This window comes from Cimex lectularius, unplaced genomic scaffold, assembly GCF_000648675.2.
Source record: "Cimex lectularius strain Harlan isolate CLEC.00 unplaced genomic scaffold, Clec_2.1 scaffold13, whole genome shotgun sequence".
Taxonomy (NCBI): Eukaryota; Metazoa; Arthropoda; class Insecta; order Hemiptera; family Cimicidae; genus Cimex; species Cimex lectularius.
The window spans coordinates 992,348-1,559,356 of record NW_019392649.1 but is presented as its reverse complement, the minus strand read 5'-3'; the positions used below and the strand labels follow the sequence as shown (position 1 = coordinate 1,559,356).

The following is a 567,009-nucleotide window of genomic DNA, read 5'->3' as shown; positions in this document are numbered from 1 at the left end:
GAGTCAAGAGTTTGTTTGAGGTCTTCTGACGCCCGAGAGAGGGTTTGGAAAACAGGAGAACGATGTATCGCCGCAAAATTTTCAGTCTGGAGAATCTATGGACTACTTGGTGTTATAGTTTGGGAAGGTCGCCTAACTTGATCTTAATCGAGAGCTCCCTAACAGCTGCGCGATACAGTAAAGTTTATCTGAAAAAGTTGTTCCTTATACGCCTCTAATTGGCGACGGTTTCTTTTTGATTTTTTGGTTTTTATGCATAGCAATGCAAGGCCCCAGTTAGGATCGTTCGTATCGAGCTTCAATGCAATGTTTGGAGTGGCCAGCATGCAACCCGACATTAAACCATATCGAATATCTTTGGGACGAGTTGTCCAAGGGGGTAAAAAGTCGCTCAGTGATGAGAGAGAATTTTCAGGAATTAAGAATGGCACTGTTGGAAGAGGATGAAAATATTCTACAGCACCACATTCAAAATCGATGCCACGTGAATTCAAGCGATGTTCAACGCTGTTCAAGGGAATACTCCGACTGAATTGAATGTTTACTTCATTGTTACCTTAGCAACATTTTTGGTCAAATTGTTTTAGTCAGTTTAATTTTTTTTTAGCTATATGTTATATTTTTCTTTAAAAATATCAAGAAAACAACAACAAAAAATTATAACGATTGTAAGTATTTACTAACAAACGAGGGCGGCCAGATTTTTTTGCCTCTCAGTGAAAGTTAAATGGGTGCTCTTTTGAAAATTTTGCGAATGCTTGATACATCCTCACTCTCTGCGACTCCCTGAAGCATAATGTGCTTCAATCGCATAGCATGTCGTACAATTTGCGGTTGGTCTAAGCTTTATTTTGTGAAGATAGGCCTCACCTATGCCGTATCGATTCCTAAGCCGCATTATAAGCTTCTGCTTTTATTTTTGAGGGCAAGGAGTAGTATGCACCTAGTTCCAACGTCATATAGGCTAATTACCATTTGCTAATGTTGTGGTTTTAGAAATAATTTTTATAATCCCGTTCGTGAAGTTGGAGATCTAACAGTGTTAGTGTTGCCTGGCCTAGACGTAATTCAATCGTCCAAGGTGGAAATCCATCGGAATCGGGTAGGCAAGATGGCCGCGCCCGGGGAGGTGGAACAAAGAAAACGACCGATAACACGCTGCTGCAGCATAAAAAAAGAAGGGAGGAACGAAAAAAGGGGTGCTCCCTCCTATTATATGGAGTGGATCCGACATCAAAGACCCCGCTCCATTTTCGTCCACAAACCGACATTCTTTAGCCGGGTCTTTCCTGAACGTTTGGGTTAAGAACTATTCATGTTAATGTGAAACGTCCGCGGATGAGTTACACGGGGTTTCAGTGATGCAGTGCCTGCCACCTTTTTTAAATAAAAGAAGCTCCTAAAACCTAGAAGTTCAAGGAAAGTTAAAGTGGAAAAATAGTTTTAAAAAATATTCCAATATAAAATCTTTCAATATGATTACTTATTCCACTGTTCGTACAGTCGTAATGTAGAAAGAATGAGTGATAGATGTCAATTCTTCAAAACTAAATTCATAAATTTATTATGGTCGAAGCCATTACTTTCAGAATGTAGTCTTGATGAAGAATATATTCCTCGAAAGCTTGACAGAGGAATTAAGTGATATCAACCACATCGAATAATTTATACAGTACAAGTAAAAAGCAAATATCAATCAACCGGAGAATGGTATATAATTTTGATATAATTTAATGAATTGTGTATAAGTATAGAAGAAAAGTTATCAAAAAATATATACAATCATGTTTGAATCTTATGCATGTACAGTGGTTATAGTTATATATAATGAACTTTTCAAATGTCACTTTCCCTGTCACCTGTCGACGACCACATGTGTCCGACAGTCGACACCCCATTGAAGTGTGACATTGTCATAATAGGAAATGAATACCGATTAATAAAAATAGCCACAGCCTTTACGAGAAAACATGTTTCACAGTGGACAGTTCAATGTGATAAGAGTATTGGGATGGTTTGAGTTAACATGTTCGTTATGATGTTTAACGTTATGTTTAAAATGATAGTTCCCACTCGCAGTAAGTTGTTTTGCAACGATCCGGATTTCGAGCTCTTTAGCTCATCGTCAGGTTGAAGGATTTCTACAACCACGTCTCTCGACATGAATTGCAAAAGTATTTATGCAAGTATTTAAAAGTATGCATGAATTGCACTGATGATGAGCTAAAGAGCTTGAAATCCGGATGGTACAAAACAACTTACTGGGAGTAAGAACTATCTTTTTAAAAAGGATTGAACACCACACTCACTCCATCATTCATCATTTCTGTTCGTTATGATTTCAATTTATCATATGGCCGCTTTTTGGTGTTATGTATATATGTGTCTATTAATTATTTCAAATTGTACCAATGGTTAAAGTTAAGAAGGTCTTGGATCTGCTTACGGCAGGCTTTGGTTTACTTCTCACGTTTTTAAATAGGTAAAAATGAAGGGATTCAAATTATTTAAAAATGAAAAAAAGAAGAAACGATTATTCGGAGATCGTGAGATGAGGTCTGGTGTGACGTACGTTTTAGAAAAACCTTTTCTTTCTCTGCCAACGTTTCGATCTTTATTTAGATCATCTTCAGGGCCTGGGATTTATAAACATTGTTTGAATTTTACAAGTACATGTAGGATGTGGAAAAAATTATGAATTTATACAATGCTAGAAAATTTTAGATTAAAAAAACGAATTTATACAATGCTACTAAATTTTAGATTATTTTTTTAGATTTTAGATTTTTAGATAAAAATTTATCTAGCATTGTATATATTTATTTTTTTAATCTAAAATTCTCTAGCATTGTATCACTTCACTTTTTTCCCTTCCTATATGTATTTGTAAAATTTAAACAATGATTATAAATCCCAGGCCTGAAGGTGATCTCAATAAAGTTCGAAACGTTGGCACCATAAAATGTTTTTCTAAAACCTACGTCACACCAGATCGCATCTCACGATGTACGCATAATCATTGACTAACGGTCATTAAACACCACACAAAAGATGAAATGTTAGATTTTAAAAGAAAGATTCAAAAAGGTTGGTCATAACAAGATACAATTTAATTTCTTCAAACGATATTTTCGACTTTTGCCTTTTCACTTTTTTTGGCAGTAAAACGTTAATTAATGAGAAGTACACTGACAAAACTTATTTGAAAAGCCATTACCAACCTTCATGAAACACCTGTTTGCCTTTTGAAAAAAAAAAAAAAAAAAAGTCGCGCTTATACTCCTTAATAGAACCATAACAGATTTAACATGATATGGTATGAATATTTTAAATAATGTCTTTAGTATAAACTGTTAAATATAGTAATATCTTTAAATAATTAAAGAAACGAAGCGTTTTCTCATTTCCACGAGCAAATAAAGTTGATTTTTTTAATTCAAATAAATTACAGATAAGAGAAAGTACAAAATAAGCAAGCTTCTTGTTGAAAAAAATCGAGATTTATTTATTAACTTACATTATGATCAATTATGGTCGAAATGGCTATTATTAAAGTATCTATTGATCTTTATAGTATTAAAGTATCTACAACCACTGGATTTATTGATTTTTACCCTTGTTAGACAAAAAAATCTGATTTTCGCACTATCGTCTCTTACAATTCATTCAAATCCTCATGGATTCGACCACACTTCGCTTTCAGTATTGAGTCGTCAGATTTTCGGTTTGCGTTACAAAAACTGACTTTTATATCTTCCAGGGCTCTTTTGTTTGGGGGAAAAGGCTTTTGTCGGATTCCAACCCCCTCGCACCGGGGCGCCGACCGCAGAAGTGGTCTTGGGAATTAATCTGTTAACACCCGGAACGAGAGCTCAATGGAAATATTTTGAAAGCGTCGTTCCTCCTCGTATAAATAATGGGCCGGAGTCCATTTATGGTGACACGGGTCCGCTCAGGTCAGATGGCAATTGTCGGAGAGACGGCCACCTGCCCGGCATGGGTTGCGCAAAAACAACCCTCGCCCCCCTTTCCCGGTTCGATCCGATCACGACCATTTCCCGGGATAATGCGGATCGCGGAATTATCCCAAATTGCGGATACGGCTATTGTCGCGACACAAAGGAAATTCCGCTGATATACATGTAATTTCTGTCATCAAGAAAATCAACGATGAGAGACAGCTTTGTTATGCACGCACGATATATAAATCACTGTATCCTGTATATAATTTCGTTCCGTTTGTATTCTCGAAACAAGCATTTTCCCATTTCCACGAGCAAATAAAGTTGATTTTTTAATTCAAATAAATTACAGATAAGCGACAGTACAAAATAAGCAACCTTCTTGTTGAAAAAAATTAGAGATTTATTTATTAACGTACATTATGATCAATTATGGTCGAAATGGCTTTAAAATCATAACATCTCATCCGGCAATCCTCGATGTTAGGTAATGAAACGATTATTTAGAAAATAAAATAAGCAACTTATTAAATCAAGTACCGTTTGAATCGTAAACATGTTTACACGGATATCATAATGAAGATTTCGATCGTATATATTGGATCGAAAAAACATTATATTTAGTTATTTTTACTACGTTTGTCACAATTGTAAGCAAGAAAGATCTAACGAGCATTGGCAGTGGATTGGCGAATTGAGGTTGTGTTCATTGAAATCGCCAGGTAATATTTGATCTATGATTGAAAGAAAAACTAATGTCGAAATTCATTAAAAAATTCTGTTGTCTGATTAAATCTTGGAATAGATAAATCGTTACATAATAAACAATATTTCTGAAGGGGGGAAATTTGGTTTTGATAACTTAGACTACTATTCTCCATTTTCTATTTTTTCCAGCAAATAGACGGACTAAAATGACCAGAACCGTTTCCGAATCCCACTCTGTGTGTGTGTGTGTGTGTGTGTGTGTGAGAGAGAGAGAGAGAGAGAGAGAGAGAGAGAGAGAGAGAGGGAGAGAGACAGACAGACAGAAAGACAGGAACAGAAGAGAAAGAGAGTGAAAAGAGTGGAAGGGAAAGAAAGAGGAGAGTGCGAGAAAGAGAGACAGTCAGAAAGATAGAAAGAGAGACGGAGAAAGAGAAAGAAAGAGAAAAGAGTGAAAGAGAAAGAAAGAAGAGAGAGCGAAAAAGGGAGAAAAAGGAGAGAGAGAGTTAATGAAAGATAAACAAAGAGAAGAATGCGTAAATATTGTTTTATTTTAAAAAAATTTCAAAAGAGTTAAAGATAGAGATATATAGATAGATAGGGAAAGGGAGAGGAGAGAGAGAGAGAGAGAGAGAGAGAGAGAGAGAGAGAGAGAGAATGAAAGAAATGAGTGAGAAATAGAGAAAAAGAAAGAAAATAGAGAATGAAAAATGATGAGAGTGAAGGAAACAGAGGGAAAGAAAGAAGCAAAAGAGAGAGAGGGAGAAAAAAAGAGAGAGAAATGTCCCTTTTGAAACAGTTATTTATTATTTATTAAACTGGTCAGATAATCATTCATCTATGATCGGAAATAAAATCTTAACCATAAATTATGCCTTGTGTTCGATTAGTTATATAAAATCCGGTTAACATAAACACTATTTTAGAATAAAGAACTTTTGATTTGATAACTGTCTGATACAAATCAAATCTAAAAATTTCACAGGGAAGAGAAAAGTCAGAGAGAGCAACAGATAGATTGCATTATTTAGACGGCATTATTTTAGACAAGTGAATATTAAAGTTGAAAATTGTCTTTATTAATTATAAGAAACGAGTTTGGGCGTCGTTGGCCGCATCGATTTAGGTGTTGACACGGCGCTCATCACGGTAAGGCAAAGGTCCAGGGTTCGAATCCAGAGGCCATGCCTGCATTCGAATCCGACATACGTGCGATTTTTTTTTTTTTCAAAAACACCAACATTCATATAACTTCGTAGTTGAAATACCCTCGTAAAAAAATAATAAAAAAAGAAACAAATTAAATACATAAATTTTACAAATTCGAGAAGGGAAGACTCAATGAGAGAAAAAGATACATAGTAAAATCGCCCGAAAACGAATCGCTTGTTTCAAAAAATATTTATATTACTATTCAATTATTATAAAAAAATGTTGAAATAAATATTCTCTTCCATTAAATAGATAAAATCGCGTTAATTAAACAAAGATTATTTTTGAAAGGAGAAAGTCGTGTTTTATAACAGTTTCATTTATTGTAACAATCAAGTCAAATCTCAAGCATTCATTAAAAAAGTCGAAGAGACAAGAGTGATGAGAAGAGATAAATCTATTACTATGCATTTATCGATTATTTGAATAAACATTCAGAGAGACTAGTTTGCGTTCCCGGATCCTCAAAGCCAGGTTCGTAATCAAATAATGCTATAAATTATTCAGGCTATCTCGAAATGGTGCGAACCACTTAGCGGCTTGTATTTATTAAAAGAGAGCCATAATAAAAAGAATTAGAAAAGATTTGAATAAATTAATAAACTTTATTTGTTTACAAAAATAACAAACGTCATTTATCGAAGCACAACTTTATTGGGAAAGGGACTCATATAACATACTACACCTTAATTTCTACAATAATTATCTAATGTACAGACATTGTTATTACTTCTGTGATAAGAATATATACAATTAAAAAATCACATGTTAAAGAATATAATTATAAGTTATAAAGGTCTAGGTATTAGATATGTATAGAGTTTATAGAGGTTTTATTCGTTGAGAGAAGTAATGATGTAAATAATTTTCAGGTTCTTGTTTTATATAGTTCTGGTAATTTCCCTTATCTGCCAAAGCCTGTAGTCAGGTGTAAAACTCTATTTTGTATGATTATTCAGAAATCGTGATATGCGGTCTGGTGTGATGTAGGTTTCAGAAAAACATTTTCTTTATCGTGCCAACGTTTCAATCTTTATTGATATCATCTTCAGGGCTCAAAGTGTTTGTTTTCTGTGTGATTGTGCCATTCTTGGGGGGGGGGCTCTCTCAACACGACAAGCAAGAATGGCACAATTACACAGAAAACAAACACTTTGAGCCCTGAAGATGATCTCAATAAAGATCGAAACGTTGGCAAGATAAAGAAAATGTTTTTCTGAAACTTACATCACACCAGACTGCATCTCACGATTTCTGAATAATCATTGACTAACGGTCACTAATCACGACACATTTCTATTTTGTATTATTTGGAGTTGAGTGGCACATGTGACTCTATGAATGGCAGACATGCAGTAACTAAGCTACAAATGAGCACATGTGTACCAAATTAATTTATAAACAATTGGACGCAAATTGCAGATTTACCCGAAAAAGCTGATTAGATTATTAAAACTCAGTTTTGAGTACAATTTTGTTCCTAGGTATGTTACCATCTCTCGGACCCTTGCCAGATATTTTGTATTATCGTGAGCCAGCGTTTATTAAAGAGAATGCAGGTACTTTAGGTAAAGTATGTAGATAAATGGCCAACAGTGTGGGACCCAGAAACTGAGCCTTGTGAAACACCATTGCAGTCTGTTGTCTGGAACATTCCATGGCAATGTTGGAACTGAGTAGGTCTTCGAAGATACCATTTATTAAAACCTTAAGTGTGTCAGTTTGTAGACATATTTAACAATGTTTTGCCTTAAAACCTTAAAATAAGACGATAACTTGGAAGTAACAGTAAAAAAAGTTTATATATTTTTTAAATATTTTTTTAAATCCAAACTTCTAGGTTATTTGTGAATAAAAATTAGTCGATACAACTAACACTTTAAATCACGTTATGCCACGTAACATCCAAAGCCTTTTCTATATACGCACGATAAAAAAAAGGTTTTTTTAGGTTAAAACCTTCAATGAGGTTATCTACTTCTAGAGTCAGGGTACCAAATTGTTCTTTTATAAACGATATTATAAAGGGATTCGATTTTCGAGCAGTATAGGGTATTGTATATCACTAGTTTTGGTTGAGATTAGACTGATGGAGAAGAATATGAACCCAGTACGGAGCCCTGTGGAACACCTGCAATGTAGTGTTCAATATCCAGGAAGAGCTGTGATTTTCTTAAGGTCAAAATCTTCAACGAGGTTATGTACTACACGAGTAAATTGGGTGTGCTGACCCAATTGTTCTTCCTTTATATTAATTAGCTATTGGGGACTTTATTCATTTTAGTTTTTTCTTTTCGAATATTAAACTCAAAGGGCAGCGTCAACTAATTTGCACATAACTTGAAGGGATTTCAAAGAGCTTACTTTGTTTGGTTGGATATCTTCTATCTATGCTTGAATGTCACCGATGACCTGGTCTGTCATTTTTCGCTTTTTATAGTCTGTCGGACTTTTTTTGGCAGTCCGCATTTACCCTCAATAGGGACTGACATAAATATTGTTATATCAAATTTAAACAATGGACAACAGGTGGGCCCCAGTATTGAGCCCTGCGGAACACCTATGCATTATTAAAGTGGGATATAACCGAATTGCGGACAATCCCGTTGTGCCATGTAATGTCCAAGCCCAAGGACTTTTCTTCAGCCAGGAGGCCAACAAGGCCTTTGTATTTTTTAAGGTTAAAACCTGAAGGTTTCACTCAGGTTGAAGAATTGAGGTTATCTGCAACACGAGTCATTTGGGTGTGCTGACCAAATTGACCTTTCTTTATCATATTTTGCGTCAGAGATGAGTCAACTAATTGGTTTATAACTTGACAGGATTTCATTGAGCTTACAGGTTTTTATTCAAAGTAAATAAATTTTGGAATTTTCAAGCATCCAGGGAACCTGGGAAAGACATATTAATAGTTCCATAACTGATCATCACCGACAATCCGTTTCAGTGATAGGTTCTTCGGCAGTACGCCTATTACCTTAAATTGAGATCGACTTAAAATATGATATCAAGTTTTCAAACTTTTTTAGTAATCAGATATCTCAGACAATTTACAGTCATAAATTTGGACTTAATTTTGATACCGGTGTACTTAACATTCGGACAATGAAAAAATAAATTTAACTTATTGATATTGAATATACATAATCGGCCTATGAAATTGTTAACGTTTTAAGGAAAGTTGTTCATAAGTTTTTAAAATTGCCTTAATGGAAAGTATTTGATGAAATTGAGTTTTTTTCATTTTTTCATCCTTTCTCATTCTATTGCAAAAACATGCAACTTAAAAACGTGGTATGTACACCAAAGCCTGTGGTTAGCAAGATTTATTATCTAATACAAACCTTTCTATCCCTCTTCATATTGTCATTCATTTTTTTATTTATTGTTAACTTCAATATTGAATTGTGTCGTTGAGAGTCGATTTGAAACCTACACCGTCCATTTGATTCATTGTATATAATGAATTCAAAACAACCCTTCCACTCGTTTTAATATTTGGTTACATGATGAAATATCTCCAATGATTCATGTGCTGTTGACTTTAATGAAAGGTTATGCAGACGTGAAGCATAATAAACAATTTAAAGTTCAGAAATTGTTAGTCAATGTTTTGAGAACGTAACATAGGCAAAAGCAGTAAAGTGTATGATCTACGATTGTGTTAGTAATTTTAGTAAGAAAATTATATCATTGAATTCCGTGACAGGTATCAGGATTGTAACTTAAATTTTAACCACTATGCAACTGATTGAAACTATAAATCAAAAGCTTGCCATGTGCGTTCAAGGATTGGGTCAAATCAAAGGCAATTTTATAAAACCATTAGTTTTCAAGTTTGGTTACTAGGAGTCGGCTCGTTTAAAACCTTGCTAATTGCGACCAACATAGCTCTAACATAGAATCTTCAACATTGACTTGAGCACTTCTTTGAGTTGAAGCGTTTTACAGAGCCCAAAACTTTCAGGCAATTTCTACTTGTTTTTCCTGTAGTCTAGTCGATAGTTCTAGTTCTAACACGTCCTAATTGTTTTGCTGTCAGTTTCTGCGATGGACTTTAGGTGAACGTTTTCTCAGGCCTCTGCTCTGGAATACAATCCCAGCCGACTACCTGATGGATCTTCGTTTTTGGTGTTTGGTATGCTGCAAAAGGGTCCAGGTGCGGTGGGTAAAAAATCCAAAACATAACCTAGCCTAAAAAACACTGATGGGATTTTTTGAAATCCTATTATAAACCAAGTTACATAGGGAAAAAAAGGGAGTTAGTTCTGTTGGTTACAGTCATTTTGGTCTGCTTATCATCGTTGTTATATCTGCCAGTTGTGGGTTTTAGTTTATCGCCATTATTAATGGTAGTCAGGTATATAAACCTCACCTGGTTTATGCCCAGAGTAACACCACATTTGGAAAACTATCCAAGCCGGTCTGATAGATCAAATTAGCGAAGATAATCCGACCAAAATGATAGGAAACCACCAACCTAAAGGTTCATCAAGTTGTAAACTTTCAAATCTAACAAAAGTAATCTATTATTACTTTGCGGTTGGTACCCCGACTGGAATTATCGTGTCCAATTTATCGGCCTCCCAGTTGTCCTAAAAACCCACAAATTAGACTATAGAACGTTACTCCCATTGGGTTTTGTACTTTTGCACGCGAACGTTTTTCCATCTTCAGTAGTTGTCAGGGTTTTAAGCAGGATGACACAATCTTTTACAAAAAGCGGCTGAAAACTGAAATCATGACAGACCAATACAGCGAGAACAGTCAGACCAAAAGATCTGGAACGAACAAGATACAGGCTGTGCCTTTTTTTGATTTTAAAGTTGATGTCGATTGATAGTTGCAAGTGAACAAATATTGAATTAAAATGGGTCGTTTATTTCGTTTGTTTCGAGTTGTGGATGTCTGTTTTATGGGAAATGAACTGCATATTATATTTCTTGTTGATGTCATAGCAGTGCTTAGTATTACCTGTTGTTTTCAGTAAAATCCTGAGTTTGTGTCACCCTGTTTATTCCTTGAAAACTACTAAAAATGAAAAACAGACAAAAACAGCGATCAAAATGGATGATCGGCAACAACCAAACTACATATTTCATAATTGTTAATAGTCATTAATAGCCAGTGTTACCATACCCAAAATCCAAAACATAACCTAGTGTAAAATTCACTGATGGAATTTTTTGAAATCCTATTATAAACCAAGTTATTATAAGCACAAGTAGTTCTGTGGCTTACAGTCATTTTGGTTTGCTTATTGGTTGTTATATCTGCCAGTTGTGGGTTTCAGTTTTTCGCCATTATTAATGGTTGTCAGGTACATAAACGACGCTCTCCTGGTTTATGCCCAGACTAACACCATATTTGGAAAACTATCCAAACCAGTCTGACAGATCAAAATAGGGAGGATAATCCGACCAAAATGATCTGAAACGACCAACCTAAAGGTTCACCACGTTGTAAACTTTCAAATCAAAAAAAGTAATCAATTATTACTTTGCTTTTCAGTAGTGGTTAAAGGGAGGATAGGATATAGAGGATAGGTAGGTAGGTATACCTGATAGGATGGTCGGAAACGACCAAACTGCTTATTTTATCAATGAATTGCTAGTATTACCCTGGGTCTGTCTACACTTGCGATTTTCGATTTTACTCAAATGTCTCTACTTTGCGCCGAACAGTTTTGAACTGTTCATCACTGAAGATGGCGCAAAGACGAAACGTCTTTAAGTGCCATCTGAACACGCGTGTGACAAAAGTGATAATTGAACATATTTGAATTTTATTGTAAAACATTAGGTAGCACTAGGCACTCTGAGAATATTAAGAAGAAAGCACGGTATCCAGTATGGTTCACATAAATCAGAATTCTTGCTCACGGTTTTGCTTTTACGTTTGGCCAGAGATCGATCAAATAAAAAAAAAATTTTCACCAACAGCAGATAGTCACTATCAACACTGAAACTTGTCAATATTCTTAACCGAGTGTTTTCCAGTGATCCACAAGTAGGGTCGAACCACCCCTAATCCCGTCGGGACAATAAACAGTTTATCGCCATGATTGAATCAGGCGAAACATATTGCCGTCGGTTGTAAGGGGTGAATACGAAACAGCTCTTGGTTTATTAATACGCCCCTGGAGTGTATCTTGCGGTTGATGGCCGGGGATGTTGGCTCACTTCATCCTAATCCTATAATTAATTCCGTTCGTCCCCTTCACGCAAACACACTTGTGTGCCGGGGGTGTATAGTGGGGTCTGTCAACCCTTCAAGCCGCTCTCTAAATCTCCGCCACTTTAACGATCCCTCAACACCGCATCCTGAGACCGCAGGAAAGGTAGGCCAATCCCTTTCTCATGAATGGTGCAAAGATGAACGTTTATTTGGCTTGATATAATAACAAATAAATAGGAAAAGGTCTATTCAAAAGTAATAATCATCATAATGACAAAAAACCTTTTTTATCAGAAATTTTCGCTTTGGATCTGCAAGGCGATGAATTAGTAATTTTTTTCGTTTCCGATCTTTTAGTTTGGCTTTTTCTATCGGCGCTGACAGTTTTCCACCTTCGGTGGTATAAGCCGACTGAGGCTGACGGGTTTTTCGCATTTCCAGCATAGACCCAAAAAATGAAGAAATGTGGAAGGGGCCTAAAAACGAAGTTAGGCAGAGCAAAATAACCGACGACAAAACTATACGTAACACGTTTAGCATAGTTTCCTGTATGCTTTAACATTTATGGTATAACCTTCTTATTTCATCTGTATCCTTCACATATAAGGTATAGGTCACTATCTAATTTCAAGCTTTTTATTAGCCTTGTTGTTTATTGGATTGAGCTTTTTTTGGTTATACTTATATATTATATACTGCTCATTTTTCTTATTTTCGTGACTTCATAGAAGAATGGATAAATCTATGTGTGGCTTCTCCCTGGATGGTGAGGTATGAAGGTGATATGTATGAATCTCCTGTTGCAATTTATTTATCAATCCTTGCTCAAGGCTGACCTTTTTTTCTTAAGAAAACAAGAAAACGGTCTGAATAGTGTGGTCCGTTTGATCAATCTAGTGTCGATTATTTATTAAGTCTTTGCATACTGTACAACACTCTGAATAATTTCATTTGTAAATTCCCTTCCATACAACATAACAAAATACCTAACCAACATACTCAACATCATAGATAACACATACAACGTAAAAGATTCATTTCATTAACAAAATGAATAATTTTCACATCCACTCACACTACTTTCTCATATCCCTAGATGTTTCATCATTGTTCACCAACATTCCAAAAGACACAACACTGGACATTATTCAAGAAAAATGGCCCAACATAACACCACACACGAGTCTATAAAACATAACAATGGTTCGACAATGCTGTATTAACGGATATTTTACATATAACAATCAATTTTAGGGTAGCGACCTACGACCGATACTTGCAGACATATGACACATTTATTAAACACAGTTATCTTTCACATTACCCTTCCTCACTAAACGCGTAGACTAATGACAGCAGTTACCACAGATCAAATTCAAACTACATTAGATAGACTAGATTAGATTAATTTTCAACCTCGCTTACAAATTACACATAAAATCGAAAACAACAAAACAATACCATTTTTAGATACATTCGTAATAAAACGACCAGATGGCGCATTAATGCATTAATCACAGATTGGTATTAAAAACCAAAAACACAGATCGCTACCTCGCTACATCGCAACTTTACATCACACCATCCTCTTCATACAATAATAAACACGGCCGAAGGGCTACTCCACATAATTATTACCCTAAGCCATGAATCATTTCGCCACAAGAACATAAAGGTATACAAACATATCACTCCATAACAATCACTACCCTGAACACATAATCAACAGAATAATCAACAACTACAACTCAACACTAACACCATCCACTAGTATTAATAATGTGTGGTGATTAATGACCGTTAATCGATAATTATTCAGAAATCGTGAGATGCGGTCTGGTGTGATGTAGGTTTTAGAAAAACATTTTCTTTATCGTGCCAACGTTTCGATCTTTATTGAGATCATCTTCAGGGCCTGGGATTTATATTCATCGGTTAAATTTAACAAATACATGTAGGATGTGGAAAAGTGAGTTTATACAATGCAAAATATATATTTTTTTTATATATTCAATCAAAGTTTTTCTACTCACTCAAAGTGTTTGTCTTCTGTGTAATTGTGCCATTCTTGCGTGTCGTGTTGAGAGTGCCAGTGAGATTTTGCTGTTTTATTTTGCTGTTGGATTTTCAAGGGGTGGGGAAGGAAGTCGGTATAGAAAAGACATTTTTGTATAAGGCGTCGGCTTCTTTGAGGTGAAAAGAGCCGACGAAGGGAAACATGTGTTGGTAATTTCGGTCAGATTATCCTTTCAGGATTATATAGAAAGGGATAAATAGGAAAAGGAAAGCTAAATTGTTGGACAATTAGACTAATAAGTGAAAAATATTTGATGTGTGGAATGTAATGTAATGATATATATATGTTATCTATATTGAATTTGATTAATGATATTGGCGTAGCTGCGACTGAGTTTACATGTATCAGCATGTAATTGATGCTGTGTTTATCTCTGTTGATATAAAACATTTCTAAGAAATTACATTTATGTTTGTTTTGTTCTGTATGAAATATTTTTGGATTTTTGATGTCGAAATTGTGTTGGTGTTTAAAATGGTGGGTAGCGAGTGCTGTAGGATTTTGCTTGGGTTTTTTGCAATCATAGATATGTTGCTTTACTCTCTTGTCCAGATATTGGGATGTAAGACAGTTTAAACAGTTGATTTTATAGATTACGTCAGATTTATATGTTATTGGTGTGGGATCTTTAATTTAGGAAAAAAGTGTTTGGATTGTTTTATAATTTTTGAAAGCTATTTTGAAGTTATAGGACGAGAGAAATGTGTTTAATTTATGTGATAGGCCTTGAATAAATGGCATGGAAATGTATGCTGGTTTATTTGTATTTGATAGACTTAATGTAGTTTTATTAGTAATAGTGGATGGTGTTAGTGTTGAGTTGTAGTTGTTGATTGATTTGATCCTAAATGTATTTGTTAAATGTAAACAATGTTTGTAAATCCCAGGCCCTGAAGATGATCTCAATAAAGATCGAAACGTTGGCACGACAAAGAAAATGTTTTTCTGAACGATTTCTGAATAATTACTAATAATACTACATAAAATCTAAAACACAGACAAACCAACATACATTTCCATGCCATTCATTCAGGGCCTATCACATAAATTAATCACATTTCTCTCTTCCGATAACTTTAAAATAGCTTTCAAAAGCTATAAAACAATTCACACACTTTTTTCCAAAATTAAAGATCCCACACCAGTAACAAATAAATCTCACATAATTTACAAAATCAATTGATTAAATTGTCCGGCAACTTTCATCGGTATTACATCCCAATATTTGGATAAGAAAGTAAAGCAACATATCTACGATTGCAAACAAACCCAAGCCAAATCCTACAAAACTAGCTACCCACCATTTTGAACTCCAAGACAATTTCGACTTCAACAATCCAAAAATATTACACACAGAACAAAACAAACATAAACGTAACTTTTTATAAATGGTTTGCATCAACAGAGATAAACACAGCATCAATTACAGAACAGATACAAGTAAACTCAGTCGCAGCAACGCTAATGTAATTAACCAACTTCAATACCAATAGCATACACATATCACACAAAACTTATAATGTAACATATAAAACAATCATCACATTCCACTCATCAAACATTTCTACAGTCTAATTCTTCAACAATTTGGCTTTCCTTTCCCTAATTATTCCCGTCTATGTAATCCTGAAAGGATAATCAGGCCCATTACCCACGTTTTTTCCCATTGTCGGCTCGTTTCACCTCAAAGAAGCCGACTCCTCATATAAAAATGTCTTTCTATCCCGACTTCCTTCTCCACCACTTCAAAACCAAAGTCTTATGTGACCGACAGAAATTTTTTTGTCAGCTACAAAGGAGCGAACTCGGTAGTACACAGCATCTCAGCGGGTGTTCCTCAAGGAAGTGTTCTGAGACCTCTCCTTTACATTCTGTACGAGCATGACTTCCCAGCAGATAGCAACATCGAAATAGCCCAATTTGCCGATGACAAAGCTGTGCTGTCCCAAAGTATGTCAGTGATGCAGAATTACTGCCAAAAAAATTGATGATTGGGCATCCAAGTGGAAAATTAAGCTAAATGCAACTCTGGCCCTCATACATAGTACTCGGTGGAACTAATGTACCTCAAGCGCACTCATATTAATACTTCACTTGGACTCGCATCTCACCTGGAATAACCAAATATCCTCATGTATTACGAGTATCATCCGTATTCGCAGTATCAAGCCAATCCTCTCTAGCAATTCTCTCCAAATTCCACTTAAGCGACTCCTTTATCTAGCCTAATAAAACCATCTGGTGTTCTGCATCGGCCTCGCAAATAAAAAGGGGAAAAAAAGAGAGAGAATGTGATACGTAATCTGTAAATTTATTTATTAATTCTCAAATTATTGATCGACGGCAGGATTCACCCTCAAATGCCATGTTAATCACATGTATTGAGTGTGCTGTATATCAGTATGTAGCAAAACATAAAGTGTATGTACACAAGATGTAAATAAAATAATTTTTAAAAAAATTTAAAAATTCAACGTATATTGACATAAAACATCAATATCTCACTGGCACTCTCAACACGACACACAACAATGACAAATCTACACAGAAAACAAACACTTTGAGTGAGTACAAATACTTTCATTGAATCTAAAATTTCTAGCATTTCTAAAATTTCTATAAATTCATTTTTTCCCCACATCCTACATGTATTTGCAAAATTTAAACAATGTTTATAAATCCCAGGGCCTGAAGATGATCTCAATAAAGGTCGAACGTTGGCACGATAAAGAAAATGTTTTTCTAAAATCTACGTCACACCAGACCGCTCTCACGATCTCCAAATAATCACTCTCAATATCATGACATCCAATGTTTCCGATTATAGTACAGAGCATTGTATGTGGAACCGTTATGCCGTTCAAGTACGAATGTCGCGAAAATGCGGTTTACGCCTCGGTGACAATACAGTAGAAACTCGGTCGAGGAGGCGTAAATCGTCGAAGATGGAAAACGACCTTACACTTATTGTATTGCGCGTTATAGCATGAGCCGATTTAAAGACATTGGACACGATGCTCGCAAGCTTTTGGCAGTATTACACCTTCTATGCGTAAAGAAAGTAGATTCAATAAGAATTATATATGGTCATTATTCCCGAGAGTGTGGAGAGCCAGTACGACCTAATTTTCTTTGAAATACAATAGTAACAATTTGTTTATCATAGAAAAACCCATGTCATTGATTTGATCTGTTTTTCAACTGATTCAACAACAGAAATTCCTTCGTATTCCTCTTATTTCTTGTATGTATTACTACAATGTCAAAAAAACTTCGGAATACTACCGCTGTTCGCCAGCAGCCAAATACAAAATGGCGTCGACGAACACCAGCGAAAACAGGAGATATAATTAATAAGAAGATTGCTTCGGAACCAACGGGAATGGAAGAGTCCCGATTGATTAGGAGATGGTTTTAGGAAGAATTAAATGAAGGAATAAATAATGAACGAAAGGAGTAATTGAAGACTCACTGTTTAATGAAATTTCTATGGCTCACAAGATGGACGATGATCGTATTGCGATGATTGCCTGTGAAGGAGATGAAGGCCGGAAAGCGGTGAATGTCTCTGAATGCGATATCGCGCGTTGTGTGGCGATAACCAGGCCAGTGCACCGGCCTGGTTCCAGCAGCGTCGATGATGATGGTGATGGATGATGAATCCAAGTGGCGATGGTAATGAGATGATGCAATCCAGGCGGCGATGCTAGTGAGATGATGGAGTCTTCCGGGGATAATGATTGATGATTCGTTCGTGGGATTATGATGATGGTAGATGGATAAAGGGAGATGAGATATTAAGGGAAAATGGCGATGATAGATTTGGGACCATGCGGTCAGGAGATGGGATGCACGTGGAGTTAAGAATGGGGAGATTCTCTTGTCAATACGCGGACATTTGCGTGGCGATAAATGTCGCAAAGCAATAGCCGGGCGATCTTACACGGTGGTTAATTACTATTGTGCAACACTTAGGTGAGATGACAGGGCGATAGATGTGCACGCTCCGAGAGCTGGCAAAGAAGAGGGCCAAAAAGGCTGGAAGGGTTTTTGAGGTAAAAGGAGGAAAGTGCGTCGTTACGATTGGTAGATTTTGAGAAGATAGGGATTGGTTGTTTACAATCATTTTGACCTACCCATACTAGTTATTTATGACCGTCAGACTGGTTAAGGTTCTCGAAATTTTCAGTAGATGGACAAAACTGGTCGGTGCCTCACCTCCTTAAACCCAGAGCACACCACTGTACATGTAAAATTGTCCAAATTGTCTGACAGGTCGAAATAGTGTAGGTAGGCAGACTGAACTGATCAGAAACGGACTAACTACTGGTTCATCATCCCGTAAACCTCAAAATAATTGTTCCCTTCAAGATTTTGTACTAATCAATATAATGGACGAGTCATTACCTAGATCAGCGAAATTGCAAAAACATGGTTTGCCATTTTCTGATGCCAGGAGTATAATCAGGGTCATTTACCGACACAAACCAATCACAAAATAATTATGACAAAATCCACCGGGTACAGAAAATAATATATAAAGTAATATATTCTCTTTTTATTTCTGAGTTATTATCAATAGTAAAGGATTTAGAATAAAAGGTATTTGTCAATGTGTGGTGATTAGTGACCGTTAATCGATAATTATTCAGAAATCGTGAGATGCGGTCTGGTGTGATGTAGGTTTCAGAAAAACATTTTCTTTATCGTGCCACCGTTTCGATCTTTATTGAGACCATCTTCAGTGCTCAAAGTGTTTGTCTTCTGTGGAATTGTGCTATTGTTGCGTGTCGTGTTGAGAGTGCCAGTTGAGTGTGAGTATTTGTCAATGCCTCGCCCTGCCTATATCCCTGATTGCCAATGAAAATCGCATAATCCAAAATCCGTCGTAAAAACAGAAAATAATTATGACATTATACTCCGGCTCTTGTCTGTTGGTTTTTCTTATTTGTACATTCTTTCTCAATTAAGTAATCCAATTTTTTTCGTATATTTTTATTGAATAAGATGGTACACTGTGGCAGTTCTCTGAACAGGAGGGAAGATGCCACGAACTGCATAACACAAACAAAAAAAAGTTATATTACTTTTTTAAAAACCAAAAATCAACCAATGTAAACAAAATTGTTTTAATTATAGTAAAATTATGCAGGACTGCGAATTTGAATTATTAAAAATTCTTAACTTGTATTCTCGTCTTTTTTCTTTATTGCTCTTATAAATAGTTCGGGATTTGCAATGGTTTGTGTTGGTGCCTCGCCCTGCCTATAACCCTGATAGACAATGCAAATGACGGAATTCAGAAACGCGTCTGACAGACCAAAAAACAGTAAATATAAGCCTAAATGGAAACCACCAGTTTTCACAGTACAAACACATTTCTCAGTACCAAAAATTGATAATTTGATTGTATTACATTACAGTAATAATATCGTGACTTTTCTATGTTTACGAGCATTTTTTGTTTTATATTTATTTTTCTGTTTTGTTTGATACTTTCTATTTATCTATATAAATAAGATATTGAGAGATAAGATAATTGTCTACGCACCCGGGTTTGGTCTTTCAGATGCTTTTCTTCATTTCGTCAGTTGTTAGTTTGCGTCGGTGCCTCACCCTGCTTATAACCCTAATTGCCAATGAAGACGGCGGAATGCAGTTATGCACGAAAAACAGAGAATAAACATAGACCGAAAATGATTGGTAACGAACAAATTACAATGATGGACTGGTCCATTCAGTCATACGTCCAAACCAGCATAATTTTCTTCGCCATGTCCCCGCAGTTTTAGCCTTTCTGGTGCGTTTTAATTTCTCGCCATTCTCTTTGCTGGAAATAGCGGTACCCACCTTTGCCTCGCACTACTTATAACCCCGCGCACTATTACAAGTGGACAACTGGACAACAGCACAATGGCCAGATCAAAATGATCGAAAACGACACAATTACCTATTCTTCACTCATGTTGTTCTTTGACGAAACTCGGCTGATATTCAAAAATAGCTATGATAGTCGTACCAAATCGATCCGGTTTAGGTTCACCATGCGGTACACCCAAGAAAAGATTTCACGATTATTTTCAACACCAAATAGGTAATATCATTATTAAATTGTAGAGTTATTTCTTAAATTAAAAATATGCAGTACATGATTGAATTTACATATATTACGCTTTAACCCTTTGAGATGTCCAAGGTCCATTAATGGGTTGTAATTGCATTGATTGCAAATACCTTGGCAGAATATGGTGAAAGTAGGTCAATTTTGAGGATTAACATTAGAATCTTTCATCTTGCTAGATGTGTACAAAGACCTTTTGACAGCTGCTAAGCGGTTTTTCATAGCCGCGGCCATCAACGACACAAATCGGTTCATCATTCCGCCTCAGAACATCGACAATGCCCACAATCAACCCTAAACCGTTACAGTCAATTGAAAACGAATGTTAAATCCTTGTTAGGAAAATGTGAATTTTATCTCTTCACTAATTAACAATGCTTTGAAATATTTGGAACAAGACTTGAACTTATTTTTTATAAAGGCGCGATGGATTTTGCGACAGTCCTTTATTAAATATACAAAGAAAACATACTCCCATCGTTTTTATATATATGCAAAACTTTTTGACACAGTTTGCCATAATGGTATTGTCAGCCGGATGATGTAATATCACTTGATGATGATAAAAATAGTTCACGCCTATCTCTTATTCAGACAAATCCGAGTCTCCTTTCTATTGTATCCCCCTTTTCCCAACATTGTTGCTGGTGTTTTTCTTGCTCTGTTCTTCAACCCATTCTGTTCCTGTAGTTTTCAGCAGATGTAGACCTTGTCTTAGAACATCTAGATGAAAGGTGTAACTATGTGGTCTGAGTCGTTTAAATAGCTATGTGTGATAATAGACCCTATGGATGTGTCCAGGACTAATGGTAGCCAGGGTGCACGTTGTGCCGAACAAGTTTTATCTTAGGCATGTCGGAACTTAACAATGGGCAAATGTGTACATGGTGTTGGAAAACATCAGAGATGATATCATTAATTTTTTTAAACAATGTCAGAGTAGTCAATAGTAATCTGTTGCCCAATGAGTAACTATAGTTTGTACGATGGTACATGCAAGGGAGCCCTCTTATAATTTGACAAAGATAAATTTTTGGTCTAATATTTTCCCCAAAGAGCCAAGTAATGAGAAGTAATAACATTTTTATAGTGACCGAACCAGCTGGAGGTCTCGCTATACAGAAACTCCACTATATTACTTGATCCCAGAAACAAGCTTCACAACTTCATATAAAGTCTCAATGGACGATAATGGAGAGGAAGAATACAGGAAAGCATCAGGTACAATGATATGGTACACAGATTGCTCCAAAACAAACGAAGGAACCGGATCAGGCGTTTACTGTACAAGCCCAAAACATGAGCAATCAAACTCATTGGGGAAATACACTTCGGTCTTTCAAGCGGAAATACATGCCATCAATGCTTGTGCCCTGGAAAATCTTAAAAGAGGTTACAATGACAAAAAAATCCTCATAAGATCAGATAGCCAAGCAGCTATTAAAGCATTAGCATATAAAAGAATCACATCAAAATTAGTCAGTGAATGCATCCAAAAATCTGGGGGAACACAACAACCTGATGATACCTTGAGTGTCAGGGCACATGGGAATTTTGGGTAACAAGAAAGCAGACAGACTGGCCAGAGAAGAATCTGCAAGACCATACATAGGCCCCGAACCTATTCTTGGGATAGCAAGACCTACTATAGAATCCTCCATCGCAGAATGGATCCAAGCAAAACAAAAGGAGAAGTGGATAAACTCTAGCGGTGCTAGACATAGTAAACTTATGATGAAACAACCCTCACCGATACTGGCAAAAACACTGCTGCAATTGGAGAGGGCCAAACTCAGAGGAGTGGTAGGACTACTAACCGGTCACTGGCATCTGAGAAAACATCTACACAACATGGGCATATAAAGCGATGATCCCATTTGCAGATTATGTGATGAGGAGGAGGAAACAGCCTCATATCATCTTCGAATGCGAAGCAACAGCTCAATGGAGGTTTAACCTAACGTACGGAAAAAACTTAGGGAATTAAATTGCAGCAGCAACTGTCAATGACCTGATACTTCTAAGAAGAAGGATTGAGTCTATTGACTGAACTAAGGAACTAGGAAGGTACAATAAGCCAGAAGGCGGCAATGCCTGGGGAATACAAACTCCGCTTCATAGTATCCTTTTCTACCATACCATACCACTAAACTACTTTATTTAATAAATGTGTGTTTAAATAAAAAATACAAATTAGATAAATTCTGGTTTGTTCAGTTCTGATATATGTCCTGCAGTGCTTCAGATCAGTACTGCATTCAAGGGAAAAAGATATGGCGTTTTAGAGCTATGTCACTAGTATATGGTGGAATGGCAGCTTTGAAATCCAGTGTTATTATTCTTGGAATCAAGTATAAATATGATATTAGATTTGCAATAGACTAATGGGTCTACATGTAGGAAGTTGGCCCACCTAAAATTGTTAATTGGACGAATATATGAAAAGGAGAATATCCAGTTTGGTAATAAAATATGGAATACAGATGAATAATAATGAATTGTTATTTTAGACCATCAAGCGATACAATCGGTGGGATTGACGATTCTAATGTGTTGAAATTCTCACAGGTTTCAGATAAAAATGGTGCAACATACAGCACATGGACGGATTGGGCATTGGTCGAGTTTTACGACAGTCCTATGTAATTGATCGTCGTGACTCTACGCGGTCATCGTTTCCCTTTCCGCCTCTCACCGGTGTGGCCGTCCAAATTAGAGTCGATCCGGAGATAAATCTGTTATTTTTATTCATTAACCCCCATTTTAGGAAAGTTTTCCAATTACTCGGCGAGAGGGCCTTGGGGGTTTAATTAAGCTGGAATTTTAAATACGTGGCCGGTTTAAGTTGGTGGAATCCGAGTGTGGGGGTGGGAGGCCAATTAGGAGGGAATCTCTTCTGATCCGGAGGATATTGATTCCCGTGATTCCTGGTGCCGAAGGGGGGAAGAGAAGGAAAGTACTTCCTATTCCAGAGCAGACCCTACTCGGATTCAGTCAATACCTCACCTCCTCTTTCCAATTCACTTCAAGAGGACCTCCTTAATATCTACACAAAGATCTTCTTTTGCCATATGTGCAGTACAAACATAAAGTAAAATAGACGGTATTTCGACTATTAAAATATTAAACTATCAAAGTATTTTAGTTCATACAGTACAAACAATCACAGAAATATTTCTCATTAATAGAAATTTTATTGTATTATAGTAACATGTTACATGTACAACGAGAGTTCAGCTACTCATCATTACAATTTATAAGCATAATTAAAATGCAAGAATTTCTCATCATTTTAAAAACAAAATCAAATAAATAAGTTTTGCCACTGCAAATAAACAAAAGAAACTGGAAATGAATTTACCAATAAAGTGATCATATTTTAATTATACGTATTTATTACTTTTAATACTATTAACAACTAAGCATATCTCTATTCAGTCGTTTTATTATTATTATATTACGAGTAAAATCGTTTATTTTAGACGACATGCTCCCCTGACGGACAGTGTTTCGTCTAAATTCGGCTTTATGATATTAAATAGTTCCTTTTACTGGGTGTCTACTGGCCAATTTTATAATTATGGAAAGAAAAAACAATAAATAATGAAATAACTAACATATGTACAATTTTTTTCTAAATTGGCAGTCTTCAATGATTTTTAAAAAATGAATAAAAGTATTATGTAGACACCGGCTTTTGGAGGAAACCCTGAACAGGATGTGTGTTTTTAGAGTGTTCTTTTTATCTAAGGTTTTTGGGTGTGATGACAATTAGTGTCACGAGCGGGATACGAACTCACGACCTTTGGCTCAATACGCCGCTGCTATAACCTACTTAAGCTATTGTGACTTGAAGTCTTGGAATAATTAAAATTATGACCACTAGGTAAATAGGGGCTGCTCAGTGTGTTTCACTTGGTGGAAGTGCAGCGCTTGGCCTCTTATAGGGAGCGAGTAGGCATGGCGCCCGACATAAAGACTTTCCTTGGGCACGACAGTACTTTGTTGGGTCCCGTGTTCCGATTTTTAAGGGAAACGGCGGTGTTTCCCCATCTGTAAATATTGTAAATATCCTGCATAAATGTGTAGCTCTACAGTGTGTATGTACATGTTTCTTTGTTTTGGTATATAGCCGTGTGTTTATGTGAATGATTAAGTGCGAGGGCCGATGGCGGAATATCGAGGATCCCATTGGCCCCAGAGTGCGTTGTTGGTTGATATGGTTCCATTTCGATAGCCTTCAGATAAATAAATAATAAATAAAAGTAGGTATTGAAAAATAATTCAATTTGTAATAACAATAGATAATATTACGGCGCCCCCCAAAAATAAGAGGGGTTGGAAAAAGGGGAGGCCAAGGAAAATAGTTGTAGAAAATCTTAAGTAGTCAGTTTAGCTGACTCGTGTTAGGTAAAGGTTGAAATTTTAGATTAATATGGAATCAATCATCCAATGGAATGTGAGAGGACTGAGAAATAATTATTGGTTTTTGAAGAGGATCATGGTGGACCATACTCCTTTTATCATTGCTCTTCAGGAGACTCACCTTAAGAAAATGGAATCCTTTACGTTGAGAGGTTACAACGTTTTTTCTAAAGAAGCTGAAGTTTCTGAAGGAGGTAGAGTTCATGGGGGCGTGGCACTCTATATTCGAAATAATATCCCTCCTAGGAAAATTGACTTAGGTACCAATCTCCAGGCAGTAGCCGTTGAAGTATTTGCTCCGTTAAAATATTCTGTATGTTCAGTATATTTTCCTAATAATTTTTTTTCAGAAGAAGAAGTAAGTAATTTATTTTCGCAACTTCCGTCCCCTGCAATGATTATGGGTGATTTTAATGCTCATTCCTTTACCTGGGGTTGTTCATCAAATAATCGAGGAGGGATGGCTTTGGAAAATATTATTAATAAGGGAAACTGGATAATACTGAATGATGAAACATATACTCATCTGAATGTTTATACCGGGTCAGTTAGTGCAATAGATCTGACAATTGTTTCTCCTTCCCTAGTGACCAATTTTGAATGGAACGTCCTAGAAACGGATGTCCAAAGTGATCACCTCCCCATTAAAATAGAATCTCATATTCGTAAAATTGATTTTGAATTTTGTCCTAAATGGAATACCCGCATGGCAGATTGGAATAAGTATGCTCAACTTGCCCACCTTCCTAACCCATGTAACAACGTCGACATAGACGTTGCCACGTTTACGGAAAAAATTAAAGCTGCTGTTATTACGATTGACCAATTTATGGTGGTCCCTAAACCAAAACACCAACACATTGCTTCTAATAAGCCAGTAAGTCTACTACCATTTTGTAATTTTTTTCAGAAAAGCTCCTATTAAAAATAAATCTTCCAGTTCTAAGTTTTCAAAATACGATTTGGTTTTCGTAACTGCCATTCAACTACCCAACAGCGCCAACGCCATTCTAGGGCCTTTCTTGACGTAAACCAAGCTTTTGATCGACTTCCCTCGACTGCACAATTATGACCGGGTTTCCATGTAATTGGGGGGCAATTTCCTTTCAGGATATTTCCTATTCATGCTGAGGCCCAGGGTAGCGACCTGGCCCAGCAGTATACCAAATTTATACAGTTGACATTCCATCACATTCTCATTTCACCCTACTCACATTTCAGAACGATACAGCTATCACTCTATCTATCTACCTTTCTCTCTCTCTCTCTCTCTCTCTCTCTCTCTCTCTCTCTCTCTCACACACTCTCTCTCTCGACTCCAATCCAGTCATTTCCACTCTAAACCTTGAACATCACCTAGCGTTAATAGAATCTTGGTGTGAAAAAAAATTTAATACAGACAAATCCACCCACATTACCTCCACTGTCCGTAAAAGGAGTAAGTAAATAACAACTGCGGACAAGCGGTGATACCTCGGACTTGACATAGACAAAACACTTGATGAGGAATTCTCACACACTGAAATGTCGAGAAGTTAAGACACGATACAGGGACTTCGTGACAAATGTCCTGATTTCCGTATCAAACATAAAAGGATGCTTTACAACACCGTACTTAAGCCGACTAAGAAACTGGAACATCTGCTTCATCCAAACTGACTAATTCTTAATTTTACGAAAAATCCTTGACATTTTATCAAACAAAACTAAACTACGGACTTAAATATTCTATTAGACCAAGATGAAATCCACTCCCTTTATCAAAAATTTCCCAAAACCGACCCAACCACCGTAAATCAGCACAATCCCACTCGCATCACGACAAATTCCCTCGAATACTCCTCAGCGAGTGAAGGGACCGTGGCCACAAAATCGACTACGAAGTGATAATGACACAAGCATTAATTAAACAGACAGGAATGTACCATCATTGGAATCGGCTGCAGATGGTGATCGAAAAACCTTCTCTGCAATGCAACCAACATGGTGGTTCTCATGGGATTGAGGTCTGGAGTCAATGGGGGAAGGTGTAGATGTGAAATTCCCAGGTTTTTTAAATATTGATGACAACTGCCTCTAGGAGGTCTGGTGTTGTCATCCAGAAATCGAAAATCCTTGCCAATGAAGATCCCTGGTTTGAGGGATGCATTCCTCGATAATTTCTTGGACATAATGTACTACGATGAGGTTGCCTTCAAAATATGGAGTCAACTTCGTCCTCCAGTGTTAAGCACAGCCCAGACATTACACCGCCTGGGGTATTGTTCGCATCCCCTGTTCTCTGTAAACTCTTCGGCGCCATCTATCACTATACAAACAGAAACTCGACTCATCAGTAACTATAACAGCATTCCAATTGGTGTTCTCTTCTAGGCGCTCGCTGCACCATATTCTCTTGACTTGCTAGTGGCGGGCTGATGCTGCGTTTGTGTTCATAAAGGCCTTGCCAAAACGTCTTGTACTTCATTTAGGATCTGACGGGCACTATGGAAAGGATTCCGTCTTGCAGCAATGACAACATTTCTGTCCTCTCTTAGCGTCGTAATGCGATGAGATCCACTACCAGGCCTCCTATTGGCACAAGTAGTAGTTAAGTTAACACTAGCGATTTTGTTGTTTCTTAAAAGAAAATCTGAATTTGCAAGATTGGTCAAAAATCATGCTTGTTAAACCTGGTTTTAACCGACTTCTGAAAAAGCTCAGCTTCGGGAATCACTAACGACTATTTCTGTGCTTAAAAGACGTAGACGGCAGATAAAACAAATGTCCCTAATTAGGCGAACAGTTTAGCTTGTATACAAAGCTTATTGTCGTCGGCTTTTTAATCACGGAGCACAATGGGGTGCCGGAGGCGGTTATTGAGCGCTGTTAAGGCCTCAGTGGTAAGGAAATAAGCACGATTTGTCGTGATCCCGTTGGTTTATTCTCTCGTGAACAAGTGTTATCATATCAGCTATGATAAGGGCCACTGCTCCCGCCTCCTCCCGGCTCCTTTTCTGCCCCTTGTCTGTGATTTACGAGAGCCATACCGTATCTCTGGCTTGCACGAACCACCCACGGGGCTCCCCCGGCAACGTTCACGCCCTGGCTCTTCTCGTTCGGTGAAATTCAATTGATACTTCACACGAACTAGTAAGATTCACTAAGCTGCTACTTTCACATCCTTGAATTATTACATTTTTATAACTTGCGTCTAAATAACTTTTGGTCTACCTAGTAGTGCTCTATAGTGAGCAGCTGTTAGAGAGGAGGAATCTTTCAGAATTTAATTGTTTTATAGAAAGAACAATAATGGGAATCGTGGTGGCTGTCTCGTATGAGCCACCCTAGCGAATTTGGGCCGAATTCCGGCAGAGCACGTGGAATTTCAATTGATAAATACATGTAAAAGGTTTTTTCTTCTTCAATATTTCATTAAAATCTTCAAATTGCTCATTAAATTATGTACTTTTAGGATATATAGACATTAGAAATACAAGTATTTTAAGGAAATGAGGTCCTCAGAAAGAGATTGCTAACCCATTTTCGCGTTAGAATCCTTACGGAATTGTAGGTGACCATCCTAAGTCATAAGATTATTTTGCTGATGGAAAAATTTATTTAGGATTTTTGGATAAATTGGATTTTAAGGTCGTTATGGAGTTTAGTATTTGTTAAGGCGCATTTTTTCTTTTATATTTTATCGTAAATCACGAAGTCTCCTTCCCCCTTTTTTCTCTCTCTTAATTATATATTTTAATGTTTGATTTATGTTTGCATTATTGTTTATTACTATTTTACACATGCATCGGGGATAAATCTTTAATTTTGTTCAAATAATTGTTGATTACGCGATCCATAACGGATTAAGCGGACAAAACAAGAAAGGATTAGCCGTTATCGCGGACCCTTGATCCAGAATGAGACGTCGAGAAGCAGTCTTTGCGCAACTTTGAAATACAGAACATCTATTTCCCGTACATCGGCCTAGCGATTGCAATATCGATTTCGTCGATCGTTCCCATCGTCGATCCCTATACCATCAGGGGTATCTACGGTTTATACCGTGACTTCACCTGGCTGTATTTTCTTTTGATCTTCTTCATCTCATATTTATTTTTTTTTCTTCGTCGTCGTTTTGTCTGGTTTTCTTCATCATCTGTGGCTTCTTCATCATTTGCGACATCACATCTTCAATTTTCATGCCTGCTTCTCCATTTCACTTCATCCTTAAGTTTACTTTATTTTTTATTATTATTTTATTGCATGCAAGTTTATTCGTTAAGTTAATTGAATTCATAGTTAACGTGCACGTCTTTACACGAGTAATGTTATTAAAGTCAATTTTCATTAATTTCTTTTCATTAAAATTTATAATTTTCATTTTGTTTCAATCTGGTCAATCGAATACCATGATCTGGTCAAATGATCGTAATTCAAGAAGTTGTTTAATTTTAATTTATATATAGATCAATAGAAAATTCAATTCAAATCAGTAGAAAAGGGTTTATTTTAATTTTATCTGGTCTTGTTTTATGCTTTTAAATCAAGTAAGAATACATTTATTTTTATATTTTATTATAACAACATATTCTTTATATATGTATAAAAACATATTATTTATAGTTTTATCCGTATACATGTGTGCATGCCATATATTCAAATTTTAGGTATTTTCATTTTATTCAAAAGATAAAAGGGGAAAGTGAAAAGGGGAGTGTTAAATATTCTGGATAACTATCTACTCAATTTAATAATGTATATATTATTTAATTTATTATTATTTAACATATATTATTAATATACAATATATATTAATTTATTAATCTTCTCTGAAATAAATTGAGATCTGGAAAATTAATCCCCACACGGAACCAGTGGGATATTGGGTAAGGAAATCGGTATTTCAAATTAACGAAAGCCCTTCCCCCCAACATAATTTTGGTCCTCCGGGCCGGATCTCAATTAATTTCCTATTAATTATATCTCCCATCATTATTGTTTGTTTTTTTCGTTTTATTATATTTGTGTAAACCCACCTAAAATTTATGGCTCCTAAGGTTCAAACTATGGAAAAAATGGATCAAAACCTAGATAATCTGAAAGATGAGATGCGGGATTTAGCCGACGAAATTCTGGATACCAATCGCTTGGGCTTGGAGGCTCGAGGTGATCCCACAAAAACACCCTTATTTATTGCCAGGTTGTCTCGATTGTATGCTACCCATGACAAATTTATATCGGTTTTCAATGAAATTCGTCGTTATTCAAAAACTTTGAATATTCACTTTTTGGATTATGAACAGCTTAAAACGGAAGTTAAATTGGCATTCTATGTGGCATTGTCCCTGGGAGATCCTTCTCGTTCTTCTCCCTCTACGACGAGAGGATCTACGAGATCGATGTAAGAAGTGTTAGCGATACGTTCAAATTTTGAAGTAGCTTTTTGGAGATAAGTAAGTTTGTTTCTCGTCGATAGCTTGAACTGCCGTCCCATAAGTTTTTCGACTATAGGTCTTGCCTTTACAGACTCATTAAGCGTGAGTCTAGGTAACAAACGCTTTCGGAATTTGAGGATCGGAATACTGTTGTAGAATAATTTGAACTGATTCGGAGTGTAGAAGTGACACTTGCCTTCATCTTTCTTCATTTTCCATTCTCTTCACAAATTTGCTATACATGTGATACGGTATTGTATGTATTGATCTTCCGAAGTAATCGTAAGGTAGTACAGCTGTGTCATTGGATAAAAATGCTAGGAGACAAGTAGGTACTGTTGAGTCATCTGCGGTATAAGAAATGTAGAGGATTGGTCCGAGCACACTGCCCTGCGGTACTCTCCACTCAGTGCAGTAGTCGGATTAATCTAATTCTTGTAGAACCCGAAATGCTTTGGTAAATATGAACGGAGGATTAAGTAGAGGGTGTTAAACTTGTGCCAAATCTATAAAGGTTCCAATTCAGTATTCTTTTTGCTCTAGGGAAGAGGATATATGGTCTATAAGGCATCTCGTCAAAACCGAAACCGAACAGAAACCGAAGTCTGCCCTTCCTTGGTAAAATCGGAAGTTTCTGTCCCAATTTTCCTTTGTATAAGGTGGTAATTAAATGAAAAATGGACAGTATTATTTTCCTTTATACAAGACAAACTTAAAAAGTCTTGCAATTAGATAATACGACAAAGCTTAAACTGGTCCTATTGCCACTTTTTGCCATTTTCCAGGATTATCAATATTTCATTCATTTTTCACCTCCTATTACCTTGGACTATGCCGAAAAACCATTTTTTAACAAATGGAAGGATTGATAAATGTAAAAAGTCCTGAAATTATATAATGCGAAAAATCGAAAACTGGTTCTTTTGCCTATTTTGCTATGTTCCAGGGTTATCGATATTTCATTCATTTTTCACCTCCTATTACCTTGGACTACGTCGAAAAACCATTTTATAACAAATGGAACGATTGATAAATGTAAAAAGTCCTGAAATTAGATAATGCGAAAAATCGAAAACTGGTCCTTTTGCCTCTTTTTGCCATTTTCCAGGGTTATCGATATTTCATTCATTTTCCACCTCCTATTAACTTGGACTAGGCTGAAGAAAACAGTTTATAACAAATGGAACGGTTGAGAAATGTAAAAAATCCTGAACTTAGAAAATTCGAAAAAGCCAAAACTGTTCCTATTGCGACTATTTGCCATTTTCCAGGATTATCAATATTTCATTCATTTTTCACCTCATATTGCCTTGGACTAAGCGGAAAAACCATTTTATAATAAATGGAACGATTGAAAAATGTAAAAAGTCCTGAAATTAGATAATGCGAAAAATCGGAAACTGGTTCTTTTGCCTATTTTGCCATTTTCCAGGATTATCAATATTTCGTTCATTTTTCACCTCCTATTACCTTGGACTAGGCCGAAAAACCATTTTGTAACAAATGGAACGGTTGAGATATGTAAAAATTCCTGAACTTAGATAATACAAAAAAACCCAAAACTGGTCCTTTTGCCACTTTTTGCCATTTTCCAGGATTATTAATATTTCATTCATTTTTCACTTCCTATTACCTTGGACTAAGCCGAGAAACCATTTTGTAACAAATGGAACAATTGATAAATGTAAAAAGTCCTGAAATTAGATAATGCGAAAAATCAAGAACTGGTCCTTTTGCCTCTTTTTGCCATTTTCCAGGTTAACGATATTTCATTAATTTTCCACCTCTTTTTAACTTGGAATAGGATGAACAAACAGTTTATAACAAATGGAACGGTTGACAAATGTAAAAATTCCTGCACTTGGAATATTCTCTTAGAAAAAACATACCTCATCAGAAAGAAAAGTTCATCTTTGTTTGCATAATTGAGATGTGGTTGTTGACATTTTATCAAGTGTATTTCTTTCTGAATCCATTTGTTACGTTCCGCTTTTAGAATTTTTTGGACCTTGCCCATTTGCGGTTCTGATCCAAAGCGTTGGCTGCTTCTGATTTTTATAGTTTGTCAGCCTGTTCTTTTAACGGTACTCAATCAAAGTTGCCTGATTGCGTATTCCCAGATGTTAGGCCTTCGCCAGCTTTGAGTTGAAGGTGTAGAAGTACAAAGCCTTCAGTGCTTCTTTGATGTCTGGCATGTATATCTGTGGCAGCAATGTGTACAAGAAGAAATCTCTCATTAAAGTTAGGATGTTAAACTTACGTTCCGTCATGGCGTACTTTCACAAAAACTTTTAAATTAATGAAGTCAAAGGAGGAACGTTTATTTCCCTTTACAGTTAATACCGATTTGAAATGAGAACAGAAGAAAATTGACACGTCCTCCAGTCAGTGATGTCATTTCGTAAGGAATGCGAAAAATGCCGAGGGGTCCCTTGTGTAAGTGTAAACCCGTGACCGATTCTCCCCTTTTAATCTAAATATTAGACTTTAGAGAAAGCTTCGGGGTCCGGAGCGAATCCGTTTAAATTAAAAAGAAGAAAAAAAAGGATCCGACGGGGTGTCGGACGTGTAAGGGGTTGTAAATGCAGGAGGGCGTGCGACACTTCTTATCTGAGCCACCCTATAATATGACTCCGCAATTGATCCATTATCGGATAATGATTCTGTTATCGCCCTCGCCAAACAACTATTTTGCAACCCATTCGGCCTATTATCACTGAGTTTAATATTTTCCTATTGTACCCTCCATTTGCCCTTTTCTCCCTCGGGGGAAATGTAAAGCTCACTTTCATCCCATTGAGCCGTAAAATTGCTTATTAAAGTCGAGAACTATTACTGACTTGAGTCATTCATTTTCTCTCTCCTAAGATAAATCTAAACAATTTACACAACATGATCAGGAAATTTAATACTTGTACGAACAGGATTTTTTTAAAGACTTGGGGACAAGTTTGGGGACATTTTTTCATGATGATAACCCTGTTGCTATAACTGTTTTATGACTTCTCACATTTTCAATTTAGTTTTACAGCTGGTAATGGTTCTCTTTGTATCTCTTACCATTCCTTAAACCCTCTTGAAAACCGCTTTTCAAGTTTAGAATTACAAAAGCCAGCTAGACCGCACATCTAAATGGTAAGTACTTTTCTCGTTGTTTCTCCTTTAACCATTTCTGAATCCAGACTTTTACACTCCAAAAAAGATTAAAGTTTTCCAAAGTTTTTATTGGAAAGAACATAAATGACAAAAAGTTATTTTCAATTAGATAAAGACGATGAACTCTCCCAGCTCTTTGAATTTTAATCAGTCACTTTGTGTACTTTAATATCACTTTCGTGTCTTCAACGGACGGTAAAAAAAGTAGATATTTATTATTTTTTATTTTATGAATCTTATTCACAATCAATAAGTTTAATTTATAGTTTGTTCGTTTCCAATCGTGATAGTCTGCCTATCCTAGTTGGTTATGTCTGAAATATGAGTTTCGGAATCATTAAAGGTTGGGTATACGATTTTCTGTTTTTATTGTTGTGTCACAAAAATCAATTGATGATGGTAAAAGTGGTGAAACCACCAGGACCAAGGCGGACCACAAAGATCGGAAGGGACCAAACTAGGTTCTCCACCCCGCAGTCGTCAAGAGAACATCTCACAATTTTATTTGTTAGAAAGAGTCAGAAAGATGCCCAATGTAAAAATAAAATTATATTTTATTTAATATTTAATTATTTATTACAGGTTCATCAACCCCTGTACTCAAATGATATCCCGCAATAACAGAGGATAAGCAGGGTGAATCTCAAAATTAAAATAAAATGTTTATCCACATTCGGTAATATAGGTTTTTACTGGAAACAATATTAGAAACCAACCACTGTTGCTTGACCTTAGAAGGTGTAGCACAAACCCATCACTGATGATGCGTTAATCAGCTAGCCCAAAAAAACGAAAACTGAATATATCGAGGGGGTCGCCGAAACGAGTCTGCCAAACCTGCAGCGAGAGTAGGCGGATGATTGTAAACAAATTTCAGGTTGCTTACTTAGAACCAGCAAGAAATCACACAATAACAGCGGTATAAACCAGTATAAAATATTATCCACATTCTGGGACAACAGTTGTTTACTGAAAACTCTATTGGGAAATAATGAGTTATTGCTTCACCCTACTTAAAGCCTTGGCCGATAAAACCGAACAAGGAAAATGGCGAAAATCCTATTTTACTGGAAACTACAGGCACGTTTCGGCTTCTGGTCATATGTTGTACCTCATCCTACATTCTTACTTACAACCCTGACCAAAACAGCGACCAATGAAGATGAAAAGAAATTGAGAGGCGTCTGACAGATTAACTCAGCGAGGATAAACAAACCGGGATGATCAGAAACTAATTATATATCCTTAGCCACAAGTCAGAGTCAACAAAAATCTAGCATTCAGTCCTTCCAATCGAAAGCCGTTAGACAAATTGTCGAAGCACTAACCTCACTATCCACAAAGACATCAGCATTCCTTTTGTCAACGAACTGATCCGATCCAGATGCCAAACCTTCAACACCAACCTTTCGAACCATCCTAACCATTGCTCGAGCTCTCTCCCCTCATTCCCATTTGGACAATCCGCCACGTTGCTTCAACCTCCTCCAAACCTAATCGTACACATTGAGCAATAGCTGGCTCCTCAAAGCATGTGTTCTTCAGGTGCAGTGCTGGCATTAGTGCTAGTGTTGTGTTATGTAATACATTAACATGTACACGTTTGGATCGTATACGATTATGGATAGGTAACAAATAAATCTAAAAGTTCTTCATTATATCATACAAAACGTAATTATTTTTCAGCTTAGTCAGGGAAGATAGGAGGACTTGGATGATCGGAAACAATTTACTAGTTACTCAACCCCAGACACAAAAAATTCACAATAACAGATGGATATGAAAAGGGCGAGGTGCAAACCCACCACTGAAGATGGCTTTAATCAGAGGACAGAGGCCCTTCACCGTGCTTAACCCTGACCGAGAACCGAGCACTGAAGATGGCGAGAAGCCGAAACGGGTCTGCCAGAACTAACCAGCGCGGTTTAGCAGACCAACACCACATGTACATCAATCGGAGACCCCCACAAGGAAAGTTCATATTAAAAAACTTATAACACTATTTTTTTTTCTTTAATAATTAATTAAGGTTTTTAGTTGAGATGAAAAAAAGTTAATGGCACGAGCGGGATTCGAACCCACGATCTTCGGCTAGATACGCCGCTGCTCTACCACTTGAGCTATCGTGACCTCGATCCACTCGGACATCAACTTCCTATCTCAACCCCACCTTATGAGTTTTCCCTCCTTTTTGCCATTTTGCCAAGTGGTAGAGCAGCGGCGTATCTAGCCAAAGATCGTGTGTTCGAATCCCGCTCGTGCCATTAACTTTTCTTCATCTCAACTAAAAGCCTTAATTAATTGTAATTTACTAATTGGTCAAGCGGACCACGAAATTAGTGAAATTATAACAATATGTTGACATATAAAATGACACATACAAACATAAAAACCTAAAATATTCAAGATATAATAACTAAGAACAAAATAAAATAGTCTATTATCTTGTATCACTATATGAAATATGCATGTGTGAAAAAAACTCTCATCTTAATAAATTTTACATTCACATGCCTACATCATTTTTATACACTTGATAGGTCATTATGCAGAGTCATTTACTGCTAGCTAACCAACTGTATTAATCCTTAGTTATTAAGAGAACCGTGGATTTTATATCTGCTTGTCCCTCTTAATCCCTTCCTCTACTCAATCAATTGAAGTAACATATCAAGCAGACTTAAACCAATAAAAATCATAAAATGTGCCAAATTACTCAACTTGTAGTATTGAATTGTAGCGATAGCTTTAAATTGATCATAAATTTTTAAATAAAAACGTATTAACTTTGAACGCAGTTTCTTCGCGTAAGAAATAGATATTAAAATAAATCATAGATGATTTATCACGTATTTCCTCGTTAATCAGGATGATCCTTGTGAAAATATGGGTTTAACAGAGGAAATCCTTTAAGGAAGCTGTGGCCCAGCCATGTTTTGTCCCCCTATCGATTCTAGCCCCACCCTCAATCTTGGAATCTATACCCGAGGTGGAGAAAGGTACTCATTTTGATGCCACCCTGGGGCATGCGTCATCCCCGAGCTTTCACCGAAAAGAAAATCACTTTGAGACTTCCCCAAAAAATATTTCTTCTTTATATTTCATTCACGGTATAAATAGTCAATATTATTAAGAAAAATCTATTTTCAGTTAGAAAATATATTATAGAAGTACGGTCACTTTCATTATTCAAAAAAAAAATTGTGAGCAATCTTTATCCAATTATTTGGATTCTTCTGGTCTGTCTGTCTGAGTACCCTTGAAAGGAAATCTACTCATTCTTGCAAGATTTTTTTTTGGAGGTGACGATCTTTCTTACTTCCTCTGCGATTTAAAAGATGTACTGAGGAATTACCACTTGTGTACATCCAGGAGCCAGAAAGTGCACTGCATCCTGCTGTTTCATGGCATTGTCCCATTTCTGTTTCAGTTTTTCACATTTTTGTAAGGCGGTAATTAACTGAGCTATGGCCGGTAAAAAGCCCTATTATTTTCCTTAATCCCTGCCTGCTGAGAGAGATTCATAGAACTTCTTGGTTGAGATGTTAAGAAATTTCTTTGTTTGCTTTCTTATCTGGTGAATTTATCCAGTCTAGTCATTTCTTTCTCCATCCACTTGTTCAGACCCGCGTTTAGAATGCGTGCCAACGATTAAATTAACTATGCCGGATTTCAAAGAAAAATTTGAATCTTTCAAATTTCATGTATTGTCAAAAACCTTCCTCCAATAAAATTGTCCAAGGAACCATAAACTGTAAGAAACGGAGATTGAGCTAGGATTTCGTGCAAATATAAAATCAGGCTTTTGCAACCTTTTAAAGCTTTATCTACTCACGAATACTGTTTTTTGCTCTAATCAAATCACAATTGATCAATTTTTGACTCTTTGATAGATCTCCCCAACAAGTGACCCCAAATATTTCGGATTAAAGTTTTTGAATTGGACAGACTAGACATTCAACAGGATAAATTTTTCGTCGTTGTATTATTATATAATATATTATGCGCTCAAGAAATAGATAAATTTTTAAAATGTGATTTCAAAAGAAGAAATTTCTTCAGGTTTTATCAGTTGACGTTCATCTCATGCAAGAACAACGTAACGAGCTTTTTAACTTTTCCAATTTTTTTTAAATTTCCTGCACTATCGTACTTATATATTTATATATACTTATTTAGAGGCTCAGGTTTTCTAGCTTTTCGATGGTAATTTTATCCGGGAGTTTCCATGAGAGTAGTATCTCATTCAGAAAATTTTCAATCATAGATTTGTCTTTTATTTTCAGCTATCGGACAAAACTTGAAAAAAAAAATTATATTAGAACAGCGTCATGGCACAGTTTAAACGGAATCCCGTGTTTTACTTTTTAAAACGAATCTATACAAATGTCTGGAAAAATAATTCAGCGCTGTGTTTATGCCCCACCGTATTTACATACCTGACCAAAATCCAAAACGCGGCTAGCATTTCAAAACAGCGAGGATAGACGGAAACAAATGGCAGGTTTTTCACCCCAACGTCAACAAGAAATCTCACTATAACAGAGGAAATTATTCAGAAATCGTGCGATATGGTCTGGTGTGATGAAGGTTTCAGAAAAACATTTTCTTTATCGTGCCAATGTTTCGATCTTTATTGAGATCATCTTCAGTGTTTCAGCTCAAAGTGTTTGTTTTCTATATAATTTTGCCATTCTTGCGTGTCGTGTGCACAATTACACAGAAGACAAACACTTTGAGCCCTGAAGAGGATCTAAATAAAAATCGAAAAGCTGGCACGATAAAGAAAATGTTTTGCTAAAACCTACGTCACACCAGACCGCATCTAATAATCGTTTTTATTTTTTTCATTTTCAAATAATTTGAATCCCTTCATTATTACCAACTTAAAAACGTGAGAAGTAAACAAATGCCTGCCGTAAGCAGATCCGAGACCGTGGTAGTTGTGTTATGAAATAACAAACTTGCGACTCAAAACTTCTTAACTTTAACCATTGGTACAGTTTGAAATAATTAAAAGACACATATGCACATAACACCAAAAAGCGGCCATATGATAAATTGAAATCATAACGTACAGAAATGATGAATGATGGAGTGAGTATGGTGTTCAATCCTGTTTAAAAAGATAGTTTCCACTCGCAGTAAGTTGTTTTGCAACGATCCGGATTTCAAGCTCTTCAGCTCATCAAGAGCTGAGATGTTAAAGTACATAACCACTGTACATGCATAAGATTCAAACATGATTGTATATATTTTTTGATAACTTTTCTTCTATACTTATACACAATTCATTAAATTATATCAAAATTATATACCATTCTCCGGTTGATTGATATTTGCTTTTTACTTGTACTGTATAAATTATTCGATGTGATTGATATCACTTCCTCTGTCAAGGTTTCGAGGAATATATTCTTCATCAAGACTACATTCTGAAAGTAATGGCTTCGACCATAATAAATTTATTTAGTTTTGAAGAATTGACATCTATCACCCATTCTTTCTACATTACGACTAAAGAAAACGTTTTTCTGAAACCTACATCACACCAGAACGCATCTCACGATTTCTGAATAATTATCGATTAATGGTCACTAATCACCACACATAACAGAGGGATATAAACACTGTAAGGTATAAACCAAAAGAAAATGTATTGAACTATAGGTGTTTACAGAAACTATATTGGTAGCTTTTTCCTACTTATCTTCCTTTTTCAGCTCTAATGGATACAATTCATAGAACAAATCTTAGATCATCTTGGTTTTTTTTTTTTTTTTTTTTTTTTGCGTTATGAACTATTGCATATTAGCCATGTGACAATTCGTATATGTGTGTTCAAATTGGGGGGGGGGGGTTATTGTGAAAAAAGGGCCAGGGGCAACGGTGGGAATCGAACCCACGACCGCGGCGGAGAGTCTCTCGGCTACCGCGGTCCCCCAATTTTATATATTTGTTTTTTGTTTTTTAAGAGAAATATATAGTACTTATTTCAATATATACCAGAAAATGCCATGACGAACTTCACACAGTTTTGATTGTGTCCATAATTCTTAATTAATCAAGACATCCAATACTGAGAGATCGTTTTAACTAACGTCAGAAGTTGATCAAGTGTCAGGATTGCCAAATGTAACACATATCGCCTTTAAAAATTAATTAGTTGTTAAAGTATTTTTGCTTCTATTGGATACGCGTTATCGGATAAGTAAAAGGAAAGGAAGATCCAACACAAATAACCCGTCAGTTCCGTTGTCATTCAAACTGACGTCAATTGGAAAGCGTAGCTCCTATTTATAAGGCCACTTACTCTTAAAATCCAAACGACGTTAAGTGTTTAAGTGAGCACAGTTTCTGTATACAGAAGCCGACAGAAGGGAATCTTACGCTTCCTGTGGGACTGTAAACACTTCCTATTTGTTCTATATGTCAGTTTTCCTTCCCAGGCGTTTCAGTTGTTCTTACTTAAAAACACCCAAAAGAAACAAAAAATCGTTAGATAATCTAATATTCGAATAATAAAGGATAAATGATTAAAGGAGCGACGAAGGGACGTGAGAGTAAACAGTTCGCCCCTCTTGTGGACCGTTTCGTCTCGCTCTTTTTTTTCTTCTAATTCTTCATCGTCAGCTTCACTCGATGATTACGTTGTATGATATGAGTGTTGATGTCACGCTGCTCCTTCAGATGGCGCGATCTTTTACTTTCTTTCAGAACCAACTTATCCCACCATCACCAAACCTGAATTTAGTTCCGACCAGGGATTCGTGATTATAAATTTGGACGAGAAACAAGAATTTTTAGAATGTTATTTGGTATGTAATCCGTAATAATGTGAGAAAGATCCGATGTTTTATCTTTAAATCTTATATCTTTGAAACTACAGATAATTGCATTTTGGGTCACTTAATAAAAATAAGCTGCCTATTTTTTTTCCATTAACATAAATTTTTTTGCCATTTTGATATAAAAAATAATAAAAATTTAATTAACGAAAGTAACCGAAATAAATTCATGAATAATGCAATTAAAGAGTTGGAAGGAATGCTTAGGCCTAATAATAATTAACTGGATAATACTGAATGATGGAACATACACTCATCTGAATACTTATACCGCGTCAGTTAGTGCAATAGATCTGACGATTGTTTCTCCGTCCCTAGCGACCAATTTTGGATGGAATGTCCTAGAAACGGATGTCCAAAGTGATCACCTCCCCATTAAAATACAGTCCCATATTCGTAAAATGGATTTTGAATTTTGCCCTAAATGGAATACCCGCATGGCAAATTGGAATAAGTATGCACAAATTGCCCAACTTCCTAATCTATGTAACAACGTCAATAGACGTTGCCACGTTTACGGAAAAAATTAAAGCTGCCGCCTCTGAAGCGATTCCAAAAACAGGGAACAGGAAAGTTCATAACTGGGTTCCGTGGTGGAATAGGGAATGCGAACTTGTCTGTAGGGCAAGAAAAAAGACCCTAAGACGGCTGCGGAGGTTTCCGACTGATGAAAATTTGTCATACTTTCGAAAATCCAGAGCCAAAGAAAGAAGAGTAATAAAGGAAGCCAAACAAAACTCGCTAAAATATTTATTTTCCAATTTAACACCACGTATGGAATCCTCGGATATGTGGAGGAAGATCAGGGCAATTTCGGGCAAAAGAAAACCCCCAATTATGCCAATACTTCGTGCTGTCTTCTGCATAACAGAACCGTTTCAAATTGCTGAGCGTATAGCTTGTCATTTTGAATCTGTTTCTAATTCCAGCTGGTATTCGGAGCGTTTCAGGTAGATAAAGGAGGAGGAAGAAAGAAACGATTTAAATTTTGCAACTGATGAAGAAGAAGTTTGGAACACTCCCCTCACTCTGGCTGAACTGGATCTTGTTTTGAATTCGGTGAAAGAATCTTCTCCGGGAAGTGATGAAATCACGTACTCCATGATTAAAAATTTATCTCCAGAAGGAAAAGTAAAGCTTTTGGAGTTATTTAACGAAATATGGGGTGCGGGATATTATCCTGAAAACTGGTGGGAGTCGTTCGTGATACCCATTGCTAACCCGGGTAAAGATCCTAGCCTCCCAGAAAATTACAGACCTATTTCTCTAACATCATGTCACAGCAAGACATCGGAAGCCATAATTAACAAAAGGTTAAATTGGTTTATTGAAAAAAAAGGTCTGTACAGTCAATACCAGGCTAAATGAAATATATTAATAATAAAAATTCATCTTGAAAATTTAATAAATTATTAATTATCATGTTTTCTTTCTTTTGTGACTCTAGAGTAGCTTTTCCATCTAGGCCTTTTTTCATTAAGGAACTTTCACTGAACTGGAAATAATTGTAAATATGAAGAACTCAACCTGGGGGAACCGATTCGTGAGGAACTGGATGTCATAGATTCCATGAGTAACTGTCACTGATTAGGAACCTTCACTGAGCGGGGCATTACTTAATTCTCGGGCACGGTTACGTTACTGTTTGTAGCTGAATCCGCGAAGGACTGTCGTTGAACGGGATGTTACTGAATCTGCAAGGAACTTTCACGGAACTGCTTGTACTGGTTCCGTGAGGAGCTGTCACTAATCTGGAAGTCGCAAATTCCGTAAGAACTTGTTACTGAACTGGATGTTACCGATTCCATGAGCAACTGTCACTGATTCCGTTAGGAACGTTCACTGAGCGGGGCATTACTTAATTCTCTGCCATGGTTACGGAACTGTTTGTAGCTGAATCCGCGAAGGACTATCACTCAACGGGATGTTACTGAATCTGCGAGGAACTGTCATGGAACTGCTTGTAACTGATTCCGTGAGGAGCTGTCCTAACCTGGATAACCCACATTCCATAAGGACCTGTCACTGAATTAGATGTCACCAGTTCCATGAGTAACTGCCACTGAACGGGATGTTACTGAATCTGCGAGGAACTGTCATGGAACTGCTTGTAACTGATTCCGTGAGGAGCTGTCCTAACCTGGATAACACACATTCCATAAGGACCTGTCACTGAATTAGATGCCACCAGTTCCATGAGTAACTGCCACTGAACGGGATGTTACTGAATCTGCAAGGAACTGTTCCTTGTACCTCATTTCCTAAGGATCTTCCTGAACTGAATGCTACCGATTCCATGAGGGTGTTGAGAATTATGTCAATACTCCAATAACAGCGTCACCACCATAGATTTTCCTTGACAGCACATTGCAGTATCGATTAGATTGTTATTTGTTAGTATCGAGAATTGGAGTTGGCGGTGAAGCGGCACGAGTTAAGAAGAGTCTTGTTTTTGCGATTGAGTTGTAACTGTGTACCGTAATCTTGTGTGAATAAAATAATTCAAACTAATTTGTGTTGTTTCCCAAAGTTACCAAAACCTCCACAAGGGACTGTGACTAATTTCAAACGGAACTGACACCTATTCGGAAATTGTCATACAACTGATTCTTGAGGAACTATCACTGAATTTGTTTCACAGTAACTAAAAAAGAACCGTCCTTGATTCAGAGAATAACTATCACTCAACTTACGCCAATGATTTCGTTAGAATCGTTTAAATTCGTTATGCGTAGGAGTCCAATTCCAGCGAGACTAGATATACGCAGTCAGTGATCAGTGGGGATCAGTTTAATATTTGTTCATCCACTCGCAGACTAACGAAACACCATTTCCCTTTCAGTTATACAACGTAGAATATAAGAAACATTTCAATGAATTGAAAATTTTAGAATAAATTTTTGTTAAAGTTGCTTTTGAGCGTTTTGTACTTTCTTTCATACGGTTTGATGTTAATCAAGACCCGGGACAAGAGTGTCCTTATCTTTTTTCTAGTGCGTTTAGTGATTTTGTAGTACTTCTCAGATGAGGGAAGACACCGAAACGTTGACAGCTAAACGACTTTTTCCCCTCGGTAGCAAGGAGCAGCAGAGGAAAAACCGTCTCAGCGTCCTTGTAAAAAAAGATTCCCGGCATTTAATGTAGCGTCCTCCTCCGGGGGTTGTCAGGGGGAAAGGGCGAGGGCGGATTTGATTAAACATACCCTTCGTCGTAGGAATCAAGTTAATCAAGTAGACTGCTGATATTTTTCAACGCCCCGTCTCCAGCAACCTGCTCCCCCAAGATAGCCCCCGACACGATTTTTCACGGGTAATTTCACGGAGTTTCTTTCTCTTCTTTCGCCCAGATGAAGCTCTGCCCCTGAAAGAATTTCTATTTCATTTACATATAAAGGCTGATAGAATTTATAGAGTGGCCGTTTCGCCGGAGTCTAACTGGTAGTCTCGTTGTATACAAAAGTGAATTCGGTTGATTTAACATAGGAAAATAACATGAACATTAATATTAAAGACTTAGGATAGCAAATTGATCATTTATTATTTGTTATATTACGAAAAGGTTTCTAGGGCTAAGCTGGGTTTGAACAGAATCTGATCAATGTTTTTCTCACAAAACGAAGTCCTTTTGCAATCGAATCAGGTTGGCAGTAGTGTGTTGTAATCCAAATTTGTTATGCAACTCAAATTTGAGGCTATAATCGTTATATCTTGGAGGTTTTAAAAGTATTATATTAAAAAAACTTATTTTCTCAACCTACAACCACCCCTACTTATATGGTTAATATTGAATCCTCTGTTGAACCAATTTTCGTGTATACATTACGCCTGCATTTTAAATGTTGTTTGAGGGTGTTGTCACTTCATCATTGATCATCGATTAGTAAATGCCATAGCCTGCGGGGTAAGGCGTGAGGCACTCTGGTTTGATTCCTGGAGTAACTTGGTTCGCAATTACTCTTGTGAATGAGCCTTCCATGGACAATATGTCCTAGTGGATGACTCAGCTTTCCTTGCTTTAGAACTTACAGAAATTAGGAATACTTCATCGGGAAGAGTCTGCGAGGATGTCTCTGCAGTCTGAGCACTTTCTTCTATATATGGGTATAGAACCCTATTGGAGTCCGATATGGAATTTAGTGTTTGTGTACGCAGTGACTCAGGATGGAATCTCGGTCAATTGAGGTGGTTGTTCAAGAAGAGAGGTGAATTACTATTTCTCAATTATTTGCCCTGGAAAGAAGGATCCTCTCAGGGAAATATATGCAATTAGAATCCCAGGGAGGATCTTCATAATTTCCTTTGTGAATGTAGCCGAATTTCGCCAGCTCTATAAGAGAAGCAGCTATCTCGCTGGACCAGCAATTGTCCGAATTTGACAAGCCCTCGGCCTTTAATTACTTTTGCGAGAAAGGCCTGAAGAATACAGGAACAACTTAATAGGGAGTTTAATTATTAATTTTGTTGCCCGTTGTTAAATTAGTATATTAGTTTTTGTTTTAAACATTATTTCCTATTCTAAGATTAACTTGGCATTACTGGGAAAAATAAGATTTTTTTTTTGACAGGGGCATCCGACAGCTTGGTCATTTCGGCCTCGAAGCACTAGCAAAATACCGCTACACACTCGATACACAATCACACCAATACTTACAGTACTACAATACTATGGTATACAGTACACATCAATACCATTGATGCACTCATAGTGTTTGGTAGATGGAGTACTCTATATTCCTCCATCTACCTGTTCACTACAATAAACTACTCTAATTTGGGATCGATGGGGTACATTAAAAGTTTTCCGCCGTAGACGCAAGTCATGCACGCAACATGAGGGGCGATGGAGGTGCTACATCACCATCAGCCCCTCCGCATTCACGCCAATAAATACATTCACACCAACATACATTGATTACCCTCATTCTGTTTGGTAGATGGAGTACTCTACATACATCCATCTACCTGTTCATTACAATAAACTACTCTAATTTGGAGTCGATGGGGTACTTTAAAAGTTTCCCGCCGTAGACCCAAGTCATGCACGCAACATGAGGGGCGATGGAGGTGCTACGTCACCATCAGCCCCTCTCCATTCACGCCAATAAATACATTTTCACCAACATACATTGATTACCCTCATTCTGTTTGGTAGATGGAGTACTCGATATTCCTCCATCTACCTGTTTCCTATAATAAACTAATCTAAATTGGCGTCGATGGGGTATTTTCATAAAATTTCCGCCATCGGCCCAAGTTATACACACAACCTGAGAGGCGATGGAGAAGCTACTTAGCCCCATTCACACCAATAAATACATTCACTCATACAAGACACAGAAACACAAAACACATATTTTCAAGGCTATATACAATAAAAAATTCCCAACTCCGCTAAAAAGCGGAACAGGGGACCCTGAAACTCGCTACCGTGTTCGTGAACTCTTCTTAAATCAAATTAAAGGCTTTTTGCTTTCTTAAAATTTATTGTAAATATATTTTAAACGGTTACTTATGTTTAATAACAATTATATTCGTCTTTTCTTCTTATTTGTTGTGTTACTACAACGTTGCCTCCTTTGAAAAATCACGGTTTCTCGTAAACAGTTTGATTTTGAATGTTCCGTTCAAACATTAATATTTAAAGATATCAAGCATAAATGATAACTCGGGAGTAGGGTAAGTACAGAGCTTTATTAATCTCTGAAAAACTGAAGTGTGCGGTCAAGGTTATAAGCAGGGCGAGACACACAAACCCCACCAATAAATAAGGCTAATTGCTAAACCGTGGCTCGTAGGTAGTTACGACAATACTTGTATCGAATGACAATATTCGATACCAAAAATACTCGGTATCGAAAGGAAATACTCGATACTTTACTCAAAAACGCTTGGTATCGCACGTCACTACTGATAGGTCCAAAATAGCGAGTTATAAGCATGCTAATATGCTCAAAGCCGAACGGTTTATTTACTGTTTAAATAAAGCAAAAATCATTTAACGTGGAGAAATAACGTTTCTTTTTAATGGCGGTATAGTAATAAAAGAAAAAGCCTCGTGTAATTGTTAAAATTCGACATGGCTAAGATAAGTTCAATTTCTTAAGCCGGTAAACACTCTCGAAGAGCAAACTGTTCAGTCCGGCCTGAGTTAATGACTGTATATTTGCAGAGAGCCGATTCGCTTCACGCCGCATTATCTATGTATTTATAGGGGTCTATTAATGCGAGCCTCGGCTCTCTCTCCCCTGACCTGTAACTGTAAACGATATGTGAGTTAAAGCCATTAGCCGGCATGAATTATACATGACTATTACTCGGAGGTGTCTCAACTCTTAAATTTGTTTCGAGGGAATAAGCTCGTTAAGAGGATCGGCGCCCTGGGCAGGCTTCACAACGCCCTCGCAACCCTCTCTCGTTAATTCACAAACGATCATGAGTCTTACGAAATACGACCAATACGAATTGAAGTACGATTTCGAGGTTTTAAGATCTGAGTTTGAAACCCGACGTGCCCTCCTGGTAGTCCTTTTGATATATTTTCCCTAAAATGTATTCTTCCTGTAATATACATGTAATTTATTATTATCCCTTAGAATTAGAAAGCCAAATCGCAAGGCAAAGGAGTAATTACAGAGTAACTAGTTGTTTAATGGGAGGTAAGGACATTCCATCCATGTAGGGTGTAGAAATGACATCGCTTCTCCTGGTTCTTAGCGTTAAAGTCACCACCATGTAATAAAACGGGGTCAAAGTGATTAGAGTAAGGATGGTAATTTGTGTTATGGAACTGGCACTGACTCACTTTCCCCTTTGCGCCATCTTCAGTGAGGAACTCCTATGCTGGGTTTGTGCAGATAAGTGTCCAATCTAACTTAATCCCTGATCAACTACTAAAGATAGCGAGGAACGAAAATTCATTTAAGCATATCAAAACAAGAATAATCTAGTTCTCGATATGGTCTGAATGAAAAACAAATTCAATAGTTATCTGCCAATCTTTCGACCTATTTTAAAGTCATCATCAGGGCAAAACAATTTTTTTTTTTTGGCCTTATGATCTATGCATATTAACCATAGTGACGAATTCTTGTATGTATGTTCATATTTGGGGGGGGTTAATCGTGAAAAAAGGGCCAGAGGCGATGGTGGGAATCGAACCCACAACCGCGGCGTCTATGAGCCGAGAGTCTCTCACACGCTAACCACTCGGCTACTACGGTCCCCCAGGGAAAACAATATTAAAATGTTAAATGGACATAATTAAATTAATTAGAAAGTTAATTTGTCAATTTGTAGACATCTTTAATATTGTTTTGCACTGATGATGACCTAAAATAGTTCGAAAACTTAATAGATAAAAATTGAATTTTTTAATTTTATTATCGAGACCGTACCGAGATTCAGTTTATTCGTGAGTAAAAAATATTCGGACATCGACAACCTACTTAAACAATTTATAACACCGTAATACAAGAAGTATAGGCGGAGTCGAAACCGTAATCGAAAATTAACTCCTTCTGAGTTCCTCACTGAAGATGGTGCAGAGGCGAAACGGTTTGAGTGACATCGAAACACGCGAGTATAGACGGACCCAGTAATTGAAGCAGAACCAGTTCAAGATGTTTTTACCGACTCGCAAACCAACAATCCATCATCAATTTAGTTTGTATGTCAAATGTATCCATATATCATGCAGTAGTCAAGTTTACCAGTATTAGTACCTTTAGTGTCCATTAAACTCCTCCTCCCACCTTCATCTAAAACCTCGCTTCTTTCCAGCTTCCATAGCTATTCAAAATAGCCCATAAAAATGCTTTTAACATCATTCACGATTTTGATGGCTTGGGAGCCGAGTGATCATAAACGTAATCGGATATCTCAGCAAATTTCGTCGCAGCTTGATGCCTTGATAAAAATGAAGCACTATAGAATACTGCAATATGAAGTGAGTCAAGATTTTTGCCATGTTAGTTCTTCTTACAAGGAATGCATCTGAAGAAAAGGACGTACATTACTGGCAGAATCAATTCATCCGCCTATGCTGAAGGGACTAATCAGACGTTAAACCCTCATCCTGCCGCCTTCACCTAACGATTTAACCGCTTTCCAGCTTCCATAGCTATTTAAAATAGTTAATAAAAATGCTTTAAACATTTTTCACCATTTTATTGATGATTTGAGAGTCGAGCTATCACGAATACTAACGGATATTCGAGCAACTTGATGCTTAGATTCACAAAAATGGAGTTATATAGGTTAAGTTTGCTATCCGTAATGTTTTCTCCTATTCAGTCTGCAATTTACAATTAACAGACCTGTAATAATCCTAGGTTTTTTTACGACTTTGAGAGTAGATCTCCTCAATATAAAATGTGTCGCGATTAAAGCCACATCAAACTTTTCCAATGAGGTACGTTGGCAACAGTAAGAGAAAACATCAAATAAATGTTTTACAAATAGAATTTAAGTCATTTTTTAATAAGGAATGTATACCTGTGGAAAATGATTCAACAATCCAAATTTTTGGAATTATTTTAATTTTGTTTGTTTTGGACTGTTAACCTAGTGAGAAGATGAATTATTCCCGCTACCGGCTCTGGAAAGAACGGAATTCAATGATGATGACTCACACGTCTTGAAGGTTTAGCATAGCCCAATCGTGCCTTGGTGAAATGTAATTTCTAAGTCACCGTCAAATTATTTAAAAAAAATAAATTTTTGAAACAAACAATAATATATGCCGATGCCACCGATAAACTCATTACCATAATCATCATAGACCACAGAAAAGGCCTGAGAGTAACAAATCAAAATATATCTTGAGCAGACAGATTTTCCAGCCTGATTCCCATCTTTCTTTTCAAAGTTCTAGAAAATGAGATCTGAAGTGATGAACCTGTTTTCCTAGTTTCGGCTTTTCACCACCTCACTCTGCTTAACATCCCCAACCTTCTTTCCTCAGCTTACTTCAGTAACTACGGAGCATTTACGACCGGACGCAAAAAGCTATCCAAGGATAGAACTAGGAAGATTTTCACATTGATTGAGCTGTTGCAGTGCCAGGCCGGTTCAGCTCCTTCGACCTCCATATAAGTGTGTTAAAAAATACTAAATTTTTATTGAAATTTATTTAGAAATCGTGAGTTGCGGTCTGGTGTGATGTAGGTTTCAGAAAAACATTTTCTTTATCGTGCCAACGTTTCGATCTTTATTGAGATCATCTTCAGGGCTGGGATTTACAAACATTGTTTACATATTCAATTACATTTTGGATGTGGAAAAGTGAATTTATACAATGCAAAATATATCTTGTATATTCATCAAAGTATTTCTCAATAAAGATCGAAACGTTGGCACGATAAAGAAAATGTTTTCTGAAACCTACATCATACCAGACGGCATCTCACGATTTCTAAATAAATATCGTTTAACGGTCACTAATCACCACACATTTTTATTGAAAGTTCGCACGTTTTACATTTTTATAATGTTTTTGGCCGATCTACAGGGCAGGCAGGATTTCAATCCAGTTCTTACTCAACGGGCCCTAAAAACCATCGAAAAGTCATTTTTCTGTGTAAAATTTTTGAAAATAAAATCTGGAGGGTGATGAACCTGTATTTTTGTCGTTTCCATTGTGGTCTCCTTTTTCTTGCGATGTTTTTCTTCCACTTATTACAGCTTCTCCTTTCATTTCTTAAATTTGACGATCAGTAAAATAAAGGCCAATATGGACGGAAAAGACCAAACTACAGTAACCTTTCGGTATCATTTTTCACCAAATTGTACATAAAGTCAATCAAACAATGAACATTTTAATTCAAACACGTGTTGATTTTATGTATACAGGACATGTGTTATGCTGAGTATTCCAAAGAGTAAAGGCTCTAAAAGGTAAAAAAGGTTAAAAACCAGAACGACGTTTTAATGAAGAGGCAAGCATAAATGCCAAACGATGCACAATGAGTCACGCAGAGCTCCAGTTACGCCGTTTGAAAAAAACCGACAGCTCCTCTTTCCTCGGGTGGCGAAGAAGTCAACAATAAAATTCCGAACTTAGTCTAATTGGGAATGCGGATGAAGGAGGCCGAATAAGAAGAGGGAAAACACTTCTGCGCGATCTCTCCTCCTCTCTCGTTTTCTATCTCTTTTAGAAGGCGTCGTGTGTGGTCTGCCCCCTCCGTACCCAGGACAAATATGCAGTCTTTTTATTCTCATTCCGTTGCCGACGTTGCGCCCGCGGATTCCGACTAGCGCGGGAAAGGACGAGGGGACGTAAGAAGCCCAGGGAGGGAGGACAATCAAACAGAATTTACGAAAAGCAGACACGACCCTCGGTGTGAATTTGGAACAGTAATGATTCTCCTAATAAGGTCAAATCCTATATCTGATTAGAAAAGGTTGTGGAAGCCTTTTTGTCTAAAACTGAAGTATTTTTATAATGGATAAAAAACGAAACTACACAGCAAATTAGTTTGACAATAACAGGGTTAATCATAGGGTCTCTCTTTATCTATCTACTATCTATCTATTTATCTTTTTCTATCTCTCTTGCACTCTCTCACCACCTATCTATCTTTTGTCTATATTTATATTTACGTATCTACTTATTCATCTGTCTAACCATCAATCTATCTATCTCTCACTTTCTCTCTCACTCACTCTCTCTTTTTCTTTCTTTCTTTTTTCTTTCTTTCTCTTACCACCTATCTATATATTTATTTGCCAATATTTATATTTACTTATCTACTTATTCGACTGTCTAACCGTCTATCTATCTCATTCTCTTTCTTTTCGTTTTTACATTCTTTCTCTCACCACCTATCTATCTTTTGTCTATATTTATATTTACTTATGTACTTACTCATCAATCTAACCATCAATCTATCCATCTATCTATCTTTCACTTTCTCTCTCACTCACTCTCTCTTTTTCTTTCTTTCTTTCTCTTACCACCTATCTATATATTTATTTGCTAATAGTTATATTTACTTAACTACTTATTCGACTGTCTATTCGTCTATCTATCTCACTCTATCTCATTCTCTTTCTTTTCGTTTTTACTTTCTTTCTCTCACCACCTATCTATATATTTATTTGCCAATATTTATATTTACTTATCTACTTATTCAACTGTCTAACCTTCTATCTATCCCTCTCTCTCTCTCTCTCTCTCTTATTCTTCCATCTAACCATCTATCCATTCTCTTTCTCTCATCTCATCTACCTATTTGTCTCTATTTATATTTACATATTCAATTTTCTAACCATTACTCTCTCACCTTCACCCTCTCTCTCTCACACACATGCACAAGCACGCGCGCCTCCAAAATTCTTGGCTATTGAAAACACAACAAGTATGTCAACATTGTTCTTATATGTAATGTATAAATATATATTTTTTGAATACTTTTGTTTGTTTCATTGAAAAGTGTAAGAAATATCAGTAAGAAATTGTCTTCACAAAATTCATACAATACCATCTACCCTAAAATTCAATTAGAAACAGTGTTAAATGAAAAATTATTTTAAAAAACCGTCCAGACTAGCAGTGAAAGATTACCTTTAAAACCGCATAATACTTGTACAGATTAACCTAAAAAACAATATGACAATATTTTAAAATCGAAACAATTCACACTGGTAACAAATTAAACCGAGAACCACAATCTACAAAACAAAGTAGTGTGATTTTGCGGAATCATTCTGGAATGATATAGGCCAATGCCTGTGATTATGGTCCGCCTATTCTCGCGGTTTGCCCGCGGTTAGACGCGTGGATAAGCACGGTCATTTTGTTGATAATGGTACCTCGATCGAACTTGACAATGCGCAACATCTCTATCGAATGTATTTTTTTTTTCTATTTTTGATCGGGGATAAATCCAATTTGAAAGATAATATGGTTCATTCAATGCCTTCGTTGAGCTAACGATGAATATATACTCTTCAACAGAAATTTAGACTATCATTAAAAATTTTCAAGGTTAACAAATATGTTCGATTATATATAATCTATTCAAAATATTGATATTTATGGTACAATGAATAACGAAATTATTCGAGATTAAAGTCCTTGTACGTGTCCGGAATACAGAGAAAGATTGCTCAATGTGTCCTGCTTAATTGAAGGGTGTCCTTGGCTCCATATGGGGAGCGAGTAGGAATACCACCCGATGTGAGATTGTTCTCGAATACGGCAGCGAATATTTGCATCCCCTACTCCGATGTTAGAGGAAAAAATGGTATTTCTGTGTCGATAGATCTTTTATTTCAGTTAATTTTATTATCGTTTACAAGCTGGACAGACGCATGGTATGACCTTGTTGTCGATAATCCCTGGAGATAACTTCGATGAGACAAGTTGTGACTCCGGGCCGTCAAAATATCGCGGAGGGTGATGGATCGTGATATAGAGTCCTAAGTTATATTCTACATACATATGTGGGTATGCATGTACATGATGTATCTGCAGAATGAGCTTATATAAAATGAGTCAATCAATCAAAACAATGAAATTTCGAATTGAGTTTTCTGTAAACGAGATTCAGCCGTTCAATCTATATCAGAAATTTAAGCAGTAGTTTGGTTTTTTGAAAAAATATTGGATAATGAGGACGGGATTCATTGATTGATTTATAAAAGCTCAACTATGCGTATGTATGTGCATATGAACAGTATTGAGGTTATGGATTTATCATCCAATATTGTTCTGGCAGAGCGGGATCAGACATCGGTCTAACTGACCAGCCCACAAGTGACTCGCTGTCGTGCTGAAGCATAATTCTCATTTCGGGTTGGATTCCTACACGCTCTCTATATGGAGCCAAGGGATGGCACTTTTCAATTAAATGGGACACATTGAGCAACTTTTCTCTATATTCCGTGTAGCAAATGTCCAGTGTCAACCTTGGATGTCTATCCTTAATCGGGTGAGTCATCTTGTACGGTTCAGATACTTCAAGGGCCACCGATCAACCTTGCTCTCAGTACGTAAGGGCTGCTCCGATCCGACCAGGGACGCTGCAGTTTCCTTTTAATCATATATTCTATTGGATTTTTTGTCTAAGGTCCCGATCCCGGTCAGATCCGGAAGTTAGGACGTCCCAATCTTAGCCAAATCGCCCGCTTTTGTCCTTGATAAACAGAGGATGTTTAGACGAAGGAACATAGAATCAAACAAGAAGCTCAGGAAATATTGGTCTAAGTGGGTGATATATCAGGGATATAAACAAGGCGAGGCACTGACTACAACCCATCTATAAAGATAATAAAAAGCCGAAACCTGTGAAGGTAGATCAAAATGACAGGAAAACTACAGATTCATCAAATCCAGACCCCGAAGGGAAAACCTTTCAGTTTGAAGCCTGTCAAAAAAAGACATGTACATATGTACATATAATTATGTTTTAATACGTTTTAGCACCTTTATTATTTGTTTAAAAAACACAAACTTACACATGTAAATGATAAAAAACAGGAAATACTTTGATTGAATATATAAAAAATATATTTTGCATTGTATAAATTCACTTTTCCACATCCAAAATGTAATTGTTATATGTAAACAATGTTTATAAATCCCAGGCCCTGAAGATGATCTCAATAAAGATCGAAACGTTGGCACGATAAAGAAAATGTTTTTCTGAAACCTACATCACACCAGACCGCATCTCACGATTTCTAAATAAATAAAAAACAGGGTTGTACCAATTAGGTTTTTTAAATTAACAGATTGTCCTAAGTCTTCAGTATTCTGCGAGAACTTTCGTACTTCATCCTTGGAAGAAAGTATTCACATGTTCATGCTTTCGGTGATTAAAATTAAAAACCAATTAATAACAATTCTATTCCTCCATCTATTTACTTAATGGACCCATTTAGAATTCATCTTTGCTCATCGTCCAGATATCAACGATGACCTTATTGTTTATGATTATTTGGAGATCGTGAGATGCGGTCTGAAAAGCATTTCCTTTATCGTTCCAACGTCTCAATCTTTAAATTCACTAATTTCGTGGTCCGCTTGACCAATTAATATATTATAAATTAAGGTTTTTAGTTGAGATAAAAAAATCAATGGCACGAGCGGGATTCGAACCCACGATCTTCGGCTAGATACGCCGCTGCTCTACCACTTGAGCTATCATGACCTCGATCCACTCGGACACCTAACTTCCCATCTCAACCCCACCTTTTGATTTTTCCCTCCTTTTTGCCATTTTTCAAATGTCTTTAATCGGATTGGATTCTCGACGACATATGAAATGGCCAAGGAGAGCTTTAGTGAAATATACTTCATTTTAAATCATTAAATTCACTAATTTCGTGGTCCGCTCGACGAATTAATATATTACATTAATTAAGGTTTTTAGTTGAGATAAAAAAATCCATGAAAAATGGCAAAAAGGAGGGAAAAATCAAAAGGTGGGGTTGAAATGGGAAGTTAGTGTCCGAGTGGATCGAAATCACGATAGCTCAAGTGGTAGAGCAGCGGCGTATCTAGCCGAAGATCGTGGGATCGAATCCCGCTCGTGCCATTGATTTTTTTATCTCAACTAAGAATCTTAATTGTTTCAATCTTTATTGAAATCATCTTCAGGGCTCAAAGTGTTCGTTTTCCGTGTAGATGTGTCATTCTTGTGTGTCGTGTTGAAAGTGCCTTATTATTTATGTAATTTAATGCTCGAAGGAGTACCCAATTACCACCCATAGCGTATTCACTCCCCAAACAATCTATCAAGTACTATGTTCAATAAAACGGCCCTGTTCCTTCAAAAATCGGAACAGGGACCAAAATAACGCTCTACAGGGTTCATATCAGGTTGCATTCTTATGCGCTCTCTGTAGGGAACCAAAGAATTCTAAGTTTATTTAATAGCGACACTCCAGCAACCTTTCTGTGCATGCCGGACACATTCATGGTTTTGGCCTTAAAGTAAGTAACCGTGTGTCAACCTCGCAGGGCCTATTCTTAATCGGGTGAGGATGACCCTTCGTCTGATCCTCCGAGGACCACCCATCGACAGTGCTCTTGATACGTGAGGACTATATGTTTAATAAATACAATACGCTGATAACAAAGAAATTTTTTTTTTGTATATTGCTGCAAGATCACCAAGGCGATACATTTCCCGGTTAGAGCCGTCATATTAGAAATGAAAGCTATAAAAATATTGTGGAGCAATTTTATTCGCTTGGACTATTTGAAATGGAAGTATACGTGTATAATAAAATTCAGTTCTTCCAAGGAATAAACGGACGAGGCATTGAGCCTCCGATGTCACGTACGTGTTCCGGCTTAGATATTGCCTGTTTTCCCAGGCTCAAAGAAAGAAGAACAAAATCATCGACTGTTTTAAATACACATGTTCCTTGTCCGTAACTCGTGTTTTATTGTCAATACCCTTTTCGTCGTAATGCCTTTTTTACGCCGGCTTTCACCCAGGGCTGCCTGGAAAGAAGTTTACACGTTGTAAATATATAAGAAAAAAGTTCTTTTCATCGACGAATAGGCAGAAAATTTAATTTTGGGGCAAGAAACTCAACAAAAATCTGATTCTGGGTGGAGATTTTTCGATTAAGACGATGTGTATTGTTTTATTTGTTTCCACCAATTCCGTTGGCTTACACATCAGTTTATCATACAACCTGCCAATAAAAATTTAGTGTGTAAAGATGTATTTTGTAAGAGACAGAATTGAACACAAGAATTACAGCCGCTCCAACTAAGCAAAATCCACATAAAAAATATATTTCTAACTTGTCCGATGAACGTCTACCAAAATAGGAATACATAAGAAATAAGAAAATAGAGTAGTTTAAGTTTGAAACTGTTGGGATCCGGGTCGTCACAAACATACTATGGTTGTTCAACGTGCTTATAGAGAAAATATCAAAAAAGATTCTCTCTCTCTTTACCTACATCATAAAAGCGGGACTTGATGCTTTATTCCGCCTTTTAACCTAGGAGAACTTATACATGGCACTAGTCCAAGAAAAGTAGGTAAGGAACGGATTAGCAATAGGTTACAACCAGGCAGAGGTAAAATGACTTACTGCTAAGAACATGATTGACCTAGGGCAATCTACCAAATTCCAGTAGTTTAAAAACTCCTCAGCATATCAACCAGGAAAGCAAAAATCTACCTCTCTTTCAATAGACAATAAGTGAGGATGATAGTATGCCTTTCTACTGGCCTTTGCTGGTTTAACTACCACGTCAAAAAATGAAAAAACTAAGACAGGAACTGCAGATTTTGTATTGAAGAAACAGAGACATCGCATGGCCTTTGTGACTACGAAACTATGGACGGTAGCAGTTCATCTTCGGAAAGGCGATATTAACCCCTAAAGAAATAGCGAAGAGGAATACCTGAAATTGCTAAACTAAAAAGTAATGAGCATTGCAAGACTTGGAAGAAAGATCAATTCTACAATAGATCTTTCAAATTTTAATGAAAGAAAAGGAGTCTTTGGTCACCAGTGACATCATAAAACAAAGATTAGTAAAAATTCGTAGATTAAACGGGATAGCCCATAATGGACAATAAACGTGGTCGTTCAGTCATTTATAATTTTTTTTTTTTTTTTTGGGGGGGGGGATGCCCCTGACATACCAAAACAACGGCGAATCACATACCATACGCCCATAGTACACGTTAATCACTCCGCAGACTTCAACAAAAATCTCAAAAACACTCGTTTATCAAAACATTAGACAAAGATTGCTGCCCGCTAATTTTATTTAAAAAAATATCAAAAATCAGATCGTATGAAACACAAAATGAAAATGATGAAACAGCAAGGTTAATAGCACGACTTTGGTGACAGCTCCTTTTTTTGCCATTTCAGCTTCTATTTGCGCGTTATTTTAACAATAGCAACAACCTGCTTATAACCCTGATCTACCCTAAACTATCCAGCGAGGATAATTAGATAAAGATTGGCGATTATTTATAATCTAGTGTTTATTTAAACCAAGCTATATCCTCTAAGTGTAAGCAGAAGAACAGTTTACAAGGTTTGCCAGTTTTTCTTCTAATCTTTCAGCATATTTATCAATTCTTCTTCATTAAGAGCCTTTTTTTAATTCACTTCTAAAAATTCCAAGAAACAAACAAATAGATATAACAGGAAAACTTTTGCTCTCGATATTTTCGAATGTCGTGCCAATAATTTAAGTGTGTATTGCATAAAGTAACCGATGCCTTGGACAATAAATGTTTTGCGTCGGCTTAGGGACAATTTTCGTCACGCTTTCTTTCTCAATGTTATTGTTACTTTGGAATAATAAGGCAAGTATAATATACCGATTTGGTATACAAGAATGTAAAGAATTAACTAGCGTGCGCTCCGGAAGTACGAAGAATTAGAAAGTTATTGCTGGAGCTCGTGTCGGACATTAGCTACTCCATTTATTTCATGTTGTAGGCCAACTCGCATTGAATTCCATGTCTGGATCTTATCCGAAAAGAAAAAAAAACAAAAAATCAGACGCTCTTAGTTTTCGAAAGTGTTCACCGTCCGTCGAACCCGGTCCGGGACTTCGCGCCGGTGGGACTTTGGGATATTAGCTGGAACGGGTGTCAAGAGATCGCGCCACTTTTAATTCCGCCTGCGCCAGACAAACTGGCCCCTGGAGAACACTGTTGTCCCATTGGTTCACAAAGTCGTTTAACAATTTAATAATATATCAAGCAATTATTGAAGTTTGTGCACGGGTTTTGAGAACTCGTAAATAAAAAAATCACTACCAAATTTTTTGTCATGCTATTCGTCACGTATTTTTGAAAGATACACGCCAACAAAATTATAGGACACTTGATTATAATTTATTTACCCAAAACTAATAAATACTTTGTAAACAAAAAGACAATTCAAATTTTTTATTAGGTTTTGGATATTAATGCTTTAAAGATGGAGGTAAAATGTCAATATTCACACGCGACAAAATTATACGACACGTTCAACCTGCGTTTTATCTTTGCTTATTTTAAGGCATTCCAACTAATTTAATTACCAATTATTTACTTTAATTACTAATATTTTTTGTTTTTATATAGTTAATTAAACAATGCCAAGAGGCAAAGTTTTCTAGAAAAGTCCACGGCAAAAACTTTCCGAAATTTACGGCAACCCAACACCTCTAAGAGAAATTTGTGAAAAAGGCATAGCTGGCAAGCTAAAACATTGACAGTATAAAATACATGATTAATTTAAGTGAGAAGTAGGGTACTTAAAACTTATCCATATCCCTTAAATCCAAAATTTTCAATGCAAACCCCCTCACTCAAAATCCACAAAGCATTCTAGATCAAAACATTATGACAACATCCATTATGGAAAATTTTTGGATTGCCGAGGAGCAATATTATCATGCATTGGACACAACAAAGATGAAATTCAAAATTTTCAATGCAAGCCCCTCATTCAAAATTCACAAAGCATTCTAGACCAAAATATTTTGACAAGATCCATTATGGAAAATTTTTGGATTGCTCGAGAAGGAATATTATCATGCATTGGACACAACAAAGATGAAATTCAAAATTTTCAATGCAAGCCCCTCATTCAAAATTCACAAAGCATTCTAGACCAAAATATTTTGATAAGATCGATTATGAACAATTTTTTGAATGCTTTTTCGAACAGCCATGGGAAAAGAAAAGCAGTACTACTACATAAGGTATTCATAGAAATTACTAATTACTGATTTATGCTAGCTCAAATTAGCACATCCGTGTACAGACTTAAGCCTATCACTTCTCGCAGTCCACCGGCAATTCCAGCCAATGTATGTATGACTTATCGGCAGGCCTCGAGAATCACCAACCCCGGGTGTTGGCAGTCCGGGTTGACCCTTCGGTCTTATCCGTCCAGAGGGTACCAATAGCAAATTCACTCTCTCACTCTTAAATACATTCTTTCTTATTTTTATACCATTCAGTAGGGTTGTTGAGTATTTGATATTCCTCCATCACCTTTTACATCTATTTAACTAACCTAATTGAGGGTCGATGGGTATAATATTCCGCTATCTACCTTCTCACACTATACACTCAGTACATGCCAAGGACAGAAAATCCCCGGTATTGTATACAGTAAAAAAACTATTTTATACAAAATTCTGAACAAGGGGAGCCATATATTCACTTTTCGATTGTCTCCAAATAAAATTAGCCGATTATGTCTGAATATGGATTTCTTAGGGTATCAAGATATACAAGTCGTTTGATTTCCGTGAAGGCGTCATGGAATTAAAATCCGATAAGGATAGAAGGCGAAACGGATGGGCTAAAGGGGTAATGAGTGATATTCATTCCATGGTGCGTTAATTATTTACCTTTTAGGAAAAAACGTCCTAGGCAGGTTGTGGCGACGTCAAAGAGGCCTTATTTGGTCCCGATATCTTGAAGTGATAAAACCTAGTGGTTATTAGGGGGAAGATTTACCGCCGGTAACACCTAATTGACAAGTATTATTTAATTGGGAGTGGGCAGCTGCGAGGATGAAAGGGCGCCGCTCGGCGACAGGGATCAAATTGAAAAATTCATGATTAAAAAGAAAATTAACAAATCACCCCATCTCGGGAAAACGAGATTCAAGGCTTCCAATCTAATCCGTTTTAAAAATACCATCTTGCCCAAGACAAAATTACGGCATTTTTGCTACTGTGTAATTCAAAAGCTGGAATAACAGAAGAATTTATTTATAAAAATTTTATATTCGATTTATCAAGAGTGTATGAACAATTAATACACTTTGAAACATCTGTGACTGAACAAGAGCAGGCGGTACCAAATATGGACTTAACGCTAACCAAGAAATATTTGATAATAATAATCGGTTGATATTCCCTTATAAGATTTGTATAATTCACGATAAATAATCCAACCCGTCGATTTATACGTAATCTGTTTATTTGAAAATTATCCAAGCCGGTTCTGAGACATGTTCATGTATCATAAATAGACCGTCAAGGCAGTAGTGTAGGACTTATTTATTAATGCCTACTAGAAAAGAACACAATAGAATAAATGTTTATTAAATAATGAAATCGTATGGAACAAAAGTTTAAAAAAATCATTAACGTTCATGCCAACCGTCGTCTGCCAAGAAATTACCATAAACATAAACAGAAACCTTTCTTGACTAAAACGTATACTAATAGTTTACTCACACAGAAATAACTAAACATTAAATAAGCCTCTAGTAGCTGAGAGCTTCCTTAAGATAACAGACAAAAAAAATTATCTTCTATAAGCAAATTAAGCCTTTTCCAGTCAAATTCCCCATTTTTCAAAAAATAATTCTAACTTCTTTTTAATGCAGGAATTAGTTTAAAATTTGAAAAACTTAAAGTTAAAAATGATTAATATTATACAAGATTAACAGGAAATTAAAACGGGGCTAATGTTAAGGTAAAATGGTTAATTTGAAATCGACGGAAAATCATTCGGACAGTTTTTCTGGGAATGTTAAGCCCTCTGGTCATATACTCTTGACTTCTTCCATTTTCCAACAATGCTGGCACTCTAGCCGAATCTGTATCGCTTAAAACTATCACTCAAACAAATTTGAAACTTAAAAATGGCACAACTTCAAAAGTCCAAATCACAGGAACGTTAGAAAGAGGCTTTACAGAAAAGCCAACAAAGAAGTGATCGGCTTTTTGAAGCTTCATTTACAAAATCCAATTTTAAACACGATTGGGAGAATTTTTTTGTGTTTCGTTAACTTCTAATCCTTCAAAACGGAACAAATATAGTTGTATGATGGTCAAAGGAAAATTGTCTGAGAGTTAATTAAAAATATTAAAAGTGGTCTCTTTTTTGGTGGTCAGCGATGTATAGACCGACCTGAATGAACATAAACGACCAAACTAGAAATAAAATATTTCCAACACTAATTGGGATATATATGTATAAATGAAATGAGCCAAGCGGATACAATAATTTTTACAAGATGTAATTAATTGCCGAGTTCGATTTGCAGTTTAATGAAAATAGGGGTATTCACGATCTTTGTGTTAACTCTGTTAGGTCGTGTTAGATCGAGAAAAATGATGACGTAGACTTGTAAGAATCGGCTAGTTAACATTGCTCGATCTAACAGGCCAGAGCCAATATCAGATGTTAGGTCACAAATGTAGTCACGTTGCTATCCGTTAGGGCGTAGGTAACCAACATGGCAGCCAATGAATTTAACAGCTGTTCTTTTGTTTATACGTATTTTTATTCTTAAATACGCATTAATTAAATCAGACAAATACATTTCTTTTGTTAATTTCTGACCTGTCCTTATCTTCTCATTAATAAAAGATACACGGCGTAACCTATAAAGTTGTAGGCTGTTAGAGGTTAGGATAGTTAGGCATACCTGCCGCATACGGATTAAAGTGTGTCATTTGTTAGTACTTGATGAGTGCATAGATAACATTTTGAACGAAAGGGTTAATTAATTTTTCGTTTTTATTAACTTCTGGCATCTTACAATTTAACACAAAACCAAAACAAACAACAACTGGCCTTCAAGGACTGTTATAGCATTTTTTGTTGTACCAATCGCCACGCGCAGCATTGCGGAAAAATTAACATTTAACGTGCTAAGAAAAGAAGGAGGGTTCACGATCTTACTGGACATTTCTCTATTCGAGTTAACACGAGTTAACATCTTACAAACATCGTGAATACCCCTAATGTACTATCACAACGATTTCCGTTCTGTGATGGCCTATTCTCAGGCATGTCATCAGTCATAAACCAACGTAACATGGATTACGTTTATATATTTTAACTCGTCCATTTTTATTTGTACACAATCATTGTGGTTTTAATATGTATATCAATTCGCGTTTAACACAAATGTATGTCAACGGAAATTACATTTGTGGAGGTTTCTGAATCCGTTTATCAACGCTGGAGCATTTAGCATATCTCAATTTTCTCGCATGACAGCTGTCTTGCCTTATTGGACAAAGCCCAGCAGATGGTGAAATTTTCAGCGAAAAACATTTCGCTCGCACCTGTTCCCCATTTTTAACCATCCGCGTGAAGGATTTATTTTTAAAGCATGCCATTTTAGGCTTAGGTATTATCCGAGACTTTGACTTGACACGGCATAGATTCTAAGAATTTTTCTCTAATAAGAAAATATTTCCAAATCCTGAATTGGTTGTCATAAAAAACAAGAAAAATCACCGCATGTAAGACAGTCGAATCAGGTTAAGTTAAACCGCGCTCCGGGTCGACTAAACACGTCTTATTTAAAACGACCGTTTGTCAATCCAATATTTTTTCAAAAGCGGCACCAAATATATAAAAATAGCGCAGTTCATTCAAGGTTCAATCAAATAAGAACACCCTGCCAGAAAGGGTGCGCTTTAATGTCGGCTTGTTAGCCAGCTTCTCCATGTCGACATGCCGTTAAAGGACATTTCTACCCTTAATTGGTCCGGTCTCAGCAGAAACAGTTCTGTCTTTCTGCTGCAATTGTGAATACGACCATGTTTTTCCTGTGGATATCATGCTTTTTTTTCTTTAAAAAGTTCGAAATTGTTCCTCCATAGCACAAAGATAAATAGTTATAATTTTTATCGAAATAGAACGAGTTATATTAAAATTCAACGCTTGTTTAATATTGCATAATATTTAATTATGAGAAATTTATAATTTTATGATTCTTGTTTAAGGCAGGAGAAAATTTCCGACGTGCCTACCGAGATTTTACAGTTATAGATATAAAAAGTATATACATACATAACCTGCGGCTTAAAGATCAAAAGATAATTTTATGCATGAATTTACAGGAATTTAAAAAAGTCTAATTTTATTCGACCCCCAACTCCCTAGTTTAGTAGTTATGTCAATATATGTCGTACATATTCTTCGAATGCCAAAGATTTATGGAGGTACACGAGTAAAAGTTCTTTCTTTTGAAACTAGGTTTTCCGTAATTCTAACATAAACTAAACCTAACCACCAAAAATCCGCCAATTTAACAAAGAATATATAAAATTTTCTGATAATCAAAATATATTTATTATAAAAAGTGGAAAGTTCTTTATAATTTTTTTTTTAATTAAAAAAATTTAAAAGTTACAGAAACTACAGGTTCATCATCCTGAGACCACAAAATATTTTCAAATTACACGTCACGTAGACATTCCTAATCATGCAAACTGTGCGAATAGGTTTAGTTTTAGTTAGCGACGAAAAATCCACCCATCCGAACAAGCCACATATACAGCGGAAATGAACGGAATGACAACACGACTGTTTGGATATGCAGTTGATAACGTGACTCAGTTGATCATGTACGGTACAATAAAACAACTTTTAATTTTGTGCTTTTACAAGGCAATGGAGAAGCAGAAGAGAAAGAGAGAACATTGGACATCCATTGAATATGAAAAAGGGTAGGACTTGGTCAGTTACACTGTCTGTTTGGGTAGCTTGGCGCTATCCTGTAAAGTTTTTCCAATACTATGGGATGGCTATAGAACTTCCACCATAAATTGGTCCAAGTCCATCGTAGATCAGCTTCGCTCGCTTGAGTTTGCGTGTCCTACTGTCTACCTCTTCCGTTCTAAGCTTGTCCGTCGTCAGTGTGGCGTACCCATCTACTTGGCACTGTAGATCTGTTTAGACGGAACCCAGCGGAACATTCCACCGACGGACGCTGGTGCACCAACGGAGCTCGGCGGAGGCATTCCGACAGAAATTTCCGTTACGGAATGTCCCTTTATTCTGTCGCTGGCTGTGTGTTTTGAAAGTACGCTTGTGCAGCGGAAATTTTTGTCGCAAAAACTTCCATCGCATTCCGTCAAGTATGGTGTCGGCCTAATAATTGTCCCGAGAAATATCGACTACTCTGGGGTAGGGTGAATGCTAACCAGACTATCAAGTCGTCAATCTTGATGCTAGCCCTGAGTGGCAAGGAAGAGATCGAAGAAAAGAGAGAGTTGGTTACCATTGTACCATAAAATATCGAAACTCATCTGGAGAAACCGAAAAAGATAGTAGTGATAATACGCGAAAAAGAAAAGAAATATACTTCTAAAGAAGAGGGGGCTGTGATGACCAATGTCGTTTGCCCGGCCCTAAAACTTAAAAAAAAATATTTAAAAAAGATTTTTTACTGTGTATTAATCAGTTTTGTTAATTATCCCATAAATTTATATTTTCACTTTGTAACCCATTATGGAGAAAAAGGGTCGTTGGTAGGTTCCTTTCAGAAAATACAGATCTAGTGCTCATGCGATGAATGTGGTAGAAAAGCAATGAAAGTCAAAAAAGCGTATCTCCGGGAAACTCATTCATCACTTCATCCTAGGCGACTTCATCAATCGAGTTTGTGTGCAATAGTACGTCTCTTTTGGGTGGTTAATGTAGTCTTTTATCTTTGTCTATGATGCAAATTGCAAAAACTAATTGTATTTTTTTGATAAGTGGTTCTACTTTTGTCTGCTTTTGTTATAAGTGGTTGCACTTTCGTACGTTTTTAGTTTTTTGTCGTTGTTTGTACTATTAGTGTGTAAGTTTGTGTGTGTTTCTTTTGTTTAATTTGTTCATCATGCCCCACTACATTAAGTATTACATGAATTAAACATAATAACGATAACATAATTAAAAATTACAAAGCATATTTACAATTATCGGTCTCCAAAAAGTATGATTTTGTTGGGGGCGCTTACGTAAGCCCCGGGTCATGTGTTGCAACAACGAAAACCTGGCAGCAGCCACTCTATCGCACGCCAGAAGAAGGTGATCCATAGTCTGAGAAGGCGCCCGACTGCAATATCAAGCTGGGTCGGGGATAATATTAAAGCGAAAGAGATACTCCGCCAATTTTCCAAGTCCTGTCAGGATTTTAGTAAGCCTATAGTCCATTCGCAGGTGGCTCTTCTGTAAGCGGCATGAGACCGATGGAAATAATTCCCTGGTCAGTCGTCCACGGATAGAGTTACACCAAATTTCTTCCCATCTAGCCAAGCTGCGTTGATTCTGAAATCTCTTAACTGCACATAGAGGGACCTTTGAATATGCAAATGGCAAGATTTCGTTTTGGGAAGCAGCCTTAACATTTGGTCAGCGATCTCATTTCCCGCTGTGCCCACGTGCGCCCTGACCCATGAGAATGAGACTGTTCGACTCTTCTGAAACCGTTTTAGGTTACTTCTTATGTCTTCTATTATGGGCAGATGTAGCAATTTTGTACATTTTAGGCTAACTACCACTCTAGTGCTTCCACTATAACCAGTTGCTCAGCCTGGTTATTTGACCACTCAACCGGAATACCTGCTCAAAAATCTGCACGTTCCCGCTGAATACAACAAATACGCAGCCTACACGTTCGCCATCTTTGCTGCCGTCAGTATAAACGTCCAGGTTGATTGATGGTTAACTGGCCAGGTGTATCCACGATTTGAAGCTTTTAGGCTTGTCCAATACACAATCTTCTAATTCCTCAAGAGTTTCCCCACTCTGTGCTTTGTACATTAGAACCAGATCCTGAGCGTGAAGAAAATAGGTTTCACTCCTGCAATCACACATGCTGCGTTGTATGAGATCGTCCGGTACCCTTTAATAACCCTCAGTAGAAACAACCTTTAAACCCGCTTTATTGTCTTTCTGTTTTTGTTAATTTTGCCAAACCGGCACTGCATATTGCAGCATTGGTAAAAAAGCGCCCTTATCGCGCGAGCGAGCCATTTATGACTTAATTCATTTCTCGACTTTTTAGCATTGATATCCAGCAAACAATCGAAAGGGCAATAAGAAAGCCTTTTTTTCTTGTGCATCAATGGAATCATGTGAAAAAAACCTTTATGTTCCTGGAGCAGTATAGTGTTTCCTGTAAGTTTTTTCAATATATAGGTGTATCCTTGTTTTTGTGTCTTCGTGGGTCTTATATATATATATATATAAATACATAAATTTTAATAAATATGTACAATAAGAATTCTGTCACTTATTTTGGATTAGTTGCTTCCAATGGCTTCTCCACTCTGTTTTCTTTCGTTCTCTCTTGTGCAATTGCTCGTTACCAAAATTGTAGTAGTTGTAATATTCAATAAAAAATTTAAGTATGTGTCGTATTATTTATTTTGTCTTTTTTAATGTAGAGTAACTTACTCGTTTAAAAATTTTACTAAGTTGGTATGTTGTTTGTAGATACCTTATTAATAATGTAGTAGCCTGGATATGTTAAAACTGATTATATTCTACGTGTGGTCTGCGAGGCGACTATTATATAAAAACATTTCCATAAGAAAAACTAGATTTATTAACATGTAAAACATAATTTAAAAAACGTTGCACTTTCATAATATTAACATTAATATATTTAAAACATTCTTTTGTTAGATGGTTATCAGATATTAGGTTGTTAAATTTAGTTTATGTTGAGCTAATTTTTTATGTAAAATCTAATTTAAAAGGCGTTGTAGTCGAAATTATCACACTTTTTTATACGCGTAAATTCATGAGTATCTTTTGATCTTTAAGCGCAGTACATTCAGATTCAGAGTTTATAGCCTATGCACATTTTATATTTATAAATGTAAAATCTTGGCTGGAAATTTATTCCTGTCTTAAACGAGTTTTCATAATATTAATAAATTTATCGTAAAGTAGAGTAAAAAAAATTATATGAAGTTTAATGGTATTCCTGTCGAAACAATATGTTACATGAAATAAGATGTAAGGGATCAAACCACTTTATAATACTTTCTCCATATTATTCACATTTAAAGACACACGGGATTCGAACCCAGGATCGCTAGCATAGCAAATACGAGTCGGAAATAAGCGTAAGTTCATAAACAAATGTAACATATTTTACATTTATAAAATGTATATATTTTTCCCTTATAAAATTTGTATAATAATGATGAATAATCTGACCCGTCGATTTATACGTAATCTGTTTATTTGAAAATTATCCAACCCGGATCTGAGACATGTTCATAAATCATAAACCGACCGTCAAGCCAATAGTGTAGGATTTAGTTTTTAATGCTTAATAGAAAAAATCAGAATAAAATAAATGTTTAATCAATAATAAAATCATATGGAACAAAAGTTTAAAAAAATAATTAACTTTTATGTCAACCGTCATTTGCCAAGAGTTTACCATAAGGATAAACAAAAAACTTTCTTGATTAAAACGTAAATAGTAAAAAATAATCTAATAGTTTCCTTCCATATAAACAACTAAACCTTAAATAAACCTCTGCTGCTAAGAGTTTCCTTAGGATACCAGACAAAAAAATTATCTACTATAAGAAATCAAATTTACCCTTTTCCAATCAAATTCGATCTTTTTTCAAATGCAGGAGTTGTACTTAACGTGCTTACATTTCATACTACCTCGTAGGTTTTTTGTTTTATATAGAGGGTTAATTTAAAATTTGAAAAACTTAAAGTTAAAAACGATTATTATTATATAGGGTTAATAGGAAATTAAAAGGGGATTTTTTTAAGATGAAAAGGTTTATTTGAAATTGATAAGGATTAAGTTGAAACTACAGTATCTTGATAGCGATGGAAAACCATTCGAACAGAACAACTTCAATAAACCAAACCACCGGAACGTTAGAAAGAAGTTTTACAGAAAAACCAACAAAGAAGGGATTGACTGATTTATTTACACAATCCAGTTGTAAACAGGAGTGGGAGATTTTATCTGAATTTTATTTACTTCTGATCCTTTAAAACGGACCCAATTTCGTTGTAGATGATCAATGGAAGATTGTTTAAGAGATAATTTTATTAAAAATTTTAAAGGTGGCCACTTTTCTGATGGTCAGCGACGTATAGACGGACGTGTATGCTTGCAAACGTCCTAACTACAAATAAAATATTTACTACACTAATTGGGATATATATATAAATGACAAGAGCCTAGAGGATGTAATAATTTTTACAAGATGTAATTAATACAGCCGAGATCTATTTATAGTTTACTGAAAATATTCCGCAATCACAACGGTTTCCGTTCTGTGATGACCTATTCTCAGAAAATTCATCAGTCATAAATAAACGTAACGTAGTTTGTGTTTATATATTTTAACTTGATTTATTGTACCGTTTTGTTTGTACACAATCATTGTGGGTTGTGATATTCACGCTCCAAAAACAAAAATGAAACCACCAAAAATTAGAAAGAAGTTTTGCACAAAAAAATTAATAATAATAATTTAAAAAATTAATTAAAATGTGTGGTGTTTAGTGACCGTTAGCCAATGATTATTTGGAGATCGTGAGATGTGACGTAGGTTTTAGAAAAACATTTTCTTTATCGTGCCGACGTTTCGATCTTTGTTGAGATCATCTTCAAGGCTCAAAGTGTTAGTTTTCTGTGTAATTGTGTCATTCTTGTGTGTCGTGTTGAGAGTGCCCGTGGGAGAGAGTGAAACCGAAGATGATCTCAACAAAGATCGAAATGTCGGCACGATAAAGAAAATGTTTTTCTAAAACCTACGTCACACCAGACCGCATCTCACGATCTCCAAATAATAAATAAAAATGAAGACGAGATTGACTATTCAAAGATTTATTTAAAAAATTGAATTTTAAAAGCAATTGGGAGATTTTATCTGTGTTTTATAAGATAAAATCAATGTGCGTATTGCAAGATAATCATTGGATGATTATCTAAGAGATAATAAAAAATATTAAGGGTGGTCACGTTTTTGCTTCTCAGTGTAATGCGATGAAATTTCTATGCTAAGAAAAAAAATATACAAAAAATCGAATGTAATGTAAAGTAAACAACAAAACTTAGAGAACATTTTACCGTCAAAGGCAATTTTTATATCTTTTTATACAACTAAATGACTTTGAAAAAATGCAAAAATTTAGATGTTTAAAAAGAAAATACTTCCTGAAAACGGTACGCATACAAATTTTAATCTTTCAAGCAGAATTGGAGTTAAATAAATAAATAAGAAAAAACGTCCGAAAAAGGGTTGCCACCCCCTTAGCCAATTCATTCAGATTTATTAAAAACCTTGCAAAAATTTTTGAAATAGCATAATGGCAGAAAATTTAGCAGAGCAATGGCATTAGCCCTAAAAATCCTGGACTTTTAACACCCTCGACAAGATTCCGGAAAATTTATAATACAATATTGTAAAATATGAAGATTCGCACCCCGCCGACGAGTGTTAATTCGATTGGCAGCCGGTCGCCCATTAGCGGACGTGTGGTTAGGTGGTTAATATTTAAAAGTTATTACAGTCGGTAACCATTTAACCATGTCGGTTGGCGTGTGTCGTACAAGTGGGTGGGCCGGTTATGTTTTCAGGACGGACTTTAACCCAATACGGTAGAACACTGGGACTTAGTCAATTGATTAATTGTACTGTAAATACAGGGACCACCTGGATAGCAGTCGGCGCTACTAGCTGGACGGAAAACATGACCGACCCACTCGCGGCCTGTTATCTTTTTAACAAAAACCAGTTATTAAATTTCCGCCAATTGGCTTTAAACGTCCTCAGAAACCCATATTTAATTACAAGTTCCCTGATATTAAAACAACTGGAAAACCTTTATGGCCAAGTGCCCGATCTGTTCATCGCTTTTGAACATCCAAATTAAATCATTCACAAAGAATTTAAATTTCGCGGAATTATTAATTTGTTTACAAAAATATGACTGGTTTTACCACGGCTTGAAATTATTCTTCATATTTACAGTAGAATTTAATTTATATCAGTATTTTAAAAAATGACTAACTAGAGTAATAACAAAAATTGATTGTTTACCAACTGGCATATTAAAAATTTTTTCATTGTACAAATAATTGATCTTCGGTAAATAATTAGAATAGAATTGAAAAGTAATTTATTTTCGTATTATACACTGACAGGCAACAAATTCCATCCACTTGTAATATAACTTGCTTTGTATAAATTTTTACATATTAATCAAAGTTTCACTTTTTTAACGTTTAATAAATGAGTTTTTGTCTAAAAAAAAATTTAAAAAAATGTAAATTGCTAAGGAAAATGAAAAATAATAAAAAAAAGACGGACAGTTAAAATTTGTTTTAGAATTTTAATTGACATTTCAATATCGCGTATTTCCTTATCTTACCTTACTTATATCTCGAAGACGCCTCGGCATACGTTCTACCAGTCTGGAAATGTCTCTTTGCTGGAGGTTAGCCCATTCTTCAGCAAAGAGTCATTTCAAGATTTGGAGTGTATCAGGAAGTGATGGACGTGGATTCGTCTTTTGAGGTTATCCCATAAATGTACGATGAGGTTCAAGTCTGTAGAAGCTGGCCAGGCTAAGACCATGATGTTATGCTGTTGAAGGTACGTGTATTATGCGAGCGACATGTGGACGGGCATTATAGTGTATTATATAGGATTGATTTAATCGAGGGTAGGCATGATGTTCCAAAATTTCATCCACATAGCGAGTGGTCGTCGAAGATCCTTCACGAACAACAACCAACTCTGTGCGACTCTCCGTCGAAATTCCCGCCCACACCATCCAGTGAGCTAAGTTGGAAAGGTTGGCTCTGGGAAAAATTACAAGCTTCGTCCGTTTCATTTCGCCTTCTCCACACTCTTTCATCGTAGAGTGAATCTACACTCATCTGTAAAAAGTACAGCAGACCAATAGTCTAAAACACCAATGGCCGTGTTCTCGAGCAAATGGGAGCAGTGCAACTCTGTGTGTTCTGGTCAATTCTGGTCCTCTTACGAGGCGAAAAGACATCCGTCCAAACAGATTTAATCTTCTTCGATTAGTTCGTTCAGAAATCTGGACACTTCCAACTTCCTGGAGCTGATGAATCGATTAGTAAGGTGCCAGTTTCGCAAAATTATCAAAGTCAAAAAACGGTCATCCTGTGGTTCTGTAACACTAGAGCTTCCAAAACCGAGCCTACGGTAGGACCCAGTTTCTCGAAAACGTCTAACGGCGTCTCGCAGTGTTTCGTAGAGAACTCTGATGGCAATAGCCGCATACCTGATGGAGCGTCCATCATCAATAAGTGCCACTCCACGCGCAACATCCTCAGCCCTAAGTGGCATTTTTAAGTTTAAAAATTGAAATTAAGAAAACAAAGATGAAAACTAAACATTTATTGCTTCATAATTCAAATGAAACTGAATAAACATTTTAACTTCCGAAAAAAGTAAACATTGAAAACTCCTTTATCCTTGTTTTGGATTAAGGATTAAGTGTGTTTATGTCTAATTGATATTGTGTATATTTGATCTAATTGATTTAAAAAATAACATAAACAAATATTTAATGATAAAAACGATTAGAGAAATTAAGGGCAGAATTTTCTTTTATAGAGAAAATGAAAAAAAATTGGGTGGAATCTTTTGCCTGCCAGTGTATTTATGTAGACAACAGAGTTACAAAAAAAATAATACAATTAGGCTTTTAAAAAAATAATTACAAAATTTTCACATTTTCATGGCCATGAAGAACTAAAAAATCCATTTAGATCATAAAACGATTTTCCCTGTAAATGTATCGTCAAAGCTCTTTTAAAACTGAAAAAAACCACTGATCGTTTTGCTACTAGCAGGTAGACCATTGAAAATGTAAGTTCCCGTTAGTTCCCACATCACAATTATTAAACCATCTATTATTATTATTATTATTAATGGTAATAGGAATTTAATAATAATAGTAATTTTTACTTTAAAATACATAACCCACATTTTGAACTTCTCTCACGCTTCATCCTTTTTTTTCTTCATCCTGGAAGGAAGCCCAAGTTACCCAAGAAACCTAAACCCACCCTTCCTAGTTACTATCGCCCTATGATTATTTTTCTATCATTATCCAAAGCATTTGAGAAGATGTTATTTAAACAAACATCCTTATTTATTGACTCCTATGCCTTTATCCCCTTTTCAATCTGGCTTCTGAAAATTTCATAGTTGCGAGACAGGCCTTCTCAAAATCTCAGTTGATACTCGCTTAGGCATTGATGATGATATATCATCATGTTGATAATAATGAATGATGTGATAAGTATGAGTGTAATTTTATGGTTCTACTTGATTTTTCCAATATTTGGTTCCGTAAATCATAATTTGCTTATTTGGAAATTGGCGAATCTTTTTGGTTTTTCTTCTACTGCTACTAATTATATTTCCTCCTGTCTGACTGACAGAACTCAGAGAGTTAAACCTTCAAATTTTGTCTGCTCCGTCTCTCGATTTTAGCTGGTGTACCCAAGGCTCTAATTTTGGACCTTTTCTCTTTTCCATGTTTCTAGATCTTCTATTAGTTCTTAATTTCTCCTAATTTCATCTTTATGCTGATGGCATTCAGCTGTGCATTCAATGTCCTACAAGCAACATCTCTAAAGCTGTCTCTCTGCTCAACCGTGATCTTCATCCTCTCAACCAATAGTCAAGTAATAACAGCATTCTTTTAATTTTAGTTATATAAATTTATAGCAGTTAGTGTCATAATTTACAAAAAGCTGGCGACTCCTTATTCCTACACCGCTCATAATGCAAACAATTTTTGGGGGGTTCTAAAGACCTTAACAGCGGCAGTACTATTTCCCAAAAAAAAACAGACCGAGGAGAGCAGTGATTGAAAACTACTTGCGTACACAGGTTTATCAATGTTTCGGCTCGTAGAATTCACCAATATTAGCATTGAAAAAAAAAACTGTTTAATTTTGCTATGAGTTTATTTATTTGAGCTTCCCATGTCAAAGAGGGAAGAATATTCAACCCCAAAATTCTTACTTCACTTACATAATTAAAATCATATGCTATGATGTACTACACCTTTTAAGAATTAATGTTCGATACAAACGGTTCACTAAACCAGAACGGATATCAGAAGAATCATCCTCACCAAATTAAGAATAGGCCATTCGAGGTTACTTCTGAGCTACAAGCGGCGAATAAAGTTGACTTACCACACTAATATACAGTGAATACTGTCAATTTTATAGAATTTACTTTACCTAGCACATTTTTATTATAAATTGCGTTAAAATGTATTAGAAAATTATTATGTTTTTTTACTCAAAGAAAATTTAATTAAGGGATTTTGAAAAATAACAAAATAAAAGGTTTTATTTCCATAATTTTGTTTATGGGACAGATTAATTTTTTTTAATTAATACCGCGTATACTCTGTTAGCTAAAACCTCTGTTAGACACAGGGTGAATAAGGTTGTCACTAACTGTATAAGGAATTTCACTCCATAGTTGTTGCAATGCTGCACTCAGTTGTTGCAGGTCAACTAGCTGCGGATGAACCTTCTCTGCAACGCATCCCACATGATGTGCTCAATAGGAATGAGGTCTAGAGTCAATGGAGGAAGGGGCAAATGGGAAATTCCAAGATTTTAGTAACATTGATGAACAATTCTGCCTTTATGAGGTCTGGCATTGTCATCCAGAAATCGTAAATCCCTGTCCATGAGATGAGGTTTGAGGGATGTATTCCTCGATTATTTTGTTAGGCATAACGGAACGCGTCTTCAGCAGTATGGAGAACTGGTGAAAACTACACTGAAGGGAGCCGAACTGGGTTATTGTATCAACCCCTGCTCTCCACAGACACTTCGGCGCCTGCTATCACTAAACAGACAGAAACGCGACTCATAAGTAAACATAACAGCATTCCAATTGGTGTTCTATCTAGGCGCTCGCTACACCACATTCTCCTGAGTTGCAGGTGGCGGGCTGTTGCTGCGTTTGTGTTGATAAAGGCCTTGCCAAACCGTCTTGTACTTCATTTAGGATCTGACGGGCACTATGGAAAGGATTCCGTCTTGCAGAAATGACAATATTTCTTCCTCCCTTAGCGTCGTAATGCGATGAGATCCACTACCAGGCCTCCTATTGGCACAAGTAGTAGTTAAGTTACCACTGGCGATTTTGTTGTTTCTTAAAAGAGACAACGTCCCACAAACGATTAAGAATCGATTATGTTGATAAAGGACTTCATTTAGTATTCTGGCGGGCACTATGGAAAAGATTCCTTCTTGCATATTTCTGTTCTCCCTTAGCGTCGTAATGCGCTGAAATCCACTACCAAGCCTCCTATTGGCACTCAAAGTCTCTCGGAATCGGGTTCAAGCCCGGGAGACCACGTTCTGACAAACGCAAGAGCCAGAAAACTGAAAAACTGCCTTTGTTTTTGGTTGTATTTTCTATTTTGTTTTATCCAACTAACAAGAATATATCGGTTAATTTAATTAAATTTAATAGTAGAAGAATAAATTACAAATATCCCTATTCATTTTTGAGCAGTTTACCTAATGCCACGGAACACCTTCCAGCTGAAGGTACAAACTATAACGAGCAGTCGATTGTCAACACTGGTACAGTCAACAAAGAACAGTTGTATCATTAGTAGGACCATCTTCACCCGATTAAGAATAGGTCAGGCGAGGTTCACCCACGAGCCAAAGCAAGTGTATCTATCCAGCAAGTAAAATAAGGTTGCTCGATATATCCCACTTAACTGAACCATGTCATTCCTTGGTTCCAAGCGATTAGAGATTTGCCGTCCGATTTGAAAATTGTACTCGAGCACAGCAGAGAATATTTGCATCCCCCATTCTTAGAGTAAAAAAGGATATTTCTGTGTGCATAGATTTTTTTTTAATTTTAAATTATATGTATATATAATTGAATAGATGTATGAAATGACCTTGTTGCCGATAGTCCCTAAAAAAATTAATTTTGATAAGACCAAGGTCTGACCCCGGACCACCAAAAACTCATAGTGGTGCGTGAATCGTGACCTCGAGGTTCGGTTTTACACATATATCTGCATGTGCAGAATTGAGCTTGAATAAACCAATAACTCAATCAAATTAATTTAGGGTTGAATTTACGGTGAACGAAGTCAAACATTCTATACTAGAAATGAAGTACCTGGTACTTGTTGGTACTTTGGTTTATAGAAAGAATATTGGCTGAGGAAGCGCAAATAGAAGATTTTTTTAACAGAAAATGAAATTCCAAAGACAAATAAATTTATTACATTATCAGCATAATTGTTATTGTAATTTGAAATGAGGATGTATTTCCTAATTCAAATACTGAAATAAACTTTCCTAAGACTTTCAATCAACCACTTTCTGAGATGTCATCTCCAGCAGTACAGAAATGGGTGATTCGTTAATATGAGCAGTAGTTTCCAGTGGGGATCGCATCGCCTAAATGATGATGAGGTTCTTTTCGTCCGCACCTGGCGCGTGGCTTTATGATACGTTTGTTTTTAACAAGGTGGGGACGACGCAATCTGCTTACGAGAAAATGGTGCTCATCTCTTAAGTTCACAAGTAGAAAAACGTCTCAATCCTTAAGGAGCACGACGAGTTTCTTCAGCACTTGCACCTTCCGACGGACGGATCAGCGCCGCGAAACTAAAAGGACAGACATGATTTCCGTCTGACTTTCCCGGCAAAGTACCGAAGATGGAATTGGAAGTCCCCAACTGGAGGGGCTTTTCCAGCTAAGAGCTTCCGAACAACCGGCCGTCACTGGCTTTTATTTTAAATGGAATGATCCACTCTTAGGGAGCCCATTTGTTCGGTTTCTGATAACAGCACCACATGACGGGCAGCTATCCTCATTGATTTTTGCCAGCCATAAAAAAAATTAAAAGCCTCTTTAAAAAAAAAATATGTTAAATTGAGCTACAAATTTTGGTTGTTGCCAAAAATTAAAGATTCACATGTTTAAAAACCCTGTACTATATCAAAGAAAATAAAACAAGACTTCACATTCACGCCATCTTTATTAACGAAATTGAGGAATACGGTTGAGAACCAGTAAGAATAAACGGATTAAAGAGATCAAACAATGGATTAATTTGTCCGTGGATTCAACGTCGAATTCTGTTTGCATATTTGACACTTGTCTCAATCAATCTGCTATTTATTGACTGCTAAATCCTAAATTTCTGTAATTATAGTAATCATCCATGCTAAGTATCTTGATAACTAAATAACCATCCTGCTGTGATTTAATATCGTTTTAATCAGCTTGTTTCTTATAATGACCAAAATTATTGAAATTTAGGTCGTATCCTCTATAACCGTAATATATCATCATCAATTTGGTTTCCGACCGTCAGTCCCACTAGACAACTTATTTCTTGACATTGCTTAAGTATCTGTTCGGGTGCTAATTGCCTGACATCCCTGAAACTCTTACACCATACTTGCTGGAATTTCTCAAGACTCCAAGAAGGATAGCAACAATTTATCGATATACAATACATACCGACATATTTCTACATACATCGAGTATAACTACTAGAAATATAAATGAAATATTCGTTGAAATGTATCGATATATTCGTTTTTTATTTACGAAAAAAATTAATTTACGAAAATTTTTCTGTTTTATTATTAGATAAATGATTTTAAAAAATATCCCTGTCAGTGCGTCAAATTGGTTTAGAGACTGCCGTATAGTATGAGACGTCGATGTATGTATATAATTTTAATTGTGTATAAACCGTGGTTCGTGGGTAAACCTAACTTATCATCCTGCCTTCTTCGTTTTTATCAACGTTTCTGCGTACAATTTTCAACAAACGTTTTTATGATCATACCTTCCCCGGGAAAAAATCAAAAAAGTGATGTTTGGAGATATTTTAACCCATCAGAAAAAGGAAAACAAGTGGCAACTTGTAAAACATGCTCGAAAAGCATAAAAAGCTTAATTTTTATAACTTTAATCTATTTATTTCAATTAATTATTTTTTTATCCATGGTTTTTGGTTGAGATGAAAAATTAGTGTCACGAGGGGGATTGGAACCCACGACCTTCGGCTCAATACACCGCTGCTCTAACCACTTGAGCTGAGGTGACTTCGATCCCCTCGGACACCAACTTCTCTTCCTACACCGCTACAACCGTTCGAATTTTCCCTCTTTTTGCCATATTTTCATATCCGTAGGTTGTGGGTTCGAATCCCGCTCTACTACTTTTTCATCTCAACCAAAAACCTCAGATAAAAAGAACAATTAATTGGAATAATTAATATGGTCAATTATGACCACTAAACAAATATGAATTAACTTAATCTAGTTTATTTTATATATTTTTATTGCTAATTAATAAGAATTATATAATTATTCACAACCATGAATATATTTTTTCTGACTAACATAGCGTTCTTTTCTTCCGGTTGGGCTAGCTCATATGGATATTAGGGGTATTCACGATCTTTGTGTTACCCTGTTAACTCTGTTAGGTCGTGTTAGAGCGAGAAAAATGTTGACGTAGACTTCTAAGAATCGGCTAGTTGACATTGCTCGATCTAACAGGTCAGAGCCAATGTTAGGTGTTAGGTCGAAAATGCAGTCACATTACTATCCGTTAGGGCGTAGGTAACCAACATGGCAGCCAATGAATTTAACAGCTGTTTTTTGTTTACACGTATTTTTATTCTTTAATACGCATTAATTAAATCAGACCAATACATTTCTTTTGTTAATTTCTGACCTGCCGTTATACTCTCATTCATAAAAGATACATGCCCTAACCTATGAAGTTGTAGGCAGTTGGACGTTATGATACAAGTTATGTATGTCGGCATGAATTGAAGGTCATTGGTTAGTACTTTTCGTACATAGAAAGAGCATTTTGATTGAAAGAGTTGATTAATTTTCTTTTTTTACTAACTTCTGGCATCTTACAATTTAACACAAAACAAAACCTTAACAAAGCCTGTCATAGCTTTATTTTTGGTTCTGCCAGTCGCCACGCGCAGCATTGCTGAAAAATTAACGTTTAACATGCTAAGAAAAGAAGGAGGCGTTCACAATCTTACTGGACATTTCACTATTCGAGTTAACATCTTACAAACATCGTGAATACCCCTAATATTCTTCTTGTCTTCCATTTGGGCTAGCTCATATGGAGTCGTAATGTACCTAAAATTAAATATATCGATATATTTTTCACGATAAATCGGTGAAGCCGATATGCACCTTTCGATATATAGATTGAAGAGTGTCATCCCTAACTCCCATGCTCTTTAAGTCAGATCATCCGATGTGTCACGGGACCTTAGTGTTCATTACAAACATCATTTGACGTCGAGTGCCTATCCCGTTTGTCCTGAAGGTTGACCCTTGTTGAAAAAGCATGCAAGTTCATTACCTCGCGTAATCTTGAATTCACACATTTTTCAAGGTTTATATTTTGTCAAATTAAATTACGAAATTATAAATACGGTTGTAAAATAAATGTCAAAAATTTTATCCAGGTCAATTCTGAAAAATAGGGGGGAAATGGATAAAAGCCCATTTATCCTGAACCTGTGCGGAATAACATTTTCTGATTGGTCTGTAGGGGAAAGGACCACACAAGTCGAGTCCGTGTACACAATTAAGCAATGACCCCTTAGCTGGTGTTAAACCGCCATGTTTTCACATCCGCTAGTAGGGTGATTGATATCTTAGCCCGATCCTTCCCAACCACCGCGGTGACACATGTTTACCCAACTCTCCGATATAATCATCCCTGATGATCCTTGTTTTCGCTTGTTAGACTCGGCCGTGCTCGGGGGAGGCGGAGATATGCGTAAAGAGCCGGGGGAAACAAAAGGCGTTTCATACGAGTCTGGTAATAAATTTATGTTTAGACTTGTATACATTAACAATTTAGAGTAGTGCGCTTTTGAATTTTCTAGCTAGGCGTACTTAAATTCATCTTTGTTACGCGTTATTTTCAGCGAGTATAAGTCATTTTTTAAAGATTTGTGTCGACAGATTCTGTGAATAAATGAGTACATCATTGATTACAATACTGTCTACTGGTGGTGATGGTCGGGGGATGGTAATCAGGATAACAGGATGCGGGGTTTGTGCTCCCCAGGCACTGCTACCTTCCGGCTTATTGTACCTTCCTAGTTTCCTAGTTCAGTGTAACAGGCTCAATCCTTCTTTTTAAAAGTATCAGGTCATTGACTTTCGCTGTTACAATTTCATTCCCTAGATATTTTTCGTATGTTAGGTTAAATCTCCATTGAGCTGTTGCTTCGCATTCGAAGATGATATGAGTGGCTCTTTCCTCCTCCTCATTACATAATCTGCAAATAGGATCATTGCTGTATATACCCATGTTGGGTAGATATTTTCTCAGATGCCAGTGACCGGTTAGTAGTCCTACGACTCCTCTGAGTTTGGCCCTGTCCAATTGCAGCAGTGTTTTTGCCAGTATTGGTGAGGGTTGTTTCATCATAAGTTTACTATGTCTAGCCCCGCTAGAGTTTACCCACTTCTGCTTTTGTTTTGCTTGGATCCATTCTGTGATGGAGGATTCCATATTTGTTTTTGTTGTCCCAAGAATAGGTTCGGGGCCTATGTATGGTCTTGCAGATCCTCCTCTGTCCAGTCTGTCTGCTTTCTCTTTACCCAAAATTCCCCTGTTCCCTGACATGACACCCAAGGTCTCATCAGGTTGTTGTGTTTCCCCAGGTTTTGAAGATTTTGGATTCATTCACTGACTAATTTTGATATGATTCTTTTACATGCTAATGCTTTAATTGCTGTTTGGCTATCTGATCTTATGAGGATTTTTTGTCAGTGTAACCTCTTTTAAGATTTTCCAGGGCACAAGCATTGATTGCATGTATATCCGCTTGAAAGACCGAAGTGTATTTCCCCAATGAGTTTGATTGCTCATGTTTTGGGCTTGTACAGAAAACGCCTGATCCGGTTCCTTCGTTTGTTTTGGAGCCATCTGTGTACCATATCATTGTATATGGCCATGTTGTGTAGATGTTTTTTCAGACCAGTTAGTAGTCCTACCACTCCTCTGAGTCTAGCACTCTCCAATTTCAGCAGTGAGTTTGTCAGCCTTGGTGAGGGTTGCTTCATCATAAGTGTGCTGTGTCTAGCGCCGCTAGAGTTTATCCACTTCTCTTTTTGTTTTATCGGATCCATTCTGCCATGGAGGATTCTAAATTTGTTTAGAATTTGTTTGTTGTTATCCCAAGTAGAGGTTCAGGGCTTATTTATGGTCTTGCAGATCCTCTTTTGGCGTGTCTGCTTTTTCGTTAACCAAATTCCTCTGTGCCCTGGCACCCAAGATATCATCAGGTCGTTGTGTTTCCCCAGGTTTTGGAGAATTTGGATGCATTCTCTGACCAATTTCGATGTGATTGTTTTACATGCTAATGCTTTAATAGCTGCTTGGCTATCTGATCGTATGAAGATTTTTTTCCAGTATAACCTCTTTTAAGATTTTCTAGGACACAAGCATGTATTTCTGCTTGGAAAACCGAAGTATAACTAACCTAATGAGTTTGATTGCTCATTTCTTGGGTTTGCACAAAAAATACCCGATCCGGTTCCTTCGTTTGTTTTGCAGCCATATAGCACATCATTGTATCTTATGCTCTGCCTGGTTCTTCCTCTCTTTATAGTCCGTTGAGACTTTACAGGTTGTTGTAAAGAATGTTTCCGGGATGGTCGGGGAAAAAATCACTTAAACAGTACATAAACTGCTCTAAGAACTATTTATGTGATTCTAGAGCACTCTTAGCAAAATCCAACCAAGTCTAAACAATTAGGGGTAAAAGAGAAACGAATCTACGAAAGAATTTTCCAAAGAGGACTTGTTAACAAGTCGTGCTCAATCATATCACATCAGACTTGTTAATGTGGAATTTTAACGAGTAGAGCAAATGGGTGCGAAAATCAGGAGCTGACAAAATTTTAACTAATTTGATACAAATACCAGAACCCCTTGGGAAGCGTAGAGCACCATCGAGTGACACACCATCTTATAATTTTTAAACATGGTTGAATGGAACAGTTTAGGAGAAGGTTGGACCAGATCGAAATTGCGAAGTAAAGTACAAACGATTATTCGGAGATCGTGAGATGCGGTCTAGTATGACCTAGGTTTTAGAAAAATATTTTCTTTATCGTGCCAACGTTTCGATCTTTATTGAGATCATCTTCAGGGCTCAAAGTGTTTGTTTTCCGTGTAGACGTGTCATTCTTGTCTGTCGTGTTGCTCTCACGATCTCTGAATAATAATTAACTATCGGTCACTAAAACCACACACGTAAAGTACAAATGTTTTTTAGAAATGATGATGATGCAGGATCCTAACTAGGAAGCGGGATTTGAGATCCCCATGCATTATTGTACCTTCCTAGTTCCGTAGTTAAGTGCAATCGACTGAATTATTCTTCCCAGATGTATAAGTGTCCTGTTTTTTCATTTCTCTCTCTCTCTCTCTCTCTCTCTCTCTCGCTCTCTCTCATATATTAGGCAGGTAGTTTGTCCACTACAGAAAGCTGTACTATAAGTGTTTTTGTCATTCTCAGAGAGTTATTCTTTCACTCCTGCTGCAAAATGTTTGTTCCTTCGCAACACAAAAGCAGGGACAGATTGGCCACATCCAGTCGGAATGCTGCGGACTGTTCACTCTGTGGAGCCAGTCATTACTTAGTTGATGCAGACATCTGGTTGAAACGTCGATGCATGATCCTCAATACTGGAGAGAAACTGTCGATTATCTTATTCTTGATACTTATGCCTCGTCTTTCCTGCCTCAAGCAGGTCCAATATGTAAGCAAATACCGGAGTGTGTTAGAAAGAGTGTATATCGAATATACCTAGATTTACCATCTATCCTGTGCTTCATTCCATGCTGAAGCTGGATTGAGGAACAACGTTGGTATGAGGTGTGCTAATCAATCTGTGGGACAAAGTAGGGGCAGTACTATATGCTTTTTTCGTTCTCAGGTGAACTTGGTTTTGCAGAGGTACTTCTGCGTATATAAACGTAAATATATTCATAATTATCATGTAAACTCGTATTGTCCATTTAAACTCAAGTCCAGTGTCTTATAGGCTTTCGGTAATAAAATAATTTAATAAAAAGCTAAGCCATAGGAAGCCAGTGCGGGGCGGATGGACGATGGGTCGACCCTTAAAAAAATTTAACGAGCTCCTTTTGGACCGGTTAATTAGTCGGAGTGGTAATGAAGACTCACAGTACTCCAAGGACCGATTCTTCAGAGTATTCCCGGAATGTCTCACTTCTCTCTTTCTCTCTCCATCTCATTCTCTCTTTCTCTTCGTTATTGAAGGAGACCCTTTTAGGATTATCGGTGGTGTTTCGGAGAGAAGCGTTATGAGAGATTAACCACCAGGAAATACCTCAGTTCACCTTTTAAGGCCAAACCGACAAGGAGCTTTTTCTTTTTTCCCCGACTGATATAAAAGTTAACCGCTTTTTGATTGGCCGCCGTCTGATGAATTTTGATGTTGTAATTGACGTCGGTGTACCCCTGGCCCAAATACTTCTAAATATCGTTTTGACAAAAGTTAAGCAAAAAAAGTGTGACATATGACATTAATCATTTACAGGACTGTATTAGAAATAAGTGCTATTAATTTTCCTTGGTTTCTGCCTTTAAGTGTCTTATGAATTTAAATTTTATTTTTCTGCAATCATTTGCGTCTTATCGATTCGTCTTTTCAAATTAGTAAATTGAACTAATTCTTAAATTATTATGTATAAATATTAATTATTTTGCTATTATATTTTTAATTACTTAATTAATTATACATATTTTTTTCTTAATGAAAAATTTGTGTCACAGGCGGGAATCGAACCCGCGACTTTCGGCTAAATACGCCGTTCTCTACCACTTGAGCTACCGTGATTTCGATCGCCCATGCCACAAACTTCCCATTTCGATTCCCCGTTTTATTCCAATTGTAACTAGAAGTGTATGTGTTATGTAATTGGTGACAGAATTACTATTGGAATAAAACGGGGCGTCGAAATGGGAAGTTTGGTAGCTCAAGGGGTAGAGCAGCGGCGTATTGAGCCGAAAGACGTGCGTTCGAATCCGGCCTGTGACACTAATTTTTCATATCGAAAAAATTTGTATAATTATTCGAGTAATTAAAAAATAATAGCAAAATAATTAATATTTATACATAATAATTTAAGAATTAGTTTAATTTACAAATTTGAAAAAATGAATCAGTAAGTCGCAAATGATTGGATCGAAGAAAAAATAACATTTAAATTCCTAAGACACTTAAAGGTAGAACCCAAGGAAAATTCATAGAGCAGCGGCGTGTTTAGCCGAAAGTCGTGGGTTCGAATCCCGCCTGTGACACAAATTTTTCATTTCGAAAAAAAATGTGAATAATTAATTGAGTAATTATAAAATTAAGAATAAAGCTGATAAAAATAATTAAACAATTATTTTTTTAATTTACACTGATTTTACAATCATCCAAAAGGCCGCAAAGTTTTCGCAAGTCATCTTGCCCAAAATTTTCGAACGAAATGAAATCATCAGCTTGAAGTAACCTCATCCGAAGTAGACTATCAAAAAAAACCCGCACCAAACCCTTCCTCGTAAATCAAATATAGCGATTGTAAATTTAAAAAAATTGAAGTTGCATAATGCTTTTTGGGTAAATTAGGGTGAAATTCCACGTTGGACATCCGTCATCCGATATTAATTGAGCAGTCCGATAACGCCATTGAAACGGCTGGGTCGAGAGTCATTATAGTGATAATCTTCAAATCTTTATTTCCTCCATGTTTTCTTGGTGGTTGCGTGCTTTGACGAATTAGCTTGAAATCCCCCCCTTTGACTTATTTATACGGATAATTAAATAAAACGTTTTTGACGTCAACTAGTTTTATTTATCAAGAATTTGATATTTTAAAAAATTAAAATTTCAGGCTTAAGTAACTTCATGTATTTTTCACGTGCCTTGATATATTTCTATGATTGAATAAAACTGTTTACAAATTTAAAAAATAAGAAGAATTGGATTAGTTATTTTTAGAGAACATCTGGGGGCGTCGGTGGCCGCAAGGTTTAGTCTTTGACACGGCGCTCATCACTGTAATGTAAAGGTCCCGGGTTCGAATCCAGCGGCCCTGCATTCGAACCCGACATACTTACAAATGGGCTTTTTTTTCAAAAACACCGGCATCCTGAGAGTTTATATGACCTCTCCTGTTGCGAACCCTCGTAAAAAAAATATAAATAAATAAAAAATAAATATACAACATTTGTAAAAACCGAATGACCAACTGTTTGTCGAAGGCTATCATACAAATTAAACTATCAATAGTTCAAATGCACCAAAAAAATGAAGAGGATGTCTCCGGATGCTTGATATAGGAACGATGTTTTTTTTTTTTTTTTTTCAAATCATTCTTTTATATTTTTAAGCGTTTTAGTCTGGCTATCTTTGCTTTTTGGGTCTGTCTGATGCACGTCGATATTTCGCCTTAACTAGACTTATCTCCGTATCTCACCTGTTTATATGGATAGAAAAATGCTAAAAGTACGTACGTTTTTACTTAGTAAACTGAGAATTGTACTATGAAATCAGTGGTTGATTTGTGTTCCTCATCCCGATTATAATCTTACTTCGCCATACATCAACCCTTTCCACCTTTCGCGGCACTAGGTCACTTACTGGGTCCGTCTACACTCGCAAATTTCCCTGAATGGTGTTAATACATGCATGCGTGCCTCACCACCCTTATAGGCCTGACAATCACTGAACGTATATATAATTTCCAATTTTTTGTTTTTATTATGTTATATTAGCTGTTTAGGACGTTAAGACATAGGTTTCTGTTCTTCACCCTGTTTATAACCTAGACAATCATTGCAGATGGAAAAAATGTTTATATTGTTTGATAATACAGTGACAATATACAGTGACAAAACATTCACATCAGTAAACAATTTTCTATTATCTCTAGTTTGCAAATCCCGTATTTTTTAATCCAGACAACAGCAATAGGATTGAGTTCGTTGAACTGTTGGTAAACAAACATTCACCCTAATAATCTTTATTTATGTTTATACCTTTGAATTGAGCCAGTTTATTATGAGTCTTCAGGTGAACAGTTTTGTGACTCGGGTTACTTCATTGCAAATTTCGCAAAAACCATTCAATAATTCGTCTCAAATTTGTTATCAGGTATCACCAATTTAGTTATTTTTCTTACATATTGAAAATATTTCCTTTCCTTAATGTTTATGATTATTCCGTTTAATTACTATTTGAACCCATTTTCAACATTTTTGAAAGATCAAATAATAAAATCTCTACAAGAAAGACTTCTTTATCGAGAGATTTCAAAAAAATATAAATTGTTATTATTGGGGTAATAACAAAACCTGAAAGATCTTCCGGAATTTACGACAGTTGTTTTAAAAAGAAGAGGAGTGGTTTTAAAAACAAAATTTTCCGAGGCCAAAAGGCGTTGTATCTACGCGCTCAGTTCGATCAGGACAGGTTGACAATGCTGTCCAAACCCAGCGTAGGCCGCGTGATAATGATAATATGGATGTCAGTGCTGAAACAAACGGAGATGTTTGATGAGGCCGGATTAAGAGCGACGGGAAGTGAAGAAACCATTGCCGACCAAAAATTGGCTTGATGATCGTGGTTTTAATGCCGTGGAATGGCCCCCACAGTCACCTAACCTTAATCCAATTGAGCACTTGTGGAGAAAACTAACAAATGTTTAGCCGATGCAGCAGGAGTCGCTTCAAACTTCGATCAACTTGGGGAAAAATCTCAAGTTGAATGGGACCTAATTGATCCAGAACAGTACAGAAATATCGTAAGAAGTATGTCCAGAAGGACTGATGCAGTTTTGAAAGCCAAAGGAGGACAAACAAAATATTAAAGGACTTTCTATGACACAATCATATTATAGTTCGCACACGGTAATTTCTTTTCTATTACTTTAATAATCATTATAAAGGAACAATTTAATTTTTTGGGTGTTTTTTGTGTTAAGATAAATAAAATTATTAAAAAAACTACGGTTATTTGATGTCCTACAATTGTTTTGAAAAGTAAATAATGATATAACCCAATTTGCATTCAGCTGTGAACGAATCTGTGGGTCACTGTATTAAGAATTTTGAAGCTATATTAGTATTTATAATAATATTAAGAAATGTGGTTGGTTTGAGTTCCTCACTCTGGTTATAACCTTATTTCGCCATGCATCAACCCTTTCCGCCTTTCGCGGCACTAGGTCACTTTCTGGGTCCGTCTACACTCGCGAATTTCCCTCAATGACAATAATGGCATTAATACATGCATCCGTGTCTCACCATCCTTATAGGCCTGACAATCACTGAACATTACAATTGCCACAAAAACAATTTTATTATTGTATATTAGCTATTTAGGAAGTTGAGCAATAGGTTCCTCACAACAATCATTGCAGATGGAAAAAATGTTTATATTTTTTGATAATGTTAAGAATTTATAAGCTATATTAGTATTTAATAATTATATTAAGAAATGAGTAGTCGTTTTGTGCGTTATGTATTACTTTTTGGATTGTCAAGCGCTTGTCAGGTTTTCACAACTTTATCTGCTTTCGGTGCCTCACCCTTCTTATAACCCTGACAACCACTGTAGATGGAAAACTGAAAAAAATCATCTGCTATATGAATTCAATGATTTTTATTTTGATCTGATGCATTTTGTTTTATATTTTATTAAATTGATTTCGTGGACCGATTGAACAAATACATTATTTTCAATTAATTAATCTTTAAATATGGTATTGGTTGAGATAAAAAGGAAAAATAGCAAAAAGAAGGGAAAATTAAAAAGGTGATGATGAGATGGGGAGTTGGTGTCCGAGTGGATCGAATTCATGATAGCTCAAGTGGTAGAGCAGCGGCATATTTAGCCGAAGGTAGTGGGTTCGAATCCCGCTCCTGACACTGACTTTTTTTATCTCAACCAATACCTTAAATAAAGATTACTTAATTGAAAGAAGTTATTTGGTCAATCGGACCACGAAATCTAATGGATTTAATAAATAAAATAATGTATATCTTCACTAAAGGAGCGGCGTATACAGGGTGAGTCATTTTTTGACGCACCATTGGAACATCAACGCGGGTGCGTTTAAATCTGACTCGAGGCTTATTTCCTTTGATTAATACGTTAATAAAAGAAAGTGAGTCAATTTTCGGTGCACCATTGGAAAATCAAGGTTGGCGCGTCTAATTATGACTCGGCACATTTTATTTTGTTAGTCTCGTACCAAAAAATAGGCGAGTCACTTTTCGACGCACCATTCGTTACAAATTAGTTTTAGTAGGTTGGAAGGAAAATAAACAAAACCAACATTATTATAACATTATGCAAACACAATGTAAAAATTTAAAAAAAATCTTCACAAATTAATCTGATTAAGGTTTTAGAGTATTTTTTTCGTCCGATCATCGTTTTACGATAGACTAGGCTACTGTGTTGCAGCAAATGGAGGTCTGTTGGAACAATTAGTATAACGATTTTGAACATTTTTGATTTGCTAACAAAGGAGATTGTTACATTTATTTATTTATTTTTTTACTTTACCAGAAAAAATGAAGAATTTTTTTAAATTTTTACATACTGTTTGAATAATGTTTTAATAATATTGGTTTTGTTTATTTTCCTTCCAACCTACTAAAATTAATTTGTGACGAATGGTGCGTCGAAAAGTGGCTCGCCTATTTTTTGGTACGAGGCTAACAAAATAAAATGTGCCGAGTCATAATTAGACGCACCAACGTTGATTTTTCTATGGTGCACCGAAAATTGACTCACTTCCTTTTTTTAATGTGTAAAAATCAAAAGAAATTGGCCTTGAGTCTGATTTAAACGCACCCACGTTGATTTTCCAATGGTGCACTGAAAATTGACTCACTTTCTTTTATTCACGTATTAATCAAAGGAATAAGCCTCGAGTCAGATTTAAACGCACCCGCTTTGATTTTCCAATGGTGCGTCAAAAAATGACTCGCCCTGTATACCCGAAGGTCGTGGGTTCGAATCCCGCTCGTGACACTGACTTTTTTAATCTCAACCAATAACTTACTTAAGGATTTATATTTTATGTAGATCGGTCATTTCTGGTCATTTTGGTTTATGTACTCGCTGTTTTTGGATGTGAGACGGCTTTTCGATCAACTTCAGTCGTTTGTGCAGGTGACTCGTCGTGCTTAAATCCAGCCAGTGAAGATTGCTAACTGCCAAACTATCGGGTTGTCCGGAAAATAATGCAGGATTTTAAGTTTTCATTAAAAAAAATCTATATAAAATATTCTGTTTACGTTTACAGGATTACTCATTTGTATGATTGTCANATGGGAAATTATTTTGATTAAAGAACATTGCTTTAAAGTAACTAGTTTCTTTTTTTTTGTTTAATACCAAAATCCTGCATTATTTTCCGGACAACCCAATACGAGGATAAGCTTAAGTACTTTAAGCAGTAAGTAAGTTTTTCATCCCAAAAAGTACATATAAACTTGTTCAGTCTTAATACAATTAAATTAAAATTAAATATTTCTGATTTTTATTTGCGTTATCTGCGTTACCATCACATCTAATTAATTAAACAAACAGAACTGCAACATTTTATCAATGGTTTTCCCTGCCTTCTTGGGTGATTTCAATCTATCCCAATGCCTTTTTTATTTCCTTGCTAAAAGGAAGAGCGATTGAAACTTCCATCCTGTAATGAATCTGAGGAATGTCACCGCTTATTTTTTTATTTGACAAGGAATGCATGACGCTCTTAAAGTTTCATCTAATAAGGAGATGTGACTTAAAAGAGTTGTCTTTCAGAATCTTTTAATGTGACTTCGTGATCCTTTACTGTGTATCATTTATTCGCACTTATGGAATCCTATTTTTTTTTTAAATTAATGTCTAAGATGTTCTTATGGGAGGTATTTTCCCCCTAAATATAATACGTTGTTAAATATGTTTCATCAATTTTTAAGGTATGATTTATTTGTTATACAGATTGCAGGAGTAAAAGAACGTTTAAAGGGATTGGTAGGAAAAAGTATAACACATGAAGTTTAAATACAAGTTTATTTACAATATTTCATTTGTACCAATATACAAACTTGTTGCTTTAAATTGTCTTTCCAGAAATAATCGTATACTACATTACACGCGAAGTAGATAGTTGTACAGATGGTGGAGAGAGAATGAAAAACGCTTAACAATTTAAGCAGCTCTTTTTAACTTCAAAGAATGACAATATTGCACTCTAAACAATTTACAATACAAACAACTATGTACAATGGAAAAAAATATAATTATTAAAATTATAATAGGAATATTGAGAGAACAACGGGCCACTCGGGGGAATGCGTTAGTGTGAAATAGTTTAATTTTGGTCCGTCAAAATAAATTTTAAAATTTCGATCAAAAGCAAAGAATTCAAATTTCAATTAATTCGGACAAAATAAATTTTTTCACCTTAAAAAGTATTGCTTTCAAAATAAGGCACCGACGAAATTTTAGTTTTTTAATGACTGTCTTTTTTTTAACTGGCAATTCAATTTTAATACAATATTACAAATTGGAATGTTATTATTTTATTGTAATGTGAGTAAATAATAATAATAATCTGTTAATACAGAAAATTTGGACGTATCAATTTTTGAATAATCTGAGGTAATTTTTAAGTTAAAAAAAATGTTTTTGAGCTTTTCTATATCCAATTAATCATCAAGTTTAGGAGGAATAAATTATAAATAATAATTTGCACTGGCCACCAGTACATTTTTCTTGTTCATCTACACAACTTAAAACAATTTGCCGATTTGGTTGTACAGACTAACTTAAAAGAAAAGGTATGGACTTGTCAAGCTTGTAAGTTTCACACAATTGTCCAATCGTCGGTGTCATCGTGTGGAACTCGGTAGCCCGTTTTGTCTGTTGTTTCTTTTTCTTCTTTTTCAGTCGTCCTTGACGGGAACTGTCGAGTGGTTGTAGAGACCTTGCGCCATGAGCTGAAGAGCCAAAGGATTTCTAGATCCGGACGCTTTCTTGATCTTGGCCCTTTTGTTCTGGAACCAAATTTTGATCTGGGCTTCGTTCAGCCCGAGCTCCGCAGCAAGGGCCTGCCGTCTTCTCTCCGTCAGGTACCTGATTGAAAAACATTATTTAGTTATTTAACAAATCCTGATATACAAAAATGGACAAATAATTCAAGCATGAATCAATTCAAAATCAATCAAACAATATTCAAGATGACACCGACAAAACTATCATATCGTGGTTCTTCACTAATTATTCTTTTTTCATGAAAGATTTTACTTTTATAATTACAATCTGATTTTAATCTTAATCTGACAAATCCTTCTTTTGCCTGATGTCTTATGTAGTTGGGCCGTATTCGTCGATTGGAGGTAGCCAGACCAACGTGATCGGAAACGACAAAAATACAGTTCAAAATTTGTATTTACTTTATAAAAAGTTTAAAAGAAAAAATATGTATCTATACAAGGTGAAGAGAAGAAATCAAATTAAAAAAATAATTGTGGGATTTATTCGGTCTGTCAGGCATGTTTGACTTTAAAACAGCTTCAGTCAGTCTATGCTCCGCCCTGCTTATAACCCAAACCGCTGAAAATAGCGAACTGCCTAAACGTATACGACAAGCAAAAATAGCAGGGTAGCCAAAACAACATGTTCAGAAGCGACAAAATTACAGAATATTCTCCGACGCAAAAAAAATCAAAATCTATGTTCTTTAAAAAAATATTTATGCAAATAAATAAAAATAAATAAATTGTGAAATTTATTCGTGAGGCTTGCTGGGCCATGAACTACTTGTAATTTGATCGTTTCGGATCATCCCTGTTTAGGTCTGTCTGACATATGTCGGCATTTCATAATTTTCTGTTGATCTATGCCTTACCCTGCTTATATCCCTGACAACCACTAAAGATGGCTATCAGCGAAACGTGTCTGTGAGAACAGAAACAATAGGGTAGGTACACCGAATGATCGGAAGCGACAAAATTACAGAATCATCAACTGGCCAAATGAAAGAAGAAATTTAAAAATGCCTGTTTAGTATGTTAATGTCAAGAAATTTTCGGAACACGGTCTGGGGTTTATAAAGAAAAAATTATCCTAACCAAAAACATAAACGATCTTCTGCAGTAATTAACTTGTAACTTGGTCTTACATAACATGTGGGTCTGTCTATCCTTATTGTTTTGGTACGAGTGTTACGGTTTCTAGCCATCTTCAGTAGTGGATTTTTGGTCTATAGATAAAACCAGTAGATGGAAAAAATGGCGAAAGTAGACGGACCAGTACTATCGGAAACGTTTAAATCACAGGTTTCTCGCCTTCTTCAATCGGTCTGTGCCTGCTTATTACCCTGTCAACATTTGAAGAAGGCTAACCGCCAAAACGCATCTGACAGACCAAAACAGCAGGGTAGTCAGACAAACGACAAAATGACAGATTCATCACCCCACAGGCCCAAAAAAGATGTTTAAACTTGTATTAAGTTTGTTAAGGATTTTAAGAAAAAATATGTTAAAAAAATAACTTGTGAAATCTATTCTCAAGATCTGCTGGATGATGAACATGTAGCTTGGATGTTCCCGATCCTCGCATTTTTTGTATTATATTCGCCATCTGAAGTTCTGTAGTCAGCGGTATATCAGGCCAAAACCGAGCAGATCAGCAAACAATAAAATTACAGCATCAAGTCGAAAATTATTCGAAACAATGGCTCATTCAAGAAAAAGCAAAATGTAATAAAATTTATAGCTTTTCCTTGCTGAAAAGGTTTTTTACTGTAAAATCATTGATACTTGATAACAAGTGCCATTAAAGTATAGTACTTTTTGTTATAGAACCGATAGGAACAATATATCCAGATGTATTGTGAGATTTCATATTGGGGTCTGCTGGTTGATGAACTGTCAACAATGAAAGAACAACGTCCCACGATTAAGGTGAAATGAGATCCAACTTTTCGCCATCTTCCGTCAGTCTGTGCTCCTCCCTGCGTATTACCCTGACAATTAATGATGATAATGATATAGCGAAACGCTTCTGACAGGCTTCAAACCAGGCTAGACGAACATGACATGACAACTGGATCTCACTTGTGGTCATTGTAGCTTGGTTGTTTCTGACCATTTTGGTCGACCGATCCTTGCTATATTGTTCGGTCATAGTTAGAGTGGAATTTTTTGTTTAGATAGATAAGTAGATAAAATCCGTAGATGGCGAAAATAGGTGGACCAGGACGATCAAAAACGACCAATCCGCATTGCTGAAGAAAAATTCAACAATCATTACTTCTCAAATTAATGATTTCAAGTTCAAGCCGAGTAAATAAATTAAGTCCTTAAAGTTCTGGGTCGACTAAAAGAAAAGTGATTATTTGGAGATCGTGAGATGCGGTTTGGTGTGACGTAGGTTTAGAAAAACATTTTCTTTATCGTGCCAACGTTTCGATTTTTATTGAGATCATCTTCAGGGCTCAAAGTGTTTGTTTTCTGTGTAAAAGTGTCATTATTGTATGTAGTGTTGAGAGTGCCCCTCGGTGAGAGTGAAACTGAAGATGATCTCAATAAAGATCGAAACGTTGGCACGATAAAGAAAATGTTTTTCTAAACCTACGTCCCACCAGACGGCATCTCACGATCTCAAAATAATCATTAATTAACGGTCACTAAACACCATACATCTGAAATTAACCTTGACCTCTTACTTGCGAGGAGTTTTTTTCTTTTTTTTTCTTTATAGGGCAAAACAATTTTTAATTGACCGATTCATGGGCATAAACTGCTTCCAAGTCTGAAGCACGAAAAATACTGCTTGTGTGTGTGTGTGTGTGTGTGTGTATGGTAGTTAACCTGGCTCTTTTTAATCATCCGTGATTTCTCTTTTTAACATTACATACTAAGATATTTATGTATACTATGAACATATATTTTTAAATAAAATTTGCATCGATGCTTACCTATTGACGTTAAATTCAGTCTTCAGTCTGGCTAATTGTTCTCCACTGAAGGCTGTACGCGGCCTTTTGTCATCCGCATTTTTCTCCTTCCTTTTTATCCTTTTCGTCCTGGGACCTGGAAAAAGTGCAAAAGCTCTGTTTTAACTGTTTAACAAACTATTAAACTCCTGCTGAACAGGCATTGGGTCACTAATTGGGTCCGTCTTCACACGTATGTTCGTTTGTTGAGTGAACACGGCCGAATAAATGACCCATTGACGGTTCAGCACGAGTTCACCGATTCACAGATCAACACCCAGCATCAAACTATTAAACGTTTATAAGCCGAGAAAACCTGTTCTGTTCTAGTAAACAATTGCACTAATTTGCGTTTAGCAGGGTGGGTGTAGCATTTAGCATCCCCCGTTTAAACGTCGTGTATAAATCAACCGGTGAAAGGCCCTGATAGGGTGAGATTTATACGTTCGACAAAGTTAGAGGCCGAGTGAATTTTGAATGCAGATCTGAGCCGAAAGAGGCTATTCGTCACATTTCACTTGAACCATTAGCCCGACTCTATCTACGGTCAGAAGTATGTTCGCACCGCCTCGTCACACTTGTTCTGTCATCATGATTAGTAGCTTAGCTTTCCCTCACAAAATAACAAGACGCACTCATACTGAATACGAAAATATTTTATTATTCCAAGTTGACGTATCATGGCCGAAGTTAAAATTCATAGCCGATGTAATTGTATTAATAGGTTAAGTTGATAGATTGACAGCCTAAACCTCAAACGATTTATATTGCAATTTAAAGCTACAGTTGTTCAATAATCTAGTAGTTATATAAATTTGAAAGATTAAACTTTGTTAAATTCGAAGCTATGAAGCGTTGAATTGTATAGATGACCTATGGAAGAAGTCGAGGTTGTGGCGCGTTTGACAGTTTGAAATCTGAGTCACGAAGCTAAGATGATAAAAATTGCAGGATTATCTCCTCGAAACCCAAGCAAAAACGCAACCGCGATTTCCCTGACAGCCACTGGTACTACTGAAATGGAGACGTCTTTGACAGGTCAACCCGCCGGGTAGCTAGACCCTGATGATCGGAAACGATAAAATTACAGGATTATCACCTCGCAAAAACCAAAACCAAATAATTCAAAATGTTTGTTACACTTGTTAAAGTTTATAAATATATTTATGCAAACAAAAAAGGTAAATTGTGACATTTATTCTTGAATTCTGCTGGGTGATAAACTTACATTTTAATTGTTTCTGGTGTGTTTCGCGATTTCGCCATCCATACTTTTCCCTAAGAATCACTGTAGAAGGCAAACTGACGAAGTGCATCTGACCACCTTAGTTCTCTAAATTTAGGTCTCTCTCTAAATTTAGGTATACCTATTCTTAAACTACCCTTAGTAAAGTGTTTGAGACTGTGACTCGACCTGCTTATTTCCCTGACAACCACTGATAATACAGAAATGGAGACACGCTTTGACAGGTCAAAACCGCAGGGTAGCCAGACCCTGATAATCGGAAACGAGAAAATTACAGGATTATCACCTCGAAAACCAAAACCAAATAATTCAAAATGTGTGTTACGTTCGTTAAAGTTTAAATAACATATTTATGCAAACAAAAAAGGTAAATTGTGACATTTATTCTTGAATTCTGCTGGTTGATAAACTTAGAGCTTAGTTGTTTCTGGTGTGTTTCGCGATTTCACCATCCGTACCTTGCCCTAAGGATCACTGTAGAAGGCAAAATGACGAAATGAATCTGACCACCTTAGTTCTCTAAATTTAGATCTCTATCTAAATATAGGTATACTAATTCTTAAACTACCCTTAGTGAAGTGTTTGAGACTGCGACTCGACCTGCTTATTTCCCTGACAACCACTGATAATACTGAAATGAAGACTGGCCTTTGACAGGTCAAAACCGCACGGTAGCTAGAACCTGACGATCGGAAACGATAAAATGACAAATTAATCATCTCCCAGAACCAAATAAGAAATTTCAAAATTTGTGACCAATGTATTAAAGTAGAGAATTTTTGCGATCATTTTCGTCTGCTTATCCTCGCTGTTTTTGTCCCACGAACTTAACGGATCTCACAACCTCGAGTTGTAAATTTTTAGGCCAGGGCGAGTAAAAACCCACAACTGTATTTTAAAAAATTGCAGATGGCAAAAAGCCGTAAACCGACCAATACAGTGAGGATAGGAAGACAGAAAATTTTTTTCAGGCACAATTTTTTTACAGATCCTGGCTTTATTACTTCGCTTTTAAATTTATAGCTATATAATACGAAATTAATAAAATTTAGGCAACGAATAATCGATAGATACAAGAGATTTGTCACAATTAAAGGTTTTGAACAGCTCTATTTATTTGTTTGATCTATCAAAAGATAAAAGTATATTTCAATAAAATTGTTCATGCCTTTTTTCACACATATTTGTTATATATTTTTTTATATATATAAAAGAATATATTATGCTTATGCCAAATATAGAAAATCCCCAAGAGTAAGTTGGTTGGAGGTTTTAGACCATTTGCAGGACTCTTTAAACTATAAAGTAAGGTTGAAAAATGACTTATTATCATAATTGAAAATAAATTTTCGACTTTTTTCTAAAAAGGGATCGCGCATTTGCATACATAAAATAAATTATAGAAACGAGTCTTTTTTTGTCCGTGTTCACAATTCAGAAGAATTAATTTTTCAAGTTTTCAAGACAGCTGTGTCCAAAGATAGTTTCGCTCGAATCTGAAACCTAAGCTTCACAGGCGTGCGTCAGAAATTGTCTTAACGTCCCCCCGACTATATAACCGCAATAAAATTCGATCCGGGCAGAGATAGAAAGGCCGAAATACAACCCGCCTGGAACGATATATTTCCAAAAAGATTTACTGTCAAACGAGCAGGGTCCGAATTGTCATTAGAGCTCTAGTGGGCGCAATCAACCCTGATAGATGAATAAAAAATTCCCCCCGGTGATTTGATTGAAAAGGATAAGGCGTATCGTGTTGAGATGTTTGTAATTTGGAGTTGGACCACCAGAGAAGAAGTGGCAAGTGTCCCACTAATAGGCCACAAGATATCTATCTGTGAAGCTTCCCGTTCCCTTTTCATTATTCGCTTCACCAGCCATCCGACTTTTTTTCACCGTCTTTATACAGACGCCTTTACGCTTCCGGCTCACCGTTTTCACTTATCCGATCCTTATCGCCCCTTTTACTCGACTTCTCGCGACACCCACACCCGAAGAGTCTTTGAAAGAAACAATACAGTCAAATTTAATTTTCTTACATTAACCGTGAATTCGGCGTTTGTTTAAAATTCTTTCCGATTTACAGTATCACGTTTTTTCTATTTCATGTTTCAGGAAATAACACGGGAAAGATAAAAATGGCTATAGACGAGTTTTAGCATTTACTTCACGGCCATATTGCTCAAACCCGCAAAATTCTTTTATAATAAAATTTTGGCATTATTCACCACGACTTAGCAACTGATGATGTATGAGCTCTCCACACTGAACTGCAAAATTTTTGAAAGAATGTAGGCCACATTGACATGTCACAGAATTTCGTTAACGGAAGAATTCTGTTCCAGAAAGATAACACTCATCCACTTTCTTACGAACCAAAAAAAGGTTAGAGTATGGGATAGACCTACCGCTTCACCCGCCATATGGTCCAGACGTATGTCAACATTCCGTTAATTGCGGGAAGGTGAAAAGGGCGAGACTGATCTTTTATGAACTTACGACCTAGCAATGATCTGATATTGTAGAAATTTGCAAAATCAAAGAAAAAAAAAACAATGTACTATACGATTTTAAAAAATGATGTCAAGGCTAGATCGTGGTCAAATGGCTTTTCAAAATTCAATTGTGAAAAAGAAACCACGCTGTGCTTTTTTTGGAATTATTCATCACGAGTTTTCTCATGTTGTTCTATGAACTCTGCACTCTGAACTGCGAAAACTTAGAAAGGCGAAAACAGGACTTAGTTAACAGCAGAGTCCTGTTCCAGAAAAATTTCGCTGGTCGACGGACGACCTGTGGACTAAGGAAAGGTATTGATGAGAGAAGATAGAAGAGTATTTTCATGGGATCGAGTTACCGCTACACCCGCCATATATCCCAGACGCAGTCTCGCCGTATCAAAATACCGTTAATTGCGGTGTTCAAGGCATGGGAAGATGAAAAAGATCTTTAAAATGATCCTGTATGAACCTCAATCTAATATAAGATTTTAACAGAAAATGACACTTTTTAATGAAAAGTGCGCTTGCTGTCGTCATCCAGACGACCGTGAGCAAAGGCTAGGTCGGAACTCGTACTACATTCCCGGTAAAGTCCAAACTTTGCTCCGTCAAAAGACCCCGCCATGAGAAGGAAAAAGTGCCTTTTGGCAGGTCCTGCATGAACTTATGTTCCAGCAACCCACTAAGAAATTAGACCCTCAATGTCCCCAAATCTTCATACCAGAGGACAACTAGACCGCAGACCAGTTGCAACAATAGAACAATATGGAAAAATCTATAATCTATGCTTTTGTTCTTTTTTTTAATACATGTTCATCACGGGTCGCTGATGGATGTTATTTGACCTCTTGAACTTGAATTGTCAGTGTGATACTCAGGTTTAACTAACGGTCTGACCTCGATCCTTCAGCTTACGACGCGTTCCGATGGCCCTCTTTGTCCTGGAGAAAAAGCTAGGAAAATGCTGTATCTGATTCTACTCCAAACCGCAAGTAATAGTGCCAGCGTGAGATAGAGCAACTGGCTGGAATATGGTTAATAAACCCAGCAACCCTTCTGTTCTACCACGGAATTAGGTCAAACACCTGCAACTTCGCCAAAAAAATCTTGACTAAACTTACCCTTCCGCAGCAATAGGGACAGAACATAGGGCGACTACAGGTTAGTCTTAGCATTACTGACTCAATAAGTATTTGACAGAACCCAGCAGAAGATAGTTTGTATATGTTCTACGAACAAAAACAGAAAATAGCAGCACATATATGATGTGAAGCTGTGAAGGCCTAGTAAATAAAAGTTTTATATTCACAGGACGAAGAAAACTAAATAAAAAAACCGTCTTCTGAGCAGGTTCCAGCTGATTAAACCTGTGAGGATAGACTGCGCACTATGATAATGATAGACAAATCACAGACCCCATAGAGAAATCTAACGAAAGGTTTGAAGCAAAACAGTGAGTTATAAGCAATAAGAGGAAAAGCTCAATATTACTATTCGATGGACGTAGTGCCTAAGACCCTTTATTTACTCCAATAAATCTAATCTAATATTTTAGATCTTTATATTTTGTAATAAATGAAAAACCAAAAAGCTGCATTTATAGATGTCTGGAATGTCCACTCACGAACTGCACTAATGAAAAAAATATTTAAAAGAATAGAAAAACTCTCAACTATTCTATTCAAATGCAACTGCTACAACATTGCTAATTTAAACTACAATCTAAAAAGCATCACCTTATTAGCCTAAGTGAAATAAATCATTCCCGAATAGCATTTCTTACCGTAAGCCGAGAAAATTACACGGTAGCCGAGCACAAAGAGCGTACAAGACGGATGGGGAAATAACGAGAAGAAGGGTTTCAGAAACGGTCAATGCTACTTCAATGAGAAGATATAATAAGGCTCTAATGAAGAATAGCTTATGATTTATAGGAGAGTACACAGCCCCTGTTGCTCAGCTCGTTCCAACCCTCGACCGGGCGTTATTGTGAGGGCCCTTTGCCAACTCCCCTGAGCTCCATTAGTCCCAGGGTGTTAGCCTTCATTAAGGTCCTTTTAGATCTGCAAATCTTTTATCCGATATACCAGTCGTCGGCTATTAAAAATAATTGATGTTTGTGCTGGAACGTGGACTAAAAAAGGTTTAATTTTATTTGTGCAGAGGGGAGGTTGCATCTGTTTCGTCTGTTCGTGCGTACAGTTAATACATGATTACAGTTCATTCAATATTAAACACGAACTGTATTGAGTTTTGTACTGTTTAATTGGTTTCTGTCTTTCAGAGAGAAGAGAGAGTGAGAGAGAGAGGGAGAGAGAAAGAAAGAGAGAGAGAGAGAGAGGCATATATATATATATATATATANTCTCTCTCTCTCTCTCTCTCTCTCTCTATCTATCTATCTATCTATCTATCTATCTATCTATCTATCTATCTATCTATCTATCTATCTAGCCATCTAACCTACCTACCTATTTATCTTCCTATCTATCTATCTGTCTCTATCTATCCATCTATCTCTTCTTTCAGTCTATCTACCTATTTAGTCCAATTTAAACACTCTTATATCCAACGACTTTTTACAATAATCATTACAAAATGATATATATTGTTGGTTGCCTACATCATATATTTATAAGTGTAGATAAAACACACACAGAGAGAGAGAGAGAGAGAAACAATAAGAAAGAGATAGAGAGATAAATAGATAATTTTAATCTAGAGTTCTAGCAGTGAAAGTTCGGATTTCTGGAAGACAGCCGGTTGTACAAAGCGTCCATGCATTTTCCCAGTTACAAACACATGATCGATGTGTGGTATTTAATGTGAAATGTTGCCGCTACGCGATCATATTCGATATATTATACATGTGAGAAAGCTCTGGATATAATGTATGGTGTTTAGTGACCGTGAATTAATGATTATTCGGAGATCGTGAGATGCGGTCTGGTGTGACGTTTGTTTTAGAAAAACATTTTCTTTATCGTGCCAACGTTTCGATCTTTATTGAGAACATCTTCAGGACTCAAAGTGTTTATTTTCCGTGTAGATGTGTCATTCTTGTGGGACGTGTAATTCTTGTGTCATAATTACCATAATCATCGTAAATTGTTAAAACAGAATCTTACAGTTTGGTTAAATGGTGCAAGTCCCCCATAAGTTAGGAATGGTAAGACAGTGTGTGTGTGAGAGAGAGAGAGAGAGAGAGAGAGAGAGAGTGAGAGAGAGAGAGAGAGCAAGAGAGCGTGAGAGAAAGAGATAGATAAATAAATAGATAGATGGATAGATAGCGAGAGAGTTAGAGATAGATAAATCGATTAGATAGATAATAGAGAGAGTGAGACAGAGAAACAGATAAATAAATAGATAGATAGAGAAAGTGAGCGAGAGAAATAGAGATAGACAGAAAAATAGATAGATAGACAGATAGATAGATAGGTAGATAAATACATAGATAGATGGATATAGAGAGAGAGTGAGAGAGAAATACAGATAGATAGATAAATAGATAGACAGACAGAAAGAAGAGATAGATAGAGTGAAAGAGAGATAGATAGATGTAGATAGATAGATAGGGAAATAGATGTAGATGGATAAATAGATAGACAGATAAATAGGTAGATAAATAGATAGATAGATGGATAGATAGAGACAAAGTGAGAGAAAAATAGAGATAGATAGATAAATAGATAGATAGATAAATGAATAGATAGATAGAGAGAGAGTGAGAGAGAAATAGAAAATCTTAAATCACATTTTAAAAAAATATTAATCAATTAATGTTCCTCCCACTCTCTCTCACACACTATTACTCTTTCTCTCTCTCTCTCTCTCTCTCTCTCTCTCTCTCTTTCACACAATCTAATATTATCCCTTATTCGATGGATAATGTGAGACTTTCAATATGCACAAATCTTTTCAGCTACGTTCTCCACACTATTATTATGTTAGACACGCAACCTTTGCTTATAAATCTGTATCTTTCAACACTACAATATTTGATATTCTTTGTTATTATTTTGTACTACTAACTATCAATTTAACATGTACGGAAACACATTCAGTCTCACGTGCACGTTTTGTAAGATAGGTTGTAAAACCCCGCTGATCAATAATTAAATCAACTTCTTCCTTTTTTTTTCTAAACGCGTGATTTCTGCTTTCGGCCAATAAAAGTAAAAAGAGGAAAGGTTTCTGGATAAAACGCCCCAACAGGCTCTAATAGTAATCTCTCCAATTATTTATGTTAGCGAAAGGTGTTTAACCTGTCACGTAGCATTGAATTAATTCGTTCACGCCAGTCCATATGATATCACGTATAAACGAGTGGATTTGGGGCGAAAGGTACTCGGGTGCGTACCAAGAGACGTGATGATACCATTTATGGTTAGAAGATAAATTATTCCCATCGTGTCTTTTCTCTACGGCTAAGGCTAAGAAAGAGAGACCGGGTCTTATACAAGGATACAGTGTTGGTATAAAAAATCGTATTTTTCTAAATCAGTACAATAATGTTTACTGTAAAAATAATAAAATATGCAAGAGGGACTGTCTAAAAGTGCACATACAACGATTTGATCATAAATATATTACAATTAATTATAAACATAAACTTATTACAATTAATTAAGGTTTTTTTAGTTGAGATAAAATAATTGGTCAAACGGACCACGAAATTAGTGAATTTAATGATTTAAAATGAAGTATACTTCACTAAAGCTTTCCGTGGTCATTTCATTTGTCGTCGAGAATCAATCCGATTACACGACATTTGAAAAATGGCAAAAAGGAGGGAAAATTCAAAAGGTGGGGTTGAGATAAGAAGTTGGTGTCCGAGTGGATCGAGGTCACGATAGCTCAAGTGGTCGAGCAGCGGCGTATCTAGCCGAAGATCGTGGGTTCGAATCCCGCTCGTGCCATTGACTTTTTATCTCAACTAAAAAAACCTTAATTAATTGTAATATATTAATTGGTCAAGCGGACCACGAAATTAGTGAATTAGAATTAACGATCAAGCAAAAAGTTCATCATCCAGCAGAATTCTAGAAATATCTATCAATATATCATTTTACTAACCAAAATGGGTGTGGCAATTTTATAGTCTGTATTGTAGTTTCATACAGAAGAACCCAAACCGTATTATGTAAAAAAATTCTCTACTTTCACACATTTACCTATATATCAAGGCGAAAACAAATGCAATTTGGTATTTTTGAGAATTCAACTTAGTCAAATTTTATCATTTTAAGTAGTCAGTGAGGCTTATAAGCAGGGACAGAACTGAATGTTACAAACAGACAAAACGCGACCGATAGAATTCACTATGGTAAGCTTGAAAATGAGGGAGAGATGCAGCCCCCGAAGATGCAGCAGTAGACAGGGAACTGCAAGAGGTCTTCACAAGTCCACTGAGAAGATATGTTAAATATTATCAAGCACATCATGGGGAACAGAAATGGAAGTAATCTCTAATGTTTCTCAATCAAAAACGTTTTACCCTACATTCCCATCCAGGATAATCTATGAAATGAAACACGTACTCAGTGCTGGGAATATTTCAGGTATGGTAATCTCCTACGCCTGTACATGTGAAGGAAGACTCCTGCAAATCTGGGGGGTCTCTCACTGCCAAAAATCTCGAGAGACAAACAGGCAAACTAATGCGGACAGTTTTAGAACTAGGAGACAACTTCAAATATTACAAAGAATTGAACAAATTTATTAACAAAATAGAACTATCAATTAAATGATTTATATTTTATTCTACTTTTCAATCAATGTATTAGTCAGTGATTTTAAAAATTCTTTCTTTAAAAAATCTTTTTGTGTGCCTAATTCCTTGTTACACATATTGCTACCTATAATATGCTATGTAAAAGCAATACTTTGTAATCAATGATGGAGAAGGTAGAAATGAATTACCCAGATATAGAGGTAATGCAGTTGGGAAAAAAAGATCAAAAGAACGAAGAAAACAGTCCAAGATGTTCGGAATCGGCACTACTTTATGTCCGAGCATTTTGTTAGAAACATAAAATCCACTTCACTTCATATGTACTTTGGGTTAGATAGTTAGATTTTATTCGATGATTACAAATTTGGTCGATTTTTCCTACAACTTCCTTTCAAAAATCTCAGCCAGATATGGTAAATGTTAGGTTAAAATCAATGCATAGTTTAGTAGTTGCCAACTTAAGTGATAGGATTATGTCAGTACCTCCTCCAGCTCATTACCCTGATTGCCACGAAAAATGGCTGACAAAATGTGTCTAACAGACAGATCAAAACAGTGTGGGCGATCAGGATCGTCAGTAATGACTAAGCCAGAAGTGCACCCACCAGACTTCAAGAAAATAAATCTATTAATATATCATTTTACTAGCCTGACTTTCTTCAAATATTTCCGGACTTTAAACACAAATTTTGATTTTTCTTCGAGATGGTGATGAATATGTAATTTTGTTGTTTCTGATCATATTGGTCGGCTACCCTGCTGTTTGGGGAGTTATTCATCTTCAGTAGTGTTCAGGGAAATAAGTGGGGTGAGATATCGGCACAAACCGAATATTTAAGATGTCGAGAAGCTGAAAATCTGGTGTCCCAAACATACCTCGAGAAAAAATTTTACCAACACATCGCTTTACTAGCAGCTACCAAGTTTGTGACAATTTTATACTAGCGTTTTCAAATAAATTTTGTCCAGGATTGAATGGTTTTTAGTGACCGTTAGCCAATGATTATTTAGAGATCGTGAGGTGCAGTCTGGTGTGACGAAGGTTTTAGAAAAAACATTTTCTTTATGATGCCAACGTTTCGATCTTTATTGAGCCCTGAAGATGATCTCAATAAAGACCGAAACGTTGGCATCATAAAGAAAATGTTTTTCTAAAACCTACGTCACACCAGACCTCAACTCACGATCTCAAAATAATCTTTGTCCAGGATTTTTAATAATAATTTTTTAGCTTATCATTTATTTTGGTCACAATTTGAAAACCCACTGTGGACTCTGGAGGTCCAGCGAGCGCCAATTGTTAATCGGTGGCCTATAGTTGTATAAATCTTGTGATAGATCTGTTTTCCTATTAAAATATATAATAATTAAATAATAAAAAGTTCTAAAACATGTGTAGTTTAACTTTAAATCACGATAGGCCATAGGAAAATTGGGAACCATTGAAAACATCTATCAATTTTTGATATTTTAATAAATTTACAAGATCTTTGTCATGAGTATGAATTTGTTTGTTAATCACGGTGATTTCGGCCCCCTCGTCTCTCATCGAGACCAATAACTGTCCCCTTGTAATCCTAGTAGGTAATTAGTCACGGCCCGCGTCCCTCCACCCCGGCATCCTGATGACAATGACGAGCCTTCATCACTAATGAAACGTTTGTACACCCTTCTCCTCTTTCAAATCTACTCGATCCCCGTTGCCACCTAGAAATGCTACCAATCGTATCGATCTAACATTCACATGAAATTTTCCTCGTGGAGGCGAGCCCGGGTAAAGCAGGCCGGTAAAAACTCTAAGGGGGAGGCTGTTGCTCGGCGCTGGCAGACGGTTTTAACAGTTAAATCCGTGAGGTCGAGGGTTGGTTCGCCAGGACTGCTTTTAGCTCGTTAAGGACCCCAACGTCTTATAAGACATATTGGACACGTTGATGAATGCCTCCTTAGTCTTGAGCCGCCAATATGCTAATCCCGTGGGGCCCCAAGACGGATGGAAACGGTAGCAGACTATTAACATTCCGCTAACTCACGGGAATTAGTAGAAATTAAAATGGCACCTTGGTCTTCGACCCCTCCGTTAGCTCAAACAATTACTCAGCCAAAGCACAAGTATGCTAATGGGGATGGGGATAGTTGCTTTTTTTATTGCAATTCAAAACGTCCACAATCGTTCGCCCCATACCAACATCAATTTAACACATTTTAATTAACGAGATCAATTTATTTTAGTTGGATCTTATCGATTAAAACGTAATGGGCTGTACTGTAGGTTAACCAATAATACACAGATTGCCATAAGTCGACATTAAGTTGATTGTGGGACAATACTTGATCAGTCGAAACTGGAATTTCATAAGATATTCAAAAGAGACTATGTTAAACGATGTAATTCGGTCGTTTCCGATAATCTTATGTAGTAGATCAGGGGTATCAACAGGGTGACCAGGTTCATCAAAGAGCAGACCTAGGTAAGAAATCTAAGAATATATCATTTTACCAACCATTTGAAAAATCCCTAAACCATCAGTTTCTTAATATCATAATTTTTACTAGGCTTATTACAAACGTTCTATAGGTTTTGGTCGATGTTACTAACATCCTACAAATAATGATGTATCACCTATTTAACTTAATAATGTAATAATGTATAGATTAGTAGTCAACATTCAGGGGTGGTTTGTATTCATTTCTCACCCTACTTATACCCAGACAATCAGTGAAAATTGTTGACCATTTAACGACGGCAAAAAATTTTTAATAACAACTGGTCGGGGTGGCCGCAACGGTTTAGGCGCTCATCACTGTAAGACAAAGGTACCGGGTTCGAATCCAGCGGCCCTGCAACCCCCTGATCCCTTATCTCGTTTTATATATCTGTCAGACCTTTGGCAGCCTTTTCTGGTGGTTATCAGTGAAATAAGCTGGGCGAGGCATTATCGTAAAGTAGCCACGATACTTGTGTTAACTCTGTTGACAAGTGCTAAATTACTGATTCCAACTCGACCAAAACCTGTAGCCATAGAATAAAGTCCAACTTCCTAATCTAAAATTACATGTGAAGAGAAGTGGAATTCCTTTTACTAACAAAATAATTAGAAAAAGAAAGTTGTATCGGGTCCGAACATCTGGGACGGTTATCCACATTGGTTTAGTCTGTCGATCACGATGGTGAAATTTGACCATGACGATCAAAATTGACCAAACTACAAAATTGTATTTCTTTATGCCCCATTGTGTCCTTGTTTCATAGGTGACGAACCTGTTCATCTGATTATCTGTCATCCTGGTGAACTGATCATCCTGAAAGCCCATGCTCGCTGTTTTGTTCAGACGCGTTTTGGCACTAAACTAATTATTAAAATAATTTTACGTCGTTTTATATTGATTTTTCGTGAGAAAAAATCCGACCCACTACCGAAGTTGGATAAATACATTTTCAACAGAAAAAAAAAAAAAGTTCTAGGGCCAAAAAAAGTAGCTTTCATAAGTAGTTAAAGTAATTCAATTCACTAGTTTCGTGGTCCGCTTGACCAATTAATATCATACAATTAATTAAGGTTTTTAGTTGAGATAAAAAAGTCAATGGCACGAGCGGGATTCGAACCCACGATCTTCGGCTTGATACGCCGCTGTTCTACCACTTGAGCTATCGTGACCTCGATCCACTCGGACACCAACTTAAAAAAAACCAACTTGAAAAATGGCAAAAAGGAGGGAAAATTCAAAAGGTGCGGTTGAGTTGGGAAGTGGGAGAGCAGCGGCGTATCAAGGCGAAGATCGTGGGTTCGAATCCCGCTCGTGCCATTGACTTTTTATCTCAACTAAAAACCTTAATTAATTGTAAGTTAAAGTAATGTTTATTCCTTCGAAAAAATCTAATTAAAAGTATAAGTTTTATATGATCCAATTGCTTAAGTGACATGCCATTATAAACATTAAAAAAATTAAACAAGACCTTTAATTTATGTAGGGTTTAATCTTTAAGTCTCCCCTAGGTGCCAACGATAAATGAACACTTCTTAATCTTCGTGGGATAATGAGCTTATCAACTTTACGCTACAGTAAAATACTGAAAATGATGAAATTTGACAAGGATAATCGGAAATGGCAAAAGTTCATAAATTGTATGTTTATTGACCTTAAAATGTGATTTTATTAAAATTAATTTGACTTAAGAAGGGTCACCCACAACATATGGAGGCTGGAGTTTGGGCGCTTTTGCCATAATCATTGCAATTTTTATTTATCTCTATGCCTGAAAAGATTGCTTTATTACACCTACAAGGTGGATAATTAATGAAAAGTTTAAGTGTAATATATTACATAAATATTGTAATGATTATGAAAAAAGGGTACTTGTCCACGGTATTTTTCTAAAGTAGTAACAGCAATGTTTATTCCTTCGCAAAAATCCGATTAAAATAAAAAATAAAATAATAAAACTATCCAACAATTGAAACTAAAAAGGAAAATAGAATGATCAAAATTTAGAGTAAAAATGGATGTTTGCTTGTCAAAATGAAATGATTTTTTTTGTGGGTTTATGATATTATATTACCCATATATATATATATATATTTTTTTTTTTTTTAACATGATACCACCACTTAGCGAGACAGGTGAGAAGAGACCCGAGCCGAAGCACGCGCCCCATGTTACATGTCTACCTTTGAATTACACCTCAATGCAACTTTCCCTTATGAAACAATAAATTAGATGGTATATGTCTCTTCTCCCAGTTGTAATTAAAGTTTGCAATGAAAAAGGTCTGGCCACTCCAACCAAGGATTCGATGCCACTAATGAGATTCTCATATCCTCGTATTCTGGGCATTTCATAATTATATGGTTCATGTCCTCTGTACAATCGCAGGAAGCACAATTGGCAGATTGTCTCAGGCCAATCTTATATTTATGAGCACCCCATAAGCCATGGTTGCTTCTGATCCGTGTGAGTACTGTTTGGAAGTCGCGAGTTGCCCTGCATCCTTGAAACCACGGAGCCTTGGGTACCACGGGGAACCTGGACCGATACAGTGATCCGCCTGCGGAGCCACTATGAAATTCCTGCCACTCAGATAGCCAACTCGCATTGAGTAAACGTCTACAATCGCTTTTTGTATATTTATATTCGCAGAATTCCCCTGTATCGATAGCCTGTTTCGCCTTCACATCTACCAGCTCATTCTCGCGTATTCCTGAATGCCCTCTAATCCAGCATACAGTTATATTTTTTCCGCTGTTGACCAGTTCCCTATACACTAGCAAAATATTTACTGTTACATGGTCCGAATTGGTATTTATTTTCTCTATGTGGGAGACAATACTTTTTGAATCAGTCACGATAGCAATTTTCTTAACATCTATTTTCTTTACATACTCTAATGCCTTTAGAATAGCCATGGATTCGGCAGAGAAGTTGGAGCTATTTGCAGGGAGAGAAAATGTTTTATTCTTCCTCCGTACTGAGTCGTAAAGAGCAAACCCAGCCTTACCTTCCACCACAGAACCATCCGTGAAAATCATATAATTGCCAGCAAGGTGTTCCCTAGTGAAATGATCTAGCTGAGATTCATCATACCCATCCTCGTTTCCACCAGACAAATGTAGTAAATTCTGAAGAATTCTTTGTTCTATATTAAAATTGTCAATTAAACCGTATGTTGACATTATTACAAAAACCAGACCGTAGAAAAATACCTGACCGTGTAGAGTTCGAAAGGGAAAAACCGCCCATGGGGTGAAAACAAAGTTGACAAGTGTGCAGAATTTGATTAGTAAGTGTCCGGTCTCCAGGTAAGCGCTAGGTTTTGTTTATAAACAAAGCCCGCCCACAATTGTCCGATGGACAAAAGGTCAGAAAGCCATTTATGCTCCGGGACGAGTCTATTTCCTCAGGCACTATGCAGGGACGTTTGTTGTTCAAATAATGCCTGGTAAAAATCCCGTCTCGACTTTGAAAAGGAGGAAAGTGAAACAAATTCAAATTTCCGCCTCTTGGCCTCCGATTAATACAAGGTTGTCAAAACTTTACAAATCTTGTGGACACATAAATATTTTTCAATGGTTACACCGTGATAAATCTGGGGAAACATACACTAATGGAATGGTCTGAGGTCTCGGAGGAAAACTATCTTCAACTGAAAAATTGCAGCCAGGTGGCAACACAAAAGATTTATAGGCAAAACATAAAGCAAAATAAATGAAAATGTGAAAAATAAACAAAAGTCATTTTTTTTTAAATTGAAATATGCTGGGTGATGAACTTGGTGTTTGCTCATCCTCCCTATTCTCGCTGTTTTTGTCTAACTCATTTCTTATATTCTAACACCAATCTACTTTTCTTGCTTTGTATGCAAGTCCCAAAAGTCAGCGGACTTGATACATCTAAAAGTGTTTCACAGAAAAAATTATATAAGCAGTCAAAAGATTCGCTACATGTTGAAATATTCTGCCCCCTTCATTGGATAGAAGTTGGACCTCATTAAGGTACTGATAGATAATAAATAAAAACTTTTCTCACTTATATTCAGCTTCTGTTAAAGATGGGTAGTACTCACTTCTTCCTATGGGCAAAGAGAAATATTATTAGTTTCATACAAGCATCCACTTTATCAGTTTCAATACCTTAACTTAAAAATTACTTCAATAATACTTTCCAAATGTGCATAAAGAAAATACTGCATTATACAATTCTACCTGGATTAAACTAATATTAACATTATTCAATCGTGGGTACTCTGGCTAATATTTGAATTCATAAAGCCATTAAAAAAATTATAATAAACACTATTATACTAAATGTAAAAGTAAAACCAAGATTTTATTGTCAAAAAAATATTGTCAGGTACCCAGCCGGAATGGAAGGTGGAAAAAAGTCGTGTGACAATGACAATCGGGAAAACCGTGACAAACATGATGTACTAAAGTGCTTTTGCTTTTTAAGAAAATCGAAATAATAGGATAAACGTCCAATTTTCGGTGTTCCTCGTGAATCCTTAAGTTTCATTTCCTGCTGGTTGGGCAGCTTTAAATTTCAAAAGGAAAAACTTCCATCAAGTGGCATTCTCGTAAGATGTGATAATCATGCCAAATGTGTTAAAAAAATTTAAACAAATATATTTCCTGTGTAGAGTTTGGTGATCGTTAGATATTGGTTTACTTAAAACGTTTTGGTTACAGTGGATGCGTCCAAAAAAAGAATCAGGAAAGAAGATTCGATAGAGTTTTGTTTTGCCAATCTAACTTGTTTATTTTTCCCTGATTCTTTTTTTGAACCGTTTCATTGTACGGTTTCATCAAAACGCGATTTCATCAAGGCACTTTTTAGACATAACACTAAACAACGGTTGCGTGTGATCTAATAAAAAAGGCCTTTCAAATGAATTGAGAAATGACTTAAAATTTAATTCTGCTTCAGCCTGGTTTAGTACAGATTGAAAGACTAATTCGAGGGGTTAGAAACAAAGCATCACAATCTGACAGAAAATATGTTCAAGGTTTGTCTGTTTGTTTTAGTAATGTACAGTGTTCATTGACACCTGGAATATCCATTAAATCGGCAGTGCCAGTCACTTCTGAGGCTTTTTTATGTATACTGTAATTTATATCCTTTCAAATATCTCAGGGAGATACTTGAATACAGTAAAGTGAATTCCATTGTTTCTTGCATTTTATGTTCTTTCTTAAGATCCTAATAGAATGCCTTCTAGCAAAAGGGTTTGGGCCTCTCATCGTGCAGTTTTATTGAAGGACATCGTCTTCTTTATTTATTTCTTCACCTACTTATCCTGGACTCTTTCTGGTAGGGGATCGATTTAGCCTAAGGTTTCGGACTTGCAATATTCAAAATTGTCTTCGTCCTTATTATTTTCGGATTCCGTTCTCTGATAATTACTTAACTATATGGCGTGCACTTTTTTCCTTGGTTTTAGGTTCATAAGTATAAAAACCTTCCTTGGCCAAAGGTGTTTTTTCACCATTACTGGTTTACTGCCAAGATTGGTATGGATGTCTAAATTTAAATTCTCATTTCTTTTGTAGAATCATCCACATCACCATAATCAAGTTCAGTGTTATGTTGGTTGCATGGCTATGCCTTTGGTTTTTATATTTTCTGTTTAAATTGAATTTAGTACATCTCACAATTGCGTAGCTTTTAGCTTGACAGATTTTTATATCCTTAGAATTATAGGACTTAATTTACCTATAGCCAAACTACCCTGCCACCTTACATTCTTGCGTCCTGATGATCTCTTTGGTGACAGAGCACTGAGGAATTCTGCTTATCCAAAAGGCATCTAGAGAATGATTTGCAAGACCATACATAGGCCCTGAACCAATACTTGGGATATCAAAAACAAAAATAGAATCCTCATCGCAGAATGGATCCAAATAAAACAACTGGCAAACTCATTTCAGCAATTGGAGAGGGCTAGACTCAGAGGAGTGATAGGACTATTAACCAGTCATCGGCATATGAGAAAACATCTACCCAACATGGGCATCCATAACGATGACCCCATCTGCAGAACAATCAGGAGGAGGTAACAGCCACCCATCTTGAATGTGAAGCAACGGCTCAATGGATATTTAACCTAACTTACAGACAAAATCTAGGGAATGAAATTGTAGCAACGACAGACAATGACCTGATACTTCTAAGAAGAAGGATTGAGTCTGTTGCACTGAACTAGGGAACTAGGAAGATACAATAAGCCAGAAAGCTGCAGTGTCTGGGGAGCACAAACCCCGCTTGCTAATATCATGACCATTACCATCTCGTGACGGCCAAGAAAATGAAGATGGTCGAGTTCAGTGCCGTGCTGACTGCTGGTTGCCTGGCATAGTCATAGGATTGGTTTTTCTCTGTTCAAATTGACACATCTCTCAATTGCATGAATTTCAGTTCAAAAACTATTTGAGGTTTGGATTTTTCCCCTTGGTATCTTTCGATGCTGACGTTGGTCTGCTTTGTTCTGATATATTTATGCTAAATAAAACAAAAATCGAATGGCTCTTTTGTATTCAATTTTATACAAATAAAAGTTCGCATCAAACTAAACAATAAGTATTGGGGCCCCACAGCCGTATTTATAGAGGAAAGCTGTTGTTGAAAAATTGATAAAACCTATTGTGGGTGTGCCGTTGGAAGTGATAAGAAGTATGCTGGATATCTGGGGGCGGCACGGCTAATAAAACGGGGTTCCGCCCCCAGACATAAATCCCCCAGGCGTTATCAGCTCGAATGTAATGGATGTCAATTTATTTCCTGCGCCTCCGCCGTGTATCCGGCCTTAACGCTTTTCCCATCGATTGCCCACCGTGTTTGGACTCGAGGAGTGAGCTATTTCACCGTAGCAAATTGAATTTGATGGAAAATAACGATAATTTAAGCTTTACGAAAGCGGAAAATAGAATAGAACCCTGGAGGTTTACAATGGCATTTTTTTTAAATTGTCACATATGAGTAAGAAAATAGGTTCTTTTATTCGATGTGTAAAATATCTGTTGAATTTTTCTCGTTGAGTGTCGTTTCGTAATATCATGGGAATATTTCTATGTCAGGAATTAAGCTATCAGTGATATTCTTTAGAAGTTTAGATTTTTTAGTGCAATCCGACCTTTGGTAATTCAGGAAGCCCCTAAGGCTAATAAAAAATATATATGCAGTAGCTTTAAATTAATTAAGGCTTTTAGTTGAGATAAAAAAAGTCAATGACACGAGCGGGATTCGCGCAAGTTAGTGTCCGAGTGAATCAAACTCACGATAGCTCAGGTGGTAGAGCAGCGGCGTATTCGAGGGTTCGAATCCCGCTCGTGACATTGACTTTTTTATTTCAACTAAAAACCTTAATTAATTGAAAGATATTAATTGGTCAAGCGGACCACGAAAACTAGTGAATTGTAAATGTAGTAGGTTTTTCATCAAGAAGAAAATCCTATTTTTTTAAATGTTTTTATTTTTATGAAATCAATTTCAAAATAAAGAGTTTTATTTTGGCCTGACATCATCAACCTCCTAAACAAGTATTAAACCTGATGCGCACAACATCGGTTTATATGTAATTTATTATTAATCAATGTATTTTTCCGAACGTCTATCTTGGTTAATTTGCTGACACACATAAACCTGGTACGTTCTGTTGTAGGTTTTATTTATTATTACTAATTCCAATTAATTTTCTTTTTATGTAAGGTTTTTAGTTGAGATGAAAAATTAGTGTCACGAGGGGGATTCGAACCCATGACCTTCGGCATTACGCCGCTGCTCTAACCACTCGAGCTATGATTTTGAATTCAAGAGTGGGTTGGAATCCCTCTCGTGACACTAATTTTTTAAAAACCTTAAATAAAAAGAATGATTAATTGGAATAATTAATATGGTCAATTATGACCACTAAACAAATATGGATTATTACTAATTACAATTTTGCTGAACAAACTCAAACAAAATAAGAATAAAATTTGTCAACAGTACAAAAACATGTTAACAATGTACAAAAATAATTTTAAGAACACAAATATTAATGTAAATAAAACAAAACTGTAATTAATAAGAAGTAAAGGGGGCGTCGGTGGCCGCAACGGTTTAGGCGTTGACACGGCGCTCATCACTGTAAGGTAAAGGTCCTGGGTTCGAATCCCCCTCGTGACATTAATTTTTCATTCTAACCCGATATACTTACTTACAAAATAATATAAAATATTTAAAAAAGACAGAATTTTGAATTTTGAATGTAATTATCCAGCCCGTTAAAAGAAAAAAACGTAAGAGATATAGAGTAATAAAACATATATTTTTAAAAAAGTTTGTTCTATAAATTTGGCATGTTTTATGTAAAGCGAAGAGTCCAATCTTTTATGCACCTACCGGTCAACCCTTGTCTGTAAGAAACGCCCGCCGAGATATTGAATACCGATCCTAATCAACTTATCCATCTTCTTGGACGTAACCACCTAGGAGTCCATAATAATCGTGACAGGTCGATATACAAGTGTTGCATCAGATATTCAGATCCATCAACGCTTCTGGGCCGTCACATTTTAGAGACCTCTACCCCACATCGATCATCGGCGTCACTAGATAAAAATGTTCTTTGTTGTTTGAGTGTAAGGGGGGTTAGAGAAGAAAATAATGGTAACATTTGGCACTTTGCTATAAGCAGTTACCCTTCCAACTATGAGACTGCTTGTTATGTGTGGGATTTCGCCAACTTCAAGGGTATCGGTCGAGGGTCATGAGGTACATTCGGTTTTCACGGTTTTATCAAAAATTTTTGATTCTGTGAATCATTTTTTGTTTGATTCACAAATTGCGTATGGCTGGTTTTGGTAAGCCGATTTTAAATAGGTTTCTTTCTTTTCTCGTTTGAAGAACCTTTCGTGACAGCTTTGGATCTGGTGTTCCTCAGGGCTGTTCAATAGCTTCTTCCGCTTTGTTATCAAATCTATTAAATTGTATGGGTTTTCTTTGTTCGCTGATGGTCTTCACATTTTGCCGGATGTTTCGACGTCTAACAATATTATAGTGTTGCAGAATCTCTGCTTTTTTCGACAAGTACACTCATAATAGGCTCAAGATTAACATTGAGAAATATCATTACAGTTTCTCGTCTAGGAAAGTTCCTTTTTCGATTAGGTATCCTTTATCTTAAACCGGTCGTGGCACTCTTCTTATAGTGGTTGTTGGGATTCTCGATCTGGGAGTCGTTTTTAACAACAGTTGCATTTTTTGAGGACACTGTTATCAATTGAGCGTAATCTTGGATTTGATTTTACAAATATATTTTCAATTAAAACTCTGGACCAGTTTTTGGTTAGGAGTGATCTTAAGTATGTTATTTTGGTGTGGTTCCCTTTTTATAACACTGCTGACTTTGAATACAAGTTAGGGCTTTCTTTATAAATCTTTACAAAGCTTTCCATTGTACATAATTAGGACTAATTAATTATACATTATACATAGAGCAGCGGCGTATTTAGCCAAAGGTCGTGGGTTCGAATCCCGCTCGTGGCACTAACTTTTTCATTTCAACCAAAACCTTGCATAAAAAGATTAATTAATTGAAAGAAGTAAGTTGGTCAATAGACCACTAAATATAAAGGATTTAATAAGTAAAACGAAGTATAACTTCACGGCTCCCCGTGGCGACTCCAAGTCGCCGCGAATCGAATCCTGATTACACGACATTTGAAAAATGACAGAAAGGAGGAAAACTCGAAAAGATGGTAGGTTGAGATGGGGAAATGGTATCCGATTACACATAAAGTTTTGAATTTGGAAATTCACGCAGTAATACTGCTTTTAGAATTTTTGTATTAAAACTTTTTAAAGGATATTTAGATGAGTGGGTTTTGGTCAGGTGAACTCATGCTGAACCGGAAGGGGTTCCTTTTTGGATCCGTCTTCGCTCGCGGATTCCTGACTGAAGAAGGGGTAATGCCGAACAAAGGCGCAAGTGAAGACGGACCCAATAAGTGATCGTACTCTGGTTTGATATTTAGATGCCCCTGACGTTCTATACCAGCTGTGTTTTATGTTCTTAAAACCGTGATTAACGATTCTATGATGTATGTTTTAACTAGAAGGACAAATTTGTCGTCAGTTAAGAATTGAAGGAACTGCCTCTAGCTGAATCTACACCCTGTATAAATAGTCTGAGGGGGGGGGGTCTTCAAATTTATAAAAGTTTGAAAACCAAGCGTAAATGTTTTTTTTATTTTAAATTTTAAAATTTGTTTTGTACTTTTATGTTACTTATTTTGTATATTATGGTCTTCTACATATGCTCTTAGCTTTGTTACGTTTATAATTGTCATTTATATTATCATAAATTTAGTTATTTTTTGCCTGTTGTGTCTTTTATTTAATTGTAATATTAAATATTAATTCACCAATCTTTATGTAGGTTCTGGTTGAGACAAAAAAGCCAGTGCCACGAGCGGGACTCGAACCCACGACCCTCGGTTCCACCACCCGAGCCATCGTGACCTCGATCCACTCGGACTCCAACCCCCACCACGACCCCACCTTTCTAATTTTCCCTCCTTTTCGACATTTTTCAAAAAATTCGAAAGGTTTTTTTGAGCGGTTTAATGAGCGGCGTATTTGACCAGGGTCGTGGGATCGAGTCCCGTTCGTGACACTGGCTTTTTTGTCTCAACTAGTACCTTACATAAAGTTTGGTTAATTGAAGGAACTTGTTTGGTCAATCGGACCACGAAATCTAATGTAATTAAATATTAATTTTGTAAGTGACTGTCCAGTTTTGGGGTCTTGGCCCTGTTTGGACTAATGTGATAAATAAATAAATATAAGGCACTGCCACAAACGTACCACTGAAAACAGCGAAATACCGGGTCATTATTATTTATTTTTTTATTTTATTACATATATATTCCAGGTCGGTGCATATGTTTTCCAAAATATTTTATGTTTATCTGCGAGTGATTTATTCTCCTGGAGGACATGGCTAAATGATTTTTTACTTTCATACTTTTCTTTCGTACTACTTTTCCTTCCTGTTCAAAATTAGCGTGATGATCGTTGACGATCATTTATCTTATAAATTTCAACACTAATTTTTGTTTTAAAAAATCTAAATTTTCGTTCGAATTGTGTCTGCGATTTTTATTGAGTTGAAAAAAAATATAAATGGCCCTCCAGCCGCGAATGTGTACAACTTGTTCCTAAATCACGCGATCACGAATTTGCCAGGCACGCTTTGATCAACTTTTGGACGGCACGGGGAAAGAAACTTTTTTTTTTGCTCAATTTCAAAACTTTCTCGAAGCATCCCGTCCGTTCAGGTGGAGAGTCGGTTTTGTGAATTAGACGCATCTGATGGAAAATTCCACATTTCGAACTCTAATCACAATAATTATTCAATCAAAGAAACTCTGGACTAGCTGACCTATAAAATTACAGTCTTCGTGATTTATCTATAGGTTTTAGACATAAAATAGAGATGAACAGAAAAATGAAGAGTAAAAATAGGAACAATAAGTGAAACTTAATACATAAATTCAGCAGACATAGGCTCTTTAAATGACACTAATAATATGTATGTATTCCCTATCGTAAGTATGGACAAATAATTATTCGAAGATTGTGAGATGCGGTCTGGTGTAACGTAGGTTTTTAGGAAAACATTTTCTTTATCGCCAACGTTTCGATCTTTATTGAGATCATCTTCAGGGCCTGGGATTTATCAACATTACTTGAATTTTACAATACAAGTAGGATGAGGAAAAAATATCTACATATTTCTTTTACATGTATTTGTAAAATTCAAACAATGTTTTTAAATCCCAAGCTCTGAAGATGATCTCAATGAAGATCGAAACGTTGGCACGATAAAGAAAATGTTTATAAATCCCAGGCTTTGAAGATGATCTCAATGATAATCGAAACGTTGGCACGATAAAGAAAATATTTATAAACCCCAGGCCCTGAAGATGATTTCAATGATGATCGAAACGTTTGCACGATAAAGAAAATGTTTTTCTAAAACCTACGTCACATGCAATCATTGTCTAACGGTCACTAAACACCACACACGTACTGACAAATACTGATACACACCATATTCCCAACTCAAAGAAGAATTAAGTATATTTTCGTCGAGAAAGCTCACGTAAAATCACCCTTCACATTTGCCGGTTTTAGCCGTTCGGGAAGAAAGTCAATTTTTCATTCCGGTTTCTCGAAATAGGGGTTTGATTATTTTATAAGTGAGACTGGTCAGATTCGGTTTGATTTCACTCCGTCCTACTTTCGAGAACGGCGTCGGAATCGTTTTATCGTTTATTACCCGGCTCACGTCGTGAGGGACGGGAGAACAGGTTGTTCGCATATACTTTATGAACGGACGCATGTAGGCATCATCACCGCTGGCTACCAGCCGCTGATTGTGATCTCATGCTACTACATGTGTCCGCCACTGTAAATACTTGACGCTTTTCTATGCGGTAGGCCGTATGGGATTAAAATAGAAATACTGTACTTCGGCAAATCCATTTTTATATGGAGTGGAAGTAGATATAATTACATTTTTGTAGGCTAGTTGTGCTTGTTCGGGTTTTCCATTAATATGTGGGGTTTTATTTCACTGATCTGTCTTATTTTCCTCCATTCGTTTTATTGCATATGAATTTCGACCCATGCTGCAACTCCTCATCGGTACATTTTAATTCAGGGATATAAACAGACCGAGCCACCTACACAAAACTACGAAATAGAGAAATACCTTTTTTTGGAATAATTTTGTTTGTTTTACTATCTGTTTTAGTATGTTACTAAGGAGTATCATTCGCGTTTGATCATTTCTTGAACCTTAGTTGAAGTAAGGGAATAAGCAGGGAGCGGCACGGACACAAACTACAAGTTAGGTTAGATAAAATAAAGGTAAACGATGGGCAACTGCGCTGGGTCAAATGGGTTTCGTCATTTTGCCAGCTTTAATGGTACTTCTGTCAAGCAGGGCGAGGCATCATTACAAACTACCGAAAAACTACAAATATTTATCTCAAATGTTTCCTCTCAAAAATCTATTCATTGGACATTTAAGAATATTTTTGGAATTAATATTTCAGCTTCGAAAAATTTGCATATGGAACAATTTTCTTAAATGTTGAATGCATATTATAATTTACATAATATGTTCAAGAGTATAAAAATACTCTTATAGTTTGGCCGTTTTCGAACATTCTGCTTTCATGCAAATATATTCAAGAGAATACATGCATATATCTATTTTTAATACACCAATTTTGTCGCTTGGTTGTTTTCAATCATTCTTGTCTACCAAACTTCACTTTGATGAGCGTTTCGTAATTTCTCCATATTCAGTGGTTGTCAGGGAAATAAGCAGGGAGAGGCACGACAAAAACCCACTATATAGAGGTAAAAGAGGTACAGTTAAATTTAATTGATATGGAACGACGGTGTGTCAGACGGGTTTCGTCATTACGCCACCTTCAGCGGTTCTTAGGGAATTAAGGAGGGCGAGGCACCAGCACAAAATAACAAAAATCTAGCAAATTATTATTTAAAATTTCAGAAAACAATAAATTTGGCATTTTAGGAATACATGTGTTCAGCTTTTAACAACATGAATATCGAGCTATTTTCTCCAATATTGACTACTTATTTGTGTCCATAAATAAAGAGCTTTTATTTAAAATACATCAAGAATAAACGAATAAATTTATTTTAATATAATAATTATGCAGTTTGGTCATTTCAGAACGTCCTGCTTTACCATATTCTGTCGCGTTTCGTCATTTAGTCTTCTTCAGTGGTTATATGGGAGATAAGCAGGGAGAGGCTAGGATTCATACCCACTGCCTAGGATAGTTTTGTAGTTTTGTAGTTTTTAAAGTTTTAAGATCTACGATGAATGAGACGCGTTTTAACATTTGGCCATCTCTGTTTGTAATTTGGGTTATAAGCAGGGAGAGGCCCCACCGTTAAAATACCGAAAAGCAGCTGACCAAGACTATTCACTCCATTGATTACACACTCTTGGCCATTAAATTAGGAATTTTATTTTGGGTTTATTCCAACTAGTGATCTTTTTCACCTTAGGTTATAATTAATTTCAGTTAGTTTCACATTGACTGAGTGAATTAATATTTCGAGAAAAAAATTCCGGATACTAACAATATTGGTGTTAAATTTCCATTTTTAATGATATTTTCTTTAATTCTGTTTACCTACAAAATTATATTTCCATTTTTTAATGATATTTTCTTTAATTCTGTTTACCTACAAAATTATATTTCCATTTTTTAATATTTTCTTTAATTCTGTTTACCTACAAAATTATATTTCCATTTTTTAATGATATTTTCTTTAATTCTGTTTACCTACAAAATTATATTTCTATTTTTTAATATTTTCATTAATTATGTTTGCCTACAAAATTATATTTCCATTTTTTAATAATATTTTCTTTAATTCTGTTTACCTAAAAAATTATATTTCCATTTTTTAATAATATTTTCTTTAATTCTGTTTACCTACAAAATTATAGTCAAGCTCATCCTATTACAGGTTAATCTCATCAGCTTAATGTGCAGTTTTTATCTTTGTATTTTATTATTTATATTTTACCTAATTATACGTTTAATCTAAGGTCTTGGTTGGGATGAAAAAGACCTTAGATTAAAAGTATAATTAATTAAAATTATTAATTCGTTCAATTATGTCCACTAAATGCTATTATTTGTATTGTTTATTACCCTCAAAATTATATTTATGAAAAACCTTCAACTCCAGAGAAAAGGTTTCCATTTTATTTTATTTTTGATTTTTTTATGTGGCATTTGCTGAATTCTTCAGAATTACTGAAACCCAAGTGTACAGCTGCTTCTTGCGATCTCCAGTGATTGTCAGGGAAATAAGTAGGGAGAGGCCCGCACACTGACTCACTACTCGAGATAAGTAAAGTACGGGTAAATAAAATTGATGGAAACGAACAAGCTGTTCAACATTTTATACTATTATAATTATAAGTTTAATGTATTATATTTATTACTATAGGTTAATCAATATCATTCTATTAAATATACAGTATGTGAGTATGATTTCCCGGTGAAAAGAGACAGATGTGTCATAGTATTTGTCATTAATGCAGGGTTAAATTATTTTTTGACAGCTCAATATCGAAAAAGATATCTCGTTGGAGGGCGAGGAGCGAGTCGGCCGGCTTGGTTTAATAAGCCGTCACTAATTCAAGCATTGTCGGGGTCTTACAATAGAAACAACAACAATGCTCCTCTTATGGCTTGGACAAATCGACACTTCCACTGGGTGGGCCGAACGAGAAAACACCTTTTGTCCCCTCCGCCTTTTCAGATACATTTTGTCAACTCCCTTGTCGAATTGGGAGATTTAATTTTTGTCGGAGGATTTGTACATTTACGAAGGATGGACGTTGAACGACACGAACGCGGATTGGGAACAATGGAGTTAACACAGTACCTATTTTCCTAGACTGTTTTTGATTTTTAAATTTTATTCAATTCTGATTAATTATTTTAATAATATTATTAAAAAAATTAAATATACTACATTTCTGAAATTTATTCTTGAGTTATGTGCAGATTAACCTGTAGCAGTTTTTGCCTCATTTTCGTCTGACAGACGCTTTTCAGTTTTTCCCCGTCAGTAATTGTTGTAAGTTCGCGTTTTTCAACAATTTAGAACTTTGAGAATTATGTTGATGAAGAAGAAATCGACCACGACGATTAATGTGTTTTGGATCTGGTTTCTGGCCAGGTAGAGAAAGAAGTAGACTCTGTGATCACTTGCCAAGCTTTCGACCTTTTTTTAAGACCATCATCAGAGCAGCATCCTATTTATCATATTAAAATTACAGAATGACATCGACTACGAGGTCTCGAAGTACACGAGGTTAGTTAACTTGAAATTAAGACAAGTTTTTTCAGTTTTTCAAAGATAGTGGTCTCCCAAAAATTCGGACTATTGCCAGTGAACATATTGTGTAGGATAGTTTTGTAGTTTTTAAAGTTTTAAGTTAGTTAAACTTTATTGAAAGTGATCTACAATGAATGAGACATTTGGCCATCTCTGTTGGTTCTTTGGGTTATAAGCAGGGAGAGGCCCCACATAAAATACCGAAAAGCAGCTCACCGAGCAACTATTCACTCTATTTTCTAACTATTAACATATTCATTGGTGAGAGTAGAATTACCTCCTATGCATTACGTTTTCTTTATCGACTGGACCAGCATTTTGGGGAAACCACTACCCTTGAAAAAACTTGTCTTAATTTCAACTTAACCAACCTCATGTTCAAGACCTCGTGGTCAATGTTGTCTGGTTTTTTACTCATTCTGTAATGTTAATATGAGAAATAGAATGCTGATCTGATGATGGTCTTATAAAGGCCGAAAGCTTGCCAAGTAATTGCAGAGTCTACTTCTTTCTCTACCTGACCAGAAACCAGATCCCAAACATATTTGATAATAATGTAATCAGCAAATTCACTATTTTTCGTGGTCCGCTTGACCAATTAATATCATTCAATTAATTAAGGTTTTTAGTTGCGATAAAAAAGTCAGTGTCACGAGCGGGATTCGAACAACGACCTTCGGGTTGATACGCCACTACTCTACCACTCGAGCTATCGTGACTTCCGCACTATAGTGAAGTCACGAGAGCTCAAGTGGTAGAGTAGCGGTGTATCAAGCCGAAGTTCGTGGGTTCGAATCCCGCTCGTGACACTGACTTTTTTATCTCAACTAACAACCTTAATTAATTGAATGTAATCAGTCTTACTTTGCAATTCTTGTTCGTAGAAACTGAAGAGACCATTATAAGATCAAGTGATCCACACAAGGAGTTATACCAAATATATCATTAAGGATAGGTTAATATGACAGTGTCGTAAGTGTTATGAAAATCGGATAGAACAAACTGCAACAGACCGGATATTGTTAGCGCCTGAAAGACAAAAGCAACGGGTATAGACAGACCAAAATGTTCGAAAAAGAACTTACTACAAGTTCATAACCCCGCAGACTCCAAGAAGCAATTTCAAGTATTCAACTTGCATAACTCTGGACAATGTTAACCATGATTACCATTTTAACATATTCTTGCTTTAAAACCTTTTGTTTGTGAGATTTTCTCCTTTTATAGTTTCTCTAGTTTTATTACCTCTTCTCTTTTTGATTCTATCAGACGCGTTTGGCATCTCTTCACCTTGTGACCTTATAATATTACCCAATGTTTATACCCATGAAATAGATAAATATATCAAATAATATTGGGTTATTCTTGCTAGTTTGATTACCGTTTAATGTAAAAGAATCCACAGCTGTTTTAACTGCCTTCTCTTCACAAATATACGGATGAAAGCCGACCATCTGGGAGGTCAGAGTGTAAAGAGAATAATGTAATTAATAAGTGGTAGACCACACGCGTCGCACGGGAATACATTATACTAATGTATCCACGGCGTGGCTGCCTCTCCTTTTATCTTCTTCCCCAATTATTACAACCACAAATACCCCGGGGTCGGGAATTCGACGGCATAAATCCGCCGTCTAGTTTTAAAGGGCGACATCCCCAGTCAACCGGCCTTTTCCAGTTTTAAAAATGTTATGACGTGTCCTATTCTTAGACTTCCGGAGAGGTTAAGGAGCCAGTGGCAATTAACCGGGGCTGACCCGATTTGTCTTCCTGTCCGCTGTCATCCCTCAAGATACGATAAGAGGATCTTGTTTTGGAAGTGACATGTAATCGTCCGTCATGTAATTGTCATCACAATCATTGGCACGAAGGAAACGACAATAGTCAAGGAGATATTTCTTTTTAATTTCGATTCGCACTAAATATGTTTCGTTGTAGTTTGCAAGCCGTCAAAAGCCAGGACAATGAAAGCTTGCATGGGTCGTCCAGGTCTGTTGGCTAATTGGCTATACCAGGGGTGAGCAAGTATGAGGACAATTAGAACCGCATTCTTGTCTTCAATATAGGGTGAGACATTTTTTAACGCAACCTAATGAAAATGCCTACTTTTCATTCAAAATTGTATCAACTGTGCTTCTCTTTTGTAAAAAAAAGGTAAATCTGTTTTAGACGCACCCAATTTGTCTTCAGCCTGAAAATTTGAGTGACCTTTCTCAAGCCATAAATTTGAACAATTTTGAAAGGCATGAATAAGGAAGGTAAGGAGAACCATTGACCTAACTCATAAGATAAATATGTTAAACTGACACCTGAACATTCTATTGAGCCTTCTTTCGCAGGTTTAGTTCAAATACGTTTCGGTTTCAGACCATCTTCAGTGAAGAACTATACCTGATCAGCATGACGCTTTGCAAGCCTACATCGGTGCCTTACCCGTCTCATATACCCTGACCTACATACTGCGGATGGATTAGTCCATCCAAGCCACATGTTTCTTTAAACTAATTTAAAAAAGTAAGACCATGGCTTATTATGCTGTTTCAAAGAGTTAAATATCTCTATTTTGATCGTTTCCGATCATTTTAGTCTTGCTATCTTTGCTTTTTTGTTTTACACCGTCAGCATTGCTTGGATTATGCTCCGCCCTACTTATAACCCTGACCGAAACACCTCGCACTGAACAGGGCGAAACGAAAAACGTCTCCCTGACCAAAACAGCATTTTATAGACGGAAAAAATTAGAGGAAACAACTAAAATGGAATAGTTTTAGATGTGCGACGCTGTAAGCCTTGTCGAACGGTGGTAGGCAAATCAGTATGATCAAAGCAAGATAAGTCTGTGCCATGGCCTGTTTACATTCCTGGCAACCAGTGAAGATGGCAAAATAGTAAAACATTTTAGTTTATAAATAGAAAGTTAATATTAAGAAATTAAATATGGATATGAAAACTAGCTAAAAATGCGAAAATACCACAACAGTCGAAGCAACAAACAAAAACATCGACAGGCCAACACTGCCAAAGGCAGACCAAAATGATCAAACGACCAAATGCTATAATCCTGCCTGACGGTACAAAAATTTTCTGTGTTTAAAAAATGTTTACAATAACCTTATAAACAAATTTTCTTTACTATATAGAAATTTCGGAGGTGTTTGAACCCTGCCGATCCACGCTGTTTTGGTCTGTCAAACATACAGCTTTTTACCATCTTAAGTGGTCGGTGAACCAACCACTGAGGGTTAACTGCCCAAGAAAACTACAAGGATGAATCCCGAAGGTAGAAAACTACACATTCATCACTTCAAACAGCCCGAAATGAAATCTCACAAATACTTTTTTTAAGACTCCCAATCCTTGTTTAATGTATTACAGACCTAGCTGTTTTGCTTTTTTGTGGTACTTTCAACATACTCAGTGGTCAGTTTGTTTCTGTGCCTCACCCTGCTTAACACCTTGTCCTATCTGTGAATAGTGTTAGTGTTTTAATCTAGCAACTAGCTATTTTGGCAAAATGGATAATGTGATGATGAAAGGAGACTAGGAAATGGGAGGTTTATGTTCCCCAAGCACTGCAGCCTTCTGGCTTATGGTACCTTCCTAGTTCCTTGGTGATCCTCCTTTTAAGGTGCACTAGATCATTCACTTTTTTGCTACAATTCCTTTCCCTCAGTTTTCTTTTGTCCTAGGTTATGAATCCATTGAGCAGTTCATTCATATTCGATGTTGATATGAGAGGCTGTTTCTTCCTCCTCTCAGCATAATCTACAAATGGGAATACAAAGCCCAGGTTGTGTATATGTTTGCTCAGATACCAGTGACCGGTAAATAGTCCTATGACTCCTCTGAGTTTAACCATTCTAACTGAAGCAGTGAGTTTGCTGGTAAGATTATTTCGACCATATTTATTTGGAGTGCTTTGACTGTTTAAAACTTACTTTTGATTCTCGGTTAAGAGTTCAGGAAGACTAAACAGTCTAAAAAATCATAGCGTTTTTTCACAATATCAAAAATTATTTTTTGACATATGTTTATGTTGATATTTCTCAACATCTTTGAGAACAAATCGATACGGAATTCAACGTTGATACGGTTGGAAAAAAAAGTGTGTGAGCGGTGGCTCCTCGATGGCTGAAAAGAGATTAGTACATGTCCGACACGGAATGGACGAATCTTGTACCCACTTTCTATTTCCGTGAGGAATTCTATATTTATAAAAATGTTAAATGAGATGTTCTTAGTGCAGTGGCCCGAATGTCACTCGGGTTGAAAATAAATCGGATTCGTTGGTCATTAAAAAAAGACACTTGATAAAATTATAGACCCAGATTATAACCGTATCCTTCATCTAAATTCATAGAGTATTATATATAAAGCTGTAAGAGTCAAATTAGCCGACATGTTGAAGAAAAACTGCTACAGGGGAAACAATACATTAAACTAGCACGAGAAGGAGGGCGAGGAAGAACAAGACATCATACAAGAGATTAAAAAAGTTGGGAAGGAATAAGTATGAGTCTAAGAAAACAATGCATAATACAATCTATATAATCTATATTAGCTTATGTCAAACTATTAATATAAATAAAAACAGACATATAATTACATAAACAATTAGCGCATTTTCCTCATACATGATTGATAATTTTAGGTAAAAAATGTAATCGAGTTTTTTAGTTTGTAGGCTAAAATTCTAAAATAGCATTATCAGACATTTTCAAACCAAGCGTGTAATGAGTTAATAAACGGTTAAGGAATGCTGTTCCTGCGTTGTGAGATGGGGAGGCAATAAAATCTTGAGCATGTTACTTGCAATACGAATTCCTCACATTTATAGCCCACGCGAGCAGACCATTGCTAATTTGACTTATTGCCGAAACCCGGAAATCAGCATTTCTCGGAGGCTCGTAAAATTGACGTGGGGTTCGAGATGTATGTTTAAAATATCAAATGATCTCAGTCAGAAGTCGGATTATTGCTATCAAGCAATATTTCTGGCATATTTTTATTATTAAGATGATTGTGATAAATACGAATCAATTTTTCATTAGGTCAATTTTTTTTTCTCACTGTGAGATTTTGTCTTGGGGTTTGAAGGGTGATGAAACTTGGTTTGGTTTTTTGATCATTTCGATATCTTTATCTCACCCTGCTTATACCCCTTGTCGCGACGATGTTCTGCCCTGTTCGGAAATGACTTTTCCGATTATCTTTATTGAGGGCTACTAGGTCCCGAACCGAGAGTAATAAGGGCTGTTTTTTAAACATCCAAGTGTATTTGCTGTATATATGACCTATACTGCTGCGAACCCTCGTAAAAAAAATATATTTACATGTATAATTATATTATCGTTGTTTTGGCCTGTCAGACGCTTTTTTTGTCTTTTGCCATCTTCAGTGTTGGATTTGTCTCTGCGGTTCGCTCTGTTTGTACCCCTAATAGTAGTACTTTACTGAAAGTACTGCCACAGCACATCTGTCAAACGTAGTACAGCAAGGAAAGAAATATCAGGACACCAGAAACGACTAAATTGAAACTTCAAAGAAAGACAATTTAGGAAAGAGGCCAGTAAGAAACTTTCCGGTAATTCATCATTTTCAACGGAGGGTTAGTGCCGGTGCCTCGACCTGTTTATAACCCTGACAACCTCTGAAGATCGCAAACTGCCATAATACGTCTGTCGAAAACAGCAAGATTGGAAAAAATCTAAACTACATTTTCAAAGAAAGACAAGTCCGTGCATCAACCTGTTTATAACCTGACAATTACTGAAGATGGCAAACTTTTAAGCGTCGTCATTTAGACAAAAACAGCGAGGATAGACAGAACAGCATGATCAAAATGAGTATAAATTACAGAGAATAAATTACATCTTCAAGGAAAGACAGTGTAAGAAAAAGGTCGACTAGACAGAAATTTTCCGGTATTAAATCATCTTCAGGGGTGAGTTAGTGCCTCGACCTGTTTATAACCCTGACAACCACTGAAGATGGCAAACTGCTATAATATGTCTGCCGTACGATACTGCAGGCATTGGCAGACCAGCATGATCAGAAAAGACTAAACTACATTTTCAAAGAAAGACAAGTCCGTGCATCAACCTGTTTATAACCTGACAATTACTGAATATGGCAAACTTTTAAGCGTCGTCATTTAGACAAAAACAGCGAGGATAGACAGAATAAAATGATCAAAATGAGTAAATTACATCTTCAAAGAAAGACAGTGTAAGAAAAAGGTCGGCTAGACAGAAATTTTCCGGTATCAAATCATCTTCAGAGGTGAGTTAGTGCCTCGACCTGTTTATAACCCTGACAACCACTGAAGATGGCAATCTGCTATAATACGTCTGCCGTACGATACTGCAAGCATTGGCAGACTAGCATGATCAGAAAAGACTAAACTACATTTTCAAAAAGAGAAGTTTGTGCCTCGACCAGTTTATAACCCCGACAATCACTGAAGTTAGTAATCAACTGCAATTCCTCTCTCCAAAGAAACCAACACGATACAGGATAAGAAACGAAGATATTGAAACTACCAAACTACAAATTACAAAACTATTTGTTGTTCATCTCCGTCCCGATCTACATGTCATAAGCGGCCTTTTTACCGGCTTTCCTGCTTGACAACTCTCAATCCTTTAATTAATTCTCTAATTAGGGGCGGCCACGATTCACGGCAGATATGACGAGTCACGACATTCGTCCATTACCAACCTGTCTCCTCCCCAATGGTAATCTGTTATCCACGCATGTTTTATTTTTGAGATGCTAATGACATACCCGCCCATTTCTTAAAATGAAGCCCATCGCAGGTCTGCAATTATTGATTCATGCCATGAATATTTCTTATTTGATTGTCTCATTGAGAACTGTGATGGTGCTTCAATCTCACCTGGGGGCATTTTGATTAATACCGTCTCTTTTATGACAAAATGCACATCAAATTTTGATTTATTATCGAAATTGAATCGTATTTTTACTCTTCTCCTAAATGTCATTGCTTTGGTATTGCAGGAAAAAAGCCCATATTAGTCACATATTTACAAATCGTTTCGTTGTTGCCAGCTCCAGTTGTTTATCGTGTTGTGTTGTTTGGTAACATTGGTAACACTAATAATACACCCAATTGTTTACTTTCTTCCGTTTTGATCCTCCTCTAACAGATATGGCCCAGACCTTCGTTGGGTAAACAACGAATTTTGATGCGCCATTATTGTTTTATGGTTTAACACATTTTTTTTAAACAAATTTAAGTTTAAATCAGCCCGAATAGGGTTTATTATGCCGTTTAAAAGAGTTGATTTCCTTAGTTTGGTGATTTCCGTTCAATTTGATATGGCAATTTTGGTTTTCTGTCTCATCCTATTTACACCCTGAACAAAAAACCGGATACTGAAGAGTAATAGGAAAGGCAGATAAAAACAATCCACCAAAATAAAAGTTCAAAATATATTAATTTTTAATATAATTATTTTTTGTTTTTATTAATATTATTTACTCGATATAATTATGAATTAATTGTTAATAGATTAGTACGCTGTCTTCAGGGTCAGGGATGTAAGAAGTGTGAGGCAGTACAAATAGTTATGCTGAAAATTCTAAACGCGTCTGACAGGGCAAAATTACGAGGATAGGCTAAGCAACAAGATCGAAAACGACCTAATTCCATTTTCAAAGCAAGACAGATCGGTGCCTCTACCTGTTTATCTCCCAACCAGCCACTGAAGATGGCAACCTGTTAGTCGAAAACATTGATGATAGGCGGAGCAGGATCGGAAACTCTAAAACTAGAGAAGACGGGTATGCGCCTCGACCTGTTTATATCCATGAAAACCAATGAAGATGATAAACTATCGAAATATTATTGGAAACGGCAAATCGTTCTTCTCCTCGCTACCTCAAGAATAAACCTCACAGAATTTAATTTCCTATATAATAAAATAAAACAATCTAGGTTACAAATAAAAAGTTAATCATTTAAAAAATTAAGCATTGAAACAAGAAGAAGGTTTAGTTTGGAATCTGACAACGATTAGCCTCTTCTGCGATATAAGCAGGCTGAGGCATATAAATCAATTATTTATTTTGTTATTCTCAAGATCGTAAATCAGTAAAAATTAAAACATTACTACAAACATCAAGCAAAAAACTCTGATAGACCAATGAGCGAGGAATTGGCAGACCAATACGATCGAAAACAAACAACCCATTAGTACAAATTTATTTCATTATTATGATTTTATTGTTAATTCCCTTGAGAATGGAAATAGTGTTCACGCTGTATATACAGATTTATCTAAGGCCTTCGATAGAGTTGACATTGATATTCTTCTGTTTAAGTTGAAAATCCTTGGAGTTGGTGATCCTTTGTTATCCTTCATCGAATCATTTCTATCTGGTCGCTCTTTTTCTGTTCTCATTAATAACTCTGTATCGGATAGGATTTCTATATTTTCTGGCGTATCTCAGGGTTCTCACTCCGGACCCGTATTATTTCTTGTTTACTTCAATGATGTCTGTAGTATATTCAAGTATTGTAAGTTTTCTTTATTGGCGGATGATTTAAAAAAATTTAATTCGGTGTCTTCTACTCACGACTTTGTTGGTTTACAGAGGGAACTGGACTGCTTCAATAATTGGTGTGAGCAGAATCGTCTTAATTAAATTTTCTAAAAATATCCGACCTTTGATTGTTTTGACTATTTCGTTGATGGGCAGAGATTGGAAGAGGTTGACACCATCTCCGACCTTGGTGTCGTTTTCAGCAGAAAGGGTGATTTCAGCGACCATATCAAACAGATTCGAGGTAAGGCTCTACGCAATCTTGGCTTTATTACTAGGTTTTCTAGAGATTTTAAAAACATTTTGGCAGTTAAAATATTATATCAATCCCTCGTTCGTAGCCATCCGGAATATGCAAGTGTCGTGTGGTCCCCTTACTACGTTGGTGAGATTAGCGAAAGCAACCAGGATACTGGCCTTCAGATTTGGTCTTGCACACCTGAATTACTCGGAAAGACTGAACTGGCTTGGTCTCGAGTCGCTTAACTCCCGCCGTATTTTTGCCGATTTCATTTGCGGTTGGAAATTGTGGAATGGGGCCATTGATATCCTGAACTTACATTTATCGCTTTGTGTGCCTCAGCGACCACTTAAGAACCATAATTTGTTCTTTGTTCCACANTAATTTTTATACAGTTATTTTGGTTTCTATGATGAATGATATAAAATGACGTGTTTTCTCGTTTAAATACTACATTGATTACAGTTTAGTATGCTATGTTCAGAACGTAGGATATAAGTGGGGTGATTCGAGAACAAAATGCGAAATTAAAACAATCAATGGCGAAAAGCTTCTGGCAGTGTAAACTAGCGTGGATGGGCGGACCGAGATGATCAGAAACAAATTACAGGTACATCACCCTGATCAGATTGCAAAAGAAAATCTCATACTTTCAATCGCTTTTATAAGTAAACTGATAGAAATATTTTGTTGGTTTTTAAAGTTGAACGTTCGCTTATTTTCATGATATTTGTATATTATAATTTATTTTATTAAAATCGTATTATAGACTATATCCGTATAAATTTGATTGTTAATAACCCGTTAACTGTCATTAAAATCTCACTGAACTAATTTCTGACGGAAGACAAAAAACAAAAAACCCCGAAGATTTCCGACGGCACGTTTTTATGAATGAATCTCCGAAGATCGTGTGTGGGGATTTAGGGACGTGAAGAGCCCATTCATGGGCGGCTGTGTGAAAGGGGCTATAATGAGCGGCTGTTGGAACTATCTATCAAGCAGGCCTTTCGGCTAACTCGGACAAATTACATCTCTTAAGTAATACCAGTGCAACTACCATTGTATTAATAACAAAGCTCCTAAGTGCGCCAATCGGATTCAATCAAGTCCAAGGAGAAGGAAGGACTGATTGTTTTATCTTAACAATCGCCTGTAGTTAATTTTAATAATTCCAAGCCGGAATAATGTATTGTTCTACAAGATACACCCGCATATACTATATACCAAAGGAGTATAGATTTATAAAATTCAAATAGAAAAGGATTTTGTTTTTTAAATGGACTTGTCCAATTCGATGAATTTGGTCGTTTCTGATGATTTTAATATGTTTATATCTCGCTATGTTAAACTATCAAACGTTTTTGCTAGTCGCTTTGATATTTCAATTTTTTATCTGCTTAACCTGTTACCTTGGGAATTGTGAAAACAGGGATTAGTATGTAATGATGCCTTGCCCTGCTTATATCCCAGCCTTAGAGATGGCGTAAGTGCCAAACACTAAACGTTCTTCTGGATTCTAAACATTCCTTAAACGGAGAAAAGGTTTGGACTGTTCAGACTCTTTTGCTTAAATAAGAGATTTGTTTATGATGCTATCTCTCCCTGCTTATATCCCAGACTTTTAAGTTTTGCAAAAATCTTAAAGACTAAGCGTTACAACCATACAATCCAGACATTATTTAAACATTATATTTAGTGGTCTATTGACCAAATTACTTCTTTCAATTAATTAATATTTTTATGTAAGATTTTGGTTGAATTGAAAAAGCTAGTGCCACGAGCGGGATTCGAACCTACGACATGCGGATAAATACGCCACTGCTCTACCACTTGAGCAATTGGTCACGATTCGAAAAGGTGGTCGAAAAGGAAAAAAAGGTCGTGAGTTCGAATCCCGCTCGTGGCACTAGCTTTGTCAATTAAACCAAACACTTACATAAAAAGATTAATTATTTAAACATAGAAGAGTTTTGGATTCTATAGCTCTTTGGCGAAAAATCAGAGAGGTTTGTATCGGTGCCTCACCTTGCTCATATCCCGGGCCCTGAAAATGGCAAAAATCCCAAACACTAAACACACTATTTTTTGTTGTTTGCGATCATTTCTTTCTGCCTCTTTGCTGTTCTGTCAGAATTATAAAATCAGAGGTCGGTCTGTATTGGTGCCTCACCATACTATTCCAGTCAAAAGTTTGCAGCCCTAAATTCTAAAACTTCGTTAAACAGAGAAGAGTTTTATGTCGGACGGATTTTGGTTTTTGGATATCGGTTGTTTTGGTAATGTTGCTTTTATTAGCTATTTAGAAACTTCAGAATTATGAACCAAGTGAATAGTATGTATTGGTGCCTCACCTTGCTTATACTTCAGACCTTGAAAATTACAACCCTGGATTCTAAACATTCTTTAATTTTTAGAAAATTTTTGAACTCTCAGACGCTTTTTGAATTCAAAGATTGGTTGGTTCCGCTGTTTCACCCTACTTATAAAAGTTGGGAAAATCTCAAACAGTAAATGTTACAACTCAGGATTCTAAACCGTCTTTCTCGTCAGTTTTCAATTTTTGATATTTTTATGTTGGTAGATTTTTTAATTATGTGCTAAAAATGTTTTATTTTTATTATAAAAGAAATTAAATTATGAGCGATTTATTCTTTAAATCTGCGAGGTTATGAACTTGCAGCTTGGTTGTTTCTGATCATTTTGTGCTGCCTCTTTGCTGTTTTGGTTAGAATTGTGAAATCAAATGTTAGTCTAGTGTCTGAACCTGATTATATCCAGACCAATGGCCAAAAACCGAAACGTTAAAGCTACAAAGCTTTCTTTCACGATATTCAACTAAAGACGTACTTCAAATAGCTTAGAAATTTAAAACTATTTGTTTTGTTTTTTCATTTAGATTATCCTATTTTCTTTTTCATCCCAACAAAAATTCAACAATTATAATTAAATCGTCATAACCAGATGTTTAATAATTAGATTTTCTGAGTTTTGATATTTTAATTTTGTATGTTTCCGACAGAGGTTCCACAAAATACCTTTCATTGTTTTGTTAACAGATTCCCACAGTTGTCTGGTTCACATTCCCAGAAGTCTCCATTAAACGTCATAATAATCGAACTTAAATTATAAACTTTTAATTACACTACATGTCAATGTTGAGAGAGCTGTTTTGTATGGAATATGAAGAGTATTCACCTTTCTAAATAGGTTCCCTAGAATATGCGGGCTTGTAAATAACTTTTGATTTTGTAACAGGCTTTTCCCAGCTGTTGGCATTTAAGTTAAATAAATGACAAGTTAATTTTCAATCTTAGACTTAACTCGAAACCCGATATGACTTTTACGCTCGAGGCTATTAGCATAGTTGCATCCCGGTTTGACCGCAAAGCCTTGTAACATGTGCACATACCGTAACAAAATAATTCAATAGAGCACAATTTACGAGGAGTAGCCATTTGGGCTCTACTTCGATTGACTTTTTGAAATTAAAAAGTTGAAAAGCACAGTGTTCAAAACACTCTGAAATCTGATAGTAATTTATTTGTTGTCTGTTATCCAAAATCCTCTTTATTGGCAGCCATGGCAGTTATTGACAAATTGGCAGCCCTGTTAGACCTAATACAAGGATAGATCACAAACGAACTGAAAATACAACGACCCCAACATTATACATTTTTTCCATTAATTAATCTTTTTACGTAAGGTTTTGGTTGAGATAAAAAAGTTAGTGTACACACACTGTACAAGCGGGATTCGAACCCACGACCTTCCGCTCAATACGCCGCTGCTCTAACCATCTAATCGTCACGATAGCTCAAGTGGGGGTGCCTCACCCTGTTTATAACCCAAAAACCATAAATGAATATCGCGAATGGCCGAAACGCGTCTAATAGACTAAGATGATCGGTAAGACCAAATTTCATAAACATTGTTCTTATTAATTTAAACCACCGGTACTTTTGAAAATTACTTATTACAATCTTTATACGTTCAATAAAATGATTTTTTGGTTTTTGCTAAAAAAATTTATAAAAAACAAATTAGTCTTAAAAATCTCAATGTTAAAAAATAAATAAAATTATTATGAAATGATTAATGTGGGTATATAAGATTATATGTACAATCGAGGAAAGCATAGAAATTGTGTAATGGACTAGAATTGCTCCTGTCGTCCCCTTTGGTAAACAATTTTAAAATTAAGCTTTCCTATATACTAAATATTATTTTCTTAAACTAAAAGAGTTCCCAGAAGAACCAAAAAGGAAGAAACGAGTTAGATTTAGAAAGGATGGGTCAAAAAGGTAGTCGAAAAGGGAACCACAGGCAATGTGTCTTTTTTTTAAATATAATTCATAGAACTTGAAAATGTTTTAAGGGATAATTTTTTGATCAATGTAATTTGATAATCATGGTGGAGGGTAGTAATCCAAAAATAATATGAGGCAGTTATTGATCTTAATTTTGGAGGATTGGATACGCTGGATATTGTAAGGTAAGTATAACATCTTGCCACAGTTCTATACCTTATGTCAAAATCCATAGCAAAATTTAGGGTTTTTTATACTGTAGGTACACTGAATTTTCGCTATTTATCACTGTGCTATTGAGTTTAAAATTCTGTAAATTGTCAAATAAAGAATAGCCATGTATTCGGGCAGCCAAGTTGCCCTCATACTATTACAGTATAACCTCATCCTAGTATAGTATAGCCAAGGAAAAAAATCATCAAAAGTCCATCGCAGAAACTAACGGCTGAACCTGGGGCGTATTAGGACTAGAGCGATATTGAGAATGCTGACTAGACACTGCAGACTCCAGAGGCATATGAAAAAACGGGTGTGATGCTGAGAGACAGACTTTTCCTACTCAGGAAATAGGAAAATTCAAGGTCCCACGGGTGCTTTTAAAAAGGTTTTGGGACTGTTAAAAAGCCTTAAGCTTAACGAACTCTGATTATGATGGAGATTGCACAGTAATCAATGTTTGTCGCCGTGAGTGCTGATTTATGGACTGCCGATTCTGGTAGATAGTACTGGCGAATCATTTGTAGAAGTGTAGTCAGGACAAATGTGGGTGATCGGTCCATGTAATCTGACTTTGTTGGATTCGAAAGAATCGCTTTGATTGGTACAGAAGAACCGTAGTAATTGCTGAGGAGACCAAGAAAAATGAGTGAAAAGAAGATTGCACTCAAGGATGGAAGATAGCCCTAAACACCTGCAGGATTGTGAAATAATCGAAACCGTTGTTAAAATCTAGATTACCCTTTTTAAGAAGAATGCTTTCAAAGGTTTTTGGCGTAATTTAGAATAAGCTAATTGGCCGGTAGGAATTCGAAACTTAACGTCCAATCGAATGACCCAACGTTTTACGACCCACCTCTTGAAGCAAACAGAATACATTTAATACAGTCAAATATACAGGAATCGCGTGTTGAGTCTATTATCATCTGTGATTCGAGTTATGTGGGATATGTAGATCTCTCCTGTAGATCCTTGAAAATAAAACTCTTAGTTCTCTACCGAGGCGGTCCCGCTTTTGAAATCCGAGATATCAGCGGAGGCCGTGTAAATTGTCATAACAATTAGAGCACGTGTTTATTTTAACCTTTGTTGAGACAGGTCTTTGGTCGTGGTCCAAGTGCTCCGCGACTTGGGAGGCGTTCAGAAGATAGAATTCCTAGGCGAATAGTTCACTCGGATCCGACAGGTCCGGATTTGTACGCTGTTACAATTATTCCTGCGTGCTTCCTCGGTCGGCGGGGCCTAAATTGGATGCTTTATTGGCTCGTCTTTTGGACGAAATGCTAATGATAGAAAAGGCTTTTTCCCACTTTAACGCTTTGCTACACGAGACTGTTTTTTTGGTGTATTTTTTTTTCTTGGCCATCCCTCTGATAAAAGATCGCCTCACAATGAGGTTGAGGTGTATCTGCACGGCAAGAGAGGAAGTCGGTTAAATTAAGTATCATTATAAAACACTTTTCTACACATTTGCTTAATGAGTGGCCCGGCCGGCACACGCCCCAAGTTTCCGATACATTAAAATTATCCTTTCCGCTTTGCCGAAGATTTTAATTTCATCACGCACAGCTCTTCTCCGACATTTTATATAAGAACTCATAATATTAATTTAAATGTAATTATTTTTCATCATATTGTACGTGTAAACGACTAAAAATCGAAGACGTCAAATGACTACAATTATTTATTATTACAATTTATTTCAAAAAGCTGATTTTTTCAAAATTTCCTGATGAATAATAAAAGAACTCTTAACTGAACAAGAAAAGCAATTTTCGATTTTCTTTCATTTCAATTTTCCTTAACAAGTCTATCTCATATAAACAATATTCGATTCCATCTTGCAAAAATCCGGGCTTGCTTAAAACACCTTGATTTTTTCTTGTAATGCCCTTGTAATTTTGTCGTTTCTGATAAATATGGTCTGCCTATCCTCGCTGTTTTGGTGACTTATCACCATTGATTGTCGTAATTTCCCTTATATTGGGCGATTTAGGACTTTCAAAATTATGAAATCCATGGGGTTTGAATTGTTTACGCAAAGTCCTTATTCACATTCCTGACTCTTAATATTGCTTCCTAAACAATAAATAATCTATTTATAATTTTATATCAAAAACCACGATCAAGGATAATCTGAAAGGAAAGGAACTCATTTTCTCCTAGAAGCTTTTCATGAATCACCTTCACCACCCTTCCATAATATAACAGAATGTCACATTATGAAAGTACTCCTATGTACCAAAGAACGAACATGATGGATTTTCATCACACTGCCCACTTGCAGAAATTGGATAAGCCGTGTTTAATCGAGATCTAACCATAGGTCTCCATATCAGGATTACGCCACTAAACCCGCTTTTCATGATATGTGACAACTCTTTGGTAAAATCTTACACCACGCGGATTTCTCTTATGTTCAAGCAAACCTATTTTTCTCACACTTCGTTTAAATAGCGAATAAGAGTGCCTTTTGACACTCTGGCAAGTATGTTAGTATGTCCACTTTCAGTGTGGCAATCTTTGATAAAAACCTTACACAACGCAGATGGTTTGAAAGTTCACGCAGATCTTTGTTTCACACATGTCGTTAAAATAATGATTAAGAATGTCCCCTAACAGCCAACACTACCTGGTAGTAAGAAACCTAACAGAACTATTCAATTCACATTGACGGTCGCCTTGAGTCCATCTTATTTTCCGTTGTCATTACACATGACAATCCTATGGTAAAGTTTTATACAACGGGGATTGCGCGCAAGTTCATGCAGGCCTTTTTTAACCCATGTCATTGTGATTGTTATCACCTCCATAATCCTAGTACGTAGTGGCTGTTAGAATTAAATCTACGGCTTTAATCAGAACCACTGTCCATCGACGGTAGCCCTGAGTCCATCAAATCTACAGATTCTTGTAGGCTATCTTAATATCCATCGATAGTCGCTCTGAGTCCGTCTTACTTTCTTACTTTCTAATGGCTGTTATACTTTGCAAAGGGTAGCTTGTGGTAAAAAGTAAAAGCAGTCGTTAATATTACCAAAAAAATGAACAGGATGGAATGTATTCACACTGAATCCTCGGAGCAACTGGAAAACCCGTGTCCACGGATATCAGGATTAAGGTAGTACACCAACTTTTCTGGATAATCTTTCTTAAAAAATCGTCTAAAGTCTTAGCAAGTAAAGAGTACACGTTGCTGGTAGAATAAACTCTACAGATTCTTGTAGACCCTCTTAATATCCATCGATGTCACTCTGAGTCCATCTTACTTTCTAAGGGCAGTTATACTTTGCAAAGGGCAGCTTGTGATAAACAATAAAAGCAGTCTTTAAACCAAGTAAATGAACAGGATGGATTGTGTTCACATTGAACCCTCGCAGCAACTGAAAAAACCGTGTTTAATCGGGATCTAACCATAGTCCACGGATATCAGGATGAAGGCGGTAAACCCAATTTTCTGGATAGTCTTTATGTAAAAACACTGAACCCTCGCAGCAACTGGAAAAACCCTAAAGACCCACAATCCTTGGAAAGTAGCGAGACTCGTTGCTGGTAGAATAAAATCTACAGATTCTTGTAGAACCTCTTAATAACCATCGTTGGTCGCCCTAAGTCATTATTCCTTTCCCAGGTGATACTGTTAATTTTTTTTCAAACTGATGCCGTTTATTGTACTTTTCAAAGACCCATTCTTCATCCGAATTAATAATTTTGACATTGCATGAAATAGTATTACACAATGGCATCGCCGAATATGTACCGATATTTTGTACTAGGTGCATATGTATCGTAGGTTATCTCTATAAAGCAAAGTAGAGCGAATTCGGCATTCAATAGTAAACACATTGCTTTTTATGGTTTAGACGCTTAGGCAAAAACGGGATTAGAGTTTGAATTTTTTTTAAACTTAAATCAACGCGATTTGACAGGCGAAGAGCGACTGAACCGCTGAAAATGGTTAGCCGGAAGTCGCCCCGGTCGCGAGTCGATCTTCAACCCCAGATCTTATTTCGCCGGAAGAAAAAAAGAAACATCTGTAAAAAATCTCGCTATCCGCGCGAGTCCCTGTTGTGGATATTAGCGGTGTAATGTAAATAGGAGCGTGTGTGCGTGGCTAAGTGTGTGGTCCCCCGAGGAAGGAGTGGCTCCCAGTAATATAGACATCAACTCCGGACCACACACCGCTCCCCCCACTCACTATTTACATTTAGGACTCAGAGCCACAGCCTTTATTTCACATTTGTCAAACTTTTTTTTCTCTATCTCTCTTTCTCTAACTCTTTCCATTCGATATCAATCGCCTTGCGCGTGTTTTTAATCAATTTCACTCTTTTCCACCACGTGTATTGTAGTTTTTTTTGTCTCCTTTTATCACTTCCTGGCTCGTGGTTTTGTGTTTCAGAACCGATCTACGAGGCTAGATAGGAATCTAGGGGCCGATTTACGGCTTGTAACGTCTCGGAATATAGACCATAAGTATTCTTAAAGAGATTAACGCTTTTGAATTTAGAAAAAGAATGGAAAATTAACCGACGATAGTTCTTACATAAACGTCAGTACAATGTCTTCCCATCATCCAACAATAGATTTGATAAAATTCAGGTGTTATTTAACCAAAAAAAAATTATTTATGAAGTTTTTTGTCATACGCTAACATCCCCGTGCCGCTAGGTTTTTCACAAGCTCTACAAATATATAGTGATTATTTTTTTAATAGCAGGGTTCGCAAAATAAATTCCTCCTGCGTAAAAAATTATTACAGTGACAAACGCTGAAGATGGCGAGAAGGCGAAACGAGTCTGACAGACCAAATAGCGGGGCTGACAAAGACCTTAAAATGAATCTCATACTTATTACAGTAACCTTGCTAAAGGAATAGTCATAGAGTCCATTTGAGGGAAGAAACCTCAAAAGAGAACCTGTCATCAGATAACATATAGTAGTCCGTATATGTCTCTATGTACACATTCTACTTATGAGGTGTAAATTTTCAGTTACTACCGTTTTTTCCCGACCTAGGGTTTTTTAAGCATTAAATTATCAGCTAAGGTTGGTCTAGTGAAACGGGTGGATGTTTATGCTTAGAAAAAATAAAAAAATAATCAGGTGTCCGCTACTGAGAGGCTTATTTTACTATTACAGACTGTAGAACGATTAACTGTATGAAAACACAGTCCTTGTCCTTTATTTATGTGTCCTTTAAGTAGAAGTATTACATAGAAAATGTATTTTCCATGCTAGTGCATCTATAAATTTCAGTAAACAGAAGCGTTCCCTAAAAAGAGGCTAAGGCCTTTATCTGAGGCTACACTGTATTATTATAATTATTACATTAACAATATTATTTGGAGATAGTGAGATGCGGTCTGGTGTGACGTTGGTTTAGAAAAACAAAGTCTTTATCGTGCCAACGTTTCGATCTTTATTGAAATCATCTTCAGGGGCTGGAATTTATAAACATTGTTTAAATTATACAAATACATGTGGATGTGAAAGAAATGAATTTATACAATGCTACATTCATACAGTCAACAATGACACATCTACACAGAAAACAAACTGTTTGAGTGAGTATAAATATTTTGAGTCTATAATTTCTAGCATAGTATAAATTCATTTTTTTCACATCCTACATGTATTTGTATAATTTAAACAATGTTTATAAATCCCAGGCCCTGAAGATGTTCTCAATAAAGATCGAAACGTTGGAACGATAAAGAACATGTTTTTCTAAACCTACGTCAAACCAGACCGCATTTAACGATCTCCAAATAATCATTTACTAACGGCCACTATAAAACCACACAATAATATTTTTTCACGCACGGGCAAATTTTTGTATGCTAAATATTTTTAGAAAACAATTGGTTTTGTCCGTTGTGCAGAAAAAAGAAGCAAGATCTTTTAAAAGAAGCAACCTTTTTAATTTAAAAAAATTAAAAACAAAGCTAATTTAATAAAATTGAACACCTTTTCAATTTTAAATAATGGCAATGATAATAAAAAATTGTGTGATAAGAGTCTAGTGATGATCAAAATATTAAAACGTTTTTCGGAGCTGAAGGACTTAAAAATGTATCACATTGGCTTCATTTAAAATAATCTATTACAAAATTTTAATCACTAACGACCACTGTAAGTAGTAAAATGATAAAAATGTTTGTCCAAAAATGTATGAAATCTTTGTACTGGGTATAGGCGATAACTCACCTGAGGAAGGATTAAAATAAATCCGAAACGTTGTGGATTGAAAAAACCTGGTTGTTGTTTTTTCGAGATGACCTATTATCCCACTTCGAGATGGAAAAATCAGAAGTTAAATTGTTAAGGTCGAAATAAAAAATATAGATAAAAAATAGCCCGTTATTTAAATTATTACAATACCTCAAATAAGCCATACGAGACCATGGGCACTTAGGTCCGGGGTTCATGCCTAGGAAAGTCAGCTTGTTGAATTTCACATAAAAATTTTAATCAAATTTTATCTTTCAACTATAGGTTCAAGTAGGTTGAAGTATTTGGCAAGTAGGTTTTATTGACATTTTTATCCTCATCAAAACTAAATTGGCAGATGTTTATTTAAAAAAAACCAACGTTATCAAATTTAGCAGATTGTTAAACAATCGTTTATTATTTTTATTTTTTTGTATTACGCTTTGAGGACGGGACGAACGCCACATTGTGCTTTATTGTTCTTAGATACTCCCACGGATATAGAGATGAGAACTGCTGGCCGTTTACCTGGCCCTAGACTCCCATTCCTGACGTGACAGTCATTGTTTATTTAGGAGATTGCGCCTTAATAGAATTGTTAATGTCTCGACCGTCGACAGAACCTCGGAGGTCGGAGTGAAAAGAGATTCAACGAACTTTACCGCGTGTTTTACAGCTTCGACTCAATAAGCATAACTCAATCACGGGGTGATTGTGTCTTCGAACGGACAGACAGACAACGACGCTATGCTCGAATGGGATGAAACGAAAGAAATTGATTTTCCGACGAAGGTAGACGTTGAAAAAGGACGTTTAAACGGATTTATGCAATGACTAGCAAATTTGCACCGAGGTAAAATCACATTTTTACCCTGCAACTGCGGTTATTCCTTTAATCCGTATTTGGCAAAGGTTGTTGGATGAGCAAGACACTCAACTTTAAGTTAAAGTACGATTGCCATTAAAATTTTAAATTTCATCATATTTAATCCATTAAGCCTATCATAACATTTAGTAAAAAAGAAAACAATGAAAAACATGACATAGATAGAAATATTAATCTTGTCTTTCTTGTTTATCGATGCTTATAGAAAAGGTATATAGCATGTGACAAAGTTTGTCCTAAAAAAGTGTTTAAAAAAAGTATGGATTTGTTATAGAATATATTAATTTTTGAAAAAAATCTTTGCCCGTTTTGTGTACAATCTTATGATCAAAATAATCTTCGCCAGTAAAAAGCAAACATTTTCCAAAAGTATAATGTTATAAAAAGTGTTGGAATCGATTCAACACCATTATTTGGTTAACTTTTATCCATAAACTAGAATATTTTTTAATATGATCAAGGAAATTTAATTTTTTGATTTTTATTCTTGAAGTCTGATGAAGAACGATGAAGAACCTGCTGTTTCAGATCAGTTTGGTTCAAACGTTGTTCCTGTTTTCTCTTTATTTGCTCAAGTCGTTTTGCTATTAACTATTCAGAACCTTGAGAATTATAAAATCAGTTGTGGGTTTGTATTTGTGCCTCACCTGACTTATACCCCTGACCTTGAAGATTGGCGGAAATCCAAAAGTCTAAACGTTAAAAAATCAGGAAAAATTCTTTCTGGGGTGTTTTTTAGATTTGATTTGTGTTAAAATTTTGATTAATTTTTTCAGTCATAAACTGTAATTATTTTAAAGATGTTGTAAACGAAATTGAACTTGTTGCTCAAATCGACGTTGAAAACATCTAAGCCTGGCTCGTTTTTAGAGTTTAAGTATAATTTTTCACTGAAGTTGGGTAGATTTATCAAAAAAGCTAGATAATAGACGACGTCACAAATTATGGATTTTCTATACATCCCCCGTATCCATGCTACAACTGGCTGCTAAATAAAATTCTGACATAGGGACCTAGAGACCTTAAGAGACCAAACCCGGTTAAAATATTTCCTTAGCAAAAAAATAAAGTTGGTATTCGTTTTTTGCACACTTCAAAACCCTTTAATTCGAACAATTTTTTTAATCGAAATAATGGCTCTCCAAAATGCTATGATTTTTTCGAAAATCGCAAAAATTGCAACAATTTTGAAACTATTCCACCGATCCACTGAAAGCATTACAGATTTAGAAACAACTTAATGGCATAAACGTTGTATTTGTAAATAAATTAGAACTTCATAAATGAAATAAAACTTATACAAAATTTTGAGGAGTTATTATTATTTTCACCTGATAAAATTTCGAGTGGAAAGTTTTCTCAGTATCAAAATGTCACAACTAACAGAAATATGCTTGTCATCTAGTTCAATATTTTGTACAACGTCTCTCTATGAAACATCGTTCTTCACAAAGAAGTTTTTTTTCTTCTTTTTTAACGAAGATTTGCAACAGCAGAGGTCATCAACCCTCAGGTTGCCGGTGTTTTTGAAAAAAAACCCATTTGTAAGTATGTCGGGTTCGAATGCACGGCCGCTGGATTCCAACCCGGGACCTTTACCTTGCAGTGATGAGCGCCGTGTCAACGCCTAAACCGTTGCGGCACCGACGCCCCAAAGAAGTTCGTGAAGTCGAAATATAGTCCAGATTGACCAATTTAACTGGCAGAAAAATCATACGACAAATTCCAATGATACTTTTCATTACTATTTCATACTTTTTATTAGTATTATTTTAATTATATTTTATTTTTGTATTTAAAACTGCGAAGATTATTTTCCCATACGTTATACTTTACATGTTACTTAAGAATTGTGTATACGTTTCAATTATGGATCTGTATCAATTTAATTTAATTTGAAGTTGTATATTTTATTCATTCTACTTTGTAATGTTCTCTTAATGTTTTGTAATATGGAAAAACCGGAATGCGGCTTTCATTGACCTCGTGCATGCCCACCCTTGGTATGCGTTATAAATTTTGCTGTGTTCTACATTCTCACTTTCTACCTACATAGTCCAATTTTAGAATATATTTTAAAAGCGATGTTAAAAACGAATATTGATAAATAATAATAACTATTAAAAATAAAAAAATTATAGCCACGGAAGAAACTTAGTGGCCGAGTCTCCATTGCGTCCGATCGTATTTGCCAAGGTTCTGGGTTCAAATCCATCGCTCTTGTAATTGTGGCGCGTATATCCTAACTATTTAAGCCTGTCATAGGCGTTTCGAATTTTTACCTTCTTACTAGGGATAAATCCGGCGAGACCAGGCGGTCCAAGGGTTGCAAACGACATCATCATTTCAGACTTCAATAAGAAATTTACCAAGAAATTTTATAAATACAAATAAATTCACTATACATCCAAATATGAGCATTTGCGGAAAAAGTCTCAAATAATGTAAAGAAAAATTGTAAGGTAATAATTTTATAAATAATGGACACTTTTTGTGACCGTTGTGATGTTCATTTTCGATTCGGAATGAGATATCCCGAAAACGATAGCCCACGACAAACAAAAAATAGTTATAAAACGCGCCAATGGAAACAACCGGAATGCCGTTTCGTGATGGTCGAAACGAACAATCGGTTATGAAGTTGTAAAAACTATATCAGATAGGCCGAGGCATGAACTTGTAATTATGACACGCCCGGTTCTACATAATGTATGCGTGTTATGGATAATGAGAACGGTAATTAATCTGTACTCGTTGGGTGAGAATTTGCAAGTCTGATCTAGGTAGAATAATATTTTCATTAGTGGTGGTCCTTGGCCGCGCTGTACTTTTTTTAAGCTTCCGCTTCCACGAGCTTGCCGATGGCTCGGTAAAAATTCCCTTTATTTGAATTAGTCTTTTTATTCGGTCCTTATTAAATAAATGATCAAGCTAAAAATAAAATAGCAATAAGGGCTTGCCACTGTCAATATTATATTAGATCTGAAATTGGCCGGAAGTCAATATGATTAATGACTATAGAGAGAACAACATCAATGTAGTTTAAACTTTTTCCATTGGAAAATATTGTTATAGGAGTGAAATTTGGAAGAGCATTGGCTGTCTATATGGCCTTAATTTAACAAGTATGGCAGCAAGGTATATTTCTTTTTGCAACATGAAAAACAGATATGTTAAATGTGAAAACAAATTATTATTTTCAGATCGTTAGGTGCGATCTGGTGTGACGTAGGTTTTACAAAAACATTTTCTTTATCATGCCAACGTTTCGACCTTTATTGAGATCATCTTCAGGGCTCAAAGTGTTTGTTTTCCGTATAGATGTGTCATTCTTGTCTGTTGTGTTGAGAGTGATAAAACAAATAATTTCTGAATGTACATCTATCCAGTATACTAAAACTATAATAAATGGAACTCGCATTTCAACAAACTGTTTAATTTAGTATCATGAATTAAACATTGTTATGATTGGGAATTTTAATGCTAGAATCGGTACCTGACAGCAAATCCCGGAAAAAACTTTACTAGTAATGATAAATTGATCGACTCGAGCAGAAACTCCAAAGATGTAAATGTAAATAGAAAAAAGATATCGGAAATACTTGATAATTTTGGTTATGTAATATTAAATGACAGAACAGATGGCGGTATTGATGGTGAATTTACTTATCTAGTTGGCACAGGGAGCTCGGTGATAGATTTAGCTTGTATTAATTTATATTTACTACCCCAAGTGAGTGACTTCAAAATAGATATTCAAATTCGTTCTGATCATAGGCCAATCATCGCTTCTTTTAAATTGCTGGATATGCCACCCCTGACAAGTTTGTGATTCCCCATCTCCCAAGAATGAATTGACATAAAGAAAATGTTTACCCTCATATACACAAATTACAAAAAATTGTAAACTGTACTTGTTATAATACTGATGATGTAAATAGTCAGGTCAATTTTATAATAAAAACGGTCATTAGTGCATCAAATCATTACAAGAATTGTATGACTACTTATCATAAAAAAGACAGTGGTTTGATAAAGAATGTAGTATAGCCAGAGAAAAATTTAAGTTTATGCACTAGACTCCCTCAGACGGTTGTAAACAATGAGGAACGTCTTTTTTGTTTTCCAATATACATTGCCGAATTGTAAACTTTCTATATGCATATATTACAAAATAAAGACACATAGTAGTAGTAGTAGAACCAAACATATAACAAACAAACAAGTTCTGGAAATCTGTGGGGTGCCAGTGGTTTAACCTGTTTATATTACAGACTCTTGAATTGTAGAAAAGACAAAACGAGTAACGCACATAACCTAGAAGCCAAGGGAGGTTAGGCAAGCTACAAGAATGGCTAAAATATAAACTTTTAAAATTTCCTCAATTGTCTACCAGGAAAACGAAAATGGGAAAAGGGTAGTGAGTTAGGTAAATAATTACTCATAGACAAAGAAAGAGTAACTCAAAATAATAATATTATTGTAGGTTATTTTTTCTTAATTTCTTAAATGGTCGGTTTGTTTTGGTGCCTCAGCCTGCTTATAACTCTTGACCGAACATTTTCGACGACTACAGAAAAAACAGCAAGGAATGGGTAGACCAAAATATTCGGTAACTAAGAAGCTACAAAAAACATCTAATAATTATTAGTTTAATATATTGGTGGAGGTTTTTGCCGGTTTTACGTAGGTCTTAGTGACTTTTCCAAGATTGATAATCTGTCTACTCTGAAAATCGCAAAAGCTTAATGGAGACTAAATCATAATTGACAAAGAAGTGAAAGAAAAAGTAACTAAAACTAGTAGTTATTGATATAAGTTATTTTTTTCTTTGTTTGATTGTTGAGTAATATGTTTATTTTGGTGGCTCGCCCTGCTTATATCCTGACCGGACTCGATGTCTACGGAAATAACAGGCAGACTAAAATGTTCGGAAACGACCAAGATGCAAAGACAATTTTTTAGAATTGACATAGTTTATCGCAGAAAAGTTGCATAGTCATAGACAGATCGTAATGACTTTTAAAAGCTTACTACTTTATCTACCCTGGAAAATTAAAAATGCAGTATAATGAAAACAGAGTAATTTTTTTCGCCATCTTTAGTAATAGGTTTGTTTGCATGCCTCACCCTGCTTATAACCCTGACCTAGGCGACTAAGGCTAAAACAGCGATAAAATGCAGAAAAACTGTAACACTAAATAATTTATCGTAGATAAAGAAAGATAAAATTACCACATTTTTTTTTTAATTTCTTGGTATGTTTATTCCGTTGCCTAACGTTGTTTATAAGCAGAACAGCCAATGAAGATGAAGACAAATTGAAACACAACGGATAGACCCACACAACGAGGAAAGGCAGTCCAACGATAAATGCTCGGCCCGTAGATTAGTCTGATCATCCTAGTTCGTATATCGTCGAGTTAGGGTTATAAGCAGGGTGAGGCTAAGACATAAACCTCACCACTGGTTAGTGGTGTTTGTTGAGTCTAAATTCGAGAAAAAAAGAACATTTATTTAAAATTGGAACGCAAGAATGTCATATTCGAAATTCTTGCAACTTTTAGGGTTTGTAATACAAGGTCGATTCCTGTAGTTTTTAGAACAATTTAATGTTGTTTTGTATAAGAGTAAAAAGCAGGTATTGTAAAAGATCATTGCCTGATTGAGTTCAGCTTTCAATGTTTCCGATTGTGGTATTAAAGTCGGCTCCTAAATCCTACCATTTGAAGCTCACAGATCGACTACCGGAATCGCCGATAGGACTTTGGCTCTGTCGTTCAGCCGGAATTTTTTTCTTTTTTTTTTATTAATCGCCTTTCCACTGGGTTTTTAATGAGCTTAGCCCATTCGTTCATAGAAGACCGATAGGGATCGAGAGCGAGAGCCGGAGACCCACAGCAGGGAATTTTTTTACGGCTCGACGAACATTAGGGCTAGTTAATGAAGACGTTAGCAGACGGGCGAGGCACGTCACATTCTGACTCACCAGACTCGGGGGCGTCAAGGGAACACACATGGAGAATGAAGAAGAATGAAGATCCCCTTGGTTCAAACAGGACCGTTCATTTTATAATTAACCGACTATTGGAACCGGCTCAGAAGGTTGATTTCAATTCTCGTTTTTAACCTTACACGATTTTTTTAAACATTACGAAATGAACTTGTCAGATTATTTTTGTAGCAATATGTCGAGCAATATATTATCGGAGATTCGGGCGCCTAAATGCACACGAAATTGGAAGGTAGGGCTGTTGAAATTTTTTAAACAAATTTTACATCTGCCAACAAATACTCCCGACCGATGTCAGGTTAGAATATGAAATGGTCTATTCAAAGTTAAAGTGTTTAAAAAAATGGTTGGTGGCTGAAAATGTTAAGAATGCCAGAACTTCACGTGACTAAGAAATGTTATCTAAATTTGTTTGGGTTAATCGATAATAATAAAATCTCTTTCAACGGGTGAGATCACTCAAAACTGATCCCTTGCTTAATGGGCATTAATATGTATTTCGGGCCCAAGAATCTAAACTAGTCGAGAAAAACTATGAAAATTCGATTGAACATTTAAAAATAATCTTATCAGTCAAGAGTCCAGAACAGTAGGTACAATACCTATTATCGTTCTTCATGTAACTTAATTTGAATGAGCTACATTTCAATACTAATATTAACGAAGCCGAAGGTCGTGGGTTCGAATCCCGCTCGTGAGGCTAATTTTTTCATCTCAATCAAAAACCTTAGATGAAAAGAATAATGAATTGGAATAATTATTATGATCGATTATGAACACTAAACAAATATGTATTAAATTAATATTAACCTTAAAAATAAAGACTCATTGTTCAGCTTTGTTTAGCTAACAAAATAATTTGTAGTATTTATGTTAACAGACAGAAATTTTACTTTTATTTGGATAAAATGTGTTCTTTATGTACATTCACAGGTTCCTATAAAATTTTTAATACATTATTATTACATTTTTAATTAATTCCCTATCTTGGCTTCTTTTAGATTAAAATATTTCTTACATTCAGACATAGAAAATATATTATTACTAGACTTAAATTCTGATGACAAAAAAAATAAATAACATTTTTGTGTTCTGTATAGTAAGTTTAATTAACTTCCCTGTCTTGGCTTCTTTTAGATTGAAATATTTCTTGCCTTCAGACAAGAAAATGTATTATACTAAATTTAAATTCTGCTAACTTGCAAAAACAAAACAAAATAAATAACATTTTTGTGTTCTGTATAGTAAGTTTCAGATTAAAAAGTCCCCTCACAAGTTAAATGTTATTTGTTTCCTTTTTTTCTTTTGCTACTTGCTACATTTAATCTAATTTCAATGAAACGTTTCTCTTATTTGTAGGTCTTATTTTATGTTGGCTTTATGTTGTATGAATCAATTTTTGTAGAAAATAAATAGAAGTTGTACTAGCAGTCAACCAATATAAATTAATAAAAATTGTCAACGATAATTTTGGGTCTATTTAGATTATCAAGCTCCAAGGGTACCAGGTCACGTATTGGGTCCGTATTCACTCGCGGGTTTGTTGAGCTACAACAACGCGTTTCGGCATTGAGCATTCTTCAGTGAGGAACTATTTTTGTATTTTATTCTTGTTATGAGATCTGTAGGTCTATCAAAATCTGTTAAGATTTTGTTCAGCATCGTTCAGCACAATTTTATTGGCAGGAAAATTGATAAAGCATAAAAGTTTTGAGCAAATACGGATAAACCTAAGAATAATTGCTGGCTTTTAAGTTCAATTCTAAGTCCGATTATTCAAGAAAAAAACTGTCGTTAAATGAATATCAAGAAAGATTTAAGTGTTTCTGTCCCATGAACAAATCCATCTTGTTTTTCCGAGGGAAACCTTGTACTCAGTTTCCTGAAACATTTGTCAAAAAATGTACGCCTTTCTTGGCGGAAGGCGATTCGAATCAGCCATGTTTTACTTTAAAAAACGGCCGTAAACAGAAAGGTTTATAGCACCGGCGGAACGCGAAGGCTGGACGAATATGGGCCAAAAGTCGGCCGATTAAAATTTGCCTCGTCGTCTAATCCCGGTTATTTCCTGTATTCCGTTGCACTCAGGGTTATTTTTTCAAACATGAACTAATTAAAACTAAGATTTATTTTTTAATGTTAGAGCGGCCTTTGTTATGATTGAAAAGTTAAGTGGAATTTCAAAGAACGGGTCAGAAGGGAAAGTGGACACATGTCCAAAAACCTATTATAAATTTCAAAACACATGCATTTTTTTATAATAAAAATGAGATTTAATATTACATTATCTGTTGTGCGAAAACAATGTAGTTATTCTAAATATACTCTGACAATTTCAATGAACAATGTAGTCCAATATATGTAGTATTTAGTGACCTTTAATTAATGATTATTCTTCAGGCAAATAATGCTGCCCTGATTATCAACGTTAAATTTTATATATATTGGACATAATATATTTAAATGGATTATTTTTTTTTAAAGGATCATGATAAAAGTCTAAATTGGGTTGTAACGTATGACATATGGAAGCTGAAGTCGTTTTTATTACATACAATAAATTTACACCAAAGTGGCTGGACATCCAGATGTGCTTCTGCGACAAATTCTACACCATTGCGATTCCTAAGAATAGGGCATCTATTGAAAGACAAAAACTCTTCAATAAATCAACTAATCTATGGTTATGTAATATCTAAATGCCTTACAACTTATATTCCCCACTTATAAAACTTGACTTATCTATTTTTTTTTCCTCAGAAGCCTCAGAATAAAGTGAAATTCACCAAAAGGAAAGTACTCAAGTTTTCAGGAAATTTTTTTTATAAGCTTAGTTATAAGGGATATGTATTGATGTATTCAACCACTGTCTGAATATCACAGGTTACGAAAGATGCAAGAAAGTCTCTTCGTTTAACAAGAAACCAAAAAACAAAGAAACATCAACTTAACTAGGCCTCGGACAATTTATGCTGTAACAATGTTTACACCCATTAAAGTCACTAGTTTTCGTGGTCCGCTTGACCAATTAAATGTTTACACCTATTAAATATTAATCCATTTGTTTTTTTAGTTTAATTGACCAAATTACTTATTTCAATTAATTATACTTTTTATGTAAGGTCTCGGTTGAGATGAAAAAGCTAGTGCGGTTAGAGCAGCGGCGTGGCGCGAGCTTTTTCATCTCAACCACGACCTTACATAAAAAGTATAATTAATTGAAATAAGTAATTTGGTCAATCAGACCACTAAACATAAATGGATTAATATTTAATAAGTAAAAGAAGTATCACTTCACTAACAGCCCCGTGGCTACTTTGTAAGTCGCTGAGAATGCAATCCTGATTACACGAAATTTGAAAATGTGGCAAGAGGGAAAATTCGAAAGGTTGTAGGTTGAGATGGGGAGTTGGTTTCCGAGTTGGATCGAAGTGACGATAGCTCAAGTGGTAGAGCAGCGGCGTATTGAGCCGAAGGTCATGGGTTCGAATCCTTTTCATCTCAACCAAGATCTTAGACAAAAAGAATAATTAGTTTACACCTATATTGATTTTCCAAATTCCCTAAAATGTCATGGCACCAAACATGTCTTTTGTTCCTAAATCTTTGGTTGATAAGAAAAAGCAAAGTAAACATTGTCCAACTTCTTCGGCCTGCCACGTTTGTTACTGCTAAAGTCACCCTCACCTAAATTTTTAAAATCAGTACACGTTTATGCTTTTCCAAGGGAAGTTACATAGAATGTGTCACACATGCACTTCAAGCAGTGGTCTAATTTCCTGGCTAGGAACTGCGAGACTTAACCAAATCCATTAAATTTTTGCTGGCCAACTTCTTGTTTGGTTTCTACATTCGTGGTTACGAAAGTTGAAACGTCCGGACCAAAATCTTTGAAGCCAACTCCAGTTTTTGCTTTTCCAAGCAACTTAAGACACTTGTAAACTGCTACTGCGTGCGTAGCAAGCAGTTTCCCAATTCTTGAGTAGAATATAAAAGACATAACCAAATCCACTAAATGTTTATTGCCCAACTTCTTCTGGCCTCCAATTTCGTTGTTACTAACGACGAAACACTCAGATCAAAATATTTTAAACTAACTATTGTTTTCTTCATTTCCAAGTACCTTAAGATGCCTGGAAATAGTTATGATGCCCATAATTCGTAAATTGTTCAGGGGCAATAATTAACGAAATCTTCTAACTATGCGTTGTTAAATTTCTTCCTCGTTCTACCAAGATTTTGTTCTTTTGTTCTAAGCCAGTGCTCACACCAATCAGGACATATGCTCCAAGGTGTGTTCTAATTCCTATGTATATTACGAAGGGCAAGTCAACCAAATCCTCTAACTTTCCGCAGTCCAGCTTCTACTTCTTATTCAGTTATTTGTTACTAAAGCTAATAAAATCATTAAACCAAACGATTCTATTAAGTTTTGCTTTGACAAGCTCGTTGATTCGCCTGGAAACAGTCACAGCTCATACTTGCAGCTGCATTTCTACGACTTGAGTAGAATAGAAATGGCAACACCAAACCAAATCCAAATTAATTGTATTGTGCAACATATTCTTTGGGTCTCCACTTTTGTTGTTCCTAAAGTCTAAACCCTGATATCAGGATTTTTTAAATCAACTCTAGTTTATTGCTCCTTAAGCTGTCTGAAAACAGTCCCAGTAGGTGCTTCATTATGTGTTCCTGGTTTGCTAAGTAGATTAGGAAAAGGCAAGAATTTACCAAATCCACTAAATTTTGGTTGTAAAACTTATTTTTTGGACCTCCACGTTTGTTGTTGCTAAGATCATACACAGAGAGAAATTTTTCAAATCAACTCTAGTTTTTTACTCCTTAAGCTGTCTGGCAACAGTCCCAGCAGGTGCTTCAAACTGTGTTCTTGTTTGTGGAGTAGATTAAGAAAAGGAAAGACTTTACCAAATCCACTAAATTTTGGTTGTAAAACTTATTTTTTGGACCTCCACGTTTGTTGTTGCTAAGGTCATACACAGAGAGAAATTTTTTAAATCAACTATAGCTTTTTGCTTTTCTAATCTGTTTAACCCTGGAAATAGACACAACACGTGTTTGAAGCTAAATTATGCTTCCTCAATAGATCAAGAAAGGCAAACCCGAGCAAATCTTCTAACTTTTACTAAGAACAAAAATGTTTCTAGTTTTATGATCTATGGCAGTCGTGACATTTGATTTTCAAAAATAAACAAAACGATATACATCATATTGATGTTCGTAAGTTAAATAGCCGTTAATCAGTTAAAAAATGTAAACAAGAAAAATGACATGTATTCCTTTACAACCTAATAGATTTTAATTAAACATCCTTTAGTTGGAAGGCTTTAAGGCAATAATCGTTTTTTTAGCATTCGCTCGTCATAATAGTGAAAAACGTTTTAACAATTTTGCTTTTAGAGCATCCAGTAATGAGAGTTACTAACAGCCTCCTGTCGAGTTATTAAGCACCGGGGACCACACACCGTCCCGGGCGGTCCGTCTTCTCTCACGGTAGGGCACACGTACAAATTCGACTCCTTCTGAAATAATTACGAATCCGTTTCACTCCGTTTCCTAAAGGCAAACAGCCGGATTTTCGAGCTGGACGCCCACGTAATTGCCACTCGGAAAAATTACGACAAATCCGGCCTGGACGTTTTTTTTTTTTCAACGGGTGAGGTCCTCCTTTCCCACACGCTGAATAAACGATCCCGAATGATAATGGTCGGGTGTAATAAAATTAAAGGTATGTGAGAACTCGAATACCTCCTATTAAATCTATTAAATGCTTCTTTAAATATGATTAAATATGAAATCATCGTTTTACCTTTTTTGGTTTCCCTATCGCCTACATGGTAACCCCCAGCGCGCTAGTAACTGAGGAAATTAATTATTCGGCTGCAATTTATTACAGTCAAACTTTAGTTAAATTGTTTATTTAATTTTTAATGGAGTAAACCTAACAAAAAAATAGAAGATAATGTAATCAATCTAATGTATTCAAATTGTAAGTGAAAATGTTGTAATTCATTTTGATACATTTTTATTATCAATGTAATAAAAATTTCCTTATTTACTTCTTAACATTTTCCTTATTTACTTTCTTAATTTATATGAAGATTGTTCTCTTATAGTTTTCGTATTTTTTATCATTTGGTTTTGTATTTGTAAATTTATAGGTATGTCACCAAACCCAGACTTTATTGGAGAAAAGTATACATATGTAAACATGTAAAAGAAGTAAATATGTAACGGGAATAAGATTATTGTAGGAATACTAATGACTATATACTGTAGTTACAGATAGATAAATATATAACTAGATATAATAGGACGTAAACAGATAGATAGGTTAATTTACAGAAGGAAAAAGAGATAGAAAAATAAAAACATAGAAAGATACATATGCAGATAGATAAGTAGGTAGGTACGTATGTATCACGTAGTACGTATTACGTAGGTAAGTACATATGTAGGTAAGATTGATTGATAGATAAAAGTGTACAAATAAAACGATTGGCAGATAGGTATATAGGTAGGTATATAGATAGATATACGTAAATAGAATGATAGGCAAATAGATAGGTATATAGGCAAGTAGGTAGGTTGGTTGTATTCATGCTGCAAGATCATTCCAGACATTAAAAATTAAAAATTCACAATACATCGAAAATCGTACAACATGTTTTATTTTTGCCTTAAAATGGTATTTATCGCACGACAGATGTAATAAATTTATATATTTTAAACGCGTGAACTTCTAAGCATTTGTAGGTATGAATCGACGTTAGCATAGGCAGATATGTAGATAGGTAGGATAGGTAGATAAGCAGATAAATAGTATAGGTAGAAAAATAGGTAGATAGTAGAGGTAGTTAGATAAGTAAACAAATATATAGATAGGTACGTAAATAGATAAATAGTTAGGTAAATATGTAGGTAAGAATGATAGGTAGATAAAAATGTATATAGATAAAATGATAGGCAGGTAGTAGAAGGTATTAGGTAAGTAGGTTGGTTGGTTGGTAGGTAAAAAGATAGAATGATAGATTTTAAATATATATAAGATGGAGTTATAGGGAGATCAAGCAACAAGATCATTCCAGAAAAAAGAAAACACTTTCACAATACATAAAAACCGTAGAACTTGTCTTATTTTTGCCTTAAAATGGTATTTATCGCACAACAGATGTAATAAATTTATATATTTTAAATGCGTGAACTTCTAAGCATTTGTAGGTATGAATCAACAATAGCACAGGCAGATATGTAGATTGGTTGGTAGGTAGATAGGTAGATAAGCAGATAAATAATATAGGTAGAAAAATAGTTAAATAGTATAGGTAGATAGATAAGTAAACAAATATATAGATAGGTACGTAAATAGACAGATAGTTAGGTACATCTGTAGGTAAGAATGATAGGTAAATAAAAAAGTATATAGATAAAATGATAGGCAGGTAGGTAGAAGGTATTAGGTAAGTAGGTTGGTTGGTTGGTAAGTAAAAAGATAGAATGATAGATTTTAAATATATAGATAGATACATATATATAGATAGAGTTATAGGGAGATCAAGCTACAATATCATTCCAGATATAAAAAAAACATTTTCACAATACATAAAAAACCGTAGAACTTCGATCTTATTTTTGCCTTAAAATGGAATTTATCGCACGACAGATGTAATAAATGTATATATGTAAAACGTGTAAACCTCTAAGTATGAATCGACGTTGACATAGGCAGATAGATATGTAGATAGTTAAGTAGATAGATAATGTAAGTTGAATGATGCATCTATCGACAAGTTCTAGGTATGAAGAATAAATACGTTTAAAATAATTCTAAAATATCATTGATTAAACAAATAATCGATGGAAACAAATATTTTTAATTCATTTCCACTTTCGACCTTATTAACATTCGATTTGTACAGTAAGAGGTCATATGAAAATTATTCATCCTCAAGTATTTAACGAAAGACTTTTACGGATATAGACGGAAGTTATTATCCTGCCCACTGCATTACCTGGAACAAAACAAAAATAATTTAATTAAATAACAGCGAAGAACAAATATGTAATTTAGAGATAAATAATAGTTGGAAGGGTTCAGCAAAGGATACTGCTAAAAAGTCTAATTTCTCTTCTTTCCAATTAGAAATAAATACCGGCCGGCAATTAAGAAATTCCTATCTTTTGTTTCACCGACTGGAATGTTTTATACATGAAAGCAGGGGAGTCGGGTACGACTCCCTTAAGTTAACGACGTACATTTCAACTTCTCTTTTTTTGCGGGAAGGTCTTTAACACCCCTTGCCTTTTTAAACGTTGCTCAAGAAGCGCCGTTACACCCGGAGATTTTCACCCCGTTCGTTTTTATCGGTCGGAATTGCTTCTAACGCTTCAAACATGGGGAAAGTGTTGAGATAAAAAGTTTAGAAGGAATTATAACAAAACACTAAGATTAAGACTTGGCCTTTACCAACGTTTTCTCTTGTAGTATATCAAAGGAGTCTTCAGCAAGTTAAAAAATTTGTAACCGTAAATGAAATGCATATCAGCAAGATGTGCATTAGGAAACTAGGGCATAATTTAAATCGCCAATCTGAGGAAGTTGTCAACTGATAACAAAAAACAAACTGATTGAATTGAACATTAAAGAACTGACACGAAACTCAAGAGCCAGTCGGATGTCCTTTGAACGTGCCGCCTTAATTGATCCAAACAAAATGCAAAATTTTTGGGCCTTCCAGAAGCGCAATCCAAAAAGGTGGGTATACCACTGGAAGCTAATTAAATGGAGAACTTTTGACGGAATTTGCTAAGCTCCAGGAGATTTTAGTTATTAACAGTTAACAATCCATCCAACATTGTAAAAAAATTCCAAATTACAACGTTTTTGTTTTTTCTAAATTTTTCGTGCAGAATTGTTCATCAATTTTGCAATATAAATAGGTTTCCTTATAGCAAATTTAACGTTCTTTCAGGTGGAATAAACCAAATTTTTCTACTTTCAGTAAATCTAAAGTTGATAAGCAATTTAGTAGACAAAAGTCGAAAAATTAAAAACCATCCAAAACCTGAAATTACTTCTTTACCGTTGAAGGGGGTTTATAGGAAGTTTTTGTTGCGTATGGTGAGTAGAAACACCTCCTGAAATTTTTGACACTTATCGCCAGACACCCTAAGTACATCGGTAGATAGATGTATTTGCAGATAAGTTGGTAATAGAAAGATAGAAGGTTGGTAGATAGTGACGTTGATAGATGGATAGATATATAGTTCAATACAAGGATACATACATAGATATGTAGGTAGATATGTAGATAGAACGGTACATATGCACAGAAAGATAGGTAGCTGGATATGTAGATAGTAAGATATATACAGTGTCCTTTTTAGATGGCTGGTTGAATTTCCCTTGAACCAATGTCGCTATCAAAGAAAAACCTGTTAATTATTTTTCAATCTAGTTTCAAATTTTTACGTTTTTGTATATCAATTATACAGGTTACCTCAGGCCAAGTCCAACTTCAAAATTTCAAATACTACCCTATGCATCCCGACACATTATTTTAAAGGATTTTTTACGCATCGGATTGGTAAACATGATTGGTCAAACGAAAAATTTATGACAAAAAGAAACCGGCAGCGTAATTTCGACGAGGATCTGAATATTCGAAAGCGAAACGTGATTAATAAATAGCAAACCAATTGTTTTTTGTTTGTTTTTTCAAACTTTTTGTCATAAAATTCACTAATTTCGTGGTCCGCTTGACCAATTAATATATTACAATTAATTAAGGTTTTTAGTTGAGATAAAAAAGTCAATTGCACGAGCGGGATTCGAACCCACGATCTTCGGCTAGATACGCCGAAAATTCAAAAGGTGGGGTTGAGATGGGAAGTTAGTGACCGAATGGATCGAGGTCACGATAGCTCAAGTGGTAGAGCAGCGGCGTATCTAGCCGAAGATCGTTGGTTCGAATCCCGCTCGTGCCATTGACTTTTTTATCTCAACTAAAAACCTTATTTTTTTGTCATAGCTTTATAATTTTTTGACCAATTTAAAATTACATTGCGCCATTATTTTCAGCGTAAAATAATCCTTTAAAATGATGTGTCACGATGAATAGGGTCGCATTTGAAATTATGAAGTTGAACTAGGTCTTAGGTAGCCTGTATAATTTTTCTACAACAAAAAGGTAAAAATATTAAACAGGTTTTTTTATAGTGTCATTGTTACAAGAGAAATTCAACCGGGCCATCTAAAAATCCATGTATATAGAATATATATAGATATAGATACAATTCGGCAGATAGATAGATATACAGATTTAGAAAGATATAATGGAATAATATCTTATCACCAAGCAGAAGCTAGTCGGGTCGTTTTCATTCTTTAGGGGATTGTGTCGAAGCCTCACCCTGCTTATAATCCTGATATAACGGCAGGTATAGAAGTCCAGGATGATAGAAATAGACCAAAGTACAGATTCAAGATCTTTTCTTTTGGCAAAGTCGATTTTTAGCTTTATTCCGTTATCTCGTGTTGTGATGTTTTATCTGTTTTATAAAACCATCCTCTGTGCTATATTAATTTGGCAGTAGTTCTTTTGATACAAGATGTGGAATTACGCAGATTTTCAGGCACAAATCCATTTTTTACTATTTCTTTTATGCAACGATCGTTTGTTACGGTTTGGTTTGCCAGGCACGTACCGGCTCATCACCAATCTTTAGTGGTGGATTTCACACCCCGCTTATATCCCGGTCAACTCCTGAATATGGAAACCTGAAAAAATATGCCAAAACTGTTGGCTATGCGGATCAAGAATAACGGAAACGACTAAACTTCGCAACTAAAATCCTGCAGAAACAACAGGTCATATTAGGTCATAGGTAGGTAAAAAGATTGATAGATAGATTGATAGGTAGATCAAGTAACAAGATCATTCCAGACATTAAAAAAAAAAACATTTTCACAATATATCAAAAACCGTACAACTTCTGTTTTATTTTGCCTTAAAATGGAATTTATCTCACGACAGATGTAATAAATTTATCAAGAATATGGAAAACTGAAAAAATATGCCAAAACGGTTATGATAGGAGGGTCAAGAAGAACGGAAACGACCAAACTTCACATTTATAACCCCGCAGAAACAACATATTAGGTCATGGGTTATAAAATATTAAACATTTCTTGTGGTACGGAAGGTTTTCAAAGCAATGATAAATATTTGGAAATAGTAAAACCATTGACACAAACGTGTTTTCTTAATCAATCTGGTCAGCTTATCGTCGCTGTGTCATTCTGGCAAACTTTCTGCATTTCGGCAATATCGTATTTTTCTGTATATTCAATACTCTAAATACATTCAGATTAGAACCTCACTTGTGAAAGTGTGTCGACAAACCTTTAAACACGAATAAGTTCTAGGAGAATTGATTAAGATGATTCTTGTTCTTATAGGTTTTGCCGCTTGTGGGAGGAGGGGAAATGGTTGTAAAAAAGGCGAAGTACAAGGATCCCACACACGGCGAACATCGTTTAAGGGAATTAAACTGGACTTGTAAATGCGGAAAATCGCAGACTGGTTTCTTTTACCCGGGCCGTAATGTCCCTTGAGGGACTTCATTAAATTCTATTAGGGGGCTAGCTAATCACCTAGGGATTTATAATTAGGCCGTCATGGGCATCTTCCAATTAAAGGCTTAATAATAAAATAAAAAATGATTGTTTAATGATAGTTGAGGACGGGTGTTAACGCGTCCTAACTTGAGACCACACAGGGAGACCCGCCTGTCAACTCACGAGTTATAAGCCAACGAGATATGTCCCCCCACAGACAAATTGTCTGCCCACCATTTCAATAATACGGCTTTTAAACCTGTTCATAAAAAAGTTCCTTTTTACCTTTCCTTGCCCCGCGCTGTGACGCTTTTTCTTAATCTCACACAGTTTCCGACGAATGTGGGGACAATTTTGAAAATGGTCCAGTATTTCCGTGCGGGGCGTACTTGGGGGGTCCGCGCGGTTCCGGCCTTTCCGTTTGAATAGAAATGGTGGAATTAAACCTGTCGAAACACGAGGAAAATGAGATCTAGTCGGACGATAAATTCTAATTAACGGAAATTAATATTCTATGTATTAGGAGACAGTCGCGTCGCCACTAGTCACCCGGACTAACAACGTACATACGGTGTAATTACCATACCCATAAGCGGTCCGCCTATCCTCGTTGGTTCAGTCTTTCAGGCTCACAATTATGAAAAATATCTGAATGTTTATTATTGTAAAATAATTTCAATTCTTGTCCAAATGTACATTATTCTAAATGGAGAGGATGAGGTTCAGATATCTTCCAAGAAGGAAGAAGTTGTTATTTATTATTCACGGTTCATTAAACGCCCGGAAAAGTGGCGGTTCAATTACATTGGATGTAGGCAGATCGTGATCCAGCTCCTACACCCACAACTTGTCACATTCCACTTTCCGCTCCGTGACTACTAAATGCAACCCGATGCGGAAAGCTCCTCCTCGTATATTCCTATTTCATAGCCGGCGGCTTCTTACGCGAAGTTTCATTACAAAACGCCTATACAATATGCAATTATCTCCGGTAGTTTTAATACTCGATTACTAAGCGTCTGATTTAAACATGAAATAATGAATGGAAGCCGGAGGTTGTTTCTTCTCGCATAAAAACATGAGAAGCCACAGTCAATGAAAATAACCAATAACGTTGATAAATTATTCCATTCCTAGCCCTCCCAAGTTTTTAATCGTTTCTCCACATGGGCTGATTCTGTTCGCCTCCGCCTTTGAGAAAAGACGGTCGTTAATCTCAATTATGGGCTGTGATCAGTAATGTGAAAAGATCTTTTATTTCCATGGGCCCCTTGAGACCACGTGCCTGGCGTGGGTGGGCTGAAGAGCCCTCGTAGAGGAAGAGAAACGGAGGAACGTTAACTTTAATGCTTCTTGACAGATGGATGACGGAAACGATGTTCGTTCTGAGGTGTGCGGGGTGATGAACCCTTGTAAAGCTTGGTCGTTTCCGGCTTCTCGCCATCTTCACTACTTTGAACAGTAAGGATAGGCGAATATATATGGCTGTTTTTTTGTTCTTTTAAATAACTGTTACAACAAACCTAATATAAAGATTTTTTTAAGCATGAAAAATTGTGTTTTAATTATTTTTTATGTAAGGTATTGGTTGAGAAAAAAAATACAGCGTCACGAGTGGGATTCGAACCCACTACCTTCGGTAAATACGCCGCTCCTCTACCACTTGAGCTATCGTGACTTCGATCCACTCGGACACTAACTTCCCATCTCAACTTCACCTTTTGAATTTTCCCTCTTTTTTGCCATTTTTCAAATGTGTAATCAGGATTCGATTCTTGGCGAAAAATGAAATGGCCACGGAGAACTTTAGTGAAAATATACTTCGTTTTACTTATTAAATCCATTATATTTCTGGTCCGATTGACCAAATAACTTCTTTCAATTATTTAATTTTTATCTCAACCAATACCTTACATAAAAATTAATTAATTAAAAGAAGTTATTTGATCAATCGGACCGCGAAATATAATGGATTTTATTTTAAGTTTAAAGTTTATTTTTAAACAAGTCATAGATTGATTAATTCCATATCTAAAGTAAGTCATCCAAGAGGGCTTAACCTCGAAGTATCTTTGGTGGTCATGGACGTGCATCAAGCCGCTTTGTAATACCTTTTACGTATAATTACTAATTTCCATGTGCTGTGGCCGGTATTCGAACCTAGATCCGCTAGCATAGCAAATACGAGTTGGACGCCCTAACCATCGGGATTCCCTTTTAAAAAATTTAATTTTTTATATAAATATTTTTTTTCTTTTTATTGATTTAAATTGTTTGATATGTTTTCTGTTTTAAAAACAAATTTTTCTATAGTTTAGTACGCTATCTTCTAGGTCTAGGATATAAGCAGGGTGAAGCGGGGGTATACGAGCCCAGCACTGATTTCAGAGTTCTCAAAGTCCTACATCGCTAATGAATGGAAAATTGCTGCAAACATCGATGGGAAAAGCGTCAAACGGACCAAAATAGCGAGGGATTGGCAGAGAAAATGATGGAAACAACAAAAATATAACTAACAGACTTATTAAAATAATTCCTCTCATACAAGAGGGCTTTAACATCCAACTAGCTGTTGGGTTTCGCTGATGGAGGAGCAAACCATTATACAATACTTTTTTTTCATACTATTCACAATTAAAAATTTTCATGGGATGCGCCGAGATTCGAACCCAGAACCGCGAGCAAATACGAGTCGGACGCCCTAGTTTGGTACATTTTCTCTTTTAAAGGCTACTGTTTAGTACGCTATCTTACGAGTTAAGGGTATAAGCAGGGTGAGGCGCTGATGCAAACCACTGATTAAAATAATATATTGCAGAATTACATATCCATAAAAGACGACAATGGTTAAATAAAAGTGATTTTTATATGTAAACATATCTACGCGAGATAATAAAACATAGCTTTCTATAAAAATAAAGAAAAAAATTATTAAATCTCTTATTTTTACTGTTGAGTTCTGAGAGGTTATGAACAACATGTTTGGTCTTTTCCTATCAATATGGTATTGAATGAGTAAAATACACAGACCCACCCCTGAAGATTACGAAACGCGTCTGAAAAACCTAAACGCGAGGTTGGCGGGCAAGGATTCTTTTTTTAAAAACACATAAATCATGATTAAAAGTTAATAATTTTTAAAGTGTTGTCCATTAAATATCGACTTTTAGCAAGTAAATTGTCGCAACGCCCACAAAAAAGTGACTTATTGGCTGCTAACTTCAAAAACGCCCATTGAAAAATCATGTGTCAGCCCAGCTCTATCAAATACATCTCGGGACGAGAAACATCGCCATTCCTGTTTCGCCCACGATGCGGTTTCTCGAATTTACACGATCCTTTACAGCCGCCGAAAACGTTTTCACCCACATGGGCCTTTTGTCGACTTGATGAAATTGCCTGCGTGATACAATCGAATGTCCGATTTAGTTATAACTTTCAATCGTCTGTTATCCTTTTAAGAACGATTTTGCGACACGACTAAACCTAGATTTCAGGGTTGTCATGTTTTATGTAATGGTAAAGTACTTCCTGTCATTCTCAAGACCAAAGAGCTAGGACATGCAGGCCAAGAAAATCTGTAATGACCAACCTTCACCAGGCCTTCAGACCTCAAGAAATCTAACATCCAACCCGGTTAAAAAGCACAAAACAACAATCCAAGGCTTCATAGACAATAAGTATAATTATGAAGTTAGGACCGACCCTTGACAGTTGCTAACCAAACACAGCCTACTGATCAATATTTCTCTCTTTCAGCTTTACATGATAAGACCCCTTGAAATGACTTGAAAATAAAAACTTCGCCTAGTTAAGTTAATAATTTATAATCTATGTTTAATAAAAAAGGTAAATTGATATAAAAAATACCTATTTTTTAGTTTTAAAAAAGTATCAACGTTTTGGGATTTTTTTCTATTTGTTTGCCTTTAACATTTAAGTAGATTAAATTAAGACCTTGTGCATACAAAATTATAAATTTTACGTATCTATTAAAGACCTTTAGAGTAATAATGGTAATAATATAATAACTTGTTTTATTTCCATAAACTTACGATTAATTAAACCCAAAAAGGACAGGATTGAAAAATCCTATTTGTTCATTCTCCAGGAAGTCGAGATGGTCTCCCTGATAAAAAAAAATATATTAGCCGCTACAATATGTATTTGCTTATTTCCTTACGCCAATAAAGCCTTTATCGTTTAATAAGTCTTTTGTTCCTATTTTCTAAGATCTATGAACGGCTACTGATGATATACATTAGTTCTTTTAATCCGAAATACATGCAATTCAGAAGTGTATTCAGTTCAACTTAAACAGACGGTATAAAAGCAAATACATAGTTCGAGAATGGTTCTGAATCGCAAATCCAAACTAAAACGGTTAAGTGCCTTAAATAAAATCACTCTTTACTGAGGACGCCCAGGGAAGAAAGAAAAAGAGCTGCTATACCGCTGATATATCCTGTACATTTTTGTGGGTATAGTGATCCATCTTCCATTACGAGCGTCTTAGGAAAGAAAACTTGGTAGCAATAGTAATAGTAAGCAATGGAAATTACTGGACAAATACAATTCAAAAACCTCCTAGCGAGATTTAGAAAGGAAGAAACTAAGGAATGCACCCAAAGAAGCACGAAGAGACTCGGCATCCTAAAAGGACTGAATGGGCACTAAGAAAGATTCTGCGGCAAGTGTAATGTCTACGAAGCAGAAGAGACCCCAACACCTGTTTTACAGACTTATGCTCAGGAAAAAACGTGGCATAAGTACAGAAGAGGAAATACAAGAGCTCTGAAATGGCGCAGTACGCAAAATTCCCCTGAATTTACATCTACATATACTAATTCCTTATTTTCATTCGCCCCTAGCCATTTTACTACCTGAAACACAATTTGAATTCAGAAACAATCAGCAAGCTGCAGCGCCATACAATAGCAGCATAATACTATGCTGAACACATTAAAAAAAAAGTCAGCGTGCTTGACAGCGATTTTAGTCGTAGAGAACGCTTCCGATAAGATGTGGGGCATATTTTAAACAGAAGTTTTCCCAACAAAGTAAAGCACTGTCAATCTTGTATTACCTATAATAAATCCGGTGTTTTCCAAGGATGTGTCCCTGGTCCTCTTTTCTGTCTAGTTTCAGACTTCTCAAAATCACAAATCAATCCTAGGGGACTTTGCAAAAACTAACCTGCAACTCACCCTCAACCTTAAACAAATAGAAAATTGGTACACTTACTGGAAAATTAGTCAACCCATTAAAGTCAAAAAATGAAAAGTTCACCCCTAAAAAATGTGGATCCAGTCAAATTGTCACGTTTTTGTACCATTCAAAAGATTTGTACGCATTCCTACAACTTAAACCTCTAATGCGCATAAACGCAGGCATCCCAAAATCAGAAACCGACTCCTTAACCGTTCTTGGGAGAAAGAGGACAATTTAGGATATCAGTACGCTACCTAGAAATTTGATTTGTTTTTGATCTAGAGAGTACCAGCAACTGAAACCTCTTCTGAAAAGGGTCAACACCAACGTCCGAATCTTCCAAATGTTGCTAATGCCAATTTGGTCATACAGACGTACAGCTTCCATTCACAAAGCCAGTAATATAATCATGGTCCAGAGCAGATCTTCTTTGCACGATAACTTGCCCTACCAAAACTGATCAACCATAACCACACTAACAGCAAAATGGACCCCTAAATTTTTTAAGGAAAGATACCTTGGGATGCCATATCCGGTCGTCTTTTGGGGAGAATAGATGATGTTGGAGGCTGTATACGTACCTCTAACAAGTTGTTATACGATATCTTTAAAAATATATATATATAAATGTGTGGTGGTTAGTGACAGTTAATCGATAATTATTCAGAAATCGTGATATGCGGTCTGGTGTGATGTAGGTTTCAGAAAAATATTTTCTTTATCGTGCCAACGTTTCGATCTTTATTGAGATCATCTTCAGGGCTGTCCACTGGCACTCTCATCACGACATGCAAGAATGGCGCAATTACACAGAAGACAAACACTTCGAGCCCTCAATTTTCAAAAAATCGTATCTCCGGTTCTATTGGACCGATTATAATAACAGTGATCATTTTTCTCGCCGAAAAATCTAGTTTGAAAGAAAAATGTGAAAAATGGGTGTTCTCATTTAAAAATAAGAATCGAGGTCGAAAAAATTAATCGAACTTACATGAACAAACTACATCAAAAATGAAGGGGAGTCTCAATTCATACTTTTTTCCTTATCTTGGACACCCTGTGCATGTATGTATGTGTACATATATATATATTTAAAAATAGACATCTAATGTAGATTCGTATTTCTAGGTATATAGCGAGTAATTAGACAGCGAGTCGATGAACAATTGTTGAACTGAATACTTTACTGGGTCCGCCTATTCTTGCTGGTTGAGTGCAACGTACGTAAAACTTTGTCAATCAATTAAATAAGCATTTTCTTAAGTTTCTCTAGCCGTAATTAACGATAAGTAATATCCATGCTTTGTTTTTGAAACGCTTTCAGTTTTCATCTTTTACCACGTGGGAAAATGATTGTTTCCCAAAAACAGGACTCCTAGCGCATAAAGAAAAATGCCCATTAGGTCCTGGCCCTGAGGTCCAATTAAGTCGCCGGCTTTGGACAGAAACCGGTGGGAAAAAAGTACGCGTATGTAAATCCGTTCTGTCAGGGCGCGTCGGCTGGCGAGGAGGAGCCGAGATTAGCTACTAATGAACGAGGGCTACTGGTCTTTGCTGTCCCACTCCCACTTTACACATTCTACATAATATAACACCCTCGTTAAAAAAGTCCTGCCCAATAAAGTACTATCAATTGCTTCATTAAGTCCGGAATCGGGTTAATAAATACGGCCTGGGAAAGGAAAGCGTTGTTTTTTCTTGTTTTTTTCTCTCTCTCTCCTTTTCTATGAAGAATTTATTGTATTGAGGCTTCTGAATAAAATATTAAATTTTACGATAACACCAACTCGTTCCCATCAGAAAGATAAAATCTTCTGGCCTTGGAAAAATTTAAATAAACATTAACAAACGTCGGGAATGTGAATAAACGTTGAATATATAAACGATTTGACTCTCGTGAAAGAAGACATTGTACGCACAGATTAGTTTTGAAAAGTTTATTGAATCTATTAACATTTTTATTAATTTTAATTTATTATAGTGTAATATACTACTTGAAGCTCTCTACAAAGTATGTAAGAATTTAAGAGATGAATTTGTCTTTGCCAATGTTCAAGAGTTTTAAATTTGACGACTTGTAGTCAATAAAAATAATAAAAGATAATAAATTCAAATAAAATTTACAAGTGCCTTCGCTATTACAGAAAAATTTTAAACAGAAAATTTATAATTGGAAATTTTCTTGATTAGGCAAGTATGTAGAAAAGGAAACTCAAACAATTTAAAATACGTATGTTTTCGACTTCAAAGCTTTGTTGATTTATCTTTTTTTCTAGCTTTTTTACATTTTTATTTTTGGTTTTTGTACTTCATGTTTGTCTATAAAAAGGGATCAGCGTCGTTATAAGTCAAATTCCGCCTATTATCTACCGCATTAGAATTTTTTAACCACCTTAGAATGTCGTATGTAACAAAATCTTTGAAACCCTAGTCCATTTCAAAAACCAAATGTGAAGTGATATATTTTACTTTTTTACTCGTGTATAATCTGGATTTCGGTATGGTCTAGATAAAAAAATTTCAATTGTTACCTATCAAGCCTTCGATTTATTTTGAGGTCATAATGAGGTCAGAACAATCTTACATATGTCTACAAATTGACTCAATTAAGCTACATTTTATTATTATCAAGTGTAGTGATTAGTAAGCGTTAATCGATAATTATTCAGAAATCGTGAGATGCGGTCTGGTGTGATATAAGTTTCAGAAAAACATTTTCTTGATCGTGCCAACGTTTCGAACTTTATTGAGATCCTCTTCAGAGCCTGGGATTTACAAACATTGTTTAAATTCAACAAATACATGTAGAATGTGAAACAAGTGAATTTATACAATGCAAAAAATATTTTTTTTAATATTCAATCAATAATTTAAAAAATGTTTGTCAATCTCAGGCCCTGAAGATGATCTCAATAAAGTTCGAAACGTTGACACGATAAAGAAAATGTTTTTATGGAACCTACATCGCACCAGACCGCATCTCACGATTTCTGAATAATTATCGATTAACGGTCACTAATAACCACACTTAATAATAATAAAATGTAGCTTAATTATGTCAATTTGTAGACATATGTAAGATTGTTCTGACCTCATTATGACTTCAAAATAAATCGAAGGGTTGATAGGTAACAATTGAATTTTTTTTATCTAGACTATACCGAAATCCAGGTTTCAGAAAAACATTTTCTTTATCGTGCCAACGTTTCGATCTTTATTGAGATCATCTTCAGGGCTCCAAGTGTTTGTCTTATGTGTAATTGTGCCATTCTTGCGTGTCGTGTTGAGAGTGCCCAACGTTGGCACGATAAAGAAAATGTTTTTCTGAAACCTACATCACACCAGACCGCATCTCACGATTTCTGAATAATTATCGACTAACGGTCAATAATCACCACAGTGTTTATATACTTAAAAACCCAGCATTGCAGAACTTTGAGGACAAGCAGACAAAAATTTTCGGAAAAGTCTAAACTACGAAAATTAAAATATGTGCTTTATTGTAAATGTAATCCATGCCTTTTATAAATAAACCATTATATGGCAATGACAATAAGATAATTCAAGTTTTACTACATTGTGTTATAATCGTTCAACTTGTTACCGCATCTCACGATTTCTGAATAATTATTATTGACATTCATCAATAGTGTTACTGGCAATGATGGAACGAGTCTATCTTAAAAGAAATTTGAAACTATGTAATACAAACCTATGTCAATTGTAATCATTGTTAAGACTGTTTTGCCCTATTGAAGACCACTAGTCGACAGCTTTGCGAACAACGAATTTGTTTTTTCATTCTGACCATACCGATATACAGATTAATCGTGAATGAAACCCAATTTACCAGCAAGAATTGCTCAAACCCAACAATGCCAAGACAATAGACGTTACATTGTAATAATTTTAATATTGAAAAAACAGAAGCTATTGTCGTACTTTCTGCTAGTCATTCGCGGGTTTTTTCACCGCATTGAAAGCCCGCTTTTGCCTAAGTAATGCTTGAACAAAGAGACTTTTCAAATTTGGTAGGATCGGGGATGTGGTGCAATGAATGTTCTGGTGTTGAAACTATGCCAAGCTTTCGGTGGTTTTTTTTGCACCTTCCTCAGAGCTCTACAACGTATGTATAAACATATTATCTTTTATAGTTGCTCATCTATGAAAGTGAAAATCCACAATCAACTCATTTTTACAACTTATAGATTCTCAGTCAGTATTTAAAATTGATTTCTTTTATCAGCATGTATAAACCTTTCTTTCTCTCTTTTTATCATATCCTACTTTTTATACTAAATAAAATGTTTTTCTAATTAAATCCATCTTTAAAAAACATTGTATTTATTAAAAAAATAAGAAATGATAAAAAGAGAGAAAAAAGGTTTATACGTGTTGATAAAACAAAACAATTTTAAATATTGACTGAGAATCTGTAAGTTGTATATATGAGTTGATTTTCACTTATATAAATGAGTTATTATAAAATATTATACAGGGTGCCCCAGTTCCTTCTGACGAAACTCAGGGAATCGATTCTACTCTTCGTTTGGAGCAAAAAATGCTCAGGAGAAAATTTTCGAAAAGTTCTCTATTTTCAAGATATTCGTCAATTTAGGTTTTTTCAACTTTTCACTACCTTACCACATAAAAACGATTACAACTTCCAAAATGTCGAGACTACAACAAATCTAATTACACCATTTGAAAGAACGCTAAATTTGCTGTAAGATATTTCTATTTGCAATAATCTGAATGATATAAAATGTAAGCCAATATCAGTTGTCAAACCTAAATTGTCAAATATCTTTAAAATTACAATTAATTAAGGTTTTTAGTTGAGATGAAAAAAAGTCAATGGTTCGAGCGGGATTCGAACCCACGATCTTCGGCTAGATACGCCGCTGCTCTACCACTTGAGCTATCGTGACCTCGATCCACTCGGACCCCACCTTTTGAATTTTCCCTCCTTTTTGCCATTTTTCAAATGTCGTGTAATCGGATTGGATTCTTTACGACAAATGAAATGGCCACGGAGAGCTTTAGTGAAGTGTACTTCATTTTAATCATTAAATTCACTGATTTCGTGGTCCGCTTGACCAATTAAGGTTTTTAATTAATTGTAATGTATTAATTGTTAAGCGGACCACGAAATTAGTGAATCTTCAAAATAGAGAACTTTCCGAAAATTTTCTCCTGAGCATTTTTTGCTCCAAATGAAGAGTAGAATCGATTCCATGAGTTTCATCAGAAGGAACTGGGACACCCTGTATGTTTCTATATCCATTGTAGAGCTGTTATGAAGGTGAAAAAAACACCGAAAGTTTGGCGTAGTTTCAACCCAAAAACTTTCATTGGACCACATCCCCGAAACTATCAAATATACTGTTGAATAACAGCTGGTCGATCACCTATACATATATCAAAGAGACTTTTAACACAAAAAATTAGGTTAATCTTTAAATAAACGTATTGTATGTTTTTACAACTTTCCCTAAATAAATTATAAGGCTGGTTGGTTGGTTACACGCTTCTACGCTTTACTACTTAAATAAAAGACCTATTTTTATTTACAAATTTTTGTTTTGCAAGACAAACAAACATCACTACTCCAACTGTTTTAAAGTTTTTTCTAATCTATCGATCCTTCTTTAGCGGTACGCCCGGGTATGTAAGCAAACAAGAGAACCTAGAGATTAAAAATAAGCTATGTTATTTCGTTGCCTTTTCCGGTCGCTTTTTAAGTCCAACAGACTGGTTTTGGCACCTCGTCGTGTTCAGTGAATCTGGCACTGATAGACCGACCTGGGCTAATAAATATAAAAATTCATAATAAATATTTAGCTTAGTTGTTTACTGTCATTTTGGTTTCTGTACCTTACTTATATTCAGTGGTGGATTTTGTCTATGCCTCACCCTACTTATGACCCTTACAACCAATGAAGATGGCGAAAGGCCTAAAGAAAAAATTATATCTGAAAATCGATAGTTCCTATTCAATTTAAGTCCGATCCCAATTAATTTCAGTGCTGAGCTGCTTGAATAATATTTATTATATTTTTGAACGCTAAAAAGTGATCGAATTGCCGTAAGTTCCGATTTTCTGCTTTGTAAGCATTAATGCGAGCATTCTCACCCAAGAAGGAATAAAGTTTGTATTCCTTGAGTGCCTTTATATACTGCCAACGCAATTAATTAGCAGATATAGCTGTTGAAGAGGCTGCAGTCTATACTAAAAAGGTTTGAACATATTTAGACATATTTGGTTGATGATGATGATTAGGAGGAGGAAGAGTCTAAGAAGCTGGGTTTTGGTATTTCATAATTTTGGCTTGTACTTTTCTTAGTTTCTTAGTTTACTTCAACTGACTATATGCTTCTTTTAAGAAGTAGTAGATCATGGACTATCATTGCTAACTTCTTTTTTCCCGGGTCTTCTCGGCAGCTTACCTCTCCATTGAACTTTGCATTAGAAGATGGGAAGCCGTTTCTTCCTCTTAATTGCACAAAATTATAAACGGGGTCTTCATTGAAAGTAAGTGGTGCAAGTGTTTTCTTAGATATCAGTGACCAGTATAATAGTCCTATCACTCTTTTGATTCGTAACCTGTCTAGCAGTTTTTTTTTTAACAAAAGTGCTATTCGACCATGGCCACCTCGTCGGTCGTCGTCCATTTTTCGTTTTGTTTGAGTCTATATGTGATCTTGTTATGCTAATTGTAAGTAAAGGACTAATTGCTCTTGTAGATCCCTCTCTCGCCAGTTTGTTCATTGACCGAAATTCCTGATGTCCTGGCACAATATATTGTTTTCCCTGGGTTATGGATGCATTCACCAAATAATTTGGATATGACCTTGTTATGTGCAATGCATTTACAGACTTTTGACTACTTGCCTTACGAAGATTTCTTTTGTCAGTTTAACCTCTTTTAAGATTTTCTGTGACAGAACATTGAAAGCTTGAAAGACCAAGGTGTGCTTTCATAAGTTTCATATTTTGGGTTTACGCAGAATAAACATGAACCGGTTTCTTCACTAGTTTTAGAGTCTTCTGTATACCATATAATTGTATTAAAATTTCTCCTGATTTGGTCATCGTGTTCGTAGTTTTTAGGATCAGAATATGGTCAGTTCAAATTTCCAGGAATGAGTCTGATTTTATTTTTTATGGTTGTATATTTGTTTATGGAGTCATTATGAGCTTTTCGTAGCTTCTCCTTGTTTCTAATAGAGGTAGGTTTAATAGTGTATTTATATTAAGGCTTTGTGAGGAAGTGGCTAACGTGAAAACAAGACTAGGGTTTTGGAACGGATGAAATCTGAAGAAAAGTAAAGATGAAGTTGTTTTAACCATCAATATTGGCACGTAAAACCGGCATGATATTCTTTGGGATCGTCCCAACAGAAAAACAAATAACCTTAAAATTTTTCAGTATGTGTATTTGGGCAGTTTTGACCCTTCTCTCCCCTTAAAAAAAATGATAAATAAAAATATGCGTATCAATGTTGCGGAAAAATATTGGTTATCAAAGGCAAAATAACATGGATCGACAGACATATATAGTTATATACTTATCCAATTTATTTAAGCCCTTAATTTTCGGGATTCCAGACATTATCCAGAGATGATAATTTACACCTGACTGATAATTTATACAAATCGTTCCCCACATTGAATTATAATGAATTAATTAAATTAAGGGTGGTATTTTTCTTCCAGTTCGTCGGAGCGTTTTCGCTTTGAAAAGTGAGCTGCCGATTCGGATGAGGAAGTGGCCTCGTTTCGGACGTTTAATATAATATTATATCTTCCACCGTCTCCGAATGGGTTCCAACTGCGACGGTAAAAATTCGCTTAATTATTCACAAGTTGTTAAAAAGTTTTGTTTTTTTTCAAATTGGAACATATATTTCTTGAAAAATTAATATACACTAGGAACAGGACGGACGACGTTTAAACTTAATATGCATGAAAAGCCTTCAATTCTAAAATTTCAGGTATGGCATCTAACACGATAATTTTTCGTTTTACTTTTTTAACTGTTTACCCTTGCTCTTGCACTAATTACTTGATTTTCTGTCAAAGAAATTACACCAAATCAATTTGTGTAAACCGATTTTGCATCTTAGAATCACATAAAATCATTTCTTCTCATTCTACGACCCAGCAAGATTTCAGAGATGTTGATACGATACTTGAGACAAAAGGCATTGCTTTGATGCGTTCCTGGATATGGACCAGGCTGTTGATATGAGCTGAACTATGAACTTAAGAAGCATCTTCTATAAAGTTAAACGATTCCTACCCACTTCCAGGAATCCTATTTAACTTAACGCTGCTTCAAAGTGAAGTGCGGTCACTCAGATATCAACCATAAGCCGGCGTCCTGCAAGGGAACTTTCTTGGTCCCATCCTGTCTACCGTTTAGATATACTGCTGACTAAACAACGCAACATCATCATTGCCGCCTAGGCGGACGATATAACAATTTTGTCTTCTAACCCGAATCCTGTCAACATAATCTCCAACATCCAAGAATATATTGAGTTTATCAAAGACTAGTGGGAAAAGTTAAAGACATGATTGAATTAGGAAAAGCATCCTTGTGCTCTTCTGTACATCAATAGCAAGGAGCTATCGACTAAAAGTAGACAGTAGGAAAGTATACTGACCTGTTGCTTATGAGGCATCAGCTTAAGAGAGGACTTGGACTACTACGAAGACGTTGGACCTTCAGTGGCTGGGTATTTTAGTGGGACTTTCTCAGGGCCACTGTTTAGAAGAGCTGTTGGTTGGAGTCAGATGGCTGGTGTAGAGCAGTTGTTGTAACGGATGTTGTAAGCGAAGGGCCTCGTGCAGCTGGCAACTACGTCGGCTGTTGAGAGTGCGATGAACGCGCAGGATGAAGGCTGATGGAAGTACCCTTGCTGCTGTAGCCTGTGTTTTCCGCTTGCTCCATTCTCGATTGGTGAAAGCTCGTCAACGAATCTGTTCTAAGCTTGTTGAGCCCCCGGGCAAATGCTGCAAGCTCATTGGCTTCTGCATGGAACGCAGTCACCACAGACCGAATTCTGCTTAAACAAACCTAACTCTGCAGAAGACATTTTTGCTACCTCTTTGGACATTCGAAGTGAAACGGTAGGTTTCCACCAAACTATCCAATTTTAGCTCATACAATCCTTCCAATCAAAAGTCCTGAGACAAATTGTCAAATTTCTTTACTACCTCACTACTAACATTACTATCCACAATGATCTCAATATTTGTCAACTGACTTGTCCAATCCTACTTGCAAATTTACCACACTAAGCTTTCTACCCATACTAAACCCTTCTGCTCGATCCTTCCCAGCCTGATCCTTCGGTAGCCTCGCGAATTGCTCATCCCTAAATCCATTATATTGAATGTCATCTTTGCCTGTTTTTTTTTTGTTTTTTTTTTCAAAGGTTCTCAGGGTGAAGTGCTGGGCATAGTATCACTGCAGTGACTAGGAAAAAATCTACGATATATGGTAATTTTTATTAATGCCTATTAAGGTAATATATTAAGAATAGGGCCAAATTAATTGCTATTATACGAATAGTCGTAACCCCAAAAATATTCTCAGAAAATTTGGAATAAAAATTTAGTAATAGGTAAAATATATAGTTGAATTGAAAACGGGACATCTCTATTTGTAAGTGATTTGTTAACCTTTCTGAAATCATTAAACAACAACCATGTAACCCTCTTTGATTATAATAGAAAATTATCAGAAGTACAAGACTGGTGAATCAATTCGATCAATAATTCCAACAATTCCTGCTTAATTATGGATTTTTAATTAAGAATAACTGTTGTCGTGTAAGGTTCAGTAAGACGGACCACTAACTAGCAATTAGGGTCTACTTCTGTTAATTGCAGTTTATTGTTTTTTTTCTCTCTCTCTTCTTCTAATCACTCCTTTTGCTGTTTACAATATTCATCAATTCGCTGACGGAGGGTGCCGGTCGATGTCGATAAATGGTTAATCAAACGGTTTCTTTGGAAAATTGGCCGTTAGTGAAAAATAACTCAAACAGAATAATTATTGAAATATTTTTTGTGTCAAAGCACAGGTCGTTTATTTTAACTGTAGCTTTTTGTCATACAACTTCATAGATGATTTTCGGATTTTTCGCGTCAAGGATTCATAGTGTCGACAAAAAAAAAATCTTTTAAAAAGTATAAAATTTCAGGATTTATTTCCGTCGAGGAATAAAAAGTAAAAGGGAAGAAAATTCCTCGCCGTAAGACATCGACTTCGAGGACGAATCGGCTAATAAATCTATCAGTGCCGGTACGCCGAGTATTAAATTGTCGTGGGAGTGATAAATAAAAAGTGATGGCCCGGTGGTGCTTGTTAGTCTGGATGAAGACATCATTTGGACCACACAAGATGTGGGCCAAGGAACCTAGTTTCATTAACTTCACGACTCCCGACCCGTCTTCTGTCTCCTCCGATGAGCCATAGCGGATTTATCCGTTCCAAGCCTAAAATTACCGAATCCTCGTGACGTAGTTTACACCGAGGTGAAGATGACGCCATTTACTTTCGACAATAAGGCGATTAAGCGTGAGAAATTTACCATCAAAGATTAAATATTTTTTGAAAGCTTCAGTACACACCTGCTTACTAGGGACTGACAGTATAACCCGACTTCTGCTTAAAAATTTGTCAAAAAAGCTTGTTTCCAACTAACTCAAATCTAAAGCGTAATGAATTAAGAAATGGAAACACGCGGCAAACGTCGTGATTAAAACAAATTATTATCCTTATTACTCCAAGAACCTTTTACCCTTATTGAAAAGGGGCTAAGTCCACTAGGAAAGCATCAAGGTAGTATTTAGATTACTTTCGTTACATTTGTTACTTCACATCGGGGTGTGCAGTGAAGACCCTGTTGTTTGATCGTTTCGGATCTTTTTGGTACGTCTATGCAGAGTTTTTTTGTCTGCAGAGTCATTTTTGTTTATCATCATCTTCAGTGGTGTGTACTGCAAGGATAAGCAGTTATAGTGAAGGGGAATTCGACACTTAACTTAATTTTTTTGTCAGACAACTGATCATCTTACAATACGAGTCCATGTATATAGACGTATATATATATATATNTATATATATATATCCCAAAAACCCATCAGTGTCCATTTGTGTTAAAAATTATTAATCCTAAACTATACCTAAATACAGCTATTCATCTAAAACTATAGGGTCTTGCAAGGTATGATTAATCTGGTATTTTTACATTTCTTTTTGAGGTTATGTTGTGATGAACCTGTAATTTCCTGTCGTTTCCGATCGTCCTTACAATCCTAGTTCTTTTCGTTTGGAAATTCTTTTCGCCATTGTCAACGCTAAGTTTCGGCAGTCCGTGGTTATCGGGGTTATAAGTAGGGCGAGGCACCGACACAACTCAACGCTCAAGATGTGGAAAAACCGAAACCCAACTTCACTATTCACTCCTTATATCGCATATCTCGAGATGAAATCGCGCAATTTTATTTAAGCTACCAAATTTGTCTCATCGTGAAATCAAGAGCATGTTAAGTCCACTAGCCTCGAGGTAGCATCTAGACTTAATTTGTAACCCTTATTGGGGTCTAATACGCCGTTGAATCTGCAGTTTGGTCGTTTCCGATCGTTTGGTCTGTCAGAGCCCTTTTTACTTCTCATCTTCTTCAGTGATACGTACCGCCAGATAGTTATCCTGGGGATCCAACATTACCTATTTTATCTGTCAGACATTCCACCATATCCCGATTCGTACATACAGACGTCATATCTCGAAAATTTAGAAGCATTTAGGAGTTTATTTAAGATTTGGTGTGAAGTACCTAAAAATCCGTCAGTGATACTTTTGCGTTAAAAATTATCAGGTGTGAACTCTACGTCTATACAGTTAGATGAGTCTGCATACTGACCTCGCCAGATGCTACAACGTTATATGGCCATTCAAGAACCATCGATGAATTTTTAGGAAACGCTTCCTCACTCAATTTTGAGACTGAAGGGCTACTTCATCCAGTAGTAGTTTGTCCCAGATGGCAGTATGAATGCCCACTTTGTATTTAGCCAGTAGAATCCAAATAAACCGAATACAGGTGCAGATTTATACGGATGCACGTATCATACAACATAAAACGCCGACCTCACTCCAGCCAAAGACTCAAATTAAAAAAGACTATCGGGTACACTTGTATAAACCATGTTTTATAAAAAATTATGTTTCATGTTTTTACAATAATTAAAAATACCCACGTTAGAAGTTACTGTAATTACAGTTAAACCCGGAAGGGCTGGTCGAAAACCTTCTTACACCTGCCACTGCTTAATGATACCATGGTTTAATTAATAATTTATATATTGGAAACAAAGAATGTAATAAAATGCTGAATTTTTTAAACATAAAAAAATCATGATTTTTATGTCTGAAGAGAGTACTGAGTAATCCGATAAAAGAGGAGTAGCTAAATGTAAGACAGTTGGACGTGCGAATGTAGTGGTACGTTTTGTTGATTTTTTTTTTTTTTTGTACAATTTTGATATGGAAGATATTTTAAAAAAGCCTAAATACATTTTTTATTTAATAGATTAACTGCACTACCCCCAGTCTTAGGATTTGATAAAGAAAGCCTTTATTCAATTTTCATCTGGCCTATTACCTGTGGAGGACACCAAATTAAAATCGAACCCTTTTTTCTCGGTTAGTAGGTATGAATTGTCGGAATTTTAATGGGCATTCACTGGACCAAAAGAGTCTCAACCAAGTAGCTAAGTGTTAATGAGGGCTTTAATTGTGCCGACCCGAGTCGAACAAAGGCACCAGAGCGACAAAAAATCACGCGGAGCCCCGGGCGTGCTCCCCGCGGGGAAAATTACGGATAATGGCATTCCCGGCTCCGTAACACGTTTTCATCAGTGGGGACAAAAGATGAGACAAAAAGAAAAGCCGAGAGAAAAGGACTTCCCTTGTTAGAGACGTTTGGTTAGCATATCATGCGGCGAACCGAGAATTCGAACCAAGACTAATAACAGATTCCGTAGAACCGTTGAAGATAATGAGAGGTATCTACGTTATAATGATGGATGAGTTTTAAACCTGGACGTAAGACGCGGATTATTGAATTTAACTGGCCTTCAATATCATGTTATTTGAGACTATTAGACCTGCCCTAAATTTCACTTTCACAACCACGCCCCTCTCTTCGAGTATAAAACGCTGAATTTATGGCCATATACGCATTTAAATGCCTTTTTAAAAATTATGAAAACAAATATTTGTTATTAGTGTAAGCATATTACGTCGACTACAACATAAGTTGCATGTGTGAGTTTCAATATCTAACAAAATACTATTGCTTTTCTGAACAACCAACAAACTTTATTAACAAACAACAAAAAACAAACACAAACAAACTTTTATTAACTTATTTAACTATCGTATATTACCTTATAAACCCTCAAAAAAATAGATTTTACTCATTATTTATTATAATTTAACATTCATTTGAAGATCAGAAGAAGGAGTCACGATAGCTCAAGTGGTGGAGCAACGGTGTATTTAGCCGAAGGTCGTGGGTTCGAATCCCGCTCGTGACACTGACTTTTTTATCTCAACCAAAACATTACATAGAAAGAATAATTAATTGAAAGAAGTGACTTGGTCAATTGACCACTAAAACATAAAATTCATTTGAAGCTTGAAAGTTTAAACATAGATTACAATGAATTAAGGTTTTTAGTTGAGATAAAAAAGTCAATGGCACGAGCGGGATTCGAACCCACGATCTTCGGCTAGATACCCCGCTTCTTTACCACTTGAACTATCGTGACCTCGATCCACTCGGACACTAACCTCCCATCTCCACCCCACCTTTTGAATTTTCCCCTCCTTTTTGCCATTTTTCTTTTATCTCAACTAAAAACCTTATTTAATTGTAATATATTAATTGTTCAAGCGGACCACGAAATTAGTGAATTTAAACATAGATTTTATTAGGTTTCGTGGTCCGCTTGACCAAATAAATTATTTTCAATTAATTGAGCTTTTGGTTGAGATAAAAAATTCAGCGTCACATGCCGGATGGCTTGAAAAATGACAAAAAAAGGAGAGAAAATTCGAAAGGTAGGTTGAAATGGGAAGTTGGTGTCCGAGTTCAGGTGGTAGAGCAGCGGCATATTTAGCCGAAGGTCGCGTGTTCGAATCCCGCTTGTGACAATGAATTTTTTATCTCAACCAAAACCTTAATTAATTTAAACAGAAGCTGATAACAGACCGTGTCTCCTGAAGATTAATTCTTTCGCCAATTTACTACAAATTTTATTTAAATGTGTAGCTTGGTTCATTCCGGTCATTTTGATCTGTCTTTAAATATCCATCTTGCAAAAATAAATTATTCAATCCGGTATTGCGAAATAACTTTTGCGCTATGGGGTGATGAACCTGTAATCTGGTCGTATTCGATCCTCCTGATTCACCAATCCTGTCAAACGTTTTTCGCCATCGTCAATATTAAGTTTGAGCAGACTGGTTCTCGGTGTATAATTAGAGCGAATCACGGACACAAACTCAACACTCAAGATGAGAAGCCACAACACCACCATATCTCGAAATGAACTCTCAAACTTGTAAAGGGCGAACATGTTAAGCATACTAGTACTAGACGCTACCTTTGGTGCTTCATGGTAGCGTCTGGGCTTAATTGCTTGACTTTAAATTGGGGTTCTACGTACGACGAGCCTGTATTTTGGTCGTTTCTGATCATTTTGGTCTGTTTAGCATGGATTCTTTGGTCTTTCCCATACCTTTTTGCTTCACGTCATCTTCCGTCATATGTACTGCGAAGGGCACCTATAGTGAGTAGGAATCTGAACCTTGTTTAATATATATGCTACATGTCTCAACATCTCCTAACACTTGTCTATGTATGCAGAGGTAAGAACCCTCCAAAAATCCATCAGTGACACTTTACGCTTAAGCCTTAACTATATACTAGCAAGGTCTAGCAAAACAATTACTAAATGTGTACTTTGGATATTTATTTGTAAGTCATAGGGGTGATGTACCTATATATTCCTGTCGTTTACGATCATCCTAATCCTCCATTCCTCGCAATTTTCGTTTGTCATGGCTTATCGTCATCGTCGATGCCGTTTTGGCTATTAGTGGTTATGTGGATATTGGTTGAGGTTCAGACACAAACCCAACACTCAATAAGATAAGAAGGAAGAATAAGGAAGAAACCGAAACGAACACCCACATTTCACCACCATATCTCGACATGAAATCCTTCAAATTTATTTAATCACTCGAAATTCCACCAGTCCAATAGCAGCGGCATTCTCACAGTTCGATGCAGAAATAAAGAAATATTTTAAATAGCTAAATTGTAACTCTCAAGGCCTGAAATTCCACTCAGACTTATTTAGCAAAAAAAAAGATCCAGAAGAAACTCAGCCAAAAAGCTAAGAAATATCTCAGACCGTTTTCTTAAAATTCATTTCGCAGGTGACCGCACTTTTTATTCATAAATTAGATTATTTTAATGTTTGGACCAGGAAAAATGAAGAGCAGTATCGAGTACCGAAATAAAAATAAAAATTCAAGAGCCTCTATAATGCGTTAATAATTCATTTTAAATATTCACTAAACTTATACCAAAAATAATATCAATTGAAAAAAATTAAAAATTTCCAAATAAAACTTTCTAGTCAATTTTAACCCGGTCAATCCCATATGACACACTTCCTTCTGCAAATCCCACTTGTGTCATTGATTTAGGAAAGATCCATGCGTGTAGATTAGGCTTAACGGTTTTTCTCACACCTGTTTTTTAAAATTCACTGTCATATTAAGTTTCACGGGGACAAATAAGCCCGATAACGAAAGGTCAGACGATAATGGGAAAGCGTGATGAAACAACGTTTAAAATGGCAAGGCCCTATTGGAACTGCATCCTGTGAAATATTACTCCTTGGAAAAAGAGAAAATCTTCATTTTACCTTTGAAAAGGTGAAAACGGGAATTATCCATTGTATAAAAGATTCTTTTCAAGGACCTGTTTTCACTCAGACAAGCACAAATGCAATAAAGTTTTCATGTAAGGGGCTTTTTATTACACAAAGGTAAATTACTGCGATGTAGGAAAGATAAGTCAGCTTTGGTATGTTTTCTTGAATTGTTTTTCTTCGATAAACACATTATATATTTACCCACCAAGCCTCTTAGAGTAATTTATTAGCCATTTAGAATCTTGAGAGTTATGAAATAAGTGATCGGCTTTTGTAGATGCCTCTCCCTGCTTATAACCCCGACAAACAGTAAATTTAGCACACTTCAAATAACACCAGACAGAAATGTTCTAAAACAACCGAAACACTGGACCATCAATTTACAAAGCGCAAGAGAAAATCTGATAAAAAAATTAATAGCTGATATAGTTTGGTCGTCGGCATCTTCTCCGTTGGTTTGTGTCGGCGCCTCTCCCAGCTTATAACCCCGAAAAACCGTAAAAGATGGTAAACTACAAAAATCCAGGTTCGTCGCCCAGCAGACCTCAAGCGTACATATCAAAATCAACAAATTTTTGTAAAGTTAGAATTTTGGAAACAGTGGCGGGTTTGTATTAAAGCATCTCCGTGCTTATCAACCTGACACCAGTAAAAATGAGAAACCGGGAGTAACGTGCCTGTCAAGCCAAAAAAGGGAGGAGAGGCCACTGGCCTTAAGAAGAAATTTCTCAATTGCTGGTGTCGATTTATTGTTGCCCTTAGCCGTTGGGTTTGTGCCCGTGCCTCGCCCAGCTTATAACCCTGACAATCAATAAAGAAGGCGAACATCATAACGCGTTTGTCAAGACAAAATAGAGAAGGTCGGAAATAAATTACAGGTTATACCCCCGCAGGCATTAAGAGAAAATCTCACGATTGAATATCGTTTGGACACACACCTAAAACAGAGAAGATAACCAAATAATGCAAAACTATAGAAATATTGGTTTATTACTTTTCCAACCAAAGAACAAATCTGATGGAGACTGAATTGCTGATCTAATTTGGTCATCACCATCTTTGGGTTTGTCTCACCCTGCTATGTTCTCATGATAATTCTTGTTTAGTCTGTGGGTGATGAAATTTGAAATGTGTTTTTCATCCTCCTTATACGCCTATCCTGGCTGTGTTGGACTGTCGCTTTGGCAGTTTGCCATCATCATCGATTATCGGGTTTATAAACTGGGTGAGGCATCGATACAAACCCACCACTGAAGAAGGCGAAAAATGGAAATACGTTTGTCAAAACAAAGCAGTCAGGATATGCAATCAAAATTATCCATAACGACCTAACTTTAAGTCTGGTTTACAAAAACGGTACCTCACGGGCCTCGGATTAGTTTTGTGATGATTTTCATCTGATTTCATCGCTGTTTTGGTGGTTTTCTGTATCTTTCAAGCCCATATTAGTCATCAACTCACAAACCTCAAGAATAAATAGGAGAACTGAGACCTGAACTCTTTTTTTATTATACTATTAACCGACTCGGCAATAATCTCTCCCATCTTATGTCCTTGACAGCCAGTAAAGAGCACCGTACTGCCGTTACGCGTCTGTTAAGCCAAAACAGAGAGGCAGAATAGAAATGGTTGAAAACGGCGGAAATCCTGGTTCATCGCCCCGCAGACATCAAGGGGAATCTCTTAATTGCTTTGTAGTTTGGCCGTCGCCATCTTTGCCAATTGATTACACCCCGATACCTACTAAAAATAGCAAACTGCCAAAATCAGCATGGACTGGAAAACAGGATGAAAGGAAACGATAAATTTTCACCTTCACGACCTTTGTGGCGGAAAAAAGCTCATAAGGTTGACATTTATATTATCACATTCACTAATTTCGTGGTCCGCTTGACTAATTAATATATTACAATTAATTAAGGTCTGTAGTTGAGATAAAAAAAGTCAATGGCACGAGCGGGGTTCGAACCCACGATCTTCGGCTAGATATGCCGCTGCTCTACCACTTGAGCTATCGTGACCTCGATCCACTCGGACCCCACCTTTTGTTTTCCCTCCTTTATGCCATTTTTCAAATGTCGTGTAATCGGATTGGATTCTCGACGACAAATGAAATGGCCACGGAGACCTTTAGTGAACTATACTTCATTTTCAATCATTAATTTCACTAATTTCGTGGTCCGCTTGACCAATTAATATATTACAATTAATTAAGGTTTTTAGTTGAGATAAAAAAGTCAATGGCACGAGCGGGATTCGAACCAACGATCTTCGGCTAGATACGCCGCTGTTCTACCACTTGAGCTATCGTGACCTCGATCCACTCGGACACCAACTTCCTATCTCAACCCCACCTTTTGAGTTTTCCCTCCTTTTTGCCATTTTTCCATGGCCATCCTGCTCGTGCCATTGACTTTTTTATCTCAACTAAAAACCTTAATTAATTGTAATTGATATTATCATTTATTAGCGTGAATTGAGAGTCGTAACCGCAAGTTCCCCGAAGGACATCGAGTACTCTGGAGTAGTGTGAAAGACCAGACTTTGTTTTTTAATATGTCTCTGTATTTCTGTGTTTTTGTGCTTGTTAATTGTGTCCTTTTATCCGCGATTGACGAGAATAAAGAAAAGAGAGAGTTACTTACCGTTATATCATAAAATATCAAAACTTAGCTGGAGAAACAGTAAAAGAAATTACTATGTTTAAAACACGATAAAGAAAAGAAAAGAAATGTTAACCTAAGAAAGACAAGGCTGGCGATACCAGCGTAGTTTGCCGGCCCTAAAAGTAGAAAAAAATAATATAAAACTTCCAATTTTGAAAAGTATGTGTGTATGATGAAATTGCCTTACAGGAGTAAAAAGCAACAACTCTGCATCGGAGGCTTAAATCAATCTTTTCTTCTACATTCCAACTCTCGGCTAATCTCCGTTAAAGACGGTCTCAGATTTCCATTCCGGAGAGATGCCAATCGAACGCTTTTACTCGTCACTGAACAAACACAAAACCCACCCTGGTCCTCGGCTCGCCTCTGTAAACACAGAGGGCCACCTCACTCAGACATAAGATATTATGTTTACAAAACCCATTCGTTTCGTAGTCTTGAGACCACCTGAGCTGGTCGCCCAAAGAAAATCCCTCAGAGTAAACGGTTGAAACAGCATTAAGCTAAGAATCCAAAAATAATTCTTCTTGCCTGGTTTTTCGGTGAAGCGCTGACTTTCATGAAGACACGAGAACGTTCTAATATTTAAATCATTAAATTAAAATTTAACATAAAAAAACTGGAAAGGAATGATTGTACATCGTACCAGTGAGGACGTCCTGAAGATTAAAGGTTAAAATTTGGTAATCTTGATACAAAATTCGAGAAGAAAAAAAGTTATTTTTATAATTAAAATGATGATATTTTTAGCATTTCAAAATTATTATTTTTAATTAGCATTCTCGACAAAAAAAAAAAATAAAGCCGATGTTCAAGGTTGTTGCCTATCCTCCTTTCGACTTTTTATCACCTATAGTGTTGTCTGGGTTATAAGCAGGGAGAGGCACACTATTTATTTTACAGTACGACAGAAAATGATAATTAATTTTTGAAACAATTCACCACTAAATCTAGGCGACAAATTTTAACTTATTTCTGGTATTGTAGGTGTTTACCGGAAACCGATCAAGATTTGTTGACATAGGACAGTACACGTTCTAATGTAATAATGATTGTCCAGATGTATGTTCTTTCCCAAACCATAAACAACAGAGCTTCAAAAACCAACAACAAGTGGGCACTCTCAACACGACACACAAGAATGACACATCTACACGGAAAACCAGCACTTTGAGCTCTGAAGATGATCTCAATAAAGATCGAAATGTTGGCACGATAAAGAAAATATTTTTCTAAAACCTACGTCACACCAGACCGCACCTCATGATCTCCAAATAATCTTTGTATTTAATAGTTAATGAAGTAAATAATAATTATTCTAGGAGAATGTTGGTGTTATCCCTGACAGAAGGCGTGTACTTTACACAAATGTCCTTTATTTTCACATAACGTAAAATGAACCTGGTGAAAAGATAAACCACATATCGTGAGCTCCGTCCAGACCGCCAGAACCCCGAAATTAACCTAATTGCAAATTGTTTCGACAGACGCCGATTTTTTGACCGGGTTCTGTTAATTTAGAGCCGTTAAAAATGGCACCTTCCGAGTTACGGGCTCGTTTATTAAAGCCGAGGCGCCGTTTTAATGTCTGTCCTTCGAAAATTGTGATGAGCTCGGAGCTGGCCAATGGAATTGGAAAAGACCAGCTGAAGAAACCGTACTCCTGAGGATTTTGTCGCTCAGGACCTTCGAGAATAAATACAAAATGAAAGTGGAAATGCAACACTGAAAGTTTGAAACGTCCAGTTCGCAGTCTTCTTCCGGATGAGTATGAATGATCAGATTTTCACCTTCTCCCCTGTCAAAATCGCCTTTCAATCCTTTTAAGAATGTTTCTCTTTTCGGTAGTTAAGAGCCTCGTTAAGTTTCCTTTTCTGTAAACCCTGCAGCGTAACTAATGCCCTCATTAAGAATTCATGGTAATGAGACTTGAGCCAAACCACTTCATATAATGCGAATCTACAGGACCGTACAATTAGAATCGGTTGAACCTCTTTATAGTAAGTCCGACGGGCTTTTTTCAAATTTTGTTTTTATACGGGCTCTAAGAATCCGTACCGAATTTATAGTTTTGTCCATTTGAATTCAACGTTGAGTGTCGGTCACTGGATAGCCGTAATAGGCAGAATATCCTAATTTTTAAAATTTGACAACTAATGGTTAAGAATCCAAGTACAAAGTAATTTCCAGACCTATATCTATATTTAATTAGTTATTTCCAAATTTTATAATTAAATCTGAATTTTTTTGTAATGTAGCAACACTTTGTGATTCCCAGATATGTAGGGCACTAATGAACTTTAGTCATTGTTTGTAGTTCCATTATATTTAGTGGTCTATTGACCAAATTACTTCCTTCAATTAATTAATCTTTTTATGTAAGGTTTTGGTTGAAACGAAAAAGCTAGTGTCACGAGCGGGATTCGAACCCACGACCTTCGATGACGTGACTTCGATCCACTCGGAAACTAACTTCCCATCAACCCCACCTTTTTGAATTTTCCAATTCATTTGTCGCCGAGAATCAAATAGATTACACATTTGAAAAATGGCGAAAAGGAGGGAAAATTCAAAACGGTGGGGTTGATGGGAAGTTAGTTTCCGAGTGGATCGAAGTCACGATGGCTCAAGTGGTAGAGTAGCGGCCTATATAGCCGAAGGTCGTGGGTTCGAATTCCGCTCGTGACATTGATTTTTTTATCTCAACTAAAAACCTTAATTAATTGAAATTAATTAATGCAATTTTTTTAGTGTTTGCGCCAAATTAAATGGAATTCCTTTGTTTTCCCCATGTCGGACCTTACTGTTTTAACAATATTTCTTAGATTCTTCAAGGAGAGCGGTTTAAGTAGAACGTTATCATCTGGTAAAAATAGTAACTTGTGTCGGAATGCGGTCTCTGTTGGAACATAGGACTACAGCAGTTTTTTGATAAATGCAGTAAACATCGGCAACATGGTTTTAGGCATTTTAACTGTAACTTTGAACTGCACCTGCATAAGAAAGAACCAAGATTTCTCCCCGATGCAGCAGAACTGAACAAACCATTGTTTTGAGCAATACACTTTTAACGTCCCATTTTTAAAATTAATAGACGGGGTACGAGTCTACCCAGGCATTTAACCCCTCGAGTCTTGGTCACCCACCCTTGATATTAATAAAAACAAGTAAATTTGAGTCTCTTTTTTCTGAATTTTCTAAAGGATGAAAAAGGGACTTCCAAGTAAATAAAAATGTTTGAAATTTTCAGGGGTTGTAACGCAGAGGTCTTTTTGGCGTAACTAATCCCGAATTATGAAATGGTACTATGATTGTTTTTCTACATTTAAAGTAGACAATCACAGTATTTTTGCAGTTAATCCAGTTTGCCTGGACATCCTTCCATGAAATACAGTTATGGCTGCATCGCCCGCCAAATTATTGAAGAATTGGCCTTTATGAACCTTTATTAAATATAAAATTATAGAAAATTATAGGTGTTTTAGGAGAAATGATTTTCTGAGATTGATTGAAAAATGCACATCCTAAAGTCCTGAAGACCTCTTAGCCAAGAATTCAATGTTGAATTGTTGATTGCCTAAGAATTCCGTGATTTTTTCCTCAAATCATTATGAAAAAAGCTTCAAAATCGTTGGCATCCTAGTAAAATGTATAAAACACATTCTAAATTTCCATTCTGCTCCGTCTTATCTTTTTCTTTCTTCGCTCTATTTGAAAAGCACAAGGTTTTACAATTGAACTGTTTTTAAAGTATGAGCGCGCAAAAACAGGAAGATCTAGGTAGGAATACTTTCACAAAAAGTGAAAAAAATTATAAATATCAGTACTGGATAAAACTTATTTTCGGTGGTTTTCTTGTTAGAAGGAAAACATGCGTGTAGTATTTCATGTCCAGGCAGAGAACACCGCAAATATGCAAAATTAGACGTCGAATAGTATAATTTTTTTTTAATATTCATTCTACCTACCAATAAAAACAGTTATTAACGCAGACCCTGTGTTTATACAATTACATGAAGCAAACATAAGTTATTAGCGTTATGAATATTTAATTAGAGCCGGTGTTTACCCACTTAAAAGCAGAGTGCCCGACTTTTGGAAACAGCCGTTTGCAGTCTTATGATATTTATTACTTGTACAGCCCACCTGGTATTACTAATTCGCTATGGAATTGGTATATTACAATCTCACAATATCATCTCGATTGTCACCGGCCTTTCGTGACGCATTTGAATAACGGAGCCGATAAAATTAATTTTTTAGTTTGTTTACACAATAGAATATTTTCGTCGTGCTGGTAGAATTTTGTGATTTTTCTTATGTTTAAATACTTGTGTTGTAATGCTTCGCATCATGATCGAACATTGTAGTTTGTCATTTCAAATAATTTAGGTCTGTCTTTGTGCTATCTTTAGTGCTGGGTCTATGACAGAGCCTCTCTCAGTTTATAACCCTGATAACCTTGAAGGCTATAAAAAAAAGCCAAAAACCAGAGAGGATAGGCAGATAGAAAAAATCTCATCGACGCCATCTTCGCAGTTGGGTAGGTGTCGTTGCCTCTCCCTGCTTATAACCCTGACAAGCAGTACAGGTGGCAAACTGACAAATCGTGTCTACTATACAATAACAATAAGAGTGATCGAAAACGATCAAAATATTGGTTCATCAACCGGTAGATCCCAAGCGGAAACCTCATAATTACGGATGTCTGATCGTCGCTATCTTCGCAGTTGGGTTTGTATCTGGGCCTCTCCTTGCTTATAACCCTGACAATTAGTACAGCCGGCAAACTGACAAAACGCGTTTTCTAGACCAAAACAGAGAAAATAGGCAATAGAAATTGTTGAAAACGTTCAAAATACTGGTTCATCAACCGGTCAACATCAACCGAGTTGAAATCTCACAATTACTAATTTAATTTGGTAGTCCCCATCTTCTAAGTTTGGCATGTGTCTGTGCCTCACCACCACTTCCTAGTCCCTTTTCATCATCATCATCATTATCCCACCCTCCTTGTATCCCTCTAATAACAGAGGATTTATTTTTGAACCTGGGTGGGGTGAAGAACTTGTAATTTGTTTCCGATCATTCTATCCACCTATCCAAGCTTTGTTGATTTGCAAGACATGTTTTAGGCAGTTTATTATCTTCACTTGTTGTCAGAGTTATAAACAGGGTGAGGCACAGACCCACCACTGAAAATGACGATAAATGGAAATAAGTCTGACAAACGAAACCAGCGAGGAATCATCGGAATGATCTATAATGACCAAGCTACAAGTCAGGTCGTGTGTTAACAAACACAGTATCGAAACAGATCCTTCGGATTAGTTTTATGAAGGACCAAGCAATAAATTCCAATTTAAAAAAAATTAAAAATTTTAATGGTTCGGTCGAAACTGTTTCAGAGATGTAGCGAAACAAACATTGCTGCTGATCAGTCTTTTCCTGCCATTCTAGTATGCCTACAACTCTGTTATGGCTTGTCAGATGCAGTTTCTCACCTTGAAACCCACTGAAAATAATACAATTTCGAAAATAGCCAAGTAGGCAGACTAGAAAGGTCGGAAACGAACAATTTCAGCTATTCCGCAATGACTCTAATACAGTTCCAAAGCTAGCTAGAAAAACAAGATGAACTCTTGGTAAACTATGTACCTAAGCCATAGTTAAACACCATAGACAAAAGTTCGATCAAAAAAATTAAGACTCTCAACGGCATCATATGCCTTCTGTAAATAAAATACCACTTTTTCAAGACGAACCATTTATTTACAAACACATTTTGGGTTTAGCCACTCTGTATAAATAACTTCCAGGTTTGTTCAATGTTGCCAATGTTTTCTGTTTAAAATGGTAGGAACATAGCTCATTTTGAGAGATTGCCTGTTGAGGTCTGCGGTTTTATGACTATGTTCACAATCTTTGGTTAGAGAAATTGTTTATTGCCTGGACTATTATTAACAATCCAATCCTTTGACTTGAACCGTTGAACCGTTGTATTTCGTCAACATGAAATATATAATATACACAACTTTTTTATTTTTAAGTTAGTCATAGGCTTTTGGTAAATATAAAACAGAAAGATCAATTAGGTTTAATTCTGAGGTCTCAGCAGCTGTTCTTTTCTTGAAATGGCATTTTGGCATTGTAAAATCTAGTTACCATCTTCACATTGTACTATATAACTTTTTTTTAATAGACAGAGATGTATAAAATGCTGTAAATTATGCCTTTGGTATTCAAGATAAACACTTGCATAACTCGATATCACGAACTGTTAATAAACAAAACCACGGTGGACCTTGGTGGAAAGTCGCCTCGTAACCAAAGAAACGATAAATCAGAATCGAGCGATCCTTGGAGGGAGATTGGCCCATTCACCTGATTCTATGAGCCTCTGCAGACCACCCACGGAGTCCCAGCTATTGATGGCCCATCGCCACACCGTCATTATTGCCTATCTTTCCCGTTGCCCGCTATAAAAGTACAAAATGTTCACCAAAAAAATGCCTACTGGACTTCGTCTATTTTATTGCCTCTTCTTTGTCGAAGGACGAAAAAGTCAATTAGGGACATCGATCCCATTAGTTTGAACGGGATGAAAGCATCTAATGTTTTTCAAACCATCGGTCGGCTGGACATAATAATCGCAAAAATGATTGGATTAAACAACAAACTATTGCCCTTAAAAATAATTACTAAACGTAAAAGTTTATTGTCTATAATAACAATGCGGTTTAAATATTACAATGCTATAATTTTATGATGCCCTAATACTAGTGAGATTATTATTTAGTGTTATATATATAAGCCCAATACCTCACCGTCCTCCGTCGCAGTCAGCCTCCAGGATCTGTCAACAGCTAGGTCATTGAAGCCCCCAACACTCACCCTTAAATACTTTATTTCCTATTTACACAACATTCAATCAAGTTTAATGGTGGACTACTAAACAAAGGACCTCTCACGCTAATAAATACATTTACTCTCAATATAGGTCTATAAATGATAAAATACCATGTTGCTTCAAAAAATTGGAACAGAGTACCCAAATACTCGCTGCTGTTCTCAAGGACGATTCTCATTGAATGGCATCCTACACGCCCTCTGTATGGAGCCACGGAATGACACCCTTCAATTAAGAGGGACAAGTTGATTTCTTTGATAGCCTGACTACTCTTCGTTCCAGAGGTAAGAGTCCGTGTGTATCGCCTGACCTATTCTTATCGGGTGAGGATGACCTCTTCTACAATTCAGATCCTCCTAGGGCCATCAATGGCCTACTAAAGCAATTTATTGGTTGAGAATAAGATATTTCTCAAAGAGAGGTCAACGAATTACAAAAGAATCGATTCTAAACGATCCTAAACCAAGCCTATATACTCTATGGAATAGATGAAATTTTGCCAATTAAAACCGAGAGTAACTTAAAGACTGGACAAGAGGGTATACATGGTTTATGTACAATGTACCCAATGTTGTACAACAACTCCACTTTGAAATGGTAATTGGGACGTTTCAGATCATTCTGGCCTGCCGTTCCTCAAGGTCTTGATTCACCGATCTCATTGGGTGTCAAGGATATAAGTAGGGTGAGGCAGAGACACAAACCCACGACTGATCATGGTCCATCGACGCGAAAATGAACCTCTTGATTATTTCACCCTCTTAGATTATATGAAAAATATACTTTAAAAAATTCTTACAATAAAATATATTATATCAAGCAAAATATAGAAATCATATCATTTTAGCTTGTATTGTATTTAACGGAAGAAATTTTTCGTTTTTGTCTTTTTAAGCCAGAAGTTATTTCTGTTTTAATCTGGCTTTCATTTATGAGAAAAAGAAGACAATATCGGACCATCCATCATCCCATTAGCTAAGACTTGTGTGGTTGGATAAACACAATGATTATGATCGAATCTGTTAAAATTGGCATTTGGGCAAATGGAGAAGGGAATTTCTCGATCTCCCTTTCGATCAAACCGTCCTCAAACCTGTTCCCAGGCTCATTCACATTCAAATGTCTTATTTACTTTAGCGACTTTTAAGTATGAATTTTTCTGGGCAAACGAAAATATGTAGTCTGCCAAGGTCAGAAATGTAACGGTTTTAATAGCTTAATATAAAGGACAATTTTGTTAAAAGGGGTAAGCATTTCGTATATTTTCTAGGATTTAGTTGAGCAAAACAGGTTTAGGTCAGTTTTATCACATAACTCATCATAAATCATAGAGATCAAAATCAATAATCAAACGATATCGTTAAAATTTCTAATACAACATAACTACAAATGAAAATTCTATTTCCATTTTATGGGCTAGATCGAGATATTATTTTTTTTATCGTATTTCGGCCCAGTTCCCCCTCTAATCTTTGTAAATGACACAATCCACCGGACCTTAAGGTCGAACAGTGATTGCATCAAAGGTAATTTATGACACTGGCCGTTTTTACTGCGGGTCATGAAAATTTATTTGAAAGCTCTATAGCCGGGAAATTAAAACTTTAACAATGATTTATATCAATGTAGACCCGCCTATTCCGAACAGAGGAAGACGTTACGAAACTGCCTGGAAAACGCGTCAGCCTGAGTGAATGATAATATTTTACAAATAACAATTTAACAATAAACCTGTCTCCTTACAAACTCTGTATTTTGCAAGCGAAACTCCGCGAACCCAACACAATTTTATCACATCAGCTGATAACCTACATAATTCGACTTTACTGTTAGACAGTATTTTTTTATGCAATCGTATCTAGTTAGAACTAGTCAGAATTACATCACAGCGATCAAGGCTAATCATCCAATCAATAAATCAATTAAAAGGCAATTATAGTTGATAAATCTCTAAAACAACCTTTCATCACTGAAATGATTTAGTTCTTAATAAAGCTTTTAAAAAAATCCTCGAATTTAGAAAAATGAGTTAATTTTCAGATCTAATACCCTAAACTATTCAAATAAACGAAATTATCAAAAGCCTTTTATTTTTACAAAATGTGATTTCAAAATACAGGCTTAATTTTAAATTGTACCATTTAGTAAACGGACTAATATCAACATTTGAATTTGCAAATCTGCTAGGATTTTTTAATCCGTGAAGTTATTAAGCTTGGCTATCCAACACGTCAAACAAAAACTAAAAATTCTAAGTTCATACAACTATTCCTAATGGAATGAATTAAATACGAGTAATTTTCAAATTTGGAAAGTCAAAGGTAAAGTGTACCCGAAATCTCAACTTTGCTCCTTGTTTCTCTCGAAAATAACAGAGATGTTATATTACAAAATGATTGTAGTTTTCCCCTTTCTGAACAGATTCTCGTCTGCCAATTTTTGTTGTTTTGGTAGGCATGTTTCATCATTTTGCTAAATTCAGCGCCTCGCCCTACTTATAACCCTGACATCCCGAAGACTTCAAGAAATCACCTTTTAGAATAGTTGTAGTTTGACCGTCTTCGATAATTTTCATCAGTCAATCCTAGCTGTTTTGGTCTTTCAGGCATGTTTCAGCATTTTCCCTAATTTCAGTGCCTCACCCAGCTTAAATCCTTGACAATCCGCAGATCTCAAGAAACCATGTTTTAAACGTATCTTTAGTTTAACATTTCCGCTAACTCTCATCTCACAATCCTAGCTGTTTTAGTCAGTGACATATGTTTCGGCATTCCGCCATCACCAGTTTCTCACTCTGCGCCCTGTCAACCTGAAGATCTCAAAAAACAATCACATAAAAATAGCAGTTGTTTAACCGTTTTCAATCATTTTTATCTGCCAATCCTCGCTGGTCTTTCAGAGATGTTTCGGAATTCCACAATCTTCAGTGTCTCAGCCAACTAAAATCCCTGATAATTAAACCACAGATCTCAAAAAACAATCTCAAAAGCATATCAGGAATTTAACCATTTCCGATCATTATCATCTGCTAAACCAAAGCTCATTTCCTCAACCTGCTTATTATAACCCAGACTATGAAAGTAAAGATCTCAAAAAAAAAAACAATCTCACAAAATGTTGCTGAAAATTAGCTGTTTCCAACCTTTCTCGCCTGCCAGCCCTATCTTGTTTAAATATACCAGACATGTTTCGGCATTGCAAACTTCAGTGCCCCACTCTGCTTATAAGCCAATCAATCAGCAGACCTCAAGAAACAATCTCACGAAAATAACTGTAGTTTAGCTTTTCATATTATTCTCGTCTGTCAATCGTAGCTAGTTTGGTGTCAGAGACGTTTCGGCCTGGTGAGCTTGTCCGTGTTTCACCCTGCTTATATCCCTGATACCACTGAAGATTGAATAAATCCACAAACCCAATCTGATAAAACCAAACAACTAGGATAAGCACATTTATCTTTTTCTTTCTTTCCTAGATTTCTTTGGGTGTTAAACTAAAGTGACTGGCAGCCCAAGATTCCTGCAATAGATTCATTCGACTTGTCATCACTTGAACAAACAAGTTATTCCTAAGGAATTTTCAATATTGTTGAGAAACATTTCTTACAGTCTGGATTACGATTTAGGAGTGTGAATATTTCAACGATGATTTAAACAAATTGCGATGTGAAAACGGTAAGATTTTTTTTAAACGTGCTCCCCTTTTTTCCGGGAGAAATTAGCGGATGACTTTTCCCATTACATGGTGTACAAAAGATGATAAACGCCGGGGAGATGGAAGGGGACAAAAGGAGTGAATAGTGTGTACATTGTCAACGGGGGAACAATGAGCTATTTAGCCCCTCCCAGACCTCAGGATTGTTCCTCCTATTTAATAGATGTTTGGTGAACAATAAACGGCTGAGAGTGGGCCGGCGAGAAGTTTCGACAAGTTATCGAAAACATCATCTAAAGGCCGTAATTAAACCGTGTTTACCAGCGCCCGACGTGTAAAAGCTTCCCACATGCCGCACGTGTCTTGCGGTTGCTGAAACGGACCGACAATTGATTGATAATTCTGGTGCAAGAATCCCTTTTGCCTTTCCCACGGATAAGAAGTTCCAGAGATATTTCTTAATCAATAAACGGGATCTATTGAGCCACCTCACGTCAAACATGACCGGCGCCAAAATCATTACCAGCTACCATGCATTTTAAGGATACTATAGCTACAAATCCTCAAGAAATTGCTGATAATTTTGCCTCTTACTTTGGTGCGGTTTATACCTGAAAATCATTAAACTACTCTCAAATAAACAAAGTTGAAATATTAAAATCTAAACAAGTAACAATTCAAAAGTCCCAGATGGTGTTCTCAAAATACTATTAAAAGAATGTAGATTTGTCCTTGTGAAACCCCGGTCATTGTTATTCAATTCGTCTCTATACTTGGTTTCATTTCCTACTGAGTGGAAAATTAGTCATATTATGGCAATAATTAAGAATCCGTTACATTTAGTGGTCTATTGACCAAATTACTTCTTTCAGTTACTTGATCTTTTTATGTAAGTTCACTAATTTCGTGGTCCGCTTGACCAATTATATATTACAATTAATTAAGGTTTTTAGTTGAGATAAAAATCTAAAGATCTAGCCGAAGATCGTGGGTTCGAATCCCGCTCGTGCCATTGACTTTTTTATCTCAACTAAAAACCTTAATTAATTTTTATGTAAGGTTTTGGTTGAAATGAAAAAGCTAGTGTCACGAGCGGGATTCGAACCCACGACCTTCGGCTCAATACGGCTCTAACATCTTGAGCTAATCTCAATCTAACCTTTAGAATTTTCCCTCATTTTTCCATTTTTCAAATGTCGGGAAATCTGTTTGTCGTCGAGAATCAAATAGATTACACGACATTTGAAAAATGGCAAAAATGAGGGAAAATACAAAAGGTGAGATTGAGATGGGAGATTGGTTTTCGAGCTGGTCGAGGTCACGATAGCTCAAGTGGTAGAGCAGCGGCGTATTTAGCGGAAGGTCGTGGGTTCGAATCCCGCTCGTGACACTGACTTTTTTATCTCAACCAAAATCTTAATTAATTGAAAATAAAATATAGTAAACTATCGGAACGATCTCTGTAAAATAAAATATAAAAAATTCCAGAAAACTACAATAATAGTGCGATATTAGCGTGGGAGTTTTCTACTTAAGGTCTGCGGGGTGATAATCGTGTAACTTGGTAGTTTCAAATTATTCTGGCAAATACTCCCCAGCTCAACCTACAACCTTTCAAATTTCCCTCCTTCTTGCCATTTTTCAAATGTGTAATCAGGATTTGATTCTCGGCAGGTTCGAATCCCGTTCGTGACACTTTTTCATTTCAACCAAAACCTTGCATAAAAAGATCACGTAATTAAAATAATTAAGAATCTATTAGGTTTCGAGGTCCGATTGACCAACTAAATTCTTTTCAATTAATTAATCTTTAATTAAGCTTTTGGTTGAGATAAAAAGTCAGTGTCACGAGCGGGATTCGAACCCACGACCTTCGGCTAAATACGCCACTTCTCTACCTCTTGAGCTATCGTGACTTCGATCCACTCGGACACTAACTTCCCATCTCAACCCAATGATTAAGAATGTTGATCGATCTGGAATTCAAAATTATCGATCTGTAAGTATGATTTCTATAATACCTAACTATTTGAACAATTATGTATAAATGACCCCACTATTAATCAATTTAATAGATGAAAACCAGCATGAATTTATGAAATGTAAACCTTTAAAAAAATCTATTAACTTTTCAACAGCGAGATGTCAGGTCAATGTCATTTATACTGACTTCAATAAGGCATTTGATAAGGCAAATCATGACCTTCTTTGTCAGCTTGAAGCAACTGGGATTCATGGAAGCCTCTTAAAATGGCTAAAAAATTACTAATAAATATTCAAATGGAGACAGTGGTCAATGTAAAATCTGTGCCCATAATTAATGTTACAGTGTCCACCAAGGAGGCCGTATATCACCAATATTGTTTAATATTGTTATTGTTTAGAGAAGGATCGACCTTGTGTAGATTTGTATGTGTGATGATCAGGTTAGGTCATAGAAATACTGAAACTCCAACTTCATGCCAAACTTTCGTTTAATTTGTAAACATCTTCAGCGCCTAATACGAAAAAAGCATACACTGACAGACAAAAAATTCGACCCAATTGTAATATAACTTCATTTGTATATATTTTTATATATTCAAAGCGTTTGTTAACGTTCAATAATTGATTCTTTGTCTAAAAAAACTTTTCTTACTTTTTTCTTCACCTTTTCAAATATGAAATGACTAGTCTAGTTTCATATAATATCACAGACAGTAGAAATAAAAATACAATTAAAAACAACAATGACCAGAGTGCGGTTTTAATTTTTAAAAGTCATATATTATCATCATTTAAAATCCCACTCTATATTGGACTTAACTAGTCTAGTCATTTTATCGTTGAAAAGGTGAAGAAAAAAGTGAGCCAAAAAATTTTCAGTGTTAGCATGAAAATAAAACAATTCAAGCTTATTTACTTCTGATTAAAAATCACTAAGTATAAAAATGTGTGTCAAATTGGCCAAAATTAAAAATGTATAATATATCCTTTTATAGAGCCCTGAAGAAGGAACAATAAAGTTCCGAAAGCTAGGCGAAAATTTAAAATTAAAAATATTTTATTTGACCATATCCCTGATAACCAAGTAAACATTATAGGAAATTAAATTCTTAAATAAATATAAAATCTGATACCGAACTAAAAGTTTTAAATAATATTAACAATTTTTGAACAAATTTTGACTCATCTCTTAATACACGAATCGAAACTACTGTAAATATAAGTTTACTAGTTTTCGTGGTCCGCTTGACCAATTAATATCTTTCAATTAATTCAGGTTTTTAGCTGAGATAAAAAAGTCAGTGTCACGAGCGGGATTCGAACTCACGACCTTCGGCTAAATACGCCGCTACTCTACCACTTGAGCTATCGTGACTTCGATCCACTCGGACACCAACTTCCTATCTCAACCTCAATTTTGAATTTTCCCTCCTTTTTGCAATTTTTCAAATGTCGTGTAATCTATTTGATTCTCGGCGACAAATAGGTAAATATAATGTATAATAATGTAAATATAAGTATAAAACTACTTGGTTTTATGTTATATTTATTTTTATGAAAATGTAAAAATGTTAACTGTTTAAAAATATTCTATTTTACATAGATCTAGGAATTCAACTCAGTTATGTGGTAACCATGTTATCAAAACTATATTCACAGAATTCAGAATTAAATTGACACAGATTTCTTAAATATGGTGCCTATAAACTAGGTCAAAAAATCTACCTAGTTTCTTATGATCATATTAGAGCTGTTATGAACAATAGTACATTAAATGAGCGGAAGGTTGCAGTGTTCTTGTACAATTATGACGTAATTTGTTTTGCTGTCCTGAATTACTAGCAAGGGTCTCGTTTAATATACCTATAGGAGAACAAGATTTACCAAACTTTTCTGTTTTATTTAATTTTAAAACGAATTATTTGATTATCGCCCGGCTAACCAGAATATGCCCTAGATCTAATGATATTGACCTCGACTTCCTTTGCACATATTTAAACATATTCAAATGGTTGTAAAAATATATGTATATGTATATTACTGGCTATCTGCAGTTAAATAAATAAAATCCGACAATATGTCTTTCCAGACTTTTCCAGGTTTTACAAAACCGGTTTCAGAGAATGAGAGCATGGTACATAAGGAATTCAAGACCGATACTTCCGGAAGTAGCTGAAGCACTTCACAATAATCAACGTCTGCATTCCATGATGGCCAGGTCCTTCAGCACCCCGACTGACTTCCTTTGAAAGATTACTTACATTCTTTAACTTTTTAACTGTCCCATTAGGTGTTATGTATTAACATTGTCAATGTTTAATGTTATTTCTCTGTCGAATAAAAAGAAAAAAAAACTGACTGTATGTCTCCGGACCTGCAATACTATGAGGTTTGGATAACTATGTTCACCTTCCAATCCTACATTTACTATAATTCACTAATTTCGTGATCCGCTTGACCAATTAATATATTACAATTAATTAAGGTTTTTAGTTGAGATAAAAAAAGTCAATGGCACGAGCGGGATTCGAACCCACGTTCTTCGGCTAGATACGCCGCTGCTCTACCACTTGAGCTATCGTGACCTCGATCCACTCATCTCAACTAAAAACCTTAATTAATTGTAATATATTAATTGGTCAAGCGGACCACGAAATTAGTGAATTTAATGAATTAAACTGAAGTATACTTCACTAAAGCTCTCCGTGGCCATTTCATTTGTCGCCGAGAATCCAATCCGATTATACATTTGAAAAATGGCAAAAAGGAGGGAAAATTCAAAAGGTGGGGTTGAGATGGGAAGTTGGTGTCCGAGTGGATCGAGGTCACGATAGCTCAAGTGGTAGAGCAACGGCGTATCTAGCCGAAGGTCGTGGGTTCGAATCCCGCTCGTGCCATTGACTTTTTTATCTCAACTAAAAAACTTAATTAATTGTAATTTACTAAAATTGTAATTTATGAATATTGATATTATAAAGTTATAAAAAAAAATAAATTAGAGGAGGAGAACAAAAGATGAAAAGATATAAACGATAAATAAAACGCTAAATCTTTACTTTAAATAATAAAGAATGGCTTTTACATGTAGAATGTAATACGATCAAACGGGAAAACAATTACACTTTAAAACAAAATAAGCCACTATGTTTTATTTATCCAAACTACCTTCTTGTAAAAGTTGTGGTAAGTTGTGGTTTTATGATTTGACCAATTTCCTGGAATCAAAGCTAAAGAAACTGTTCCCAATCAGTTTCATGGTGCTGCAGCAAATGAGGGGCGGATGGCGATTATGAGCATGAACGTGGAGTCGAAAGCAGTTGGTTTGGAATGAAATGGGGTGAGCCAACTATGCCGGGTGTTGCTTCAAAAGCCGGAAATTGTACCGGCATTAAATTGAAAACGAGCAAATTTCCGAGTTAACGAAGTTATATGTTTTGTTATCCCATAACTAGGTAAGGAGGCAAATAAAGTTTTCATAGCGACTTTAGAATTGTGGATGTAATTTAATAGAAGAAAAGAATAACCTACCACAAATTATATGCGGCAAACATTACAGATAACTCATCATGACGCTTTTCATTGAAAAATATTATAAAAATTTATCAAATATTACTAAAAATACGTACATTATATAATATATAAAATTTTCAATAAAATTACTAGCAATATCTTCGGAAATACAAGGATTGTACGATAAATATACTTCAATTTGCTTTAACTAGGTCACAACTTTTAAACTGGCTGTTTTCGATCACTTTTGCCTGGTGTCATCTCTGTTTTGATCAGACTTCAGTAGAACGAAAGCGTGAACTAAAATCTCTTCTACCTCTATCCTCTCCAAAATCATTCATACCCAATGAAGTATCCCATGTGATAGCATCTACCTCTAAACTACTCCCTCTAGGTCCTGAATCCTACTGTGACCTAGCATCTTGCCAAAAAAGGAGGAAAATAAAATGGATCCTTAATTAGACCAACACCTGGCGGAACAATATCACAGGTATGAGGCACGCGAAGAGATTCATAGAAGGCCATCTGCAAAACTTACAAAAGAATTACTGGATTGCAACCGAACCATCGAACCAGGATTCTGGTTGAATTCCTGACAGGCCACCTTAAAAGGCACATGCACCGGATGGGGTACAGACAGAAAAACATTGTGCAGATACTGCAAGGAAGAGGAGGATACCGCAGAACGCATTTTAGTGTGAAGGTCTATTTAGGTGCAGGTTCTTGCAACGAGGACAGAAAAAATCACAAGAAAGATCCTACACTAAGGTGCCGCTGGCAAGGCTATGGTGGTTGATTAACAACCTGATGCTGTCTAGTGAGTTATAGAAAACAGTGGAGCAAAATAGATCTATTCAGGTCGAGGCACATGCACCGGATAGGGGTACAGACAGAAAAAACATTGTGCAGATACTGCCAGGAAGAGGAGGATACCGCAGAATGCATTTTAGTGTGCAGGTTTATTTAGGTGCAGGTTCTAGCAACTAGGAGAGAACAAATTACAAGCAAGATCCTACACTAAGGGCCGCTAGCAAGGTTTAGAGGTTGATTAACAACTTGAAAACAGTGTGGTATAGAAAACAGGGGAGCACAATAGATCTACTCAGGTCGAGGTGCAGAAGGCTTTGTGCTTAGTCCCTATCCCTAAAGAAAATTTCTAACCCAATCACTGAAAACATCCTTTGACACCTACCAAAAAAGGTAATTCTTCTCTTCCTTAGAGGTAAACCTTCCATCATTCTTCGGTAGAATTAGACGAATCCAAAAAAAACTCAACTGCTTAGGCACATTTTACATGCCCTTATGGTTACCCCTTACCAATTTGAATACAGACGTAATCATTCCAGTAACAGTGCCATCGCGTTGTAAACATCATCACTGCAGCTTGAAAGAAGTGCTGCTCCGGTGTATTCCTAGATGTGAAGCCTTCGATCGCGTAGGCACTCGTGGCTGCTCTGGAAGAGAGATGCCTTTTGTCTATTACCTGATCATAAAATCCCAATTAACCGACAAATACTAGCACGATATGAGTGGCAGGGGTACCCCAAAGACGTATCTTAGAGTCTACAATAGTATCCCTCTTCACCAAATACTACGCTACCTTGGACTATAAAATGACAAACGAAAAGCCTTCGATCTGGTATGGCATTAGAACTGCTCTGGAAGCTTAAGAGATGCCTGTTACCTACTGCCTGATCCTTATATCCTACTTAACCTACATATACTATCAAGACATAAGTGGCTATCGCACAGATGCGGAACCCCAAGGATGTTTCTTAGGACCCAATATACACCGCAGACACTGTCTTTCATTTTTAACTTTCCTTACCACTATGCGTATTATGCCGCCATTCTTTATACTCAGAAAGATTCCGTCGTATCGACCAGAAACCTGCAAACTCATGTCTCTTCCCTTGAACAGTGGTTTACTGCTTTGTCACTCTCAGCCTATGAAAGATAGCCATTGCTCACATCAAGTTCGTTTTTATTTCCTAAGAGCTCGTGTAGACCTCGAACGCACCAACCACGTCATTCCCAATAATATTTATGCCACCTTTTACTCATTATACTTTTTAAATAATATTTTAGCTATAATATAATTAAAGAATTAGGAATATTACTAGGTATTTCTATTCTTTAAAGATTGCAATTTTATCTGATTTGAAACGTATTACTGCCAAATACGATTTAATATTTGACTCGAGTTGATTTTTTTCTATCTCTCTTTTAATCTAATTTAATATTTAATCAACTTAAGACATTTAAGTCCTTAAAGTTCTGTGCCAGTCTTCTATAATTAAGTGTGAAAATCTAATATTTCATCTTCTCGTCGTCTTCATTTGCCTATTCTGGCGATTTGCCACCTTCAGCCGGTTCAACAGAATATGCTGACAAGATTTGCCCAAATTACCAAAAACCCAAATAGAACGAAATCATTCCATAGTTCTGATAGAAATTTGTCAACCATTGTCGGCATATATTAATATTGGTCAACAAGCCTATTCTCGCTTTTACCCCTTGATCCGGCACTAGGCCAAATTATAGTTTTTATATTTTTGGCAATGAATAAATGGGCAAAATCCTATTGACATCTGTCCAATGAGAAATGGTTAAATTACTTTTAATGATTAAGCTTTTTAATAAATAAATTACTTAGAAATTATTATAAATGATTACTTAGAAACCGACATAAGTTCTATTTTGCGTAATTTTAAAGATAATTTGGTCGATGCCGATTGTATTGGTCTGCTTATCCTTTCAAGATTGGTCGGTCAGACGCATTTCAGTATTCCGTCATCTTCAGTGGGTCCATTATGATATAGGCTAATCTAGGCTAATAATATAAACTATTCAACGTAATAAGTCGCTTGGTAGTTTCTTATCATGTTGGTTTTCATGAACTTCACTTATCTTCAGTGGTGTGTTTGTCTGTGCCAAGCTCCGCATATGCCGCTGAAGATGGCGATATGCCGAAACGCATCTGACAGACCTACTTGGATAGGCAGACAAAATGACAGGTTCGCCATCCCACAGACCACACGAAAACAATTCACAATTGTACCGAGAGTGCATTACTTGTTTCTAAGCTAAAAATTTAACCGGTTGTTTTTGCTGGAGAAAAGAGAACAGGGGCAATGTCTAAACGTGTATTTAAAAATTTCCTTCAACTGCACCATCAGCCTGTTTGCCTTGCCGATTGCACCTGTTATAAAGGTTGCAAATAACCTATCGCAGAGTACTACAAGAAAACATATTATTTATGTTTAAACCATATTAAAATTCTGAAAGAAAAAAATTATTTCCAGATAAATAATTTCATGATTTGAAAGTTTATACTTCGGATAACAGACATTGAAAAGTTTTTGTAGGTCAAAGACATGCCTCAAATTGGGCCAAGTCGCCCCAAATATTTCCGAATATTACTAGTCAAATTTATTTTTTTCATTCTCTCCCCCCTGAAAATGACACGGTCCGGATGAAATACCTTGAGAAAAGACATGATGAAAAAAGTTGCACAGCCCCTTTTCACTGTCTTTATTTAATTACAGCCTCTATCGAAAAGCCAGTTAAAGATGCAAAGGGGATTTTTTTAAAGTAATTTCATTCCTTCGGGCCAGAAATACAATGTTTCCGACGCGAGTTAAAATGATAGAGGTGAATAATTAATGCTCGTTAAAATACACCGTGTGCCGTGTCAATTTGCCCATTAATTTCCCGCTAATAATGTCGTCGAATTGCTTTTTCCACTTTACCAAAGTTTATGGGATAGAGCCTATTAGGATAGAGACTATTTATTTTTTGCGCTACGAATTAAGTAAAAATATTCACAGTTGTTTTTTCCCGAGTTCGTGCTGTTCGGCGGCTTGCCTGGAATAATTTCCCCTGAGCCTATGGCGAATTAATAAATGCCGCGAGGTTATAAATATATCAAATATATAATTATAACGGTAAAAGGTACTACGACTTGGCTCGATATGGCAAAAGCAATCAGTTTACAAATTTGACGCATTTTCTCTTACCTTTCTTCAGTTCCGTCTGATTCGGTTTGTGAAAGAGAATGTTCACAAGCGTGGAAATGCCATTTAAAATAATTATATGTGAAGTTTTATATATTCAACATTTCAACCATTGTTGTGTTTTATTGACGGAAATTTGACTATATTTCTACTAGATTAATTATTGTTATATTGTCCTAACGAGGTCAGAGAAAGATGTACGTATGTTTTCAATCATTTTGGTCGGCCTATTCTCGCTATTTTAGCCTTTCAAAAGCGTATCGGCTTTTCGCTATAAATCCAGACGATAATTTCAGATAAATTCGCATACATTACTTATTTAGGACGGCCAGAAGTATGAAATCAGAGATGATTTAGTGTCGATGCCTCTCCCTGCTTAATTCTCTGGCACTTTCAGGATTTGAAAAACGAATCCTTAGATACAATATCAACATGCATTCGTAAACAATAATACATAACTACCTAACTATTCCTTTCATAAAAGAAGTTGCAAAATCCAGCTATTTTTTTAACTTTTTATTACTAGAATAAAAGAAAATTAAATTATGTTTGAATTAGTTCTTCGATTTGTCGATGAATTTGGTCCGCCTATCCTCGCTGCTTTAGCCTGTCAGAAGCGTTTCGACTTTTCGCCATCAATTGTTGTGTTATATTTGCATTCATTAAATATTTAGGAACTTAACTTAGAAATTATGAAACCAGAGATGATTTCATATCGTTGCCTCTCCCTGCTTATAACCCTGTTAACGAAAACTGCGAAAATCCGAATCGCTAAAATGTGGTCAGGATTTGAAGATTTCTTCCATTTGCGCTGAATCCAGATACGATAATCACGAATCCTTAGATACATTATTAAATCCCCGTTCTTTAGTTTCCACCGCATCCTTAACTTCCTAAATGCTTTCTAAAAAAGAAGTTTCTAGATCCAGCTTTTTTTTTTTTTTTTATTCTTAAACCAGAATTGTTTTAATAACAACGTTATAAAAGAAATTAAATCTTGTGCGGTGATGGACTATAGTAAGGTCGTTTCCGATAATTTGGTCAGGCTATCTTCGCTGTTTTCGTCTGACAGGCGCGTTTTGTCTATTTGCCGTCAATTATTATAATAAATTCGTTTTTATTAACAACTTAGAGCCAGGAGAAATATGGAATCTGTGGTAATTTAGTATCGATACCTCACCCTGCTTATATCCCTAGCTCTGAAGATGGCAAAAATCTTAATCGCTAAACGTTCAAGTAATCGAAAATATCATTATCGCCAAATTTTGAATTTTTAACTTTCTTCATACTTAAAACTCCCCCTAAAGAACAAAATCCCATATACAACTCGATAATTAAACCGATAAGGACATACAACATAAAACTATGCGGTTATACCCTCCAATCTCGCAGAATCTAGAGCTTACAATCACGAATCCTTTTATACATAGTCAACCATCGATAACAACCTAAATGATCCCTTAATAAAAAAAAACTTGCAAGATCAAACTACAAAATATTATAAAGAAAAATGAATTTTATGAAATGTTACTGTAAAGTTTTCTCCTCAAAAACAACCCAATACTGCGAAAATAGATGATATCTTGGGCCTTAGTTTGGTCGTTTAAGATCATCTAAGTCTCAATCATCCTACAAGTCCAGAAATAATTAAAAACACAATATCTAAAAATAGTGTCCTCGGATCAGACATGTGAACTAATAAGCTGGAATATATACAACTCAGTGATTTTAAGGCTTGTTGCGAAACGAAAATTGCTATAGTTTAGTCTGCCTACTATCGGCATTTCGCCATCTTCGATCGTGGGTAAGGCGAGTGTAGGCGGACCAGGATGATCGGAAACGATCAAATAACAAAAAGCCCGATGCAAACTAAGCTTAAGACTCTTTAGCCAACATAAAAACAAATCTACGATCTAGATCAGTACATTTATTTTTCAATTTAGTAATTATAAGAAACTGCGAGATAATGAACTCGTAGTTTTGCCGTTTCCGATCAATTTGGGCCGCCTATCACCGCGTTTTGTCCTGTCGGACGTGTTTCTGCTTTACGACGTCGTTAGTACCAGTGCCTCGTCCTGCTTATACCCTGACAACCACTGAACAAATCGAAATTTCAACAGATCTGAATGATCAGAAACGATTAATCTACAAAATAAATAGATTAAGAGCCTTCGATTTATACTTAATCGATTATACATAGTCAAGGTTAAAGGCTTACTTCAATATGCATTTTTCTCATTTGACCGTAATTCGACTTATACAGTGAAGTTTTGTACATTCTTTCTATTCAAATTTCCTTTCGCTAAAGATTTTTCCTTGCAAATCCCAAATCCTATTATTTTAAAGAGAGTCCTAAATAAATATTTGACCATTTACTATTTTTTCGTGTGTCCGTGATATTAGTTAGTTGTGCATTTATTTAATTGCTTATTCCATCAAGTTATTTAGTTGGTTATTTATTTAATCGTACCACTGTTGCCTAAGGCAAGCAAAACAAATGACCTAAAACTACTTACTTTTTGTAAATGATGGTTCTACTCACAGATCCGAATTTCGAGCATTATGCACTCATCATCAGTGCTACAAACGCGTCTCTCGACATGAATTGTACGCTTAGTTAAAGGACATTTAGTTTTATGCCGAGTAAGTCCGGCATTTAGAGAAAGGTTGCCCAATGTGTCCTACTTATTGAAGTCATTTCTTGGCTCAAAATGCCACCCGACACGATAATTGTACTCTTGCTTGTATTATCTGTATGCTTTTGTTGGTTGTATTGTGTGTATAAAAAGTTTGGTGATGGATTTGATCTGTAGCTGTTTCATGGGAATGTATTTATAAGCGTGAATGTGTGTAGTACAAGAGTACTTAAATAAATCAAAATAGCTGTTATTAACTAAATACAATTTCAATTTCTCTTGCGTAAAAACTATATTAAGTTTTTTTAACTAAAAACTTATAGAAATTTCAATATTTAATTTCCGTTTAATTTTAAGCTAAAATCATATCGAAGAGAAATCATCCTGGTGTCGTTTGTTCTTTATTTATTAAAATCTAATGGGCAAACCTACGATCATTTTATATGTATTTGTATTTTATTATGTATTGAATTTTTTTCTAGTTCATATTAATTCCATGCTGAACCGGCATTCGGTCGCTTATTGAGTCTCCCTTCACTCACGGGTTTGTTGGACTACTCAAACTAGTTGCGCCATCTTCACTGATCAGGGTTATAAGCAGGGTGAGACACGGACACAAATACACCATTGAATTCATATTGGCTATATAAAACATAGCCGAAACGCTTTTGATAATTTCAACAAACCCGCGAGTGAAGACGGACCCGATAAATGACTGAGTGCCGTTTCAGCATGAAATTAATCCGACCGAGTTTCCAACACCCAGCATAAATTTGCTTAATAACTATAAATAAATTAAGAATCTTATTTACGTCCTACGTCGTGTTACGGCCGTAAACAAAAATAAAACCGGTCAAAATTTTCCTTGCTATCGGATGTTTTCAATTTTATTCGCTCAGCTCTCAAACATCAGATAATTTAGCCATTAGGGTTCAATTTTGAATAAATAATTTTAGCCTAAACTTTTATCTATTCGATTTCATAATAAATTAAATTTTACAATAATATTTTAGAACCAGTAAAGGCGCCCGTACGGGAAAACGGTCAAACATTAAAAATAATCTATGTATTTAGTAATCATAATTGAATTGTATTAATTATGATAATTAATTATAGTTTTCATCTCAATCGAGACCTTAGATTTAAAAAATAATTAATTAAAATTAGAAATAATGTTTGTTTTGTTTTATCTTCTGCTGTTATTTATACTGTTTATTAAATTTTCTATTTTCTAAGCCCGGTTGTTGTTATGGATCGTTTTAGGTCTCATTTAATAAATAATTAAAAATTTTAAATATTATTTGTGTCCCGCCTATCTGATTTTTTTTTTTACTTTTATATATCAAATTTCATAAAAATTTAAATTTGAAAACAACGACTATGATCTCGGATACCATTGTCGGTAAACGGTCAAACAATAAAAAAAGATACAATGTTATTTATTATGTTTATGTCTTGTTCATTTACTGCCGGTAGTTGATAAAAATATTTTTTTTATATTTTAAATGAGTTTACTTTAGGAATAAGTCATCTCAATACAAAAAAAAATTGAAAATCATTCAATTTAAAAAATGTATTTTTCAACAAAATGTATTTGTAAGTCCAAATTAACAGGGCACAAAGTGGTAGAATTCAAATTATTAAGAAATTGGATGCCATATAAAAATAAAAATTGTAAAAAGATCAATTATATTTTTTATTGAAAAATTAAACAAAATTAATTTCATTGCTTACGTTCTCGGATTCATTTTCGGTCTTTAACACAAACAAAAATTTTTGTCTATAATTTTTTAAGCAGGTAACTCGAGGAATACGATATCTTAATAATTACCGTCTTATTACTCATACCTGAGTATAAAATCAAATTTAAAAAAGATATATTACCCAATAAAATATATATTATGAATAATAAAATTATTTTTTTATGTTTTAACTTGTTCCCTTATGACGCTTTTAATGCTTCGGCACATTGTTGAAAAATTTAATTTTAATTTAATTAAGTATGTAAAAGTGAAAACTAGAGAGACTTCCATTTATTCAAAATTTTGGAAAATTGACTAGATTTTTGATCATATTCACGTGATGATTCGTTATATTTGGCTTAGACGATTTTTTTTTCTTTTTTAAGGGTTACTTCTGGAATGGGACAACTCTATAAAATAAAATGTTTAGCTGTTTTATACTATAAGAAAGCTATATAATATTTTTTAAATTAAAAATAAGGTTTATGTTTATGGTTTTAAATGGTTGTAAATAAAAGTTGTCAAAATTTTACGATCATCGCGTTAATTGAAATTAAAAAGTGTTTTTTTCACAGGTTTTGGTTGGAAAGTAGTTTATATGAATTTAGAGGGTTTACCTGAGCTTGGTCGATCCGAGTAGCGGGTGCAGTAGACCCAGGCCGGCCAGACGGTTTCTTCGTTCTTCTCCCTCACGACGGGGGTTGATTTTGTCCCGAATTCGGGCCGGAGAATGTTTTCGATGCTGAATTTGAGTGCTCTTTCCGATGAAGGGGGTGAGGGGGTGACCCTGGTCCCTTCTTGACCTTCGCCCGACATCTCGACCATCCTCAGGGGCGTTCAAAAAGTGTGCCTCGCCGTTTCAATGCATCCCCTTTTCGACGTCGGCCCCAGTTCACTTTCAACCCTTCACTCGGAGCCGCCGCCCCTCTCCTCGCCCTCGCGGAAAAGTAAAGGGGGGAAAAGGGGGAAAAAACAACCCGGGGAGCAAACACGGAATTTATCAATAATGGGCGGAGCTAAACGGGCCGATGCACGTATGTGCGTTTGGTCTAGAGGCGCGGGACCGAATGGTTTCAAAACGGGTGGTCTCGACTCTGGGAGGAGCCAGCCCGGGTGGGGGCTTCGAAGAGCGAATAGACTGGAAACAGGGGCGGTTCCGTGACACCGGTTTTCCACTGGAGGGGCACCCGGTGCTGGAATCCGGGGGTAAAACAAACACCGACTCCAGCTTATCAAATGAAAACATCCTGTCGTCGAAGGGGGAAAAACGCCTCGTTAAAATTCCGTGGCCAGAATCCCGGGATGAGGGGTGCAGGATTGATCAACGCCTGGAAACAATTACCCTCAGGACCCATGTTAAATGAACCTATAGCTATAATGCCATTCCTCTTCTTGTCTACCTCGGAAGAAGTCCTTTTAATTAGCTTCTCAACATTGAAACAATCATCCTTCACCTCAATCCGACTGCGCCAATGCGCACTTACAAACTGTTAATACCATTACTCGTCAGATGATCCAAATTTCCACTTAATTACAAATGATATCACCATATGTCGGGAGAAGAACTTCGTATTGCTAATTGTTTGCTTAACAAATTTATTGTGTAAGGATTATTGTATTAACTGTATTGAACCATTAGAATGAGGATTTCTAATGACCGAAGTAACACATTTCATGTCTTCCTTGGACGCTCGATAATCCCCTCCAAGGTAATGCAATATAGTGAAGCCAGAGGGTAGTAGCTGCCATGGGGAAGACGCCCCACGTAGTGCCCTCTGGAGTGGTTTTGACAAAGAGCCGGTCCTACAAAAAGAGTAGTCACGAGTCAGTGGTTGGCAATTAAAAAGATTGGTTAATTGGTTGCGAAGATGACTGGGCTAGGACCTTCGTTAGATTTTTATGGAATGCGTGTTCTTTAGAGGTGGAGTGTCTGACTTCGGCTTCGATACATCCTTTGTGGTTTATAGTTAATAAACGTTGTTATGAAATGTTAACACTTGTATTACTTTATTATCGCTACAATAACGGATTCAGAAGAAAAGCCAATCCTGACAAATTATCAACTCTCTTATCTCTATTTCTCTGATATGGGCAGTATGGACGTGGCGGAAAGGTGGTCAACCTTTCCTCTAAATCTATGTCGTCAGAATTGGGATTGGATTTACCATATTTTCTCTAAATCTACTTACTAATCGGTGCGACAGTCCTTAGAGCAGGACCTGGACCTCCTCCTTTCACCCGTCCACCATAGATCCTCCTTCACATCGTACAAGCACCTAAGCCGAGGGCGTCCTCGTATTCTTGAGCCGCCTGGCTTCCAATAGAGGAGTTTCCTTGGAAGCCTATGTTGAGGCATCCTCTCCACGTGACCCTACCATCTTAATCTTCCCTTCTTCATCTGGGCAACTATATCTGGCTTACCAAATAATTGCTTTAATTCGTCGTTCTGTCGTTCCGAATATTTTTCTTAGCACTTTTCTTTCCCATGCCCCAAGAATCTTTCTTACATAATCATATTCAGCACCCATATTTCGCTAGCGTACATAACTATTGGCCTTAAATCGCTTTGTAAGCAATAATTTTAGCGTTGCGTGATAGGTGCTTGAACCACAGAGCCTTTTGTACAGCAAACAGGCGTCTATTTCCTGCCGCAATCCTTGCCTTTATTTCTGCCGACATCATATTCTTTGTTCCTAAGTACCCTAAATATGTAAAATTATTGACTACTGAGAAACTATGGTTTCCAAATTGAACTGGTTCTTCTCCACATCTACGGGTTTTTGAGGTGCTCATATACTTAATTTTGCCCTCGTTAATTTCCAGACCGCGCTTCTTGCAGTTCCTGATGTGCTCCTCCCAGTGCCGACTTTGTTCTTGCTAGATTCTCTAAATCTACGACGAAAATCTACACAACTATTTACACACCATAGTTCTCAAACTATGTGGACTTAACTCTGGGGATAAACCAAGCATTTCAACTCTCAACGCATCCAAATATTCCAATCAAAAGTCCTAAGAAGAATAGTTAACCTCCTCATTATCTATCAAATCTCAACCTACACCGAGACCTTTAATATTCCTTTAGTCGGGGTATTATACTGCGCCCTTTAAGAGCTGTTGCATCCTTCGTTCTGAGATTACAACACACGATGTTGTAATATGTCCTAATTCATCAAGGTACTTGATTAGTAGGCCCGGTTTTGGTTGGAACTCTTCTACAGTTGCATCGAACGTCCCGAAACACTTCCTCCTGCGGCAAAGTGTAGCACCACAGTTTGTTCTTAGGTGTATTGGTGTCTCCTCTGTTTCTCTGTAGAATATACACATACCAGTTGGATTATGCCAATCTTCTTCAGATGTCCATTTAGTTTGCAGTGTACATCTATATCTAATATTCCCAAAGTTCCAAAAATTCTCCATTCATTATAGTAGCAGGTGTTACACAGGGGTCAATACTGGGTCCGACTCTGTTTTCTATTTTTATAAACGCTTTGCCGAAAACCAAATTCTGTCAACTAACGGTATATGCCGATGACATTGCACTCTACTGCTCCCCTTGGGGAGTCAGTGCGATAGTGAACAAATTATATAAGGAACTTGCGAATAAAGCTCTTCTGTTTTCGATGGAATAAGTTGAATAAAGAGTACAGTAGTTACGCTGGGTAAAAGAAATTTGAACCAAGCCTTGTTCGGATTAACCGAATAACTGCAATAATAATAGAAAAACAGGTTTAGTTTATTAAGGAAATAAACCTAGACACATCCTTTCAGGTAATAAACACACGTATACATTGAAAGAAGAGCTGGAAGTTAGGAAAAAGTTTGCAAAGGTAGCTTCTGGTCATTTTAGTCTGTTTATACTGTTTTGAGTTGCCAGGTGCATTCCGGCTCCACGCCGTCTTCAGTTTTTAATAATGATTTGGGTTAAAATCTACCACTTGATGGCGAAAAGCCGAATTGCATCTGACCGGCCGAACTACATGTTCATCACCTCGCAGAACTCAAAAGGAAATTCTACATTTTTAAGGTAAAAAAGTTCTTCTCGGTCGACCAAAACGTGTTCGGTTCAGTCAGACTACCTTTTTTATATAGAGCCAAGCAAAATAATTTAACCCTTTAATTAACCAGGAACACATCGAAAATAAAGGCCAATTTTTGTCAGAACCGTGATGCTACGTTTACACACATTTGTTCAATGATGAGTGAGCCAACTATGGAAAAAATTATCAAGTAAGCTAACACCAGGCATACTAGCATCACAAACCACATAACTACCTAAACCTAGACGGCTCAAAACACAATAGATCCAGATTCCTTAGGTAATAAAATTCACTAATTAATAGTTAATGACCATAGACAATTATTTATCTTGACTAATTAATTATTTTTATTTTCTTAAATTCTTCCCGTGGTGGACGAAAACCAGTGATTCAAGACTGACCCAGTAGGTAAAGTGATCAAGTGTCGATCATTTCAACGTAAGTTCACCGACTCATTGACTAACAAATTTAACACCGGAGTTGGTGATTATGAAGAATAATTAGTAGTAGTTAAGCTCCAGACTTAGTATCTTAATCGTCAAGCACACTAGTTCCCAAGTTCCATGGCAAGTAATAAACGACCCCATCCTGACCACTCGAACATCCTAGATTATAAAAAATATTTTAAAAACGGAAGAGATTTTCATCGGAAGGGACAGAAAAATGAATAGAATTCTACTTGGATTTTTTTAAGAATTAAATAGTGCTTGTGAATCTATCCCAAAGAGACATCATACGTCATTCTGAAGGTCTGAAAGCAGCCACGGTGGTCTTAAGCGAGCGCGAAGTCTTTCCTAAACTCTAAAAAGGATCCCATTCAAACTACGATTTTTGAAAGAAAACAATTAGCTTAGATTTTTTGTAGCTTTCTAAATCGGAAAACTCACAGAAAACTGTTTTATAACAGACAACATCGGCGAGGATAAGCAGACCAAGATAATAAGTATCTGTGTCGATGAGTTTGTAAAGCTTTGGATGAATTAGAGGGTGTAGAGCTTCCAAGAATAGTCGCTATTAACTTGAACAAATATATTATCGACTACCAACTGACAACTTCTAAAGTCTCAAGCCACTTGCTCCCAGGTGCTTGACGTGATGTAGTGCTTCATGATGTCAATTGTGGTTCTTCATCAACCTTGGTTTCTATCAGCGGAGCTGGACCATTACGTGAATTTTGAGGATGTTGGACGGCTAATACATAAATAGGTTTAAGCCTATCTGGTTATTATTCTTCCACTCTGAAGAATTAAATATGTCTTTCCAGGATACGAAACAGTCCTCTTGCCATTGCTTTATGGATGAAAGGCTACAGTATGGGTGAGTTTAGTCTCACAAAGTTTAGTCAGTAGAGATGAACTAAGCCTAAGATGTAGCTAGTTCATTTCCAGTCATTCTAGTCCAATCCTTGCTGTTTTTGATCTTCAGTGGTGGGTCTGTCCTTTTTCTGAAGATTTTAAACTACTCAGTAATTTTAAGGTCGAAATGTACGTTGTTCCAAGACCAGTGATATCAAGTAAGATAGAAGTTTGTCAACTTCAGTAGTTAACAGGACTACAGTAAGGATGATATAGAATAAGTAGGGTGAGGCACCAACACAAACCAAGCGCTTACAATGGAGAAAGGCTGAAACACCTCTAACAGATCAAAATGATCACATCAATCATCCATCACCTCGCATACCTCAAGAAAAAATTTCACAATTATTTATTTTGTTACAAGAGCAAAATAGATATTTAAAAAAATATCAGTTAAATTTTAATCTATTACTAAATTTTATTTCAAACCATCACAAGCAACTATTTTTTATTAAAACTCATGAATTTCTTGTCTCGTTTAATTTGGTTTACATTAAAATAATTATTTTGTAGTTAATATAACAATAAAAATACATTAGTTTGAAATAACACAATAGGCCCAGTGTCCGTTTTTTGTCTGGTATAACAGAATTTTATGAGACAAATGAATTATAAAGATCTAAATCAAGAGTCCAGACTGAAAGTTGTTGTTTTATGCTTGATTCTGTCTTATATTCATTCTTTTTATTAACAAGTTACAAATTGAGCACTTATCTCTAGAATAAAAGAAAAAAGATTATTTTCATGAGTATGCTCTTTGTTGTCAAAATGAATCATCTTTAATTATCACAAACCTCTATGCTTTGGTATATTTTGTGCGAAAGAGAAAAATTGATATTGGAATATCTATCCACAATTAATTTCCTTTAGGGAACCATGGTAGCTGAGTGGTTCGTGCGTTAAACTCTTGGCATATAGACCCCACAATTTTGGTTCAATTCCAATCAGACACCCCTAGAATTTTCTTTCTAACTCCCCTTCTGCCTTATAAATCAATCAGCACAAGTACCATTCTCTGACTAATATGAAAAACATAAGGCCAAAATAAAAAAATTTAGGAGGGTATTTTAACTACAATGTCTATTTGTACATTGGATTCAAATGCAGGGCCACTGAATTCGAACCTGAGGCCTTTACCGAACAACGATGGTGCCGTGTCAACGCCTAAACCGTGGTAGCCAAATGGTTAGCGTATTAACTCTCGGCTCACAGACCGTCATAAACTCACTCAGGGCTTCATATATTTACAAAATAGGTTCACAGGAAATAAATTGAAGAAAACTGTTAATCAATGTCTATTGACATTTATTTGTTTAAAAATCCCAATTTTTATGTAAAAAAAAGAAAATCAACTATTTGTACAACAGTGATGCTCCTCTTGAAGCACATATATCATTAAACATGTAATTTACAGTTTATTATTCCAAACCTCTTAGGAAATTGACAGAAACAGTTTTCAGAAAGTCAAAAGGTATTTGAAGTCAAAAGATTGATGGGAAATGAAATTTCGTGTCATACAAGAATCAGTCTTATAACCGTCCTTTTTCTACAGAGAGGAAATACTATAAACTGGAAAATTATATTACTAAGCAATCAAAATTATCAAATAAAAACTGGAAGTTTGCGTAAGTACTTTAGCACAAATGATAAAGAAATATACATTACACATTTAAAATTAATTTAAAATATTGGGCTACAATGTGGTTTGACAACAAAAACCTTTCACAAATTCATGTGCAACAGGTTGATAATAAGGTAAATCTATGTATGTAGTCGCAAAGTCGTTGAAGTAAACTGTACATCATTTTTATATGCAATCTTAACCTAATTCACAGAGAAAAATTTGATTCGTTAAGTTAAAAAAATTAAATGATAAATATGCCAATTACTATATTCTGCATAAGACATAAAAAGACATGTTGCCACATAAAAAAAGGAAAAAAAATTATAGTTCTGATATCCCTAATGCTACCTTCAATTTCATCATACACCAGTACTTTTTTTAAATAATATAATCACCACGTAAATTAAAATAGAATTCAACAACAAGATAAATTATAAACATTTCAACATTAATATTGGAAGAAGTAACAAAATAAATTTCATTTCAAGTTTCACACGAAAAACAGGAAAAGGGTAATAAGAGCATTTTGAATAAATCAAAAGCTCGTTTCTTTTTCTTTTTATTATTATTATTTTCTTTAATCGTAATAATTAAATTATCTGGAATTCAAATTTCTATGTACACTCACCACACTTCTTGTTTTATTGTTTGTTTCTTTTGTAAATTTTATTTTAAATGTATTGTCCGTATGCAGGGGCGAATCAGTTAAAACACTGAAACGTTCACAGCAAGAGCTAAACGTAGTAACGCAGCCTAAAACTCCAAAGCATGTCGTACACTTCCCATTCATGTATCTAATCCAAGGTCCCGCTTGTTAGTAAAATTTCTTGGCAGATGCTTCTTTGCTATCCCTGTAAAACAAAAATATATAATTAAATATTACCTTTTTTTAATTGTGGATACCAGAGGGAGGGGTTCCTCTGTGCACTGCAGCTTTACAGCTTACTGTACTCCTCCATGGTTCAATTTTTGGGGGAGCTCTCAATAAGTGTGTAAATTGAGCCACAGGGGTGCAAGGGTTGACAAGGGTCAACTTTCATTACCGCCAACGCACCTTATGCATCAGAGGAATGCCAGAAGCGATGGTGGGAATCGAAACTACGATTGCGCGATCAAACTAGGCGAGAGTCATGCCTTAACAACTCGGCAACTATGATCCTCCAACATTTTTACATGTTAATGGCATGATTAATTTAATTAAGTGAATTTTCATAACAGATTTTTTTGTATGACACAATTTTTGAAGTTTACGGGGGCCAACCAATTCTGGCATTTTTTTTTTTTTTTAAATTTTTTACTGAACTAAAAATTTTCTGAATCATTTGGTATAAAGGATTTACTATAAATGTGATAAAAGTTTAAAAAAAAAAAAAAAAAGAAGAAGGTTTTAATTAAAGTAGATATTTCCTGCTTGGTGGAAAAAATTTATAATTTTGAGCAGCTAGAGCTGAAAATAAAAATTTAATTTGAAAATTTTGATCAAATTTTTATTTTTATTAAACAGGATTTTTCCCGCGTCACTTGGAGTAAAAGATCTGTAATTTTGAGCAGTTGCACTAAAAATATTTATTTATTTTTTAATTAACTAAGGTTTTAAGTTGAGATAAAAAAGTCAGTGTCCGAGGGGGATTCGAACCCATGACCTTTGGCTTGATACGCCGCAACTCTACCACTTGAGAGTTCTTCTCTACCACTCCGAATCCCGCTCGTGACACTGAATTTTTTATCTCAACTTAAAACCTTAATTAATTGAATGTTATTAATTGGTCAAACGGACCACGAAAAATAGTAAATTCAGATATCAATTAACCGTCACTAATCTCTACACAAAAATAGTAAATTTAATTTATTTTTTATTTTAATTTTGATCAATTTTTTTATATCATACTACATTTTCCCTGCATTATTTGGTGAAATATTTGTAATCAAAAGCAGTTGAAGTGAAAAATATTATTTATTTGTTTATTTGAAAGTTTTGAGTAATTTTTTTATTAAACTAGATTTTTCCTGCATCATTTTGTGTAAAAGATTTGTAATTTTGAGCATTTGTGCTAAAAATAAAAAATATTTCTTTCATTGTTTTTATTTATTTTATTATATATATATATTTTTTTTAATTTTGGCCTTTTTTCATATTAAACTAGAATTTTTCTGCATTGTTTGTTGTACAAGATTTGTAATTAAAGCAGTTAAAGTGCTAAAAATAAAAAATATTTTTTTATTTGAAAATCTGACCAATTTTTTTAAATTATTTATTTTATTTTTATTTTTTTACTATGATTTTTTTAATTAAAATAGATTTGTCCTACATCGTTTGGTGTAAAAAAAATTGTAATTTTAAGCAGTTGATGTGCTCCAAATATAATCTTTCAAAAAATTAATTTGAAATTTTGGCCTTTTTTAATATTATTCATTGGATGCATCCTGCATCGTTTGGTGTTAAAGATTTGTAATTTTGAGCAGTTGAAGTGAGATAAAAATAAAAATATAATTTTCTTTTTTTTAATATAAAATTTGTTACCTTTTTTATAATAACTAGATTTTTCCTGCGTCGTTTGGTGTAAAAATTGCAATCCTGAGCACTTGAAATGCTCAAAAAGAATATATACACAATTTTACTGACAATTTTAATTTTTGGTTAAATATTTTTTATTAAATTAGATTTTTTTGAGTATCTTTAGAGTAAATGATTTTCAACTTTGAGAAACGGAAGTGCTCAATTTAGTGTAACGTCCGTTGCTCAAAATTGCAAATCCTCTTTACCAAACGATGCACAAAAAATTTAATTTAAAAAGATTTTGAAAAATATGACTCGTTTTTTTGTTAAACTAGATTTTTCCTTTATCATTTGATGTAAAAGATTTGTAAATTAAGTAAAAAATTTTTGAAAAGTCCCAAAAATTTTTTTTTATTAAACTAGATTTTAAGTATGAATGAGAATCAAAATTTGCAATTTTGAGCAATGAAGTGGTCGATTTAAAAATTAAAAGGTTAGACGGATAAGAATGGAGTATACAAATCGATAAATCTCAACATAATGAGAACAGTCCCACTTGACAGGTATGTCTTAACATCGGCTTACTGTGTGGCTTAAACGATATGTCACAAAAAGCACACTCAAAAAGTCAAAAATCAAACATTTCCTTTAAAAATTCCTTCTTCTCGGCTTCTGTGCAATTTTTTACCCCACATATGCCATATGATTTTAAATGCAAGAAGAAATAAGACAAGAAAGATTAATTTACCTGTACATGAAGTAGACAAAGAAGATAACTAAATGAACACCGAACGCCAAAAGTAATAAAAGAGGGGTGACGCAGGTCGGGCAGGAGGACTGCATGTGCGGTGGTCCTGAGATGAGCCTCTGGGCGACACCTTCAACATCCCTCTTCAAGCCCTGCACCGTGTCTTTAACTTCATTGAAAGTGTTAATCGTGTCATAGCCTGTCACTTGGGCCGTAGGAGCCCTCTCTTGCTTCTCAAGGATCCTGTTCATTGTTTGACTCATCTCTTGGACAAAACTCCTACAACAAGAAACGTTATAAACTCTAGTTAACACCGTTTGTTATGTAATATTTAATACCTTAAATCATGAGCAGCTTTTATCATCGTATTCTGGTTCGTTAGAACAGCATCAACTTCATGTCGTCTTATTGTGTCTACCATCATCGGCTGGCCTGCTTGTGGAGGCACACCTTTAACGAAAATTCCATGTTAAAAAGACAATTGACTTAAAATTTGAATTTTGTAATCACCTTGTTGAATCTGCTGATGGACACCTCCTTGATGCAAGGCCCCAAGCAAGCCTAAAGCTCGCTCCTGCCTTCCTACAACCTCATCTAATTTTTGACTCAATGTCCTGACCTATAAACATTACATATTTATTAAGGATTATATCAGAATAAATAAATAAATTATTAATTTAAAAAGATGTAAAAAGTATTACTTGGTCTAGTATTTGACTCTGTCCGTCAAATATTTGTCGAAGCTCTCTTTGAGAATCACTTTCAAACCAATCTTCAAATTCACCTTCTGTGTCTTTAACTTGGGCTCCAGGGTGTTCTTTTTTATACCTTAAATAATAATAATGTTATAATTTTATAATGAAAAAGTGTGCAAAATCTGCTTACTCCTCCTTTTGGTGTTCAAGTTTCCGTTGGTACTCGGCGTACTCCTGGGTCAATTTGTTCTCCTCCTCGGGGGATACCTTGGAGGCTACCGGTACCTGAGGCATTTGGCCTGGCGGGTACAGACTTGTGGTGAGAAAGTGTAAAACGTCATGGTCATCAGCCAATCCACCCGTGGCGGCCGAAACGCCGAAATACCCAGTCTTGGGAAGGACGAGGTTTTCAGCTCTCAGACAAATGTCGTAGTCATCATTATTTGACATTCCATTATGGAAAAGCACCTGGGAGTTTATTTTTAAAATTGGTTAATATTTGAATATTGATTAAGCATTTTGCATAAAATTTCTACAGCATGGGTGTCCTGTGAACAGACATCAATCCACCATGAGATCAACCCACATGTCAAATTGGACTGAAAAGTCTTCATTGTCCAAAGTCTGAATCTCGATTGTTTCAGACATTTCACTTTTCAGGTTACTTCAATCTTTCTCAACTTCACTTAAGCTCCTGAAGTATCTGTTCACAGGACACCCTTTATGCTTAATTCAAGGTACATTACTTTTAATGGATACTTCAAATTAAATTAATTTGTTATTCATATAGTTGTCAATTACCGTTAGGGTGTTCTTATAATACTCGATCCTGGCTTTAGTTGGATAAGGTTTGTTTCTAAAATCCTTCACACAACCTGACAACATCTGGTTAACTCCGTCACTGGAATTATGAAACAAACACATTTGTGTATTTTCAACCTAAGAATTATTTTTAAAAATTCTGACTGAATAAACATACTTGCTATGGTCGAACTCCTTCGTTCCGTCGTTGACCATGGCCATGATGTAAGGGTTGTTGTGTTTATTATCATTGTCAAAAGAGTCAAAGAAAACACCTAGACCGACCCATTTGTCCGAGCTTCCGAAGACGTTGCCGTCATATGAGCCTTTACTGTCCACGTACCAGAAAGCCTGTGATAATGTAGAGAACATAAGCGTGTAAATTTTAGTTGTAAGTTTAATCGCTGAAATTATAAGTAATTGTGTATTTTGTAAAAAGGAACAATATAAATAAATTTTAGGACTTACGAGACCATCAGCACCAAGTCTTCCTCTTCCGGCGACTCTAAAAACAATTTCAACTTCCCACCAATCAAACGTGGTCTTCGATTTACTCCAAATTGCACCTGTTGAACAAAACAAAACAAAAAATTATCAAAAAATGGGTTTATCTTAATGTTTTTAATTTTACAGGGTTTATCTATTTTTACTTGTTTATATTTCACTCATATGCATCTTAGCATTAACACCATCATCAGTGAAGAGCTTAATTTGTGGGAATGACCACATTGCTTGTTGTGTAACTTTAAAAAAAGCCAGTTATAAAAAGGCTTTAAAATTTGTTCTGACAACTGACAGCAGAAGATCAAAGAAGTAGAAACATCAAAGGAATAAATCACATATCACCCTTTTATTTGCACAGTAGACAGCTTCAAGTGAAATTAATGTCTAAATTCACTAATTTCATAGTCCGCTTGGCCAATTAATATATTATAATTAATTAAGGTTTTTAGTTGAGATAAAAAAGTCAATGCAACGAGCGGGATTCGAACCCACGATCTTCGGCTAGATACGCCGCCGCTGCTCTACCACTTGAGCTATCATGACCTCGATCCCCTCGGACACTAACTTCCCATCTCAACCCCACCTTTTGAATTTTCCTTCCTTTTTGCCATTTTTCAGAACGTGGATTCAAATACCTCTCGTGCCATTGACTTTTTTATCTCAACTAAAAACCTTAATTAATTGTAATATATTAATTGGTCAAGCGGACTACGAAATTAGTGAATTTAATGATTTAAAATGAAGCATACTTCACTAAAGCTCTCCATGGCCATTTCATTTGTTGTCGAGAATCCAATCCGATTACACGACATTTGAAAAATGGCAAAAAGGAGGGAAAATTCAAAAGGTGGGGTTGAGATAAGAAGTTGGTGTCCGAGTGGATCGAGGTCACGATAGCTCAAGTGGGAGAGCAGCGGCGTATCAAGCCGAAGATCATGGGTTCGAATCCCGCTCGTGCCATTGACTTTTTTATCTCAACTAAAACCTTAATTAATTTTAATGTCTAAATTTATTGACAAAAAATCTGGAGTGCCTCGAGGTTCTCATTTAGGCCCTTTGTTATTTCTGATATTTATTAATGATGTTACTGAATTTCTCCCTCAGAATATAAACTTCTTGTTCTTTGCTTGACGATGTCAAGCTAAACTATTTAATTAATAATAATAATGACACAAAAAATACTTCAATCAGCTTTTTCTAATTTTATTGATTGGTGCCAAAAAAATTGGACTGAAACTTTGTTTCATAAATGTTTTGCGATGTTTTAATAAAAAGTTAATTTATCCTATTTTGGTAACAAATAGCAACTACAACCGCGTTTAAAGATCTTGGATTAGGACTTGTACCTAAAATACAGTTGGTTTATAATTCTTGACAGATTGTACTTCTTGATGTAAAGATTTGGCAGCAAACTCCACAAAATAATTCATTAAGTTTAAGGAATAAATAAATCTATTTCCTCGAGTAGAGCAATTTATTCGGTTTGAATACATGGAAAATAGATACATCAAAACAACGAACTATTGGAAGTGTAAACACAATTTTGCAAATATTATCCTGACAGCATGGCAGCACCTCCACCAACATACCTCAATTTCATAAAAGATTGAATATCGTATTAAATTATATATTTTTTTAAGTTAAGGAATAAATAAATCCCCATTTCCTCATATAGAGTGTCTTTGGGGTTTGGATAATGGGAAATAGATGTGTCCTAACGGCATACTATTGGAGATTTAATTTATGTTTCAAAAACCTTTCACTAGTAGAAAGTAATCATATTTTTAGTCATATTCAGGTGGTCAGTCAACTCAATTTTGCAAATAAAATTCTGGTGGTTGCACTTTTTTGGTATACAGCAGGTAGCACATCCACCAACATAATTCAATTTCATAAATTATTGAATAATATTAAATTCAATTTTTAAAAAAGTTATTTTTTAATTTGACTTATTAATTTTATTATTTTTTACTTTTATTAACTTTTGACTTGGTTGGTTAAAGAATAAATAAATCCCTATTTCCTCATATAGAGTGTCTTTGGGGTTTGGATAATGGGAACTAGATGTGTCCGAATGGTGTATTATTGGAGCCAGTTTATGTTGGAAAAACCTTTCACCAGTAGAAAGTAATCAAAATTTTTCGATCAGTTTCTGCAGACCAATATTTTACTGGTCAGTAAACTTAATTTTGCAAATATGATTTTGGTGGAAGTAGAAGTTCACTTCATATGGGTCAAAGCACACGATATAAATAAATACAACAAGGAAGTAGACCTATTGGCAAAAGATGCTGCAAAAAATGGGAGCCCATTTAAATTGATAACAACATGCGATATCAAAGCACATATCAATAAAATGGCCAAACAGAATTGGCAAAAATCTAAACGAATTGAAGGGAAATACTATGCAAGAATCCAACCCGCCATGGTTCCACAGACTTACTAGACCAAGGAACTTTTTCACTACCATTATCAGACAGACTTAACCACAACCAACTTCCACACCATCTAGCAAAAATATCCCTCATAGAAAACACAAATTGCGACTGTGACGGAGAAACATATGCCGACCCGGAACATGTCATATTAACATGCCCCAGCAGAAACAAAGGTAGAGAGGAATTATATGAGAACTTAAGAAGCACGGAGCAGCATCCCCAACAAATATAGCAACTATAATGAGCGACACTAAAAATATTCCAGTATTTGACTGTTTAATGACCTTTATAAAAAAGAATGACATCAAAATATAAAAGGTGAAGAAGGTGAAAGAAACATAGTAAATTCTATAGACCGCGGCGACACCGAAGGAAAACGCATGGCCGATGCATTGAGGCAAAGCCAAGAGGAAAAAAAAGCATGACAGCACATCCACCAACATGACTCAATTTCATAAATGATTGACTTTAGTATTAAATTCTTTCTTTCTTTTTTATTAGCTATACTTTGATTTTTGAGTTATTAACTTTATTACTTTTTATTTTTATTAACTTCTGACTTGGTTAAGGAATAAATAAAATAAACTTCCTCATATAGAGTAAAATTTGGGTTTGAATACCTAGGAAATAAATGTATCCAAACAGTGTATTATTGGGGCCAGTTTATATTGGAAAAACCTTTCACCAGTAGAAACTAATAATAATTTTTCGGTCAGTTTCTGGAGATCAATGTTTTAATGGTCAGTAAACTTAATTTTGGAAATATGATCTGGTGGTTACACTTTTGATGAAACAGCATGGCAGCAGGTCCACCAACATAAGTACATATTCATAAAGTAATGAATGTAGTCTTAAAAAGAATTTTATATTTAATTTACCTATTTAGGTTACTAAAGTGTTGCTTAAGACATGCATTTCACTAGAATAGAAAAACAAATGGATTAACATACCCTTCTGACTTTTGAGAGAAGGTGCGACTCTGACATTATCCGAGCTTGCGATGGCATCTGGAAAAGAGGACGTATTTATTACAATGAAAAACCATGAAAACAGATTAAAAGTCCCGACTTACTTCCTCCGTACTCCCAGAACGGGACGGAACCGTCCCTTTGGGCCAGGTAAGGCGGTTTGAACGAATACTTGTACTCGAACTTTCGATGCGGCATCGTCGCGTTGTTCGAGCAGACGACGGAAATTAGGAACGCGAGGATCCATTTCGGCCTGAGTTCCATCTCTGACGAGCTGGTGAAAAACAAAAGCTTTCCCCTTCCGGACGATCCAACAGGCCTCCGACCGTCAAAACTACATAAGAAAGAACGCGACGTACGACAGTCGACGTGGAACTCACAACTCAACAGTGCCGAGCGACCACAGGGCCAGCGATCGGGATAACATGAAACCACTCCGTGCCACGGTCAACCACTTGTCGACAGCTACCGGGTACAATCGATCGTTAAAACCTGCTAAAAAAAACCAAATACCTATAAAATTTACAAAAACCAACTAGTCATTTTATAAAAAGCCCCGGTTTTGATTTAAACCTAAGGTAATCCGGAAGAAACGATTCGAATATTATAAAATAAAAACTTTAACAAATTGGTCGATACGTATTGAAAGGATCGATTGTCAGACGAATCGAGGAAAGGCGCGTTTGACGGAGGTTGCCACGCGCCAGGTAAGAGGCGAAGTGTCAAAAGCTCGTGAAAGTGAGAAAAAAACCAAGATTTTACCATGGAAGAGTCCAAGGCTGGCGATTTGTTCGCAGAAGGCGTCGTCAAACACTACGAGCCGGAGTTGAAAAAAGTCGAAAAGCAGTTGAACGAATTGACGTAAGCCCGTTTCTTAAAACATAAAAATACAAAACTTCATTTTGTTCTTAAATATTCCTAGACTTCATTTAGTCTAATCAACTCTGTTTAATCAATTGACATTTCAGTTTTAAAACACGATGAACAGCCATGAAGATATTGTCGTAGCTGTCAGTGTAAAAAAAAGTCCCATTTTCTTTTAAAGACCACGTGTTCTCCTTTCTCCTCCAACTCCAAAACAATTTTTTTTATTATAATTCTGAATTAAAACCTTAATTCTCGTCACTCAATTGAGTATAGACTGTATGTTATGTATGAATTTGAAAAGTGCCAACTTCTCTGACTGTGAAACCTCTGCCGTTCAAATTTCTTTAGCTGTTGGGCTTTCTTATCTAAGAGATGGTACAATTGAGATAGTTTGATTATTAGACAAAAACTAAAAGGCATCAGTAAGGTGACCTCTCCCACCGACCATGAGACACCTCTACTTTACTAGAAATTGATTATTGCCATTTATGTACAGATCCCTTTTCAAGTCAATGGATGAAAACCATTTACAAGAATTTAAATTCACTAATTTCGTGGTCCGCTTGACCACTTAAATCATTACAATTAATTAAGGATTTTAGTTGAGATGAAAAAAAGTCAATGGCACGAGCGGGATTCGAACCCACGAGCTTCAGCGAGAATACATTATGAGAATAATGTACCTAATTTTTGTTGTCAACTAATAAATGTTTTTATTAAAAATATGACATGTGAGATGTTCTTGTATTACTGCTCTCCTTATGTAAAAGAAAGCAAATTTGTTAATATCCCCGAAAATTTTGATGGAAAAGTCATTGCATAAGCCAGAATTGAGTAATAACAATAAAACACAGGTTTTGCTATTTGTTATACATTGAGCAGCTACATTATATTTCAAAGTGTGAATTTTTCAACAAAAATGTAGTTAATTTAAAAGGAAACTTAATGTAGATTATGAAATAAAGGTCAGATCTGTATTTCAGTGGTGCTAAAGTTGAGAAATTATGATTTCATGTTTAAAAAAATCTGATTTTTAGACAAAAATCACAAAAATGTTAATACCCAGGAAAGAGTCAAGACAAAAATCTTGTTCTGGTGGTACTGAACTACATTTTGTTTAGTGAATTCACCATTGCAATATTGACATTTAACCCTGTTTAATCACAACATTAATGCATAAATTAATCAATTTAATTGCTATTCCCTGCGCTATCAATTTATATTTTATAGCAGTTTTTGAATTACTGTTCTTAAATGTCATGATGAGAGAATTTCAAGCGTGGTTAATTGATTGATTACATAACCAGCTTAAAAGTGAAATTTTGCAATGGTGTTTGTCCCATTTTTTTGGTAATGTCATAATTTGTAAATAGAAGAGTCAGCATTATTATCTGATTTTGAATTTGTGTAAAATCGGTTTATCATAAATATTTCCTTTCAATTTTAAAAGAAATAAGATGAGCTTCAAGTTATTGTTTGGCTTCAGTTTAAATGTTGACTTTTAAAAGTTTCAATGCAAATTGTAATTGAATTTCTCCTTCTTATGTATATTATATCATATTTGTTGTCGGGTGATTAATGATCATGGTCTGCCCATCCTCACTGTCTGTCTGCAGAAATCTGTTTTGACAAAAACCTCACCTCCAGCAGCTCTGAATTTGAACCCAGTGATGAATCACCATGGTCTTAACTGTTGGTATAAGCAAGATGATTGATAAAATCCAGATTGTAACATTAGAATATTAGATTTGAAAATCTTTATAAGAACATAGATTCAAAATATAATTACCGTTTTAAGTGTTTAAAATTGCTTTGGTGATGTTCCAAATTGCCTAGGTGCCAATGAATTATCTGGATCTCACAAGGAGACGACAAGGTTGGTGGGACACAGATTTTTACCAAATACTTTTTTTTTTGTCATTTTAAACTCCAAAATATCAGACATATATACGCCACTTCTTGTGAATAGGCCCTGATTTTAACAAACAATTTTTGAAAGTTGAAATTTTCTGTTTTTTAATATTTTTATTTTGCCTTTCTACTTGCACAAATCAACTATGTCAATATATCATTTTACAGCATATTTTTTTATGTAGATTGTAATAAAAATACAATAAAAGCTATCAAAATTTATCAATAACCAAAAAATCTCTAAAAACCAAATATTTTTCAAGCAATCTAGGTCATAATTTTTCTTTCTGTGAATCCTTTATGCTATATTATTTAAACATCTCTAGAGACCTGTAAATATAAATTTTAGTGTGAATTTATATTTATCTATTTTGGGACCTTAAATTTTTCTGATTTTTGAGTAGTCATTATCAGAATATCTGATTGAAATAGCTATAATTCAAAACCTCCTAAAAGGATTTTAACGTCAAACAGACAATTTGAAAGAAGAGGAACATAACTTTTTAATAACATATGTCTATAAACCACTTAAGTTTATAAAATATTTCTATAAGAAAATACTCAAAATAGCAAAATTATTTGTCAGGAATTAACCTTTTTTTTTTTTTTTTTTTTTTAATTAAATACTTGATATTAATGTTTGATATAATAATAAAATACACTTAACAATTTCTTTAAAACAAATTATCAAACATGAAAAAAAATGTTAGGGCTTACACTAGTAATGACAATCATGCTCTGATTATCGAAATTATCAGTCAAAAAATTAATTTACACCAATTTCTATGAAAGTCGGTGTCTAAAGGTTTTATTATGCTTGAATCGCAAATCTCAAAATGAGGTCAAGTTGTGTAAGCCTACTTTGCTTGCACAATGTTTGTTAAAATATGCACACAAAAATCAGCATTTTGTTTATTTATCTTTTTAAATCATACCAAATTAGAATATCCTGTGTCGTAAAATATTTTTGATTTTACGTTAACCAACAAAGAAATGAATACACCAAAAATAATATGTTTTTAGTCACTAAATAAAAATTATGCTCATTCATTGCGACTAAAAGATAAGATTTTCAAAAAAGCTCATTTATCCAATTAAGTCAATTTATTAAGGAATTTGTTAAGTCTATTTGTAATGAATACATTGTTATTGGAACAGTGGTGTCTTTGTTGACAAATGAGAATAATTAAATAATCCCACTTTTCCACACTAAAGGTATTAACACGAAATGTTTTATTAGTTTAACACAAAAAAAAAATAAAATAAAATATGGCCATTTTAGTTGACAAATATTTTTATTTATTTATTTATTTTTAAATTTGTTATGGATAAACTTTGCTATTACTAAATTTTTATTGCAATGTACAAAAAAAAAATGTAAAATAGTAAAATACATAGTTGATTTTAGGAAGTAGAAAGGCAAAATAAAATCAACAAAATAGAAAATTTCCACTTTAAACATTAAACTAGGGCTTATTCACAAGAAGCGGCATAAATCCAAATCCTTCACCCACCAACCTGGTCATCCCCTTGTCAATATGATCTATGTGGGGAAAAAAATTAAGTTGTAACTGCCAAGCCAACTTATAGGTCTTCATCAAGACAAAACTATCTGAACTATGTCTATAAATTTGAATAACTTGTCTTTTTATTCTCCTTTTTTTTCATTTTGTGAATCAACTTAGGTTTTTAATTTGATCATTACCAATCATTTTGGTCTTCCTATTCTTGTTATGTTGGTCTGTTAGAGACTGCATAGACAGTAACCACACAGAACTAACACTGAAGATAGCGAACTGCCAAAACACATCTGATAAACCAACATAGCAAGGATAGGCAGACCAGGATCAGTAATGACCAAATTTCATCATCCTGCAGACAACTGAAGAAATATCACGATTTATGGTTTTCATTGAATGGATTAATGTTTTTAGTTTTCGTAGGGCTGAATAGTGGGACAATAATTATGAAGTGGAAAAAAATTAAAGGTAGTTAAGCTCTTAGGTGTACTAGCACTCAAAATTTATGCATTGTTCCTGGTATTTTGGGTAATGTTTGCCTTATAATATTGTAAAAAAGAATTTGTTTTGACTGTATTTGTAATTTGGATATTACTGATTATTTTGGTTCATAAGAAGTGTTTTGAACAAAACAGCGAGGGTAGACAGACCTGGTTGATCAAAAATTCCCAACTAGTGAATCCTCAAGGAGAAAACTGAATTTTAAAAAAAATTATACTAATGGAAAAAATATTTTTCAGCTCTAAACAAAGTTCATTACTTAAGGAATTGCAAAAAGAAAATGTCAAATTTTCTTCTATCGATATCACTGAACTCACATCATTGGTAGGAACTATTGAATTATTTACTTTGTTCTAAAATATTTTAAAAATTAATTTTTTTTTACCATTTTCAGTATCAAATGATGAAAGAGTATCATTGTAGGCTTATAGCGATGAAGAAGGATATTTTGGCTGCTGCTGAAAGATCAGAAAAGCTGAAGGTAAATATTTTTTAATGACTATGTCAAACTATCAAATGTGAAAATCGGTACCTTTTAGGCAAGTAAAAAAAAAACCTTTTAGCACTTTTTAATCCTTTTTAAGATAATAATAGATTTGAGTTATTAGGTTTACCAAAAAATTATTTGCTCAGTATATTTAGTAGTTTGTAACCACTCATGCACTTACAGCCTTAATGTTAACCACGATTTCACTTTTGTACAGGTGGCGCAATAGCTCATTGTGGCTAAAATGCAGTCTGAATAATGTTGTAAAGAACTTCCTGGGTTGATTAATTTTTTGATAACAGGGCACTTTATGTTAGTTGCATATTGGCTTAACCGCCACAACTCAGCCCCCCCCCCCTAATGCTAAAAATGCAATAAAAACACAATTAAAAGAAAATGGCAGTGTCAGTGGGTCGATCTTGTGTATCAAAAGCACTGTTGATGGGTGATTCTCAGAGGGCCTTATTCGGAGAAGAAGGGTCAACCTCACCCAATTAAGAATAGGATTTGAGCTTATATAAATCAGTTATCAGTGACTAATGTATATGGTATATTTGAATATTTGTATTGCATTTAAATCCAGGCTCTATTCATGTCCAATGCGAGCAAAAAATACCATGCTGATAAAATGAGATTTTCACATTTAATAGTTTGGATATGGTAGCAATGATTTATATTAATTAATAAAACTTAGAGCTTAAAAAAAAATATCTTTTTTTTAGAATCGAGCGATGAAACTTAAAGAATACAAACAAAACATCGCACTAGAAAATGCACATTATAGAGAAGCTCAAATGAAGAGGGAGCAGGACCTGATTGGAAAACCAGGCCAACCATTATGACAAACATGTCTAAATATAATTTTTTTTATACAAATCATATTAATTGTTTTGTAAATATTTGAATATTCCATTTTGTAAATTCACAATTTGATTGTATTTTCAATACTGTTAGCTTAAACCCAGATCTAGTAACATTTTTTCCAATTAACAGATGAACATTTTATATTTTTCAACATCGCTACTTGAAACTGTTTTGGGTATGACTAACAAAGCTTTTGCGAAGTCCTTGAGCCTCACACTCCGGATAGATACCTAAATTTAGAAAGTTATGAATGAATAACTTTATTTTCAAAATTAGAACCCTGTATAATACCTTGTCTGGTGGTATGCTTGAAAGAGGCCCTTTGAGACATCCGAGCGTTTCAGAAGTGCAAGGAAGCCATTTTGAATCTTTAAAAACCGAAATGTTAAATTTAAAAAAAAAAGTTTGAACGTTATGTTACCTTTAGATAAAATCCAAAAGTGGCTTTTGTCCAATTCACTTATTGGCTCCTGAATTGCATATCCGACGACGTTAGTCAGATCCGATCCCGAGTAGCCCTCCGTTCTGTCTACAATCGTCTTCCAGTCTTCTGGGCTCATGTTAATACTGACTCCTTTGCTTTTGGCTTTGAGTAACAAAAGGCGAGATTCCCTGAAAGTCAATTTTTTTTTAAATGTTTTTCGACTTTTTATTAGAGGGTTACCTGTCAGGCAGTGGTACATGTATCCTTCCCTGGAAACGCCTCAGAAAAGCCACATCTATGTCCCAGGGACAGTTGGTCGCGCAAAGGACAATACAATTGGATTTCGGATTATTCAAGTTACTGTCCAACTCTATGAGTAGCTGGTTTTTTAACCTATAATTTTGCTTATATAACTTACGATTTTCTTTTTTTTTTATTTGTACCTTCTACTGTGGTCTGCTTCTCGGTCATCACGTCTTCTGCATATGCTGTCAATTTCATCTATGAAAACTATACATTTCTGGTTTGATGTTTTAGTATAATCAAACAGTTCTTTAATCATCCTATAAATAAACCAAATTGTATGTAAAATGTCAAACATATATTATAAAACAATAAACTGTTATAGTTTGTATAAGTTTAAATTGTTAAGTTTATGTTAACTATGTTTTGTATTCAAATAAATATATAAAAACTGGATAAGGTGAATCATATATAACTTTCCTAAGCCCATTTTTTTTAAATTATTATTTTATTGATTTTCTTTTACTTACTTTTCTGATTCTCCTACCCAAGAAGATAGCAAGTCAGCGCTAGAAATACAGTATAAAGACACCTTTGCCTCTTCGGCTATTGCTGATGCGATTTTTGATTTGCCATTTCCCGGTGGGCCGTATAAAAGTATATGGCATGACGGTTTTCTTCCTCCTGGTACACAAAATCCTGTAGTATTTTTCACTACAATTTTAAAAATTGGATTTTTTACCAGTGAAAAGAGAAGGAAACTGAAGAGGCAGTATAATGGACTTTCTAAGTTCCGACTTAACATTTTCAAGGCCTATTACGTCCGTCAACCCATGTCCGTATGTTGGTCGCAGAGTCGCTTGGATAGCTTCTCTTCTTTTCAATGTATCTTTCCTCGTTGAATCTTAATATAGTATTTTTTTTTGTTTTATTTTATTATAGAAGGTTAAAAAAAAACTTTACCAGGATATTTAGACTGTCCAGTTTTACAAGTGTCTGGTAGTTGGGCTAGGTTTGTATCGTACATTTTCTGGCACATTAGTGTCGTATGGCATGAGATTGTACCTAATATAGGCTAAAAGAGAAGACATTTTTATGAACAAATAAAATTTATATTTTTCCAAATGTTATTACAACGACAAATTAATACTGATTAATACCTGTAGTTGCTGGTCTGTTTCAATTGTCATTAGCGACCCAATACGTGAAATACAATCTTGATATTTTTGTACGATCTCAGCCATAGTACCATTACTCGAGACAGATAATAAAGCCTCAAATCTGAAAGGAAAAATTATCCCCCTGAAGAAAAACTGAACCAATTAAAAATATTAAAACCTAATTAATAATTATTTGAATTCACTAATTCCGTGGTCTGCTTGACCAATTAATACATTACAATTAATTAAGGTTTTTAGTTGAGATGAAACAAAGTTAATGGCACGAGCGGGATACGAACCCACGATCTTCGGCGAGATACACCGCTGCTCTACCACTTGAGCTATCGTGACCTCGATCCACTCGGACATCAACTTCCTATCTCAACCCTCATAACTCATAAGGTGGGGTTGACATAGGAAGTTGATGTCCGAGTGGATCGAGGTCACGATAGCTCAAGTGGTAGAGCAGCAGCGTATCTAGCCGAAGATCGTGGGTTCGTATCCCGCTCGTGCCATTAACTTTTTTTCATCTCAACTAAAAACCTTAATTAATTGTAATTATTTGAATATTTTTTGCACAAAATATTGCTTTTTATAGTTTTGGCATGTGCTTTAGCAACTCACAGCAGTAAACTGTTGTAGCTGAAAAAAAGCTCAATCAATTATCTCAAAACTCAGCAATCAGTCATTTGATGATTATGAAAAAGTCCCCCCCCCCTATGGCCAAGGTATATATTGTATATAATAAAAAATGGTTATTGGTAATAAAATATATAAAAATTTACAAAAACCTATATTTGATCACTTTTTCTTGGGATTTAGTTTGTCTGGGAACACAGACAACATAAGTCTGAAGGGTAGCGAAAAGGCAGATGCTAAGACCTAACCAATCCCTACCTCCAGATTTAACCACTGCAATCCGTCCCACCTTAAAAATAAATTTTAAAAAACAATGAAAAGGAAGTAATATCAGTGGGCCAGATAAGCATAAAAGCTCTCACTTATCAAGAGCGCTGTGAATAGGTGGTCCTCGGAGCTTCTGATTTGTAGAAGGGTCATCCTCACCTGATTAAGGCTAGGTCATGCGAGATTGACAGATGGACACTTTTGGGCCAAAGCCCACATACTTGTCCTGCATGTAGAGAAAGGTTACTCAATGAAGGGCATAGCAATACCTTGGCTCTATATAGAGAACATGTAGGAATGCCATCTGATATGAGAATTTTGTTTAAACACAGCAGCGAGTATCTGAGTTGTCGGTTCCAATTCTTGAACGAAACAGTTGTTTTATTGTATGTAGTGCTGATAGTTTTGTCTCCCTAGCATATGTTGAGAGTGAATGTATTTATTGGCATGAATGTTAAGTGTGAAAGAGGCAATGGTGGAATATTTAATACCCATTGACCCTCAATTAGGTTAGTTACATAATAGGTGTAAAGGGTGATGGAGGAACCAGTTTGCATTTATATGCATATCTATTACTTAATTTGAGTTTGGGTATTTTGTAGTTTTTATGTAGTTTAAATTCGTGTTGAACTGATAGACACTGGCAACTTTGTCAAAATTCTTCGTGGAGTCTGCACAGTGGTGAACCTGTAGTTTGGTCATGTTTATGCCTCACCCTACTTATATTTCTCACAACCATTGTAGCAAATGCTATTCCTCCACAAAATTAATGGTCAATATGAAAACAATCAACATTAATTATTTGGAGATCGTGAGGTCACAACACCACACAAATCAACATTAAAATTGAATTATTGACACTTTTTGGAATCAGACAGTGATGATAGGCAGATGAACTAAAATTACAAAATCAGTGACAAAATCCTGAAGAAGAAAATTGCTGAATTGCTGAACCTTACCTACCTAATTTTTAATAACTATATTTATTAATGTTGATGGTGGGTGTTGGTCTGCACACAGGTCAGTGAACACATTTCATACCGGCACTGTGTCCCTTAGGCAGTCCCTCACTGAAGATGGAAAGGCAAAACGTGTTCGAGTAATATCAAAAATCTGTGATTGTACACAGCCCTAATCAGTGAACCAGTGTTATCAAAATGTATTTTTTAATATTAAATTGTAAAATTTGATAAATTTCGAACTCATGAGCAATTTAATCATCAGCGCTACAAGAATCAACCTACAACAAGCTTTCATTGAATACAAAATTTAAATGCTTCGATGCATCTGACAAATGACAAAATAGCATGAATATGCATTGGCAGCGAACTTGCCAAATGACAAAGAAGTGTAGGTCGAATATGGTACTCACTCTCCCACAGCCTCTGTAAAAGTACAGTAAGTACAATTAGCTATTAGCAATAATTATGTATGAAAGAATATCACCTTCATATTTTGCCAAAATCTGACCCGGTTCCATGGTTGTACTGTCAAATTTGGACGAACTTTAACTACGAAAGTCTATGAACACAAAAAATCAATGAAAGTAATAAACTAATAAGCAGCAAATAATGAAGTTAAGAAGAAAAGTTGAGAAAATAATGACCTTTCACTTAAGTAAGATGTTATGACGGGTTTTTTGTTTATTTACAAACTCGTTTATATAGGATTTTCTTTTGTAAAACTAGAATGTATTATTTTTAACGATAGTAGGCTAAACAAGATAATTAAATACACGGATTTCTGTAATCCTTAATCATACCGTTAATTCTCGGTGTACTAAAACGTGGTTAAACGATAAAACCTAAAACTTTATTTTCAAATAAAATATATAAGCATATAATGCAATGAATTCTTTTAGGTTATTATTACAATTAATGGTTTTTAAACCATTTTAAAGATTAAATTAACTTCGATTTTAAAGTTTTTCCATTACAGATCCATACTGCCCACATTACTACTATTAGTAAATGTTCTTTTTTTTATTGTATAGGGAAATTAATTTTAATTGTATCACAATCTGCTAAATTGTGGGGAAAAATTTCGCTAATTATTTGTCAGCTGTTTTCTTACGTTATATTGTAGCAATTTGTTTTCAAGTTTTTTGAGCTTTTCGCCGGCTAGTCAAGTCCCTGTTCTAACACAATTATTGATTTATTTTATCTATTTATTTTTTGAGGTCTACGGGGATGAAAACTTGTATTTGGGTAGTTTCCGATAATTTTCGCTCTACCTTGCTTTTTTCGATTATTTATCTGTAGAAGAGCAGAAGAAACAATACGATGCTAAAGAGTAGTCCATTTTGTGTTCCTAAGTTATAAAACAGGGTGTTCGGCTACTCGTGTTACAAACTTTGCCAGTATATTCTACATTCAAAATGGAACCAAAATGTCCTAATTAACTATGGCCTGAATCCCAACAGTTTCGGAGTTATTTCACTTTTTCTGATTTTTTAAGATTTCACGACCCTGCTTCAAATAAACAATAATAACTCCAAAACTAAAAGGTTTTGGACAAATCCGTTGAAACCATTGAAAAGTACGTTAAATTTCCAATAAGTTGTGATCATTTATAAAGTTTTAAACGTTAGTGAAATAAGCGTTTTAGTAGAGAGAACTTTGAAAACTCTTCTTTTTTTCAATATTGAAAAACTTACTAATGTGATTCTAAACTACTATTTTCAAGCCTAGAGACCAGCAAATTTCAGAAAACGTACTCTACGTAGTACGTACGTATTTAATAGCCTTTTTAGTGGTGCTATTGCTTTTTTAATTACTTTTCAGTAAACACTTGCAATATTTCGGTTTCGAACCCAAATTTTAAAAAAAGTTTAATAATTTCATTGAAAATTTCTTTACGTATTTCTATTTTATTTTTCCACCTTACCAATCCTTCAACCCTTTTTCAACTTCAACGTTTTTCATCAATTTCTTCCTGTTTGAAAAAAGTAATTAAAAAAGCAATTGCACCACCAAAAAGGATATTAAATAGAGTATTCCAGGAAATGGAGAAAAGTTTTGGATTATTAAACTTTTTTTAATTTGGGTTCGAAACCGAAATAATGCAAGCGTTTACTGAAAAGTAATTAAAAAATAATTTAAAAAAGCAATTGCACCACTAAAAAGGCGATTAAATGAAGTACGTTTTCTGAAATTTGCTGGTCTCTAGATTTGAAAATACTAGTTTAGAATCACATTAGTAAGTTTTTCAATATTGAAAAAAAAAATAGTTTTCAAAGTTCTCTCTACTAAAACGCTTATTTCACTAACGTTTAAAACTTTATAAATGATCACAACTTATTGGAAATTTAACGTACTTTTCAATGGTTTCAACGGATTTGTCCAAAACCTTTTAGTTTTGAAGTTATTGTTTATTTGAAGCAAGGTCGTGAAATCTTAAAAAATCAGAAAAAGTGAAATAACTCCGAAGCTGTTGGGATTCTGGCCATAGTTAATTAGGACATTTTGGTTCCATTTTGAATGTAGAATCTACTGGCAAAGTTTGTAACACGAGTAGCCGAACATCCTGTATATAACTTAGGAACACAAATGGCATTGTTCTACTCTTTGGCATCGTATATTATCCTGCTCTTCTACAGACAAATAATTATAAATGTATGTAAGTAGTAAATAGTAATAATAAATATTACATTAAATTTTAATTTAATCAAAAACCACCATCGAAAAGCTGAGCACACGAGAAAACCCCCAGATCAACAAACAACATCGACAAATACTCAACACACCCGCGAAAAATACAAAAACGAGGGATACAAAGGCCTAAACAAGTATGTAAACGATGATGGAATAAAAGAGAAACGCGCTTGGCCAAGAACAAACATCAAAAAAGGACAAAAGAGTACTGATCGTCGTCCGAATTAATTACAGCAAAAAGGCTATAAATAAGCATTAAATAACTGTAATCAATAATAATTTTTCAATTAATTGCATTTAATAACAACCATAGCTATAATCAAAAACTAAATGAAAAAGCTACGAACTGGCCAGCAATCACACTGTAAGCTTTATCTTCTTTATTCAGATATCGTGAGATGCGATCTGGTGTGATGTAGGTTTCAGAAAAACATTTTCTTTATCGTACCAACGTTTCGATCTTTATTGAGATCATCTTCAGGGCCTGGGATTTACAAACATTGTTTAAAATTAACAAATACATGTAGGATGTGGAAAAAAGTGAATTTATACAATGCAAAAAAATATATTTTTTATATTCAGTCAAAGTATGTCTACACTTTTCTTTCACTACTACATCACACCAGACCGCATCTCACGATATCTGAATAATTATCAACTAACGGTCACTAATCACCACACATTTATCTTCTTTTTTCTAAAATTGTAGAGATGCTATTACTTCTTAAATTAATTAAATCAATTAGTAGTTCCTTCCAGACACTCAATGTGTAGTCAGAAGTTCACTAAGTACTGCTAAGTGAAGCCCCTTTAAATGACACCCGCTAAATTCATTCCCTAACTACACTTTGGTCTTTTCCGATTATTTCTGTCTGACTAAACACGTCGTTTTGGTTACTTCTTTCACGTTATCTCATAAGAAGTTATGGGGCCACATATTTGCCAGGGTATAAGGAGGATGAGGCATTGATACAAACCTACCGCTGAAGGTAAAAAGAGTGTAAAAATCGGAAAAGATTAGCCCTCAAATAATTGTTTTGACTGGAAAAATCGTATATATCAAATATTGCTAGAAAAATATATTAATGTTTTATCCTTGAAACTTAATAATTTTGCATATTATACCAACAAGTATTAAATCTTTCGTGTTCCAACTTGTTCTGAATGTCTTATTGTAGTGAAACACTAATTTAACGGTTTCTTTTAAACTAAACTAAGAGATCTAAATGGAATATAAAACAAAGAAAGAAAAATTTAGAGCTTTTCTATGGTATGAAGATGTCTCAAAGAAGGGAAAAGGTACGGGAATAGGCATAAAGGGAATTAAGCATCACATCGCACTCGGTTTCACCATCTAAGAAGGCGAATTGCCAGCAATAGAAACATGTGCGCATAAAATTAATTATCAGACAGCCATGCAGCCCTCCAAGCACAAGAGTTCAACTCAAAACTAGTGTGGAACTGCTTAAATAAAATCAGAGTTCTAGAAATATTCGACGCTAATTTACCTCCACGAAACCTGTCACTAAAATCCATAGTTTTCTGGACCACAATAATACAACGCCATCCTAAGAATCACTCACTTTCCTCTCTTATGGACATATTAATTATTCTCATTCCTAAGGGAAACAGACCACCCGACCACATATCCTTTTCCAGACCCATCAGCTTTCTTCCTTCAATGTTAAAAATTCTTGAAAGACTCATTTTAAAACGCTAATCTTAGATACTCACCAATACGGTTTCCGTCCTCATCATTCCATGATCCTACAAGGTTTCAGAGATGTCGACACTACCTCCTGGGTGATAGTGATCCGGTGTGTATGTGATAAGTTCTAATATAATACTTCCACAGAATTAACAAAATTCGGGCACCAAATTACGCATATGACAACAGCGCGGCTCAAGATATCAAGCGCATATTGTATGACTGTCCTCTGCTTGAGATATGTAGAATCGTTAGAATCATGAAATTCTACGCACCAGAAAACAGTGACCACTTCAAGAAAGCGAGTTAGAAGATATTGTGGCCTGTAAAGTGTTCCTGTAAAGTGAAGCTTCCTTTACATGATTTATTAAATTTAGCCAATGGTTCCGTTTATAAGATTAATCACGACTACATCCGGCAGGTGTTCAGAACTAAAAACTTTTTCCTGGTGCTCTTTAATATTGGACAACGACCCCAAAAGTGGAATATATCCTCACTTTCTTTCCTATTACATAAGGAGTAGAGATGTAAGGTTTATAATTAAGATTTAAAAATTCTCCTCTAGTTTTAATTATTACACCCAAAACATCAGTATTCACACCCAAATTCATATAGTCCACATCCAGTCTTAGTCGCCTATATACGTGATGATACTGGCCTTTCTTCTATGTTCCTTTTGATAAAAATTTATCATTTTATCCTTAAGACGAAATCCATGTGTAACTTTTTGCCCCATTCCTCTACAGAACCTAAAACTGTGCGATCGCCTACCTTCCTCATCCAACAATTCCACTCCTGGAACATTTTCTTCCTAATTACTTCAGAGGCGACCAAATTGGGCAAACTGGACAACTGAAGTTTTAGGACCCTTAATACATATCTAAAATATAAGAAGAAAGTAAAAACATAAATCTTGTAAATCGGGGTGTTACTGGAAAGCTTAAACAACTTTTTAAAATACGCTCTCTGGACTCTTTCACAGGAGGTCCGAGCGTTCAAACGTACCAACGCCCTTCAGCCAAACAAAATCTTTTAAAATAGTGAATGGATAGTCTAAAAATTTAAAAAATAAAAAACTATAACTCATTAGATGTCTTATTTCAACGATTCGTAAGAAATGAAAAATCTAAAATTGTATTTGTATTGTACAAGAAAACGGCGGAATAAAATAAAAAAATAAATAATAAAAAAACTTTTCCCTATGCTCTTTTTCCGTGATGGCCCCTCTACGTTGCCTGCGAACCACCTCCCACCGACGACCACCCTCGCATGCTGCAGTCGCGACCCAGTCTCCAACCCAAAAGCTTCGAGATGCCATTTGACTTTATCTACTTGATGTTTGTCGCTGCGGGAGCATGTCGGATTTTGACAATTGCTGTCGAGACAAGTACGTTGCAATTAAAATCTATTTACTTTGTAACTTTCCTATACTTTCATGTGATATAAGAATATCCACGTATATTCTATATTTTTTTCCCCAATCGCTTTCCGTCTGTTTATGCTCGGAGAGTGAGCTCTCCGGTTTTAAAAAATATATAAAGAACTGTTTTACTTCTAGATGATTGGTTTGACGAAATGAATTCGGATTTGAGCTACTTGAACCGAATCGCGTCCAACATCACCTGGAGGGGTCTTTTGGGCCTGGAAACCGACGGAGTGATTAGTGCTGAAGAGGTGCGTACGAGGTGGAGGAATGCGAAATGCGAAGAAGTCGCCCAGCTGAACAATCTGAGCCGGACACAATCCAGGATGGCCTACCTACTCTGCCGAGGGCCCAAATATACTGTACACCAGTCCAAGTAAGACGTTCCTTGTCTAAATTGTACAAGCTTTTACTCGTTATTAAATTATTTGGGACCGCATTTGCTCGCAGTTTGGTTAAGAATACCAAGGTATATGGCAATGTCTTAAGAGCTTGGTTGATTCATACATATACCACAAATGTTTGGTTATTGCTTGAAGCTTTAATCAAAACGCAAAATTTTGAGAGTACCTACTGAGGCCTGCAGAGTGATGAATTTGTAGTTTGGTCAGTTTTGGTCTGTGTCGTCAGTGTTGAGTATAGAACAAGGGAATGCTGACCAGGATGATCGGAGACGATCAAAGTTTCATCACCCCGCAGACCTCGACAAGAAATCTTATAATTAATAAAATTGTTTAAACAAAAGGAGCTTGACTCTCTCGCTCTCTCTCTCTCTATATATATATATATATATTATGCAGGGTGGGCGACCAAGACCCGAGGGGTTAAATGCCTGGGTAGACTCGTACCCCATCCCTAAAAGGTCCGGGACTTGGTCGGCTCACGTATCCTCCATAAACCTCTTGGACTTGTTCACAAACCCCAAGATTTTGGACCATTTTATCTCGGGGAGTGATTTGGTGATGTCCTCTCCTTCAAAGATTTCATATCTAGACCTAGCATAGCATACCTATCACATTCCGCGAGGTAGTGCTTTGCCGTTTCTTCTTTTATTTCGCAGAAGCGGCAAAAGGGATCTGGTAGGATACCCATTACGAAGAGGTGTCTTCTCAGTGGGCAGTGGCCCGTCAGAATACCTATCAGCCTCCTAATTCCCTTCCTTGAGATAGAGAATAGCCACTTCGATTCAGCTGGTTTGATCGCCTTAACAAACTCTTTCGATTGCCTGTGTCCGGGGGAAGGAGCTTGACTAAGTAAAATAACATACATCATTGAAGTTGGTGAAATCAACCAACTATCAAAACACATCTGTTAGGCCAAAACAGTGAGTAAGGACAGATTAGGGTGATCGTAAACGACTAAACTTTAAGTTCAATACTTCATAGATCTCGTTAAGAAACCTCATAATTTAGTCTAACAAATTGGACTGGACTAGATTGTAGATTTGTTCTTAAAGCGGCTAAAGAATTAACTCTGCATTTATCAGGTAGGACTATTGTTCTATTTCATATATGGGTGAGTGTGATAGCACTCGGGGAGCAAGAGCGCGATATCACACTCACCGTCCTGAAAGGGTTAAAGTGGCAGCACAATCTTAAGCTCTGCGTCTATCACGTAGGGCTATTGCTTTCCTTCACGAAAAGACAATAGTTCATTATCTGAATATGTATATCTTTTGGTTTTTTGGCTGTTTCCGACCATCCTGGTCCGCCTACCCTCGCTGTACCCATGATTGAAGATGTCGAAATACCGAAATGCATTTAACAAGCCTCTTAGCGAACTCAGGTCTCCTGGGTGATCGGAAACAACCAAACCTGAACACCTAGCAAACCTCGACAAGAAGCCATTTGATTAGGTTTGAAAATATGTACTGACTAGATTTTTGATTTGTTCTTAAGGTGGCTAAAGATTCGTAAGCTCTCGTCTATTGGTAGAGCTCCAACCTACGTAGGCTGTAGGCCACTATCTAGCATCAGAATTTTTGGTGTTTGACCGTTTTCGTCCACTCTGGTACGCCAACCCTTGCTGTACCCACGATTGAAGTAGCGAAATACCGAATCGCATTTAACAAGCCACTTAGCGAACCCCGTCACCTGGGTGATCGGAAACAACCAAACTTGAACACCTAGCAGACCTCGAGAAGAAGCCTCATGAGTAGGTTTGAAAATATGTACTGACGAGATTTTTGACTTGTTCTTATGGTGGCTACAGATTCGTAAGCTCTGCGTATATTGGTAGAGCTCCATACATACAGTAGGCATTAGCCCACTATCTTGCATCAGACTTTTTAGCGTTTGACCGTTTTCGTTCACTCTGGTACGCCAACCTTTGCTGTACCCACGATTGAAGTGGCGAAATGCCGAAACCGTGTGACAGTGCAAAACAGTGATGGTATGCAAACTAAACTACAGCAATTTTTGGTTTGCAACAACAAACAACAGCTCTTAAGATGTATATTCTAGCTTGCTCGTTCTCAAGAGCAGCTGAGGGCACTGTTTACGAATAGTGTTCGTAAGAACGTCCAGAAGTGTACCAGGATGATCGGAAACGACCATACTACGAGTTCATCATTTTTATCTCACATATCTTTGCAGGATTGAGCTTTTTTGACCTTCGTAGTTGCATTTATTTTATATATCCTTTTCTTCCTCTTTTTGGTAGAACTAAATACTAAAACTAATCTGGTCCGTCTATCCTCGCTGTACCCACGATAGAAGATGGTAAAATGCCGAAACAGGGCTGGCAGTTTAAAAAAGCGAAGATTTAAGCCAGAATAATCAGTAACAATCTAACTACATCAATTCTGTTTCAGTTCAGTTGAAACTGTTCCGAAACAAGCCATTATAATAACATATAATAATAATATAAATTATAATAAATATGAATTGTCCTGCCCTTGAAAGAGAAAAATACTCAGAGAAAAGAAAAACGACTCACCAGTTAGCCTGAATGCTAATTCTAAGATAATTTGTAGTTTAAAAAATGATAAATCCACAAATCATGGTATAATTTTTCAAGTTTAAGAAATAATAATTATATTAGTTAGAAAAACTGAAGGAAAACAAGTTCATTATTTTTCGCCATGAGATTGAAACGAGTCACTCCCCGGTAAGAGACTATAAAACGTTTCATTTCCATTTTAATTGTCATCTTTCTCCTCTTAAAAATCCAGTTGAAAGATTAAAGCATCTCTCAGTGTCAAAAATTGTTGTAGAAATTATTTTTTTAGTGTGAAAAAGTCTAAGAAAGTAAAGAAACTATCAAAATTGGATCTCTCTAAATCCATAAAGCATAAAAGAAGATGATCGCAGATATCGGATTTTAATCCAGGATTAGCTGATATACTACAATGGATTAAGGCGAGTATAAATAATCGGCATTGTCCAGACTGTTTGCTTTAACTCCCTGGACCTCAATCCCGAACGAGTGAATACCCATAAAGGGAATCAACCCTCTTTTCACAAATAAAGTATAAATACAGCCTTGCTTTACTTTAATTTTTATTATCAGATGACCTGATAAAATTAGAGAATCGAAATCCTTTAGAAGCGTAAATAATTTGTTTTTATTTAAACGAAAAACAAGGCATATAGATAATTTTGAGATTGTTTTTTGAAGTCTATCGGTTGATGAGAATGTGTTTAGTTCGTTTCCGATCATTCTTTCTAAGCTCACTGTTTCAGTCTGTCATGCCCGTTTTGACAGTTTTGCCGTCTTCGGTGGTTATCAGGGATATAAGCAGGGCGAGAAACCCACCACTAAATATGCCGAAATGCCGCTCTTCTCTGAAATAGTTCCGACCGAGCTATTAACCAAATTGAGAGAGATATTGCGCAACTTTGGAAACATACACGATTTCTTGGTTGTTCGCAAAACTAACCGGAGGGCCTCGATTCGGTTTTGAGTTTGTAAAAACGCCCAGAATTGTAGTTTCTTCACTGGTTTGGCCTGTTGGTTGCATTTTGGTAGTTACTGTTTTATTGGCTGTCATTGTCATAAGTGTGATGAAGCACCGAATCAAACCTACAGGGCATAGCAGAGGTAGACCGAAATGATCAAGAAGCAAACTCAAATTTGGGAAAATCGTTCATAAATAATGTTTACAGTCTGAGATTTAGGTGCGACCGGTAGCTCGTTTGTTTTTACAGGCTCTTACTTAACCACTTGGATGGTCTCAGCAACATCTACAGGGATTCGAGAATTTGTCGTAATCGAGACCTTTGCTACGCGATCGAGCCCGACTTGGACGTGATGATGAGAGAGAGCCGTGACCCGGCTGAACTACTCTGGGCCTGGACCGCCTGGAGGGCCGCCGTTGGTCCGCCGAGCCTCCAGATCTACCCGACCCTCATACACATTCAAAACCAAGCGGCGCAGAACAATGGTGAGTTACCTCCAGTTGTTTTATCACAATGTATTATAAACTTAAGAGATCTTTTAGTTTATAGGGTAGATTCATTTTAGAGAAGAGCGAGAAATATGGACGTAAGAATGGGTTTGAATAGAGACTAGGACATTAGGAGTAAAGGGAACTTAGCGCAACTGTGCATGCTGGTTTGATATGTTAGACGCTTTCATCATTTCATCATCTCAAATGCTGGGTCTGGATGATAGGCAGGGCACGGCTGAAGATGATAATAACTAAAACACGTTTAACATGCAAAAATATCAAGAATAGGCAGACCAAATTTGGAACCGACCAACCAAGTTCATCACCTCATCCCTTGACATAAATCTCATAATTAATGAATGTGTTTGAAAAAATAGACTGGTCTAGATTTTGATTGTAGATTTGTTGTCGAGGTGGCTAAACATTCTTAAGCTCTACATCCTCAGTCTACTGCTCCTCCATAGATGGGATGTAGTTCATCGGTATACCTATCCTCTCTGTACCTAAGATTGAAGAAAGCGAAATGTCTAAACATATCTGACTGATTAAAACTGCAAAGAAATACAGGCCAGAATGATTAGAAACTACTTAACTACAGGAATTAGTTTGATGAATACTTTCTTCTTCGAAAGTTATTAAAAACAATAGTAGCCTGATATACCAGATCCGAGTTAAAACGGCATCTGCAAGAGCTCTGGTCCCATATCATAACCGGGCTTTTTCATTCTCTGTTGACGTAGGTTTTGTAATGAAAGTAACATACCAATATAAACTTTTTGCATCAGCAGATAAACACTAAAAAAGTCCTAATCTGAAGCCTCGCATTACATGTTTGCCAAAGTAAAATGATGGACTTAAGGACTAATTTAACATAGCGAATTAATCAAGCAACATGTTATGTTTAATTTTTCCAATAATGTAGTTCATGCATCGAAACGATTATGGTAGTAGTTTGAGATGCGAAGGTGGTATGCAATTGCTGATTGTAGCGGGACAAACCTTAAGAATCCCTGTATGCAGGCTATATAAGGTTCATGTTCTACTAAATCAACTCGAATAAATTTTCCGAAGTTCGGCTGACAAGACAGGCTTTCTGGTAATCGATGTATTTTATTTAAAAAATAATAATAATATGCACTTAAACGCGTTTCCGAATTCGGAAATAACCGAATATTAAATAAAAATCTCCGAAAGCATTAGCATATGAATGTATAAAAGCCATTCTGGTACAATTCAGGCACTCGAAGTCTTCTGAATGAGTCACAATGGCTCATTTGAATTTGGATCCCGCCTCCAGCCTCTACTCTATTCTATTCAAGTATAAAATGGTAGGTAGATTCTAATACTGTTCGTGTTAAAATGACTGTATCGTTGTTGTCACCAAGATCGGCACAAATAAACCGTCAATATGTTTGACAAATCTCACCACTCATTGATTTTTCTAGTGTATATGCGGTATACATCTCATTTACCGGATTTGAATTCAAAAGGAACCGAAGTTGTGACCCTGGAGTAATTACATATATTTATGAATTTTCTGAACACATTTTGCTCTTTCTGCATGTATTCAGTCATGACTCATGGGTCTTTATCTAGTACTGTTGGTACCAACCGATATCGGGCCACTGTACCTCGCAGCACTTAATGGTTTATTTTTTTGTGCATCCAAGGTTTGGTGTGAACTAGGAACTATACTAGTTTATACCAATGTAATAACTTTTATTTATTCCTTGTCTATAACTCAACTGGTCAGTTTTATCATGTCGCTTGTATCGAGTCATGTTCGAAATAAATGCAATGACAATTTTCCCAAAGATTTGGTCATTTTGCAATCTCAATGCTTTTAAACGATCCTTAAAGCTTAAAGATTTTACCTATCATCATCACCCAGTAGAGGTACAACGTGTGACTATTTTTATTAGTCTTCCCTGATTCTTACAGCCCGTTCCAGCATCTAATCTTAAGAATTCCTCTCTCGTCTTGGGCAACTCCGGCATTATCTTTACCGAATCAACAAGTAGAAGAAATTGTTCTTGCTACTGAAATATTGTATTGCACTAACGATGATTACTCGGCACTTGAGGAAGGTGCTAACCTTGACAGCCCACCATTTAAATACAATAAACAGTCAAGTAAAGTCCTGCATGGGCTCTGGTTGGCAGAAGGTTGGAGGAAACATGATGTAGGAATGAAGTGCTGTGAACTTCAAATTGCCGTACGCTGATAATCTTTCTGATAGTCGAGGTTGAAGTCGCTGTGTGGTTGGCTATTGCATAGGAACCCGCGATCAGTCTTAATATACTCTTCTGGAGGATCTGGACTGTTTCATCTGTGAGTATGAAACTGAAGACCATAAATGGCAACCTTAGACAGGCCTGAGGTAGACATTTAGTACCAAGGGTAATGGCTTGATGGTGAATAATTGCTTCAAGCTTTTTATCCTGCGCCTTCATGCTAGGTTTGATATGTGCTCCCTCCAAGTCATTCTTTTATCCAACTTGATGCCCATATACTTGCTCCATGTCCTCAGATTGATGATTTCATTTCATCATTTTGTAGAGTTAATGGAGAAAGCCTTATATTTTTCCTACGACAACTGTTGGTGGGTTTATGTGCAAACAAATGCATTGATTGTGTTTAATGGTTAAAAGGTGTCGACCCATCAAGAGCTACGCACAACGACCAGGGGTCGATTTCTTCTTCAACATATTATCCTCACTAAGCTAGAGGCTTTTTACCAGATTCCAAAGTATTCTTGATAATTCCTGTATGCATCCTTCAGGCCCGGACTTTTCCTATCTCAGGAATAGGAATCTGGGCCTAGCCTCCACACCGAACATGTTTCTCTGTCTCTTCTTCTTCCTTGCAATACCTGCACAGGCTTGTTTCTACTGCTCGTAGATGTGCCCTGGAGTCTGCAGTCTTCAGTAAGCAGTCCAATTATTATTCTAGTCCTAGCATGTTCTAGATTTAGAACTTCGGCTCTTAGTTTCGGCGGTGGGCCTTTGATAAACCACTTCAAATGCCTCTGTCCTGGAATATTACGACATACTGGAATATTACCATTGAACCGAGAACTTATTACCTAGCAGAGGACCTTATTTAATATTAGTCTGTTCAAGGAAATTAGTTTTTAGCTTCTAACATCTAGTTTCCTGCTTCTGCCTTTAATACTAACCGCTTTACATCGCCCATCGTTTTTCCTACAATATCCAATTACCCGAGAGAGCTCGTGCTGGACAGATTTATAACAAATGCTTCTCCCAAAATGGTTCTTTTATTTTCTAATTGGCTAAATTATCGAAGCCACGGATGCCTGCCTTGACAAGAGGATTTAGAGGGTATCTGTGTTCGCACATATTGTCACTGTCATACGTTGCTTTAAATAAGTTATATGTATAATAAATAAGTTATACGTATCTACTAGGGAAGGTCTCTCGAAAAGAACGTTGGACAGGATCCTATAGTCAGGACTCATAAATACATTGGTAATCATCAGTTCAGCCGATCTTTCTTATGAATTGGGCATTTAATATTTATTGGGTAACCATTCTTTTTACCAAATCAGGGAGATAGAGTATTACAATTAATTTTCAATGTATCACTGTGCATTTTTAGGGTACAATGATATCGGAGAATGCTGGAGAGAAGAACTCGAGACGCCGAATTTGGAAGAAGTGGTCGAAAGGCTTTACCAAGAGGTGGCTCCGTTTCACAAATTGCTGCATGGATTCGTTCGCCACAGGCTGATACAGTTTTATGGCCAGACCAACGTCCCGGCCGAGGAACCTATTCCGGCTCACCTCCTCGGTAAGAGACATCGCGAGAATTCTCACCCGCTTCTTTTCTCCGAGTGGATCGATTTACTCTTAAGAAAGAAATGGCAATTAACCGGAAACACCTTTAGCTTGGCAATAAAACAACAATCATCGTAAATCCACTCCACCCCGAGGGAAGATTAGGCTTAATGAAAATAAAACTCCCAATTTGGATCGGACGGAGGATTCCCTTTTATTTAATTTGCCTTCTGCTCAATTCAATTTCTCCGGCCAAGCTTACTTTCAGAACAATCCTCGCAATTCATTTGGTAACAATTTGATACTGTTAAATTAAGCCGATTTATTTTCATTTCTTAGCCACTAGACGTCAGTCCTGTTTGATTGTTTTGAATCGGCTTAATAAAAAAGAATTACAGTCATTTTTAAAAAGGTGGAACAAGATTGTGTGAAATGAACCTTATGCAAATCATTTCCCAAAAGAAATCCTTTTTTGCTCATTTGTTTAATATGTCTCTTGGCTTTTTGGTAATGAATAATTTTCAGTTGTCATGGTGCATACTCTCGTATGTGGTGTAGTTAGTTCTAGTCCATATTCCTCCGTCCATATTCCATCATCCTCACGTCGTCTTCCACTTTTCTAACGGTTCAGCTTCAACATGTTCTTCGGTAGCATCCTGCCGCCGCTGCGTTTGTTCTTTGATGATGACCGTATGACATTAACCGCGCCAAAGGTTCGGTCCTCCAATTTTCGTGCTTGTTTAATTTTTTGAGGACGTTTCTTTCCCAAACCTTCAGTATGATTTCACTTTCCTTGGTCATCATCCATAATTCACTCCGTGCATCACAACAGGTGTTCTTTTCTGCCGCACGAGACTATGTTTGAAGCTTAAGCATCTGATTTGAGATAAAAAGCTATCTACCCGCTCGTATTCTACCCTTGGTCTAGGCGTTTATGTCCTTTTTTATTTCACCAGAGATACTAAATACTGAAAGCTTTCTGCATGATAATTGAGAGCTATTTTAAGTATTTAAGAGTTATTGTATCCGATGTTCTGTACTTTTTGTACGCAGTCCTAAGTCACTAAAGGAATTTCATTGATTGGCCCAGTTGAAATGATACAATTTTATATGTGTACGTTTACACTATATTCTGATAGTAGGAGTGTTGAAGATCGTGTTGGTTGATACAAATTTTGATTTACTAAATCCCAGCCAATTTCAATCACTGGAGTCCTTGACATCATCGTATATTTCTTATATTCATTTGTCACCAAAGCCCCTTGGTTGTCACTGATGCGACAAGCACTTCTACATCTACAAAAGGATGGATGCATGCTGGCCACATCGTCTGCGAACTCATTAGGTCAGTCTATTGTAATATTTCCTGCGTGGTTAATTCGATTTGCTCTTATCACTTTTTCGACGTTCGAGGATTAAAAGATCTTAGAGGAATTGGGTCTTCTTGGCCTGTCAAGTAAACTTATTTATTTGATAGGGTTCAACCAACTTTTACCTGGGACTTTGATTCCATTTTATCTAATCCCACTAACTTCAGTGAAGCTCGCCCGAATATACCTGATATCGCTAGACACCTTTTCCCTATCAACCGTTACATCTGCTTGAAATTTATAAACAATAATTATTTGGAGATCGTGAGACCAGACCGCATCTCACGATCTCCAAATAATCATTGTTTATAAATTTCATTAATTAACGGTCACTAAACACCACATATTTCTGTAAGCAATATATCCAGACACTGTCTTATAGAGGACTCGTGTATCAGGCAATATGTGGGCCCAAAGCTGGGAGAGTCTGATGGACATCTTGTTGCCGGCCTGGACCTTCGACATGGACGAAAAACTTCGAGAGACAGTCCGTAAGCCTGAGGACATGCTCAAGAGGTCAGAAGAGTTTTACGAATCCATAGGTCTCCCACCGATGACGGCCAAGTTCTGGAAATACTCGCAGATCAGCCCCCAGACATCCAACGAGTCGTCCTGCCATGGAACTGCTGCTGACCTCTTCGACGAAAACGACTACCGGTAATTGGGCATTTAATTTAAGCTGAGTATTATAGTTGAAATACGTTAAATGCACCGTTAAGTCCGTAACCATCATAGCCAGACAATCAGTAGACAACTTCATCCCCATTTCCCGTACAAAATAATTTTTAACGATGAACTAGATTTATCGACCTGCTGGATACAAGAAGTCTTTTCAGAGGATCTTCCGAAGAGGTTACCTACCTACACGAAAAAATAATTTTTAATTTATATAGGCACTAACCGTAGAAACACTGTAATAGTACAGTGTCCTACATGGACTGTGCCATTAATGTTCGAAAATTGTTTCCTCCATATAGCTACATAATCAGAAATTCTGACAACCACGGAATGAATGCAACTCAATTTTCTTTCTATCACCCACAAAAAGCAGGTCGATACATTACAGTAGTAAAACCTAATGTAAAGTTCCCAACGTTTAGGGATGGTTAGGGACCCCAAAGCGATAATCCGCGCACTATTGAAGTGAACAGATTACCACCTGGGGAGTGGAGAAGTAGGACTTCTCCCAACTTAGGTCTTACGCCAGTTGATCCACTTGGGACTGTTTCTTCATAGAGATGACGAGATTCTACGTAGCATTTTTCCTATTTTTTCTGCAGAAAAGTCTTAATTTTTTGTTAGCTATAGTCGTCACCTTAGTATTCATTTCGGTTATTTAATTTGAAAGAAAAATTAAAAAATCTTTTCCTGACAGTTGAAATATTCGAGAAATAGACAAGAAAAATCCAACAATTGATTGTGATTGTGCTATTCAGTACTAGATAGCGGTACTAGAGATAATCTGTAGGTACATCATGAAAATGTACCCTATATTATCTGACTTATTACTTTTTGTGATTTTTAAGCTTTATTTGTACACATGTACAGTACTGATATGTAAAAGTTACAGATTAACTCATTATTAGACAAGATAATGACAAGTAAGGAGTGAAAGCACCCACCGGTCAGCTCCACATGAAGAAGTAATTTTTATCACTTCTGGGTTGAGACCTATATTTGCAGCATAAGTTCTTTTCATTTGGCTGTATCAGAATTTTTAGAGGGTGTCTGCCAGTCTTCTGTAATGGGTCAGGATAAGGTGCTTTAGATTTTCTGTAGATATCTGTAATAACTGAGGTCACTTAGGGTTGCCCAGATCTCTGTGGATTGTCTTTACTCTTATCATAATAAGGAGCACTGGTTATAAGCCTTAAAATGAGGTTTTGAGTGGTTTGAAATATTTCAATTTTTGACTGAGTGGCTGAGGGCCATGTTGCATAACCGGGGGTCAAATTGGTCAGAGATTTGTTTCTCTTTTTTAAACATAGGAGTGACATACATTCTCTGATGAACTTTAGTAAAGGAGTTTTTTATGTGATCATCTCACAAAACCTGTTACTGTATCTGTTAAGAAACTAATTTTTTCTCTTGATGATGAAGACATCATGATGGATTTATGTCTGACTACATAACACGTAATGGACCTTCAATTTTTGGTATTAGTTCATTTTTTTAAATAAATTATTGAAGTGCTATGTGAATTATTCGGCTCATTTATTCAATGGAATAGTAGAGCCAAACAAAATTAACTTTTTTATCATTAATTTTTTATTCTTCTGATAAATTATTGATAAAATAACATAAAAATATGGGTTAAAATATTAATCATTCTAAATTTATAAAGGGGTTTGAAAATGGTCTCTACCCAAATTTTAGTACCCTAAAATCTTGTGATTTTGTTATTTCCAATCATTTCATCTTCACCATTTTGGTCTGTAAGACAGGTAGTTTAACAGCAATAATAGGTCATCCAAAATGATTAGAAATGACCAAGGTACAATCTATACATGAAATCTATCATAATTGACGATTGAGTTCTTTATATTGGATATCACACCTACATTCTACGCATCATAAACTTCTTTTTATATACCATTTAATGAATAATATTGATACAGCTTGAATAACGAGCAAGAAGCCTTGATTTTGAGCAGAAGTAAAAAAAGCGATTTGCCTGATATGTTTGATATTTATGTATTTTATACTCTTCAATCACACTGATCCATCCTATTCTCGCTGTGCCAATGATGGATAATGGCAAAAGGCCAAAATATGCCTACATAACAAGAAAGCGAAGATAGGTAGACCAAAATGTTTGGAAACAACAGGTTCATGAAAAGAGAAAATTTATACGATTTTGATTTTTTTACAATGCCTTAGGATGCTTCTATGTGCACAGATAAGATGGGAAGACTTTTATGTTGTACATCATGAAATGGGTCATATTGAGTATTTCATGTCGTACAAAGATCTCCCCACTATATTCAGGGTAAGTTATTATTAATTGCAAAAAAAAGAAATTTTTTTTTAAATAAATCGTAATATTAATTTGTTTTAATTATAAGGATGGAGCAAATTCAGCTATGCAAGAGGCAATAGGTGACACAGTAATGCTTGCTGTCGAATCACCTACAAACTTAGTCCGCATGGGAATTATTCCAAATTTAACTGAAGGTAAAATTTTTTTGCCTTGGTGAAATCGTCTACTATCATCAATCAACTTTATTTTAGAAATCAAACTTTCACTAATGCTTAAGCAAGCACTGAAGAACATCCCTAAGATAGCGTTTGGTCTCGTGGTTGACAAGTGGAGGTGGAATGTCATGATGAACAAGATCCCGTCTCACAAATACAATCAGATGTGGTGGCACTACCGCTGGCAATATGAAGGAATTCAGGCACCGATCCCGAGGGGCAAATACAATTTTGATCCGGCTGCTAAGTACCACATTGCCGACAACACTCCTTTCATAAGGTAAAAGATTCACAACAAATTTTAAATCTTTTTAAAAAGACAGTTCCAACTCATAGTAAATTGTTTTCAACGATCTGGATTTCAAGCTTACAGCTCATCATCAGGTTGAAGTAGACGGTGGGTTGACTTTTACAATTCATGTCGAGAGATGTGGTTGTAGAACTCCTTCAACCTGATGATGAGCTATAAGCTTGAAATCCGTATCATTGAAAACAACTTACTATGAGTAGGAGCTGTCTTTTTAAAAAGATTGAACAACACACTCATTTCTAGAAATTTTAAAATCTTTCATGACTTCTTAAATTTCAATATGTAAAATTTGAAGGTCTGTGGGTGAGAAACTTGCGCCTATCTCGCTGCTTTGATCTGTTAGACACATTTTGACATTTTTCTATCTTCAGTGGTGAGTTTTTGTCTGTGGTCATCCTGCTTATTCACCCTTTAATTGAAAGCACTATCGTCACCAATAATCGCAAAGATAAGCTGACCAAGATGATTGGAAAATGAAACTTGTTTTTTGAACAATTGAAAGTTTACTAAAGGCTATTTCCGTCCTTGGTCAAAGTTTATAGTCAGTGGTGGGTACAGTGAAGATAGGTAAACCAGGATGATCAATAATGACCAGACTACAATTGTTATCTGTTAAAAACAAGATTCGTCTAAATGAAGTAACACACAAGCCTACCACCAAACAGTCGCTAATTAGATCAGAATGATTTTTAATAACCAAACCACATATTATCTCATTATTAATTACTGATATTTCTTTTTGAACAACCCGTTAAACTAGTGACTCAACTAAGTAAAATGTCTACCTATGAAGAATAACTATTGGAAACAACCAATTACTTTTTATCACTAGTGCTTTTAGTCAATCATAAAACTTTATCAGTAATTATCGTCTATTTATTGATTTTAAATCATTATTTACTAGAAATTCAACAAAAACCTTATTGTTTTATAATAAATGCTCTTACCTTTTGTTTGAGCAAGTTGCTTTTACAGCAGAGGGATTTACTGGTTATTCTAACCCGATCAGTCAAGGTTAAGGGTTAAACATAACTAATTATTTTATGTATTAACAATCTACATTTTGGTGATGAGATATTTGTTTTTTTAACTTAAGTGATCAGAATAAATAGACTACTGAATGTCCTCTATTTTTTCAATATTATATATTTTAAAAAATTGACCTCGTAGATTGTTAAAAATAATTTAAAAAGTCAGTCTCCTCACATAACATGTTAGGTGAAATCATTATTTCTGCAAATTCAGGAATACATTTAAACAGATGATGAATCATTTAAACTATCAATTGACTGAAGAAGATTTATGATAATGGTAAGTTTATGAAAACTTACTTTAAATTTACTTTATATTTATTTAAACTGTCAAATAAGGTCAATAAATTTTTGACTATTGCTTTTTTTCGAACTACTCTGCCATAAAGAAATAATTTAAATGTCATATGTTTCAGATATTTCCTTAGTGAATTTCTTCAGTTCCAGATATTTGATGTTTTGTGCGAAGGTCAGAACCGCCGTCTATACCTGTGTGACATATACGGCAATAAACAAGCTGGAAAAAAACTAAGGTAGATGGCTGGCATGTTGATAAACACGAGAAACTGATCGATACTGGTCACCTACTGGGCGTTTGTAAAAATGAGAATATACCCAGTGAAGTGATCACTTTCGATCAGTTCAACATTTATAGACAATATAAAAAAATAAAAAAAATACTGGATATGAGATATTTTGTAAGATCTGTTCATGATGGAAAAGAGGTCAAAATGAAAACCATAGAGGAAAAAAATTCATAAAAAGATTTATTTTCAGTTGTCGTTACATTGTATGCACATTTTTTTTACAGTTTAAACACAAACGTCAATTCTCTTTCCTGTGAAAGTTTGAAAATATTATTGTACAAAAATATTAAATTATTCAACAAAAAAATTTACCAATAAGCGGTAAGATTCAACTTTATAATACACTTTGCAGGTACGATATGTGAGCAAAAATAATTATACTTACATCTATAATTAAAGTTTTAAAAAAAAACCTAAATATAAGTTTCAGCAACTTGTCAACAGCCTGAAAAGTTATATGTTGAACGCAAATAATAAAGAAAAATTCTATAAATGAAAAAACTGTACAATATAAACATGCAAAAACTCTACAAAATTTTACATATTCAGTCAAGATAAACTTCCAAATAAGTTCTTTTTTTACAGGAAATTAATGGGACAAGGATCAAAACAACCCTGGGACGTAACATTCGAGGATTTTTCTAAAGGAAAGTTCAAGACCTACTCAGCTGCACCTCTTCTTGACTATTTCGACCCTTTGATCAAGTGGCTGCAAAAAGAAGTCATGAAGCATAAAATTCCTTTAGGCTGGTGAATGTGAAAAACACTTTCCTGATCCTAGCTAAATTAAATGCATTACATATCTGCAGCATTTGTTTTTCTGTTCATTTACATCACTTGCATGTTGTTAATGAGTTTAGTTTTTAGCTGGGATTGAATGTTTTATTTGTTTGTTAAATCAGGAAAATGTTTTGTTTTCAATAAAGACATAAATTAATTTTCGTCTTCTTCTTTTCCAAGTCCTTCATTCGTAAATAGGTCAAACTCTTTTCTACTGAATAGTGCATTTTTAACATCATTTTCTATTATTTCTTTAGGGGCTCTGAAAAAAAAAAAAAAAAAAAATCAGTAAATAAACAGTGAATTACAATAAACACCTACTCGTTGTTGTGTCTTATCATGCCAGCAGCATATGATCTCCTGATCAGATCCTCAGCGATGGAATTGAAAGCTGACACTAGGACAGCAAGTGCTGCTGGATAAGCGACGCCTTCCGTTATCAACTCCTCTTTTGAAACACTCTTCGAGACATAGTGCGTGCAAGAGCCTGCGATAAATTCTCCGAGGCCTTTCAAATTATTGTCAAGTGGCAGGTGAATTATATTTTCATTATCAGACAAATTTTTGGTATGTTCTACAATTACGATGTGCGATAAATACAAGTTACGAGTTATGTCGGGAAATTTCATTTACCAACCTCTTGAGATAGGATTATCATTAATTATGTCGATATTTTCACATTTGTCGAATGTAGATATGTCAGTCTTCCCTTTCAAGATTGGAGGAGGCGAAAAATTCAAACTTATTGGCTCTTGAACAGCCGTAGTCTCATCTGCTAAATTTACGATGTATTAGTAAATTTAAAAGCTCCTAATCAAGTGCTAAGCATAATTAAATATATCATTGGGCGAAGGCATCCTATTCGTATTTGACCACACAGTCCTGGGTTCAAATCCTGGCAGGCCTCAGAGCCTATGACTTTTTAATTGTTAAATATTTTCTCAATTTGCATAATGATTCTAATTAAATATGTATTTAAAGCTTTGAAAGAACTGCAATAATACAATACGATAATATTGAAACAAAATATTAATTAATGACATGCCTTCACTAATAACATAAACTTGGGTTGTACATGTAAAAGAAAAGAAGGTAAGATACATATTGATACATTCAGTAAAAAAATGAAAGGTCTCTGAACCTACCAATTTTCCCAAAAATATGAGCTACAAATTGCCTATCATATGTCATAGGAACATTATTTTCATAAATTCTATTACTTGTACTGTAGGTTGTTGAAAAATATACTATGACATAAAATTTTTTAATTAACCTTTTCGACATCATGAAATGAGTTCTCTTCAGTTACATTGTATATCCCATAAAAATCTTTGTTTAGATTGTTTTGTAGTATTAAAATATATTATATCAGTAAAATTTACTGTACGTGCCAGTGGCTATCCCAACAATTTTATTCATTTATCTCTCTTAAGGTATCAATCTTACTAACTTTTTCTAACCAGTTTAAACTGCTCATTTTTTTCTTTTAAAAAACATTTCACATTATAAAATTTATATCTGCGGGGCGTCGGTAGCCACAAGGGGCATTGACAAAAAAAATAAATAAATAAAAAATAATTTAAAAAAAAAAAAAAAACACTGGCACCTCGAGTAGTTGAAACTTGCAGCTGAAATACCCTTGTTAAGAAAATGAAATAAATAAATAAAAAATTATTACTATACCATATTTGTTACTATTTATGTCTTGTGAAAGACCTGGTCAATATTATTCTTTTTTAATTCTATTATGATGTTGTTATAACCTATTTTTTAACAATTGAACTGTTTTTCCAACATATGTCTTTTTACAGTTACAAATGAGCAAATATGCAACATTAGAATTACACATTTTATCTTTAATTTTACATAAAGGTGGTAGGCATTTCCATTTTTTATTTTTCATACACTGATATATCATTAAATTATTATCTATTGCTTTTCATCTTGTAAAGGATTTAATATTTTTTCTGTTACACCTTGTACATAAATCATAACAGCATATTTTTGTGTTCATAATTTTTCTTTAAGTTACTATATTAATTTAAGTTTTGTTTTGCAATTATTATTTTTTGTAGTCTTTTGGGATAATTATTTGCCGTAAAGGTTTTTATTAGATTGTTTATATTATCATCATGAAATCTAGCATTACTAATTTTTACAATTTTGTTTAAGAAACTATATAGTTCATTGATTTTTTTTTTATTGAATGTGGTGAATAAAAAATTGATATTCTATTATTGTATTCGGTTTTTATACTAATCTAACATTGTTTAAATTGTACAAATACATTTAGGTAAAAAATGAATTTATACAATGCTAGAAATTTTAGTTTTAATAATAAATAAACAATTTATACAATGCTAAAAAAACTTTTAGATTAAAAAAATGAATTTATACGATGCTAGAAAATTTTAGATTAAAAAAAATGAATTTATACAATGCTAAAAAAATTTAGATTAAAAAAATAAATTTATACGATGCTAGAAAATTCATTTTTTAGCATTATATAAATTCTTTTTTTTTTATCTAAATTTTTTTAGCATTGTATAAATTCATTTTTTTTAATCTAAAATTTTCTAGCATTGTATAAATTCATTTTTTTAATCTAAAATTCTAGCATTGTATAAATTCATTTTTTTACCTAAAATTTCTAGCATCGTATAAATTCATTTTTTAATCTAAAATTTCTAGCATTGTATAAAATCATTTTTTTACCTAAAATTTCTAGCATAGTATAAATTCATTTTTAATCTAAAATTTCTAGCATTGTATAAAATCATTTTTTTACCTAAAATTTCTAGCATTGTATAAATTCATTTTTTTACCTAAAATTTCTACCATTGTATAAATTCATTTTTTTTTATCTAAAATTTGCTAGCATTGTATAAATTCATTTTTTTTATCTAAAATTTGCTAGCATTGTATAAATTCTTTTTTTTAATCTAAAATTTGCTAGCATTGTTTAAATCCATTTTTTTACCTAAAATTTCTAGCATTGTATAAATTCATTTGTTTACCTAAAATTTCTAGCATTGTATAAATTCATTTTTTCACATCCTATATGTATTTGCAAAATTTAAACAATGTTTACAAATCCCAGGCCCTGAAGATGATCTCAATAAAGATCGAAACGTTGGCACGATAAAGAAAACGTTTTTAAAAACCTAGTCACACCAGACCGCACCTCATGATCTCCAAATAATCATTGACTAACAGTCATTAAACACCACACACTATTATCTAGCCTAATTGAATTAGATAAATCAGTCATACAAATAAATTCATTAATGTATTGTTAATTAATTCATAATAATAAAAATTGAAGCTAATACTGGTGATAAACATCCACCTATTGGAAGTCCTAATGTTTGTTTGTATATTTAACAAATACAAAATATAAATTTTCTGCGCATAATTTTAAGATTTCTAGAAATTTTTCTTTATTTATATTAGTGTTTTCTTTCATTATATCCCATTTTTTCATAATCATATTTATCATTTCTGTTATAGGTATTGATGAAAAGCATCAAACAAGATAATTTAAAAATTGACAATAGATCCATTCCTATCTGATGTTTCCTGTGCTCTAAGCTTTCCTCATTCAAGAAAATGGCTATATCTCCAGAGGCTTCTGGGAGACTCCATACACTCCCATTTTAGAATGGTTTAGGCAGGAGAAGGATGTTGCAATCTGGTTGATTGAAAATACATTCTCTGATGCACAATCAGACAGAGGAGAAATGTTTTTCTTATCAGGGGTTTGAGGTGATGAGGATGCTAAAGAACATACATGCTAAAGCTGAAGCATACTTAGAGATACCCCCAAAAGAGAATAATCTATATATCGATATGAATATCATTCCCATTTTTCATACATGAAAGAATTTTTAAATTAATATTTATTTATTTTTAATAGGAGCTTCAACTAGCAGAATTATAAGATAGGCAAGTGCTAGTAAACTTGAAACAAACATGCAATGCAAAGGAACCAAAACCTACCAGAACTCACATCCTTTGGGGTGAATCCCATCAATCTGCACCAGTCCAAGACCTGGACTGTCGACCAAGGCTGACAACTTGGACAAGCCTTTTTGAGCAATCTAGAAATGATTTTCGCTCTCATCCACTGAGTAAAAAAAAAAGAAAATAAATAGAAATTAGCCTGTTTGACTATTTTAAAACCAAATTCTCCTGTTATGGATTAATAATTAAATGGTCATTTTATATAATGGAAAATTGAAAATAAATAAATAAAAACTGACTCCTATCCAAGAGATTTTCATTAAAAACACTTACTTCTGCTGCACGCTGTTTCCCTAAAGGCCAACTCAAGAAAGCTGCTCTGCTTGGAGCGCAATAAGGATGGACAGTCCTAAAACCCTCTTTGGCCGCTCTCGCATCGAACAATGGGTATTTCTTTACCAGCCAATTAATGGAAAATTCTATATTTTCAGACAATTGTGGTGGCACATCACTAGAATGAAACGGCCATTTTAAAATTCACATAACGAACAAGTATGAATTTAGTGTTAGAAGTTTAAAACACAAAATATTGGTTTAACCTTCGAGCGGTCGTGCTGGTTTTTTTTTTTTAAACAACCCTCACCAAAACTGGCTGATGCACGTCTACAGTTAGAGAGGGCTAAACTCAGAGGAATGAGAGAAAAAATTACTGGTCACTGGCATTGAGAAAGTATCTACATAAAATGGGCACATTGAATAATGATCCCATTTGTAGGTTATGCAATGTGGATGAAGAAGCAGCTTTCATCATACATCTTCGTATTCAAAGCAACCGCTCAACACCCTGGGATACAAAGAAAACACAGGTAATGGAATTGTAGCGATGACAGTAGCTAGTACTTCTGCGAATCAGACTACAATAGAAGAGCAAACTCCATTCAGACTCATAAATGTGATGTGGATAATACCATGTGGGGTTCCAGCAGAACCTTAACTACGTTTTTGTGAAAATATTTTATATCAACTTTGAAAATACACACTGAATTCATTTTCATAATGTAATAAATTTTATATAGTCTACAGATATATGTCTGGGAGCCTCATCAAAATAGAAGCAATTTTTGTGAGGTTTATACAAATAATAAAATAATAAAATAAATGGGGTCTTTTTTGGCCCATAACCATCATGTGGTATTTGGAGGGTTAAGAGAAGGATCGAGTCAATTGCACTGAACTAAGAAACTAGGAACACTTGGGAACATAAAAACCCACACTTCCTTTCTCTAAAACCAACATCATCACCACCTGCCAAATACAGTACCAAGATCTTTGCATTAATAAATTCAAAGACCTTCTACACATAGAATACGTAAATATAGATAGTTATTCATCCTTCTAATGGTCCATATCATGGTTCAAATTTACCTCTTGAGTTCTAATCTATACAGAACAACGCTTGGTGACTGATTGAAAATTACAACTAGAACCCAAGTACAGATAATTGGTATACAACCCAAAAAATAGTGTCTTTAATATTTTTTAGATAATATTTTTAAGTATAGTTTATTGTAGAATTAATAGTAAGTTTTCCTAATTTTGTGAAATTATTGCTGGTTTTTGATGTTGCTCAAATGAGTTTTGGCACTGCACCATCTTCATAGAGGAAAGAAAAAGAAAATTTTCCTCACTGGAAATGATGCAATGCCGAACAACAAAGTTCAACAACAACAAAAAACTTGCAAGCACAGGTGAACTCAGTAGGTAACCGAGTGCCGGTTCAAAATGTGTTCACTGACTCGCAGACCAACACCCAACTTCAACCATCCTATTAGTTTGATTAAAAGAAAATGATTGTCTAGCTATCCGTATGGACTGGACAGAAGGGAAATTATAAAACACTGAAATGGACTTCGGTCTAAAGTTCGAAAAAATAATGCAAGATGGTCAAAATGCATGAGAAGCTGGCAATGATCTTAGTAAAAAAATAAAACAAAACTAAACCTTCAGAAATATAAATAATGCAAAGAAAATTTTAAAAATGGGCTTTATATTCCGTACGACCACTTGTGTTTTAATGGGAGGAACAACTGCTCGAAGGTTAACAGAAGGATAGCACAACCACAGTTTGCTGGAAAAGGTTATTTTTGCACATTATGTTAGTGTAAATAGTAATTTGCTGAAATAATTAGTTAACAATAATAAAAAGGCATAACTTTGCTTATACGCTCAAAGACAAAAACCAAAAACTTGTATTTATTTGTTTATTTTCAATAATAACTAGGTGTAAAGATTAATAGTTGACTTAAAACGTAAACCAATATTAATAATTTGATGTTTACCTTTATGGTGTTACTAATCTTTTTATATTCTTTAGATTAAAAATAAAGAAAATCAGTTCAATTTTATCCTTTCCAGAGCCAACTTGTAGAGTGAGTTTATTGGTTTTTTAAATTGTTTTTATTGATGAAACAAAAAATTTGAGTTTTAAAAAAAATTTCTTAAAAGTAGTTTTTAAGTCAAGAAGATCTCGCCCGAGCAGTTGCTTTGGCCAACAGACAAAGAATCCATTACATAGCCAATTCCTGGGTGTGTCACTCTATCGTCCATGGCCCAAGTCCTGGGTGTGCCAACCACGATGGTCTACACCGGTTTAGGGCTACCGAAAGTCTCGATCGAAGATAGGGTCAGCTGCGATGTATGAAGGCTAGAGACAATTGTATTATTGCTCTAAGCGCACTAAGAAACCATCATTTAACTGTTTCCATAGTCAATTGAAATGGACTGTAATGTAAGGGTCTAAATCAGTTATCACGAGGCTTCGCGAGAATAGTCCCACATCAGGTTACTACTGCAGAGGTACCAAGAAGAAAGGTGACTATTCGCAAATCTTGCATAGAGAATGTATATTTGACTATACTAAGAAAAATTGAGAAAGTTCGTTTGGAAGCTGTGGTCCCATTTATTGGGGACAACTTCATGCTAATGCTAGACCGCATTAACCGCTCGACTTGTCACCTATTACTTGGAGGATGTAAGGGTTAGCACAATAAATTGGCCAGCACATTCTCCTGACATGAATCCCATAGAACACTTATGGGATATGATAAAGAGATAGGTTAGACAGCGCTCCTCGACTCCAAACCATTCTTGTTGAAGAATGGGATTCTGTTTCACAAGAAAAATCCGATCACTATTTACTTCATGCTTAATAATATTACAGCCCTCTGTGGGACCAGAGGAGGTAATACAGATAAAGAGCAAAATTAGATAATAAATCGTTAGTTAAATTTTTATCTGTCACTCAATGATTTTCCCATTAAAGTGAATTTTCTTTCAAACCGTTACACTTAAATAACTTATTAAAACTCATGAATTTTGATCTCGTATAATTTAGTTTACATTAAAATAAGTACTATACAATAATAATATATATAGTTTCAAATAAACAATACTAGTATCCGGTTTTTTGTCTTTGAGCATTTAAGCACTAAATTAATTTTCAAAGCTAAAATTTTTTGTCAGTTTTTATGAATAAAAAATAATATGATAAAATTAAAAATTCATGCTAATATTTTTTAAGTTTTTACTTCTGGAAAATGTGCATGAATGGACTGAAATTTATAAAAGCCTACCACCTTAATTCTAAACCACATAAATTTAGAATTAACCACCCTTTTAATAATGTAACAAATTAAAAAAGATAAAATATTTAATAATTCAACAATTTTGTAGTTGACCAAACCAAAGTTAGTTTGAGTTTATACATATTTTCTTTTCTAAACAAGACAAACGATACAAATCGTGACACAGTGATGTAAAAAAGATATTTATATACTTTAAACACTTACCTGCAGTTAGTTTTGTCGTCTAAAACAGGACTATTTTGTGTTTTCTCAACTTTTTTAAGAAGGCTCACTCCTGGTAATACTTTCCGCTGGACAACTAGTGTTTGCTTTTCGCCTAAAGTATTTGTTGTTACAAGGATTGGCTTTGACTGGTGCACCTTTGCTGCTTTTTTATTGGCCTGATTAATGTTTGCTGTTTGGTGAACATTGGATTTAGGATTTGCCGAGCTTTTTAATCCGTTGCCCTTGGGTAGTTTTAACACGGTCTCCGGGTCTAGGATGAATTTGAATAAAGGGGCGCCATTGCCCGATTTAGAAGAGGTCGAATCAAAAAACAACACTTGTTGTTTTATGCCTTCCTTGTCTGAAGAGCTCGTGCTTGAATTAGGTCGAATTATTTTAATCGGACTCCTCTTCAGATTTGGTATTATTTTTAGAGTTTTGCAGTTAGGTTTGGCGGTATAGTTCGGACTGATGATCTTTATCGGAGAACTAGTGCTAACCTTTGGACTTGATGGGTTTAACTGAACTTTTGACCAGTTCTCTACAAATTGTTGAGGCTTCACTAAACTAATTTTTATCGGTTTGAAACAGTTTGATGATACAGTAGATAGTTTTTTTTCAACATTTGTTTCTACCAGTTTTACAGGAGAGACAGTACTATTTACACTATTATCACAGTTGTTTTCATCAATTGTTTCCTCTTTTATATCTAAAATTTCATCATCGTATATGATTTCTTCTACAACTTCACCTGGTTCGCTATAAATAATTTCTTCTTTGATTTTAGTGTCTGATTCTATGACCTTCTGGGTGAAATTGTCTGAATAGGGAACATCTTCTGATTCTATGATGACTTCTTGTGATATTGCCTGATTGAAATCTTCTGGAAAATCAACCACCTCGGGCAGCAATTCTTTTTTAGAAGGTTCTGACTGATTTTCGTTTACAGTAGCCACTTCCCCATTCTGATGTACGCCGTTTTCAGAAGTTTCTATGCATGTCCAAGGTGGTTCATGTACGATTTCTGGAAATTGTTCAGTTTTGATCTCTTCCGTGGCAATCATATCAGGATATGGGCTAAGCGGTTTTATATCGATGTCTTCAATTGGAACGTCGTCACACTCAGTCTTAATATCGATGTCGTCTATAAATGAGTTCTTCGGAACTTCCTCGGGCCCTCCGAAAATTTCAGAAAGAATATCTGTTGAAATGTCATTCGTAAAAGGAAGTGCGCTGACACTTGGAGTTATAGGACTGTTCACATCTTTCAAAGGGGAATTTGTGCTTTTAGTCGAAAGATCAGTTTTTGTATGTACCCAAGTATCAACAATTGTCTCGCCACCTGAAAAAATGCACCACTTTAAAAATACTTCTATTTCAAAGAGTTTGTTTATGTTAACAAATTTGTATGATTCATGTTTAAAGCTACTCAAAATTCTTTTGTAATAATATGTAAATACCAAAGGTATCTAATCCACTATGAGACCTATCCAGCTTGATGTGATGAACAACGTCCAACGATTTGTCCAACTCATTTGCAAAATAAAGTCGAACCCTCAACGGGAATTCTCCCCAGCCTCTTCTGGTCAGTTTGAAAGGTGGGTTGCTTAAACAGACAAAATCTTCAATTTATCCCTCGCATAACAACTTGTGATATTAAATAAATCAAACCGACATACTCTATTCTGATGACATCATTAGGTTTGTAACTCGGATGCAAGAAGAACACTACACTGGAAAAAACGCTTCCGATCTCGACATTGTCTCCATTTTCTTTTTTGCATTTCATGTACACTGTCCATTTGTGTGTTATTTCAGAGTCTTCTTGATCGAGAATCCATTTTGAAATGTTGCCAATAAGTAGTCTATAAGAAAATTACAAATTTCAGACACAAGTTTAAAAAAAATGTTTACAAAAATCTCAACTATACCTGTATTTTTCCTTCCTTTCATTTCCTCTCGGTTCAAACAACTGGATAATGTCTTTTTCTTCATAATTCGGTGGGATGTATCTCGGCTGCTTCTGGTTTGTAGTGGCCGAGTCATCATCTGCCTCTTTCTTTGTCACTAGCTCATTTGTGTTCTCAGTGGCCACTTCTAGAGGATTATCATCGTCACTGGGAATCTCCGTCTTAATCGGAAGGTGCTTTCCTCGAAAAGTGTCCTTCACCGCAGGGTGCGGAGGAGGCTGCAAAACACCCTAGGCGCAGAAATTGTATAAGCATATCATTTTTTTGTATATATTAAGAATGTTACAATAGGTCACAGCAAATATAATAATCGACTTAATATAATAATAAAATAATAATGAAGCGTATTACACATTATACAAGTGATAACCCATTAGATATTTATATGGAGGCTGGAACAGAAACCTCTTTAGGGAACATGGAATTTTCCTTGAATAATAAGACTGAAAATCTGTTCGACTAATAGATTTAAAAAAATTTTTGAAACTCAAGGGACCACAAAAATAATTTGAATTATCAAAATGTTCAAATTATCAAGAGGAAAGAAAAAAAATTTTAAGAGTTGATAAGCATTTGTACAAGTTATTACGCAAATTGTACATATATCAAACATAGTAAAAATAATGAAAAAGTGGAATTAGATCAACTTAAAATTGAACATTGTTATGCATTATTTAAAAAAATCATGAAATGGTTTTTGTTTTAACCGGCCTGGCATCCTTTGTTTAAATGATTTTCCAAAGTGACTAGTGCTGAGAACACACTGACAAAACACTGACTGTCGAACATAACAAACTAGAGCAAATGCGAAGAAATTTTAGACTGTAAGTTAGTAAACAATACATGGAAATTTAGAGAAGAATATTGTTATAAAGAAAAAGTGGAAATTTTAAATATAGGAAGTAGTTCCATTTTGATTAATTGCATGTTTTTTCTCCCCCTGCTACGAAAAATATTTCATCTTATTTTATATATTACCAACTCCATGGTTCCTATTTTCTCTATTGATAGGTTGAAAAAATCCAAGATCTCCGTGGTTGAAAACATTTATTCAATTTAGTAAATTACATGGACTTTCGGGCTCATGGCCCATCATCAGCAACTAAACATAGAGGAATCTCATGGTATAATTCTCTTAGTAATTTCCAATTTTTTAAATAAAAATGTCCAGGTATAAATACTTTTATTTAAAATATTGGAAATTACTGATCAGTGGGCCTTCAGATTGAGAATTATACCATGAGATTTCTCTATGTTTAGTTGCTGATGATGGGCCAGGAGCCCGAACGTCCATGTAATTTACTAAATTGAATAAATGTTTTCAACCACGGAGATCTTGGAATTTTTCAACCTATAAATAAGAGTAAATATTTTGTATTATTATTGTGTATCAAAATGCAATTTTTTCCATTTACTGCAGTGATCTGCTAAGGAGTTCATATCATCAAGAAATTCAAATTAACAAGTGTATCAGGATTTGATAAGATCTATGTAAAATGGGATATGGAAGTTGTAGATCATTTGATATCCTAGACTTATTGACTCTCAAGAAGAGCCGAGTAATTAAAATGATGAAGCTTAGTCATTGGAAATGACCAAACTTCAAGTTTATCACCTCTCAAACTTCAAGAGAGATAAAAAAAACTAATAAAATTGTCATTGACCAGAATAAAACTCATTTAACTTACTAACTTCACTAATACAAACCCACCCGCAATGATGGTAAAAAGTCCAAATCTGATCTGACAAGTCAAACCATTAATGATATGCAGATTTTTTTTTTTTAATGGCTTTACGTACTATACATATTAGCCAATCCCAGACAATATGTTATGCTTATTCGTTTTGGGGGGAAGGTTATCGTGAAAAAAGGGCAAGAGGCGACGGCGGGAATTGAACCCACGTCCGTGGGGTCTACTAGCCGAGAGTCTTTCACGCTAACCACTTGGCTATCGCAGCCCCCTAATATATGCAGATTAAAAAATTGGAAATGACAAAGATACATGTTTATCAACCCACAAACCTAAAGAATGTAAAGTTTGCTAAATAAAATTGTTATTATGATCAAAATCTTTTAACTGAGACCAAAGTCTATTATTATATTAAGATAATTTTACTTGAGGTCAGCACAGTGATAAACCAGTAGCTTTGTCATTGCTTATCATCTTCCTGGTCAGCCTATCATCATTGGTTTGGTCAGTAAGACATATTTTTGACAGCTAACCATCTTCAATAATAAGTCAGAGTATATGCAGGGTGAGCACTACACAAACCCACCACTAATGATAGTCAAAAGGTCAAAAATGGATTTGACAAACAAAAGCTGTAATGTTAGGCGGATTAATATAATGGAAAATGACCAAGCTACATGTTTATTACTCCACATACTCATGAAGAAATTTAACAGTTTCTAAATTGAACTGTATTAATTACCAAAATCATTTAATTAATACTAAAATCGATACACTAAGATGACTACTTGAGTCTGCAGGGTGATGAAAATATAAGCTGTTTTTGATTTTTCTTGCCAGCTTGTTGTAACTGTTGTCAGTCATATGAAGTTTTAGGGTCAGTCAAGCAGGATGAGGATAAACCCAACTAATAATCTCTCCACTTCTGGCCTGTCTATGCCCGCTGGTTTGGTCAGCAACCATGTTCAGCATACCATCTTCAATGGTCGGTCAGGGTTATAAGCAGGTTGAGCACTTATACAAAACAAAGGCCAAAACAGATCTGGCAGACAAGCAGTATGATAAGCAGATTTAAACAGCTGGAAATGACCAAGCTACATGTTTATTACCTCTCAGACCTCAATTTAGAAAGCGTTGCTAAATTAAACTTGTCTTAATGATCAAAACTTTTAATTATGACAAAAACTTGACCCAACAAGATTACTACTTGAAGGCTGTAGGGTGATGAGCCTGTAGCTTGGTTGTTTCCGATATTTCTGGCTACGTATGCTTCCAGTTTTGGTATGTTGGGCACACTTACTGGTTGGTAAGGGTTATAAGCCATGAGAGAACCAACACAAGCCAACCACTATTGATAACAAAAAGCCAAAAGAGGTCTGATAGATCAAAATTGTTGGAAACTACTACATTTTTATCCTCACACGGGGCTCAAGAAAATCAGTTTAACATGTGGGCCTGTCTGGCATGTATCAACCTTATGCAGAATTGACTTAATATTATAAAATAACAACAGCCAAGTCAAAAGACTGACAACGCCAGAAAAGACAACTGCAGTCAATGGTGTAAACTGTTGTAATTTGTTTTTCTTTTTCTTAAACAGGAGGTGGCTTTAGGTGCATTTGATGAGAAAACGTTCGCATATCGTAGTTCCTACTAATCCATATATGTTTAGCGGTCACAATTGACTAATTAATTATTCTTTTTATCTAAGGTCTTGGTTGAGATAAAAAATTAGTGTCAATATGTCACTGCTTTAACTATTTGAGCTATTGTAACTTCAATCCACTAGGACACAAACTCCTCATCTCAACCTACAACCTTTCGAATTTTTTCCGAAGCCGAAGATTGTGGGTTTCAATCTCACTTGTGACACTAACTTTTTCATCTCAACTAAGACCTTAGATAAAAACAATAATTAATATAGTCAATTGTGACCGCTAAACGTATATAAATTAATATAATAATGAAATAAGTAACCACTTCACTTACAGCTCAATAAATGGGAAAAAGAGGGAAAATTCAGAAGGTTGTAGATTGAGATGAGGAGTTGGTGTCCAACAGGACTGAAGTCTTGATAGCTCAAGTGGTTCGAGCAGTGGTGTATTGAGCCGAAGGTCATGGGTTCGAATCCCCCCGTCACACTAACTTTTTCATCAAGACATTAGATAAAAAAAAATAATTAATTGAAATAACTAGTTCCTACTGCTCACTAGTTGGTGATTTAAGCTCAGAAAAAAGTTTTTGTACACAAGCAGACTGGAATGTACAAAATTTAATTCAAATCTGCTCACAAAAGACCGTTCTATTTACCTTATACGACTGGCTGTAAAATTCTGTGACAACAGCCTGTCTGATTTTCTCTATGGCTTTTCTAGTTTCGAAGATCCTGTCTTCGATGCGTTCCAAGTCGAGATTCCTGATGTCTATCTCGTTCTGTATCTCCGTTTTGAGGACGTTGCACAGCCTGTTGTTCCTTTGAGGCGGGTCACGACCGCGGTGGTCCGTCTTGGCTCGCTTTGCGTTGTCGCCGTGGTCCGTCTGTGAATCTGCACGCTTAGTGTTCTGTGACATCTTGCAAAACTGCAAACACCATATCACACACCGGCCCGGCTATCTCGGCTCTACGATTGTCTGATCTGAGTCCCCAACTTTATGAAATAAAACCAGTAGAAGCTTGTTTTCATTTTAACAGAGGTGAACCTGACGAAAGGCATGTTTTATTTGAATAAATCACGACTCGGAGGCGGACTGCGACGGGAAACAGAGATGACAGCACATTTCTAAATTCGCCCGGGTCTCGATCGCCCTCTGACCGATAAAATAATATATTATTTCGACGAATAAAAGATAAATCGTCGTCAAATCCGTTAATAATAATAATTACGATCCTGGATTCTCAAGAACGGCCCTTAGGTTCCGATGAACTCATACGGAAACCGCAAAAAGGTTACAAACTACCCTTGGACACAGGATAGCGGCTGACGCAGCCAAGAGGAGCTTAATCGACAAAATTTCCGAACATGGAAAAATCTTTATTCTAAATACTATACATTAACAACTTCTCTAATGCTTACTGAAGATATTGAACTTGGATGACAGACTAGAATACAAAAATGCAAAAATTACAGCCCAATATTGTATTTTTTTTTTTTTTTTTTTGGCCCCTCAAGATACCAGGAAGGCCATCTCTGCAAGACACGCCCAAAAGAACAAAATAGTATCCCGGTTCATTACCGAATTCAGCAACCTCGAGAAAAAACTTCTTCACATTGTACCTATATATTCGTTAAATTTACATACTTCCTATGTCTGCAGGGTCCTAAACCTTCCTTACCACCGCCTTCCCAGGAATACTGCGCTGGAAATCATAAGGTACAAAATGTCATGGTTTTCTTCACTTTGGCTCAACCATTTCAGCTCAATGACAATTTTTTCCCTGGACAATTATAAAGAGTGGCCACTTTCACGCTCAAAATTGATCAACACTATCCATCAATCAACCTTTGTTGAATATAGCGGAAAGTCCTAAAATTCCATCCATTCCGCTACTCGCTGGTTTTTCAAAGTTAGGTGCGAGTTACTTTATCTTAATTATAATCCCACAAGATCCAACAGTTCCGACAAGTGCTCTTTCTGCAACAGGTGCAGCAAGAAGATTGTTTTTACTTTTTAGCCGAATGCCCAGTTTTGGCTTGCCATATAGGTTTACCCACTTTGAGAAGAGAGCACCTAATCTCTTTATTAAATTACTCCGAGTGCTTAAATTTAGTACAGTTTGCGATGGAAGTCTGGAACTACTGGAAAGAGCTAGTTTTTTATTTCAATCATTAAATGTTTATATATAGAAGAGACACCCTAGTAATTTATGTATGCACAAGTGTATGAAAATATATATAGTTATGTTATCTTATTTTACTTATACATGTGTAGTATTCAGTGACGCTTAATTAATGATTATTTGGAGATCGTGAGATGTATCCTTGTGGGATGTAGGTTTAGAAAAACATTTTCTTTATTTTGCCAACGTTTCGATCTTTATTTAGATCATCTTCAGGGCCTGGGATTTACAAACATTGTTTGAATTATACAGAGAGATGTAAGATGTGAAAATGAATTATACAATGATGGTCGCAATATAGAAATTAGGTTTATTTAAAGTATTTGTACTCATTCAAAGCGTGTTTTCTGTGCAGATGTATCGTGTTGCGAGTGTTAGTAAGATATAAATGTTTTTTGTGTGTATGTTTGATTTTGGAGGAGTGGGGAAGGAAGAAAGGATAGAAATTCATTTTTCTATGAGGAGTGTTATCTTTTCAGGATTATAATAGACGGGGTTTTTGGGGAAAGGAAGGATAAAATTATAAAAATTCCAATAAATAATTTAACGATAAAGCCCGAACGACAAACCATAAAATTTGTCCCCGGGCCCGCGCCGCGTGGCGTCCGACAGTCGGCCGACTTGCGGTGACAGTGACGGATCCGTACCGAGTTGAACAAAACACTCGAGGAAGATGTTAATTGGCGAAGAAATCATCGCAGAAGGAGAACACCCCCTCCTTGGTTCACGACGCATGAAAAAAAAGATATGTTGAAGAGAAATTTTACTCGCTTCTTCTACATCTAAAGTGCGATGAAACGAAGTGTTATAATAAAATTATAATTTATTTTAAATATAAAATTGTAGTAAGATAAAAAAGTACACTAGAGAATGGATTGCTCTCCGTGTGAAGGAAGACAGACGGCCGTAACGCGGTGCGGTCATGACAGCACAGAAGATCGCATCTCACTGTATCCAAATAATCTTTACTTACATAGTTTTTCTCTTTTGTTTATTCCTTGAGAAAAAATTTTTAGTCCTGTTTTGTTTGTTTATTAAAAATGTATAGTCCGGCTGCGGCAGACGGTTGATAACCATTGCCGTTATGTGCTTTTTAGCTATGTGCAATTTTTTTTTCTCTCTTGTTTATCAAATAAAGTATTTTTTTCATTCATTCATTTTTTAATTCCTATATATTCGTGTTTTTTTTGTTTTGTTTTTTTAATTTCAATATCAGTCTTGGGAGGTGCACATTTTGTCTTAATGGACTGACCGTCAGAACCATTGTTTATATTTTTTGATTTGTCCCGTTCCCATGTCAACAGTAGTTCTAATAGGTTTCGTCTTGTTTTGGAGTGAATCGTCGTTGGTGCAGTTTCCCCGCTTCCATTCCGACCGCCGTCGTGCGTCCGCTTCCAACCGAAACGCAAGACGTCAAATGCTTCCGAGACGACGTGAAGGGGCAAAACCGGAACGGGATCTTCCGTCGTCGGTGGCCTCCGTTCGGTAGAGGAGGCGCGTAGACGGCCCACTCCTCGCCTCCTTGTAACGCGCTAGCCACCTCCGGCTCCGTCAGACGGCGATTCTTCAAATTTGACATCCAGACGAAATGGATTTCAGGGTCTTCGTATACGGCACCCTGAAGACTGGAGAGCCGAACCACCACTGGCTCACAAACGCGGAAAACGGCCTGTCGCGATTCCTTGAGAAAGGACGGACGAAAAAGAAGTACCCGCTCGTCATAGGCACCATGTACAACATACCCTTCTTGCTGGACACACCGGGCGTCGGTCACGTGAGTTTAAAAAAAAGAAGAGACATTTTTCCACCTTTCTACTACCATTCCCAGTACCATTTTCTTTGCCAACACTTCCAACTCGAGGAAGACCTCGAATTAGAAATTTAAAAAAAAATTAACTGGAAACTGCCTTAAGAACAAAAAAGTCTTTCAGCAATCCCACCTTTTGCACAAAAAGTTTAACGAAAAATTGTCTCCATAAAACAAAAACTTTTATCAATTTTGGAGATTAAATCGTTTTTTTTTTTTTTTTACTGTGATAAATTAAATCTGTAGAAATTAACAAAATGAAGGGAATTTTAGTTTATTGTTGTAAACATGAATGGAGGGAGATGACAATTGTAGTAAAAACACTTGTAGCAGTAGCAATACACAGTTAAAGAGACCTACAGCATTTTTTTAACTTTCTTGATCCAAGAACATCGCAGATTTGTTAATTTTACAAATACAGTAAAGATCAAAAGTTGTTGAACCATCATGAATGCTACACAGTTCTGTGTCCTGAGTGTAGTAAAGTTTGCTGTTATCGTTCTTCAGCTATTGGACACCCTGACTGAAATGAGTGGTAGGTTTGTGTGTGCCACACCCTACTTATAACCCTGACAACCACGAGACCTTTTTTTTTTTTTCCAAGGTGAGAAAATTGGTGTGTTGTGGATTCAGTTCCATATATTTTGTTAGTATTCCTTTGCTGAAGATGCAGAACCTTATATTTTTATGATATTGCTCGCCAAAATAGAAACACCGGGCAGTGATGTAAAAATTCATACAAAATCTTTTGGGGTGCACATAAACATTTATCGCTGCAGCGTGGTCAGGTTTGTTCTAATCATCTTTTGGTCGTTGGATAGTCAGACCAAAATAGTCGAGAATGTAGAAAAACACAAATGTAACTTGGAGAATAAAAAGATGAAAATATTAATCAGAAATGACAAATCTACACAAATCTATTATTTATCAGAAGGATCTCATTAGATTATCCAATTTTTTCAGTGGTGGGTTTCTATCGGTGCCTCACTCTGCTTTTATCCCTGAGTTTTTTCTTTATTTTTTCCCAGGTAAGAAAATTGTTGTAGAGTTGATACAATTTGGCACAGTTCTGTATTTTATTATTTCCATTGAAAATCGCAACTGTAGTATTGTTGGGCAAAATAGAAACACTGGGTTTATGTTGTAAAATTCATATAAAATCTTTCAGGGTATGCATAAACTGAACATTTTTGGTCTTCAGGATTGACTGGTTTGCTCTAATTGTCCTTTAGTCTTTGGATAACTGACCAAAATGTTAGATGTCAAAATTTAGAGATTGTAGAAAATATTAATTTAGGATTTTTCTATAGTCTTTGGTGATGATATAACCAATGAAAGATTAAAATTAAACTTTTTTTGTTTTTTAATCTCAACCATCCTCTTATCTCCTTTTATGTAATATCATTCAGTTAAAAATATAAATATAAATTGTTTGTATGACAAGTTTATTAAAATGGAAAAAATATTATATACAAGTCGAAGAAAACATATTTAACTGGCACTTGGTCTGTCTACACTAGCAAGTTGTAGATGTATGATGTAATATTCAGTGTGTGCAATATCTTTGCCCCTTGAGAACTATTGTTTCTGCTGTTCTGTACTGATAGCACAATGGTGAGTTCTAGTTGATCAAGAAATTTAATTAGTAGGACTAGTTTCTTCTACAGTTACATGGTACAACCCAAATATTTCCTCCTGAGGGGAAATGTAGCGCCGCAGTTTGTGTCTCCTGTGCTTTAGCATAATCTGCACATGCCATGTTGGATCATACCAATCTTCTTTTAAATGCCCATTTAGTCTGCTGTGTCCTGTTAGGATTCAAAGTTTTTCCCTCCTTCCTTGATGCATTCTGTTGATTCTTTACTTCCAAAATTTCTCAAGGGTTCTTGTAGTTTCATGTCCAATGAGTAAATTTTGCTGTTTACTCTATTTCATTTTGTCCTTTTGGGTAAGGTCTCAGTGATAGTGTGAGGTTGCAGCATCATGATGACCTATCAGCATTATAGCAGTTCCCTTCCTTGCAAGGTTGCCTGCTCTCTCTCGTTTCCCTCTCTTGTACATACTGGTATGGTATGGTAGAAAAGAATACTAGGAAGCGGAGTATGCACTCCCCAGGCACTGCAGCCTTCTGGCTTATTGTACCTTCCTAGTTCCTTAGTTCAGTCAGTAGACTCAATCCTTCTTCTTAGAAGTATCAGGTCATTGACTGTCGCTGCTGCAATTTAATTCCCTAAGTTTTTTCCATACGTTAGGTTAAACCTCCATTGAGCTGTTGCTTCGCATTCGAGGATGATATGAGTGGCTGTTTCCTCCTCCTCATTACATAATCTGCAAATGGGATCATCGCTGTATATACCCATGTTGTGTAGATGTTTTCTCAGATGCCAGTGACTGGTTAATAGTCCTACCACTCCTCTGAGTTTGGCTCCTTGTATATACTGGGAGCAGATAGTAACTTTATTTTGCATACCTTATTTGTTTGTTTAGTTTTGCAAATTAGCACTATCTTTGAGGTAATTATGTTTGAGCTTTGTACTTTGATGACTGGCTATCTAATATGATAGTTATGTTCTTGATTTTTTACCCATTGTTCAAGTTGAACTGAGTACAACTCTCAATCACACGGACTTCAGCCTAAAGATATTTTCTCATTGGTTCTGAGTATTTTGTTCCATGAATGAACTCTCTTGCCTCCGTACCTTCTTGCGTTCTAGATCCATCTCAACAGAGAGGTCTTTCCTTCCTTCCCATTCCTTTTTGGTACTTAGATACATATGTTGGAAATTTTGTTTGAATTCAAACATCTTGTTCATGTCTATCATTAGCATGTTTTGATGTTACTCAAACACATTTGTTTTATGGATTGTGTGAGCAGCTGTTCTATACTGAAGATGGCACAAAGTTTAAATGTGTTTGAGTAAGATCAAAACCGTGATTTTAGACAGACTGAACCCAGTGCTGGTTCGAAAGGTATTTTTTACTTGTGCAATCATTAGGTAGTAAACTTGTAGTAGATAAACTTGCTACCTTTCTATTATCAAATTTTAAATTAATCTTGACAACCATTGCTATGTATATTTTACATTTGTATATGTACTATTTCAGCACGTCGAGGGGGAAATATACGAAGTGGACAAGAAAATGCTCTTGACCCTCGACATTTTGGAGGATCATCCCAATTTCTACAAAAGGAGGAAGGAGCCGGTTATGCTGTTGGAGAGGGAGGAACTCTGCTGGACTTATTTCCTTCATAAGTTCAGACCGGAGATGCTGAAAAAAGAGATGCTCGTATCGTACAATTCAAGGGGAACGCATAATTTGCCCTATATAGAAAGGTATAAGAGGGATCCAAATTTAAACTACAAATCGCAGGTTTGGTAATTATCATTTACCAATTTGACTCGAATATGAGAAAATTCAATTCTATCCCTTTTGTAAATATTGAAAGTGTTTTTGCATATATGTTTTGTGAAATAGATTTTTTTTTTATTCCAGCACCAATGAAGCGAGGACATTAGAGGATCTTTGATGCAGATTTATATATTCACTAGTGTAACCTATTTTTAACATCCAATATAATTGCCATTCCATCAGCTGAAATTGTCAGGAGATAAATGAATAAAACAATATTTTTTTGTTCTACATATCTAATTTATTCCTACATTTTTAAAAAATGCCCTTAAATTATAAAATAGTGATATTTTTGAATTGTAAACATTATATAATAATAGAACAATGTTATAATTTACAATTAGTATGGCACGTATTTGCCCCTCAAAATTCATAAACGAATATATTTTGAATGTTGCCTTATATAATTTTGAGTCGGCAGCATATTTTAACGGAGATTAATCATAATTAAGTAATATTCTTATTGGCAGTGATCTTTTAAATTCTAAAACCTTATCATTTAACTTGTTTTCAAATATTTGATTGGCAAGTGAAAATAAAAATAAATACAGCTTATATTTTCCAGCTTTCCTTTCAAAACGAAAGTCATCAGCCAACGTGAACATTACTTATATTCTAAAAGTTACAGCGCTATTCAGAAAAATGCAAAAACTACCGTCTGATTGCAAAAAATACTTTCATCTAAATATATTTCTAAGGTAATGTATAAATAAGAACAGGAAATCACATTGGTCAACCATTTCATCAATGATCAAATAACATACAAAATAATGTCAATCTTTCAGTTTAAACTTATTTTATATTTATAAAACATTGCCAAAGACAAACAGGGAAAATACACAAAATTGAATACATATTGCTTATTCAATTCATTAAATAATCACTAGGAAAGAGTGATTTTTTTTTTAAATTTTTTAATGATGTCCTTGTGTAATGATGTTTTAAAAATCGAAAATCTGAATCATTTTTATACATTCATTGTTATTGAAAAATCATCTTTTTGTTTTGTTTTTCTGTAATGTGAAAAGACACAGTCTCAACAATAACAACGTAAATACCAAATTCAAAAGTTCGAATGAAGTGAAAAGCAGTGAAAAATTAATATTCGTATACGAAAAGCTTCGTTTTTAAAAAACGTAATTGCAATAATTTTATTTTTTAAATTTTTAAACGTAATAAAATATTTCTAATAAAATAACATTCTTTTCATAACAAAATTTAAATTTTTTTTATCAATTGAAACCATTGATGGAAGAAGGTATACGCATTTTTGATCAAAATTTTTGATTTATCAAAATAGCACATTTTTTAATATTAACTCAGGAACAATGATTGAGTTTAGTTAAAATTGATGGAATGGAAGTAATTAGGAAATAAATTTAAAAAAAAAAGTATGTCTAAAATTATAAAAGTTCCAAACCAATATGCAAAAATTCTTCTGAAATTTATTGCACTTTCTTCCGCCAATGGTTTTAAATTACAGTACTATAGAAAAATAACTTTTTAAATTTTTGGTTTATGTTACGGAGTTTGCAACAGCAGAGTTCTTGTCAACCCCTGGAATTCCAGTGTCAAAGAAAGCCAATTTGCAAGTACATTGGGTTCGAATAGATGTACGAAATTTTTTAGTATTTGAAGAAAAACAGAATGCCGTAGCTGACTGTTATCGGTACTTGCAACATATTTACAGCAGCGTATTCAAGTTATTGTTTGCTTGATACTGGGGATGGAGGTATCTATTCTCTACAGAAAAGATAAAAAAAGAGAACACAGCCGGAATAATCAAAATTATATTTTCCATAATCCCGATGATCTGCTCCTGCGCCTTATCCAAGAGTAGATTAAGGAAATTGAGATGGGACATACTAAGCCTTGGGCAAGATTTAACAACAACCCACTACTGTATGATAGCTACTAAGGGATATCCAGAGATTCGAGTCGATCATGGGGCTCGCTTAGAGGGCATCAGGTGGGTCCCAAACAAGAAAAAATAACTTGAAAACTGAAACATGCCACAGATTTGGGGATTAACGGTAAATTGAAACTAATTTTAAAAAATGGTTTCAAGGAGGGACAAACAATGTGAAATACTTTAATGTACACTTTTTTAAATTCCTTTACAGGAAATGCTTTGTTTTTAATTTAAAAAGAAATACATTCGTTTTTTTAAACTAAAATCAATACCAGATTTGGTCTCCTAAAAATTAATATCACAACATAATTTATATAGAAAAAAAAGAATTCCGTGTTCAAGAGATTGTGAAAGAAGTAAACATGTCACACTGCAACAATAACAAAAAAAAAAAAAAAAAAAAAATCTGATGTCAACAGTTCTAATTTTTAACCGAAAATATTTTACAAGCAGTTCAAAAGGAAACTCCTTGACGGATGTAATTATTATTTATACTTTCACATGATAACACACACAAATTTTAAAGCTCGACAATATGTCAGAATCTCGAGACGAAACAATAATTTAAAACGGACAATACAAATATAATTTTTCAGTTTAACTTTTTTTTCTGACTGGTTACAAACAAATGTGGATGAAAACCTTTCACACCACAAATTCCTTGTTTAAAAATAATTAACATTATTTTTGAAAAGCTCCAAATTAAATGACTTAGATTGGAGATAGAGTTAGGCAAATTGTCAGTACTATAAATCAACATTAGCACCATACTTCCTGTTCCTAGCTGCATTGAGTACGAATTAATAGATTCTAGGGCTGTACAATACTTTTGTTTTTTTAAATTATAATGGACGAAATTAAAGGAACAGTCCTTACTCGTGCTTATCTCTGAGCAGGAAAAACTATTGAAAGTGACGTTAGGAAAAACGTTGCAAAACTTTCTTAATCATAACAAAGGCGTAAGTATCCTTAATTCTCACAGAGGGAAGCTAGGATTTAGAAATATGCGATCCCCTTGAGGTAGAAAATATGAGGTCTTATGATGCCTTAGGTGCATCCTTGTTTTCACAGAATCGGAATTATATTCAATTTTCTTTTTTCATCTTGTGTAGGCTTTTCGAGCACAGCCCTAGGGAAACGCAAACATTAGGAACTATGACATTACTGGTGACAGTGTTCATCAAACATAGTACGAAATGGTGTGCAACAGAAGTTACTCCATTACCTGGAATGAGAAGACTTTTCTTAGTAAACAAAAAAGCTAAAATTATGTCACTGCAGAGGGGAGATGTTTTTATTACTTTTAAAAATTATTGAAAAGCTTTCTATGACTTGCAATCTCATCAATAACAATCAAATTTGTAAATATAATTTATCTAAGCTTAAAAGTTTTATTTACAACCGTCAATTTTTTACAAGAATACTACTTGGTCAAATATGAAATATTTTCTCTTTTCTATGTTCATTTAAAACAATTAAGAATCATATTTTTATGTAGCTTACTTATTAAGACATTGAGCTGCATGGTAGCCTTGGGGAACCCATTTGTGTTAAAACTCTGTCCAACCACTGAAGGGGTCCGTTTAGGTGTAATTCGATCCAACAAGGTGTAGACGTGACAGTTTGCCTCCTATAAAACGTAAAAAAAAAATAATAATAAAAAAATATGAAGACGAGTAATAGATTAAAAATGAAACAAATATGAGACCTGTATTCCGCCCCCCAGCCTTTGACAAAAGACATTCTTATAGTACACATACGAGTCAGTTGGTAAACGGCCTCAAAACCCTGGCCTACAGATTGAGAAAGGAGTGCTGCAAATTCCTGGTTGTTGAAAATTTTCAAGTTGCAACCTTGAAAAATTACAGGTTAGTTTCATTTAAGTATAATACATATTTATATAATAATAATATAATATGGTAAATTTTAAAAAGCGTGTGACCACAATGAAGTTCAAGTGGCTGCTTAGACAGCAAATGTTAAGTACCTAAGACAAGAATAACCATACTCATGAGGAGGTAAAGGTAAATTTTGGATTGTATGGGAATTGTAATCCTCTGTATTGTGACATCGTCAAAAGCTTGGTGAACCCATAAAATTTACTTCATCAGAGACCTTTTTTAGTTAACTCAAAAAATTCTAATTTTTATGATTAGACTGTCTTCTTTTTTTAGAGAAGTTTGGATAAAACTATGCAGATAATATATCTTCAAATCCTCTGTGTTTAAAAGATCCTCGTTGTGGCTAAATTTGTAATACTAAACTTTTTTTTCACTCTAATCCCAGAAGTGTAGCGGATAATATTTTCTCAAAAGTGTTCATTACAGGCAAGTTTCTCTGTAGCTTTATTGCTTCTGATAATCCTGGTATACCTACCCTCGCTGTTTTGTCGGTCAGACATGCTGTCATGGGTTCGGTGGGAACCAACCCAAGTTATGGGTGACGTTAGCTCGGTGGAGAAGTTCATAGGGATGTATTAATAAATAACGGGATCTACACTATTTTTCCCAGGGAATAGTGAACGTATGGATAGCCAGTCTGGTTGGTAATAACAAAATAAGGCTTGAATAAAAATTCGAAAGGCAAAATAAAATAAACAGAAACTTGTATCACTAAAAACAAAAAAATCAATACTCGTTCTCAACTTGGCCTATTGGCCAGCTCACAATAAAAAATAAAAAAAATGATACATATATCTTGCTAAAATAAACAAAACTTCACTTATAAAAAGAACAAAAGAGTTAAACTTATAAAAAGACTTAGCAAAATATTAAAATGTTTGTTTGAAGTCTGAAAGACTTAAATATGTACCACACTGGCTCTTTTTTAAAATAAACTGTTACAAAATATTAATGACTGACAACCACTGTTTTAACCACTGTGTTAACTCACCTGAAGAAGGATTAAAATAAATCCGAAACGTGAATTTTTTTTCTTTTTTTGAGGTGGCCTATTATCCCACCTTCGAGAAGGAAAAATAAGTTATAAAAAGAACTAATAAAATTTTGGCCTTATTTTCATCGTCATACTCAACCCTCTCTCTGGTTTACTTTGGTTTTCTAGATCTTCCTTGAGGACCTCTGGAGTCCCACGCCCCAATGAAAAACTGTACAGAAAACAATACTTTTTATCTCACAAGCCCGCGTCATCTCTGGGTCTGTCCTTGCCGGCCAGCCCCTCTTCCTTGATCGCCCCAGCATCCTTTCCTACACCTCTTTTAATGCCCGGGCATTTTCTAACTTCCACCATTGTTGGATTTATTATGGTGGGCTCCTCCATTTCCAGTAGCCCCTGTTTACTCCCACCATGAAAAAAAATCTTTTTCTTGTCTCATTGTCTTGTTACAATGCTTTTGGCAGCTTTTTATCTTTAGGAGCATAGGAATAGTAGACCCCACTATAAAGCCAAGCACTGAAGAATGGCGAAAACCCAAAACATGTCTGACAAATCTGATCAAAAATGAACAGAAACAACCAACTAAAAAATATATATTTTTTAATATTGATTTTTTTTTTGTGTGATTATCCAGTGAAATTGTTACTTGCTCAAGGATATGCACAGCTGGGCACCAGTTCCTCCCTAACAACCAGGAGACTGGACAACTTGAGTAGCATTTCACAGTCATGGCTAGAGTAGTCCACATTGCTAAATTGCTTGCGGTTTGATTAGAAATGAGTAGGGCCTTGTCGAATCTTCAGACCTTTTATAAGAATTTAGTGAAATTTTTGACTTAGTGTATTGACTCCTATTGTGTAACTGCTAAATTCTATGTCATGTTCTTTAAAAAATAAACCATATTCATTTATTTATTTAATATGCACAAAGAAATACCAGGTGGGATCTTGCAAACCGTAGCTGGATGCCAACCGTACCTCTGGTTGCAATTTGGGCTTTGGACGAAGATTGCAGAGTCCGACAGACATTCGGCAAAAACTTCGCCACCTGAAATAAAATAAATTTAAGTTTGAACATGAAGCAAAACAATTTTTATTAAGAGACTTACCGATATAATACAAACGGACCCCCTTTCCTATGTGTCTTCTAATTTGTTCGACTACGCTGTTTCTATTGACATTAGACAACAGACCGAGGCAGAACCTCTCCGAGTTACTCGGATCTAGACAACATTTGAGAAGTATTTATCAAGAGGGGTGAGTCTTGTCAATTGTTAAAGTAAATAAAATTTACCAGTAAAGCCGTCAACTGAGATTGAAGGTTGGGAGGCATGAAAAGTCTCACCGACTCTTGTATTTAATTCATAATAGCTGATAGAACACCAAAACAATGGTTCGCAGTACATAACTGGCTGCGTGTCTATCGCTGGAGTTGGACTCAAGCCTAGTGTAAAAAAAATATTGTAAAAAGCACAATAACAGTGAAGACTTAAGTGATTTACTTGTGCTATCATTCTGATCCATGTTATCCGCATCTTCAGAGATATATCCAGAGGTTTCGGCTGGGCCTGGGCCCGCCTGCCCCTCGACTACTGCCCCCTCCACCCTTCCGACTACTACACCAACGCCTGTAAAAAAAGCATTTAAGTAGTGGACTTAAATGTTTTTAAAACTACTCGTGTACTAACTCGGATGCTCAATCTTCGTATAGTGGTAAGGGTTGACGCAGACTTCGTCTCTTTTGTGACCAAATCCGTACGTGCAGGATTCAATCGGAGCGATTTCGTGGTGTGAGTGTAAGTTCGGCCACCTCCACAGTCTACAGTAAATTACATGGGGAAGACCTTTTCTCTGTGAAACCACAGCACCTCTAAATTGGCGCAAATATTGTTAAAACAAAAACAAAACAAAACAAAAAAACTTTAAACCAAATGGATAAAAATAGTTTTCAATATATGTACCTGAAATTTGATTTGTCCTGTTTCTCCGGGCGTAAACTGAAATATGGGAATACACAATAAATTTAATTGATTGTAAATTATATCCAGTAAGACAATCATCACAACAGGGGTATTTTTTACTGTATATCAGAATCCTGTTGGTGGCCATCATGTAAATACACTCAGGCATCAAGAAAAAAGAAAAGAAAAAAAACGGACACTCGTATATTGTTGTTTATTTAAATTTATATATATTTTTATTGTTCATTAATTACAAAATACTTATTTTAATGAAAACCAAATTAAACAAAATCGGGAATTCATGAATTTTAATAAAAATTATTTAATTATGATGATCATTTAGTGATAAATTAAAATTTACGCACAAATTTATAACTTAGTTTTGCTCTTAATAATGCATAGTACCTTCTCTGGCCTCGAGGAGGGTCGTAAGTCTCCTAGACATCAAGTAAATAAGGGAATGGATTTTGTATTTTGAAACAGAATCCCATTTTTCAACAAGAGTGGTTCAAAGTTGCTCAATGTTTGATGGAGGTGGTGAATAATGCCTGTCTCCATCATGTCACATAAGTGTTCTATCAGGAATGTGTGGGCCAATTTATTCCCTACTCCTCCAAGTAATGGGTGACAACTCGAGCTAGATGCGGTTGAGCATTATCATGCATTAACACAAAGTTGTCCCAATGATTGGAGCAAATAGGACCACAGCTTCCAGGAGAACTTCCTAAATGTACCTTAATACATTCAAAGATTCATTATATATTATAATCAGTTAAGTATGGGCATGGACATGGATTTCACCCAATACTAAAATTATCTTTGAAAAGACTGAAACTTGAACTGAAAACTGACTTTGAAAAGATTCACACATGGCACATGAGCAAAACACATTATCCACATCTTCATACATGGTTCTGGTCATCTGATTGCCACAAACCAAACTGGTATTTAAGAAGAAAAATAACTTTATTCTGGGACTGGTGTCCCCTAAGAATAATTTACATGAAATAAATAAAGGAAGTTCCTTCTATGAAGTTAAAAGTAAAAAAAAAATGTAGAAATCTTGGCACAATGTAACCAGTAAGGCAGGCCAGAAGAGAAAATTACGAGAATATAAACCAAAAATAACAAATGTTAACGTGAGGTCTCTGCTTGGAGGGAGAGGAGGTGATTATAAGGTGGGATTTAAAGGAGGAAAATGAGGCAACGTGACGAATAGAAAGGGGAAGGGAGTTCCAGAGTTTAGGGGCTCGGATCAGAAAGGATCTTTCGAAGGTATGGGTTCTATGTTGCGGAAGCATAAGGTCAATTGAGGATGAGCGGGTCTTACGAGTAAGATGTGAAGAGTTGAATTGGAGGGATTGGATGATGTAAAGAGGACGACGAGTGTGGAAGGACTGGAAAAGAAAGTAACCTAGGAAATACTGTGCACGGAAGGATGGGAATAGCCAGGAAAGTTGGGAATACAACCCCGACACCCGGGATCCCCGTGGGGTGCCATACACAAATCTTACGCAACAATTCATAATACGCTTCAATCGCGCGTTCTCCCCCTCCAAGAGACCACTGTATGCCAAACAGCTGTAATCGAAGAAGGGAAAGGGAAGATACAAGGAGTTTGCGGGTGGAGAAAAGTAAGAGAAGCCAGGACCGACGAAACAGACTGAGGGAGGCAATGGAATGGCGGGAAATTTGGAAAATGTGAGAATGCCAGGAAAGGTTTTGGTCAAAGACTACTCTTAGAGCAGAAGGGGATGGGATGGTTATTTAGCATGAGAGGTGGGATGCTGGGGAGGGAATCGAGGAGCTGCCTGGACCCGATAATTATGGCAGAGGATTTGGACGGGATTGAGGACTAGGGAATTTTTATGGGCCCATTCGTTGATGGAGTTTAGGTCTTTTTGGATCTTGAGAATGGCTGAATGAAGATCGGAAGAGTGGAAGGATATGTATATTTGGGAGTCATCAGAGAGGGCCTTTCGTCTCGTGAAAAGAATATATTTCCTCAACAAGAGGGGTTCGAAGCTGTTCAAAGTTCACTGGAGGCGGGGAACGATGTCGAACCCTTTCTTTATCATGCCCCATAAGTGTTCTATGGGATTTATGTCAGGAGAATTTGCTGGCCAATTCATTGTGGTAATCCCTACATCTTCCAAGTAATGGGACAACTCGAGCTACATGCAGACGAGCATTATCATGATGTTGTCCCCAATAAATGGAGCGAATTGGACCACAGCTTCCAGAAGAACTTCCTAAATGTACCTTAATACAATCAAAAATCTATTCTATATGATAATCAGTTAGGTATGGGCATGGATGATAACCCTTGCCCATAACATAACTGACTGTCTTTGAAAATGCTTGTCTCATGCATGGTTCATGAAACAAAGTGTTCTCAACATCTTCTCCACACAGGTCTCCGGTCATTTGATTGCCACAAACCAAACTGGCACTTATGTGTGAAGAGAACAGTCAACAAAGAGAGATTGTTCAAGTGTCTAAGTGAGATGCTGATTTGTGAATAGTCGCCTTTCTACTCGATGCTTAGAGAACCTGAAGTGCGATGTCTATAAAGTAGGTTATTCTCATGAAGCCTTCTGATGATTGTTTTAGACTGCAGACCGTTTTGAATTGACTACATATCAATCTGTTAAATTACAATAACATAGTGCGGTAAGAGCAATAAAACGATTGTCTCTAGCTGTTGTATATTGCGGTCGACTACAACCTTTTCTTCAATTCTTCCAATTGACCCTAAACTGCAGTAGACCATTGTGGATAGTAGAGCACGGCACACCCAGGCTATTTAACAGACGCTACGTCTGTCATTAGGCTAAGCATCTATCCGGCGAAATCTTAACTTAAAACCATGCTTTTAAGAAAAAAATTATTAATTTTTTACTCAAATTTGTTTCTCCAAAGAAAACAATTTAAAAAAACATTTAACTCACAAGACAAGATTGCTCTGGAAAAGACGAATTTGAACTGATTTTCTTTATTTTAATTATAAAGTGTAAAAGGGTTAGTAACACTGTATAAAGGTAAACAACAAGTGTCGTGTTTACGTTTTAAGACAACTATTAATGTTTATACTTAGTTATTATGGAGAAAAACAAATAAATAAGTGTCCGTTTTTTTAAAGTGTATTTTGGTAAAAGGATGTTTTTAATTATTTCTTAGTGAAATAAATAAGTTTTATTGTGCAATTATACACTGGTTCTGGTCTTCAAACGTTGCACCCATCATAAACAATAATATAATTATCGGTGTGAAATTAAAATCGACAGATAGAGGATAAAAAAAAATCCGATGGTGTGCATTCGATTGATTCCCAAATTATATTATATAAAAATTAAGAATTATTTTTTTTAATTATTACAAAAGAGTTGGAACTGTAGGATGGGAAGTCTTAGACAGGCAGAAAGTGATAGAGAAAAAGACTAAAAGCATAAGGCAAAATTGAATATAAAACAAGAAGATAAACAATATCAACGGAGCTTATAATTATAAAAAAAAAAAAAAAAAAACAGGACAAGGGAATAAATAAGAAAGGTGATGAATTTCCTCACGTAAAATAAGATAACCTAAAAATAAAATAGTAAAACCAGTGGAAATGGAAGTTATATTTATAGATAAAACTCGGAACAGGGACGGGAACTGGGAAGAAATGAATTTCTGATAAAAACTAGTAGAAAATAGAAGAAAACTTGTGTTCATGGGAAGGAATTGAATATTGGGCGAGGGCATGGACATGAACTGTGGTCGAGATCTGGCTCACCTCGGTATAATAATGCACTTAGTGGCCGGATCTTGTGTCGTGATGGCCTTTTCCAACTCTTCGAGACCGTTTGACTTTTTCAGCTTCTTCACAAGGCTTTTGACGGCCTTTTCACTCCACTTATCTTCGCATTGGCTTTTTTTCCAACCGAGGAGACGTTTGACTATAGGCGGCGTAAAAGGTAGCATAGACGACATTATACGTTTACTTATCTACATTTAGATTTAAATGTAGATTTACCTGAGGCGGGGAACGCGCGGGGGGAGGCTAGTTGGAAATGAGGGAAAACGAATCGGGGGGAAATAACAAGGGAAAAAACAGCATCGAACAGAGAAAGAAGAGAGTTTGTTTCGTTATGTTATATGTTGGACCGTCTGAGTCGGTGGTGACTGGAGGTGGATGAGTCGGAGTGGGATGACCTTCGGTCGTCGTCGGCTCCGCTCGGTCTCCCCTTGTCGCCCGCGAAGACGTTCAAAAATCGAATGAAATCACAACCGTCATGTTCGGGCTGAGGACAAACGATCAAGACAATTTCTGAAGAACTTCTAAATCGGTAAATACCCTTAATGTTTTTAATTATATCTTACACAATCTTACATTCGTTATCTTACAATATTTTATCCGTTTTAAAGAATTAGATGTGTATAATTTAAATTCTCACATCACCCATATCAAAAATACATTCTATGAGGAACTTCACCTGATTAACCAGTGAATTCACTGACTCGAAAACCCTCAAAATTCTTTACTCTTCCTTTTTTAGATCTCATCTTCATTATTCCTGTGTTATCTGGTCCCCTCATTACGATTAAAAAAATCCAACAATGTTCAGAATAAATTTCTAAAATATGTAGCTTACAAACTTACAATTCCCCGGGCTGCATGGCTTTTCAGAATTTATCTTGACCTCATCTTCCTTTATGAACTTATGAATAGTCAGATCGAGTCTCCTTATTTACTTTCCAAATTTAATGTTCCCAGCTCTCATCCCGAAAGCATAAAATATTCTTCATTTCCGCCCATAAAACTAATTATATAAAAGAAAGTCCCATCAACAGCTAATGCTTATCCACACCTCTCATACCAAGAAAATATTAGTATTTTTAAAAAATCTATGCTAACTGCATATATTTGCAGTTACGTTGTATTTAATAATTCCTACTTCCAATTATTTGTTATTGTATTGTAATTCTAATTCAGTTGGTTCTTTAATTAACTATTTATGTTTTGTAATGACTCTCTGTATTAGCTCTCCTAAGTATATTTGCAACTATTGTATAATTTTATTAATAGGCTTTGCCTGTAAAATAAATAAACATACATAACATAACCTAGTTGTCTTTACAATTGGATTTTGTAAGTAAATCATTGAATAGTCCACCTCTTCTTTGTTTGTTTTTCTGTAAAGCTTCTTTCTAAAGTTCTGGTGGTTTGATTTTTTGAAGTTGTACCATTTTAAAGTTTCAAATTTGTTTGAGTAACAGTTTTAAGGGATACGGATTCGGCTAGAATTGTTGGAAGATGTAGATGTAATTTTCAGGGTATAGTATACTGCACCCTTTAAGAGCTATTAAATCAAAATAAATAGAGTGCTGTATAAGCACATGTGGGATTTGTACAACCACCCAGTTCGTGCGGAAACAGCGAATATTCGCCAAGTGCCTTGTGAGTTTTCCAATCATGATGGACAACAGTGAAACTTGCTGCAGCTGCAGTTACAAACTCAGTTACAAATCTGTAAAGAGTACTGTTGCCCATCTTACTTTCGATCTGTTTTCAATATCAAAAATTTTGTTCTGATTTGTGTGATTCAGAAAAGAAGCATTACAAATTATTGGTTCAGCTTGGTACAAATCTAGGAATTCCATGACAGGTTGGGCCAATCCATTCATAACCAACAGAATCAACGCTAGGTTGTTCATTAATACATATATACTAGTTAGGAATCATTTATTCAAAAAATAATTAGTCAATTGATGATTACGGTTGATATATGTACAGTACAGTTCTTGAATATGTGGATGCTTTGAGTACAGTTACTATTTTGTGCACTTTGAAGTGGACAAGAAAGCTGACAATTAGCTAGACTAGTATTAATAACTGACCTAGCACATAATAAAGCCCTGAGTTAAGCATAGTAAACGCTGAAAGCTTGGCAGTAGTGCAATAATTGTCGTTCTTGGATCACATCCCTGATCCCAAAACATCAATAGCTTTCTGACAAATTTTGACGTTATGCTGTTTAGCTTTTGACTTAATTACACTTACGAAGCCACATTTGCCAATGCACAATTTAGCATGGAAAAGAAAACAATATACATTTCAAACTTTCATATTTTCTGTATGTTTTTTATGTTAATTTCGTTGAAACTCAAAAACGAAGACAAATACCTCAAAATAAATCAGAAAAATTGTAAGCATATTACAATTAATTAAGGTTTTTAGTTGAGATAGAAAAGTCAATGGCACAAGCGGGATTCGAACCCACGATCTTCGGCTAGATACGCCGCTGCTCTACCACTTGAGCTATCGTGACTTCGATCCACTCAGACACCAACCCCATCTCAACCCCACCTTTTGAATTTTCCCTCCTTTTTGCCATTTTTTATCTCAACTAAAAACCTTAATTAATTGTAATATATTAATTGGTCAAGCGGACCACAAAATTAGTGAATGTAAGCATATTTTGGACATGCAGTGTGATAGGGGAGGGTAGTCCCTGGTATAATATGAAAAAACCTGGTGAGTACTCAATTGTGTGAATGTGTATAATTTGTATGAACAGTTCTGTGTATATAACATGTATAATACTGATCAGTTATGATAATACTACATCAGTTAGGTTAGTTATTATATATGGGTGTAAAGGGTGATGGAGGAATATTGAGTCCTCCACTACCCAAAGGAAAATTGACTTCTCCACTACCCTAACTAAATGAATGGTATATAAATAAGAAATAATGTATTTAACAGTAAGTGAGAGAGTGAATGTTAGCTAGCTGTTGGTGCCCTTGGAATCCAAATCGATGATCCAAGAAGCTACTGTATGCTAGAGTTAAATTTTATAAGTGTTATGCTGTGCGAACTAATTTAAAAAAAATGAAATCCCATTAATTTCAATATTAAATTCAAATGATTATTTGGAGATTGTGAGATGCAGTTTCGTATGACGTAGGTTTTAGAAAACATTTTCTTTATTGTGCCAACGTTTCGATCTTTATTGAGATCCGTCTTCAGGGCCTGAAGAATAAAGATCAAAATATTGGCAAAGAAAATTTTTTCTAAAACCTACGTCACACCAGACGCATCTCACTATCTCCAAATACTCATTAACTAACGGTTACTAAACACCATACATTAAATTCAAATTTAAGTTAACTACATAGAAAACTTCATGGAGTTAGAAGTTGACTAGAGTTGGTGTTAAGGCTGATCATTGAGGTGTTCTAATTCTATCTGCTGGGCGTAGAATACTGGATAGTTTGATAAGGAAGGCATCATAGCTTGCCTTTAAAAAGTCAAATGCAAATTGAGATGCTTTCAAGATCCAATATGGTACAATTATATGCTGTTATAAATATAAATGAAGTATGCTATTTTTCACCTATAATAGAATTACACAGGGCAATAAATTGTATAGGCGAAGTACAAATTTACTGTGAACATAATTTAATACAAAAACATTCACTATAAATTTTCTCTACACACTAAAATTTAAGCTTTACGACAGCACTACATTATTGACATTTTGAAACAATCACATACATTCCTAGAGAAATTTGGAACAAATTATCAATAAAAAAAAGAAAAAAAAAGTTAACAATGTTTAATGGGAAAAAAATAAATCTTCAATGACTGGAGTGATCACTCCACCGAGACAGCAGTCCACCTTCGTCCTTGTACAATCATCATTTCCTGAAACAAAATTGGGTGACTAGGCATAACTCGGCTTTCGATTGAGGCTTTAGAATCTTGACGCTTTTGTTGCGAGCATCTGCATGACGCTGAACGTGGAAAGTGTGATCCCACAAATCGCCATGAGGAGGGCAGACTTGCCCACTATTTTTTCACCTTCCTGTTTGGCCACCCTGCTCTGTGAAGGAAAAAGAATAGAAAAAGCATTATTTTTCAGTCAAAACCATGCTTTGTAAATAAAAATATTATTTAATTTTAAAAACATTACAAGCATTTGTAAACAGTAAAAAATCAAATTAAAAATAACTCATTGAATGTGAAAGTGTAATTTTTAAAGAGATAACAACTTGAGATATAATTATACATGTACAGTACATATTTTTTCCATTATTTTCATTGCCAACCTCATTAAAACTAAGTTTATACATTTTATTTTAACATATTGCTGATTAAAAACAAATTTATTCAGAATTATAACACAAAAACTGTTAAAATTTTATCCTTTTTCTTTCCTGTTTCTAAATTGAGTTGTTTATTCTCAAAAGCTTGTTCAAGATAACACATTAAAGATAAGATGTCTGAACAGAATGATAATCTTGATGTAAAAATATATTCAAAAATAAACAACCAGACACTTGCATTTTTAATCATTTAGTGATAGATTAAAATTTAAGTAACAATTACATTACCTAGTTTTGCTCTTAATAACATGCCCCCTACTACGGTAGAGGGTCTTAAGTCTCCTAGGCCTCGAGTAAATAAACAGTTGGAGTTTGTCTTGTGTAATAGAATCCAATTTTTCAACAAGAGTGGTTTGAAGCTGTTCAATGCATATCAGGAGAAGGTGCTGGCCAATTCATTGTGGTAATCCCTACATAATGGGCGTCAGTTCGATACCATGCCATAACTGACTGTATTTGAAAATGCTTTGACTTAGCATGCACATTCCACGTCTTCTCCACATATGGTCCCGGTCATCTGATTTCCATAAATCAAACCGGCACTCATCTGTGAAGAGAATAGCCTCCCCCATTGTTCAAGTGTCCAAGCGAGATTCTGACTTGCGAATAGTCATCTTTCTACTCGATGCGTAGAGAACCTGATGCGGAATGACTAGAGACTAGGCTATTCCCACAAAGCCTTATGTTGGTTTTAGAGCCCGCCTTAGACAGAGATCTAAGAATGTCGGCTCAAGTGAGGTAAGAGCAATAAAATGATTGTCTCTAGTCATTGAACATTGCAGTTGACCCCTACCTTCTCTTCGATCGAGACTTGTTGGCCCTATAGACCACCATGGATGGTAGAGCATTGCATACCCAAGGCTTAGTAACATAATGGTTGCTACATTGTCAGCATCATTATCAGATAATTTCATTTGCCCAGGTGTGATCTCGTCTTAAAACCACGCTTTTAAGGATTTTTAAAAACTCAAATTTATTGTTTCATCAAAGAAAACAATTTTAAAAACCAATTAACTCATTTGACCGTCAGCTCTGGAAAAAATAAAATTGAACTAATTTTTCCTTATTTGTAATGTAAAGAGAGTAAAAGGATTAGTAACAGCTATAAAGGTAAACAACACATTATTAATGTTGTGTTTATGTTATGACAAAAAAAAATTCATAAAACTATATAATTAAAGACCGGATTCCCATGCAATTGCATGTTTTTATTACTCACTCCGATTGTAATGAAACCACGACAGAAATTTGAATCACGGAAAGCACGTCTTTTGACACTATTCCTATTTTACATGAAATTATTAATTACCTTGGTGTTATTACACAAAATTATACATTTTACGATTTACTGCACAATTTTTATTTTAAGGTATAATTTTTTGTGCATAAAAACAACTGGAAAATATTTCATTTTTAAGGGTTTACTGTATTTAGTAAACAAATTGAGGGTAAAATCTGTTTTATAATGCACTTTGTCAAAGTTTTCAACTTCCGATTCCTAAATCTAACAAAAAAAAAAAATTATGTTCGACATCCACCGATCCGCTCTGTTCCATCAATTGTGTATTTCTTAAACTTTCTTTGACTTGGGAGCAAAGCAGTGAAAATGTGTAGTGAGTACCTATTCTCCCTTGTTTTCTGTATGGTCTGGCAAATAGTTTGTACATGGATTTTAAGAGATTAAATTCCTGTTTGTTCAAAATAAAATAATTTGATTGCTTGTTTTAAAATTTAAACATGAAAAAGGAGATTTATTGTCTAGTTGAATTAATAAATTTGTTTTGAAATTTTGATCAATTCATATTATGAAAAGGCCATTTGTATTCAGGTCCGATCAAGAACTTAGGGGCACTGCTTTCCAATAATTGGGATAAAGGTAGGGCACATCTTGGGTCAAAAAAAAAAAAAACGTAACACAAGGATGATCACCATCAGCGTGTCTTTGGGTAACTAGGTGCCATGTGAGACCTTCAAAGGTATCATTTAGGGTATATAATATACTGCGCCCTTTGTATTATCTGTTCTGTGCTTATAGCACACTGGTGAGAACTGGTCCATCAAGGAACTTGATTAGTAGGCCCGATTTTAGTGGTTGAATTTCTACAACAGTTATGCTGTACATCCCAAAACGGTTCTTCCTGTGAGTAAATGTGGCACCACAGTTTGTTATGTTTGCTGGTGTCTCCCCAGCTTCTTTGCAGAATATGCAGTGTCATGTTGTGTTATACCAATTTACTTCAGATGCCCACGTTAAGAATCTTCTTTGGATTTGAAGTGTTTTTCTCCTTCCTTTGATGCATTCTGTTGTTTATTTCCTTCCAAAATTTGCCAGAAGGTTCTTGGATTATTTATGAGCAATGACGTATTCCACTGTTTCATTTTTATTTTGTCTTTTTGTCTAAAATACTCATTAATAATGTGAATCCCTATGGCTCAGGACCTATCAGTGGTTTCCTTGCAAGGATGTCCGCTCTCTCGTTCCCCTCTATTCCCACATGTCCTGAGACCCAGCAGATGGTGACTTTATTTCGCATGCCTAATCTATATAGTTTAGTTTCACAATTCACATCTTTTTGAGGTAATGATATTTGAACTTAGTGCCTTGGCAGATGCAAGATAGTTATTTTATTGTTTTTGTACCCTTTGTTCAGATTGAATGGGTGACCTTAGCCTAAGAAACATGCTTGATTCTTTTCTCTGAATGTGAGGAGTCATTATTTAACTCTTTACATATATAACTTTATACATCCTGAAAAATCTTTTGGATTTTGATTTAGATTTATATAGGCTCAAATCTGCCTGCCTATCCGTTTCTCGAAGTCCACAGGCAATCCCAGCTTTTGCTATTTACAGTAAGTTGCTGGTAGACTTAAGAATCATCCACCCTGGGTGTTGGCAGTCTGGGGGCAGACCCAGTCTAATCCATCCAGTCATCATCTAAGGGGGGGGGATGGGATGCTTTCAACAGCTAGGTCAATTCAGCACCCAGACATGCAATTCCAAACCCATTCGTACTCATGTTCATTCATAAATACATTCAATCAATTAAGGTGTGATATTCCTCCATCACCCTTTACACATATTAAACAACTAGCCTAACTGAGGGCCGATGAGGGGACTCGATATTCCACGTTGACCCTCTCACATCACAATCTCACTTGAATACACTCACTCTCAACACAACTATTATTACTATGTACAATAAAACAACTCTGTGCTTAAGCACAATTCTCCAATCTGGTGGCATTCCTGCGTGCTTTCCGTATGGATAAATATCATCTTTTAAAACATAAATTTGCAAATTGATTTCAAGATTTATAAACTAAAACATGACGAGAAGCTGAAATGTGTCAGACGAGACCTATAAAGCAAGAATAGGCAGGCCAAATGATTATATTAAATGCAAATAAAGGTTAATAATGAATAATGAAATTGGTATTTTGTTTTTATAACGATGATGATTCAAGGCATTGAAAACAAAAGGTCCCAACCCCTCCGCCCGCAAACTGCTGTAATAAGGCTGAACTCATACCTGCGTATAAGAAAGCCTCAAAGCATAGTTGGTTGCTCTTGTCAGTTGCATCTCAAGTCAGATGGTGGTTCTCAAACAGCCTGAAATCAAACGAAGTGATCTATATTTAAAACCTGGCAGTTTGAAGGACAAAACTAAAATAGTGACTATTTACATGTGCAACCTTTTCAAAATGTGAAAGTAAGACAGGTCCTGATAAAAGAAGTACAAAACCTTGGTTGTACGATTAAACATAAGTATTTATGTGAGTTGTTAGTAAGGTTTTTTTTAATGGAAGAGTTTTGAGAGTTGGCTCTCGCTTTGCCAAACGAGTATTGAAAAAATTGAATTCCTTATCAATTTCTGAGTGTTAAAAAGAAATAATACCGATAAGAACAATTTTAAATATACTTACAGCTATAAGAGATCAAAGAAGATAGGAAACTAAGATTTTTCAGACGTCTCGAAATGGTCGATTAGATATAACTGAGGTCCCAACCGCCAGGGAGGCACACTTTTATCGGGCTGCACTTGTTTTCGAAATTCCGACCGAACTATAAAAATTTTCCTCCTATGAGAAAATTTTAGAACGAGAGAAATACTAAATAAATAGTTCAAAAATAAAAAAAGATTTTTACAGTGAAATTATCAGTTTTTCGTTTTCGCGTACGGCCCGAAGGCGTTCCTACAAAGCTAGGACGTTCAAGGCTATTTTTCACCAAATAACGATTTCCTGCTGTTTTTTAATCTTTTAAGTACAGTACAGTACATTTAGCATTAGAACAAAAAAAAAAAAAAAAATTGATGGTTAAAAAAACAACAGGATAAATGAATAATAATGCCTGGTAAATTATTTATTTTATTAATTGAATTAAAAGTACAAATAGGGCTTTAAGCCCCTTTGCAATTAAAAATAATCAATGATCTGGGAATTCACTTGGACCAATTTCTCTCTTTTAATCACCATATCAACCTACTTGCCAATCGAGTAAACAAATTAGTATTATTCATACGTCGCTACTTCTACCCTCCTGTATACTTGTCCGTTCTCTATTAGTATATTGCTAGTTCCTACACTACAGAACCTATATTAAATTATCAGAACAAATTAGCACAAATTTCTTAGATAGATATAATACAGCAAAATAGGTATAGATTAATTAGGCTTGAATCGCGACGTACACAACACTATTCTTGCATAAACTTCGTAACAACAAGATATATTCTCATGGGTTACTACTACAAACCCTCAGCCTTGATTACTATACCGCTGCTCTAACCACTTGAGCCGGAGATAAAAAGTATAATTAATTTAACAAAAAAATAATATGATCAATTATGACTACTAAATAAATGTATGGATTATTAATAATAATATTGACTACTTTAATGACTCTCTTGACCAATTCAGAACTTCCTTAAAACCTATCCTCTAGTCACTCACTACCTTTCCTTCATATCCCTAGTTATATTCAAGTATTTTATTGTATTAATGTGATATTAATTTATTTGCAATTTGAACTTTCACCCTGAAGGGTTGTCGCTCTGACCCTAGTGTCTGTATATCGGGAGTTCACCCACTCCGTTATGTTACCGGGTCGCTAATATGCCCCTTAAGCCAGATGCCTAGGTGATCATCGCTTCCCTACCAACAGGGTGATTTCAGCCCCAACCCATGCAAACTATAATCTAGTCTAATAATAATTAAATTAGATAAGTCAGTCGCACAAATAAATACATTCATGCATTGCATTCTGAGTTGGTAGAGTACTGGATATTCCTCCACCGACCTACACACAATATTAATAATCTAACCTAAATTAGGGTTGATGAGGTGCTTTTATAAATATTCCGCCATCGACCCGAAACTCACACACTGTTGAAGGGGCAATGGTGATACTGATATCACCAACACCCTTCACCAATCACACTAATAAATACACTCATTCAAACAAAACAAAATAGAATAAATTTATATACAGTAAAATGTCCCCATCTCCTCTAAAAAACGAAACAGAAACCTACTGCTTTGGTGAGAACCATTCATAAATCCGGCGGCATCCTACAGACTCTGCACAGAGCCAAGGTATGACACGCTTCTATTACATGGGACACATTGAGCAACCTTTCTCTGCTTTGGGGCACTTGCACAGATTTTGGCCTGAAAGCAAGTGCCCTGTGTCAACAGTATATGGCCAATCCTTAATCAGGTGAGAACGATCCCTCTTCTCTGGCTCAAGTTCTCGGAGGCCTGTATGCGATTTGGTACATGCTTGAGGTGATTCGAGTCAATGGTGGTTCTACTTAATCGGTCTGCTCTGACTGGGTTACTATCTATGGAACTCCATTGACCCTCTTCTTGTCCACCCGCACTCATGTTTTTTTTTTAATACTAGACAGGGGGAAATTTGCCCCCACATGGTCTCTCCAAGAGCATAATGGTTGATTGAGGACCTGTCATAGTCAGCACTAGCTGCACTGCGGGAGATATATCTTTTATATGACATTTTTATTACATTTTAATATAATTATTGCTTATAGTGTCAAATTCTTTATTAATCTGTTATATTTTCCTATTGTTTATCCCTTCTCTTTTCTGCTCCTTTCATTATTTCCTGTGTTCATTTGTGGTCTGGGAAAAAGATAAATCATAGCAAAAGTCCAGCTTTAGTAGAAAAGAAATAAAACATACATTTTTAAACAAAAACAAAAGTTGCATATGTAGGTAAACCAAGAATTATCAGAGTTATCCTATGTGCTCAACAATAGCAAATTGATAACCAAACTCCGAGAATCTTATCGTGATCCGTCTGGCATTGCCGCACTGAAAATATTGCACAACAACATCCTTGGTTATTACATTTCTTTTGGTGATATACGCAATAAATCATTATCTAGGGCTTTCAAATTCATTAAAGTGTGAAAGAATTTTCCCGTTGATAGCTCAAGCCAGCCAATAGCATACTCTCCATATTGTTCGATATGTTTTGATGTGATTGATATCAGCCTTAATATTGTAATTATATATACAAAAGATCAGGGTTAAGACAAATTGAAAGAAAGAAAAACAAACGGTTCCCTTATGATTTTATTAAAACTTTGAAACTATTTCTCATGATTTAAATATTTAGCAAATATAAACATATACTTAATACTGGAAATTATGGCTTCAATCATAATAAGTTTATGAGTTTAGTTTTGAACTCAGTTCATCAAAAGGTAGATGAAGGACCTGAGTGTTTTTCTTTCTTTCAAATTTGCCTTAAACTTGATCGTTTTTATATACCATGACCTGCCATTCTCTCTTCTTGCATTTAAATAAATTAATGTAAGTAAAGTAATATAATAGTTTAATATTAGTAAGATTGTTTAAGGGATTAAAAATAGACAAAACTAACAGAAATAGTGTTTGTATTTCTGTAATTACAAATAAAGTAAAGTATACAGCAAATAATTTATCTCTCAGTTTATATTCAGACTAAATTAATAACAGCACAATATATAATATTTAACCATTTCTCTACATTTCAGCTTGTAACAATAATTAATCTAAGTGTGGTTTTATAATTATAATAACGCACCTATTCGCTTACTTATCTAAATATATATTCTCTATACCGAAGAAAAGTGAAAAATAAACTCAAAAAGTGAATAATTATAAATATATTTTCAACTATATATTTTTATTTACACGTAAAAAATTGATTTTTCATCATATAAATTAACTGTTTTTCTATTATAAGAGAAATTTTCAACAAAAATATATTGCAAATATATTTTAAGGATAAAATGCAATGCTAAGCTTGAAAACACATTTTTAAGAGATTTTTCTATCCGTTTTTAATATAAAAGATAATGTATTTAAATATCACATTACACTTCGGTACAGGGAATAACCTTTAATTGTAAGGCAATATATATAATATTTCTTATAGATAATATAAACCACTTAACCATTTACCAAAAACAAAATATCGCTGTCTTACTCAATGGGTTTCAAATTTTTTTAAACAACAATTAATTAGAATTAAGTAAGTTTTAAAAAATTTCTATATAGTTTTAGGTTTAAAAAGTTTAAGGCAAAATCTTCCACAAGATTATATAGTATAAAAAGGAGAGGATATTAAAAAACACAAATCTTCAAATTTTGAAATGTTAAAAAAATGCTTGTATAATATTGGCAGTTCATTTTTGGTAAATTTGGTCTCAAAGTGATTTATATTGCATGCTTCACAATTTTTATTTATTTTTTATTTATTTATTTATTTTTTTTGAAATTAGAGATCAGTTATGTGTACAAGATATCTCAAATTAATATAAGGCAGTATATATTCTCGTACTTAAGATGTTTTACAATTTTTCTAGTTCTTATAATACAAATTTGTTTTATTTGGAAATTTAGAATATGCGGCCTACAAGAAATAGCTCTTATCCGTCCATACATTCTAAAACTAAAAGTTTTCCCTTTACACTGCAGGATCATTTCCTAAATTTCCAAAATAGATGTGCAATTTTTAATTGTTTTTTATTTTTTATTATTATATTTTTTAATTTAATTGAATAGGCAATAATTTAGCTATCCAATTTAATGTGTCTGTCGCTTTATGAGAGAAGTCAAATAAAATTTGTATAAAAGAATTAATCTCTCGGCACTCGTATTATCACATCCATCAGCAATCTAAGCACTTTAACCGTTGGAGGAAAAAGTTTTGCTAGTTATATACTACATGAATTGATCACCTAAATTGACCTAAAATTTATTTCCCTATAAAATAACGGCTATTTTTTGAAAATAAACTATTTTATAATTGTAAATTTTTCTTAGCTATTTATTTTTTCAATTCATTACATATGTACTTGTAGTATATAATCTAACATAACAATAGAACAAGTAAAATTTATTTTTGAGGTACTTACCTGTTTTAACTTATTAAAAACTAAGTGTCTTGTTAATTTCTTATTTGAAAAATTTATTTCATACCATTTGACAATATTCATTTATAAAATAATAAATAATTGATTTCAGAGTTACAAATCAGTCTGGTGAATGCATTATGATTAATTAATAGCTGCACAAAGCCATTATCACATGCATCTTTAACAAATAAAAAAAAGTTTGTAATGATTCAACCCGTCTTTATAAATTTGACAAAATCATAGATGGGCTGTTACCTCAAAGATAATTCCAGTTGTCTATATCCCCCTGACTTAACTCTACAATTACACATAATAGTGAATAGTTTGTTAGCAAACTATATTATGTATATTCATATAAATTTTTTTGTGAGTAATTTTTATTTCGGAATGAAGTCATTTCGACTTCCAAATTCTAAAAGGGTAAACAACCAAACAGGAAAATAAATTTACAACAATTCAATCATTAAACTTATATTTCATTTTTACATAGCACCCTCGATCATTAACACAATGCCTCTCCTGCGTATTTCGGTTATTTCCCTTTCGATAACAATTCATACTACTTATATTTATGTAATAAAATATAATAATCTTCCCAAATGTTAACCACAGTTTCTTATCACAACATGAAACTGAAAGGACAGCTCGTGAAATTTGACTTCTCATTTTTAACATCTTGTTTACCCTTTTAAAGTTCCATAATTCCGAATAAAAGAAGTGTGTAACATATTTTTGTTATATATTTTTCTAATTCTAATTTTTCTCCACTCTTGGAATGGATAATTATTTATTTATTTATTTTCAGACTGTGTCTATGAAACAGAAAATTCTCAATTTTTCAATATTTTTAAATATTTTTGTTCACTTTATAACAGACATAAATCTTTAAAATATATGCACACTTTAAAAAATTTGAGAATTTTCATTAGAAAAATAAAAAATCAATCTACGTTAGCTTTACATTTACAAACTTAACTTCTATGTAGACATACGTCAACATATTGTTAGTACATATCCCAGTCCCATCTCCTGTGTTAAAATTAAATATTATTAATAACAATAATTAAATTAATTTATAATTATAATGTGTGTATCACTTATATATAGATTGTACATTTTTTTGTTATAATGCACAATTATTAAAATAAAAACAATGTTTGTACATATAATTACATTTCAGAAATCTTGCTCTCTACATTTTTCATCAATCGTTCTTCTGGTAGAGCCCATAATTAAACTTTAAAATTATATATTTGAGTTTTTGTCAAGCAGACATCACCTTCACATTTATATTGTAATTCACCAGAGTCCTAGTTTTTAGGTGTTAAATATACAACCCAAGTATAAGAGACACTTCAGTAGCCTTGGCTATAACTTATTTTAAAATATCTTAAAAAATAAACAAGTTTCAATAAATTTGTCATGAATTTGTTCCACAAAAATTACAACTCCCCTCAAGAGAAATATATGCAAAAACTATAGTAAATAACAATGTTAAGTATGTACAAATGTTTGTGTCAATACTAATTGTTACAGTTTAATAAAAAGTAATTTACAAAAATCCCTAATAATATTCTATTTAAAGCTTAAGTTTCATTAAAGAAATAAGAGGTGAGGTGATACATCTGATTTATAATAAGATAGAGCTACAAAAGATAATCAATACTTAGAACATAACAATAAAAAAGCAAACATAACATCAATAAATTAAACTATATAATACAATAATGTCGATGAACTTTGATTATTTATAATGTACATACATAACAACATTATTTACAAGTTGTTAATGAACACAATCAGCCACTTGAGGGATTTTCAAATATTAATATATATTTATATATTAAATTTCTTCATAGGGTTGGTATATGCAGTCAAGTGCTTGTTTTATCATTGGCTGGGAACTATCCTGTATGGTGTCTGTCATCAATGATTGCAAGGTGATAAGCCTGAAACAAAAGTGTTTCTACTTTTAAGATAGTACCATAGAAAACATCCTCATAAGTATGATTCTGAACATGTTTATAGCAGAAAATTATTGTTTTTACTGTTTTTGAAATTATGCAGTTTTTTAATATACTTTTTAGTTTTGATTGACGAGCAGTTAGTTAAATTTGAATTGTAATAATTTTAAATCTAACATCTAAAAGATTAAATTCATTTAATAATGTGTGATGTTTAGTGCCCGTTAGTTAATGATGATTTGGAAATCGTGTGACCGCATCTTACGATTTCCAAATAATCATTTAACAATAGTTTTTTCCTTATAGTCTATTGTCTTAATAAAGTTGTCCAATTTAATTGTAAGGGGTGGATTTTCGGGTCTATCATACTTTACCACTTTTGTTTTAAATATTAGTAGTTATCAAATGAAACACTGGATCTTTTAACTATTTTTAATATTAGAAGACCACATTTTTCACTCTTGAACACTTTGGATCATGATACGGTCTTGAAGAATAAAGCGAATTCGGTTGTTACTGCCAAGCTTTATATATTATAGCTTTATATTTATAGGTATTTTATGGTCATCATCAGGCCCTATTAATTTCAATTGATTGTTTTAACAATCAATATAACTATATAGAACTTATAAAACAATCTTAAATATGTGAACAGATTAACATAATTAAGTTTTTAATAGATGGTTTCTAATTTCCTTGGAGAAGAATGAAGAATCTTTGGATAAAAAAATATTTTTATTCTTCTTCTGAGTAATTGAGACTCGGTCAATTATTTAAACATTTGAAAAGTCAAATTTATGCCTACTTGATATTGAATGTTTTGATAGTCCGGTACCAGTTCTAGACTTATTTAAGATTGTTTTGTAAGTTCTATATGGTTATTTGTTGTTAAATCAATTGTACAAATATATTTTTCATAATGTGAAATGAATATAGGCTCTGATGATGACCTTAAAATAGGTCAAAAGCTTGGCAAGCTTGGTAGTAACAACTGAATTTGCTTTATTCTTCAAGACCATACATTATTCCAGTGTTCGTGAGTCTTTTATAATAGCTGCACAAATTGAAATTAATTTTATTATAAGCATGTGCAAAAATGTGTAATATTTAGTGACTGTTAATTACAGATTATTTAGATTAGAAAAACATTTTCTTTATCGTGCCAACATTTCGATCTGTATTAAGATCATCTTCAGGGCCTGGGATTTATAAACATTGTTTTAATTGTAATTGTTAAAATACATTTGTATAATTTGAAATTTGAAGATAGAAACGTTGGCACAATAAAGAAAATGTTTTTCAAACCTACATCACATCAGACCACATCTCACAATAGATTTATAGATTTAATCATTTATTATAAGCTTAGAGATTTGTTCTAATAGTTTATGCTGGGTGTGGTCTGCAAGTCGGTGGACTCATGTTGAACTAGCACTGAGTCACTTATTGGGCTCGTCTTCACTGGCAGGTCTGTTGAATAACTCAAGCGTATTTCAGCATTGCCGTCTTTGAAGAAACCCGTGAGTGAAGATGGACCCAATAAGTGATCCTATGTTGGTTCAGAATTTATTCAAATACATTAACTTTTTTTAAAATTAGACTACATCATCATTGTAGGTAGATAGGTAGAATTTTTTTTGTAAAACTTTAACATGAATTGAGTTTGAAAATAACAATTTAATTTAAAATAATACAAGCACAATGTTTCAAATTTAATGAGATTGAATGAATTTTTAGTTATATTAAAAAAAAAAATCTTTGAAATGTGATACCTACGTAGTTCAGCTATCTACAGAGAAGAGCTCTTTGTGAAGGGCAGGGAATTCTAGATGTGGTGTTGATCTTTTGAATTTCCCAAGTGCTTCCATATGTAACATGCTTAACTCCCTAAAAAATTATTGAAAATTAATAAAATTTAAAGAGATAAATGCTCAATATTTTTTCAGTATTGCGTCTCACCTAAGAGTTGGAATTTTTGCGAGCAAGGCATCACAGACAGTGACATCACCTTTAATAGGTGTTGTATGATTCCTTTCCAGTTCGATTCTTAATGCTCGTAAAACTGCTTGCCCAAGCCTTCCGATTTCTGCTAAACCTTTTAACCCAGGGCGGTCTAGAAAAAGTTTTATATTAAATTTCTGTCAAAAACTGGTTTTGTACATGTGAATTTACCTGCTGACAATAGCACACATGCTGAGTATAAGGCAAGTTCAGTCTCGGTGAGTTTGAGCTCTGCAACACCACTTGAAACTTCAAAAGCGAGTGTAACAAGTTTCATTTCTGCTGTGTCTGTTGTATAAAATGCATCCTGAGGTAGCATCGTATCTCCATACAGTACCCAACCGGAACTCAAGTCAAAATACCGGGACATTCTTAAAATTGCTAGTTCGAAGCTCCCTGGAATGGAGACAGTTGTTATTTATCTGGGGTATATATCGTTTTGTGTTTTTCTCTTATACAAACCAGCTTTTAATAGGACAATTTGATCATCTTGGGAGAGCTTCATAAAGCCTGGGACCATTTTTGCAAACTCTATTATTTGTTGGATCACAGTTGTAAGCTTTTGTGCACACTCCAGCCACAATTCCTCATGTGCCTTAAATATAATTAAAAATTAAGTTTTTGACAATAAAATGATTGTTAAAAATTAAACTACGATTTATGGCTATTAATTGAACAAAATGAAACGAAACAAAATAGTAACAAAATAATAACAATTATACTGTAAATCTCATATAATTATAAATATTTCAAAGAAAAAAAATGTTTAAAAATTACCATGTTCTTATAGAAAATTAATTTCGAGAGGTCCTGTGGTTTCCTGAACATGTTATGAATATGCTCAATGGAATAGAGGCAAGTGCGTGCATGTGCATCTGCGATGGTTTTAGACAGAAGTTCTGATATTTGCGCAGGGTCTGTAAAAAGAAAGGGTCAATATTTCAAACTTCCATCGTTTGAGAAAGCGATATCTGAAAGTCACAGTAGCTTCACTATTCTCGAACTTTTGGAACAGACATACTTACTGTACTTTGTTACGGAATATACAGACTCCCTTGAAAACTGCCCGCTTTCAACTAACATGTGAACCATTATTCCAAATGTGTTAAATATTGCACCTGTGTTATTAAGTTAAGTAAAAGAAGAAGTATAGAAGGTCTATGAGTTAGAGGAGCCAAGCGTTAATAAGCCATGCTATAGTGCGCAATTAAATGTTATTGCTTCTTATTGTGTTAGTATTTACAAAAAACAAAATTGAAATAAATAAAAATAACTGTTTGGAAAAATTTATGCTTTATACAAATTGAAATCAATTCATTACAAAATATTCAGTAAGGATAAATAATTAAAAAATTTTTTTTTAATAAATGCTTACTAAACACATAAAACCCTCCCTCAACATGGACATAACTAATGTAATTAATCGTAATGCAAAATCATTTATGCCATGAAAAACTAGGACTTTTCCATTAAAAAAATAGATAGACAAAAAATAAATATAAAGCAGTTATAGAGACGATAATAAAAAGTGATTTAAATGGAAAAAAAATTGTATGAAAGATTCTGCACTACCTATGAGAGAGGATGTGTAAGAATTTGAGTTTGATTCCGACTCCTTCGGTGAAACATCTTCCGATTGTCTTGAAGTCGTCGAGTCTACGAAAGTGTTGACTATGCTATCACTGATCGGCTCCGACTCCAGCTTAATTGCCAACCTCTGTTGCCCCTGCACAACTTTCCCAACACCACCTCCTTCCCCCACACATATGTTTGTTAAAGCTTTTAATATTTTGCATAAAACATTTTTTTAGACAAAAAAAATATAGTCGACACACCACTTGTTTGACGGGCTTTCATTGTTAATAGTTTCGGTACTCTTTTTGCTTAAATAAAATGATGAAAGCCCACCAAATGTTTTAGTTTACAAGTGCTTAACTATATTAGCCATGCAGAGCAATATTTTAGATGTTTATTGAAAAGCCACCCAGATATGCAAGGATTATAAACATAACATTGCACATTAAATAAAACATTAATTAACAGGAAATAAAATAATAAGCTTGTATTTATAGCTTTCAAATATAGAGTACAAAATAAATTTTTTAAGAAATTAATTTGTGGTCGTATACTTTTGAATATGTCAAATCTGGAAATTAAACAAAACAAAACAAAATAACATATTATTCTGAATATAAAACAGAACAACAATGACCAGCGAATAGTCTTAGTAGAATTGAGCGTATAGTCTTTAAAAAAATATATGAAAGGAAAAATTGAAAAATACCTGTTGATACGTTATTGGCGCTCATCATACTGCTTTCTGACATTTGGTCTATGCTCGGCCTTGGATCATAAGCAGTTGTCGTACTGTCAACAAAGTCAGCAGAAATGTCATATTGCATTGTTGCGGTCACTTGGCCGGTATAGTTGTATGAATAAGACCCAACATCACTCCCATACGCAGAGTACCTTTAAGCAAATCAGAAGAAATGTCACTGTCTTATTTTTGCAATTATCTCTGAAAAGTTTTAATGTCAGCATTAGAATATAGTGGAGCTTAAGATTATCTTGTTTTTTGTGATAATCTAATATGTTTAAGTTGTGTTTTTATTTGACAGTTCTGATTTTTCTTTTTGCTTAACTTCATAATCTCCAGCTTCCAGTAATTTGTTTTTCGAAATGCATTCTGTAATTACGAAATTTTCGATTTAAAAAAAAACAAAAAAAAAACACAATTTAGTTGAAGTTTAAGGCACAATTCCGTTTTCCATTTTAAAAACGTGGCACACGCTTTTTCACAGCCCTGTGGGGAGAAGTGTTAAATCAGCAGAAGAGGAATTATTTTTATTTTTTTGAAGCAGCAGTACGAAGTGATTAAATGTAAATGTCAGGATTGAGGAAAAAAAAGCGAATGTTTGCAAATAACTTTTGAAGGACGGTTTCACGTTCGTTTTTAAATCGAATTTCAATATAATACGAAATCTCTGCCAAAATCTACAAAAAGGCGGGAGAAAAGAACACCGGAGGAACCCTGGAATGTATCAAGTAATTATTATTGAATATAAATATATAAAGGATTTAAATATTGCTCGTTTGAAGCTGAATTTTTGATGATTTAAACAAAGAATTTTAAACTGTCCATTTAAAAAAAATTTATTAAACAATTTATATTAATGAGATAAAAGCTAAAAATGATTGATTAATAACGAAATAACGGCCGTTTCCGATTTGACAGACAAAAAGTCAGACGTGTTTCAGCATATAGACAGTCATTAGTCGATATCCACACCCTTCTTATAACCCTGACAACCATTAAATTATGCAATCTGGAAAGATCGAAAAAGACCAAATTACCACCTCATTATTATTTAATATTTAGTTCTGCAGACAAGAAGAGTCAATTAACGAAATATTGTGGGTTTATTTCTAGAGATTTCTAAAGGCTAAAGTTTATTAAATAAATAAATACTTTAAAAGAAAAATGAATAAGGTTCTTTTGACATGTAAAAAAATTTATATACAGATTAAAAATCTTATGATTCAAAGTTTTGATTAAATGCAACTCCTTCTAATCCTTATAAAATTTTATAATTTCACATTAGCGTTTTGTAAAAATTATCAGAAAAATTTTAAAACACTGCGAATTTTTAAAAATAAGGAAGTCTAACAACTTAGCGGCGTTTGCTCAGTTTCAACTGTAGAAATGGAGGTTAAAAATGTAATTTCAACGTCCTACTTTTCTAGAAAACATCCCCAGGAAAAGCCCCTCAAACTTTCAAAATTAGTACGAAAATTTAATTTAAATGGCAAACATGGTGTCGTTTTACCCAGTGTAATTGTGAAGCTGGTCTGTCGAAGAAGGTGTCTGGGCCTGGTCGAAGACGGAGCTGTCCGGCGTTTGTTCGACCTGAGCTCGAAGCTGGGCCCTGTGGTATCTTACTTCGTCCTCGACCTTCTCTCTTTGCTTTTTGGACATCCTGCCGAATTTGACGGCTGCAAAAAAAAAACAACAAATTAAATACACACGTAAAAAATATTTAAATGTTTCAACTAATTAGACAAGTCACAACAATATGTTGTTTGGTCGTTTCTGGTTATTTTGGTATGCCTATACTAGCAATTTTTGTCTGATTCGCCATTTTCAGAAGTAGTTTTTTACGGTTCCTCGCCCTGTTTAATCGAAAATGACCAAACTGCAGGCCACCTCTCAGACCTCATGAGAAAGTCTCACAAACTTATTTTTCATTTAATGAAAATTCCTTGAGTTATATTAATATTCTTAAGTCCTTAGAGCCGTTTTCTTCGAATTTTCTCCAAGTCACTTTTTATCTAAATCGAATGCAAAACTTTTGATTATACAGAAGGCCTCGTAGCAGTTTCGCACGTTCGGTTTTTTTATTGTAAAAATCCGTGTTTTGACTTCACATTTCGCCACTTTTGACTCCCCCCAGCACAACGTACGAAGAATATTGATAAAAAAATATGCAAATACGGACATGTACAGATTGATGCGCCGATAAAACGTTGAGCCTGTTTTTTTTTTTTTTTTTTTTTTTTGCGTTTCACCTGTGTAGTAATTTTTCAGAGAAATTTCGTAATGTGCAAAACCAGTCGGGTGGTGAAGAAGAGAACAACCTTTTTTTTCTTATTATGATTTATATTGAAGACCGCGGTGGAGGAGTGGTTAAGGCATCGGGGCCCAGTAGCGATTCTGGGTTCGAGTCCCGGGCCATCCCAAGGCTTTTTGATTGATCACAATATGAAAAAGCAATTGTAAAGTCGATTAACCCTCCTCCGCGTACCCAACGGGTCGTTAAGCCCTCCTTTATGGCAGGAATAATTTTATTTTTTTAATTAAAATTTATAAACGCTTCTGCTAAGGACATTAAGAAACTCGTTTCTAAAGAATCGCAGTTCAAAAATAAGAAATTAAAGGGTTTTAAATCATGTACAAATGTCTTTTTTCCTAATTATTTTTTTTACAAATTAAACTTATAAGGTTTAATTAGATGAAGCCGCTCGTCAGCACAGGCGAAACCTTTAAAGTCTTCAAAATTCCACTGATTGAGTAGACTTTTTACCAATTGTGGTATGAGCAATTGTGTTTAAATAATGATACAATTCCATTGAGAACTCCTTTTCCGCAATAACAATATTGAATTATTCTGTCTGATAGAATTTTCTATTGGAATTGAAACTCTCATATCGAGTTATTTTATTATTTCTATCCTCAATTTTTATGTTTGACAGATGTGGTTCCTTTTCGTCATCTTCATTGTTGGGTCTGACCGTGTATCATTATCGATTTGTATTGAAAATAGTTAAAATTTTGTTGGCAGGAAGGTAAAATTAGCGATAATAGGCGGACGAGGATGATTCAAGTTCGAATTTTAACTCAAAAGTTACACACAATTTAATTTTGTAACTTTTTTGGAATTAAATCGGACAGATGCGTTGTTCCAATAGTTAATAGTTTTACAGGTTAATAGTTTTATTTGTTTTTATTTTATTTTTATGCCAGGATTTTTGTACCTCAGTTTCTGATTAACTTGGATGGCTGTACTAACCACGGAAGATGGCGAAAAGCCACCTGACAGATCAAAACACGGTTGGGCGATAGGAAAACCAAAAATGGTGTTAAATTAACGTCCTAGAGTTTTTATGGTGATATGGATAATCGCTGGGTAATCGAAGATAGTGACTGGTGAGGAATTTATAAAAGCAGTTTGTTGGATTATTTTAAAGCGAGTTTTGACCATTATGGACCCGACTTTTTATCCTTGCTATTTATTTTTTTGATTTTAGAAAAAAAGTTTCCCTATTTTGTAATTATTATTCCAGTATGGTAAATAGGTCGAGGTCATTGAGTTGCCTAATTTTTAATTGAATTATTTATGTCTTATGACATTCAATAATTGTTTCGTATTTTGATTCCGTCTACCAGTCAAACAAGTAAGTTATTTTGATTGAAAAATTATTTTTTATACGAAATTATTTAAATTTTGTTAATAATTTTTATTATGTAACATGGATTTTTTAAAGAGTTATTGTCTTTTTTATATGTATAATTTATCTTTAAAAAAACATTTCCTCGTAAGTTTTTTTTAATGTAAATGTTTTTACTTTATTTTTATATAAAACTTTTTTTGACATTTCGGGATTATTCTGGGTTAAATAGTTTTTTTAATAAAACTAGGATCAACTAAAATTTCAGTGATTATATAAAAAATCTTTTGGGCACAAGATGTCTGTCTATACAGCATTTATCTAGTAGCAATAAGAATATTATTCCTATTGTGGGATTTCTTAAGGTCTGTGGGGGTCCTGCCTGAAACTATCTTCTGTAGTGGGTTTGTGTTCGTGCCTCACCCTGCTTATAACTCTGACAATGGAAGATGGCAAAAACCGCAACCAGAACGCAAACCCAAAATAAAAAATATAATAAATGCGATGATCCAGAATATGAACTTCGTAAGATATGAGATTTCTTCTTGAGGTTTCCTAAATGATGAGCCAATGATTTGATCGTTTTCGATAATTTTGGTTTCTTCGTTTTTTTTTTCTTTTCCTGTCGTTGCTGTTTTTGTCAATGGCTTCGACAGTTAACTAACTTTCGTAGAGGGTTTGTAAATATGCCTCACTCCGCTTATAACCCTGAACACTGAGGATGGCGAAAGGCCGAAGCGCGTCTGACAGATTATAACCGTGAGGATGACAGGGAAATGTGATGAGAAAATTATAATAAATGCGATGGTTCAAAAAATGAACTTTGAGATTTCCTCTTGAGATCTACGAAGTGATGAACCTGTAGTTTGGTCGTTTCCTATCAATTTTGGCCTGCTTATCCCCGCTGTTTTGGTTGGTCAAGGTAGGTCATACACGTACTGAAAATCTTCAAATCGGGATGAAGAGTATTTTCTTCAAGGAAATCAAGGTCTAGTTCTGGGTCGGTTGTTCTCATGGTTTTGGCCTTAAGGCGGAAAATTTTTTTATTTTTGTTCGGGATTTCCCTACTACCGCGGCCTGAAGCACGCAGCCACACACACACTAAGGAATTCCTCAAGGCTTGGACTTGAGGACGTGCGTTGGTCGTCGTTTCTTTTTCCTTTTTTAATTAGTGTATTGTTTTAAACATGTTTTTGATTCGTGTGTTCTTAAGTTTTATTTGGCTGAATGTGTTGTTTGTATTAGTTTCTAGGGTTTTTCGTCCTTGAGTAAATTTAAGCTTGTGTATATTGTTGAGGGTTCTTGGCGGTTTTGAGCTTCTCGCCATCACCAGCGGTGGGTTGATCGAGAACACGCGATAGTATGTTCAAAAACGGCCCAACTACAAGTTCATCACTGCAATAAATCTTTTAAATAAAATAAATCTGTTCAAAAAATGACCCGGTGAAAATAGGCAAACCAAAACTGGTAGAAACCGACAAAACTACCTACATATCGTTCATAAAGGGGATGATGAAATTTTTGAACAAAAAACCCCAAATATTGTTCTGAACTTGCCAAATTGGCATTTCTTTGTTTGTAGTTTAGATCGGGCTCCCCAAACTGTCGAACCCACTTGGGGCTCCGCCTAACCTAACTAGAGGGTTCGCGGTGAACTTAGAGAAAAAGTAATAATTACAAAAATAAACGGAGAATGAATAAATAAAATTATAAAAACTAATAACAATGAGTACTGAAAAAGGCAGTTTTTATTTTGTAGCAGCCGTCGTGTTCTCAACAAACATGTTTTACCTATGAAACAAATGCCAGCCTCTTTTGAAAAAGTTTTGGATGAGTCTGTTCAAATTATTAATTATAACAAGTCGTTGCCATTGAAGTCAAGGCTTTTCACAATACTATGTGTCGATATGAAAAGCCTTCATCATTCCCAGCTACATCATAATTAGGTGGCTGTCTTGTGCGAAAGCACTTTCACGATTATAGGAATTACGTTTTGAAGTCTTATCTCTGTTGATGGACCACAATGTCAAATTGGCCATCGTTTTCAATGATGAGAAATGACAATGTACTGTCGTATTTATAAAATATTTTCATTAAAATCAATGATATGTGCCTGCCTTTCCGTGGGAAGGGTATCACAACTTTTGATGCTAATGACAAAGTTGACGCTTTCAGAAGAAAAATTCATTTGGTTTGAATCTGTTGAGAAGGAAGAGGTTGAGTGTTTTCCCGTGTTAAACGATTTTTTAAAAGAAAACAAACTGCAGCTTGCGAACGTTGATTGATGAAATATGTAAACACCTTCTTAGTTGGGAGATGCCCTTTGATCATTATTTCCCAACCTCTTGAGATACAACTTTGCAAAACCATGGGTGTTCAAACCGTTTTCGTTCGTTCGTTAGAAACGCGTTCTTCTATATGCGAATCAGGATTTTCTATCTGTACAGCCACCTAAAATGAATACTGAAGCTGAGTAGATGCTGAACCCGACATCCATCTCCAGCTATCAAAAGTTAAACCCAAAATATCCAAATTGTGCAGGCTAAAAGAACCTAACTCATCCCATTAATTCATTAATCATTAATGTTCAAATTATTACTTTTGAATTTGGCCCGTTTTACATACCTATTGATTTCGTTTTGTCCAATTTTATTTTTGTGTTCTAGATTTTGTAAATAAAGAGAAGCCAATCTAATATTTGATTTCATAGTGATATCCTTCTCCATCACCTAATTAGGGACGGATTGGCTAATGCTAATTTATAAAACTTTAATTTACTACATATACTATAAATATCTAATTTTAAATAATTGAATGTGGGGGGGTCCGCCCTAGATTTTGTTCTGTGAAAAGGGTCCGCTGGCTAAAAAGTTTAGGAACCACTGGTTTAGGTGTTTGGGTACTTCGTATCTGCATCCCGAGGATATCGAATTTTTCGAAATCGGCCTGTTTTCGAACTTAAAACAATTTTTTTGCCCGTAAAAAAATCGGGTGTCCCTGACGGCATGCGTTAACGCCTTTAACATATTTTAGTGCGTCGGACTCGTTGGCAAGGACGTACAGTCACTACGGTGGAAAATAGGCCATTGTAACAACCTTGGCGGGTTGTTGCCCCCTTTGCCGGCGTACATTCAACCACAACATCTGAATCCTTCGCCACAGGCCGACTGTACAATAACAATACAATCCCTCCTAGGTTAAAAATGCCAAATTTGATATTTTAAAATAGACGCGGTCCGAATTCAAATTATTGACATGCTGAGACATCAGAAGAGTGTAACAGAATTTTTGTTTTAAAAAAACTTTATTTTACGAAGGAGAATATATTATGTCCCTTTCAAAAACGATCTGGGCAATTATTCTTGTCTCATTTCATACAGAGTAGAAAACCTCAGGTAAATCCTGTTTTACTGCAATAATGATATTATTTTTTTTTTAAACACATAATTTGTATATTGCAAGTCCGTTTTCTTTGTTTTTATATCTCTATTCCTTATGAAATTTTCAAAATTAGTATTTGATTTTTTCTTTATCTGAAGAAAATACAGGCGTGACGACAGCAATTTTACTGTTTTTTTTTTTTTTTTTTAATAAATTATTTTGTGAAAGGCAGGCAGGCCTCTTTTATAAACTTTCAATTCAAAATTGAGCAAATTTATCATACGAAATTATGAATTTTTGATTTCTAGCATTCTAAATATAATTACTTGGAACGTACATCGAATATAGTAAAAACATGTTTTTATAAAACAATACCTAAATAAAGTACGGTAAAAGTTTATCTTAATGAAAAATAGTCAAAAGTTGGACGCTTTTTGCAATTTTCAGAGGTGGGTGATGAACGTGAGCTGATGAATGACAAAGGGCTGTTGGTTGTATTGTTTTTAAATTCAAAATGGACAAATTCGTCGTTTAAAATTACGAATTTTTGGTATCTATCCCTCTACATATGCTTAGTGGGAACGTACGCCGAATATATTATAAATTTTTTAAAAAATAATCCTTAAATTATCACAATAAAACGTTATCATAATGACAAATAGTAAGAAACTTGGTTGCTTTTTGCTATTTTCAGAAATCTGTGTTTCAAGGTGCCTCTCCTTGTTTATAACCCTGACGACAGAGTGACAGCAATTTTAATGCAGCTTTGTTTGAATAAAAAATATTTTACCGTTAACAGATAGGCTTGCTGTTTACATTTTTACGTTCAAAATGGGCAAATTATCGTTCAAAATTTTGAATTTTTTATATCTAGCTCTCGGGATATAGTTACTTGTAATCTACGCCGAATATAGTGAAATACCTGTTTCATAAAATAATACTTAAATACGATAAAATTTTATCGTAATGCAAAATAGTAACAAACTTGGGTACCAAATTCTAATTTCAAAAGTCGAAAATGCTGATAGGTTTAGTTCCGTTGTATTTCCATCATCTTGGTTTGTCTGGCATGTTTCGGCTTTTTGCCATCTCAAGAGGTGGGTGTTTGTTGGTGTCTCGCCCTACTTATAACCGACAGCAATTGAGCATCAGCAATTTTAATGTCGAGTTGTTTGAATAGAAACTATTTTATGAGAGGCCGGCAGGCATTTTTAAGTTCAAAATGGACAAATTTGTCGTACAAATTCAGAATTTTTTATATCTAGCCCTATAAATCTGTTTGCTGAGAATGTACTCCGAATATATTAAAAAACTGTTGTTTACACAATAATTTTAAAATTAATATGATAAAACAGTTTAGTAAGGAAAATGTAATACTGAAACTAGAAAGAGCTGATGGTTTTAGTTTGCGTTGTATTTCACTTCATCTTGGCCTGTCTGTCGCGTTTAGGCTTTTTGCCATCTAAAGTGGTGGGTGTTGGTTGGTGCCTTATACACTGACAACCACTGCGCGAGAACAAGCGGACCAAAATGATTGGAAACGACTCGGCTAACGTATCGATGGTTTGATTAATGGTCCAGCAGGTCGATTTGGAAATGAAATTTTTCATCATGAATAACACAATTGATTAAATTTTACTTCCGAACTACAGAGGTAAGGATGCGGGAAGTAGAAAAAATTGTTGTCCTCCAAAATCAAAATTTCCAATCGCATTTTGCGTTTCCGACCTTTTTGAGCAAATTTGATTCCGTATCTGTCTGTCTATGGTCAATTCCTTGTAACTGGCAAAACTCTGAAACCATGGGACCAATGTGTGGTGATTAGTGACCGTTAATCGATAATTATTCAGAAATCGTGAGATGGGTCCAGACCGCATCTCACGATTTCTGAATAATCATGGGACCAATTTTTATGAAATTTTCATAGATTATGTGGGTTGGTTTCTAAATGGTCCCCTATGGATTTCATCACAATCCGATCCACTCTATTAATCCACTCTACTCCACAGACGGAGACAACCAAAAACACACATTGATAAAAAGTAGCCTTCATTTTTTTTAACAAGTATCGATTTCAGGGTGCTGCCAAGTTTCATAGAGTGGAATAGAGAGGATCAAGATAAAAATTAAATTTTGATAACCATAATTGAATTAAAAAAACAACAATATTATCAATAAACTCATTTTTGTTATTTCTTTTTGAGGTCTGAGGAACGAACTTGTACTTTGGTTATTGGCCTGACTTCTCTCTGATGATAGCACAGCGTAAAACAACGAGGATTGGCGGACCAGGATGATCAGAAACGAATAAGAAGTTCACCACCCCATAAACCTCAAGAAGAAATCTCGTCTCCTCAATTTGAACTGCAAGGTACGTGTAAAATTTTCATAAAATGTACAAACAATCGTTGAAAAATCTCACCATCAAATGGCCAAACTTCACGACGTCTGGTTGTCTAATAAAATATTTTTGAACATGAATAAATCTAGGATAAAAGATAAATTTAACGAAAGTCTAATTGTTATAATAAGCCCAACAGAAAAACAGGCGCAAACTAACTGAATTTCGTTGTAAAACTGTCCTATAGTAGGAAAAGGATCCGGTAGAAAATCGGATTGGCTACAAGTTGTTTGATGTCGAGCAGAACGCTAACGGTGAGGTGGGCCGCGGAAGAAACGGTTCCGTTAACGTTACCGCTAAGGACCTACTAACGCATACTGACGCTCGTGAAATCAAGTCCCAGGCTTTAAACTTCACCTGAGCCCAAGTACATAAAACTCCCGTACCAGCCACAATACGAAAACACATTAAACTTTTTTAAGCACGGTGAAAAAATCGTCAAATTAAAAACGTAAAATTTTGTAAAAAGTATATGAATTGTTCGTTGCTTCAATGTTTTGGGTTATGCAAAATAAATGATTAATAATCGTTTTATCTTGCTACGCAAAAGAAATAGTCCCTGCCTGGGAGTGAAGTCAGACTGGTTTGGATTTCAACACACGAAGAACATTAATAAGTTCAAGATTTCTTCCTGAGCCTGTATTTGTGCAAATAATTTTGAAGTGCCAATGGAAAATAATTTATTTAAACGAATAATCATGGAAAAATTTGAAACGACAAAAAAATTAATACATATAATAAAATTTCTGAAGAAGAGTAGAAATTCCCAAATGGCAAGACTGACAAAATAAAAGTAGATCAGCATAAAATAAAATATCAATTGAAAAAAAAGTTTTAAGTTAACAATAATTTCTGAATCATTAAATTTAATAGGTTTTTCATTTTTTTTTATCGTCAGTTTGGAAAGTGAAGGCAAAAAAAAACGTAATCCTCTTTCAATTTGATGTTGATATTGCTCAGAGACAATTGTTTAAATTCGCTCTCTCCATATATATTTTATATATATTATTATTTTATTGTTTATATTATTTTACTATATAGATATATATTTCATCAATTACAAACAGCTTTTCCAAAGATAGGAGTCAGAAAAATGCAAAAACCCATCAGATATCAGTCAGGAACTCCCCTCTTTTTTTTAAGGAGAATCTTAAGCCGAAAATTACACGGTGATTCCGATTCGTTAGCAACGGGAAGAAGGAAAAAAATGGCAATTAAAGATCGTATGTGAAGTGCGTGCGTAGGAAACGTTGCACAAGCTGTTACGTATACTTTGGAGAAAGTTAAGAGACAGAGCTGTCCCCTCCAAAGTCCTCCCCCCATCGAAAACTTTGCACCTCGTGCTTGCGCCTTGGCTATTTATTTTCTCGCCAAATATTTGCCACTGTGCCTTTTATGCGATACGCACGAACTTAACCCTCGTCGGAATACAATATTTGTTTTAGATCTTTAGAATCGTCTCGTAATGTTGATTGAGGATGATAGTCGTTGAAGCAGTGGGGCTTCATAGCTAAAACGATCATCTAAGTAGTAGTTTTACAATCTTCAATAACTGTTAGTGAATCTTCATTATGTTTTCATGAAACCAAGTTGCCCAGGATGTATATGACCATAGGCAGATTAGATGGTATAACCCAATGGAGGTTAATCACAGGCCATTTTTTAAAATTTCGATTACTTTCTCAATAGATCCTTTATAATTTGAACAGCTTTTATCACTAATGCATAGACCAACTGTCAGCTTTGATCATACTGACAGATTGATATTTTGGAAAAAAATTTACAAGCTGATGGGTAAGGAATGCCCCTTCAATCTCTCAGACATAATTCCTCGAGATTCAATTAATACATTTACGCAAGGAACCACAGAAGAGATGTTCCGAGACATTTTTTGTTGATTACGTCAGGCCTGAGGATGACAGATTCCGTCGAAATACGTCAACTTCGATAATAACAATAAGTTCTTGAGGTGGGTGTTGAACATTAAGTTTGGTACTTTACGATAAATTTCTTCTCTGCAATTTAACTAAACAATTTTTATATAGTTTTGCTCTTAATAACGCGAATTACCTCCTCTGACCTTGCGGAGGGAGGGCCTTAAGACTCCTAGGCATGTAGTAAATAAGTGACCGGATTTCTTCTTGTGAAACAGAATCACATTCTTCAACAAGAACTGTAGCTGCTGTTCAACGTTCTTTGGAGGCGGAACGATGTCGAATCCCTTTATCATGTCCCGTAAGTATTCTATGAGATTCATGACAGGAGAACGTGCTGGTCAATAACTTGTTGTAATCCCTTCACCCTCCCAGTAAAGGTCGAGCATTATCATGCATTAGATGTTGCCCCCCCCCAACAATATATGGAGGGAATGGGACCCCAGCTTCCAGAAGAACTTCCTAAATGTACGTTAGTGCAGTCAATGATCCATTCTCCATGATAATCAGTTAGGCATGGGCATGGACCCCATACCATGGATATTTCACCCCATACCATAACAGACTCTCTTTGAAAATGCAGTAACTTACGCATAGCACATGAAGCAAAGCGTTCTCAACATCTCCACACAGGATTTGATTGCCCCTAACCAAACCGGTACTCATCTGTTAAGAGAACAGCTTGTTCAAATGTCTGAGCACAATGCTGATTTGCGAATAGTCGCCTTTATACTTGATGCCTCTCTAGTAGTACCTGGTACGGAATAACTTGAGACTAAGCTCTTCTCCCTGATGACTGTTTTAGAGCTCACCCTTTCATTAAGGACCGTTCGGAGTTGACTATCTATCAAAGAAGCTGTTAAATGACGGTTCCGTAGTGGGTAAAAGCAATAGAACAATCGTCTCTAGCCGAAGTACATCGCGGTCGACCACTACCTCCTCATCGAGATTTCCGGTAGGCCCCAACCGCAGTAGTCCATCGCGGACAGTAGAGCGCGGCATACTCAGGACCTTGGCCAAATTAATAATTTATTTTTCACTCAAATAATTTCATAAAAAAAAACAATTGGAAAAGCCAATTACTCACTCGACAAGTTGGCTCTGGAAAGGATGAAATTGAACTGATTTTCTTTATTTTTAATTTAAGAGTGTAAAACCGTTAGTAACACTATAAAGGTAAACAACAAGTTGTTGATGTTTTGTTTATGTTTTAAGTCAACTATTAACTGGATGCCTAGTTATTATGGAAAATAAGTGTCAGGCTTTTTTTGTCTTTGAGTGTATAAATTTGAATCAGAGGGTTTTTGTAATAAAAAACCATTTATAATTTGGCAATTTTTCATAAAGAAAGGGTTATTTTTGAACTATGACGTACAAAAAAGATTTGTCACGGTTTGTTATACTTGAAAAATACTGGTAAAAACTTTGATAGTATAAAATAAACGAAACCCTGTTGATTATTTCCATTGTTTTAGTAACGTATATCTTTAATGACCGAAAAAAGCATATAAGCGTAGGTAAACAAATATGAAAAAGGTTCCATTTATCAATATCTATAAAGATATGCTCGTTAGGTTTTCTACCGACGGGGATATCACATGCTGGAAAAGTCAATAGGCTGTAGAAAGAATTGTGAAATTAACCTTTAACCGGCGAATGTCTGTATCTTGTAATTCCAATCGGCAATCTAAAATGCAGAATAGAATTGAAATCCTCTTGCGCTATTTTTATATTTTGCATTGTTTCGGCATCAAAAGGATTGGGCAACCCGCGGTTACATTATAATGGTCCGGCGCTCTCCTTGAGCTTTCGCTACGGCCGTTCTTCTCGAGAGCCGAGCTGGACATCTTCGTGTTTCCTTCAAAAATCCTCCTCTGAAGAATCCCAGCTTTTGTACAAAAACACCGAGTCGTAAACACCTCTAGGTTGGTTCATTAGAGTACAAAAAAATTGTTAGCATATGAGCAATGCAAAATATAAACATAGCGCAGGAAGGTTTCAATTGTATTCTGCATTTTAGATTGCCGATGTATAACTAACAAAGCAGCATATATGTTGTAAAAAAATCAAAATGTTCCGTTTTTTTAACAACCTACCTCGCCGTTTCTCATTTAAATGAACGTCTTTTTCTCGCATTACACATTCCACTCAAATGTTCAGCTTCTTAATTGGTTTTGACGAAGCATTGCCGTGTTTATCCATAATAAATAACAATTTTCTTAAAACCAGCTTATACTTTGTCAGCGGTTAAACGTTCTCCGGCATGCTTTATAGTCCTGTTTTTTAGTGTGTAATAATAGAGACCAATTAGTAGCCAACTGGCAACTGGAACCTGTACAATGATGGGCATTCAGTATCTAGGATGCAATTGGCAAAATGAGGAGATATCAGGCTAAAACGTCTTTCTGATAAAGTTCCAGTATCTTAAAATATTTAATAATTGTTACCGAATCTTCAATTATATTTTTAAGGAAATAACGAATACAAAACTGCAGGATATGTCTGACCATTACATTCATCGTCTTTTTCGAGAATTTGCTCAACATTCAATCAGCCGTTTATATAATTTTAATATATTATTATAATTTTAAAAGCTTTAGAGGTAAAGAATTCATTACTTGTCAGATCATCGGCTATAAAAGTGATAGGATATCGACCTACGCAGATTTTAAGTATTGCTATAATATCTGAAGTGTAGACCAAACTACAGGTTCACTTTGCAGACCTCAAGAGGAATTCTCACCAAAAATTCGCGTATTCTAAACCGAGCATTTATTATACGCTTTTTACACATCGGTCTGCTCTCCTCATGGTTATGGTGGGTCAGACTGTTTAATTGACGGAGTTATAATTCGGGTGAGGCACTGACACAAACCAACAACTGAATGGGTGAAATGCGAAACCCGTTGGAATAGCCAAAACAGCAAGGATTAGCGGACCAAAATGATGGGAAACGACCGAACTATTAGTTCATTACTTCACAGGCCTCAAGGTGGAATATTACATCTTAAGAAGTTCGTAGTTTGTACCATCACATTAGCTTGCTATCCTCACGGTTATAGTGGGTCAGACGCGCTTCGGCCTTTCGCCATTTTCAATGTTCAGGGTTACAAGCAAAATGAAGCACCGATACAAACCCACTATGAAAGATGTCGAATCCCGCCTGACTGACCAAAAAAGCGACGACAGGGAGACCAAAATGATCGGAAACGACCAAACTTGTTCAACACCTCTACCTCATGAGGAAATCTCATATCCTTAGAAATTATGTGTTCTGTAACAACGCATTTAATTTTTTTGGTCACATTAACCTTCTAACCTCACGGTTATATAGTCTATCAGACAGCTTCGAACTTTGACATCTTCAATGTTTAGGTTGTTGGCAGGGTGAGGTACCTTCGCAAACCCATCTCTGATATAGTGGCAAACCTGCCTGGCTGACCAAAACATCAAGGATAGCAAACCAAAATTATCGGAAACGACCAAATTATTAGTTAATCAGTTAGTAGACCTCAAGAAGAAATCTTAAATCTTACAAATTCATATTCTGGATCTTCGCATTTACTATAAGTTCGAAAACGACATAACTACTGGTTTACCATCTCGCAGACTCAAGGAGGAAATCTCATATAAAACATGTGGAGTAAACATGCCGAGCTAAAACATAAAAAGGTCATCTGATGGAAACAGGCCTATCGATGACTTTACTGATATACTTGATTTTTGTTTAAAACGAAGGCTTAGTAGATCTAAATGAGCGAACGGTTTCTGTTTACAGCCTATTTTGTACAAACTTCAGCTCTTGATAATTGAGCACTTGTCGATTATCTCCCTGTCTCCCTGTGAAGTTGCGCCATCCAATCGTCCCGGGCGAAGACATTTATCTTTATGTTTAATTTATAAGGGGTTGGTTCACTCTTATGCCCAGCGAAATCACGAAACAAAGGCATGACGCTGTACGGAAAGACGTGAGAGATGGTCGGAGGGTGCCTCGGGCCGGCTGATTAATAACTCCACCATCACGATGCATTACCCCACGAAACCACGATGGTCCGCCGTGCACCGCTTGATCCGGTCCATCTCCTCGAAGAGGGGAACCGCCAACATTCGGGGTAGGAGATATCGGCTGTTTAGCCCTTATTGCCGACGTCACGAAGAGTCTTTTCCCAACGACATCACGCACTAGATTTTCTATCAATGCAAACAATTTGCCGGAGAGAAAGTTTAGCCCAAAAGACATTTAAGTCCGGTCAATAACAGAACCGTTTTTTAGCCCAAAAGACATTTAAGTCCGGTCAATAACAGAACCGTTTTCGATCTTCCAAATAATAATGGCTTTTCTTATATAAATTTATATATGGGGGAAAAGAATGTTGATCAATAACTCCTCTGGGAGAGAAGGGTGAAAAACTACTCCCACTCTATTCAGTACTGAATTTACCTACGGGCACTATAATTATAATATAAATAATTTATACAAAAGATAAATGTATTTGTAAATAAGCGGATGTTAATCTATTGGGATAACTTTACAGTTTCAACAATGCCTCTTAACGAGTAAAAAACCAAAACCCGTTTTATTTAATTATTTTTAAATTAATTACGTTCTAAATCCAACCTTTCAATCGACTTTCTGATATTTGCAGAGATTCGATTTCTCCTCAGGCCTTGGGTGCGATTTTTACGAGGATGAGGAGTCGCAAATTGGAAAGTGTTTCCTTGGTTTGGATCGAGTCAGACATGGTCGACCGAGAGTTGAACGTTCAAGGAGGAATTCGCAGTGATAGTAGAACTTCGCAAGCCCGTTTCTGCAGGGTTTTTTTGTTTGTCAAATTTGACGACTATTAGTGGTCAACGCGATGGATATAGCGAGGATCAGGATAATGGTGCGACAAACATTGTTCTAAAAGGGCGACAGCCGGTTAATTTATTTATCCAGCTGGAATAAACGACAATTGTCGAGTCCAATAAAACTGTCAATGATTGATTAATCAATTTCAATAGTGCCAATGCAATTGAGAACACTATTACGTTGCATTGCCTATATAGGAAAATAAATTCATCTGGAACATCTTTTAAACAAATAATAATACAAGGGAGCAGCAGTTCAATCGATTTTTTGGGCTCCACATCAATCACCGGTAGAAAACGAGCGGCTAAATATAATAATTTCATAAAGACTTTTTAGAAAAGTTTTGTAAAAACCTTCAAGTGTTGTTGGAGGGGAGGCGGAGGTCGCCCGGCGAAAGAAACCTTCGGCCTGAGGGGAACGACCCGAGCGGAAAAAACGTTTGCCTCCAGATCCAAGCATTTGGGAAATTGGGAAAATTATGAAAACCCAGGAAAAAAGGGGAGTGTGGAAAGAAGGGGTGGCAAACAAGGGGCGAGTGTTATGCAAGAACGCAGAGCCCGACTTCAGTGCGGGTTCTAGAAACGTAACCCCCTCATTCGGCCAATAGAATGTGTGTTTTATAAAAATTACAGCCTTCTTCAAGGCTTTAAAAAAACTAGTTTTAAAAAAAATTGCAAAAGTAGATGCTCGTATAGATTTTCTTTTAGTTAACAATCCAGAATTATTCAAATTTTACTACAATTGGAAACTAGACTAAGCATTAGAAATTTTTTCAAAAGGTAAATGAGTTAATATTTTGCTTTGTAGTCTTTCATAAAGTACTTAGAGCATTGAAATATCTTCCAGATAAGCCGAAATTAATTAATCTCTAGCTTTCCACAACAATGAAAACGAGAAAGGAAAAGAAATAAAATTCATTCTACGAATTACGAACTTCATCAAAACAAAGTTCCGAAACGACTATTAAGTAATCGGATCAACAGCAATCTTGCAGAATTTGGCGTCCAGCCTTTCTACCACCCTATGTCTTGAATCTTGGCCAAAATAATGAACCCGAGTTGAATTGTTCAACTCTTAAGTTTGATTCTGTAATAACGATATGTTAAAAGAAGCACAGAAAACATATGTAAAAAAATCTAAATATCTTTTTTTACAGATAAAACTTCTCCTTGGGTATTTTGCTCATCTGAACCAATAATACATCTACAAACAAAAAAACAGACATAACCGATCCGACTGACTGATGAGGGCGAAATCGAAGATTGATTCGTCCGATCCAGCGATAAAACTACATTGTTCAATAGCTAGATTAATTTGTTGAAAACGAAAACCTTCTATTAATGGGCCGCCCAAATATAATCCGGCAAAAATAGATCTTCCCTATAAAAAGAAATGTAGGTCAACAACAGACTCTGTCTAGAGTGTTATTCACCGGTCCGATCTTTTAGCGGGCAAAAACCTTGTTTACGAATAAGTCACTCAAGTTTATTTGTTTAATATATTCGACAGGAAGAACTGTTATTAATTACAACTTGCTATTAGGGAGGACGGTGGATCATGCAATCATACCAACATTTATAAATTGTTATATAAACAATATTGAATTTTTAGGATTCTTCTTGAGCTATGAAGGGTGATGAAACTGTAGTTTGGTAGATTTCAGTCATCCTGATCCATCAGTATGACGATATTGCATCGTGCTTAAATTTTTCGTTTGTACTTAATGATGAGATTAGGGTTGATTTTGCAGCTTAGCCGTTGCTTATCATTTTATTCTTGCCATCCTATATGTTTTATTCAAAGGAGTTTTAACATTTTACCGTATTGAGTGATGGGTTTGTTTCAGTGCCTCGCCGTGCTGTGCTTGTATTCCTGACAACCACTGATAGCAAATTGAAAAAAAATATTTATAAAACACCGGGTGGTAGTAACATGATCGGAATCGAACAAGCTGTATGTAATTAATAAATATTTTTAAAAAATCATAAACCTAGGCGTATAAGCAGAGTGAGTCACCGACAAAGTACCTCAGAAGGTGAGACAGCGGTAGGTAAACCAAAATGATGGACAAACGACAAAACTACGAACAAAGCTGTATTGCTCTCTTCTGTTACAAGGTAGCCACGGTAGTATTATTTTGGATGGGGGGCGAAAATAGGGGTTGTGAATGAAGAATTGAGGGCGCCGCGGGATCGATGTCGCTCGGTGGGAGCAATGCCCCCCTTGCGTGGTCTCCTCCGATAAGGCCTGTCTTGACCCCTCCGTAGTCATTATCGCCTTCGAAGAAACTCCAATCAAAACACTTTTCCTCGCAATAATAAAATGTCCACAAAACTCTTGGAATTTGCTGCAAATCATGTCCCCAAGAGTTTTGGTATTTTCGCATTCCAAGTTGTCTGTTGGGCTTTAAATTTCTGGTTCGATATCGCGCTGTACTAACCCAGTTCCTGGGTTGAAAGCTTCGTGTAAGCTCGAACATAAAAAGTAGAATTGTATTGTACCAGAATCAGTTAATAAATGCAGAACTAAAATAACTATAATTTATTTTGTGATTTCTTCTTGCTATGTGCGGGATGACCATCATTGGTAGGAAAACATTAAAGCAGTTAACAAATTTATAATTCAGAGTAAAGTTGGTCAGTGTTCGATCATTCATGTTTACCTAGGTTACTCTGCCTGTCACGCGTGAATCAGCATTACGCCATCTTCAATGGTCAGTCAGGGATATAAATAGGGAAGGCACAACAACAAACCCACTAAACGCGTCCGGCATAAAACAGCGAGTGTAAACAGGCCAAAATGGATGGCTAGGGTACATTATGAAACAATGTTGGAACGCGCTTAAGACTTATTATTAGTTACCTTTAATCATCGGCCAGGGTTATAAGCAGGGTGAGGCAACGACACGAAACCATCTCTTAAGAAAAAGCGAAGTTATACACACCTAAATTATCGGAATCGACAAACTATGTATTTTCATCAGGCACATGTTTTATTGGTTTTTATGATGAACGCGCAAATTTTACAATGAACAAAAATTGAGAATATTTGGTTATATACAAAAGACACATTTGTTACATTAGGATATGCATGGTTTACAATTTCCATTCGGTTCCATTCCAATTAGTTTTAGTTTTTAATAGTTAAAATATATTCTAAATTGGTTGAGCGAAAGAGAGTGAGTGAGTGAGTGTGTGTCAGATTGGAAGAGAGAGAACAGACCAGATATAAATGAAAAAACAGAAATTATTAACTAATTTCGTGAAAATAGTAACTATTTTCAAATTCTAGTTTGTTTGACTGGATACAGGTCGACGGAAATATATAGTACCATCTATAAATCGTAGAATAAATGTTTTCTAGTAGGACTTTCGGCGTATTTCTGCCCTAGGGCGAAATCAAGGACTTCGATTGGACGCGGTGCGATGATAAATGTCACGATCCCGACTCGAAAGATGTGGGGCGGCCGGCTCCGCGGTCGGGGGTGGGATTAAAGGTGGCCTCCCTGGGGCGGCAGCTCCTGCTTTAAATCCTGGGAGAGAGTCTGCCGTTCCGACCGGGTGACGCAACGCGAGGAGTGAAAGTCTGCAGAATCAAACCTGTTATTTCAAAGCGAACCAAAAAGGGGCAAATCTCGTTTTAGATTAAAACCGCCTGTTTAAGTTACTATGTTTTGATTAGAACTTTTAGGAATTGTATCATCATCGATAACATGTTACTAATGGGTCTAAACCAGAGTACAGAAAACTTCCGCTAGTTTTTTCTATTGTCTATAGCTGACTCCTTAGATTTGGTGACTGATCTTTTCATGATTCCTGTTAAGTATGGTAACAGCACCCTCACCAAGACTGGCAATGTCACTACTGCAATTGGACAGGGTTAGACTCAGAGGAGTGGTAGGACTACTAACGGTTCACTGGCATCTGAGACAACATCTGCACAACATGGGCGTATATAGCGGTGATCCCATCTGCAGATTATGGAATGAGGAGGAGGAAACAACCACCCATATCATCTTCGAGTGCGAAGCAACAGCTCAATGGAGATTTAACCTAACATACGAAAAAAATCTAGGGAATGAAATTGTAGCAGCGACAGTCAATGACCTGATACTTCTAAGAAGAAGGATTGTGTCTATTGCACTGAACTAGGGAACTAGGAATGTACAATAAGCCAGAAGGCTGTAGTAACTGGCACAAACCCCGCTTCCTAGTATTCTCATTACCATGCCATACCATGGTAACAGACCACTCGTCCACTATCCACCTAGAGAAATGCTTTATTATCGGTCTTTCCTATATCCCTTCGTCGGCCAAGTTTATTATTCTTAGTCATTTTCTCTGATTTCTGCAAGTGTGGGACAGTTAAACGTGTTTATCCTGGCACTTCAGAATGTTCGTGTTTCTTAAGTTGTTGGGCAAAACTCGAAACATCTGCTAAACATAAACGATTGCTTTCTTGAAATAAATCAATAAATGAACTGTTCCAATTAAAAATGTAACTTTTATTTATATTTTTATTTGGAATCTCCTTGTTGACAATAACAAATTTTAATATCGTGCTGTGCAATTAGACAGAGATCATAGACGGAAGAATATCTGAGGGTATGAATAAATTTTGGAATGTACTTGATTATTCGGAAATCGTGAGATGCGGTTTGGTGTGATGTAGGTTTCAGAAAAACATTTTCTTTATCGTGCCAACGTTTCGATCTTTAATGAGATCATCTTCAGGGTCTGGGATTTACAAACATTGTTTAAATTGCTACTCACTCAAAGAGTTTGTTTTCTGCGTACACAAAGACTTTCAGTGAGTAGAAATACTTTGATTGAATATTTAAAAAAAAAAATTGTATAAATTCACTTTTTTCCACATCGTACATGTATTTGTTAAATTTAAACAATGCTTGTAAATCCCAGGCCCTGAAGATGATCTCAAGAAAGATCGAAACGTTGCCACGATAAAGAAAATGTTTTTCTGAAACCTACATCACACCAGCCCGCATCTCATGATTTCTGAATAATCATCGACTAACGGTCACTAATCACCACACATTTGGAATGTACATTGAATGATTTATAATCAACTTAGACATGAAAGTCGATGAGTGAAGTTTACACAGTGGGCGCTCTCTGAGTAGAAGGGATTTGTTTGCAATCAATTTGTAACCCCACTTAATAAGAACCGTTCAACAAATCCAAAAGATTTGTTTGAGACGCACTCTTAAAACGCGTCAAACAAGCCTAAACAGCGAGGATAGGCGGACCAGATCGTCTTGGGAAGTTGAAATTTTTTTATTGTCCATCTTAAAGTTTTAAACCTTTCTAACTGTTATTTTTCAACGTCAAATAAATTGAAACAAATAAAAACCGGGCGTCTATTGACTTTCTTTTGAAAACTGTTAAATAAGAGGCGAAAGTTGTTAAATGAATTATTGAACCCTTCCCTAAAATGGAAACTCCCACATCTGAGAATGAGGAAAAACAATTTTAAACAAATTCACAAAGCCTGTAACTTAAAAGTTTCCGATCATTTTGTCCTGTCTGACGCGATTGGGCAATTTGAAATATTCTACGTTTATAAGGGATATAATCTGGATTAGTCACCGATGCTCATCGTTCAAGTTTAATAAAAAAATATTTTTGTTTGTTTTATTATTGTTTATTTCATTCCGGTCAAGAATATATTAATAGAAAAATTAGTGTCATCAGCGGCTAGCCGAAGGTCATGGGTTCGAATCCCGCTCGTGATACTAATCTTTCATTTCAACCAAAAACCTTAGATAAAAAGAATAATCAATTGGAATAATTAATATGGTCAATTATCACCACTAAGCAAATACGGATATATTTAATACAGTTGAAGCTGGGTTTTGGTCTGCGAGTGAAGTGAACTCATGCTGAACCGGCATTGCGTCAATTATTGTGTCGTCTTCACTCGCAGGTTTTTGAATTGGTCAAAAGCGTTTTGGCATTGCGCCATCTTCAGTGAGGAACTTAATTTATTTAATCATACAATACACACAGCTTAATACGTAGTGAAGAATTAATCTTGCACAAATTACGTAAGGTGTTACAAAATTGGGCGTCGCTTTTGCAAATTCTGTAGTTCATTGGCAAAAGGCGTATTGGAAATAGCTGTTTATCATTTTCTTACGAATTTTAATAAAACAGTGTACGTAAACCAGATAGACAGGCCCCGCGGTCGTCGGTTAGATTCCGATTTTCGCCACTGATCTTTTTTACTGACCCCCCCCCCCAAAAAAAAAAAAAAAAAAAATGCATATTCATATATCTACAACGTCTCCTCTGGTTAAAATGCAAGATTATAAGGCAATAATAAAAAGTCTCTGAGTCGGGTGAGTGGAATTAATTTTTGTGTATAACGCTCCGGAATTCATTAGTCCTGCTTTCACTTCCTGAAAGGGCAGAGATGGTGATTATGTTTTAAAAAACTGTTTTGTAATTCTCGCACATATTAAAACAACTTAATCAAAGCGTATCGCAATTATTAATGGGCCGGGACTTTATTTCGGAGAGCGCTTTCATTTTCAGAAAAAGCAATTTTAGCACATATCGCAATTTAAAGCATAATCTTTTTGTTTTTATATTTTATTTCCTTTTCACTCCAGTTTTTGTTAGATCTTTTTTTATTCTGGAACAAGAAAACGTTTCAAGACAAGTGAAGAAGTTATCTTTGCTGTTTTAGTCAGACGCGTTTCGACATATCGTCTTCAGTGCTGGGCTCTGGTGCCTTTCCCTGCTTATATCCCTGCCTGACCTGATAGCGAGTAAAAGCAGCCTTAAATGATCTGAAATGACCGAGCAACTATTCATTCTCAGGGACTTTCGTCACTCCCTCATTAAAAAGATATATTTCGAACTACTTTTTGGCGTTTCACCAAAACAAAAATTTCAAATACATGTTTGTTAGAGATATACGTAGAATGAGATACTGACCCAAACCCAAAGATGAAAAATTCCGAAACGTGCCTGATAGACCAGAACAGCAAAGCTTATTAATCGTTATTAATCACGGATGAAAACGTACTCAACTTATTGGACAACCTGTGAATCTTGTATATTTTAACATTTTGAAAAGCATAGTGTTCAATAGACTCTAAACGTTTTTTCATTTAATTAAGGGTTTATTCAAATTCATGGTGTATGAAATTTTAGGAAGGAGAAGAGGCGAGATAGGGTCATAAATTATTTTCTAATCTCATACGGAAAATCGATTTTTAATGTCGTTTCTAGTCCCACGTGCATATCAGAACACGGAAGTGTGTATTCCCGGTATCATGAGACCAAAAAGAAGAGTGCTCTATCTTGAAGAAGGGAGTGATCGCCTTATTTGTCAAAAAACAACAGATGGTGCGATTGGACTTGTAAGAGCTGTCAACAAATATACAGCATGCATTGTCGATCCTGACGACTAATTAGAAAAGAATATTTCGATGTTCTTTCTTCTGGGAGAAAGGACTGTTGCCTAATATTTTGGGCAGCTTTCTCCTTGTGCCGGGCCAGAGGGAAATTTTTACTTACCACCGTATCAAGGAGTCGGGCCGGCTTAAAATAAAAAAAAGAACAACTTTCCAATGTGCGAACCGGTGTCTGGACGATTCACGTAATCTGCGAAAACGGAATAAAAGCAGCTTTTACTGCCTGCTACTGTTCCTCGCAGTTCGAACACTTAAATGTATTTTAAAAGAACGTCCTCCAACATTTCATTTTCAGCAATAACAGCTGTATGACCAACGGTGCTGAAAACAAACATCGCACTGAAAGATCCCATTTCTCTTTCTTGTATTAATAAAAAAAACTCAAAGAAAAGGGCATGTTCAATGTAGACGACCGACAATTTATGAGAGGAACTCGTGGAAATTGCGAATATTGCTTAGTTCGGAATAGCCGAAGACGTTTATGAGGGGCGGTCATGAGGGTCAGCTCGATCTTTGACAAGGGATTTTACAAGGACCGTAAAACTCGCAAAGGCACCGAAATCGTGCCTTTGACCTCTACGGGGCGTCGGCAATTACAAATACGACGAAAACCGTTTTTACAGTTTTCAAAATCCTCCGGATTCTAATGGATTCAACAGTTATCCTTCTCAGGTAAAAACGGCTTCTTCAATTTTTAACAGGCCGTAAGCCTGATCAATAAGGTTTCGCCGGCGGTAGTAAAAAGACCGAAGAAATATTTAAACGCCTTTCTTTTAAAGAATCGATCTTACAAAATCGATTACGGAAACGTTCATGCAGAAAAAGTAAACTTGCAAGCAATTTCTCATATGTCTGAATGACTCCATTGCATGTGTGAACCGACGGCGGCGGAGAGAATTCAGAACAATGTCATACCGATCAATGTCAGTATTATCCGTAATTGATACATTCACTAGCTGTCAGAATATAAGTAGGGTGAGCAACCAAGACCAAACTATTGGTTCATCACTTCAGACCTCAAGAGGAAATCTCACCTATTAAGAAGTTCGGGCGCAGTACCAGTATGGTGCTATACGTTTTTTTCTCACATTCTGCTATCCTCATGGTTATAGTCTGCCAAACGCGCTTCAGCCTTACATTGCCACGGTTTTGCACTATGAGGTACCGACATAAACCCACCCCTGAACATGGCTAAAACATGAAACACGTCCACTGAAGATGTGTAACTGTCAAATACCGTCTGGCTGACAAAAATTAGCGAGGATAGGCAAACCAAGCTAATGTAGATAACTTTAGGTTTATTACCCCGCAGTCCACAGGAAGTAATATATCCCAATTTCTAGCTTCTGTTTGGACAAATATTTGAAATGTGACTTTTTCAAAAATTATTTATTGATCTGAATATTCCTTAACTCCTAATCCGGATTAATAAAATTACTGCTTCCAACGACTACTTCTGGTAGCTGATAGAATATTTCAAGAAATAATATTATACTTTGGACAGTTCCTTGATATTGAAAACAAATTCTAAAGGTAACGGCATCAGTGTCATTTTTCTAATTTGGTCGTTATCAATCGTTTTGGTCTATTCTCTATGTATGTCAAACATCTGTTGATATGGGTAAAGCGAGGATAGATGAATCAATATTACCCAACACTGGAACGCATCTGATTGAACAAAATGGCCAGAAACTACAAAGCAACAAGGTTCAATGACTAAAAGTCAATCGATGTACAGGTCCCGATGCAATATGCACGGATATAAGAATCTATTCCGAAGATTGAAGATCAACGTAGACACTTCGGAAAATTAGTGTTGTTTACACACTTGGGATACGAGTTCCCTTTAGAATACAGACATGCAACATTTACTGCAGAATTCAGCTTCTCGGAAATTTAAGTGGATGCTTTTAAGTTATTGTTGGAGGGTAAGAAAGTCAAAAGAAAGATACATACATTACATAAAGAACTTAAAGTTAAAAGTAAGTAAGATGTTTGAAAAGGAAAAGCATTCAAATAATCACAGCAAAATAATTTCATCCGGATAAACGTTCTTTTGGTATGATCATCGCTCGCAAAAATTAGGCTCGATTAATTTAAATAGGCATTTGAGATGATCTCACCCAGAGGAGAGATTAAAAACAGACTGTCCAGTGTTTATGCTTTTTAGGTTACAAGAAGAAAGCAAATACGTACGAGGCTAGTAGAAAATTTGAACATCTGTAATAAAACCCGGTTTTAATGAAAATTGTTCTTTTTTTGACACATATTGAGAAATTTATGAATTTAAATATTATTAATGTAGACTAGTTACATAAGTTCCAAATTGGATTGTAGTATGCAAATTTCGACCGTTTAAGCAATAGGCTATTATGCAGAAATGAACTATCGCTTGTAAGATTAAGTGAGCAATCTTTATAGGTTAAAAGCAGCAGAAATTATACCAAAACATGACTTAACCAACACTGAGTAAACTTGGCCTTCTAACGGAAACAAATCGGAAATTCTCAGTTGACTGTAATCGGTGAGAGCTGGGTTTTTTCGCTAATGCAGGAAGTTCTCTCATTGTTCTGCCGCTAAGTCGGAAGGGCGACTTTCTCTTTTTCAAAAATTGACAAGTTTCACCTTCTCGCGATACATATATGTTTCGCCGGTTTTTTCGTGTTGATCATGTGGGCGAAAGAATCCGAAATACCAGAGAGTCTAGTTTCTGAGAATCATAAGGTGAGACTACTCGCAGGAATTTTACGCCTCTTGATCCTCGGCGGGATCAACGTACTGCAGGACGCACAGATTGTATTAATATGTAATGTAATAAGTTATCAATATGCAATTAATAATTGATTTAGCGAATGAAAAATGATCATGACCTAGGGTCTTATAATCATCTTTGGATTTCGTGAATGGTAAAATCTTTTTCCGTTTTTCGCTGCCATCATAAATTATGTTATTTTCATCATCCCTTATCTCTTTTTTAAACATATTTATCGATTTATGAAGAGTCTTCCTGAGTTCTACTCATGTCATGAACTTTGAATATTTTCGAACCTCCTGGTCCGCCAGGTCTCGCTCTGCTCAACACTGTGTCTAAACGCGTCATACATACCAAAACAGTGAGACTTGACTGACCAGACTGATCACAAACGACCATACAGGTTCATCACCCCCCAAGGCTTAAGAGGAAATCCCACAATTTACAATCATATGTTCTCGGAATCATTCTGATGGACTTTGTTCTTTTTCCTAACCGAAAAATCTTTGTTGGTGCAATAGTTTTGGTATTATCAAACGTTAATTTAAACTAAAATCTAGTTTTGTAGTGAATTTCCATTATTCTGCCGTAGATATTACATCAGCTAAGTGTTAACCCATTCTTTTGTTGTAGCTCGTGAGTCTTAAACAAATAATTAGTGTCATTATTTATTTCTCCACGTGCATGTTTTAACTACTATTACGAGACCTGTTTATTATTATAATTAGTGTCTAACAATCCTTTTTCGATTAGCGAATTATTTTGTTGTTAATTTTTCCAAATAAACAAAAATTTATCAAAGAAGTTTAGCTGAAACAATATTTTAAGGTTTAATGATTAAATTATCATTATTTAATTAGTTTTCGGTTTATTATTAATTATTATTTCTAATTTTTATGCAAAGACGGTCGAGAAGAAAAATTAGTATCACGAGCGGGATTCGAACCAACGACCTTCTTCTCAACCAATTATCATTTCAGAGGGTTAGGGCTTGATATTTTCTCCTGGATTAGGGTTAAAAATTCATCTATATGCACATAAACACCATAAGATGTACTTATTATGTTAATTGAAAATATCAGATATTATTACGATGTCCTTTCTTCGTCGATAAATCTTTTTTCGTTTTTTAAGGTTTATTTTTTAACAAGGCAATTTTATAATTGTATGATATTTTTAGTTAGCTAGAAGAATGATTTCAATTTGAGGGGGGGGCTTTTATGTCGGATGACAATTGGTGCCCTCTAGAAATCCGTCCTTGGGGCCGGATTTACGCAACATATCCTGTCCTGCGTCGGCACAGGCTTCCCTACGCCCAAAGCGAACTTGCAAAATTTGCATGCGGCCACAGGGGAAATAACGGCCCTCGAATTGTTCCTTAAAATATAATAAGTTCATTAAGTCCGGAGGGGGGAGGGAGCGATTCGGTGTTGATAAAACGGGGTTGCGCTTACTTGAGATGCATTTTATTCATAATTCACATATTGTTTTTAACCATTGAATCATTTTACATATGAGTTTTTTGTTAGGTCTGAGGGGTGGAGAAGCTTTTTAATTTGTACTGATCATACTGCTCGCAGTGCCCACCGGTAAACATGGTAAACTGCCAAAACGTGACTTACAGACCAAAAAGAGGGAGGAAAGCTGGACGAGGATGATCAGAAACGACCAAACTACAAGCTCGTCACCCTACAGTCTACGATAAGCAACCTCTAATTCCTACTACTTAATTCATTCATATCATAAAAGCACAAATGCAAAAAGTACCCCCAGCTCGTGTCCTGTATGAACGATTGTAAGAATCGGAATATACCTAGAAATCTTGCCTGAATCACATGGAATTTATAATTACCGGTTAATTGTAATAAAACTGAATACCTATTAATACATTTTGATATTTGTTCGTGAGGTCGGCAGGGAATGGACCTATAAAACCTGATGAACCTGGTCAGCCTTCCGAGATCTGTCAGACTTGTTATGGTATTTCCCCTCGTAAATCATGGACTTGTGTCAGCACTTCCCCCTGCTTATTTCCCTGACAAACACTGAACATAGCAAACTTATTCTGTGATATTGTTGGCTAACACAGAACCAATGGATTTTAATAATGACCTCTGAAGGCTGGTTGTTTTCGATCATCCTTATCAACCTATCCTGGTTGGTTTGGTCTGTCAGTCTTGTTTTGGCATTACGCGATAATCAATTGTGGCCTTGTGCCGGTGTTTCTCCCTGCTTATAACCCTGACAGACCATGAACATAGCAAACTTATTCTGCGATACTGCTGACTAACATAGAACTAATGGATTTTAATAATGACCCCTGTATTTTGGTTGTTTGCGATCTTTCTTATCAACTTATGTTTTGGTCAGTCAGGCAGTTTTTGGCATTACGCGATAATCAATCGTGGCCTTGTGCCGGAGCTTCCACCTGCTTATATAGTCACTGAACACATGAACCACCATTCTTCGATAATGCGGCTAACGTGTTAACAATTGATTTTATTGATGAATCCTGTAGTTTGGTCGTGTCTGATCATTCTTCATTACTATCCTGCATGTTTCAATCTGTCAGACGCGTTTTGGAATTTCGCCATCGGTAGGTACTTCGCCCTGCTTCTCCTAACAGCCACTGAACATAGCCGACTCTATTCCGCAATATTGTCTGGGATTTTGGTTATTTTGATTAGCAGTTTGACATCTTCAAAAAACAATGCTTTAGTTTTCTTAGAATAATTAACTACCAAAGATATAAGCTTGGAGAGGCACCGAAGCAAATCCAATCTTGGCGAATTCACAGACCCTGTTCTCCCCCTGAATTTGACTGGCGAGCATACTTTTCAAAACAATCGCCAAAAAACAAGATATAAACTGACTGAATGGTCGTTTGTAGGTCACTGAATAAAAAACAATTAACAACCATCGTTAGGTGATAAATTTTCAGCGAATATTTATAAAATGTGGTTTTTATTTCAATTGAAATTATTTAAATAAAAGGTAAAATATGTAGTTCTTTATGGAATTATACGTACTCTTTTCTTTGCGTGATTATAAATTAGAAAAGTGTAAAAATATTTTATTGCTCAGATTATGGTGGTGCTATTGAGGATGAGACCGATGGTTATAGCCAAGTCATTCGTTAAAATTGTACATAGTCTAGCTTTAAAGAAGACAATATGGCTGTAGTTTTTACAAAATGCATTAAAGTGAAAAGAAAAGACTTACCGTCCCTAGACATGCCTAGCCTGAGGCACTTCTGGAGCCTGCAGTACTGGCATCGGTTCCTGTTGACCCTGTCAACGAGACAAGCCTTGCTCCTGGGGCATTGGTAATTGACAACCGACGACTGAGACCGCCTGAAGAACCCCTTGCAACCCTCGCATGTGATCACACCATAGTGGACTCCACTCGACTTGTCACCGCACACCTTGCACGGGATTATTTCGATTTGGGCTGAAACAAAAAGGTGGACATTAGTACTTGCCAAACTAATTATCAACGATTCCATCGGATAATATAAATACACAATAGATATGATTTTTCTGAATGGAAAATAAGATGAGGATGAGACGATAAACGAGTTGAATTATGACATAAAAATACACGCCATATAAACGTAGAAAATTTGATCAAGAAGCCACGAATAATAACCATAAGGTAGATTTTTATATTGTACATTACGCGGAAATTTCTTATTTTTATTTAAAAAAAAAAACTCGAAGAAATAAGGTTTCCGTTGTTTAGAAGTTTATATTTTGCTTCAGAAATAAGGTAATAAAATATAAAAAAGATCTATTACATTCTGACACCATTCAGACCATACATCAGCATCGAGGGAAGGAAGTGTTGGTTATTGTAAGGAAATATATCATTTCAGATTTGATTCTTTTTCATGAATTCTTAGTATAAAAAGTATTAAAATGCAAAATAATAATTTAAACAATATAAGTTTGATAATATTATCTAAAAAATGAAACGACTTGTCTGTGAAAAACAAGGAACATTTCTACATTATTTATTTATTTTTATTTCAATACTTTTACTGTTATGTATGAAAATGTAGATTAAAATCATAATTATAAAGTAAGTAAAAAAATTCACACAATTTTATTATCATTAAACGATTTCTATATTGAAATACTACTGTTGCAATAGAACTAAAGGAAATAACGTGTCTCTTAAAGTAATGACTGTTGGGTCAAAAGTCAATATCAATAATTGATGTTGTAAGATTTTCTAATGGGGTCTGCGGGGTGATGAGCCAACCACCCACAACAAATAGGAAAAGATTACCAGAGATGGCTCTGATTGACTAATAAAAGATCCTGCACTAAAGATGACGAGAAGCCGAATCGCGTCCGACTAGAACAGCGAGGGTAGGAAGATCAGAAATATCAGCGCCGACTAAACTGACTTTTCTAGATTATTTTACTTTGATTATAGAAATAGCTTAGACACATCACTGAAGATGTAGAAAAGCTGAAATGTGTCTGAAAGAGCTAAACGGCAAAAATAGGACGAGGAGATAAATTCTAGCTTGGTAGATACCGGCCATTCCACAAATATGGAAAAATTAAGATTTTTTTGTTTTGTGAGAATGATTGGTTATTAGGGATATAAGTAGGGTGAGACACCGACACAAATCAAAGAACATTTGGAAAAGCCACATCCAACTAAAACAGCGTGACAGCCAAAATGTTTTGGAACAACCAGACCACATTTTCTATTATAATAAAGATGTCGAGAAGCCGAATCAGATCTGATAAAAAAAGCAGAGAAGATAAATTCGGGATAAAAATAAAATAAGATCAAACATGATCTACTAAAATAGGATAGGCAAACCCAAATATCTAAAACAGCCGAACAGCATTTTATGTAAAATAAACTACTCCGATTCACTAATAAAACAGACTAAGCACTGAAGATGTCGAGAAGCCGAATCGGGTCTGATAGAACAAAACAGAGAATATAATCAAATCAAAAAAGACCTGAAACTACTAAAATAGATAGGATAGGTAATCTAAAATATCTGAAACGGCCGAGCTGCATTTTATGTAATATAAAACAGACTAAGCATTGAAGATGTCGAGAAGCCGAATGAAGTCTGATAAAAAAAAGCAGAGAAAATAACTAGATCAAAAAGATCTGAAACCACCAAATAGCTAGGACAGGCAAACCAAAATATCTGAAATAACCGAGCCGCATTTTATGTAACAAAAACTAAACCAATTCACAAATAAAACAGACAAAGCACTGAAGATGACGAGAAGCGGAATCGCGTCACGATAGAACAAAACTGCGAGTGTAGGCGGACCAAAATGTTCGGAAACGACCGCACTGAAAAATGTTTTAAACAATTTTTAGATATTTTGTTGATTTCGCATAAAAATGCAAGATTTGTTCAACCGTTCTCTCTTTTTTTAATGAATGAAGACGAATTTTATTTTATAAATTTACACATTTTAACAAATCCGAATTGTACAACTTATGGGGCGCTCATCCTCGAAGATAAGAACATCCACCACCCCCGAGACACGACAGAAAGCTGGAATAAAATGCAATTTCTGTTGGAATGATACGTCAAAAACATTATTAAAAAGCGTGCTGTGCTGAGAAACGATATACAGGCAGTGTGGGCCGCCTTTTTGTTAAACATACTAAGCAATCTCCCAAGAAGATGGGAATACTATTACACGACACACGCAACCCTGGCAAGTCACAATTCAGGTCTGTGGTTGAGGGACGACACAAGGGATCAAATAAAGCAAAGGAAACAAGTTTTATTTGGAATTTTAGCATTCGATTCTACCTCACTTATAGCAGTGGTATTTTCATAATTATGATATCAAATTTCAATCGGAACACAGATAATCTCATCTTACAACTTTGTTTCAAAGATCGAATCGAGCAACTTGATAGAACTTTATCTTTAATAGCCATAAAAATAAAATTTTGCCGACAAAAACTTTAATTGTGCGATTTTTGTAGTGACTTTTAGAATTTTTTGTTCAAGCATGAGCCTGATGGGTTTGACGAAACAGCGACGATAAACGTATCACGATCATCCGAATCGACCAAATTATAAGCCTAGATAAAAATACCTATCCTCATTATTTAGCCGAAGGGAATTGAAATTTCTAATGAAAAGAGAGATTTATATGGAAAATTTTATAAGTTTTATGAAAGAAAAATAGGACATTTAAATATCACAGTTTCAATTAAATTGTCTAATTTCGGTTGTACCTTGGGCGTTTCGTCGACATTTCGCCATTTTCACAAGTTTCTGCCGGCGCCTCACCCAGCTTATAACCCCGATAACCCCGCCTACCGATTGTTCCAACGAAGCTTCAATTTATTTTATAAAACTATCCACAAGACGAAATCTGGCGTTTTGGATTTTGTTTGACTTTTTGATGCTTTTAGTTGTGCAATAGTATCGGAGTGTGTACATTTTCGGGAACGATCACTCTTCCCACGTCTCCACGTTTTCCCTATCGTAAAATCACGCAACACGAGACTTACGAAATATAGACGGAAAGCATAAATAAAATAAATCTAAGCAAAAAAAATCTTACCATTGCTTATTTGTAGGACAATAAAATCATAATTAAACAGGGTTTAATCAAACTAAAATAATTATGATATACTTAATTAAAAAGGAATACGGAGTTTTTATAACACTTAGACATCACAAATAAAAAACGATCAACATGTATTTTGAATGTAGTATGTATTTTTAAATTTATTTTCTCTTATAATTATTGATAAATTTATTCTTCTTCTCATGAATTTTATATGTGACCGTGTTTATATAAATTATTTTCGAATTTAATATTCTTTGTCTCGGGACTTAGAGGGAATTGAAAGCATGGCCCAAGATTTGATCGGGCGTGTAAATTAAGAATTAGCAAATACATTCTGAAATATCTATTGTTACCGTAACAAATTGTTTTTCGGAATAAAATCCCAATTTTTATAACAAAAGTAAACTAATATAAAAAGGAAATTTGGTGCATTTGAACGGATTGAGCACGGCGACCTGACCACCCTGTATATTTAGCACTGACTGCTCCATATTTGTTCGCATGTTTTTTTTTCCAAAATTTTGGTATTGCAAGTTTAAACTTGCCTGTCTGTTTAAAAGAAATTCATTGGAAGATTTCGTTCGGTTTAGATGGGAGTATATATGAAAACGTGACTAAATTCGATGTTTTATCTGTTTGGGTTTTGGTGTCACCTTGCGCACATGCCTAACGAAAAGCCGAAACTCTTCCGTGAAAACAAAACAGGGAGGTATTGCAGACCAAAATGACCTGACGCGACCGAGCTACAGCACTCGCAGACCTCAAGAAGCAAATCCCAAAAACATATCGCAATGAATCACCTGCTTCTTTGATTACACAACAGTTAATAATAAACAAAGAAGAAACAGTCGCAAAAGACCAAATTATCAGCCGCCCAAGAAGCCCCGATAAAAGCTCCCATCTTCTGTTTCCCTACTGAAACCATATCGGAGAAAATTATCGCCAGTAAGCGTAATAGGAGGCAATGCACAGAATTATAAGTTAAACGCATCATGATAATTATTTTCGTTTTCGAAAAGTCGAAATGTGTAAGACGTGGTTTTGATTGTCCAAAGTTTGCCGTCCATGCGGACGTTACTCCAGATGTGGTTTTGAGATGTGGCTTCGTTATGACAGAACTCTACCGCATCACTTCTTTCCCAGAGAAAAAAAATGTAACAAAATTATTTCTTTTTGTTTAAAGGATTGGATGAAAATTTTTCTCTTTCCCAATGGTGTTGGTTGAATCCAAATTTTCATTTATGTTTCAATCAAACGAATGTTTATATGGAAATCGTGAGATGCTGTCTGGTGTGACGTAGGTTTCGGAAAAACATTTTCTTTATCGTACCAACGTTTCGATCTTTATTGAGATCATCTTCAGGGCCTGGGATTTATAAACATTGTTTAAATTTTACAAATACATGTAGGATGTAGAAAAAAAAAGAAGTTAAACAATGCTAGAATATTTTAGATTTAGAAAAAGAAAGATCATTTTTCTTTCTACATCCTACATGTATTTGTAAAATTTAAACAATGTTTATAAATCCCAGGCCCTGAAGATGATCTCAATACATATCGAAACGTTGGGACGATAAAGAAAATGTTTTTCCAAAACCTACTTCACACCAGACAGCATCTCACGATCTCTAAACAACCATTGGCTAACGGTCACTAAACAACACACATTTCAAACGAATTTATTTGATGAATTAAAGACCCTTAAACTGATAAATTACAAATTTGACTTAAATTTGTTGAACAGACCACTAAAAACTGGTCTGATCATGCATATGCGTGATTATCGTCCCTAGGGCAATAAATTCAATAAACACTTTTCCTCCAATTCAGACAAGATCAATATACTCATATTTATTTATTTATTTAAAATTCATTATTAATTGAACTCCTATTAGCTATTTATTGACCAAAAAATCAATGTTGGAACTGATCAATATCGATAAGCTTTCTTAACAGTAGCAATTCCAGATCAAAAATACTATCCGTGAACGAAAAACAAAATGTTCCAGACGAAGCTGCTTTCAAAACAAACAGCGAGGAGAAGCGGGTCGTAAAATTTTAACAGATTTCCTAAATGGTCATAGCCATCTAACATAGTAGACCTTTTCTTCTCCTCATTTCAACTTTTTTACTGGAAAAAAGTCACTAATCTCACGCTCTATCATAAAATTCAATGGCTTTAAAAATTAATATCATACAAATTCATAAATTTTCAAAGGGTTGGTTATAGTCGGGTAGTATTAGGAATAGTTAGGAATAGGGTTAGGTAAATGTTTCATTCATCACGATTCTTTAAAGTTAAAACATTAGAAATTGTAAAACAATAGCAAAATAATCCTTATTATTTTAAAATTTATTTGCAAATTAACTTGCAATCCTAGTGTCAAAGATAAAGAGAACGTTTTCCTTAAAATCCTTCCGTACGTAGGTATGTACCTAGTATGTATGCCGTTTGTATATTGAAACGAACGAGCCCATTCATTTTCTCGTTGCGGCATTGTTAAAAAGTCTAAAAGTGCTAAAGAATGGAAAAGAATCGAAGAGAGAACGAACTAGGAAATAGAGTGCGATAGGAGGTGGGAAGGGGCCGGTTCAACGGCCGACCTTACGACGTCATGCGATACAGCTGATCACTCACTTACGAACAGCCGCTGCAGGGTGGGAGCGCGGTGTGGCGACGGGGGTGGTTCGCCCCTTGACCGTACCGCGGGATGCAGACCACTGGGAATTCGGAAACGCGTATTCGAGCAGACTCGGGTCGCACCCTGGGCATTCCAGAGGAGTCGAGTCATTTCGCCTATTATACGTTCCAGACGGGTGTTTAACCATTCTGCAGTATTCCACTAGAGGCGAAACACCTCGAGTTTTCGATTAAATAATGAGTTTTAAGATTGTACGAGTAAAATTAAACAAAGACCTAGAGAAAAATTGCCTTGGTAACTAATTTTGAAGTGGAGGTTATTGGCACTGCTGAACATATCATTAAAAGTAGTGAGTGGCTAACAAATACTTAACATCACGACCATTTCAATCCCTTAGTAATATTTAAAAAAAAATAAATAGTGAGTTTTTACTTAAAGGTCTGCAGGTTGATAAACCTGTAGTATGGTCATTTCTAACCATTTTGGACCGTCAGACGCTGTTGAACACGGATAATGATACGAAACTAAGTACGACACTGTTCAACTTTTTGTTGGCGGGATTTGCTGGCTTGCTTCACCCCGCTTAGATCCCTGACGGACCGTTGGAGATGGCTAATATCCAGAACGCGTCCGAGAGGATAAAGCTAAGAGGTCAAGAAGAAATCTCGAACGACCGATCGAACCTCGACCAAAATACAATTGAGATTATTACTAGCAAAATCAGAAAAAATAATTAAAGAGAAAATTCACAAAATTGTACAAAAAATCGTCCTTAATTTTTCCGAGTCGTACAAACAGTTTTGTGAAATATACTTTCGACGGAAACTCCTTCAAAAATTAAAATCCTCGATTCAGTTAATTCTTTTTGGACCTCGCCATTCAAATTTCCCCTCCGAATCATTTTTGAAGTATCCGATCTGCATAATTGCCCGGTGGAAAACAGGGATGGCGGGGTCGCTCAAGTTTGTTGAACTCTGGTAGCCTTAGAAGACCACGCCGATTGGGAAGGCCTTCCAAAACTCTACTATAATTATAAATTGCCACATATGGTCAAGAACGAGTTTAACGACCTTGCCGGCCCTAACGTAATCAATCGTTACGTTTTATGTCTGGCGAAAAGTAGAAAAAGTCCTTCATAAATTACTTCACGATCTGAACTCCCCTCAGGGTTGGTCAGACTTTCCACGCCGAGTATTTAGTCTTAATACAATATGTTAATACATTGCAAAATACAAAGACGTGCCGGATGAAAATATTTTAGGTAGGATCAAATAGGATAAGAAGTAAAAGATAATTTACTTTAAATAGGTGTTATTTATGATCAGAACTCATCAAACTGATGATATTGATATGATAAAATATTACATTTCTCACTAGCGACTTAGCAAAATTTCATATTTTTTCGTACAGTACAATAAGTACTTGGGAAATATGTTTTGACATGTGATTTTGGAAATTTCAAAAAATTTATATACGGAGGTTTTAATATACAGTAGGAGTAATAAATGTAAAAGAGAGGCTTAAAAAGTTTAGGGTTTGAATTGCTAATGTGTCCCAAAAAAACTGCCAATCGCCACTTTGCTCACTTTAACCAGTCATAGCAAACCAAACACAAAATTAAAACCAAATATCGATTTTTAATTATTAGGATGATAGCCAGTTTAATAAATGATGTAATTCAGTATTTATTTTTATTATCATTGATCCAGGAATAGCCCGACGAATTATCATTGGTCAATACGCGATCGTTCTCTCTCATCAGAACGACTGGTTAAAAAAACTTTACTGTTACGGTTTTGTTTCGGTATTGGTATGTTAATAATAAAGTAGAAAGTTATACTTCCGATCAGTGAAGTATTAAAGAAAGTTCGAAAACATTGAAAGTTGAACAACTTTGAAACGGCTGTTACATAATTGTTGGATCTCATTACGTGGTCATTTTGGCCTATCTCCCAGGTCATTTTCCAATTAACAGAAAAGCTTGACGCGAGGGGCGTAATGTCAAATTTCAGCTGTCGGGGAGATGAGTCGACCGGCTGAAAATCCAACTTCCTGAACATGTTAGATTTGCCGTTGAGATATATCTGCCGTCGAGATACGTGTTATCTGGAGGAAGCCTCAACAACTCTTATCTGACGTAAACAAGGTTCCATTGAACTGGAACTTGAATAAAGAGGCCGACGAGAGTCTGAACCTCTTTCTTCCCCTCCGGATTAATTGAATAAGTAATCGCAGGAGTGAACTAAAGGACGAACTACGGACCATGGACGCTGGTTATGTCTAAGAAGAATAAGAAGTATATAATAATAATAATCTAAGCAGATTCCCTGACAAATTCAGCCTTACAAACATAGAATTGACTTCCAGTGGTCTACGGGGTGATAAACCTGTAATTTGACCCTTTCCGATCATCTTGGTCTGCCTATCCTCCCCTGGTACATCTGTCAGACGCTATATTTCTGCCATCTTCAGTGAGATACAAACACTTCAGTAAAAATGCTGAAACGAGTCTGGCATACCAACCCAGCGAGGATAGGTAACCAAGATGATTCGATATGGACAAAAACACAAATCAACACATTATCAATAACATAAACCCAGTATTGAAGATGTGCGAAATGTCATAAAGCTTTTCACTCCAAAGCAGTCTTTGATCCGTTCTGAATTTATCCTAGAAGTCTTTAGCGCTCACCCTGCTTATATCCTTGACTGACCATTAAAAGAGCAGAAGGGTTGGAAGCCCCGTCGATAACCCCTTTTTCAAAACATATTTTAATTAATAATTACTTTAAAATGGAGTTTTAACACAGAAAACCATGAACTGCCACAAATTCAAAGTCAAAAGACAAAAATTTTAACTTTGACGTTTAGAAGAAAAATCGTATATTGAAGAAGGTTTGCGATATCAATGTTATGAAAATTATTTTTAAAATATAACACTTTATTGATCTCAATCAGGTACTTTGGTACTAAATAAAAAGGGACCTACGTGGATTTTCATGATTAACTCTTTTTTCTGAATTTCCCCTTGGAATGGTTTAAAGGGACGTTAAGAAATAAACACCTATGCAGTAATTTGGCTAATTGTGTAATAATAATTTGGTTTTGAGGATGGCATCATCACATGAAACTGCGAATGATAAGCGAAACATCAGGACTTTAAAGCAACGCAAAATATTCACTCTTTTCCAATTCATACGTTAACCGATGTAATCCCATCTTCCAGAAACGTGCCTCGACTATTAAAGGTCCTGGAGAGAGTCCAAACCGACCCGACGTCTGATCAATGGGTTTTTGCCAAATGGTAAAAGTGAAAATGGTAGAGAGAGATATACGCCGAGGTTGGGCCACAGGTTGGACGTAAAAAGGGTACAAGAGAACCCGACCTGTTTATCAATATTTAACAATGATAGGAATTTGTAAAATTGCAATCAAAACCAATTTTACAGTGTTGTTGCAAAAAAGCCAATCAATTTGGCGACTTCTTTGCCGAGCACAAGCGTTCATAAGTGTGTTTATCAACGTTTCTAAGGGAATGACCTCTTTATCTTAATCGAGATTGACAAGTTTACTGTGGGAGATAATAAGCTCGGAAAACTTGCCGGTGATTAGTCTTTGCTTTTAGAAGTTCGTTTGCTCGTTTGTTTGCCATTTGTCTATTATTTGCACCTAGGTTCGATCATTTGCAACAAAATCACAAATTTCTATCGGCCCGATTGTCATTTAACAGTCAAAACACTATATATTGGAAGGTGGTTTAATAAATTCGCCTGATTCGTCAGATGAGTTTAACCATTTCGACTTCTTTAGTGGACAGTCAGGAGTATAAGCAGGGTGGAGATGGCGAAAAGCCGGGACGCATCTGATGGATCATGCCTGCAGGCCAAACAAAATATTCGGGAGCTGCAGGCTTTGAATTGGTCGTTTTCAATTATTTCCGGTTTATCAGACGCGCTTCAGCACTTGGCCATCATAAGTGCTGTCAGGGATATAACAGAGTGGAACACCGACACAAACCACTAACATATAGCGAGGATAGGCGGACCAGAAACAATCAAATTCGGATTTGTTGAATAATAAAATGGAGGAAGTGAAAGCTAGCACTATAAAACTTGGCCATCACATTTTCCCCATTAGATTTGTCATAAAAATATCTGAACTGCTTTCTACACACGCTTTTATCGTAATCTTCAAGTCTTAATTTAAAATCTTTAAAAATCAGGACTTAATTAGATGCAATATTTTTCGAAATAAGAGGTTTCGGGCTTACTAAGTACAACTTAGCTTTCCTTTGCTTTAACTTTTTTTTTTGTGGCATTTTATGATTTGAAAAAACGACGTAAATCTTATGAAGCGATTAGAACGTAAAATGTCATAAAAATGTATTAGAGAATTTTGGCATGGTGACAGAATCATTAAAAAGATAGTAACATAAATATGTAAGCTGAAGTTTATTTCGAAGAAAACTGTATAAACATTTGAAAAATAATCAATAATTGTTAACTATATTTACTGTCGTCTCAGGGCAGAGAATAAGAAAATTCAAATTCACAAAATAAAACATGAACTATAAAAACGATACGTTGATGATGCCATACCATAAGTATTTATGCGAGCCATATGGGGAAAAAACTATTGTTCTTTGAAATTTTACATTATAACTGGTTTAAAATTTCACAGTTTATTATGTTGAAAGATAATTAAACAAAATATCGTCAAATAGAGTAAACTAATTTCAATGATCCATGAGAAACGGAATCTGGTAATATCTAAGAATATGTTTTTGTGTAACTAATGATCAATATTAATGACAGTATTTCAACAAGACAAGATATAGTTAAACAAGGAAAATCATTGTTTCATTCAGGCCTTCGCATACAATTAAAATTAATAGAAATAGAAATTAAGAGAATGGTGGCAAATGCAATGCCATGAAACTGAATAATCTGGACAAAAACTGCCTATTAATTTACTACCATTGATGCGTGTATGTTAATTATTAATTTCTGTGGTTATATTGAACAGAAAAACAACCTGTTTTACTTGTTGTTACAATTTACAACGTGAATGTTCTTAACAGAACAAAATTTAGACTTTTAATACTGTTTTTGTCATATAGGAGAGCGATGGATGTAAAATAGTCTTTAAACACTAAAAAGTGTTTAAGCAGAGAATAAAAATAAAGAATTTCGTCAGGCCTAGTAAAAATAAAAACGACGTTTTGGTGAAATAGATGGGATCTTCTCGATTCTTCTCTTTTTCTGTAATAACAGTTTCTTATGATGATATTCCAAGGAATTGAGGAACTTTTGCAATATAGTTATCAAATATCGTAGTTTTAATTGTTCAATAATATCACAAAATAATAGGTTGGAAAGACATCAATGTGAGGAAAGTCGTCCCCTTTTCAATGGAAAAAATATTTTTATGCACGGACACGATCTCGCGTGATTATTATTTGTTCGTTATGAAGATCGACTTCTGAATTTAAACTTTACAATGATATTAAATTCAATCGTTGAGAAATGTTTTAACGGGGGCTTTGTTGCCAAGCAAACGTTGACCCGTATTTTTGGTGGGGAAATCGGAAGAGGGCATCGCCCGGGAGCCGTCGGTCGGCGAGCAATGGCATGATGATGACTGGTGGATGCAGAGTATGATGGAAGCGTTTCTATGAATGATGAAATGATATTGTTTTTTGTTTGTTATTGTTGCGGGTCTGTCGCGTACCTCGGATAGAATTGGTGGTGTGCGGGTGGGTTCTCTCCTGATCGGCGGGCGACCCGGGGGGAGGCGTCGTGCTGGACACGTCCTCGGCCCTCGGCGGCCAAGTTCTGCTGCTCCGCCCTCCCTCCCGGCCGCCTCCGCCCTCTCCAAAGAGTTCTTCAAGAGCCGCCGACGCAGCGTCCATTATTCCAAATCATAACTCATGACACCCGCGCACAAAAATCTACACTTCCGGGCACTCTGCGCACTCTTCCTCTTTTCGGGGGTTGGGCAACGCGTTTTTCCTTTTATCGGGTTTGGTCGTTATGTGAATGAATTAACTAGAAAAAATTAATGCATTAGACAGGTCGAAATGTGGGAAAATCGTGAAGGAGCGACACTTACACATCGAGTCAAGTAGGCAAGAGGAAAGAGAGGAAAGTCTCGGCCAACATGATTCTCACGGGGCACTGGTCCGGCGATTCCTGATGAAACTCGTCATAACAACCCTCGTGATACACGTACTTAAAAAAAATATTTCGGGTCGAAGGCGTGGGTGTGTATCGGGGAGGGGGTACGAATTGGCAACGCCGCTGCGAGTTTAACGACCTCGGCACGTCGCGAGCGACCTCGCCAAATCTAGCCGAAACCGACTGCGATTCGGTCGATGGGACGCAAAATTTTGACAAAAGGGTAAAACCGGCCGTTCGTCGCCTTGGTCATCCGGGACGGCGGACAGCGGATTTCGGGACCGTCCGGACGGAACACACTCGCACGACACGCGGCCTGCGGCTGTCGGAAACGGAAGGGGAAACGAAAAAACGAAAATAAAATGGGACTGATACGAAAACCCGAGTACGTTCGAGTCGGTGGAGTTGGCCGGGAAAGGGAGCGCACAAGACTGAGCTCCTTCCCAGTTCAACGACCGAGTTAGCCTAGTGACGAAACATAACGGAGCCGGGCGACGGCACCCGAACACCCACGATTCCAGTTATGCAACGAACGGAGAGACGGGCGCACTCGCACTCCTACAGCACCCCCGCGATGCGACCATACGATACGCGATCGCAGCCTGCGTTTTTACTTCCTCGTACGATTTGGCAACGAAAATCCTTCTATACGCCGCAAACCTCCCTAAAACACTCCTCATCACCAAAAAGATACGATTCTTGGGGTGAACAACCTTCACTTTCCTCAATTTTGCCTTTTCATCCAATCTATATAGAAGATTTGCCCAAGTAGTAAAACAGATTATGTTGCCGCAATAAAACACAAAGACGTATCTACAATTTCAATCGATTTTAAAATATCGCTTCATCAAAATCGCACAAGTTACACCGTGAAGTCAGAGCCCTTTGCTCAACCACTCAGACCTTTAAATAAAAAAGTAAATTCAATAGAAACCATGTTTACATCATTAAAAGATGGGAAACGCGTCTCTCGAATCAAAGCAGAGAGGACAAACTGGGATGATTAAAGTTCGTGTTATTCACTCTGTGAACCTCAAGACAAAATCACTATAGACATGCTCATAAGTGCAAATTTCACATTGTAAATACTGTAAACTGCTGTTCATGATGATTCACTATCTTGGAAGAAGTCGAAATGCCAAAACGCGTCTGACAAAAAACCGAGGTGATCGTAAAGGGCCTGCCAGTTCCTCACCCTTCCGACTTCAATATAAAGCTGACGATAAAATTAAGTTATTTACTCCAAATTACTTCCAAACTGAAAGCAACATATTAAGATAGTTGAACACTTTTATGCAAATTATTAAACCTTATCAGTGACGTCGTGGTAGGTGATGTTGGGAAAAAGACTGTACACGCCAGGTGTTCGCGATACGATCTGTCTCAGAATCAGAAACACGATATTTTCAAAAAGAGCCAGTAAGCTCATAAAATATTATTTCTGTTGATTTGGTGTTTGGGAAGAATAACAAAAGTGCGGTGATGATATGGGATTTTAGTACATTCAATATTTTTAAAATACTATTAATAAAACTCTCCTAGCACGCACGATAGCATTTAATTTTCTTTTTGGTTTCCTTTCCCTTTTTCTTTCTTTGAGGAAGAGCACATCTTACTCCGCACTCTGTTAAACATGGATTACATACTATCAAGGATTTATTATTTTTATTGATTGTCATTAACATCAGCGGTATTACGTTTTAAAAGGTAATATTTTATTTGTTCTATTTAGTTTAAAGAACTGTACCCGCTGGTAAGTGCTCCTCACACAGCATAGATAGAAAAAAAGTCTTTCTACCTTATCGTTTTGCTCTGACAGACCCATTTTGGATTTTCACCACCGTCATTAGTCAGTTAATGCCGGTGCCTAACCGTGGTTATATCCCGACAATCTTAAAGCAGGGAAATTGCTAAAACGCAAGGAAAGTCAGACCGAAATGATCAGAAAAAGCAAATTAAAGATAGAAAAAAATGAATACAAACACATCTATGTGCGAAAAATTTAACTCAATAGGGTTTAGGCCACTGAATGTGTGATAACAAAAATGTGAGTTTTTAAAATTTATTTATTTATGTATGTCTTACGTAAGAAAATATATAATTTAAACAGAAATTCATCTACCTTCTATTTCAATTCATCGTTTTTGTTGCTGACACTGAAGTCTTTTAGATTTTTTAATCTTTCCTCATAGCTTCTTGTTTCGTTAAGATATTAGGATGCGCAGGCATAAAAGGGTTTAGAAATAAGGAAGTTATAGAAAAGGTAACATTTTTTGTTAATAAGGTGAGAATGAGTGAGATTTACATAAAAACGCACCCTTGACAACTGGGGAAGGGAACACGTTAAAAAGACCACTTTTGTCCATAAACGTGTTTTGAATGCAGCTGGTCAGGTTCTTTCACGCTATTATGAAACTTAACTAGCCTGTGTACTTCCTATTTGAACCCCTGGAAGAACAAGGGCCCTTTCAGCTTCTCCTTAAACAGAACCGTTCTTCCAGCTTCCCGAATTTCTTACGAACGTCCTAATGGGGAAATAAACTTTTCGTGTTGTTGTCCGGCGGTTATTTTCGGCCGGGTCTTGAATAAAGTGTACACAGACCCCGCTATCTTATTTGCAAATCCGCTATCGTGCGTTATCGGCCCAACGTCGATTATGATATTGGGACAATGCTTTCAATGAAGCTAAAGTAATGAGTACAACTATGCTGAACCTAGACTGTGCAATGTTTTACTTATGAAAACTAAGCACGAAAAGGGCCTTTTAGGTTTCATAAAGTTTCCTACGAAAAATAATTTAAATTGACAACATAGACCTCTCTTGTCACACAGTTTTTAAAGTATGGAACAGTGTGTAATCCGACTGTTTTTTTCATTCTTGGCTTATCTCTGCGAACCCTGTACTGGCAATTGGCCCCAACCTTGAATTCAATAAACGTGAGGCTTATTGCCTATTACTCGTCGGACGGCTGGACTGTACGTAAACAGCTATAATATTTAATCGTGCTATTTACGGAACAGTACGTCAGCCAAAACATAACAATGAGGTTTGTAGTTGAAAAAGAATGAAAAAGGAAACCACACTGAATTTTTGAAAGTTGTTGAGGAGAATATGTTAATGGATACATATGGCATCCACAGTTAAACTTTACGCCTGACGGTTCTGTGGAATGCGAAACCAAGATATCGACTTGGGCGAAAGACAATTCTACAATAAAAAACGGTTATTTCTGCCAAATTTTACTTTTATAAAACCGAAAAACTGATAAGGAACAGACTAGCTATATCAGGCTTTTTCATTTGTCGGTCAAGTCTCAGGTTTTTGGCCCATTCAATGATCGGCCAGGGAAATAAGCAGGTTAAGACGTCACTTCACAATCCCAATCTTTCCGAAATGTCGAAACAGGTCTGACAGACCAAACCGATGAGGACATACAGACCAGAAATGACTGCAGGTCCATAACACCCCAGAATAAAAAAGCAAATATGATCCGGTTTTATCTTGTGTTGCTTAAGCTATTTTGCAACCCTGATAAAGAACAAAACCATGGTTCACACGAAGTCAGAAAAGGAATAAATTTAAGCTTCTTTTTTTAAAAATCATTTCGGGTCAACTCTGCCATCACATCACTGACCAAGCCATCTAGAGAGAACCTTCTGATACGGGAAAATGAATAAAATCATTTCGGGTCAACTCTGCCATCACATCACTGACCAAGCCATCTAGAGAGAACCTTCTGATACGGGAAAATGAATAAAACTGTTGTACTTAAGTATTGACAAAGCCTGAAGAACATTTCATTTACACTAAAGGAATCACTGGAAGAACCGGGAACAGCTAAAAAGTGAAAGACTCTTGATCTAAAGATAAGATAACGTATCAGGACATAACCCCTCCAAATCAACAATGGACAGTACTCGACTACACATGAAAAATGCGGCCTTTTCGCTGATTTCTAAGGACTTATACATAAACGCTTATACAAGTCAAAGTTTGTACAATTCACTATTTTTCGTGGTCCGCTTGACCAATTAGTATCATTCAATTAATTAAGGTTTTTAATTGAGATAAAAAGTCAGTGTCACGAGCGGGATTCGAAACCACGACCTTTTGCTTGATACGCCGCTACTCTACCACTTTGTACAATATCTGATGCAGCAAGCTGGGCACTGTTACGAGTGTAGATTAAGATCCAGAGTGTAGATTAAGACCATTAAGATGGCATCCCAATAGTTCAAACGATAACTGAACGGTTAAATTTCACAAAGTAACATAAAAAAAGCTAATATTCTTGTCCAATATAGATAGATTATGTAGCCTGGCTGCTTTTTTAAAAGATATTTTTCAATTTTCAAATACCTCTCCGGTTGCAATGAAAAAAATGTAAAGGTATCTGTATTTTTACCATGAATAGTGTATTTCAATACTTTTGAGGTATCGGAGTAAACTGTTGCCAAATCAATGATCCGAGGTGAATAAAAGTTATAAGTTTTCTCTAAAGAAAATCTAAAACGTTTACAAGGATAAAATAGATATACCCTGAATAGGATCCGTTTAACTGTCGGCAGGAATGGCATTATGTCCTTTTGTACAGTTCCTGCAGTGGTATTTTTCTGTTTTCTTTTTGAGGTGCAATGCGGAGGATTCTATTTAAGTTGGTACCTCTTGGGAGATCCAATTTCCCCCTGCTTCAACCTAGAGCTCGTAAAGTTAAAAAGATCAAATAAGTAGTTTTGTTAATATATTGGAACTGAGACCAACTTATATCATTAATTAATCCATATTGGCTTAGTGATCATAATTGACCATATTAATTATTCCAATTAACCATTCTTTTTATCTATGGTTTTTGGTTGAGATGAAAAATTAGCGTCACGCGTGGGATACGAACCCATGACCTTCGGCTCAATACGCCATTCCTCTTGTGCTATCGAGACTGTAAGTTATCGTGTAAATGGTTAGAGCACCGAAAAAATTATTAATTGGTATATTATTAATTTTTTTGAAATTTTATCTGCGCGCATAATATTTATGGCCGTCAACTTCTTAATTGATAAAACGTTCATTTCGAAAGTTCATGGATGCGAATTATTCATAAGAAGTTGTAGGAGCAGCAGAAGGAAGAAAAGGGAGATAAAACCCGAGGTACGGACCACAGCCTTTTACATCATCAGTACGAACTTTCCCTCGGACAGATTTTTTCCTTTCTCGCTCGAAAACTCGTTCCGAAAACGGGCACGGTTGTAATTAGTGGGTGGGCGAGAAATCACAGAGGCCGTTGTGTCCGCTATGTCATGCTAAGTCCCTAATGTTGCACAAAATGCCATTCAAAGAAATTTTGTCGGTGTCGCTCTAAAGAATAAGATACGAAAGTTTGCCCGTTTGCCTGGATTGGCCTTTCACAAATATCTTTTAATAAATAAACACATTTAAAATTTTACCCGTGAATTTAATGGCCAGTGAGTTACAATTATCGCCGGATGTTTTCCGTAGTATTGAGACGGTTCACAAAAGGCCTGGCAATCGTGTGGTATCGATTCGGCCGACAGCTAAAAAAGAGCCGGTCTGATGGATCGATGGCTGTTAACAGCAAGTGCTTGCGAGGACGAAAACAAGTCCTCACATCTTGGGGTTGTACAGTAGCAATTTAATTCTTTCCCAAACCCCGGGCAATTTGTTATAAAGCAAATAAAACAAAGCCGGAGCAATTACCAGGGTCGTTTCGGCCTGGGCGATGTCAACAATTCAGGAAGAGATTATTGAGATGCCATCGATTCATATTGGTTACGACGTGTGTAACAGACATGATTATCTATCGAAAAAACCTAAATGCTTTTTAGATAAGTATTTTCCATCTCACTTAAATATCAGAAAATGTGATTTTGTAAACATGTTTTGCTTATTGTTCGATCAAACAAACTAATATTTTCAATGGCCTAAGGCGTTTCTGGACAACAGACAACACAGCAAAAAATAGGAGATTACTGTTATTTCAAATTCACATTTTTATCACAATGGTTTCATGCAAATTCTGCGTAGTTTTTCCTATATCGAAACTAATTTAACATTCGACACTCAATTCTAAGAGTGCTATTTCGTAACATCTTAAACGTTAGTTCACAAAAGAATCGGACAAGACGATACTAGACAAGTTGAGAAATCAATAGAAATCAGGATAAAATTTAATTTCCTCAAACGATTTTATTGTGAATCACGAACAAGAAGTCACAAAACTTGTTCGAAAACGTCTGAAACATGTTAGCAGATGAAGATGTAGACAGGTCGAAAGTATTTTGATCACGTATTACGTAAATCAATATAATTCATGCATATTCAAAAAGAATTCCAATGAGTGTATAGATAAATAATGAAGCTTTTGGCTAATGCCGAAAGGTTAGGCAAAAAAAAAGCTTTTGACATATTACAATAGTCAATACTCCTCAATATTTAGTTCTTCACTGAAGATGGCGCAATGCCGAAACGCGATTGAGTTTCAACAAACCCGCGAGTGAATACGAACCTAATAAGTGACTCATACGATCGACTATTCATCCAAATCCAAATTTAAAAATAATCCAATTTTACAATTAAAACCGATCAGTTAATAATAGCCTTAACGGCCAATTCTATGAGGATGCACGGTACCTAGCAGTTACCAGTTTAACAGAAAACGGAAACAAATTGAGAAATGTTTTATTGCAACTTGTGGAAACGGAGACTTGTAATGATATTCCGTTTGAATTGGGTTTAGGACTTGTTAGCGGATCGGCGGGTTCAACGTCCAGATAAGGCCCAGGTGAGGATGGCAGTGCCTAGCAGGTGCTTCCTTTTTGCCCCTTCTTTCACCCCTTTCTCCTGGGGTAAAGAAAGTCTCGAACCATCAAGACGATTGTCATGTGATAGCCGACAACATGCACCGCGGATTGTAGTGCTTATAACCGGATTAGGGCTTAAAACGATCCCCGGGCAAGGGTTTCACTTGAATTGAACTAAACGTTCACTTGTTCTTATAAATTGTCTGTTCAACGGTGAATTCCTTCTTGAAACTCAGTGTTGAATTTGAAGTTTAATCGTTTCAGATGTTTTTGGTCTGTCAGGCGTAGACTATCAAGGAAGGTGGAAAGAAGCCGCGTCTGAGATATCAAAACAGCGAGGATAGGCGGACCAAACAACCTCAGATATTCATTTTGAAGTTTACATCGGTTTAAAAAGCGCTCAATGCGTTTTAGAACTCGCATTATTTGTGTGTTTTTATCCTCGTTATTTAACCTTTCGTCTAATGTTAATTTATAAGGCTATTAATAAACCATCTTATCGTAAGAATTCCAATAAAAATTCGTCTCACTTTTAATGGCTTTAACGATTTTACTTTTTTTTTAACGATTCAGTCTTTCAATAACATATCTAGATCACTGGCTCACAAGTAGTATACATTTTCAGAAGGTGTGCCCGAAATAATCTCTACCTTCAAAATTAAGAATCTAGAATGAAATAATCTGACAGTCAAGATTTGTTCTCAATGGTGCCATCATAGGCACTACATAAAGCTCAGAATTTTTTTCCTTTCATAGATCAGTACTTCAATCTATAAGGTTTTAAAGCTTACGCGAATATTTCCTATATAAAAAAAATTCCTGGAATGCGTTAACAAAACACAAATTTATTCTGAACATTTTCGCAAATGATTCAGAAATATATAAAAACTAAGCTCACTTTATTCTAGAACGTTGGTGTACAAATACTGGGCAAAAAATCAGATCTTCTAATCATTAGAGTCTAATGGTTAAAAGTTTTTTTAAAACGTAACCTCTCAGTATATAAAACATTCGGATAAATTACCGATGTACCAAACGAAATTTATTGAATTGCTGTATTTAAGTTTCCCTAACTTACAGAATGTAGGATGGTAAAGTCAAACATGTCCTTTAGGAGTGTACTGAGTGGGAGATGGGCGGGATAACATTATGTGTTCACGGATGGATCAAACATGGCTGTACATAGACAGGTTATACATAATTAATTACAGACGTATGTAGCGACGTTGTCTCATTTTTAAAAGCAAGTAAGTGCAACGTATGAACAGCACGTGTTAAACTAAATTAGACCACTGCGTGTTAGTTACCTATTACTTTCAGACATGCCCATGGATAAATTTCCAATAAAAAAATAACTCTCAACACGACATACAAGAATGGCACAATAACGCAGAAAACAAACACTTTGAGCCCTGAAGATGATCTCAATAAAGATCAAACGTTGGCACGATAAAGAAAATGTTTTTCTGAAACCTACTTCTGACCAGACAGCATCTCACGATTTCCGAATAATCATCGAGTAACGGACACTAATCACCACACAATAATAATATAAAAAAATGTTTTGAAACGACTTTTTTTGTTACTTGTGTGACTGAATTGGATTATAGACTACAGTATCTTAGGACGTCGTAGGTTCGATTCCCAACGTACTCCTGGAATTTATATAGCCTTCAATTATGTAATTTTATAGTAAAAGAAATGCCCGTTTTGTATGCTTGATTTAAAATGGTATTATGCTACCTGTATAGACGTTTTGGAAACCAAGTCCCCCCTCCCGATACCAGGACTCCCTAGAGAGTGGTTATATTCTGGAAGAATTGACTTTCTCAGCTGCACATGGGATTTGACTGAGTAAGAAATACATGACAGAATAAGATAGATGTTACAGCAATCGAAAAACGATTGACGAACCTACGAGACACACGGAACGAAGACCGAAAAGAACCTATTAGGCGATCATCATCACCTTGAAAGGATCATTCCATACTGGAAAGGATCTTCATCGTTCAACAATAAATTAAAGGCAGGCAATTTTAACTAGAACGCTTGAACCGCTGTAGTACACGGCGCAGGGCAATCCAGAACTTAATGAAGTACAAAAAAGTTGTTGTATAATGTTGAACTAATGAAATTTTGAACGAAAACTAAAGAGATTCAATTTTTTGTGTAAAATATCCATAGCTGTTTTTTATGAATATGTACTACTACAGTGCTCTCGGGAGGCCAATTTGATCACGCATAATTTAACAGTTGACATTTATTATACCAATTAGACCTCGGAAGAGTACGTATCGGCCCGTTACGCGTGTGCCGGTACGCGTTAATGGAAGGGAAGTGGTGAATTGAAACGTATAAAAAAAATACAACCGAGTGGGAGGATTACACAAGGTTACGGGGCCGTTCATTCAGCAAACGCATGCAAGTCACTTGCTGCAGATGGGAAAATAAGTTCAAGTTCTCAAACGGTGCCGGCGTCACTGATTCCTCGAGGTGCTATATTTAGCGGATGGCTCTCAACGCAGACGCCTCGTTTTTATCGCCGGCGGAATTTTAATGATCAGCCTGGTGAAATTTACGTCAGTGGTAGTAAATTCGGAGTATAAATTATTGTCTTACGTTAATTTGCCTTGATGTAATTGTTTTAATGCCGTGAGTAACATTGTTTTGGCTTTTGTATCATTTCCGGTCATTCTGGTGGTTGTTTCGGTCATCATTTCACCACCTTCAATGCTACTTTTGTATGTTATTTTATTTATTACATTCTTTTGGTATCCTTAAATAATTATGTCTTTTGTTATTAGGTTTTTTTTATTGTATATATTCTTATTTTTTCGTAAGTGGCAGATTTTTAACTATTCCGAGATATATTGTCCATTGTTTGCATTTACTTCTTGCCATCTTTCAGGTAGTATGTCTATTCCTTTTGCATACAAATTCCCATCTTTTGATTCCACGAACGTTTGAACAGTAATTTGAACACTTTCTAAACTTTCAGTTTTGGAAATTTAAAAGATTTTATAATGACCGAAATAAATAGTAGGCACAAGGTGAAATGTCCGGAGTGCGATAAAGTTCCCCAATTCGGATTAGTTAATAACTTCAATTAATTATTTTTTCTATGTCAGTTCTTGGTTGAGATAAAAAAAGTCACTGTCATGAGCAGGATTCTTTTTTTATTTCAACCAAGACCTTACATAGAAAGAATAATTAATTGATAGAAGTAACCTGGTCAATTGATTAGGGATGGGAAGGGTCAATTGACCACTAAAACGCAAAATGGATTAATATTTAATAAGTAAAAGAAGTATGACTTCACTAAACAGCTCCCCGTGGCCACTTCATGAGTCGCTGAGAATCCAGTCCTAATTACACGACATTTGAAACAAAGAGGAAAATTTTGAACGGTTGTAGGTTGACATGGAGAGTTGGTGTACGAGAGGAACAAAGTCAAGATAGCTCAAGTGGTAGAGTAGCGGCGTATTTAGCCGAAGGTCATCGGTTCGAATCCCGTTCGTGATACTGACTTTTTTATCTCAACCAAGACCTTACATAGAAAGAATATAATTAATTGAAAACAGTAACTTGGTCAATTGACCACTAAAACGTAAAATTAGTAAATAATTGTTTAGTTCTCAATGCAACGTGGGGGCGGGCTTTGTTGTGGTGAAAGAGTACTTCTTTTGTTTTTGCTTTATTTGAAGGCTTAAACGGGTTAAATGTTCACAGTGTTCGCTAATAACCATTTCCCCTTGTGGTAAAAGCTCAAAATGCAAGAGGCCCGACCTTTCCCAACCAAATACCTTTTTCGTGCATTTGTTGTTTCGGAACAACTGGGGGCTGTTGATCGGGTTGGCAATAAGTTTTTTTTGAGGAGTATGTTTTTGTATGTGATCCATTTTTCATAACTTTATACAATCTACGAAGAAATGGGTCGTACGAGTGACGACAGAGGAGTGAATCGATCCGCCAAATTCCTTTCGCTAAGTTCCGTGTAGCGTATTTTTGAACAAACACAAGTCTTTGGATGTAGTTTCCAATGGTTGTACGGGAAACATTTAACATCCCTCATAGTTCTCGGGTCGTCCAGAAGGGATTTTCTTCAAGCTTGTGCATCAATATCTCGTCGTCAACCCAGAAGGTCCACTGCGCGCATCATCTTCAAGAAAAAAATTTCTTTGTCTACATCGAGCAAACCTACCGTCGAACTTTACTTGCATTTATAGTATCAGTACCAAACACTGCACACCAACTTTCAGTTGCGACAGTTGCATTGTTCCTTTTTTGGAATTCATAAAGTAAACAATTCCTTTAATGCGTTTTTCCAAAGACATGATTACCTATTAAAAAGTTCGGCCAAGAAAAAGAATATGAAATGAGAAACGGAGGGAAAATAAAGTCTTTTAATTTAGGGATTAAACTAACATATTTGAAAACGAAAATAATGTATTCAAAAATGTAGATAGTGAGATAATGAATCCCATAATTGAAAAACGACATTAATTTCTAGCCAAATTTTGAAAATATTTACTATATAGTTTTTTTCATTTGTTTTTCTACTGTTTACTCCGTTCGTGTTTTACATTCTGTAGAGTTTTACACGAAGTAAGTAATTTATATGAGTTGTTGATATCATTTTACGTTTCTTTTTTTGTACGATACATAGTAATTATATAGTAACTAATCTCTGTGAAAAAACAACAACATATTTTGTATGGTTTAACATGGATAAATATGAAACAGAGAGTAAAAAATTATATCTAGACGTTTTCTCGGCTAGGTCGGCCTGCTTCTCCCTGCTTATATCGATGATTAATTAAAAAGCTGAAATACCGAAATGTGTTTGAAAGAAACGGCAAAGAGAAGAAGTTTCACTTTACAGATCGATCATATACGATCCTGGTACGTTAAAGCTGTTATGTACTGCGAATTTTCTTTTATACGGGTTTAATTACGTGAAAAGATTTTATGGTGTTTGTCTTGTTGATTTTCAAACATTACAATATTCGTCTCTGATTAATACCGCTCAAAATAACCCGAGCCATATTCCGCAAGTTTTTTTTCTTGTGGTCTACAAGGTGAGGAACCAGCAGTTCGGTGGTTGTCGATCCTTCTGGCCCGCAAATCCTCGCTGTTTGGAGTGTAGTGGGTTTTAGCGAACTTCATTAGATGTAAGGGTGAGGAGGCACAAACACGAATAATCTATTGAAAATGGACCGAATTTTTTTAAGACTTGCTTCACCATTTTGCCATCTTTAAGGTTGGTTTATTTATTTATCTTTAGAATCCCATTTTAAGAGGCACTAGGAGTAATAATATGGTTATTATTGCGATCAATAAACAATATATCGTGTGGAATCGGCAATTGGTGAAAATTTTTCTTCTTCCAAAACAATTGCTTGTACATAACAATGCCAAAATACATAGTTTCGTCGTTTCTGATCGTTATTTGTTTGCCAACAACATAAACATCTTCTGACGAACAAAAAACAGCGCGCATGGGAGGAACGAAATGCTCAAGAACGGCCAAAATAATTACTTTAAAATCATTGGAATACAAGAAAATATTGAATAATGTGTAGTCAAAAGTTAACAAACTCGGGTAGTTGAGAAAATTACGATTAAAATTCGCAGGTATAAGGTGTTGAACATGGCAAAAAGCTGAAACCGAACAGGGATGATAGTCAAATATAATGATGATCACCAGATAGTCAAAACAAAAAAATCTGATAGCCAAGCAACCATTAAAGCATTAACACGTAAAAGAATCACATCAAAACTAGTCAGTGAATGCATCCAAAATCTCCAAAACATGGGGAACCAACAACATGATGATACCTTGGATACCGGGTCACAGGGGAATTTTGGGTATCGAGAAAGCAAACAGTCTGGCCAGAGGAGGATCTGCAAGACCATACATAGGCCCCGAACCTATACTTGGTATAACAAAAACAAATATAGAATAGTAAACTTAGTACATAGTACATACATAGTAAACTTATGATGAAACAACCCTCACCAAGACTGGCAAAAGCATTGCTGCAATTATAGAGGGTCAAAATGAGAGGAATGGTAGGACTACTAACCGGTCTGAGAAAACATCTAGACAACATGGGTATATACAACGATGATCCCATTTGCAGATTATGTAATGAGGAGGAGGAAACAGCCACTCATATCATCTTCGAATGCGAAGCAACAGCTCAATGGAGATTTAACCTAATGTACGGAAAAAACTTAGGGAATCAAATTGCAGCAGCGACAGTCAATGACCTGATACTTGTAAGAAGAAGGATTGTGTCTATTACACTGAACTAAGGAACTAGGAAGGTACAATAAGCCAGAAGGCTGCAGATGGTGCGCAAACCCCGCTTCCTAGTATCCTTTTTACCATCCCATATCATACCATACCCAAAAAAAATCTCCCAAGGTTCAAATACCAAATTTGTTTTTATAGCCCGAGTAGATCGAAACCATTCACCAGACAACGGTGTTAGCTCAGTTAAAGTATAAATTTTGTCCATATTTGCTTAGTGGTGATAATTATTCCAATTAATTATTCTTTTTATCTAAGGTTTTTGGCTGAGATGGAAAATTAGTGTCACGCGGGGGATTCGAACCCACGACCTTCGGCTCAATACGCCGCTGCTTAACCACTTACACGATAGCTTATAGTCACGATAGCCCAAGTGGGTAGAGCAGCGGCGTATTGAGCCGAAGGTCGTGGGTTCGAATCCCGTGCGTGACACCAATTTTCCATCTCAATCAAAAACCTTAAATAAAAAGAATAATTACCTAGATTATAAATTTATAATTTTATAAATTAGGAAAAATGATTGTTTACTGTGGTTCTATCAAATGTATTAAATGTCATACATTGCAAGATAGGAAACAGCCAGTTCTGAGGATAACCATAGATACTAACAAGTTTGTACTCTCGCCAAATTGCCTCTTCATAATCTCCCTTTTACTGATTAATGATCACGAACGTATATTACCAGAAAATGGGTCAAATATTTGCCAAATTTGACAATTACTCCCAGACTTTTGCAACAGCAAATAAGTTTACTGGCTTCCCCCCACCTTGTAATTGATTACACGTTATTACAAGCAATTAAAGGTTGACAGGTGACAGTCGAATTGCTAACATGCAAATTGAGATTAAAGACGAGAGAGACCCAGACGGAGAAGTAAAAGGTTCGAGCAGAAATGTCGCAATGTGAGGTCGGCCTGTAAAAGCTTTGACTGTATTTGGCCTGTAGTGAGTCAGCGCCACATGTGGCCAAGAGCCCAGCCCTTATGCGGCCCCAGGGGCGGTGGATTTACATACGGGGGCGGCTTTTCTTTATTTGATGGCCGGGTAAAAAACGGGCCTGCTTTATGCCCAGACCGGAAAGATCTACATACATGTTAAAAAAGGGTAGGTAAAATCCATAAAGCGCAAGCGTTGTAACCTCCAGCTCCTGTGCACATTCCATCATTTAGCAGCATCAGTACTAACATTTTCAAATATAAAAATAACTAGAACTAAAAATTTTCTTATTAAAGTAATAAGAAGTTATAGTTCATACTTATGTTCGTCGAATATCCTGAAAATACCAAACCTGGCAACCACATTTCCCTACATAAACATATGCGACAAAATCAAGTCAAATTAAGAAAGATTTGAACTATTATATTTTATGATTATTCGGAAATAGTGAGATGCGGTTTGGTGTGATGTAGGTATCAGAAAAACATTTTCTTTATCATGCCAACGTTTCAATCTTTATTGAGATCATCTTCAGGGCTCAACGTGTTTGTTTTCTGTGTAATTGTGCCATTCTTGCGTGTCGTGTTGAGAGTGCCCTATTATATTTTATATCTTTTATGGGCTACAACCATAAGACCTAAATACGATCATATTGTATGATTAAATGCAGGTTTTAATTGTGATAGTGTCAATTTTTCAGTTTAGTTCACTTTTGACTACAGATTATTCAATATTTTCTGGTACTCCAATTATTTGAAAGTAATCGTTTTGGCAGTTTTGGTGCATTTCGATTTCTCGATGTTTTCGTCTGTCAGACGTTGTTTATTTTGTTCACAACCAAATAAAGATGAGAAAAAAAAACTTATGCATTATTATGTACCACTAATGTTCTGGAAGATGAAAAAATTTCACAAATTGAACAGTTACGAGGTCCAGGTCCGCACGATATATGGTTGATTATCGTAACAAAAATCATATCATTCCTTCTAGTGCCAATTAAAAATAAATTGTAAGGATAAATACACAAACCCACTGAAGATGACGAAATGCTGAAACAAGTCTGAAAAAATTCGGTCCGTCTTCAATAGTCGATTTGTGTTCGTGCCTCAATTGCTTGTTTCCATGACAGCCAACAAAGGTCTCTAAAACTCGCTACCCCCAAAACAGCGAGGATTTGCGGACCAGTACGATATAAACTAGACCATTTTTAAATAGTCTGACTCTTTCATAATATTTTTTGCTTCGTAAAGCGTTATAACATGTTTTAAAATTGCGTGTGTTGAATTTTACGATACAAATAAACAATTATCTATTAAAATATTATCGATATGTTCCCTGGCGAAACACCCAACCCCATCTGGTAGGCACATACAGTAAAAATAGGCAAAAATTCCAAGATTGTCGATCTGATGATAAAACTTCTGGTCATCACGATTGAAATGCCAATTTAATTAAAAGTTTAATAAAGCCAGTATTTCACTCCTAGATTCGACTGTCAAAACCTGTTATTAAAAAGTCAAAACGTAGGCCAAAACTAGGAAAGGAAACTTTCAGAATGAAATTTTCATGTGGTGTTTGATTTCAAATGATTCTTTTTTTCTTTTCGTTTTTTTTTAAAGATTAGATAAGCATGAATTAAAGCGCATGTGGAATGTTAAGAAGCTGTTTGCACTATTTTAGGGTCGGTTCTATTACGCCGGTTCTTCTTTACGGTTCAGTTAAATTTAGTTTGGCAGAAAATTGTCTGCCGGTCTGACAGATTCTCGCCGTCATTAGGTGGTCTGGATGTTATCACCATGGCAAGGCATCGACCCAAATGCTAAAAAGCGTCTGAGGGTAGGCAAATCAGGTTGATCGGAACCGACCAAACTAGAAGGGAAAAAGTTCTTCAGGTGTTTCTATACCTCAAATGCAACAACAAAATTCTTATGAACCCCTTACATTTAGTGATCTATTGACCAAATTACTTCTTTCAATGAATTAATCTTTTTATGTAAGGTTTTGGTTGAAATGAAAAAGCTAGTGCACGAGCGGGATTCGAACCCCCCATTTTTCATTTCAACCGAAACCTTACATAAAAAGATTAATTAATTGAAAGAAATAATTTCGTCAATAGACCACTAAATATAATGGATTTAATAAGTAAAACGAAGTATAACTTCACTAAGCAACCCGTGGCCACTTTATATGTCGCCGAGAATCGAATAGATTAAACGACATTTGAAAAATGGCAAAAAGGAGGAAAAATTCGAAAGGTTGTAGGTTGAGAAGAGATGTCGGTGTCTGAGTGGACCGAAGTCACGATATCTCAAGTGGTTAGAGCAGCTGAGTATTCAGACGAAGGTGGTGGGTTCGAATCCGGCTCGTGGCACTAGGTTTTTCATTTCAACCAAAACCTTACATAAAAAAATTCTTATGAATCTTGATTCTTAGCCCTTGAGGACAAAAAATGAATTACTACTAACATGAATCCCCTATTTTATGTCACCGTTTTTTTTCTCTATTTAGCATAAAATTTCTGCATTTTGGTTCGAGGTAATTTCAAGAAAGGCTAAACAGCTATAAGCTTATTAAAGGAAGTTGTTATGAAATTGCCAAGCTTGTGAATTTTTCCACCGAGGTTGCAAATTTAGTTTTTTAAGCATAGCGGTTTTTAAAAGATTGTGTTTGTTTTTTTTACCAAAAATTAAATTGAAAATTCTAACGGGTGCCTTATTAAAAGAAATTTAACGCTCTTTTCACTTTCCGTAAAAATCACTAATTCAAGAGCTACGAGTAGATTTATGATGAAAACCGTAGATAGATGGAAAAAAAGTTGAATGTCTGCGAATGGGTTTAATATGGGACCATGGTTCATACGAACTTTTTATTCGCATTTGAGGTGAAGAATCGCTTGACGAACTTTGTCGTACGAGCAGTGAATCAGCATGTGTATTAAGGGTGGACTTTCTGGTATTGGCCTTGTGATGCTTTCATGCGATTCTCCAAGCCATCTGGAGACGTGCCTAGCTGATGTAAGGCGATCAGGAACCGCCTTGGTGACCGAACAACTATCGGCTGTTCACTCAGACATGCTATTGATCTCCGGTCATACTCGTATCTTCAAAGGCCTATGTTTTTGACCAATTGTTGAAAAAGACCGATAAAAGCCAATGTAAACAAAAGTAAGGATATAACGTCAAAAAACTTATATCCGTTTGTCTAAAAACTTTTTGGCACCCTTTCCTGGACTGTTCAAATTTTAAATGGCCCTTAAAAAAACCGCATGCGTTTTGACCTGAGGAGTCCGTGCCGCTATAAATATACGGATCTGCCGTCCCTACCTGACTAATAATACGTAGAGATAGACGTGGAAGCGTAAGTGGGTCAGGCAGGGATGGCGCATGCGTCCCTAGCTAGTTCATTGACACACTAACTTCTAGAATTCTTGATAGACCCCACTCCGTTCGGCGCGTTGCACCGTTACCCAATACTGTATTTTTATTTATTTATTTTTTTTTTGTAATTCAATCTGTGAGATCAGATTAGAAGTTCGTTTAATCCGTGGCTTAAATTGGGTGTTCTGCCGGGTGGAAACTAAGTAAAATGGGTTACATCGACTCTTTGTGCTCATCAAACGATTTGGCATAGACAAGTTGATAGCAATAAGATTTTAACTCTGGGCCAGTGGAAAAACCCGTCTACCCTCGAAATATCTTCTATTGTTTTATATTGTCCGTACCGCTAGTACAGATACCACAAACAAAATAAACGCACAAAAACAGTTACAACGTATTCACAACAACCTTAAAAAAGACACTTCAAAAACCAGATATCAATTGGACCACATTCACATAATTAGGGCAAAATACTACAAACGAAGCAATACGTTAAACAAATGACGCACAAAAACCACTAAAGATTAAAAGAAAAAATTAAAAACCCTCTAGAGAAACACACATCGGACAGATAGAAAGACAAAGAACAGAAAAAGGGACAAAACCGGAGAACCATATATCTTCCAAACAAGGACATAAAATATTAATTAAAACTGTCCATATAAATGAAAACAAAGGATAAATTAAGGATAAAAAAATTAATTGTACGGCTTCAACTATGAATATCCCTGTGAGATTAAAAACAACAAGAAAAAATTTCTATTCGGGAAAAATTTTACACGTTGTCCTAATATGAATTATCAAGAAAGGAAAGAACGATTTATAAATATATAAAAATGCAAACAAATCATGAACCAGAGGAATGGAGGCAAATTTAATGAAATATATATTTGTTATCTATAGTATTTTTAAAACAGCTGTTATTGTCTACAGACTTTCTTATTTTAATTTAAAAAATTATATTGGTCAAAATGTATTCACTGAAATTTTTTAAAACTTAAATCTAGTATAAATGTTATTTTCTACACACCCACCCCTTCCTCTATTTTCGTTATAACTAATTTATTTTGATAAATATAATGTAAATATATTTCGATACAGCCCTGCGACCTATCGCATATATACATCTTAAAAATCAAAAGATATTTTTGTATGCTGAAGAAGAAGCAGGACTGTTTCGGAAAACAGATATTTTTCAAAACAATTAGTTCATTCCGTTTATTATGAAAAAGAAAAACTACAATTTTGCTACAAAAGAAGCAACAAATTTAAGAATAAAAAAATTAATTTAGTTTATATTGAATGTCCTAAGGGTATATATTTTGTGAAACACTTCATTTTACAGAAAAAAATTGCAAGAACATTAGTTTATTACTTTCATTTTAAAAAGCATTTCTAAACAGGATTTTATGCCATTTTTCGTTTGGTGTCGATTTCGTTTAATTAATTATTGTATATGTATCCGTATACACTATTAGGATGTTTGCCATTTTGAAAGATTGTGTGGGGTATAAGCAGGGTGATGCTCTGAAACAAACCAAACATGAAAATGGCGGAAAACAACCACCAAAACAGCTAGAATAAGCAAACTAATTGATCGAATAAGACCAACGTAGAGATCACCCAACGCAATATTCAAGCAAAATTTCATAAAAAGTCAATAAAATGTAATTAACAAGTAACGTAAATAACAATTTAAATAACAATGACGCACAGTATGGTGTCAAATACTGTGAATTTTTGTTACTTCTATAGATTCTTCACATTTTCATCCTTAACAATCTTGTGGTCAGTTCTAATAAATAAAAATTAAAGTTATGCTGAATTCACTATTATCGATGTTTTAAGGCAGTTTGCCATTTTGAAAGATTGTGTGGGATATAAGCAGGGTGAGGCATTGATGCAAATCATACACAAAAAACGGCAAAAAAACACCGAGAATAAGAATTCTCACTAAAAGTCACTAAAGTAAAATAACACGTAAATATCAATAATGATGTAAACGTGCATAACAATCAAGTTTTTGAAAAATGTTTTGAGTTTTAACTACTTTCTCAATCCATTTTCTACACTTCCTTCATTAAGAATATCATTTTGGTCAGTGAAAATAAAAAGCAGGGTGAGACACTGACACACCAAACACTGAAAATGGCAAAGGCAACGACAAAAAGGGAGACTAAATGATCGGAAATGACCAAGCTATAGGTTCATCAACCAGTGCACAACAAGAAGGAAATCTCATAAGAAGGCAATAAAATACAATAAAATTAACAGCAATATCAATGTAAATGCGTAAAAAATATTTGGTAATGTAAAATATTTGGAGTTTAACTAACTTCTGAACCAATTGTTTACATTGTTTTTATTTTTGCGGTGTTATAATAAAAAAATTGAAGTTATGCTGAATTTCAAGGTTCATACCCCACACAAACCACGAAGCTAATCTCTTAAAAAATCAATAAAATACAATAAAGATTGTGATCACTATTAATGACGTTCTCGTATAGAGTCGTATGTAATAAAAAAAATATACGCCTGGCGTTTTTCGGCAGTTTGCCATATTGAAAGATTGTCAGGGGTGCGTCAGTTGCCGCAACAAGGCGTTGACACGGCGGTCATCACTGTAAGATAGAGGTCCCGGTTTAAAATCCAGCGGCTCTGAATTCGAGTTCGACATACTTACAAATGGTACTGGTACCCCGAGGATTCATATAATCTCGTAGTTTGAAAAAAAAACTCTGATCAGAAATTAGCTTATGCGGTACTTCCTCGCGTTGCTAGTCTGAATTCTCATAAAAAAAATGAGGGGATCGAACGCCACAATACAGGGTGAGGCTTGTCCGACTAAAAAAGTGGCAGGCAGTCCAAAATGTTTGGAAACGACCAAACTACATAAAAATTTGTTTAAAACTGCCAATTATTCTTCTCGTTCTATGTGATCCGATTATCTTTCCGTATGTCGTCATTTGGTGGTCAAATGACCCTTCGGTGTTGTCGAAAGGCGGAAAGAATGAGAAACAACTCCTGGTGAAAAGTCAAGAGGCGACATCTAATCAGTCGGTTAATAATTTTTCTCTTCGCTCCTATTATCAGTGACCTGATTTCGTAAATTGATAGACAGGGCGAAAATACGGAACTTTTGTTTAACAATTCCAAACTCGATTTCACGCCTTTGCCGCCGAAAAACCGAAATCTGAAGGCATGAATGAAATCTCTTTGATTAAATCAAGATAATTTAAGAGTCTTTTTGAATGAAAAGCGTACAAATGGCGATAAGGCAATGACAAATTTTTACTATTGAGGTTCCGACGTTATTCACTCCTCAGTTCTATTATTCATAGAGAATTTCGACAAAAAAACCTTTCAAATCAAATTTTTTTAAGTGGGCTATTTTAAAACACAATTACAGCAAAAATTTACTACTTTTGACGGATCATTTTGGCCTTCCATCATATTGCTCGGTTAAACAAATCCACAGTGCTGGGTTTGTCCGTTGTATTATTTAATCTAGTCCACCTTAAACATATTTGATAATTATGAGACTAACCCACTACTGAAGATGGCGAGAAGCCAGAAGATGCATATTCTGTACTTTTATCGTCTTTCGAACGGTTTGCCGGCAAAAAAACCTCTCTCAATTAAAAGTTTTGGCACTAAACGATCTTAACCACTGCGTTTGTGTCGGCGCCATACCCTGCTTATAACCCTGACAGACAATTTTAGATGGAAGAACGTTTAGCTAGTTATCCGGTTCATTTTGTGTCTACGTTTTCTTAACATTTGACTAATGCGAATCATCCAAGGGTTTACAATTTGTACAAATTGAAATATAAAAATTCCAATTTTTCCATTCTTCGATGAACAATTTATTTAAAAGAAAACATTTGTCAGTTTATGGGCCTAATTGTACGGTATAATTGAAGATTATAAATTAATCATCCCTTTATACGGCTGATCTTTTACAATAAAAACTGACGAGCCTAGCTGCAAGAGTTCAACAACCTTTGCCTTTTTCATAACGTTATCTTCTGCAGTAAAAGCTCTCCTCCCTTCCTATGTCCAACTAGCTCCTCTGTCCCTCTCTTATATCTTCTGAATTTAACGTTACTCTTAGAAGAACCAACGGATTTCGGTTAAGATACCAGTTAATATTATGTAGTAAATTAAAAGTTAAAATAGAGTATGGTTTTTGTTACAACAGACTGTTAACCTTTGATTCTTTTTTTCAGTTTATAGTAATTTCCTACTTACTTAATATTTGTTCAAATTGGCATCTTCTCATGATTTTTAACTGGTGAAGAGCATTTCGAAATTGATTTCTTCGCATGTTTCCAGGATTTAAATTAAACTATAGTTATTATTAACTCGTTATATTATTAATATAATTGTATAATACTGAGTTGATTTATTTAGAATTTCCTGAGTCTGATGAGTGATAGACATGTAACTTTTGGTCGTTTCCGATTGTAACCATCCTCAATCCTACTCGTGACACTGACTTTTTTATCTCAACAATACCTTACATAAAGATTAATTAATTTACCAATTATGTTGCTATGGAAACAATAAGAAAATATTCAATTCAGTACGGATTGTTTCCTCCTTTTGCGTTCGATATGACATCGATTTTATGAGGTTTTGAATGAAGTGCTGTGGAATATTTTTATACTCTTCCAAGAACACCATTCGTAAGACCTACAAATTCTCTGGCATCACTGGGCGACTTTTTGACAACTCGTTCCAAAGTGTTCGATACGGTTTTTGTAGGGACTACATGCTGGCCACTGCAAACATTGAATTGAAGCCCGTTCTAAGTAGTTACCAACGATCGTAGCTGAGTGGGGTCTTGCATTGCCACGCATAAAAACAAAACCAATGCCAATAAGTACATACCAGGAATCTTCAATGTATGGAACTCTCGATGAAGATGAAGTTTTTGCGACCTTCCATACAAATGGAACCCAAACCGTAAAACTACAACCTCCATAGTTTCTCCGGAGTTAAAATGTTGTGGATATATATATATATATATATATATATATCCTGTCGAGACCTCTCTCGGGTGTCAGAAGACCTCAACCAAAACCTCGACTCATCCGAAAACAAGATTTTAGTTCAATCTTGCTCAGACCAATGGATGTAATTTCTTTCGAAATTTAACCGAGCTGTTTTGTGTCTTGTCAAAAAGTCTGGACCAGTGGCAGGCCTTTTCGCGCGTAATCCGGCTTTAGAAAGTCTTCGCCTTACATTGGGTAGACTGTCATTAACATTTCTAACGTGTTGAAGTTGTGCTTGATCTGAACAGCGGCAGGATGTCGATTTAGGGGTGCATTCGAAACAAGAAAACAATCATCTCTCTGAAATGTGACACGATGGCGACTTGATCCATGCCTTCTTGATTAACTTCCACTATCTCTTGGTAGCGATGGAAGACCCTTCGGAGTTTTGTTCTGGGAATGTGCCATATATGCTTGCCTTCTTCCATCTTCCAACAATGATTCTAGCCGAATTTGTATCACTTAAAACCATCACTCAAACAAATTTGACACTTAAAAATGGTTAAACTTGAAAAAAAAAACCAAACCACTGTAACGTTAGAAATTAGCTTTGCAGAAAAACCAACAAAGAAGGGATTTCGACTATTCAAAAATTTATTTACAAAATTCAATTGTAAACACAATTGGGAGATTTTATCTGTGTTTTATTTACCTCTATCCCTTAAAACGGACCAAATATTGTTGTAAGATAATCAATCTCTTAGAAATAATTTAAAATATTAAGGGTGGCCACTGTTTTACCTCTCAGTGTAGTTTTGGTCGGTTAGGCGCGCATTCGTATTGCTATGTTCAATGATCAGTCAGGGTATAAGCAGGGAGAGGCACACAACTAACCTAAGTGCTAAAACACGACTTTCACATCAAAACCTGGAGGATAATACCGAAAAATGTTCAAAAATAGCTAAGACATTATGAATTGGTTAATTTCTTTGATTAAATTAATTAAGGTTTTTAGTTGTGATGAAGAAGACAAGACTTCAAGTGAACGAAGTCACGATAGCTCAAGTGGTAGAGTAGCGGCGTATCAAGCCTACGGTCGAGGGTTCGAATCCCGCTCGTGACACTGACTTTTTTATCTCAACTAAAAACCTTAATTAATTGAACGATATTAATTGGTCAAGCGGACCACGAAAAATAGTGAATTTATTGATTAATTTTTTAAAATAGAATTAATAAAAAATTTATGAATAAAAAAAACAAATTTTTTCTATAAGAGAAGATTACTATTGGAGTTTTTAGTTTAGCTATCTAGCAAAATGTAATATATATTTAAGTATTTGTTACAATATAAAATTTTCTACTTATATAATGTACTTATTTCGTCTTATATATTTTTGGTATTCCCCGAATAGCCTAATATTCTGAATTTTCTTTAAAGCTTTTAACGACCAATTTTCTCAGTATGTTAATTAGTTTATTGTGTCGTGCTGCATAAGCAGGTATTCAGTGTCATGCATACTGCCGGTTTGAAAAATTAATAAACAAAAGCCTCCTGCCGTGTATTGAACACAAAAGCCCTGGTGCAAAAAGTACAGAAAATTAAAATCAACTGATACAAATTCACTTTGATAAACGTTTCACACTTTTGGAAAAAAAAAGCTCATTAAATAGAATTATTTACGACCTCCAAGAAGGGCGATTAAACAATCATAAGCCGACTTAGTCACACGGTCGTGAAACTATCTCGAAAACTCAAAACAAATATCATCCACTACGAATTATGGTACTTTTTTAAAATTTGAGAACTCAGTTTTTTTAGTTTGAAGAATGTTGTAGATTTTTTTAAAATCCCAAATGCTAAATACATGTTCAAACCAAGAACAGAAATCAACGACCTAACAAACTATCAAGTCTATTCAAATCCTGCGAAAAGAGATCAAGGTATGACAAGAAATTGGTTACGGTTTTACCGTTTAAAACAATGTTAATTGATTCCTTCTTAGAAAATTGTAGTTAAAATTGCGCGGGAAATTTGGAAAAGTGATCAAATCTCCGGTATAGACGCAGTATTCTATCAGAAGCAATTTTCGGTTCTAAGCAATTTTCTAAGGAAGTCTGCTAGATATAATCACCACAATTTGTGTTTAGCTTGTCACTTCCTTTGATTTTTTCCTGTATTGATAGGACTTATAAGAACCCCAAAAATCTAGAAATTAATTGAATGATTCCAGGTTGGACTGTAGTATTGTTAAGCCGTAAAATAACTTGCAAGTATATCATCATAATTTGTGTTTAATTTGCTTTAATTTTTTTCTGTGTCGATATTTTCGAGATTTTAATAACCCATAAAAAGCTAGAAGATAAAAAAATGTTTCAGTATTGAGGTTTTACGGTATTGTCAAAGTCCTATGTGTAAGTCACATTACTAAGTCATAAATTTTCTAAGTATAATTTTTAGAAGTTGCAATTATTGTTATTAGCTAGGTGAGCATAAATTTGAAAGAGCCGATTCCGTCCAGTAGTGGAGAGCCCCCATGGTTGCGAACTTTCTCTATTGCGTCAGAGGGAGGTACCAGACTGGGTTGTGTTGCGTAAAAGCGAGACGGGCTTCGCCCATACGGGATTCGCCTTTTCCAATGATATGTTATCCTTTTTTTACCGTAGAGTAAACGAGGTGAAATCCAAGTGAAGAAGGACCGAGGTGGTTTTCAAGCTCCTCACAGCGCCAGCGTCAAGCCCTTTAATCAATAGGGTGCACGGTGCATCGCGATGCAGCTTCAACTGAAGACGTCTCGACGGCCGAAATCAGATTCGGTCGGAAATGTAGATAGCTGACTGAACGATCTTTCTTTCCGTTTTGTCCGATTCTTTATACACTGTTTTATATAAAAAAAATGACTTCAAAACGGTCACGTTAGCAGAAAAACTTGTAATACCTTGCATTAGCAGTTTACCAATTTTCTATAACCAAGTAAAAACGACCCGTTTAACTAAAAATCGGATCCCAGATTCTTTGATATATTAGATACTTCTATTATTCTTATTTTATTATCCTTGCCTTATTTTAGACGCTGATCTCTCTCAAAGACAAAGCAAATATCAATTCCATCATCATTTAATAATATTCTATTTTCAGTTCTGTAAGTTCCTTTTGGCTTATCCTCGTTTTTTGGTCTAAAATACGCGTTTTGGCTATTCGCTATCTTATAAGCTGTCTGGGATATAAGCAGGCGACTAAACAAGACCGACAAGCAAGAAATGGCGAAAGAAAATGACCGAAAACAATCATATTGTAAATCATCCCGCAGGCGTCAAATGGAAATGCACACGATATTTCTTTGTAAAAAAAAATTCCAGTTTCATCATACAGCATATGGTGGCTGCAACGGTTTAGGCGTTGGCATGGCGCTCGTCACTGTAAGATAAAGGTCCCGGGTTCGAATCCAGCTGCTGTGCAATCGATGGGCGTTTTTTCAAAACCACCGACACCCCGAGGGTTCGTTTGACCTCTGCTGTAGCGAACTCTCGTAAAAATTCAATATACGTTTTACTTTCGAGTTAATTTAAAAAACAAAATAAAAGTAAATAAATAACTGTATAGAGCTGTGTATATATAATTCAAAGACAAATTCTACTTTAATCTGTTTCATATTAATTTTTGACTCTTTTTCATAAAATAGCTCAATTCTAAAGGAATACGTCATAAAAAGGATAAACGAGACAGTATTAATATGCCGTAATTTTAACCTAGCCTTTCATTTCTTTTTTTTCTTTTTCACAACGTTTTACCAGTAAGATTTCAGATTTTGACATCAGTAGAAGTAATAGATTTTGAAAAGAATCCCATTGATAGATAAAACGAAAAATACAGTAGTTACATTCAAATTTGTAAACTTTTTTTGGAAAATACTACGATACTAAATACGACAAATAAAGGAGTAAAAATTAATTTGGAAAAAATAGAACAAATATAAGTTTTATTTAAAGCTTATCTCACACGTGATCATTTTTATGATGGTTTATCATAAAAGTGGGCATAACATAAGAACGAAGTAATAAAATGTTAAAAGATAAAAAAATATAATGTGGCATTAGGACCATGTTAAATATTGAAAATTTCACATACAAAAAATTATTTAATTATCAAAATAAAATTAAATGTAACTTATTGTTAATTGTATTGTTTGATATTTACCAATCATCAGTTTGGCTTTCCTCACTTATTTTTGTTAATTTATGATAGACAGACCAGGATAAGTAATATCAAACAATAGGTTTATCATCCAGCAGAACAAATGGGGAAAAACAATTTAACATTGTTTTGAAAACCTAACAAGTGCATGTCTGTTATAATTAAATCGAAATGAAAATTTTGGGGATATTTTTACTATTTTTTTCTACTTCACCTCTATTTTTAAAACTAATTTATCTACTATTAATGTTTGACAAAAATTCTTATATAACCTCCTGACACTGCACGTATAAAAATATTGCAAGATTTAATAAATATTTCCCCTTTCATTTTATAATTAAGCGTAATTTATAAATAGTTCGGTGTTTTTATGTTTTTTTAGCTTTTTCCAAGATGTGTGTGGTGATTAGTGACCGTTAATCGATAATTATTCAGTCTGGACCAGATCGCATCTCACGATTTCTGATTATTATTAATAAATAATATAATATAATTATTTTTCCAAGATTAATATTTTCTTTGGCGATTGATCAGCCTTCTCAGTTTAAATACATTTTTCCAAGATGTTTCACATTTTTTAAGATGTTTGATCTTATGATATCATTGGATGGGAAATAAATGACTAAATACAGAAAAACCCTGAAACACGATTTTTCTTGCAAATAATAGAGTGTAATTATGCTAATCGATGGCACACTCACACACCAAAAAAAAGATCTTTTCTTTCCGATGGGCATAACTGGTCAACATAAACTCTAAAATTGGATAACTAAATCGCCATAATATCTATTAACATATAAGCTTGAAAAAATCCACAATGAATGGATAAGCTATAGTAGAATGTTTTAGGCAAACGAAAAATTTGATTGAGAAAATGTAATTAAGTACATAAATACTGTTATAAAGGGAACTTCCTTCTAGATCGTGAAATTTGTATTAAAATTTACCATTGTGGATAAACTATTTTACTTTTTGAACAACACACTAAAAAAAATTTCTGTATATTGTATTAGAAGGCTTCGTTGTATAGAGCCAGTTCATATAATATAATGAAAATAATGATTATATTTATAACATTGTTATTACTAGGGTGAATGAATGTGCAAATCTAATTTATTTGCATGAATTGGGAGGCTCTTATTCCATAATAATCTCGCGGATTATCGAATACTCTCGACACGACACGCAAGAATGGCACAATTACACAGAAGACAAACACTTTGAGCCCTGAAGATGATCTCAATAAAGATCGAAACGTTGGCACGATAAAGAAAATGTTTTTCTGAAACCTACATCACACCAGACGCATCTCACGATTTCTAAATAAATAAACTCCGAGGTAGTGTGAATAAATGTAATTTATCAGCGTGAATGGCAGGCTTCCCCAATAACCCCTAGGAATATCGAGCACTCTGCAGTAATGTAAATGCTAACCAGACTATCATGTTTTTATCCTGTCACTGAGTTTCTGTGCTTTTGTTTTGCTATTTGTGTTTTTCTGTCCATGATTGTCGAAGCCCTGAGGTACAAAGAGAATAAAGGAAAGGGAGAGCTGGTTAACGTTATATCTTAAAACATAATTAGTAATTTAGGTTTAAAATGCGAAAAAGATAAGAAAAGAAATACAAAGCTAAGAAAGAGAGAGCGTGATGACCAATGTAGTTTGTCTGTCTTAAAACTTAAAAAAATTATTATTATTAAAAAATATATTTATGCATAGATTCTCAATGCTTTTCTCCTTAAAAAATAACATTTTATTAAATAAATTGAGCACATTAATGCTAATAAAATAAATAAGTTGTGAAGAAAACGTTTTCTTTAAAAAATGTATATATATTTTTCATTAATCCAAGTCACAATAGCTCAAGTGGTTGAGCAACGGCGTATTGAGCCGAAGGTCGTGGGTTCGAAATCCGCTCGTGACACTAACTTTTTCATCTCAATTAAGACATTACATAAAAATTAGTACATATATGAGAATATGAGTTTTCTAAAAGTACGCACTCCTGCAGCATGTTCATTCAATATGAGAAATCCCATTGTCTAATTAAAGTTATAAATAGTTCGTGAAAGGATTTTACCTGCTTAAGTATAATTCAAAGTTTAATACTTTTCACCAAGAAACGACAGTTTCCTTTTAAGGCCCTTTAAGCTTTAAACCCTAAATTTATAGCCCTATTATAACATTTGTCGGAAGTTTCTTGGGAATAATAGGAGAAAGGTATGCCTATTATAAGAAAGTGTGTTTAACCATTTTACCGAAGCCTTTCATTTCCTTGTATTTAGTTTATAAAAATCGTAAAATCCGTCATGGAATTTAAAATCGAAACCAGTTTTATGCGGAGATAATATTCTCCTTAAGATCTACGAAAGTGGGTCGTGTTTACGCACACGATATCGTGGGATGGAAGTAGACAAAAAAATTGACCGCGATTACCCGGCGAGTAGAGAGTTAAATGAATCTGCCGTTAGGACAAATCCGAATTTTAGTACCTTTTATCGATCCTGAGGATGTGTGCGGCTGTTGGGCATTGTGCGGGCTCTCGGATTCCTGGTCAGAGTCGAGCTTGGAGCTGACCGTATTCCACATTTCGAACATTTTCAACTCGATGGAAACGTGGCACTGTCGATTTTGATTTTGGGCTATGTCTCATCCATGTAGGCGCTAGCATCCCATGGAGAACAACACATGATTCAACACACTCGGAAGATCATCGTCGAGGCCTCTCGGAGCGAGCTGTGAAACCCAGATCCAACCAACTTAAAATTTGTCAAGTCACACATTTGGGGGGGCTTGTGGATAAACGCGAGGCTATGCGGTTTCCGATCGACTCTCGAACTAACCACCAACCGAATCACATACGACTAGTTAATTATGGTTTTATGATGTAATTTAGAATGTAAATTAGATCAAATAAGCTATAAAAATACACAACAACTTCAAGTCAACTAACATAAACATAAGCAAACTGAGATGAAAATTTTTATTATTACAAATAATTAGGTTAATTGCAAAATGCCATTAAAAAAACAAACACATTTTACAAACTTATGACTGGACATATGTGCAAAAATAACATACAGCCTAAAGAAGCAGACCAAGAAGAGCGAGGATAGGAAAATCAGTGTCCAAACTGGAGGTCCAACACCTGGCAGATCTCAAGAAGAAATCTAACAAGTTTCAGGAAACCGAGTCAGCGAGATTAAGAAGATAAGATCTAAACCTTAGGTCCATCATCGCGGAAATCTCAAGAAGATACAACCTAAAGAAGGAGAAAAAAGAGCGAGAATAGGAAAATCATGGTCCAAACTGCAGGTCCATCACTCCACAGATCTCAAGAAGAAATCCAACAAACTTCAAGAAATCGGAACAGCAGTATAGGAAGACCAGAATGGATAATAACGTTTCAAGCAGCATATTGAAACTTGCCATCCTCTCTGCTTCAGCCTGTCACGAATTTCGGCACTTTGCCCTCTTCATTGTCAGGGATATAAGCTGGGTTAGCAATACAACAAAACCCAATGTAATAGTTAGATTTTTGACAATTATTAAATATCACATCCCAAACCAAATAAACTATATTTTTGATAATACTGACAATTTTAAAATTGCTGCTGCTATTGTTCGGAAAGAAATTCTGAAAGTTGATTTACCAGAAGAACTACCTGTTGATACTTATCCCGTTTATCTGTACGAATAAAAACAAAAGTGAATATTGTAATGTTTCCAGTTATCTTCAAAAGCCAAATTACACTGATCTGGATTAATGATCCTTCCTAGAAAAGTGATTGGGCTCACGCTAAACCAAATCCCCGATTAGGAGCCAGAGGAGATTCCTCAACTAGAAACTAGTTCAAAGATTGAAAATAACCTCACTGAATCATTTATTTTACTTCCCAATTTGTTAAAAAAAAAAAACTAATTTGACAATTATATAAACGGCAGAAATAACCCTGGAAGTAGAGAAAAATCGACACATAAATCAGTATATCAAATATCGGATTACATTACGTTTTGCATACTGATCAGTGGTACCGTATATTTGCGCTAATCGTCCATAAGTCAATCTAAACCTGTCGAAGCGTATAAAATCCAGTCTAATTAAAAGAGCGAGCCCAAGCGGATCCACTGATAGCCGGATATCAATACTAATCAACGAAGTAACAAATTTTCGCACAAATCATCCTTAAAAACCACTCGTCACCAAATAACAACCGACCATTGTTTTAAACATATCTAGGTGAATATTTTAAAACTGCTCACAAAGAAAAAAGGAATGTTTTTTTAACAATTTAAAGTTAGAGTTAGGAAATACTAAAGTGGAATAAATTTTGAGAGAAATCGAATAAAATTGTATACAAAAATAGCACAACGACAAAATTTTAATATATTTTCAGAAATTTCCTTTGGATGGTGAACTAGATAAAAAAATCTGTTAAATAGACTAAAAAATGAAAAATATACAGAATCAACATTTTCATGTTTTACTTTTGAACACCCTAGTTGATCCTGAAGAAGGACAAATCATTCCGAGCAGACTGCCTTTTTGAAAAGTAGAAAGGATAATAAACGAAAGGTCAAAAAGAAAAATTAGAATTTTATCGGCTAAATTAAAAAAAATGTGATACACGTGTTCTCCAAATTGAGCAAACCTTATACGAGGTTTTATAAATCAATCAATCTTTCCAAAATTGAAATTTTGCCAAATTTCTCTGATTCCTTCGGTCTTCAGTCATCCTAATCGTAAACAACAAAAAGCAACCAAAAATGCTCAGAAAGCTCAAGCAACATTTTGTTACTGTGCGATTTATATTAGGACAAATCACATTTGAATGCATAGTTGATCTTGACTAATCTTGAAATTCAAATTTCTGAATTGAGTAGAAAGTAAATGGCTAGATCAAAAAATTTTAATATACATGCATTTTGCGAATAAATTTGCGGAATTTGACAAGGGTTAAAACTCCTCCCTATTCCTTAAGCAATTAGAATTTGGTCAAAATTCTTAGTTTCTCTCGAATTTTAGTTATCGTGGTAATACTGGTTAAACTGGTATGACTTTTCCTAACAGGAGAGAAAGGAGCAAAATCGCATATATTTTGCTTAATGCTGATTAAATTAGAAATTTTCAGAATTGAGTGTTCTTTGCTACTGTGCAATAACAATCTGTTGATGACTGATCGACACGGATCACCTTTCTGGGTCCGTATATTCTCGCTGGTGATCAGTCTAACATGAGTTAATCTATTCGCAGACCGACCAACATCTTGTCTACTTCTGTCTCATCCGAAATTGAGGATTTTTTCTTTTTTTGAGCAATTCGTTTTTCGTTCCTCGAACCTTTTTTTTCCGACCGGCGAAAATTTCGAAACTCCAGGTCGTGAGATGGGAATGAAACGGGACGAAGCAGTTTCGGCGATTTCCCCTTTCTTACTTCCTGACGTAACACTCCTCCCCCTTGTGCCAACCCTTATGTAATAACTTTCTTTCAAGCCAATCAATTTTATCTGCTTAGCATCTCGAGAGAAGAAGGGGGCACAATTTACATGTCAAAAATGTGATGACCAAATTTGTACTTTTGAGGAAGAAGTGTCCCTAGTGTGACAAGACAAATTTCAAATTAGCGTCTCGTTTTTAAAATTTACCTTTCAAATTCATCAGAGGGTGAAATCCAATTTAAAACAAACTCAGATTGACACAGAAACACGCTGGTTGTGCTTTCCCAAATCACATATCACAGTAATCACTAAGGCACTTCACTGACACGGAGGCTGAATCGCGATCACAGGCTGTGTGGCACTGCTCGATTAAGATCCCTGGCACTTTCAGCAACATAAGAGACCCTCACTGGAGAAGAGCTAGCAACACACTGATTTTATGATAGTTTTCGATTCCCCTCCTCGACCCCCCGCTTCCCCCACTCGACGGCGTCTCACTCTATCTCCCTCGCTCTTCTCATCGCGCCTCCCTCCTTTCTTTTCCAGTGCACATCTACCAATTCTCGCTTTGTTAATAAGGTGACACTAAAGAAAGTAATTACTTCCATTAAATGAGTTTTACAATCTCACGAAATTAGAAAGCAGGTAAGTCAGACTATCAATGTTTTATTTTTATTAAAATTCTCTATTAAACGAACCACTCATGCTACTCTTAAGCCTAGTCTATTGTCCGATTCATGCTGAAATGCATTGAACATAAAACTTTATTAACCATATCCAGAATAAGCGCTTAAGAAAAATCATTTAAAAATTAAACTTCAAAAGATACTTTAAGAGACCTCGAAACACATTTTATTAAGCGTGCTAGTAATGCAAATCAATTCAACTACAAGATTTCTAACATACTTTATCGAGAGTAAGATTGATGCTTAAATACATACAGCATAAAATTTAAATAAAGCAGGGTTTTCCCAGTATAAGCACATAAAATAAGTATCGTTGTTACCATTAAGTATATTTTCAATAATTATTCAGAAATCGTGAGATGCGGTCTGTTGTGATGTAGGTTTCAGAAAAACATTTTCTTTATCTTGAAGATGATCTCAATAAAGATCGAAACGTTGGCACGATAAAGAAAATGTTTTTCTGAAACCTACATCACACCAGACCGCATCTCACGATTTCTGAATAATTATCGATTAACGGTCACTAATCACCACACACGTTTCGATCTTTATTGAGATCATCTTCCGGGCTCAAAGTGTTTGTCTTCTGTGTAATTGTGCAGTTGAGAGTGCACTAACCACCACACATATATTTTCAATTTGGTATCGGAACCAAACTACAGGTTCGTCATCAGATTTCGACGAGAAATCTCATAATTGATTGAAGGGGACTTGACTAAGTAAACTAATCATCGCTTTAGCAAAAAGGCGAAATGTGAAAGACAAAAAATGCAAGTATGAGCTGACCAGGATATAAGACCAAACTATAGGTTCATAAATTTGTAAACCTCAACAAGAAATGTTTCTAAAAAGTTTCTTGGCTAAGTAAAATAATAAAAATAATAAGCAAAACAGTACTTAATAAGATGAATCAATTAGGCCAATACAGTGAGTAGAGGAGGACCAGGATGTAAATTACCAGTATTTCTTCAGGATAAATTGAAAATTTATTATAGTGATCAAAGCCTAGGCGGTTTTTTTATTGTAATAATAAATCGGCAGTTTATAGCGTTATTTTTCAGTTCCGATTGAGAATTAGAATTCGAAACACTCGTAGCTACAGCGAGGATAGGCGGACCAGAATGGTCGGACCCCCGACCATCTGCACAGGTTTATCACTCAACAAACCTCAACAGGAATTCATAATCCATAATGGGACTCGACTAACTAAAATTACGAAATCAACCCTTTGGCAAAACGGGGACCAGGATAGTAGTACTTTTTTATGTGTTATGTGAACACTCAGGGTTTCGGTGTTTTTGAAAAAGGTCCTGGGTTCGCATCCCGGTCGTGACACTAACTTTTTCATTTCAACCAAGACTTTACATACAAACTATACCCAGTATTGGGAAATACTGGAACGCATCTGATACACCAAACAGCGAGTAAAGGAGGACCAGGATCGTGTTTCTTCCGGTTATATTGAAAATTTGACTAAAATGACCCAGGCCTCGATGATCCGCTCAATACACATAGTTTTTGTGAATAGTGATTTGAAAAAAATAGCCAGTTTTTCGGTTTATTTTTCACCTCTGGGTGAGAATTGTAATAAGTAGTGGAGATACAGCGAGGATTGGCGTACCAGAATATTCGGAACCGACCAAACTACAGGTTCATCACCAGCAGAGCACAACTAAAAAGCGGACAATCGATAAAGGAACTCGACAAAGTTAAGTAACCTTGCTTGCACCGTGCAAACCACAGTAAGAAGTGCTTTTAACAAGTGTCTTGGCTAAGTAAAATAATAAAAAACTACTAAGCAAAATCGTAGTGACTATGGCTAAATGCTGGAATATATCTGATATACTAAAACAGCGAGTTAAAACTGACCAGGATTGCTAAATACCAGCATTACTTTTGGATAAATTGAAAATATACTAACATGGCCCAGTCCGAAGGTCTGCTTGTAAGATTGTACACTTCACCAATCCATAGTTTTATTTTCACTATTAAGGGCAAATTAGAATGAAAATCTTCAGTGGTGGTTACAGAGGATAGACTGACCAGAGTGCGAAACGTCCAAATTAGAATTTCATAGCTGTGCAGATCACAAGAAGTTTCTTGATTAATGCGTTAAAAATGTGTCTTGACTAAGTAAGATAACAAACAAAACACAAAAAAAGCGAGAATAGGCGGACCCGGGTCCGTCAGAAACGACCAAACTACATTCATCAACTCGCAGGCCCCAAGGAAATTTAAGAAAAGTATAAAATTGTTTGTGGCAATAAAATAAATATATGGTAATAACGAATAATTATTGTGATAAAGAAAATGTACGTAGGAAGATATCAATTTTGGTTTACTCATTAATATTCAGCTAGATAGTATATTTATTATAAGAACTGTTTGATGATACCATGATGATCATTATCACCATCTGTACTACAGCCCACTTATGGCCTTGGCATGCTGATTCAAACAATGAATTTCGATTTTGTTTAATCATGTTTTCGTGTCAAAGGGCTTGTAAAAAATTATTCTTGATTTTGACTTCTAACATCGCCATTGGCAATCTCATTATCCTATCATCATTGGCATTCTATTCAGTTGGATCTGCGATGGCATGTAAATTTTTGGTGTCGCCTTTAATTATCTTTAACTCAAGGTTTGAGTTAAAAATCGTTGAAACACTGTGACAAAATTCCATGCCTGCATATGTGCAACTTATTGATCAAACCTGCTAGAAAGGACCGCTCGATCGACGATGCAATATTTGAACCATGGAAAAATCTTCTGAACTCACCTGCAACGAGAAAAAAAGTCATTTAACAAACATGCTATGACACAAAACATAAAAATGTAGTAAACATTTTGTACATAAACGATCAAAACATATTGTTCTCCCGTTCCCAATATTAATATCCCTATTCAAATTACAGGAATATTATTATTATTCTTTCAATTAATTAATCTTTAGGTAAGGTATTGGATGAAATAAAAAAGCCAGTGTCACGAGCGGGATGGGAAGTTGGTGTCCGAGTGGATCGAAGTCACGATAGCTCAAGTGGTAGAGCAGCGGCGTGTTTAGCCGAAGGTCCTGGGTTCGAATCCCGCTCGTGACACTGGTATTTTTATTTCAACAAATACCTTACATAAACATTAATTGATTGAAAAATGTTATTTGGTCAATCGGACAACGAAATCTAATGGATTATTAATATTCTCAGACTTGTTCAATGCGAACTTATTAGGGATGTTTATGAAGAATTATGGTTTTTAAAAGTTTAGAAGTTTAGAACAGGGAACATGCGTCCAGACACTTTGTTCAGATTTTATGGCTTTATTATCAGCACGATAAATGCAGTTGTAACCATAGCTACTAGAAATGCAATCTGGCTCAAAGGAAATGCTTGTGACTAAATCATACAGTTTTACATAAAAAGACATTTTTTTTAAGGTCGGCCTGAAAACGTTAATATTGTTCATTGAAGTATCAAAATCTTTTATCCGGTTGCGTAAACATTAATAAAAAAGAAAAACTGAATGGGTCTCTACTTCCTAGACGTTTTGCTTCAAACATAGAAAAAAAAAACAGGTAACATTTTCTCGAACACCACTGAAACCCGAGCACTCCAGCTCAAGGGGGAAAAAATTAATAGAAGCTCAGGAAAGGTGGTTCGTTGAATATTCCCGGGTGGGTAAAACATAACGGGACCACTTCTACAATGAAGCATATGCCCGAGCCACCCGCAACATGTGTTCTACCTGGCTAAGCCTTCCGGTCAGATTTCGTGTTTAATTAACGGTAACCGGGGATTTAATTATGTACGTGATATTATTGTAAGTGGATGGGAGCTGAAGTGGCAGATGACGGACGGAGAACAATCTGTTCACCTCTTCCGTTACTTCTTCTTATCAGCCGCCTGTCGGTTAAATCGGTTTTTCGAAGATAATCCTTTCGAAAGATAAAAATCGACCTGGCACCTTGACAAGATGGTGAGAGTCTCGATGCTCGATGGTAAATGCCAACAAACACAATTTAAAACAGAATCCGTTTACGTTTTGGCGGTCAATTGACCAAGTTAGTTCTTTCAGTTAATTTTTCTTTCTATGTAAGGTCTTGGCTGAAATAAAAAAAGTCAGTGCACGAACGGGATTCGAACCTGTGGTGATTAGTGACCGTTAGTCGATGATTATTCAGAGATCGAGAGATGCGGTCTGGTGTGACCTAGGTTTTAGAAAAACATTTTCTTTATCGTGCCAACGTTTCGATCTTTATTGAGATCATCTTCAGGGCCTGGGATTTACAAACATTGTTTAAATTTAACAAATACTTGTAGGATGTGGAAAAAAAGTGCATTTATACAATGCAAAAAAATATTTGTTTTACATTCAATCAAAGTATTTCTACTCACTCAAAGTTTGTGACACAATTACGCAGAAAACAAACACTTTGAGTGAGTAGAAATACTTTGATTGAATGTAAAAAAAATATTTTTTTGCATTGTATAAATGCACTTTTTTTCCACATCCTAGAAGTATTTGTTAAATTTAAACAATGTTTGTAAATCCCAGGCGCTGAAGATGATCTCAATAAAGATCGAAACGTTGGCACGATAAAGAAAATGTTTTTCTAACACCTACGTCACACCAGACCGCATCTCACGATTCTCGGAATAATCAATGAAAGGAGTAGCTTGGTCAATTCACCAATAAAAAGTAAATGGATTAATATTTAATAATTAAAAGAAGTATCACTTCACTAAACAGCTCCCGGTGCATAAGTCGCTGATAGTCCAATACTGATTACACGGCATTTGAAAAAGGCAAAAAGAGGAAAAATTTGAACGGTTGTAGGTTGAGATGGAGAGTTGGTGTCCGAGAGGATCGAAGTTACGATAGCTCAAGTGGTAGAGTAGCGGCGTATTTAGCCGAAAGTCGTGGGTTCGAATCCCGCTCGTGACCCTGACTTTTTTATCTCAGCCAAGACCTTACATAGAAAGAATAATTAACTTCAAACAGAATGGTGTGTATACAGAAGGTATACAAATAGCAAAAAAAAAATCAACCTGAAGAGACAAAAGAAACGTAATTATTCACATTTAAAAGCCCAAATAAAAGGAATCTCAAAAAAATAAAAGATTATTTAAATTATCTAGTACGAAATAATATGGATCTATGTATCTACTAGAACCTCAACTAGTTCTTGTTAATTTTGCTTTGTATTCTGTATTTAGGTTTCTCTCAGTTGAGTCATAGGACTTAATCGACTGAAATAAAACAAATTAGAGCTTTAAGCTTGTAACGAGATAAGCCGAATTTTATCTAAGAAATTCTAAGAATTCGGAGTAAAATCTCGAAAACCGTTTATAGCGTACAAACGACTTCCTAGTTCTAAATTTAAGCCGTTATCCACCTTTTCTCGGACTTCTAAATCAATTGTCTATACCCCAGTCCGGTTGAGTTAAGTAGATATTCAGTTTCTCGTACCAAAACCAAAGGGCCAGAGGGTAAAAAGGTTTTCTTTACCCTTCCGACAGGACCTTTGCGGTTTTCCATTCAACTTTTCTTATCAATGGGGAGATTAACTTTCATCTTTGATTGAAAAGTAGATTCATTCAACAATGCTTCGTTGTAGGCTTACCGGTAAACGGTTTAATCTAAACAGAAGATATTTCACACTAAATATTTTTTAAAGTATTTTCAAATGTACAGCTACCGACACGTTTAAATGCTTGTTTCCTTTCTCTATGTTGTTGCTTTTCCCAATCCAGTACTGGAGAGATGGAATTAAAATCTATCTTTAGTTCTATGAGATCATTCATCGAAATGATGCACACCTGTCATGGTAGCAGGTGGTGTGGATTTGAGTATGGACAAATTATGAACTCGACTTGATGAAAAAGATTTAATCCAAAAGAAACAATTTTTATTTTAAATATAGCTAGAAAAAGTGCTTTTTTGAAAAATTTTAACAGAATACCTGCATACTGGCCTTTTGAGATTTCAGGCATAAGCATGTCGGCTATAACTTGGCTTAAAGGAGATTACTTTTTGACTTTTCCACTACCTGATGTTGAATAACGGTGCAAATAAGCCCTTGCCGCATGAGCTGAAGGGCAAAATTTGTACTTCATTTTTCAAATATCAACTAACACGACAGTATCAGACAGGTCTGTATATGCTCTTATTTTTGGTTCCCATGGGCGTAAAAAAAAAACTGATTGAAAAGCCCCGGAAGATGGAAGAAGGTGGGTGTTATATGTCCCATTGATAAACTAACGGGAGGCCGTACCACCTGGCTCGTGAGAATCCGATTATGCGAGCTGTTACTTGTACCTCAGGTACAAAATAAAAAAGGGGAAATTTATTTTACCTGTACTATGGAAGAATTACAGTTTTCTACATAGAAACTTTTATTAATTGTGAGATTTCTTCTTGAAGTCTGCGAGGTGACCTGAAAACAAAGTCGACACTTATTTTCTGTACGTTGGTCCGTTAGATGAATTTTGGCTTCTCGTCATCTTTAGTAGTTGCCAGGGTTATAAGTAGGACCGATGAGAAAATACTACTGATAAACTAAAACCCATTTACTTGTTTGTGACCTCAGGTGGACATCAATTGTCGTGGGTTTGTGTATGTGTGCCTCGCCCCGCTTATAACCATGATGGAAACAGCAAATAACGGCAAACCAGGATGATCATCATCTTTTCTTAACCCATCATGGAAAATTGCAACAAGTGGCGAAAAACCTAAAAAAAAGTCCTAAAAATTTTCATCTTTGCGATACCTATCAAATTGTGCACAGTGTTAATAAAAAATGGATGTTATAAAGATGTCATTATTAGCGATTAACTACAATATTTAAATAGTACAGAAGAACGAATAGGAAAACATTGATGGGCTCACTACTGAAGATGATGAGAAATCCAAAGGGTATGACTGATCAACAATGAGGATGGACAATCTACAGGTTAATGCTCTAGCCACTGTTTCAAAAGTGTGTAATGTTGATGTTTTGATAACCCGATTAAAATGTATGTTGGATTTTTATGTTTATCTGCTTTGTGCTATTAGTGCTAATGCTGATATTTATTTAAGTTGCTGGCTGGTTTTAATTTGATTTTGCGCGTGGGGTTTCGATGATTTATCGGATGGTACGTCATACTCATAACAGACTGTTTTCCGTGAATTCACGTCCGTAGAGAGCATGGGGTACACATATTTTTTAATAAAGCCTGTTTCACAGATGCAGGTCAATATACTCGGCCAAAATATCCCGGTAGATTTTAATTTTGGATAATTGGACCCGAATGAAAAAGGATGACCCTTGTCCACAACATACACCGAACTGTTACCTAAACTCAATACAGCTGTATTCCATTTCTTAGTTTTGATGGCTTGGTTTGTGTAGTTTTCCATTCTTGGTCCGCATAACCTCGCTGTTTTGGGCTGTCAATTGCGTTTCGCTAATTCGCCACCTTTAAAGGTTTGTTTGTCTATTATATTAATTAGTTGATCTCTTAATACATTTATTGTTGGGTACAATTTGCATATGTACAATAAATGCGGGTTACCAATCATCTTGGTCCGCTTATTCTCGCTGCGTCCACCATTGAAGATACCGAAATGCTGAAACGGTTTTGGCAGAAGAAAAGGGAGACCAGATGAGTCTGATTAAAAACATTATCGGCCAAGACAAACCTAAGATTTGTTATCCGGCTGTAATAACAGTATAATAATGGCATCGTTAAGTCCGTTTGTTATCAAGCGCCGATATAATTCAATGTCCGAACGGATAAACGTTTCGGTGAAATATATTCACGCCTGTTATCCAAGAAAGGGTTTGTTGAAGCGGAGGATATGTGCCGGAGGAGAATACTCGAAGACAATGGGCGGGAGAATCGTATTCCCAGAATTTCCCAACTCTTGTACGTCGGCATAAATTGCGAAAGCCCCTTAATTGTCTTTGCCTTTTAGGCAGGAAGAAAAGCGAAAAACCTTGGCTGGGAACCGTCTTTCTACCACTTCTTCTTTGCCAACAGCTTTCTTTTCTAGTTGTGGGCGATGAACGGCAATGAGTGGAATGATAAAAGACAAAAAACGATTTAATAAACGGTCTTTCAACAAATCTTCGCAACAGCGCGTACTGTTTTAACTATACTTTTAAGAATATACGCCAAATACGATATATTCATAAACTTACTAAATTCCTGGTATGAAGTGATTATTTGGCTCAAAGTGTACAAAAATTCGAACTGCAGTTGCAGCAAAAGCTGACCTGGCGTTTATAATATCTTAATCAGTAGAATAGAATAGAAAAGTGTTTAATATTATTACATTATAAAATCTTATTAAAAAATGTTAAATCCTATATGCACAATAACGTAAAACACAAATAGCATAGGCTGAAGCCTGTCAGCTGAGTTGGCTTAATATCTGATAAATTATCCTATTTTACCAATTTAATTGATTTGGTTTAGAAGGATATTTACACATAAGTTATTATTGAATACATTGAATCAGACCTTCAAAAGGTATACCAAACAAGAACTGGCAATAATAATTAAATCTCAACTGAAATTATAACACAGCTCCTAATATATAAATAATATAATATCAAACTTTAACAATTTTATAATCTGGTATACGAACATTATTTACTTATAAGTTATTCTTATAAACATAAATTAACTTTTTAACATACTATATTAAATAACAATTTGTGCGATAATAATTTTAATTTAAGAATATTAAACAAATATTGTCAACAATGATGGCAATAAATCTTAACAACTCAATTTATAACACAGCATAATATCTTATATGCTATTATATTTTAACAATTTTGTAATTTGATAGAGGAACATTATTTATTAATTATTTTAATAAATGTAAATTTAAGTTTTTAAAAGGGAAATTCAATTCCTAATTTTAATAATACTAATTTTAGTTTAAAAATATTGAATAAATATTATCAACAATCCATTATATTTAGTGGTCTATTGACTAAATTACTTCTTTCAATTAATTATTCATTTTATTCACGGTTTTGGTTGAAACGAAAAAGTTAGTGTCACGAGCGGGATTCGAACCCATGACCTTCGGCTCAATGCGCCGCTGCTCTAACCACTAGAGCTATCGTGACTTCAGGAAGAATATATATAATCCAATTTAATACGATCTTGCTTATTAATTATCAACAATAGTGGCAATAAATTTTAACTAAAATTATAACAATTGTCAGTTAATTCAACAATTACTTTTTGAGTAAGCTTACAAAAATTAATTCAATAATAAATCTATTAACAAAATATTTACTACCTGCTAATGGTTAATTTCATTTATTAATTCTTTTCTACGCCTACTTTACCATTCAATGAATGTAATCTTTGATATTACAATGCATCTCCATTTATATCTGAACTCTTTTAGGATTGGACATTCACAAACAAAATGATATACATTTCCAACAACATGGAAATTACATAATGAACATTTATGCCTATGTGTGGTATTTTCGTGGCCGTTAGTTAACGAATATTTGGAGATCGTGAGATGCGGTCTGGTGTGACGTAGGTGTTAGAAAAACATTTTCTTTATCGTGCCAACGTCTCGATCTTTATTAAAATCATCTTCAGCGCTCAAAGTGTTTGTTTCTGTGTTGATGTGTCATTATTGGGTGTCGTGTTAAGAGTGCCCCCACACATCTACACAGAAAGCAGTGCCTGGTTGATGATCTCAACAAAGGTCGAAACGTTGGCTCTACAAAGAAAATGTTTTTCTAAAACCTACGTCACACCAGACCGCATCTCACGATCTCCAAATAATTTTTGCCTAACTTCACTGAGTAGTTTGTATTCATAACTTGTCCCCTTGCCTTCATCACAGTTGACATAAAATATTGTTTGTTATTATCGGTTATGTAGCGACTATCTCTTAATTCACTAAGGACTGTTCAATTGCGTTTTTTGTCCAATCTGGTTGCAATGAAACCAAAAATTCGAATCATGAAAATGGACGTTCTTTTGACAATTTGCACGAAATAGTTTAATGTGTCGAATTTTTCAACTCCCGATGCCTAAAATCTTTCCAGTACATAATTGTTTTATGTTCGACTTCCCATCAGTTACTTATTTCTCACGTCTTACTTTCTCCGTTCTCAACTTCTCGGCCTTTCTTTAGCTTATATGCAAAGCCGAACTACGTAAAAATGTTTAAAGTATCATCAGTTCAAAATTAACTGGGTGGGGTTGCTGGCTGACTACCCTGAATGGAACACTGACGTAAAATAGTGTTTTACAAAGCAAAGGGCGGAACTTTCTGTTTCAAACAATCTAGATGTCAGGATGAATAATCTCACATAAAAAAAACTTAAATGTGTGAATTACAATGGAAAAATTATGTTTTGTACTTTATTGTTATGTATTATTATTATTATTATTATTATTATTATTTACTATGTAAAGTTTATTTTTTAACGGGTTTATTGCATATTTATTTTTTATATAATTTATAAATGTTAAAACATACTCTCTCTATTATTAAAAATGTTTTGGCTGAAGTAGGAGGGAGGGAGAGGGAGAGGGAGAGGGAGGGGGAGAGAAAGAGAGAGAGAGAGAGAGAGAGAGAGAGAGAGAGAGAGAGAGAGAGAGAGNGAGAGAGCGAGAAGGATCTATACGTTTTTAATGGTGTAAAAGAGAAAAAGACGGCAGAACAAACGTAACGTTTTAATATAATTTTTCAATTCTCTCACTATTTTCTCAGTTTAAAATTTAAGGAACCATATCATATTATACAAGAGGAACTTGTTTGTACAAATAAGTCTAATTTGAAATTAGTAAACATCAGTACTTATAATCCGGAAGTTACTAGCTACTTTATGTTTTCGTTCGGATTGAAATTGTGAAAGATTTTCCGCGAGGATTGTTTCTTTTTCTTACATAGTATTAAACAGCTATTTAAGACCAATTTATTATAAAAAATACCTAAAACAGATTAGAATTCGCCAAGTTCCAATGAAGCTTTTGTTGTCATAACTGGAGAAATGAGTAGTTCTCTTTGCTGGCAGACCTGGAGGTAGTGGTGAAGTTTTTATACAAATGTCTGCTGCATTTCTGCACATTTGGGCAAAAAAGTTGCATCCATTCAATTAATTAAGGTTTTTTGTTGAGAAATTAATTAATTGAAAGATATTAATTGGTTAAGCGGACCACGAAAACTAGTGAATTTAAGGAGTTGCATCCATTGCTCGGAAAGGAATAGCGGCGGTTCTTCTCCGGACGGACAGGAAATAAAACATTCGGGTTACCTTCACTAATTTCTCGGTCCGCTTGACCAATTAATACATCACAATTAATTAAGGTTTTTGAAAAATGGCAAAAAGTAGGAAAAACTCATAAGGTGGGGTTGAGATAGGAAGTTGATGTCCGAGTGGATCGAGCGGGGGCAGAGCCCACTAGTAGTGTCTTATTATATTTTTGTATTATAATAATACATACATATATAATTATAAGTTTATATTGGGTTTTAAAAAATTAGTACATTTGATTGATTGTAAAAGATACAGCAAAATATTTTTGTTATTTTTATATAGTTGTAGGGTTTTATTGCACATTTTTTGCACGTTTTGATGTTTTTATTGGATTTTGTAGGGTTTTGTAGGCTTTTATTGCACATATTTGCACGCTTTGAGGCTTTTATTGGACTTTTTGCAAGTTTTGTGCTTTCGTTGCATGTTTTTAGGTTTTCATTGCACATTTTTTCACGGTTTGACGTTTTTAATGCACGTTTTTAGGTTTTTATTGTACATTTTGAAGATATTTCCTTCACGAAAATCCATTCTTTAATAATCGCTTGTAAAATATAGCCTATATTTTGTGCTCTTATTAACTAACTATTAAACGTGCTGGTTCTGACGTGTTGGAAGAATCACAAGAAATAATAAGTCAAATATAGATACAGTAAACAGGCCCTCTATGCCATATATACCTCCATTTTAGAGGTCAAATGCGGATCTATCCTTTTACCTTCTTATCTATTAAATCATCGTTCGAATTTGAAAACAATTACCAATAAAAAACTAAATACAACGAAACGTTTTTGGTAAATAATCATTGTGTCACTACTTTCGTCCTCTTTCGGGAGGAGTCCTATAAAAAAAGAAGTTTTTATCATACGATAGCACATTACAGTCTGTATATGTACAGATACTACACGTGAGGTGGATATTTTCATTGACTTTACTATCTTTTAAAATTTTCCCTACTAGCGTTTTGCAAAGCATTAATTTATAAATTAATCTTGGACTCCTAAACAACGTAACATTTTTAAAATGCTTTTTCGTTTATGCTACCTAAGAAAAATGATAAACCAATCTGACCTGACGCATACTCAGAGGCTTACAGTACCGTTGCAGAATGTAGAAAGATTGGCCCTAGGACAATAAGACTAAAGACACTTTTTATTTAGAATCCCATAAGTAGAGGTGTTAAATACATAGAAAATGAATTTTCCTGAACTGTCCTATAAACGGACGTATCCCTTAACAGAAATTTCACTGTACAATCACGTTCTTCATTTGAAAGTAAAATGTTAAAAACTACAGAACTATTTTCTCTGTTCCTCAGATACAGCTAGTACTTTTCACATACTTAAATATTCGTCCAAACAGAAAAATTGCCATTTGCTATCCTGCAAAGCAAAATAAGGCAAGAACGTCAGTTTTTCAAACCTAGTCACCAGGGCTTTACCACAGGAAAAGGCTCGTTGCACGAAATTAGAAACCTTTAAATTGTGACATCTTATATGTGGATAGTAAGTTTTACTTTATACTACTGGTCCAATGGACGTGATCTGTAAATTACAGACATGTTAAAAAGTATAACAGATATATTCCATCCTAGGGATCCATCTTATACTTACAACTCAGATTCATTGAAACAACCCTCTTGAATTTGCACAAAAGCTGTCCCAAAGAGCTTAACAAAAAAAGGATTTTTTAAGTTTTTAAAATTATTTCGATGTCAAGACATCCCTCAGCGGAAAATGTCTTTATTAGACGAAATGGATTACTCTGGGAAAGGCTCCTAATAAGAAAAACAAATGAAATTAAAGTAGGAAAGGACTTTTTATAATATGTAGAATTTATTATCCAGTATTTTAATCTGGTATAACCATAGCAAACTAATTATGTTTATGTGACAATCACCGAGTGGGAAAAGTTTTTAATATGGTGCAATAGTGCGGGCGTTGCAGGGTTCTGCTGCGCAGGAGCGGTTTTCTGCAGGGCGAGTCCCGGACGGGAGGGTGGGTGGAAATGTGTCTGGTGAACGTCTGGACTCAAAGGGGGTGGGTGCATTCGAACTGTCCTCCCAGTTGCCAGCTCTCGTCCTAACTGTCGTTCTGGTTGGCACTGTTTGGATTTAACCAACAGACCATTAATATTTTGTCAGACATCAAACCAGAGTACGACGATTTATTTATTGAAGTAGAAGATGCATTCGATGAAGTGCACATTGAATAAAATTTTTGGTTAGAATAAGTGTAGGACTTTTTGAATATGAAAAAAACAACATCAAAATTCATTTCTACGCCCAGAATTACTTGAAGAAGCTTGAAAATGTGGGAATTCCTTACTTATCTACTACGCGTAGATAATATGGTCTTACATTACATACTTTACCTCGTGAAAATCAGTAAAATCCAAAAAGGACCTAACTCCCTCTAATAAGGCTCATTTTCACTTTTTCATGCGAACTGTGAAGCAACGCGGACGTAAAATGAATAAATCGATATAAGCTTTATCAGTCTGCTGAGCTAGATCATATGGTTAATTAAACCTTTTTATGGTGATTTGAATGTTGTTTGGCATCAACTGTAGTTTAAAAAACACACATTGTTATACAATATACAAAACCAACTCCCCACTGAGAAAGAGGTTGGTAGTATGTTGCAAGTATCACACTGATGACTATAACTCTTTTTTTTTTTATAAAGCCATGGCGTAAAGCATGCAAGGAGAAAAATCTCACGTTTTCGTCAGGCTTTCGGTCCTATTGGATCCCTGTATCAGGACTTTGGGTAAAACATTTTTCATAAACTTATTCGTGGTATATTGCAAGAATAGACCTTCACCGATGATTGTATTTTTGCTTTTTTTATATAAAGTTCGGGGATAAAGCAGTCAAATAGAGAAACCCCAATTTTTCGTCCATCTTTTTGCATTATTCTGTAATGAATTCATCTGGACTTAATTTAAATAATTTGTTACAAAAACGATGAGGTGAGGAAGAGGTTGGTATTTTGTTGCAATTCTCCGTCTTCTGTTATGATGAAAGTTGTTTTCTTAATAGCTATCGGGAAAGATTTCAAAATGAAAAACCTCAAATCTGAATAGTGCTTTCGGTGGTATTCAATGCCTTCATCAGGATTCTAAACATAGAATTTGAGGAGAAAGAGATTCATGGTATGTAGCAAGGATCACTAATGTTTATTTTATTGTTAAAAAATAAGGATCGGGCGTAAAACATGTAGGAAGAAATACTTGAATTTTCCGTCGAGGTTTCGGATTTATTTAATCCCTTCATCAGGACTTTAGCTGAAATATTTAAAATAAATATTACATATAAATCATATAAACGATACAGTTCGCCGATACGTCTTACGCTGCAAGATCGACCTTCATTGATGATTATAGTTTTTTTTCTTTTTAAATAAAGATCGGCCATAAAAGAAACATAAACAGAAACTTCATGTTTCTATCAAGCTTTCGACATTTAATGCCCTCATCAGGACTTTATCTAAAGAATTTGGTATAAAATGATGTATCACTCTGGTGAGAAAGAGGCTTGTAATGTAATTGAAATGATTATAGTTGTTTTTTTAAATAAATATCATGCTTAAATAATTCGAGAAGGAAAACCTCAAATGTAAGCCGTGCCTTTGGTAATATTTAATGTCTTAATGAGGATTTTATTAAAAATAATTTGATGAAAGATGCTCATGATATGTTGAAAGCTTTAGGTTAACAAAATGGCTATAAAAAAGCTACCAATAAGCAAGAGGTTTTGTGGAATATTGCAAATATCGGCCAATAGAGGTAAAACACACAATCACGAGGGCATACTCAAATCTGCAAAGGTAGCTAATGGGCAGGACTTTTGCAGGTATGTGTTAGTCTTTTTCTTAAAATCCACGGTTCGTAGCAATTCTTATCTCAAGGTTGGAAAATCCCAAATTCTCCGTGGTTGAGATATTTATTCAATTTTGTGTATTACTTTTTTATTTTTTTATTTAGAAATCGAGAGATGCGGTCTGATTAACTGTCACTAATCACCTCACATTTCTACACGAGAAGAACGAAGAACGTGGGATTTTATGTGCAATTTGTCTATTACATGGAGTTCGGGCTTACGGCCCGTCATCAGCATCTAAACAAGGAAAACCTCATGGTGCAATTGCCATCCGAAGATACACACAAAAAATAATAATTTATTTTATTCCTCTCATGGGTTCAACACATGATAATGAAATTCTTTTTATATATAAACTATTGAATTTATATAACTAAAATAAAAAAATAGAAAAACTAAAATAAAATATTGTTATTTTACAGTTTTAAAACCATTTTGACGACATCCCCCTCAAAATGGGGTGGAAATATATATATATATATTTTTTTTAATTGCAAATTACTTATGTGTGTATCTTTGGATGGCAATTGTACCATAAGGTTTTCCACGTTTAGGTTCTGATGATGGGCTGTAGGCCCGAACGTCAATGTATAGACAAAATTAAATAAATATTTCATTCACGGAGAACTTGGAAGTTTTCAACCTTGGGATATGTTGTTAGGTGAATTTGGCTTGCCTACTGTATTACGGGATTCGCCATAGTGACGTTGTCATATGTCTGTGATTATGTCGTTTCTATCGTATTGGTCCGCCTGTCCTCGCTTTTTGTTCTAACATAGGCGTTTCTGTTTTTCGCCATTTTCATTAGTAGGTCAGGCCTACAAGCTGAATGAGGCGTCGATACATACCAGCACTGAAAATGGTCAAAAGCAGGAGCGCTTAGCTAAGCAGATAAAAATGATAGGAAATGACGAAACAACACAAATCTCTTGATTATCCAATTCTTCTCGCTCTCACATTATATTATCCAATTTTTAGCTGTACAACTATTATAATGAAATGGTTTGGTCGATCTTAGTGGTCGGTCTATAAACGCTGGTTTGTTCTTCTGTGTGGGCATAACGAGAATAGCTTCAACAAAATCTCCCATACTTTTTTATTCAAACGTTGATATAACTCCACAATAAATTAGAAATTAATAATTTGCACAATTCTAATTGCCCTGATTATGGGGAGGTTAGTACCGTCATTTTGGCCCGAGTCAGAGGAAGCGGTTGACGCAGCGGACCGACTTAAAGACCGGTTACCAGGAAGAAACGCGATTTTCATGTACCAAAAGTAAAAGTATCGAATTAGGAAAGATACTGGATTAAAGGGGCGTTATGCAATTGTGGGGGATCGCCGTGGGAAACGAGGCAACCGGCGCTACCTGTTATGTCTCCTCGGAACCCATGTTTTCGACCTTGCATGGCATCCGGACGGCAATGTAGTTCAATACACCGTCAACGACGTAAACGGCCGTTTACCTACGATCATCCCACTGGAGTGTGGATTAAAATAAAACAATAATTATCCCAGGGATTATGATTTTTTTATGTTAATAGAGGAACATTTGCATGCAATTTTGGTTGAAAGTTCCACGTCACCGACGAACGACCACGTATGAATTCACGATTTTTCATATTTTCCGAACAGTTTAAAATTTCCTTTTGGTTTTACGATAGGTTCTTTATCATTAAAACATCTTTAAATACCGGTATTTCTTCTACCATAATTCTTCAGCTCATTAACCATTGCGAACCCGACGACTTCTGCAGTTGAAATTTTATATCAAGTATTGGTTACATGTTAATTTCATTTGTTTAACTATTCGTATCCATTTAATTTCCGTTATTCCTCTGTTAATATTTACGATTATTTTTTATCCGACCATCAAATTCTGGACTGGAATTGGCATATTTGCAGGCTAATTGCGAGAATGAGTCAGTAGGACGGTATAAACGAGTAGGACAACTATGTCTTAAAATTAATTAACAATTTACAATTCTTTTAGTACTGTTCTTCTTCTTGTCATCTCGATCGATTATTATATCAAATATAAAGTCGGGGAAAATCTTCAATGTACGGCACATTAGCTTGTCGTATATTCAGCAGATTGATGTTTATCTACAAGGAAATTTTTTTTAAGCTAAACAATTAACGTTGGTCTGTATTTGAACCTAGTGCATACATTTTCCAAACAGATTTGGTAATTTTACGACTTCTTGCATGTAAATGTTTGTTATTTTCTAATATCTGTAGTCTTAAACCTGCTACTATTGGCCCGAAACATCGACTGATTTTAAAAATTAACATGTGAGTTTTTTAAAAAGATTTTAAGTTAGGGTAGGATGTCTAGTAACATAACAAAAAGTCGACCAGTGGCAGAAAGTCGAGATTTTAAAATTAATAGCCTTCTGGGTGAGATGACAGCTCCCTAGTTTCGCTAAAAAGTTATGTTGTTAGCCCTAAAGGAAAATGTGAGAGAAGAAAAAGAAGAGCTGAAAAAAATGAAAGAGAAGGAAAAAAGAAACTGAGCATAAGATGGAAAAAGGAAAAAAAATTGCCCACGATGCTACAACATTGCTGATGATAAAAAATATCATTTAGGTTCAAAGGTTTAGGTACTGTATTTCTTAGTGACCTGTTGTTTCATAATTTGTTGAAGTCATGAGGAGCGGTAGTTTAGAAAAACTCCTTTTTTGTTTTTTTGCCGACGTTTCAACTTTATTTGTCATCATCAGGGCATAAAGTGTGGTGCTATCCTTATGGTGTCATATTGGTTATGTGTGAAAGTGTTGTGGTTTAGGTACTTTTCAATTCAAGCCTGATTTTATTTCAATTTCGTGCCAATATTATCTACTATTATTTTTCGGAAGTTAATAATGTTTTGATCATGTTGAGCTAGTATGTCCGACAATACAGTTTTATCGGGCGTCGGTAGACGCAATTTTAAGGGGTTGACACGGCGCTCACCACGGTAAGGTAAAGGTCCGGGGTTCGAATCCAACGGCCCTTAATTCGAAACCGATAATGTTAACAATTGGTTTTTTTTTCAAAAACACTGTCACCCCCATAGGTTGATATGATCTCTGCAGCTGCGATCCTCGTAAAAAAATAATCCATTTAAAAATAATATTATTTAATCTTTGTTTGTTCATTCTGTAACACATCTCGTTCATCACCCATAAACTTGTAAAGGAAATCTTACAAATGCGTTGTTGAAGGAACTGAACAATTTGAAATGTTAGACAAGCCGAGTACTGAACGTCTCCACAAACGCGTCTGCCAGCACAAAACAGCAAAGATGGGCGACCAGGGTGATCTGAAACGCCCAAAATGTTCATCATTCGACCTCAACAAAATATCAAATAACTAACAAATGTGTCAACTAAAAGATACTCGAAAAAGTAAAGTAACACACAAGCCAACCACTGAATATGACTGAAAGAAAAAAAAAAACAGTATGGGCAGGTGGACCTCAATGATCGGAAATGATCAGTTTTCAAGACACCCTGGGCGTTGAAGTTGAGGTAAGAAATTATCATATTTAATAAATGTAATGGCTATGTAAATAAGAACAAACCAGCTAACAAAAATGGCGAGAAGCGGATAAGCGAGGTAGAACAAAACAACGACGATGGCGGACCATTATGAACGGAAAACCATTTACGTGGACGTACTAGGCAGGCTTACTTAAGATTAGTTGTACTTGTGATTTAACTTGCACAACAATCAGAACTTAATGAACATGACGTTCTAACGAGAAAATCTGATATTTAAAAAATGTGTGAAACAGAGATTGGCTAAGCAAAATAACACACAAACCAAGCATTAGAAATGCCGAAGATCGGAGGCAAACCAAGACAAGCGAGTATCGGCGGAGCAGAATGAACGTAAAGGGGCAACCTATTGGCTTTAAAGTTACTTTGAACGTTCAAAAGTAATCTAAGGCTAGTCAACTTGTGGATAATTTAAACTAAAATGTATAGTAACAAAGTCATTTCATACTGTTGTAACTAAAAACAACAATAATTATTATTTCCAATCGTTCATTCGCAATTCGTGACCATTCCCTCCATTCTAATTGCATGTAATTAACAGTTATTAATGTTTATAAAGTGGCGAGCGGGATTTGGTGGCAACACGCTGGGAAATATGTAAAAGGTAGAGGTAGCCGGTCCTGGGTGGGGTGTGGGATTGTGGGGAATTGTGTAATGCCGCGAGCATGTACAGATGTGTAATCCCGTTATGAAGGGCTGGCTTCTAGCGGTACTCCTCCCGTTAGGAAGGTGGATGACCTGACCAGAGTGGCAGTGGGCCACCGGGTATCCTGCCCACTTCTTTCTCTCCGCGGATCCTCAACCTTCTCCAACCTCCGGTTCGCGGCCGTTCAACCCTCGCCGATCTAAACAACGGATTTGTACATCCGTTTTTCTTACAACGTCATTCGAACAAATCGATCCAAGAATTAAAACGTTATTTTTCGTTGAATGCATGACTATAGCAAACATTAATGTATACCATAAACTATTTACACTTAAGTCAACATTATTATATCAGAAAAGCAAGAAGAACGTTTCAGAAACAATCAAATTGGCTTAATTAAATAATATATAAGAGAAATGATCATTTTACTTTTTATAAATACATTTAATACAGGACCACGTTTAATAATTGATAAATTAACAATTACAGACCTATCTCTCAAATTTCAATAGTAGGAAATTTTTTTTTTTCAATTTATTAGTCTCTAAGTCGGTCGAGATAAAAAGGCAGTGCCACGAGCGGGATTCGAACCCACGATCTTCGGCTAAATACACCACTGCTCTACCACTTGAGCTATCGTGACATCGACCCGTTAGGACACCAACTTCCCATCTCAACCTCACCTTTTTTTTTTTAATTTTTACCTCCTTTTTGCCATTTTTCGTGGCACTGACTTTTTCAATCGGACCACGAAACCTAATCGAAGTAGCAAAAATATTCGATAGTTTAATATGTGATAACACCTACATTAAAAACTTATACTTCTGATGAGCAACATGGGTTCCTTTCTGGTCGATCATCAACTACGAATTTATTAATTGCCCAGTATGATATCCTACATGCTTTTTCTCAGCACAATCAAATTTACGCTGTACACACAGTAAGGCTTTTGATAAAGTCAATTCTTGTGATTCAAAAAATGTGTTTAATGGGATTTAATGAAGACTTTTTGAACTGGTTAAGAACATACCTGAGTGAACGACCGCAAGTAGTAAAGTGTAACGATAACTTATCCTACGAAATCTATGCAACCTCAGGTGTACCTCAAGGTGGCCTTTAATACCCCTTACTTTTTAAAATTTTTATTGCAGGCCTGGTTAAATACATTGTACACAGAAAAATACTTCTATTTGCAGATGACGCGGAAATATACAAATGTGTTAAATCAACTGATGTTGTATTCGTGGTGTGAAAGAAATATTTTGTTTCTAAACATTGCCAAGAATAAATCCATATCTTTTTACCAAAAGTTACCTGTGCAATGTGTCACTAGAAAGAACAAATACAATAAATGACTTAGGAATATATTTAGACTCTAAATTATCCTTTGATCAGCATATTAACTTTGTTAAAAGAAAAGCGCTCAGGATGTTGGGATTTATATTATGAATTTCATGCGATTTTAATGATATGATGAAATAATAAAACAATAAAATGTTGGATTGTTCTTGTGTAAGGAGCATAGAGTACGGCTATGTTGTCTGGAATCCCTTTTATTGCTCCCGAATTTGTCAGACTGAACTCGTAAAGAATAAATTTCTCCGATTTGTTTCTTTAAATTAATGTATAGGGATTCTCATACTTATGAAACAATTCCAAGGGCATTGAGGTTGCACAGATTATGCACTAGAGGCTGTTTTTTTGTATAAGTTGTCAAATAATGTAATAGATTGTTTCTACTTGTTAACATTAATCCAGTTTGAAGTTCCTACTTTTCATTCAAGGTCTAAGGCCTATTTCATGGTGATACAAATTATATTATAAATCAGCCTGGAATCCTTTTACTTATTAAGTCCATTATATTTCGTGGTCCGATTGACCAAATAACATCTTTCAATTAATTAATATTTATGTAAGGTATTCGTTGGGATAAAAAAGTCAGTGTCACGAGCGGGATTCGAACCCACGACCGGCTAAATACGCCGCTGCTCTACCACTTGTGCTATTGTGACTTCGATCTACTCGGACACTAACTTCCCATCTCAACCCAGCCTCTGTTATTAATAGTGAATTTTGTTCCATTTATAAAATAGTTTTTGGTTTGTTATGTATTTAGTATATAGTATCCAATGTACATATATAATATTTATTATTTATAATTATTCAGAAATCGTGAGATGCAGTCTGGTGTGATGTAGGTTTCAGAAAAACATTTTCTTTATCGTGCCAACGTTTCGATCTTTATTGAGATCATCTTCAGGGCCTGGGATTTACAAACATTGTTTACATTTAACAAATACATCTAGGATGTGGAAAAGTGAATTTATACAACGCAAAATATATTTTTTGTATTCAATCAAAGTATTTCTTACTTATTCTTTATTATTTATATAATATGTATGTTGTATTGTATTTGTTTAATATACCTACTAGTCCATAGTATTTTTATGTATATATTCTGGTTGGGGGCATCTGCCTGTCGATAAATAAATAAATTGTCTAAATTTATAATTCGTTACCACCAATATAAAGACTATTTAAGGTTTTGGGAAAAAGTCTATTTATTCTCTACATATCACTTTAAATTCTATTAATTTCGGTCCTTTATGGTTTCAATTAATGTTTATACAATACCATGAATGAAATCAAATTTCAGCTAATTTTATTAGGTTAAATCTTAATATTCTTCTAGGTCTTCAACATTTAGTTTAATCAAGACTTCAATCATAGACCTTTCGAGGTAAACGAACTCCTTAAAATCTCGGGTTTAAAATGACATTTTGCTGTTCACTTGCTCGATGATTATTATGAACAGGAAAACCACTCTTTTGTCATATCGTAGGTGAGGATGGTGGGTAAAAAATCACTGTCAGACAAAATCCGGTAGCTTCCTCGGTCATGACTATACTCGCTTTTCTGGTCTGTCAGATACTTCTAGATATTTTTCCATTTCCAGTTGACGGTTTGCTCGAATCTCGCCCTGCTTGTACCCTGATAATAGCCGAGAAGAAGTAAACTAAGATTTAAACTAAATTTTTCCTATGGACGCTAAGCTAGCTGATAATAAGCTGAATGGTGTAAATCACGATTTAACATCTAGGAATTCCTAGTAGTAGTATTTTTTGCAAAATTTTTCAACTATAACTTTTCAAATATCTAGTGTGGAAATGTATAGAACTTCTGTATGGATGGATTCTTCTGTAGTTCTGCGGGCTATGAACTTGTAATTTGGTCGTAACCGTCGTCGTCTGTCAGGAGCGTTTGGGGTTCTCGCTATCTTCAATAGTAGAATTATTTGATTTATTGTAATATTGTATTATTTTACTTAGTCGAGTCTCATGTTAATATGTAATATTCGGGGTGTAGTACACTGCGTACTTTAAGAGCTATTGTATCCAGTTCCCCATGTTAACATTTTGATTAAATATGAGAATGCATATTGAGAACTTTAGGATGATGATCCTGTAATTGGGTCGTTTAAGATCATCCTGGTCTGCCTATACTCCTTTCTTGGTCTTTAAGTACGTTCGGCTTCACGCCATCTTCAGTGGTTGGCTTCCGCGTTGTTTTACTTAACGAGTCTCTTGTTAACACATTTATTAAATATGTGAATTCGTATGGAGTGATTTATCATGATAATTCTGTTGTTACAGTGGTTCATCAATTGGTCATTTTAATCAAGATCGTGTTGTAAGTTCAAGTATCACAAGGAATTATTCAGAAATCGTGAGATGCGGTCTGGTGTGACGTAGGTTTCAGAAAAACATTTTCTTTATCGTGCCAACGTTTCGATCATTATTGAGATCACCCTAGTGGGCACTCTCAATACGACACACAAGTATGGCACAATTACGCAGAAAACAAACACTTTGAGCCCTGAAGATGAACTCAATAAAGATCGAAACGTAGGCACAAGAAAATGTTTTTCTGAAACCTACGTCACACCAGACCACATCTCACGATTTACGAATAATCATCTACTAACGGTCACTAATCACCACATATATCACAAGGAAATTGACAAAATAACACACAGGCAAACTCTGAAAATAGTATGTGCCAAAACAACTCTGACCGCCAAAACAGCGAGGATTAGCAGTTCGGGATGACCGGTAATCACCAAATTATATGCCATTGTATGATGTGTTGAACTTCATTTTAATTTAATTTCGTACATAAAAAATAGTAATAATTAAATATGTAGCCTGGTCTTTTTTGTGTGCCTGTATTTGCATTTTCGGTCAGTCAAATACGTGCATGTCTTTAGCGTAGGTAAGGTTAAAAGCAGGGTGAGGCACTGACACAAACACAACATTCAGGAGATGGGAGGATAATAAATTTAAACAAAAATCAAAAACCTTCCTTTAGATTCAAACTAATAGCCCAAAAAGATAAAACTCTTCTTGCAGCTTTCGGAAATAAAGGTGTGTCTAACAAAAACGATTTGTTTTTGGAGGAATCATAAATTCTAAACTATATCAAAACTTAATGATAATTAGTAGTTATTGATGTACAACTAGCGACAAGTCAAAAGCCAATAAATTATTTCCCATCCAAATTGAATTAGTTGGCATAAAACAATTATTAGCTCACATAATTGATTTATTGTTTTAAAACGTGCCTCCTAAACAGAACAATTTTTTCTCTAATGAGGCCATGTCTTGCATTCTTACAAAAACAACAACCCAAAATCTGCCCCCCCCCCATTTCAAAGGGTCAAAAACGCAAAGCTAGCAGTTGAAAATCTGGCGCCTGGATCGGGCTGGAAAATTTTTTCCCTGGCTGCTTTCATTTAAGTCAGGTTCGACCCACTTGCGCGAATAATCAAACAACGGATTGCTCAAAAGAAAGGGCCTAGATCATGCCCGTTAGAGCTGTTAAAAATAAATCATCAAACATGATCTAGTTGTACACCATAACGAACTTGTGAGATTTTCTCTTGGAGGGTGATGGACTGGCTTGCCTTTCCTATCATTTCGGCCTGTCTACCATTCCTAGGTCTTTTGAGGCAATATTTGTTAAACTAAATGTTTTCTACTTGACAATTGATCTTATATGCTGGCCAAAATGATCGGAAACGACCAAACCACAGTTCATCACAACGCAGACCTCATGAATAAATCTGACAAACAAAAGAGATTTTATAAGCAGACTAGTATAATCAACTTAGCAATCCAAGATGTCACTTATATTACAATACAGTCATACGTCTCATCCCGATACGCCCTTTTTTCATTGGAGTCTCTTTGAATGTCCTAAGTTGAAGGGTTCAAAAATTTATACGGGCGTCGTGCAAGAGCTGACGAAGCTCTTGGGGGTAGGGCACTTGAATGTCAACTTCCGATTGTTCATTCAAGGCACCCTGGAGATCAATATTACTACGAAGATCGCGTCTTCCGAGCCATTCCCTTTATGACCTCTGCCCCGACTCTCCGTCATCTTTGGTATCTCGCTCCCTCCGAATGATAACACTCACCTCCCTAGTGTCTTATCTCAAGACAAACGCCCCGGTTGGAAACAATATCAACGAAAGGAGACATCATCCATCGGGAGTAGAAAAAAGGATAAGCCTTAAACTTAAATCCATGTATCATTACTTTCATATTCTTTAAATAATAAAGACTGCCTTTAAAGCTAAACCCGGATTGATCTTTTAAAGTTTAATAACGTCAGCGATTTTTTCATTTAATTGCTAAATAAAAAGCCGTTGTTTCCTCTCTGGTCGTTCTTACAATCAAGTTCATGACCTCATGGGGTCAAAGATCTAACGGCGAATCATCACGAACCGGACAATGGAAGAATTAGTGGTTTTCATTTAATTCGCTTACGCATCGCTCTGCGAACGGGCCCGTCCCGGCGGGATCAAATAATTTTGGATTTCAATTATTATTGATCGCATTTCAATATTGGAAGGTAAAGCGTATGTTTTTTAAAGTTTTGTTAAGTTTATTCTATGTAGTTGACTCGATCCTCCTCATTGTGACATTTAAAAAAAAATTTCTACAAAATTTAGTGCAGATTCGATTAATTCAACAATCATAGTGGGAAGTTGGATATTGGGAGTGAGAAGGAATAACAAGTTAGGAGAGATAATATGGTAGAAAGAGAAGTAAACATTAAAAAGAGATAAAGCTAGGGAGAGAGAGAGAGAGAGAGAGAGAGAGAGAGAGAGAGAGAGAGAGAAAGAGTGAGATGGTGGAGGGAGAGGAAACGGGAGATAGAGAAGTAGAGAGAGAAAGATTGAAGCTGGAAAACCATGTAAAAAAGAAAGAGAAAGAGAGGAAGCATGAGAGAGAGAGAGAGAGAGAGAGAGAGAGAGTGAGTGAGGGAGAAAGAGAGAGAGTGAGAGAGAGTGATGGAAGGAGGAGAGGGAGCGGGAGATAGAGAGGTAGAGAGAGAAAGAGTGAACGTGGAACACCAAGAGAAAAAGAGAAAGATAGAGAGCACGAGAGAGAGAGTGAGTGAGAGAGAGAGGCTGACAGGGAGATAAATAGAGCGATAGAGAGAGGCAGACAGACAGAAACTGATAGAAAGAGGTGAAAGAGAATGGGGAAAATAAAGAAAATAAGCGAGAAAGAGCGAGTGAGAGAAAGAGACATTGCAAAACTAACAGAGAAAGGTAAAATATAGTAGGAAAATAAAGAGATTAAGAGAAATGTTTGTGTGTGTGTGGCGCGCGCGCGTGAGAGAGGGAGATTGTTAAAATGGAAGACCATTAGAAAAAGAGAGAGAGACTGGTAGGGAGTCTGAGAGACAGAGGGATAAAGAGATAGAGATTAAGAGAAAATGATAGAGAAAGGTCAATGAAAAAAGAGATTAAGAAAGAAAGAGATAGGGAGGGAGGGAGGGNCCTCTCCCTCTCCTCTCTCTCCCTCTCCTCTCTCTCTCACTCTCTTTCTCTCTCTCTCTCTCTTTCTTTCTCTTCCTCTCTCTCCCTCTCCTCTCTCTCTCTCACTCTCTTTCTCTCTCTCTCTCTCTTTCTCTTTCTCTCTCCCTCTCCCTCTCCCTCTCCTCTCTCTCCCTCTCCTCTCTCTCTCTCACTCTCTTTCTCTCTCTCTCTCTCTCTCTCTTTCTCTTTCTCTCTCCCTCTCCCTCTCCTTCTCCTCTCTCTCCCTCTCCTTTCTCTCTCTCACTCTCTTTCTCTCTCTCTCTTTCTCTTTCTCTCTCCCTCTCCCTCCTCTCTCTCTCACTCTCTCTCTCATTCTTTCTCTCTCTCTCTCCCTCTCCCTCTATTTCCCTCTCTCTCTCACTCTATTTCTCCATCTCTCTCACTTTCCCTCTCCCTCTCCCGCTCTCTCCCTCTTTTTCCCTCGAAAAACCTATATCCAATTTTTTTTTTTTACATAACTTGTATTATACTTACTTATTTGTCATTAACAGTACTTGGCCAAAGTCTATTTATTCTTCCGATGTTACTCAATAATAATATGCTGTGTATAAAAATATAACTTATAAGTTTAACTTTCTCTCACTTTATTCATTCAGTTAATTGTTGATTTCACAATAATTTGTTATTTCTATTTTCTGTCTGACGCGACTGTAAACAAATATTATAATTGTGATTACACGTTAAATGTAAGAAAGGTCCTACAGACCTAACTTTTGCGTGTATTTTAATAAATAAATCGTTAATCAGTCAATCTCCCTCTATCTCTTCCTTTCTCTCTATATAAATTATATATATCTTTTGTTTTTCGAATTACCCTGTTTTTTCTGTTAGTTTAATCTGTTTTTCTCTATATCTAATATTTCTCTCTACTTCCCCTTCCTTCTTACACCATTCTGTTCCTCCTTTTCCTTCTCTTTCTTTCATCTATATTTTTATATTTATTCTCTATTCTACCATCCTATGGTTAAATTATAGGAGTTTTCATCGCTTTTCTTTGAGACCGATGTTCACAATTTAGCTGAATGATGTCATATTACTTTTTTTGAGATAACTTCCTCCAAGAATATGGATGAGATTTTCTACAGTTCTGACATCTTGCTATATGAAAGTGACAAATTATATTATAAATTAGGACACCTTGTAGAAAAAGAGAGAGAGAGAGAGAGAGAGAGAGAGAGAGAGAGAGAGAGAGAGAGAGACAGACTAATAGAAGAAGGTGAGGAGAGTAGAAAAATAAAGAAATTAAGAAAAGTGTGCGAAGGGAGTGATGATGGGTGTCATGAGAGAGAGAGAGAGAGAGAGAGAGAGAGAGAGAGAGAGAGAGAGTGAGAGACGGAAAAGAAAGAAAGAAAGATGGAGTATTTGAGTTAAAGAAAACTAGATTGGAAGCGATAAAAAAAGTAATAATTTGTAAAAAAGTAATAATAAATTTAGTATAAACATAGTAATATTTTGATAAATTATAAAAACAAAAATACGGAAAATAGATTGTGATCAGTGTTGTGGACTGACTTCACAGTCCAGCAGAACCGAACAATATTCAAAATAGTTCATCGTTAAATATTCAAAATACTTAAGTGTAAAGCTGAAAAGTCGAAAGAAAACTGTCTCCCTTTATCCTTACAAACAATCGATTTTCGAACATGTTACAAAGAACACCGCGTATTAAAACATTTCGGCCAAATAAGACTTTTTTGTAAAATATTTTGATTTATTAAATTCAATAGTTTTCGTGGTCCCCTTGACCAAATAATGTATTTCAATTAATTAATCTGCACTTAAGGTATTGGTTGATATAAAAAAGTCAGTGTCACAAGCGGGATTCGAACCCACGACCTTCGGCTAAATACGCCTAAATTTTGATTTATTAGTAACATTTCGTAAACAACACAATTTAAGTAAGCTATACTAAATAGTTTGTCAGTATAATTAATTTATGGTATGGCACTAATCATCACTAATGGCCTTAAAGATTATCCAACCATTTCTACATGAAGTCACGCTACAATAACCAATGCTTAGATTCCAAATCGATAACCTTTCTTTTCGAGGGTTACTCATTGGTATTTTTCTTTTACGAAATGCAATCAATTGAATGATGGGCTGCGTTTTTAATACTTTCCGGCAAAATCAGCTCTAATGAAAATAAAATTACTTTTTAACTGATGCTTCTCTTACATCTAATTCCTTTCTTTAAAAAAAAAATCGGTAAGGTTGATCGCAACAGTATAGGAACATTTTATATCCGAATAGATAAAATCGGACATTTCAAAAATGAACTCATTTCCTTATTTGTTTATGTTTTCCTAATTTTGCCAGTAGATGGAAAATGCAATTTTAAGTTTTACGTACAGATTTCATGTAGTTGTGCGCAGAGACGTAGGTAATGTCGTCGCTATGGTGACATTACCAACCGGCTCTGATACTGGTATTGCTCTTTACAGAGACCTTTGAAATATACTGCATCTAGTTTTCTTGATCTGTCCTTTCAAGTATCGAAACAATTCAACCACGAATTTGAAAGATTGTTCTTTTCAATATACTTCAAACTGATCTGAGTTAACTGCTTAGGCTTTTAATACAGTTTGTCAATGTTTCAGGAAAATTTTAAAAAGATTTTTTTGGTGCCGAATAGCAGAAAAAAGTAGTTTTTCTCCTTACTGTAAAGCTTATTTGATATTTTGTCGAATTGGTTATCGATTTCATGCTGAATTTATGCTGACATTCCATCCTCTGAATTATTCGCGTACTGAACCAATTGGAATTGTTTACATTTATGATCGGGCTTTTTGCGTTATTGCCGTTGAATAGGATGCGACTTTTATTAGTTTTTTTTCTGATTTGAAACCTCGAGTCATCGATCCTCGAGTTATTGATCATTTCCATCGTCGGTCAAAATTCCACCGCAATGTGACAAGAAAACACCAGACGACAGACTGAGAACTTTCAATTAGTATAAGTTTATTGTCAATGCAATTTTGAATTTTATTTAATATCAGGTGTATTTGTATCGTATTTTTATATTGTACAATTTAAAAATAAATATTTTCTATGGTTATAGTTTTGTATAATATTTCGTGGCTTTGACTTTAATGGTGAGTTGGTGATGTGCGTTTATGAAATAAAAACGGTTTTTATTCATCTCGTGGGAATATACATAGTTAATGAGTAATTTCGGTTCTTATTTTTTTTAAGTTAGTGTGGTGATAGTAAGAAAATGGGTTGATTTTGTCTCTAGAGAAGTCTCTGTTTTGCAGTTAAAATTGACAGAACTGAACATCTCTTTGTAACAACGACCCCCAGTAGGAGTCGTCCGGAGAATGAAAGGATTTCTCACTTCAAAAAAGCCCCATTTTTTGTAAATCCTCGCCGACGGATTACCTCCATCCGTGCAAAAAATAGAAATGACGTACTGGATAGTTTATTATGTAATTATTACGTAAGTTATGGGGTGGTGTGAAAATGTTTTACCTGTCATAATTGCGGATGATGTAGATGGCAAGGGGCTGTTGGATTCATCGTCCGTTTCACCTGCCACGACGGCTCCCTGATCACAACACTTCCGACTCACAAAACACCTTGTTTTCCAACCGGCGGGCCGAAATGCTGGCTGGCCCCGAGGAAAAGTCACTGAGAGCCGAGTATTGATTCGGCGTAACCCACCAAGGCTGTCTCACTCGAATACATCGTAACCTTCCCTTTGATTCCCTGCCCTTAATAATCCGCTGTGAAACTTCCTTTAATATGAAATATTCAATTATATCGGGCGGGGTATCCGGATCGATAGAAGACCGGCGATCACCTTGTCTCGGGAATCCTGTGTGGCGAGACAGGGCTGGCTCAAGGGCCTTTTCGCGATTTCTCCTGTGTCACAGGGCCCTCCAGATCACATATTCCTGCGGAGAGGGCGGCTGTTTAAATAGGCCTAATGCAGATGATGCAGCTCCTTCTATGGGCACTGCCTACTGGCGAACCTCTGCCCTCGAATTGCCGCAAGCGCATGCCCATACCTTCGATCCCTGACATCCCTAACCACAAGCACAGGCAATTTTTCGTCAAACCCATGTGCACTGACTGCCTTTCTTACTAAGCGGCTAAACCGGCTGAATCTCCTAATCCAATGGATTAGGAACCATTCTTAAATCGTGGCAAAAGAATCACTATAAAAACACTGTCTATTTTTGAACACAGGGCCCTTTACTGAAAAGAAACCTGTAATGGTATTTTGGAATCGTACTAAGAATATTAACTATTTCAGAACTATCCTTACATCATTTAAAAGATGATATCTGAAAAACATTGATCAAGAAAAATCTTTACGAAAATGATTAACACTAAATTCATTTTTGAAAAATTTCAAATCTCCAAAAAACACTCCACAAATCGCCACTGCATAATCACTATGGACAGAATTTAAAAATTCTATGGCAGTTTCAGTTTTGAGTATAGATATTTCTTACACTACTCCCCTATTTATGTGAGGACTTAGCGAGGGTCTTTAGGTAGGAAAAAAATAGATATTTAGGAATCCAAACCTGTTTCGGTGAGTCGCTTTATACTTTATGGCAAAGTAGCAGAATTCCATAAATTTACTAGATTAACAATTCTTGAGTCTACAAAAACCCTATACAAATTTCCCCTACATAAATACTGTGAATAGGAATTGAAAATACTAAGCCAGTGGCATTTTGGGTATTAAACTTTTTTTTAAACTCGTTAATATTCAAGACCAAACGTAACATGGTAAAGAGAACGTAAGGACATAAAAGATCAGGTAGTCAGGATTCTAAATCTAACCCTGGGTAGCTGAGTAACTCGTAACTTTTTTGGAAAGCTACTGAATTTTTAAAAAACCATATCGCAAAGTAGCAGAATTCCATAAATTTACTAGATTAACAATTCTTGAGTCTACAAAAACCCTATACAAATTTCCCCTACATAAATACTGTGAATAGGAATTGAAAATACTAAGCCAGTGGCATTTTGGGTATTAAACTTTTTTTTAAACTCGTTAATATTCAAGACCAAACGTAACATGGTAAAGAGAACGTAAGGACATAAAAGATCAGGTAGTCAGGATTCTAAATCTAACCCTGGGTAGCTGAGTAACTCGTAACTTTTTTGGAAAGCTACTGAATTTTTAAAAAACCATATCTAATGGGTCCGTAACCCTCAGTAAATCATGACAAAACAATCGCTTTTTATGAAATTTGGACTCCATGTTGCTTGGTTTCGCGTGCATTTCAGAACTTTTCTATAAATTTATAAGTTGATTATAAAAGAGATGATATCTGAAAAAACATTGTTCAAGAAAAATCTATAAGAAAATGATTGAAGCTAAACTAATAGTTGACAATTCTTCAGTGTAAAAAAACACTCGACGAAACTCCACTACATAATCACTACTAATAGAATCCAGAATTCTATGCCATTTCCATTTTGTGTATATTTAGTTATTTATGGATTTAACGTAGGGCACTTTGAGATCGGTAAAAGGTTGTCTATAATAAAAGTATAAATGTAGTAACATCAAGACCAGCCTCGTGGCGCCGGAACTCGTATGGTGGGGTTGAGGTCAGGAAGGGTAAGGAGGATACAAAAGAGTAGTAAACTAATAGTGAAAGCCAAGGTAAAAAAAGTTTAATCTCAAAGCTGACACCCCCAACGCAGGCATGATCAGAATTCAAATTCATGACAGAAAGGGTACAAACCCAATGACAAATACATTCACATAAAAAAATAGATACACGGGACCCAACTAAATTAAAAATCACACAAATCCACCACTGAATATCGCAGAAAATCCGAAACATCAAGAATAGAACAAAAGGACAGAAAACGAGTAAACTACAGAGTTATTAACTATTCAAAAATTACAAATTGACAGCTCCACAAAAACTGTGTAATAAAAAAATTGAAAATCTTTTTGTCCGTTAGATTATTAGTGGGCTAAACTGACTATGATAAATAATGATCAAATTATTCAGAAATCGTGAGATGCGGTCAGGTGTGATGTAGGTTTCAGAAAAACATTTTCTTTATCGTGGCAACGTTTCGATCTTTATTGAGATCATCTTCAGGGCTCAAAGTGTTTGTCTTCTGTGTAATTGTGCCATTCTTGCGTGTCTTGTCACGTCGTGCACGAATTACACAGAAGACAAACACTTTGAGCCCTGAAGATGATCTCAATAAAGATCGAAACGTTGGCACGATAAAGAAAATGTTTTTCTGAAACCTGCATCACACCTGACCGCATCTCACGATTTCTGAATAATTATCGATTAACGGTCACTAAACACCACACATCAAATTGATCAAAGTTCAGCGCTTGAGCAAATGTCCTTTGCATTAATCTACCGTTAAAACTGTTAATTTTGTAAAACTTCTAAATCCTGTCAACATTCACACATTTACGAAATATAAAAGACAAAAAATGCCTAGGGTGAAAAAAAAACGAAATTTGGCTTTATGACCTAACATACCCTTAAACATGGTGATTGTCTCTGAGTGGTCTGCGGGGTGATGACCATGTGATTTGGTCGTTACTAATTATCCTTATCTGCCTAATTTAGCTATTTTAGTCTGTCAAACGCGTTTCAACAATTTGCCATCTTCAGTAGGTAGGCAGGAATATAAGCAGGGTGAGGCACCGACAAATCAACAATGAAAGTCACCGGCCATATTACAATTTCTTACCTTTATTAGCAAACAATATACATGTACATCAAAAACACTGATTAGTTTTAAATTTAACTTCATGTTTTTTTAGGTCCTTCTAAAAACACATATTTAATTAATTATTTTATTACTTAAAAAATTATTTCATTTCAGTAAAAGAAAATATATTTTATAAAAAAGAAAGAAAACGTAGACATGTATAAAAAATATTGAAAAAATATTAGAGAGATTTTTCAGAACGTGAGAAAATTTAAAAATTAGATATCGAAATTTGTATATTTTGTAATATTATCGAATTTGTAAATCGAGATTTGTAAAATAATATTTGTTGAAATAAGTAGGGCGTCGGTGGCCGCAACGTTTTAAGTGTTGACACGGTGCTCATCACTGTAAGGTAAAGCAACCCGACAAACTTACAAATGGGCTTTTTGAAAAATACCGGCACCCCGAGGGTTGATATAACCTTTGCTGTTGCGAACCCTCGTAAAAAATTAGAATTTGAGTTTGAGGTTAACAATTACGAGTCAAAAAAATCTAGAATTAAAAACGCTGGTTGTTGGCTAATTTCAATTTTTTTTGTAGAAATTTCCTTCTAAATCTTTTAAATCCACAACTGACCCCTTGAAATCTGTGGAATCACTTCAAAAATGTTACCCCAAATTTCAAAGATTGACCAAAACTTTGTCAAATATTTTCTGTTAAAACTTTTCCTAATATTTTTTACAATAAAATTTTGAAACAGTTTTTTGGTATTGAATATAGTATATATGCAAATATTCCATATAGACATGTGCTCAGCATTTAACCACAGAATTTTTGATTTGCCTCTAATAATATGTCATTATTGTGTGGTTTTTTATATTTCACAATATAATGTAATATATTGCAATACGTTGACCTCATGTGTGCCCACTGAGACAACATGTCATAGGTTATACTGTCAGGTAAAATAGAACATTTTTTTTTTTTTTGTGGATCTCGTTAATAATTTTTTACTTAATTATCTTAAACCAAGCAAATCATTATTTAATTTAGGTGTCGAGTACGGATACAACAAATTTAATAATATAGTAGTATAGTCAATACCCAAGTTTTACTTTCAAACAGGCCCGTCTATAATAGAAATTTTAAATGTTTCATAATGACATCGAGGTTGATTTGTTAGCACGTCGAGAAGGAAGATTTTTCCAAAACAAACCGTTGGTGCACGTTCCCGACTCAAGTTCAACGACCCTCCATTTCCACACCCGATATTCCTCTATCCGCGGAATTCGAAGAATGATGACTACAGATCGGAAAGCCGCACAATTAACAACCGGCTGGATTTACCAATAAGTAGATCACACCGAACAGAATTTTCCGATTAATTGTGCGATCGTTCAAAATGTCGCGATTATGTCTTAACATAATTATGCTATTGTGCTTTCGTTAAAGAAAAAGGTCTGATGTCGAAAAGGCAAACACAAATAATACATTGCAAAGTTACATTTGTTAGCTTGTCGATTTTAAAATAAACCTATTTTTGTGCATTTGATTGAGCATAATTACTAAAGCATAATTAATAATCAATTACAAAATCAGTCGAAAAAATATATTACACACGTCGTTTTAATTTGAATTTGAGTTTTCGTAAAATGTTGTTTTTGTTAAAAAAATATATCGTTTAACTTACAGGTATTAAATGTACCTATATTAAATGTATTAAATGTAAATCAGTCTCTCACCACTCTTTCTCTTTTTCTGTTTCTCTCCGTCTCTGTTCCTTTCTCTCTGCCTCTGTATCACTCCTTTTCTCTCTTTCTCACTATTTCTGTCTCGGTCCCTCCCTCAATCTGTGACTCTCTCTCTCTCTCTCTCTCTCTCTCTCTCTCTCTTTTTCTCTTTCTCACTCTTTCTCGCTTCTCTCATCCCCTCTCTATCTCCTGTCTGTCTATCTCCATATATCTATTATCTATTTATGTTTCTACCTACCTATCTATCTGTCTGCCTATTTTCTCCACTCTATATTTCCGTCTTACGCCCTTTATTTTCCCACTCACTTTCACCTCTCCCTTTAGCGACTTCCGTCGAGGATTATATCAATAAAAACAGCTGCTGTTTTAAACTGCTCAATAATAATTAGGGATATCAGTAATTTATACGTATTCTATTAATTTTAATTAAATTAACCGATGTATTTTTGTTAGTGGTTAAAACTGGTTTGTGAATAAAACAAAATAGAAAATACAAACCAAAAACAAAAACAAATGTTAATCCTCATTTTTAATAACGGATTTACTTAAAAATAGTCAACATGAAGATTGCCCATTTTGTAAACAAACACCATTTCTCGTCTTTTCTCCATTTTAATCCAGTTGTATTGTCTTTAACCATGGAACGACATCATCTTGAACCAGAAGTTTGCAATATTATTGTCATCGAGGTCCCCGGCAAGTGGATATCGCAGAAGCTGTTGGCGTTTCTCACAGTGTGGTCTTCCGGGCTTAAGTCTGCTTCCGAGGTACTGGAAGTGGCAATAGTGGAACCCATCGCAAACAGAATCCCAAAACGAAACGCCGAAACGAATCTAATAGAGTAATAGACCAAACCAGCGAGGTAAGGCAGACCAAGATGATCGCTCAAACTCAAATTAAACGCCAAATTATTCTACTTAACAAAACTGGAAATTTTTGCCTAGGGAAAAATTATTATTTACTATTTTTTCGTTACTGTCCTTATGCTTGAATTTGTCCATTTTTTGTTTCCTCACGAAAAACATTATTTTCTGTTTCGCCACTTTTTTTACGGGGTTGAGTTTTCTTTTCAAATCTGCACTCCAGTTTGTTACGTATTTGCAATAAAAACCTATACTTAGGTAATTGTTCTATTTGAGTTGGGCTTTTTTTTTTTTACAAAAGAAGTATTTAAAATTTTCTTATATTAAAATTTTTAAATTGTTGCATTTCTACTGTGAAACAGTTGAAACATCGAAATTTTTATGAATTTATGTAAAATCATTTATGATTAGGGAGGCTGAATCTTTAAGTGTGTGTTGGTACTGGGTTCGAATCCAAACGTATACTCGAAATTTTCTTTGGGTTATTTCAACTAATGGGGGAATATAAAGTGTCAGTCTTCAATTTTTCAAGTGTAATTGGGCATACTTTATAACACGATTTGTGTATTTGTTTTCCTTTCTCCTAGCCACGGTCTGAATCCAGGATTGTACGTACTTCGGAAATAAAGCACGTAAGTATTTTCCGAGGAAGTCGGAGGCGGGTCTGGTTTAATGGCGGTGGTTTGACGACACGATGCCATAGCAACTGAGTCGATGACGTCACGCAAAAACTTTACTCTGCAAAGTATTATATGTGAGCGGTTTTTCCACAACTTGATTAATACCGCGGATCACGCACTACCGTCGTGCCTATATTCCAAGTCCCTCATCGCACCCTTCAAAGCCGGCTACATTCGCTGGAATACACAGCACAATTCTGTTTAACATATTTGCTTATGTTAACGAAAAAAATGTACGAAGTCCAAATATCTCCAACTGAACAAATAATAGAAATGATTCTGCATGTACACTGAATAACAACTTCAGACCAGGCGATATATTAATTTCAAAAATGGTCTATTTTTATTATTTATTATATCGGTACTATGCTACATTATATATTACGTTTTTTATATATTTAATTTTATTTGTATATTTTTGTCGCCTTAAGGCAACCAGGTGAGACTAAACCCACATAAACGGTCTGTCGTGCGGTATTAGCCTAAGTAACGCCCTAAAATCGTCCTAGGTCTATTATACCTCAATATATGGTACTTTCAAAGTACGAAAAATAATTGGAAGTGAAGTATTTTTAATCGTTTATTATAGGCTGTTGATTAGATGGGGTCTATGAAGTGCATTTATTGTTTTAAAGGTTTCTTTTAACAATAGAATTATTTTGTGTAGTATTTAATGACCGTTAATTAACGTTCTCAACACGACACACAACCGTGACACATCTCAGAAAACACACACTTTAAGCCCTGAAGATGATCTCAAAAAAGATCGAAACGTTGGCACGATAAAGAAAATTTTGTTCTAAACCTACATCAAACCAGACCGCATTTCACAATCTTTAAATAGAAATAGAATTATTGTTGTTCTTGATATTATCAAACAAATATGCCCCCATTTGTTTTATGCATTAAACAATTAAGCAGATTTCCAACGTTATTTGTAAAATATTTCGTAGGATTTCTCTCTAAGGTCTGCTGGTGATGAAACTATAGCTGGGTCTTTTCCTACAAATTTGATCCGCTTGTTCTCGCTGTTTTGGCTTGTCAGACGTATGTCAGTGGTTCTTTTTTTAAATTTAAGTTAGTGGATGTTAATGACCTTTCATGTTTTTGTATCTGTTATTTATTTCTCTCATAAACTGACCGATATAATTTTCTCCTCATTTGCATCGTTATTATTTAATGATGTTTGTCTCATGAGTTTTTCAATTGTTGTTTTTAATACGGTTTTTACGCTTTATTTGTTAGATGTAAGAGGCGTAATTAATTGGTTGTTTGTTTTTGGTGTGTCTTCTATTTATCAGTTTAGTGATTATGTGTTTTGTTGCTGTTGTGTTATGTTTTCTTGTTTGTGGTTCGTGGTTGTATTACACATTGGATTCGGCTACAGATTTTAACCTTTCGTCGTGCATTTGTTTGCCATTAGTTCGAGTGCGTCAGTTTTTATGTCTGATTATTTTCCGTATATGTCGAAGTAAAGTTTATTGCGAGTGTTTCTAAAAGTTTGCTCAAGAAAGTTAATATTGTTGTTTTGTCAGTTTTGGGCAGTTGAATATGTTTGTATGCTAGGGGTTTTATGTTTGTTGCTTTATTGTTGTTTTTGACTTAAATTCAGAGAATGTTTCTTTTCAAAGTTTTGTAATAATACTAACGAAAATAAATACGTCGTTAATAATTATCAAAACATCGGAAGTTCTTTCTTCCCGGAATTATACGTATAAATTTTTAGTACTTAAATCGGTAGTTGTGATTTTTCAGTTTCCACGCCGGGTTTGGTAATTTTGTTATATGATGGGCTGCATTTAGTCCAGATATCCTTGGATTACGGTTCAATCCCGTCTGCGCCCATCCCTATGCCGGGTTTTTTGTCTACTTCCGGTGTATGAAACACTTCCTGGTTGCAGAAGCTGTTGGCGCCGCAGATCGATAGAAGAGCAAAGCGCAAGCTTGGATTTAAAGAGGAACTGCTCAAAAGGAGGTCTCCCCGTTGGGGTAAAACGCAAAACACGCTTTGGCTACATCTGTTTTCTATTCATCTTGCTGACGGCTAAAGTGATTATCTGCACCGATCTTTTGTTGCGGTAGAAAATCCGATACCATTAGGCAAGATTACGATTTTGAACAATTTATACTTAATTTTTACCGACAAAATTAACACCTACGAATTTTTACAGTTGAAAACAGTTTGTTTAAATTACAATCCTGCCTCTTGCACGATGGTCATACAGTTTTTCCAATATTTTGACCTAAGTAAATAGGTTTTTAAACCTGTCTGCTTCCTCGTTTCTAATCATTTAGGTTGCATATCCTTTATAACATCCCAATGAATTGACATATCGATATATTTGAAATTGAAAATTTAAAAAATGGTGAGAAACGACTCATTGGAAGACAGGAGTTTTTTTGATTGATACTTGTATCACCATCAATGTGATAATAGCCACTGCACAGTTCTCGGCTCTTTAGCAAAGAGGGCGTAGGACTTTCTTATGACGAGAATCTATGGATTAAAGGATTCATAATGACTGTGAAGGTGTTGTTCGAGCTTGTGATAAGTGAGTTGGATTAAATCTGAGGCTGTAAGATATTTAGGTCTCTATGTGCAGTCTATGGAACACATCCAGTCCATCAGTCAACACTATGGTGTTCTACTAATGATAAATATGCTCGAACATTTTTGGAACGGTCAGACTTTGTCTACAGTCCTTAGTACCGTTCTATTTTTTTTTATTTCACACAAAGATTCTTATAATTTGAGGAGTTCCTGAAGATTTTTTCCTATAGTGTGCGAAGGTAAGGTGGCGATGATGGGATTAGTTGTCAGCTGTCTATACCTGGTAACAAAACCGTTCAATTTTATAGAATTTTCGCTTATAACCAATTATTTTCGTGAAAGATTGTTCAGGTCTTCATTAGCATTACTGGATCGAAAAAAGTCTGACGCGAGTGACAAGACGATAAAAGGACTTTTTAGATATAAGTAAGATTTTTTTTTTATTATTTTTTTTTATTTTTTTATTTTTTTTTTAAATAAGTAAAATATAAAAAAATAGATATAAGCAATTTATGAACCAGCTTGTAGTCTGCGAAGTGTTAAACCTATCGGAAAAGTTACGCTGTATCGCCATCTTAAGTAACACAGCTGTGAAAAGCAAATCTGGATGATCGGAAATTACAAAACTAAAACATACTTTCAAAGTAGAAGTGTGTGGTGATTAGTGACCTTTAATCGATAATTATTCAGAAATCGTGATGTGGTCTGGTGTGATGTAGGTATCAGAAAAACGTTTTCTTTATCGTGCCAACGTTTCGATCTTTATTGAGATCATCTTCAGGGCTTGGGATTTACAAACATTGTTTACATTTAACAAATAGATTTAGGATGTGGAACAGTGAATTTATACAATGCAAAATATATTTTTTATATTCAATCAAAGTATTTCTACTCACTCAAAGTGAATGTCTTCTGTGTAATTGTGCCATTTTTGCTTGTCGTGATTTAGAGATTGCTGTTTCTGAGCAGTGCTGCAGTGAGATTTTGCTGTTTTATGTAAAATCTCACTGGCACTCTCAACACTTACAGATTTACAATGTTTGTAAATCCCAGGCCCTGACGACGATCTCAATAAAGATCGAAACGTTGGCACGATAAAGAAAATGTTTTTCTGAAACCTACATCACACCAGACCGCATCTCACGATTTCTGAATAATTATACTTTCAAAGGTTTCCATTTACTACCTAGGCTGTTTTTGGTCTGCCAGAATTGTTTTGGCATCTTGCCATCATCACAGTACAGGAAGGTATATATTCAATGCTTCGCAGTCCTCAAGAGAATTTGTGTAGAATGTAAAAAATATGGCGTTTATTTTGGACTAGAATAATCTGTTCTGAAACGTGACCGTTTTATCTGTTTTACTCCAAGTGTTTTCTAACAAAAATCCAAAATTTTAAAGGTTATCAACAGCGAACTGTTCAAAACACCCACAATTAACGAAATATGGCAAAGGCCATTGTATGTCTTTTGTTTTTAGCATTTGTGTACAAATTTATAAGATTGATAACAAATTATCTTTTCATTTTCATTCTTTTAAATAATAATTTGAAGTTCGTTGTATTTTGTTCCCAGCTGGTACAAAGGTATTATATATCGCTAATGTCATATTTTAGTTGAAATGTGTGCACGACTACCTGACGGATAGACGACCTCTGCTCGTAGCTGGGTCGATACATCGTTACTATGCAATCTGAGATTCGCTGGAGAAGGGTTTTTCTAACTCTGAAACATCTTCAATATTTCAACGGTTTTCATAGAAAATTAGAAAATAACAATAACGAGATAGATAGATAGATAGGTAGATAGATAGATAGATAGATATAGATATATAGATAGATAGATAGATATATAGATAGATAGATAAATAGATAGATAGATAGATAGTTAGATAGATAGACAGATAGATAGATAGATAGACAGATAGATAGACAGATAGATAGATAGATAGATAGATAGATAGATAGATAGATACATAGATACATAGATAGATAGATAGATAGATAGATAGATAGATAGATAGAGAGAGAGAGAGAGAGAGAGAGAGAGAGAGAATGTGAGAGTTTTATTGTGGAAATATAAGAAAAATATTTTTTGAATATTTATTATTTTACAAACTATAACGGCTTCGCTTTTTAAACAATACTGTGCCCAGTAATTTTCAGATTTCTAGAAAATTTGTATTTCCTTGTTCCTCGATTCACTCTACATTCATATTTCACATTTGTTTTAATTAGAATCGTTTTTCAAATGAATCGATTTATAGTTTACTTATTCCGTTTCATTGCTTTATTTTCGTTGTAATTTTCCCATTTTTCTGTTACCCTTTGCTCTCAGATGGCAAGTAAACGGGACGGTTCCCAACGATCGCATTATTCCAGATATATCTCCAGGGGTGGGTTTTTTCCCAGGATATCCCGTCTGCATAAATGTTGCGGCTGGTCTAATCTCTCACCGAGATAGGCAGCCCATTGCGGACTATCTCTCCTCCGGAACTGTAAGGTCCCGATAGTTCTGCAGATATACCCGGCTTACAATATCTCTAAAATTGCACCTTTTCCTCGCGATTTTCTACCAAATCCAGGTGTTAGATACATTTAATTTCACCGAGCGTGAAACGTTTCAGGAAAATGTGCCGATAATTGCACATTCTTTAACTAATTGATTATATTATTTAAATGATTTTCGATGAATCTGGTCCATCTTCTTTTGCTGTTTTATATTTGAATTTCTATTGGCAAAAAAAAATCCACTGCTGATTAGATTCACCAAAGCCTACATGGAAACAGAGACAAGAATTTAGAACAGAATAGCAAGAACAAATGTGAGAGGAATCATGAAAACTCAAAACAACAAAACAACACCTTGACAATACGAACATTAAAGACAAGAAACAATTAATGAACCAGGAATTGCTGTGTGAGATAGAAAAACACAGGAAAGAATTGTGAAAACAACAGCTCTAATAGAAAAAAAAACTAGAGTGGGACAAAAACACTAAAATAAAACAATTAAATGTAAAAATAAACTATAAACAATTTATTATCAGAATGTTTTTCTTTTTTCTGACCGCCCAACGATCAATTTTCTGTTCTAGTACTTAAGCAGTGTATGATATATATAAAAAATAAGAATGACTTTTGAATTTTTTAATGTCTATTTTGGCTTGCCTTCTTCATTGTTTTGTCCAGACGCGACTGTGTATTTCCCTCAATGTTGTGTCGTCAGCATTTACAATTTAATTGTCAGAAATTTATTTATTTATNACTAGACGAGAGTCTGACGTCTTAACCACACGGCTACCGCGGACCCCCAGAAATTGTTTTTATGCCGTTTGTCGAAATACCAGAACAATGATTCTGGCAGTGTCATTGTTTGTCAGGTTTATAAGCAGGTAGAGGACGATTCAAGCCTTCTCAATAAGGTATGTAAATCTCGTCTGACAGACCAAAACAGTGAGATGATAAGAAATCATCAAGCTGCATTTTGACAACGTTGACAAAATATTTAATTTTTAGTAGCAGACCTAGAGTTTGTCGTTTTCACTGTGGCATATCCTGGACCTTTTAGTAAGTCAGACGCGTATTGCCATTTTGACTTGTTCGGTGGTGGTTTTGATATATTTCTAAACAATTGATCTGCCGAATCAAAAAATAAATTTTCGTTGGAATAGATTAGAAGATATAATGAAAAACCCAATCCAAAAATTTGATACAGATTTTGACAAATTCGAAACAGTCAAACTGATAGCAAAGTAAATTTACAAAAATTGTGGCAAATACAGTTTTACTATATTAATTTCAATTAAATCCAAAAAAAAATTTAAAGATGAATTCAACAATAGATTCAACTCTTATCAGTTTAGCGTCATAGAAAAAGTAAATGAAGGATAATCCCTGCTGAACTCGTCTGTAATCAATAAAAATTGAAAAATTAAAAGCCTGAGATACTTTAAAAGTAAAATGTCAATTAGATTGGACCTTTCTAATTGTGCGTTGTGTCACGTTTCAAAAAATGAGATCAATCGTGTTGTCAGCGAAAGCTTAATCGGCAATTTTATATTAAATTTCGTTCACACCACTCCAAGTTGAAACAACACAATCAAAATGTCTACTCTACCCAATTCTATTATAAACAATTTATGATAATTAAAATTACATTTTATATTGTGTGATAAAGAAAAGAATATGATTTAAAGTATTAAAATTTATTTATTTAGTGTATTTTCAATGTAAACCGTGGATAATTCAAATTTGAATAAAAATAAAAATAAAAATGTTACAAAAATAATTGTAATATTAATGGTTATAAATGATTTTTAATATTTTTATTAAACAGTTTTATTAAATAAAAATTCACTTACAGTGTTATTCTAAGGTTTATAATTTTTTATAATAAAAACCATAATTAAATGAATTATTAGGTAGCACAATATATGTATTATTAGTATATAATACATTAGTACATTAATATCAGTAAATAAGTTTGTGTATTTGAATGTCAGTTTATTATGTAAGTGCCAAATCGGATAGCGTGAATCAACAACACTGCTGAAGTCGTAAGTCGTTCAGCGAAACGAACTTGATCCACATACTTTTCAATGTCATTTAATGACAGTAATTACGCGCTTAATGGTTAAAATAATTTGAGATGAATGATAACAGTCTCAAAATAAATTACGGTTTTACGTTATCCTCTTTGAATTATTTTTAAAGCAATGTTTGAAAGGTTAAGTTTATGCAATTTTTTTAGAATTTGAATGTCTGTAAAATTGATATAAGACATGATAACTTAATTTTTTCACTACGAAAATTTTACAAGATAATCTAGCCGAAATGAAAGGTTGAATCTTTGATCGTTTTGTAAACTATGCAGAAGTTAATAATTAAAGTATGAATTTTCAGTCAGACGAAGGTAAAATTTTATTAGCGCACCCTTTCTGATTTCATATTCTTCGGTGTTGTCAAGATTTTTGTGATTTTCATCCTTTTTTTATTGTTAACGATCATTAACCATTAATGCCATTGACTTAACAGGTATTTTGTTTGCTTTATTCATCTAAGTGTTAATGTTATGTTCTTTTTACACATTTTTCTTCAACAACTGAATGTTTTTATACAATATTTGAAACGAATTGAGTCAACAGATGAAGTAAACCGGAAAAGGCTTTTTTAATAAAGTTCCACTTGGAAAAAAATTCCTTTAATAAAATTTTCTAAATTCCGAATGGCATTCTACAGAGAATTTTTTTTGGGGGGGGATTTCATAGACAAATTTGAATTTTTTGTCTTTGGCTTAGTTTGAAATAAAAGGTATGGCGTTTTATACGACAGGATTTTTTTCGTATTCTCCGTTTTTCGTTGTCAGAAATTTTTTTAAACAAAATCTTTATGCATTTCACCGAGTTTGAGGCAGTGCGTAGTTAATTCAAATGTTTTTCGACGAGCTAGAAAAATAAAAATGGATGGCACTAACTAAAAAGCAGCCTCGGAACAACTCATAGTCCCAAATCCATATTGTGGCATAAACTTCGGCCATATGAAAGGAAAATTGGAAACTTGGGTGTATAAAGAGCCCAACAAATACTTTGGATGTAAATCAGGCAAACAAAAAGATTACATGGAACAACAACCCAATGAGAGGAAGAGGAAATCCTCAACAGAAAAAAACTGGTATAATCATCACTAGGGACCGGATTTAAATCAGATCTAAAATATGGTCATATATATATTTTTTTCAATAGATAATTGGAATCAGGGATTTGGCCCAAATCTATATGTTATCGTATCTTTTTTGCCAAGTTTCTTCTATTTATTAAGCTTTCTCTAGGGCTCTACAGAAGTATGAACATAATTAATTTAATGGCATAGGATCACAATAAAACAATGTTTACAATGAACTTACAGATAGTTAGATAAAACATATAAGTAAAAATAAAAGCGACACGTGTTCATGTACTTTGGTCATTTTTTTAAAATTTATGGTTTTGGACTTCGTAGGTTGATTACAAATATTGTTTTATTGTGAGTCTACTCAATTAAAAGAATTATGTTCATCCTTCTGTGGAGCCCTAAGGAAGGCGCAATAAAAAGCCGAAAGATTGGCAAAAAAGATACGACTAATTCATTTTGGACCGCATACCTGATCTCAATCATCAATGGTCAATCACAGATAATTCTCTGTGTGGGTTTTAAATCTTTTTAACAAATGTACAAGTAAAAAAAGAAAAATATGTAAATAAAAAACATTCAGATATGACTGTTAAAAGTATTTTATAATTTACATATATTGAATACCTTGCAAAAAGGAAGAATTTAACAAGTTAATAAAATAGAAAATAAACCTTTTATTTTCAAATGTATTGGAAATAACGTACATTATTAATTTTTTTTAAAATAAAAATGTTTCTTTCTAGTGCTAAAAAATTCGGTAAAATAAAAACGCCTTTTTTTAAATGTTAGGACTTTAAACAAGGAATTATACAAGTTTAATTATCTTATGTAATTGAAAAATATGAAAAAAGTACAATAAAAACGTAAACATTTAATCTCCAAAATGATTTTAAATGTACATTTTAAAATTTTCTCGAAATTTATTGTTTACGTCCTGAAATCTTTTTCTCTAAAACCCTTCTTACATTTTGTGTTCATTTTTTAAAGTTTTTAATAATTTTATTGTTTATTTTGTTAAATATTGATTAAAGTAAAATCGTTAAACTTCTAAATTTTTACAAATATGCAAAATGAAGTACGGTTTATTCACATATTAGGTGAAACGTTTCAAACACGGAGTACGAAGCTCAGAAAAAAATGGGAATACATGTAAATTCGGTACCTATTTATCGCCTTAAAAATTGGTCTACCAATGCCAAGATACCAATGTCGATGATGTTTAGGAGAGACAGAGACAACTGAACATATAGTATTCAACTGTTCTGACATAGCTAGAAAAATGTTATGATATCTGGAAAAACCGCTCTTGCAGCTAGAAAACTTGGAACCGGAATGGTAAAAGAATTCCTTATTTTATTTTTAAAAAAATCTTCCAGGAAAATCCATTAGAAGAGATGGGCACAATAGATGAGTTTCTCAAAGGGAAAAATCACTACGACTCCAAATAGAGAGGAAAAACTAAAACTAAAAAGCACCATATGGATCTATGCCATGGTGGATTAACACCGGAGGTCAGACTCGCTCAAATTTACAACACATCTGCTAGAACTAAGCCGGAAAAACTTCAATTTATTAAATTCTGTTAACTGGGAAATGTCGGAAATATTGGAGGTGGCAGAAGATTGTACGCAGGTCATCATAGGCCTTGAGCAACCAATAACTAATAGTTCATTACTACTCCTTTCTGTAAAACTTGATTAGTATTCCGTACAGCTTGGGCATAGCTTGGGTATGACCGAGTTTGAACTAAGAAAAGATTGTTATGAAAAGGAAACTTTAAGAAAAATTAACAAAAGTTTAGTTTTCCAATATTGCGCTAACACCCTATAACCAAATACTAGGAAGGTGGATGAGATCGTCCTAAATTACACATGGAGACGATTAACGGGATAGCTTTTCGTCTGATGTTTAAAACAAACAATTTTTGTGATAGACGTTGTCCTAAGTGGAATAAAAGGAGAGTCTGGGAGCCAGGAAGAGCGGTACCCAAGGGAGTGACGGGGTCAGTGGTATGACTCCACCTGCCCCACAACCGCTTGCTATTACCGCGATAAAATAATTACGAAAAAACCAGTTAGAGTTCCCGTTGGGTTAGCGGGGAGATTTCGTCGGATGGTGGGAGAGGGTGAACGTCCTTTAGGTGAGCAATGCCCGTTATGTTTACTTGCCTCCCGGTAGGACGGACGGTCTGATTCATTCCCGGCCCACTGGGACACCATCTCTGGGTCGAACCCGTTGCAATGATGATGATGGCGTGATCGGTTAAAATTTCCCCTAGATGGAAATTATAAAAACATGTTAATCTGGGTTATGTAGCCGACGTCAGAACTGGTGTCAGCAAATTACAGCTGATTTTTCAACAAAATCGTGAAACAGTTGGCTAAAGACCATTAAAAACTTTTATAAATGAAAATCTATTATTATAAATATGAAAATTCTGAATCTAAAAGTTATTTTAGTTATAGGTATACAAGGAATCACTAAGAATTCAACCATAGGAAGAAACAGACACACCAAGCCTTACAATATTTCTAAATGATCTAGCACTAAATAAGTTCATTATTTTAATACTTAAATTTTAAAATTAAAACTGTTTTTATCTCAGTCGGTTTTCAACAAACGGTGATTCACGTCTAACGGTTAGTTAGCTATGCTGGACATTTCCATAACCAAATTAGGGATAAGCGATAATGTTATGAACCCTCCAGTAGTTAAATGGTAAGAATATCTTTAATTTGGCATGCAAATCAACCAGACTAAATTTTTTTTGTTCTTTTAATTTCCCAGGTTAGACTTGTTGCTTCAGTGTATGCAACATATACTCATTTCAACGAAAGGATTAAACTGACCAGTAGCGTATGGACATGAACTTCCATCCTAGGCTAAAATCTATTAGTTTTTTTTACAAAAAAAACAAAAAATAAATATATATATAAACATAAAAAACATTGTGTATCGTTCAATTTTATAGCATTAAGAAGGAAGACTGACAAAAGGAGTATAATTGAAATTTCGTTTTATTAATCATTTACGGAATTATTTTTCAATGAAACTCAATTTTAATTGGAAATTGTTACATCGGACATAAAACATCAAATATTTGAAATATTAGTCTGAGTTTGAATTGAAATGCAGCAGATCAATTTTGATAGAACTCAACTCCAGCATGGAGTTACAACGGTACATTGACTTTTCTTCAGTGGTTTCTCACAAACATTACCATCTTTAAAAAAAAATAAATAAAAGGCCCGATTGATTTGTGCAAATGGACGCATCCAACCTGCGTGATAAACTCTAGCTTGGTCGTTTCACGTTATTTTTTATCCCCTTGCAGAGCAAAATCAACATCAATCTCAAAGAGCAGTAGACAATAATGATCAGAAATGACCAATGTACAAATAACCTGGTACCAAGTAACGTATCAAGTAAGTGCAAATCTCAATTGCATCATTATTTTTAACGTGGTTTGGGTTTTATAAAATTTCGACAATTTTAATATCTGCTGTTTCAATTTTGTTCATCAATATTGCAAAAGAAAATGGTTTGTCGTCCTTACTGTATGTCAGGGAGATAAGCAGGGAGAGAACCAATTCACCGCTGAAGATGACAAAGAGTAGAAACTCGTCTGAGACGATGATAGACAAGTGTGATCACAAGTGATCAAGTTAAAGGTATCCGTGGTACAATAATTAAATATTGCTATGATTTTTTCCATTTTGACATTAAAAAAGTAGAAAAACTGCATCTTTTGGAACTTGGTTTATCTTCGAAAATTTTGGCCAGCAATATTGCAGAAGAATAGTAGAATCTTCACTGTATGTCCGGGGATATAAGTAGGTAGAGGAACTGACATACAGTCACAGCTGAAGTTGGAAGCGGTGAAAAACCAAAACTCGTCTGACAGATCTAAATAAAGAAAGATGTACAAACATGATCAAGTAAAATGTACCCGTTGAACAATTATTAAAAATTGCTATTGTTCTTTTTCTATTATGACCTAAACAACTTAGCACAACAGCATTTTCGAACTTGGTTTGTGTTGGCAATATTTGTGTCCAGTGTTTCAATTTTGGCCAGCAATATTGCAAAACAGTAGGTTTGCCATCTTCACTGTATATCAGGGATATAAGCGCGGAGAGGAATTCATGAAAAAAAACAACCGCTGAATGTGGTGAAAAGTCTCCTCTGACAAACCAAAACCAATATAGACTACGATCAGAAGTGATATTTTAAATTGTGCTATGGTTTTTCCATTTTGATCTGTATAACGTAGCACAACTGCATTTTCAAACTTGGTTTGTGTATAGCTTGTCATCTTATAAGTAGGGAGAGGAACTGACACAAAGTAACCGCTGAAGATGACGAAAAGCCGAATCTCGTCTAACAGACCAAAATCAAAACGGACTATGATCAGAAGTGATCGAACTGAAAGTATCCATTGATTTTTAATTAAATAGTACTATGATTTTTCCATTTTGATATGAACAACGTAGCACAACTGCATTTTCAAACTTGGTTTGTGCTTGAAAACGTTTTACAAGGAATAGAGCTTGTCATCTCATAAGCAGGGAGAGGAACTGACACAAAGTAGCTCTGAAGATGACGAAAAGCCACTATTCGTCTGACACGACAGAGACACAACAGACCAAAATAAATCTCAAAGAGCGAAATACACAAATGATCAGAAGTGACCAAGCTACAGGTAACAACCTAGCATAGCTACGTCGTTTTAAACTTGATTTGTGTTTGACAAGTTTGGCCAGCAATACTGCAGAAAAATAGGATTCGTCATTTTCACTATATTTCAGGTTTATAAGCAGGAAGAGGAACCAACAAAATTCTACGATGAAAGATGGCTAAACGCCGAAAAAAACTGATGAAACGATTGCTTATGTTTATGGTGTAGGTCATCTACATAGACCAAGTTTTTCAATAATGCTTCTTTCTGTAAATCGTTTACTTTTCGAGATTTCCGCAGTTTTCTAATCCTTCCATCAGATTGCAAACGTTGTCAAATTTGAGTCGGAAATTCACCTGGCGCTTCAACAAGGATCGCCGAAACAGGTTCAACAACCGGCTATCACGGCAGGCGAATCCCTTGCATGCCCGCCCGTCCAAATCTACGGCGATTGTCCGTTTATCAAACGCGAAACGGCGTTCTATCACGCCGAAAATTGTGCGAAGATTTCTTCATTGGCCGATATTTCCCTCGGCCGACGGTTCCGCAATCGCGGAGTGAAAACAGTAGTTATACAGGTGTATACCCCATTGAAAATTCACTTAATAATCCGCTTTTATTATTTCATCAGTATGATTAAGCACAGAAGATTGGAATAACTAGATTAGACAACCCACCCAGCCCTCCAACATACTGAGAAAAAAATTCATAAAGATTAACCAGTATATATTTAATGCTTTAAAAACGTCGGAATTTAATCAAATTAAACCTATTGATATCGACAAAGGATGTCAAGACAAATCGAAAGGCACCAAAACGATATTATTATACTAATGATTATTTGGAGATCGTGAGATGCGGTCTGGTGTGACTTAGGTTTTAGAAAAACATTTTCTTTATCCTGCCAATGTTTCGATCTTTATTGAGATCATCTTCAGGGCCTGGGATTTATAAACATTGTTTACATTTTATAAATGCAGGATGTGAAATAAAATTTAAACAATGTTTATAAATCCTAGGCCCTGAAGATGATCTCAATAAAGATCGAAACGTTGGGATGATAAAGAAAATGTTTTTCTAAAACCTACGTCACACCAGACCGCATCTCACGTTCTCGAAATAATCATTAACTAACGGTCACTAAACACCACACATTATTACTAATTGTGGTTGAACAATCTGAACATAAATATTCGTCAAGTCCATTTTCGTGGATTTTGCAAGTATTAATTACGTATGCGACACGCAAGCTGATAGTAGATAGTACTAAATGAATCAATGACAGTTACAACCCTTTTCCTTGAGTTTTTTAAACTTTTTTCTCCACGAATTTTACAATGGAAAAACAAACTTTATTGATGAAAAGTTTTCTTATCAGAAGTAGCGGTTTTGGCATGTTTGACACGTCCAACAAAAACGGAACCAATGGATGGTCAAGAATATGTACAAGTCCTCAGGAATTATCCAATTGATTTGGTTATTATTGATATTTTTTAGCTTTTTACTGTTTGTAACAAAAAAGAATAAGACAACTCATTTTTTTGACATTAATGACAGCGATACCGGACCAACAAAGCTTGAGTAAACATTTAACAAAAGCACATAGATTCACGTCATCCTATCTACTCTATTCGTTTATCAATTATTTCTTTGACATATATCTTAAGAGAAAATATTGAGAAATTTCTTCAGTTTTGATCACTCTGGTCCACCTACCCAAGCTGTTCTGGCCTGTTAGACGAGTTTAGTTAGACGAGGTTGTGTATCGTCAGGGATATAAGAAGGGCGAGGCACGATATAGAGCCACCTCTTATGGTAAAAAAAACCGCTTCTAACGGACCGAAACAGCAAGGATGACCAAATGACTAATGATAGCTACAAAAATATGTACTATTTTTTGAACCTTGGAACTTATTTATTTGTCGGTTTTAGCTCATGAGCTACTGAGACAGATCTGAAAATATAAAGTTTAGGTACTTTTTGCTATAGTGTACATTGGCGAGTAGAACAACCTTTCTGTTATAATATTGATTTTTTTACCGTACTTTAAAAAAGGTCACGTGGTTAAAAAATATTGTTCTGTCAAGAGTAAAATAAAGTTAATGCTTTGCTCTACGTGATTGGATTTATTATGGTGTTATTAAAGCACATAACCAATAGGCGCTAATTTATTTTATTTACTGCAACACTTGTGAAAAAAACTTAGTGGACTGTAATTAATTAAGGTATTCAGTTGAGATAAAAAAGTCAATGGCACGAACGGGATTCGAACCCACGATCTTCGACTTGATACGCCGCTGCTCTACCACTTGAGCTATCGTGACCTCGATCTACTCGGACACCAACCTCACCTTTTGAATTTTCCCTCCTTTTTGCCATTTTTATTACGAATTAGTGGACTGTTTTGAGCTGGATCTGTTTTTATCTCAAGCGTTTATAAAACTTTTTGAAATTTTATATTTTAAAAGCAATAAAAAAATGTTTTGACAAGATCATTACTTTTAGTACATACGAGAGCAATGATCTAGGTTCTTACCACCTTACATTCTGATTTTATCTTTAAAGAAGTAGCCGTTTTAAAAAGAGCGTCCCTCCCTTTGAATATCGCACAAAATATCAAACTCACCTCTAATAGTGCTCGGCATCCTGTCAGCTGTTCATAATCCAAAATCGGGCAGTGTAATCCGTAACAACACTTCACTGACTGTTTACGTTAGAACGATATCTAAATGCCGGAAAACTCCACCAAAAATATTGTCAAAAACGCACTTTTTTTTTTTTTTCCCCAATTGTCAGGAGGGTGGTCCGACGAATGTTCCGTCGTACTCGAAATCCTCTATTGTGTAAAACATGATTTTACCATTATGGACTGGAGTGGGGAATGCTCCTCGGGGTACGGTTCGAGTCGGAGTAACGGAGAGCTGGTGGGACCACGAACGGTACAGTTAGGCTAGCGGTCCCGAACCGGGCCGGCCCCCTCTACGCTCATCCCAACTCCTACATCATCAACAACATTTTCACTATTCAAATCTCCCCACTAGGTGCATACCTGATCTATCCAAGGGCGCCTGGGTGTCATTGACCACTGGTGGCCTTGATACCACTTTCCAGATAGCGACCACCCCTTCGCAGCATCCCCTCCTTGTCTGTTATCTATCCTTTTAATTGCGCCCAGGCCATCCGCTTCTTCACCCGACGAATCTTAGCGGACGATGCACGTGCCATGCATTAATTACTTTGTTAACACCCTTATTTGTAAATCAATATTCTTTCGAGGGTTGAAACACATTTTCTTTGATTTTATCTACTCTCCAATCTCATACATGAGACAGTAGCGCGCAGAAGTGAAATTAATTATTTTCTACACAGAAATGTATGAGTAAGAAAAATAGTATTGACATAGCTATTTAATTGATTTCTGCCCTCTATCGTTTCTCAATTGTGCAAATGTCTCAATATAATTTTCTATCTTTGGGTTATTTCTCAATCTGTTTAAAAATTAATTGTGTGTTGTTCGTACCTGTCAGAGTCTTTATCTTGTTTCTCCTTTCTCTCCTCTCTCAAATTCTCTCACTCTCTTTCTATTTCTCAGTTTCTCTGTCTGTCTGTCTGTCTGTGTCTGTCTGTCTGTCTCGCTCTCTCTCTCTCTCTCTCTCTCTCTCTCTCTCTCTCTCTCTCTCTCTTAGTCTCTCTCTCTNCTCTCTCACTACCTCACTATCTGTCTATGTCCCTTTTTCTTAGTCTCTCTCTCTATTTATCTCTCCTCCTCCTATCTCTCACCCTCTCTGTCTCTATCTATTTATCTATTTATCTAACAATCTCTTTTTACGTTGCCTGTACGTTATCTTACTTCATGCTATCAATTTACCTCATAATTACTATCGTTCTCTGTTTGTCGTTGTATGCGTTGTTAAATCTGTCTATACTTTCATCTATGTTTATTTATATATTCATATATCGACTATATTATGTATTGCGCTTCATTACTGTAATTGTTTTACACTGACTTCAATACTTTGATTTTTCCATAGCTCTCTTGACTTCCAGCAGTTTTACCGTGAGTATCACCTTTTGAGGACTGTTGCGTGATGAATCTGTGCTTTGGTCGTGCAAAGTGAAATAAATATTTTTCTGGAAGCTTGAAAATCAACAAAAATTATTTTCACAAAATAATTCCTCCATAAAAGGCTCGATTGTTGTTTCTGTGGAGACACCAAATAAAGAAAATATGATAAATGTTTTGGTGTATTTTTTTATTTCTTTATTTTTATTTGCATTGGTAGCTTGTAGTTCAACTTGTAAATATGCTTTTATCGACTAAGAAAACTTTGGGATCTTTGTTATTATTTATTAGTTATTATTATTTGTTATTATTATCTTAGTTATTATATTAAATTATTTATAATTTTATTCATTTATAATTCAATACTACTTTTCACTACAATTCAATACATCGCAGAGAAATTTTGGCTAATGGTTTTAAACGAGATCATAATATTTATCCAAATACCAATTTGAACTACAAAAAAATTATCTAGAGCACTCCAGTGATCGGATTTTTACTTTATTTCTACCAAAATGTCTTAAAAGGAAGTAAGTTTAAATAGGGAAAATGGAAAATAAAATTGATTTTTTAGGTAGTTCTAGATCTAGGTAGTTCTAGATCTAGGTAGTTCTAGATTCCTCGTCTGCCTTAAGGTCATTCCGCTTGATTTGAAGACCACCTTGAAATTACGGTTGCCGACGTTTGTACCACGATATATTCTAGGTCTCGAACCGCTCGATCTTCGGCAGGGTTGAGAATCATAAGAATCCGCTGGCCGTTGACACCGAGTCGGCGTGTCGTTGTCGTACTGGCCTCCACTCCAAACCGAGGCTTGCTGACGTCGCGAAAAAAAAGTCCGATTACAATTGTGGACAGAGTAAGCGATTTGCAAAGTCGGAACGTGGAATGGTAGAGGGGAAGGAGCTTCCTTTCCAAGTGCAGACCGGACGGTGCCACGCCTCTCTCCCGAAATCGAATACGCACGTTCGCACAACTACGAAACTCAAACTGCCGTTCAGGCTAGCGGGATCGCTAGGACGCCACATTGCGAAATATCCCGGGAGAGAAAAAAGTACAATTCATGTTTTTGTTGGTTTGTGACGACCATACAGTTCAATAGAGGCTTATCAGTTTACCTGTACTTATTAATTATATACATTACAGTACAAATTGCCATTTATTACCGAGTAGAATATAACTTACAAATAGAAGGAAACATTGGGCTATAGATAGTACTTCGAGCCAAACGAAATTGTAATATTTCCTAAATAAATCCACCACATCCTAGGTATGTTTAATTCAGTCAGCCCCTCCCTGCTTATATCCCGGAAATTGACAAACTGCTTAAACGCCCCTGACGAACCAAAAAACCGCCCTGCTTACACTCTGACAACCAATGAAATGGCGAAAGGTCGGCATAGTAAAAACCAACAGTCACATATTTTGCTCAAAAGAGACTCTAGTAGGTATATAAATAACAAATCACAGTAACTGATTCAGTGCCTCAATCTGCTTATTTCCCTGAAAGTGGTACATTTTTCAAACGAGCCTGATGAAACACAGCAGCTAGGGTAGGCTAGCCAAATCAGAAATGACCAGGCAACTTAACAAGAAATCTTATAACAATGTGACTCAATTGTTTCAAACAACGAAATTAAAACTTATGACAGTGGGTTTGATTCGGTGCCTCTCCAAACGAAGGTGGGAATTGCTCGAACATGTTCTGACGAATATATGCTTGTCAGTACATATAACCGAGTACAAAACATAACATACAAAGATAATGAAACGCTATGGTATGACCAGATGTTGTCCGAGTCAAACGAAATTTTGGTATTTGGTATTGGGGTCTCCGAGTTGTACTTGGTCGTTACTGAATATTTTGATCTGCCTATTTTCGCTTTTTTGCTATTGTTTTACGCATTTTGCACATATTCAGTGTTGGATTTGAAACGGTGTATCTACCCGCTTATATCCCCGACAACCAGAATAAGACGAAGTACAACACCAAAGAGGCGAAATTGTTCCGGCTCCTCTTCATGGGTACTCAACAAGAAATCTCACATTTAGTAGTTAAGTATAAGAAAAGGACTCGAGCAATAAACTAACGCACAAACCAGCAGGTGGCGGTGGGTTTGATCCGGTGCTTCTCCTGATTAAGTCCCTGAAGGTGGCAAACTGCTTAAACGCACCTGTCGAACAGCACTAACGATGATCGGAGGAGCAAGTTATTAAGAAACGACCAAGATTGACGTAAGACCTAAATACTTAGATTTGTTCACTCCTGTTCCGGACGAAATCCTAATATGATGATCGTTTGCAATTGGGTCGTTACCGAACATCCTTAACTCTTCTCACTATTTTGGCTTGTCAACCTCAATGCAGGGTATGGGTCGGTGCCTCACCCTGCTTATAACCTTGAATAAGGCGTAACGTCAATCAACACCAAAACATCGAGAATAGGCGGGTAGGATGACCAAGAACGACCGAACAACAAGTTCATCACCCTGCGGATAGAAGAAACGTCCCAAGATTTTCTATTTGGATATATTTTTATAATCATGAAAAACATAATTAGAGTTGATAGGATGACATTCTTTATGTTTTGTAAATGTTTAGTCTAGCATTCTTTGTCTGGTATCGCTGTCATTATTGTCAAAAATGTGTGTTTCATAGTGACCTGTTGTTTCATAATTTGTTGAAATCGTGAGGAGCGGTCAAGAATGAGGTAGTTTAGAAAAACACCTTTTTCATTTTTTTGCGGACGCTTCGACCTTTATTCGGGTCATCTTCAGGGCTTGGGTAAATTACGAAACATTTGTTGATTGTAAAAAATATAATTTAAGATGTAAATGTAAATTTTGAACCAAATATTTCATATTCACATAAAGTGATTTCAAAAATTTGTATTGCCTAATTTATTATTGGTACAGTAGAAAATCGAAAAATATATAATTATATAAATGCTGTTAAGAATTAGTACCTCGCTTTGTACACTTCCAATTGGTAATTTTGGTTTGCAAGACGTGCTTTTTTTCAACTTTGCCGGTATAAGCTTTGCCATGCTTATATCCCTGAAGAAATGAAATGTCAGTAGACACTAAAATAGCGAGAATAGGCGGGCCAGGATTATTATAAACTTCCAAACTACAGGTTCATCACCTTGAAGATCTCAACAAAAAAATTCACACTTGTAAAAAAAGTTTTTTTATTAAATTTATTAGTAGTAAAAATTAATGACGATTATCCAGTATAAATGATCATTTAGCAAAATAAGTAACTGCAATGACTTAACCGTCCGAAACAAATCGTAACTCATGCCCTGGGTCCTACTTGCGCTTAACAGGGCTTTTACGACGGTAAAACGCTAGTCAGTGCATTCAATTAATTACTTTTCTAATTACTAGGCTAATGAATGTTTTTATGACAATCAATAAATGTTGACCTTTCTTCCAGCCCGCCCGAGGAGGAGAAAAGGAGAGGCAACGTGACAGTGATCATCACGGGTTCAATGACCTCGCAGCCTTCGGCCTTAAGCTTTTTCTTCCTTTCGGCTTCTCGCTTCCACCGCTAGCCAAGCCTTCAGTTGGATGTCTTCTCTTTCACCTTTCTTCCGGACGAATACCTCTATACAGTTACAAGCTTCTCTAAATAAAAAACCACGGCAATCATATGAAAATTGGAATAAAAATATTCTAAAAAAATAAATTTCCCTCTTAATATCGTTCTTACAATTAATTTAAATTTCGCTAATATCATATTTCATTTAATTCAATTTGGAAAAGATTGTGGTATTCATGATGACCTCTATTGAATTCTCGCTTTTTTATTGCATTTATTTTTCTTGTGAGATTTCTTGTTTAGATCTGTGAGGTGATGGTCCGTTTATCCTCGCTGTTTCGGTCGTTTGACACCTTCAGATGTGTGAGCAGGGGAGTCACTGAATCAAACCGCCATATGTTTGTGTGCTATTTTCCTTGTTATTTGATTTCCTTTTTTAGCATATTTATTAAATATGAGATTACCGGTTTAGATCTGTATGGCGATGAACATTCTTGGTTCCGATTATTTTAGGCCAATTCTAGCATTTTTGTTTTGTCAAGCGCGATTGTGGTAGTTTACCATACCATGGTTATAAGCAGGGAGAGACAACGAAATAAACACACCGCCATTAATTAATCAACTTTTTTAAGCAAATTTATTAAATATAAGATTTCTTATTTAGATCTACGAGATGGTGAATATACTCGGTTCCGATTAATTTGATCTTCCTAACCTAGATTTTTGATTTGAGAGGCAGGTTTAGGTAATTTGACAATATCAGGGATATAAATAGGTAGAAGCACGGAAACAAACCAAATTAGTTTTGGATTTGTGTGTTAGTTTACCTCATCCTTGAAATTCCTCGTACAGATCTGTTGTTTGATGGAACATAAAACTTGGTCGTTTTCAATTAATTTTGTGCAAATCCTACCTTTTTAGTTTGTCAGACGCATTTGCGTAGTTTGCCTCGCTCAGGGATATCACTGAATCAAACCAATCGCCGTTAGTGCTGGTTTGTATTATTACTTTATCAATTTGTTTTTAAATAACGTATTTACTAAAAATGAGTTTTCTTGTTTAGATCTACAAGGTAATGAACACACGTGGTCGTTTTTTATTAATTCGGTTCGCCGATCCTCGCTGTTCCTGCAGGGTGAAGTACCTAATCGAACCGACCGTCACAGTGGTGGTTTTGTGTTAGCTCCTTAGTTGAGTCTTTTTTATACATATTTATTAAATATGAGATTTAATTTTGTGTACCTACTAACGAAGTTGGAGAGAAGCGTAGACAAATTCGTCGATAGTTTGTCTTCTTCACTGGTTGTCAGGGAATAAGCGGGGTGAGGCACGGTCTCAAACCCCACACTGAATATGTGCGAAATGCATAGGACCAAACCTAAAAAACGAATATATGTATACCAAAATATTCGGTAACGACCAAAGTCGTCAACCGGCAAACACTAGGAGGAAAATCACGATTTCGTTTGACTCGACGAGCATCTATACGAAGCACAGTGTTTCCTCATTTTGTATGTTGTATTCCGTTAAGTACTGCGGTTTCGTATATTCGTCGGACGCATTTGGACAGTATGCAACTTTCCGGGCAATAAATTGGGAGATACCCCGAATCCATTCAGCGCTAAGTGTGTATGTTTTATTTTAATTAGTTGAGTCCGTTTGTAAATATATTTATTTGATCCACCTATCCTCGGTGTTTCTGTTCGCCAGGTGCATTAAGTAGTTCACCACCGTCAGGCATATTTGCTGGGAGAAGTTCCGAAACAACCCCCCCCCTCTATTAGCGCTGAAGTTTTTTAAACATATTTTTTAATACAATTAATTAAGGTTTTTAGTTGAGATGAAAAAAATTTAATGGCACGAGAGGGATTCGAACCCACGACCTTCGGCTAGATACGCCGCTGCTNTGGTAGAGCAGCGGCGTATCTAGCCGAAGGTCGTGGGTTCGAATCCCTCTCGTGCCATTAACTTTTTTTCATCTCAACTAAAAACCTTAATTAATTGTCTTATATTAATTGGTCAAGCGGACCACGAAATTAGTGAATTAATATTTTTTAATATGAGATTTCCTGTGAAGAACATAGTTAGACGTTTCCTAATAATTTGGTTGGTCAATCCTCAATATTCCTGATCGTCACGTGCGTTTATGTAGTTTGCCACCTTCAGGAATGTATGCAAAGAAAGTACCAAATCAATACCATCGTCATCAGTGATGGTGTGTTATTTTACTAAGTCGTGCCGCTTTTTGATGTAATTTATTAAATATGAAATTTCTTGTTAAGATCTGCCGGTTGATTGAATCTGAACCTTGGCCATTTCTGATTTACCCCGCCAACCCTAGCTGTTGTGTTTCTTCTGGCTCGTTTGGGAAATTTGCCACTTTCAGGGAAATAAGCAGGTTGAGGCTCTTGAATCACACACTTTTGAAATCAGTTGGTGTGGTGTGTTATTTTTACATACTCGAGTCTGTTTTGAGCAAAATATGTGATTATAAGGACGGCGGGGAGAAATGCAAAAAAGAAGACCAAAAAAGCGAATATATTCAGTAACGACCAAGTACAAGTCCATCAACTCGGAGACCCCAAGACCAAATATCACAATTTCATTTGACTCGGTCAACATCTGTGTATGCCAAGCGTTTCATTGTTTTTATGTGTCATGTTTTGCACTCGGTTATATGTACTGACAAGCGTATATTCGTCAGACATGTTCGAACAATTCCCCACCTTCAAGAAGCATGGAGAGGCACCGAATCCAACCCACTGCCACTGTCACAAAAGTTTACATGTTTTGATTAATTGAGTCAGATTGTTTATATATCTATTAAATTTGAGATTTCTTGTTAAGACCTGCCGGTGGATTGAATCTGTACCTTGGTCATTTCTGATGTACCCCGCCAACCCTAGCTGTGTTTGGTCTGGCTCGTTTGAGAAATTTGCCACTTTCTGGGAAATAAGCAGGTGGTGGCACTGAATCAGTTGGTGTGGTGTACTATTTTTACCTACTCGAGTCTCTTTTGAACAAAATATGTGATTATGAGGACTGCAGAGTGAATCGGTGTTTAATATGCCGACCTTTCGCTATTTCATTAGTTGTCAGGGCGAGGCAACGTATAACGTATAACTGAAACGTATAACTGAAGATGGCAAAATTCCGAAATCATTTGATAGATCAACGCAAATAGATATGGCATACCAGAATGACTAGAACTGACCAAATTATAACATTAATAGTTCGGACATCTACAATAGTACAGGCTTCTCTTATTTTATTACATTCAATTAAGTATCATTTTCATTGGGAAGCAGTTCATAAAATGAAAATTCATGAGTTCAGTTAGTTTTATTAAAGAATTATTAAAATATTTCAATAAATAAGAACATTAAGTTTGCGCTAAACATTTCTGCTTTAATTTTCAGACAGATTTAATCAACTTTGATGAACTTGAATAATCGGTGAATACTGCGAGTATTAACGGTTAAGTTTGAAAGTAGATAATGCACACTGGTTCAGGTTGTAAAAGTGAAGAGGACGGAGTTTATGAAAGAGGCGCGTTAGGTTTTGGTGGAACCGGTTCTCGGGGCTCATACATATTTTTATTATTTTTTAACTGTTGCACCATCATCATGAAATCCTCCTTCTTCCCGAAGCTTTTCCTCCGACGGTTCATAACCGGAGGGAAGAGCTCCCGCCTCTAATGAAATTCTTCACAACGGGCGTTCATTTAAAAATTCCACCCCCCGCGGCATCGTTGGCACTTATCCCTGAAAAACACAATCGCAGGGTGACTCCTTCGCGAACACTTATTAAACCTATTCGTATATAAGTCTTGGAAAAGGTTTAGGTAGCGTTTAGAAAGAAATTTTTAACACGATCGCCGTCAAAACAGGTTGGGAAGAAAGAAACAAAGGAGAACATCAAGACCGCCTACCAAATAAAAGAAGAAAATAAATTTCCATAATCCGTAATAGTTTTTGAAAATTAAATTTGTTTAAACAACAATCCATCCTAATTAGAACACATTTCAAGACTTAGTTAAAAGATCAGAAAACATTATTTGAGGCATTTACGTTTTCGTAGTCAATTGACCAAGTTGCTTCTTTCAATCAATTAATTATTCTTTCCCGCTTATGACATTGACTTTTTTATCTCAACCAAGACCTTAGAAAGAATAATTAATTGATTGAAAGAAGTAATTTGGTCAATTGAGTACGAAAACGTAAATGGATTAATATTTAAAAAGTAAAAGAAGTATCACTTCAAGATACAGCTCCCCATGGACACTTCTAAAGTCGCTGAGAATCCAATCCGATCACACGACATTTGAAAATAGCAAAAAGAGGAAAAATTCGAACAGTTGTAGGTTGAGATGGAGAGTTGGTGTCCGAGAGGATCGAAGTCACGGTAGATCAAGTGGTAGAGTAGCGGCGTATTTAGTCGGAGGTCTTGGGTTCGAATCCCGCTCGTTACACTGACTTTTTTATCTCAACGAAGACCTTAGAAAGAATAATTAATAGATTATTTGAACCTTTAACCGATTTTTATAGCGCGATAAGAAAAATTCCACACCCAACTCTGATCAATGCCTAATATACAATAAGTTTACACACAAGTGGGAATATTAATCTTGTTTAAAATATGCTTCTTTAAAAAATAAACAAAAAAACTTGTTTTTATTAGTAAACTCTAGTTGCATTTCAATTACAAAAACAAAAAACAATTCAACAAACAAACACTGAATTATTATTAAGCTTGCTTTAAAATGCTGAACTTTGACTGTTAACGTCGTCGCTGTTAGTTTTAAAAGCACGATTTGCACATTTTGTCATCCCCGATAAGTAGATAAGAAAATTAAATCTGTAGCTTGGTCGTTTCCGACCAATTTGGTCCGCCTATCATCGCTGTGTTCCTCTGACAGGCTTTTCGCCTTCATCTTGTGGTCGGTTTGAGATTTTTATTTAGTACCTTCTTGAACAAACTTGTCTTAAAAATTTTTGTTGAAGCCTACAGGGAAATCAGCTAGTAGTTTTGCTTAATCGGGTTTAACCCTTTTCTTCTAGGAGTCAAATCCTTCGTGGGCCCCCTATCGACACTGCTCTTCATACGTGAGAGCTTCTCTGCCGATCTAAATAATCTAAGTATCGGGAATTTAACAGCAAGGAAGATGGTTACAAGATTTGCTATTATTCCTAACCATCTAATAATTGTTCTTTTTGAAAGATAAGTTGTTTATGTTCAAACCTCTGAAAAGCACTCAATAAGGTATGAAGCTGTAACGGGTCTGGCATACAAAAACAACGAGGATTTACGAACCAGAATGATCAGAAACGTCCGAACTGCATGTTTTATCATCGTTAACTACCAGTATTTGCTCTAGAACAAACGAAATGATTATGATTATGGCAAGCTATATAGGTACATCTACTAAATCAGTCACGAGGTTGGTTTTTCCTTGTAAAATTGTTTTATTATGATTTTTTTCACTTCTCACAGAAGCCTCTGTGAAATCGGTTAGTATATAAATTTAAATAAAACAAAGATTTTATCTTCTCTTTTCAATCATTTTCGGATAGTATGAATTATCCTGCAGGTTGTCTCTGTAGAGGAAAATCATTGTCCTCCAAGGACCTTCCACCCTGCATGTCGTGAGACCGAATGGTCCCTGTTTTGTATGTCAAATTCATTTAATTTGATCTTACAATTTATAGTCATTTTCGAGGTGAAGGTGATCGAGTATAGTACTCTATAGCTGTTTGATGCTCTGATTGTATAGCTAAGTCTTTATTTTGTATATTCTCCGTTCGGATTTAATGTTATGTTTTCAGTTACATGTAGTTAAGCTTGAAATATATTGTGTACATTTCCATAAGCGGTGAGTACTTCATCTGGGTGGGTAGGTATATAAAAAAAGTGTTCCTTCCTAGATCTGGAATTTTCTCTTCTATTACCATATTCTTGAGCCACAAAGATTAGTCTATTGGTTTAAGTTCAACTTGAAATATATTCATTTACATACCCATTGTCTCTGAGTACTTTATTTTAGGACCCCCCTCGGAAACACTCCTGCCCCAAAAACTCTTTATGTCCTGGGCTCATAGGTTATTCCAAAAAAGTTTACTTTCCTTGGCCTGGGTTTTTTTTTTATATTACCATTCTCTTTTCGTGCTAAAGTTAGTCTTTTGGTATAAGTTTTCTTTGTTTATGTTCAGCTTGAAATATATTAATTTACACACCTATTGTATCTGAGTACTTAATTCTAGGAACAAACACTCCTGCCCCAAAAACTCTTTACGTCCTGGGCGCATAGGTTATTACAAAAAAGTTTACTTTCCTTGGCCTGGTGTTTTTCTTTCTATTACCATTCTCTTTTCGTGTTAAAGTTAATCTTTTGATATAAGTTTATGTTGTTTATGTGTCTTTGTTTATGTTCAACTTGAAATATATTCATTTACATACCCATTGTCTCTGAGTACTTCATTCAAGGAACAAACACTCCTGCACCAAAAACTTGTTTCTTTCTTATTACTATTCTCTTTTCGAGCCAAGGTTAGTCTTTTGGTATAGGTTTTCTTTGTTTATCTTAATTTTATGTAAGCATACATTTTTGTTCCATTTTGTGAAGAATTATTACTTACATATGGGCTAAAGGTCATGTTGTAAACATTTTCAACAAATTTGGTTGGAATCGACAAATTCAATTTAAATTAAGGAAGATTTAATGTGGCTTGTTTGTAAATAATTTTTGAAAAACAGCACGTACTTCTTACGCATTTCTATCGTTTTACAGTCCCATGCCATTATTAAAATATGCAAGGATTTGATGCCAGACCCCTGTGTGATCATGGACCCGATGAATGTGAAGCAGTTTTTGCGCCATCGGGATGAATTTCAAGTCGGGGTTGATAAAGATTTAGAACCGGACTTGGAACGGCGAGAACAGTTAAGCCCCGGAGGCATTTCGGCATCGTCATTTCCAACGGGGGAAAAGTTTGGCACGGCCCGCGAAGGATTTGTTTGATCTCCGGCCAATTTGTGTTTATTATAGGTTCTAGCCTTTCAATAGATATACCGTTGTCGTTATTGGCCTTTGCCGTGAAATTAAAAAGAATCGACGCATCTTAATGGAAGTTTGCTCAAGATTATGATTATTTTTTTTGCAGACAAATATAAGACGGTCTATACTACAAATATATAAATAATAAATAATGTAAATAAAACTATATAATAATGCACGATTGGAGAATTAAGTAATTTAGTCTTTAATAATTATAACCACGGGAGGCCTCAACGGTTTAGGCGTTGACACGGCGCTCATCACTGTAAGGTAAAGGTCCCGGGTTCGAATCCAGCGGCCCTGCTTCGAACCCGACATACTTACAAATGGGCTTTTTTCAAAAACACCAGCAAGCACCCCGATGGTTGATCTAACCTCTGCTGTGCGAACCCTCGTTAAAAAAAATTTATAACCCTTACAACCAGTGAATTAGACAAACGACTTGTTCGTTGGGAAACTTTTCACGTTGAAATAAGCCTGACAGATCAAAAGATCGAGGATAGCCGGACCAAGACGATCAGATTGCAGGGTGGTTCGTTTCCTCAAAGATATTATACATGTGACCTACTTTTACAATTTTAATGTCTATTGCTCGTATGTTTGCCTACAGGATAACAGGAAAGTAGGGTTTGACATCTTCAGTTGTTACGGGGCTATAAGCCGGGTGAGGAAACGATGAAAACCTACCACTGAAGTTAGCAAAAAACCGAAACAAGTGACAGATAAAAACGGTGCGGAAAAGTTGAAAAAAAAAAAAACACAGAAACAAGGTTCATGAAATATATTGACCTGCAATATGGCAGAAGTATAAAGGTGAGGTTTCATCGTGACACTCTCAGTTGGGCACTCTCAACACGACACGCAAGAATGGCACAATTACACATAAGACAAACACTTTGAGCCCTGAAGATGATCTCAATAAAAATCGAAACGTTGGCACGATAAAGAAAATGTTTTTCTGAAACCTACATCACACCAGACCGCATCTCACGATTTCTGAATAATAAATCTTTGTTTTCATCGAGGTCGCCTATTCTGGCTGAATTTTGTCAGTCAGAAGCGTTTCTTCAATTCGTCATGTTCAATGTTGTGCGATTTCTTGTTAATAAATTATCCTGGCTGGCTAAATGAAATGGTTAGATTTCCTCCTGTAGCCTAGGAGGTGATAAACCTATACTTATCTCATCCTGCTTATAATCCTGACAACCACCGAAGATAGCAAAATACTGAACGTCGTCACTTATACCTTTGTATCCATCGGGGTCGCATGTCCTCGCTGAATTTTGTCAGTCAGAAGTGTTTCGTCATTTCGCCATGTTTTCAGAGTTTGGGTGATCTTTTGATAATAAATTAGCCTGGCTACATGAAATTGTAGACTTCCTTCTGTGGCCTGCAGGTGATACATCTATTCTTACCTACCATCTTACCTCATCTTTGTTTGCCTACACTCGTTCATTTTGTCAGTCAGATGCATTTCGCCTTCTTCAATGTTTAGGTGATTTCTTGTTAATAAATTGCAATTAGCCTGGGTTAAATTGTGAGATGTCCTCCTGTTGACTGCAGGGTGTAAGGTATACAGTTTGATGGTTACCTATCAACGTAGCCTGCCTATCTTGAAAGTAGAAAATAAAATCAGCAAATCAAGATGATAAGTTATTATCAAACTATAGATTTGTATTATTTTTGAGATTGGTGAATTTTACAGTTGCCAGACTTTAAGCAGTTTTATAAGTATATTATTGTTTATATAACTTTATATTCAATTATTTACATCAAACAAAAGCACTGATGCTAGATAGTCCTGCAAAATCTATCATACCTGACGTTCCGTGACATTAAAAATAATGACAAAGGAAATAATTTAAAGAATTTGCAGTAGCGCAAGAGCTTTAAGATCTATCTAAGGATTACCAATGTGGGATCGAGCAATTGGCTAAAAGACGAATAATTTCAGTGAATTGCCATTGTCTACATTGAATACATATTTTTTTTCAAATACGCCTTATTATAATAATTTTAGGAATAACAGTAAGTAGTAAGTCTTTTTAACTTAGTTTTGCCAAAAATAGCGTGCTTTAACACTATTTGTCTTCCTCTGCAATCAGCCGGCATCATAATCAGCGTATACGGCCGGACTGCCTTAACAAACATTAGGACCTAAATGGTAATGAGCCTTCGTTGTGGTACGGGCCTGCCCTTCCCCGAGGGCAAGATTTATCGTCCTTTTTCCCAGGTGAGCAGGGCACCAAAGTCTATTGAACCCGAACCCTCGGCTGGGCGGACAATTAAAAGGCCCTTAACGAAATGAGACCTTACGACTCCTTCCTAAGGCTTACAGTTTCAAAAATAAATACTCGTATCTTGAGCGGGATCGATTTTGATATTTAAATGTAAAACATAAATTTTTGTCATCTTTCCCCCTTATTAAATGAACAGTTTTTGTTTTAGTTCCGAAGATTTTCTTCTTCGCCAGTCTTAAAGATTTTAATAATTTACCCCTTGATAAAATTTGCATGCAAATATATTTTCCCATATGATTTACACAATTGATACATTGTAACCCAAATTTATCCATAACGATAAAAAATACGTTTATATTTTGTGATAAATACTCTTGTCTATTATTGCTATGATTGTCAATTTGGACTATTGTAAAATCTACTATAAAAGCATCCACAGAGACAAATCTTTTTTCTTCTGTCTGTTCGACACACTGTGAGTTACTTAACAATAAAACAACAAAAACTGTACAAGTTTGTAGTTTAACAGTAAGAAAATTGTCCCAATCAAAATAATATGTAATTGATCTTTACTTCGATGAATTGGTCGGTCAGACGCGTTTCAACATTTCGCCATCTTCAGTGATCCTCAGAGCTATAAGCAGGATGAGGTACCGTCGAAAAGCCACCAATGAAAATCGCGAATACTCAAACGCGCCTGAGGGACCAACACAGCGGTAACTGGCAGGCCAAAAATGATCTTAAACGACCAAATTTTGAGTGTTGGTCAAATTTCAAATCAGCTTTTGAGTCAAATTTGGTTGTTTTTTATTGACTGGCGTTATTCAGGAAATCTTTTATTTGCCGTTGTATCCCCGATGGATGGTAAGTATACGTGACGCCTTTAAGCATTTTCGATCTTCCGTATAATCAGGGTAAGGTAACGATGACCCCCTTCTTTTTCTGAGATATTGCAGGTAAACAATAATATTTTCTTCGGTCAGATTATCATACCTGTTTTTATCTGTCATACTCTTTTCTGTTTTTCTTTTTCTTTAGTGGTGTGTTTTTGTCATTGCCTCACCTTGCTTATAACACCTATTTTTCTGAGGTATTGCAGGACAACGAAGAAACAATAGACATTAAAATGGTAAAAATTGTACGCACTACAAAATCTTTGTGAAACACACGATTAGTTAAATCCTATCATCAGGTCCGCCTATCCTCGCTGTTTTGATCTCCAGGCTTTTTTTTTTTTCGTTATGAACTATGCATATTAGCCATGTGACAATTCATATATGTGTGAATATGTGAATAATGTGGGCCAGAGGCGACGGACGGTAGGAATCGAACCCACGACCGCGGCGTGAGAGTCTCTCATGCTAACCACTCGGCTACCGCGGTCCCTCAAACGACGTCCTCAACACGAGGATAGGCAGACAAAATAGATCGGAAACGATCAAACTTTGACAGTTAATGGAACTTCAAGTCGGCCTTTGAATCAAATTTGGTTGTTTAAATTGACTGGCGTTATTCAGGACATCTTTTGTTTGCCGTTTTTTAACATTTCGTATGTTTGACGGCTTTTAACATTTCGCGATTTTCAGTGGTCATCAGGGTTATAAGAAGGGTAAGGTAACGGAGAAGCCTCTCCCCTCTTTTTCGGTGATATTTCAGGCAAAATAATATTTCATTTACCAGATCATTTCTGATTATTTGTGGTCAGCTTATCATCACTGCTTTTATCTGTCATACTATTTTCTGTTTTTAATTTTCTTTAGTGGTGAGTATTTGTCATTGCCTCACCTTGATTACAATACTGGCGACTACTGAAGGTCGCCTTGATATTTTCCTGCGATATTGCAGGCCTACAAAGAAACAATAGACATTAAAATTGTAAAATTAAATCGTATATGTAAAATCTTTGTGGAAACACACCTTTAGTTGAATCCAATCATCCCGGTCCGCCTAGCCTCGCGTTTTGATCACCAGACTAAACACGAGGGTTGGCAGGCAAAACCAGATCGGAGACAAACAAACTTTGACGCTTTGTCCAACTTCAAATCAGCCTTTGAGAAAAATTTGGTTGTTTTTGTTGACTGGGATTATTCCGGACATGTTTTGATCACCGTTGAAGGTTCGATTGTTCGGTCTATGAGACGCCTTTCAGAATTTCGCGATCTTTTTTGGATTTTGTCGTTCATGCATTTATTATTCAATATCACTACATTTTCTGTGTTACAACAAATTTGATATTTCCGATCATTTTTGGTGTACTTATCCTTGTGTTGGCTTTTCACACCGAAACTAGACTGACAGATCAAAACAGCAAAAGTATGCAGTCTTGACGTTTTCAGTGGTCGATAAGCAAAATGAGGCAACACATACTGACCACTGAAGCAGAGGAAAAGCCGAAACACACCCGACAGTTTAAAACAGCGAGGATAAACTGGCCAAAAATAATCAGAAATGACATGGTTCATCATGATGCTCATGAAATATTAACAATATAAAACACACTTATTACTGTAGACATGAATAAAACCGTTAGTTAAACAGAACAATAATGCGATGATACACAATTTAATAATCGAATAGTAAAACGTAGTGTTCTTGACTAATAAACACTTGCTTACTACCAATTTGATGCCATACTTCATTGGATTTTTGTTTACTTGGAAAAACAAGAGAAAATTACCTTCAAAATACATTCTCCAGCGTTCATTTTATACTGTTCTGCGCAGTGTAAAAGGTTTTAATTTATTACAGGGCGACATTAAAAATGGGAAAAGAGCCAAATCCGTTTATCTGGTACTTAGGGACCGAAAGCTCGAAGGCCCACGTGGCACAAATCTTTGGCGAAAACCACATCGCCCTTTTTAATCCAGACGTAGGCCGTGTTTCCGTCTAGCAGCCGGTGCTTAAAAATCGTCTGCTAAGTACATCAGCATGTTCGATTGTTTACGACCGGGCGTGTAGGCGAAGGAGGCGGTCGTTATAATCTTATAATCTAACTGGACACGCCCTCGGCCCGCCTGGAGTTCCTTTTTCTTCACACTCCCTTATTTAATCTTGGGAATGAGTGGGAGTGGGACGGTGATCGAGAGGCCTGGGATGAGGAATCTCACGGCAAAGCGGTTCCGAAAGTTAACGATCACCCTGGCCCAAAGGTAGTGTCAGTTTACACCGTCGAAGAATAAAGCCGTTGCGGATTATATGTTGAACTGACCGACACTAAATGACATTACTAGGTCCGTTAATTCTCGCTTGTTCCTATAAAAAAATCAAAAAGGAAGAAACAAGTAAGATTAGGGTAATCTTTTGAAACAAAAAGATTATAGAATATCCTATTGAAGATTAGGCTTTTCAAAAATAAAGTAAACGCATAATTTTACTTACTTAGACAAACTACACTTGGTACTTGTCTAGGTAACTTCATCCACCACATGACCGTTTCTTTCGATTCTACGCGAAAATCTACCCATCGCAAAACATATCTTTTTTGATAATTCAAACATACACAACCTCCGCGCAACATCGAGGAATGTGTTGGGGTAGGCGGATGAGAAACCATGGTGGCAAGGAAGAGAGCTGAGGTTAGTGCCCTCCGAATGTACAATTACCGAAACAGCACCGATCCGACCTCAGTTCTCGACGTTGGGCAAAAGTTACGGCATAAAGTGAAAAAAAATTGGTATTCTTTTTCTCTGGGTCTAACGAGGGGCCTTCGATATCACTAACGGTATTCAATTTTTGATTGGAACTTTTTTTCAAAAAGCAACATCCGAGCCTGTATAAATTATTCAATGTTTGAACCCGTTTTTTGGTATTTTTGGAATAAACGTTTTGACCTTTCGTCTTCAATTTGTGATAAACAAATATTGCCGACTATTTAGATGCTTCAGTAATAATTGTCTTCATTATTATTTTTGTGTGGTGTTTAGTGACTATTAGTGATTTTAGATTCCATGAAAGTATTACACAGAAAACAAACACATTTTGAGTGAGAACAAATACTTTGAGTGAATCTAAAATATCTAACATTGTATAAATTCATTTTCTTTCACATCCTACATGTATTTGTAAAATTTAAACAATGTTTATAAATCCAAGGCCCTGAAGATGATCTCAATAAAGATCGAAACGTTGGCACGTTAAAAACCTACGTCACACCAGACAGCATCTCACGATCTCTAAATAATCATTATTATTTTTAAACAGCAAATTTTCTTTTTCTCTGTTTCTTTGTCAGTATATCTGTACTATATTAAAAAGATCATTCTTTCAGTAATTTATTAACGTATATTATTAATAAACTGTTACTTTTAAATTGACTTAAATCACGTGACCTATCTGTACAAAATTAACATTACTAGAAAAAGTCCATATGATGAAGCAAAGCTGCTATGTTATAGTATAATCTACTTTAAGGAAACATTCAATGTGCTATTGTAGTTTTAATTTTTAGACATATTCTAGTACACATATGAAATATAAAAAGTTATATTTATAAAGTTTTATAAATGTTTATCGTAATTGGCCTAGAAGTTATGTTTATCATAAAAAAATCCTGTAGAAAGCGAAAAAGTGTTATTACCCCATCCTAAAAGAAATAATATTCATCTAAATAAAATAGCTTATTTATATTTTTTTTACAAATTGTATTGTATCAAATATTTAAATTGACTATTTATGAAATTTTATCTTAACGTATGCTGGGTGACGTACTTGTATTTTGGTCGTTTCCGACCATCCTGGTCCGCATGTCCTCGATGTTTTGGCCTGTCAGATCTTCGGTGGTGGGTTTGTTAAACCCCAAAATGAAACACTCAAAACCTAACAATATAAAGTTTGCCTAAACAGCTCGTGTTTTTAGAATAAAAGGAATTTATGCCCATATGTTATGAAACGATGAAAATTCATATAGTAAGCAGGACATTTTTGAACATGAGGCTACTGGTTTGTTTTGTCCGCATTTCCCTGATGTTTTGGTTTGTCAGATGATCTATAGTGGTAGGTTAGGGCCATTTTATCACATCCTGCTTTATTTAAATGATAGACCGATAAAATGGGATATAGACGATCAGGAACAACGGAACTACATACGTTTTGCCTAACGTAATTTTTGTTGCACGGCTCCCCCCGGAACGCATTCCCCTCCTAACCACTCTGCATAGATTAAATCAAAGTTTAATATTACAATAATACATTTTTACCGCCTCGGGATTGCGGCAAGTCGTGATTTCGAGATTCAAATCCATTATCGCCCAGAGCGATTTTATAAAATACGGTATGCTACCTCGTGAATATTGCCAAAGTTCGTAGTTACAAAGACTGAATTTAATAATCCGGCGTTTTCTAAGTCCGTGTTGAACTTCCATAGTTGTTCAGTCCTGTACCCAGACGGGGTGAAGACGAAACCCATTAGGAACACTCCCATGGCATTCTCTACGCTAAGTCCTCAAGTCAAACAAACGCCGGAGTCAATAACCTTCAAGTTTACCTATTTCGGCTCTTCATTTTCTTTTAAGCGACTCCAATATTTCATGTTTTTATTCTACCTCATTAATATTTTACAGTTACACGGTTTTAATTTAAAAAAAATTCTTCATGGGGTCTGCGCCCGCCTTTCTTCGCTATCGAAAGGTTGTTGAACACTAGAAAACAAATATATAGTGCACTAAACTATTTAGACAATTCCTCAATGAATATGGCGAGAAATCGAAACTCGTTTGATTGAAACATGAACCATGAGATTAGACAATAAGTTTAACATGTCTCCTAGACCAACATGTCATTAACAATACTGTTAGGGATCTTCTTGAGGTTTCGATCTTGGCTTATTTCCACTGCTTTTTTTGTTTCAGTATTTCTCTATCTTCAGTGGGTCAAAATTAAGTAAGTGAATTGTTGTAATTAGCCAATGTAGGGTTTGTGTTGTTGAATGCAAAACTGGAAGCTGAAAAAAAAAATCAATTCAAAAAATAATAATCAGAAAACCTATTGCCCGTAATGAAAAATGAAAAAAGAAAGACATTTTAGACCATCAGGCTTTTTGTTGTGACTGATTGAGAAAATGACACAGATATGCTAGATTGATACGAAAAACTATCACAAATATGGGTTGTTTCTCCGGAATGCATATTCTCGTTATTTTCGTCTGTCGGTTCTTGAGTTTTGTTCACTATGTTTGTGTGAAATATCATGGCCAATTTAGAGCATAAAAAATTTATGCCAGTATGACACGAAACGCCGAAATTATATGAAATATTTTTTCGATCCGTGTCGCTATTTTCGTCTGTCAGACTATATTCAGTGGTGAGCTTGTGTTGTTGAAAGCAAAACTGGAAAACACAGAAAAAATAAATTAATAGAAGAATTACTAATAAATAGTGGAGAAGACTATTCCACGAACTGAAATAATAAAACAAGCTTAACATGGATGATGAATATGTAATGTGGGCATTTTGGCTTGCATGTTTTCACTGTTTTGGCCTGTCGGATATTCTTCAGCGGTGGTTTTGCGTTTTTGAAAACCTGGATGTCAGGTTTTTGTATTTAAATAGTATAACAATTACGAAATCTTCTTGAGGTGAAGAAACTGTAGTTTTCTCGTTTCCGAACGTCGAGTGTCGTTATTTCACCATGAAGGGTTTAAATTCCTTGTTGTATTTGAAAAAAACTGGAGTGGAAAAAAAAAGTGGATCGAGGTCACGATAGCTCAAGTGGTAGAGCAGCGGGTCATCTAGCCGAAGGTCGTGGGTTCGAATCCCGCTCGTGCAATTGACTTTTTTATCTCAACTAAAAACCTTAATCAATTGTAATATATTAATTGGTCATGTGAACCACGAAATTAGTGAATTTTTTGAAAAAAAACGTTTCATTTTTCCAACCCTTTTTTTATTAAAACCTATCGCTATAATACATATAGCAGTTAGAAATAATTCCTTTCGAAACATTTTAAAAGTGTCAATATCTCATGAAAAGAAGACTATTTTTTTCAAATATTTTAAGTACGAGTGATGCCGATGAAAAATCTCCTTCTACATTCCACCGGCAGCCGGAGGAACGCGTTGGGCCCCTGCCTGTTCCTCCAGGTTTAACTGTACCTTCCAGGAGAGAGAGAGAGCATTGATCTCCCAACGCCGAAAACTCCGTCCCCCAAAAAACTCACTGACTAGCTCACGTACGTAATAACTACTAACGGGCCAGAGAATATATTAGTCGTTAAGTTATATTGTAAGAGGTTATAGTTACGTTTTTCTGCTTTAATCAAGGCTTGTTGATTCAGGAGTAACGTTACGCCGTCGGTCACCGCTTGATCAATTGACAATCACCCAGACTAAATTTTTCACTAATTTCTTTATTATTCATTGTGTGCAAGGAATTAAAATGAAAAGTGGATTTTACAGAATGTTTTTACCAATACATTTCTTTGTCAGCTAGTGCATATTTTTTAAACATATATTTTTTCGGATATAACGGTTATATTATACATATTTTCTGACAGAACCGAACAGAAACCAAATTTTTTTTAATTTATTTGCTACGTCGCTCAGTCACAAATTATGTATTCCAATATCCACGATTCACATATTATTGCAATATTGTGCAATTTTGACGCAATGAGTAAAGTAGGTTAAAATATTTCTTTAGCAAGAAACAAACCAAATATTTGTGGTTTCTGCACCCTTCAAAACCGTTGAATACAAAATTTTGGAAATCTCGGACTTGGTTGTAAAGGGACACTTTGGATGCTGCCAGTCTGATGTTAATTCTTAGTAATTTCATCCTGAAGTTTAATCTATAATAGTGCGCCGATGTTCTATGATTTAATGTCTGATAATGGCTCCAGAAGAAGCGTTTATCTATTCGTTATTTCACCTTTCCAAATAATCTCTACGTTATTTTCTTATGAAGGAAAAATTACTTAACTTGTATGGACAGCTTATCTTTTGTAGCTTCCTTAGCTAGTTGGTCCACTAATTTTAATTTATCGTTTTCTATTGGAATTGAGTCCATCCTGATTTTTGGAGATTACTGTTGCTTTGTGTACATCGTCAAAAGGCTAGTTTTAATTTTTTTCTTGCTGAGAATGCAACTAAGTTCTCTGGTGTACTTCCACCCTTGTATACGGTGAAGTGATAATTATTTTTTATTTAAGCATTTGTGGAGGGAAATTCTGCCGGATGGGACCATTTGCCTGGATATAAATTTGCCATATGTGCTTGGGTATTCAAAAACCAGTCTCATATGCGTTTGTTGTGTTTAGTTTGTCTTATTTTTTAATTTTCGTATAAAAAATGGCTATGTTTGTGGCGAAATGTAAAAATGCCAAGTATATAATTTGTGTATATTGTTTGATTGTTAGTAGCTTCATCATAGAACGCTAAAAGTAAGAAGAAATTATATAATAATTTAAATGTACTATATTTTTCGACCCACCATAGGAATACCACCTGTCAGTAGCAATGTACGGCCATCAAGTCCCTTCAGCGGCTTCAGCCATGTACATAGTAATAAAAGTAGGAAACTCACTTTCGGGCTGCTAATGTAGGGCCAATGAAATATACTAAATAAAAAAATTATTATACCAAGAAACACTTGGGTTTTCTTTTCTCCTAAATAAAAGTTCTCAGTTTTACTGGCATGATAAGGTCACATGTTTCTATAGTCGGTGGGATCGGTAGAAATTTTAGACTTAAAATTCCAAAGAAAGTCAAAGTCCATAGTCTCTCGTATCCACGTTCTCGCTCACTCCAGGCACTTCCTCTACAAAAAAATTTCACATTCCTACTAGATTCGAAGTTGTTATGTGAGAAGTTGGCCTGTTGAAATTTTTCAGCCAAGTCGCGAAAACTTAAACCATGATGTTGAGAGATTTCTTCTTGTGGTTTGCGGTAATGAACCATAATTTCGTCGTTATCGATCATTTAGATCCGCATATCACCTAAATGACAGACACGCTGAAGATGACAAAATGCGAAACGCGACCGACAAACCGACCCAGAAAAAATAGACAGGCAAAGAATACATTTTGAACTAACAGCCTTTGTTTTTAATTTAGCAAAGTACTTAAAACATTTGAAAAATGGCAAAAGGAGGGAAAACTCATTAGGTGGGGTTGAGATGGGGAGTTGATGTCCGAGTGGATCGAGGTCACGATAGCTCAGGTGGTAGAGCAGCGGCGTTTCTAGCCGAAGGTCGTGGGTTCGAATCCCTCTCGTGCCATTAACTTTTTTTCATCTCAACTAAAAACCTTAATTAATTGTAAAGTACTTAAAACAGTTCTATTTTTATCAAAGGAATTTCTAACTTTTTGCAATGGGGATGCCTACTGTTACCATGACCCCCAATTCAGTTTTGAGAAAAAATTCTAATCAAAATACCTTTTAGAGAAGACTGGGAGAAAGGAATTCCAGTTAATGCCGACCACATCTTGTTTACTGAAGGCTCAAAAACCGAATTTGTGTCAGGAATTGGCATTTATGGAAATAAACCAAGGGCTAGAATTCATATAAGCCTTGGACGATATGCCACCGTTTTTAAGCGGAAACTGTGGCTATTGAACACAGTGCCACGGAGATAAAAAGTCTGGGGATTATCAGTAGAAGATTAGCCATTTACGCGGACAGCCAGGCGGCACTGAAGGCAATTTTCGCACGGTAAAGCCTAGAGTCGTTTGGGACTGCAGAGCCCTGTCAGACATTGGAGAAAATAACAAAATTACCCATTTTGTGGGTGCCAGGGCAGAAGGGCAACGAAGAGGCCGATAAATTAGCTAAGGAAAGTTCAATGAGGACACCTATATGCCATGGACCCTTTTGTGGCTTACCAAACTGCCAAAAACGGGATCCATTAGACAATATGTAAGTCCTCCGCTCAATGGGAATGAAGCCCAGAATTACTAAATCTAAAGACGTGCTAGGACTAGAATGGACTGCTAACTGGACACTGCAGACTCCGGAGGCATATGTACAGACTCGGAGTGGCAGAAAGCTGAGCAGATATTGCCAAGAAGAAGAAGGAACGGCAGAACACGTCCTCTGTTGGTGCGAAGACCTATGTAGGCTTAGATTCCTAATCCTGGGAGAGGAAAAGCCAAGGCCAGAAGGATACACCCGAAAGCCCTTTAAAAATGCTTTCGGGTCTGGTAAAAAGCCTCAAGCTTTACGAGGAGCTCTAGATAAAAAAATGGAGATGCAAGACCAATACTGGTCGCGGTGCACAGGTCGTAAAGAGGCCGATATATAATTTAATCTAACATTGACAAACTTCTGAGAAAAAAAAATATTTTGCGAATGCTTGACTGTTGAAGCTGAGTGTTTTTCTATCTTTCGAATTCGCCTTATCCCTAATATTTTATATACAATTGTAATAGTATTGCCGATATCTGATAAATCGAAATATAGAGCGTGGTGTACAAAGAAGTGGTGGTGCGCGGTACAATGCACCACCCTGTATCATAAAATTTCTATAAAAATAATCCAAAATATAAATACAATATATTACAGTTTACTATTATAATCATGAATGTTTCCGAAGTATTCGGCACTGAGTAAAATTTAATTTTTAAACCTAAGAGAAATAAAAAAAAATATTTCCGGTATAAAATTATTGTTCTCTGATCTGAATTCTCTTGTCAGGTAAGATTAATTGTGAGAGTGTCTTCCTGGAGATTCAACAAAATCAGAATACATACGATTCAAATTTTGGGGAAAAATAAAACAAAAAAATCACTATTGAGAAAATTGAACAGAAACTTCGACTGCTATGATTTCCAACTGCTCATGGCATCTGTCGGCACTCTGCAGAAGCAGGCCTTACCGTTCGTTGACACGAGCTCTGTCAACCATTTGAGGAAACAAAATTAAGTTCCTGGCATCTACGCGCTTAACACACAACTTGAATTTAGTCAACACTGAGTGGGAGATGTGTTTAGACAGTTTATTCGTGTAAAAACATCAAATAAACTAACAGATAGTTGATAATGAGACTGAAATTATATACATCGTGAATACGTATGAATCTTTTCAAACTTGTTACCATTTAACTTTGAACTGTGTATAGATTAGAAAGAACCTGACGTATACATGTTGTAGATTTGGTATACATCTTGAAATTCCTCTCTTTCGCTCTTAAATACATTAATGTACGCATGGTTAATGGGCTACTTTACAATACATGACCTCACAGAGATCTTAAAGGGATCGTCTGTTTTCTGTGGTCTTAAACGGCACCATCGGTTTCTTTTTGGCTAACCATTATCGGACTTTCATTATGATAAAAAAATCAGGAAAACCGGCGAACGAGGTCAAATTATTCCAATAGAGATAGACCAATATCGCTACTACCAACAGTGTCTAAACTAAACTTCGAAAAGTTATTATTAAAACGAATAAAACACATCGTAGATAAAAAGAAAATCATTCCTGACCACCAATTTGGATTCCGAATAAGACATTCAGCAATAGACCAAATTCACCGAGTAACGGACGTAATAGAAAAATCTCTTGAAGAAAAACAAATTTGTTCTGCTATCTTCCTTGATGTCTCACAAGCTTTTGACAAAGTCTGGCACAAAGGACTCATCAATAAACTAAAGCGTATGCTACCAAAGCAGTATGTCGATATCATCAGTTCCTACCTAACTGACAGACTGTTTAGAGTCGAACAAGAAAATCAATATTCAAAATTAAAAACAATACATGCAGGAGTGCCTCAAGGTAGCATATTAGGCCCTCTGCTTTACTTGTTATACACCAGTGATTTTCCGAAAATAGATGGAGTAAAAATTGCGTTTGCAGATGACACAGCGGTGATATCACTAGAACCGACTATCACCCATTCAACCAAAATCCTCCAAAATGCATGTAATAAGAGAAACGAATGGACAAAAAAATGGAAAATCAAGCTAAATCAGCATAAATCTTTACAAACAGAAAGGTGGACCATGTTCCGTCGCTCACAATCGATGGAACTACTACTATACCATACAGCAATACAGCTAAATATCTGGGAATGACCTTAGATGCCAAGTTGAGATGGAAAGAACACGTGAAGAAAAAAAGGACAGAAATAGGTTTAAGGTATAGACAACTATACTGGTTGATAGGGCGTGGCTCCAATCTTGCTATACAAAATAAAATATTATTATATAAACAAGTCATAAAGCCTATGTGGACATATGGTATTCAACTATGGGGTTGTACCAAACACAGCAATATCAAAATCATACAAACACTCCAAAATAAAATCTTACGTAACATGGTCAATGCACCTTGGTACATAAGGAATAAGGACTTACATAGGGACCTTATGATCCCTGAAGTCACGGCGGAAATACAAAGATTTGCCGCCAAACACCAGGCTCGCCTCAGCCAGCACGAGAATGTGGAAGCGACCAAACTCTTACATAACCGAAACATGGTCAGAAGATTAAAAAGAACAAAGCCATATGAACTTGTGTAGTTAAAAATTAATAGTGAAATGTAAATGGTTGGTCTAATAAGACCAGTTTTAATAAATAAATTTAATTAATTTAAAAAAAGACTACCCGCGGAGCATTATAGTTCCCAGCAATTTCCTTCTCCCTTGCGTGGAGAGCTGAAGATCGTTTGAGATCCTGATCGGACGGTTCTTGGTTATAATGTTGGCTGTGTCCTTCCTAAGCGGTTCCTGGGCTTGTCGAAATAATTTGGGCTCTTAACTTTTTTTTTTCAACTTAGAAACAGACAGAATCAGTACTGAAGCTGCAGATGACGTAGGTACAGGATTAGAAATAAATTGAGCGCTTGTCATCTTTAAATGCGTCGTTTACCCAATAATTCTGGCAAATCTGGCTGAGAGCTACGAACTTCAACTTCTGCTCGGCCAAACAACAGTAAGAACGCTGGCAAAAGTCCATGGTCTTCAGTCGTCAAGATCACGGAAACTTTCCATCTTGATAATATGAGCATCGAACACCCGAGCTCTGAACATTTGACTACTTGAGCCAAATGCTAAAACATGAAACTCTAACTTATTTTGGCCAGACCTTTTGTACGTGATTGAAGATTGGACTCGTGAAGTTACACAACGAGGCTTTTGATAATAAACACACAGAACAATGCTCAGAATATCCTAAGACGATAAAGTCTCCAAGACCTCTAGAAAGTAGGCATAGACCCTGGCCTGGTATATGCATATTTGTCTAGTTCCAGGTAATAAGTGTAATCACTACCCCTACCCAAAGAAGATGGAATTTATAAATTATATATTAGGCCCATAATTACCTATGCGTCTTCTGTATGGTGCATTCAATTATAATAAGCTTCAAGTTGTACAAAATTAAGCCTTAAGTAGTAGGAAGTTTTCCGGTGTTTACTAGAAATGACTAAATGCATGCCAACCAGCTGTGATATATATTTATAAGTTTTTATTAGTAACAATACCTATTGGTTCCTAGATGTTTATACGATGATTGATGCAGTTATGCGCTAACTTTAACTCTTTTTTTAACTTTTCTTTTTTTTTACAATGGATACCAAGAACTGGTGGAGTTCCCTCCTGAGCACTGCAGCTGTACAGCTATTGTACTTTATCCCTGGCTCCATTTTTTGGGGCTCGCAACACAAGTGTGAATTTGAGCCCCCATTGTACCGGTGTTCTTCCATCGAAGAAACTCATTTTTGAAGGGGGTTGGGACCAAATTCAGGGTCGCTGAGATCTGATCCCGCTCCTTCCAATGATGAGTGCCGTGTCATTTACTTTCATTGGGGCCACCGGTCCCCTTAGGCGTCAGTAAAAGTCCAGAGGCGACGGTGGGGATCGAACCCACGACCGCGGGACCACTAGCCGAGAGTCTGACGCCTTAACCACTCGGCTACCGCGGCACCCAACTTTAACTCATAATTCTTGAGTTGCACATTTTGAATCTCTTCCAATACTCCTACGGGTAGTAGTGCAGTTCTCTTTTATGTGGAATGTTTAGTCTTAGATATTCACATGTCTCTCTCTCATCCACTTTTTAGTCAAATACAAACAGTACTTAGCAGGTTCAAAAACAATAAATCCCTGGATTCAGACAGGAGAATTCTACAAAAGTGCTCCTTTCGGATTCCTTGAACACCTTTTAGAGTTTTAAATTAAGAATACATTCCTCCGTCTTTTGGTAAATTCATTATACAACCTCTTTTTAAGCAAAGATATGTCAACGACGCCACAAATTACAGAAACATATCCTGTTTGGATGCTCTGTAAGGAGGACTTTGCGTCCACGAATAACTTGTTAAGCCAATGCCAAATGGGCTTTAGGAAAGGCTACTCGATGTGTGACACCATTGTATTCCTGTCGGACATCATTAGCATGGTATTGGTCAAGCCTAAACAGAAAGTGTATTGCTTTTTTGTTGACTTGAAAGGAGCCTTCAACAGAGTGGATCGCAGGGCTTTGATCTTGATGCTGAATGGTCTAGGTTTTTCTACTAAACTACTAGGAATTTTAGAAGTTTCTGTTTTCGTAAACGGCATCCTGTGTGACGGGGTAAAAAAGGTGTCTCCAACTATTTCGAAGTACTTTCTTGAGTAAGACAGAGATGTCTGCTAATTCCAATTATGTTTTCCCTTTATCTGGATGACCTCTAATCTGTTCTAAGCTACGGGAGTAAAAAATAATAATATAACGCAAATGACATAGTCATACTGACAAGTATTGCAGTAGGCCTTCAAAAGTACATTAACATGCTAGAATCATACTGTGGTCAGTAGAACTTGTATGACAATTTTAATAAATCCAAAATCATGGTCTTTAGAAGAGTGGGTCGATTCCGTTCTTCAGATAGATAGTTCTTCAAGGGGGATAGAATCGAAATATCTATAAATACAAATACTTAAGAGCTATACTCACGCCTAATCTCTCCTCGTCCATACATATATCGAAAAAAGATCTTGGCGGAAAAACAACGATAATAGAATAGAAATGCTTTTTATTTCTTTTTCCTCAAAATAACAACATACAAATATGAATTGTACAAAAAGCATATACTTAGTCCTGCCATAAGTTCTGTTACAAGAAAAAGGGCCATTAGGGAATAGAGAAACTTGACAATTTGAAAAAGAAATTTATTTAAAAAAATTCAATATTTTTTAAGATTGAAATAAAATAATATTACTCGAAATGACCACCTTTTGCCTTCAGACAAGCTTTTAGTCTTCGGGGCCAATCACCTATGGCAGTACGCAACAGGTCTTGAGGAAATTTCTCAACTGCTTTTAGCCGAGCGGAGTTGAGGCTCTCTAAATTGGCGTGTTTCCTGTGGCAAGCCATAAGCTCAAGATGGGACCACACCTTGTAGTCCAGAGGATTCAAATGTGGGCTTCCCGAGGGCCAATCTGAAGCTTTAATGAATTCCGGAACATTCTCCTCCAGCCACTGCTGAGTTGCTCGGGCCTTGTGCGCAGGAGCTGAGTCCTGTTGGAAGACCCAATGAGTTCCGGAAAAAAAGAGTAGTACTTAAGGGCTTTACTACTTTCTCAAGGATGTCTTCTTGGTAATTTTTCGTCCTTGTTTTGACTCCTTGCTCACAAAAATGGAGTTTAGCAAACTTCCCATCACACCAAGTGGGGATTTGAATCCTCTTCCTTAGAAAACTTCACTTTCCTTATATAGTCAAAACATTAAGGTCATCAGAGTCTAGTCTTGCCAATATATCGGCTAATATAATTAACTCCAGACTACCATGGTTCATTGAAAGTTCTTATTCGAAACATGCCGGATTATGAACAAAACTTAGAGAATATAACCGAATAAAACTCTTTGTCAAACTCTTAGCTGTATTTCCCATGTACATCGTGATTAGTCCCTCCTTCGAGTTCATCTATCAGCCAAAGATATATATCTTTACAAACAGCTGTCAGAGGCCTGGTTTGTTTGTATTTCGGAAACTAAAGTTAGATGGCCTAGACTTATCCGTCCTTCGATAGGTGTTCAAGTTATGAAGTGCTGTATGCCTAAATAGTCAGGGCTGAGGCTTTGCTGTTAAAAAAGTATTCCATATGGCGGAATGTACTATCCTTGGGGAAGTGCGATTTTTGGATGCAGGGTCGTTCCGACTAACAAGGGTATATAACTACTTGAGTGTCTGTTAAGGAAAACGTTATGCTTATTATAACATATGCCCGGTATGCTTGGAAGTATAGGTACTGACTGGTTAAATAATTTAATTTTTGAAAACAAAAAAGTTCTACTTTCAGGAACCTTCTTTTTGCCGATCTAACAAATTCTATTCATTTTGTAGTAACTTTTTGTAAAAACAACTTCTCCAGTCGGAATAAAATCCGTGCTCTAAAGCACTTAGATATTTTTATTCTGCCATATTGTAACTTATTTGAAAAAATAAATGTGTGGTGGTTAGTGACCGTTAGTCAATAATTATTCGGAGATCGTGAGAAGCGGTCTGGTGTGGCGTAGGTTTTAGAAAAACATTTTTTTTATCGTCCCAACGTTTCGATCTTTATTGAGATCATCTTCAGGGTCTGGGATTTACAAACATTGTTTAAATTTAACAAATACACGTAGGATGTGAGAAAAAATGTATTTATACAATGCAAAAAAAAATTATATTCAATCAAAGTATTTAGACTCACTTTGAGTTTGTAAACACTTTAATTGAGTGCAAATACTTTGAGTTTGTACTCACTTTGAGTTGTAAACAGTTTCAGTGAGTACAAATACTTTGATTGCATATAAACAAATTTTTTACATTGTATAAATTCATTTTTTCCCACATACTGCATGTATTTGTTAAATTTAAACAATGCTTTTAAATCCCAGGCCCTGAAGATGATCTCAATAAAGATCGAAACGTTGGCACGATAAAGAAAATGTTTTTTCTCAAACCTACGTCACACCCGACCGAATCTCACGATCTCCCAATAGTAATTGAAAAAATAAAGTATACTCTTATGTGCTACCAAGGTCGAGGTTTTTTCTTACTTTTTACTCAAATCGAATAATGTGATAAACAAAGCTATCGTCCTTAAGTTAAAATGATCACAGAATGAGGGTTGTTAGGGAAAAGAAGTTCCTGAACAAAGCAATATATAATGTAATTCCAGACAAATGATTTTCATTATTATTAAATTAATAAAAAAAACCACGAAGAAAATCATATTAACAGTACAGATATCGTTTCGGTTCCAATGTCAAGATGCTAAAAATGTAATGGAGAAAAGTTAATTATTTGTAGAAATTAAACACATATTTATAGAAGCATTATGACCGCTGCGGAATGATGTGTTCCAAATATTTGAGAAAGATTTTGTTTAAATCTCTCGTTACATCACTGAGGCTCGCATTGCTCCATGTAATAAAGGAGAAAAACGTTCCATTTAGGGATGGATCAACAAATTTTTATCATTATTGTTGTTACCAAAGGATATGATCTTCTTACGTGTGATTCCCCTTTATAAACATCAGTCATTTTAATTGGTACTTGCCTAACTCGCGTTTACACAGGAAAAAAAATTTCTTTTGCTAAACCAATAAATTATGCAATTATGTCTCTCGATAATCAAAATAGTAAAAATAACGTCATTTATGTATATATTGCAATGGAGGTTTTTTAACAAATCACATAAATTTGACTTAATCAAGCTTAATTAACTTATAATCCTAATAATTATAAAAATTAAATAATCAATACTATTTCTAAATGATTTACATTCAAGTACCCACGCCAACTAAGTCTCCTGTTTACTAAGCAAAACGGAACCTTCCAAAGACATTTTTTTCTTTATTTACCTTTCATAAAAATGAGTATGCCGTGTCTAGTACAAATATATAAAACATCTTTTCTTTTATTTACAGTCATATATTTTCGTCTGTCTATCCTAGCTAGGTTGGTCTGTAAGACGAGTTTCGCCATCTTCAGTGGTACGCAGGGTTATAAGCAGGGTGTTGCACACATCAACATAAGAGATGGTGAAAATCTGAAGCACGTCTGACAGAAAACCACATATGGACTAAAAGGATGCTTCCAAAATCCAAATAATGTTGGACATGATGTCATCTGTCAAAATCAAAGGTACCTTTTCTCCTTAAGACCTATCTCCAGTGATTTATAGTGCCGAGTTGCTTGCAATAAATAAATGTTTATCCGTTTTAGAATTGGGTTTGTTTCGGCGCTTCGCCCTGTTTATAACCCTGGCCTGCTGAAGATGATGAAACGCCGAACCGACCTGGGAGACCAAGAAAAGCGAGCATAGGCTGACCCGGATGACCAGAAAGGATGAGAAATACTAGTTCATAGACCTTAACAAGAAAGTTCATAATTGATAAATGTGTTTAAACAAGTACTCGTTTAGGTAAATTGACACAAACCTTCTGAAGATGCTGAAATGCCTAACCACGCCTGGCACACCAAAACAGCGAAAATAGGCGGACCACGATGACCGGAAAGGACTAAAACGCAATGAATGAGTTGTAAATTTATTAGAACAAAAACATTATTTGTCTCTTTATTATGTGCCAGGTATGTTTTTCGTTCTTTCCCCTCCTAGTTCTATCGTGCTATTGAATTGTCATGAAAATTTTATTGTTATTTATTGTCTATGTAAGTTTGTTCTTGTTTGTTGTGATTGTTATATGAGTCGATTGTTTGGTTAGAATCAAATTTTACCTGACCTTAAGATAATTTTTAAGCGTACAGTTGAAATTATTCCTCTTTCCACATAACCCTGGCACGTAGGGAAATAAACACGCAGTCTTGTCAATAGCATAATCAAGGAATCAAATGTTTACATAAACGAAGATTTAAACAGAACAAGAAGAAAAGAAACAGTATTTTGCTGTGACAACGAAAAAGAAAATAATCTTCACATTATTAAAAAGAAGTTTTACTTAACATTTCCTGCACAATTATGCACAGTAGTTCACCTCCTCATTATTATCAGTAAGGTTTAGTAGTCAGTTTATTACTAAGTTTAGCTATCGTGATTGATTTTGACCCTTTTAAAGCACTTAACCTTATCTTCTTTTGTTTCTTGTTATGCTTTTAGCTAAACCTTTATTATTCAAATAAATATTAAATGCCATTATTAAATATCATGTAATTCTTCTGAATTATTGAAAAAAATAGTGTTAGTTGAAAAATTGTTTTAGTCAAATTTTTACTTGTGTGCTATATTTTGTTTACTAAATTCAAAGATAATTTTCATCCAGAGGAATTCTTAGGATCTCTCATGGATCGTTAACATCGCTTTGAAAAAGATTTGCCTTTCTATGTATTTTTTTGTTATAAAATTTTTTAGAAATTTATCAAGCTATCGATGATATTTTCTGTTTGTTCTTGGAAAAATAGCAATTGATGAAAATTCGAATCTTGAAAACCGAGGATGATAATTTTATCTTACGTGAAAAATAAATTGAAAATTGGAAGGTGAAGCGATGAATTTTTCAATGCAAATAAACTCTAATGTTTCTGTATTGTTTATGATTTGGTTGAAACAAAAATATTTTTTTTTAATGGGCTTGATTTCTACATACATGACCAGTAGTTTTTTGTGATGTAAACTTATTTAAAAAAATTCCTTATTCCTAAACACACAGATTTCATCCGAAGGACTTAATTCAATAGACTTTGTGATTATGCTTGTTCATTTAAAAAAATAATATTTTTATTTGGATCTAACACTGATGGATGGCCATTCAGGTGAACTTTCACTGCAAATCCACTCTAGCTTTAAGTATACGGTCTATATACAAATGTATAATATTTATACATTATCTATTTTTTGTTTAAAAAACTTATAATTAGTACGTGATTTATTATACCTAAATAAATACCTTCTGTTTAAATCCACCATTCCACGGAAAGCTTAAACAATATTCTGAACCTTGACACGTATCTTATGAAGAAATAAAGTGAAAATTGAAACAGAAAATCGTTTTGTCAGATTAACACATTTAAAAAAAAATATCGTTTTTTAATCGATTCCATAAATGTATGACGAGGGTGTTTAATTCTCTTGATACATGCCGAAGATAAATTAATACAAATTCTGAAATAAAGGGTTGACACCAAATTATCCCTTGGAGGGAGGAGATAGAGTTTTGTACCGGAATGTACCAAGTACTGCTATATAAAGGGGGCGAGAGGATTCTCTTTCATTCGCCAGAGAAGGGCCAATCGGTACAGAACATAACTCATTATATCTTAAAGCAAGAAAATCAAAAATGTAAGTAATTCAATTTATATAAACTAAACTAAGAAGAAGGGGGTGATGACTCGTTTTGTAGCATAAAACATCATGGTTTTAACTCTAAAAAACGTTTTTATTTATGTGAGGCAACAATTCGTACCAAACGTGTCCATTTTATAACCAAATTATCATATTGATTAATCCTACAAAAAGTTTGCACAATTTTTACCAGTGAATTTTATTCTACTGACTATTACCTAAATCTTGCTAAATTTACTAATATTCAACTTTCCATTAATTGTTATAAGTACTTAAGCCCATCATTAGTCAATTTTTAAACCAATACTTATTACATTTATGTATATAATAAAAAAAAATAACCATCATTTATTATTTAAAACTTTTTTCACTTTAAAATATTATGATCACTATCTGTAAAATGTTTAAATACATTGCATAAGACAAAATATACCGATGTGCCTAAAAACATAAATCAGTTATTTAATTTTCCAAAATTACAAAAAATATGAAAAAAAATCGATTATTTTTTTATAGTTCATCCCTGACGCGTTCAAGCCATTTATGATTAGCCCATGATCGTCTGTTAAATTTCCGATTTATTCGGATAAAAAGCAATTGGGGAATAAATTTATAAAAAAAGCTCTTGTTTAATCAAAGCTATAATTGTTCAAGCAGTCTTTATAATCTTAATCTCACTGTTTGTACAAAATATCAGTCCGAATTGCGCGCGACAAATGTAAAATCGTCACGTACCTATTTCAAACTATAATCCTTCGTTTAATTAACGTTTTGATACAAAAAAAGTTCAGATTATAAGGCTACGTTTTTATTATAGTAATTAAATAAAGAGGGTTGGACAGAGGGAGAAGATCAAGTTGAAATTAACCTGTTCCCACAACTCTGACTTGAAATTTTGTTTTAAAAAGACGGTTTCGCTCGATTCATCTCGGCAGTGGTACCGTTGAGACAACAATTTTATATAGTTCTTAATACATAACACTTATTGTAAGTATAAAATATTTTGGGAAGAATATTGTTAAGAATTTGAAAACGTCAACTTTCTTCAATAGTATTGTCCAACTTGAAAGCATTCTGCTTGTTTTAACCATGCGGATATTTTTTTTTTCATTTTCTTCTTCTTTACTAGCATAGTTTAAATTTTTAGATTGCAGTTCATCTATCATCTGGAAAGTAATAGCTTAATGAGAATTGTTTTATTTTAAATTATTTATACAGAGACTGATTACATTATTAGGTACCTTTTGCCTTTAAAATAAAAATATCGAGTTTAAAAAACTAAAACTATATAAAAATACATATAAAATAAACAATACAAGCACAATATTTTATAGGTAAAAATTGTTCAGGTAAAGTTGGTTTCTACAAAAAATGTAGTTAACACATGTTAAATTCTTTAATCAAATTGATAGAACTATTGTTTAAAAAGACAGATTTTAAATTTTATATTTCGTTTATTCAGCATTTGAAAACCAGAGTTGCTAACACCATTTTTGTCTATTGCAAAGCAAAATTCTCACATTAATGTCATGAGAACCATAATTAGCAATTAACTATTTGTTTAATTTTTTACATTCTTTAAACTTTTATTATAAAATATCTTTTCGTAACATCTAGGCCAGTTTTGTATTAACTATAAATTTTTAAACTAACTTTAATGTATTTGGTCTGTCTTGCCAACCACCAAGATCTAGAGGTGATTTAATCAGATTCACGATTGGTCTGCGCGTTTTTACGAGAAAATTACCACACCAATAAACAGTATAATACCCGATTATAATACTCTTTGGATAATTTTATAAAATAAAAATATATAATTATTTCATAACATTGTCACATGAACGATATGTTTCAAAATTGGACCAAAGGTCCAATATTTTGTTATTACCTGAAAAATTTTCACCCTTTTTTTATGTCATTTTGTAGTAATTCTGTAAGTAAATGAGTTTAAAGATGATTACAGTAATAAATTATTTAACTAGGTTGGGAACGACAAATTTCAAACAAGAATATAAAAATATGAAAGAATTGTTGTTAAACATTTAGATTAAGTCATTAACAATTTCAATCTTTATTTAAATCTTTTTTTAAAGAATCGTTCTTTTAGTTATTATACCGTTCAATTAATAATAATTAATAAGTAAGTTATACGGACAAATATCTTTAAAAATTTTGATCCAAATTCGGATGAAAATTGGCGGATTTATAGTTCGCCAATCGGGTATTCAACTATTATTTTGTTTATGTATTAGAAATTTTGCAATGAAATCGTATGTTGCAATAAAATATAACGAAAATTGCAGATATGTTGCCTCTGAACATAATTCTCACCAACGGATTAAAGAATAGAAGAATAGATTAGGAAGCCGTAAAAGATACGAAGCCATCCGGACAAGGTCAGTGTAGGAATATCCTATCAAAAAACAAAAAAGAACGCACAAAAATCAAAATACTATTTTTTTAACGATTGATTTCCATCGATTTCCCTCAATTTTCTACCACCACAATTGAGTAACGATTTAGGGCATAAAATACGTATAAAATTACAAAATCATGCTGTACAGGATATTGTTAAATTGGTTGTTTTTCAACGGGAGGATATTTTTTGGGTTAAAGGCAGAAAAGGTTCCACAGTTAGGAACCCACGCTTGTCCTACATTTACCCTTTTAACAAATGAAACAATTACAAACCAAGTTGGATACCTGTTTATTGTATGCTTTATATTCTACTTTTTTATTTTTTACCCCGCATAATCAAAAGGCGTCGTATTGTTTTATAAAACGTCGAGAATCTACCAGTGTAAGGGTTTAATTCAGTTTTATTTTTCAGTTCCCCCCTGAAAATTTAATCTTAACCAAAAATGGATGCCGACGAATACCGGAAAAGAGGTAATAATATTTTTTTATCTATTTCTTAAAGATTACACACAATACAAAAAACAGAGAACAATAATTTTTAATATAAGGTATTTGTTGAGATAAAAAAAGTCAGTGTCAAGAGCGGGATTCGAACCCACGACCCTCGGCTAAATACGCCGCTGCTCTACCACTTGAGCTTTCTTGGCCTTCTTGAGTAAGTGGGTTCGAATCCGCTCGTGACACTAATTTTTCATTAGTCGTTATCAACCAAAAGCCTTATATAAAAAGATTAATTAATTGAAAAACGTTATTCGGTCAATCGGACCACGAACTCTTATGAATTTAATAATTTTTAATGGCTGTTTTTTTACAGATGGGTCGTTTCCGATTATTTCGGTCCGGCCGTTCTCGATGATTTCGCACCGATTTATGTGATTTACCAATTTATACATTTTTTAAATAATATTTTAATCTTTTAGCTGTTTACTCTACAATTCTATCACTTGTACTGTAGGTTATAAAAGTTGTTCGTCAAATTATTAACTAAGTACATAATTTAATAAAGTTTACATTGGAAAAAGAAAGAGAAAATTATATCCCATTTCTAGATATAAAAATTATGACATATCAAAAAAATCGAAATAGATTGGTATAACAACCACACAATTAATAGAATATTACATTTTAATTCATCCAATCCAATAAAACAAAAAATTAATGTAATATATAATTCCGTACAAAGTTAAAAAATTATGATATTAAATTTCATAACAATAATTAAAACCATTTAATAAAAACTTTTACAGCAAATAATTACCCCAAAAAATGTACTAAAAAAATAATAGTAAAACAAAAATTAAATAATTGGGAAAAGATAAAGAAAAAAATTGTGTGCAATGTAGTAATATTATTAACATATATAAAAAAGAAATATAATCAAAATGTAATGAGGTCATAATTGATAAAATTGATGTCTTAGAGAAAAAAAAAAGAAAGCAAGGTCCTCTATTGTTGGGAGGCCTACTGGCATGCACAGTTAAATTCACTGATTTAATATATTTTAATATTAGAAAACAATCTTAATAAAAATATTTTTATAGGATATACAAATTCCATGCAACCTACAGTACAATTGATTTAGCTTTTTCTCATTTTTTATAAAACAAGGACATGATTAATTAGACGTACAACCCCAACGATTTGACCGCCTTACAGACCAAAACAACGAGACTAAGCAGGCCAGAATGGACTGAAATGACCAAGCAGATTCACGAAACTTCATTATAATATCGAACAACTTTTTTTAATAGGGATAAACACACCTAATCTATTTAAAAAACATGAAATTGACACACATATAAGTTAGCATTTACCTTCAAATAAGTAAGCATAAACCACCTACAAAACACTCAGTTATCCGCAAAATATTTTTTTCCTACAACCCAATTGCTTCAGCCTATAATCTTACAGATAAACACTGGTATATTATGAATATGGTGTTCCGAATTCATATTATAGTAAAGCAAATGTGGGTTGAGAAATCAAAATATTAAAAAGAAACCGACAGGCAAAAATATCAACAAATTAATTTTATTTATGACATTTATTTAGAAATCGTGAGATGCGGTTTGGTGTGATGTAGGTGTCAGAAAAACATTATCTTTATCGTGCCAACGTTTCGATCTTTATTGAGATCATCTTCAGGACTTGGGATTTACAAACATTGTTTACATATAACAAATTACATTTTGGATATGGAAAAGTGAATTTATACAATGCAAAATATATTTTTTACATTCTATCAAAGTATATCTACTCACTGAACGTGTTTGTCTTATGTGTAATTGTGCCATTCTTGCGTGTCGTGTCGAGAGCGCGTAGAAGAAAATGAGTAGAATTACTTTGATTGAATATATATAAAAAAAATATATATATATATATTGCATTGTATAAATTCACTTTTCCACATCCAAAATATAATTGTTATATGTAAACAATGTTTGTAAATCCCAGTCCCTGATGTTGTTCTCATTAAAGATCGAAACGTTGGCACGATAAAGAAAAGTTTTTCTGACACCTACATCACACCAGACCGCATCTCACGATTTCTAAATAAATATCGATTAACGGTCACTAATCACCACACATTTATTTATGACAGTGTGATATTTATTTAAAAAGATTTGAAGGTCCAATTTCTCATTTGCAATTAAAGCCGTATAATCGATAGGATTTACTTTTCTTTCTCTACATGAGACAGTGAGGGATCTAATAAAGGGCCAGATTGAGCGATAAAACTTAAGATTTAAAGTAAATAAACAGAGAATCCTCCAGTACGCGCAATATAGGAAGGGGGTTGCTTGTCTTCCTATGCAAAGCAGCCGATTTACTACCGAAGGGACGCTCTTTTGTAGACCTTCCGTTCCTTTTTCTCCCTCAGTTCTTTGATACAATTCGAATGTAGAATACTATAAGCACTTGACAATTAGTATGCATATATGATTAAAATAAGTCCGGAAATCTACAAACAAAAACATATAAGGGATAAATTTTAATTTTTGTAAACTGACAATATGTATAAGATGAGCAAATTCGATTTCTATGAGTAAAAGAAAAATCACACGACCAAAATGTAAATAAATACTGGCGAAATAGGAAAAATTGATGAAATTAAACTATTTAACTATATATTAAACTATTTAATTTAATGTAACTATTAAACTTACAGAGTTTTAACTCTTACAAGAATTTACAAAACAGACAATTTGTTCTTATCTTCATAATATAAAAAAGGAAATATTCATTTGTAAGAGGACAAAGTGGAAACGACTACGAAGAGCGCTTCACGCCGAAAGTCCTGGGTTAACAATTGTCAAAAACATCGTTTTGTAGCATATCTGTACTACAAGGCACGAGGGACTTTTCTGTGTTAAAACACAATCTCTGGCCTTTTTTCATCAGACAGTAAAAAAGGTACAGTGTAAAGTAGAAACACTTTATTCTTGTCAAATGTCCGTATCTACCTTATATACCAAGCGCCAAGGACTTTGCAGCATAAATAAAAGAAACGTTTTATTCTTGCAAATGATCAGTATCTATGCTGGTTAATTGATGCGATGGACTATCAATATCTATGGCCCAGTCTCTGTCTTTTTTTATCATTGTGTCAACATCAGACAGTGAAAAGGTGCTGTGTAAGATAGAAACGTTTTATTCTTTTCAAATGATCAGTATCTATACTAGATGTGATAGACGTTCAGTATCTACGACCTAGTCTCTCTGGCCGTTTTTCCATCATTGTGTCAAACATCAACCAGGGAAAAAGATGTAAAATGATTACGTTTTATTGTCAATTAATCAATATTTATGTTACGTATATTAGGCACAATGGATATTTCTGAGCCTATGGCCCACTCTCTGTCCTTTATCATCATTGTGTCAATCATCAGACAATGAAAAACGTACTTTACCATCTACAAGACGCAATGTACTTTCAGTATCTATGGCCCACTCTCTGTCCTTTATCATTGTGTCAAATATCAGTCAGTGAGTCAATGAAAAACCTACTTTGCAAAACAGAAACGCGCAAAGAACTTTTCAGTATCTATGTCCCAGTTTCTCTTTTTTCATCATTGTATTAAACAAAAACTGAAAGAAGTGCTGTGCAAAATAGAAACGTTTTATTCTTGCAAATAATCAGTATCTATGATATCTGCTAAAGGCGATGCATTTTCAGTATCTATGACCCAGTCTCTTGTCTTATTTCCATCAATGTATCGTAGAGAAAGTGAAAAATATGCTATGTAAAATAGAAACGTTTTATTCTTACAAATGATCACTATCTATGCTATCTAATAGATGCGATGGACTAAGTATCTATGGCCCAGACTCTGGCTTTTCTATCATTGTGTACACATCAAACAGTGAAAAGTTGCTGTGTAAAAAGAAACGTTTTATTCTTTTCAAATGATCAGTATCTATGCTATCTTCACGAGGCGATGTACTTTCAGTATTTATGGATCAGACTGTTTTCTTCATTGTTTCCAATATCACACAGTAAAAGAGTTGTATGTAAAATGGTTACGTTTTATTGTCAATTGATCAATGTTTATATTATATATACTAGGCACAATGGATATTTCCGAGCCTATGACCCACTCTCTGTCCTTTATCATCATTGTGTCAAACATCAGACAATGAAAAACGTAATTTGCCATCTACTTTCAGTATCTATGGCCCAGTATCTGTCTTTTTTCTTTATTGTTTTCAACATCATACGGTGAAAGAGTTATCGTGCAAAATAAATACATTGTATTCTTCTTAAAGAAGAGTATCTAGGTTATACGTTAGGTGCGATGGACTTTCATTATCTACGACCCCATTCTCTGGCTTTTTTTCATTTTCCATCATACAGTAAGAGTGCTTTGTAAACAGAAACATTTTATTGGAAGATGATAAGTATGTATATTATATACTACCCACAATGAATATTTCTGTGTCTATGACTTAATCTCGGACATCTTTTTATATCATTGTGTCAAAGATGACACAGTCAAAGTGATGCTTTAATGCTCTATGTAAGCTGCTACTTTTCAAGTACGATAGACTTGTCTATATCTATGACTCAATCTTTGGTTAATGTAAGTTGGTCAGTATTAATAGATATCTCGGGGATTTATGCCAAGACAGAAAAAGGCTTTTCGGTGTTTATGGCTTAGTCTCTTGACCTTTTTTAACATCGCGTGAAACATCTATCATACCTGATGTGTAAAATAGCAACATTTTAATCCACTTATGTCATATGATCAGTGTGCGATCTGCTAGGCACAATAAAATTTTCTATGTCTATGACCCAGTTATGAACTTTTTTCGACTAAATCAGGTCTGTTGTATCATACTGTTAGAAGACGTCTATTTTTCCTATTCATCTGGCAAATAACCCTCATCCTGCAACATAGAAAAATATTAAGGTCTATTCTACATGATAGACACAGTGGAATTTACTTTTTACCTTATTGCTTGAAACGTCCGACTGACAACGGTCACCATAGTGGGTTCTATTTAAATTATTGATTTAAGTCCGAATGATGATCAGTGTCTACCACCTCTACATGCCTGACACGAGGTGCTTTTGTATTTAGGCAACCATTTATGGTTTTAAGTGAAACAGAAATAATTAATTTTCCTCGGCCAGGATCAGCGCTGAGACAAGATAATTTAATCGATTAATAACGAAGATTTAGTAAAGATTTTGAGCTTGTTTTTCTCATCAAAGCTTCCTTATTTTAAAGGAAAAGAAATGGTGGATTACATAGCCGATTATCTCGAGAATATCCGAGAGCGGAAGGTGTTTCCTGACGTGAGGCCGGGTTACATGAGACAACTGGTCCCGTCCGAAGCGCCTTACGAGCCCGAAACCTGGGAGAAAATCGTCGCCGACGTCGATTCAGTTATAATGCCCGGGGTAATTAATCTTGAAAAATTGATCTTTCCCTGAAAATTTAATTGAGAACATTTTATAGATTACTCATTGGCAAAGTCCTCATATGCATGCTTACTTTCCGGCGCTAAACTCTTACCCTTCCCTCCTCGGTGACATGTTGGCAGACGCTTTCAACTGTATATGCTTTACCTGGGTAAGTTTCTTATGATATAAATAAATAATCGTTATAACTTATTATAAGAAATTATAAAGGCGTCGAGCCCAGCTTGTACGGAACTGGAAATTATCGTCATGGACTGGCTAGGGAAAATGATAGGCCTACCCGAGGACTTCCTCCATTCCGGATCCAATAGCAAAGGAGGTGGCGTCATCCAGGTAAGTTTTTTTCCGTATAAGACTAATTCAGCTACTTTGGGATATCAAACATGTTCCTTTTTAGACGACAGCGAGCGAAGCGACCCTAATCTGCTTATTGGCAGGAAGAACAGAGGCCATTAAGCGCTACAAAGAAACAAAACGCGATTTGGAAGATGCCGAAATCAACAGCCGTCTTGTAGCTTATTGCTCCGAACAGGTTCGCACACCGGTCATTTAAAATTATTAAGAATTTAAAAAATATACAATACATTTTAGGCCCATTCATCTGTGGAAAAGGCAGGTTTGATAGGTCTCGTGAAAATGAGGTATATCGAGAGCGATTCGGACTTGGCTATGAGACCTGACAAACTAAAAGAAACAATCGAAGACGACAAAAGAAAAGGTCTCATCCCATTTTTCGTAAGTAACATAATAACATCGTATTACTGTAAACGTTATTGATATAGTTCTCTAAAAACGATGGCCTTTTGACAATAAATAGATTTTTCCATTTCCTAGCAAACGAAGGGAAAGTTCAATTTTTTTGGAAGAAGTTAAAATTATCAGTGATTTCAATTAATTTTTCTTTTTCGCTAAGGTCTTGGTTGAGATCAAAAAGAATAATTAATTGAAATAATTAACATGATTAATTATGACCGCTAAACATGTATGGGTTATCAGTTATCTTCTTATCTCACACGATACAACTTAAGATGCAAACGTAAAAGCGTAATGAACCACCGAATAGTGTATTTACAGTAAAAGACGGCAAGAAATCTATAAAACTTTTGTGATTATTAACTGACTATATTGGTTTTCCTCTAAAAAGAATTTAAAAAGAATTTTTTTTTTCAATTGCAAGTTCTTCTTGAGGTCTGCAGTGTGATGAGCCTGCACCTTAGTCGTTTCCGATCATTTTGGTTTGCCTGTTCTCGCTGGTTCTGTCAGACGCGTTTCGGCTTCCGTCATCTTCAGTGCCTGGATCTTCCGCCAATCTAGCTTTAGCCTTCTTTTGACATCAGTCTCTTCAGTTAATTATGTACGCTGACATCCTTCTTTTCTCCTTTCATCAAAATTTTCTCTGGTAACAATCTGCTCTTCCATTCGATCCAAGAACCTCATCGATCTTAGGCTGTTTGAATTGACGAAGAGAGAACGATGCCAGCTTATCTCGGTGCCGCATAAATTTCCCGATTATCCCGGATCCTCGAACATTCTTCCTACTGCACTATCACCACCTTCATTTCGAGGACAGCTTATTTTGGATGCTTTTTGTAATTGTTCATGTTTGTGTACTATCTCTGCGTCTTCCGTTTCCAGTTTCCCCGAGTTGGATCTAGGATATATTGTCCTACAATTGGATCAGAAAGAACCGATTATTTTCGAAGTTACTGTCTAGTTTTTCTATTCGACTGAGTTTTACTGATTACTGGATTATTCATATGTGTACAGGGTTGAACCTATCGCAGTCCGCCGGCAATTTCAGTTTTTGCGTAATTTGCAGTAAATTACCCGCAAACAAGACTCACCAACCCCGTGTTCGGCAGTCTGGTCAGTCCTCGGTCTTCCGTTTAGCCACCGAGGTTTGGCTGCAGGAGGTCGTATCAGCCCTTAACAAAATCGTCCCTAAATCCAAACCCACCCCACTCAGTCATAAATATGTACATTCTTACCTATGTAACCATTCACTCAGGGTGGTGGAATACTTGATATTCCTCCTTCACCCCCACCGATCTAAATTAGAATCAACTCAACATTCCGCCCTCTAAAACCACACACTCACGCTAATAAATAACAAGCTACTTCTTCCAAAAATCGGAACAGGGGAACCAAACTCTCCCTACTGTACTCAAGCAATTCTCATTTCAAGTGGCATTCCTACACGCTCCCTACATAGAGCCAAGGAATCCTTTCGACCAAGTGGGACACATGAAACAACGTTTCTAATCTTCTAGAGTTTTAGAAATTTCATCTTATTTTCATTTATACCTAACACTAGCTCTCGACTTTCTTTTTTTTTAGAACTGTACTTTCGTTCAATTATTGAACTTTTTTCTTACAATTGCGATATCATCGTCGTATAGACATGTCTATGAAATGTTATTAATGAGAGAGCTTCTAACTCCATGTTCAATTAGGAAGTTCTCTATTGTCATTTTGATTTTCTTTTTGGTTCATCGAACGTCATTTATTCTGAGGATTTTTTCAGTATACGTATAATAGTTTTTCTTTGTAAGCCGTATCAAAAACACCTTTTGGCAAGTAAATTGTTTAGAAATATAACAAACCTCCCACTGAAGATGACGATAAGCCTAAGTATGTCTGGCAGACCAAAACAACTAGGATGGACAAACCAAAATTACCAGAAACAATCTGCGCGAATGTTTTAAGCCAAAATCTTAAAACGCGTAATTTCGCCACTCTGAGTTTCCACCGAAAATATATCTCAATCGTTTGTCTTTTGTATTTGAAATTGCTGGTTTCTTTGCTAATGAGGTAGAATAAGAGGTTTTATCTCGAGGAAAACATCTGTGCTCTGTAATTGCATCCCTCGAGATTTCTTTCCGGGGGTGGGACGAAAGACAATAAGCTGATTGCTCCTTAATAGCTTCCAATGACGCCATTCCTTTTGATTATGTCTCGAAAATGAAAATTGGGAACTCCTATTTCTTGTACGTTTTAAATCGAGCGTCGCCTAATCAAACCCAACGTTTTCTGTCCTTTTTTAGCTGTGCGCGACTTTAGGTTCGACTGGTGCTTGCTCCTTCGACAATATCAAAGATCTCGGACCTATTTGTACGTATGAACGTTCTAATTGTAATTATTCGATCCGTCTGAACAACGTTATTTTGACAGGCAAAGAAGAGAAGATGTGGTTGCACGTCGACGCCGCCTACGCTGGTACTGCCTTCCTTTGTCCCGAGTTCCGTCACTGGTTGGAAGGTATCGAATACGTTGACTCTTTAGCTTTCAACCCTGGAAAATGGATGATGGTACATTTTGACTGCACAGCTATGTGGTTAGTTTTCTGTCGATTAATTATGTGAAATTTTCGAAATTCTTCACAATATAAAAGAAGTTTTATTTATTATCTTCAGGGCATCTAGAGTACTCAATAACTTAGACTTTCATTGCTGACTGATAGAAAGTACAGTAGTAAATTCAGAGACAAATATGAAGGTATAGACATTAGCCAAAGACCTACACAAGGCTAATTATGATTAATTACGATATAATACCCTGGGCAAATCATGTAAAATATCTAGTGTTTGTACATTTCCTGAAGTATCTACCATATAACAAATGGTCATATCTCATATGAGCAGTTATTCTTTGACAAAATTCATTGCGATTTTGAGTTGAAATTATCCATTTTTTACAATAATTATCGTTAGTTCAGTTTCTCTCTTATAAGTTCTTCAGTTTCTCTTCAATAAACAAATTTTGTGTAATATGTGTGTTGTTGATATGTTTGTTTTAGACGTAAATTTATAACAAATTGTATTAATTAGACTTCTAATTTTCTTTTAGGGTTAGAGACAGCAGAGCTCTCCATAGAACATTCATGGTCGATCCTTTGTACCTCCAGCATGAAAATTCCGGTCTTGCTGTTGATTTCATGGTAAATTACTTTATACTGTCTTCTTCCAGTGTATAAATAAACATTTTTCTATCAATTATTTAACAATTTTAACCAATAGAGACCCATATTAAGTAAGACTTAGATGATTCTTTAATTAGAATGTTTTTAAAAAAATTATAAGGAGTCTTTTTCAAATCAGAACAAGATCACCCCAATGCATTCATTTATAAATAATTTCAATTTTTAGCATTGGCAACTGCCGTTGAGTAAAAGGTTTCGGGCATTGAAGCTTTGGTTTGTCATTAGAAACTTTGGTATCTCTGGCCTTCAGAAGCACGTGAGAGAGGTAAGTACATTTTCCAATATTAAAAGACACATTTTTCTAATTTCATTCAAACTTTTTAGGGTGTAAGGTTAGCAAAGAAATTTGAATCTCTAGTACGTGGTGATCCAAGATTTGAAGTACCTGCAAAGAGGCATTTAGGATTAGTTGTGTTTAGATTGATCGGCGACAACATTTTAACCGAGAGACTGTTGAAACAATTGAACACCCGAGGAAAACTGCACTGCATCCCCGCATCGTTCAATGGTACGTGTCGAATGCCAACTACCAATATAAAATTTATAAAATATTTTCTTCTTCAGGCAAATATGTTATAAGATTCACTGTGACATCAACGAAGACGACAGCTGAAGATATCGTGAGAGACTGGACTGAAATCAAGAACATCGCAACCGATGTTCTCATCGAATTGGACCAAACCAAAACCAGAGAGAAGGTGCCGCTTGCTGGTAATCACAAATCATCATTTGAAATAATAAAGCACAATCTATACGATTGTAAAGACATTTGAAAATAAAAGTAGTATTTTTGTGTAGTTTGTTCTTTTTTAACCCTTTTATCTTTTTCTTTTTTAAAGAATTAAACATTAGTGGAATGTGCATGTTTGAGAGTTAAAATCTAATCTATCATTGAAATGCATGGCATTTACCTTGATCCTTTTGATTTATCAACTTTTGTATGCCTCAATACATTAACATTTTAAGTAGAGGTAAAGGCTCAAAACAGTTTTAAATAATATGGTTGTTAAAAATAAATACTTAGAATAAAATATTTCCATTATATAATACTTGCATGCCTGTAGGTCATTAAAGATTGTAAACAAGCATGGATTTAAATTTGATTGTAATTTTGGTACGTTATAAATCTAGTATGATTTAACAAAACTTGTGTGCAATCTGAACAATTTTTAACTGTAGACACAAAGGAAAGAAATGAAATCTTCGGCTCCAGTTTATTGTTGGCAAACTCACCGATGTCACCGAAAGTCGTCAATGGCAGCTTTGCCGCTGTTTTCGACAGTGGGGCTTCTGACTGGATGAAGGGATGGTCCTTCCAAGGCAACTTGCACCGTGGTAGCCCTGGTTAGTATTATAAAAGACTTGGTTCTGGTTTTTAGAAACGGACAGACAAAAATATTTTTGGCTGGTTTCAGCCCGGAGGAAGGTATTTCAAGGGAAACAATTTTCTCTCGACTCCAGGCTTGACCTGGTCGAGTACTGGATCGGTATGAATTCAGCAGCCACACTTCCTACTTGTGTCGAAGCCAGGACGGCCAACCCATCACAGGACAAGGAAGATACAGATGAGACTGGTATGATTATTTTTTTATTAAGTTTTTATTTTCAGACTAATATATTAACTTATTAGATTTGGCCAACGGGACAGGTGGAACCAACCCAAACCGGTCACAGTCTTCAGACGGTCCCAACAATATTTTCAGCCAAAACCAAACAGAGCAAGTTGTTAAAAGCGCAAAACTGTGTTTGAAATGTGGACACTTAAACAACAGTAAATAAAAATGTAATAATCATTGTGAATATTTAGTATTTGTCTGTTTAGTAAATTTTTTTTATAATAAAATAATTTATAAAATGTTCAAAGTAAAATATAATCTTTTGTACTTTTACTTCCTTTCTTGTTAAAAATGTTTTGTTTGCTATACTATTTATGTCTTAATCGCACTTACAGATCATCGGAACGTAGGTTTGCATGTAATTTAAATTAACTTATTAAGCTTCATAACTTTTACTTTTTGCTAAATTTACTTAACATAAAAAACATTATGTTATGCTTAAGATGAAAAATGAATTTAAAAGAATAAATTCAAACATAAAAATTATACAAATAATTTTTTTTAATGGGCAGTATATAAAAAATTCTATGAAGTGATTTTGTTAGGTAGACTCTCTGTTTAATATATTTAAATCTATAAAAAAAATTATATTTATAGATATTTTTAAATAATACTTACAATTAGACAAAATTATATTAAGAGTGGAAATTATGATTGTAACATACAACTTTACCATAGAGAAACTTTATTCAAAAATGTTGTGTTGACAATAAATCATGTATATATACATATATTAATGCAAGATAATTCGTTTAACATAATTGTCTCAATAAACATTTCTTCAATTAATGTATTTATTGATATCCTTTTTTTCTTACATTTTTCTGTAGTTTGTACATTTGTGATTTTTTTATTCTGTTTTGGTTTATAACATTCAGTCACTGCTGAAAACATTGCAGGTCAGAAATTGAACATCTCACTAATTATCAGCAATGACAAAACTGCTAAATTTAAAATTGTTTAAAATTTTATTTTATCCAAATAATTGAGCATGTGGTTAATGTTTTAATCAATTAAGAAGCACCCTTATAAAAGCAAGGCAAAAAATTATAAAATACATATTTAATAATAATAAAATATATGTAATTTAAATAATTGGTTTATCTTCAGAATATTTTTTTTTAAATTTAATATGCAAACTGAAATTGTTTAAAAAAAAATTAATGTCTCAAAAAAAAGGGTTTTTCTATTCTACCTATATTATCTATTAAAAGCCATTAGGAGAAAGAAAGAAAAAGAAGCATTAATCTAATTTCTTTTACATTTTTACTATAGATTTGACAAATTCGGAATATTTAGGTTTGGATTTTTTTTTTTTTTTTACTTTTGTTTTTGAAACTTTAGGACGAGGGACAAAGGATAGGCCATTAAACGGGTGGCTGTGGCTGGAGCAGGTAAGGTTTGCTGAGCTGCAGTCTGACTGGGCAGTGCCTGTAAGCTGCGTGGTGCGGTCCAGAACAGTGACAGCAAACCGGCTCGTGACGTGGCCTTGGGCATGTTTCGACTGAATGGGCTCCGCCGCATCTCACACACCTCGGCATCTCCCTGCAGTTGGCAGCAATGTGCCAAAATCCCTAAATAAAAATGTATATATTAGGTAACATAAAAATAAAATTGTTTCTAATTTCAAGAGAGTTGTCAGTTTTATATTTTGTTCTATAATCATTATATTTATGAACAATTTTAACATTTTACCTGACAACGATAGCACTGAATGATAGATTCTTGTTGGGCCTGTTCAAGAGTGGTGAATGGTTGTCTAGCAAGGAGGGACGTTCTCCACCTGTCAGGCACAGCGGAGAACCTTGTAGCACCAAGAAAGTCAAGTCCATGACGGAGAAGGTTTTCATACTGTAATGGATCTGTCAACTAAACCAAAATCATAATTTATTTAGTTTCCAGTCAATTTTTAAAATAATTTTACACAAGAGATTTAACTTACCTCAATTTTGACGTTTTGCCGAATGCGCTCAATGTTGACTGGGTAAATCCCTTGATGTTCCAATGTGTTTCTAATCTCTTGGAGAGGAACAGCCCAAGGAATGTCTCGAAGAAGCAACGCCTGCCAAATAACCAAACTTAATATCTCGTCAATTTAAAAAATAAATAGAATAAAAACCTGTTTGTGCCTGGAATCTTTCGAGGACAGGCGAGCAACCTGGACCGGGCAGCCGAGCGATTCAGCCAAGGGCGTGTTTAAGAGAGCTGTAGAATCGGCCTCAAACGTGAATGCTGCAAGCAGCCCGCAGAAAGTCTTTGTGACCCTCCATGGACCCAGGGGATTTGTCGCCCTGATTGCTTCTTCCAGCAAAGCAGCTGGCACTTCTTTGTTGCTCTCGCTGTCTTTGATCTCCTCTAAATTTGGATTTATATAAAGAGAGTAACACAGTTCTTTATCTCCTCCATCGCCTCCGTCCATTATAACTTGAAGCCTCCTGAAAGTAATTACAAAATTAATCCATATTCGCTTACTGGTCATAATTGACCATATTAATTATTCCAATTTATTATTCTTTTTATCTATAATATTTGGTCAAGAAAAATTAGTGTCATGAGCTGGATTCGAACCCATGACCTTCGGCTCAATTCGCTGCTGCTCTAACTACTTGAGCTATCATGACTTCAAATGTCACAATCCAAGTCATGATAGCACAAGTGATGAGAGCAGCATATTGAGCCGAAAGTTGTGGGTTCGAATCCCGCTCATGATGCTAATTTTTCATTTCAACCAAAAACCTTAGATAAAAAGAATAATTAATTTTAATTACAAAATTTGCCTGTTAATATTACGTTGTTTTGTTTACCAACGTTCTTCTATAAATTTTATGAATTAGGGTTAGAAAACAATTAAATAAAAATAAAACAAAAACACTAGGGGGAAAAAAAGTTAAACCGTTGTAATATGCTGAAAAAATTTTTTTTAAATATCTATTCTTATGGATCTCAAGAATTTTATAGACTTTTTAATCTTTATAACAACCACTGTTCTTATTAAAAAAGTGTTTAATGTTTTATTTGAATAATTCAATTTTAAAAAAATTTCAGAGCTGCGTGAAAAATATTTAACAAAATATAAATAATAATTTAAAAGTTTTATTATTTTAAGAATGTTTTCTAATAATATTAATGTGTGTGATTAAAAAACAATGGTTAATTTAATTCTCCCCCCCCTAATATCATTGATTTGATTTTTTCCAGAAAGGTTTCTGCGATAGATGCAGTTTTGCATTTATCAGCGTTGAATATTGTTTTCGAACTACAGTAAGATAAATAATACTACATTAAATGAGAAACGCTATTGGGAGAATGTATTAAACAAATAATATAGAAAATGTTTACCGAAAAGAAGAATTAGTGCAAATATCTGACATTTTGAGTTTTATAATTTGTCATCACTTGATTACGTTACCCAAAGAAAAGTGTGCTACCAGCGTTTCAGATGCTAAAGTCAACAGTTAAACTTAATGTTGTGTTCAAAATTTAAAAATTGACTGAATTAGTTACCTTGCAGGATTTTGCCTTACGTAAAGATAATCAATTTTTACCAAATTTTGATTTACACGTTAAATTTGCATTTTTTTTATTTTTGGAATGCCAGAGACAAATGTTTTTAATAAATTTCACTTAACACTTTGCCATATTTTAAACATATTTTTTGAAAAATATGTTTCAATTAATTTTTCCATAAGATAATTTTCTTATTAAAAAAACAAAACAAATTCAATTGTTTTTGTATTTCAATTTTAGTTAAAATCTTAAATTTTTATTTTTATTTTATATTAAATTTAAACATTATCTATTCAATTGTAGTATTAGTATTTCTTGTATTATATAGGCAATTTTTTAAATAATTAAAAACAATTAAAAATGCTTAAAAAATCTGAAAAAAGTATTTTAAGTAAGTCAAATTTGATTGAAATCTTACCTCACGAGAGCACAAGTGCGTTTACAATAGGTCAATCTTAGAACAGTCTCTTCCGGTGGTCACTCTGGCATATTTTTATGGCAAAAACCCGAGGAAGAAATGTGATACCTTTCGCAAGAACATTATGTATCATATCAGAACTGAATGTGTCCTTCTTGAAGGCACTTGAATGCAAAAAAAATCTAAAAGCCCTTCGGCTCAGGTTCTCCTAATCGAAATGTGCCCTGAAAACTCCACCTTCTCCCCCCATCAATCTCCTCCAACGAATTGCTCACCCTAAGGCTTCCAGTGTAACTTTTTTTTTAAATAGTTTCCACTTTAAAAAAGGAAAAATAAACAACAATTTTTCAACCTAGAAAAATTTGAAAATTTACCATGTAATTTGAATTCTGAAATGAAAAAAAATTAAAACATATGTTAGCCTGCAAGAGAAAAAAATAGTGCAGTTAAACATTTTTCCTAGGCTAAATAGTTCTGGATTACTTTTCTGTACTTCAGGGCTGAGAGTACTGTAGAAGAAAGTATCAGTAATAAATCTGTAAAAATCCCGCCACTTTCATCGTAAAACCTTAATATTGTGAAATTAGCATAATTTATGTAGTGGTTTTTTTTTTGTAATCCCTAAATGCTGGTTAAGCCCTAAAAAATGTCAAAATCCTTTAAAAAATTAATAAATTTTAAAAAATCTATAGATGTTAACAATTATAATTTGTAAATCAATCAATACTGGCTTACTGGGTTAACCGAGGAGTGGTCTTTTTTAATTTTTTTTATTATTATTATTTTTTTTTTTTTATTGGATACCAGGGACTTGAGGAGTTCCCTCCTGAGCACTGCAGCTGAGCTGTACAGCTTATTGTACTTTATCCCTGGCTCCATATTTTTGGGGAGGGCTCGCAACACAAATGTAAACTTGAGCCCCCATTGTACCGGTGTTCTTCCATCGAAGAAACTCATTTTGGAAGGGGGTTGGGACCAAATTCAGGGTCGCTGAGATCCGATCCCGCCGCTTCCATTGATGAGTGCCGTGTCAATTTCTTTCAATTGCGGCCACCGGTCCCCTTAGGCGTCAGAAAAAGTCCAGAGGCGACGGTGGGGATTGAACCCATGACCGCGGGATCTACTAGCCGAGAGTCTGGCACCTTAACCACTTGGCTACCGCGGCCCCCGAGGAGTGGTCACTATATGAGATTTCCATCACAAAAATTTTGTTTTATACTGTTTTAAACCTTTTTTTCTTAGGGGCATTTGTGGCTGCAACGGTTTAGGCATTGTTTAGCGTTAACATGTTGCTCATCACTATAAGGTAAAGGTCCCAGGTTCGAATGTGGGACTGCTAGATTCGAACCCAACATACAATTTTTTTGTTAACCCTTGTTAAAATATTTAATTTTTTTAAATTATAGGCACCTTTATTTCTCTCCAGGTTCTTTTTAGAACCCTCTTCATCTAATTTGTTGCAGTAAGGAGAAAAGGTTTCTCCACAAAAGAATTCTTTCCAACAGTTGGCTTATCTCAAATCCAAAGAATCTTCGGATCTCACAGTCATTTGTGTGACTCCGTCCAGCCTGTAACCAATTCACACATTCATCCCCTCGGAGTAACACATCTGTATTTAATTTTCATTGTGCAGATCATCAAAGATGGGTGCGTGTCACTGCCAATGTCTACTCCTCTCCAAATCCGGGAACCCTGCAGTGAACCGAGTGTGTAAAGTTGCATGCCTCGCTGAGTCCCACACCTCAAGAGGCCCAATTCGCCCCATACCCATTTGGCTAAATTTTGACACATATTGTCTATATTTGAGGAATCGACCTTAAGAATCCCCTACAATTGACCAGTCAGATCATAAATAACATGCTGACTGCGGAATACGGAACATGCGCGTCAAGTCAACTGCCTTTCTGGGTGCGCAAACTATGTCCTCCCCGTTATACTTTTTAAACTCTCCCACCACTACACAACCATTCGAAATTCTAGGATTTTCTTCAAAAAGGACAAAATTGTCACAATGTCATTTCAATTTTCTTCTACTGGAAGTAATATTTTTTATGCCATGAAAACCACATAATTTGCTAAAATTCATAAAAAAAACCTAATCATACATTGATCATATTGTTGTTATTTTATTCTGTAGGTTGTCTACATCTATGGAATAAAGTGGATCGTATAATTTGCTTTTCTGTTAGTTTTAAGTACCAGAGGTATTTTACATTATAAATTAGGTTATGGACAACCAAAATGGCCAAGCATAGACCGCAGTCAGTTAACATTTATTTTTACTGTGACTAATCATAGAGGTGATTTTCTAGCCGTTAATATATCAATGGGTGAGCCTGCAGTGCCCTATTCTTAGATAAATTAATTGCCTTTTCCTGTTTTGTCGACCATCAAGTTTGTGTATGCAACATTCAGCATTACTTTTTCTAATTAAAGCTATTAAATCGAGTCCTGGGGAGTTGGTGGCCGCAATGTTTTAAGCATCTACAAGACACTCATCACTGTAAAGGTGATACATTCGAACCCGAACTTACAATGTTTTTTTTTGTACTACTTTTTTTCCAAAACTCTGGTACCCTGAGGGTTCATATAACCTTGTAGTCAGTCCTGGACTTTTATTGAACTTGACCAAGCTTAAAAAATTCAGAGAACATTTGGAGTGGGTTCAGATACATATAAATGCAGAGTTGAGCATCATTTTGATTTTTAACAAGTGAATAAAATATAAGTTGTAGCCCCTGATTAAATTTATTTATTACTTCTACACATGCTATTGTTTTCAGCCTTGGTATAAATCTTTCGTGTTTTGAATTATTTTCAAGGATTTCATAAGGTTGCAGTTCAAAAAGAAAATGGACATACCAAAATTTGCATATATAAATCTTTTTTTGAGACATATCACTTAAATGTAACAAAAGTAAAATAATAATTTGACAATATTTCTTCAGATTTTAAAAGAAACACTGGAACTTCAATAACTTACTTAAAATTATGTGTGTTAGAAATTAAAGCATTGTCTAATCGAAGCAAAACAAAATCGTTTCATCTCTTTTCAAATATGTACAAATCTTAAACATTAACAGGTACTAACCCTATTAAATTTTCGGGAGATCCCTTGGTTTATATTCATATATGTTGTGTATTCATGATTAACGGTGGAATATATACAGTATTAAATAACTAATTTATTTTTTATATTGAGTAAGGAGGTGGGTAAAAATGCCTTGCAGAGATGTACAGGTTAAATAGTGTTTTTCTGTGATAGAATACCAGATTCATTGGGTAAAATGTAAGATTAAAAAAATATACAAAGCAATCTGAATTTGTTAGCTTTTGTATGTACGACAATGGGGTTCGTAAGGCACTACACATAAACTAAGTGAGGTTAAAATTCGTTCACATCTATTGCTGATAAGTCTAACACTATGTACACAACATACAAAAGAAAAAGCATATATATAACATGTGGAAATTATTGCATATGTAATTACATATACACAGCTTAATTAAATACAAGACAAATAATGTTTAAAAGCCAGTTGGTAATATTTAAAAATAAAACATTTAATTGTGAATCATGTTTTTTTTCTTATATTTACAAATTAAGAATAGTATTAACGCTTAACAAGCTAGAAATGAAGAGGTATGTGCTCTTTAAGGAGCTCCTTGTCTTGGAAAAGAATTCCACACATGTCACAAGGATAAGCCTCTTCGACGATTGGGAAGTCATCGGTAACAATTGTCTGTTCGATTATTTCTTCCCTTTGAACCATTTCTTCCTCTTCCTCTTCTTGGTATTCCTCAGGGTGAAACTCTTCCTCTTCTAAAACAACTTCTTCTGTTTCCTCTTCTACAATTTCTTCTTTAACAACTCCTTCATGCAACTGCTCGAACTGGATTTCATCGCTTTTGTCTTGATCATCGTTTCTTTCGTCATCGTTAATAGGTACCTCTTCATGCTGACTAGTTGTGTCTTTGTTAGGCTGTTGTTGCTTCCCGTGCCAAACCATGTGATCACAGTATTCGTCCGCATCAGTGAAAATACCAGAATCGCAAATCGTACAAGAGAGGTTGTTTTCGACAGCATGCTCCTCTTTTATGTGGTTATGCAGTTTTTTCCCATCAGGCACGAACGTGAAGCAGATTGGACAAGGGATTTGACTGTGACACGATTGCTGGTGTCGTTTTAACGTCGCAAAATATGGGAATGAGGATGGGCAATACTTGCATAAGAAGGCCCTATCGACGGTGTGGGTTATCTGGTGGGCACGGAGTGCAGCTCTTTGGTTGAATGCACGAGGACACCTGGAAAACGAACAAAAATAGTTAGGAAATAAAATAGATTTGATGTTGGACTGCAAGTAGGTGAACTAATGTTGAGCCTACACTGGGTTAATTACTGGGGCCGTCTTTACTTGCGGGTACTCGTGAAACCTCCAGTTCCTCACTGAAGATGCCGAAAAACATCTGAGTGATTCAACAAACCCATCAAGTAAAGACAAAATATGTAACAAAAAATAAAATGGATGCTTAATTTTTAAATGTACATCTTAAATTTTTTTTATAGAGATTTGCAATTATGCAGTACTACAAATCCAAAGGGTTGCTGCGTTCAGATAGGAGCAATTTGTATAAATTAAATGAATGTTTATAATAAATAATTTGGAGGGTTAAGAAAAACCATAAATTTACAAAAGATAAAACTATAATCTTATAAATTATTACCTAGGACATTTGAATGGTCTTTCTCCAGTATGAATTCGTTCATGCTTATGTCTTGTAGCTGAATCTCCAAAAGCTTTGTTGCACCAGCGGCATGGATAAGGCCGTTCGCCAGTGTGACTCCTTTGGTGGATAATATACCCATTTCTAGAGCTGAAGGTTTTGTCACATCTTTCGCAGTAAAAAAATCTTTTGGGCTGTTTTGTCCCTGTCTGAACAGTGGTGGTCTTCGTAGGAGCTTGGTCAGACTGTGTAGAAGGCCTAGGGGCTTGCTGCTGCTGGACCGAATTTGCCAAGTTGCACAATTTACGCTCGTGAGTTTCAAGAGAAGCTTTATCCGGAAATGGTCTCTCGCAGTACTTGCACGTCATTCTGTGAATCGATAAGTGAGAGTCGAGCGACTTTTTCCGCCTGAAGCTCATACCGCAGTGAAGGCATGGGTAACTATGGGCCAAATCGCCGGCTGTGGATATAGCGACGTCGCACAAAGTCGCTAGATCGCTCATGTCGCTCTCCTCTGTTCTTTCTGGTTCAGGAGAAGCAGCTTTAACAGGCGTTACTTGAATCATTTCCTGCTTCTTCAAAGACGATGTCGCAACATTCCTCACATGTGATAATGAAGGGTGGGTCTCAATATGGGCTTCTATGTGAATACAAAGGTCGTCTTTGTTGAAATATTGTGTCGCGCAGATTTCGCACGTGTTGTCCTGATTTCTTGACACATGTGATCGAATGTGCTTGCGGAGGGCTACTTTTTGTGTGAAGCCCTGGGAGCAGATAGGACAGACAAAAGGTCGAATCCCAGAGTGGATGACTTGATGCTTAAACAAAGTTCCACTGTCTTTGAATGCTTTAGGACAATAACTGCAAGCATATGGCCTCTCGTTTGTATGTACTCTCTCGTGCTGTCGCTGAGCGGTAGATGTGTGGAAACGGCTCGGGCAATATTGGCATGTGTAGGGCTTGATACCTGAATGTATTTTTTCATGCGCTTGTAGACTGCTCGCTACCAGAAATGTTTTAGGGCAGAATTTGCATTTGTAAGTCGGCTGAAGTTGGCCATGGGTCCTCTCGTGGCGCTGAAGTGCCACTTTCTGATTGAAGCCTCTTCGACAAATCAGGCAGCTAAAAGGGCGCACTGCTTGGTGAATCACCTGATGCTTCATCAATGTACTGCTATCTATGAAACGTTTCTGGCACACGCTGCATGAATAAGGGCGCTCGCCAGTATGAGTCCGTTGATGAATAATAGAGCCCTTCCTAGATATGAAAGTTTTGTCGCATTGTGTGCATGTCCATATTCTTTTGCCATCTCTTTCTATCATCATATCATCTCCTCTTGCATGGTGCAATTTCATATGCCTAAAATAAGACAATAAGTACGTATAAAACTAATTCATCTTGTTTTTAGCTTATTATAACTCACTTGAATAGTTTATCTTTGTAGTTAAATCTTTTGGCACATTTGTAACACTCATAGACATGAGCTTGCTCTTCATTTTCTTCTTTGATTATTGGTTCAGAAGATTCAATAATTACCTCTTCTTGCGCCCACTGGTTTGGATCCATCGGGTCATAACCCTCTGGTAAAATACTATTGGTAGCTGTAAACAAACAAAAGGATTTAATCTTTATAAAACCACAGATACTGTGTTGGTGCAAAGTAAATGCAGGTTTTGAAAATTTGTTTTATTTTAGCAAGTGCTTGTCATGTAAACAAAGCTAAATCCTCATATCTAATTTATGGATTATAATAAATACTTTTAACAGTTATGTTTTATACAAATAATTTTAGTTTATATTGAATTTTATAAGAGTGAAGACCTGAAAAATTAAATATATCCAAGCTAGTTTTCATCAAAATTATTTGTACGAATTTAAACTTGGGCGAAGTGCGAACCATACCGCGTGTAACATCAATATAGTTTGAGGGGTGGTAAGCATTAGCGGATGCATGGTTCAAAAATGGTTTCAGAGATTTTAATCTTGAAGACAGGGAAGGTCACGGTTGGTTGTTGACCATAACCAACACAAAATGTTGAATGAAGAAAATTCACACAAGACAACATGCAAATAGTGGAAGGGCTGTGTTGGCAATTCAACTGTTGTTCACCATCTGAAGCAAATTGGCAAGGTCTAATTGAAGCCCAAAGAAATCAACATTTTTAAATTCGCATGTCTCATGGTGTTGCGCCACCAAAAAGATTCATTTTTCAAATGAATAATCACATGCAATGAGAAATGGATTCTGTATGATAACAGGAGCCATACAAGTCAGTGGTTGAATAAGGATGAAGAGCCCAAACCAAATCTGGTTAAAGTTATGGTGACTGTTCGGTGGTGTACTGCTAGGGTTGTTCACTATAATTTCCTGAATTACGATGAAACTATCACAGCAGAGAAATAATGCCTTGAAATTGACAAAATGCATGGGAAACTGCAACTCTTTGTCCAACCGTAAGCGGCCAATTCTTCTTCACAATAACACCAGGCCAATGCCAACCCTCGGAAACTTAGGGACTTAGGATATGAAACCTTACCACACCCTCCATATTCATCCGACTTCTTGCCTACGGACATCCACTTTTTAGACATTTTGATCACTTCTTGAAGGATGAAATTTTTGGAGAACACGGTGAAGCCGCAAACGCCTTCAAAGACTTCATTGTTAGTCTAAATAAGTTTTTTTTATGTCAGTGGAATAGAAGCGCTTAGGACTTGTAGACAAAAATATATAGTGATGGAAAATATTTCAAATAAATTTTCTTTATTTTATAAAAATTAAAAATAGTTTTGACTGCTTTTCAAAACCTGCATTGTTCATTTTTGGAAGAAAAAAAAAATTGTGCACCTAATGTAATAAAAAAGTTCAAATGAACCATGGTCCAATTCTCAGCCCTTTTGCACATATGCAACCTTTTTTTTCAATTATCTAAAGTTTTTGTCATAAACCTACGCCTAACTCTTGAACTATTCACTTTTGAGGAAATCCAAATAAATATCGAAAAGAGTAAACTTTCGTTTAAGAAGGCACCCTTCCAGAACTTTCCATTTATTTTTTGGTAAAAAAACCATTAAATCTTTCAAAAACTACTATATGTAAAAAAAATAAATAAATAAAATTAAAATAAATAAATTTGCAACCTGGTTGGAAAAATTCATGGTAAGAGCTCGACAAATTGCATAACTTATGCATTTAAAAAAAAACTTTCTAGTGGTATAACATTTTCTTTAATTACATCGAACCAAAATGGTGAAATTTTATGCTAAATGGGGAAAAAAGTAGGGGAATTTATTTATCTAACTTAATAAAAAAAAGTACACAAAAAAAGAAAAATGTAACAAAATCTATAAGATAATAATCTAATAGCAAACTACAAAAGTAGAAAATTTTTGACAAAATGCTTACACTAAACACAGACACAAACAAAAAGAACACAGAAGTTGTAAAACACAACTTTAACTTAAGAAAAAAGCCAAAAAACACGTAAAAATCAAACAAAACACATAAAAAAAGAGACAAAAAAACAAAGTGAACAACCAAAGAAGAAAAATTATGTTATGTTGAATTTTTCTTCTCTTTATCGTACGTAATATGTATGGGTCATATGTTTGTATGCGTATATATGTACACATACAGGTCTTTAAAGGCATTCGTATCAATGGAAAATGGTCAATTTTGAGAGAACAAAAAACACGAAATTAAGGTTATATTGTACATATACATATTATAATGGATCATATGTTTGTGGATTCGTGTAGATAGATAAATATGTGTTAAAAGGCATACATATTGATGCAAAAATGGTTCGTTTTTGAAAGAAAAAAAAATTCGAAATGAAGGTTATATTAAATTAAAAATAAGTATATGGATGCGTGCGAGCGAGTCTTTACGCACGTATACACACGTGTTTAAACACGTAAGCTTAAATTGTGTTTGGTCGTTTCAATTTTATAAAAATATATAGAAAAGAAGACAATTGTTCAAAAAATAAAAAAACAACATTGGTTAATAGAATGGGGAAAAAACATGGAGGACAGAAATAGAGGAGGCGGGGGTGCGGGGAGGCCGACGGCGATCTCGCAAAATATCCGTCCTACACGAATCAAACGAAATTGGGAAAAGTTTCGAAAAATTGAAAGCCGGGCCCGGCAAAGGGAAGAAATTAAAAGCGGAGTAAACAAAATAGAGGTTACTTTTGAAATTCCGTGGAGGTTAAAAGGCGTCAGGTCTGGAAAAGGAAAACCCAACAGTCGATGCGAAAAGACGATTTTTAAACAACAGACTGTTTAAAACAGATTAGTTCCTCTCTCGCGGCTCAGCCGGTGGGAAATTCAAAATGTCCCTCATAATTTAAATTTTGTGTTTTTTTCGAATAATTTGATCTTTGAGATTGTGAGGCGGCCGATGAGAGAGGAGTAATGGCGAACCAAAGGTTAGCCTTGTCTGGAGGCTTCTTTGATATTGGTTATAAATATAGGAGAGTTGCATGCTTGTTTTATTGATAAAACGAAGTTTGAGAGAAAAAACATTTTCTTCGGATTAATATGAGATTTATGGAAACGGGCGTCGGTTGTCGGGAGCCGTTTAATTTAAGGCCGACTCACCGTGTATGACCTCGTCGTTTTCCTCTTGTTCTTCGGCGACGACCTCCTCGGTCTCGACCGTCTCTGCGACCACTTCCTCCTCATGGAGGTCCAGCGGGAAGTACTCCTCGACGAAGACGAACTCCTCTCGAAAACCGCAATCCTCTATAGACTCCATCTCCGCCATGTTGGCTCTTCTGTGAGGCGAGAAAAGGCCTCGGCGAACCTTCCGTCCCCCTCCCTTCACCTAGGCGATATCAAGTCACCCTCGCAGACGGACCTCCTAGGACCGTGTTGTTCCAAGAAAAACCCCCTTGTACAAAAACTCTGGGAAAATTAGACAAAACCTGTTTTTTCGAGCTATTTATCGTTTTTAAAACGATATTCACCGACTGGGCGAATTCGACAGCTGCTCACTTAAAGTTTTTCCTCATTTTTACCGGCTGTAACAGTTCTTGGGGCGTATTTTGACCTAGGCGATAGATAATCTCCTCCGTTTTCCAAGATTCCGGACTCTAACTGAGACTTTTTTCCTCCAGGAAACAAACGGGATTAATTTGAACTTCGTTTTCCTTTTTTCCCCAATGGATTCCCGTTATCAAGTCACCCTCCGTTATCGACTTTTCCACTTTTATTTGAAAAACGATTGTTGATTCGATTGGCCGTTTTCTGTCGATTCTCGAAGAACCGCGTCCGCCACGGCTGCAGACGAGATCTGGCATCCAAAGTCATCAAAAGTCAGAAATAAATTTTCCTTTGAGAATTTCGTTTCCTGAGGTTTGTGACGTTTTGTACGTCAACGTTTTTTCACGTTTTTTTCTATTATCTTATTTTCTATAATCATAAAAAAAGGAGCGTCGTTTTTTCAAAAACATCGGCACTCCAAGGGTTCATATAACATCATAAAATAGTGAATCAGACATAATTTACAGCAAATAAAAAAATATTTTTTTAAAGTGTAACATTTAGTGACCGTGAGATGCAGTCTGGTGTTATGTAGGTTTAGAAAATATTGTGCCAACATTTCAATCTTTACTGAGATCATCTTCATCTTTCTATATTGTGTATATCATTGTATAAATTCATTTTCACATCTTACATGTATTTGTATAATTTAAAAAATGTTTGTAAATCCCAGGCCCTGAAGATGATCTCACTCAATAAAGATCGAAACGTTGGCGCGATAAAAAATCAAAAATGAGTAAAAATGTTCCAAAAATTAGATATCTAAATCTTTTTAACTAAACTGCTTATTTTAAAAAACAATATGTGTTCCCCCCCATCACCAGAAGGATGCGTTCATGCCCTTTTGTGTGTATGTGCATACAATCTTGTATGGATGTTGGATACCCCAAGGGTTGATATGACCTCTGGTGTTGCAAACCTCGTAAAAAATTTAATAAAAAAAAAAATGTTACTTTCTTACACCTTGGCTGTGTAGCCTGCCAGCTAGTAAATTGTTCTTTCTTCTTTTTGATAATACTTAAAAATAATATAAAAATGTGTAAAAATAAACTTAAATTACAGATGCAAAATTGTCATATCTTTTAAAATCCAATATGTATATAGTAAATTATTATTCTAACACTTTAAAAGATAAGCTTTTGATAAATTGATATGATGTAAAATATGAATATTAAAGTTATGCTTATGTATTTTTATAAATAATATAGATTGCTGATGATGGGTATAAATTCCAGAAACATCCAAAGCGAATCTTAATAGATAATGTTTTTACGTTATAATAATAATAAATGGAAATTTTGTCTGACATTAACAAATTTAAAAAATAATTGTCCAAGTTATTGGATAAAAATTATTGTGTCCTATCTCAATTCCCCGCCATTTTAAGGTGCATTTGAAGGAGCCATAATGCAACCACGTCATCCACAGGAGTACCCAAGGATCTGTCTTGGACCTACTCCATTACTCATATATGACCAGAGACCAGTGCCACTGACTCTCAACACGACATGGAAGAATGGCACACTTACGCAGAAAACAAACACTTTGAGCCCTGAAGATTATCTCAATAAATATCAAAACGTTGGCACTATAAAGAAAGAGTTTTTCTGAAACCTCATTACACAAGACCCCATCTCACGATTTCTGAATAATCATCGGCTAACGGTCACTAATCACCACACATTACTCATATATTGAACTACATCCCTGTTTTAAATAATGTCAGTAAGGCATTGTATGCACTCAAGGTATACACATCATTCAAAATTTTTTGTAAATATTCTGTTCTGATAGGAAGTGTTCTTATGCGAGCTACCAAATCAATTGAGCTACTTTCACATATACTTTTGAAACTGATTGTAGCTAAAGGCACGAAATTCCTAATTTCCAAAATATTATTATTCCTGTGTAGGTCAACAATTTTTGTATTTTGTGAGGAGCACATGATGCAAGAACTTATTTTGCACTATTTGCCACTTTTTGGTTGTACTCATCAAATGCCATGGTGTACTCGAATAGGTGAGACCAGGGCATATAACCATTTCTTCGCTCGATTCAAACAACTCTATTTAGTAGTGGAAACATAATTTTTTTTTGTTTTTTACTATTTGCCACGAGTATAAACACACATGGTCTAACCATAGGCATATTTCACAGATTTTGACGAAGGATTTATCCTTTTATGGTTAGGGATGGTTATATGGCATATAATATGATATGTATAAGTTGTATAAGTTTTATGGCACAACAAATCATCATCAAGTACTGGGTGTCAATTTGTAAATTATTTGAAGAAATTTAAACCAAATATACCTACCTAAATTTATCCTGGGAAAGCCTGAATTTTTTTATTTATTTTGTTTGAAGTAATTTCTTGTCATTTCAATATTACTACATTATTATTAATATATATTATTTTATTGATTTTATTTAAATACATTAAATAAACATTATGATCACAGTTAATTCATTTGTTTTAATTGTATATTTTAACAACTTTGTAGAATAATTATATAAAAACACAAATTAAAATTGATAATTTTGCAAATAAACACTTCATAGAAAAGCTTATAGGTCCTTTAAAACAATTAAGATGAAATTAAGTCTGAGGTTTACACAAATGACTATAAAATACTTTATACACTTTTTCCTTTTTGATTTAGGGTTAAAAAAAGTGTTTTAATGTGATTACCATGCGTCAGATTTTGACGCACATCCACATTTTTCTAATGTTGAAAGATTGCTCAGCCCAAATTGATCTGAAATCAAAATCTTTTTAAAAAAACTACACATATCTAAATAATTATTGTCCATATTTTAAATTATTACTTCTACTAGACTTTTCGTATTCAATTCTTATTTTTCGACTAGCTTCGTAATAAAGATTCGGGTGCCTTATAGCCTTAACAGACATCGTACCATGCATGGTATCAAAATATTTGGAACATGTCATTTGCGGCATTCCTTTTTCCATAACTTCCAGTATATTATTTATATCTAAACAAATAAGCATACAATGTAAATTTGTTAAATCAACGATTTCTAGATTCTAAACCTGTTTTCTTTATGTCAATTCGTTTCAAAATGTTTCTCATCCTGTTTTTATCAAATATGTTAAAAGGACAACCGTGGTAGTCGAGTGGACCTGGAACGGCTTTCATGATCTCCGCGCAGTTTTGAGGAGGATAGTCTGCCATTTTACCAACTACTCCATATACGTGTTTAATGTGGTAAGAATACTCTTTCATAAACTAAAACACAAAATAATAACAGGGATAAAATGTTTTATTTTATAAATAATAATCAAACTTTTTACTTTGAAAACATTATGGCCTATTTATTGGTAAGCATCATTTCTAAGAATATGTAGTTACAACATGATACAATTTTGTACATTTTTGGTAGTCAGTCGTATACAAAGGATATGTTTAAGCATTTTTGTCATGAATCATTGCCATTTCTATTTGAAACAAAGAACAGTTCTCAATTTACTATCGATTAAAATGATGAATAAATAAATTGATGATTGTTTGAAGAAGTTGGAGAAGATTTGCTTATCTGAAAAACAAGTTTAGAAATAGTTTCCTGCAAATAACTTGAGAATGATTGTTCCATATTAAAAACTGTTTGCACCATTGAATTCAACGTTAAAAAAACCTTTAATAAATTAAAATCTTGCCATTTGAAATAGTTCTCCTATTTGTACCCGTTATTCTGAAGAGTAAGAACAAAACTTTTTCGTTCATGAAAAACTAAACAAAAAATAAATGTTTATGTCTAGGGGTTTGTCCCAAAAACACTCCAGTAAAAAAAAATATATATAAGGGGGGGGGGCAGAAATTAAAAACTATGTAATATATATGTATAAAAATTACCTTGCTAACAGGGATTTTCTTTGTGAAATGATACCTCCAAAAATCCATTGCGTTGGGCAAAGAAAGGCCAATAGCTTTTAAAAAGAGGCTGTACTGAAACCGTCCACCATTTCGAAGGTGGTGGTCCTTCGCCAATTGATCCTGAAGCAATTTCATACACAAAGGAAACGACTCAGCTGAAAGCTGTTAAAAATCTAAATTAGATGTTTTCATAAAACATATACATACATATAAACAAATGAAACCTTTTGAATATGTCCAGGAAGAATGTTCGCATCCCTCTGTGAAAAGGAATAACGGTCAAAGTGAATATTTTTTTCCACATAGTTTATTATCGAAACAATCCTCTTATCGTCCCAAATGTTGTGTAAGCGTTTTTTAACATGCTAAAATATTTTGTAAGAAATGTATTAATAATCATTAAAACAATATCACAACTAAGAAGCTGACCTTCATTGTTATATCCATTGTGGTGTCTAGCTTTACCATTATGGTTAAAACCATTTGATCAGTTTTAACAAATATAATGCCATTTTCAATTATGGCAGTTTTAGTTCTGAGTAAATTGGATGCTTCAGAAAATGGTACTTTAAAGTAAGATTTGTCAACATCCAAAAACCCTTCCGACTTTTTGGCCAATACTTTTTTCTCTAAATCATCAGCCTGAAAATTACTTGATTAAATAAAATAACTGTCTTCACTGAATTTCTCATTTTCTCCCATCACTTTTGGGTAATGTAAGCCTTCAGAATATAGAAGTCTCTTCCTTTCAAAATCATTTAGGTAAAACCATTTAATGAAAAGAAGCTTAGTTTCCTGCTTGATAAACCATTTTCGCAAGGGGTAATTCCGACAGCAAGCAATCCGAAGGATAAAATGCGAAGCTTCATCGCATATTTTAGCCAAATAATAATCCTTACATGACATCGATTTTCTTGTAACCTAGAATTTAATAATCTGTTAAAAAATATATATGTATATAATTTTTTTATATAATTGATCTTTACCAAATCACAAAATGTGTGAAGATCATGCTGACTCAGCTCGTCGACCATGTGTTTAACACTGCTCAACCCATTGAATTCCACTTCGCCAAACTTGTTAAGGTGCTGTAAAACTTTACAGTCTAATTTAAATTGCATATCCAATTTAAAATATTTATGTCATAACTTACGTTCAAATCTTTTTAATGTAGCATCATACAAGTATTGAAGGTTTAAGGGAAACGTCGGATAATTAGAATAAGTGTTTATTACACTTGGATATTCATTTTCTAATTTCAATCTAAAATATAAACAGTATTACAGTTCAAACAATATCATTAATTTACATAAGAAAATGCTTACAAATATTCCTCATTTTCCGGTCCAGGTAGAAATAGTTGAATGTAAAACAATACCACTGGAAGATTATCTGAAATAAAAATAGTCAACATTTTAAAAAATATTATTGTTATTATGTTGTTTTTATTTACACACATTAAAATTTTTTTCACAAAATGGAAAATAACATTAAATACGACAACTGTGATCAGGAAGATTGTTGGTGGAACAGGATTTACTCGTCACACAACATAAAACAATATAAAAGTATAAAGCTGTATTGAACTCATAAATAAATAGAGCATTTGATATAATAATGTAACTTAAGCAAAACTAATATAATCGACAATTTAATTGTTCTGATAAAATAATAAATAATACAATATAAATTACATTAAGCTCATTCCATAGGGGTTTTTCCTAATGGCCTAACAGTGTTAGCCAGAGTACGAGTTTTTATTGTAGACTTGGGGGAAAGGTATCATGAAAAAAAAAAAAGGCCGGGGGTGACGGTGGGAATCGAACTATGGAGTCTATGAGCCTTCCATAGTTGTAGCCGTTTTTACAGAACTAATCCTAATTAGGATCACTCAAGTACTGAAACATTTCTTAGCCAGAGATATTCACTATTTCAAAATATTTAAATCTAATTTCGCTAAGTCTAGTACATAGAGCCATGAAGTGGTAAATTCAGTTAGTAACTACCTCATTGCCCAACTCCCAATTGTAAATTGTCAGGTTCATATCAAAATGGCAAGAACTTACCTTCGCCACCTATCTGATGCAATTAAGAGGTAAATTGCTTTTTTAGATAATGATATTCTACCAGATCATACTTCAAATTCTTATAAGTACAGCATTCATTAACATATCTCTTAAAATCTTCTGAATTCTACTTGTACATGGGCAATAATCTGATTAAGAATATAATTCCAGATGTTAGCTTTGTTCAAGTTAATTTCTTAATTTAGTTGATATTTATGAACTACATTATTAATTTCTACTGCCGAAAATAGTCGTTGCAAAACAATATTGGTAGCACCTATTCTGGGAAATGTGTCTTCTGAAATGTAATTTTAATTGGCAAGTAATTTGTTTCATTGTAAATGAATGCTGATGGCTTAGGGAGTAGCATAAATAATTTTTTAATGAAAAATCAAAATAAGTCTTTCAAGAGGAACAAAATAGAAACTTGGGCACCATAACAAGCTATAGCTGTACTAACAGTATTAAATAATCGTAGTTTATAATAAAAATTTACATCATTATTTTCTACAAAGCTCTCTCATAGAGTATTCAAATCATGTTTAGCTTTAGACATTTTATTTTATATATGCTTACCAAAAAATTTGTTGAAGTAGTGAAGTTCCTTTCTGCTCCTCACTACTTTGACAAATTATTGAACTACTTAAACTTTGAAATAACACACATTTATACTCATAATCTATTTCTATTTGAGGATTCTGTAAAAACCATTTCCCATTCCTCCCCAATCTACTATCTATTCTTGAACGATGTTAGATTTGTTCATATTTATTTACAAGTTCCTGTAAGTGGTGGTACACTGATCGATGGTATTCATCATCCTCTACAGTGAACTAGGGTTGGAGGTAAGAAGCATCAGCATACACTAAGAGTTTTATCCTATTTGACCCGATGCACACCCCTCCACCATCTAGACAATCTTCAATGATATTCAAAAATAAAGAGAAAAGCAGGGGACAAAGAGAACAACCTTGTTTCATTCCATATTTTATATCTAACGCTCTCTTCCCTCCTATACCAAACAAATCCTACTGTATGCGAGAGTAGAATTTTAATAGAACAGGCAATCTTTGAACCCAAGCTGTTGAGCTGCCTATCTATAGGGTCAAAAGCCGTGGAAAAGTTGACAAAAACAGTGTAGACGTTGTGCTTTTTTACATTAAACTTTATTTAATTTCACTAATTTCATGGTCCGCTTGACCAACTAATATATTACAATTAATTAAGGTTTTTAGTTGAAAAATGGCAAAAAGGAGGGAAAATTCAAAAGGTGCGGTTGAGATGGGAAGTTGGTGGATCGAGTTCATGATAGCTCAAGTGGTAGAGCAGCGGCGTATCAAGCCGAAGGTCGTGGGTTTGTATCCCGCTCGTGCCATTGACTTTTTTATCTCAACCAAAAACCTTAATTAATTAAACTTTATTTTAAACAAATTTGTTAAATAGATTTACACAATTGAATAATTTCATTTGAATCCTGCTTGAAATTCCTTTGGAAAACCTTGGTTGGCCCAAACTCTGTTCAATAAAAGACAAGCATACAATTTGCTAACAACTTTGTTAAATGATATTTAACATTGCCTGTAATTAGCCACACCATTACAATTATCTTTATTGAAGAAATCCCTCTTTAAAAAAAAAGATTATTTTTAATACCGTGTTGATCAATTTTGTCTTTTCCGAGTTGTACAATATCTCCTGTTGTGATAGGTGTTCGTTGACCTTTGTCAATCTGTTTTCCATTGATGTAAGTTCCATTTGTACTGAGATCTTCTAAATAAAACTGAAAGTTGAGGGAAAATGGTTTTAAAAAAGTTTACGAAGACCAAGTAACCGTAGATCATTCATTTACCTCATTATCGATATGAAAGATAAATGCATGATTATAAGAGATAAACGGCCTCCTTAAAATAAAAAGACCGTTTTCAACCCTAGGTAATTCGTTTTTATGCGCCCTTCCTAATCTCACTTTATCTCCTGGATTCAAATCTAATATCCTTTTCTAAAAACAAAGTAAAAAAACATGATCAGTATATGAAAAATACAGAGATCCACAACAATACCTCTTCGTTGTCTTCTGGTTTCACGCAACAAAGAATCGCCCTGGCCATCCTTCCCACTGTTTCATTTTGTGGTAATCGTCCAATATTGATGAGGAACTGATTTAGTGAAAATTTGTGGCAACAGGTTGTTGACAAACAAAACCTTTCAACCTTCACATAATCACATCGCACGTTTGTGGTTTGGCGGGTTTTTCCAGTTGACCAATTTGTGGATATGGGCAAACGGAATTATAGTTTTGTCGTTCCTTATCCTTTTTGGTAAGAATGTCCACAGTTCCACATTGTTTTAGACTGTCAGAATACACCGCGTTTCAACTTTTTCAGCGGTGGGCTTGCGCCGGTGCCTCGCCCTGCTTGAAATCCTAATAACTGAAGATAGCAAGCCATATTCTTCTGCGACATTGATGGCAACGTAGAAACAAAGGAAATTAGAATTGTAAAAAAACCAGCAGACATGTACCAGAACTAAGGGGAAATGCACAAACCATGTCAAGTTGACAATGATTTTTCATAGAATATACATAATACATAAAAATAAATTTCAAAAATGCACACATAACTTTTGCAATCTTGGATAGACAATGTTACCTGTATGGTACTGGGCTGGAATCTTTGAGCGTCATTTAATTAAAATAATTTTAAAACGCCAAAGAAAGTCCCCTTCACATTTTCAAAAACTTACGATAGGACAGGTATGACAAAATGACACACAGACGCTTCTGAAGACCGTACCGGTCTGTATCCATAGGTCGCTGGTTCAGATCCGGCCCGGAGGACCAGAGCTTAAATCTGGTTCCCAATTGGGAGCGTGGGTCATTAATTATGTAGGCGCCGTTAAATAAGGCGCGCGCTGGTGTGGTCGCGAAACCAATAACCAAATAATACAATTAAAACAAAACCCCAATACCTGAGGTGACGGGTGTGTAGTCCTCGCCAATCTTCTGTTCGGTACCCAGCAATGCAGCACCTAAATCGTCAACATAACCAAGGCCCTGGATAATATGATGGCTTAGATTACTACAATACTTGCTAGGTTCCGTCCGAACCTTTTCTATCGGCGGCTGGCGGATATCACTCCCTTGTTTTGAAATTAAAAGAAAACTAAACTGAAAATAACTTTCTAGCCTTGAAGTAAGGAATGCTAAAACTAAATAAAATGTTTGCACGGAAGCAATAAAACGGAAGCACGGAAGCAAGACGTTCGTTTCTCTCGGTCGCATGAGAGCAAGTGACGACGGGAGCCAGTTGCAGACGCAGTGCCCTATCGGCCCGTTTTAGGGATTAGGGCACAAGGGAATGGGCAGCGTTTAAACAGAAACAAAATATTTACGCTAATTACTTTGGCGTAAACAGCAAGATTTCCATATCAAGTGATCAGAATGACCAAGCTATTAGTATTGGTTTTTAGATTTCTTCCTGTTGCATGCAGGGTGTCGAACCTGCAATTTGGTCGTTAACAACATGGCTTATAGAAATCTTCAGAGATGGCAAGTTTGAGCCGGTGCCTCGCCTTGATTATAACACTGACACAAGTCCTTCAGGAGTGCGTCGAACCATGAGTGCGAGGGTAGACACCGAAACGATCCATTTACAAGTTCATCTCTCTGAAGACACCGAGAAGAATTATACAAGAAAATGTGAATGTCTACTAGAAAGGAAAACAAACATTGCTAGTAAACTGATAATTAAAAAGAGTATATTTAAGGTTTTTATTTTATTTTATAGGCTAAAATAAAGCTCTTGGTTATCTTTGTGGGTATGTGATATTTCGTTTTTTAGATTAGTTTACCTTACACATTTTATTAGCTTCGTTATGTTTTCTCATTTGTAAGTTCTATTTTCATACATTTTTCTCATACTTTTGGCATTCAGTGAGAAAGTGCAGGACCAAAAACGCGACTACAGCTTTAAAATATGCTTGGGGGTTCTTTGACGATTAGGTGTCCCGCGTCAGTTTGGCGGATCCTATTCGTAGCCTTGTCAGTATCGCTTCCTCTCTTCTTCTACGTATAAGGTTGATAATTTTTGTCTGACCATAGCTTTATCATCTCCCACTGACCATCACACTGTAGATGGCGAAATGCCGAAACACTTCTGACCAAACATAATTGTTTCTTTAGAAATGAAAACCGTAACTCAATCTTTGGTCTTATAGCTATCTTCAAAAGTGGGTGTGGTTTGCGTCAGTGCCTCGCCCTGCTTATTACCTTTACCTAGATCTGACAGGCATCGAACCAAATCAGCAAGGTTAGATATATCTAACTCTGATTTTATTATGTTAAAACGATCTAACTACAGGTTCATCACTTTGAAGACCCAGACAGAAATTTCTTAATAAAATGTGAATATCTAGTTGAAAGAAAATAAACATTGTTAATAAATCACCCATCACTATTGGTTACTTATCAGCCTTGAAGATTTGTCTACTTCTTGTTGTGGGATTTTCTCTTTTTAGTTTCTTTATAAATTCTGTTAGCTTTCATTTCTATAGGACCGATACTGCAGCTTTGGAAGATGCTTAGGCATCTTTATAAATTAGGTGTCTGTATGTCATTCTGGTTTATCTTATTCGCAGCCTTGTCAGTAATGTTTCCTCTTTTCATCTGTTCCTGTATGAAGTTGCTCATTCTTTGACTGGCTTTGGCTTTACTCATGACATATTATTCCACTGTTGCTGCCATTTTTTCCAATGTAGCATTTTTGTAAGCTCTTTTAATATCATGGAAGGGGGCTTGAGGTGTGAGCAATCTTCAACCAATGTTCATATGTTTAATTTTTAGCTTGTTGTAAATCTTCCGGAACTTATATCGCAAGACTGTGTAATCCGTTATTATAAATAAATGATATTAAATAAATGAAAATAGCCACTCTTTATGTAGAATAGACATTGAAATAGTGCACAACTATGTAACTAACTGATAGTTTATCTTGTTATTATTTAGTTTATGTTACAAATACTTGGATATTTGCACAAATATAGTTAAACGACTTCTATGCAAAATGGGACAAGTGACAGGTAAAAATTCATTTTTTCAATATGAGATAACCATCGGGCATTGCCGCAGCAGATCGTAATTTGTAATTAATCAATGGCCGTTCGATTTGGCACGATATCGTTGGCCCCGATCCGACAGTCGCGATGCGAACCGGTCTAAGGAGTGAAAAAAATCCGCATTAGTATTGCGAAAGGTCAGTGTTTTTTTAAAGGTGCCACCCACACGCCATCTGCAGAACAAGGGAGTGTCCGGTGTCTCAAGGGCCAAGCCCTATCTGGTGTCCTGTCGTTTGTCGGTTGCGCAAACCCTACCACCCTGCGAAGGCCGGTCACATTCGTCCGAGGAGAAATTGATTTTGATTTCATCGCATACCCATTAGAGACATTAGTTGTGATATTTAAAAACGAATTGATATGTGTTCTGCGGCTTACTTTGCACAATGAGACAAACGACAGTCACTTGGAGACCATTTGGGACCCTGATAACCTTTAGCATAACTGCTAACTTGGAAACAAACAGATCAACAAAATCCATCTCAAAGTGATCAACGTCAATGGAATGGTGGCGAATACGGCATACATCCCTGTTTTATTTTACCTTCACTGTAGTTAATTTGTCTTTACAAAGTCTACGTTCAGTACTCGTCTTTTTTGCATTACAAAAACTCAGGTTAATCTTGGGAGTTTACTGTTGTAAATTTAATTAAATTGGAGGAAAATTCTGCTCCTGCTTGGCTAAATTGATCATCTAGTTTATTAAACTCGATAGCAAGAAATAGAGGTTCTAAGTTTCTCAGTGCCCTTTAACAATATAAAACTAGTTTTTTTTTTGTATTTTCTAATTATATGGTCTAGTTACTGTAATAGGAAACTTTTTAGCATGAATAGTCGTATATAGATTATCAATCACCTGATGATTTTTTTCTATCAATCTACAAACCATCTAATCAATACAGTGACATACTTTGATAATTTTAACGACTTTGAACAACTTTTAAGTTATGCCCTTATTTCGCCGTTTTATGTAAACGAAATAGTTAATGTTTGATGTTTGTAGTTGGTCGTTTCCGATTACGGTTTGTAATTGTAGACAATGCATGTTGCCTTGTTCACACTGACGATGATTTGATTGTGTTGAACATGTTAACTGCAGCTTGGCCGTTTTGGCTTATCGTGTACACGTTTTGAGCCTGCTTATAACCCCGAACTAGGTCTATGAGGTATGCATCAGGTCATATCAACAGACCAAATTGACCAGAATTCCCTCTTTTTTTTATATTATCCTAGTTTTTAAGACTTATTTCATATGATTTTTAGTGTTCAGTGAGAATGTGCAGGATCGATAGTGCGACTACCGTTTTGAAAGATGTTTGGGACTCCCATTGACGATTAGGTGTCCATGTGTCAGTATTCGTAGCTTTGTCAGTAGTATTTCCTTCTTCTGATAACGACCACACTATAGAAAAATAACTAGCAAGAAAACTGACAAAAGTAACTCAACCATAATGGAGAAATGCCGAAACGTGTGTGACAGACTAAAACAGCAAAGATGGGCGGACCAGAAGGATCCAAAACTTATAAAACTTCAGGATCATTACTTTGCAGACTAAGAAAATATTTTGAACACACTTTGAAGGTTGTGGCGCAACATAGAATAAAGAGGGACTGTGCATGTCCAAATTAGAAAATGTACGGATTCATGGTCAATCCATCACCATGATGTTTGTCTGACCTCAGTAAGGTCCGATACATACTCATATTTACAATCAATACTGTCATTATTGATTCTCATTTAATTAAAGTATGTTTTAACTAGTCTTTATGCTATATTTATTAGATATTAACTGAACTATAAATCCCACATATTAGTATGTGCCAGGTAGGTTAAACGCCGATTAAGGTGTTTAGGGTCTGAAGTTATCAACGGTAATTGAATCCATTGACTAAAAGTTCTTTGTTTCTAATGCCAAGTCGAGGTTCGTCGGAGGTTAATCGAGGTAAAATTGATCCGAGAAAGTTTCACAGCTTTAGATTAGAACTGGTAACGCGAGGTTTCTGGGCCAGAGCAAGAAGCAGGGGCACGCCTTCCTTCTTTCCAGCTCCCTCGGGCCTCTCATCGGCTAAATGTCAAGGTAAAGGGCATCTAACCTATGGTTGCCATATTCCTTGTACAATTTCAATTTAAAAATTGCCTTTTTAAACACTTCCTTAATCACGAATTGCTGTTGTGTTCGGAGGAAACCATTACTTGTTATTTGTGATTTTTCAGTTCTGTGCCATTTCCTCCTTTGAACATTTGGCCTTCTTACTTTTTATATGGAGAATACTAAAAATAAAATAGTTAAATATTTAAAGGAATATTTATTTTTACTTTTTTCATACTGGCTTTAGTTAAAGTTGTGTTGTGAACGAGATAAGCTAGAAGAGAATCTCTCATAGAACACATCAAAAACTTACTCAGACAGTTACTCAATTAAAAACCCTACAGAACATTAAGACATTTATCGGCCAAACTCCAGACTTAATCTGTTAAAGATACTAAAGTCTGAGAATACAGAAAAAAACATTTCTGCTTTCACGATCTCTCCACAACGAACCACAGGTATCTCGGTGACTTCAAAAAATAATCTCACAATTTAAAATGCCGTACGGTGAAAAATGGTATAAATCGTAAAAAATACAATAAATGACTTTATTACATTTATTATGCAAAATGCTAAGAGCAATAAATTCGCTGAAAGGTAAAAAAGTGGCCACCCTTAATATGTTTGATTATCTTTCAACAATATTTAGACAATTTTAACGGATTAGAGGTTAATAAAATACAGATAAACACTTTCAATTGTATTTACCATTGGATTTTGTTAATAAATCTTCGAATAATCAATCTCTTCTTTGTTGGTTTTTTTTTTGCTTTTGTAAAGCTTCATTCTAATGTTCCGGTGGTTTGATTTTTTTAAGTTGTACCATTTTTAAGTTTCCAATTTGTTTGTGATGGTATGACGTGATTACTATGGGAGGTCGCATAGGCTTGATCTTCATCGAGGGTTCCCAACTGCTGTGCGATACATTGAAGATGTGTCATCAGAAGAATTTGGTCCTTACATGCCACTAATTGGCGACGGTTTTATTTTTATGCGTGACAATGCAAGGCCCCTCACAGGATCGTTGGTAACTACTTGGAACGGGCTTCAATTTAATGTTTGGAGTGGCCAGCATGTAGTCTCGACATAAACCCTATCGAACACCTTTGGGACGAGTTGTCAAAGAGGGTGAAAAGTCGCGGTGTTCAAAGCAAGACGAGAAAATAATCCTTGATAAATAATCTTGTGTCAAAGTTCAAAAAAACTAAAGTTCAAGTACAGAACAATTTTAAGTCTAAACATCCTGTAGAGCGTTTTGAAAAAAAATTGATAATGTTAACAATAAGAACGGAAAATGTGTCACGGATCAATAATTGATATTTATTATTGTGAGATTTCTAGATAATTTAACCTTCATTCATAATTTCATATATAACTGCAGTTTACGTCGATTTTGTTCCACAGAATTTCAACTGATCAAAAATTAAAAAATAAACTAGAAAAATACGATTTTTTCGCGTGGTGTGTGCTCGGCGACGAACCTGTAATGTAATCGTAATATATCATTACGGACAATTTTAGATATGCCTATCCTCGCTGGCAGTTCTGTCAGAATTGTTTCGGCATTTCGCCATATTCAACGTAAGGTCAGGGATATAAGCAGAGTGAGGCACCTATAGAGAACCATCGGCCTTTCGCGACCTTGATTGGTAAATCTGTTTGATTTTTCAACTCTCACGCTAAAACAGTGAGGATAAGCGGTCCGTAATTTGGAAATGATCTCTAAAGAAATAGTTTAATGTAACTCATGAAAGTCGAAACGTGTTTAAAATCTATATATGTTATAGTTTAAGGAAAAAATAATAATAAAATTTAAAAAAAGAAGGATAAGATCTGAGATTGATTCAGTATTTCGGGCAGTATTTAGTAACTAAAAATTAAAGATGCTAATGGTAAAGAAATTAGGATTTCATTGTCATTGTTATGACTAAATATCAGAGGTCCTTTTCTCCCCCCTTTAGGAGAAAGGCATAATTAAATTACAAAATTGTACCAGATAATAAGAAATTTTTTAAAATAAACCAAATTTATTGGTACATTTTTGGGCGTCTCTTCTCTCGCACCAATGTCTAGCACACACCTGCCCTAGTTTGTGGATCTAGCATTCTTCTCCATTTCGGCCACTGTGACGACTTGGAATGTGGAGCTTCCCGCACGGCAACAGTTTGCTATATTTAATTTACCGAATGGTGTGGTTGCTATAATTCATGTTATTAGTAGCTAATCTTTGGTATGTCCGCTATAGTGACATCAGGTCTAATTATCCTGCACCTCGACACTGATATCACACGGTATGCTGTGCTAGCAACGCCTTCAAAGCCACCTGAACTCCACGGCAAGTAACCTGCTAGGTTGCTAGCAAATTGTAAGACGCCTGAATAGGACCAAACCGTTTGAATTAATTTTTTTAATGGTTTGTAACAAGGTTGACTTATGTTACACTGAGGTTAGATTAGGACACTAATGAGTGTTATATTTATTAGCCACTGTAAAATTAACAAATGGTCGCAACAAATAAAAATGAATGAAAAAAGGTATTTCGGGTGATTTCTACATTTAAAAGTTGAGTGCCATTTTATTGAGATTATGAATTAAAAATTAAAGAAGCTATAGCAGGTATGAAGGAAGCCTTAGCTAAGAAAATAAGACCTCAATTAAAATTGACCTACCACTGCCATAAAATCGGAACCACCTCATTCTGCTCACTACATCTTCACTAATGGAAGCCCGTGGGTTTTAGATAGACTGATGGCAGATTATCAAGTGGGTTTTAGCGTTGTGATATTCAGGGAAGGGAGGGAATCGACTGGACAAGTTCTTTGATTTAAGCTGACTGACTCGTGCTCCAATAATTAAGAGGAAGTATTAGCAATATTTAAGGTCTTACTTCTGTAGATGCGACAATAATTGCAATAAAAACTGACAAGTATCAGTCCAAGGCAACTCTAACACAATAAATGTTACATCAACGGCAAAATAAATCAGAGAGGTCAACCATGTAGAAAATAAGGGCTGGGTCAAAGCGGATAATGGGGGCTTAGGGAATGAGGGAGAAGACTTAAAGGGTAAGAACTGCAGTAAGAAAGTTGAATTTTGTTTAAAGTTCCAAAATTATTTGTTTATTAAAATGTAAAGAAAAAATGATGGATGTAAAGGTTAACAAGTAAAAAATTGCCGAAAAAGATCAACGAACTAAAGAATAAGCTTACTGAACTCTGAATTTCAAATTATAGCCCAGTAGGCCAAATTAATAAGCGGATGATTTAAAAAAAAGCAGGGCATATCTACACCGCTTTAAGACAATAGGTAACTCCTGATGGCCTTGTAGTGGAGCGCGTCTATTAGGTTGAAGATGGTACAGAATTACTTTTACAAGAAACTACAGATTGGCCCAACCAAAAGTTGCGTTTCTGAATGCAGGATACTCAGAGCATTTTCTGCTATTTGTAAAAATAATGGGGTTTAATTTAATTTATGTATTATTATATGTATTATTTTTGTAATTATTTGGAGATCGTGGGATGCAGTCTGGTGTGACGTAGGTTTTAGAAAAACATTTTATTTACCGTGCCAACGTTTCGATCTTTATTGAGATCATCTTCAGGGCCTGGAACGATAAAGAAAATGTTTTTCTAAAACCTACGTCACACCAGACCGCATCTCACGATCTGAACATCTGCAGTCAGATTTGGGAGTAGGCCCTTAGTTCAGAGTAATTTTACTGAGAGGAACAAAACATACACTTCCCTGACAGTTTAGATATGGAATATAATGTTTAATAAGAATAATGAGAATGACCCCTGATCAGTTATTGACCATATTCTAAAAAATAATGACCTAACAAGGCGGACTTTATTGGTCGATGACCAACCTGATGACCAGTTCTAAAAACAGTTCTACAGCTTTCAACGATATAAGACCATTTAACTGCTTAAACTGTATTTTATATCCACACTTTTACCAAGATGACATGCACAATTTATACTCCACGTTTGCATATGATAATGAATCAGATCGTTGTCTAAATTTGGAAAGTGATAAATCAGTCGTAACTGAAATATAACTCGGATAAGAAAACAAAGCTCAAACCGTATTGGCACAGGTGTCGCCATAGTAGTTACGCAATTGACACAGGACGGGAGAAATTCAGAGGGCCTCTACACAGCCGTTAGCAAACAGGGTTGATCATTAATATTGATGAGCGACTGACTGCTCATCAGAGTCGCGATGTTTCATCATTAATTTCTTCTGAACAACTTGGCATCCATTCTTCCTGGCCATTCATGTTTCAACAGTAGCACTCTCATGTTATTTCCGTCCAGCAAGCACATAAATTATATATAATAAAGTGGCTTGTCGAACAATAATTACATATTGGTTTTTGGCCTATCATTGTATAATTAATAATTTCCAAAGTGTGTAAAAATTCTAATTTTCTAGAAAAATTCGTCGTATTACCAAAGAATCAGTATCTTAAAAAAATATGGTTGTCCTTTCATCATTAATTTCATCTCTAGTTCTAGTATAATGGAGAAAATGTATGTTAATGGCAATAATAAAACAATGGTTGTCGTAATGGACCAGCAATTTCAATGCTGGGATTAAGGGTAACCCAGAAGGAAACGAGCTGGCCCAAGAAGCTACGGTTAAAAAGGGGAGGACCTAAAAGTAAGACTTCCACTAAATGAAATTTTAAGTGTTAAAAAACCCAAAAATAAACCATACTAAGAGTATTTTTTTACAAGGATTCGCAACCGCAGAGGTCACATCAACCCTCGGGGTGCCGGTGTTTTTGAAGAAAAGTACATTTGTAGGTTTGTCGGTTTCGAATGCAGGGCCGCTGGATTCGAACCCGGGACCTTTACCTAACGCTTAAAACCGTTGCAGCCACCGACGCCCGCTACTGAGGATAAATATTATGGTTTTTGGCACAAGGGTAGGATAGGCTTTTTGTTGCTCCATTTGTAGACTGTGAAAGGTTCATGCCCTCTGCAACGATTTTGGATTGAAACAGTCACCATTATGCGAGGGATGCCAAACTGCGGAAACCTTGAACATATCATGATTTCCCCTAAATCTTAAGAACTGAGAAAAGAAATCTGCATAATCTACTGTCAGTTTAATCTCGATATTATCTTGAACTCTAGGGATTATGAAGTTGCTTAAACAAAGCATTTATAAACAACTCGGGAATGCGCTTTTGCGCGTTTAATTTAAATCTCTGAATATAATTAGAAGTTAATTAATTTATACCTAAAAATTATATTATAATAAATAATCAAAACTGTGTAATTGTGAAAGAAAATATAACTTAAAATACAATATAAATGAAGATTTACTTGTCTGCGAACTTGCTTTTGGAAAGGGAAGAATTAAATATAAGAAAATGAGGAAAATCATTTGTAGTACGCATAATTTTGTCAAGAGGAGGATTTAATAGTACATAGTAAGTAGTTGGTAGAATGGTAACAAATAGTCCTTTAGTCTGCAATGCCTGGTCTAGCAGCTCGGTGTAGATTGGGCTAAGTAAAGAAGGACTGTCAATTAAGTAGTTAAGTATTTTAGAAATAGTAAGCAAATTAGAGTGAAGTCAATGCGTCCCTAGAAGAAGTAAGTTAAAGTACTGTTTAAATATCCTGCAGTGAGCAATAAAAAAATTAGACAATAAGAGTTTTAGGGGCGTCGGTGGCCGCAACGGTCTAAGCGTTGACACTGCGCTTATAACTGTAAGGCAAAGGTCCTGGGTTCGAATCCAGCGGCAGTGCAACCTCTACTGTTGGGAACCCTCGTAAAAAAAGTGTTTAGATAATATTTTTCGAGCTTCACACTATTGGATAAGTTTTAATTTAAAAAAAGCTTAACTAATCAATTTTGTATGTTTTAAACCATAAATTACACTATAATTCCTGTTAGGATCGTTCAATTAATGTTTACAATCATAGCCCAGGCGGTTGTAGCCTTAAAACAATGGTTATAAACAGAAATTACATTCAGTTATAACATATCAGAAGAGTCTCTGTTTTCTCAGCATATTTTACTCCGAGAGAAGATTGACGGTATACATACTTGATCCGAAAATAAGGAAGAATTAAATTTTCAATTTTTCCATAGTTAAAAATGAAGGAAATGGTTTAACCGTTTCGATGGACCATACTGAAGTAATTTATGTGGTGATTAAATGTCGGTATTATATTTATATTGGAGGATTTCTAACGTTTGGCGGATACACAGCGTTTACCAGACAAAAATAGACGGAATTGATACGAAACGACCTGTAAAACCTAACTCAGTGTAACTTGGCATAAGTGTGCTCAGAGATGTTGGGTATGAGGTATATGCTGAAATTCAAGAGACGGGAATTCCCAGTCATGTCATACATGGCACATAGGCCTACTATACATCGCCTAAATTATTTTAAATGGATATTTTGTATGTTGAGGAGCAGTGAAGTAGTCGTCCAAATGCTTGAAGAGGGTGTGTTATGTGGGTCAGTCAGCGGCCTTGGCAAGGTCGTGCCGCTCCGTCGTGGGGAAACTTGCGTAAGAGAAGCGGGGCACAGAAGTATATAAGGGTCAAACAGTGGTAGTATAGTCACCATTGATTAACTTGCGTTATCAACCGCCATGGCATTCAAGGTACAGACTGAAAAAACTCAGGATCAAATGAAAAACTGAAGTAGTCTGTGTACTATTATGTACAAGAATGTTCTAATCATGGATGAAATGTTTCAGTTCTTTGTTTTCGCCGCCGTAATTGCTGTAGCTAGGGCTGGAGTAGTCAGCGCTCCGGTGGGTTACGCCGCAGCCCCTGTTGTCGCCAGGGTAGCTGCTCCCGTCGCCTACGCCGCCCCCGTCGCTTACACCGCTCCCGTCGCCAAGGCTGTCGTAGCCGCCCCCGTCCTTGCCAAGACTGTCGTCGCTGACGAATACGACCCCCATCCCCAATACAGCTACGCCTACGACGTCCAGGATGCCCTCACCGGTGACTCCAAGAGCCAACACGAAACCCGTGACGGAGATGTCGTCCAGGGCAGCTACTCCCTCGTTGAACCCGACGGCACCCGTCGTACCGTCGAATACACCGCCGACCCCGTCAACGGTTTCAACGCCGTCGTACACAAGGAAGCCGCCGTAGTCAAAGCCGCCGTCGCCGCCCCCGTCGTCGCCCATGCCGCTCCCGTTGTCGCCCACGCCGCCCCTGTCGCTTATACTTCCCCCGTAGTCACTAAATACGCCGCCCCCGCTGTAGTCGCCCACGCAGCTCCTGTTGTAGCCCATGCTGCTCCTTTGGCTTACGCCGGCCCAACATTCTTCCACCACTGATATACTCATAAAATTAAGTGTAAATATTATTTATATGCAATAAATATTGAAAAACCGTAACCCACCGTCGTTTATTTAGCTTATTTTTTATACTTACTATTATTGTTTCATTTAAATGTTCTTGTAGCTTGGTCATTTCCGATGCAAAACAACTTATACACCCACAACTAAACCAAAGCTGAAACTATTTTGACAAAACAAATAGCACAGATAGACCAAATTTCTGGGTCATGCATAGTACTCCTCAAAAAAACTATTTTACTCAATTAACTATTTTAAAAAATTAAGCTTCTTGGCAGGACAATTGAAATAATGGTAGTAGAGAGTTCACTGCTCTCAACGAATAATTATCAAATTAACTATTGGTCTATAAACATTCATTATATCTGATCACCTACCATAAATCCAGTACATAAAAATACAATATTTTGGTTAGCAATAATCCTTATCCAATAATAATTACAGTTGTTTTAATAGGGTTGATGGATTAATTAGCACTTTATTTTACTAAACCAGAGCTTACAGCTGATGAAACATAGACATAGAAAAATAGACCAGGTTACATCACCAAATATGTGTGACCTGAGTGGGAAAATATAATATGCCATAGGATTGTAATCCTAGCAAATTTGGGTCTTTCACAATGAGTTATAAATCTTACCCTGTCATTCTTAATAATATTATTTAAATAAATCTATTAACCTATTACAGTTAATACATTTGCAGATTTTTTAAAATGTTAATAGCTCAAGTAGTTTATTTTTAAGTTTATAAATTTTCCTTAATGAAATTAATTATAATTAATTAATTATCATTATAGAATTATGAAATCTATAAAGTCAATAAGCTGTATTTGTTCGGACAGTGATTACACATTGATTTATATGATTGATTATACTTGGAAGCAAAGCTATCATGTGTCAGGCACCTTGAAACTCTAAAGAGAAAATTAAGGTACATCCTTGATGGCGATCACCCTTAGCACTTGAAGCTAAACGACAGTTGTATCTATCAGTAATTGCAAAGAGGCAGAGGAGACACCAACACACCTATTAACAAATTGTGGTGCCACACTTGCCCGCAGGAGGAAGTGCTTTGGGATGTACAATGTGAATGTATAAGAAATTCAACCAATGAAACCGGGCCTTCTAATCAAGTTCCTTGATGAAATAGGACTCACCGGTGTGCTATATCACAGTATATTACACCCAGGCTAATACATCAGTAATTCGTCTTATTCGGCAATTCCCCTGATGCTTATGGCTCTCAGCAGCACTTGCAGAGGGTACAAACGACAAACTGCCAAAACAGAATCTTAAGAATGATAATCTGAGCGCTATTTGTACGAAATGCTGCAATCAATTCCACTTCACAATTCACGTTTTACCATCGTAAACATAAAGGTGAGAAGCTCCACATTACAATGATAAACCACCGCAGCATCCTCATGAGATGTTCGTGTTGTGTTCTTCGAAAGTTATTTTATCCCTTGTTATTTACATATAGTCATAGTACATCGAGGAAATTAATAGGTCTGTTTTAATGGGTGAATTTCTTCTACGCTTACGTTGAACATCCAAAGCACTTACTCCTGCGGGCAAGTAGCTGACAGTGTCTTAGTAGGTTGTGTCTTTTCGGCTTTCTGCACCGTGTTGGATTATACCAATCTTTCTCAATATCCCGTTCAGTTCGATGTGCATTGTTAAAAATACTGTTAGGATCGAAGTTGTTTCTGTTTCCTTTGATTCATTTATTGCTTCTTTCCTTCTGACACTCACTAATAGTTTCTTGGATTGTTGGTGTCGAATGAGTGAGTTCCACTGTTTCCTCATTTTTATCTAAGATCATTGGTAGTGTGAATCCCTTAGTAGTTTATTCTTACAAAGACCACATTAATTAATTCTTTATTACATATTTACTAAATATCTTTAATGTATGACATTAGGTATAGTACGGTTATAAAAAAATGAAATAATAATAAAAGGTGATTTTATAATTTAAAAAAGATAAACACATGTTAGGTGTAAATATATTAAGAGAATAAATGTAAATGACATATGTAAGTAAATTATCTTTCGATTCTGTTGTGAGCTATGGGCACCATAAATTCAGTTGTATTGACAGACGCTTGTTTTTCGTATTCAATCGACATAATGAAATCATTCACGAATTTAAATATCGGATATGAACTTAGTTTGGACTTCGCAGTACCTTATTCTTACTACTTCGCGCTTGTGATTTGTTCGGTTATCGCGCTTGTTTTCGCATACCTTGCAGACAGCTATGTGGGTAAGTATCATCTGACAGTGATCGGCCTGTTTTTTTCTTTCATATCAGGCCTTTGCTGTAATTTCTACTTTACCGAATTGGGAAAAACGGCCAAAGACATTGTTATGTTGTCGTCGATGTTTTCTTTATTGATTTACGTGGTCACATCGCCGATTAGAAACGTCATATTACTCGAACAGGTGAAATTCAAACTTGTGCATTTAAGAAGGTACTTATTTTATTTAGTCTTCGCGAGACTTGTTGCAAGAGGTTTCAGCCTAGTTGTTATAAATGCTCAACCACAAGAACTTATATCTCTAATGACTTGTACGTTAGCATTTCTGGGTATATTGATCTATTTCGTGTTGTTTCCTTGCTGCCTCGGAGCGATGATGATGTTCGAATCGATTTACTACGGGATTTCGAACAGATGCGCGGCTTGTTTCTGTAGAGCACTGGGACAACTGATTTATCAGGATAAAAACCCCAAGAAACCGCCTGTAGGAGGCCACCGGGTACATTTTGCGGATACAAATAATTGTCAGTATAAGTTGAACCGATGTCTGCATCTGACCAGCGGAGAAAAGTTTTGTACAGAATCTGAGTTAACTCCCAGATATAATTTGCAACATTGGTTGAGCAAAGCGAGGCCTCAAAATACCGAATTCGAAATATCACAGACGTACGAAGCATACAAAATATTGCCATTCCTTATTTTCGGAGTTGCTTTTACCTATCTGAATTATTTTATCACGGAATTGACTGTATTGCAAAATGCCATTGTTAAAAAAAATAGTTTTCAGATATTGGACAAAATCGATGTAATATTTTTAATAATAGTAATTAAAATTATGTTGTTTCCGATAGTCGAGTTTGGTCTTTTTCCGTTTTTTTCAAAATTTTTAAAAAGGGACACTTATATTTTTGTAACGGGCTATGCTATTCTTACATTGTCGTTATGTATGGCGATATTCTGTCAGCAATTTATGCTAAATAAGCTTGTGTACATACCGACTGATGGTCTATTGCAAATCAGGGTCTTCAACTCTATCGGAAAAGAAATATACATCAAGTCCAGTGTACAGAACTACACGGTTCCTAAGTACGGGTATACACTCCTCAAAGACGTCGTGTACAACGACAAAAGCGACAGTATTTACTTTTCGAAGAAAAACAACAAAGAAGACTTCAAAGCCCTACGCTTCAACGTGAGCAGTGTTCCTATAGTGAGCTTGTTGGTTACAGAAGAAAATATAAGTTTGTTCAACAAAGTACCGACTTTATACCACAGGCTCAACGGAGATTTGGAGTCTCTGATCTACGTCGTAGTTCCGTTCGGTTTGACTGCGAAATGTACGTTTACGGATCCGGTCCACGGTGTGACCTTCAGCAACAAAGCCACCGAGGACCGAAATGTGATAAGCGTCAGGCCTGGCGAGTACAAGATTGCAGTAGATATCGAGTCATTCGGCAGTCACGAAAGTTCCCAACTGGTTTCAATAGAAAACGATCTTTATGCCGTTTTTCCATTTAAGAGGGAAAACGTCCCGAACGTATCAATGTTCGTACTGGAAAAGGCTATCTGGATCACGTACGTGTACTTACTACCTCAGATCGTAACCTTGTGCCTGGGCAATGCAGTTGCCACTATTTCATTTTTAAGGTTCATTTATTTGGAATCGCCGCAGAAGCTAAGATGTTCCGTGTTCGCCTTTCTTTTCGCGTTGAATAATTTATTCATTTCCAGTCATTCGATTATTCGTCTTAATGATATAACCTCTTCTATGACGATGCTCGTCCTCAGCGTAGTTGCACTTTTCTTCTGTTTATCGGCCAGTTTATGGTTCCCATACCGAAGTGATCCCTATCTAGTACAATGACACTTGGATAAAACTTATTACTGAAATAAAAACATATGTTTTTTTAAGGCTTTTATTTATTAGTATTTAAAATTGAAAAGTCTGCGGAGTTATGAAAATTTGGTCGTCTCCTAATCATCATGGCTGCTTTTGTCTCAGGCATTTTTAAAATTTTTTTGTTTGACCAGTTGGATCACGTCTGAGGCAATAACTTGTGTGTTGGGAAAAATCATCGAACAGACTGTCAGGGAAATACACGAACATATTACATCATTTAGGGACAATGAAAGAAAACAAAACTATGTGACTCACTTCTCAAAAACCAAAAGCCCCCAAAATACAGATAAGTTAAAATTGCACCATGACGTCCGAAAAGATGGAAATCTCCAGAAGACAAATCGCTACAAAAAGAATACAATCTTTCAAATATACGACGTCCTTTATTTGACGAGAAACGACGAGAAAGACAAAGCTATTTTGCTGACTACCTTACTAAATTATTCACTGTACTTATCTGACGGACTTAAAAACATTGATGTTAAGCATCCCTCTTTCTCTTTCGCTCCAGCCGAGTCCGCCACTTCCTGTGATGTACCTTATAAAACTTGATGATTTCGCTTATCTCTAGAACTTAAACAATAAACAATATGTATATTTCCTGGATGGCTTTTGTCAAGGTTTGCCACGATCGGTTATTAATAATAATCTGGTGTCCCGCAAAGATGTATCCTAGGTCATATTCTTTATACCATTAACCATGCACATCCTACTCCTTTTTGTAGTACATAGACCTTCGTTCATACAGGTTCCAAGAACCTATTTTCTAAAGTTTGGCAAGTCATTCTATTATTTTAGATAATTTTTTTTTTTTGGCTTGCTCAGCAAATCGTCTAAGTCTTTAGCCAAATCCAAACGGCCGATAACTTATTTTCCCGCATTCGGTTTGTTTACAAAGACTGAAATAGAAACTAGGCGTTCCGCCTGGTCAAAAGTTGAAATTCAAAGCACAAGGCCGAATTTATTCAAGTCGCGTAGGGTTGCAACTGAGTTCTTTGCTCTATTAAAAGCGTCACGAACATTTCTAAACGCTTCGTAATTTACTGCATGGAAAGAGATGTGTCAATTTCGGTTCGGAATTTTTTTGAGTATCGAGTCAGAAACGTTACGACTTTTCACTTAAAATACTTTCTTTAACACCAAAACCTACAATGTCTAATTTAACGAGTATGAAAAACAGTTCACCCACGTCTAACTAATAAAAACACGTATAACATGACAATTTAGAATAAAGTAATACTAAACTCATACCAAAGGATGAAAAGAAGGAAAACTAGTAATGATAAAACTGGCTAAAATTCATTCAAAAAGAAAATTTATTTACATCATGCTATACGCCTATTTATGACTTTTTATTCAGATGTTATTTAATACTCTTTGACCAGTAGTCCAGTGAACCTTCTCTTTTCAAAGCAGAAAATATCCAAATTCATAAACTTTCACCAGTAAATGTCATCTTACTTTATTGATTTTAGTCCTTTCGGCAACGAGATTATATCGATTAAGCCAATTAATTCTGGGTTGGGCCGTTGCGTATTATCAAGAAAAAGTTATTTAAAAAAAAAACTAAATATACTAACTGGATACTAAGTTGATTTGAAGTTTAATATGACTGAATTGTATCAACTCAACTGTTGTAAGGACGTACTGACCACCTTTGTTAAAAACACCAGTGGATAAGGCAGGGATCGAACCCGCGACCGTCAACGAAATAGTGGTACCACATCTCTCACATCAACGACCCCACAATTGTATCAAAGTATTAATGGCATAAAAGTGCTGAATCATTGAGCTTTACAATGGCTTTGTTGAGGTACTTCAATTAAAAAAATTTTATAATGAAAAACTTATAATCACACTAAAATTAACCAAAAATTTACTTTACACTACTGATTTTTTTTCTGCAGTTAGTAAACAACAATCAAAGACAAAAAAAGGACACTCGTATTTTGTTGTTTATTTGCAACTGTATGTATTTATATCGTTTTATTAATTACAACATACTTATTTTAATGTTAACTAAATTAAACGAGAACAGAAATTTATGAGTTTTAAATAAAAATTGTTTAATTATGATGGGTTGAAAGAAAATTCACCAAATCACCGTAATATAGTGATAATTACAATATGACTAGCAATTTATTACCCTGTTTTGCTCTTAATAATTAATACCTCGGGCCTAATTCTGTCTAATTTGCTAATTTATCAGAGGTAAATATAACCAAATCTATATAATTTATATAATTGTCAATCAAATAGTATAAACATTGAGATAAATCGTTTCATTTTTGAATTGGGAATTTGCACACTTTGTCCAAAATTTCACAAAACTGCTATTTTCACCGTCCGCAGTCTTGTCGTGATACGACGTCTAGATAACTTCCATCGTCCATGTAATCTAAGCTCTAGTCTAACTTAGCCAATGGGTTTGACAACCGAATACAACTTTTTCTTAAAACTCGAGAAAGTCGACAAGCACATCAAAAAGGTTTACATATTCATTTTTCAGAAATAGTTTTACAGAGATTTAAAGTGTTTAAACGACAGTTTTGAAATTGATTTTTATTTTGCAATACAAAAATTTTGTTTGTAATGCTTGAAAAATAAAACGATTACTTTAGTACATTTCTAACTTTTTTTTTATACGCAGCTGTAAGGCTATGGTTGTCCTCTCAACGGTTGAGGTCATAATTCTTCTCCTTAGGTTGGTTCATTTATATAAAAATTAAAACAGGTTTTATTTGTGACAGGATCGTGTTTAGATGTTTGTTCTATATAAGATGAAAAGATGATAAATATTAGTTGGAATGTATACTATTTTGCAATATAGGTCCTGTATAACAGTTACATTCAAGGATTTTAAAAAATTAATAACATGCTAACATTAATAACTTTTTTTAGTATTTTATTAGGAAAACGCATTACAAATTATCTTAGTTACAGGAGAACGTTCTTAACTCTCTCGTGCCTGTAACTCCGTCCATTCTTTAGATAATGATCAAACGCAGAGCTCAAAGAAATGACATGCTTGTCAGTGTGCTGTTCCGATATATGTACAACCATAAGAAACTTGTTCGCACGACCCCAGGTTGGCGATGTTTATCCTACATGACAAGACCCCAGAAAGGAAGCTACACGAGATCATCAATTTGTACAGAAAAATATCTTGAGGGAGTTTGAAGCTTAACAAATTGATAGATTAAATAAAAAATATCGTTCATCTGTTTCAGCCTGGAATAATTCAGCTTTGTTGTGATCGAATAGTTACTCGTGGGGTCATGATTAAATCATACTATGCATGGATTTCATAACCCGATGTGTGGAATAGATCAGATCAAATCAGTTCCGATGAATTTCACGATAGCTCACCCAAGGTGGAAAGTGTACAGGGGTGAGGTCCTGCATGCCAAAAGAATTGTATCAAGGTTAAGAAAAGCAAAGAGCCTGATAAAATTTTTCAGCAAAATATCAATCCAATCCTGTTGAACTATTTTTTCTGCGCCTACAACTGACCTAACAGAAACTAGAGTCCTAGAATATATGGTAGGATAAGAACCTAGTGAAAAAGGTTTGAAAAACTTATTTTTGAATTATAATTGCAGCGGCCAGAATAAAATATATTTGATAAAGTACGATCCAAAATCATAAAAAATAGCGTTGAAAAATCTTAAATACTCACCTAAACCATACCAAGCTATAAGGAGGAGGACAAGAGGAAGGAAAAAACACAAAATGCGAGCAACAATTAAAAAAGACCTGTATCTAAAGAAAATATGTGGACGAGACTTCATCAAGTTAGAAATGGTAATTTCAGTTTAAGCACGGTAAGACGAAGGCTTTCAGAAGCTGCATTACGTGCGAGAAGGCGTACCACTGGTCCACAACTTCTGACAAGGCAAAGAACAGCCGTGGAGGTGATGGTGTTATGTATGGTTTGAGCAGACATTTCTCTGGAAGGTCGCACAAACTTGCTCTCCATTGAGGGTACCCAGACAGCGCGATATTGAAGATGCATTATCGGAAGTTATTCATTATATGTCACTATTTGGTGACGGCTTTATTTCTATGCGTGACAATGCATGGCCCGACATAGCTAGGATCATTGGTGACTACTTGGAACGGGCTTCAATTCAATGTTTGTAGTGGCCAGCATGTAGACGCAACACAAATCCTATCGAACATCTTTGGGACGAGTTGTCAAAGAGGGTAAAAAGTCGCCTAGTTATGCCAGAGAATTTGCACGAATTAAGAATGGCGTTGTTGGCAGAATAAGAAAATATTCCAGACCACTACATTAAAAACCTCATAAAATCGATGCCACATCGAATGGAAGCGGTGATCAAAGCAAGAGGAGAAAATGCTCCGTACTTTATTGAATATTTTGTTCATTGATTATTCAGATATCGTGAGATGCGGTCTGGTGTGATGTAGGTTGTGATGATTGATCAAGAATGATGATGATCTCAATAAAGATATAAAACGTTGGCTCGATAAAGAAAATGTTTTTCTGAAACCTACATCACACCAGACGGCTTCTCACGATTTCTGAATAATCATCGACTAACGGTCACTAATTACCACACGTTTTCTACATTGCTTCCATAGCAACATTTTTGTTAAAATTGTTTTACAGAATGTAATTTTTGATTTAGTTATATAACTATATATTTTTATTTAAAACAAGGGTGGCGGCGTTTTTGCCTCTCATTGTTATAACCCAGCCATAACTGTGATTATAAATAAAATTATAGGTTTTGATTTAATATAGTTTTTGGTTAGTTGTTCCAGTTGAAAATGACAATTCCAATACCCATTCCACATAACTTCTCGAATTAAATAACAACACTGTTTGGAATACAAATTTCTTTAACCTGGACTGTAGATTTGTTCCAAAGAGTGATCACCATCAAGATTCTAATCCTTAACAAAACCACCGCCGTCATTCAAAATTGTAGTACCAGGCACAAACGGTCAGAACGTAACAAAACTAGCGACCGGCAATAAGACGCAAAATTTTAACAATAGTTGCGAAATGCGACATTGTTACATTAAAGGGAAGAGCTGGACATCGCAAGGTGGGGCACCATTACGACACGGTAAGCCCTCGGAATATATAAGTTTCCTGGGGCCCGGACATATGGACACACAGTACTGACAGCTCATCGGCCCGCAACATGTCTTTAAAGGTAAAAATTTTGTATTTTGTTTGTAATGGAGACGGCACTTATTACTTGGTCTTAAGGACAAATTTCCTCTGGGCGTATCTTTTTTTCAGAGGGGTGTAATTTATTAATTTTCTAATTTCAATTAACATCCTAAATGGAAATACATCGTACGCAATTCAAACAACATGGTATCAACTTTTTTGGCAGAAAACAACCAGCTTTTTAAAAATTTCTCTTAGGCATAAGTCTATATTTTAAACTAAATTGAAAGCAGATTACATTACAATATTTCTTAAATAATGTTAAATTTTGCCTCATAAATTAAATATTCGTGAAATTTTACCCAGTGTTGATGTGTTAAGATTAATGTATCCGAATGTACTATCATGACTTGTGAAGACTTGGTTGGCTAAGACAAGTCAATGAAAATATAAAATTAGTTTTTGAATAACAGATCTTTGTTTAATACATATGTAAATAAATAAATATACTTTTGTCTTCATCAGAAAAATAAAGTTAACTGTCCAATTATACTACTGTCGATCAGAGCCTATGTCACTCAATAAGATCATCTAAAATTTATTTTTAATGAAAATTCACGTAGGTTAAGTGTGTTAGAATGACTAATAAATAACTAGCACTAAATGGCTAATAAAATAAAAACCATAGAAAATTAGGAGTAGAAATTTAAAAAAAATATGGCCACCGCCATTTTTGGTATTATTTCTTAATTATTGTAAGGTATACTATTATGAATTATTGAGATAGAAAGCACTATGATTATCTGCATGAAAAGTGGCTATAATTTTTTTGACAATCATTAATTTGGATTTATAAACGGGGTTGTTTTCAATTGGCGTAATTTTTTTGTTTTAGGTTGTAATATTTGCTGCTTTATTGGCAGTGGCCAGGGCTGGAGTCGTTTCTCCTTTATCTTACACCGGGTTGGCGGCTCCTGTAGCTGCACCAGTTAGTTTTGCTGCACGAGTAGCAGCTCCAGCAGTACCAGCACCTGTCGCACTGGCAGCACCCGTCGCCAGGACTGTTGTCCATAACACGTACGACCCACATCCACAATACAGCTTCGCTTACGATGTGCAGGACGCTTTGACCGGCGACTCCAAGAGCCAACAGGAAACCCGAGACGGAGACGTCGTCCAGGGCAGCTACTCCCTCATAGAGGCAGACGGTACTCGACGTATCGTCGACTACACCGCCGACCCAGTCAACGGATTCAACGCAGTTGTACATAAAGAAGGCGCTGTAGTCAAAGCCGCCGTCGCCGCCCCCGTCGTTGCACATGCCGCCCCCGTCGTCGCTAAGGTCGCCGCACCAGCTGTTCCTTATGCCGTTCCTTCGCAAGTGGGACTAGGTTACGCAGCGCCACTCGCAGCGGCCCCTTTCGGCCTGGGATATGCCCGTGCCGACTTTGCGAATCCTTTGGCGTATCCTGCTGGTCTTGGATATGCCTCTGGCCTCGGATATGCCGCTCCGTTTGCCAAATACACTAGTCCTTTTGGCCTCGCTTCACCAGCTCTCTACTACTAGGCAATCTTCTTCTTGTACAGACAATGTACAAACATACAAATATGTTTTTTGTAAATAAAACTTTTTAAATTATTTACTTACATTACTTTCTCTTTAAATTGCTTATTGAAGTCCAAGTTGTTGCAGGGCAACAGTTAAAAAACAGTTTTGCTATACATTTGAAGCAACAGCAAACATTATGGTATTCAACATGCTGAATATTCAATGCCTATAATAGTGTAAATAGTAAGGTGCAATAGCACTGTGAGGTCTATACTAATACTGTTTTTAGCCAAAAATATTTTTTCAACTTGAACTAAAATGTGAAAACAATTTTATTACTAATCTACTAGTAATTACAATTTTTATATATTTCGGCAGAGATTTGTTTATGTAGTCCAAAGTCAAAGATTATACAAAGAAAACTAATTCTTACTACTGTCGATCAATACGTTATATTATATATAAATAATAATAATTTGTATTTAATAAATAAAAAGTTATACTCGTAAAAATGAATACTAAGCAAGGAGGCAATGAAAATAAGACGTCGTCAGAGAATCCCTGATAAAGCCGAATTTTTGGATGGAGGCTTTTAAACCAGAAGAGTTTTTTATTATCTGCACAAGTAATAATTTCTGGTAGACAACCAAAAATTATTCCGTCGTCAAGGAAGGAAAGAAGGATGATGCGTTATTTTATGTGCATTTTTAGCGTATAAGTTTTGAATTATTCTATGCAAAATTCTAAAAAATAATTGGGCTAAATATGGGTAGTCGATAATATCCTTTGTGTAGCTTTGTATCACTTCATATGTAAACTTTCATGGGTTTCAGAAATTATTTTTAATTTAGACTGTGAAGATGTGTTATACTTCTAAAAATTCTATCAGCTAGGAAGGACGCTATTATGTCAAAAACGGACACTCGGGGATTTTTGATGTCGAAGGTATCATACATTTTAGCACGCTTCTTCCATGTAAAAAATGATCTGGAAACCAGGAAACTATAAACTTGAAATCCTTAACAAGATTATCTCTTGGGGTCTTCGGGGTGATGAATCTGTCATTTCCGATAATATAGGTTTGCCTTTTTCAGCTGTGCGTCAGATTTTTCCGCTTCTCGCCTTCTTTAGCAAGGAAAGGCGCACCGTAAAGACAAGAGACGACAAAAAAAAGTTAAAGCTCTAAGTGAAGTACTAACAATAGCATTCAGTTACCACTGTATTGCGTCACTCACGATAGCAAGAATCCTAAGCTCGTCGAACAGATCAAAAAGCGAGGAAAGGTAGACCGTGATGACCATGACGACAAACATAGTTCACGCTCTAAGTGTTGCATTGAGAATAGCATTTAGTTCCACTGGTTTGCCGAAACTTATCGGACAGACCAAAACAGCGAGGCTAGGCGGACCATGATGATGAGAGGCGACAAAAAATCAAGCTCCAAATGCTGTGCTGAGACCAAAATAACGAGGATAGGGAAACAAAAATGACAGTAAACTATGAAATATCCCGGAGCATTTTACCCCTGCACCAAGGTAGTAAGTTTATTATTTATACCTTCTTTTGGGAAATAAACCACCGGAATGATGGCATCATAGTATTAATCGTACAACGGCATTTCTAATTGATGCTTTGAACATTCATCACCCCACCAGGTGGTTTTCTAGTTGGTGTTCGATTTATAATATTTTTGATTTGCTTGAGGTGAAATTTTTCTAAAATTTCTGATTGGAATGTCCCTCTGTGTAGGGTTATTAGTACAACGGAGTTTCTAAGTGATGCTTTGTACTGTCATCTCTCCACCAGATGACTTTCTAGTTGGTGTTCGATTTATAATAGTTTTGATTTGTTTGGGGTGAAATGTTTTTAAAATTTCTAATTGAAATATCCCTCCCACAGGACTTTTGAACAGCATATTCAATAGATCGTATGGTATCAATTGCTTAAGACGTCTTAAGAAAATATAGGTTTAGCTTCTTCTGTAGCATGCCATTAACTTTCAGCGGTGGGTTTTCACCAGAGCGCTACGTGAAAAGGTTGCATTTGCACCACAATGAGCCATTTCGAGTTTGAAGTGCAACCGGTTAAAAATGACTCGCGCTTTCTCGAGCATTAATGCACTTTTAAGATCTAAACGGTGCTGTGTTAAAGTTTGTTTTGTGAACTGGGTACCTCATGCGTAACCATGGTACAAATGCTTATTTCTGTACAACCTGGCTTTATGCTGAGGTCACTGAACGAAGCGTGTTGCAAGTGCAACAATCAATTTCACCTTATACACCTCAAGGTTCGCTCAGGCGTCATCGAACGAACGTTTAAGTGGATAAGTATTTTTTTTCCTTTTATTAGTATAACTCCAATAGGATAAAAACAGGTTTAAAGTCGTTGGGATAAAATCGGTTGTATTGTGCGATAGCCAAAATGTACCGATTCAAGGTTCACGGGCACGCCTTTTCTTCAATTATCTTCCGCCAGATAAAGGAAAAAAGTCGTAATCTGAAAAACTCTGGACATCAAAATAGCATACATTATCCCGTCGTCTGCCGTTTTTTCTTTCCCATGATATATTCTTCCTTTTTCTCGAGTCTGGAAAAAAATTCCAACTCCAGTAATGTACATCGAAATCTGTTTTTTCCTCTATTCTTCATGAGGTCTACAGTGTGATAAGCCAGTAATTTGGCCATTTCTGATCATTCTAATCCGGCAAGCCTTGCTTTTACCGCCATCGAAAATTTCGAAAAGTCAAAATGCATCTGAAAGATCAAAGTGGTGATGTCAAATAGAACCACATTACAAATTTATTGTGTTATTAAATACGGCTTGAACAAATTTTAAAATAATAATTGCCCGTTATATGCTATTGAGATCAAATATAACTGCTCACACAAGCATATATTTAATTCCAAAAACCTTTTCGGAACAAAGATAACAAATCAGTTTTTTACTTTTCTACTGCGGATTACAGTAATGCATTACATGGTAATCTAACCATTCGAAATACGGCGCACTTTCCTTGATCGTTCTCATTCCTCAGTGCAAATAAGTCTTTACAGATGCAAATGTCATAGATATAGTGTTGAATTATAACCCAAAATGCATTAAAAAAAAAATATTTTCATAAGGCACCTTAGTAAGTAGTGATATTATCTGGCAATATCCTACGTTTCTATACATTATTTTTAAGCATATGTATGAACTAAATTTACTTTCAACGGGAAATTTAACTCTGTAGATCAGCCTAATCATGAATAACGTTTTTTGTAAACTCAGTAGAAGGAAATACAAAAGGAAATCTAAGTTTTTCAGCTTTTCAACCATCTTCAGCGATCTAATGATGCAATATACTTTAAAACATTATTATCTGTATTTCTACTGAACTGTTCTCTTAACATCAAGTTTAAAATTTTTTTTAAATATCGATGAATATAATGACTGTTCAATTATAATGTCTCTGTTTTTTTTTTGGGGGGGGGGATTTTCAATCAAAAAGTGACACCACTCGTTTCACTTACATTTATTTCACCGACGTTTCGGAGGATATACCTCTTTTCTCAAGGTATACAAGAGAAACGCCTACAACATACAAATACATTTAGTTTTTGATTTTATATTACAAACACCTTGGGATCAAAAAACTAAATGTATTTGTTTGTTGTAGGCGTTTCTCTTCTATACCTTGAAAAAGGAGGTATATCCTCCGAAACGTCGGTTAAATAAATGTAAGTGAAACGAGTGGTGTCACTTTTTGACTGAAAATCCCCCCCTCCAAAAAACCAAAAACCAACAGACATTAAAAATATTTTTTATTAACTATTTATTTAGGTTTAATTTTCAATAGTCATAGTGAAACAATATAAAATTATTTCTTCAGCTTGCATTTCGAATAAATTCTCTTAGCAGCAGTTTATCTTCTTCTTTATCATAAACAGATCTCCGTCAAGTAAAATGTAAAATTAAAACAAAAAAGATTAAACTTTTCACTATTTGTAAAGGATTGCTGTAATCTCAGGAATTTTGTGAGTATAAAAATCGTTTACAGAAAAAGGATTCGATGTACTCACACCACCTTAATTTCTTTAAAAAAAGTTTTAATCAATTGAGGTCTAATCTTTGTAGGCTGGGAGTCTCGAATCATCCTTGTCCTCTTCGTCTAGCTGGTTTGGTATATCAGATGATCGACAATTTTAAGTTGACCCGAGGGTCGATTTGTTGACTTCTTCACATTTTACAAACACTATCGGAAAATAACCCACTACCAATAACTAACTATACACGTCGAAATGCCGAAACGTGTTTGCACAAACCAACGAGGATAGCCGTTTCGACAGAAACAGTCTTGAGGAATGTCAGATGAACGAGTGCCGATTGGCCGGACATGTAGAAGAATGCTGAAGATCAATTTCGTCGAAATATCAAAATGGGGTGTAGAAATACAGTGGCTTTTGCACTAGATAAAATCCCCATTATCCCCATCAATAGCCCCCAGGAATACCCCTTTTGTCATGGCTCGCTGGAAGCTAAAAACAATTCTAAAAGTGCATAATACAGAAAATTTGGTCATTAGGTACCAAAATTGAAAATATTTTAAGATTTGGTCTCTCAAAACTCACGATGATGCCAACACACCACTACTTTAACTACAGGCCAGAGTTGGTGTAACTCCAAGCTTTCCCCACCGACAAAGAAGAAAAAATAAAACCTATCATACTGACTGTAGCAAATTTACAATGCGATGATAACTGCTGACGGAGAGGAAGATGAACTCACAGTTTTCGAAACGAGTGTCGCAATGGAGCTCAGAAAATTATCCGAATGACCAGGTTTCATAGCTGAAAACTGAATTCAGAATGTTCTGACTATTCGACCGTTCTTCAGTTGCTTTAAGTCCCTACTTTTCATACTTATCACCGGCTCCTTCGGAGTCAGCATATACATGTGATCATTTTGGAATTTGTGATAATTTAGAAGGAAATCCTACTGAAATGCCTCCACTTCTCGATAACATGAAATCCGAGTTATAAACGTAACAAAATTTTCCAATTTCTACTCTATGCAAGAGTAAGACATTTTTGTACAAAATGATCAGGACATTGTATATGCACGTACCACACATACGGACGAGTACATAGTTGAGCTTGTCACTTCTCGCAGTCCATTGGCAATTCCAGCTTTTGGAATTTACAATAAATTACCGGCAGGCCCTGAATCACCCACGCCAAGTGTTGGCAGCCTAGGTTCATATCTCGGTCTTATCCGTCCAGCCGCCGAGGTTGGGCTCCACAGGCTATGAACAACTAGGTCATTTCTTTCTTATTTACATACCATTCAATCAGTCAGGGTGATACTTGATATTTCCTCCAGCACTCTTTACACGTAATATATAGCTCACCCTTAATATTCCGTCATCGGCTCTCTCACACTTCACATTCACGCCAATAAATACATTCACACTCAACACTCACTAGGTGACACAAAACTATCAGTACTATAATACGATAAAACATAAAAAATACAAGAATCGGAACAGAGGACACAAATATTCGCTGCTCTACTCATGCATAAATTTTCATATCGGGTGGCATTCCTACGCGCTCTCTATACGGAGCCAAAAAATGGTATATACCTAATAGATAAAAGTTTAACATTTTTACGCTGTAATTGAATTTTGTTACTTCCTTTGGCTAGTCTGTAGTGGAAAACATTTCTGAAATACCTCTAACGTCTAACTAACAAGGCTGACATTGACAGAAAAAAGTCACTAGCATTTACAATATTGCGAGATATCTCGTCTTTGTCGTCGTTTACTGTCATTATGGTCTGTCTATCCTCGCTGTTTTAGTCTGAAGGTAAAAAATCACACTACTGAAGATGACGAAAAACATTTGACAAACCGAAACAGAAAGGCAGAACATAATGGTAATCTTACAATATTGTCTAGTGTACTGAATAGTTAAATTAACTTATTTTGTATTTTATGTACAGATATGTATATAAGTGAATAAATAAATATGGTAATATAATTAGCTACAGTCAGTTCAATTAAATATTAAAGCTTTATTTACATAAATTATAAATCATATATATATATATAAATAAATATATATAAATATTATATATATATTTAAAAAAAATATATATACCCCTATTCCTTTGATGTTATGTAATCGATTGATAAATCATGTGAACAATCTATTGTTAAATTGCGGCTTAGAAATATATTTTTCTGTTGATCATGTTTAAAACTGTTAATCAGAAGAACGAAAAAAGTTGATCGATTTTTGGAATGTTAATTCAATGGTTTTATATTTTGGCTCTGTACAGGGAGCGAGAGGTCTGAAATAAAAACCATCCCTATTCCGATTGTTTGAAAAAGTCTTGGTTATTTTATTTCATACATTTTTGTTTTATGCAATAATTTATGTGTATGTGTGTCAAATATGACAAAAAAATTGAAAATTGTAAATTATAGAGTGATTGATTGATTCTCCAATAATAAATAATGTCGTAAAAAGTAAGCCAGTTGTCAGTAGAAAATCTCGTTCGCCTTATATGATCAAAATATATTTCTACCCAAAAAGTTACTTATTTAAGTAAAGGTTGTTTAAACGTCCAATTTTAATGGGGTCTTTTTTCCGCCCAAGTTCAGTACGCAACCTTAATTTTTGCTCAAGTCTGCCATTTCACTTCTAATAGGCTTCTGACCCGCATTCTGGCCAATGTCAATAACGAAGGCTCGGGAGCAGCCGGTGAAAGTCTGTGAAGACAATTGCACAACTTGCAACTTGCAAACCGCCTCACTTACAGGTTCAAGGAGTCTCGGATTTTTATCTCCGCACTTTTCGCCTTATTGTACAATAAACTATTTTGCCACAAGAGAAGGTCAAGGGTGAATTAAATATGAGACCGTTATCACGTCCAGATGCGTTTATGCGGCAATAAATTGATTCTGGTCAAAATGGTGAAAAAGAAAACTAATTCGATTCGAATTCACCAAGAAACGTGACAGATAAAACAATGTTTTCTCTCATTAAACATGCATCTATTGTCTCAGATCTATCATTATGGTTTTCCTAGAATATTGTCGTTTCTTTAATGAAGTAAAGAATTCTTCTCAGGGGTATGGTATCGAGGTCTTCATTGCGCAAAAATAGTTTTTAGGTACCATTGCCTTTTCCTAGTTATTGCAGAACAGTTACATAGGATTTAGTCGACATTGGTCATCTGTTAATGGTCCTATTTTTATTTTGGTATTTTTACTGTCCCGTATGGAGTCGTTAGGATTTGTTCTTTTAAAACTTTCGTCTATTGTGTCGATCTCTGCTAAATTATTTCCTGGGTGATATTTCTTTCTTTTATGAAGTAAAGAATTCTTCTGAGAGGTAGGGTATCAAGATTAGCGTGGTTTAAGCGTGGGTTTTCCTGATATCATAGCATAATCCTAGCTATTTCAGGACAGTTGCGTAAGATATGTTCTGTCGTTTTCTGTCTCTTTTAAACATAACCGACATTGGTCACCTGTTGACAGTCCAATTTTTTTAAGATGATGTTCGACTGGAACATGTCCTGTAAATTACTGCAGTTATTAATTCCTTTCTGTTAAGTAGGATTTCTAGTTCTCTTGTAATGTGGCTATATTCTATGCTAAAAAATGGATGTTGTTCAAGGCTCCCACATTAGCTAGACTGTCTGCTTCCTCGTTGGGCTTAGCATTAGTCTATTTGTCGATCGAGTTTTTCAGGGTGATGAGGCAGTTTCAGGCTAATTTCGATCTCATAGACTTGGAGTGCCTTTAGAGCTGCATGGATGAGAGATTACCCTTGAGATTTCTGTTATTTATTTCGTATTTCTATAGCTACCAGTTTGTCGAATGATGGTTTAGTGGAAGCTACGACCATACGGTGTTTACAGATAGTCCTCTTTATATCCATCACCATCTTTGAGCTATGTGTATACCGGCTTCAGGTATTTATTCTTTTGTATTATCTTTTAATTTTGCTCTCCTTTCAATAATCATGTTGGATGGTTTTTCAAAGTATATAATTTTTTTCTAATGAGGAAGGGAAAACTTTGTCAAAAATTTTGGTTTGGCCAGGTTTTGTTTGATGATTGCACACCACTTACGAATTCTCAATCCTATAATCGCTCCTATACTTTTAGCGTAGGTAAAAATGTGGGAATGCAGAAGAATGTAACATAGGAAATGTGGGTGTTGTTTTAAGAACACCAGTGATGCTTAGGTATGCTATTTACTTTTTATAATAGTCCCCCTGCCTTTTTTGTTCACCATATCTAACTTCATATATGATTATGGGTCTGACTACCGCCATAAGGTCATCTTAGGAATTAACCCAAATGTAGCCACCCCATTGGAGATACAAGTTTTAACTGTTCGCTTTAGACCTCATGTTTGGCTGAAATTGGACTTCTTTGTAGTGTTGTCCAAAGATTTCTGCAATAACTGTAAAAAAATCATGAATGTCGAGATCTTTGCAAAGCGATTGATTCCTAACAATCAATGATAGTAACGCCAACTAACGGAAGTGTGTAATTTTCACTAGACCGCTTTATGGGAAATAACTCGAGTGGATAACAACATTCAGCCCACTGAGGAACGGCTAGTTTATTGAATAGGATTTTTGGTGATTCGAAAGATAAAATTGATATTTACTGAAAACCTACATTGCGAATTTCTGATCTAAAGATTTTCAAAGATGTCGCTCATTCTATGTTACAGCACCGGATGTACCAGTGTAATAGGAACAACAGAAAACCAAGTATATGTTCTGAATTCAACCAAATTATTAGTAAATTCGAGATTCATTCTGGACTTTTATTTCAGGAAGGACTTCTATTTCGATATGTGCCGTTTTTTGTACAATTTTTTTAATAATAGCATTTTATGATATAGCGTTAAAAAAAGCATGAAATGCTTTGAAACTGTTACGGAGATAATTGAAAATGAAGCAAAGTGTGCCGCGGGCATTTCCTCGTGCTTGGAGCGGTTTCCTTGTCTTGGCATTCCCACCGAATAGGAAGTCAAACCCCCTTCAATCCACCCAAAGTTTAGGCAAGGTTTTTTTTATTGAGAAAAAAAAAGAAAAAGAAACGCCCCTATTGATTTCTACAATTTCAACTGCCTGTGATAGATTACCCCCTTGACCTTTTCCTTCGCCAGCAATCCCATTCCATGTTATGCTTGTACTCGGTTTGATGAAAATACCGAGTTGAAATATTTTATCTGTACATCTAAGAGGCCTGACACCATGTTTCTGGAGTACCTACTTTAAAAAATTAATGCCTTAAATTTAAAATAAACAGGCTATTTATGTAGCAGCAAATTGTCCTTAAATCATGACTGATTTTTGAATGGAAAAGATTGTACCGATTTTGCAGATGACGGATACATTTTTAAAAAGTATGTTTATTTTATTATATTTAATTACATATTGACCCTTTGCGGTGAATTTAACTGTACACGACACGTTAAAAAAAAGGGTTCCCAAGTAATGTTTGGACTTATTTAATTATTAAATCTATTATATTTAGTGGTCTATTGACCAAATTACTTCTTTCAATTAATTAATATTTTTATGTAAGGGTTTGGTTGAGATGAAAAAGCTAGTGCCACGAAGTCACGATAGCTCAAGTGGTGGAGCAGCGGCGTATTTAACCGAAGGTCGTGGGTTCGAATCCCGCTCGAGGCACTAGCTTTTTCATTTCAGCCAAAACCTTACATAAAAATATTAATCATTTAATTATTCTTACATAACATGATAATCGTTGAAATTAGGTGTGCATAACCAATTAGTTAACAATTTATGTAAACCAAAACATTTTTTATTGATTTTTAAGTTAGAGACCAACTCCGCCGGCTGTTTTATACCATGCAATGATTTTTCCTTTGTATAACATATGCAAATATTTCACTAAATTATCTATCAATTAGTATATTTATTTATCCACACAATTAACACTCGTCGTTCTTTTTGAACATTAACCTGTTGATTTTGCATAGAAATTACAAAAAAAAGTTACATCATGTTTTCAATAGGTACTTAACTACTTTGTGGTAATTTTACCAGTCTTTTATTTATTATTATTAAACTTGAGCATAATTTACTGTTTTAGAGACCTTTGGAATATTAAAATTGATTAAACAAACGTCAATAAAAATTTATTATTTTTTGTACGATCGATTGCCACAATCCAAAATTTTTGGCAATTTTTTCCGATTCAAACGAGATATGTCATAATTTAACGGCACCTTCTGAACTGAAGAAAGTGGAAAGCCGAAACACGCTTGGCAGACAAAAACATAAGGATAGTCAGACTAACATGATCTCAAAGCTTAAGATCAAAACATTTAATAGATAATGAATAAATTGGCCAAAAAAATGTATAATATATCTTTTCGTAAAGCCCTGAAGAAGGTAGAATAAAGTGCCGAAAGCTAGGAGAAGATTTAAAATTGAAAATATCGTTCTTAGACCACACCCCTGATAACAAGTAAGATAACATTATCTGCATAAGTTGGTCGATATAAGTACAAAAAGATAATGATGTTAAAATTTGGTTAGGATTCAATTTCTCTAATAATCCTAATGGTGATCAGTTTTCGGTACATTCTTCAGTACCTTTCACTTTCAATTGAATCTGCTAAAACCAGAAAAAGTGCAAACCTGATCAGCATTCCGGGCGAATTTACGATCAAGGTTTAGGCCCAAAGTCTTTTGGCATGGGGGCCGACATTTTTTTTTAACCGGTCCCGAGTTCTTGACTGTCAGTGACACAAGAGAAGGTCCGGCGGCGTAAGGAGGACTTTCCCGTACGACCTAGAGCTGCGGGTGCCAAGGTCATCGAATCTGCCCCTCCCAACATTTGTAGGACAACGTTCGGCAATTTGTCCTTTTTACCCCCGTTTCGTACAATTTGCATTGCAGATCGAATTTTTTTAAAAATTGCAACGATAAATCATCAATATCCAATCATTTCAACACATAATATATGCATTATAAAAATTAATATAAATAAATAGACCGTAATATAATTCGTACAAAGCATGTGGGTGAATGGATGAATCTTTTACAAAGTTTTTTTTTTATATATCGCACATTACCACATCATTACATCATGAAAGGAAGCAAGTGAAATCTGACAATGTCATTATTTGATAATTTCGCCCGTGTAAGTAGTTTACCTTCATCTATTCCGAGTCAACTGACCCAGACACAAAACCAGGTCATAGAGAAAAGCAACAGAAGAACATAATACATAGATGTATTTTAATATCATATTTTGTTTTCTGGTTTTGTATTTCCTTTATTGTATAATAGCCAGTTAGAGGAGTTGCTGAACAAACAAAAAAGTAATTTGTAGTGAAATTGTTGTAATTATTCCTCCCAATGAGACTAGACGATCTACGGACAATTTTTAATCAAAATCGACATTTTTGTAGTTGTATTTATTCTTGTGGTCTTCTTTAAACTATAAATTTAACGGTCAAATTTGTTGGGTTCGTTAGCAGCGTTATGGTTTAAAGGGTACATTCTTGGCAAGGTGTACAGCTTTCAAGGATCTGCGCATTATTGTATATGAACTAGAGATAATAATGTAACATGTTAAATTGTCAGAACAAAAGTAAAATCCACTTAACTGTAGGTTGGTTTATTTAACGGCCTGTCATTTTAATTATATACTATATATGGATGTATGATGGTTGTGGCTGAACAGTGTGAAATACTTCAGAGATGTATTGTGTTAATTACGAGGATGCTACCTTATTTCTGACCCTTTGACATTGTCGTTAGAGTTCATCCGTGGAATTTAAGCAGGAAAAAAGTTTTCGGATTACCTTAATTTGAGGAAGGTGAAATAATGTTTTATGACCGACGAGGGCGAGGTTGTTGCCGTAGGTGGGATTGATCTTTCACAACAGTGGCGGGGTGCACATATAAAAGGGAGGAGAAGTTTTAACCGATCATTGGATATTTTCGTATACCAACGATACAGAAATGGTTTTCAAGGTGGGTATTGAACCGCAAGATAAAAATTCCATTTGTCTTAATTTTCAATTTTTTGTTTATATTTTGAGAATTTTAACTGAAATTGTTCATAGTTCGTCGTTTTGGCCGCTTTCGTCGCCGTGGCTAAGGCCGGAGTTCTCAGCGCCCCCGCTGTCGTCGCCCCAGGCGCACCCTTGGCTTACGGCGGATACGCCAGAGGACTCGGCTACGCCGCCCCTGTGGCTTACGCCGCCCACGCTGCCCCTGTCGCTTACGCCGCCCATGCCGCTCCCGTCGCTTACGCCGCCCACGCTGCCCCTGTCGCTTACGCCGCCCATGCCGCCCCAGTCGCTTACGCCGCCCCCGTCGCTAAGGCCGTCGTAGCCACCCACGCCGCCCCCGTCCTCGCCAAGACCGTCGTCGCTGACGAATACGACCCCCATCCCCAATACAGCTACGCCTACGATGTTCAAGATGCCCTCACCGGTGACTCCAAGAGCCAACACGAAACCCGTGACGGAGACGTCGTCCACGGAAGCTACTCCCTCGTAGAAGCCGACGGAACCCGCCGTACCGTCGACTACACCGCCGACCCCGTCAACGGATTCAACGCCGTCGTCCACAAGGAAGCCGCCGTCGTTAAGGCCGCCGTCGCCGCCCCCGTCGTCGCTAAGGTCGCCGCCCCAGTCGCTTATGCCGCCCCCGTCGCTTACGCCGCTCACGCCGCACCCGTCGCCTATGCCGCCCACGGATACGCCGCTCCCGTCGTCGCCAAGGTCGCCACCCCCGTCGCTTACGCCGCTCACGGATACGCCGCCCCCGCCTACTACCATCATTAAATTGTATCAATACGATGTAAATATTTATTTATAAACAGAAAATTGAAAACAAAATTGGGTTTACGTGTAAATTTGTTTTGTCCACAATCCAAACCTCTCTCTCCAATTTCACCTATCTAACAATAAGGTAAAATAAATTGATGTCCAGTTCCAATACACTGTTACATAGCGTAAAACATAATTATGATTTAATACAGTTGATTTATATAGTTTATTTACCTGGAAGGAAATACTTCCATCGTGGTGTCAATGAATATTAATTAATTGTTACAAACCACCGTTCATCAACGTCGTGAGAGAAATGTGGTATACACGCCCCGTTCATTGGTTTACTTGGCCTATGCAACCCGATACATTCATCAGTGAAAACATTAGACAAAATCAAATTAAAACCAGTTGAAGTTTATAATTTCTATCTATAATTCAATTCAACTCTGTGGAAAGCATATATATTTCATAGATATAATAGAAGAAGTAAAAGAGATGCAATATGCTACAACAGTAAGATTGATTTTTGTGAACTATGGGGTGATGAACCTGATAAACTAACCTACCACTGGAGCTGGCGAAAAACCCATAGCGTGTGACAAACAAAAACAGCGATGATAGGGGGACTAAAATTATCAGGAACGACCAAGCCACAAGCAAATTGCATGCTGAGCATTAACAATGGCAATGAGAATTATAACACACTTTAAAACATATTTTTGCCGACCTGCTACGTCCGACAAAACGTTCCAAATTCCAATGTTTTCGATCCACCTGATATAGCTCGTAAGTTAGCAAGTTGTGAAACAATCTTAATTTTTTTGGATTGATATGTGCCAAGAGTATCAAGAATTCAACTTTACAACTTTCAGATTGGCCAAGCATGAGAAAAAAAACCGTGCAAAAATTTAAAATATTTTAGGTTTCTCGGTTTCGTCCCGTGATTTGCGTTTTTTTTTTTTTTTTTCCGCAATAGCAGAGGTCATATAAACCCTCAGGGTGCCGGTGTTTTTGAAAAAAAGCCCATTTGTAAGTATGTCGGGTTAGAATGCAGGGCCGCTGGATTCGAACCCGGGACCTTACAGTGATAAGCGCCGTGTCAAAGACTAACCTTGTGGCCACCGACGCCCCTACTTAAGTAGTTCTTCTCTATCCTTTACCTCGTTTTGAAGGATTCTTCCTTCTTTCTTCCTTGATTACTATCCTAATAAGATTCCTAGCTGGGACACTGCGGACTAATGGGCATCTGTGGAAGATTGCAATCAACCAACACGGTTCGTGCAGATTTTGCGAAGAAACAGAATAGCCCCCAACTCACCTACTGAAGAAACTACTTTGTTACACTTATCTACAAGAGAAATGCGTTGAGATGTAGAACGTACAAAAGAAAAAATACAACCCCTAAAACTGTACCTAATAATAAAATTCTATGATAAACTGTTACTTACTGGTGCATTACGAGGGTTACAATAGATAGCCAAATCTCACCGAATTGTTACATCTACATGTACAAGGCTTCTTCCAGTTGCATTTATTTCATTTGTTTAATTTATCCTATGGATCTCGGACAGCCAACTTAGTCTCTCTTTCGTCTGTCATTTCAGTCCTTCCCAACTCGACGTCCATGAAATCGTAACCAATCATTTTTTACTATCAATCACAGCTATTTTCTTGAATCTTTAAATTTGTCCACTGTATAAATTTTAATAAATTATTTCGAACCTACAAGATCTTATTTTCCTTTTCTTTCTCCTCATCATTTCGACCTTATTTTTTTAAAAGACAAAGCAGAGCTTCTAGACGTCACAAAGACAGAATCTGAGCAACCTCGGATCACCTGGGACTCCAGTGTTCCACGCTTTTAACACTGATTTGCAACTAAAGAAATTCTATCTCTATTAACTGTTTTTGTTCGTTTAATCAGGTGTGACTATATAGCATTCCTAAACTCATGTTTCTCAGGTTGTTTTCAGAGGATCGAAATCTTTGATCTTCGAACAGGATATATGCGGTTAAAACACGTACGTTTGATTTTAGATCGACGTATCTGCTGGTATACAAAGAATGGCCGTTTAATACGTCATTCCATGGCTCTTCTTAGAGAGCGTGTAGGAATTCCAACTGATATGAAAGTAGCGCCTGAACTGGTCTTTATATCAACTGAGACGATTTTTGGGATACACAAGGGTGTACTGTGTATAGTATGTATAACAAATGCCTGTGTTAAATCTAATTATTAGCGTGAATGTTTAGTATGATAGGGCCGACGATTGAATATTGAAAACACATCTGCCTTCAAGATTAGTCAATTAGCTTATGCAATGTGTTATGGAGAAATGTCGAATACTGAAGGGTGACATCTATTTTAAAGTTACGTTTTAGGCTGAAAAGATCTAGCTATCCATAGCCCGGAGCCTTGGGTGGGCAAGACGGACAAGAGGTCTAACCCGAGGCAGGTAACAACACAGGACTAGGTGATTCTCACGGCAAGCCGTGAGAAGCCTGATTTTAATAGTTCTCCCTGGGAGACTGCGCAACCTCCGAGGGTGCGAATATTCCATGACGGAGCCAATTTGGATATATTATCTTCGTAATTTAAAGTTCTGACGACAGATACGTATCATTCGGGCAGTTTCGCCAACGGCAGATTGCAGTCAAGTCTCCTCGGAATCGGTGTCACAAGTGCACCTGCAGGTGATAGCTAAAGTGCACGTGCACAGAGAAACTCTATGCACGTTTTATCCCGCCCTCGTTCTATCTAGATAGTAAAGTCTATTCGCAACAGCTATTTACAAAATACAAATAAAACGTGATATTATTTTAAACCATTATTACATTATCGGCGTGTCTTCGTAGGTTAATCCGCCCCTCTCATCCTTATAAAAATTTGCATATTCTGTTCTAAAAAAATTACTCTTTCATTATTACTTGACTAGAGTCAACAACCTTAATCAAAACGTCCTGAATTTAGAGTAATACATGACGTCGAACGTTACAAATTCAAAAGCCATTTTCATCATATTGTACTACATGATAATTGAAAACAACGATGAAATCATTGATCGCATTAAATCATAATTTGTATTTACGGATGTCCGAAACATTTCATTTCTTTTTAAATTTGCGCCCCTATACAAAATAAGAAAAACAACATTTAAAATTTTGGTGGTGGTTGTTGGTCTGCAAGTCGGTGAACACATGTCAAATTGATGTTCACTCTTCCGCAGGAGTTCCTCACTGAAGATGACGTGAAGCCGAAATGAGTTTGTGTCTAACTTAAGCCATAATGGCTAGACGGTCCCCCTAAAGTGTTCAAATGGTAATCAGTTAACATCCTTCGACTTCTGTGCCCATATAATGCTACTATTTGATATTTTATAAATTGCATGTAACTTTATTTAATAGACCTATTTTTGCATGCGAATCAGTGGGTACCTGATCCACTTAGTATTTAATTAGAACAGTCGACCGCCTTTACGTCCACTACATCAAAAACTGTTGAAATCGGATAACATTGACTTTTGTGTATACTAGTTATTATATCCATCATTGGTTTATTAATTGCGTAATGAGGCCTTACTAACTTGCTCAAACGAGTGTAAAATTTACGTGTGGGTTCACTTAATCCCGAGGTAGAAGTTGTGTAGTCCATGGAATTCGGGCAAGGAGGGGCCTAACCCCCAACCCCACTCACGTGAGATTGTGTAACGACGGCCCGACTTATATAAAGGCCCAGCATCACACACTGGTCACTGATACACTTAAAGTTATCAACTCAACATGTACAGGGTAATTCAATAGACTGAAAACTCTACGTTGTTGAAAAGTTCGATACATGTGTACATTTGAATTTTTTTTCCAGCTTTTTGTTTTGGCCGCTGTAGTAGCTGTAGCTAGGGCTGGAGTCGTCGGCGCTCCCGCTGTCGTCGCCCCAGGCGCTCCCTTGGCTTACGGTGGATACGCCAGAGGACTCGGCTACGCCGCCCCAGTAGCCCATGTGGCCCATGCCCCGGTAGCTTACGCCGCCCATGCCGCTCCCGTCGCTTACGCCGCCCATGCCGCCCCTGTCGCTTACGCCGCCCATGCCGCCCCTGTCGCTTACGCCGCCCCTGTCGCTAAGGCCGTCGTAGCCGCCCACGCCGCCCCCGTCCTCGCCAAGACCGTCGTCGCTGACGAATACGACCCCCATCCCCAATACAGCTACGCCTACGATGTTCAAGATGCCCTCACCGGTGACTCCAAGAGCCAACACGAAACCCGTGACGGAGACGTCGTCCACGGAAGCTACTCCCTCGTAGAAGCCGACGGAACCCGCCGTACCGTCGACTACACCGCCGACCCCGTCAACGGATTCAACGCCGTCGTCCACAAGGAAGCCGCCGTCGTTAAGGCCGCCGTCGCCGCCCCCGTCGTCGCTAAGGTCGCCGCCCCCGTTGCCTATGCTGCTCACGCCGCCCCCGTCGCTTACGCCGCTCACGCCGCCCCCGTCGCCTACGCCGCCGCTCCCGTCGTCGCCAAGGTCGCCACCCCCGTCGCTTACGCCGCTCACGGATACGCCGCCCCCGCCTACTACCATCATTAAATTGTATCAATCTGATGTAAATATTTATTTATAAATTTAAATTGAAAATTCAGTTGCGTTTTTATTTAACTTATTTCTTCCGCAATCAAAACATCTCTCCGCAATTTTAGTTATATCCGATAATCTAAACCTGTGGTACATAATTGAAAACAATATCATGCTTTTTACACAATGGGTTTAAATACTGGGAAATATTTATTTACATTATGATGTAAATAAATAGTAAATTTTCATGCAACCCTCGATTTCAACTAAGTCGTCGCAATGTTTTCAGTGCTTAGCGCTCGGTTGGCTATACTCCACTTGAAGACTATGACACCCCCCTACCTAATCTCAGTCGAAATTCTCATTTAATAGTATGTAAAACAATGAAAACCTACAGACATTTGAAGTTACTAACTACGAATAAAAATTTTGTCGTTCGTCCACACTGACTGACTGATTAGAAATGAATGGAACAGGAAACTCAGCCAATCCTGTTTGGTTAAATATATTGGGAATATTAACAGGTACAATCGGTAACCAATTTTTGACTGCCGGTAAATAAAGTATAAACTATTTTCTTGAAAATACTATTTCGTATAAATAAACAATGTACAAAAGTAATGAATGTACAGTAATAGTTTCTGTCATTTCTCTTTCTATTGTGATACATCATATCTTTTCAACAGTTACCGTAATAAAACATATAAATCAGCGAAAAATATGTTTAATGTTAATTTAATAATATTACATTTAGAAGAAACCATTGAAAGGTTTTGACCAGTCTGCTAATTTATTAGAGTAATATCATTAATATCACTTTTGATGTTTTATAGTAGGCTATTCCAAAATTATTTGAGATTATTTTTACAATTGATTTTGAATTTAGGATTATTCCTTTTATGTGACTTTTTTCTCACACCAAAATGCCTATCTTTTAGTTTTACTAACACGATCTATTTTTCTTATTAATTCTACTTTCATCCCCATGTTTAAAATATACCGAAACACAAGGTAGAATGGTATAAGCAAATGATGTGTAAAAATTTAGATTACATTATACATTAATAATAATTTATTTAGTAAATTAATTTAGTAAATTAATTTTTCAATAATTTTAAATAAAACTTCCACGAATGGTAAATGTTAGTACCGTCGGATTATTTATTTATTTTGTAACGAAAATTATTTTAAACACCGGGAATATATGACAAATCGTTTTATGTATTGGGTACAATATTTAGTCTATAGCCAATACTAATTTATTATATATGTATGTTCGATATATGTTATGCATTTGTTTATTATCCTACACTTCATCCACTCTTTCGCGCACCTATTGACTTTCGTAAAAGTCAATAATTAAATCAATCATTGGAGAAATTGCCAGATGATGTGGTTACTGTGCTACCAAAAAACCTCTCCACTAAATTCTTATTTTTAAAGAAAACATAAAATTGCACATATAATAAAAATGAATTCAGAAACGAAATAAAAATGGTCAAAAAGCGGAAGAACTCAGAATGAGTCATTCGACACTGGATTTTACACACGTTTCACTCAAGTTCGAACGGTAATTTGCGTATACGCCAATCATAAGTCAAGGTGAGTCGGTTTTCAGTTCATTGGAACAGTTATCGCGGTGATCTAAAAGAAGTTATTTAATCGTTAAACAATTAAACACAAATATTACAAAACGCATAAATAAGAGCAATTTTTTCTAGGTCAAAGCCTTTTATTTAATATTTATTTAATTTAATTTAATAATTTAATATTTTTGGTTCAACTAGCATAACTAGGTCAAAAGGAAATCATTCGATGCCTAATATAGTCAATTATGTTATTCCAACAAAACAAGGTTCAACAAAATATTAAAAATATGATATTGTGTTTGCTCTTACCGTCGAGAAAATAATAATTTACAAAAACTTTTGTGTAACCATGTTCGAAAAAATTATAAAATGAGTTGATGATGGTGTTGGTCAGCGCGTCAGTGAACTTTATGCTAAACCGGCATAGGGTCACTTATTGGGTAGTTCCTCACTGATGATGGCTCAATGGTGAAACGGGTTTTGTGTAATTGAACAAACCCGCTAGTCAAGACGACCCAATGCCGGCTCAGTATAAAAATAATGTTTCTTTTTTATGTTCCTTAACGTTCCTTGTATCAAAAAATGAGTAAAATAGCATTAAAAAAATTATGGATAGTTTTGGGAGACTCTGGACGTGAACAGACATTTTCAAAGTTGGACCATATAAAATCTGAATTCAGATAACGATAGAATTGTCAATCAATCCAGTACGGTGAAATATTGTCTGAATGAATAAACAAATACTTTTTTCACAAAAGTTCAAATATTCACCTTCTGTAAGTTCATTAAATTTATCAAACATAATACATATTAATGGATGTAAAAATCTCGCTTCTTAATATAAAATGAGATTTTATTTTGTTTTGTGAATAGAGTTCTTATTAAAATCCTCAACTTCCTTGGCCAACCGAACATGATTAGACCTTTTCTAACAAAAGTTTGCCGCCCACTGGTAAAAACATGAATTTACTCTAAAAAATTTACGAGAGAAATGTCTTTCCTGTCCTTCCCGTCGTCGTCAAATTAAATTCCTTAGAAGAAGGCAAAATAATCGGTAATTTTAGATAACCGAAATATATTACTTTTGCGCTGAATCCTTTCGAATTTTCTACAATGATTCATTCACGAGTTTGGTCAATTAAAATTAGTCTATCATATTTGGTATAAGTTCATAAATTGTATTGGGTATTTCTTTGTGTTTTTATTGTTATAAATAAATTTACAAATTAGGACTTAGTGATGGTAGTAAGCGGGAGATCCATAGCCGACGTGAGAAGCGTATCCGAGAGGAGCGGCATAACCGTGAGCGGCGTAGGCGACGGGGGCGGCGACCTTAGCGACGACGGGAGCGGCGTAGGCGACTGGGGCGGCGACCTTAGCGACGACGGGGGCGGCAACGGCGGCCTTAACGACGGCGGCTTCTTTGTGGACGACGGCGTTGAATCCGTTGACGGGGTCGGCGGTGTAGTCGACGGTACGGCGGGTTCCGTCGGCTTCTAAGAGGGAGTAGCTTCCGTGGACGACGTCCCCGTCACGAGTTTCGTGTTGGCTCTTGGAGTCTCCGGTCAAAGCGTCTTGGACATCGTAGGCGTAGCTGTATTGGGGATGGGGGTCGTATTCGTCAGCGACGACGGTCTTGGCGAGGACGGGGGCGGCATGGGCGGCGTAAGCGACAGGGGCGGCATGGGCGGCGTAAGCGACAGGGGCGGCATGGGCGGCGTAGGCAACAGGGGCATGGGCCACATGGGCTACTGGGGCGGCGTACCCGAGTCCTCTGGCGTATCCAGCGTATCCGGCGTATCCGGCGTATCCCAGGTGAGCTCCAGGAGCGACGACGGCGGGTCCGGCGACGACTCCAGCCCTAGCGACAGCTACTACGGCAGCGAACACGAGAAACTATAAATTCAAAATAAATTATAACACAACACTTCCACGACTTTACTAAAACTAAATATAAATTTTTGTTATAAACCTGCCTTGAATGCCATGATTGCTTGATGGGAAATAATACTTTGTCCAACGAAGCTGTTCCTTTTATACACGTACGCTTGTGAAACTCTTGGCTTTCAGATATCACCCCTCTCACTTCGCCTTCAACTTAAACCACTAGTTCCATAAAATTCCGCACATTCCACACCCCGATGGATCATGTTCAAACGTATGATCTGCTATCGAACCGTTCTCATTATATGCATCCACCTCACACAAATAACACGTTGTTCAGCTTTTGCCATGAGATTTGTATTAATGAAAGAATTTTTGCTGCAGGATAGGCGACCTATCTTAAAATCCCACAAATGACATCCACTTATACAAATGAAATCACGTTTTGGTAATTATCAACTTCTTCTTCGTTCTTGTATCTTACACTTTTGTTTTTATATCTACAGTTATCCTTATCATTAATATAGCCCGATAATTTTAGAGCAGCGAATATCAAATTTATTGGGTCAGGACCTACCCTTTTAGACAACTAATAAAAAAGCGCGAGTTTTATAAAGTATATAAAAAATATATTGTCTACACTTGGTTCAAAATGATATTCAGTGTGAATGCTGTAATGTGTAATGCTTTTGTCGTTGCATGTACATATTATAAAATTTTACATGTGGCTCGCAATCCAAATTGAAGAGCGTCGAATGATTTTGCTAATGTGTGGTGATTAGTCGATCTTTAAAGATCGAAACGTTGGCACGATAAAGAAAATGTTTTTCTGAAATCTACACCACACCAGATTTTGCTAATGTTATTATCAACATTGAGGTGGTGCTATCTCGCATTAATTTAAAACTTCTAGCCCTAAACAATTTATTTGTAATATTTCATCGATTATTTTTTTGACTGATCACTTGTTCTCGTAATATTCTACAATTTGGTTTTGAACCACTTGGGGTACAGCCACCAGATTTATCGACCTTGATTATTACATTGTTAAATATAAATCAAGCTCACTTACAGTCAACCCTAATAACACAGACATAAACAATCTTTTTAGGTCGGTGTGTAGTGATTTTTTAAAAAAATATTTACATTCACATCTGTATTGGGACATGTAGCTTAGCTTATGACGACCTTGTCTCCTGGCGGAAGGATCCTTTTTACATTTGCAATAAATAACATATGATAATATTTTGAATTCTTTTTTACTAAAGTTTGCTCGAAGGACGTTTTAGACGTTTTGTGAGGAGGTGGAGATGTTAAATGAAGACATTGCAGTGAAAGATTCGGATAATTTAATAATATCACCACCCTTAGAAAGACGCATCCACAGGATATTTGACCCTGTGGCCTGTATTTTAGTGGTTCTCCATATAATTAAAAACTATAAGAATAATTAAATAAATTTCATGTGATTTTGGTCAAAAAGTAACAGGTTGACAAATAACCACTTCTCCAGGCCATAAAATGGCATAGCCGGATGGATTGAAGCCCTTTTCCTAACAGCAGAATCATCTCCATTTTTTCTTGTAATGTACAATAAATTTTAACGATTTGTTCAGTACGCAGAAGGACTATTCTTTAGTGTGATGGTTTTTAATATAAGTGTATGTATTTTTTTCCTGTGGGGGGATTGTTCATAAGCCTCTAAGGCCAACAAATCAATCATACATTTTATTTGCAAACGTTAATTTCTTTATGTTTCAAATGTTTGTATTTGTGGACAGAAATTTGCACCCGACTGTAACACCTTTTAATGAACTACATCCATACCGTCCTGGTCGATGTTATTCGAAAAAATCGTTTCGAAATTTTTCTTTCTGTACCAACAGAAAGTAATTTAATATCAATTAAAATGAAAAATAAATAAATTGGTGATTAGTTGAAGTAGTTAGGGATTCGTTTCTCCGAAAAACGATTTTTGCAAATTACTTGAGAAAGGTTCTCCAAATGAAAAACCGTTTGCACCGCTGAAATCAATGTCAAAAAGTCAACGTACATTGATGAATAGTTTATTTAATAGTTTCACATATCCCTTTATCCTGGAGAAATAAATCACAACTTTTTGGCTTACGAGAAACTAGACAAAAAGCAAAAATCTTTTTACAAAAACGCCATAATGAAAAACTCTCAACTCATCCTGTACACGCCAAACCTAACCACCGAAGGGACGAAGTTCTGAAGTACATATCCAGCAATGATTTGGACGCAAGGCAAAAAATTTAATAACAATTCCATTTAAGTAAATGCCAAAAACGATTTTTTAAGAAATTGTACAATGCATTACCAAGGCCAATTATCCGATTATAGGTGCAAAAGAACTGTTCACATGAAACTACTCTAGCTGGAATTCACTTGCACAACTTGATTGACTAAAACCGCCACAAAGGTTTTAATATTTCAACATTGAAAAATCAATTCACCATAAAAACCTAATTGCCAGATCAATGTGAAGTTGCAAATGTTATTATTTTTTTAATAAAATAGTTTCAAAAGATATATGTTAGAAATATATATAAATTTCTGAATTTTACTGCTACCATTGATGAATAATATAGATTAAATATGTTAAATTATTAATGTGGTGTTCCTGAAATTATAATTTTTTACATTGTTCAGCTCAGTTACATCCTACGATAAGTATACATATACAAAAAAACTTGTATAAATAATTGAGTGTATATACAAATTAATAGGGTACAAAATCGGCACCTGCAAATTTGGTTTCTTCACGTATCTTTTATACTTTCGAATTATAAAGAACTAAAAAGTGGTGACCATATAAAATTTCCATTTGGAAGGGAGAAATTCTCTCCGTTAAATTCATCCGTTTTGGTTAATTTGATTCGCAAAATTTAGGTGAACTAGCACGTGAAGCTCAATGAAATTATGATTTGAAACACTCATCGTTATTCTTGGTTACATCCTATTTTTACAACTTAATATATAAATCAAAATTGCTTAAGATAAATACAAAGTAGCACGAAGCGACAAAAGGAAAAAGAAAAAATCCTGGTACTGTGCTTAACTCCTACAAATTAAATGGTTGATTTTCTGGAACTATGGAAAGGACTTTTCAAATGTGTGAAAAAATTCATCCTCAAAAATTCAAAGATTCTTTATGGAGATATTAAAGTTTTCCTTCAAAACTCGATAATTTCAATTTATCATATTACTGATTGTTTTTATTTAAAGTTAGGCTTCAAAAACCCAAATTAAATTTTCATCTTTCATTAAATAAAATTTTTAAATTTCTTTTAACCCGTCACACAATAAATTGAAATCATCGAGTTCTGAAGAAAAACCTCAATATCTCCAGAACGAATCATTGAATTTTTGAGTTTCTGATCAAAAATTTTTAAGTTTAAAAATATTTTCAAAATGTGTGAAAAAGAAGTTTAAAAAAAAGTGATCGCTAGGTCGGCTTAATGCCCCAACTTGGTAAAATTCTAACAGCACCAGCAGATTCTACGTGAAAAATTAATTTACCTTTGTAACCACACTTAGTTTTACAATAAAATAGGCAGCGTAAAATTAAAAGCCAATATCTTTTATAAAACCTTACATAGTATACTACTATATATGTATTATAAAATAAGTATATAGTATGGGAGTTACCATGGCTACAACTCAATAACAACAAATGTTACACAATATTAAGTGCTACACTGTGCTTTTTTTCTAATATCACTTGACCATACTTTTCCATAAGTCTCGATGGATTGTCATGAGTGTGGTAGCTGCTAGTTTAACAAAGAGAATTTTCGTGGGTGGACAGGTTAAAGAATTTAAGACGGCGGGTTCGTTCTAGGACGAATAAATAGAATGTTGAGATCGATGTGATGGTGAAGTTTGACGTTTAAAAAAATTTAGTCGCCTAACCTGTAAAAATACAAATAATAAGCTTGACAAACTTATAACGGTTAACTTTCATCGACCACATCCCTGATATTAATCTATAACCTGAGAATTGCTATTCGATATCTACAAACTTACTGAACGCAACAAGCTCTCAATGTACCACGTAAAAATTACAATAATCGTAAAATGCCATTCCAGCCCTGGTTGAGGATTGTAATATAAAGAAGGGATGTTCTGATGGATCTTCGATTACAGAGACTCGATGTTGAAGCTTGGCAAACTTATAGCAGTTATCTTGATTGACCTCATCTCTGATATACGTCCAAGCTTTCAAAATTGCTCGTCGATATCATTATATCCTTACTGTATGTAAAGAATTGACAAACTACCATGTTAAAAAATAAAATAAGAAATATTGTAAAAGGCAAAGACTGCTCTCCAGCCCTGGTTAAGGATTGACGTAAGGATGGCATTCACTATTTTCTAAAGGTTCTTGTTCTGTTGAATTCTTTGGATGATGAAGTATTTCATTGAAGTCGGTTTTAATAATTTATATCAGGAGTTTATTATTTGGTTTATTATTATTTTTATTAGTTTCGTTCGACGGTGTTAAAGATGGTAATGAGTATGAACGTCTTCAAGTTCAGTCTTGTTAAATACAATGAAGTTTGGTCGTTGCCGATCTTTAATCGCTGTTTTCGCCTGTCTAAATTTCACCTTTTAGACCCTTGGGCAGACATAAACGATCGTAAACGGTCAAACTATAGATTTACACCCCGCAGACCCCGAGAGAAAAATCTCACAATATTAACGTTATTAATATGTATTAATTAATCTCACAATCAAATGTTTTTTTGCCTCCATAATATGGTCGTAAGGATTTTTTCCTTTGTAACTTAAACTTTCGTCTCTGCTAATGGATTTCTTGGAAGATCGATTTCTTTTATGAAGTAAAGAATTCTTCTCAAAGGTTTGGTATCAAGAATGGTTTTCCCACCTACCCTAGCTTTTTCATAACTATTGCAGAGCATTTGCTACCTCTTCTGGACATAATCGACATTGAACAACTGTTGATGTTCCATTTTGTAAAGGAATATTTAACTGGAGTGTGTCTTGTAATTATGCAAGTTAGAGGTTTTAATTCCTTTCTGTTAAGTAGGATTTCCTCTTTTCCATTGGGTTATTTTTGCGAGTAGTCTTTTCACTTGCCTCGTGCCTGGTTTTCCTTCCAATTGTTGTTTGTACTGTGTTGATCTGCGAAAGTGAACTCATGATGAACATGTGGGTCACTTATTGGGTCCGTCTTCCGTCGCATATTTGTTGAACTACTCAAACGTGTTTTGGCTGTTCCGAACGGTTCCTCGCTGAAGTTGGCACAATGCCGAACGCGTTTGAGTAATACAACAAACCCGCGAGTGAAGACGGACCCAATAGGTGACCCAATGCCGGTTCTGGGTATTCGTTGTATTTTTTAGTTACTCAAGATTCCTTTTTTTTTTTTTTTTTTTTTTATGTGGCTGTAGTTGGCTATCCACAATTGGGAGTGAAAAATGCTTTTATGGGACGAGTTCTGTTTAACACTCTGTATGTTTCTGTGAAAAAAATTATCCTACAAATCAAACTAAATGAGAAAAAAGATACGTGTTAATTTATTGATTCTGAATTAAAAGAAATTCGTGACCAATTAAAACTATTTTTTTCCATTTCTTTACAAGGATTAAGAAAAATGTCTTCAGACAAAATGGCTATTAGATTTAAATCTATACTTCTTCCGCCCTAGAGGGTTGGAATAACACTGCCAATAACTTTTCTCTGAATAATTGTTCGACATTCTATTACAATGCTACTGGGATGTGTCAATGTGTCAATTAAACATCACGGATGGGTGGAGATGTTGAAATTTCGGGGTGTAGAACGTGATCTTATTTGAATTCGGAAACTCTGCATCGAGGGTGAAAGTTAGGACTTGTCGTTAGTACCAAATGGCTTCGAAACCAGCTTATTTAACTCGGGGTGGGAGTTTGCCAGGTGTGTATTATTACGTTGCGCTATAGATGGTCTAAAGGTTACCTGGAAAAAAAGTCGACGCGAACAATTTAAGGCTTCCCTTCACACAATCGGGCGCCTTTCCTTGTTGGACTTATGAAATTATTAATGATCGTTAACAGAGCCGTCCGTGAGCCGAATGAACCATGAAACGGCAAAAATGGCAACGGGCACGATGATAGAATCCTAGTTTGCGTAAACCAGGACGTTCTTTTCTTGTCGACCGTTTGTGTCTTGCCACCACTTTGCGGCGATCACAATTAACACCATTGATCTATGTTAACAAATAATCATAGCATTCAGTAGAAAAGGATCAAGGTTCAAACACCAACATAATCAAAATACCGTTCGTGTTGTTTTAAAGTACACGGTAAAGCCGATGCCAAGTCAAAAGCTTTGGCCGTATACTATATATTTCCGCCTCTATTAACATTTGAAGGTGTAAATTGATTTTTTTTTGGTATATATGGTTGGCATTGAAACAAACATGAAACCTCTTAAGACTTTCACGCTCCACCTTCATTTGAAATGATGACTGAAGGTTCTGCCCTTCACCGGACCACACGCTTCCTGGGAAGGTTGCTCTACAAATCAACACTAAGTGAATCTTCTGGCTTAGACGATGGTCAACTCTCTCCCTATCAGCTGCTACTTCCTTGATTCTTTCTACTCCCTAGCTGGTCGACACAAAGATAAAATCTAACACGAAAGAGGCTTCACTTTATCGTTTTCTCTTACACAAGGTGCTGATAGCTGATTACAGGTACCGTATCACCGCAACCTAATCAGATGACTTCAACTTCCTCGTTTAGATTGAAAAAGATATTCCGAGCCTAAACTTCAAGTCATGGTTAGTTAGAATGTTTAATTTCAAAAATCGTCCTCTTTGCAATATTAAGTAAGAAGTACTATTTTGTAGTGCCTATCATTTATAAAGTTTCGTCTCATTTATAGCCACAGTGCGCCCATCCTCTGTTCCTAATTGCTCGTTCGAGTGGGTAACAGACCATATATAAATAATCGTTTATTCCAATTCTTCCGTAAATTACTCAAAATTCAACTAACGCGCTATTTCACGTTAAGGTCGGCGGGGTGATGAACTGGTAATTTGGTCTCTCACTTTGTGAGTTTGTGTCTTTTTCTAGCTTTATGTAAGTATGTTTCGGTGTCTCCCTGTTTCTTCACCTTAACTGGTCACTGAATACGACAAAATGGTCAAACGCGCCTGACTATTCAAAAGAATGCTTAACTACTTCTGTGAATTTATTAAATTAGCCCAAAAAGTATTATTTGTTGTTTAAAGATTTATTTTTTTGTATAGGAACTATAACAAACTTCCTAGCCACTGCTCTGATTTACCTTTCTATTCCATATTCTTATTAACGTTTTGATTGAATAAATTATATATTATTGTTATTACTGGCATTTTGCACGTTCAATATCTTGAATACTTCAAATTTAATATTCGTGACTCGTCCTTCCTTTCGGATAACGGTGTGCACTTGATGCGACCTCTAATTATCCTCGTGGAAAGTAGTGTTTTCTCAAAGGTCAATATCAGCCTATAGTTAATATCCGTCTCACCCACACAGCCGAATCGGTAACTTGAGTTGCAACAGAGGTGTCAAGTTTACGTAAACGTAAAGCTCCTTTAGATATGCACCCGGCTGAGATGTATCGATAAGCCGAGCTTCAACCGGCTAAAGCCTCGAGGTAAGCACGGATCGATAAAGAACGATATAATGTAGTCACGGTTTCTATAATAAAGTCCTAATCGTATTTATCTATCAATCATTACATCGTAACGACCTCAAATCAGAACAAATCAAAAATTAGGAAACTTAAAAACGAACTGAAGAAAGTTAAATATGACTACTTTATTTGTATGCGCTTATTTGTTGTTCTTTAAGAATTCACGTGGGCAACAATTATTTTTCCCTTCATAATATTTTACATAATTTAAAAATATGAAAATATCATAAACAATCATTTTAAACAAGACAAAACAATTTATTTTTATTGATTCTCTAATAATTGGTGCGTCGAATTTGCCAAAATTCATAAAAATAATGGATTATGTATTATATATATCCTGTGGCTATTACAAAAGATACTGTAAAAAACTACTACCAAGATATCCACAGAGTACAAATGACGCAAAAAACCTTTATGTTATCCATCTATTCGATATTCTAGTTTGTTTACGTACGGTTTAAGTAAGTGTGCTGTCAACTGAGTTAACCGACTCGCAGACCACAACAGCCAAAACTTCATTTTAAAGAACAAATACACATCAAAAGACAGACTAGAAATGGGCAAAGATTCTTAAAAATTTTTGAAGAGAAACAGTTCTATAAAACAGGCAAAATACACAATTTGACATATAGCAATACAGATTGCCATAGAGACAACAAAGTAAACAACATACTTACAAACGTCCTTAAAAACACTACTGTATGAATTTTCTTGAATTAGACATTAAAAATCGTGAGATATCTCTGTGTGGTTTGTTGTTGTACCTGTATCGATCGTTACCGATCATCTGCCTATATTCTGTATGCTTGGTCTCAGACAGATAGCGAAATGCAGAAACGCGTCTGACAGACCAACAAGGATAGGCAAACCAAAATGATCTGAAACGACTAAATTGCAAATTAAAAAATAGACAACGAACCACCATACGATATATACATATATAGAAAATCAGAGCTGTTGAAAAACCACAACAACCATAGCAAAGATAATAGCAGGTCTAAAATACTTCGCAGACATTCGGCCCAAAACACACCGGACTAGACAATTTGATTGAAACAAACCGAAACAAAATGTTCGTCGTGAATGAATATGACTGTAAGAACGTAAACCACACTCCAGGCAAAGCATTTAGACATTTGTGAACGTGGTAGTGAAGACTCCTTTCGTGGGTCGGTCTGATTTTACAACAAAATATTATATATATCTGAAAATATTTTGATGTACTGGCGCCATAATTAATTGGCGGCATGGCTGTTGATAAGCAGGTGCTGTTCTTTGGACTATTTGAAAAGGTTACATCATACATTTCTTGCTTTTCCACCTGGCTACATATATTAATTGAAAACGGTCGTTTGTTTAAATTTTCGTTTGCTCGCCTTTGACAATTTTCTATGTCTGGAATTAAACTTTAACAAAAGTCAATGTTTTCTGGTTCCTTTGGCTTTGTTCGGGACTGCAGAAAATGAATCGTAGGGTCCGCAACCTTGTCAAGCAGCCAGTCGTTTCTTGAAATTTAGAATATATGCTACTTTTGTTTGGTAGTGTATGAAGCACATCGGGTTTCGTGAAACAGCGCCAAACAATGGCTGATAGTGCCTAAAGCAGACTGAAGCAAAAGAACGTTTGGTGTGGTTTATCCCCCACGAATCTGTACATAGTAAAAAGGACTGTACGGTTTGCTTCAAACAGCCTAGAGCAGTCTCAAGCTGTGTTGACCAATTCAATGATTTTTGGGCCTAAAAGCAATACAATTAACCAATTAGAAGTATAAATATTAATTAGAAATAATGGAAAACGTTGTGGGATTTTCATTTTAAGTCCGATTTATGCGATATTCATAGATAATGGACTAGTTAAAATTAAATTATTCCATAGATAGACATGTAAGGAAAAGTGTGCATTCTTGAAATTGACAAAATAAGACTTTTTTATTTTATAATAAAATTTTTCAATAAAAACCCATTAAATCTGCTTTAAGTAATTGGATATTTAAATAGCAAAAAATGGTTGTAGTTTAATTACTGTATAAATAGATGGCGATAAGTACAGCAATTTATTATTGTTATATCAGGTTAAAAAATAAACAAAGTTGATGTAGGTTCAAAATGAAATACGTCCTACCTGGAAAACATTTTTTTACGAGGGTTCGCAACAGCAGAGGTCATATCAACCGAATTTAAGGCCGCTGGATTTGAACCCGGCACCTTTACCTTACAGTGTCAACGCTTAAACCGTTGCGGCCACCGACGCCCCCAACGTTATTATTTTCTATCAATTTGGAACAATATATCAAAGGACAAAGTTGTTCCAAGATCAGAAAAAAGCCCATAGTCTGAACTTCCTCAGGGAACAGATTAAGAGAGTGGGGGGCAAGGATTACATAGTCAAGATCTTTTAATTTGTTCACAGTATGAAATATGAGGTCGGGCGTTGTCATGCAAGATGATTCCAACCCTTAACTGTTTAGTGTAAGTTGTTTTTCGATCAGATTTGGATATATTTGGTCATTTTTTGACAGTAAGTCGTTGATTTGTTACGTTTCGGCTTACGTTACGATGGTGGATAGACTTCTGACAATACAATTATTTTGATGTTTGAGCTATTAAAGTTCTTTCAGCCAATGTGGATACAAGGTTTTTGCAATATATTTTCGTCCTCCAATAGTCTGTCGAATGTTTTTTTAATGTTTGATGAGATTTTTCTTCTCTGCCTTCCAGAGTGATGTTAAACTTCTTTCGTTCTTATATCCTGAAGAAAATTTTCCAGACCACTAGTTCTTTTATTAGAACTTCATTTACCAAAGAATATGGTTATTATTCAGTTCAGCTTGAACAAATAATGACCGAGTTTAAACTCACGTAGTCACGTTTTGAAATGAAACTAATATATCAATATGTTTTAATCAATATGTAACTCTTTAATCTTATTCAAAGTGCCATAATAACAAAATCACACAACCTATATTTGCTATAAATTATGACGCACATGAGTTACCTGATGATCATTGCAGTGAGGATAATTCTGCCTTTGCTTTCTTTCGACTGGGCTTAAATGGTAAGGCACGACTATTACAGTTTCACCACCGATTTTAACCTGTTGCACGTTAGGAGTAAATTAGCCAATTGATCAAATGTTAATTGACCACGCCCAAACGCCCTGGGCGAGGTAAATAATTCACGTAACAAGATTTATGGATAATCATATCACAGCATTATCACCAATATAATGCATATTTGTTTATTGAAAAACTAGTAAAACAAGAAAAATAATAATTTAAAATGCTTCCAAATATGTCAGACGCTCATGGTAAATAAGTGTTTTTAGAAGCATTTTCAGTCTTTTATAATTCCATGGTTCAGAAAAAATTCAGAGTTGTTCGCTCCATCTGAAAACAAACCGTATTGCTTTGATTTCGTTCCTAGGCTTTCTGAGTCGCCCTATAAACCCCTCTATAAACTCAAACGATACTTACTATTTTATTCTAGAATTCTATTAACTTAAAACCGCTGCTTAAAATCTTCAGAGTGCGACAACGAATATATCCTCTATGAATTAGGAATCACGTGCGTACTATAAGTACGGTACAAGAGGTACAATTAGCATGTAGACCTATGCGAAAACCATTTGTCTCCTATCCAAGAACATCTTCAGCTATCAGAAAATAATTCACAAAATGAAAAATAAAACTGAATAAAGAAAACTGCACACAATTACAAACAGAATACTTTACATAACAACTGACAAACGAGGAATAATGGCCATCAACTCAAGGTACATACTTAGGAATATGCCTGGATACAAATTGACTTAAGAGAAAAGAACTTCTTCTGACTTAGACAACTATGAAGAGTTCTAAATCTAAAATCTGTCATGATTAAAAAACTTACTAAACTTTACTTCGACCACTTTGGACATACTAATGTGGGTTTTCAAGCCATCTAAGATCTAATGCATACCGGACGTTCCTCCAGATTACGAAAGTTCCAGTACAAACCTTTCGATCCACCGGCCTTATAAAAAAACTCATGAAGCGTTTTCTAACGCGTGTTCGAGAAATATTGAAGTTCACAGTAAAGCGTACACATGTGAACGCGCGCGATTCGAGATTCCCCTCACTACGCGCGTTTCACCGCCTGAGTCGAGATAGAAATAGCATGCCAATTACTCCTCCTATTTTGTTAGATCATAAAATTAAAGCCATTGTATATCGTGGTCCGATGGTTGAGATGGGAAGTTGGTCTCCGAGTGGATCGAAGTCACGATAGCTCAAGTGGTAGAGCAGCGGCTATTTAGCCGAAGGTCGTGGGTTCGAAACCCATTCGTGACACTGACTTTTTCATTTCAACCAATACCTTACATAAAGATTAATTAATTGGAATAAAATTAAAGGTTCATCCCATCTATGATTTATAAAATCAAACGGTTATCTCTTTTATGGGGGAAAATATTTATTTTAGTTCTTGATATTTTGTTTTTAGCTGCCAACATGTAGTTTAAAAAATATTAGATATTTATCTTTTGTTGAAGTACAAAATCATTGTTTTCTTTAAACTGTTAAAACTTTTTTTATTACATTTATTGGATATTTAGAACTACAAATATTGTGTTAAGTAAATATGTTCATGTATGCTAAATTTGTCATTTGAGTCTCTTATAGGAGATTGCTCACACTGACATTATTTGATAACACTGATATTGTAACACTGATATTATTTCAGTTTTTTTTTTTTTTTTTTTTTTTTGCGGGGTTTACTTTTCTATCGGCACAATAAAAATATATGACTGAAAGTGTTTTTTACCTATTTCATTAAATTATTGTAAGCATGTTAACCGTAATTAAAATCTTTAGTTTAAGTTATATAGTGAAAGATAAGCTAATGAATTGTTTATTTTCTATCTTGTATGTTCAAAATACATGCTTTTATTTAAGTTACTTAGCTAATAAGTTATTTTATCTCATCGTTTTGATCGAAAGGAAAAAGTATACAAAATATACTGTTGAGAGGGTTTGACCAATTATAATGTATAATTATAATATATATACTTCGGCGGGTTTAGCCGCAATCCACGTTAAAAATTATTCAGTCAAATAGGAAAATTCAAAATAATATTTTATTAAAAGGGTAAATATCTATTCGGTCTGTTCAGTTCAACGCGCATTTTATCAGAGAATGTTCTTTTTTTTTCGATCTTCATGACGGAAATGTAACTTCTTAACACCCATCTCTTGATCGATGAAATTGAAAACAGACCTGCATTGTGGAACGTGGGGTGTACCGATTATTATTTTTATTATAGCTCCCTCAGATCTGCCATAACTATCACAAATAACTATATCTCATCAACTATCACGTTCTTCACATTCCAGTGATTCGAGCGGTTCAGCATCACAGCATGATACGGAAGTTCTGGAGCTTTTTTTAAACTTGTCTAATGTCTGGAACTTTTAACTTGTTCTCCAATGTATTTGTAAAAGTTGATGTACTCACGTTCTTTAAACATTATCAATGTTTCATGACGAGTTTTTTTTTGGCGGGAAGGATTCCCTCACACACTGACAACTTTATGATATAGCGCCCTTAATCAATGCAAAAAATCGGCAAGAGTTAATTGATGTTCTAAAATAATTGAAAATTTTTGGTTCATATCAAGTAATTTTGGAAGAGAATACGTACTATTTGTGAATCTATCTCTTAAAATAGGATGGACCAAATTTGTCGTGGACTTATAGATTTTATCGGCGATAGAGAAAATAATACCACAGAAAAACGACTTCTCCAAGTTCCATCATAAAGTAGCCCTTCCAAGCTCAACATGTGTTCGCCACAAGCGCTTGTTTATGCGCGAATGATCTCGCGATCCAACGCCCTAAGCACTGTACTGTTTAAACGGCGATGGCCACTTTGTAAGCACGATTGCTTGTGTCCCGCAAGTCACAAGTGTCCTCTAGGTCCTGTCAGTGTCGTGACCGGATGAAAAAAAAATAATACGAACATATAACCATGTACAGCCTATGAATAAATGAATATATAAATGCATTTTACTAGAAGTCAATATTATTCATTCAATGAACCCATAATTTCAGTTGGTAGAATAATTTACCGATCTTGATCCAATACAGTTTTTTCCTTTAAAAGTACCATTATTGAATGTCCCTTCATAAATCTGGTATCACAATCGGCTTTGGCGTGTTTCTCAACTTCAATGGTGCAAGGCTTTGAATTTGGACAGCGTGGTGGTATTCAAATCACCCGCGCCCAAGAAAGTGGGTTACCCAATCTGTTTCTTCTGAGTCATTTCAATATTGGATGTGCGGATTAGGAAAAGTTCTGAAATTTCAATGTTCAATCAAATTATTCCGATTAACAGCTTTATTGTTGGTTTAGGATTAGGGCTAGTTTTTCGACTTTTTATGTATGGTCCGATACATCCATTGACAATACCAACCGTTCTAAAATACATCTTTCGACAACATTTTAATGCTTTTATCTATTTTTAAACACACAGTTGAAAATAGTAAACACTATTTTCAATTCAAATAAAAAAAAAAGGATAAACTGCAAATACGCCTTAAATCATCATGATTTAAGCGTAAGTACTATTATTAAATAAGCCAACCAAACGCGTTTAAATAATGAAATAACCCAAGGTAACGACGCTCTACCGCAGAATTTTTTATAATTGATTTCTAAAGCTGATACCTATATAGAAATATTTTAATCCACTCATACAGTAATAACACTACATTTGAAATTAATACATCAGGCAGCAAATAGACAATAAAGACAATTTTTAAATAGTCTTTACATAAATTTTAGATACAGTATTTTCGAGATGCAAGATTTGATTTAAATGATTTGTTTTAAAATTATTTGAGTCAAAATTCTATTATGCTGAACTATATTTAATGTCTATTCAATTGAACGCTAGTGTAGTTGTGAAAAGTAGTGGTGACCGCCTTCAAAGATGAGACCATGGGGCGTCTCAGGTCATCAAGTCTGTCTGTCAGACACTTTCACATTTATGATAGTAAATAATAAAATAATTAATCCATATATGTCTTTAATAGTCATAATTGACCGTATTAATTATTTTAATTAATAATAATTTTTATCTAAGTTCTTGGTTGAAATGAAAAAGCTAGTGACACGAGCAAGATTCAAACCAAGAATCGAAGGCACGATATCTCAAGTGGTTAGCGGCGTATTGAGCCGAAGATTGTGGGTTCGAATCCTGCTCGTGTCACTAGCTTTTTCATTTCAACCAAGACCTTAGATAATTATAATTGTATAATTGTTAAAATAATTAAGCTGATAGATATTGGTCGGCGAGCGAACACGTTGAAATGCCACTGAGTGTCTGGGTCCGTCTACACTAACGAGTTTCGATGTCACACAAACGCGTTTCAGCTTTACGTCATCTTTAGTAAGGAATATAATTGACCCAATACCAGTTCAAGATATTTTGATTAATTTTCAGTCCATTAATTGATCACTAATTCTATACACTAATTGAATTACACGTACAAGTTCTTTAAGTACATGTTAGTATATTACTTATACTATACATAGTATACTATATTATAGTTAATTAAATTGAAAAATGGCAATAAGGAGGGAAAATTTAAAAAAAAAGTTGGGTGGAGATGGTGTCCGAGTGGATCGAAGAACGATAGCTCAAATGGTAGAGCAGCGGCGTATTTAGCCAAAGGTCGTGGGTTCGAATACCGCTTGTGATACTGACTTTTTTATCTCAACCAATGCCTTACTTAAAGATTAATTAATTGAAAAGCATTATAGTTAATACTTTTATTACAGAAACTCTTAAAAGAAGTTACTGCCCCTAAAAGCATTAGCATGTCAAAATTTCACATTCAAAATAGCCGGTAAATGCGTCCAAAACCTAGTAAAGCATAACAACTAGACAATATCTTGGGTGCCAGGGCACCAAGTAATTAGGGGTAGTGAACAAGCAGACAAACTTGGAATAACCAGAAGTAACTCCTTCATCTTAGAATGGGGCACACAATACAAAAGAAAAAAAGGTGCTAAAGGTGCCAGACACAGTAAAGTCGTGGTTAAAGAACCCTCGACAAAACTGACAACACATTGCTTCAGCAAGACAGGATAAAACTCAAGGGGTGATATGCTCTATACCTGGCATCTGAAAAATCTCCTACACAATATCGGTATATTCAAACCCAGCACGACTCAATTTGTATGTTATGTAACGAGGAGGAAGAAGCCGTCACCTATATCTTCGAACGCTCAGTAAAGATTTAACCTATCATCACCTTTACAAAATAAAGTCATTTAAACTGAACCAACGAACTAGACAAAGTACAAGCTACAAAGCTGTAGTGCTTGGAAAAACCAAACCTAGTGTCCTCATCTTTATTGTCATCATCAATCTGTAAGTAAAGTACATTGAGGTTTTAGAGGAATTTACCAAATTTTATTAGTGTCATCGAATGAAACGGAAATTTACAGCCGGTACTGCCTTTGTTAAGTTAAATTTATCTAGACAGCTAAACTCTACACCAAAAATTGTGGTACGTTAAGCTCTCCTTTGTACGTTTAAACCATATACAGGGTGAATTGCTACTCGTGCTACAAACTTCTCCAGTAGATTCTTCACCCTAAAATGAACAAAAAAGTTCATATTGTCCATGGTCCGATTCTCAACCATTTCAGAGTAATTTCGCTTTTTATCGATTTTGAAAGATATCACGTCCTGGCGTCGGAAAATCGTGATATCTTTTAATCTAAACATTTCTCTTAAAATCTATAAGCACCGTTGAAATCCCCGTTAATTTTTAGAGAGAATCAAAATCATAATTCCATTGAAATTTTTTAATTTAATTTAATGCCCATTTAGTATGTAATGCTTAAGAAGTTTACAAACAGCTAGAAGGTCAAGGAAGAAAGACCCAAACGTTTTGCCACCTTCATCTTCTTATTGAAAAATTAACGGGGATTTCAACGGTGCTTATAGATTTTAAGAGAAATGTTTAGATTAAAAGATATCACGATTTTCCGACGCCAGGACGTGATATCTTTCAAAATCGATAAAAAGCGAAATTACTCTGAAATGGTTGAGAATCGGACCATGGTCAATATGAACTTTTTTGTTCATTTTAGGGTCAAGAATCTACTGGTGAAGTTTGTAGCACGAGTAGCAAGTCACTCTCAAACATTAGCAATCCTTGAACCACCATTTTTTCTCTTTTTGTCATCAACATCTTGGTCTCACAACCACTAAATAAGAAAATGACGAGTGCGTTGGAAGCGTTATTAAATCAGGTAGTTTTCCTCAAATTTGCTGCCTTCTGAGACTAAAATTAGAAACTCTGGATTACTTTATACACTTTCCGATTTACACAATTTTCCACTCTTTTTGTAGTTCTGGCTGAAATAAAACACAAAAAATTAGCCCAAACATTTTGCCACCGTCATCTTCTTATTGAAAAATTAACGGGAATTTCAACGGTGCTATTAGATTTTCAGAGAAATGTTTAGATTAAAAGATATCACGATTTTCCGACGCCAGGACGTGATATCTTTCAAAATCGATAAAAAGCGAAATTACTCTGAAATGGTTGAGAATCGGACCATGGACAATATGAACTTTTTTGTTCATTTTAGGGTGAAGAATCTACTGGAGAAGTTTGTAGCACGAGTAGCAATTCACCCTGTATAACCTGCTATGTAGTTTGCTGATATCGTCTGAACAAAACATCGCTGTAAAAATTTATTTTTATATTGGAAAGTGTTGGCGCCGTTAAATAGGTCGCGCGTTGGTGTGGTCGCGAAACTAATAATAAAAATAATTAAATAAACTAAAATTAAATAAAACCCCAATACCTGGTGTGCAGTCCTCCATGATAATCTTCTTTTCGGAATCCAGCAATACTGCACCTAAACCCTCAACATAACCAAGGCCCTGGATAATATGATGGCTTAGATTACCACGATACCTGCTAGGTTCCGTCCGAACCTTTCTGTCGGCAGCTGGCAGTTGCACTCCCGTGATTTTAAATTAAAAGAAAATTAAACTGAAAATAACTTCTAAGTCTTGATAACACTTCTGATTTTATGCACGGAAGCAGGGAAGCACACGTATTTACTCTCGGCTGCATGAAAGCTAGTTACGACGGGAGCAAACTACGAGGGAAGCAGTCCCTTACCAGCCCGTTTAGGGATTAAGGCGCAAGGGATCGTGGGCAGCATTTCAACGGAAGCATGAACTTTTACGCCACTTACTTTGCCATAAACAGAAAGTATTGCAATTTATTGTTAATGATTGAAAATCGAATTTCATACCATCATATAATACAACTGATGGCACGAAGAAGTAACAATAAAAATAATGGCACTCTCGACACGACACGCAAGAATGGCACAATTACACAGAAGACAAAACACTTTGAGCCCGGAAGATGATCTCAATAAAGAACGAAACGTTGGCACGATAAAGAAAATGTTTTTCTGAAACCTACATCACACCAGACCGCATCTCACGATTTCTAAATAAATATCGATTAACGGTCACTAATCACCACACACACACAAATAAAAATAATTATACTGTCTTTTTTGTTTGGATACAGACGATAAAAGTCTTTTTATGGAAACAATTTTCTCCTTCTGTTTTCATCCCTTTATTTATATACTTATTTAAATATTTTAAAACCCCGTCAGCCTTGGAAGTCGTATTATTTTATAAAAGTTTCCATTTGAAAATTTAAATTTATTTTTACATAATTGGAATTTGTTTGTGAGGAAATTGATCATTCACTAAGGCCAAATATTAATACAACTAATACGATATGTGATTAAAAAAATTCCAAATACCGTATTCGCTAGTAAGACCGTCAAGGCTTTATTTCAAATAAACCTTGGACCAGAACAATCATCTCTTTCAACCTACTTCTGCCGTCCCATTGTGGTTAGTTTAATAACTAATCTGATAAAACGCTGTAGTCTTCAGGACAAGGACGGGACGACGATTGACTATCCATCTAAGCAAACATTGGATTTAAACAGCCCAGAAGAGACCACAAAAACAAGTATATAATTGAAACAATTAAAGCCTTTAGAAAGCGTTTCCTTGGAAAACTTTACATGCTGGTCTAAACGTACATCTCTGTAAGACAAATGCGACAATTCATATCCAAACATATTCATTATTTATTGTTTGTTATATATGGAAAAACATTTGACGATGCACAAAGCCTAGTCATAAAGGAAAATTAAACATTGATTCAGTCTGCCTTATCAGAGTTACAGTTTAATATATCGAAGAATGGCTGATATTAGAGCTAAATATTAGAAAATGTAAAGCTGAAATCTTCAAATTAAGAAGGCCAAGCACCCCGCTCCCAAACCTTGCTCTGGATTCTCAAAGTATCGTTAAAACCTGGGCGTGTTCTTCAGAAAATCCCACTTAAAACAAAATGTTAATCTTACTAAAAGCCACTCTTATTAAAGAACCTCAAGTTGTGAAGGTGCCCCGGCGATGAATATTAAACAAATCCAGGTATTCCTGATTAAAGTATTAGGGAATGGCAGTATTAACAATCCCACCTGGGTTCTTCATGAATAGCCAGCTAAACAAGGGTCAGCAGGTGCAAGGGATTTTTAATAATAATAATCTGTGCCGGCGAGCAGCCATATCACAATGAATTGTTAAGTACTATTCCCTCTTCTCTTGTAGCTCCGACCAATCCAATAAAAAACATATGTAATTGTTATCAGTTCCTTCGCTCAGGGAAAACTATCGCCAGGAAGATGATGTCACATCAAGTTATTCTGATGAGGCGTTTATTTTACTTGTTTATACATTTTTAGCGTGTTCATAGATTTAAAGAATGAGCCCAATGCTGAACTGGGGCAATAGAATCATAAAGAAGTACTATATAATCGCATCTCAGTAGAACTGCATTGATTACTACTGATGACCCCCTCCCCCGAGAGTCTGAAACGAAATGAAAGGATTAACTCCATTGAGGATCTGCCCGTCTAACACTACGACACCTGCTTGACACCTGCTTTTGAAAGGTGTGTCCTAGACCGTGCAGGTGTCCCTTTGCAGAGAAAAGTTGCTCAGTGTGCATACATGACCGAAAGGCCTTACAGGGAGCGAGTAGGCATGAGGCCTGGCATAAAGATGATACCGGGAGGGCGGGTCAAATGTTGGGTCCCTGTTCGGTTTTTCTTAAGAAAAGAGGGTGTATTTCCTCACATATAAACATTGTAGGTGTTTTTTTTTATAACATGGAAATTTTTAAGATTAATTTGTCTTTTTTAGTTTTTGTTTAAAAAGCATTTCCTCCATGGAGTTTCCATGCTAGTACATTACTTATTTAAAAAGTTATTTCGTCGTTAGGAAATTTAAACCAATCATCAGCATCTTTTTGAAAAAAAGTGTAAAAACGTGTAAAACCCCGAAACGCCAAATAAATTTTTAAATAAGTAATTGATTACTTTTAAAAAATCCCCATGGAATTTTTTTTAACAAAAACCAAAAAATAAATATTGTATATACCTACTGTGAGTATGTGATATGTATATTTATTTGTATATATACATATGTATATATGTGGAATTATAAATAATATGGAATTTGTAAATAATTAAATTAATATGCGTGATTTCTGTACAGCATAGGACCGATCACGGAATATCGAAAAAAAGAAGAAGCAATAGAACTGAAAATCATGATTTGTTTCATGTTGGCATAAATCAAATTAGAATCGATTAATAGGGGGTTTTCGTTTGTCCGGTCCGGCTATGCTATTGTTTGTGTTATGGTAATATCATTGCTAAGTATATTTACATTTCGCCCTTCTTTACATGAAGTAGTTTTAGCAAATTGTTACAAGTTCACTGTGATGATGTGTGAGGAATTCTGTACCATCATCATCGTCATAATTGTATGATTAACCTTCCCAAGAGTGAATTTCCCACTAATCAAAGTTTGTCCCTTTTGATGGGTTTTCCTATGCCGTTTGTAGAAATTGAAGCTGTGAAAGAAAATTCGCAGCAAATCCTTAGACTTGCTACACATCTTGACGTAGAACGACAGTTTTCACACACATAAAATTAACCAAAAGTACTAAATAGCTCGACATGTGTGTGCGGCGTGTGCTTAATGGAACGTCAGCAAGTAAAACGTTTATAGATTTGTGTTTCACTGATTTATTAAAAAAAATATCTTTCTTTCCGCATAATACTATGCGATGAAAAATGGATCATACATGCTATCAGGTGAAAGATTAGTGGTATATCACCTGGTCACATGTCATTTAATGAAATAAGCTTGCAGTTTTGAAAAATAGGATTTGTGATAAAGTTCCATTCTTCAAAATAACATATAATTGTTCAAAGTCCGTCCCCCTCTTCTTAAAAACGTTCTCAAATGCTAGTAGCTTATCGTCAAGCAGTTCGAGCTCCAGGGTGATATGTGGAGAGAGAAAACTGTATTTTCAATCCAGAACACTTTAAGAAATGCCAGGATGTTACAGTTTAAAAACTTTAACTCCCTCCAGCCATTGACCACTCTTTCTTAGATAAGCAACTTCATTTAAGTCGAACTTTGTTGAACATCTCTTCACAACTACTCCCCTATTGCATTTTGATTTTATAAAATCTTCAACTATAAATAAACATTATTATACTTCTAAATTTTTAATAAACCTAGAACCCATCTTTTTTTCTGATTTGATGGAGGCATGGTTTTCCGAATTTTAATCCCGGAAACTTTCCCTGTTTCTTTTGTTAGTTAGCTTAGATTTACCAAATTAATTACTTTTCTAAAAACAACAGCTTATTTCAATACACTCAAAAATCATTAGGTATTCTATTTCTCTTTTCTGTCTAGGCGTGGACAATCAACTGACAAGAAATTAATAGATCGAATCAAAATTTGTTCAAATAACATGCAACAAAATTCGCTATCCTAATTCTTCAACTATTAACTGCCAAAAAATTGACCAAATGCATTCGAATTTAATCGAAGGAAAATATAATAGAAATAGTTTTTTTAAAAGACTATCATACATGGGGTGACAAAACGTCAACGGTTGAAATATAAAAAGAATTGCATTTCGATGGCTGCACGTTGAAAAAATAAGCTAAGACACTTCCCCCTAACATCGGCAAGAAGAAATTGACATAAATCCATCCAAATTTGGTCGAAAGACAGCCGGCAAACTGGTGAACAGTTAACGGTTGAAATTCTGTATTGCACGGCCAACCCAACCTCATGTCTTCCGTGTACAAATAAAGGGGCTTGGGTATAAAAAAAACTACCACATCTCTCACCCTATAGTCTCCAGATCTGTCCGATGCATACTATAGTTTTTTCGGAACTTGGAAAACTTTCGAAAAATATTTTTATTTGCAAATGTAT

General features: G+C 35.4%; 18 protein-coding genes, 3 long non-coding RNA genes and 3 other non-coding genes across 44 annotated transcripts; 13 read left to right on the top strand and 11 right to left on the bottom strand.

Annotated features, from left to right (window-relative positions):
- The first annotated feature begins 33,145 nt into the window (after window positions 1-33,145).
- On the top strand, window positions 33,146-35,221 carry LOC106664453. Its single transcript, XR_001340177.2, has 3 exons — window positions 33,146-33,231; window positions 33,835-34,880; window positions 34,939-35,221. It is a non-coding gene; the product is annotated as an uncharacterized LOC106664453 (long non-coding RNA).
- A 54,333-nt stretch (window positions 35,222-89,554) lies between these two features.
- On the bottom strand, window positions 89,555-208,452 carry LOC106664665 (segmentation polarity homeobox protein engrailed-like). The gene is made up of 4 exons (XM_014390598.2): window positions 207,923-208,452; window positions 108,974-108,979; window positions 92,916-93,030; window positions 89,555-90,067 (listed from the first exon to the last, which is right to left on the bottom strand). Exons 1-4 carry the CDS (start codon window positions 208,128-208,130, stop codon window positions 89,878-89,880), a joined length of 519 nt encoding a protein of 172 aa, XP_014246084.1. The 5' UTR covers window positions 208,131-208,452; the 3' UTR covers window positions 89,555-89,877.
- On the bottom strand, window positions 107,044-108,569 carry LOC112128430. The gene is made up of 2 exons (XM_024230581.1): window positions 108,114-108,569; window positions 107,044-108,046 (listed from the first exon to the last, which is right to left on the bottom strand). The coding sequence occupies exons 1-2, from the start codon at window positions 108,148-108,150 to the stop codon at window positions 107,160-107,162; spliced, it is 924 nt and encodes a 307-aa protein (XP_024086349.1). The 5' UTR covers window positions 108,151-108,569; the 3' UTR covers window positions 107,044-107,159.
- Trnay-aua lies at window positions 185,470-185,542 on the top strand. Its single transcript has one exon. It is a non-coding gene; the product is annotated as a tRNA-Tyr (tRNA).
- A 5,536-nt stretch (window positions 208,453-213,988) lies between the features above and the next one.
- On the bottom strand, window positions 213,989-223,399 carry LOC106664469 (protein ERGIC-53). The gene is made up of 11 exons (XM_014390180.2): window positions 223,080-223,399; window positions 222,958-223,014; window positions 219,534-219,631; window positions 219,244-219,416; window positions 219,066-219,165; window positions 218,455-218,732; window positions 218,271-218,397; window positions 218,080-218,188; window positions 217,908-218,019; window positions 217,570-217,848; window positions 213,989-215,175 (listed from the first exon to the last, which is right to left on the bottom strand). The coding sequence occupies exons 1-11, from the start codon at window positions 223,237-223,239 to the stop codon at window positions 215,139-215,141; spliced, it is 1,530 nt and encodes a 509-aa protein (XP_014245666.1). The 5' UTR covers window positions 223,240-223,399; the 3' UTR covers window positions 213,989-215,138.
- A 101-nt stretch (window positions 223,400-223,500) lies between these two features.
- On the top strand, window positions 223,501-229,528 carry LOC106664473 (biogenesis of lysosome-related organelles complex 1 subunit 6-like). The gene is made up of 4 exons (XM_014390189.2): window positions 223,501-223,836; window positions 228,014-228,098; window positions 228,169-228,255; window positions 228,984-229,528. The coding sequence occupies exons 1-4, from the start codon at window positions 223,739-223,741 to the stop codon at window positions 229,101-229,103; spliced, it is 390 nt and encodes a 129-aa protein (XP_014245675.1). The 5' UTR covers window positions 223,501-223,738; the 3' UTR covers window positions 229,104-229,528.
- On the bottom strand, window positions 229,228-252,668 carry LOC106664470 (vacuolar protein sorting-associated protein 4-like). Of its 4 annotated transcripts, none has more exons than XM_024230580.1 (11): window positions 233,305-233,444; window positions 233,231-233,243; window positions 230,953-231,073; window positions 230,756-230,867; window positions 230,535-230,696; window positions 230,323-230,476; window positions 229,993-230,112; window positions 229,790-229,942; window positions 229,547-229,737; window positions 229,417-229,493; window positions 229,228-229,355 (listed from the first exon to the last, which is right to left on the bottom strand). In XM_024230580.1, exons 1-11 carry the CDS (start codon window positions 233,336-233,338, stop codon window positions 229,248-229,250), a joined length of 1,245 nt encoding a protein of 414 aa, XP_024086348.1. In that variant the 5' UTR covers window positions 233,339-233,444; the 3' UTR covers window positions 229,228-229,247. The 4 variants fall into 4 exon arrangements, with proteins under 4 accessions (XP_024086348.1, XP_014245668.1, XP_014245667.1 ...); XM_014390182.2 differs by adding an exon at window positions 252,652-252,668 and having other exon boundaries at window positions 229,261-229,493; window positions 233,305-233,379; XM_014390181.2 differs by adding an exon at window positions 233,465-233,532 and having other exon boundaries at window positions 229,261-229,493; window positions 233,305-233,379.
- LOC106664466 (angiotensin-converting enzyme-like) lies at window positions 233,076-254,260 on the top strand. Its single transcript, XM_014390166.2, has 11 exons — window positions 233,076-233,256; window positions 238,440-238,606; window positions 238,778-239,018; window positions 242,791-243,026; window positions 246,651-246,842; window positions 248,598-248,856; window positions 251,080-251,188; window positions 251,265-251,373; window positions 251,431-251,674; window positions 253,152-253,268; window positions 253,908-254,260. Exons 2-11 carry the CDS (start codon window positions 238,489-238,491, stop codon window positions 254,074-254,076), a joined length of 1,794 nt encoding a protein of 597 aa, XP_014245652.1. The 5' UTR covers window positions 233,076-233,256; window positions 238,440-238,488; the 3' UTR covers window positions 254,077-254,260.
- Window positions 253,519-268,524, bottom strand: LOC106664465 (YEATS domain-containing protein 2). Of its 2 annotated transcripts, none has more exons than XM_014390164.2 (10): window positions 267,885-268,524; window positions 263,845-264,113; window positions 263,593-263,778; window positions 263,374-263,519; window positions 261,914-263,255; window positions 258,399-258,576; window positions 258,102-258,228; window positions 254,740-254,877; window positions 254,424-254,676; window positions 253,519-254,364 (listed from the first exon to the last, which is right to left on the bottom strand). In XM_014390164.2, exons 1-10 carry the CDS (start codon window positions 268,143-268,145, stop codon window positions 254,256-254,258), a joined length of 3,009 nt encoding a protein of 1,002 aa, XP_014245650.1. In that variant the 5' UTR covers window positions 268,146-268,524; the 3' UTR covers window positions 253,519-254,255. The 2 variants fall into 2 exon arrangements, with proteins under 2 accessions (XP_014245650.1, XP_014245651.1); XM_014390165.2 differs by having other exon boundaries at window positions 254,740-254,874.
- A 2,168-nt stretch (window positions 268,525-270,692) lies between these two features.
- Window positions 270,693-274,865, top strand: LOC106664472 (putative gamma-glutamylcyclotransferase CG2811). Of its 2 annotated transcripts, none has more exons than XM_014390188.2 (3): window positions 270,693-271,186; window positions 274,325-274,554; window positions 274,715-274,865. In XM_014390188.2, exons 1-3 carry the CDS (start codon window positions 271,001-271,003, stop codon window positions 274,746-274,748), a joined length of 450 nt encoding a protein of 149 aa, XP_014245674.1. In that variant the 5' UTR covers window positions 270,693-271,000; the 3' UTR covers window positions 274,749-274,865. The 2 variants fall into 2 exon arrangements, with proteins under 2 accessions (XP_014245674.1, XP_014245673.1); XM_014390187.2 differs by having other exon boundaries at window positions 274,325-274,596.
- Window positions 274,866-276,227: 1,362 nt separating this feature from the next.
- LOC106664471 (mothers against decapentaplegic homolog 3) lies at window positions 276,228-285,652 on the bottom strand. Of its 2 annotated transcripts, none has more exons than XM_014390184.2 (10): window positions 285,176-285,652; window positions 281,398-281,433; window positions 281,125-281,306; window positions 280,939-281,064; window positions 280,731-280,880; window positions 280,546-280,659; window positions 280,374-280,484; window positions 278,251-278,395; window positions 278,046-278,172; window positions 276,228-277,767 (listed from the first exon to the last, which is right to left on the bottom strand). In XM_014390184.2, the coding sequence occupies exons 1-9, from the start codon at window positions 285,370-285,372 to the stop codon at window positions 278,049-278,051; spliced, it is 1,185 nt and encodes a 394-aa protein (XP_014245670.1). In that variant the 5' UTR covers window positions 285,373-285,652; the 3' UTR covers window positions 276,228-277,767; window positions 278,046-278,048. The 2 variants fall into 2 exon arrangements, with proteins under 2 accessions (XP_014245670.1, XP_014245671.1); XM_014390185.2 differs by having other exon boundaries at window positions 276,228-276,632.
- On the top strand, window positions 285,485-463,445 carry LOC106664475. Its single transcript, XR_002911011.1, has 4 exons — window positions 285,485-285,728; window positions 313,476-313,642; window positions 462,668-462,857; window positions 462,939-463,445. It is a non-coding gene; the product is annotated as an uncharacterized LOC106664475 (long non-coding RNA).
- On the bottom strand, window positions 288,986-293,798 carry LOC106664474. Of its 2 annotated transcripts, none has more exons than XR_001340186.2 (4): window positions 293,701-293,798; window positions 293,478-293,616; window positions 293,084-293,163; window positions 288,986-289,268 (listed from the first exon to the last, which is right to left on the bottom strand). It is a non-coding gene; the product is annotated as an uncharacterized LOC106664474 (long non-coding RNA). The 2 variants fall into 2 exon arrangements; XR_001340187.2 differs by having other exon boundaries at window positions 293,478-293,633; window positions 293,701-293,789.
- Window positions 298,435-430,898, bottom strand: LOC106664467 (probable nuclear hormone receptor HR3). Of its 11 annotated transcripts, none has more exons than XM_014390173.2 (12): window positions 378,331-378,555; window positions 375,178-375,421; window positions 333,874-334,101; window positions 305,772-305,937; window positions 304,229-304,413; window positions 303,517-303,696; window positions 302,722-302,861; window positions 302,407-302,539; window positions 302,116-302,340; window positions 301,903-302,056; window positions 301,720-301,830; window positions 298,435-299,928 (listed from the first exon to the last, which is right to left on the bottom strand). In XM_014390173.2, exons 2-11 carry the CDS (start codon window positions 375,281-375,283, stop codon window positions 301,725-301,727), a joined length of 1,623 nt encoding a protein of 540 aa, XP_014245659.1. In that variant the 5' UTR covers window positions 375,284-375,421; window positions 378,331-378,555; the 3' UTR covers window positions 298,435-299,928; window positions 301,720-301,724. The 11 variants fall into 11 exon arrangements, with proteins under 11 accessions (XP_014245659.1, XP_014245655.1, XP_014245657.1 ...); XM_014390169.2 differs by lacking the exons at window positions 375,178-375,421; window positions 378,331-378,555 and adding exons at window positions 345,605-345,921; window positions 345,986-346,492 and having other exon boundaries at window positions 301,716-301,830; XM_014390171.2 differs by lacking the exons at window positions 375,178-375,421; window positions 378,331-378,555 and adding exons at window positions 345,605-345,921; window positions 345,986-346,492 and having other exon boundaries at window positions 298,435-299,945.
- Trnan-guu lies at window positions 381,838-381,910 on the top strand. The gene has a single exon. It is a non-coding gene; the product is annotated as a tRNA-Asn (tRNA).
- Window positions 453,951-454,023, top strand: Trnae-uuc. The gene has a single exon. It is a non-coding gene; the product is annotated as a tRNA-Glu (tRNA).
- Window positions 463,446-464,911: 1,466 nt separating the features above from the next.
- Window positions 464,912-478,132, top strand: LOC106664514 (histidine decarboxylase-like). Its single transcript, XM_014390296.2, has 13 exons — window positions 464,912-465,009; window positions 467,843-467,901; window positions 473,163-473,335; window positions 473,394-473,507; window positions 473,567-473,689; window positions 473,754-473,888; window positions 473,948-474,091; window positions 476,401-476,467; window positions 476,528-476,690; window positions 477,203-477,293; window positions 477,502-477,600; window positions 477,660-477,843; window positions 477,900-478,132. The coding sequence occupies exons 2-13, from the start codon at window positions 467,874-467,876 to the stop codon at window positions 478,106-478,108; spliced, it is 1,530 nt and encodes a 509-aa protein (XP_014245782.1). The 5' UTR covers window positions 464,912-465,009; window positions 467,843-467,873; the 3' UTR covers window positions 478,109-478,132.
- A 94-nt stretch (window positions 478,133-478,226) lies between these two features.
- LOC106664516 (histidine decarboxylase) lies at window positions 478,227-479,744 on the top strand. Of its 2 annotated transcripts, XM_024230575.1 has the most exons (4): window positions 478,227-478,449; window positions 478,515-478,679; window positions 478,751-478,909; window positions 478,966-479,744. In XM_024230575.1, exons 2-4 carry the CDS (start codon window positions 478,571-478,573, stop codon window positions 479,112-479,114), a joined length of 417 nt encoding a protein of 138 aa, XP_024086343.1. In that variant the 5' UTR covers window positions 478,227-478,449; window positions 478,515-478,570; the 3' UTR covers window positions 479,115-479,744. The 2 variants fall into 2 exon arrangements, with proteins under 2 accessions (XP_024086343.1, XP_014245788.1); XM_014390302.2 differs by having other exon boundaries at window positions 478,227-478,679; window positions 478,984-479,744.
- A 6,512-nt stretch (window positions 479,745-486,256) lies between these two features.
- Window positions 486,257-492,868, bottom strand: LOC106664490 (zinc finger protein 271-like). Its single transcript, XM_014390243.2, has 4 exons — window positions 492,207-492,868; window positions 489,025-489,202; window positions 487,602-488,960; window positions 486,257-487,181 (listed from the first exon to the last, which is right to left on the bottom strand). Exons 1-4 carry the CDS (start codon window positions 492,370-492,372, stop codon window positions 486,506-486,508), a joined length of 2,379 nt encoding a protein of 792 aa, XP_014245729.1. The 5' UTR covers window positions 492,373-492,868; the 3' UTR covers window positions 486,257-486,505.
- A 2,286-nt stretch (window positions 492,869-495,154) lies between these two features.
- Window positions 495,155-502,032, bottom strand: LOC106664491 (probable DNA primase large subunit). 3 transcript variants are annotated; one of them, XM_024230573.1, is made up of 14 exons: window positions 501,719-502,032; window positions 500,673-501,639; window positions 500,462-500,611; window positions 500,266-500,392; window positions 497,872-497,938; window positions 497,700-497,809; window positions 497,533-497,651; window positions 497,252-497,467; window positions 496,976-497,188; window positions 496,771-496,911; window positions 496,526-496,708; window positions 495,706-495,901; window positions 495,480-495,647; window positions 495,155-495,409 (listed from the first exon to the last, which is right to left on the bottom strand). In XM_024230573.1, exons 2-14 carry the CDS (start codon window positions 500,718-500,720, stop codon window positions 495,339-495,341), a joined length of 1,809 nt encoding a protein of 602 aa, XP_024086341.1. In that variant the 5' UTR covers window positions 500,721-501,639; window positions 501,719-502,032; the 3' UTR covers window positions 495,155-495,338. The 3 variants fall into 3 exon arrangements, with proteins under 3 accessions (XP_024086341.1, XP_024086340.1, XP_014245731.1); XM_024230572.1 differs by having other exon boundaries at window positions 500,673-502,032; XM_014390245.2 differs by having other exon boundaries at window positions 495,156-495,409; window positions 497,533-497,642; window positions 500,673-502,032.
- Window positions 502,033-512,403: 10,371 nt separating this feature from the next.
- On the top strand, window positions 512,404-513,181 carry LOC106664495 (larval cuticle protein A3A-like). Its single transcript, XM_014390251.2, has 2 exons — window positions 512,404-512,446; window positions 512,543-513,181. Exons 1-2 carry the CDS (start codon window positions 512,435-512,437, stop codon window positions 513,131-513,133), a joined length of 603 nt encoding a protein of 200 aa, XP_014245737.1. The 5' UTR covers window positions 512,404-512,434; the 3' UTR covers window positions 513,134-513,181.
- Window positions 513,182-522,453: 9,272 nt separating this feature from the next.
- LOC106664493 lies at window positions 522,454-536,907 on the top strand. Its single transcript, XM_024230524.1, has 4 exons — window positions 522,454-522,503; window positions 523,359-524,027; window positions 535,970-536,035; window positions 536,128-536,907. Exons 1-4 carry the CDS (start codon window positions 522,492-522,494, stop codon window positions 536,851-536,853), a joined length of 1,473 nt encoding a protein of 490 aa, XP_024086292.1. The 5' UTR covers window positions 522,454-522,491; the 3' UTR covers window positions 536,854-536,907.
- A 3,657-nt stretch (window positions 536,908-540,564) lies between these two features.
- On the top strand, window positions 540,565-541,475 carry LOC106664492 (larval cuticle protein A3A-like). Its single transcript, XM_014390248.2, has 2 exons — window positions 540,565-540,630; window positions 540,704-541,475. Exons 1-2 carry the CDS (start codon window positions 540,622-540,624, stop codon window positions 541,421-541,423), a joined length of 729 nt encoding a protein of 242 aa, XP_014245734.1. The 5' UTR covers window positions 540,565-540,621; the 3' UTR covers window positions 541,424-541,475.
- Window positions 541,476-544,183: 2,708 nt separating this feature from the next.
- LOC106664494 (larval cuticle protein A3A-like) lies at window positions 544,184-545,066 on the bottom strand. Its single transcript, XM_014390250.2, has 2 exons — window positions 544,974-545,066; window positions 544,184-544,893 (listed from the first exon to the last, which is right to left on the bottom strand). The coding sequence occupies exons 1-2, from the start codon at window positions 544,983-544,985 to the stop codon at window positions 544,231-544,233; spliced, it is 675 nt and encodes a 224-aa protein (XP_014245736.1). The 5' UTR covers window positions 544,986-545,066; the 3' UTR covers window positions 544,184-544,230.
- Window positions 545,067-567,009: the final 21,943 nt, after the last annotated feature.

Bases quoted from the DNA above. Each gene is read 5' to 3' on its own strand.
- LOC106664467 (XM_014390169.2), bottom strand. From the start codon at position 345,785: ATGGACGCTGCGTCGGCGGCTCTTGAAGAACTCTTTGGAGAGGGCGGA. The intron at 334,102-345,604 runs GTACGCGACAGA...TTTTTGTTTCAG, and splicing joins CACCACCAATTCTATCCGAG to CCCAAATCGAAATAATCCCG. The intron at 303,697-304,228 runs GTATTTTTCAAT...GTGTGGGGGAAG, and splicing joins CGCCAATAACGTATCAACAG to GAGGTGGTGTTGGGAAAGTT.
- LOC106664665 (XM_014390598.2), bottom strand. From the start codon at position 208,130: ATGGTCGAGATGTCGGGCGAAGGTCAAGAAGGGACCAGGGTCACCCCC. The intron at 90,068-92,915 runs GTAAGCATCGAT...TTTTTCAATCAG, and splicing joins ACTGAATTTAACGTCAATAG to GTACCTGACGGAGAGAAGAC.
- LOC106664472 (XM_014390187.2), top strand. From the start codon at position 271,001: ATGGATTTCAGGGTCTTCGTATACGGCACCCTGAAGACTGGAGAGCCG. The intron at 271,187-274,324 runs GTGAGTTTAAAA...GTACTATTTCAG, and splicing joins ACACACCGGGCGTCGGTCAC to CACGTCGAGGGGGAAATATA. The intron at 274,597-274,714 runs GTAATTATCATT...TTTTTATTCCAG, and splicing joins AACTACAAATCGCAGGTTTG to CACCAATGAAGCGAGGACAT.
- LOC106664473 (XM_014390189.2), top strand. From the start codon at position 223,739: ATGGAAGAGTCCAAGGCTGGCGATTTGTTCGCAGAAGGCGTCGTCAAA. The intron at 223,837-228,013 runs GTAAGCCCGTTT...AATATTTTTCAG, and splicing joins AAGCAGTTGAACGAATTGAC to CTCTAAACAAAGTTCATTAC. The intron at 228,256-228,983 runs GTAAATATTTTT...TCTTTTTTTTAG, and splicing joins AAAGATCAGAAAAGCTGAAG to AATCGAGCGATGAAACTTAA.
- LOC106664465 (XM_014390164.2), bottom strand. From the start codon at position 268,145: ATGTCACAGAACACTAAGCGTGCAGATTCACAGACGGACCACGGCGAC. The intron at 263,779-263,844 runs GTATAGTTGAGA...ATTTTCTTATAG, and splicing joins GAAAGGAAGGAAAAATACAG to ACTACTTATTGGCAACATTT. The intron at 263,520-263,592 runs GTATGTCGGTTT...TGTCTGTTTAAG, and splicing joins AATGATGTCATCAGAATAGA to CAACCCACCTTTCAAACTGA.
- LOC106664514 (XM_014390296.2), top strand. From the start codon at position 467,874: ATGGATGCCGACGAATACCGGAAAAGAG. The intron at 467,902-473,162 runs GTAATAATATTT...CTTATTTTAAAG, and splicing joins CGACGAATACCGGAAAAGAG to GAAAAGAAATGGTGGATTAC. The intron at 476,468-476,527 runs GTACGTATGAAC...TTATTTTGACAG, and splicing joins CAAAGATCTCGGACCTATTT to GCAAAGAAGAGAAGATGTGG.
- LOC106664469 (XM_014390180.2), bottom strand. From the start codon at position 223,239: ATGGAACTCAGGCCGAAATGGATCCTCGCGTTCCTAATTTCCGTCGTC. The intron at 219,632-222,957 runs GTATGTTAATCC...TTTGTTCAACAG, and splicing joins TTCTCTCAAAAGTCAGAAGG to GTGCAATTTGGAGTAAATCG. The intron at 215,176-217,569 runs GTAAATTAATCT...TTTGTTTTACAG, and splicing joins TTTGTCTACTTCATGTACAG to GGATAGCAAAGAAGCATCTG.
- LOC106664466 (XM_014390166.2), top strand. From the start codon at position 238,489: ATGCTGCAGTCGCGACCCAGTCTCCAACCCAAAAGCTTCGAGATGCCA. The intron at 251,189-251,264 runs GTAAGTTATTAT...TTTAATTATAAG, and splicing joins ATCTCCCCACTATATTCAGG to GATGGAGCAAATTCAGCTAT. The intron at 253,269-253,907 runs GTAGATGGCTGG...CTTTTTTTACAG, and splicing joins CAAGCTGGAAAAAAACTAAG to GAAATTAATGGGACAAGGAT.
- LOC106664471 (XM_014390184.2), bottom strand. From the start codon at position 285,372: ATGTCGTCTATGCTACCTTTTACGCCGCCTATAGTCAAACGTCTCCTC. The intron at 281,434-285,175 runs GTGAGCCAGATC...CCCATATTTCAG, and splicing joins AAGTGCATTATTATACCGAG to TTTACGCCCGGAGAAACAGG. The intron at 281,065-281,124 runs GTTAGTACACGA...CTTTTTTTACAG, and splicing joins TACGAAGATTGAGCATCCGA to GCGTTGGTGTAGTAGTCGGA.
- LOC106664493 (XM_024230524.1), top strand. The intron at 524,028-535,969 runs TAGGCAATCTTC...CACATATAAAAG, and splicing joins CTTCACCAGCTCTCTACTAC to GGAGGAGAAGTTTTAACCGA. The intron at 536,036-536,127 runs GTGGGTATTGAA...AATTGTTCATAG, and splicing joins ATACAGAAATGGTTTTCAAG to TTCGTCGTTTTGGCCGCTTT.
- LOC106664470 (XM_014390182.2), bottom strand. From the start codon at position 233,338: ATGGAACCGGGTCAGATTTTGGCAAAATATGAAG. The intron at 230,868-230,952 runs GTATTAATCAGT...CTTCTCTTTTAG, and splicing joins AAACAGACCAGCAACTACAG to CCTATATTAGGTACAATCTC. The intron at 230,697-230,755 runs GTAAAGTTTTTT...TACTATATTAAG, and splicing joins TGGACAGTCTAAATATCCTG to ATTCAACGAGGAAAGATACA.
- LOC106664516 (XM_024230575.1), top strand. From the start codon at position 478,571: ATGTCACCGAAAGTCGTCAATGGCAGCTTTGCCGCTGTTTTCGACAGT. The intron at 478,680-478,750 runs GTTAGTATTATA...GGCTGGTTTCAG, and splicing joins CTTGCACCGTGGTAGCCCTG to CCCGGAGGAAGGTATTTCAA. The intron at 478,910-478,965 runs GTATGATTATTT...TTAACTTATTAG, and splicing joins GGAAGATACAGATGAGACTG to ATTTGGCCAACGGGACAGGT.
- LOC112128430 (XM_024230581.1), bottom strand. From the start codon at position 108,150: ATGGGCGGTTTTTCCCTTTCGAACTCTACACGGTCAG. The intron at 108,047-108,113 runs GTATTTTTCTAC...ATTTTAATATAG, and splicing joins TTCGAACTCTACACGGTCAG to AACAAAGAATTCTTCAGAAT.
- LOC106664491 (XM_024230572.1), bottom strand. From the start codon at position 500,720: ATGGCCAGGGCGATTCTTTGTTGCGTGAAACCAGAAGACAACGAAGAG. The intron at 500,612-500,672 runs GTATTGTTGTGG...CTTTGTTTTTAG, and splicing joins AACCAGAAGACAACGAAGAG to AAAAGGATATTAGATTTGAA. The intron at 496,709-496,770 runs GTTTCATTTGTT...GATTTTTAACAG, and splicing joins TTCCTGGACATATTCAAAAG to CTTTCAGCTGAGTCGTTTCC.
- LOC106664490 (XM_014390243.2), bottom strand. From the start codon at position 492,372: ATGGCGGAGATGGAGTCTATAGAGGATTGCGGTTTTCGAGAGGAGTTC. The intron at 488,961-489,024 runs GTGAGTTATAAT...GTCTTATTTTAG, and splicing joins TACAAAGATAAACTATTCAA to GCATATGAAATTGCACCATG. The intron at 487,182-487,601 runs GTAATAATTTAT...TTCGTTTTCCAG, and splicing joins AGACCATTCAAATGTCCTAG to GTGTCCTCGTGCATTCAACC.